Raw genomic sequence first — 487,587 nt, 5'->3', positions numbered from 1 at the left:
CATGAAATTTAACACTTTGGTCTGATTTATATCTATTTAAATCACATGGTAGAAAAAAGTTGACATATTTATAAAATAGTCCATAACAATCATAATATCATCATAAAATAATATATTGTACAAATTCGTATTGGTTTTCCATGCCGTTGCATAAGAGTACTTTTACCAGTCATTCTTCTCTTGGTTCACTTTAACATCTGCCTTTTTACTGCGCAAAAATGTTTCACTTTACGTGTTTGTCAAGGATTTTAAAAAGAAAATCAATGATACATAAATTTATCACTTCCAAATCAAGATGCTGGAGATGGTCCCCGTTTTCTTTCCTGAGAATGCCAGGGCGCAGAGCCCTGATCTTGTGCTTAGGCGTGTCCATTATGTGACGCCACCTTATAGTTACTTGTACGCGGCTTGCAGAAAAGGCTGGTGGTGATGCTGTCAGGAAAATGGTAGGCTAGCCAACAAAGTGGCCGCTATTCCGCTTTAAGTCACTGCTCACTGTAAAAAATTAAATGAATGTTTTTAACGTCCGTATTGTGGATAAATAAGATCATAATGTTACAAAGCTATATTTATCCGGCAGAAAAATATGTCTGTCAACAATGATATCATCCGGGGCACCGGCAGAAAAACCTTCATTGGGTTCATTCAATGCCCTTCCTGGGGCGTTATATTGGAGAATAAGCTGAGTAGAAAGTTTAAGTAGAAACACGATAGCAGTTTTGTAAAAAGGAATCTTTTAGCTGTTCTTATTTGTAAGTATTTCCATTTTAAATACACTTTTGCAATAACTATTTTAAAAAATAGACAAGTTCGATTTACCAAATGTTTTCATGACCCAGGGAGTTGCAAGGGCACCTTCTTCCTAGGAATGGCACAAGAAACTAAACGAAAGTAAAACCATTAAAATTTCAATAGTTTCGTCCCTGGGAGCGAAATGTAGAAACGAAATGAAATGGATTTAAACCTGGGGAACTAAACTCAGGGTCAAAACGAAACGGAGTCAAAACTACTTCGGGTCGAAACTAAATTAAACTCTGGTATGGAATGAAACGCAGATAATGTTTCGCACCAGATGGACCACGTGCTTCACCTTCGAAAAGTTTAGTTTCGACGCATACACCGAGTACGAAACATGGTTGAATGAAGTAGAGGTTCGGCCTATCGTCATTAGATGCCTGGGGACTTATTTAAACCACTAACACGAGATCGGTGAACGCGAACAAGTCATTCGATTCTTAAGCTCAATATTTTAACCTCTACACATATGTTAAACGTAACGGGTTTAAACTAATCCCTCTTATCCGTCTGCACTCAACTTCTGCGATCGAAACTTAGCCATGAGCAGAGGAATTATGATTAATTTAGTTTCGTTCCTGGGAGTAAAGTTCTGTCCCGGGTCGAAACTAAACTCCTTAATGATTATAATTTCGTGCGGGAACGAAACTAAACCTCTTCTCTTCTTCTAAGTAATCAACCCTTGGGTTGGTTTGCAGCAGTCATCCATCTCTGTCTGTCCTCCGCCAGCCTCTTTAGCTCCAGGTAGCTGTTGCAGCCCCTGTCCTTCATTACTTGGGTGATGTAGCTCAACCTCGGCCTCCCTCTGCCGATCTTCCCCTCCACAGTGCCCTCTAATACTTAGGATGACTCTACTCAAAACTTTTGTATGGAGCATAATGCTTTATGGTAGTGAAACCTGGACGATAGGAGCAGCAGAGAAAAAAAGAATTGATGCTTTTGAACTATGGTGCTACCGTAGAATGTTAAAAGTTTCATGGGTAGACCGGGTTACGAATGAAGAAATACTGGACAGACTGGGAGTGAAAACAGACCTGTGAAATATGCTAACTGCAAGGAGAAATAAATGGGTTGGTCATTTACTGAGACATGATGGATTGGTAAAAACTAAACCTAGGCCTCGTATTTTCGTTTCCCTACGGGTCGAAACGAAACATTTTCGTTTCATTTCACTTGCCATCGTATTATATGCCGTCAGAAATAAGAGCCATTCTCCTGCAAAGCGATGGTGGCGGCACAAAGTCTGTTGGGATAATTTTTCCCCCACAGTACGTAGGACGTGGTGGCATAATTTGGGACTAGAGGAAGTCGTAAACTACAGGAGATATTTACAGAAATAATTCCCTGGTTTCTTCGGAACATCTCCGGAGGTCAAAGAGCAAATTTGTTCTTCGAAAGATCAGGAGGCATGGAGCCAATTACCCGGAGGAAAACTCGAAAATCTTTTCTGCCCTTAATATACCGGGGAAACAAAAATCTTAAATTACAAGGAGGAGGCTTCACAGTGCATTTTTTATGAAAGGAGGAGAAGAGAGACAGATGTTTACCTGCATTCAAGTGCCTGCTGTAAGTGAAATTGTGGAAACTACACTTGTTCTACTTCTCATAAGATTGGAGTAAAATGATTAGTGCAATGGGTGGGAGTTTGGGGAAGGTGAATGGGGCGAGAACGTACGGTTTGAGGGTGGGAAGAGTTTCTCGAACAGGGGTCTAGGAATATGATGCGTTCTCATCAACGGGAGTGCTGCCTCTCACGTGGCCTGGGATACCGCACCCAACGCCTGCACCCACTCCTCCCCCAATCGCATCCCAACTCTACCTCTCTTCACTAACTTCCTTACTTAGGTGCATCTCAACCTCTTCAAATCCAAGCACACCAACACAACATTCTATTTCAATTGGATGCGCTGTAAACGCGCATATTTCAAACTGATACGCTAAATGAATAATCAGATGATGTAATAAAGTATTTAGACTCCATAAATGCGTATTATATAATAGTGAGTGATATGTTTTTTTCAATCTTAATGACAATGAAAGATACCCGTTTTTTCATTTAATTTCATCTAAAATGTGAAGTGTTATTTGTATTTTATAGGAGAAAAATCTCTCATTTGTCTCATTTACTCAGTATAAAAATGAAATTCATTGTGAACGCTGTTATTATTTAGGATTATTAACTACCTATACACAGCAAGAATGAAAGTCCCCATTTAAAAAATCATTTGGCTTTGCCAAGATCTCTCACTCGTTCAATTCAGTGATTTGAAGAACTATATGTCTCTGTGCAAGGACACAGCCACTTAAGCTCTTAACTCATTATAACCAAATTTTGCTTCTAAGGAACATCATAAATGTATATATTTTCAGCTCTATTCAGGAAAGATTGTAACTTTAGATTAGCAAGATTTAGTTATTTCGTGCTTCAAAGTTTAATGGAGAAATATGCAGCTGTCATAATAATAATGATATATTAGAAAATTTTCACCTTTAAAAAATGAAAAATCTTGAAACGTAATTTCTCCCAGGACCAGGTCTGGGTTAGGGTTAATGACCTCATAATAGTGAGCGATACATTCAATGCGATGATGGAAGTGTTATATTCATATATTACATAGGTTCTATATGTATGTTCCCTACATACTTTACAGCCCATACCAGCCCTCAGTGTTGTCCCGTCAGCAAACCACCTCGTCATCATTGGCCTCCCGATAGGCTACCGCAGAAGGCAACCACCACTCCAGCGACGACAATGTGAGGCATTGGCCACCTCACCACAGTGCTTAAGACTGTAGGTGTTGTTTGAGGATGAAAAAGAAAAGAATTATATGTATTTAAACTTTCATTTTGTGGTTTTTTTATTGAGATTTAAATAATACATACAGCGACGAGATTCAAACTGAAATTCAAAAAACTAAATAAAAAAACTCGTCCAGTATATTTTAAACTAAGACGCTAAATGATTGATCAGATGATGTAATAAAATATTAAGACTCCATAAATGCTTATGATGTAATAGTGAGAGATCAAGTTTATCATATCTAAATGACAGTGAACGATACCCGTTTTTTCCATTGAATTCTCTCTCAAATATAAAGTGTAATTTGTATTTGATAAGACAAAATCTTATTTGTCTCATTTACTCCGTAAAAAAATGAAATTCATTGTAAACGATGCTATTATTTAGGATTACCGCAACCAAAAATAGCATTAAGGGTAAATAACTCCCGAATAAAAATATATTTCAGAAGAAATTAACTTTAAGGTAAATATGTGCATTGGATTTCATAACCCCCTTTCATCATTTTTCACTGCAGCACATGCATAAAATTAAAATCATTCAGTGCAGTCAGCATGCCATGATCTAAAGGAAAAAAGCGTCAGAAAAGCAAAGCAAGGAAAATGATTTTAATGCTAAATTTGGCAATGTAAATTTCAATGCCAGAGCGTAAGAGAGAGAGAGAAATATTATACTGTTTCCTGGGCTTTCATTGCCAATAAAAAGAAAAGAAGAAATTGTAAATTAATGGCTCCATCAGCAATTTTTTACTAATGCTGAATGTGACGGAATTTGAAAAATAAAGAAGACTATACTTTTCTGTTTACCAATCCAACTTCTACTTATCGAGTTACCCACCACGAAAAATTGACGGCATCAACCCATTCTCAGATAAGTTGATGACGTCACGTCACGTATTCACGCCTGGCCTATCACCAAGACTGCTACTTCGCATGTATCATATGTTGATTTTGTTGTTAGTAGTAGTTTGACTCTATAAATGCTTAGTAGTGGTAGGTAGTAGTAGTTGAATTTTTTCATGGAATAGACCTCTTGCGAAGTATTTCTTCCCCCAGAGAAAATATTCTCCTAATCGAGTTAATGAACCTGAAAACTAATGACGTCACCAACTCATGAAAAGTGGGTGAGATCTTCATTGTGTCAAAAAAATTATTTAATTTAATGGATTGGATCGCATGGCTTTTTTTCTGTCTTTTTTGCCCACCAGAGAGCCGAGAGGAGTTCTGCACACCGCATGAGTGCAATTACGGATTTACCTCTACGTTGGTTAGGCAGCAAGATAAGTTGCAAGGTGAAGTGGTCGTTTTTTACTCTGTGTGGGGTGACCTCAACTTACTTTTAGAGTGACACTATAATTTGCTGAAAATACCGTAATCTCATTTTTGCTACGGCAGCTCATTACTTATCAATGGTGCCGCCAACAACGAGGTCATTTTCCCGAATTGCGTGTTCAGGTCAGAGTGTGGTTGCTTGGGATGGAGGGGAAGATGTATTCAACGGTGTTTGGCGAGATTTTGTGGAACATATTGCAGTTATAAATTAAAGTGAAAAAACTTTGTGAATGTCCACAGTATTTATTCAAGTACGACGCGTTTCAGCGATTCATCGCTATCATCAGGTACAAATGCATGGTTTACGTCAAGAAGTCTTATATATGTACATGCGGAAAGGAGGGGGTATGGTTATGAGTTGATGGAAGTGGGAGAGGGGGGTTGGGGGGTAAAGGAACGTCGACTTTAAAATTTTTTTCCCGGAAGAATAAACCTAAGAAGATTTTATCAACCTTGAGCATTTACCCAAACAATTAGTGCCTTCAGCTGTATTAGTTATTATATTATACAATTTTGGAACCATATACAAGGAACTCTACACTATAAATATAAGGGAGAGAACAAGTTATATGTTCGGGAATGAAGACTAAAATGAAATGTAGGGAGGAATGAACAGGAGAGATGGGGAGGAGGGGTCAAGTTGAGGGGTAGCGAGAGGAGTTTTGGGATAAGGGAAGTTAGTGGACAGCGTGACCATGGTGCTGACCACTGATAAACCCGGCTATTCCTCGCTGAAACATTCTCGCTGTGAATAAATTTCTCGGTCTCAACGGTGTTTTCATATGCGAGGACTCATTTAATTTGTATTGCAAATGCAAGGGACCGTGGGACTCTCGTGGGCAGGCTTACCGTGCCGCGGGACGGATGGTCTGTGTTCCCAGAGTTTGTGTCATAAGGGAGGGGGTTGTGTAAGGCCAGGTGGTGGTCAGCGAGTATGAAGACTTAAGTGGATGACAACAAAAGGACGGTCAAAAATATCCCCCCTGGCGACCCCGTAATATTACGAGAACAATGGCAACGACTCGAGCGGCCAATAGGGCAGTTTTGAGGACTGTATTTTACATCGAAACGACTTCGGGTAATAACCTCACGCACTCTGGAGACCAAAAATACACACAAGAACTAACTGACGCCCATTTACTGAGCTCACATACACTCACTAGCCGAGGTGACTGAAATTTGACTCCGTGGCGATGAGGATCACGATTTAATTTAGAGGAGCCGCCAAATTTGTATGATATGGCCCAGAAGTAATCCCAGATGGTAGCAGTGGATATGAATGGTTGTTGAGGAAGCAGTAAATTCACATAAATGCGCAATTATACAAAGGGCAAACCCATCCAAAGGGCAAATTTTATGCCCTACTGAGGGAGCGAGTATTGTGGTAACTATGTTCAAATTACCCCTCACAAGGAAAATTATCAACGAAGTGAATACATAAACCACAAGAGGATAACAGAATAAAAATTCGATGGACAATTTATATCCATTCTTATTTCAAGACACGAAAATTCAATTAAACGTAAATTTTGGGAATAATCGAAATTTTGGATTACATTGTTCAAGATATGTTGCAACATTTTGACAGACTTTATTAGGAAACCAAAAGTGAAAAAAATAAAAAGCGGCCTACCTAACGCACTCCGGAAACTTGAAAAACACTCACGAACGAACTAAATTCCCCTAGGAGACCTCACTTACTCATTTGCACCGGAAAGTTAAATTCCATTTTGTGGCGACGGGAATCGCGATTTAATTTAGACAATTCGCCGCTTATCTGTCTCTAATTGAATGACATGGCCCAGTAGGAACACAGGCGCGAGCAGACAACGATGAATAGAAGCCTCCCCACGATTTAGATCGTTGTATAGATAACAAAGCTAGTCAAGCGAGCGACTATCTAAACAGCCAAGTTCCAGATAAAATAGTTCCGCAAATACGACGTGTTTATAGATAAACGTACGTAATACTTACACTCGCATAGAAAACAAGAGATAATGTACATAATTCAGGGGCGTGAGAAATAGTGCACATTTTATACCCTATGTTTTTGCGTTGCATTTGCATTCAGGTGAAAATAATCTTTTATATTATAATAAGAAGTCTATCAAGTTATCTAAAATTAATCCAAGTATCTTGGTAGCATTCGAAGTAGCAAAAAATTAATTCAATTACAAAGAATTATAGATGGGTTAATGTTGATATAAACGTTGTATTTATGTTTGTATACAATCGTTCATGATGTAAAGGTAAGTAGAGTACTATTCTCCTAAAATGAAAGCGTTTGTGATATTTAGGATATTGATACGATCATAATGGTCCTTCTCCTCTTTTGGAGAAAAAAATTTGATACCCAAAGCTCAACGAGAAAGAAACCGGCTACCATACGGTTATAAATACCCAATAATAAGAGCATTAATTTGCGAAAAAATGTTCTCCAACAATGGCAGTTATTGTGAATGTAATTAAAACTGGAGACCAAAATTCTGAGTAACGTCCTTCATCCAAGTTCGGGGGCTAAAAGTAATCGCCGACGAGTTTCCCAGCGAAAATCGCTCCACAGGGATTTGAGTGGTGTCAAAGTCTAATCCTAAGGGAGCAAGAGGGTTATTACAAAGCAGATATCCACGACGACCCTTTATTCAACTGAAATGTCAAACAGCAAATAGTGTTCGCACCGGAGATAATTATTTCCCGTAACCGTCTATACCGTTGCAATAGTCGTCGCAGATGACATCGACACGTGAACAATGAGAGTGTCACCATAGCGCAGTTGCGGTGCTTAATTCTACCGCTGCTCAATAGGGAATGTGCAGAATCAGAATGAAATTTTCTACGGAACGGGTGAAATAAGAAAATATTCGGTACCTCTCTTACCAAGTCGGATATTAATTTCAAACCTTCGAATAACTCAAAGTAGAATGTTCGAAATACTATGTGACCCAGGGAAAATAATTGGCACACTACCATTAATAGGTGATATTTACTCTTCCCTGGCTGAGCTTGTGGAGAGTTAGATCCTCTCTATATCAAACCAACCTTCAGGTAGAATCACTCACAGAGAAAAGATTTTCTGATGGCACAAAATTAAAAATAAAGGATGCATATCTCAAGTTTTAAAACTTGTCACCGTCTAGAAAAAATTGAAAATTGGTTGGTTTTTCACATAAATTCTGAGAAAAACTTATTGAAGATTGCGCAATTGAAACGCCAAACGGTGATACAAATAGATAATCAAAATAATTTTCGGTGGAAAAAAAATAGTTCGTTTTAATCTGAAAATGATGAATTGTAAATGCTAAACTAGTAGATGACAAGTAAAAATATTTTTGTTTCAATTTAGAACAAATTATACTTGACGCCTCTAACTTGAATTAATAAATATAAATTAGGCTATGTAATTTCTACGAGAAATAAATAATAATCAAGACAATTATTTATTTATTCCCACATTAGAGATAAATTGTTTCTAGTGTCTTCTTGTATACATAACTAGCTGACCCGGCGAACTTCGTATCGCCTAGCAATTAATGAACTTACAGTTTACTTACACCATTTATAAATCAAGAGCGGCTGTATCGTTTTTAATCATGTTTAATTTATTATAATGAAATAAGGATACAAATTCAATAAAACTACGTAAATGAGTACCAAAATTGCTTGTCAGAAAGACATTTTCTTTATTGAATCTACATAGGGTGGATCGGAGCACGTTTACGCGGATTTTTTTCAACAAATTTTCTTACGTTTTAGCTTAAGAAATTTTGGGCATTGTGGTTTAATAAAGCAGTTCATGAAATAAAAATTATACGAATTCAGTGGTTGGCTATTTGCGTTATTAGCTATAAAAAAAATGTTTTTAGGTCCAAGTCCGTTGCATACACTTGGCCCATTCAGGGGGGAGGTTGACACAACCCCAGACCGACGCTTGACTGATGCTCAAAATCGTGCAAGAAAAGCCCATATGAGGCAGCATTTGCATTAAATGACTTAAGGCGCGCCAGTTTTAGTATCTCTGTTTGGTAAAAATGCACTGCGTAAACGTACTGCATGCGTAAACGCACCACGGTGAGCCCTAAACATTCGGGTTTAATGTCTTGTGTCAAGCACCTTCTGATAAACAACAGTTTTTGTTTTGTTATCAGGCGCAAGATGAAGCAGATGAAGCTAAATAAATATAGCGAAGCAAAGCAGTGACGCAGCGAGGGGAGGTTTTGGGGAATAACCCCCACCCCCCCCCCCCCCCCCCCAAGAGCTTAGAGAATTTTTTTATGAAAGATTTTGTTATTAATATTAGGGGGACGGATGACTAACAAACAAAACATATTTAACTATTCACACAGCCGCAAAACCCACTATTTTGAACTGTTTATCTATTTTGTAAAATGTCTGAGGGAAGTGCCCCCACACTTCCCGCTTACCTTAGCGAGTTTTCTATACCCTACAGACCCGTGGTATTAGCTGCGCCCAAAACCCCCTATCCTAGCTACGCAATTGAAGGGAAGGAAGAAATACAGAGGATGGTTTATCGACTCGTGAACATAGCACGTTAAATTGACCATGAGAAAATCATGGGTTTTCATTAGCACATGAGCACAAACAACACAAAAACTGAAAGACTGACCATGCGATTTTTTTAATCGTTATCACGAATGCAACACGAATTGGAAATTGAATAAGTTTAAGCTCAAAAGGGCATATGAGTTGAGATAATGGAATCTACGGAATAAGGACTTCCTCACCTTTGAATTTTCCTTTGAGTGAAGTTGCGTGAATCTCATTCATTACCAATTATTTTAATCACCAAACACGTTCCGTTGGATAGTTATGGTTGGTTTAGGCTTCGAAAGATCATGAACACAGAAACAACATTTTTCTGTAAATCGTGCCTTGGTAAGCCAGGCATGTCCAAGGACTTAAAATATTCAGATAGATAGTTGGTGATTTCTTCTTCGTTTGTTACACATTTAAAAGATTCGAATTAATGCAGAGTAGGAACTATTTGAATTTACCTCGTTTTAGTCATCCGCATCTTAGTTCTTGCTCGCTAAATCAACCATCTTTGATTCTTTTGGAGATCAATCATATTCTGGAACTCTTTGTTGATGAGCTCACTGAAACTAATTTGAAACCATTCCAAGGAAATGAGTTAAAACTACTCGATTCCTCGACAGGAACACGGACATTACCGTTTGTCAACAATTGCTTGGAGATTTGTTTACAAACACGGTAGTGAAGTGTCAACTCGAGCTGGGCCACGGCTGGGTTTACAATTAGCTCGAATTAAATTTTTTAAATGTAATTTCAATTTAATTAATATTTTGAATATATTTAGTAATCAAAATGTTATATTGTTACTAAATTCAGTTATTAAAGTGGTAGAAACAAAACAAATTATTTAATTTGTAGTTTTGACCGACTTATCAATTGTTGTGTAACTATAACTCCTAAAAGCATGGCCATATGAAAGAGATGAATTTTTTTGTGAAATTATCCTTTTTTTAATAGCCTATATGTTAACCCCGCCTGAGACGAATCCAATGAACCAAATCTCATTGAAATCGGTGCAGCCGTTCTCGAGTTATAAGTGTTCTAACTAACACGATTTTCGACTTTCTTTTATATATATAGATATTAATTAAATTGACATTTGGTACTCATTTACGTAGTTTTATTGAATTTGTATCCTTATTTCATTATAATAAATTAAACATGATTAAAAACGATACAGCCGCTCTTGATTTATAAATAGTGTAAGTAAACTGTAAGTTCATTAATTGCTAGGCGATACGAAGTTCGCCGGGTCAGCTAGTTTTGAATATATTTAGTAATCAAAATGTTATATTGTTACTAAATTCAGTTATTAAAGTGGTAGAAACAAAACAAATTATTTAATTTGTAGTTTTGACCGACTTATCAATTGTTGTGTAACTATAACTCCTAAAAGCATGGCCATAGGAAAGAGATGAATTTTTTTGTGAAATTATCCTTTTTTAATAGCCAATATATTAACCCCGCCTGAGACGAATCCAATGAACCAAATCTCATTGAAATCGGTGCAGCCGTTCTCGAGTTATAAGTGTTCTAACTAACACGATTTTCGACTTTCTTTTATATATATAGATGATCACAAGTATTATTCAGCTGCGACGGGCTTCCTATCGCCCTGCGCACTCCATATAAATTCTTTACATTCACCATTGCTTTGAAGTTCATAGAGTCCAAATCAATGCACACGTCTCTTCGTATTTCACAAAGTATTAAGGGGTGCTTAATTGGGGTGAAATATTTATTGCACCTTGAAAGTTGAATTTTTTACTGTGTCAGTAATCAATATATAATGGAGAAGAGAAAAACTATTAATAGAACGTTGAAAATTGTAGTTCGGATGCAAGGAGGAGATAAAATGTGATGAATGGAGTTCAAACAAATATAAAATGTGTATACAATACGTTGATAATAATAACAATAAATACGTTGGTGTGAAAATATAAGACGACAGGCGAATTGGGTAGCTTTCTTCATCAAAGAAAACGAAAGGCATTAATGCGATTCGTTACCCAACATTAGTGTATTCATATTATACAAATTATTTGGTTTTAGAAATCCCAGTTTAGACGAATGTTAATAGTCAATTAAACCTCATTTGAAAAAGGCCAGATTGGCATCCATACGATGCCACTCCACGCGACGTAACAAGGGTCCAGATGCTACACGAGTAGTCAGGAGTTTTACATCGTCTGAAATTACCAATGCATGCATGAGGCACAGAGCTCAGGGAAAGAGGCAGGCAGAGAGGCTCAGGGAAACATCTCATCATAATCACCTATGTATTAACATTGCCTATGGCCGGAAAGTTTCCTTAGTTTGTTAGAATATTAATAATCCTTACTTAAGTCAAGCGCAAGCTTCTAGCAGGATACTCTGCTACCTGCTAGCAGCCTGCATCGTAGCGGCGCTCATAGCCTCGCACTCTGGTGGCCTCACACAGCAGTAGCCAGACGTCATACGGGCTTTTCCCAGCATACATACTTAGCCTTATTTCCCAGCCCATACTTAGCGCTTGAAAATTTTAACTTTTCATTTAATCGCGAAAAATAGATATCGTCATTGAAAAATCTATAAGCGTGAAATACGTATTCCAGGAGTAATAATCTTTCGGTTTAGGCAGTAAAAAACAAGGACACCACCTAAATGAGAGAAGAGCTGCGTCAAACCAATCTTAAGATTGATGATGAAGAATTCCATAACTCCAAGGTTAAATTCATTTTCTTTCTTAGCAGCATTGGTCTGTTCTCTCTTTCAGCCTCTGCCCATTTGCATATTTTTTCACCAGTCCTCATCAGCTTCCCCTTCCTTTATGCTTCTTCGTTTCCATCTTTTCCCCCGAGTGCTTCTCCTTTGTCCTCATTCTTTCCTCTTCCATTCTTTTTATATTGTCTCTCTCCCTGCATATTTTCTGCTCTGTTGTTGTATGTTATTTCTTAGTTTTCAAACTTTCTTTGAGAATAAGAGCACCCTTCTTGGTGATTATCTTTTTACCGATTTCAACTGGAGTGAATAGGGGTAACGCCTTTACTCCAACGGGGGGCGAAAATAATGACGGCGCCCGATTTTTTTAAATGTATCCACAGCGCTGAGGCGCTATGTGCTCACCGCCGGACACAATAGATTTCCATTATGAGTTTCCAACGACGGGTCGTGGGGACTTAGGACACTCCAACTTCTGAAGCCGCCGCCAGGGCACACCACGATTCAAACACTTTCCCAAGCCGGAAGCGATGTTCGCAGAACAGAGAGAAAGGATAGTATAACCCTTCATCCCGCATTTGGTCACTTCCGGCGCCAGCTTTACACCAATGGAAGATCGGCATCATAGAATATGTAGAGGAAACGTTCAAATACAGGTCCGTTTGCATATTGCTCATCTTTTGTTCCGCTGGCTGTTAAACCTCTACTCGCTTTAAATATCCTCTTTACTTATTTATATATTATGAGTAAATTTATTTTTTACAACAAGAAGAATTATAGATGCGCCGGAATGCCGTGTGCTTGGTATAAATTTCGGTTTTATCAAAATATCTTGTGCGTGTAAAAACATCAATCGATGAATTTATTTAACAAATTTTGAGATGTTTACGATTCACGCTAATAGAGCATTGAATTTTGAATAATTAAACTCGCCGGCTAATTAATATTCCAGTTCTACGGTAATCTACGGTACTGCCGTTGACATGACGAAAACTTAAAAAAGTATAATATTATATATTGGTGGAGCTATAGGCTGTCCCAAAAAAACACTTTTTTGGAAATTCCAAAATCGTCACTCGGATTTCGATGACCCTCGGGTATACAAGGATAGGCAAAAAAAGATTTTCGAAAAGGTTTAAATAATTAGGTAGCGAGGGGCGCCTAAATACCAACACCCTTAATTTATCATACGATTTCCCAAAAAATGTCAAATTAAGGGTAATCAGGGTAAGTTGTGGCCCTTTGGGCTAACTTTTCGTCGGTTTTTGCGTATCTTTCACCGTTTAGGCTGTGCGGCCCGCGCAGCCTGGCGCCAAGAGTGGCGCTAAGCGATGCGGCTCGCGCGACGCGGCGCAACTGACGGCTGAGGCGGTCCCCCTCCCCTCCCACACCCCTCCTCCTCACCTGCCGTCGCCCGCCATGTTCGCATGCTTCAGTGACTCTGTCTCTCTCTCAAATTCAGATTTTGAACTCCTTTCGTAGACCAAATCATGTCGGCACGTATGGTAATAATCAATCTTATCCTTATTTTGGAAAATCGTTATAAATTTGTTAGCCTACTGAGAAAATTATTCAACAAAACCAGGTTTCAGTTGAACAAGCTCTTTCCTCGTACCCCCATTTAGCATTTACCGAAGTTGGGAAGCAATCTGCAGTAAATATTGCTTTTGTTCTTCGTCGTTGGAGATACTGCTATTTAATTCTATGATTGGGGCCACCCCCTCTCGGCCTCATCATTCACCACCTTGAACTGTTTGATGTGATGTCGAACTGTTTGGTAGCTTTCTGTTGTTTCCCAATTCTTAGGATATTTGTTGAGAAATTCATGCGATAGCTCACGAATAAAACATTCTTTGAACTTGATGAAACAAAAAATGATAAATCTTACCTGTGCACGTTTCTAGTCACGGGCAATTTTTTCAGAGATTGAACGAAATCATTTTCACGTTCATGCATTCGTTTCATCGTTTTTATTTTGATGTGAAACGGCTTGATTGTCAAACGATTAATGAGAATAGTTCCTGGCTTAGCTTTTTTCGTTTGTTCCAAAGTTCGATCTGCTTCTTACGACCTTGGATCACATTCCACCTTTCTATGGCTGGTATCCGAGCTCTACCGTAAATCACGAGAGCAGTATGTACCCGTTAAATAGCACTGACGCTTATGGTGTGCTTCAACTTTCTCATTTGGAATAATAAAACTGATAGTAGATCACGCAATTTTGGTATGTGCTTGGTGTACGAAATTCAGATTTCTCTTTTATCCCGAGGGCGAAGATATCGCGGGCTCTTCTGATCACCTTCTTGGCTCCATGTCTACAGCTCAAACACAAACCACTATGTTCCTAGTATGCATACGCTTTTACACACTTAGACGCAAATTGGAAATGCAAGCGTTTAGAACGTATTGCAGAGCAAGAGTAAAGCCCACTGAATAACAGCACGATTCAGTAGACACGAAGCTGCCCCACAATGAACTGACTTCGCAATTCACAATGAAGGTCCGAAAGAGAACGGGTCGTAAGAATGTAATACCATGCCAATTACAGCAGTGGTATTAGCTTCTGTCCTTTCGCAGAAAAATGATTTTATGGCTTGGACATCAGAACTTTCAAAACCCTGTCTGGCGGGGCAGGAAGGTTATAAACTATCGAGGGTCAATGAGAGAACCCTTAATAGATGCTGCTAACCCTAGCGCCTCAGTAAATTCCATGATTCATATCTACCAGAGGTCCGTGTTGTTACATTGAATTCGCAAAAGGTGAGGAAATGCGCCGTGAGGACCAAAAGCATAATCTGTTGCAGTTTGTATCTCAGTCTCAAAAAAGGCAGGACAAATAACGGAGAAAGAGCTTCTGGACATGAGTAGGATTGGATAAGTGAGGAGGATAGGGTGCGGAGGTAGACGGTCTCAGCCGTGGTGGTCCTAATAACAGAATTTAATAGCAGTATCTCTAACGACGAAGAACAAAAGCAATATTTACTGCAGATTGCTTCCCAACTTCGGTAAATGCTAAATGGGGGTACGAGGAAAGAGCTTGTTCAACTGAAACCTGGTTTTGTTGAATAATTTTCTCAGTAGGCTAACAAATTTATAACGATTTTCCAAAATAAGGATAAGATTGATTATTACCATACGTGCCGACATGATTTGGTCTACGAAAGGAGTTCAAAATCTGAATTTGAGAGAGAGACAGAGTCACTGAAGCATGCGAACATGGCGGGCGACGGCAGGTGAGGAGGAGGGGTGTGGGAGGGGAGGGGGACCGCCTCAGCCGTCAGTTGCGCCGCGTCGCGCGAGCCGCATCGCTTAGCGCCACTCTTGGCGCCAGGCTGCGCGGGCCGCACAGCCTAAACGGTGAAAGATACGCAAAAACCGACGAAAATTTAGCCCAAAGGGCCACAACTTACCCTGATTACCCTTAATTTGACATTTTTTGGGAAATCGTATGATAAATTAAGGGTGTTGGTATTTAGGCGCCCCTCGCTACCTAATTATTTAAACTTTTTCGAAAATCTTTTTTTGCCTATCCTTGTATACCCGAGGGTCATCGAAATCCGAGTGACGATTTTGGAATTTCCAAAAAAGTGTTTTTTTGGGACAGCCTAGTGGAGCTAGCTTGTGCTAGACCCCAATCCTAGATCGGTACGTGAGGAAGGACGCCATAAGTCTCTGCGTCGAGTCTACTTATCCCTTACCTCTTCATTAAGGCGACTCTCTCGAAGGGAACTCTATCTTGGCCTCCTGCATCGCTGCTACCGCTGTATTAGGGAAGCTCCTCACCTACCAACAGTCCCCTCGGCTCCCCTGTTCGCCATTCGTCTCAATAATCACCCACACAAACGCACCACAGCATCGGGAACGCCTCGAAATTAACTCACAAATCTTCACTACTCTCCGCTTCCTTTACCTCCTCTTCCCCGTCCTCGACCCTCTTCCTTTTCCCTCTATACTCCTTTTCTCTGTCTCTGTTTATTTTTCTTTTCTCTTAACCTCCCGATATTTTAGCGGCAAACTTATTCCTTCATTGTAAGTAATTAGGTAAAGTTAAACCATTAGGCATCGTGGTGCATCGGATATGGAATGTGTATACATTTGAGCTTATCCGTCTATTCACCTACTTCCATCTTCGCTAATGTGATGGAGATAAAAATAAAGCAATTGAAAGAAATAATAACAATTTTCAAGCATCGATTGTTTATTCAAATATAAGAAGAAATTCATCAGCTTTGTCCAAAATTTAATAACTTTAGACATATCTGTTGAGACTCGAGGTCCACATGAGGGCCTCACCACGTCTGCTGCCATCGTAAATTTGACATAACTGATTAATAGGTTATTTCAAATTTCGTAGTTTAACATATAACAGCGTAAATAAAAATGTATAATGCTGAGACTCCAATATTTTTACTGCTTTTTTAGCATTTTTTACAAAACATTACTATGTAGTTTACACTATATTACAGGTAGACTGGTGCTGGCTCGAAAAACCTAGTTTTATCAAAACAGCGGTAACCTTGATGGCCATTTCTTCCTAAAGTATCAAAAGAAAAAGAGTTAAATTGCATATAATCCTCATCAAAACTTGATTTTATTTCTTGCAATGGCAAAAAAATTCAAATCAACGTGAAAAAAGAAATCTCTCCGACCTAGGAGGGTAATACGCTTTCTTTCATTCCAAACGAGAGCTAATTAATTCGCTTTGAGAGTAGAATAAGTCTACAGCCATCTTAACGCATATTCTGATTCAAGTAAGACCACACGAGAAAATACATAGCATAATCGTTCCAAATATACACGGCTTATTAAAATTTTTTTGGGATGCAAAAAAAAGCCCTTAAGTTTCTTCTTCGCCATTAAATGTGAGCTCATTATCTTTTGGCGTCAAAAAGAATTATGTATTTTACCAAATTTGGCATATTTTCGTAAACAGGTTGGAGCTTATGAGAGGATCGTTATGCGATATCTTTAAGAAAAGGCTAGTAAAGATTTCGATCTGGACTGAGGCGCTGTACGGTGCGAAAACATGAACATTTAGGATGGAGGACGAAAAAAGGCTGGAGGCGTTCGAGATGTAGGTATGGAGAAGAATGTAGAAGTTTAAGTGGAGGGAGAGGAACGGCAAAGTGCTGGACATGGTGGGTGAGGAGAGGCAGCTTCTTGATCAGATATGGAGGACGGGAGGCATGGATGAAAGGAGAACTAAGTGGTGAGGGGTTATTGAAAACATTGTTAGAGGGTATAATGTTAGGTTATTGGGGAAAAGAAAGGAAAATAATAGGACTCTTCCATAGATAAAAAGCGAGTAGGCCTTTTTCAACTAAAGAGGGAAGTCCACGACGGATGGGGAGGCTGCCATAAATACCCCATGCAACCCAGCCTTAACCATTAAACGTTCGAGGGACAAAAACGTCCCAAATTTTTGAAATTGTCTCAAATTTAAACGAGATGGTATACGATTGTTATACCATTCATATGATATATACTTGGTTCTACTGAAAAATAGGCTATTGGCTTCTTGTTTTAATTTTTCTCTGTGACATCCTTTAGATATTGTTGTTTCCACATTGCTAAGAACTTTCCCTTGAAATACTCAATATTATTAAGTGGAAATTTGATAGTTTATAACGAGTCAATGAGCTGGTTAATTATAACAAGACTCTCTCTTTATCCTTTATGTGTACCTAGCCTGTGAAGTTAGTGCGAACAACTCCGCATTTGAGCTTTAATTTTTACAAAATAAGTGTTTTTTATATGGGATACATATGTCCCTATGGACCATAAGATGGCGAGAATTAATATTATTTCACGTCCTATACTGTATCTCAGAAGCAGTTAGAGATATCGCTTTCATATAAATGTTTTTGGAATCTACGCATCAATATTAGATTTATTTTTGAAACGTATTTTACTATTCCAACTAATGGCTGCAATCTTTATGGACCTTAAAGGGTAAATTGGTAGAATAATTTAATACTGATAATAATAAAGAAGCTATCATTAGTTGCGTTTCCGGTGACGATTGTAAATCACGGTCTTAATCACGATTTCGCGACCTGATATTTCATGAATGCTATGAATCTAAATTATACGATCCAAGTAGAATTTTGCTGCGAATGAACAGCTTCGCTTACTTCTCAGCCCCAATCTGAGGGGCCATCCACTTTATTGTTTACCCTCTCGTTTTCTCTTGCATCCCTCCCCCTCCGACAAGATGCTCATTTTGCCTTCTTTATGGCCCACGCCGACGCATTGCCTTCTCCCTTACACCTCCCCCATACCCCTACCACAAGCATAAAGGACTTTCTCGCCGGAATCAACCTTTTTCTGCCTCTGCCGCAAAGCCAATCCCACAATCCCCTCCGTTCATCCTTTTCCCCAATGTACAGAGGCGGAAAAAATTAACGCAAAGCTCATTGGCGTCTGAAAGTGGCCAGTTCAGGAACTACTTGTCTTCCAAAATTTTGCCCTCTTAATGCTCTCATACAGCTGGGAGTTTTAAAAGCTACATGTCCCTTACACCGGGGAAATATTCATATCCGTCGCATTATGATGACACACAAAAGATCCAGCTACGAACTCTTCCTCATATTCTCCGAAGTGTGCTTCGCCCACGACTCACCTAGAATGGAGTTTACTTTCTTCGGGACAACTGTAGATACAGCCGACATATTGGGCATTGAGAATGCCACAAAACACAATCGTTCCGGTGGTGTAAGGAAAAACAATGGGAAAAAATATATTCATAGAAAGAGATGTTAAAAACTTCCCCCTTATTGTTTATCACATCAATTTTATTATATTTCATTTTTATTTTTATTTTTTTGATTGTTTACAATATTATTTATTAAAATTAACTCATTTCAATTCACTGCCAAAAAGGGGAATAACTGGAAAATAGTAAGAAAAAATATGTATCTGAGAACTACTTTATTTTTTTAATGGTAATAAAATGATTTGAATCTAGTGGGTAAAGTATCATGCAACAAATCACAGGTTCCACGGATCAAGTCACAGTGACGGATGATTAGATGCTGCACACACACTGCGGACATTTTTCTGATCTTAAAGCTTCGAAAAACCATGCACGAGGTCCAGATGATGTTGCATAGCTATTTAACCCTTACGCGCTTATTTATATGTCGAAAGTCAGCTCCTATATTGCATAACCATTTGGGCGGTTGACTGTGGAGTGAATTTTGACTACCTTTTCCAAGTCATCTAGGCCCCTACATAAGCCACTCACTCACCCAGGGCAGCCACTACGGCTCCTCCTCCAAATCTTCATCTTCTCTATCCTTTCCTTTTCATCTCAAGCTACTCACCACTATCATTTTAATCCCGGTACATCTACGAAAGCAGCCGCAGCGGTCAATACAAAAAAATTGTGGATTCGAATCGGAGTCTAAATACCCGTTCCTAGCAACTTAATGTGGCAAAAATTCACTTACCATCAACGGAATTATTGGTGAAATATTCTTCCAATTACAGATCGGAACAGAATACAGAAACTACAGGAGTTGACCCTATCAAACGAAGGAAACTTTCCGAACTTAGGTATTTTTAATGTGTGATTATTATGAGATGTTTCTCTGAGGTCTGTGCCTCATGCATGCATTGGTAATCTCAGACCATGTAAAACTCCTATCTACTCGTCTATAAACTAGGTCCTTATGACGTCACGTGGAGTGGAATCACATTGCCGCCAATCTGGCCTTTATCAAATGAGGTTAAAATTGACCATTAGCATTCGTCTGAACTGGGATTTCTTAAACCAAATAATTTGTATATTATGAATACACTAATTGTGGGTAACGAATCGCAATCGATGTATTTCGTTTTCTTTGATGAAGGAAACTACCCTATTGCCGCCACTACAGAGTGACTGTAACGTTAACGTAAATTGCTTTGAGAACGGCATGAGAGTGAGTTCACCGGAACTGAGGATTAGACTATGTATTTCCGAGCTACCTCGTACACCGAAACCTGGAAGACGCATGAGGATAAAGCGAATTTGAGTCACATTAACGATTGCATTGCATTGTCCCTCATAATCGTCTCCTGGGTCAGTAATCGAATCCGATGTTTGATTATCAACAACTGATCATTCTCTTTCGGAAGCGGAGTTGCGAATGCAAATGACGATGCTTTATCCCCATTCGCGCCATCATGACCAACATTATAAGATAGACACAATCCGAGAACTCATTAAAATACAAAGCAAAGCTGCATCATTCTTCGGCAACTGCTGAAGGGCGGACAGACATAAGACACTTCCTCCTACTCCTCGGCAGTTAACCCTGGAAAAACCGTAGGGCGAGCAGGGAGGAAAAACGAAAATAGCTATTGACGGTTCCGGTGGCTGTGCTTTTGGAGGGGGAAAGCAGGCAAGTGGTGAGGGAGGTGAAGGGTGTCAGGTGAGGGGAAGGAGGCGAGTCTGGCGGTTTCCACGTACGACAATATTGAGTCTGAGGGGCATTCAGTCTAGGGGCAGTAATAAAAACGGGAAGCCGAGTTAATATCTCCCTCTCTGACTTTTTTTCTGCGTCTTCTCCTTCGCCTGTTCCCCTTTCTTGGTTTAGTATGGTATTTGAAGGAGACTACAGACAATTCATTTGCTCCTTTAGAGAAGGGTAGGAAAGAAGGTAGAATAGAAACTCGACTTCCTACTCTTAACTTAGGGCGCCGGAGGGATCACGACTTAACAGCCCATCTGACGGAATGAGGTGGCGTTTGAGGTGTCCATAAGACTGCACCAATCTGGCATCGGGTGACCCCTGAAAATTTTCTACCTTTTCCGGGATTAAACCTGAGCCCTCGGGGTGTGAATCCAACACCCTAGCTATCGCAGCAACCCGTTACTTCTTTCCCTCCTTTTTTTCTTTTCCTTCTCAAAAACCTGGATCGGACTCCTATGCGTGGTCCCTTTGGTGCGTTTCGATGAGAGTAGGCTAATGCTTTTAAGGTTGAGGAACAAAGCAAGGAATGGCAAGGAGGTTGTAAATACCTGGTTGGTGTACCTCTGGTTTCGAGCGTGGAGCGAAGTGTGGCCGGAATGGGGTTGCTAGGGTAGGACAAGCCACGCCCACTTTGGCCAAAACATTGACTATCCCATATGAGGGTCAATGCTTTCTATGTGGTGAAATATTTTGTTAACTGTAATACAGTAAAATGACCTATGGAACGCACAATGTAAACCTTTTTTTCTTACTTCATTGGTAGGCTTCTGGATGTTATAACTCATCTTATCCAGGGAAAAATTATGAACAATCACCACGGTTACGGCCTACAACCAACTTCGCTGAAAATAAAATTATAAGAGAGTAAACTAGCCATTTACCTGCACTTGTACTGGTATTTAATTTTATTATAGTCAACGTAAATCTAACTATTACAGTAATAAAGCATATTCAAGGAATAGCATTGGTGAGTTATGAATTAGATAGATCAAATTTCAGTTATTACGCCCAATTATACCTTATTACCCCGTGAAACTCGGATCAATTTGTCCGCCAGCGACGCGAGTGACGACTTCTGTAAACCCATTTAAATGCGCAGTGGGTGAAAACACATTTAGAGGCCGACTTGAGGATCCTCTTTCGTAATATTCGCGGAGGAGTTGATGGGTCATAAGTAGATCGGAAGAGGGGTTAAATGCCAAGTGAGGCTCCGTGTGGAAACACAATCTTGCCAGCTTGCTGAAGGAGGAGGGGAAGTGAGAAGAAATCATTGGACGGTCTCAGGCGATGTTCATGGAAGATGGATAGGGTCATGAAGATGACCCCCGTCCTCCTCAGTGAGCAATGGATATATATAAAACGGAGGATACACAATATAAGCCAAAATGAAGTGATAAAATCTAGGGTTGGGGTTACAAGATGTTGAAGATGTTTATAGAATTTAGATTCCCAAGCCATTACCGAAAGTAACAGAAGATGTAAATTAAAGAGAGTCGCTCACTTTGAAATAGAGCGTCATTAATAGATGACGGCCGGCTACGCTACTAACAAATTTTCGGATCTGGGCAAAGTTAAAATTTTTACCTTCGGGCTGAAAGTTTTAATGAAGAGGGAAGGTATAAGTAGACTCAAAGCAGAGACTTATGGCGTCCTTCCTCACATAGAAATCTAGGATTGGGGTTTTAAACAAGCTATTTCCACCATATAACAGTATAAATTCAATGAAGTTGTAGTCAGAGGATTCAAGAGTTATGAACTAAAACAAATTAATAATATTCCAGGAAAAATTGCACACTGCCATTCAATTGCAATTCTAAAAGTCATTATTATCGTAATTTTCAGAGGTAAATATTAAATTGATTTTTTTATATTTTAGTTCTAAAAAGTTTTGAAAAGTTAGTCAAATTTAAGTTGGACAATTATGAAGGAAATAACAAAACCTTAAGAGGAAAAATAAGTATTTGAGGTACTGAAAGTACCTATCTTGACCGTAATTCCAACCGTCCATCCCTTTTCTATCTTGTCGCCATTCCCTTCACTCCTGATGAATTCTTCCTCCAAAATTCGTCGTAGGAGTTGTGAAAACCTTAACCAGTCGCCTCTATTCCGATTTGAAGTGCGGAGTCTAATGGAATAAAGCTGTTCGATGTCGGTCTATTGGTGAAGTCTGCGGGTTATCGAATGAGAGTGCTAGCTCTCACCCTTCACTTCTCCAACCTTCAACCCGCTCAAACATTGATCAACCCTTTGCCATTACTCTTACCCCCTCCTTTCTCTCACGATGCACTCTCTTGAACTGTCTTTTTTCTCGCCACTCAGCAAATTGTTGCACAAAATGTTTCGTTAACTTTTTGTATGGTGATAATTTGAAAATAAAGGACCAAAAACTTTTGCTATGGGTAATTAATGTATATTTTTTCCAGAGATTATTCAAAATGTTATGTTTATTCCTAAACTTACATTTAAGTAACTCATTTTCCTATATACTTAAATTCAATGTAATCCCCTTTAAATAAACTTTATTTCCAGCATATTTATTGCGAATATAAATTTTCCCATTCGACATCCTGGATCCACCATGAGTCTTCGGCTCTCACAAGTCTAGGGCTGTTATTCTTTGTACATTTTAAGGATACGTATTTCTCCATGGCTAACTACGTCTTCTTCACTGATTTAATGGGAACATGAAAATAAATTAAAGCTTTTAGAACGTCCAAAAAAATTTTATTTTGGTATTGACGTTCTTTTTATATTATTATATGGCTCTGAAGCGGGGGCTTTTGCAAAATTATCACAAAAGAAGCTCATGACTTTTAAAAACAAAGTTTAAAGAAGAATATTCTGCCCAATAAGGGAAGGAGAGAGGAGGAGAATAAGGAAAAACAAAGAGTTGAGAGACCTAAACAAAGGACCAGATATCGTTGGAATAATTAAAAGCAAGAGAATAAGATGGCTGGTCCACCTCCACAGAAGTGAGAATACAATGCTGAAACAAGTTCTGGAAGGCAAACTCGAAGGCAAAAGACCGGTAGGAAGACCAAGAATGCGTTGGGGCGATGAAGTTAATTAGGATGTGAAGAAGATGGGAGCCCAACTGGATATAGCAGGCGACCGGAGAATGTGAAGGAGTCTAGTTGGTGAGGCCAAAGGCCTTCTAGGTTTCGAATGGCCACAGGAGTAAGAGTAAGGTGAGACACCACCAAAGAATACGAAGCTCGTACACATTTGAAAATAAAGCATCAAAAGAAACAATAATGATGGTAAAAACTCACTATTTATGAGATTAAAATATTTCATAGTACATTAACTCGCACCCGCAGATAGATTACGCTATTAGATTCAATAATAGAGCATGACGTTAATACATCAATTGTTATGAGAAATTAATTTACCCTGCATATTTGCTAACAGTATTCATCAGTCATCTGCGAGTATCATTCCTGGTAACCATAAGAATAAAACATAACACGACTACCCTAGTGCAAAACATATTTTTCATTAAATAATATTGCAAGATAAAATTTTGAATGGCAATCGATTATAATATTTAATCTTTCCACAGGCATTAGAACATTGAAAATCATTTTCAAACCTGCTGCGGTAAAACTTGCGGCGTGACTTGAATATATTAACTTATTAACGTTCACCACTAAGAAGTCAGGCCATGACTTCGACTGAAGCCATTTAAAAGTTAAGTGAAAATTATGCATTTCTTTTGTAGTCATAACATGATGCACTCATTAGCTCTGTCTTAAAATCTACAGAAATTTGATTTTTGAGGAAAGAGGTTAGCAAAATTAGTTTAAGTATAATGATAATTTTTGTTATAAAACAATTTTCGAATTTGTGCATCATTTACACCATCATATCGATGCACTTTATTGGCTTTTAGATGAGCTGATTTTTTTTGAAAGGAAATGATTAAGTCATGTAACCCAGCCAGCTAACAGAGTTTATTTATGATGGGTTTATAAAGACGTAACAATGTTCCACACAAAGATCTAGATTTTCTAGCATTGTGTGGAAAATTACTCACTCGTTGTTATAGCCATCATCATTAACTCTTTAAAACCCAGAGCTGCATCTGGGAGAAGTTAAATTTTCTGTCTTCTCATTTTGAGAACTTGAAAATGTTGCACTCAATCATAACTACCATGGCAGCTAAATATTTCATCATTAAAATTTACACTTCTAATTAATAGCTAGTTAAGATATTTCGCAAATTGAGCTGAAAATTAATAAATTTTTGATGTTGCTTAAAAGTAGTATTGGTTTATAATGAGTTAAGAAATACAAAAATGCTGAGCCAGAAAGGATTGAACCGTTGAGTCTAAAATTATTAAAATTAACTTTAATTTAATTAAATTTCAACTTTATCTCCCTGAACCGTATAAGTAAGTACATCACTTAATCAGTTCCTTACAAAGAAAATCAGCTCATCTAAAAGCCATTAAAGTGCATGGATATGATGGTGTAAATGATGGACAAATTCAAAAATTGTTTTATAGGAAAAATTATCATTATTTTTTAGCTAATGCTGCTAAACTCTGTCGTAAAAAAATCAAATTTCTGTAGATTTGCGTAGGTTGTGAGGCTCTTACTCAGGTGTTCACTAGTCGGATCATCACATATCTCCCAACCTTCGGTTTTTGTTCGGGGTCGTCTGGGTCGCTGGGGTCGTGGAGTCAGTCACCCATGATCCACGCCCCACTCCCTATATATTCTGCGAACCACCCTCCTTTCTCCTCTCTCCCTCGATACGTTTACTCTAATCCGCACGTCATCCATCTTCTTCTCCTCCAGCACGTACAGATCCCACCGTTCACTCCCGCCTCTCCAACTCTCCGAGGCGAAGTGGGTTTCTTTTTACGTTCCTCCGATAGGGGCGCCCATCTCCCTTGGGTCTGGACAGTCGGACTCCGACAATCGACTGCAACTCTAAAGCCAGGTTGACACGTCGAAGTAGACCTCTTAGAGGAGAGGATCTATAACGACATCTGACTACAATTATCTAGACAGAAGTGCTCCAAGAAGGCCAGTGTGCTCTCCGATGGCTTCGCCAAAATAGAGAAACAAAAAGGCCGTTTTACACGGTACACGGAATTGCGCAGGTTAGAGCTGCATTAATTTCTAAAATGGCGTGGAATTGCGCAAATGCATGAACAAAATTAGAACGGGCTATTTTGCCGTCTCGCATCCACGCATTCTCGCATGTGTTCTAGCAATTCACCGCTTTACACGACGCAATTTTGATTGCGCCTTCACACGTACGTGAGACTGCGCAATTCCGTGTACCGTGTAAAACGGCCTAAAGAAGTGGCAGTTGCGATTGAGAAATTATTTTATTTCTTTTTTTGCGAGAAAATTAGATCAATTCTTGACTTACCCTTGATCTCGAAAAAGTATTGTATCACCAAATAGAGAATTGGAATTGAACTTTCATAGTGTACTCAACATTTGCCGCTCGCGATACGCATATTCAAAGCCATCGACTTTCACCGCGTTTAAAGTTTAAATGCTTCAATTTTGCTGATAGGTCAAATCAAAAAATCAGATCGATTGTCGACAAGCTCACTTTTCATAAATTCTTTGTGATACGTTACAAACAGCTTTAGTTATTTTCCACACTATTAAATAGTTAAAAAATTATTTTTATGTGCTTCAATTCTTAAATAAAATATCCTCCCAGTCTGGACAACATAACAACAATCACAACAATTAGTGTTTCATTTAAAAAAAATTAACACTACTGTCTTGTAATATGGAACATTATTGACTTATTATTTGTATCTTATTAACTCAATCATAAAAATAATCACCGATGCTTTTATATCGTATGCTTCAACATGTCTTTAATTGTAAGATCTCATTCGATTCTTACTCTCCCCATATTGCTTCGCAGCCTGCTAGAGAATTCAACTTGAACTTTTAAACCCAGAATAACTTCAACAGACTTCTTCTTAAACTCCTTCATCTTCTGCTCTGCAATTCTTACGTCCTAAAAAAACACCGTCACTTTCGGAGTTTTCTCACCCTCGGCCCACCTTTCCTTGCGACTCCGTTCCCTTTCCTCTGTTTGCTGACACTTCTGCTTCTCTTCTTAGGGGGAAGATCAATGTGTATCTCGTCTCTCATCGGTTCTCCGCCATTCTTTCTCTCCCAGTGGCAGAGGGAGTATTTCACCTTTCCATTCAACAAGCGAATGGACTGAAGGGGAAAAGATGAGATTCTCGCAATACCGACAGATCATTTTGATCCCATAGCCACTTCGTACCTGGGGCGCAGCTAAGAGTTAAAGCTAGGGGGGGGTTTTAGGCGCAATTAATACTTCGGGGTGTTGGGGTATTGCATACCCTCCAGGGTAAGTGGGAGTTGGGGGACCCTGCACCAGAAATTTTTAAAATTAATGATTCAAAATGGCGAGTTTTACGGCTATCTGAGGGATATTTGAATAATCCTAACACTATCCTAAAAGTAATACCAATCCATTCAGTAAAATGGATTAAGCTTAAAAATTTCTCTGAGCTCTTGGGGGTTTTATCCCCCAAACCTCCCTCCCCTCGCTGCGCCACTGCTGCGTACTAGTTGGTGCGCAGGTGCATCTCATGCCCTCATACCTCGTGGTGCTCCTTTTGTTGTTCTCGATGCGTATTTCGCATTGTTTCCTCATTATCTTTTGTTACGTCACGTCATACAACTTCTGTGGTTGGACATCCTACTGGGTAGGTACACATCTTCACTCGCTCAAAGAGAAGACTTAACTCAAATAATACTGCACATCTGGGGAAAGAAATGCTCCAATGGCCGTAACAAGGGACCTCGTCTCAGGTATAAACAAAACACTGTGTGCTATGCTGGAACGGGAAGATTCGCAGCAGTGACCAACCCCAGCCTCTCAACCGGAAACCCTTCACTAACACACGTTAAACAGTGAAGAAACCTTCGCGGGGGTTTTTAGGGAACCTTGCTAAGGCTGCTTCCGTTGATTCCAATCACTCGCTTAACTACAAGGAACCTTCGCGAGGGCTCAGCCACCTTTTCATCTAACAATACTGCACATGCCTAGCAAACCTCTCGTTGCAAACCTTTTTGCTGGGGTATGGTTTTCTTGACATTTTTGGTCAGCACACGTTCGGAAATATAGCGATCAATGTTGTGGGGCGGGATATAAGCTGGGCGGTGATTCTCGTTCTACTTTCGCACGGGCCTTCGCTTCGCCACGGCAACTCGAAGCGAAGCGAAAATCTTATCCGCGATTATTCTCGTTCTTTTCGCCTCGTCTATCGCTTCAATTCGGGTAACATCGTTCTCTTCGCGAAATACTGTGACGTATGCAATGACGAATTACCCATAAGTCAATGAGCACAAGATAATTTCAGCGAACAATACAATACCTCTGCAGTCCGAAGCAGTTGATGAGCGCGAAGCACGGTGGTAAGTTCGAATCATATTTCTAAAATATTTTATGCCATGTTTTTTATTGCGTCACTCTGGTGAAACTTTTGGGTTAATATTTATAATTTTAACCTAACCCAGATGACACAAAATACGAGATTTACCTGTTTCTTATGGTTTCATTACGGAAGAAAATGATAAGCTGCTAACCGTACCCTAAGGAACTTATTTAAGGCAAGGATAAGATTTTACAAAAGAATAGGTAAGGAATGCAGTAAAATATTCTTATATTAACATAATATGATGGTGTTAGATGAACACCAAAGGTGGCATAACAGCGTACTGCACATTGTTTGCTGCCTAGAGCTCTGCCGAACATAAATGTAATGGTCAATAGTGAATTTCAGTGAGTCTTTATTAAGCTGCATAACTGATAAGAGATTTTCCTGTGCATAGAAAATATTTTGACAACTTCAAGTGACTTGCCTCTGAAGATGAAAAGCATAGTACCTAGTATGCGAAACTTTTTCTTGTGGTGGAGAGAAAAAAAAGTGACAATGGCAGGAATCGACCTTATAGTCTTAAAATTGCTATGTAGCCATACTATCCACTGCATCACTACGTAAAGTTCATTAATTCATGCTCTTATATGGCAAAACACCCGTCAGTCTCTTTCTTATCGTTTTCGATTAAACGTTTGCGAGCATAGTAACCGACACAATAAGTTTTTCTCGAGTAATACAACACAATAATATGCTCAGAATAACAGCATTCCCACGAGAATGCAATACGCTTATCAAATAAAAGCTTCGCGGTTCATTCAAATGGAAACCCACTTTTAATCCCATTTATTCAATTACATAGAATGACAATACGAGTAAAACAACACACAGGTTGAATGCCAAACATCTTAATAACAATTTGACTCATTGGGATCAAAATACAACATGATAATAACTCTAAAAAGTGTGGCAAATTTTTTCACTAAAATAGTTAAGTAAACAGTAAAACATTTTTGTAATGTGCCAGCCGATTCTAGTTTGCCTTCAATACTATGAATCTAATATTCCAAATTTAGTTCTTAAATCCGATTTAAAACTAATACATACCGTTCTGAACTCTGCCATAGACTGTCGCGATCTCGTCTCCAATCTAACTTTTAAAGTTCCATGCAGACCCACTCGAACTCATTCGCTCCTCCATATGCCCATTCCCAGATTGTCCCTCACCAAACGCTCCCTCATCTTCCGCCTCTCTTCCCACATAAACTCTTTACCAGACCACATTGACCCGTTCTCTTTTCCTAACCACACTTTTACAAACCGTGCTCTTTCCTTTCTGTATTGAATATGATTCCATTTAATACATTGTTATCTATTTAAATTTATTTAGTTTAAAGGTGCACTTATGTACGTTTTTATGTCTTTTATATAGTACCAATGTAAACCTACAAATACGATGTGTGTGGATAACTTAATTAATAAATATAAATCGTTTTTTCGTTTTTTGCTGTTCAGCATGACTTAAAAATTCCACTATGTGACTATGAATTCCACGTTTCAAGTTTCCTACTTCACAATGCACTATTTTTCCCGAGGAATACCGGGTGGTCTGCTAGATATTAATAAATGTGGAATACGAAATAGATAATTCTCAGCTAAGTGAAAAATACTTTTCAGTGCCAGAAGGAAATGATCGTCACAATCTTTGCACTGGAGAAGAGAAGGAAACTACGTGAGGAAAACTTCGAGGTGCTGGGATGAGGGAGAAGAAGATCAATGGACGATGAGATGGACCAGAAAAGGGATTTCCAAGTTCTCGCGGAGATCCTCTGGGCGTGGTAAGGTGATTGCAACCATATATCTCTATCAAGGGACGATTTTCACGCAATATTTTAGTGTCGCATGCGGAGGGTCTTTGTCTAAAATAGGGTTGTGTTGCTCATAGAAAAGATCCAACATCTGCAAGAGACCAGAAGGAATACAGGTCTGTTTCATTAGAGGAGACGGATGTGACAACATTTATTTACGTGACGAGAAAACAAAGTAACACATGGGCAGAGCACGATGAAGTAAACAAACTACTGGGGATGATCTGATGCAGAGAGTTCTAAAAAACTAATAACATGTTTTTTCGAGTACACCGGAACTAGCCACGGTGATAATTTTACGAGTCACCCGCAATGCACAACTTGGGCGAAAAATCCACAAAGAAAAAAATCATTCGCTTCGACCGGAATTCGAACCCAGATCCCCGGATTATCGGTGGAATGTAGCCAGTTAAGCTACCGAGGCGTCATTCTTCCCTGTGGATATTTTCGACACTACCGGACAAGGTGTTGCTGGATCGCTGGGCATATGATGCCACAAGCAGTCCAAATCGTGCGTACAGTGCCTCAGCCTGAGAGCAGGCCCGGCCTTAGAACACAAAGAGGTGTTTTCTCTTGACTAGTTATAAGTTAATGTTAATTTATTCATACTAGGAATAGTATTTTATAGTATTATATAGTTATACTAGAGATGATCTGATGCAGATGGTCCCAAAAAAGCTAATAAAATGATGCCGATACTGAGCAATTCGGCTCCACGTTTGCAAAGAAATAATAGGGTCTAAAACGGCAAACATTGAAAAAAAGGAGTTATAAAATCATCTTTCGATTAATGAAAAAAAAACGCCACAAAGAGTATCGCCCGCTATTAAAAATTCAATTTTATAATTAGTTACTGACAAATCATGCGATGATATTACTCTCCTGAATACAATAATGATTATATATTAGAGAAATGTTTGAACAGTCTTAGTTTGTCAAAGGTGATCCAATCCTTCAACGAACCTTTTAAGCTCATAAACACCAATAAATTCGAATTATTGCACGAATTGTAAATATTAGAAATTCCGGCCCCACAAAAACGGGAATGAGATCATAAGTACCGCAGCAGTGTATATTTCAAAACAACGGGGAAGCAATGAAATTATGGGTATGTTTCACACGATAAATTTTACTTAATACCTCAGAACATAAACTAAAATACAATCATTTATTTAAGTTCTTCTTGAAGTATTCTGTATTTTACTTGGAAAACCGAAAAGGGTGCTGTTGACAATATTCAATGATAAAAATAGAAACCGTCGACATAGGATAAATAAATTATCCGATTAGATTTGATTCAATACAAACAATTATTACCCCCGACCGGAAAAAGTACACCTTGACAGTATATTTTATGTTGAGCTGAGTTTGGGAATTTTTACAAAAAATGTACAATGGCCAGACACCCGTTCTCCTTCGGGGTCGGCCGCCCATGATGCAACGGAGGCTGAATTCTCGAGTTTTCTCCCGTTAGAAAGCGGATGAGAGCCGCGATCATCGAGTACATCTTAGAATACATTTCATACAGCACATTTTACCTGCTATACTTCCTTCTTTTATCATAAAAGGTTGCAGTGCGCCTCCCCCTCCCTCTAGATAAAGTGAGAAAGGTAATAACCTGCCGTAATGGGTAAGCAGTAAAGGTAATGGATGAGCAGTATAATATCTCAGTACCTCCAAGGATGTGCCAAGGATTCGATATTATTGTGCTAGACTAGCAGAATTGATCATATACTATCTCATGGAAGCACGCAAACGAAATAGACGGCTTTTCTTCAAATAACCTGACGAAATTCAAAAATAAATTTTTCATTCGAATTATTTTCAGTTCCCTTTTCAACTACTTCACATGAGAAAGTATTAATTAAACTTGGTATCACCTTAAGAAAACAAGAAATAAATTGGCAGTAAATTTTTCTTGGGATTTCATCCGTGTATCCTCAATCTCCATCGCTGACGAAGTTTCGATGAAATCCTTTTCCATCGTCATTGGCCCTCATGACTATGAAAAAGGACTTCATTGAAACATCGGCAGCAGTGAAGATTGATTATATAACCCTGATTAATACCCGAGAAGAATTTACTGCCATTATTCGCCGGGAAAAATTTAAGGCCTAAATATCTAAATTAAACGAGATATATCCAATTTCTCAATATGTGCAAAACGTCCATATCACCTGGCATCAACATATTTAACGTGTAATCGGTTATGTAACAGGATAAACACTGTGATATTGGCCACAGTAATCGGTTTTCTATTTCGTTTTTTGTTTGATAAAAATTGTAATCAATAACTAAATGTAAGCACTACTTACCGCAATATTCATCAAAGGCAGTGGCAGTATTCAGACTCAGGACGAGTGAGACTTGAGAGGTCGCCGGGAGTCTTTGACCGATGGATGTGGTTGGGAACAAAATATTCCTTTTTCCTCGCCTCAGTACAAGTGCATCCTCAAGCCCTCACCTACCCTGATACGCGGTCCAATTCCATGGGATGGATGCAATGCAAATAAAACGGCCACGTCCTAGCCGTGAGTGAACCCTTGCTTCAAGTTGAGGACGAGAGGCATCCGTCTGGCGGGAGAAGGCGAGTTGAGGCGACCGCGGAGGTATAAGCATCGCTTGGAGAGAGGTCGAGGGGAAGACACCAGAAGTGTTCGCGGTATTTCATCCCGTGGCAGAGGAAATTAATTTTTGCCTGCCTCAAAACTCATTACAGCGCCATGTTGTCAGTGAGTGAGTCTTCCCTCCGACACTTATTTTCCAGTTCCATTATTCACGGGTCAAGAACATATTAGTGGAGCGGTAGCCATTTTTTATCTCAATTTACTTGGCTGTTCTGAATCAAAGATTTTTCTCCTCTTAAACAATTGAAAGGCTTAAAAAATATTGGGGAGTTTTGTTGCATAATTGAGGGATTGAGATTAGTAGATAGAATTGGTGGAGTAACATATAATTTAATACCAATTCATACATCTTCCAAAAGGTACTTAAACCACGAAATGTAATAAAAATTAAAAATCTTCTGCAAGAAAACATCAAATTTGTAGATTACTTAACTCAGTGCACTAATGATTTATGTCTTTAGCGATTACGTGTGCTACCATCCGAGCATCATTTTCTCAGGTTACTTTTAGAACTAAAAGGGTTAGGTATACAATTATAGCCGATAAAATGCCTTCAGAAAATGACCTATGAAGGCACAAGCCACAGTGGAAGATAAATCCCCATCCCAATTCGAGCAAAACATGAATGATGCTATCTCATTCCGCAGCGGAGAGGAAGGTATTTATTTTTGCCTGCCTCCAAACTCACTACGGTGTAATTTTCCCATTGAGTGGGACTGCTTCCTCTGCAACAATTATTTTTCAGTTAAACTATTCACGGGTCAAGGGCATATTAGTAGGGCAGTAGCAACTTTTTATCTCAATGTTCGCGACTGAGCTAAATCAAGTTAAAATAAAGACTATTCCTCACTCAATAAGTAGAAAGGCTTCAAAGACACCGGCGAGTCTGCTTTTATAATGAGGAGTTAAGATTAGTAGATAAAATTAATGAAGTTACATATAATTCTAAAGCAATTCATGTGTATATTTAGGAGGTACTTAAACCACGAAATGTGATAAACCTGAAGAAACTATGCCAAGAAAAATCAATTATTTTGACAACTTAACTTAGCGCATAAATGACCCAAGTATTTACGGATTATTATGAGCTACCATAAAAAAGGCTAGCCTCGCTACTTTTCGAACTAAAAGAGTAAGGAATGCAATTATAATTGGTATAATACCTTTAGAACAAGTTCTGTCGAGGCACAAGCCACAGAAGCAGATAAAAGTTGTATCCTAAAGCAAAGAGAGCTAAAACATTGATGATGGTATTTCATTCGGTGCTGGAGAGGAAAAAATTAATTTTTGCCTGCCTTCAAACCCATTACGGCATCATGTTTTCAGTGAGTGAGCCTTCCCTCCAACATTTAATTTTTTTCTTGCATTTTTTACGGGTCAATTACATATTAGTAGAGCGGTAGCCGCTTTTTAATCTCAATGTTCGAGGCAGCGGTAAGTAAAATTAAAATCAATGACTTTTCCTCCCTCAAATAATTGACATACTTCATACTTGTGGGGAAGTTTTATTCCGATATCATATATTAAAGATAAGCAGATTAAAAGTGGAGTAACAGTTAAAGCTAGAAAAATCACCCCGGCAGCAAAAGGAAAGTAATTTATTTCATCGGTTTTGATTGAATTTTATCCTTATTAGATAGCAGAAATAGGGACTGAAGTATATTTATGAATACATGTCTCACCCAAGTATATTAATGAATACACATCTCTTGAACATCAAATATTAAGGATCACCTTTACCCTCAAACGATGCGTGCTGAGAACTTGCCTGAAAACCTGAGACTGCTTAATGAGCCCAAGTATATTGGAAACACGGAGAGGCCAGCAGTACTCTTTAGGGCAAGTAAATATAAAATTAAGGGTCTAGGTGATATAGGCACGGTATAAAAGGTTTTTTTATTGCATATGGTATAAAGGCATTTTATTCAGAGAGAAGAAAATTGATTTTTTTTCTAGCTTCAAAGTCGTCACAGCATCTCAACCTCTATGTAAGAGGCTTTTCTTGGTTCTAGTATCTTTTTCCGACCTTCCATAACATTTTCCCACATATTAAAACAACTAAGTGGACAGTAATCACTTTTTCGCGAATTGCCACAAATATGCCAATTAACAATGTAAAAAGCAAAATATTTCCATAATTTCCTATCCGTTTGTGCGTTGAAATAGCTATGAAAGTACGTAGAAAATGAAGAAAGTTTGCTAGCAGTTACTGGCTCAAACCAGCAATATCGATGGCTAAGTTCTAACAACACGTACTATCTCAAAAATAGCAAATTTTCAGGGGAGCAAATAAACGAGAAGTTTACGACCATAGCTAAAGATTAGCATTAGAAAAGGACCTCGTTGCCATAAATGAACGGTGCAGTACTTGGGAGTTAGAATTAAATCTGAAAAGTGTATGGTGATGAATTTTTTGGGAAAAGGACATATCTTCAAGAAGGAGCTACACCGCTAACGGGATCCACTATCAAATGCCGAATTCGTTAAATACTTGGGGGTCACCATTACCCGGAATCTATCGTGAGGTAAACGTATACGTGAAGCATGCGGGAAAGCTAGCCGTAAACTGGGATTTGTAAAAATAATTCTCGGTAAATTTCCAAAAAAGGTGAAAGCAAATAAGCTACCTAACTCTAGTGAGGCCTCACTTAGAATATAGGTACTGCTAGTGTATGGGATCCTTACGAAGTAGGACTAATTGCTGAAATCAATCGAGTACAGCGAAGGGGGGCCAGATATGTGATGAGTTGTTACGGCAAAAAGTGCAGCGTTTCCAGTATGTTACATGAGTTAGGATGGGAATCTTTACGGGAGCGTAGATCGAAGTATAGGCTTAACTTACTTAGGAAATTCGAAGAAGATATTTTCTCAGTCGACGTGAATCATATCCTTCGATTACCATCGTACTATGGTAGTCGTGAGTATGAGAATAAAATAAAAGAAATAGACTGCAAAACAGAGAGATATAAAATTTCATTCTTCCCTCGTACTATTAAGGATAGCAACGTTGTTTCAATTGATTGGATTAATGGCGCCGCTCGCTAGGATCACTCATTGCATGTTTTTTTTTCATAGTTCTAACCTTGCATGTATTTGCTCCAGGAATTACTAACCATTAGCAAGTTTTATTTATGAATAAGCAAGTATATTTTGCTAGTATGCGTAATATTTCTATGACCGTGGGGTGTGCTTTTGGCGGTCCTCTCACATGCTGCATGTTGGTGACTTGTCACCTTCTGCCAAGCCCCCAAGAGGTGGCTCCTAGGGTATTATGTAGATGTAGATGTATTCTCTATGGGGCCTAACGAGGGAGAAGTAGCTAATTTCTCTCACTTTGTCGTCACACTTTCCTTTCTTTTAACAAAACCCATTTTACGATGAGATTGACCTATTATTTCCCGAATATGTTTAATCCAAGATATATCATCATTGAGTATAAATCCTAGATATTTCAAAATTTCCCAGAATAGGAGACAAGGAACACCGGCCTTGGAAATGAGGGAATGAATAGTGTTTTTAGTATCCTAACTCGGCATATTCGAGGTAGAGAGTCAGGATGAGATTCTAGGAATAGTATCGTACTGCAAGATCGGAGTGCCATAAGGTCGTCCGTTATTCAACACTCCCCTTACGGGTCCAGCTCACGAGGGAATTACAAAGTGATGAAATACTAAGGGACAGATAGCGCAACATTCCGTAAGCTGACTGCACCTTTTCGCCGTTATCGAGGCACTTTATCCGTCCTTTAGAACGTAGTCTAAATTTTATAAAGCTGAGAGAAAGGTTTTCAAAGTATTTAACTGCCTCTCATTACATTTTCGGCTTCCTTCTTGCCTACAGGATGCCCACGTGAACTCTCTGAGTCATGGAAAATTAGTCCGAGGGTAAAGTAAGCAACGCTAGCGGGGACTTTTGCAGGGATGCTTTAATCCAATGCCAGGTTTTATCAACTTGTCACAAAGTAGAGATAAAATGTGAGAGGGATTGTATGCTATATATACCTCTTGATATCAATTCTTCTAATCACAGGTTATTGTTTGCATTTTTCCTTGCTTTGTCAAGGTAATTAATGTTCCATTTGCCTTGTAAATGATAAAAAAGAGACTAAAATACTTTAATGGAATATTTAACCATAGTTTTCTATTGTGCCCTCAAAACATTAATATTACATATTCATATTAAAAAATGCCAAAAAGAAAATAAGGAAATTTCCGTAACAGTAACGAATTATTCTCATCAATTAGTTTTAAGGTTCCTTTTTCACACAAGCAACACATAACACAGCCAATGGTACACGTGCATCAATTATCAATCTTTATTTTTGTGAACTGGCTGGTTGTGGTGAGTTTTGACTCACCGGGACAGCTCTGTATACGCGCCTTAGGCACTGATATTTAGCGATGATCTGAGTTTAAAATGACACAGACTGCACCCTCAAAAAATCCGACATCATTGAAAATGATAACCATTGACACAATCGCACAATAAGAATGACCATTGCATATAACGTGAATAGATATTTACATAATAACCCACATGCACAAGGATGTCTTATGATGCAATTAAAATTTAAAGAAACGGTGATTGGGGAAATTTTTCATTGTAACACTTAAGATTGAATTAATTTGGATGCTATACACGTAGCCATGGAATCTTATCTTCAATAATGAAAATATCAAAAGAAATTGTTCAAGAGAAGAATGCTGACATATAAGGACTGGAATTAAGAACTAGAAAAACTATTGTGACGCATAGATAGTATCCAATTATCACTTTATTACATCAATAATTTCTGACTTATTTCCACTAATAATAACTCAATGGAAATATTTTACTCAAAAAATGAAAGATTCGAGCATTAGAACGCTAAAGTTATTATTTATGTACTTAATCTACTCCAAAAAGCTAAAAAAAAATGATTCGAAGGCTTAATATATGATTCTCAAATAATGAAAATGCGGTGACTTGGACTTTTTCGTAGATTGATAATCAAATATATTTACCATAGGTACTTGTGATAATTGGCAAATTGCGATAAAATATTCTAAGCCACTCCAAGAAAACATGAATTGGTTTAATTAGTTAAAAACCAAGAAAAGGAACTCCAAAGTCCAACACAGTGGCCATCATGAGAGAACAAACTACGGTGTTCGGTGAAGGTCAACCTTCGGCAGCCTGTGACATCAAACTTTTCATGTTTCAATTACTGAAGAAATCGTGTTTATGACATAAGTCTTTACGAACAATGTGAGTAACCATCCAAACATCAGCATCTCACGCTACTTTTAGAATTAAAAGTCTTAGACATGCAGCTATAGCTGGTATAACACGTTCAAAACAAGGCCTGCCGAGAAACTATCCATGCAAGAAAGAAAAAGCCCTATCCCAAATTAAGCAAAAGCAAGGTTAATGGGTGCGAGTCAAGACAAGGAAGTGGATAGAGAAGAACATGGAATAAGCGACGAGTGCTCATTAATAACTGCATCTTAGTATGATATATTGATTATTAAAAGAGATTGCAGCGTGCAAATGTTGTACCTGATGAGTGGCCGGGGGTGGGAGTCGCCGCCCCCGAGGAGGCCGCCGCCCCCGCGTCCCCAACACCATTCTTGCGGCCCCTACCCTTCTCCGGCGATTTTCTTTTGTTGTCCCTCTTGGTAACTGCTTTTTCTGAGTCCGAAGAGGAGGAGGGGAGAGTGGGCGACGGAAGATTCTCTGCAACAATACACAACGAAGACAACGGTCACGACCTCGGCATCCAGAAATATCCGTAGGAAATTGCATTATGACCGCTATTTACCACGCTTTGGATTATAGAACCTATTCTCGCTCACAATGCAGCCTCCGTTATCTCCCCGACATCACTCTGAGAATGAGTTTTGCTGATAAACTGTTCACGTTCAGCCGATGACACTTTATTTGATGGATGAGTACCTCATTTTTTATTGCAGTTGTATGATGAGTTTTCTAAACAAATACGTCAATTGACTCCAACTACCCTACTTTACAATTCCATGCGAGGAGAGTCAAGGAAGCTCTCTCCTAGACAACAAAAATTTCGTAGTTTATGAGCTACTTTCTCCTAAAATAATAATATTAATTAATTATATATTATGACTAAATGTATTTAAATATTTTTATTTGATTTACATACGTTAAATAAGACTAAATACCTACAAAATAAAAAGGCAGTTTGTTGCATGGCTTATAAAATAACTTAACGGTGAATAATTTAAAACTCTATAACATCGATTATTAAGATAGAAAAGTATATTTGGTCATATTGGTCAATTGTGGCCCGTCGTATGGCCTATCTTTCTTCTCACACTAAAATCTTAACATTAATTTCCACAGATTGAAGTAATGATTTTAACCTGCGTAATATGGAGTTTTGTGCAAAATAGACGACGATATTCAAATCAATTATCCCGTGAAAGTTTCCCCCGCACCGGGAATCAAAACAAGGACCTTTGTCTTTCGTGACTTCACCTTGACTACTTGACAATCCAGGTTAGTTTATTTTCATTGCAATTTGTCCAAAGTTCTGTAGTTCAATTCCCGGTGCATGAAGACTGGCACTGCTCTTTGTTAATTAAAACGGTTGCGTATTGAAGAAAAAAGCAGGGATGTCAAGTGAAACGAAACTAAAATGTTTCGTTTCGACTCGGAGCGAAACGAAAAAACGAGGCCTGGGTTTAGTTTTGTTCCCGCACGAAATTAACCCCCTTTTACTGTCAGCCCATTTCAGGTGGGATGTACGAAGACTGCCAAGGCTATTTCCCGGAATTTGCAACATTTCAGACTTTAAAAATTTTCAGCTACTTTATTTTATTAAATACGTCTATTTTTCCCAATTCTTATGATATAATTATATCTTATAACCTTAGATAGATTATGGGGGTTTACTTAAATTACCGCCGTTGAAAAGACCACAAACACAAAAAAAGTGAAATCAGTCGGGCCTATAAATCGGCCCCTAGCAGTTTTCGCTCAACCAGCGAGGGCCAATATATATATGCGCGGTGGAAGTAGAAGGGTTAAAATCATCTAGGAGTACAATATCGACCCGGGACGAAACATTACTTCCAGGAACAAAACTAAATTAATCAAAACTCCTTTGCTCACAGTTATGTTTCGATCCCAAAAGTTGAGTGGAGGGGGATACGAGGGAATGGTTTCGACCCATTACGTTTGGCATGCGTTAAGAGAGGTTAAAACGTTGAGCCTAAAAATCGAATGGCTAGTTTGCGTTCACCGTTCTCCTGTTAGTGGTAAAAATATGAGTGTCCCTAGCATGAAATGGCGGCAGGCCGAACCTCTACTTCATTCAACCATACTTCGTACTTGGTGTGTGGGTCGAAACTAAACTTTTCGAAGGTGTAGCACGTGGTCCCTCCGGTGCGAAACATTATCTGCGATTCGTTTCGTCCAAAAGTTTTCGTTAAGTTTCGACCCGAAGTAGTTTTGACTCCGATTTCGTTTCGACCCTGATTTTAGCTCCTCGAGTTTAAATCCATTTCGTTTCGTTTCTCCGTTTCGCTCCCGGGAACGAAACAAATGAAATTTTACTGGTTTTTACTTTCGTGTCGTATCACTTGCCATCCCTGGAAAAAATTAGTCTTAGAGCTTTTTTTTCGACAAATGAGAGTAGTCCGGTGCTCATGAGAGGTGAGCCAGGGGCGTAGATGAGAGACGAGGACAGGGGTGGTGGAGACATGGCGTCGAAAGCCGCAATAACACTGAACGTAAAAGGTTGGAGAAAAAAGTACTTCCTCGATAAACTTTGGCGACATGGAGCTATGTCGACCGTCGTCATAATCACCCCAGCATATACTATATGCGGATAAATGCGGTGAGGTCGGGAAGAAAAAATATATTTAAGAGAAAAATTAAAACAGCTTGCACGACGGCCTGGATGCTATGTGAAGAACATATTTCAAAAACCACGGTATAACTTTCATATGCTACGGAAAGCAGGATAACCGGGTGTAAAAATAAAAAAGGTAAGAGATGCCATGGTATAAAGTCGTTTTCTATACCACATAAAGTTCAAAAAGGACACAAAAAGAGGTGATAAACGTAGCGGGATAAAAAACATGAGCATTTACTTGGAATGATTCCATGAATATTAAAAATTCTACTTGGCAATAGAATGGAATTCAGCAGTAGGTAGGTAAAGTATGAAACGAAAAATATCACAAATTTTTTTGTAAATGGGGAGAATTTTTGCAAACTCACAGAAATTCTGATAGTTTAGGATTGCCGCTGGAAACTAGGTCGACATAAAGCCTGTTTGATATGTCCGTAATAGCTAAGCCACATTTACGGTGTCTACGTGAAAACTCACCTGTATCTCTCTTTATTTATTTAATGTTGCTAAACACCCCAAAAAAAACCTGCGTAAAGCACGACCATGAATTAGTTACATGAGACAGGTCATTGCGAATATGAAAGAGAAGATAAACGTTAATATAAAAAGGTTAGCTGACAAGTGAGAAGAGCAGAGAGAATGATTTTAATGGCTCAAAATGCCTCTCTCTTGGAATTTTCACTATTAAAATACTAAGTGACGTTACATATTGAATTGCAGTGAAAATAATAATTCATATGGGGAAGGATAGTCTTGTTTACTCCATCAAAAAGGTTACATCTGTATTTTACTTTTTACCGGGAAGTTTAGCTAAAAAGTTAAGGGAACGCATGAAGTGATTCACGTGCATATTTAACGGGGAGGAATAACTTTTTGTTCGGCTATATTTCAAAGTTATTTTTTCCTATTTTATCAATGTCATTCTAGTTAACTCATACCACAGTCTCAATGACTAGCATCGTGTATTTGTTTTATATTTTCGCGAAGAGCAGAAGAGTTAATGAACATCGATGCCTTTGATCTTCGTAGCCTTCAATTTCACGGCGGGTAATTAACCGCAATGTATTTTCAATCACTGCGTAGGGCAAGCTCAAGCTTTGGTATCATCATACTCAAGCGCAGGTCACAAAGCTTTCCCGAAAAGTTCAATCCAGGCCAATAAATCAAAATTTCAAACGAAATATGGCTAGATTGATTATATTGATCAGTTTTGAATTGAGCAAAAAAAAACACATTTTAGAGTTTTACGACCGCAAGCCATCCTTAGATAAAATATAACGCACGATTTTTCATTTGCAAGATTCCCATTAAATCTAGTGATCTGTCCATAATAATGGCCGAATCGTGAGACTTTGATACTAGTCTGAAAATAGAAGTAATTTTATGCAATGATATTAATTGAAATCGGTCCATATCGAGCGTATACACTTGTTCAAGTTGAAAAATATGGAAATAAAATGGAAACGGAAATAATAAACAATTAGGAAAAACAAGGTCGTACGAACGATGCAAAAATTTAAGCAAATAATGCACGTAAAAATGAGAAATAAAAGAATTTTTTATTTAAAACTTTCTGGAAACTATGTGAATAGCTAGTAAGTCCCCAAAAAGAGACCTCCTTTTCAAACTTATTATTATAATGTAAAAATAATACAGAAACCATAAATTCGCTTTGCTAAGCGTAATTGTTTTCTTTATTAGAAAATGACACTAAATAAATAATGGTTAGATGAAGACAGTGCAAACATGAGGAATCCGGCGATGGTGTAGTCAAAGTAACAAAAATCGGCTTTTGTGGAAAACTAATATTGTACCAATGCAAAACGAGAATTACATTTTCCTAGGCAATAATGCCGGCCAAGAATTTTAAAAGATATATGAAACCCTTATCAATGTTTCTAATGCCAAATACATGCCCTAAATGTATGATATCACGAACATGTGGCTTATTCAGGGGTGAACCTCATCCTTCAAAACCATGGGTATCATTCGCACCAACCGTGAGAGAAATCCGTTGGAGAGAGGTATCACGTCATGTACGCAAGAGGATGCACACCGCCATATTTCCCCATCACCATAACATTGGGCTCCTTCAACGCCTCTCCGACTTCCACTTATGCACCTTTATTGCGGCATGGCTATGAAAGGGCCGACCTTATTGGTTGCCGCCGAACTGACTACGGATAGCCGCCCGCAAAAGAAGTTGCCCTGCAATCTCCTCCGTCCCCGAACGCAATCCCTATCAAGTGTAGAGATGCACACCAACCCTGTGGCATCCAAAGGGTGCAGAAGTACCCGCACCGGAGCGCAGGAAAAAACGACAAGGGAAACGCAAGGTCCAATGAAAAAACATCAACTGACCACTGTTCAAATTATTATTTCAAACTCAGAGAGTATTGATAGAAAAAAAATCCGTTTCGGAAAAGTCTAAACCAGCGGTCCCAACCTTTTTTTCCTCCCATACCCCTCTATATGTTTATAACTAATATTGTACCCAAATAAATGTAATGTTCCCAATTCATTTCATAATTTCACTACGGGTAGGTGTCATTTTCATTTATAAATAATTGTATACACAGAAACTTTCTTTTAAATATCCCATACAATATGCATACATATTTTCTGATTTACACTTAAGGCGTACCACTTTTGTCAGGGCAGTATTAGAGAACGTAGCGTCCGCCATTACCAATAATTTTCGGCGTAACCCCGACTGGTTCGCCGCGTATCTCCAAGGTGTACGCGTACCACCGGTTGGCAAACGCTTGCATAAATGCATTAATAGATTTAGAAGCACATATATATATGGAATTATTTGTCACTCACCATGTAATCGTTCGAATAATAGTGGCCTTTTCAAGGTAATTCTAACCAACTACTAGAGAATACTGGAAATGCTACCAGCTATTTTCTACTTATATATCTACTGATTTTTGGGAAAGTACATGAAAGTTATAGCTTATGACCTATCCTTCAATTAACGAAAAAATATTGTCGTCTAGAAAGCTAAACATACATTTTTCGACTTTCGTTAACTTTTGCAGACCTACACTAATGCCCAAGTTAGCGTTTGCAGCTAACTTAATGGCTGAAGGCCCTGTTGTTTCAATTTCGTAATTAACTAGTATAAACACCATTATTGACAAAATAAGAGAAAATGAATTGTTATTATGACTGCATGAATAAAATAAGATATTCCCTTGATAAAACATTGTAAGAATTAGATCATTTGTATCGCATATTTGTAAGGATATAAAAATGCCTGGGGATGAAAAATATAGAAAAAAAGGAAAACTAGGAAGCTATGACGTATTGCGCCCTTTTCGAATAGAATTTAATTACCATAGCACAGAGTAGATATATACAGAGGGGACATTAGATGGCTGCACCATAGGTTTCTCTGTAATGAAAAATGCGCACGGCGGCCATATTGAAAATAAGTAAAATTATGCGGTACATTCAAACCAAATTGTGCTAAAGACTTATCATCCACCGAAAAAAGAGGATTTCAAATTCAAAGTAGCCTAATTATTTCTTTATTAATAAAGGTAGAGCAAGGAACGCCAAATCGCACGGCAATTAAAATGTGAAGGAAACACAAAGTGATGATGATATACTTTCATAAGTTGACAAATGCAGTGCACTTATTTTTCGTGACTTTAAAAAGATGTAACTAGAGTTATCTGGTGACTATATTTTTCCCCCTTAATATATTCCAGCTAAAAATTAGGTCCATACCATCTGCTTACCTACCCACCATCAGCTTTACCCTTCGAAAGATTGACTGATAGCATATAATGTGATATCGTGGATTTCTACACTGGATTTTGCAGTTTTTTCCTGGAGCAAAATTTTAGAATTTTATTTACTGAATTTATGGGGTTCTTAAAGATGTGTTTACTTAAGAAATGCTATCAGAAAAACAAAAAAAGTAAGCTTAAAAGTAAAAATAATTGATTTACCCCAGAGTTAGAAAGCATTAGAAATAAAATTATTTCCTTACACTGATCTTATAAGATGAAAATGACAGAAAGCTACTGTTACAATTACATGGAAAGAAACAGGGAAAATTAAGGGCTCTCTGAAGCAGTCTATATCACTGGATACTTTCAACAAATTCTTTATAATCTGTGGAGGATATCATTACCAACTATACTGACCAAAGTAACGCTCTTTAGCTGCTAAGAAAAAAACTGAAAGTAATCACCAGTTTCATTAGAAGTGGATAACACCCTGTGAAGTCATAACAATAATAAATTCACTTAATATCTCAAACTCCAAGGAAATATATGGTCTTTATAACAACTTACACAAGAGTATAAAAGAAAATGTTGCCGAACCACTCTGCATTATTTTCAATACATGTCTTCAATCAGGGGTCTTTACTATGTTTCCTGGATATAGATAGTTACTTATACCACTTATTTTATAAGAGCGCGACCCGGGTTTCAATGAGTAATCATCATCATCAGGCGCTAATTATAATTTGTTTATCTTAAACAAATTATAATTAGCGCCTGATGATGATGATTACTCATTGAAACCCGGGTCGCGCTCTTATAAAATAAGTGGTATAAGTAACTGTCTATATCCAGGAAATAATGGAATACCACATAGTTAACCAAGAGTTAGTGAATTTTGGTCTTTACTATGTCTCTCAAATATTCAAGAGTGATCCACATCCACAAGAAAGGGGCTAAGGATAACCCTCAGAATTATCATCCAATCTCCATGATACCAGTCTTGGGCAAAGTTTTTGAAGCTCTGATCAAATCCCAACTATATCTTTTCCTAGAAAACAATAGTCTGCTCTTTAATTAACTGCTACACCTGAAGATGACCAGAATAAGGAAATGCTAAATGAACTAAAAGAATCAAAAGCATACAGCATTATATACAGAAGAGGTGTTATGATATATTAAAAACTTCTCACTTCTAAGTTCACATTCCATTCCGTACGTACCCAATGGGTGTATAGGAGAGATTATATCACATACTCTGTCAGCAAATGCTCCATTCTTCCTGAAGCGCATACAGTAAAATAAAACTATACCATACTTTATAAACCTCGTCTTTTTGCGAATAATGAAAGGATGAGGGTAGAAGTAAACAAAACAAACCACAAAAATAATCACAACCCATGTTATTTAAAACATATGAACATTTATTTTAATCACAATGACAAGTTTCAGTATTTTCAATTTACATATAGAATTTTACATCACACCAACAACATTCACCTTTGTCAGCTTTCTCACTTTTCTAACATTTCCTTTTACATCACTGTTCATTGCCTTGAAACCATGATACAGCTTCATTCTAATGAATAGTTTTTTTAGAAAGTCAATAGGAAAGCTTGGACAGGGCAACTCCAAAGGTATGCCTTCCATAGCATTCAATATCTTGCTCCCTAACTCAGGGTTCCAAAAAAGTTTGGGGAATTTTTTTTCAAATGTGTCATTCATTTGAGATATGAATTCCACGAAGCATTCATTAGGCATCAATAATCCTCCAAAGGAATCTTCTACATAAGATTTATTCATGCAAAACATCTGAGAAGCATCAAACATTACGTTTCTCTCATTTGAGTAACGCATGCATAACTCACAAGAATGCTTCTGAAGGCATTTCCTAATTAAGTAGCCCGAAACATAGACTTCAGCATTTTGTTGAAGCAACTTGTGCCTATAATCATGTGTCTCGACACGTAAAATTGGGAGCTTACTTGGTGTACCAGTGCTCCTGGAGATGTACCTTGAAATACTTTCCACACTTGTTAGAAATGAACTCATGTCAGTCAAACAATTCCCATTATCTAATTGATCCCTTAATGAGGTCAGCAGAAGCTTTTTATATGCGGAAAGGAAGGCTGCGGCAGATGGATGATCACAATTTCCACCCTGCTTCCTTATATCTCCAAAAAAGTTCTCGAGTGGGTCTTGATTGAGCCTACGAGTCATTAAAAATGGATTCCCACCCGAATCAAGGATTCTTTGCCACAAGCCCATGACAGCTGATATTGATATCTGCCACCCATATAAACATTTCACTCTCTTTGTGACCCATCCCCCATCCTTACATCTCACTTTAATGTTTTTAATTAAGTCCAGTGCCTCTCTCAGGAAGAGAATATGAGGAGAGTCTGCACACATAGCAGAGCGATATGGTTTTTTTGAATACAAGTTGGAACTGTTTAGACAATCAAAAAGCTTATCAAATAGACCCAATAACTTAGCAGTTCCCAAAGCAGAGGAAGGCACTGTGCCCAAGCGAACATGAGTCTCAATTGCAGCAGCCACTGTGTTACTCATTGCCTTTGCTGCGAATTTTACTTTCATCTTCATAAAGTTATTTGGGCTAATAATTGATTCATTCAGTTTGACAGCTAGCCTCAAACTTTGCTGCTTGTCTATATCATACATCTTAATGACATCCTTCCACGATGCCACCTGGTCATTGAAGTGAAAATCATGGATCATCAAATTATTCCTCACAGATTTTAGGAGATGAGGGACATCATATATGTAAAATATCTGTTCCTCATCAATGAAAAAGTATGGCTTGGAGGATGTTACACCTAGCATACCAGTCAACTGCTGGAAATTAGTGCCCATGTCTGACACTACAGCATGCACTCTTAATCCCAGAGAAAATAGTCCCCTAATGGCATTAAGCAAAATTAATTTTACATCAACAGCTGGACAAGCACCCTTAATAAGGAAATACCCTATAGCTTGCTTCCAGTTAACATGAATACCTCTAACCATTAAAACTAACACTGAATTGGCAATGGTGGCACCTCTATTACCTTCCCCCATGTCAACAACACCTATGACTTCATCTTTACTGATGTTATAATACAAATGAGGCTTTAATGACATCTCATCAATGCACAATACACAATGTTTGGATAAATCACCCATCATATTAATCTTCATGTGCACATTTTTCATAACCCAGTCAGAAATACCCGTGGTTACCGGGAGATTGCTTAGAATTCGGCGAAGAGTCCTCGGTGAAGGTAGTGGAACGAAGTGACTTACATAAGATTATGTCTGTGGGCTCAAAAAATAAAGTCCCAAAGACATGGACTTTACCTTATTCTTTTTGCCAGATGAAGGTTTCTTTCCTTTCTCAAACATCATCACAAAATCCTTCAATTTCTTAGGCAAATACCTGTCACAGATAGACTCCAATGTATTCTCTTCCCTTAAAACCTTCACCTTGTCCATCAAATCTTCATTCTTCTTCTTTAACCGATGTATTTCAACCCTCTGCCTATTGATGACTTTCTTTAACTTGCTGATGGTATCACTGTCGTCATCACCGGGGCTGGATCCTGGTAGATCATCCACATTGACTAGCATGATATCGTCAATACCCTTTGGTGGTTGTTCAGCATCTATAAACACACAGATAAAGAATTAATTAAGGGCTCATGAGCATGCATTAGTTCTTAATGAATCATACACATTCCACAAAATATCTTTATTTTATATTTATTTATATTTCTTTTAAAAATAAATAAATATAAATAAAAGTTGAATACTTAGTTATCTCAAGGCAAAAGAAACCATAACAAATAAAAGCAAATGCATTTAATCCACATGGGAACTATCTTACTCACGAGTTAAATATTTTATTTTTATATCGTATCCAGCAAAAATACATATCCAAGTGAAAGAAAAACAAACTTATAGTAATTTTTATGAATTGCCGCTTCAAATATGTGGAAAATCCTTCAATAAACGCGCTTTCCAACTGTATCCACAGTGTCAGAATAACCTAACTGATGCACAGTTTACTTTAACGGTACTTGAATTGGTAGAAACTTGCAGAAAATTAAAAGCCGATTAAAAAATGTAATATTGACGAATTATAATGCACACATCGATTACTCCCCCATGAAAAAATTGTATAAACCTGTTTCAAAATTTTATACAATTTATACAATTACCATGGTGATTGTATAAATTGTATAAAATTTTGAAACAGGTTTATACAATTTTTTCATTGGGGCTGTTACTTATGCAGTTTTAGGATATAATCCAATACAAAATAATATGATCATTTCACATCGGTAGAGTAAACAGAAGTATTGTTAAACCAGCCCGAACGTTGTTCGTCCGAATAAATAACATTTTGAAATATAAATAAATGGAAAAATCCATTGCAACTGACCTTTTATAACCTCCGCTCCAGTAACAACACATTCTCTAGGCTTTGGTGGCTTCCTTTGGCTCGCCACGGTCGGTGGAGGATTTGGCACATCAAAGATACTGGGTACCGCATGGCTATGCAGTCGGTTTTTCAAAAAATTCCGGAACATTACCCCTTCGAAGTGGACACTACAAATCCGGCAGTTATTATGTAAATAACTGACAGTCCTGTTTTCCAAATCCGACCGACGACATCGAATCACCCATTCCTTGGACCTGCGCCAACACCACAAATTCTTATTAACTTTTTCGACAATTTCATTTCACATGCAAAAAAATACTCGAATATAAGTTTAGTTTCTTCGATCAGCATTGTAACTCAGAAAAAAATGAAATTACTTACCTCACAGGGTCTTTGGGGAAACTGAAGAAACTCAACTTTGCTCCCGTCATGCCCGCATTATTTTTGCAGTTAATGGCTGAACACCAAGCAAAACCTTTTCTTCTCGTCTTATTTTCCACTTCGTTCATTTTCAACGTTTCTTTAAAACACTAGCACACTACGTGAAAGCATTCAAGAGTGGAGGAATAAAACAAAAATTGGACGACAATGCTCCACGCCAAGCGCGAATGATAGCAACTCAAGCCACGTATCCTTATTTAGAACATGGTGAAATGCGCAATGAGCTTATTACCGCCTTCAGCCGTTTTGTCCTCTCTGTATATCCCTACTCTGTGACCATAGAGTCGACCAGGAAAGGATATTGAGAAATAAATTGTTAAAAATATTGCGAGAAAAGCGATTTGGCAAAGGGGTAGCCGGTGAAAATTGAATCGCAATAAAAACAAAATCTGTGGAGAGAGAAGAGAGAGCTTTTGGTCGGAGGATGCAGACACAGAAGTAGCCCTTGCCCCTTCAAGTTCCACTTCAGTGGCCCTTTGGTACTGGCTGCGTGGGTGAGCAATACAGCCTTCTCTTCCACCTCCACACCATCACAACATTCCACACATGGGGAATGAGAGATGGGCACGGACGGTTTTATTCCATCTTTCGAAAAAACTCGCAGGCAGCGTGTTCGGCCGAATATTAAAGTTTGGAGTGCAAAGTTTTTGAGCACAGCGAAAGAGAGGGAATGTTGGATGGTCCATTGGCAAGGATGAAATTCGAGACTTCAGCCCACACTACTTCCATGATTTCCATTTCTGCAGCCCTTCCACAACTCTTCTCAATCTTTGGAAGGCACGGACCGAGATCATATAGTAGCTTCGAAGACATAGCGACCGAATTTTTTAAATTTAAAATCATCCTAAATTTTTTTTGCAAATGAGAGCTCCCTTTTTAGCGAAAAATACACAGAGAAAAAAAATCATTCTCCTTGACCGGGATTCGAACCGGGATCCTCCGATTTCCGGTCGAGCGGTTTAACCAACTATCGAGGCGTCATTCTCCTCTGAGGAAATTTCTCAGAGAATTCTCTGAGAATTCTTCTGAGAATGACGCCTCGGTAGTTCTTTTTCGGTAATTCATTTTACCTTAAAATTGGCAGAAGAAGGCAAATTTAAGATTTAACAACTTGACGGGAAGAATAACGATTACTGGAAATTCTTAATGCAATTAAAAGAACGTAAGGTATATAATATAGAAGCCGTACTCAGAAATAATATCGCTTTGCGCACCTGTCCCATACGGTAATATCACAGCCGCGAAGAAATCAAGAGAAGTGAAATTGGAAGAAAATGAGAGAGATAATAAGTGAACAAATTCTACGACATCAATGAATCTCGCTGCGAAAGCCTACGTTCCAAGAGAAAGACGAGATATATCACTGAAAGAATCAAATTGGAGCTGTTGGAAATAGTTAAAGGTTTCTTCACTGCTCACAAAATGTGGATTGCTCTCAAAAATAGATACGAGTAAAGTCATTCTAATGCCTTGGCCTGGGAGTTTCAGTTTGCTATAAACACTATTGTTGTCAACGTGGGCGCCGAACATCTTTTCTTCAGTCGCGGCGGCCGATCGTTATCCTACCCGGCGGCTATTCGAAGTAATCGGAGTGGATTGCTGCATTGCTCACTCTTTCTTGTGCTATACCTTTGAACCCAACCCAACTCTCTTCTTTCAAACGCCGAGATAATACGTCGTTTACGAGTACAAATTGTTAAGATTTCCGAAAGAAAGAAAATTATGAAACTTTAATGTTTTAGCGGACAATGCCAGTTTTTCTCGGTGTTTGACGTCACAATCTTTTAGCCTTTTACATAACTGCGTACGTCCGATGCTAATTTCCTTTTATTCCTTTGTTGCGCTAAGTATTTTTCTTAAAATTAAAAAACAGGATTAACTAAGGTTGATTAATAGACGTGAGAAATATATGTATTTTTTTGGTCTTCAAAGCTAAAGATAAGTTCTATTGTTCGTTCACCTCGTCCACTTAAATTCCATGATGATTCAAGTTCCATAAAAATCTTTGCTATAATTTTTGATTAGAATTCCCCAGGTTCCCGAGTCTTGTAATTGTGGATAGAAAGTATGTACTTTTGCTACCACGCAAGTGTGTTGCGAAAGGCAATTTTCTGCAGGCAGTAACATGGAGACGTGAAAACCTGCTGCCTGACGACGTAGACAAATTGATTTTTCCACGCGAGATTTTGAAAGGATCAAATATTACATGATTCATTTCTAGAGGTTAATTCATTTCAATTGTGCCTATGGAAGACACTCTTTAAGACACATTAACGTCCATTTATCTCATAGTTCTGACACATTTACCGTCAAAATTCATCATTATCCTTTCCCTTTTACATCAAGCTAAGCATTCAGAATAAAAAATTCCTATTCGGATCGGAAAAATGAGAATACATTAAAGCATGCATTGTTGTATTGCCTGGTCCAGAAATGCGCATACTCGACTCGACTCGGCTCGATACTCGCGAGTAGTTTTCAACTCGACTCGAAACTCGATTCGAAACTCGACTTGAAACTCGACTCGAGATCAAAAAGTGCTACTCGCACATCCCTAGCATCCATCACTTTAAATTGTGTTGAAAAAGTTTCCAGACTTCCATGACTCAAAAATGTTACCACTACAAGTCCACAACTAGTTAAAACCATTCAACCACTCATTTCCTCCACAGCAATTATCTTCTATTTCTCTTCCTCTACTTCCCTAGAAAAATTATAACTTGAGAGAGGCTCGAAAAATATAAAAAAAGGAAACGAGAAGCCTCTTGATCTGAAGTGGGAAAAAAGAACACATATCAGAACCCGTTACCGCCAAAAAAAAAAGAAAATAAATTTATTCTCCAACTTAGGGCGCACTTATTTTGTTACTTTTCTTCGATAGCCCCTCTTTTTTTTATGATAATAAAATCAGAAATCGTAGGAAATATGTAAATCCAAGTCGGTATAATTAAAAGTCAATCCTTGTGAAAATAGTGATAATACGAGGGTGGTTTGAAAAGTTCTCCAAATGAAATAGAAAAAATGTTTTTACATCACTGAAACTTATTTTATTTTTCAATTTAGTCTCCTTATAGATTACTAAATTTGGTCCAACGATGTTCTATGCCTTAATCCCATCTAGAAAATGAGCTTTCCCTAGGCCTGCAAAATAGTTGTCAACTCCGGCTATCAGCTCTTCATTTGAAGTTAATCATTTTATCCACCATGTCCACCATCAAAAAATTTCAGTTTTGGAAACAGATGGAAGTCTAACGGAGGCACATCAGGTGAATAAAGCGGAATTGGCAACAATTAATACCATAGTTCGTGTTATTTTGCCATGGTGACAGCACATATGTGCAGGCGCGCATTGTATTGATGAAAGATGACTTTCTTCCTCGCTAAATCTGGCCTTTTTTCGCATATATTTTGTTGCAATTAGTCCAAGAGTTTAGCATAGTATCCTCTAGTGATTGTTTGCCTAGTAAGGAGACAATCTATGAACCGAATCCTCTTCACATCCAAGAACTATGATGTCACGACCTTTCCAGTCGAAAGAATTGTCTTTACTTTCTTTAGTGGTGGATAATCACCATGCTTCCGCAGCTTTGGCTGTGTTTTTGTCTCTGGGGAATAGTAATGGACCCAAGTTTCATCTTTGGTCACAAACTGGTGCAAAAAAACTTGTACGTTTTCCCTAAAACGGGTCAAACATTGTTCCGATATGTCCATACTCATGCGTTTTTGATCCAGCGTCAAGAGTCGCGGCTCTCATCTTGCAGATAATATTTTCATTTCAAATTTTCCGTTAAAATATAATACATAGATTTGTATGACATCTGGCAAGCAAGAGCAACTTCACCCACTTTCAATTGGTGATCCTTCATTACCATTTTGTGCACTTTTGCAATGATTTCTAGAGTAGTGACACTTCTTGGCCGACCTTTGCGCGGACCATCATCTAAGCTCCCCCGACCGAATTTAAATTCTTTTGTCCTCTTGGCAACAGTTGACTATGAAGGAGCAGAGTCCCCTAGTGTATTCCGGTTATCAGCATGAATGTCTTTTGCTTTCATACCTATTTTTACGAAGTACTTAATCACTGAACGAATCTCGATTTTTTCCATCTTCGCAAATCACTATGCAGGGACAATAAAAAAGTCATGTCACCGACACAGTTTTTTTCCACGAGCATTGACGTGGCATGTTTTTACAGCGAACAGTCCCATGGATATCACGTGAAAAGTTCGTTGCACCAGCGCTGACAAATCGTGGTGATTACGAAGAACTTTTCAAACCACCCTCGTAAGAAAACTGTCGCACCTAAACCGTCAGGAGTGATACTGAGCTATTTGGACGTGCAATATTTTCTATGTGTACAAATAAGAAAAGAAACTGAATTTTGACTAAAATAATATGCTACACATATTGAATTCATGCCATGGATAAACATAACTGCCAATACCTTTATAGCCATTAAAAAAAGAAAGAAAACTCGTACCCTCGTAAGAAAACTGTCGCACCTAAACCGTCAGGAGTGATGTTGAGCTATTTGGACGTGCAATATTTTCTATGTGTACAAATAAGAAAAGAAACTGAATTTTGACTAAAATAATATGCTACACATATTGAATACATGCCATGAATAAACATAACTGCCAATACCTTTATAGCCATTAAAAAAATAAATAATACCATAAATTGGCAGTGCATCCAACATTTTAATTTTGAGAAAAAAGTTCCCAGGTTTTCATGAATCCAAGATTTTACCAGTACAAGTCCATAACTAGTTCAAAATATTCAACCACTCATTTCCTCTTCAGCAACTATCTCCTCCTCCACTCCGCTAGAAAAATTAGAACTTGAGAGAGGCTCTTAAAATATAAGAAAAAGAAAATGAGAAACCTCTTGATCTGGAGAGGGAAAAAAGAACACACATCAAAACCCGTTACCGCCGAAAAAAAATTAAAGGAAAATAAATTTGCTCTCCAACTTGGGGCGCTCACAAGTTTTGTAATTTTTCTTCGATCTTCCAACCCCTCTTTTACTCCTTACCACTCTTCCAACCTCACCCTACTTGACAGAGCGCAGCCTTTCCTGCTGATGCAACGTCCCCCCACCCTCGTCTGGCTACCGAAGGGCGCGCAACACTCCATATCTCGGATATGAAAACGGGTGGAGGGACGCAGGGATTCATGCTACCCTCTTATAAGGGTTTCTCCCCCTCCCCCAAAGAAAACTTATTCCGCAAACACTCGTCCCTCACACATGTACGTACTTCAACCCCTTTTTTAGGGTCTAGCATATTCCTCCGTTTCTATTTCAGTTTTGTCAAATAAATTACATTACCGCCTTTTCAAAATTTTACACTATAAATAAAATAAATGCAATGGTATCAGGAAAATATGTGGCTAGATTATAGAAAACGTAAAATATATACCTCGGTCTGCATGAAAGCTTCGTCGATTAAATATATTTCCAGTTCCCACCCCTTTTTCAAAATTTCATACAATGCTGAAAACAAATAGTGGAATCAGGAAAATATGAAGATAGATAAAGAATCACCTCGATCTCTAGATACATTTTCACCCCTTCTTCAAAATTTTATACTATAAAGAAAATAAATACAATGGGATCAGGGAAATACGAAGCTAGATTAAAGAAGACGTAAAAAATCTACCTCGGTCCATATGTAAGCTTCGTTAAGTAAATGCCTTTTCTACCCCTTTAAAAAAAATACACAATACTGAAATGTATTACCATGAAATCAGGAAATTATGAAGCTAGATTAAAAAATGCAATTATCTCTAAATAACTGAGAGATATTTGATATTGATAAATACAATGGAATCTGGGTAAAATAATGCTAGATTACGCTAAACGAATGTCGCTCACTAACCGAGATAATTTTTGCAAATATAATGTTTTTCGAATAAAATATTGAGAAATGAGATCGATTGTCGACGAGTCCACTTTGTGGACACTGTAATAAAATACAAATATCCTCAGTAATTTTCCGTTAACACGTCATTATCAAATTATAATGACGCGTAAAATTTGAAGCCGGTTGAGCGAATAAATTAGAGTGGAAAATTACAACGGTTGTCTGTATCTTATTGAAAAAATGGCATCTCATACCAGGTAAAAGACCGCGAAAGTAATACTAAGCGGAGACACTTTTAAATTTCCGTCAGGCGCAATATTGGAAATTCTGCGTTCAGGCGCAATGTGCCTGACAGGCGCAGATGTGAAAAAAACTATTATTAACTCTTAGGATGGCTCCGTTTAACCTTTTAAGTTTTAAGAAACATTATTAGTGTAAACGTACATGTAAATGGTGTCTTATTTGCTATGTACGTACCCCTTAATATTATATGTATTTAATATTTGCAGTGTATATATGAAATTATGCTCATGGGAATTCAATCTCGTCAGGTGTTTTTTCAATAACATGAAACCGTTGTGATATACTGCTCGGTACTTGTAGTTAGTAGGAAGGAGAACCAGGGATACGCCATGAATTGTCACCTGTTCACTATCCCTGGACCAACAATGCTCACCTTCGCTAATCAAATGGGAACTGATGTGTCAACGTAGCTCCTTGCCCTTCATCAATCCATAATCTCAGCATTAATAATAAAAATATTACAGTGTTTAATTAAAACTAGGTATTTTTAAAGATCGATTGAAACATTCAATGTATTTACTTCGTTTTCTTTATTTTCTCAGTTTAAATAAAAAGAAGTTAACTGTAAGCTTTTAATTATTTCACTGTTTTTTGCGAATTCGTCTCTCCATAAGCCTCTTCAACGTGAAGTATTTTTCCATACCGGGGTGGGTGACTCCCGTATGCGCCAACTATGCTTTGATACTGTTTCCCCTTTTCTCTAAAAACCTTACCTCTCCACCCATCCCCTTCCTACACCCTCAATAGTAGAATCCCGCAGGATACTCAAAACGGAAGGGGGCAAAGAGAGCGGCAGGTCTCTCCCCTTGGACTTCTCGGCGAATGCAATTAGAACTTTCACGAGAGTTGTACTCGCTACTCATCCTTCCTCTCCCCCTTACATTCCCATCTCTTATTTCCTTCTTTTCTCTCTCTCTCTCTCTCCCTACACTTGGCAACAGTACCGTGGATGAGGCCCGTGAGAGGATTCGGAGCCGTTCGTTCAACCCTATACCCACCCATACCACACACTTGGCCCTCTGACTCTAGAGGAAATACAAATATTTCTGCAAGTTTTATGGCAGCAGATACTTAATGTGCGTTAAATGAAAAATGATTCATGCACATGTATCCTAAAAGAAGATAATAAATACAATGGAATCAGATATATACGAACCTAGATAAGGTGCAAAAATTATCGATCACAAACTCCTAGAAGTTTTACAAATATTGAGATATGAGATCGACTGTCGTCGAGTTCAGTTTGTGGAAATTTATTGTAATAAGACACAAACCGCCAGAGTAAATTTTCTTTTACAAGTCATTATCAAACGGTATTGACATATAAATGTTAACAATGGTTGAGTGATAAACTTAGTTAGTGTGGAAAAAATACTATGGCTCCTAGTACCTTATTGAAAAGTTAGTATCGGATGCCAGTTAAATGACTGAAGAAATAATATCATGCAGAACTACTTTTGAATATCAAAGCAATTACTGAATATTTTACACTGAAGAAGCTCATCCTCGACTCAATGTTTGGAGAGCCGTATAATTTTTTTATTAATTCCTGCGGTATATGATGAATAAATGATTTTTGTCCTTCCATTCTCAGAAAACGCTTCATCTAAAAGTATTAACGTATTTTTTTCCAAAAATTATCTCATCTTGAAATGAGTAAAATTATTAATATGACCATTTTTATGGAAATCGGAAATTATTTATTTTCTGTTAGTGCAATGGGAGTCCATAATTTATAAATTAATGTATTCTAAAACAATTTCTGGCACACTTCATAGTATTTTCCAAATATGGCAATAGTAAATATTTTAAGGAAATGTCCGTACAACGAATGTGCAATCATCATTTTTTTGTACTTATACATAAATTTTATTAATCAATAAACTGTAGTAAAGAATATAGCATATTTATATACTTTAAAAAATAATAGGTGAAGGGTTTTTTTAACGTATTTAGAAAATTTGATTGATATGATTCTCCTATAAATAATACAGTGAAACCCCTTCATTTACGGACACTTACGATCATCGTTAATGAGCCTTTAAGTGAGTAGTGTCCGTAAATAAACCTCATTTTTACGCGTAATATTGCACCGCAAATATTATAGTGCAGGAATTTAAGCAAGCTGAATGAAATCCTTTAGTTTAAAAAACTGTCTTTTGTTTAATTTTTTGGGCAGCCCATAGCGATGGCGTCCGTAAAAGGGTAAAATTTTGCCTAAAAAGTGACCTTGTCCGTAAGTTCGATAGTACTTATACCAGAGTTTCGATCCTCATGCAAGTGCATATAATTCTGCTGGGAAATAGAATACTGTTTTTAAGTTAGTGCTTTCCGTAAATAGAAATTTTAGTCTATATAATGTCTTCCACTGTTCCGATGAGTAATACAAAGAGCGAAATAGTATAAAAATCACATAATTGGTAACAATAATAATACAATATATTGTCGTGATCCGACTGTTGCTCTGTTGCTATGGCCCTCCTCCCTATGGGCAATATTCGGCAACCTTCGCCTTTTCCATTCTATACGCTTTTTCGCGACCTCCGACCCCTAGCAGCGAGTAGCTTTTCTCACACTTTCTATATTTGGCCCTCCAATTGACAGTTCCCACGGATAAAGGACTCCTGAGGCTGAGTGCTATTTCTAAAAGATTCGCCTTGCGTATTCTCTTGTAACGGCGCTCATTAATTTTTCGCCTACCCTCTGAAATCGCCGACGCCTATCATAAACCGCGAGACCACAATATCCGGCTAGCGTCCGTGAAACACTCAACACTCGCCTCTGACGTCAATCTAACCCTCGCCATTTTAGGTACCTAATGAATTTATATAGAATACGGTTGACTTTCAAAAGGTCGTGGGAAACTACGCATTTATTCTTTTACACGTGTCGCCCGACCCGTGGAATATTCCAGAGAGGGTTCCCCTATATATAGATAAAATCAGAGACGCATAACTCTCACTCTCACTGTTACTTTGCTACACGCCGAGACGCTATCATCTGGACGACCAACCGATCGTCAGCCACGTTCAGAGCGACTTACATCGCGAGACTCCGTCTTCATCACGAGCCAGCCGCTCAGCCTTCTAGCCGTTTAGTTCTTCGCCGTCTGCCGCTATGTACTTTGACGAGTGAGCCAAACCTATGTTTAATATGTACTTATATTAATTGTCATTAGATGGACTTTACTTAAGAAATGGGTTTGTATTCTTTAATGATGACTGCCTCTGAGAATTAAGATTCCTGTCCATCTCGAGCTACGTACCGAACCCCCTAGTATCGTGTCTTTTCGAGTTCATGACAATATCAAAAGAAGGAACGAGGCCCATTGATGCTCCACGATTAATTCCTCCTGCAGATTCCTTTGCTCTGCCAAATATATTTTTCCTCTTCTTCTCCACTTGATTTCTTCCATTCTGAAAAATGATCGCGCCTCCACCCTTCACTCAAATCACATTGGAAATCCATCCTCGCGCATCTCATTTCATTTTTATTATTCTGAAAAACATCCATTAGTCCTACGGGCCACGGGGGAATATTCGTTAAGGGCCCGCTTTTTCAACCCTCTTCGTTTATCGCCTCCAAGGGAGAAATAAATACTCCGTTTCCACCCATGCCTTCCGGCAAATAGTTTTACCGAAGCTCTTTCCACACACTGCTCCAGGCGTTGCGCTATCCCCTTCGATATTCGAGCGGAATGGTCCCACTAGAGATTAAAAAAAATGATGTAGCCGTAGATGCACTAATTTCATGACTAAATTTACGATCTGATATTCGATTCCGTGTTATCTTCTTTTACATGAGCCTATTCTGGGTTACGTGAAACGTTTACGTAGAAAGTAACTTCAGAGTCAAGCATTAAAATGAATGTTTCCTATTTTGTTATTGCCTCAATTGAAAGATTAGTCTCCCGGAGTATGTTTTTTACGCTTTTATATTTTTAAATGACAATATCTATTTTTTGCGATTAAATGAAAAGTAAAAATTTCAAGCGCGCGAAAACGCGACGGATAAGTATGAATACTGGGTAAAGGCTGTGTGACGTCTGGCTGCCACTGTGTGAGGCCACCTGTGTGCGAGGCTATGATGCAGGTTGCTTGCTGCCGAGCATGGCATAGCGTAGTGTATCCTGCTACCATGTAGCGCTTGGCTTAGATAGGAATTATTGATACCCCATTAAACGAAGGACACTTTTTCACCATAGGCAATTTTAATAAGGGATTATAAGGTGATGTTTCCCAGAGCTCTGTGCCTGATGCACGCATTGGTAATTTCAGAAGATGCAAAACTCCTATCTACTCGTATAGCATTTAGGTCCCTGTGACGTCACGTGGAGTGGCATCACATGGGCGCCAATCTGGCCTTTTTCAAATGAGGTTAAAATGTACCATTGACATTCGTCTGAACTGTGATTTCTAAAACCAAATTATTTGTAAATTATGAATACACTAATGGCGTGTAACGAATCACAATCAATGCCTTTCGTTTTCTTTGATGTAGGAAACTACCCTATTCAAAGTCAGATTTTAGAAGATGCACGTAAAAGAGAAAGGAAGAAATTCCATAGCATTAATTGCCAATTCTATCATTCCTTAACCTATTAATTGGTACCCATTTTTGATTGGCTTCTTAACCTCAGACCTTTCGCAAATACTAATTTATTTTCTAAGCGCTATCCTTTATTGTTCTTGTGAAAACAAACAGTCTTCCCCCAATATTACTACAAGTGCCAATAAAGAAAGATTGAAGAAAGGAAGAATGATGCCTCGGTAGGTTAACTGGCAAAGCGCTTGACCGGAAATCGGGGGATCCAGGTTCAAATCCTGGTTAAGGCGAATGATTTTTTCTCGGTGGATTTTTCGCACAATTTGTGCATTGCGGGCGACTCCTTGAAGATATCACCGTGGCCACTCCCGGTATTCTTAAATGATCGAGTTAAGAAAGAATAACTCAAAAAAGAATATTAATTTGTGAAACCGGCAACGAATTTCTTAGATGGATAATCCTACCCTTCCATCTCGGAGTCTTTTTTTCTGCAAATAGTGCTCAAAACTCTCGGTGGGGTTTGGGTTCCATCGCTCCCAGAAAGATCATTTTGAAGGCTCGGAATTCCATGCCCGCCCACTGGCGAAAACGGTCCTGGCGAGCTGGCCTGAATGTGAATCCTCGAATTACAATCACAATGGCGCCCTTGACTTAAAACACGCGCGTGAGGTGGTGGAGGAATAGCAAACCGAAGAAGCGTGGATTTTATTGAGGGAAGGGCGTGGCGCTGGGTTTCCGATCGGAAAAAATGTTTCAGGTATCGTTCGTGGAAAGAATAGGCAGAGCTAGGGGTGGAGCTCGGAGTGAAATGAACCAACAAATGCTCGGCACGGCGAAGTGATTTTAACACATTGACCCTCGAGCGGGTGCGCCTGATATTTTTACACGACCGGGAGCGTGACGCATATTTTCCGCGATACATCCATGTCTATAATATCACTCGATTTTTCTTAACATTTCGTCAAGAGCAATTTGGCTTTGCTGAGTTCAGTCGCAATGTGCCTGACAAGCACAGGTGTGAAAAAAACATAATTAAATCTTGGCATGTCTCAGAGGAACACTTTTAAAGTTTAAAGCACCATTTTTAGTGCAAAGAAACACTTAAACGATGCCTTATTTGCTATGCATATACCCCTGTATGTCGGCGGAGCATTTAAACTGCGCTCGGCACAAAATGTACGAATCTTGCCGTCGAAAAGGCAAATTTGCGTAAAAATATCATAAAAGTCCAGTCATCGCATCTATGATTTTCACTCATCTCTAATTATAATATGTACTGTATTTTAACATGTGAATTCTAAAAGATTTTTTTTTTAATTTTGCTATCTTAGTTATCTAACAATGCTTTTATTTTGTTTTATTGTGCCATTACTTTGCTTAATTATGCTGAATAATCCGCCACTGGTCTGTCTGTGTTGATACGAAAAGTGAAATATTTCATAGAGCAATAAGTTGTTGAAGTTTATCCGGTGGCAATCCCTACTAAACTTCAACAACATCATACGCCGGGAAAACCTCAGATAGAGCAATAAGATTTGCAAAGGTAAATTGAATCAAGTATAACGACTAGTAAAATTCAAAACCAGAAACAAATGAAATTCATCTTGATTGCCGACACTTCCGCTTTAATTTATCACTAGAAAAATTATTAATGGGCGCCTTGGTGTCCGTGGATTAGGTTGAGTAAATAACTCCATCAACATATTCATTAAACACCAGTGGATATGAGTCAAGAGTCTTTCCACTCCAGCAAGCAATACCAATTTCCAACCTACATCGATTTCCCTTTTCTGAGGCATTCGTTATCAGCTGACTACGAAACCAGACACCAAAAACAAATCACCAGGGGATATGCAAAGTTTTTTCTCTCAAAAGGAGCGCCAAATTGTATGGAAACGGAAATCCCAAATATAATCTTTAAGGAACGGAAGATTCATTTTTCGCATCGTGTTTCTACAAATAATATCCGGCGTGGATGGCGTGAGTTTATTGATTTGAGGGCTCATCTATCTGCCGAAGGAACGTAACGAGGCGCATCTTCAGCCAACCAAGTGCATACCGAGGAACTCACGCAGTGGGGCAGCCAAGAATTTCGTTCGGGACGGTGGGTCCAAAACCAGGGTGAAATTTTTTTATAATAGGGGAATAAGTAAAGTTTAAAATAATTTTAACACTATTCATGGTGAAACAAAAACCAAGTACTCTTCCACAAATCTTTGTTTGCTGTCGATTAGTTTAATCGGATATAGCGTCATTATCAAGGCAAACAGGTTATCAAAATAAACAGATGTGTGTCTTGATAATGACTCCATAGCCGTTGAAACTAGTCTACAGCAAATAAAAGTTTGTGGAACAGTACTTTGTTTTTGCTTCACCATGAATATCTCATCGTTCCACCAAGTAACGCCTAAATCAGTTGATTTAATTTTTAACACTTTTAATAATCGAAAACATTTCATTTGTCATAGAAATCTTTTGTAAATTCGTAATTATTCAATATTTGGTTTTCCTTTATGAAGTAAATAAATAGTGTTTTCATATTTCGGGGGGGTCTGGATCCCCTGGCACTCCCTTCGCTACGCCGCGCCCCTGCAATTGGGGGATGCGATCAACCTCCCTTAAACACCCCATTAAATCGTTCAACTATTTAAAGCCGGAGGTTTTTGTAGCGAATCCATTGAGATGGATGTGGAGGCGAGGAACAAAATACAAGTCTCCGTAAAGATGTTTAATTGCATTTTTCATGCATAACGCCGTGTCCCCTTAATTCTATTACTTCCGACACACAACTACACCCCCATCCCCTCGCAAAGCGTGAAAAGAAGACCTCATTCTTAAGACGCTTCCGGAGGGGTAGGAGAGCCTAAAACGTTCTAACTTTGAGTTTATTATTGGATTCGGATCCTCGCGGGAAATGCAAGCTTCGCCTCAGCTCAAAGGAGATGAAACATGAAACCAATGTTGAAAAAATTAAATATATGATTCGTTTACTAAGAATCCTGAAAAACAGCCCTTTCTAGCCCTTAATATGTATCAATATTGAAAATAAATTCCCTGCAAGCAACGGGAAATAATTTCTAAAATATAATTCAATAATAAGGGATATATCCGTAAATTTATCTGTTTCAAAAAGAGAGTAAAAAATAAATTACTTCATGTTCTCCGACTATAATAGAGAATATTTAATATTTACATTATTCATAATCGTATTTTACCCCAGTGTGCGAGAAAGAGAATGGAGAAGGTAACGATAAAGGATATATTTTATTTGATATTTTTAACATTTGGAAATGGATTTGAATATTCCCCAAGTTATATTATTCTGTAGCATAGTTAACCCCACTGCTTCTGCTCCGACGTGGCCGTAGGTTTTAAAATTTTCAAAACGGTGTAAATCGTTCTAGAGAGACTAATCGTTCTAGCTGGCAAAGGTATTCTTCTTCTGGGTATTCTTCAAAGTGGTCGCTGTGATAGAGGATGGGGAAGGATAAAAAGTATGAAGTATTCCTGTGGCGGCCGCGAGAGCCTGTGCGATGAATATGAAAGAGTCGATGAAGAACCGAGTCTTCCGCAATGCGGCCCTCCATCAGGTGGCGTCAACTGGAGGACAAAGGGAAGCCAGTTTAGAGGAAGTGGAGGTGGTGTCGGAAGAATAGAGGAGAGATAGACTGGAAAATAAAGACTCAAATGATCCGAGGGAGATAGAAGCATGTATTCAAAAGTTGATGAAGCGGTGATAAGACTGAAAAAATACATCAGTACTCACTGCAGTGAGTGTCATCCAGCTCATTTTCTCTAGTATAGATCAGTTTTTTTCTAACCTCAGGAAAATTCTTTCCCTCACAAAAGACCCCATCCCAAGAGAAGACATGAGAGGGGAGTATAGTTTAAATGTGAACGTAACGCGATTAATGCTGGGCAAACGGGGCAACAATTACAAGAACGGGTGAAAAAACTTCAAGCCTGCATGAGAACAAAAAGACTGCATCACAATTTGCGAAACATTTGTTTGAAAGCAGTCATCAAAGTGATTTTGTATTTGAGGCGCTTCATGCTGAACCTAAAGGACCTGGATTAGACGCTTTGGAACAAATGGAAATTTGCAGCATATACGTTCCAATGACATCATTTTTGACGACTTTTTGTATGACTCCCACTCCCCTCTTTTAAACCTCCCACTCCTAAATTTCTGGGCTTACGACATGACGAACCCCTTGGGCTCTCTCTCACCCCAACCCCCTCCAAAAAATTCTTCATGTCTAATCAAACAAAGCATCAGCCTAAGGTCGTGGATTCGAGACCTCGACATATTCATATGTTTTTAGAAATGGCGTTCCGAACCTAGAACAACCAATCAAATCATGTTACATTGCATCGTGTTCTGTAAATTGACGTGAAAGGGAGGACAGATATACGAGACAAACAATATACAATAGCACCTTTTTTTCTCATACATGATAAAATGCGCTCAATATGTCAATGTATCGCATTAGTTCCACTTGATTGTTTGTAAATATAGTTTATTTTCAGTGACACACTACATGATTACTGCTTAAGCTAAGGTATTTTAAATTTCAGAAAATATAGGTGAAACGTTTTGAATAAAAATATTAAATTGGAAATCAAGACGTTTTCAATCACAAATTATTCATTTAAAATTTTTATAGTTGAAATACAGGAGAATATGGGAAATATTTTTATCCTTGTACACTCAATACTCATTGTCTTTTTAGTGACGTACTACTTTCTTGTAACGTAGCGGCGATATCGAGTATTTCAGAATATATGGATAAACCGATATTTTTTTGGGGTTAATATCGCGTTGACACACTTTGGTGAAGGACAGTTTTGACAGCTGAAATGCTCCCAAATTTGTCCTCCACAAAATATGTCAAAGCGGAATTAACCCTACAAACATTTATTAACTTAATCACTGCGGAAGGCTTCATATCAATTGATAAAAGATTAATAAATATTTATTCGAAACTCAAATGCAAGAAGTCATCAATTAAGAAAATATTAACATATAATTCTTTTATTTTAAATACAGGAGGATGCCGGAAAGAATAAATTTTCTCCTTGTATCCTCAAAATGATACCGTAAGCTTACAACTAATATTGAGTAAAAAAATTTCCGATCAGGCTGCCTCCTCATAAAACTACAGAAAGTAAAGTATGTTGTTTTCTTTGACAATATAACTCTAAATAAAAAATACTCGACCCAGCGGAAAATTAGGGCCTATGAATCAGGATGAGGACGTAACGATCCGTAATTGGCTCCCTAGAGGCGTTTGTAATAGCCGCCTCATTATTTTATATTTTTCAGTATCACATTTATTATAGACCAAATGAACGAGAATTTTGCGGAGAAAATGGAACCGGACTTGATGTTTTCCAGACAGCACGTAGCCATTTTCTGCTGCGGGTGCATTCAGCTTAATTATATGAAGCCTCTTGCTTCTATTCCAAAGGTAAAGTTTATTTGAGGCGTACTCCTTTAACTCCGTTTAACTTCTTTCCTCAAAGAAGCGCTTAGTTTCGACTCCATAGAATCAAGAAATTACAGCTGCCCTGGCACACTAATTTCTCTTGCAGTCACTTCTCATGGCTGGTGTTCTGATTTTGTTCTGCTAGTAAAGTTTGAAGCATCATCCGATTGATGAGAAATTAGAAAAGCTACTGAAGATCAAATCGATAACTTTAAGATTGATTCAAACTGATGCCCCGTAAATAACTCATTACACAAAAAATCTTTTCAAATTTACTGGAAAACTTCTTTAGAAGCACACAGCAATACGTTTTACAAAAAATAAAAAATAGGGAAGTGATTATGTGATCCTAACTTTTAATGGCTCCGAGTTTGTCTTTTAATGTAATTTAACCATAAAACTTTGCATATTATTTCTCTAAACTGTTTTCTCTGACGTTTTTATTTGATAAAAACGAGAGATGCCATCTACCTTTTCTAGTTATTCAGGGATATGTCAGGTTGTAGAAATACTTAACCTGGGCAAAAAAGCTGTGGCCACCAAATTTTAGCGTAAATTCATTATCGCTTTGAAATACATGTAGGTACTTAGTAAACAGTAAGTCAAGAGGTTAAAGCAACACCGTAGCGTACAAATTGGAAGAATAACAGAAACTAGAATGAATTATTTCATTCCCCAGTGGCACTGACATTTAGAAATACGCAGTTTTGCCACACTTTATCCACCTCTGATCAGTAGACATCAGACAATTCTTGGATTTAACTCTCAACGTCGAGCTGCAAGTGCAATCTTTCCAGGTTCTCCACCGGGTTGCTTTGAAATTGGGCTGCCCCTGCTTAAAAATTCAGGCAGTTATTAAAACTCACCCGAAAACCCGAGAATATTGAACTAACATTTTAGCCGAGTATAGCCTACCAATTAAGTATGAGCCAATTTTCCTTCTAATCATTCAACAGGTAATAAGTAAATCCATACGTTGTACTTCCCTTAGTCTACGCGAACGTTTACATCAAGAACTTCAATTTTTACTCCATGTGTTTTCACTAGTTTAGACATAACTAGTATGTATATGTTTGATACCATGATTTAAATTGCCGTGATATAACCCTGCAGTGTTCACCGTTAAATTCGCTAATCATTACGTTTTTTTCCGAAATTTGCGCAACACCAAAAGCGTTCTGAGTTTTCCCGTCGCAGTTTTATGTAAAAACCTGAGCTAGCTTTTACTAATACAATGTTTACTACAGCTTCATAGAAAAAAGAATTTAGTACCCTATACAAATTCCGATAGTCTAGGCAAGAGGTTATTTGATATATTTTAAATCCCCAATTTAAAATCAGTTGAGTATAAATATATACTCCAAATTAATAATTTATTTTTATTTTCTTATAAAATTGTAAGGACGTATATGATGGTTATTTCGTCAATAATCAAGTAAAAGTATTATTTTCAATTTATTTTACTAGAATGATGCCCTGATAACCCATTTTACATTAATTGTAAGTAGCGAGATTTTCCAATTTCTGGCAATATATATTCTACAGTAAACGGGCGACAAAATACATATTTTGATGCTACTAAAAACAGTTCTATTTTCAGTTCCCCGCTGCATTAATCATGAAGCTCACATAAATGCCATAAGTACTCTTCCTTTTCATATTGAAACTGATTGTTTTCAAGGGGGTATATTCCTAAAGCTTCTGCAAGAGAATTCAAAGTAAAATATTTTATTTTAATGTATCTTGTGATGGAAATATAGATATTCCGCCCATTTTTTGCAAGCAAGCATGTTTCGAGCTAGAAAAATACAAAGGTACCGTGAATCAATGGGTACATAGGAGGGAAGTGTTGTGAGAAGAATTCACCGCAACGATTAAACAGACCCATGATCAAAGCGAGGACAGTCGGTTGCCCGCGAGGCGAAGTGTGGGCTTCTCACTTCACGCCGTGCCGCACTGTATCAGAGGAAGGGAGAAAGTTGATTCTTGCGAAGAGAGTGTATTATGAAGTGTGGGAGCGAAGAGATGTTTTTGCTTTGAACCATCCCTTTACTACGTGCCCGGAATCGGTTGCATTTGAGTACAGCTGGACTGCGCGGCGTTAAAAATCACAAGAGCGGTTTGTGGGGAGAGGAACGAGTCCACGAATGTAAAAGGAACCCTTCACATTCAACTTCAATCCTACTTCATTTCAGTCCCACCCGTTTGGCACACAACCTCCATTAACACTTTAACGATTCTGGCTTAATTTTGTGGTACCGCAATACAGAAAAATAGAATTCTTTTTTTTACGCTCCGTTTTACGCTTAGTGTTACCGCAATGGTTCCAGCACTTGTTATGATATTACCCCATTATCAAGGTAAAAATTCTTCAAAAGGAACTCTCTACATCAGGAGCCGCAGAGAGGAGTGGGGAAAGGCGGTGCAATAGGAAGGAGAGGCCACGGAAAGCGAGTAGTTTTTGTTTTAACGGGCAGGAAGGGAGGGATCAAATACGTAGGCGTTTTTCATTCCCACCAGTTTTACACACCACCTCCACCAATAGTTTAAAGTACCGGATAAAAGGGGATAAACTCTTCTCGGGATTCCCACAGGGTTAATTCTTTCATAACGGCCAACATTCCAAGCTCCATCACGGCGCTCATCATCAGGGCATCATCAAGGAATTTGGTAGACCCGTTCCACTTCCACAAAACACCTCAGCGACCAGAAGAAAGCCTTCCTGCCATACATTAAGGGGACGACTGACGTAATAGGAAATATCCTACGAAAATTCCAGATAAGGACAATCTTCTTGCCTCACATACAGATAAAACATCTCCTAAACACCGTCAAGGATAGAACTCCATTACAAATGGGAGGGATCTACCAAATTCCTTGCCAGACCTGCGGGAAGATCTATATCGGCGAAATGGCAGGTCAGTCAAAACACGCCTTGAAGAGCACGCAAGAGCGATTCGACTGGGACAATCAACCAAGTCCGCAGTAGCCGAACACGCAGAGCTTGGCCACACAATAGACCTCAAGGAAGCCAAAATCCTTGCAAAAGTTAAAGGATTTAAACAAAGACTCGTCCGAGAAGCTATTGAAATATCCAAAGAAGAAAAGAACAATTTTAACAGGGAATACCGGCATTAAAATTAGCCACACTTGGCAACTCGTAGTGAGAAAAAATAAGCAGCAACCAACTCCTCCAACCTCCCGCTCCCATCCCCCCATCAACTGACACACATACCTATATAATAGATTTTAAATTCTCATCTCTTCATAATCCCTTGAAAAAGCGACCAGAATCGGTCGGTAAACGTTGGGGCCACTCAAAGAATTGGCGCGGAAACATAGCCCAAAAGTTTTTAATCACAATGACGAGCACCCGCGAAAGTTTTAACGAAGAAGGTATACATTATTTAAAGTGAATACCCTTTATTAGGAGGGTCAGATAGGAGTGGGGGAAGGAGGTTCGAGGGGAAGGGAAAGCCACAGATATTAGTGCCTATTTTTGTGCGTGGATAGGAAGGCATTATAAAGGAAGGCCAACTTACAATCAAGGACATCCGTGACGTGGTACAAAGAGTCAGATAAATTTTTTACTGCTACAAATTTAGAAGAGATGAATGAATACTCCTTCACTATCTGCGCAAATAATACCCCAATCATTCCTACTTTTCACTCCACACATGTTGTGTAAAGGTAATTGCTTGGCAAAACTCATGAACGGTGCTCCAGAATGTAATAATTTGATTAAATTTGAACTATAAAGTTAATAACTGTCCTTAACTCAAATTCATTCACATAGTCATTTTCTAAGACTGCTAAATCTAGGTTTCGGCGTGAAGTTCTTAAATTTAGATATTTTTGCATGAGCTCGTAGTAGACAAAAATGCTTATGAATTCTAAATATAAGTGAAATTCTATAGTAATGACTTTGATTTTCCGCGAATACGGGCAATATATGTCTTACAACATTTATTTACCTACAACTATTTACTGCCTGATTTCAAATTTTAAAGGCTCAATTTTTTTGTTCTCAATGCAACTAGGCATAAATAACCCATAGTTGAATTGAATAAGGGACCGAGCTTTGTTTTGAAAAAAAAGGCCTAATTAGTTAAAAGGTTGATATTTTTTAAATAGTGGTCACTTCAGAAAGTCACCAAAACTGAAAAATGGCATATAACCGAAATATTGTTAATTCGAATTCATAATCACCGTAGTCGGTATTTTTTCAATATTTCTTTCTATTTTTTCTTTTACAGATTTCTTTTTACAATTATTTTCATTATTTTCACTGAAATTTTTGCTTTTCCTGTGCAAGGATTTTATGTGCTCGTGTGGCATGTGATGTTTTCCCAATTTTTCTCTTCGAATTATTTTATTTCCTTACCGCAACATAGCGCATTTTTAAGATACACATGTATTTTGATTCCTGTTACATTGCAATATGGATTTGTGGACACAACTCATGTCTACTTTTCGAAACTTTGGGAAAAAAACTTTGAAAAGCATATAGAGTGAGACAGGGAGGGAATTGGTTCTTCCTGCGGAGTTGGGGACGGTCAACCATCTATTCACTCAGAGAGCTGTCACTCATCTAACAAGAGGCTCCAGAAAAGCGTCTTTTTGTAAATTTTGCTTTTCCACCAAGAGATTTATCAACTTTAACCATCAAAGAATATGGATTTTCCGGCACGTTTTTTTCCTATTCCGCATGGTGTTAAAAGTACAACCAATAACGAAACACTATTCGAAAACTAGGAATGAATGATAAGAATGAATCCACAATATAAAATTGCAACATAAAAAGAAATCAAATACATGTATATCTTAATAATGTGTCATGTTGCGTCACGGAAAAAAATAATTCAAAGGAAGCTTCCGTGTGAAAAATTGGGAAAACATCAGATGTTGCAAGTGTACAAAATCATTTCCTCGCACAGAATGAAAAATTTCCCTGAAATTCATGAATAGAATTATGAATAGCAGGTTACTGCAAAAGAAAAAGTAGAAGGAAATTATGAAACAAGAACTACCACTGATGGTAATCGAACATGAAACTTCAGAATGGTATTCCAACACCGCTACCACTGGAATCATTTTGAAGGGAATACATTTCAGTAGTAAATTTTTAACTGCGTTTTTTAAACTATAAGAATTGGAATAGTATTAATCAATTGAGCTTTAATTTGAGCAATAAACGATACAATTTAACGCGCAGGGTATCTTTTGCGGACTAATACATATGTTGACTTGTATCCCAGCGACTGGAGCGCCGCTATTTATTGCGACCGGTGCTAATCAGAGGAACCATGGGAGTGACGGATCCTGTGTAGAGTATTTATGCTCACTCATATCCCTTGGCAGCCAAGTTATTGTATATTTCTTCTAAAAATCAACTGTACCTAACTCTGTTTAGAAAAAAAAACACTTGTACCCATTTGCTTCTCAACCCCTCAATTCAGTACGATAGTTTTATCGCTAAATTTAATAAGAGGCTGACCGCAATTTAAAAAAAAAACGGCCTAAGTAGTAAAAAGGTTGATGTATTACAACTAAATATTCAACTCAGAAAGCTATCAAAAGAGAAAAAAAAGCTTCTGATAGGAAAATTAAATTGAATTAATAAATTTTCTGTGAGCAATGTTTGGTGGAAAAAATATTAATTAGCTCATAGAGAGATATTGGTGCATACACTTACGAATATGCTTTCATTGATTATTTAAAAAAAAAATGTAAATACATTGGTCGTAAGTTATATTAGGACTGATGCACTTCAATAAGTGGCAACCTTTCGAGAGCGTTCCACGAGAAGACCAAGGAGGTAAATAAGCTTGTTCCACACGGCTTATAGTTTCTCCTCAACCCACCTCACACGCTTCCTACGCAATGCCACACTCAATCCCGTATCTGGTATTATAATTTCAAAGCTCATTCCTGAGTTTTAAACCCGCTCACTTCGCACTCAACCCCTTCATCTACGCTCGCTTCCAAAATTAATCTCTTTAGAATCAGAGCATTCCTTCTCTCAGTTATCTACGGGCCAGACTTGTTTATCAAATTGGAAAAAATATAAGCAAGAAATTCTCGTTCCAACATTGTGTTTGAAGTAGCAAGTATATTTCATAATTTTCGGTATATGATCATGAACAAAAGTTTGTCAGAAAAGCCTAAGGAAATCCTGAGTCACCTGACCAATTTCCTCGAAACAAATTCTCAAGATGCTGGACATAATTTTACAAACATTTTATGCAAGGAATAGATTATACTTAAAAAGAAAACGCAAATAACTGCGATAAAGGATCTGATATTATATACTTTAATAAATTTATTATACTTTGATGCACAAATTACACAAGTTCTCCATATTTTTTAAATGATTATGCAAGGACGTAGATTATACTTTTAAAAAAATCTGCGATGAAGGAACTGACATTATGCATTTTATTAAATTTATCACATTTTGATACACGAAATACATTGTGAAAAATGGGACGTAGTCACAAAAAAAAACAAATAACCCCATGACCAGAAGGTCAATTTCCTCCAAATGACATTCAGTGGCTTTGGGTTGTGCCCCGAGACGGAGCTCGAAACTTCGCGACATGTCTGCAGATTTGTTGTTTCTAGCCCGATGGGAATCCCGAGAAAAAATATGTCATATTTAGGTATGTTTTCATTTTGCAAATGGATGACCTCGAGAGCCTCGCCGATCACGCTGCCAAGAAGGAAACACACCCTTAAGGACCGAGTCCCACGAAAAAATCCATGACTCATTTGATTTCTGGGAAGAGATAGTTACTACTATCGGGGAAAAAAAGGTAGAAGACTGAACTTTAAGCATAACATTTAAATTCTGCCGAAGCTCCATAAGGTCGTGTAATACATCAATTTACTCATTTTTTATCCAACTATAACAATTAATAATTAAGATGTGTTTAAACGTAAACGTTCAGCTTCTTAGGTCGAAAGAGCGAAAAAGAACACGCGTAAAACTACGAGAACGACGAAAAAGTCGTCGACTTCATCTCATCATGGGAAAAATATTTGATTGGTGCATTTCATTATTTTTATAGATAGAACGACATCTTCGCATGACAAATAGCTTTTTAAAATTAAAGTTTAGCCGTTTCTTGAGTTTTTAAAGGTCAAAAAGTGGATTTGAATTCACGAGGTCTAGACAACTACACGAATATCGAAGTTGCGTACGCTATATGGAAAAGAAATTTCAAAACTTTTTAACATTTCTTGGTCCGATGCCCTTCTTGCTCCGGCCATTTTTTTAAATTTAACGCAGAAACTACAAGTATACAATTCAACTCACACAACTCGAGAACTAATGCATGTTTTTTGCATGAACATATACACGTTTTTATGATGAACATATTTTCAATTTCTATGTTTTTATTTATTTTTGGCAAGAACAATAACTTTGTCAAACAGTCCAAAATAATTTCGTAGAGGGGAGTGACAAATCATAATTCAAAAACACGTAAAAATGCGTGACCGGACCACCACCGATGAATGAGGAAAAACGTACTTTTACGCGAACGGACCACAATGTGTTAAGCAAGGAAATGTTGATAATTTTCCTCTCACTAAAACTAAACCACAAATACGAAAATCGTCCTGCGGCAATGCACATACCAAAATGGTTGAAATACCCCAACAAGTTTGCAGGCCGAAGGATGGCAAACTATGAATGAAAAAATCTTCTCAACTTGCAGGAGTGGTAATTCCTTTTTTGAGCGCAGCATCATTCACAAAGAAAACTTGAAAGCTCATTTGAATCTTAATAAGACGTTTGCACGCAAATCTTATCTCGAGCAACAAATCTCACCCGATTGAAGAAACAAAGGTGAAGGAACTTTGAGTTGATGGTTCCACATTTCACAACCCCGCCTCCCTCCACCTCCCGTAATTAAGAGTAACAAATGACATGGTTATTACAGAAAGAGTGAGATTGAAAATTGGAAAAACGCTCCCTCGGCACGCAATGAGGAAAATATCTAAAATGACGCATTCCTCTCGTTTCACCGGTCTGTTTTGGAAACGGATTCCTCGCTAACAACTTTACCATAATCATAAAACTTTCAGAGCATATAAAGTACTATTTTTTTTCAATAACATGTTCACACCCACGAGCCCTGCTTTACTGATGAGATCGGATCGGAAAAAACAAGGAGGGTTGTCGCATGAGGCACCTGAGGCCTTTGCCTTTACGCCGTCGAGAGCAAAAGAGGACGGACGCGGATCCATCCGGGCTAGCGAAGCGGGAGTCAACCTAGAGGGGCAAAATTCCTAGCGAATGGATTTTTATAAGCTGTGGTCATGCGCATCTATTGCCTCCACTGTTGTGGCGCCCCTCGGGTTTTAGACAAAAAAGGTGTTTTGAACGTAATTAACGCATTTGGGTAAATAGCCGACGATTCGTGGGTTTGACACAATATTACTTAATGTAAACAGTCTGAAAATAGCTGGTAGCGTGATTGTTGTTGTTGCATTTGAAAATTGTTTATTGAATGAGTATTATCCCAAAACTAAATATCATGCGCCAAAAAACAACTAATATATCCCATAACAAATCCTATGAATCTTGACATAAAATGTCATACTTCATAAAATAATAGGTAAATGAAAACCTTCGGAAAAATATAAAAGGGATATTGGTAAGAAACTTCCATAAAAAATTAGGAGGCAAATAGGTTAAGCATATTAAGTGTGATCCTAGAAAGTAGTGGGCTTAATTTCCATTCATTTTATTCCGAGAAGCCGCTACTTTCTGATTTTGCATTTTAGTTGTACCGAAGCTCATGGTACTAAATGAAACATTCGCGGTCCATCCAAGAAGGCAACGCGAGGGAGAAAGAAAGAACTTCCAAGAAACCACAACCCGACGAGAGCCTCAAACCTGTGCTAAAGCCACGCATGGCGATAATGAACAATATTAAAATCCTGCCTCGTGAACGGTGGAGTATTACACGTAAATATCCTAGAGAAACGACATCGTCTACGAAGCTGGGTAATTTTAGGACTCGGCTAGGTTGTTTCTAAGTATGAGTCTGTGCCAGCATTTATTTCTATAATTCAGTAGAGATAAGTGGAAAGAGAGAAAAATAACTTTAGTGAGAAAGAATTTGCGAGGAAGATAGCAAACAATTTGCTTCCTCTCCGTAACTTAGAGATATATAATGTGATGAGGACACCACAAGATGGCCAACGCTGGCCGCATTTCCTTGCAAACTTTCGGACGACAAGAAGAAAATGACGACAACTTCGCAAGAGGTAGCCAATTTAAAAAAGAAATAAAACAAAGAAAATACGCGAAAAAAGATAAATACCGCACTTTGGTCAGAAAGTTTTCGGCGGAGAGTACAAACTAAGTAGTGACATAAAATGAGCAGAAGGGAATTGAGTTTTCAAGAAGTGAATACATTGTTATCCCCGTGGCATTCGGGTAGTTTTAGTGTCTAGAGGAACATGGTCACCCTTGCCCTTGATCTATGTAGCCCTCTAATGGGAGATAGACCCTCGTAATTTCACATGGCCGGGTAATCCTCTTTCTCCTCTAGCCAGCCCTCACCTATGGATAAGCGACCCTGATCACCTGGGTCGTCGGGAATTCTATATTTAAATTTAAATTTCCGCACACAAACAGCACCTTGGAACAAGGAAAACATCAAATAAAATTCAACATTATCAGGAAAAGCATGTAACATGCCATCTGGATCAGCCGATTGTGAGTGGCTTATCCACTGGGGCCTGACTCAATTGCCTTGACCAGCCGTTGACCCATTCCACCGCCCCAGGACTACTGAGGCCACAGTAGTCCTACTTTGACAACGATTCCTCCCCCTCCCTTTCTCTTATGTAAGAGAGCGAACTGAGTACGTGCAGGAAGGAGGTCCGCTGGCCAGCCGTAAGTGCTGGGCAGGAGCTCCACCTAGGCCAGAGGCGAGTATACAGGGAACAGCTGTTCCCTGCGTGTAGGTAGGCGTGGAGGATTTCGGCACCGGCAATGAACGAGGCAGGTTGGGTACTGTGAGGTCTAACCACGCTTCCGCCGGTAATCGCACTGCAGGAAGTTCACCCGTATAGGCAGCATGTCGATCTCAATTACGGGTTTTTTGTTCTGGGGTTTTAGTTTAAATTCCCTGATTTCCCGGATCTTGCATAAGTGGCACACGAATCCTCTCCTGTGCCTGTTGGACGAGCATGCTTATGCTCACCAAAGTCACGCTCCGCTGGAGTGTTCTATTGGGACCAGACTGCGTTCTGCAGACGAACGCTAAAGAAAGCGGTACTGCCATTCAGTGGTTTAAATGTGCGAGGCATGCGTATGTGTTACTCTAAGTTTTCAAGATTTACTTATGAGTTCTTCTAATGTGTGGTGACTTTCAGATTGAACATTCATATGTTCATTAAGGTTATGCTCAATCGGAGCATACTGTGGAGATTTGCAAGCGTTCATTTGCTTGAACGTTACCAAGGCCATGTTGGCACAGTTGTCTATTGTTTTACATGTGTGTGTAGATCACATAAGTGACCTTATTTGTTAAGTATAATTAGAGAGTACGAATTATTAGTACGCCAAGTTTTGCTACGCTGTTAATGATATATATGTTACGTAACTATTCTTTTGCTGAATATTTGTTAATGATTACTTTCACTGATTCATTTATTTTGATCTTCATTTGTTCAAGAATTGTAATAAACTTGTCGTATATTGTATGGAGCTTATTTTTCTTCTCACGCAACCCGGCTACTTCGGTGCGAGTTCATGGGACGACAATCGCGAGGTTTTCTGGCGCCCTATAAAAATTCCCCGTGAATGAGCACCCACCCCCTGAGTCTGCCGTGCAGCCGTGGCAATGGTAGGTAATCCCGAAGGGATTACGTCTTGGCAAGCAACGAACTAGCCAGCTGTGAGTCTTAACGTTGTCACTCACGAATGCACGTGAGAAGTAAAAATTCTCATACATACAGGAATAGCCTATCTATATCTTGAACAAAGATATGCTCACTTAAGGACTTTCGTCCCTACATCGGATATTCAAATCACAAACACTTGGAACTACATATGACATGTAAAATCTCTTCTACTGGAATTCCGGAGGCTTATATCATATTGCTATACAAAACCTACAAAATCCTCGCAAGTTGGCTCAGAAGAAGGTGACACATCGGTACCTTAAGAGAGCACTTTCACAGCTTTTAAAAGTTGATATAAAATGCATTAACTTTTCTAATAACCAAATCTGCACCACATTTACAGCCGACTCGTCTATTCTATGTTAATTCTATAGGTAAATTCGGATGCTTCATTATTTACATGCTAATACATTATTCTGCTGCTAAAACGTAAATTCATCTAACCCATACATTAACGCATTAAAATCTTCCACTTATATTAGATGTGTGGATTATAGATATTTATCGAAAACGAAAAGGGGTTTACTCGAAAACTTTGGCACTTTTTAGACGCAAGGGAGCCGAGGAAATGGTAAGGGGGGACGTTTGGAGTGCTGAGCGAGTGAAGTTTGTACGGAGATAGAGGGGGCTGCAGGGACGGAAGTGAGAAGATACGTGGGGAGGTGTTGACGGAGAGCAAAAGGAAGGAAGAAGACTGCGAAAGAAGAAGATCTGACGCTTAAGTCGCTCATATCTACATAAGGCTCCAAAAGTGACCCCTCTCGGCGTCATAGGCCTACTATCATAATGATGGATTAAACCAAAGTTTAGCATCGGAAAATGTCGTATGCACATCAAAGGCCCGACCTTGAAACATACGGCCGGCGCAAAGAATGTTACGACGCCATCAGCAAAAAATGTATTGTTGAAGAAGTTGCTTACACGGCTTTTAATAGCTATAAACATTAATAAGCATAAAGAAATAGTAAGAAGTATAGAGAGAGCGGGATGTACTCTGAAAGAAGAGACCTTTCACTCAATAAAATGTTTTCATCATTTACCAGACTATCGGAAACACACATATTCGCCTTTTAAATCGGGCTATCAGAACAATTTAATAATTTAACGTACATAAACATTCATGCCCTGGACAGCAGCGACCTAAATAGGCAAACTCGAACCTACGACCTCTTATTTTAGGCTGGGATGAAAAAATTACCTTTTTTTGAGATCATATTTGCCTTTTCCATGGAAATATTGATATTATATCCAAGTTTCAGACGTTTCATTAGATAGGATAATGTTATTCATTGCATCTCTAGCCCTAAATATTGACATATTGTGAACATACAGACGAAAATTTGAAAAACAAACACAAACACTTCAAACACTAATTTTAGTTTGCTTATTGACTCGGTAAATTAAATCATGAGAGCCATTACTGACTTTTTAACGACTGCTTTCTCATTGCAACATTGCCAGTTTGTGCCTGACATTTTAACTGAAGCTAATGGAGCAACTTCAATTTCGATCACTAAACATCCATGGTAATTTATTGAACGCTTCTGATGAAATACTTATTGGGCATAATCACTCCGCCTTCACTCGGATAGACCTTTCCTTGCACTTCGGAAGAGCTACTGAGTCAACAAGAACAGTGACTTCAGCAACTTGAATGCCGATCACTAAACATTCATGGTAATTTATCGAACGCTCCTGATCAAATACTTATTGGGCATAATCACTCCGCCTTCACTCGGATAGACCTTTCCTTGCACTTTGGAAGAGCTACTGAGTCAACAAGAACAGTGACGCTTACGAGGAATTACCGTGGTCCAAGATGTGAAGGGGATCACAAGAGGAAAAAGACAAAAATTTAAGATCACAAGAGGAAAAAGAAAAAATGGACCGTCTTTTCCTTCGCATTCGAGAGACAGGGAAGAGGATTCGTGGAAACAAAAAGGAGAAAGGCTAGTGTAAAAGAGGTGATGCACAGAGTGATAGGGGTGGGGAATGAATAAATGAATTCTCCTGAGAGAGGACTTAGCCTCTGAGAAGCATTCCCCAATCGTCCTCGTCTTTCACACACAAATATTTTCTCTCTCCAGAAAACGGCCCTTTACGCCATCTCAAACATCACAAGCGCAAAGATGAAAGACTGAAGAAGCTCGAGATGTGGATGTGAGGAAGGATGGAAAAGTTAAAAAGGACGGAGAGGGAGAAGAGAGACGTTGTGCTGGATACGGTGCGATAGGAGAAGAAGTTTCAAGAGAGGAAGTTACCCCATCAGAGAAAATACAAAATGCAACAATTTTAGCAAAAACAACAAAAATAAAAATAAATGTATAGCATATAAATATAATGGACACCATGAATAAATTCACCTGGTACATTACTATTTGCAGCTACAAGCAGTACAACGAAAGCGAAAAATAACCTCAGGTTATTATAACAATGAGAACAAACACAATTGAACATGAGGAAGAGAAAAATCAGAAAAAAATACAGATATTCGATGATTGCATACCGTAAAAATAAATATAATTTACTGACGTAAGTTCACTCTGAGGTAATAAATAACAAGACCTTTGAAAATTGATAGAGAAGAGGATTATTTTTGTAAATGACGGCGAGGAATTTCAGAGATTACACCTAGATATGAGAAAAGAGCTGAGATAAGTGTTTGCCCGAGGTATAGGAAGAGATAGAGATATTGGTGGAGCGAATACAAAGCTGTAAAAGGCTAAAAAATACAGAGGGCGTTAGGGCGGAATGAATTTAAGGTTACTTATGAAGGAATAGGAAACGATAGAGCAAAAAATAGAATGAAAGGGAGTAGGCCTTACTATGAAATGAAGAAAGAAGTATAAGTTGGGATGGATACAAACTAGAATAATCTACAAAATACTCCATTTTGAGCAATCTTAACCAGTAGAATACACAAATAATATCCCATTCACATCCTCATTTTATACCTGCCTGGCCTAGTAGTGTTATTGGATTATGCGTGAGTTAAAAGTCTGTTATAATGAATGTTCAATTTACTATGCAAAGCAAAAAATGTATCTCTTGTCAATAATACACGCATTGAACATAAAATCTCAGCACTAAAACTAACTAATTAGATGCAAAATACAGCATCCCATGGACAAAAAAATAAGCGTGCGCAAAAATACTGTGAAAATCACGAAATCATAACTGTGAACTGAATAATAACGTTTTTACGTGACATACCGAATGCTTAATTAACTACAGCGATGAAGATGTAGGCATTGTCATAGATAATAAATTCTACCAATAATTTATAATAAGGTGGGCATTTTTTACCAGAGATGTAAAAATATTATTTTACACAATATAAAATAACCATTTTTACATCAATGAAAATCAATTATATTCCAAATTATATCTATATTTAATTATATATGTGTACCTATTCTTTTCTTTCCTATCCTAAGAATTTACTTACATTCTGTTCATATCCCTTTCTTTCCTACCCTATGAACTTATTTGTGTGTTGTTGTATTATGTATAATAAGTAATTATATCGGAAAATTGTATCAATTTCATGCATTAAACGTTACTGTCATTTGATTTTCATTAACATATTGCAAGTACTCATTACGAGTAATTAATTCATGAATGAATTTGGACAGTGCACCTTGGGGTTATGCAATCAAACTTGCAAATATGTACGATGCATATGTTTAAGGATATATTCATGTCAACAGTTAGCGGTATTTTTATATCATTTATTGTAATAAGTTATCGTATAAATTCAAGCATTTTAATTGAGAATTAATGCTAATCTTCACATTACCACTCCATTTCCGTAAAAAAGGCTAAAAACTGAATATAAAATTATACCCATTCAACCTAACATACACGTGATGTGAAGCATGGTTAGCTATGATCCAATTGTAAAATATGCCTATAAAAGTTTTTTAATCACTTCTCCTTCAAATTATGACTTAACTACGGATAGCCATTGTAATGAGGAACTATTCATTAGCCATCATTTACATCTAGAGAAGCAGAATTAAAGTTATGATTAAAATAAAATTAATAAAATTCATGAGATGAAAAGGAAAATCCATTTTGTTACACAAAGCGAAAAATTGTCATTGCGAAGCCCATTTGGGATCAATTTATTTATTACATCGTCGTTACCCCCAATATTTATTGACTAGTGAGTATGAAGCGCTATCGAGATATTTAATTCAAAGTTTATTTGAAAAAAGCCAAATAAGGACAAAATGCTTTGCGGTACATTTAATTGAATCAATTTAGAAGCAATTCCTTGTTGGCGAATGAACATAATTTGTTTCCTTCCTCACTTTGTTTCATACGGTCCCAAAACTTTTGAAAACACAAAGAAATGATAAAAGGAGAATGGGAGGCAATTGCCGAGTGTGTATATTAGAAGAGGACATGGCTACACATAAAATTACGCGGTGCATCACATTAGAAATCATGAGTTATGAGCACTGCTTCCTACAATATTTAAATAAATGGATGTTGAAACCATAACAATGCTGCTCCTGGGCATTATTCTTCTCCTCGCAGACGCTAAAACGATTTACGGTATAGATCTCTCGCGAAGAAGGCCATTATTAGGAAAGTCAATCCGAAGAGACGCTTGTACAATAGGGTGGTCCTTTTTTTAAAGTTTTCGAATTTCTTTTGGGGCGCCCCACAGTTTTGCTCCATTTAACGAGAAATTAAATCGTGAAAATTATTTTTGCAATCGGATACCGGGAATACGTGCCGCATCGCAACTTAAAGTTTTTAAAGTCTGGTAATTTTGGGTGTTAATCGGACATTACACAAGATGATGTTCCCCTCGGATTATTCTATCACGTTTCTGTAATTTTGCAACGACTTGCTATACATTTGTTGTGTATCACCGCAAATTTCTTTCATTGCGGTACATTTAATGGAATCAATTTAGAAGCAATTCCTTGTTGGCGAATGAACATAATTTTTTTCCGTCCTCAGTTTGTTTCATACGGTCCCAAAACTTTTGAAAACACAAAGAAATGATAAAAGGAGAATGGGAGGCAATTGCCGAGAACCCTTTGGTTCCCGAGATATCGCACCGAGAGTGAGCGCGCGCCACCCCAAGGAAACATTTTAGGTGGAAGGCGGGTTGCATGCTCAACTCAAGGTTGCATACTTGCACAATGTTCAAGCATTGGAGGTATTGCTGCTTGTTAGTGGCTTTGATGTGAACCGATGTTTTGAATTTGTTATTGTCTAAAAGATACATTGACGACATTTTCATTCTCTGGCCTCATGACATCGACTCTCTTAATACCTTCGTTTCTTCACTTAACGCTTCTGCCTGTTTCTTTTACCTCTTCCATCTCCAAAACCAATATCAACTTCTTAGATGTGGACATGCACCTTTTAGACAATAACAAATTCAAAACATCGGTTCATATCAAAGTCACTAACAAGCAGCAATACCTCCACTACAGCAGTTGCCATCCACCACACACCAAACGTTCCATCCCTTATTCCCTCTCTACCCGTGGACACAGAATTTGTAATAATCCCGAAGACCTTCAAAAGTTCCTCTCCAAACTTCACACTTGACCAAAGATCAAAAATCTAAAACATCTTCGTATTTCTAGCTAATTACTTGAGTCAATAGCAGTTTGCACAAGAAATATTAATGTTACGATACGTCGACTTTGAATTGAATTGATCAATGGAATAATTAAACTTCGATGAGCCTATCGGTATAAGTGTTCATAAATCGATGTTTTGTTGCCTATTTCGCACAATGTACGCAATGGCTCAGAAATAGGAAAACAATTGCTCCGTCGATTTTTTAATACGGCGCAAAATACCACACTCGATGATCAAAATAGTTGTCAAAAAATCTCATTAGAGTGAGCTATTCAGTGCATGCCGACAGCGCAGATACTTACCAACGACCTGTAGGTATCCCACTTGGCTGATAATGGGATCGCTGTTGACTTGGCACATATAGTACCCCCTGTCCTCCTGCTGCACAGAAGCCACGTGGAGCAGCCACGTCTTCTGGTTGTCGTAGGAGACGAGTATCCTAGGCATCCGGGTGATCACGAGGGTATTGATTGCCAGGATCTCCCGACGGTCTAAGCGGATCCACGTCACCTGATGACAGAGTGAAATTTAAATGCGGTGATCAAACATGAGAATTAGTTCACAAGTAGAGATGAAATCACTCCAATTGCTACTTTTATTGCATACCGATGTAATATGCTATTTCGGGAATAATTTACCTAAGGGATGTAGTGGTACTATTAAATGTCATCATATTGCACGGAAAAAATGGCAACATTACTCTGGCAAGTTCTAAGGTAATAAAGGCAAGGCATACACTGGTCCCTTACACGCTTGAAATGTCACGTCCCCAATGTTGAGAATATTGTAATTCTCCAATGCTTACTTAGGCCCATGGACAAACTCAGCAATGACGAAGTTGTGGACACGGGTGGAACGCGATGGTAGCCACTTCCTCGTGGTGAGTTCTGGGTAGTTTCTTCACGAAACTAGCAGAGAAGTACTTAGTGAAATGCTTGTTGTTAAGGTTCTGCTCTTTCACAGTCTTGGCTGAATCTATTGTTGAAAATAGCTCCACAGGTACGTTATTCGTCATTATGATTGATGTTAATTTAAAATAAGTTACCTTATTATTACTTTTTGTGGGATTATTTACTACCATATGATGACTAAGTTGTTAAAAACTTAAATTCAACAGAAATAAATATTATTTTACCTGCGATTTAGCCCCCAAAATGAAATTTTAGAAACGAAGGCAAAAATGAGTTGTGTTGTGCGGGTGGTTTGTACACAAATTTTGTTGTTAATTCATAGACATTGCTTGATCTATAAATTTTGTGAAATAAACTTCAAATTTCATTTTTATAAACTATAAACATGTATCCCCTTTTTAATGTTATCCATTATCCCATATGTTCATAAAATTCGTCTTCAGAGACGTTTGATTATTAAATCAGCCTGCTTTTTCGCAAAATTTTAAGTGGTTAATATCATCCGATTTGAAAAAATTTTGTGTGCGAGATCTTTGTATCATTTCGCAACTTTCCCGCACAGGGCAAATTTGATCTGGAAAAAAACCTTTTTTCGGTCCACCCTAATGTATAAATCGATGGAACACAAGACCAAGTTCGTTCTGAGTTTCGCCTTGAAAGAAAATTTTTTGTTAGTGCAGCTAGTAACATACCTGACCGGTACTCGGAAGATCTGGGTTAATATCCCGGATAAGCCAAACGATTTTTTTAAATGAGTTACACGACAATTTCATCCTTAGTGAACATACCTATTGCAGAGCTACAGAATGAAGTCAGTTCTGACATCCGTCAGCTTTGAAGGAAACGGCTCAAGACATATCCAGTCGAACTCTATCTCAAGCATCTCCCTCTTTCTCTCTTTCCTCATCCCATCTCTTTTATTTTCAATTTCCTTACGCAGCACACTCCCCCCTTAACCGAAACCGCTTTCCCCTTCTTGGGCCCTCAGGGGAAATGGGGTACGAGTTATGACAAAAGGATGTGCCCTTTTCTTTCCTCCCCACCTCCTGTGTACCACCTCATTCCCTTGCGACCGCTCCAACCCCTTTTCCTACCCACCGCCACCGCACGCAGATATTCGCCTTCCCCTTGAGCACCGACCCTGCCCCTCCACGAACGAGCAAAAAAAAAAGAAAGTCGAAAGAGAGGAGTAAATAAATAAATAGCTCCACATATCCCATCCCTTTTTACATCTTCTTCTCTTTTATCCCAACTCACCCTCCCCTTCCACGCTTGTTTATCCTCTTTCTCCCTCGCTCACCTTCGCCTTACAAGCAACCCAAAGCTCTCCTCAATACGATTTTTTTCCACGACCCGCCCTCTTCTTATTTTCTCGTGGACCAAGAGAGTCATCCCACATGGTTATCCCATCCTCCCCCCAGTGGCGGATCCAGGATGGGGAAAGTGGGGGGGGGGGCTATGTCGGGATTAAAATTCGAGCAGTAATGGGGGTCGGAAAAAATTATCATTCTATCTAGTGTCAATTGGATACCCAAGGGGGTGACTATAGCCCCATTAGGCTCCCCTATAGATCCGCCACTGTTCTCTCCAAATCTCCGCTGAACTTTACAGATGTCCAAACCAAACTACCCGACCCGACCAACTTACCAAATATTCCTCAATACATAACGTGATCGCGTGAAATGTGAAGTTGGTTTCGGCTTGTGTTGGCAATGGCCCCGCATTTTTCGAAAAATCAAAAAATGTGTTTGGATTTAGCCAATTAGGTTCTCATTGATGACATAATAAAAGTATGGTGGAAAATGTGGCTGCTTGAAGTTTCACCCACATGAATTTACTTCGAGAAATAGATGGAAATGAATTCCGACATTATTTGAGGATGGGTGAAGAGTGTTTCATGGAGTTTCTTGGCAGTGGCGCAGCAAGGGGGGGGGGGGTTTGGGGGTTAAAACCCCCCCCACCAAGAGGTCAGAAAAATTTTTCAGTTTAAACCAATACATCATTGGATTCATATTACTAATATCTTAGTGTAATAATTAATAAAAATATCCCTCACAAAGCCGTAAAACTCACCATTTTCATTCATTTATCTTAAAATTCCGCAATTTATTAATCTCGCACCTATCGCTTATCCTGGTCGGTATACTTTACCACCACACACCCCGGTATTAGCTTCACTTAAACCCCCTCCTCCCCCAGCCTTAATTCCTAGCTGCGCCCCTGTTGCTTGGCAAGATCATACTTCAAATTGATTGAAAAAATAGCCGATAACGGTATAGACGTTGTAAAGCCTCAGAAATCGGGGTAGGGCGGTCGGCGGTTGGATGGTGTTACAGGTGCCCGACCGTCGGGTCCGACTGTTTTCGTCGGGCCTACAAACCCTACAACCGTCGCGTCTGTGCCAACTTAGTTGGTCCCGACAGATGAGTGGTTTGCTCGGAACGTGTGTAGCGTCTTGAGGACCAGTTGCCGGCCCCACAAAACTGCTATCGGGGATACGGTAAAATAATTTTAAGTATACCGGGACTAGCCACGGTGATAACTTTATGGGAGTCACCCGTAATGCACGAATTCTGCATTGTGATTTGGACTGCTTGTAGCATGATATGCTCAGTAGTCCATAACACTAGCTTCGGTTTAGTCTTCAAATTTCCACAGGGTAGAGTGATGCATCAACAACTTAACCGGCCAAAGCGCTCGACCGGAAACCGGGAGAACCAGAATCGAATCCCGATCAAGGTGAATGATCTGCTTCTCTGGAAATCCTTCACACGACACGGTGAAAGGTCATTTTCTCGTTAATTACAAGAAATAAAGCTGACGTATTTGGGTTAAAATATTAACGAAAGTCACAAGTTATGCCCCATTGAAAAAAATGAGTGCTCGCTCAAATCAAAAAGAAAATATTTACATTTTTAATATTTTTTCGTTAAAAATTTCAATGCAAATTGTCGGACAGAGGATAGAAACCGATTTGGAAAAAAACGCATTTCTGATGTCCATCCAGGTACGCAACTTTTACCGGGTATTACTATTCGTTCCTAAAAAAATGACAAAACGAGGCACCCGAGGGACCACTCCGTTTCCAGTTTGCTCATTTTTATCGCTTCCCCATATCATCTACATCTATATAATTCCCTGCAAGCCACCTTTTGGGTGTTTGGCAGGGGTTGATCAATCACTATCATACAACATGCACCGTCGTTGGATTTACCTCCAATCTTTCTTGCCTACCCTCACGGAGTCGCACATGCCCTTAACTATCGCTTTCTCCTCCGAATACCATGCTATGGCAGTTTCTCGAGTATTATTTGTTGTTTCTCGCGCGGCTTCATGGAATCGACCGGTCATAATGAAATGTAAAAAACATTGTAATTCAGCAAAAATGTAATACTGTACCACTTAGGTTTTGATGTGGAATGTAATCATCTAGTACATTCGCCTTCCATGCATATGTACTACATGATGATGTGCCACGGTTAATCCTAGATCGTAGAGTATTAAATTTATGTGTAAATTCAAAGTTCTTTATATTTCATTATCTTTCGTATACGATTCGCTCCTAAATAAATGTGGAAAAACAAGGCAGCCAAAGGACCACTCCTTTTCCAGTTTGCTCATCTTCATCACTTCCCCATATCATCTACATCTACATAATACCCTGCAAACCACCTCTAGGGTGTTCGGCAGGGGTTGATCAATTACCAGCATGCAGTATGCAATAGAATTCCCACATGCACACCACACGGTCCATAAAGCGTTACGCATAATAAAAAATTATACCACTACATTCATGCAAATTCAAAGCCTACCAATTACTCATGAAGGTAATCTGTCAATAAACCAAGAACACAAAAAACATGCTACCATCAACTGGTCTGAATTCGGACACATTCATTGGTAATTTATATGTTACGAGTTTGGTTTTTAAATCACGCTAATATTTTGCTTACGTAAGAATAAAAAAACAGTCAAATTATGTATTCATGCCGTTTTAATTAACCTATTCATGGTTTAAAAAAAAAGAATAACTATTGTCCAACTCCAGCCGTTAATCCGGTGTTGCGTCGGACAGCCTTGTGATTTTCACAGTAATCTGTCTTTATAGGCACTCCTGTCCGGATTTGGACGCACAACTGATGAAAAAAGGTTATTTAATTAAGAAAAAATTATGGGATTAGTTTTAGCATGGGGGTTTTGGAGCTGCATCATGATAAAAAAATTTGTGAGATAAGAAAATTCAGATTCATGCAGTAAGGTTACAAATTAGCAGGCTACACTACAAGTCATCTAATCTATTTGTGAGTTCTAACGGTAATAGTCTCTTATTGATCGTGGAAAAAACGACAGAGACTATGAGGGTTCTAGGTGAACCCTCTTAAGGATACAACGCATCGGGGCCGGGACCAAGGCCGTGGCTTATACGCCCGATCGCCCGGGGAGGGGCTGGAGAGGTAGGAAAAAAGGAAGAAGGCGCCGCCGCGATAGGAGCCCGACGACGCTTCTGGGAGAGGAAAGGTGCGGAAGGGAGGGGACGGGGAAAAACACTTCAACACTATAGAAGCGGAGAAGGCCCACTAAATAGCGAAACCAAGCGTACGCAATTAATATTCTACCAATCCTAGTGGATTTTCCTATGAGGAAGAAAAATCCATCGATTGAATCGGTAGATGGAAAAAACGACAATCTGAATCTATCTGTTCAACAGTTCCTATCCCTCTTATTATATTTATATCCTAGCCTTCCAGCACACCCGTCCTCACCCAACTCCCGTGCCAATACTTTTCTCCGCCTACCACTCCCATAAATAAACTAAGTTTTATTTTTCTCTCTCTTTTTCCGCTTGTGGCCGCAACCCTCAAGACATGCTCCTCCACGGGGTTCTTTAACATCAGTCTCTTCCACCCTTTTATCTCCTCACAGCCGCCCTTTTCCCTCCAGAACTCACTTTTTTTTCTTCCATCCCTCGCGCACATCTCCGGGCCTTAACCTTTGTAAACCAACAGAGGATAATCGCCCGCTAAAGCGTCCACTTTGACGTCTGATCGCCCCAACTCAATGGATTCCTTCCTCCCCGTATAATTCCTTTCATTCATCCTTAACTCATACTGACATTTTTATAAAATGCTTTCTACCAACCTCTCGCGGGTGCAGAGGTGGCGTGGTGCCCAGAGTGTTAGTTTCCCACACTGTGGGCACGGGTTAAAAATCCCGGCGGCGGCAGAGATGCGCGATCTGTACTTGAATTCTTTGTGGGGGGACTTTGAGTGCAACACTCCGTTCGTCGAATGGGATGTTAATCAGTAGACCCATGCGTGGCTTCCGTCATGCGCAGGCTAATAACGTCGTTGGATTTACCTCCAATCTTTCTTGCCTTCCCTCACTAAGTCGCAAATGTCCTTAGTTATCAGTCTCTCCTCCAAATACCATGCTAAAGCAGCATCTCGTATATTATTCGTTGTCTCGGTATGGTATTTAGAAGAGGCGACCGACAGCTGAGGTCATTTGCGCCATGAGGGAAGGGTAGGTAAGGAAGGGTGGAGAGAAACCTGGCGTCGGAATTAGCCTGCTCTTAACGAAAGGCGACAAGGGGACCACGGCTTAACGTCCCATCCGACGGACGGAGTGTTGCGCTTGAAATGTCCTCCACACAACATTCAAGCAGGGATCGGGCAGTCTCTGAAAATTCTCTGCCGCTGCCGGGATTTGAACCCGGGCCCACGGTGTGGGAAGCCAAAACACTAGCCACACCACCAACCCGATCCCTCTCGTTGTTTCGGCCGTGACTTCATGGAATCAACTTAACATGATGAAATGTAAATAGCTTTGTAATTCAGCATAAATTTAATACTGTACCACTTAGATTTCGATGTGGAATGACATAATCTACTACATTCGTCTTCGATGCAAATGTACCAAATTACGATGTGCCACGTCTAATCCGAGGTAATACAGTATAAAACTGATATAAAAAGGGGTATTTTTTACATTTTACTAGGGTAGAATGCCCTATTGTTGGCACCCCCCCAGTTGTTGGCACTCCGTAATTAACTGTGTGATATTAAGAGACAGAGATGCATTGCATTTTTGATGCTTCTGTATTTAGAAGCAAAGAAGTTTACTTAATATGTGTCAGCGGTTCCGTCCACTTTACACCATTTGGAAAGTGACTGTGGACCATATAACCAAGTGCTGCATTTTCTTTGGAGAAATTGGAGGTTTTCTTAGCGGAAAATTAAGAATGTTACTTCTTCTGGATGCGTTTTTTATCAATATCAACACATTAAATAGTATGAAACTTAGATATTTGTAATGATAGTAATATCTCAATGAGGTTGTTTTTTACTTAGAGCCTGTTATCATAATTAAAATTGATTTTTATGGGGTGCCAATCACTGGTATGTAAATATTGTTAATTTCCAGTGATTGGCACTGGGTGCCAAGTATTGGAAATTTCAGTAACTACAGTTATATATTTGTTTTGTTCGCCAATTGCATTATACTGCTAGTATAAATGCGTATTTTATATTTTGGCTCATATAAATGAGTGCAACCAGTACTTGGCATGGGTGCCAATAACTAGAAAAATTGGTGCTAATAATTGGATATAGTCAAATTAATAATTCCAAAGTATCTCTCGCATATTCTACCTGGCCAGTCACACTCCCCGAAAACCCTCACTCCCAATGCTCACCCCCAAGTCTATTATTCGCCAAAAATTCACTTCTCAGCGAAACCACTCATATGCATATGTAACTCACGGAGCCACGGGTGCGGAAGAAGAGTAGATATCACACAAGAAAGGTGTTCTCCTATTCGTACACTTGAGAAGATGGTGCACCCTTTTAGTTATGTTAGAGGCTGCGAATGAGGCCGATCAAATCCATAAACCCCTCGGCATTGCACACAGAAGAAATACCTAATAATCCATAGAGCTAATTTTTCCATAATCACTATCGGGTACATGTGAGGAATGGCTTGTAATCACACTTTAGGGTATCACGTAATTTTCAGTAGAGTCATTTTGACGTGCTTAGTGCAGAATTAAGTGCGTTTCAATGCATAATAACTTATTATGCCATTTCTTATGAAAGATAATTAAACGTCATGAATTTATTGGCACGTATTACTTTCACTTTCAATTTTCTCATCATTAAACCATACGAAACTATCTATTCTCTCATTCTCTTTTACTTTCATTCTCTTTAGTTGATATATATCGTGGGGCCTGCGATGAGTAGAAAATAATGGCCCGACCGGAACGGTGTTCTTCCTTTAAAAGGATATAAGCGGCCATTCTGTGTGTGTGCGATCGCAAGGGAGAAAGTCTGCGATCGCGAAGAGGGAGTGGGGGGTTGAGTATTGGGAAGAAGGTGATTCACCCGAAAAGTATTCCACTAGGAAAGATTTAATGGGGATGATAGGGGTGAGAGACATAAATTATTGCTACAGGCAACGAGACCACCACTTTGATATTTTTTTATCGTGAGCTCAACGTCATCCGACACCCTCCTTAGACTGCCTCCCACGCTCTTCAGCATTTTATCTGCCGAATATCTCAAACTTCTGAGTGCATCCTACGATTTGGTGGCAGCGAAAGTTATTAGAGATAGTTGAAAAACAAAAACCCACAAATATTGGACCAAATATATCACTTCATCACGATAATGGTGAATGGTTCCTTTTCTTTACTCTTATGAAGGAAGGCAATTCATTCGGTAATTTTTATAATAATCTTATCAATAGGCAATGGCATACTTATAATGTTATTTATCAAATAAATACACCTGAGTCAACGTACGAGAATGTACATTATCTAATCTGCTATCTCAGTCAGATGTCGAAGGCTGTCTTTCTTTGCTCTTATGTACGAAGAATATTCATTCTTTTTTTTTTTAAATTTTCATGGTACCGCCAGGCGATAGATTACTAGTAATAATATTTATTTAATAAATTAACTTTAATCATCGTACATTATTCCATACGTAATTTTAATCATTTTTGAGGGCTGCTTCGTTGTACTCAGAAGAATTAAAGCTAAATTCCTGTCTTCTTGTGAATAAATTATACTCTCACTCGGAGGGTAACTACAATAAATCACAAATACAGTAACCTAAAAATGGCCTACTCGTTAATGTTGGTTGACTTCCTAATCTCTCCACTTCTCCAGCTAATAATATCTCCTCCTCCGATTTATCTTCCTCCATCACACTCACGGCAAAAAATTCCTCATCCGCTAAGCGGCCATAATTCATCCCTACCAATCGTCTCTAACATGTCCACTCCCCACGATCATTCTCCGGACCCCGATAAAGGAAAATCCACCCTCCATAAAGGTCATCGTCTGTCGCCCAACGGTCATCTCTCAACGCCCCCCCCTTCCCCGCCACCGCGAAGACGTCCTCAGCGGTTTTTAAAAGCCTCCACTTTCCTCCAAAACCCATCGCCCTTACCCACTCCACGTCTGTTGCAATAACTCTTCCCTCAAATCCTCAGGAAAAATAAAAGTGCCTCGATTCGGAAGAAACTATTCCTCCTGCTTCCCTCCACCTCCATTTATGGCCACTCGTACGCGTTCCATGTCTCCGTTTCCGGAATAGGTTTGATAGCGTTTTTATGCTTTGGCTTTCTTCCACTCTTTTTCCCTTGAATTGCTCTTTTCTTTTCTCCCTTTCGTCTTCTAAGAACGATTCGAAATCGGCTGTGCACCCTTTTTCAAGGATTAGAGTGAGAGGGAAGGCCGTATTTTAAGGGAAACGCGGGTGCAGAGGAATTGGTTAGCCTCTCGTTCGCAATTGACAATTTAAGGAGCATAAAATCGTTCGCAAGGAAGAATGGACTCCTCTCGTAAATAATTACAGCCTTCTAATCATGTGTGAACACCGAACGTGTAGTTCATGCTGTATGTAAGGACCGATAAATTAAAAATTATGCTTTCTGTCTGAGGAGAAAAATTATTACTCCAAAAAAAACCTTCCATTATTATTTTAACCCTATCTAACCAAGAGCTGCTTCCGGGAGAAAATAAATTTCAAGCACTAAAGAACACGTAGTTTAAATATTTCCTGAATACAGTCGAAAATACAAAAATGTATATGCATTTAAAATGCACTCGTTACTTAGAAGCAACACTTTTAATAAGAAGTCATAGCTACTGTTGGAGGAGTAAAATAGTTTTCCAAAAATCACATATAATTTTTATTTTAAAAACCTGAAAATGGAAGTAATTTAATGTAGTATAATTTAAAGTAGTATAATGGGTTAAAAACATTTACGTTTAAATAATTACTTAATCAAAATATTCATAGCATATTCATAGTATAACATCGCTGTCTTCAGTAAAAACTTTATGAATCCAAATACTGCTCCGTTTTGGGATATATACTGTTACTAAAAGAAATCTCCATAACCAAGGATGGACAGTTATATAATGTTCCTCATCCGGGTTGAATGTATCATCACCAAAATCGTTGCCATTACATTCCCAAAGCCTAATGGCTCATATGTTTAATTTCTCTATCATCTGTAACGCGAATTAGTCATGTCAACACCAGTCTGTGCGTTTCACTAAATGACATCACCACCCTTAAATTGGTTAAAAAATAAACTAACATGAAATTTAGAGATTTAATAAAATAAATTTAACCAGAATATATGCTTAAAGTAATGATATTTTAACTACAAAAACAAATGTCAACCACGACTAATTGAAAGTATTCAGTACTTTCTTATAATTACATTGAATGAGTTTATTTGAGACGATTCCCACTGCAACTTCAATTTCAATGAGCCCCCGAAAAAAGTTCTGTTGCTGGTCAGGATTTTGAAATGAGGATTATCGGAGATTTTGAGGCCCTTCCGAGATGTATAAAAAAACACCCCAGGGCAATGTAGGGTCCTTTCCCGGAAAAGTTTTGAATTTTTGCTACCTATCGAAAACGTGAGTATTGGGAATCAAAAACAGTAATTTTTACGAGTATTTGTTAAAAGTTATTTGTTGAGGCTATCCTACTCGTTTTTGGCGCTTTAAAGGCTCAAGGTTGTAACCCGAAAACAGTAATTTTGTACCAGTAAACATGTATCTTTTACTAATAGTAGTTATCCTAAAACAGAGCTGTATTTGTATTCATTCAGGTAACTTGCACCACTGCTTTTTTTACATAACGCGACCCTGGTTTTGATGAATTATCACCATCTTCAGGAGTAAATTATGATCTATTTATCTTATTATTGTCACCTAGTCACCTAACGGATGAAGAGATAAATTTTAAAACGGACGCCAGAATAGAAGAAAAGGGTGGGTAAAGGTATTCGTTTATCAGAGTGCTGTCCTGACTCTCAATATTTTTAAAAATTTCCAACTGCTCTCTAGAGTCCAATTCACGACGTAAATTAAGTAAGTAACAGTGAAACTTCCAAGAAAACTTATGATGGATTACCACAAAGTTAATAATGAGTAAGTGAATTTTTGTAATAACCATTTTTCTCCTCCAAAAGAAAGTATGGCTTCTTATTTAAAAAGTCCTTCTATATATTATGAACTTCACGTTCGGTGTTCTCACGTGGTTATAATCTCCCCGTGGCCACGCCACTGTTATCCGCCTTACTAGACCTGACGCTTGACCTGTACTTCGCTAAATAAAACTCTCGTCTAATACGACGTACATTCAAATTCTAAGGCCTGCGATATTTTTTCTAACTGGCCACTCACCCAAAAGCTTAGAAACTAGTATGACTTCTCAACGCAATTCTTCAATATCCGAAGTTTTAGCCGGATGAATTTTCGATGCAAAGTTCGTTCCATTAATAATATGCATGGATTCGAGCATCTACGAAACGTATCAGATGACCAGTCATCTTCCTATTGATATTCTTCGGGCCAAGAACTCCTCGCTAATTAGTTTATTATCCTGCCGAGTGAAAAATCTATTGAGTTTATTCCTGCCCCAACTCGTATTTTTGACCTTAAGTAAGATAGCAAAAAAAGATCTCGTAATTTCAAAGGCTCGGCTGTTGAATTTGTCAGTGATTTCGTTGAGTCAACGTGTAAGGTACGTTTTTCAGGAAGATCCTTATGCTAGCTATATATTTTATGATTTTTTTTTAATTTACGCTCATTGCTTACTACTGTAATTGATTTTAGCGTCGAAACAAAGGACGAGGTGCATTCAAGTTGTAAGACTTCCGATTTTTTTCTACCTGGCAACTCACCCAAAAAATATAAAACTTGTGTTACTTCTCGACATAATCTCCCTGCAGACGTGTGCACATTTTTCAAAATGTTGACGCCATGATTCCATGGCCACGGCAAAGGCTTCTTTAAAAGTTTGCTTTGACCACTGGAAAATCGCCTATATCGTTTTGGTTTGTTGACACTCGATGCTCGGTCTTCATTAAATTGTCGCACCCATGCATGCTATTTCAATAACATCCACAAAACTATCACCACATGTCCCTGTCAACTGTCGATGAATTTCTACACTTATCACACTATGAAAATTCAGAAAAGGAATGTTTGCACGCTGCTCATGTAAGGAAAACTTCGTCATTTCAACTATCTAAAACAGTTTTCATTCTAGCCGAAAGAGTTCTATCTGTCCCTCAGTTCAGCCATTTCTGTCACGTACTGACGGAAATTGCATGCTTATTTAAAACAATAGAGATATTTCTATTTGTTTCCAGTCTGGAGAAAAAAATGGAGGCCTAAGACTTTAAATGCACCCCCGTATATAACTTTAAAAGGCAGTTTTGCAGCACCGTAGGGGAACGCATCATCTCTTTAAAGGGGAGATTCAGTCTACTATCCGATTTCTACACATTCCGTAATCCGTTTTGTACCCCTTCACGCATTTTCCTCCTCACTCCTACTCCACAAGGTATGTACAGTCCTCTGCTAAATTAACTTACAAGCCCGTTGCGACTCGTACAAACACAAAAAAACTGAAAACTTTCCGCAAGCGAGTCTATCTCGGCCGTTTTTCTTCCGACCTCCATAAAAAATGGCATTAGGTTTTGCTTGGAGAGTTTTTTTTGGAGATGAGGAATGAGTGGCTGTAACGTGAGTCCGTTGTAAATTCGGCAGTGTTCCTTGCAATGTAGGCAGGAGGAGTGGGGTTTAGACAAATGGATACGGTAGCACATACTTTGTAAAAAGTTGAGAAGCAAATCATTTGAGTTAAGAATGGAGGGACGCGGAAACAGGATGGTCCAAAGAGGCCATGGATGAATAATGTCCTAAGTGACATTTTTGATTAGCAGTCCAAACCTTCTCACTGTTTCCGTTGAAGCTCACCGGTATTAATTTCTTTACTGGTACGTACCCAAGTTAAGAGAGCATTCCACGAAAGGAGAGACCTGCTTCCAGACTGGGAAACTTAAACATGGACGTAAAGAAACCATTTATAAGAACAAGGATAGAGAATATATCCTGATTAGATCCCTTATATATTCAAACGTATCTGAAAAGTAAAATCAACTATACCATTGTTTTAATTATCAAATATATGGACCTGCGTATGAATATTTATCTAAGTTAAGGTGAAAGAGAGTTAGCACTCTATAGGACAGTGATGTGGACTATGCAAGCTAAAACGTGGAACTCAGTAACATTTACCGTTAGGAGCCACTTTAATAGAGATAAATCACAAAAATATTTTTACTTAATAATGACGGATACTCGTGAAAGCTTTAAAGAAGAATTAATCCAAGATAGCGGATGTGAATATTTGATATAAAAATTGAATTTAACCGCTCAAACATTATCTAAATGTGCATTATCACGTACAAAAACGTTGCTCACTGAGCATTCACGTCGTTTAACTGACATTTTAGAATATGAGAACACCGAAAAAAATTTTGATTGATACGAAAATATGTATCTTTTTTTGATCCATCATTCTCCGCAAAGTAGCAAAAAAGACTCCACGTTTTTCGTTAAAACAAGGAATTCACATTTGAGGCGAAATATTTTTATCAGTAGCCTTTTACATTTTGAAAAATTAATCTTCCTCATGCATAATTTTGGGGGATGATGTATGAATTTGGCCGCGAAGGAAAAGAATTATTTTTTTATATGCACGTGGACCGAGACAGATGACGTCTCTAAAATCCAACCCTCACCTTCCGCAGCTTGACTGCCATTTTGCGATTTTTTTCAACTCGCGCCTTCATCGTACATCATTCCAGACACACTTTTTTCTCGTTGCACGGGGTACCTCTCAATACTCACTCTGTGAAGATTATTCTACCCGGGTGAAGGTTATTATAGGTGTGTACCCGGGAACCCATATCGCATAAAAATGATAATATTCTTGAAATTAACTGCCTTTTAACATATATTTTGCTTAGCTCCAGAACCCCTACGATTTAGCATTATTCAACATTAAAACACAAAAAGCGCATGGTGAACATGAAAAAAGATGAAATTTAAAAAATTTTAAATTAGAAATTTTTAAAATAGGACGATTACCTGAAAAACTCGGCTAGCCATTCGTACTTGATTCATTCACTGACTTTAAGTCACTATAATTTTGTATTATTCATGATTATAACCATTTCTAAAATTTAAAACTAATGCATAAAAAATAACTTAAGTATGATTAGATGAATTTTGGTAAAAAAATGATGAAAAAATACTTATACCCATACCCTCTCATTATTGAACGTGCGTTTATTGTTTTGTTACAATTCCATCGGTAATCACGCAGCGAGTGAAATTCGTATATATTAGGTGATTTCTAATTGACAGAGTTTAAAAAGATTTATTCATTGTATTTTTTACAACACACACCGGACAGCCTTACAGAGACAACTTAAACATGAAATTCAACCCATTTCTGCATCAAAAAGTTTTATCATTTTCGGGATCTGAAAATGTTTGATTTCCTATATCAGTCAATGATAATATGTAATTCCCTGTCTACCTTCCGGTAAAGGCCATGGCCCAAATTATTCTCCTGTAATGGAGAATTCATTACAGGAGGCCATTCTATTTATATTCTGTGTTCCTAAGCTCACTCTTTGATGCTAACGCATTTCTGCAAATACTTGTTCTCCAACTGCTGGCCTAAGCATTACTCATTTCCACCGATGAAATAAATCATACTTCTTAAGAAACATTAAGGGTTCCCAAACCGTTTTACGAAGCCCATCTCTATTTAAATCATAATTAATACAGGAATTTTAAAAATAGATATAAGGAAGCAATTCATTAGATATCACAACTAGAGAAAGATACTTTATGGCAGTATGGTTGCATGGTAGATGACAGCAGAAAAGAAAGCAAGGGTGGAGACACTAAGATGTTGAGCAGCAGGAAAATGTATAAGCTGAATTGGATCGACCGTGTGAGTAATGAAAAAGTCCTGAGAAGGCAAACATAAAAGTTTAATGAATCTTTAACATGAAAACGGAGCAACTTAATTGGCTACATGATGAGGCTTGATAAAGACAATCTTCGAGGGCATGTAAATGGCAAGAACAGAGAAGGAAGTATTCGGATAAATATATGAAACTGGTAGAGAATGATGATCTTGAACACAGGATGGTCAAAAGAGGTCACAGAATGATTAATGTACTTGGTAATCTTTCCGATTAGCTGTCCAAAACAGTATAAATACTTCTCTGTGAAAAGATAAGTATATAATAGAATTTTTGGAGAGCCACCATGACCATTTTAAGGCACATGAAGAGGCATAATGGCCTCATGAAGACCAACATTGAGGGCGAGTATATTGCAATGACAGAAAAGGAAGGTATTCGGATAAAAGATATGGGACGAGTAATGAAGGATGTAAAATAGAAGTAATAATTTGGTGTGAAAATATCGGGTGATTCGATAATTTTGTCGGGAGTCACCTCAAAGTGGATTGCAAGAATCTAGAAGGAAGTACTCGGATAAAAGGTATGGAACAGATAATATAGGATGTGAAGGAGCAGAAATACTTATGCGTGAAATGATTACTTTATAAGAGAATTTTGTGAAGAGCTACCTCATCCAATCTTAAGATAGTTGACGTGCGAGGATGATTCGCGCTGATCCTTCCAATATAAAATCCTTATCTCAAAGGTAAATTAGCTCTTTACGTCAACACCTTCCTTGATACCCTTCTTTCATACCTCTTCAACGCTCCTTACGGGACCTTACTTTGCCCAAAATCTTACCTCCTTAACTCCCCTCTTTATCCGTCAAACCTTTCCCATAAATCCTTCCTCTCACAGAATCTTCACCTCATTCCAACGCCCTCTTTTGGAATGATAATGCACCAGGACAAAGGGAAGAGGAAGGGTTTATCTTTCGAGCGTCGGATGATTGAGAAAAGGGCGGTGTGGTGGAGCCGCATTCTCTTCAAGTAGAACAAGGATAGCGAACAAGAAAAAAGAGTAGGATACAGTGTGGAGAGAAGCTTCAAAAATATCTTTGGGGACGAAAAAGAATAAAGTTTTCTCAAGTTATGGGAGGATAAAGAATTGCCCATATCTATAATTTTATATTTAATTCTTTGATAAGTTTCGTAGACATTATTCAGGAAGAAGGAACTTCTGGGGAGCGTATATTACATAGAATGCTTGGGAGCACGAGCTGAATGGTTCATTATCAGTCGCAGAGAACAAATTTTGCTATCTTTCAGTAAAAATAAAATGGTAAACCGTATTTCGATATAGCATTTTTTTAAGGGGACTTATATGAGTCTATGCAAAAATTTAAATTTTAAAATATAATTTATTAAAACGTATTTAATATTACTCTCCAGCTTTTACAGAATCTCAAGCTATAAACAATAATATTAAATTTTGTGATAGAATTTCTATCATTTCCCACCCAATAGAGCCTGCCATGCCTAGGAGTTAAAATGATGCTCAGAACCTCAATAATTACGTTATAGCTGTGCTTATTTATTCCATCAGGACACAAAATAGGGCCCAAAATATTATTAAAACGTAAGGAATCCTTGAAAATCGGTTAGATACGTTAACAGATTCATTTGAAAGATGATATACAGAGCCGTTAAAGGTATGTGAGTATTTTACAGTGACACAAGATTCTCGTGTACGAATAATTTAATCAACAGAATTTTATTATTATAGGGCAGTAATTACAATTCATGTTTTAAATGGGATAAATAACAAAGAACTTCATATATATTCCAACTACTAATCGCTTTTAAAACTCACATCTTATCTCCATGAATTAAAATCCGCTCTAAAGTATTGATAGAATGGTCAATCGCTTCAGCATAAAAAGTACCATTCAATTATAGCTTATAGTTGATGAATTAGATTAACAATAAATCTGACTTTCAGTCCAATGTTTGAGTCTGTCCATATAAACTATCCTGAATCCTGTTCAGTCAACAGTCGCATAGTGAATCACATTCTGTGAAGAATCCAAAGTAGGTACTTAAATTTTCACATTAAAATGGCCATATTCTAGCACAACTCTGACATTAAAATAGGTACGATCCGGGTAAAAAAAAAGTAAAAGGAATCTTGTGGTGAATAATTTCCCTCTTAGGAAGGTAAAATAGAGACAACGTATAGGATAGGCAAAGGTAAAGAGACGAGAAACTTGCAGCAGCAGCAATCTACAGGAAAATCGTCGTTAATCATATAATGGATTGTATTACCCATTCAGTCTCGCACCTTCCCCTCAAAGACAAATGCAGACCTAATCCTCTGAACATCAATAGAGTGCCGGCTTTAGGTTCTTTTTTCATTTTAAGCGCAAAAAATGTAGATAAGACCTTAGTACCTCAATCAAAGGGAAGGTCTTACAGTAGGTCATAGGTGGAGAATCAAGAACCCTTGGGAAAAAATGTGAAATGAATTCCAGGAGTATGAACCCGTAAGGGATTTTGGGGTATAGTGGTAAAGTGAACAGGAATAATCGCACTCCTGCGAAAAAAATCATTCAGACATTTCTCACTGAAGAGTGGTCGCCCACTGCAGTACTACGTGGTGTGGGAATTGGAAAAGGGAGTGTGGGTGCGAATTGTCCTTTGCGATGGAGAGAAAGGGTCGTTAGATCCATTTTATTTGTAGGTACCGAGCCATTTGCGATATTAAATTTCGAGAGAGAAGAGATGTCGGTAAAGAGAGACGAGGGAAAATCCATGGTGAAACGAGTAAATTGAGAAATGGTCTAAGCGAATTTAAGAATGAAGCAATTTTTCCTTCATCAATGTTGAGTGATTGAGAGAACCGATAAAACAAAATTTTTATTTATTTTTATAGGATTTATTTTTATAGCGTAAATGTATAAGAATTTTATATTTTTATCTATAAATCGTATTCTTTTCGGATAAAAGACAGTTTCCAGCGTAATTCGGTGTTCATTTTTTATATTTAACATAGTGAAAGTACTTGTCATTTTCCACACTTAATTATGGAGACTCGGAGGCTGTGCGCTAGGCTTAGATAACTTGTACAATGGAGAATAGACATCTTTAAGAGCGATACGGAGAACATAATATTAGAGCCCGATTATAATTCTAGGTCCGATAAAAGCGATAAATTAACAGAGATATTTAGCCGAACAGGTAGGTATATATGGGAATTCGTTATTCCCCCGAACCACAGGACTTCAATAAATGTTAATCGTAATTTCGCATTTCTCTTCAATGTGTAAGCGGCAGGTGTCCTAACACCTCCTGACACAAGCTTTTTAGGTGGCTTGCGGAGTAGTATGCAGATGTAGAGGAACTGTCCCAGATTTCGGCACATAATGCCATTTTCAAGGTCCTAACGGTCTAACTCTTAAAATGGCAGTAAGTGTCGAAACCTGGGTCGGTTTATACAAATAAGTGTGGAAATCGACGAGTGCTTTTATTGTGTTACCTAATCTCTCCCTTTCCCTCCCTCGTTTACCTAAAGCCTGTATCACATGATCATTTTATCCGTCATTTCCGAGTGATCACTATCGCGATCACTAGAGTGATCACTCGCAAATGATCGTCGCCGGCAATTGTTTTTCGCGATCGCGATGAGGATTCCCATCACTTTTTTCGCCATTCGTCTGGTCGATTTTTCCGTCGCTGAAACCGTCAATAAACCCCATATCAGCCAATCAGAACGCATTCCCGGTTGGAGCGATTGCAGCGCAACGTTTGAAAATCGTGGGAACGGCAAATATTAACAATCACGCCGTACATTTTCGTGATGCGGGTCCTATGACAACGAGCTGTGATGCGATAGGCGACGGCGGGAGGGACTGTGTGATCGCTCTAATGATCACTTTTCGTGACGAAAAAAATGATCGCATGATTCAGGTTTAGCATTATTCTCTCAAACTTATTTTTTGACATATCCACCCCGCCCATAACTCGCTCCACTCAAATCTTCTATCTCCTGCGTATCTCATCTATAATATTCTTATCTTCACCTACTCTACACAGGGCTTTGCCATTTCACCTCCTCTCTGTCCAGTTAACCTTCTGCATTTTTCCCTACACCGACATCTGCAACGTCTCCAGCTTTCTCCCATTCTACTTTCTAAGTTCACATGTTTTCACCTGTAAAACACTATGCATCATCCCTACTATTCACTAGCCTTTTACCTTATTTGGCAAAGCTAATATCTGGTGTTTACTCTTCATAACAGCCTGACGCAATCCCCTTCTCGATGTTGTTATTTCTGCTTCCTTTTATATGGATGCACTGTCAAAATAGTTGACCTGCTCCATCCAGCTAAAGCTTATGATCACATAGATGTATCATCAACCTCATTTTATTCACTAGTGTTGCTTTAGAAAACTGCATAGCTAACTTTGGTCTTCTTGCGATTATACTCATGCCATATTCCTCCCAATGCTTGTCTAACGCATGAACTTGAGCTCCAGCCGTTTGGCTAATCATCCTGATGTTAATGCCTGATCATCCGCAAACCTCTTATTTAAACATCATTCTCCCAACTTTAACTCCAGCAGCCAACTCATACAACGTCTCCCTAACCATCTCTTTGGGATACCCTTTAAAAATAAATTACGGTAAAAGATAGGTAACAAAGGTATAATCAACAATACGAGGCTAAGTTCATGTATCTCAAATTCGGCCGGTTCGAGACAGGTTTCTTAAACAAAGTGTAATTAAATTTTAAAAAAATAAAACACAAGCAAAAAACAACTTTTTTTGTTGCAAATTAATGCTTTTTTCCGTTTTATGAACTTTTGATTATTAATTTCAGTGTAAAAGTAAAAAAATATTTATCGTTTTTTTGCTCTCTTCCTGTTGTTAGAACTTAGCCATCGAACAGTACCTTTGCAGGCCTTGGTGGTGGTAGGGTTTTCTCTTCGCTTTGCTGGTCTTATGGCCACGACTACCTGCCCTTCAGCCTTAGGTGTTTTATTCAACATCCATGAAACGGGACTATCCAAAAACCATTATTGGTATTTTCTGCTATGTTTGATAGCAAAGAAAGCTCGCGACACTTTTATGTTCGGAAAGTGATACGTATTCCAAAGGGGTGCACAGCAGACGTAAGTGGAGTACACTTCTAGCAATTCTGCCAAAATGCATTTTAACCTTTTCAGTCACATGTTTTTTCTCTATGTTCATGATAACTATTTTTTTGCTGCTTAAAATTAATTATGGTTTTATGAAAACTTTTCCCAAAAGATTTTCTAATTTTTTTCGAAGTAAGCTTTTCGTCTATGTTCATAATTATGGACAAGAATGGACATTTGAAGTTTAAGAATTCTATTAAAGTCAAGTCCATTTCAGTGGATATTATTGCTGAAAGAGTTAACCATTTGACGTAAAATTAGATGGGATATAATGAGGTTAATAGGGATAAAAAAAGAATTCAAAAATCAGTTATGCGTGAGAGATTCATCTGGGAGGGATAAGTTAGCGTTTAAGAAACAGCTTGAGATAAGAGGAGAAGATGAAGGATGGAAAATTAACAGATACAGGGGGAGGGAAAACGGGTGTGCTGAGTGATTTCTTCCATCTTCATTCACCATCATTTCCTCCACGCGGATGAGAAGCAGGAATTGAACCAGTGAAGAGTGAAAAATATTCAAGGAAATTTTGAATTTATAATACATTTTTAGAGCAGCGAGACTGGATACGTAACAGAAACCCAGCTTGGCCAAATAATTTTCTTTTTGCATTTTCAAATCTTCCTGGAGATCATGTAATGGGATTAGCCATAAAGAGCCTGTTGCTTCATGTGCTATTGATAAAAGATGAAAGGCATTGAGGAAGAGGGGAAAGGGCTCTGGAAGGGGAGGTTAGAGAAGGAAGGAAAGGAATATTTTAGGAAAACGGTGGGACGAGGAGTTTTCTGAGAAGGGATTGAATTCAGATATTAGAATCACCATTTCAATTTTCAAATAATTAATGTTTCCTAAATCAATAGGAAAAATTCGATTCCCATTAGAACTTTAACTTGTTCATCATGAAAATATGCAACTATGGAGTTGAAACTTTGGGAAACGTTTATGAAATTGGGAAAGTTAACGTCAATATGTCATTTCCTCGAAACGGTCTCCTAAAGTTTTATCCCCAAAGAACATCGGAATAATTATAGAGGTTTCAAAATCATGTTTATAGTACTAATAATTGATATGTTTTCTTGCAATTTTGCTGCTGATGTGCAATGAAATATATACAATGTCCTATTTATACACAGAAAAAATTTCAGCACCATAGAGATATTTATCGGGATAAAAGAGAAAATATGATAAATCGAACAAGGTTGTCACCTCATAAAGAATTCACATCATCAGCGGCAGCACGGTTATCTAGTTTTTTATTGGTTTCCCTACGAGCGCGAATTTTCCCCAGGATATTTCTTAGGAAGTAAATCAACTTTTAAGCTCGGTTTCATTACGGAAAGCCGGGGAGGATAAACGGGTCTGCTGAGTGATTTTTTCCTTCTTTATTCACCAACATATCCTCCACGAGGATGAGAAGCAAGAATTGAACTGGTGAAGAGTGAAAAATATTCAAGAAACTTAGAGTTTATATTATGTTTTTAGAGCACTGAGACTGGATAGGTAACAGCAAAACCATCTGGACCAAATAAAGATTTTTTTTTGCATTTTCAAAACTTTTTGGAAATCAAGTGATGTCAAGTGTATAATATTCCACAAATTACTTAATTTTACAAATTACTACACAAATTTCATAATTACGCCAATAATTCGGGTAATAAAATGCTTCAAAATCAAAAAATAACATTTAGATTAAAATTAATCACACAATTTCCTTATTTCATCATAAAAAGGATTTGGTGTTGAAAGCGATAAATTGAACATTCACGATAAATAATCTAGAAATCTTTTGGCGTCCAGCGATTAGACTAGAAATGAAGTCCCCGAGAATGGGCCCCAAAAAACTCGTCCTCAAGACACTTCAGAGTATTCGGACAAAGCGGATTGAAATCAAATTCTTCCGCGGGAAATGGATCCTCAGGTGAGAATAAAGAACCGCGTGGAACTCGGACATAAGCAAGCAATATTGAATATGATTAAGAGGCGAAAGTAAAAGTGGAAATAGCTTCAGACCTTTTTTCTAGAAGATTTTCTGTCGTAGAAGTTCCTGCCATACAGGATGAGTGAATGCAAACGTACAAAATGGGGGAAAGTGAAAACAAATTAAAGCCATGTACGTATATACAGATTTGGTGAGGCAAGTATTTCCAGTGTCTATAAATGTACGCAAGTAATGCAAATGTATTATTTCAGTAACGGCAAGGCCAGTAATCATTCATTTTAGGTACTTTGAGATTTCAGATTAAATAAAACATGACGAAAATATTCATACACTTAGCAGTGAATAATGTCATCTATTCGGAAATATGAAGCTTTTTCTATTACATCCATAAGAGATAAAAATAAGAAAAGCTCGAATAAAAATTGCACATAACTGTAATTTGTACGTCATTTTAGAAGAATCAGCTGTCATCATTAATCATTATTAAAGAAGAATGACATGTTTTTTAATTTTAGTGCAGAGACAAATTATCTACCATTTTAAAACTGGTGCGAAGGTCCTACAATAGCCAGGGAATAGGTATATTGGAGGAGTAGGAGAGAAAAGAAAACTGCAAAATGCGCCCCAGTTCCAAATTCTACATAAAATGAGTGGCGGCAGTTTGGCCAGGGCAACTTTGTGACACGAAAGACTCAGCTCCGGAATCGAAAGGAGGACTTCCCGAAAATTTCAACTGACGACCTCACTTATCCAAGTTCACGCGGTTACGGAATTGTAACAAGGCCATTTGGTGAGTTGAAATTTAAATGGACTTGGTTGAGAGCGGAAAATTAGGTGCATTTTAAGGACCTAAATTGCCCCCGACAAGAATATTACAATAATAGACCCTTTGGCCCAGGTCAAAGAAGTGAGAAGAGGATGAAATGTTGCAAAATATACTGTATCAAGGATAACAATGAACAGCCATTGTTCTACTGCCTTAATTTTGAATGAATATCGTATGTGCGGCTGCATCAAACGTTTTCTACTTAGATTTATCTGCATAATGTTTTAGCAAAAAAAAATACAGGAACTTTTAGCTATTCAAAGCAATGACGTACAACATCAAATACAGATGACTTCTCTCACTGAATTTTGATTGGTAAATTCCTTGAATTATCCCAAGATCTGATTGATAATTACTCAGTTTATATCTCAAACGAGGCTAGTATGCAATTTCACTCACCAAAGCAGAACTGAAAATAAGCTTATGAGGAAATTGAATCATGCTAACAAAAAATTAATCAACCTGCATTCTCCGATATTATGGCTGTCCTAATGGTATAATCAAAAATATACATTTCACCGCGCTTCGAGCAGCAAAACTCAATGGACACACAGCTCTCTTCTAATTTATTTCAGAAATATTTGTGCATAATTACCTAGCTTTCTCGGAAAATACATTCTAAAGCGAACATCAGTTGTTCAATTCTAATCGCTGTATATAACATACCGAAGCACTCTCCGCACAGTTCTTTAGAATGCGCAACAAGGGATCAATGGAGAAAACAAGGGAACAAACACATTACCCAGTTAACATGGCACTGGTTGGCACAAAGCTTCATTCCCCCGCACAAACAAGAAAACAATGCCTCTTAAGAGATAGCCGACGAACGATGAGGTACAAAAAAACAAGTAACTGCATCGACCGCAACTCGACAGCAAAAATAGCCGCGCAAGCAAGGTGAGATGCATATATAGGTACACGGATGTAGTGGGAAGCCTTTGGTGATATCGAAACGAAGGGAAGAAGGATTTAAGGAAAAGAAAGGAGAAACGGAGAGCTTCAAATACGATCAGGGGGGGGGGGGAAGATGAGGACTGATTAGACGGAGCGAAAGGGTGAAAGGCTGGAGGGAAGTTTTTGCAATTGTAGTGCCCTCCTAGAGGAACTAATGCAGGGATCTCACAGCCTCTAAAAAAACTCTGCTATCACCTGGGTTTGAGCCTGGACCTTCAGGGTTGTAAGCCACCTAGTCGCCATATCAACCCGAATTCCCTAATAAATGTTTCGTCACCCACTGCGCATTTAAATGTGTTTACAAAAGCCGCCACTACATACGCCATGGTAGAGTATTCCAAATAATACAGTATAATTACGGCTACTAACCGAAGATGTTCGGTAAAACCCATCCCAAAATTCGCTCTGAGAAAATGCCAGCCAGACCAGCAATCGGGGAATCCGGGTTCGAATCCCGGATAAGTCATATATTATTTCATGGAGAACTGCATCCTTTGTTGTGTTTTCTGTTAACCGACATTTATATTCAAGATAACATAATTTCTGAAATTCATAACTTTTAAGTGACATTCCTCGTTAGTTTAAATACTTAACTGCAAGCCTTGAGGATGTATATATAGTTTTGCACTCATGCTCTGCACGTTCCGGATGTTTAAAAAACCAAACTTAAAGTCGGCAGTATAAATCAAGCTTCTACGGTACGGACTTTTCCAAGTACCTACTCCCGTAGGTATAAGATTTCTAGTTGTTGAATTTGAAGGGAGGGCAATCCTTGGGAGATTCAACTGCGAATGGGGCTGAATGGAATCTAGAAGCTTCGTGGGGATCTCTCGTGAGGTGAACAGAAGAGTATCGCAGTGCGAATGTCGAAATCTCCATTCTGTTGAAGAGGAAGAGGGAAGCGCGCAGATAGATATTTTCTAAGGAACAAGTCGCGGCGCGATGCCTTAAGATCGGTCCTCTCTGAAATCCAATTACTTACGTCGTCGCGCGAACAAGGATAAATGGAGGAATTCACCTCGCAAACACAAGAGGTCCTGAGTCCTTTGTCCCTCTACGATCGGATTTTTTATAACTCCTTGTTTTTGGCCACCGTCATATCAAATTCCTTAAGTACTATCCAATGATTCGCTCACTCGAAGCGTTCGGTTGGCCTTTCTAGCAAAAGATTTTAACGTCTAACGAGTAATGGAAGGGAAGAAGAGTTGACTGAATCCAAGTCTTTTATTTTTAGCGGCTGGAGTAAATTGATATTTGATCCCGAATTGCATGATATTTGATTTTGCGCAAGTTCGAAGTTGCTAGTGAATCGATATGTCCCGAAAAAAATTGACTACGGCCATGTCTCAATTTTCACAAGGTTTGATTGGGTTTGTAGATATGTTACCACAGGAATCTTTTTTTCCCTCGGAACAATTGTAAGATAATATCATGACAAATTTGTACTGAAATAATAAAGTGAACTCGAAAGTGATGTAATTTAGAAGTCATCACCAATGCAATAAGAAAACAAATTTCAATGCACATAGCTAAAGAATACTTTAAAATGAAAAAAAGCTCTGTGAGACTACTTTTCATAGGTGAAAGAGAAGAATTGATTAATTCAATAAAAAATAGGGGCTAGGGGCTAATGGTTAAATATGTGTTTAAAAGGGGATATGTGGGCCTTGACTTGCAACATTTACTCGTATTAAAAATTGACTACGATTAAATGCAAATAAGCGAATCTCAACATTTTCTTTAAGTTATATTTTTAGGGGTTTAGTTTTATGGGGTTAGTTCATAGTTGAAATCGTATTTAATTCACAATAGGTCTACATTTTTCAAACAAGCATTTCGTCATTTGTAAGATAAAGCGACATAGCAAGAACTTGTTCACACATTTTGCTCGCACGATTCCACGAACGATCGCAATGGTACCAGGTACTATCTCCTCTCTTATGCTCTTCATACTTCACCTACATCTACATACTTCCCCGCAAGCCGAATCAATAGGCAAAATTACGCTTGTTAGATAAAAAAAATCTATTAGGCTATTCGAAAAAATTACGCCGCTCGGGGAAATAGTATTTCCCATACCTTCTGTTTTGTCATCCAATCGGCAAAATATCTCTCTAAATTCATCACTTCGGTCAGACCTATTTATTACCATACCACCGAAAAAATCACATATCGGCCTCAGGCAGACGTTCTAAGGCACCGAAGGCGCATGAAAAGATTGTCCCGGTAGCTAGTTGCCACCACTACCAATGTTGTCAAAAAGTAATTAAAATAAAAATGACGGATGTTTGCGTGACTTGTGTAGTGTAATGTTTGTGAGAAGAGGAAGCTCACATATCGGCCTGGATTTCCAACACGTTTTATATTACATTTGCACGAATAACCATGCGCTCAATGGGAAAAATTTACTCGGGCAGGACTCGAACCCACGACTGATTGTTTCACGGGGGAGGACTTTACCCTGCCGCCACCGAGATCAGCTATTAAACTTGGGTTCTAATATGGTGCTCTCCGTTTCGATCTTAAAGATATCTAATCTCCATTGCCCATACAATATAAGGCTAGTGCGCAGCCTCCGAGTCTCTAGCGGCTCAAAGTCCAATTTGTTTAACAAATCAAATAAATGGTGAAGAATAAGGCTTGAATGGGGAGGAATAAACAGGGTTGGAATAAATAGGGAGGAAAAAATAGAGTTGAGGTGTGGCGCAAGGTTTCTCTCAGAAAGGAAAGGGGAGTACGGAATGGATAAAAGTGGAAAACCAAAACAGGGTAAGCGAGAGAGACAGAGACCAGTTTAAGTCTTGAGAAATTTGAGCAAGCAACGTGGTGCAAGGCGTCTTCATCCAACTTGAGATTGAAGAGAGGCGAGGGAGGGCCCAGGGGTGAGAAAAGGGGGACAAGGACTCCTTGGATCTCTCAGCCAAATACAAATTAGATTACACTTGGTGTGTGAAAATTTAATTTGCCTAGAGTTTTCGCGGTGCCAGTAGAGAGTTTGTAAATGGCTTGCTCGTGAAAGGAAGAGAACTTCTGCCTCTTCCTCCACTCCCTTGTATCTATGTTGTATACAGCACGCAGGCACAAACTCGCTCACACCTTGAGCTTCCTGACGAGCCTTGTGGGAAAAGTTTTTTTCCTATTCTCCGTCTTGCCATGGCGTTTCTTATGGTTTATGGTCGAAGTTGACAAGAGTTTTAGAGTTTTAGATGCTCAGGAGGGCAATATATTGTCCAGGAACTGAGAGAAGTAAGAGAATTTCTTAAAAAGCTCTCCACTTGTTTCTTGCCTTGGACACGTTCTCTCCGGAATAACCCTCAATGAGACTCAAATTTACCTTTGCCCTAGCAAGTTTGCCTTAAGGGTACTATAAGTGGATAGGAATCTCTTTCTGAAGTAGATGTATGTACAGGGGCCCGAAGGGACGCACGTTCTTATCTACTTTAAGTTCAACTGGGGAAGTTTTTACGTACACAACAGTTTAAGTACACTAAATGTCTTTAAGAGAAAATTCAATGCCTTGCGCTATGATAGAACAAGAAAAACGTAATGGATTGAGAAAGCTATCCGTTAGTGAATTCCAAAATATGAAGAGACTCCAATATAGAAATAAACTTTTATCATCCTATATTTTGTAGAATTTTCAAAAACAAATTTTATTCACAGCCTAAATACATCCAACATCTACACAAAGAAGAATCAATATACGAAAGCAGTGTAATAAAAATGTATCCTCACATTTATAGACTAAGAACGTCTAATGTAACATTTGAATTGTTCTTCTGAGGACAGTACTCAATACGATGATAAATTTAAATTTGTTTTCACAAACGTTTCTACAGTAAGACAAAAATAATAAAACAGCAAAAGATTAGAGCGTAAATATAATCAGCTAAATACAATGTCTTTTCCTGAACTCTCGGAGTAATTTCAAGTAAAATACTTCTCCTTCTCCTTGATATGCAAGGCCCAAAAGGAAGCCACCGAAAGCTCTTAGCACGAGAATGATCCTGGATTTTGTATCCAATCCAAGTAGTAATCCGTTCCCAAGGCGAATGGTCCGAGTTCATTGGAAAACTCATCGCCCTTTCTCACCATTCAAAGCAAACAAACACGTACGTTGCGGAAACGTGGTGAAACCAATCATCCCATGTTGAGCGCTTGCATTTGGTAAAGAGAATACAAGCAAAGAGAAGACATGCGTCCCTTAGCATCAAGGTATTGAAAATCAATCATGAGTGGAGTAAAAAAGAAATGGAAATTCACAAGCGATTCCAAAAAATGAGGCTTCTGCGAACTTATAAATAACCTAACCGATAAAAATACATATGTCCTGAGAATATAACGAAAACAAAAAAATAACCATTCGCCCGACTTATTGTACTTGCTTGCACTATCTGACCGCCACAAATCGCTCTGCCAGTTTTAAAATTAAAGGCTTACAATTTTGGTTGTACCCTACGACGAAATACCGTATTTACCTCCATTGTAAAGACAATAATATAATTCACGAAATAGTGACTTTGCATGATTCGGCCCAAATTAAAAGTTCACCGATCTGTCTAAAAATTGGTTTCTCCAAGTATTATCATGCGGTCTAGATTCGAAAAATTACATTTTTGAACAATCAATTTTTTATACCCCTAGAGAGTAGAGGGATATATGCAATTGGAAACACTGTAATAGGTGAAAAGATAGTTTCAACAATTTTTCCTAGGGTTTCTGACGATTTTAAAGGGAATCAATTCCTCAATTTATTAGTCGTATCTCGTCTCGTTCACCCCAACCATTTGTATGGGTTAGTCAGTTAATAAGTGATCGAAAGTAAGTTTTACAGCATATAGATTCACAGTAGAAGACCTCAGAAAACATAGCTCTATGTGAAATGAGACTTGAAAACAAGGTTGTTAGACCGTTGTGAACAGCCGTCGCCCGAGAGAATAAAACGACACCCTCATGAAGGTAACTAGCATTTTCCGAGGCCGATTACCTTTTAAGGTGCGGTGTAAAAAGTATTTGAATTAAGGGTGAAATTCTTCCGTCTACGTGCCATGAGTGAGCAATTGTAGAAAATATGAAACTATGGATTGAGAACAGTTTTAGGTATGCGTAAATATATTATAAAAACAAAGGCCTTCCGTAATTTTACAAACTACATTCCACTGTACCCAAGTTAACAATAAAATATTTTCTTATTAATGGTCTTTTACGTAAATAACGCACGAAACAATTTTAGTACTTTTACTTTCAATACTGACTGTAGATAAAATAATTATGTACCTACAAGGCAGTATATATTAAAAATATGAATTGCATATAATACCAAACTCCCTTACCGTAAGTTTTGACATTCAAAAGAGAGCCGGGGATAATTTCCTAAATTATTAGCGGCCGGCGCTAATTTAGGAAATCATCACCGACAAAAAATCACCCTAAAATCTGATGCCACTTACAAGTAGAGGATCAATCCTCACGCCTTATTATGGCGAGAAATTTACCCCGCAATCTTTATTAATCCCAAATATGAAAATTCAACATGCGGAAATCATTTTGTATACAAAAAAATATAACGACTGAAAGCGTCTAACTCGCGCATTTCTCCAAATCCAATTCAATTTATTTCCCTTTCTCTCTCTTTACATGTTTTGTAAGTATTTCCACCTCCCCTTCGTAAACTTTCCCTTCCATCATCTCATGTTACAAGGAAAATTACTCCTTACCCTTGCAAACCATTTCCCTAAAAATGTCTCTTGCTCCCGCATTATAATTTTCTTAAAAATTTCTGAACATCTTCTTCGTGCTTTTATCGTCTTTAACCTCCGATTTTACCGCATCTGCTGTGCTGCATTTTTTTCATTAACTTATTCTCTGCTTTCTTACGCCTAAAATCCAATCAACTTTTTTCCTGATCATTCGTAAGCCTCCGCAATCCATTTTATCTGTCCGTAATATTTTCTCGGTTCTTCTCACTGAAGAAAATTACGTAAATGTGAAAATTCCGGATTAAATTCGATTGCATAGAATCAGCAGCCCAGGCTGTGCACTCTATTCGACCAGAGTACTTTCACCATACTCTCAGCCTAGCTTCGACATCAAAATACTACCGAATCATTGAACTTTTAACACTATCTATAATAAATCTTATAAAAGACATTAGGTAAGTCTGTGTCATCATCAACGATAAAGAATCTCCCATAATGCGACTTTAAACGTGGTTTAAACTTAAGCAGTTAGGAGGGGACAAATGAACAGTTTCACCCATAGATCATTTCCTAGCGTATTCATAAGATACAAAATAAAATTCTTTCAAAGAACACTGTCCAAATTTCTCTCGTTTAATTAACCTGACAGGCTTATGAATGGCAATTTACAGGTGGTATACTAAACAGATAACAATTTTATTGAATATAAACGGGTCAGTAAATAAAATATAAAGTAATTTCCCTTTATATAACTTGGAAGATATGCCTGAGAGGGTCGATATTTACGGTTCAAATTGCCATATTCTAAACTTAAAAAGTATTAAATAACATCATATGGTAATTCACTCTCCATTATATGCTCATCATTAGTAGTTGGTAAGTAGGAGAGCAGTATATTTGCCCTTCCTTCAAAGGATCCTTTTCTTCTCGAAGGAAAAACGAATTTTCAAACCTACTCGTTGGAAAAATTATCTCTATAAATAAATCGTTTCTGTCTGACCAGGAAACATGGTAGGGTTCTAAAATGATGTTCTACGTATAGCTTTGAAAGATATCTATTCTCAAAAATGTATTTCGAAACCTATCCGTCCGGAAAAATATCCTTCATAATATTTCGTTTCTTTCAAACATGGAAACAAATTGGGGTTCTAGAATGATGTTCTTCGTTTTCCTTTGAAAGATATCTATTCTCATTTGCTTAAGCTGTTTTATAACAATGCGCCGTCAAAACGTTTTCCTCTTTTCACCAGATAACCCGTGCACTCTGCACCCGATAGTCAGCGCTGTAGGTGGTAAAAAAAATTTAGGCGGTACTCACCCAAATTTGCCAGCAGCTAAACATGTATTGTACATCCGGCCGCGATTGAAATGTCAAATTCCAACTCATATTAGTTCCAAGTTGTGCCACGAGATAACTCTGAACACGTGCATAATCATTTCCGATTTTTCTTTTTGAAATCCATTAGACAATTTACAGTTGGGCTATTTTTTTACAGATTTAAAAAGGTAGTTCAACCGGTACGCTTATAGCGAGTTTGGATTTTAGGGGGTAGGTCGTACAGGCCCAACTACAACACTGCCGATTGTGCAGTATATTTGTCCTTTTCTTCGCAGATCCCTTTTTTCATGAAGGGTCTGCTTTTAGTCTTAGTCGTCGCATCACAACTTCAGCATTCATCTCCTCTCCCCCTTCTCAGTTTCCTCCCGCCCCTGAGGGGTTAGACGCGGCCGTATAGCCACGGCATGACCCTCGCAAAAAGAACGCTTCACTTTCAAGGAAGAGACTCCTGGGTCCCGCCGTATTTTGTTATTCACACCGTATCCTTTCCCTTCTCCTGCTCAGGCCCAGCTCCATCCCCTAGCGCGCACTCCTTGCACATAAAAAATTAACGTGCCTCCGTCAGGGAGGGGTGGTTGTAAGAGGATTGCCCCCTCTTCCAAACTTAACGGCTGAGAACACTGCTGCATTTTGCACAGTCGACTCAATAATGTGGAATTATGATCGCTGTACGCTAAAGCCAGGCAAGGATCACCCAATCTGCCCGAATGTATCTGAAATCGAATGGTGAGCAAAATTCGAACCAATAGATGGTACTATTTGAATTACTTGAAGAACTATTTGAGGTCGCAGTATTTGATGATCCAAATTATAATTCAAACCGACTTAAATGGGCTGATAAAAATTATAATGGTGCATGATTTATGCCACGAAGATTACAAAATATGATCGTTAAGCCGGCCTCTGAATGTGTTGCCACCCACCGTGCATTTAAATGAATTTACAAAAGCCGCCTCTTGCGTCGCTTACAGAGTAATTGATCCGAGTGTCACGGGATAAATAAGGTATAATTTGAGGTATTAGCCGAAATTTATACACATAGATGATTTAATCTATCCAACTCATTACTTTTCAATGCTAATCCTCGCAATTATAAACATAGTATTGCAGCATATGGGAAAAAGTAGATCGCATTGCACTCAGTACCACGCAGAGGACATTTTTGAAAACCGATTAAAGCGCGACCTAAGTGGCGACAGAAATCAGCCTTCTATGGGATGGAATCGGGCCTTCCCAATACAGTACCCTCGGCCATGTATCTGAAATCGAATGGTACGCAAAATTTGTTCCTTAGGATGGTACCTATTTGAATTGTTTTAAATATTATCTTGGGTCGATATGCTATGAACGAATTTATAGTTCAACCATAATTAAATGAGCTGATAAATATATTAATGTTCTATGACTTATCATGCGAATTTTGATGTCTCCACACGAGACTATCATTGAGTATATTGGTTTTGCACTCATTCGGAGGCTACGATAGCACAAGCATCAAGAAAGAATGCTAATCAAGTGGGGTCACGCAGCTGATCTATATCAAAGGTAAATACGGAGCAGGGAAGGAGAAATGTAATGATTACGTATTGGATTTTTAAATGTCGTATTTGGTTTTCGTGTCGAACACTTAGTTTGATTCACGGAACTTTTGAAAGTAACAAACATAAAATGTACATATTGGTCTTCGGTTTAGAAAAAAATGAACTTCATTGTCGAACAAGTAACTTTGTCCATAAAATGTGGAATTATATCAAAGAAAAATGAATCTTATGATACATATGCCGACTGATATTTTATTTGTTGCCAAACCGGCTTCATCACCTGTGTCTCCAGCAGAAACTAGCTAGGTACTTAATTTCAAAACAATAACAGGCATCTTTTATAGGTATTGGTCGAAGCCGATGAGAGGTTGAATTAAAACTTCGTGAGTTTTTTTTGAGAGCTCAGTTAGAGAATCAACAGTAATGCACCATTAAATCAACCATTGATTACGAGCAATTACCGCCGACGCGCTGACCAATTCCGAGCTGAACTACGTCCGACATTATTATTTTTTCGCCACAGAAGTACGCCATTGTTCAACACTCTTCGGAAATTATTTCTCCCAGTTTTTTTTCTTCACGGACAATATAAAAGCCGTTGGGAAACTTTCTTTTTTTATTCCATGCAATTACGAGCCAGAGAGCTTACAAAAATACTAAAACCTTCATTCAAGATTTTTTCAACCTTGTTACCGCTTCAAAGCACTTTCGTGAAAAAAAACTGTTTGAATGTAAATTTTCGAAAGCCAATATAAAGCTCATTGTAAAAAAATAATATTAAAATAATGGTATCTTTAAAGGCCTTGCTAAAACCTTTAAAGGATATTGCGAAGGTTGTTTTGGAATGACGTTTATCTAGAACAAAATAACTATTGTAAATACGATTATTGAAATTAACTATTCAACTAATTTCACCTAATGTAAGGAAAAAATCCCATTTACAAAATGCGGCTATTCCATTCGCAGAAATCAATAGTTTTTGGAAAATTTAATTTAATTTCAGTCTCAAAGGAAAAATCAAAATAAGTCTTTCGAGTTACAAGGTCAACCATAAAAAGACGCAGGAAAACCAAGTTCTAATTTCCTTGCCTACCATGTTAAACTTACATGCAAAGGGATAAAAATACATCAATTATATTATTTGTCTATTAATAATTTGTCTAAAATGAACAAAAAATATGCTAAACATTGAAGACAACACGGGGAATAAAATTGGAATTAGAAATCGAGAAAATTAGATGCTCTTTGCAAGAAACTGCGGATGAACTAAGGAATAATCACGGCACCATTTATTTCAAAACGAATAAATGTTGAAATAACTTTGAACCTCCGAAAAAATATTTCTGATAAATTCTCACTAAATTAATGGCACTTACGTTAAAATCAGCCATATCTAAAAGATTGAAATGTATACCTTCCCAGCGAGACAACGCGACTAATTTCGGTACACCGTAGTGTTAAGTTATTAAGTGGTAAATACAAATTATAGGCTAAGTTCCCAAGTTTATATATCACCCTGAAAGGGTCAAGGAGAAAACGCAGAAAGGGAGGAAAGCGTTGAGCTGCAGGTTTTAAGAAAGTATACTGACGTGACGCTGGAGAGGTAGGGGTGCATAGTAGGTTTATTTCGAAGTCGAAGGTATATTTTGCTCATCGTTGTTTACAAGGGTGTTATTCAGGACTATATAAAGTCAGTGCACATAGTGAAGATAATTTTTTCAAGGGATCAACTGCAAGGTATCTGAAAAAGAGGAATTGGAGAAGGAGGAAAAACCTTCCGTACCCAATCGCAGGTCAGTATCTTTAAACAATATCATATAAAACAGAGTTACACCCAGTATCGGCCACATCCACCAATTACTTACATTCATTCTGTTCACCCTAAAATGAGTTGTCAGGCGAAAAAAATCACCAGAAAAATAATAATAATAAAATCATTCCTGCTGTCCACTAAAACAATCCATTTTCCTACCACTACCGCGCTACTGCGTTCCTCACGAGCACATCCGGTGTCAAAGGGTTTACTTGTGAATGATCTTAGAATTGGGTGTAGGTGCAGCGTAGTCAATATAAGATGAGACTGTAGTATGGATAAGAAGGCGCCAAGTAAAGGAAGGTATGGATGTACAAACGAGTTGGTGTATGGGGAGAAGGATGGATCCGTTTGCTTGAGTGCGCTGCGTGATCGGAAGAGCGTTGAAAAGATTTCAAGGGATTTAAACGAATTCGGATAAAGTCGCGCGCACTCCATCAATACCAATATTGCTTAAAATCGAAACTGGAGGCTGATCTGATCGGAGGAGAACTGTAAGGGTAACGAGAGGCAAATGGCTAATTAGGGGAGGAAAGAGAGTAAGAAAGGGAGAGGTGAAGTAATATGGAGACAAACATCTACATGTTTCCCTGCAAGGCACTTAAAGAGGTGTTTGGAAGGGGGTGAACCACCACCAACATGAACCAGAGAAGTTAAATTTACTTCCACTAACATGCCCTTCACAGCATGTACGCTACATTCATCTAATCTCTACCCTACTCAGTTGTTCGTTAATTTTTATTTCGTTAAATTGGATAATCTATGTCCTACTCAGGGCAACCTACTCATGAAGATAGAATGTGCAAAATATTCTATCATAACTATAAGGGACATTTAGATGCATGCATTAAAGTATTAATAAATTAGTAAGTTACCCAACAAGTCAACTAACCTATTTCTAAGTCCTTAGCTGCTTTTATAGTCTCATGGATTGCGGATAAAAACGACATTCTAGCTCTGTCTGTTCCACAGTCTATCTCTCTAATTTTGCTTTAATGATCTGATCTAACACGGCATATAGGCATTCTTAAGATCTTCTATCTTCAACGGAAAATAAACTGGTCTTAAATTTACATAGTAAGTTTTTCCTAGTTTTCCATTTGCCATCAACCAAGTCTCAAGAGGTCAGTAACACAATGACAGGCGCTACAATAGAAAGAAATGGATTCACATTCAACTCTACTACTGTGGGGAACGTATATGTACCAGTATAATGAGGGAATAACATACTGCATTCTATGAATTGCATTGGATTGCTTTACTGCCAAGGGGATGCCAAAGTGGTAAGCACCCATTATCTGAGGCGATTTTGAAATGAGACCTTGGAAGAGGGGATGTTATGGACCTTGGGAAGGGGAATGGGCTAAGGCTTCCTGTATGAAAGGATAAATAAATGAGTTGCACTTTGACCTTGAAACTTGCGCGTTGTTTTTTTTTTTAGGAGAACCCTTCTCCTTAGTGAATGGTCGCTACAGTGCTAACGCGTTTATCTATCTTTCATCCTCTCAACCCTTTCATATATTTTCCTATATTTAATTTTGTTTTATTGCTCAAACTCAATATTTCCTCAGAGCGGCATTAAAAACTCTTCCTTCTTATCTAAGTGAGTTCCTCGTATACTATTTATGGGCTGAATTTCATTGCCTCTAACTGCCTAAATTCCTTCACATAATTTATTAACTCCTCTTCAAGCTAATCAGTTGAAAACTTGCAAAATATATAAAATACACATCTCATACTGCTACTCGTAATTAACGAAAAAATAAACAAACAATTATTTAACTTCTCTTCAGGCTTGCATGATACAGGCCACACACACCTACATACTTTTTGTTTTCAGCCACTTCGAATGACACAAAATGCCGCTACACCAGTAACTCCTCCCTAACTGGTGCTAAATCACACCAGATGTAACAACTAGACCTAAATTGATTCCCCATTTTCAAGCACGCCTCACTAATCTTCTGCACGCCACCAAGTATTTCACACAACTCCACGATTATTACTCTCTCCCATTTTTTCATTAGTTACTCACACTTGTAACTATTGGTTTCATTGTCAGCTAGCAAAAAGATGTTTTCCTTCATTCTGAAATATTTCAGGGTTTGTTTTTGGTGGCACAATTTGTATGCTACGACGTATAAAAGATAAACAAGCAGCACTAACCACGGAAATTCTTTAAGATTGGGAAAACAAAAAACAATTCAGATTGTAATTGGTATTATTCATTACATCAGAGCGTCTAATAAAATAGTGTTTGCTTTCCATTTCACGATTAAAGGCTTCAGCTCATTCACCACCCTTCCCCGAACAGATGAACGGACATGGCAGCCCGACGCCGTAGATGTCGCCGGCGGCGCGGTGGCGCAGGCAACGTAGGGTATTTCCGAGGTGCGATTATGTGGCAAGACCGTCTAGTTACCGCTCTACCTCTTAGGGTCTCCAGCCACCCAAGCCTCGGCCTGTAACGGCCTCCCAGAGACGAGCATAATCCTCCCTTGTTCTCCTGCTTGTATCTACTGTTCAACCCAAGTTAACGAGGCTTGTGTGAGAAATTAACCTCACTTACCACCGCCGCCGACACTTCCATGAATTTCGAAGTAAACTCTATACGAACGGTACTCCATCGATTTAATTATTGGATTCTCAAAAATGTGCCTTATTGGCAAAAAAGAAATCTATTAGGCAAGTTTTCAGGCAAATTAGGCGAGCAAAGTGAACTTTTGACTCTTCATCCAAGTTGTCCTATCGATTTCAATATCGAAGCGTCATCTTTAAGGGGAGAGCCAAGTTGAGGTTCTTTCTTGTGGGAAGGCGATCGAGATCCTTAATAAAGTATAAAGTAGTTTCATTTACCATGTTAAACTTCCGAAATTTCCACGAATTATTACTCTGATCCATTAATTTAGTATAATGTTTTAAATGAATCGGCTTTTTAGCTACTAAAAATGAATTCAAGTCACGTCATTTATGAGAAGAAAGCACCGTGTTTGGCAAGAAGACGTCGATAGAAGCCACCTATTAAGGCTCAGGGTGTGCATTGGCAAGGTGAAGGCTACATCATTCTTTGAAGTCCTCTGTTTTTGAAGGCAAATGATTTTTAATACAAACCCGTTCGGTAAAATATATCTTTTATTTTATCGTTTTTGTCGCTCCTAAAAATATAGAGCGGTTTTAATCTGATTCATTAGTTATTATCGGAAATCATAATAACGTTTAACATAATATATGAGCAATAAATCAATAGAATGTACACACCTTACTGCATTATTTTAGAGTTGATAGCGAATTTATGCAGAAATATTGGCATATCCGAGCTATAAGTAATCAACGTACTGTGGCAAAAGATAATTTATGCTAGCAGAATGGAATTGACCAAAGAATTGATTAGTTGAAAGGTTGTTGATCTTTACTTATTGCTCGATAAATCTAAGCCTAATGTGTAGATTCGAAGTCTCTGTTTGATTTCAATAAAATGCCAGTGAAATCTGTTTAGCGTTCTCGGTTTGGACGTCGTAGCTTCTGATGAATCACGAAGCTTTCCTCAGTATTTTATCTAGCCCGTGGATTTATTTCTGCACCAGATCCCATGCGCTTTCTGCATATTTGAAATGCAGCCAGATAAGTGAAAAAGTTGGAGTGGTTGTAATAAATAGTATCTGCACGCTAAGCTTAGGCAGCTTGAGTAATAGGGTAGTTTCCTTCATCAAAGAAAACGAAAGGCATTGATTACGATTCGTTACCCACCATTAGTGTATTCATAATATAAAAATTATTTGGCTTTAGTAATCCCAGTTTAGACGAATGTTAATGGTCAATTTTAACCTCTTTTGAAAAAGGCCAGATTGGCGGCCATGCGATACTCCTCCACGTGACGTCACAGGGGCCTAAATACTATGCGAGTAGTTAGGAGTTTTACATCGTCTGAGATTACCAATGCATGCATGAGGCACAGAGCTCAGGGAAACCTCTTAATAATCACCTATTAAAATTGCCCATGGTCGAAAAATTTCCTTCGTTTGATAGGGTATTAATAATCTTTACTTTAGCCAAGCGTTACCTGTTGACAGGGTACTGCGGGAACCAGAATGACGTCGCAAGGGCTTTTCCCAGCATTCATGCTTACTCTTAGCAGTCGCGTTTTCGCGCGCTTGAAAATCTTCACTTTTCATTTAATCGCGAAAAAAAGATCGTCATTTAAAAATATAAATGCGTGAAATACGTTCTCCAGGAGTAATAATTTTTCGATTTAGGCAATAAAAAATATAGAAAACCACCCTTTTGAATGTAGATATTTTAATTTCATTGTATTGGAACCCCACTATGCTTCCAAATGCGATAGCAGCGATAAATTAAGAGAAATATTTCGCTAAATGGATAGGCATGGCCATTCGTTTTTCCCACTAAAAGTAAAGAAGTTTAATAAATGGTACATTTAATTTAGTTTGAGTTTTTCATTGTATTTTTCACTGCCTATTAAGGCAGCTTGCAGGGTAGTGCGTATTTGTAAAATACGCAGCGTTGGGAAATAGGAGGTGTGAGATTTGGTACGAGGGCAACAGTTGTCGGGAGCCGTGCAATACAGGAGAGTATACTCGAGTTTTTCGCGCAAAAGGGCGGAGGTAATGACACGCTCGGGGAATCCCATCATTCCCTCTGCGTGGCGCCACCATCGACACAGAGATACAAACGCTAGAGTGGTTTTGTGAGTGAGTGCCAGAGGGAATGATGAATGCAACATGGCGACAAGCGTGTCACGGACGGGTTCAATCCATTCGCCAGCGCGGACTTTATAGAGCAGATCGAATTCGGCAGTGCACGCACCGGTACACTGACGTGGACCACTCCCAATTGAAGCGAATGTGATTCATCCCCCGATGTATAGAAACCTTCAAAATCCTAAGCGCATCGAGCTCTGCCGACTGAGCGAACCGATTGGAAGCCATGTGATGACGTAACTGCTGAGGGAGACAATATCGCGCATGCATTGCCAGACCCGAGCGATGGTTTCAATGATCTTGTCCAGGCAAAAAAGTAATGAATAATCGACATAATAATTTCAAAATCTTTTCTTATTTAGAAAATTAGCTTTTCATTCGATACGATTTTAATATAACATTCAAATAGCTGCATTTTTCGGCATGGCTTTGCTTTGACTCTTATCTATGAATATTATTCGTGCAATTCATCCTAATGTTGGACTAGAAACTAGAATTTCTAAAACCAGAAATCGTAATAAAGTTCATTATAAAATATTAGCAGTAAATCAATGAAATTTACGCAACTTCCTGCATTTTTTCGAGTTGATATCTAATGTATGCAGAAATATTTGCATTTCAGAGCTACAAGCACGTACTGCGACAGAAGATAATTTATGCTAGCTGAATGAAAATTACCTTAGAGTCGACTAAGCTTGAATTGTAAACGACATTTTAGGCTCATATACATACTATAAGTCCTATCTTTATATACTATGTTTGGATATTTTTACGATGAAATTTAAAAAATAGCGGTATAATTGGATGCATGGAGAGAATCCGCTCTCATATGCTTATATGAATATGAAACCCCTTAATATCGATTGTATTCATTGAGTTTTGCTGAGGCCTGAGAGTAATGCCTACATTTGCAATGAATAGCGATAATATATCTGAATGCAACGACTCTCAACGCTCAACATAGAACCGATTGCTAGTTGGGTAAAATCTTTTTTCAGACTAATCATTGCATTTAAGCCATTTTAAATGTGATTACCATCTCACTGCACCACCATATTGAGGACATTAATTTATCGGCGTGTGGTAGTTTTCTCGCTTTTACACACTATAAATCAATATAATGTCACAATGAAAATTTACCAAATTTTTCTCATATTCCATACTTTCTATTCAAGGTGAGTTAAAGGCAAATAAAATCATTGCGTAAACAATTCAAATTCAGAAACTAAAAATCAAATTCCTTGAACTAGAAGAAAACCAAAACCATCAAAATAAGCTGCTGCTTATACAGCTTAAGCTATTCACTGGGAAAGCGTCATCAGTAGACGATGATGCCGTCGCAGAGTACGAGATGAGTCATCCTATTTGTCTATTTACTCTGATCATATTTTATTTATTTTTATATGTACTATCATCTTATATGTTGAGGGCAAACATGCAGCATTTCAAATATCTCACGTATGAAAATCTTTGATCAAAGAAAACCCGGAGTAAATATTTTCGTTTTTGAGTGGCAGGAAAATGAAATTATATTTCGGACCTTCTAAAAATTTAAATTGCTGATTCTTCATAGTCTCTCCTTTTTTTAAATTTTTCCCTTTAGTTCTTTTTCTCTATATTCTATAATATTCTTTACGCTTCTGGAAAATGCGCTTCTCGAAAGAGAAGGCAAACTTGGGAGAAAGGACTGAAACAATACAATGAGAGGTAAGAAAGATGAGGAGAATGGGGTGGAAAATGTGAAGGAAGGGATGTTGGTGGTAGTGAGGGATAGGCTGAAAAAGGAAGGCAGCAACATTTTATAAAGATATCCGGCGGTGCGGAAACTCGGGGACAGGCGTAACACAGGAGGCTGAGGGGAAAACATCTTCACAGCGATAAATGCCAGCGAGGGGGAGGACAGATGGAGACAGTCATAAGACTCGCGCGAGAGCGGATGAAGAAGAGAAGGGAAACAAGGAAGGATCGATGTCCCGAATTCCGCGGTATCATCAGCCTCTGAAGGGCAAGATAAGAGCACATTAGGCATTATTTGATAGGCCAAGAGGCATATTAGGCCACAATATGAATCTAGCGGAACCACTTAGATAGCAAGAAATATGTAGCAAGGATACATTGTTGGAGGTGATTAAAACATTTTTACATATTTTCATTCATAAATTTAAAAAAAAGTTTTATACAGCATTTCAAGCATCTCAAATTTGAAAATATATACTCAAAGGAAATCCTGAGTGAAAATTTTCAATTTTGAATAAGGATAAATGAATGTAAGTTTTATACCCTCCAATGAATAGATTCGCCAATTCTTCATAGTTTTTTTCAGAAACTATAAAAACGATTTTGAAACTGTAGAATAACTATTTAATAAAATTTAATTAATCAGTAATATAAACCACAGATAGACTGAAAAATATTCTGCGTACTCAAAATATTGGTTCCTAGTTAATTTATGGCTGCTATTCAATTGTTCCTTGCAAGCTCTTTTCTAAAAAATTGTTCATCGTGAGACAAAAAAGATAATTGGAGTAGGAACGTTTAAAGTTATAAAACAAAGCTCTTAACTAAATGTAAGATTAGGAACGAATTACTTGACAGAAAAAATGGGCTTTTTCCATTGAAGTCATGGATTATAGTCATGGATAATATGCCAGAGTCATGGATTTAAACGCAAGGAAACAATAATCAGACCCAAGGATTCACTTGGATGCAAACTTGGTCAAAAGCCAATAATAAGAAATTCTTAAGCCACCAGAAATGATCGCCTAGCTTTTTTGAGAAATAAGGTGTGTTCTCGTTGTGATTTGTGTGGATTCCTTAAAATGATGAGCAATTTAAAGGGGGACTACGGGTGAGAAAAGGCTCCTAACGCCATATCGCCCCACGGCAATTCACTTTACCAAAATGGTAACTTTCGTCTTCGTGGTTTATTTTAAGTAAGAGGAGCAATATGAGCATTTCCTCACATGAAAAGTTTGGAAATATATTTCCCATATAGCATACGTAACTTCGATATTCATGTACTTCTCTACAGCTCGGAAATGAAAATCTACCTTTCGGCCATTTAAAACAATCAAAGAATTTGTAAAATTTAATTTTAAAAAGCTATTTGTCACGCAAAGATAATTTTCTCTTTATAAAAAACAATGAAGTGTACTTTTCAAATAATTTGCCCATGACGAGATGAAGAAAACAAACATTTACCAATTCTCATAATTTTGGGGGGTTCTTCTTCACTCTTTCAACCGTAGAATCGAAACACTTACGTTGATACACTGCTTAATGATTTATTGTTGTAATCCAATAAAAGGCGAGTAGAACGATATATTACACGGCCCTTTGGAGCTCCGGAAGAATTTCAAACAAACGCTAAAAGTTCAGCGTTCTATCTTATTAGCGCCGATAGTAGATGCCTTGGAAGAAAGAGAAAATTTCCAAATGGTTCAAAGAAGAGGAGGGCAATTTGGCAGAATTGAGGCGGTATGCTAATCACTTATTCGCATCCACCTCCATTTCAGCCAACTGCAGCATTGGCGCATTTAGAGTTTAGGGCAGCGATGAGTGAGGAGAATGAGAGGGGTAATATAAGAAGAGAATGGATGAGGTGAAGGAAAGGGGAAGAGAAAAGAGGCTGGATAACCGCCGTAAACAGTAAAGCTTGAGAAAAGAGCTTTGGTGACTTTAATTTCGAAACAAACGTGGGGAATAATCTTTTTCTTAATTAAGAAACGGGAAAATTACGGCCGTGGTAAGAGGCGAGAAGGGCCGTTAAAGGGTGGAGAGATGCCAGAGAAAGGCGAGGAGATGAAAAGGAGAGCGCCCAGTTTGCAGCGATGTATCGTGTCTAGAGGTGTGGATAGCGGCGGCCCGAGAATAAATAGAATAGAGAATTAGGGACTTTATGGAACGTGGTCGGGAGAAGATGGAGAGTGATAAGGGAAAGTGGTAGGAATTGCACCTTAATTTGCAGCAAATTAGCATAAAATTTCAAAGGAGAAATATGAATACTAGAGGAATTATCCTCATTCTCCAGCGGCACCATCACTTGTAATGGAAGAAGAAAAATTAACAACAAGCCTAGTAGAGCCCAGGTTAGGATGACGAATTTGACAAAATGGTTGCTCCAAGACCATAATGCTGAAAATATTCGGATTGGAAGACAGAAGTTACCCAGAAGATCATAAACATTGACCATTTGAAAATCTGATCAGAAAAGGATAGATACCTTTGAGACTTGGTGCTGGCGGTAAATGACGAATTACACTGAATTACACCGCGGGGACTTGATAGAAAATAAAGGGTATAATATCGAATATAGAATTTCCTTACGATAGAAATATAACAGGACATACCAGAGATATTTAACCAAATTATTAACAATAGAACTACCACACTATTTTAAATAAAAGCTACTGAAACATAAAAATTATCCGTGAATTATTCCGAAAGTGATAGAATGAAGACAAAACTCTAGTAATAAATTTCAAATCATGCGAAAGTTGACTCCATAATCTTCCCTTCGTCGAAAGATCACCAATTGCCGTAAGATTAATGAAGTTTGGCTACGTAGACTCGGACTAGGGTTGGATGGTTTCATATCGTGGTATACCTGAGCAGTCAGCAAATGGCAGGTGAGGCATGCAAGGGGTTGGCATAAAGTACAGGAGGTCAAAATTCCATACTTAGGAACTTAAAATTTATCATATTAATGATTGCTGTAGGGGGTTGTTTTCTGGAGAAGGCCATGCAAACTGCCACCAACATCTTTCAAAGCTACAGGGAGAGCTGTAGCTTCCTCGCTCTCTTCCCTTTCGTTGCATATTTGAGCAAGATTTGCTGTCGAAATTTCATGGAACTAACAAATTGAGACCGCACGAAGGGTCGAGGATTGGCATGCAATGTAAGTGTTACCTACTAGCTAAGAAGAATCATCCACGCAATTACAGTCACGTAAACCCAGTTTTCACTCGTGTTTTCCTCCTCTTTCTTCTTCCGTTCCGTGGACAATTTTTTGTGGAGCATCTTAAAAATTAATATTTTTTGCATCCTTAATTTTGCTTAATATCGGCACTGTACTTTATGTATATCGAGCCACCTCTTTCATCTGCATTGTAAGACAAGAATTGAAATCAATAGGAACTGCCTTCGGCATTTTATAATTTTTCTCAATTTTGTAATGTGTGTTTTTCCCAGCGGACAATGGAAGTGAATGTTACTCGGGTTTCACACTTCTCCATATCTCCTTCCGACACAATGATGTGCAAGTGGCACATTGAAACGTTGAAAGGAGAAATGGAGGAACTAACCAGGTGTAAAACCAAAGAAATATTCAATTTCTCAATTTTAATTTGTCATTATGATATGTAAAACTTAACATGAGAGATTAAAAGCGTGGCTTATCTTTAATCTGTTCCAGGAGAACCAAAGCAATATTGAATACATCATACTTTTATATTTGTACAATACACAGATTATTACATGCTTTGTGCAAGCGTTAAATACGAGACATTCGAGGCGCGTGAGTCACCCTCCTCTTCTCCGCTTCTGCACAGGGACGACACTTGTCTCGTTATCCAGGGGAAGCCCTTCATTCCTTCGCGGCCTTTAATGTCTTCCCTCATTTCGCACACCCCACTCCTTCTTCACACATCTCCCGACCTCACACCAGTCTTCTCCTGCTCAGTTTACCGAGGCCTCTGCGTCGCACCCCGTCTCAGCGTTATAAAAACGGGAGAGGCCCACCTCCTCACCGTCGCCGGCTCTCTTATCTCCATCCGACCGCAGCCCTTGCTTCGAACCTTCCCAATCCTTCTCTTCCCACACAATTCATTCCTACAAAATTCCATCTCCTCTCATCGCCAAACTCTTGGTAATTAATGCTAAGCTTTGCTTATTCCAATTGGATGGTTTATGTAAATAACCAAAATTAAATTAGAAGCTTCATAGTATCTTGTCATAATTGTCTCCATACTTTGGAGAGGACATCTCTTTGCATAGTATGGAGACAATACCTATTTACATGGGAGAATAGGGATAGGATAATGGCTCTAAGGTGCTAAATTCATCTTCAAGTCTTGCAGTTATTTCAAATCTACCGTAGAAGTCGTCGTATAGCCGTGTGACAGAAAGTAAGAATGAGAAGACACGAAAAAATGTTATAATATGATTTTTAAACCAGTATTTTACTCTTTACCAAGAGTAAACCGTAGAGAAGGTAGTTAATGCCAATTATCGGCATATTTTAAAGAATTATTTTCCCAATAGTATGAAAGTATCTCCATAGTATAGCGACAATATGTCTTTACAATACTAATTTTAATTAGTTTTAACGGCCTTATGGGTGGCTTACCCGTGAAAGAGAATTAAAGGCTGTTTTTTTAGTATACTATAAAATAGTTTTGTGTCTTTCAATATTCATTTATGCCATATGGTAGGAAGAGGTTTTCTATGTCATACATGATAAAATAGCTAGTATGGAAAATGACTGCAGCAAGGTCCTCTCATTACCCTGTCCCGATCCTTCCCACCATTCACTCTTGCTAAATTCTCTCACATTTCTACCTCTCTCCCTCCTGAAATAGGACCAAACTTTTCATTTGTCTCACACAACAATTTCCTCGGAGAGACTTCATCACATTTTTGTCTACTCCTTTTTCTCTGTCCTTCAAGTTTTCCCACTCCAGAGTCCTTCATGTACGACCTAAAACCTTCCTTCTTTAGTCTACTTCTCTATTCCTCCCTACCTTACTCAATGCTAAAGAAGATTTGTGGTTCCTTTACACCATCCAGATCTCGTTAGCATTTCAAGCCCCAAATTCTTCCATGGCGTTAATTGGATTCCGGAGATAATCAAATGCACTCAGAAGGATTAACAGTAAACTTAAACAATTTAATGGTTCACTCGATGATGATAGAAAATTTATCTTTTAAATTAATAAGCTATGTTACTCTTTGGCCGGCAGTAAAATCAAACTCATTACAAATGTGAAAGCACAACCGAGGTGTAAACTACCGTGAATTAATCGCTCATAATGCAAGTAGTATATTCTTGTAAATGTCCTTTCCTACTCTTTATTCCTCCATTCTACAATGATCTTCTCTATCATTTGTCCGCGAAATCCATTTCCTCATAGGACCTTCTCATTTCCTCAATGACTTATCCGTCTTTCTGATTTTATAGCTCAGCCTCGTCCCGTGGCTCTTTCTTAAGATACCTTATAGGCCCCGAAGTCAATCTCAATTTCCCTCGCTTCCCTTCTTGCCTACTGTACTGTATCTCCCAATGGCATTCTTAACCCGCAAATTGTTTCACGTTTTCTCCCTTAAGTGCCTGTTGGAATTTCTAGGGCAATTTTTTTTATAATGGTAAATTTAATTCCTCAAAAAAACGCGCGTATTCAGAAGGAAAACTAAAAATAATGTTGGCCATATGTTTCAAAAATTTTGGGTTGAATATATTAAAAATGCAACAATATTTTGTTTTCGGCGCAAACTAGACTTTAATTTCTTTCCTTGAAAAGAGCGAATTTTTCCACTAAACGCTGATCACATTACTTGGAAAAACGTTGTAGTGAAATAAGTTTGATAATAACGGTTTTTATTTAGGCTCAAGAGAATGCAATTATTTCTTCCATCATATTTTTTTCATATTTTATGGAAGTAAAATTCTCTAACCGTCACGAAAAAAAAAAATAATCTGACCAGAAAACGATTATTCAGTACGGGATAAGTACTTGATATTGTAGAATAATTAACAACTACTACCAAAAACCGTAGACCATTCACGTTTTTCAAATATAAGATAATAATAATAGTTTCAACATCTGGCAATGAAGCTGTACAGTGTGCAAAATATTATTTCTTGTCCTGACATGTCCTTCCGATTCTCTTTTGCAACGTACCACGATCCGTAGCTTACGCGCCCTAAAATTCACTCTTGTTGGGGTTCAGCCACATTGAATGAAATAAAATTCTTCAGACCGTTAGTAGCAACAAAAAAAGTCTAGGCTGGAAGCGTTTGTAATGTGCTGCTATAAGGAATCAAAAGTGGTGCTATTATAAATGAAATTCGTAAAAATAAAATAAAAGATTTAAGAAAAACGAGCTTTAACCAAAAACTGTATAAAATAAGTACACTAACAAGTGAAAATATGCTTTTGATACTCTTATGAAAACGCGCGGGTGCTTGTTTTCTTTATTAGGCATGAGCGTAGAAGAGCCTGATAGGTGATTACGAAAACGACGGTCCACAAATTTCAACCCGGTATTTAACCCGGGCAAAGTTTAGCTGCCGGTGAATATATATATAACACCTCCTCAGCTGGAATGAATGTGCGTGGGAACAGTGGCTTAACTAAGAATATGCTTTGGGGCTTTGAGGGGGGGGGGGAATGGCTTGGAGTGGCGATAGCCCCCTCAAGGCAAAATCTGGGAAAATTTTTGAAAAATGATAGGCCTGGGTATACATTTTACATCATTGTGGCACTAAAACTTTAGATTTTAGCGGAACAGTTATTAAAATTTATAAACTAGGCAATAGTTTTAGATAACTTTTTTATTTCTCTGAGGCTTTGGGAGGGATCTATCCCCTCATACATACCATTTTTTATGCCACTGCGTGGGAAGAATGGCAAAACAAGCGTAAAGTACCAGTAAGAAAATCATCAACGCACCTATGAGCTCAAGGCCCAGCTTGTAATTAATTACCAAATGTTTGAGTGAAAAATATTTGTATTTTTAAGTTACGAAATAGTGAGGGATGAGAATGTCCTAAAAAGGCTACGAGAGAAGAAGAGGATAGTGAAAACTCCAGGGATTTGCAGATGATTTGAGAAGAGACTGACCATTTCAGAGGGCGAGCAACAAGGAGTTGAAGATAAATGTGATTTGGGAAATGAATGAGAAAGATTAAGAAAGTAAGAAAACAGATGAGGGATATCACGACCACGCCCAAGTTATTAATCACTAACTCAATTAATGCAAGTTTTAATCCTCAGACTTGCGTTTATCCTATAAGTGCCGCATTTATCTCTTGCGGGATTTTTTAAGCCATTACTTCATGGCTCTAGACTTACAGTTTTCCCACTCCTTCACATTCTATACAGCCCTATCTATTTATCTATCCATGTATTCTCTCCTACCCAACGGTTGAGACTTAGCACTAACGACAATACATGCAAGTTCCTCTGTACTAAAATGAAAGCCTCATCATGAAACTCTTCATTCTTCAATTCAATATGAATTTTTACACTAAACACTGGTGACCAGCATTTTTCCAGGTAACTACACATCTACCATGAGAGGCTTTTTCTGAAATGTGACACATTTCTATTTTTCCTCTAAAATATGTGTCTAAAACCCGAGGCGAGACGTCTTGTGACGCGGACACAAAAGATATGTTATTAAGCCAAGGTAAAGAATAAAAAAGGAAAAACCAAATGCATTGCTGATGAACTGAGAAGAGGATAACTAATAGAAAGGATGAGGACCAAGGAGTCACAGATAAATGCGTTTCGGGAAATAAAGGCACAGAGCTCGGAAGAAATAAGAGTAAGGTGTAACAGGAAAGACAGCGGCATAACGAGAGGCCAGAGAGAAAAGATTTTGTTGAAAAACCTATTAAAACATTCTCCTCTGAAGTGAAATTTATGGTAAAATCATCATAAAATGCTGGATGTATTTCTTGACCTTGGATGTTATGCAAGGGAAACTTTTGAAGTTAAAACCAATGAGGGGTGAGGGAACTTTGAAGCCGTGTTCAAAGTTCACCGAGGTTATTAACAGATTAAAACGAGTATTTCGGAGTGTGAATGACGTGACTCATGGGAGAGAAAGGTAAGGAAAATCATCAACGCACCTTTGAAGCCAAGGGCCAGCTTGTAATTAATTAGCAAATATTGGGGTAAAAAATTTATATTTTTAAGTTGTGAAATAGAGGGGGATCAGGAGGTAATAATTCCTGGAGAGGTGCTGAATGGCTTCGAGCAGCTGTCCCAAAACTTTTATATGCGTGAACTAGTAACTTTCAGTACTAATAATTCGAGAATCTATTCTAAGTAGATATTTTTCACTACTAAAATCTATATTTCGAAAGTTTTTCGACTGAATAATGAAAATAGTTTTGCATAAATGGTGTTTTTTTAGAACTTTCGATTTTTTCAATCAATCAATCTTTTGGTTCACGTTTTGATTTTTGTAGAAGGGTCGAGATTTTAAGTTCGAGTAAAAATCAGTGAGACCAACAGTTTTACATCACTACTCCAAGATTGGAGAAAAATCACCGATTTCTCCATGAAACGCCACTTAATGTAAGGGAATGGTGCCTGCTCATATTGATTAATAATGTTGATAAAATTCGGATGTTCCAATAAATAGCTGAAATTGTCTATTTCATTAAATTAATTGAGCTGCAATATGTTTACCTTTAATAGACAACAATATGCATCAACGTCAAATATTTTCTCATTTTTCACGAGTGGTGTAAATACTTCATGTTTTGTATATTTTGAATGCATTTCTCCTGCATTAAATATGCTTAGATAGTGCAGATGAGCTGTCACCAGCCGAAATTAATCCGTCGTATTCAGTTTATTTCCTAAAACTTTTTCACGAAACCTATTTTCTCCTCCAAAACCTAATTCCACCTCAATCCTGCAGTGTTTTCGACTAAACCTTCCCCTCTCCCTCACTCTGACTATGAGAGAGGGTGAGAGTTTCCAAAAACTCACTCCCTACCCTCAGAAGAGCAATGAAACTAATCCTTACTCACCGGATCATTAGCCAAGATGGGGTCCGGATGGTAGAAGCGTGCGAGGAGAGGAGAAAAGGGCGGGGTAGAGTGAGCCAATGCTATTTAGGGTGGAATGGGGGAGAAAGAAGCGAGGAATTGGGCCCTAGTGAGAGAGTTGGATCTTGAAGAGGAGGTTCAGCGAGTTCCGTTTTCCTCAGCAGATCCCATACACACGCCTCTGCGCAGTGGAGTAGCCAGGAATTTTGTTCGCGGGGGGTGCAAAAATAGGGGGAAAAATTTTTGAAAACCTGGGTACGTTTGAAATGGGGAAGAAGTGGAGGTGACAAAGCGGGTTCCATGTGTAAAAAAAAGAGAATATTCTGCGAAGGGGAAAAGAGGAGTCAATGATAATGGCTGTAACCGTGTGAGAAATCGTAATAATAACAATAATAAAAAACATCTTTATTGGGCGAGATTGGGACTAAGTCCAATATTCCATCTAACCCCTATCGTATATGTGATACAGGATAGTGTATCAGTGCATAAGGAGCAGTGGGGTAGCCCGGAATTTTTTGCAGGGCCCAAAACCAGGAGGGAAAATTTTTTAAAACCTGGGTACTAAGTAGGGGGTTTTGAACTAATTTTAACACATTTCATAATCGAAAAATGTCATAATTTGTTAAAAATAATATTTCGTAAATTCATGATTTTACAATATTTTTCTCTTTTATGAAGGAAAAAAATTGCTGTTGTATATTTCGGGGGGAGGTCCGGACCCCCCCCCCCCGGACGTCACTGCCTCTGCGACTCCATTTCCCTTACCTTTAATTAACTTCCCTCCCACGATCAAACGCTAACTAGAATGTTTTTTTAAACCATACATTTTTCGTAAATTCATTTGAACTTCCATATACTTTTAATATTCATCTTTTACTCTTTTAAATTGTTTTTCTAATGGAAATTTTATACATTTTAACTCAAAGTTTAATTTTTAACCCCAATCTATTTATTTTTATATCCATTTATTAATGTGGAATGCAATCGTTTGGCATGCAGGCCAATTACTATGATTTGTATTGCAGTTCGAGTCAAGTCCGAAGGTCTGACCAATGGACAATATTCGTCCTTCGCTGAATAAAGTTGATACATTAGGCAGCCTCCTCGTAGATTATTGTGACAAAAAAGTCGAAAACAAATATATATCAATGCCTTAAACTCTGTAAAATAGCCCTGGCAAAGGAGTACGGATTTTGGCCATTCCCGAGCAAGGTTAAATGAACCCTCTAATAGGCGCAATTTAATCTGTGGGATGATGTAACTGACAACAGAAGTTTGAGAATATTATAACTGGCTGAGAAATATTTTATCCTTGTGAATAGCATTACCTTGCTGAGTGTCAAAGAAGCAGCCTGATAATGTTTTCAAGAAGTTAAATATTTTGATCTGAGGTTTACACGGCGTTTCTTCATATGGGTCTTGGCTTCCGGGCGTTCCTCCGCGTTTAGATGTCCATAAGTGACGACAGTTTCTCCAGCCATCCTGCTGGCGTCTTATGGTCAGAAGTAGCGATGCATAAAATTTGGCCGTCTTATATAGGTACCTTGGGGATCAGAGGTCGATTCGGGTTGGTCGATTCTGAATCAGAGCCCACCTGAATTCTAACCAATCAGAATCGACCTCTGATCCCCAAGGTACATATATACTTACTCTTACTCCCAGGGCCATACATATCTAAGTAGATATTTGGCCGCACCAACAATCCTCTTCCATCTATCTCTATTTCCTGCGTCCTCCTCGGTCGCTCCTAATCGCTCCAGGTCTACCTTCACTTGGTCCCACCACCTTCGCCTTGGTCTTCCTCTTGGCCTTCTTCCTTCAGGATTCCTCATTATAACTTGTTTTAAATGATTAGTGTCCTCTCTTCTCAAAATGTGCCCAGCCCATCTAATTCTTCTACATTTAAACCCGCACACTACATCTGGATCCTTGTATAGCTCTCTTAATTCTCTATTGTGTTTTCTCCTCCACTCTCCTCCTTCAGAGATTGGTCCATATATTTTCCTAAGGATCTTATTTTCAAAAACAATTAATTTTCTCTCTTCCTTTTTATCCAGTTTCCAAGTTTCACTTCCATATAACAGTACGGGTCTTATGATTGTTTTATATATTCTGATTTTAGTAGTGTGTGATAGTAATTTTGAGGACATGAGTTTGTTGCAGGCGTAGAAGCATCTGTTAGCCAGATTTAGCCTGTTTTGTATTTCTATTGCTTCTTTGCTTTCTCTTGAAATAAAAACGCCTAAATACTTAAAAGAGTCCACTTTTTCAAAATTGTGGTTGTCTATGTAGAGAGGATTTTGATTTCTGTTCATTTCATTTCTTGTAAAGTGTATATATTTAGTTTTTCCATCATTTACTTTTAGTCCTAGATTAGCTGTTTCTTCCATGAAAAGTTTTGTAAGCCGGCGTATGTCGTCTAAATTTTCTGCTAAAATTACCACATCGTCTGCAAAAGCAAGTATATTTATTCTGGAGCCAATTGTTACGCCTTCGTCCATTTTTGCTACTTTTTGAAGAGCTTCTTCTATTGCTGAGTTGAATAGGATTGGGGATAGTCCATCACCCTGTCTTACGCCTGCCTTTATCCTGAAAGGTTCCGACACCCGTGCATTTATTCGTACTGAGCATGTGGAGTCTGTCATACTTGTTTTAGCGAGGTTTATTAGCTTTTTTGGAATTCCGAACTTGTCCAACTTTTCCCACAGTCACTCTCTATTAATACTGTCATATGCTTTTTGGAAATCGATAAATATTGCAAAAAAATCTTTATTAAACTCCCAGTACTTCGATATAATTTCTTTGAGAATAAATATTTGATTTGTTGTGGACCTGCCTTTTACAAACCCTGCCTGGTGATCTAGAATTATTTCACATGTATATTCTTCAATACGATTTAATATTATCTTAGATAGGACTTTATAAGGAATGCTAAGGAGTAAATTTTATGCATCACTACTTCTGACCTAAAGACGCCAGCAGGATGGCTGGAGAAACTGTCGTCACTTATGGACATCTAAACGCGGAGGAACGCCCGGAAGCCAAGGCTCAAGTTAAATATTTATAAAAAAATGTTATATATTCCAGTTTTGTAATGCAAAAGTGCAATGATAAATGGAAATGTATTCTAAAAACAAAAATATACACAAGTTTAGTGAAAAGTTTAGTTTTATATGTTATCCCCTGAGATTGCACAAAAATTGTATTATTTAACCCTTAACTACTGGCGCCGGGTGATGATAGATCCCCAGGCTGGTAAATTCGTTGTTTACTTCCAGGGTGATTTGGCGACATCGCTTAGCTACTTCGCAGCTTCAAGTCTACTCCCTCCCTCCCACCAAATTAGTTTTTGTCAGTCTATCTCACCCTTGTGAAGTGTAAACATTGTGCAAAGTGATCTGGGGACTCCGTATGTCCCCGCGCCACTAGTTGCGTTAACCTCGTTTTTTTTTACATTGAAGTAATTGCCATTTTGAAGTGAAGTGGTGTATATTACTCCATTTTGAATTTTGTTATAATAATTGAATTATGATATCTCAGGATCTGGATGAAGAGAAAATTAAATATGATTTTACGTTTGCACAAAAAAATGCAAGATTTTTCCTAAAAATATGAAAAAATATTATACATTGAAAATATCAAAATTTAATAATCTACAACTGTGAAAAACAGTTTAAACTTTCAAAAATGCGTGGCGGGTTTTGAAAAATATCATTAGTCATTAAGAAATCAAATAAATAATTTGGGGATATGGTATATCCCCACGCCAGTGCTAACGTCTCAAAAAACCGTGCCAGTAGTTAAAGGTTAATCTGACAAATGAATTGAGGCTGAACATGGTAGGATTTGCGTTGCGTCTATCAGATGGTTAAAAATAAAGTCAAGTCACATACCTGCATCAACCCTTACCCCACAGATTCATCCCTCTTCTCCTTCATCCACAAGTTTCCTTCCCCTCCTATCATTTTGAATCTCCTTTCCCATCGCTAATCTTCCCTCCCGCTCCACTGCTTTCCACCAGATTGAGCCCGTATCTGGCTTTGAAAACTTGTTGCTCCCTACCGATACGTTCGCATTTCATGTCCTCGCGAGGAAATGGATTTGATTAATATTTTATCCCACCTGAACTCGGGTGTGTCTGAAGTCAGATATCTTAATTTCGATGGAACCTACGTTTATATGATGATCAAAGAAAAATACTTTTCCCTGCCTACATAGATTAATAATTTTGATTAAATTCGGAGGCTACTTGTCACTTATAGCTACTGAAATCGTACAATTATATACAATAATTGAGAATCGAGGAAGGTTTTAGCAGGTTTAGATACATCCGCATTTCATCAAAATCTTTGCTTGATGTGAGTACGGAAAATTATTTTTTAAATTGATTATTATAAAAATTCAAAATTGATTTAATGCTTTTCAATACGGATGCTAAAAACATGGGCGCTAATGGTTCTTTTAAATTTTCTCTCTGGAAATTACTAAGTAATATTTTTAAATAATACGGAGTTTGAGTCGAGTGGCATAAAAGCTGCGCAGAGAAAAATTTGCATTTGATTTTTAATCTCAGTGGAATTAATTTGCAAATATGCTTTAACTTGGCTGTATGTGTAGGCTATCAGGGATGTTAGTTCCCATCGAGAAGAGAAACTAGCTCGCAGTCGACTATCCTGATAATCACCCCTTCTTAACCTCCTTCCGACACCCCGCGGAGTTGAAGGGTTCCATTTTGGCGTCGTCTCAACAAGGTGTTCGGCCAAACAATGTTTCCACTCGAAGGCCCTGGAGGTCGGTGCGGAGGCGGGAGGCACTACTTGTTGGAACGAAGAACCCTCCTTTGGATTAATCGGGGTTCTGGGAAGCGGTGGATTATAACTGAGGCATCAGCACTTCTCTCGTCACCTCAGGCAATTATCTCGCGCGATTTGACGGGAAGCTTTCCATTTTCACGCCCCGTGTCACCAGCAGACACCTATTCACCTTCCCCTATTTTTCACCCTATTTCTTTGCTCGTCCAGAATCGAGGACCATCCTCAAAAGCCTATCATGCACGGAGCCGATTGGTGTGAAAATAGAGATCATATGCAGGCAAATATGATAGGAAGACGGAGATTCAATTGAGAGGATTTTCAATTTAACACGTGCGCATTGCGAAATTTTGAATTCTATAAAAAATTATTTGATTTTTCTCGGGTTGATTTGTTTTTGACCCTTCATAACTCAGAGCTGCTTGAGAGAAATTAAATTTAAAAACTTTTCATTTTAAAAAAGTGAAATTTTTATCATCAATCATAATTATGGTGTCAGCCACCTATTTCAGCATTAAAATTTACAGCAAAGCACAGACTCAACATTGGGTTTTAATGTGTTGATCAATAGAAACTACAAATAGTTCGAAGAATGATCATACCATACTAATATATCCAATGTAAAACGCAGTTGATTACATTCTTTCATACATACCTACTAACTAAACGAGTCCGGTTAAACTTGTACATCCCACTGCCTCCAAACAGCCGAAATATTCTTACCTCATAAAATTGCACCGTACTCCATGCTTAATATTACAGCCAGTTGAATCTTTCACGCGGCAGTTAAAAAGTTAAAACACTAAAAAATGGTGGTTTTTACTACCCACCCCTCCTCGTTGACATTGTGTTCAAATTTGGTCATTATGTAATTCTAGAATTTTTGTAATTTTCCCTAATTCAGAAAGTAATTTATAACAATGTTCATATCAGCTGCCAGCTTAAGCACGATTTAATAATGTCAATCGCAATAATTAAAACCATGAATTTATTAAAGATAAATACAGAAAAGTACGATGAGTAGGATAAGTTGGCTGCATTTACCGCCCTACTTAAACACCTTATGTTATGACTACATTATAAATATGATTCTAGCATACATTGGAATAAGCACAGTAATTTCCGCAAACTAATCTCCTATAGTATCTATTAATTTTTAGGAAGGATAATCATCATCTAGACCCTATAAAATACAAATTTCTGATGTGTTTCCGATTTAATTAATAGCTTAATTTTTATAAAAAGAATAGGAGTCGAATAAGTTATGTTGTGATGTTTTGATCCAAAGAGTGTCTTGATTTCTCGGTAAAACTTTATTAAAATTAGAACCTGGTGGTGCCAAGAATACAGTCTTTGCGTATTAGGTTCTATCACATATCAAAACCTGAAACTTTAAATCGATCTCTCTGTGAGCTAGATTAATTTTCTAGGGTGGAGGACTTGGGTCTCATTACTCCAGGAGTTACTCTGGGATATTACCACCGCGCTATCTGGATAATGCCAAGCTGAAAAATGACCGAAATATGACCCATCAATATTCAAGTACACATCTCGGACTAAAATGTTACGATGAAAATGTCTACGATCTGAGCTGACTACCAACCTAACTCTTAACAGAATCATTGCTGCCGAGATAATAATATTTTCGACCGTCACAAACTTGACACATTCAGTAATGCATATATGCGATTCAATAAATTATTTCCTAAAATACGAATTTTAGTGTCTTATCTCTGTATTTCTGGCTCTGGATATAGATTTCTAAAAGCGTGCGATTCCACAGTTACTTACGTTTCATTTACCTCACTTTACCGGGAAAAATTACCTAAATCTGTAATACTTTTTCATTATTATCTTATCATGGAAACTATTTGGTAAATATATAATGAATAATTAGTAAATGTACATTTTCTGAATGGCTAAAAATGTCGAGTTCTTTTAATTAGAAAAGGAAAAAAACTGCAACTTATAAGGAATTTTTGAGTTTTTGGCAATAAAATTAAATATGATTTTAAATTATCTTAGATTGGCAATCATTTGTTTTTATATTTGGTAATATAAAGTTATTAAGAACAGTAGATCTAAAGAGTCGAGGATTTCAGTTGGTGCGCCAGTTTGGAGGATTTTTCGCCATTAGAACTTTACTACGCCATTCCAAGTTGGATATACTGCTATGGACTCCTAGTTTAATATTCAGCTTGATGACAATGGTGCGAGGGGCCGAGGTAGACCCAATAGCGCCGCTAAAATAATCACTGACCCACTTCGCCATACCTCAATGAATTAAACGATGTGATAAATTTAAGGATGGTAGCCTTCATAGACCAAAATAAACTATTCATGGCAAAATGCGGGAATCTGTTAATGAGTTCGTTCTCTTACTTAATTTCAAAGAGGCAAAAATCTTTATATTATAACTTCAACCTCCTACGGGAGCATTATTTCTTTCCTACTTTGAAATTAGCTGATTTTTAAGATCATGATGGTGAATGCACTCCCACATAAAATTATAGATATGTTTCGATGAATTTCAAGCATGACTATATGGGGCACTCTTGACAGAATAATTACTCACTATATCTCTTCAAGAGTCCTCAACTGGAGTTTCGAGTTTTTCGCCATAATTCAGAGCTCAAAGATCCGAGGAGAGAGGGGGATATATCCCAGCGTAAAAATCAAATTATTTGCTCATTTATGGGCACTGATACGTAGAATTCGATTGATATTATTATTCCATATTATTTTATATTTATCAGCATTATTCCATATTTCCCCAGCGAAATTTCTCACAAAAGCCTAAATTTCTGAACGACTGAATATTTCAAACATGCTTAATAGGCTATGCAATTATAAAAGCGGGAAGTCATCAATATTAATTATTATTTTATATATTAAATCGCATGGCCAATTAGGCTAAGAAGGAGGAGAATAGCAGTTCGCTAACGTTAAAGATGATGGCCATTTAAAATTTTTAGTACAGCTTATTTCGTTCCAATTGGAAAAAAATACGAGAAACTAAGAAATGCAACACATTTGCTTTGTTGAGCGGCAATAATGTGCATTTTAAGTGTGTAACACTTTTTTTTTGCTCATTAGCTATATTTTATGTCGTAAAACCATAACCATGGAGCCCTTCCAAAAATGAAAAATAATTACGATCTTCACGCTTCCTATGCCCCTGTACAAAATAACATGACTCCCCATATCTAGCAATTCCTTCGACAAGGAAAAAGTAAATGATTCATGACTTGCTTTAGCATATGCTTCAAGAGTATTATCTTGGTGCCAAATAATCTTCAATATTTCCCGGAATAAACTAATTAGTTTAAAATGTGGGTAGCATTAATAGTTGCGTTCTTTTTAAACAACCTTCACTGAAGTCACCATATATTTCTTAATTGACTGCAAGATCCTGAGGAAAGTGATATGCTAGGTATCCAATCTCTAATTATTTTCCAAGTAGTTAGTATTGAATGGCTGGAAATCTTTGTGGACTGACTTGAAACTGTAAAATAATTCCACTACCCCTTTAATACAGTTAAATATACGTACATATTTCATATAAGTTCAGCGAATATTGCCATTTATTCACAAAAAATGAAGGAGGAAGCTGCTGAACTTAGCAACCCACTAATACACCTTTTATTATGACTCCGTTGTAACAAATTTTAGCACAGTAACTTCCGCAAATTAATCCTTCCAGGGTATCCACCTATTTTTTCACGCAAGCATAATAATTGTCATTGGACCCCATTAAATAAAAAAATATGCGGTGGATTCAGAGTCTAATGTTCTCAAAAAAATCAAAAACTGAAGTGGTGCAAATTATAAAGGTTTCTAAGTGTTCCTAGAGCCAAAAGGATTTTATGGTTTCACCATATCCTGTCCAACGTTGAGACATATCTTATCTGGAATCTCTAGCGGTGATATGTCTAAAGAGCGATTTCCTAGGGTTCATTTTTAGGGTTGTCAATTTGTGCTGCACGGAGATGGCTATTATTTTTCATTTACAGCTTACCATGTACGTGCCGAGGTGTTCGACGACGCAGGGCAGCGAGGCATCCTGACCGAGGGCCACCGTCACGTTCGGAATGGGCTCCGCGAAGCGGGGTTCCTCTGACAGGGCTGGAAGGAAGAAGAATACATTGATTATTTTCAAGATTCAAGCGGAATGGCATTAACTGTTGTCCGATAAACAATGGAAGAATACAGAAAATCTTTTAATGCCACATTAAATGATTATTTTTCAGATTTTGAGATACTATTTTGTACCTTGAAGACGATGTAGTTACTTCGAAACCTAGGTTGGAATAAATTTCTAAATCGAGGAAAATTGCAAATTTTTATTTCAATCTGGAAAAATTCCAATGCATCACGCTTAAATCTTGGGATTTTATGCATTATTATTATTATGATTTAAAGAGTTTCATTCCATTATGATCAATTTAGGTGTTATGGCCAATTCTAGATAAATCTTAGCGAATTAGCATAAACGCTCGGCACTGATGCTAATAAGAAATAACAAAGATTAGGTACGTAAGTCAATATATAAAATTCCTAACAATAATCTTTATCAAATAAAATCCACAAATTTGTAAATCCTTCAAATTGAAAATTAGTGACACACTAAAGTCACTATTATAATTTTTGTGGGAAAATACATCCTTTCCTTAAAAATGTATTAAATTTGTACAGCCTTGCTCTATCGGAAAAGTAGTGCCATTGTGCACCTTTTACTAAAAGTACCAAAAGTTGGTCAAATTAATGGAGTTTACGAAATGTGATCGGTCACCTCAGTGAGTTTTCCGGAAGTCACTGAACACCGCACTTCGACACACAGTTCAAATTTAGTGATATACATTTAGCTTTTTAAATTAAATTGCAATGAGAGTAACATTTTTATAATAAATAACCAATATTTCCCACATGTGAGACATAAAAGCGATTTTCTGCATTTTATTGGCCGCAGTAGTAACGGAGCGATGTGAACACTAGTAATGGAGCAAGAACAAAATGAAACATTGGAGACAACATTTAGCACCTTCAGTGAGCCTAATGTGTCACCCAATTCATTTTCTGGAATGTACGATGTACGTGAGACATTACAAAAGAAGAGACCTTATTGTTTCGCTGGAGAGAAAGATAAAGGGAAGGAGTCACAAGGAAAACAGAAACGGACGCGAGAGAACATTCGAGAGAAATCGTGAAAAAAATATCAATTAAAGAGGAAATGATGTTCAACGCGTTACAAAAAAAGTAAGTGGACCGCTGCAGTGGAAGAATATGAACGTGCGAGCGAAGAGAAGCTGCGTTGGCAATTGCAAATAAGTATCACCAGAGCCGATTTATAGGACTGGAAGACGTATTAGACATGGAAAAGTAATCTCTGAGGAGAGGATAGGAACAGTGGCGCCGACTCCATGGGGCTTGAGGGGGCCCGAGCCCCCTCAATAATTCGTTATGGGTGTGAGGAAAAAAGTGTCAGGCTTGTCGATTTTCCCCGGAGTGTCCAGATATCGAGATTAGAGTTCTCAGTGCTCTAATGTTGATCATATGACTCTTCTAAAATACTTAAAAAACTAAAAACTCAATACTTATAAATTTCCCAGGGAAAGATCCCCGGTTTGGGCCCCCCCCCCCAATATTTTTTCTAAGTCGGCGTCCCTGGATAGGAATATTGTATTCAGAGAGGAAAGAAATAAATGGTAATGATTAGTGATGGGTCGGTTCGATTCCTCGATTCTCGACCAAGAACCGGAATCGAAAACGAGTACTTGCCAAAGTGAAAAATCGATTCCGATTCCAGTAGTACTTCAAACCACCAATTTATATACGACCGCGTTTCCAACAGTCATTCGAATTTTCGCGCCACGTAATCGTAATAACAAAACACTTATCTCGGAATGCGCGAGTACTCGAAAAATCGAGTCGAGTCGAGTTGTTGGTACTCGACTCGAGCGTTTCGAGTAGCATTACGAGTCGAGTCGAGTAGTTAAGGTTACAGAGCTTTCGAGGCTAGTAGGTCCAGCAATCTGCCGACAGGAAGCGCTATCATGAAACTCATGTAATAATGCCTTTTTCAAAGCCGATAAGTCATTCTAATGCCTTGGCCTGGTAGTTTCAGCTTGCCGAATACACGCTGTCGACGTGTGTGCCGAATACCTTTACGCCAGCCGCGGCGGCCGATCGTCTTCCTACCCGGCGCACACTGGTCCGAAATCGGAAAAAACTGGAATAAAGTCCAAAATGACCTTTTTGGGGATAGAGACTTGAAACTTAGCGTTAATACTCATAACTCATTACCATATATAGATATATATGCCATTTTACATAAATACGACCCTTTAGTGAGATACAGTGGCCCAAACATGACCAATTTTTCAATGCCACGCGAGATATCGTTTTTCCTCAAAAAATCTTTGTATTTATCCAGGTCGTTTTGAGTTGGTTTGAGTTTTAAGGAATAAAAAACGCTACATTCCTTTGACCTGGTACTTTGCCTATACTTTCAATGACTTTTGAAGATTTTGGCTCTCATCTGTCTGCCTGTACTACGCAAAATGGCCGACCCGTTTTTCACGTGAAATTTGACATTAAGTAGACATTATCTTTCGTTTACGAAAAATATAACTCGGAAAATTTGAATCGCAATGTAAAGTAAAGATTGCTAAAGAGTACTTATTAGAAATCTTGGGAAAAAAAGTTTGGCCACGAAGGAAATAAGAGCGATTTTTCAATCGCGCGTCAAGGCTGAGCTGCACGCCACGGAACGCTGAGGCTCGGTAACTGAGGCCGCTTTTTCAAGTTTTTAAAAACATTAGTCTTGAAAATCGTCATTAAAAGCATGGATAATCGTCTTCATTGACTTAAAACACTAAACTGAGGATGTTATAAGGATTATGTATAGATCGACTAGACCATTTAGCGCATTACTCGAGTGAAAATACTAAGGATTGGATATTTTTCGGAACCATCCCACGCACAAGAAATATGGCTCGGGTATAGAAGTAAAGTGAAGATATTAAGTCAGCATGCGTAAGAGAGAGAAAAATGAACTGTTTTCGTGAAAGGCAACAACCGATACCCTTATTCCCTTTCCACCTTTGCCGAGGTGAGTCGCGCGGGCCGAGGGGAGTCGGGGCAGTTTTCACACCACAAGGCTCTTTTAGCCTTTTTTATTACTGCGAGGTGATATTATTTTGTACCGCTTAGTTTCTTTCTTGAACTTAAAAAAAGCAAGAGATTTTAAGGTTGATTAAATGACGTGTGAAGTACAAAATTTTTTTTGACTCTACAAAACTAAAGTTTAGATCTATAGTTTGCTCGCTTCGTCCACTTGAATTCCATGAAGATCCAAAAAAATCGTTGATATAATTTTTAATAAAAATGCCAAAGTCTCCGAAATCTTGCAATTTTGGTAGCAAAGTGCTTGCCCAGTCACACACGTGTGTAGCAAAAGGCAATTTTCTGCTGGCAGCAATACTGAAACATGGAGACGTCAAAACCTGCTGGCTGAGCATGTAGAATAATTGGTGTTTTTGCTTGAGAACTTGAAAGGAACGGGTGAAGAGAACTTGAAAGGAAGGAGAAATATTACATGATTCATTTACGTAGTATGTAATCTTTATTATAGCTGTAAAAATTACTATACTCAGGGCTCTTCCTTTGTAGTTTGGATACATATAAATGGTTGACATATTACTTGGGGTTAATTAATTTCAATTGTCACTATGGAACTGTTGAAGATACATTAATTTTCATTCATCTCCTACTTCTGACAATAACCATCAACGATCCTCATTATATTTTCCTTCTTACATTAGGCTAGACATTCATCATAGAAAATTGGAGTATAATATATTGTAGTATGCATTGCTTCATTGCCTGGCTCAGAAATTATCATACTCGACTCGACTTGATTCTCGCGAGTCATTTTCAACTCGACTCGAGATCAAAATTTTGTGATCAAATCAAAAGATCAAATTTAAAGTGCTACTTGGAAATCTGTATTATATTCCAAAGGAGCAAATGCAGACTAGGGAGCCTGTGACAGGTATATTGTCAAGATACAGGGATGCATTTGGAAAAGTACCCAAAGTCACTATAGGAAACACTGTTGAAGCTGAAGTGGAAGCTTATTTATCAGAGAATAATGCACCACCAAATTCCTTCCCTGGGAAATACTGGAAGACTTGTATCACCTACCCAAGGCTGAAAGTATTAGCAAAGAGGTTTCTTGCCATACCGCCATCCACTGTGTTCAGTGAGAGACATTTAGTTCTGCAAGAAAAATATGTGAAGTAAAATGCAACAGGCTTTATCCTGACAGAGTGAAGATGCTTTGCTTTCTGAGCAAAAATTTAGTCTGTAAAAGGAGACTAAATTTGTGAGACATTATTGATAATGATAAGATATTATCAATAAAAGATAGATATTAAAGGAGATACTTTTATTTTAACTTCAAACATGATTGCTAATATTCTAAAGTAATACCTATCGTGTAATAACACTTTTCAGGTATGTTCTGCTTTGAAACTTAGCTATTATATTTTAATTACATAGTGATGATATGAAGGATGCTTTTGCCAACTGACTTTTTCACAGAGTAATATTTTTTAAAGTGGTTTTCTTGTTGCCTGGAATTAAGTGACATTTTTCTTGGAGCCTATAGCATCAGAATCGATGGAATCGGTATCGGTAGAATCGGAATCGAAATGTTAGAATCGGAATCGATAAAATTTTGGAATCGACCCATCACTAGTAATAATATAAATGGAAGAATAGAGATGAGGGGATTAGTTTTCCAACACGATATGGGTGAAAATGGATCGTCATACTCATGTGCTAAACAAGATATCACGTAAAAAATTACACTGATAAAGTGACCTTAATGAAACATACATGGGATAAGTTTTAACTTCTTTATTACTCATCAGCTTAAGGTTGGAAGGCGATATTTGGTTGAACTTGTTGACAGGAAACATAATGAAGATACACTTTTGTATGTTCCACAAGAGTTTTTAATACCGACCCAGGTTTCGGCAGTACACATTGTCATTAACAAGGTGAATATAGAAAAATTTTGCGAGCTTATATATACAAGGTATTGCGAGGAATATATAAGCTCGCAAAATTTTTGTATATTCACCTTGATAATGACAGTGTGTACTGCCGAAACCTGGGTCGGTATTAAAAACTCTTGTGGAACATACAAAAGTGTATCTTCATTATCTTTCTTTATTACTCATTAAAACTTTATTTTTTTAACTGATCCAGCGTCTATAACCACTTTTTCTCTTGAAGTTATGTCCATCAAATCGAAAATTAGGTCAAAATAGTGTCATTATCGATTTTTTGATCCAATTTTAACTAGGTGATAATTCACTAGTGAAAATCACACACCTGAATCTTCCTCAAAATTCAACCGCATTACACTAAGACACTAGGTTCAGGTGAGATCACATACGTGTACACTTTCTGGCAAGGGCGTACCCAGGATCAAAACTAGTGGGGGGGCAAGCAACGATTGTTCAAGGTATAATATTTAAGCATGGAAAAGGAGAATGAAGCCAGCAGTTTAAGAAAACTATAACAGCGCTTATTACTTTTTTAAATTATTTGCTTGAAAAAAAATATTTTAGTTACATGTCTGATATCATTTTTCGTGGGTTTAAAGAAAATTTGTGGAAAACTTTCGTTTCAATCAGGTCCTGATTTTCCTTGACGAAATTTGGGAATTTTTGCTTCAAGGATGGGGCAGCTGCCCCCTCCTGCCCCCCGCTGGGTAATAATAATCATTATAACAATAATGAGATGTCTTTATTCGGGCGAGGTTGAGACTAAGTACAAGACAAGTACTAAGAGACAATACACAAGATATAAAATATACACTATTTGTGAAATGTCAAAAATATTGCCCAGTATTTGTGAAAATTTTGTGTAAAAAAATTTGTTTGTGAGAAAAAACATGAGGATATGGTGTAGTATCCTTCAGCGAAAAAAACCCACTGCAGAAAAACGCCCACACAAGAATGGGGGCGTGAAAAACCTGCGAAAACCTTCTGAGCGAAAGCTAATGTCATGATATATGCAAAATACAATACTGCGTCTGCGGCACGCCAATGCTTTCTGGTAATATACATGCAGCTAACCATATTATCTACTGGGATAGTATTGGAATGCAAACAGTGGTTACACTAGTTAATTCAACGCATGAACCCTTACAGAGAGGGCACATTCCTCCCCAATACCTCAAGTTCTTCCTCACATTCCCTGGACTCATTCCTTAAAGTTCAAGTATTCGGGGCAGTGCACGGAGTGGTCTTCACTACCGAATGCACGGCCAACAACCGCTCTCTCAGGAGCCCACGCGCCCATACATCAGACCGTCCCAGGTCATTTGTCAGGGTGGGCGTCAGGGGGAGGGCCCAAAATCCCCAGCCACCCCTGCCCTAAAGCTGTGGCGATCTGCGTCTGCATACAGCACAGGACACATGAGGGCCGCCACCACTCCCGCTATCCCTACGGGATCTTCTCAAACAGTTTATGCTTTCTTCTTCCAGAGAGTATATGTGCTCTGGGAACATTTTTCTTCGCTCTTCCAAATCTCCTTCCTTCTTATCACATTCATCTCACAGCCGAGAATATCCCAAGCACACTCTCTTTCTCAGAGAGAATTCATTTCTCAAAGAAATTTCCAGATCCAAGGACTGCTCCAACTAGCTACTTTATAGCTTAATCTTTCTTAAAAATATGCCCTGAAAAATTATGTCCAGTACACAGTCGCGTATGGCCTAATTTTAGAAGTATAATATCGGTTTATATTCCTGACATATAATACTTAAGAAGTAATAGCATTTGATAATGGTGAAGTTAGCCGAAACCGGTAATAAAATAGAAATTTTTTATTAACTTGTGGAAGAAACAGAGTGTCATTCATTGTTAATATGGAGCCCTTCCAACACGTACGTGCTTTAAGTTTCGAAATAAGTATAATATCCTTAAACCACCTCAATATTTCAATCGTGTCTTCTTACGCGTAACGTTGTTCTTTGAGGCAAAGCTTTGGGCGAGTCGGCGATCTCTAACTCTTACCTTGTATATTTTTCGCATTAATTTCTTCTCAGCATTTATTTCTCCAAATCCCTTAACTTTCCCGCTAAAAAGTATGATCTTGGGGGTAGTTTATATTCAACAAGTTCACGGATGTTAAGCATATTTATGTTATGGCGTGTTCCATGGGATTGCAGGACAACAGGCTTTAGGGGATGCGTTATACAGGCCATACAAGGAATATGGTAACCAAAATAAATCACAAGAAGACCAAAGTTAAGCCACTTTATGAAGCATTAGAGAAAAAATAATGAAGCAGACAGAAAATCAGGACGAGAATTGTGTACGCAAAGGGAGCGTTCATTAATAGGAATTGGCTGATTTGACACGATGAACGACGTGGACATATAGACGAAAAAAAAGCAGGCGTTCGCTGAAACGGTTTGAAGACTAATGGACATGGAAGAGAGGTGACGAAGTATTGGACATGGAGCATGAAGAGAGGAAGTTTGAGAAACGTGGTTTACAGAATATTTGGATGGAGAGAATATCACAGTAAAACATTAGCGGGTAGGGGATGTTAAATTAGTGTTAGAGAGATAAAGTTTTATGAGTGAAGGAAAGGAAGAAGAATAATAGGATTTCTGACGCATATAATCGTTTCTGGATTGATTTGGTGGAAGGTCAATATATCCATGATGAAAAAACACAAATGGTAATTTCAACACTTTTTAATTCTAAAACTCAACAACCAACCATGGTTTCGACACATTGTATCATTTTCACGGTACTTTCCTGGTCGGTGGTTGATTTTTAGAATTAAAAAGAATGGAAATTATCATTTGTACTCTTTCATCATGGATAGCATTTCTAGATGGAAAGTTTGAGTAGGACTTTTGGTTATATGGAAAGTTAAGTCCAAGTTGGAAGGGGAGAGGCTGAATTAATATGCAAAACGCTTCATATAAACAAGCAAAACCGGTAGAGTACTTTAATTTTGATGAGTAGGAATTCAGTATCCCAGAACTCATTGTACAGGAACGTATGCATTCTCGTCGTCGCCAGCAAACACACTGGAGTGCGTGGGTGTTGGAGTCGAAGAAATTACCATCCGTAGATTCTAGTGGAGGCATGGCAGGTACAGCAAGAAATGGCGCCTGGATGTGATGTACAGTACGGACACGGTTGAATAATGGTTCGAACAGAAATGCGCCGTTCTTTGCGCGACGATTGCGTTCAGACGGTGAAAGCCCAAGTTTTGAATTCCAAAGAGAATTCGCAGGCCAACACCTGAGCTCATAGTATGCACAAAGGATTTACACTGTCGCTAAAGCCCCTGAGCCCACTTTTACTGCTATACATAAGTCATATTATAGATATAATTCAACATTGTATCTTTAAATAGCTAACGTAATTAAAATTTTCGATAACATCTTTAAAACGAAATGAAACATCAAATCCAAATATTTTGATATTGAGCATAAGGCTCACATTTGTTGGATTTTTACAGTAAATCTTCGGATAGTTATAAATTAAGAATGATAGTAAAGAAACGCTTATTACAATCATCAGAATAGAACGTTCTCTGCGCAATAGTAAACCACTAATTTTTTTATTCTCAAAAATCGTATCACGGCATCGGCATCCTATAAGACTTTAAGCAAGCAAGTTAAGTATTAGCAAGTTAAGTATTAGTTATATTCATGAAATTTTTTGGGGTGACTGAATTCAAAATAAATATACAATGCAAAACATTTTTACAGCATATGACAGTCTTAGAAGGAAAAAATAATTTTTCGCATAGTAAAAAAATTAAAACTATGTATCCATATTTCATGACGATGTAAAACATAAACGTATTTTCATCTTTTCCGGGATATAAAATCGTATTATTAGGATGAGAATATGGCCCTCCGTTACGACAAGAGGAGTTGCACGAGCAGAGTTAAAGAATATCAAAGAAGCAAGTGCGTACTACACCACCTATCCAAATGACGGCTTGCCCCTCGCATGGATCAAGGCACGGATCTCAAAAATCAAATTGTACCTGTATAAATTCTCCAGAAAATTCTTTTTCTCGTAATATCGAATCAACTAGAGGCCAATTTATGTTCCCTAAATTTTTCTAAATTTAGTGACTAGTCCTAAAATCTTCAGTAACTAATCCAAATTTCAGTCAAATATTGACATAATGCTTAATAACATTTGTAATATAGTAAATTAAAGTGGTAAAACTACCTCCTCTATTTTATGCCAATTGAAGAGAATATACTTCCATGAAAGGGCATAGCCGGATAGGAAGGTGAAAAGTCCCCCCTCCGGGATTTTTCCCGTACTTGGGGTATGCAATTTGGGATCGAATAGGACAAACCTCCCCACATTTCCAGCCCGCTAGATGCCCACCAGGGCCGGCTAGATCGAAAATACGATTTTCACGCTTTTTTAAACATCTCGGTCAAGAATGCATATTTTTTATGCGAATTGCGGCATTTGAAACCTAATTTAATGGAGCAGATTTCCAATTGTTTTCAAGAACTTTGAGCGGAACAAGAAGATATGGCGTCGATTTGAAAATTTCTAATGCATGTTTTCATAAAATATGCTTGAGAGGGCCAAAAAGAAAAAACGTTTTCTGGAGGTGTTTTTTAATACCTTTCGGCTGGCGTATTGAAAATATAACTTTTAGGTGGTGGAACATCGCGAAAGATGCGATTAAAAATATGCGATTTTGGCCATTTGGCTCTATTCTCTGGCCCTCCATAACACCCCTTTTTATTTATTATAGTATTCTACCGATTAAGGTGCCCACCACAGGGACAGAATTGTATGGATACTGGTGCCGTAAATGGCTTCAGGGCCTCCGAAAACTGCCGGAATGTAAGAATATAGATTAAGAAAATGAGCTGGATTTGAGTTGTCCCCGTATTGTATCTACGCACAAGTGTTGTTTCATTTGCGGATATACCGCTACAAATTATCTCCATCCTGTTCCCGTAGAAGCTAGATTGCAGGTGAGAGGAGGTTGATCATTCCTTTCAAAAATGTGGTCTTTAAAGGTTATCTACATTCTTTTATTTCCATTACCATCAGCTGAATCGTTCAACATCTCCAGTTTTCTTTTAAAAAAACTATATGCATTGTAAAAATATTAGGAAAAATTTGTATGCAATATTTATTCTTAGGAATATATAATATTAATCGAATAATGAAAAACAAAATCTTAAGTGTGCATGTACTCGGCCTGAACTTCAATGCATTGTAAATAAGCTGGTGTGCAAATGGAATGACATATATTAAAATCTCGTAAATAACAGCAATCACCAAACTTCAGTATGTTCTTGGGAAGCATGGATATACACTGAGAAATAAGTTTTTCCGTCCAAACATTTAATAAGTTAAAGCAGTCTTAATTAGGTAAGTTTAAAGGCAAATACATGATCGAGAGAAATAGTGGCAGAGCAAGGAGTGCTCAGGTTCACCAAAGATCGCAGGGATTTTAGTATAAGGTAAGAGCAGAAAAAACATAAGTTTGTAAATTTCAAAACCAATTAATTCATTTATACATAACCGAGGCACAAAAATACAACGGTAAATGGTATAAATCGAAATAAATACCAACAAAAGGTTCAAGAAAACTCCTTTCCATGGAATAAAAATTAAAAAGAGCAGACTCCATCCCAGCAGCTAGACTCTGTGCTGGCAGGGTTTTAATGATCATTAGCGTTGAAACTACAAAAATAATATCTAGGTCATAATGTGATATGACTGGAATAGATTATTTTTTATAATAAATGAATTAATCCTGATATTCTAAGAGCCGCTCCGCTAACAACGGAGTTTTAAATACTTCCTCCGGTGCATACATTTTTGAAATGATATTTTATACTTTCCATCTAAAAATATTAGTAATTCATCACTTTTTTGGATGATAAAATTTAATTTCACAGTAATAGAAGGATCAAGAACTTATGATAGGTGGACCTTGATAATGTTACGCGGTGACGAAGCCATGGCCGGTCTCAATAAATTATCATGTGGAAATCGCATAGTTGTTGATCCTTCCATTCCTGCGATAATGAATTTCCACCATGTTACGCCCACTTCTATTAATCAATTAAATTTAATCTCTATATACTTCTTTCATTTGCCCCTTAGGATTATAAATAATGCTGATATTTTCTGACTCTTGGTGGCGGTCTTTCTTTATCTTGAATAATTTTGAGAGTGTCCGCATTCACTGCCTGTATTGCAGCCAGTGGAAGTGGCAAACGCGGTGCCGTGTAGAGGTCTCCAGGGACGGCCGTGGAACGGAGCACCCGTGTTGAGCCATGAACCGTTGTGGTCAGCCACTCCTCGTCTGCAATTACGCCGACGGACTTGAAGAGGCGCGTGCGGTCAAGAGTAAATAGCCTATCTCACCGCGGCTTGTGTTACAATGCCCCACCCACCGCTAGCCGTAGGTCCCGAACAAATGTGAATACAAAGGGGAGAATATGGTGGTTCAATCGATCCCGTAATCGAGAATCGTTAAATGACACCGGTCGGTGGTTGGAGAAAGAAACATTTCGACGGTCATTTTCTTTAAATTTCGAATGATCGCAGGCTTTCCCGGCGTACAGAATCGTGGAAAGTTACTCGGGAATTCCACTGGGTCAGGTTCTCCAACTCCATCTAGGCCGACGCCGCAGTGGTCCGAAATCAGAAAAAGTCGGACTAAAGTACAAAATTTCCAAAAAAAGCAATTTTGGACTTTTGTCGGACTTTTTCCAATTTCGGATCATTGTGCGAAGTTTCAATGTACGAGTTGTCCATTGTCATCATGTCCTGGCCAACCTTCCACGATTCCGTGAATTTCATTTGCTAAAAGAAACGGATCAAAGAATGATTGCAAAGTAGAATCAAATACAGATAAAGACTAACAAATTGTTTGTAATTTTTAAAATGATGCATGGTGAGTCTGCTGTTCGTAAAACAAGAATATACCGGTTGCATAAGCGTTTCGACCATGGCCGTGATGTAGTAAACGCCGCAGACGCCTCAGACAGCAGCAATCGGTGAAAGCGTAGAAAAAGTGAAATAAATGGTTACGAACATCCAATTTAGGTTTTACCCAACTGCAATTTACATTCATGATGATTTGATTTATCAAATTCATAACTCTTTAATGCTATTCCTCGCTATTACAAAGAACATACTTCAAAATATTGGAAAAAAGTGAAACCAATTTTGAAGTATGCTCTTTGCAATAGCGAGGAATAGCATTAAAGAGTTATGAATTTGATAAATCAAATCATCATTAATGTAAATTGCAGTTGGGTAAAACCTAAATTGGATGTTCGTAACCATTTATTTCATTCATTTATTATTATCGCATTGCACTCATCACCTCGCCGCGGTCATTTTTGAAAACCGATTAAAACGAGATCGAAATGGCAACAAAATCAGCCTTTCATGGGATGGAATTGGGCCTCTTCCGTGCAGTCCCCTTGGATTAACATTAATTTATCTTTAGTGTTAAACCCACCCACATGCGTCAATGACCTAGTTGAATAAAATAGCCCTTGAGAGGAAGGTCTATTTCCCTTCCGGTCGCATCATCTGTTTACCCAAACGCAGTTCCTTTCCCCTTAACTTATTCTCGCTTCCACCTGTCTCTCTCCTCTCGCCTTTAATCGGGTCACGCTCCGCGGGGCGGCATAGCATGTGGACGCAGGGAGGTTTCATAGCCCGCAATACCCTTCCGCGTTTCCAGCCAAAGACTTCCCTTTATGCCCACCTACTCAACCTCTCACGTCGCATGCCTACTCAATCTCCAGGATACTGGGATTCCCTAGCATATTCGCACAGGCGTCCAAACACGCGCATGTTGTCCTTCACCGCCCCCTAGCGGTAGCTGCCAATACCGAGGACGTCGGTTTATCGCGTCCGCCCACCTCCAGTACAGCAGGCGAAGAGACAGAGAAGGGATTGGTCTCGCAGCTTCCATTATTTTGATTGCCTTAGCAAAGCGGCGGTTGACACTGAAAGGAGCGCTTTAAGGGTGACTGCAGCTAGATGACGCACGTGCACACTCGACGCGAGCGTTATCATTAAGGCGTCCCATATAACCTATGCCTCTTCAAAATTAATTACAATAGTGGGTAATTCTGTTACCTAATATGTTTTATTATTTTCAAGATCGTTTATATAACCATGTTTTCAAAAAATACAATTTCTTTCGCAATCAGTAGAACCCTTTAAGAACGATACCTTTTGGTCAAAGGTTCGATATTTTGAGTTATTTCCTAAAAATATGGATCCTTTGACTAAAATATTTGAATTTTTCATTATTTACGTGATAGTGTGGCCACGATTTTAGATTTTAAACTTTTTTACACTTGATTTTTGAGTTTAGAACATTGACTTTGATGACAACTGGCATTGATGTGTCATAGCAAGCCAAAAAGGTTAAAATTTTTAAGCTACATAAATTTCTATGATGAGTCCAAGACTTCTAGAAGTAGAATTCTCGTTCTTCTATGGCAAATGCTTCATGTATGTAAAATATCAAGAGGTATTGCAATCTTACTTTGTTATACAATAATAATGCAGGAATTGGAATTGTTTACGAATGAAAGAAAAATAAAGCTGAAAATTGAATGATATACTGTGCAAACCTTATGGCCCTGCAATATCAGTGCCACCTTTAATAAAACACCCTTCAGTTGGTCATACATCTATTTAAGCACATCGTTTCTAACAAATCTGGTAATACAGATTGGTAAACAAATGATAACCCATGTGACACAGAGAAAGATGTCAGCCACCAATTTTTCAAGCATTGTACGCCTAGAGCGAGGTTTAGCTGAGAAAATGCGTAAAATGGAGGAAAATGTGGCACGAACAGTTTTATAAAGGTCTGGTCTCATAAGTTCACAAAATGAATAAGGGTCGCAGTGTAGAAAGATGTGTCGTGGGAGGGATCTTAGCAGGGATGGCAAGTGAAACGAAACGAAAATATTTCGTTTCCACACAGAGGGAAACGAAAATACGAGGCCTAGGTTTAGTTTCGTTAACTACGAAATTAAAACAACCAAGGAGTTTAGTTTCAACCCGCGACGAAACATTTCTTCCGGGAACGAAACTAAATCAATCGGAAGTCCGCTGCTCATAGTTAAGTTTCGATCCCAGAAGGTGTGTGGAGGGGGAAAATAGGGAATAGTTTCGACCTATCTTATGACAGAATGTAGAGAGGTTAAAACATCGAGCTTAAATTCGGATGGCCAGTTTGCCTTCAACGCTCTCCTGTTAGTGGTAAAAATATGAGTGCTCCATGCATCTAATGGCGGTAGGCCGAACCTGTACTTCATTCAACCATTCTTCGTACTCGGTGTGTGTCGACACTAAACAGTTCGAAGGTGAATCACGTGGTCCCTCCAGGGTGATACATTATCTGTGTTTCGTTTCGTCCAAGAGTTTTAGTTTAGTTTCAACCCGAAGTGGTTTTGGGTTTAAATCCTTTTCGTTTCATTTCTAAATTTCGCTCCCGGGAACGAAACAACAGAAATTTTACTGGTTTTGACTTTCGTTTAGTTTCTATCGCCATCCCTGGGTTTTAGAGGTCCATTGATGTACCAGATGGGGCAGAGAGAATGGGGACTAAGTATGTTTGCCCTCTTTCGCAGTGACGGATTCGTCGGACAAGGTGGAGGTTTAGCTGTAGTCATGGATTTGGTAGGACAGCAGTGAGCTCTAATGTCCATTTGAAATGAAGGTGGGATTTTTGTGAGGATTAATCGGAGATTGGTGTGTAGCAGGATATGAGACGGAAACGTGAAATGCCTTTTTATTTCTTCCTCATGGGCTAAGTCGCGGAGAAAACCTTGACGAATGTTCAAGCCAGATAGAAAAGCGTTGAAACAATATCTATGCATAATGTCATACAAGCGTTGATTATTTTCCGGTAAAAGATCCTAAAGCAACAACATTCCAAGTGCTTGTAGTTTATCAGGATGTCACCCCCTTTAAACGTAATTTGCATTGATCTCACACAAAATGGGTTCGGGTAAAATTCATACTAAGTACAATTGTATGATGTATGGAAGAATCAAAAGGGTATCTAAGATTGTATGTGATTCAGATAAATTTAGCTTATATACCTACGTATTTAAGAGAGCATTATTACAAATAAATATCGCTTAAATGAAATCTACATTAAGAGAGAGTTATTTTTCTAAATACAGTATAAATCGTATACCTACTCCTAAAATTAAAAAAAGCAGGACCTATAGATATTTACCCCTTACCTCACTGTGGTGGATTTTAGTGGGTTGTTATTAAGATTTTTTCTGTTTTTTTTTGTTGTTTCTCTCGTGGGACTACACAATTTTTACCCCTAAAAGGTCTTCGTCCACTGGACTACACGATCATATTTCTCCCGAAAGAAAATATAGACAGCTGACTGAACTGAAACTCAAACTTAAATTCATGTAAAAGAACAAAAATAACTATTTCCCTTACTTTTGGCTTACAAGCCGATGAAACATTTTCCCCTTCCACTAGTAAATAGCAAAATTTGGCAAATAAATGGCAAAATTTCTGTTTCAATAATGAGTGTACTCCGTAGATAAATTTACTCCATACCCTATTACTAAAAGGAAAACCTATTTCTCACACGGGTGGGTTGAATATCAAATGTTCCCGGCACTGAATGAGCGACCAATGGTGATGCGACGTAAGATGGATACACATTTTCCAGCTCCATAAGGACTTCTTCCTTCAGAACTCTTCATGCAAACACGAGCCATGATTAAACCTCTCTCTGTATTCCCTCTACCGCGTTCGCCGTCTCCTGTAATCGTTCCCGCTGCCAAAAGCCACGAAAAAATCTACGAGCGAGATCGTTGCTTGCTTCACGTCTTCCATTCCTCGGCTGACGTAATCTGTTGACTCCCACGTCGTTATGCGCTGAGACGTGCGATAAAAGACAAGGTGACTGAATTAATTACCTAATCTCCGTATTCATTAGTAAACATCACGGCACTTGAGTGTGCAATGAGCATCGCTTACCCACTTAACGCCGTCGAATGATACCAGAAGATTACGCTCTTTGGATTCCAAGGCTCATCAAGGTTGCGCGATCGATTAGTGTACCTCAAACAAATACTCTTGAACATATGCACATGGAAGACAACGTCACACATCTCGGATAATCTGCTAAATGATATCAGCTCGCGGGACGGAATTGTTACTTTTACCTTACTTAACAATTAAGTGGAAAATGGGGATTTCTTGTATTTAAAATGGATATAAATGTGTGAAGTTGAAAATAATTGCTTAAAATTTATGGAACTTTTCTCAATCCATAAAGGTGGCACTTGAAACTTCGCTAGAAAAAATGCAAAATGTAGTATTCTGTTAACCATCTAATTTGTACAATATTCCTTATCTGTGAGAAAAACAAATTTATAGAATTAAAATCACCACTGTCGGCTAAAACAGAGTTGATTTGAATATAACCCTCTGGATAACTTGTATACATAATATGATACCTAGTATCACTCTTTGCATCGAAGTATTCTCAGCGCTAAAGCAGTAAATAAATATTCTATATCTATTATGTTTGAAAAGGTTATAACTCAGAAAATGATTTATTTAATTCGCTTATTGGAATGGCAAGCGTTCTTAAATGAGAAGATTACTTTTCTCGAGGTAAAAAAATGTGAATTAGATAGCTACTAGATCTTTCAAGCTCATCATTAAAAAATTACTTGCGTCAAACACTGTTTTAATATCCCCTTCCGCAAAAAAGTGGCTCCATCTAATTCTTGTGTTTCCTCCGTGGCTCATCTAGAAACTTCCTCTTCTAACTATGCCAGCTTTGAGAAAAATGTAGGGGCCTAAGGAAGGAAGCAAAGGACACCATGCCGAGGCTAATCACTTTCAGCATTGGTGTGACTTGAGGACTTTGTGTTGACGCACAGACTGATCACGTTTCACCCAGGGGCTGAATAAAAGAGGAAGCACTAGTGCCTCTATCGTTCATTTACACACACACCACACCATTTTCAAGGGCTGTGAATTGCAGGCACCAGGGGCCGCTTCTGCCAAATGGTTATCGGGGTCAAGGCTAGGCGTAACAGGCAGGGAGATTGGGAACTTGCTGATCCATCAAAAGCGTAGAGACAACAAAGGGGTGGGACATCCGAACAGATCAAAGGGTAAGGATCGATGTTCTGAATCCGGATTCTGACTTCCTTCGCTGATTGCAACACAATTGCCAACCCACGGTGATGAAGGAGAAATTTCTTAGTCAATTCCAATGCTACCTTTAGATGACGCGACGTATTTCTTTCAAACAAAATTCATCAATACATGACGGACAGCATTTATAGGTATACCTAAAGCCCAAAACATGTATACCAGCTACTACATTTATGAAAAAACCAATAACCTTCACCCACATCAAGAAATTTTTTGAATGTATGCAATTCTTAAAGAGGACCATAGAGCATGACAGAATGAAAGTCGAGTAAATCTTTTCTGATTTGATTCCCTATTGAGGTACGAGATTTTTGTATGCTTAGCATGGTTATTTATTTGGTTTTCTATCATAAAGACACCATTTTAAGAGGCTAAGGAAATGACAATAGTTCTTAATAATGGGAGGGTTAAAATAAACATTCTTGTAACTCTGCCAGCATTTAATAAACAAATAGAGTGCAAAAACAATTTACAATCATTTTTTCGTGATAAATGAAAGCCTTCTATGTAAACTTGTTTATAAAGCCAGCATATTGCTATAAAACTCGTTATTTAGCGAAGGATTTAGGAAAAGAATGAGGCACTTAACTAGTGGAACAAAAAGAATATTATAGTAAAACAAGGGTCAAATATTTTAGTCTCGGCTGAATCTTTACTGTCATGTATTTCAAAAAAGTATCAATTTAAATCCTACCTCGTGCACGCACATAAATGAGCAAATCCAAAGATATAATCCTATATTGCATGAATGGTTATTTATCTGTTTTTTTTATCATAAGTACGCAATTTTTAGAACGTTAGGGAGATGATTATAGTTCTTAATAATGGGGGGAGTTTAAATAAATATTCTCGTATGATAATGGGGTATTCATCATACGAGACACTATTAACCTCGCAATGCATATAAAGATTTGATGAAAAGTACGCAACCAGGCTCTGTTTTAAATGCAAATCTAGGCTCATGTCAATTCTTTGAGGTCAAATCATTTTAAAAAAATACTTAAATGACAGTATAAGTGCGACATTTAATTTAAAACCCTTTAACTTCAAATTTATTCGTACAAAATAGTTTTTCGCTGCATCTACTGCTAGCATTTGTGACGGAGCTGTCAGGATTTTATTTTAATCTGTCCGCTTCATCCATAAATATCTCACTGTTGCAGTACGAGTAAGAATTTTGTAACACAGAATTGACAATAGTGTGGAGGCAGAGTGTTAAGCCCAGGTGGTTGTGGAGTACAAGCGAGAAGAGAGATTCAATGAAGGCGCGGGACGATAGAGACTGGGAGGAGTAGTGGTTTATTTGCCCCCGAGGAGAATTGAGTGCAGAGGCAGCTTGTTTGGGGGCGTGTGCGCTTTCCTGCTCCGTCAAAGACGAGGCGCGGCGATGCATAGTGGTCGAGTGCCGGATTACGCGCTCTGGGCGTCAACTGCTCCCAATATTGGCACGGAGGGATAGATGAAGGATCGTAAGGTTAAAAGAAGTGAAAATTGATTGAACTGAAATGACTGTCATTAGACATCAATTTTCTGATTATTCTGCAAAAAAAGAAAAAAAATCATATGGCAGCCATATTGCCGCCATCTTTTTTTTTTAGCTTACTGAGCAAAATGACAGCTTATTACCATCGATTTTCACAGTTGCGTAAAGGGGAAAAGAATGAGAAAAATCAATTGCTTCTATCATGAAGGAGCCCATGGAATTACTTAATGTTAATTTCCAAAGTGTACGTAACCAATTTCTATCTCAAAGAAAAAAGTTTTTTTCAGTTTATACTCAGAAACGCTTTCATTTAATAAATTTAACTAATTTATACATATATTATTATTATGAATTATTAAATTATTAAAACATATATTATTATTGTAAATAATCAACCTCTGTTTTAAAATGTGACTTCACTTTCCCTAAGTAAGCTTAAGAGGAATACTTGATGCTCACAATTGCATTACGTAATTACTCAATATCAATATACAGTGCAGATCCGAAAGAAAATATTATTTGCAGGCTTTTTACATCGATGAAGATTGGCTTTAACGTGCAGGGTGATATCCTCAGCATGGATTGGGTCTAGTATGACGACTTTTATCACATGATTATTCAACGTGAACGTAAATGATCATACCTCAGGAATACCTCTAATTAAAGTTTTAATGTGTCGTAATACGCTAACATCTCCTTACAGCTCTAGCATCCATGATAAAATGCTATTAAATCATCTGGTTAGTAGGAGGTGACAACTTTTGATAAACAAGGTATTACGATATTACTAAAGTGATGATTCAAAGAAGGAGATTAAATCGCGTCTATCCCATTCAGTGAGCGAAATATGTGAGAGGCAGATTGTGGCGTAGGGAAGGAGCGGGGTGAACGGAGTGAAGTTGGCCCTTTTGTACCGGTCTCGCCACGCGTGGAGCTCTGTTCTCTCTTGACGGAAAGCGAGCGTGGGCAAGGGGAAGGGCAGCATCATTCATGATGTGAAAGGAAAGGGTGGGAAAGAGAACCAAAGAAACAAATTCTCTCTGGTTCGGTGTGGAGTCAAACAGTGTTATCACTCAAGTCAAGGGGGAGGAAACGGGAAGGAGGACTGGAGATAACGCTGTTTCGCGTGTCTGTGGGTAGAACAATTGAATTCGGGAAATTTACTCTCCTCTCTCCGAGAAAACGCAATGTTTTTTACGACCTCGAATCTTTTATCCCATCTCTCACCCATTCATACTCGTTTCACGATGTTTCTTCACGTTTTTTTAATCATTTCTGTATACAGATCACAATTTGCTGACGTTTACTTGAAAAAGTCCCTCAGTTTATCTCACGAAACGCTTGTCATCCCTTTGTTTTGGGCCGGTAAACACCGCATACAACTTTGTTTATAAACGTCATGATAGCATACACGTCCAGATTTTTTCTTTTCCATTATTTATTTAACAGGCCTTAGTGAGTCTTATCGATTAACTTCAAGCTTTTTTAATTCCCTTGAGTATTCATTAAATAATCTAGGACATAAAGAATACCGTGTATCATCGAAATTAATTTAATTCTTAAACGAAAGAGATATCCCTTTGCGACAGCTAATACAACGATATTCACAAAGGAGATAAGCATTCAATTAAAATTTATGGCATGGGACGAATATTTAATTTGGTTGTATTTTATTAATATTATTTCGAATTTTATCCTGCGATTGGCTTTGGTTCAACAGAAATATTTCATTATCTTCGAGTAAATATCTCCTTCTAAAAAATCATTCTATTGATAGTTAAGAGGAAAGCAAAAGCTTATTCCGATATTTTCCATTTATTAAATATTTAGATAGCAGTTAAAAGCGTGATAAAATGGACGCTAACGAGCAAACAAACAGGAGGGCGGAAAATGATTCATTGGATATGAAGAAATTGCATTAGCATTTCGATATATCTTTACATTTCTGAATTCATTTTTCTCTATGTCCTTAACCTGGTCTTGATAAATCACTATTCAAGATATTTTGACCTAGTTGAAATATTGTTAAATGATGCCACTGGAGTACATGGTCGTTAAATAGAATTTCAATCGATAAATTACACAGGCCATTTGGCTCCTGAGGGCGTTACACTCTTTAATAAAATTTACGGGGTATTTCAAAATGAATATAAGTATTACAAAGTACCAGTTCTAGGAATATGCTTTGGGGGAGATGAGATGGCCTGGGGTGGCGACTCCCCCCTCCCCCTTGGGTAGTTCGGGAAATTCTTTTTAATGACATGCCAGGAAATACATTTTATATCATTTTGGCACTAAAACAATCAACTTTAAGCAGATGCAGTTATTATAAGTCAAAACTAGACAATGGGTTTGAATATTTTTTTTTATTTCTCTGAGGCTTTGGGGGGAATCTATCCCCCTCATCCCCCCCTCCCATAGTTACGCCACTGCAAAGTACTGTTTCGTCCGAACTAACGATCGTTGCGCCTCGGCTGTATCCGAGGCTGCACGAAGACTACTTCAGTTTTCAACAAGACAGGACAACTAACACAAGGATATACACAAAAGAGATAAATATTCAATGAAAAGTTATGGAATGGGACGAATATCTAATATGGTAGTATTTTATTAATATCATTTCGAATTTTATCTCGCCATTGGTTTTGGATTAAGTCCCTCAGAAAAATATCTCATGAAACGCTTGTTACTCCTTTATTTTGGGCCGGTAAACACCGCGTACAACTCTGTATGTAAACGTTATGATAGCATTCACGTACAGAATTTTTCTTTCACCTGATTTATTTAATAGGCCGTAGATATTCACCTCCTCTCTGGAATCGTCAAGTGCGTGAATATCTGATTGAAATTTTACCCAACCGATGGATTGGTCGTAGAGGAGCTGGAGCCTTAGCATGTCTCAGATGGACTCAATGGTCACAGGATATGACACCCTGTGATTTCTTCCTCTGCGATTTTGTTAAATACAACGTTTATGAACCACCAATCCCAAAAAACATGTAAGAGATAAAGAACCGGGTCCGTGTTGCCATAACATCAGTGACGATGCACATACTTGGCCGGGTATGGGAGGATTTTGAGTATCCATGTGATATTGTTCGTGTTGATGAAGGAGGACATATTGAACATTTAAAAAAAACCTAAGAGGTTATTAAATATGGGGGTTAAGTTTCATATTCGTGCGCCTTATAGTTTAATTAAAATATGCATTCGAAACAAGTATATTTGTTTTGAAACGACCTGCATGTTCGTAGTCGTAAGTCGTGAAAGTGTACACGAAGTTCAGCGTCTAAGCTCTACTTGTTCACCTCAAAGGTCAAAGCTTAAAGGGGAAGGTGAATAGTCACAAAATCAGAAATTGACACGAAACACAGTACTGAGGAGGTGAGTAAGCAGTTTCCATCAACTTATTTAAGCCAATGGCAAGTACCTACGAAGTGTTTAAGCTCCACACAAGGAGCCGAACATACGTACCCACGGCAACGGAAAATTGGATAAGCCCCAGTAGGAAGCTGGACTGTGGGGGGCGAGGGTAGGAGAAGGGCGTGGGAAGGCATTAGGGCGATAAATAAGATGAAGAGGGAGGCTGGCGAAAAGGAGATGTGAGGAGTTAAGTATCCCGGAGTTGGAGAGGAGGGATGGAGAAGGTGGGGCGGGGATCACTTGATTAATGGTTCTGCAGGCGATAGTGGAAGGGCGAGGTGGGGATGGGAAAGCCAGGGAGGAGAGTGGGGCTAATGAGGAAAACGGAGCCACGTGCAGAAGTTGTGGGAGTGTGAAGGCGATTTTGAGGGGCACTTCACACTACTTCCTCTCTTTTCCGCACTCGTACTTCTTAGTACATTTAATACATGTTAAATTTAAAAAAAGTACCTTAAAAAGTACGCAAAGCTTATTGCATGAACTTAAACTGAAATATTATCTGTAGTTCCATTAACCCTTGTGACCATAAAAACGAACATAATAAACAGAGTATCTAGGTAAAATGTTTGATCGTTTAGTTCTACCGATACAGGCGTGATATAGAGGAATTGAGACATATTGAAAGGTGGTTTATTACGTTCCACTATTTTTTCTACACCTTACTCCACGATTATTTTTACGGAACTTCACTGATAAATCCAGGTAGAATTTAGTCAGGTATGCTATGCTAGCGTCTCAAATAAGTTCAACCGATTCAGGCGCGGTTTAGTGGAAGTTCGACGCATTGAAATTTATGTTAGTTTTAGAAAAGTGAATCTACCTTTTACTTCAATATTTTCATCACTGTTACCATCCAATTTCCTAAATACAATCAGTACCCTCACTGCGCAAACGTTCAACAATCGCCCACCGATACAAATCAGCTCATCTAGATAAGTAGATGTATATAATACTAGATACCTTATAATACTAGATGAGCGGATTTGATGCTGTGGGCGATTGTTGAGCGTTTATGCAGTGTAGGTATGGTAATTATCAGATTAATTCTTGAACGCATACTTCTCCGCTAGTTGAAGATAAACCCAACTGACCAAGGGAAGAAGTGTGGAGAGTGGTTAGAAAGGGAAAGAAGGTGGTCAACCAGGCACAGCTATATTTCTTTCCCCTTCTGCGATGGTGGAAAGAGAACAAATTTTATGTTAGAAGTGGTAAATGGAGAGTTGAGAGCTAATGAGGGAAAGGAATCCTAAAAGAAGAAGTTGTAAATAAGGGCAGAAGCACTAGTGGGCCTCTTTTCGTTCTCTTAGTGCATGGCAGGACTTGAATTGTCTCCATTCAGGGCTACGTATCGGTTCTAAAAAGAATTTGTAGTGCAAAGAATATATCCTCACGGCTAATCATTACAGATCGTTTTAAAGAGGAGCGAGAACTCGTTTCTGGCATATTGTGCTTAGCTTACATATTTCAAAAATAATAATTAACATAGACATTGCCAATTCTCGAATTTCGGCGGCAAAGTATTCCGATAGATACCAATTTACATCAATGCTTGGTAAAAAGAGTGGAATGTAATAAACTACATTTTTAATTAAATCAATCGATTTGGCTTTAAGTTAGTGAAAATCCATGATTAAATGAAAAATAAACAACCTTGGTAACTTTTCACTGGAAATTTAATTTGGTACGACGCGTTTCAACGCTGAGGCGTCATTACAAATTGCGTCGTTAAAAGGCGTAAGATGAGGCTTCATTTTCATGACGCCGCAGCGTTGAACCGCGTTGTACCAATAAAAATTTCAAGTGAAGAGCTACAAAGGTTTTTTATTTTTTATTTCAACTACCTTTTATTTCAATATGTCGCAATTCATCTACATCACGCATATATCGGCTGAACTAAAAGATCAAACGTTTTACCTGAATATTTTGTTTATTATCCTTTTAACTTATTTATTACAGTGGAAATGCGGGCATTGAGGCAGGAGAACAAGAAAATACAGGAGGCGTTTAAGATTTGCGTGAACAATAGAATGGAGGCTGTGAATTGGGCATTGAAAAGAAGTGATATCGAAGTGCTAGACATGGTGGGCGAAGATATGACGTTTCTATGTTATATGCGGAGGAAACAGAAGGTTTGGATGGAGCGAGTACCGATCGAAGAGGGAACAATAAAAACTTAATATTTCAACGCAAAATATGGTATCACAGCCATTAGATGAAAAGCAAACTACCCTGCGATATTCTACTGAAAAATAATTTTTTGCTTTAACTAGGATTATGGTAAACTCCCGCTAACAAGTTAGATGTCAAGCTCTGCTAGCATTCCGGTCGGATGGTGGCAAATAATTTTCCCACATTGTAATTGACGAACTTTGTGGGCATATACGGGCGCGTCTTAAAATGTATGACGCTGGGTAATCCGTATAAATATCCTATAAAAACAAATAAACATGGGGTAATTCCATAAATAGGATGAAATTGCCTTATAATATCTCCGGTAACCTCTTTTCCAAAAAAAAATAGGCTGAAAATGATGGAATAAATATTTACGATGGATGTTTTGGCTGTTTTGAACCGTATTAAGGGAGGGAGCCATAAAATGTTAACTAAATTATTTGGTGAGGAACCATCCTAGGTGCTTCATTTTTATTGTTAGATGTGAGAACAGAAATTACCGTTGGTGCTTTGACAAACCGTAGGCACATCCGGGTGAGTGCAAAAAAGGTAAAACGCTGGCTTGTTCGTAACAATATCCTTCAAATGCTGATGAAAACGGAGTACATTGATAATTTCTACAGTCCATTTAAATTTAAAAACAATATTCAGGCGAGAAAATGTTATTATTTAGTATAGATGATACTGAATGACATATATTACGATAATTATTAAAGGGATTATTCAATAGATAGGAAGCAGGTGCTTGAAAATATTTTCATGAACTGGTTTGGCAAAGAAAAAGATTGAAAATGATAAAATGCATGTACAACGTTGCTACTTTGATTGTTTCGAAGATGTTTTAACAATTCGCTGTCTCGAGCGTGACTTAATGGAATCGATTTAACATTATGCAATGAAAAAAAATTTATAATTTCTTATACATTTAACTATGTACGACCTAGTTTCCACGTGGCTCGTCATCGTCTGATTCACGTGCAACGTCAAGACCTGGGTCGCACAGTATTAAATTTATGTAGAAAAAAATTCTATACATTTCATTATGGTATAACAAGTTTGAATATAAATATATTCAAAATTTTTAGAATGCAATTAGTAAAAAAGAATAACCTGGTATTAACACTAAAATGACCAGGGTAAGCCGCATACCTATTATGACCGTCAGCGGTAAATTGACCGTTCACTCTTTTCTTTCATTTGTTTTCTCCTCATATTTTTACGTAACGAGTATAGAAAAGTACTGATTGTGTTTAACGGTTAGATGTAGGTTTAGGAAACAACTGAACTTTTCAAAAAAATATTAATTAAATATTTAAAAAAATATTATAAAATAAAAATGTGTCACAAAGCACAAGTTGAAAAGTAATAAGTAATTAAATATTATATTATAATAAATTCAAATAAATTAAATAGTTAATTCATTTAAAAACAGTGTTTAAAACACAAGTATCATTCCAAAACACGTAATTTTCTGTATTTTTCTTGCTTAAAACATATATCAGATTATATTAAAATCAAAAAAGACAGTATTAAAATGAAGCACTACAAATTCGGTCTCAAGGTATGTACTGCATTACTTTCTCTGCACGTTTGCAAATTTTCTGATTACGTTCACGGCGGTCACACATGTATTTGGGAGACACAAATCACTGTTAAAATGAAATAATTTTCCTGTAGCATTGAAAAACATTAATTTTTGAACATGTAAATAAAAGAACGCGGAATTTTTCTGGGTCAGAAACCATGGTACAAAGGAGATGAAAAATTCCTATATCGGCTCTTCTGAAGACGTCTAGTAAATCCAGGTGAAAATGTCACACTATGACAAAAACAGAGGGACCTACAAAAGCAAACTTAATTATCAAGTAAGAAACCATTCTATGTCCTTATTATCTTAATATTTATTGGTAGATGTGAGCAAATTTCGCCATAAGCCGATAGCAAATAAACGCAGAGGGAGAAATGCACCCCCACTATTCTCTTTCTCCCTCCCCAACCATAACTCGCCCTTTTTAAATTCTCATTTCCTCCCATACCCCAAATTCCATCCAGATCCCACTTCCACCCTTAAATTTCCCTCTAATTTACCTCCACATTTTCTTTCGCTTTTCTTATCCTCCGACCTCTCCCACGCGTATTTCACCTATCTTTTCCCCTTTTACGCAATCCGAATCACCATTTTTTGTCTCTCTCTCTCTCCTTTTTTGCTAGTGTCTACAGAGAAAAACGGGAAGAGAAAGACCAAGCCTCCAGAACACATCTCCGCGTGGATGCATTCATCCCCTTTTCACACTTCGCACACCAACACCTTCTCTTTCTCTGCCTAAAAAAACTTTTTCTCCGCTGGTTTTTCTCAAATTTGGAACTCGGCATTACTTCCAGCATCCCTACTCGCTCCATTTAGCATTTCTTCCTCTTTCAACACGTCCGATCTTGCCTCTCACACTGCTACTCTTTTTTCCCATTGTTCTTTTCCATTCGCCTTATTCCTTTACTCGGCTCGTTGTTTTTCTCCGATGCCAGTTGATACCGAGAGTTGGTGCTGCAGTGAACGGAGAAAGTTGGAGCATTCCGTAAACGTGTATTTCAAGACGTTTCATTCCTTTGTTTTTATGAAAGAAACATCTCTTAAAGAGACTGAGGGAATGCTACGTATGCCTGGTAGAGTTTTATATTTTGGAGAAAGTAGACTTGAATCTACGATTCATAAAGAATTCCTTGGATACTTATTACTTTGCAGTCACAAGTTGTAAAACATTTTCCTAATGGAAATACTAGGAATGAAATTAGTTACCCGAATAAGAATGCATCACAACGCATGCTCCAAGAATTAAATTACTTTCAATAACGTATTACATCCGTCCAATGTTAATTCGAAACCTAAAGCTTTCATATTACTATCTGACAACAAAAAGCTTCAACACATTAAGGTCTAAGGTTTGAAAGGGATAATGGAATTGGAGGAAACTATTAAGGCTTTTCTAAAAAATTCTATGATTTATTTCAATGTAAGTAACGATAAAATTACGCAAGTAGTTAATTATACCATTTTTTAAATGTGACTTCTAAAAATTGACATTGACATTTTGGTAACTGAAATTATTATTCGCTTCCATAATATTACTTCTGATACACAATTACCGCGTAAAAGTTTGACGATATCTATTTTTCGCGATTAATTGAAAAGTGAACATTTTGAAGTGCGCGAAAACGCGACGGCTAAGTGTGAATGCTGGGAAAAGCTCTTGTGACGTCATTCTGGATCCCGCTTTCGCCGTGTGAGGTGACCATGAGGCGAGGATATTGTGTGCCGCTACGATGCTGGCTGCTTGCAGGTAGCAGAGTACCCTGCTAGCAGTTAGCGCTTGGCTTATATAAGGATTATTAATACCCTATCAAACGAAGGAAACTTTCCGACCTTAGGCAGTTTTAATAGGTGATTATTAAGAAGTTTCCCTGAGCTCTGTGCCTCATGCATATATTGGTAATCTCAGACGATGTAAAACTCCTATCTACTCGTATAGAAATCTAGGTCCCGTGACCATTAACATTCGTCTAAACCCGTATTTCTAAAACCAAATAATTTGTATATTATGAATACTCTAATGGTGGGTAACGAATCGCAATCAATGCCCTTCGTTTTCTTTGATGAAGGGAACTACCCTATTCGCAAACACCAAAGCGAGTTTATAAAAACATTATTAAATTGGTGAAATCAGAAGAAGAAAACTGTAGGAAGTCTTACCACCTTAAATGTGTACAAATATAAGATAAACGTTGATGCAAGGATTTCAAAGTGATTCTCAGCAACAGGATAAGATAAGAGAAAGAGTAAATGGAAGAAAGAGAGGCTAAAGGTGAGGGCGAGGATTTACGTGGGGAGAAGGTCGAAGGGATATAAAAAGAAGGGAAAGGGAGAAGGAAGGAGGAAAAACGTTGTTGAAGGGAAAGAAAAGTCGAAAGTGATAGAACGACGTTCGGGTATTCAGGTAGGTAGTAAGATAAGAGGAAAGATAAGAGGCTAAAACGAGCACGATCAAGCCCTCATTCTAAAATTAGGAAGCTGAAAATAAGGTGTGTGCCAACATCAAGTCTAAATTATTACAATCGCACACTTATATGACACCTTGCTTGTAGAAAATAAACGATTGAAATACGTACGTGAACCTCAGTTCTGTCAACAATGCGATATTTTAGCAGTTTCATCAGATTTAATTTCACAAAAGAAACCTTAAAATCCAATAGAGCTGCAAAAAGTTATTCTTGTTTACTGCATTTACTAGCATCAAGAATACTGGTATTTAAAGATGAGTTAAACTAAATACATGTTTATATATTCGGTTTAACTTATGCTTCTGTTTAGTTTAAAACAGTACTCATTGGTTACAGGGAGCTGAAAATCCCTAACCGCATGAAAAACGTTGTTGAAGGGAAACAAAGGAGAAAGTGGAGGCGACGGAGATATAAACATGTCATCGGGTATTCAGGTAGGTGTAAAGAATAAGAATCAAAAACGAGCACTATCGAGTCTTCATTCTAAAATTAGGGTACTGAGAATAAGGAATGTACCAACATCAAGTCTAAATTATAACAATCAGGCACTAATATCAATAACTGTTAGCAGGAAATAAATTATTCCAAGACGTATGTGAGCCTAAGGTCGGTCAGCAAAGAATATTCTAGCAGTTTCAGCAGATGTAATTTCACAATAATACCTTAAAATCTAATAGAATTATTAAAAATTATTCTCTTTTTCAGGATTTACTAATATCAAGAATACTGGCTTATTACAGATGAGTTAAATCGAAAATATATTTACCTGGGAGCAACCGCATATAGATTACAAAGAGCAGAAAATACTCAACCGCAAGAAAAATTTCAGGCCAATAAGTTTAGCTGATCAATGCACACTCATCTAAGATGTAGGCCCGATAACCGGTAACAGGTTTTTTTTCAACTCACAATCAGTGGCAGCTAAAAAATTCTTGCCAAAATCACTTAGGAATGAAGGACCACAATGCTTCCCATCTGCTCAACTGTAGCCATTCAGTCATTTCTGTAACGAATGATTAATTTAGAGCTTAAACTGTTATATTAAAAATTAATTTTTGTTTTTTTACAATAAATCCTTATATGTAGTAATTAATACAGTCTTGTAGTTTAGGTCAGGGAAATGAAATGCAAAATGTTTTCCCACGTTTTGATATTCATGTCTTCATCAGGGCTATATACAATAAATAAATAATACAATAAATTATACTAGCCGAGCTACAATTGAGAAACAAAGTGCAGGCAAGATATGTTATAATGAATTTCTTTTCTATTTCATTTATTTTAATAGCATTCTCTTTATGTTTTTATTTGATTGTTGTAAAAACTTTCATTGTAAAAATTGTTCATCTCTTCATGTATTAATTTATTGTAACCATTTTTCATAGCCATCACAAAGGTAAAAAATATATCGAAACGTCAAAAAATATTTTGCATTCCATTTCCCTGACCTATACTCCAAGACTATAAAAATTGAGGCAATAATGATGAAATGTATTTAGTTAAATCCTGATGCACAATTTTTATGGCCGCAAAATGAAATTTTAAATCCGAAAAAAATACTGAGGAAAATTTTAACACTGGAGGTTAAAGACAGTGTAAGAATCTACCATGTTCCTTTACTCAGGTGATTTTAGTAAAATAGCGCAATAATAAACAAGAAGTACGTCACGGAAAGAGACTACCAGATCGAAAGTAATGCGGCGTTTGAAAATATGGTCTATCAAACGTTAGTGATAAAATCACTTAATCGTAACGCTGAGAATGATACTTTATTTTTTAGGAAAATACCCCACTGATAAATTCCCTAAAACTTTGACCACTTATGTTGTTAAATACTGTCAAAAAATCAGTTACCTTATCGTTTCTTGAATAGACGCATTATTTCCGAGCTGGTTTGCACATAAAGATCATCTCTCCATCGAATCTATGTCGTGATCACTGGAGTCCCTAACATATATATAGTTTAGGCAACATTGATTGATGAGAAACTGAAAAAAAATAATCCAATCAGTAATTGTCTTGCCGCTGCGGCCGAAAAGTCAGCGAAAAAAAGATAATCGGATATTTAGGTGCTCATTAGTTCATTGGAGAAAAAATCAGAGACAAAAAGAAACGGAGAACGAAGGATAAAAAAGGAGTACACATTCTCATGAGATGAAGGGGAAATCATTAGGCTTCAAGGTACTTAGGAAATGGAAGAATGGTTCTCGGTCTTCGTCAGTCCATTAGTGACATGTCATCTCCATGCTTGATTCGTAGCTCACACATCCACGCCCACTGCATCACCAGCCTACAACAGCCAGCCTTCCAATAATCCGTTACTGGTCCTTCACGGGTAATAGCTTCTTTTTACCCTGTTTTTAGCTGCTCCTTTGAATTAAAATAAATGTAAATGGCCCCCTATTTTCTTCGTTCCCATCTTGGAATGTTTTAACAATCCAATAACTCTTTTCGCGTTCAGAAAACGAAGGCAAATTGGAGACAGTACTGGCTCACGCTCAAACCCTTGCAATTATATTTCAAGCATCCACACAAACACTCGACACATGACTATCTTGTCCACCACCAACCTGACATAGACGCTAAGAAGCAAGATTCCTGTCACAAGTCAAGAATTTTATTCATCATGTTCAAGGGAGGGTGCTGAGCACTTTATGGCATTGAAGAGCGTCAAAAGTCATTCCGAACCAAAAAACTTATTTTAGTCCCTCGTTGAATGATATTAGCAACATTACATTACATTAGTTTGCATGGCATTTTTAAAATTGCAAAAATTATTAAGAACGCTAAGCTATCGCCTTTCAGTGTGAATATCATCATAACAAAATGAATATCAGGGAATTAAGCTTTGAGGTAGGAAAGCGATTCTAAGCGACATACCTTGAATAATAAAGATTATCAAATGAGCAGATCGTGTGGGTAATCCTGAAGCAGTGGGGGGCAACTGCCTACTGCCACTGCCTAGAAGCAAAAATCACAATAGTCTTCAAGCAAAATCAGTACTGAATTGAAGCGAAAGTATTTAACAAATTTTCTTTAAACCCACGAAAAATGATATGTATTAGTATAAGGTATGTAACTAAAATAAAACTATTTTTTAAGGAAATAATCTCATGAACTGATACAGCGCTGTTATAATTCTCTTGAAATGCTGCTTTCATTTACCTTTTCCATGCTAAAATTCCAAAACTTGCCCCCCTAGACCATGGCTTGTCCCCCCCTAGACCATGGCTTGCCGTCCCCCCTAAACAATGGCATGCCCCTCCTCCTCCCAGTTATGATCCTAGGTACGCCCTTTGTCCTGAAGTTCTAAGATTGATAGAAGAGTAAGATCTCAGAATCCTCGGTTGGAAGATGGAAAAACTTAATAGGCTACATCATGAAAATGAAAATTGTTTTTGATGGGCACATAGAAGGGGAGAAGGTCTCTGACGAGATGAATATAGCATGACGAAGGATGCAAACAGAAGACATATGCAAGGGATAAAAGATAAGCCAAAGAAGGAATTGAGTGGAGAGCTTTGTTAAACAAATATTCAGATTGCTTTCTCACGGTGATAATGATTGCAAAATGAAATGCTGTTAATTGGTACCATAGTGAGTTACAAATTCCAGCGTTAAAATGCTTATTAATAGTATTTTAACCTCTATTATCCGAGCAAGTACATTTTATGTAGGACTTAAAATGTTATCCATGTGAAAACGAGAAAACTCAAATTAAAAAAAAAATAAAAAGAGCAAAAAAAGGTTAAAAAGAAAATATGGATGAAGGAGCGGGAAAAAAATTAATTTATTTGCCGACCAGTCATTCTTATCCTCCATAAAATTGAATTTCTTTTCATATATTCTTTCCTTAGTCCCCAGTATATTTTTCAATTATATGTGACATACTATTTTTTCTAGTGCAACTAACTCAGTAATTTTCTAAAAACAGTGACTAAATATACCTGATACATATTTCAGCCAAAAAATGGTGCATTCCAAGAATTTTCTCTTCAGCTATCAAACGAAAGAGTAGGAAATATCTCAGACTCACAAACCCTGGCAGTTTATTCAACTCAGGGATAGCGCAGACGAAATTCTCCTCCCTGGCCAGGGACATTCATCGCAGCCAGATGCTCCGACCCTTCCCGTATAGGCGACCCTTGATCACTTTTCAGATAAACCGCTTATGCGGGAGGTCGGAAAATGAAACCCTCTCTTGGGTGTTACGGACGGGCAATACGCGGATTTTCGCGGGGATTATGGGAAACAAAGCGTGCGAGTAGAAGGGCAGAAGAGGAGTTTTGAAGGATGGAATATGAACAATTTTTTCGCTAATCTGAAAATCGCTTTTCCACCGCGTGTAGTTACGCAAAAGCTATCATTCATCTAACAGGTGGAATCTTTATACGAATGAAATATGTCACTGAGGGAGGACTGTCCTCAGCCCATAAAAATTTGAAAATCATATTACGTTCTTTGATGCTTTTAACAGAAAAAGTAGTGGAATTTTACACCATCAAAGAGAACAAGGAATAAAAATGAAACAGGCTCAAAAAGCATATAAACAATTGTGTTTGCATCTATATTAGGGTTTTCAATTCCTGCTTTTATAATACCCATATTTACTAACACGAATTGTTTTACAATTTTTTAAGCCAAAATGTTGACAATAATTTTCCAGGCACCAATTTTTAATACGCTCTATGTGGTAATTTATATCATTCGAGTAGATTCCATGAAAGGAAGGCAGAAAATATATTCCTCCGTAAAACGAAGAAATTTACGAATTGTTTCACTATGTTTTTGAAGCAAAAATGGCGTCAATGATTTTCCAGGCACCAATTTTTATACGCATTATGCGCTAATTTAGATCATTCGAGAAGATTCCGTAAAAGGAAGGCAGAAAAAATATTCTTCCTGTGATGATAAATTTCTTTTACAAAGGAAACCCACCATCTCAAGGCAAAGTTTATATTATTTTTTTGAATTGAGGCAACCCAAAAAAAATTAAAATCATATTTATTCTCAAAATTAACCTCATAGAAAATTACTGTGGGTCGGAGCAACTTTAAGGCACCTCGCAGTCCAAAACAGATGTGGGAATTAGCGACGCTTCAAAGAACCCTATTGCAAATGGCGGAAGGTGAAAATCTCTTTCTTCTCACGATCCCAGTCTTTCATTCATTCCCTCCTGTGCTTCATGTAATGCAGCCACAACTTTTCTCGACTCGAATTCATGTTCCCTCACTGGGAATTTGTTGCCACTTCACACGCATCGGAAAACCATATATTTCCTTAAATTTAGTCCTGAATTTTATTTCCACGATGCTGAAATTAATGCTCATCTTTATTTTACCAAAAGGACATTATACCCTCTTTCTACCAACAAGAAGTTAATGGAGATCGGGGTGGTGTGGTGACTAGAGTGATGGCTTCCCACCCTGTGGGCTCGGGTTCAAATCCCGGCGGCGGCAGAGATTTTTCAGACACTGCCCGATCCTTGCTTGAATGTAATGTGGAGATAACTTCAGGCGCAACTAAAGCCAAACACCCCATCCAACGGACGTCCCCTCAGCTCCTTTCGCTAAGAGCAGGCTAATGACGACACTGGGTTTCTCTCCAGCCTTACCTTACCTAGCCTTCCCTCATGGCGCAAATGGCCTAAGCTGTCGGTCGCCTCCTCCAAATACTATACAATTCCAGTAGGTCCATAGAAGTCAACTAACATTGCACCTGTGTCTCTTCTTCGTCACAATGATAATGACTCTGTTACCCTCAGTGATTTTGATTCCTCAGTTTTATTCTCTAAATCTTCCCGAGTATTTGATACTAAATTATGCTCTATTGCAAAGGAGATTGAGTCATGTATTTGAGTCTTTTACGCGATTCAATGGCAAATATTATGAAATGTAACTATTTCGCAGAATGCAGCGTCAGAGGATAAGTGCGACCAGTGCTAGTGGTTCCCTCAGTGATTAACTCGTGAGCAGTTGCCACTTCGAAAAAACTGTCATGGTGGGTTGCAGCCTCCAATGCCCCTACCCTGACGACGTGCCTTCTGTCCTCATTAATTCCCTGATCTTCCATTCAACCGTTTTGTCAAGCATAACCCCGGCCGTACTCGATATTCCGGTTAAGAGTTTTAAAATATATTTATGACTTGATAGAAATTATACCCACCCTTTTTCAAAAATAATTTTTGGCACACCAACTATCCCAGCTCTGTGTCCTCATTGGTAAATGATTATTTTGTCACTTTGAATTTTCTCGGTAAAAAGAAAAAAATACCCTCAGGTGTTTCAATTTTAATAATTCTTCATAATTCTTCAATTTCAACGATAATATAAAATCAATTGAGATAATATCGGTTTTTAGAGTAATGGAACTCTAATCAGATTCAATTTCACACGATTTAAAAATGAATTACGAATGAACAACTGTGGGAAACACGGACTCTTCAAAAGATCCCATATGCAAATGGTGAATGATAAAAACCTCTTCACCCACCATGTCACTTATTTGAAATGAAAATGACGTCACCGCTCTTCGTTCTCTCCATTCGCACCCCGCAACAGTGCCTTCCCACCCCACTCTTCCCCGCCAACGTTTTGTCTCAAACACTCGCGGCCATGTTCAGGGTATGGCTACAAGCCGCTCTGCCTGCCCCTGCATTTGCACAACTGCAACGCCATTCGTATTCAGTGTTGCGTCTTCAAAGGCTCTCGTTATTTTCCCCGCTCAATTCACACACACTACCCCTTCTTAACCCCAAAAGCCCTATTAGGTCATGAGTTGGTAGAGGCGAAATAGTAAACATTTCACGTCTCACAATTTTACTCATATAATGTTACTAATTCCGTATATCTTTGGCTTTTTGTTCAATGACTGTTGGAAAATAAGTACCAATACACAGAATATTTCCTCTTCTTTAAGCTTCTTAATACTACGCTACGCAATGCATTTCTGAGGTGTACCAAACTCTTCCTTCCCCCGTTGTTTCTTACATATTTGGAAGGCAAAATATAATTTGTAATTTTAGATATCTACGACTTCTAACTTAAAGACTATTTGATTGTCAAAAAAGAGGGAATAAAATGCATAGAGGAAGAGCTGGGAAGTCACGAAGAGCTGAATGATTTAAATCTGCTTTCAGTTAATAATCTTACACTAAGTCCCGAAGTTTTGAAACGAATACTTAACGCATACGTGCACATAATTAAAGAAAAAATAATATAATACTTGGATACGGAGTTCAACCCTTAATTAATAATAATTTCCTGATTTTTTCAAAGCCAATTACGCCTATCTAGTTATGTACATACATGGCATTGCAATCCTGAGATTGGTATGATGCTGCCCTTCATTTCTTCCTATCATAAGCTAGTTTTTTTCACCTTCCTGAGACTTTTCTGGACAGCATCCCCCTTCATTTCTCGTAGATAATAGTCCATCAGCGTTACTCTAGGTACCTATCCATCAAATTTCCCTTCCATTATGACTCCTATATGACAAGTTACGGTCTACAAAAGTCCAAAAAGAAGGGAAATAAAAACGGTAGCGTCACTCGCCTTTCTAGAAATTGCTTACAAATCCAAAATCATCTCCCTCGAGAAAGAAGAACATTTATGGCCGCATTAAAGCCGCTGTCACTACGCTTAACCACTCTCTGCTGCGCCGCCAAGATCAGTAAACATTGCACTAAATTTGCGGATTTACTGAATCAGTTCTTCCGCTGGAATATCGCCCACTCTTTCCATACCGATTAACCCAAGACCACCACCTTTCTTCCCAACATGTTCTGCCGACGGAAGGCGAGGCGGAAGATGGGCAAGTACTTGAAGAAGCTATCTATTTGACGCCGGAAGTTCTCGACGGCAGCTCACCCGCTGCACTCCCTCCATTCATACAGTTACGCCTTAAAATAAACCTCCAATTCCTTCCTCTCTCTCTCCATCTGTAGCAGTCCCTTCTTTCCGTACGAGCCACTTAATTTTAACTCCTCTTCTTTTCAAACCTACCCAACTTTCCTCTTAAGCAGGTGTCAATATAGAAATTAAATAGCCATTAATTACAGTGTTACTGCTAAAATTTATGGAATTGATCAGGTAAAGTTCTAGATGTAATTACATAATTGACATAACTATGATAAAAATTATATTAATGCAAGAAAATCAGATCCTTAGGTATAATTAACTTATTTTCACTAACTTGTATACTTTCATTTGATTAATCATTCATTCGTTTCTCCCTCTCAAACGAGGTCGTTCGTTCAGGCTCAAAGTAGTGGTTTATTAAAGTAATTCGTTACGAGGAAGGGGAGATAGGTGACGACGAAAAACAATTATTCCTCACTCATTCACTCATAATATTAAAATTTTAAAAAACTCATCATTTTACTCACACTTTCAATGAGATGTTATGTTAAGGTAGTCCCTATTTATTGACTCGTTCAAAGATAACCGCTCGTTGAACCTCTCACAACAGTGTAAACAACAAGGGTCCGCGTAAGAATTATTCGCAAAGTCGAAGAGTATCTAAGAGGCAGTGAGTTACTAGGAAGAAGATCGTGAAGACATTCCCTTATCAGTTAAAGGCTTAAGGCCGAAGACTTTTCGACGCGATAAGCTGAAAAAAATAGGCAACGGCCCAAAGGAAAAAATAAAGGCATCTTCATTTTCAATAGTCCGTCACAAACGAAAGAAAAGTGAAATCGCTGAATGAGTCCAATCTCTTCATCTAGTCTGTCATCCTCCAGTTTCATATGAAATTCTGCAGTGTCAAGAATTAAGATGAAATTAGCCATTTCAAATTATTTCCAAATAATATATTTCCACAAGACGGATTTTTTCGTCATTTCAGCATTATCAAGTGCCCGATTTTTCACAAGTGCTCCATGTAGCAGAGACCATAAAACACATCCAGTGGAAAACAGATTCAGTCGATATATTGAGCATTGCTTAGTTTTATCAGCATGAAGAATTTCCTCCATAGGTATGTTGCCACAAATAATTCATTATAGTCAAGAAGGAATCTAACCGAACGATCTGATTTTCTTCCATGCTTGTCATAGTTATCGTAGCTCTACCAATTATAAAATAAATGTATCTCATCTTCTTAAAAAAATCATTTTGAGAAAACAAAAGTTTTCAACATGTCTCAAAGCCTTGGAGAAAGGTTTCCATACAAGACAAAAGCTGTGAAAGGTGATATTTTTTGAGCGAAGAAGACAACAAGGTAAAAAAGTGTCTTTCAGCATTCCAATGCAAACACCGCCTGTTGGCAGGGACCCTGTTTATTGGCTATATAGCGGTATGTAACAGGGGTTGAGAGAATAAATAGAGGAAAATTTTCATTACCAACTCTTAGGCCCTTTGTCCTCCTCCCACCAAAGTCTAAGGGCGAATTCTCAAAATCCTTACTTGCCGCTTTGTTTGCGAAGACAAAAAGGGTTTCGTGAAGAAATAATGGAGAGAGTGTCAGACGGAAAATAAAGAGAAGAGAGGAGAAAATAAGAAGACACACCCAGAGTCTTAAATGATCAAACAATATGCCAACATTAAATGGTCAAACAATATGCCAACATCCAGTTTAAAATAGAAATAGAATCGAACAAAAGCCTACCATTCCTTCCTGTTGTGACCAACCCATACAGATCTTTGCTCGAATGGAAATTGCAACCACCTCCCATTCCGATGATGAGCCGATTCTTATCTACTTCACCGTGCCCGATTGATAGCGGACGAAGAAAACTGGGCGGAGGGAACTTAAAATCCTTGGGCAAAACTTCCGTCAAAACGGATAAAACTAAATATACATAGGTGTGACCTTAGTAAGTACCTACCTTGGGAAAGATTATTCATCATGAATTCACAGGAGAAAACCTTTTGTTCCCCTAAAATATGGTCAGGAAGAAGAACAACCGCTTAACAGATCTGTTTTCCCATACTATATTGCTACTGTATCCGGAAAACTGTCCAGAATACTCAGGAAATGCAGAATATCCATTCACAAACCGCCACTAAAGCTAAGGAGTCATATTGTTTGCGTGAAAGACAAGCTTGGACTCAAAAATCCGGGAGTGTATCAAATACCGTGTGAATGCAGAGAATATTACATTGGAGAGAGCCCAAAATATCGAAACTAGAGAGGAAGGACAAAACGGTGCATTGGGAGAGCTATCCCGAAAAATCAGCCACCGCCGAGCAAAACAGAACACAAGACAGCCGTAGCTTTTTCTGGCGTCACGGAATTGGGCGGTAGAGCAGATGGATATAATTAATTGAAAAAAGGCAACACAAATACTAAACAATTTAATATCAGTGAAAAATCCTAAAATATGTCATATTCATCTTTTTGGTAAATAAACTAACTTTATCTCCTAGGTAATTCCGCAGAAGATGGAAGATTTGCTTTGTTTTTTTTTAAACTGAATATCATATTTACGATAAATTATAAATAAATAGAAAAACGCCTTAACACTGATTTATAAAAAATTTAGCTTGTGGAAAATGAAAACCAAAAATTACACGCAGTCATTTGTGAGCTAAGAAAATGTATGATAAATGTAAAATTTTACGGGAAAAGAAACTAAAATTAAAAATCTTTCGTAAGGCTGATATGATCTCTAAAGTAAATGCCTTTTCTTCCATCGATTCTCCTTCGATAATTCAAAAAATATCAAGGGAAACACTCGTCCTACCCACTAATTAAGAGTCCACAGACTAGAGATTTTTCACCCGCGAAATTAAACCACGTTCTTTATCTCATTCGTGATACGTGACACGTAATACCGCCAACAAATGAACCACTAATTGGTACAGAGCGAGGAACACAAGAATACGAAATTATTCTCGTCGGTTCAACTCACTCATTATCGGACTATCATTGTGCATTGGAAAATAATTCTTAGTTTAAAAAATTAAAGCACTGCCACAATCATACAGGCATATCCGTCTCCCAACTCGCAGTCATGACATTTAAAAAAATAGGCATTAATGGGATAAAATGTACATCGGAATACATTGTGCGGTGTTTTTTCCGATTGGGTCTCTGCGATCGACATTATGTATTGCTTATTCTCTGTCAAATCTCTACGTATTGGAATTTATCTGATCAAAAAATTGCACTTTTTTCACTCTCTATTGTTGCAGATTTTTAAGGTTGGAACAGCTTATTTGTGTTCACTAACACATTTATTTTCGATAACCTGCCGTCTAGAATATCAATGTGTTTAATCAACTTCAAATGACTTACAGCTATGGAGTTTCAAAATCTGTAGCGTAACACCGTGCTTACTTCAAATTTCCACGAATTCCGTTTATGGTATAAAAATCCTAACTTATAGATGAAATATTGAAAGCTCACTCAGTGATGATTTCCTTTTCACCATCTCTTGAAGTAAATATCGATACTTGATTGTTTGATTTTTCGCAAGAGTGACTGGCATCTCTTTTCCTACAAGCCATTGACAAACATTGACATTTGACAACATCTCATTGTCAAACTGTACTACCAAAACTAAAAACGACTCGCACTCAATTTTATTTATACGGAAAGGGGGAAAGATGATGACAGTAAATGGTGTAGAATCCTCTATCTTGGCCGTACATCTAGCATAACCGAAAAATTATTTCCGAAAGACCACGTGAAAGCTGCCTTCTACGATAAAAATACACAAGGCAAACTGTTAGGGAGTAACAAAGACAAAATTTGTGCCGGAGAACACAGTGGAGTATATAAACTCCAATGTAATGACTGCAATTCCTGTTACATAGGAAAAACTGGACGGAATTTCAACATCCGTATCAACGAACATCGTCCATGTTTTATTAATAACAACCAAACCTCTCATTTTGCCTAACATTTCTTGCATTTCGACCACACAAGCGATTTCGAACCGATAATCCTACATAAAGGAAACAACGGCCCAAGGCTTGACGAACTCGAGCAGTTGGAAATTTTTGTGGGCCAAACCACACCCAACATCACTTAAGTTAATGAGCAATTGTATTCTCACCATTCACCACTGTTCAATGTATTTTCCACGAAACTGTTACGGATGCCACCGCCACTCCTTAGCACCCCTGCCCCTATTTTCGTCATCCCACACCAACCCTCGGCTACCCCGTGCAGAGACCCATCAGCGACGTACTTCCCAACCAACCTCCCCTTCTTCCCACCCTCTGCCCACCACCGCCTCCAAAAAAACACCCTTGCCCCACTCCCCCCCTTAAGCCACTTCCACTCCACCGCCCCTCTAACTTCTTCAAGGGTTAAAATTCTATGTATTCTATGTAAATAATATGTAAAATTGCCAGATGATGATATGCCGTATCGAAACCGGTCGCAAATATATATTTCATTTTATGGAACCGTAAAGTCTTTTTCCTTACCCTTTGTACATCGGCCAAGAGAATGCTGATCTCCTTTCCCTCTGAATCTGCATGAAGCCATTAGGTGCACTTGGGAGACACCTACAGCGAGCGTCTGCGTTCCACACCTGACGGACATCAGACGGAATTCCCCTCAAGCTTCGAAAAAAGTGGCACTCGGCCTCCTCCCCAACACAACTGCATTTCCTATCGTAACATAAACCTCGACACACCTCAAAGTTCGCATCCCGGTACTAAAAATTCAATATCCGAATATGATAATTTTTTAAGGTCGATAATAGGTGATTGCGATGGCTAAAATCGGGACGACAACAATCATATCGGAACAGAATATAACCCGAAAAATGTGTGGTAATTCAGGTTGCGGTGATAAATTCACAATCCAGCTGTGAAGAAGCAAGAATTATGAAAGGAGTAACACTAGGCTGTGCTTTGTCAGTCGTTATTATAAACGTTTGCATGGAGATAGTTATTGATGAAATCAACTGAAAGGCTTTAGGAGTGACTCATTGAAGAAAAATGAGCATGCATTAATTTGCCGATAACAGAGCTGCCATAGCATATACGAAGAACGATTTGAAAAAGATCAATTTGGGTAGGGTGATGGGTATCTTGATATCAGCTAAAATTTAGCCCAAAGAATCTAATATATTATGTCTCCACCGTCTCCAAAAAAACACCCTTCCCCCACTCCCCCCCTTTCGTCACCTCCACTCCACCGCCCCTCTAACTTCTTCAAGGGTTAAAATTCTATATTATATAAAATAAGATATTTGTATGGATCAGAAAAGAAGTCAAGACCTACATTAAAATAGGAAAATATATTATGTAGAAGAGATAAATGAATTCTGGGAAGTGGAATAACTAGCTGAGGAAAATTTCCACCAAAATTCATTCAAATTTTTGAGTAAAAATTAACTTCTAAACGGAATAACGAGGATACTGGTGGCGTTGAGTGTTTATATTTGAGGCTGTGGTTCATAATACTATGGTCTGGATCAAATATTCATCCACTGGCTTGTATATAAGGTATGTATTTCTAATGAAGCAGCTGAAACGAGCTGAAAGCTAGGAAGAAAAGAATAAATGGCTAACTATTTTATAAAAATCCATTTTTCAGTTGCCAATTCAATTTTTGGGACAATAAAGTAGATTGGTCTAAATTATGAAATAAAATGTTGGTCCAACGCTGAGATGGATTATTTGAGAAAAGTTAATGAACGATCCTTTGGACATTAAAGTATAACAATAATAAGAAAGGCATTTAATTATTTCGTTACACTTTCATTCCCTTACGCAAATTCTAAGCTTTAAAAAAAGTCACAAGTAATGGCTCTGTAGCAATTTGGTGGTGAAATAGAAGGAATTGTATGATTCCAGGCACTTTTTTTGGCAAAAATGCAAAAATATTAAAATACGCATGAAACACACAATCTTTTCCGCACAACGATCACGGGGTAGTTGGTTTGAGGTAGATATTGACTCATGCTGAAATTTTCATCGAGACCTGTAACCCTAAGGGAAAAAAGTTTGTTGAGTTGAGGTGGAGTGACCCCATAGCGAATTATTACCGCCTCTCTTCCCATTATAGATATCCCGCCTTATCCTCATTAAGGTCTACTCTCTTTCATTCCATCAATATATACTATTATTTTCCTCCCCATACCTACCTTTCAATTATTCTTTCCACAAGCAGTGTATAACATCCAAATAATCGATTTCATAACGATTAAGATAGCATCAACCGATTCAGAAGTGATACAGTGGAAAGAAATGCATACGAAGCGTTTCGGCTTTGTGAGCCGAATCGAGTCCCATGCATTAACCCACTATAACCCAATGTTGATTCTAATTAGCATCAAAAATGTATACATTTTCAGCTTTATTTAGGCAAATTTAAACTACGTGTTCATTAGCGCTGCAAAGTTTATTGGCGAAAGATGTAGCTGCCACTCTAGGGTAGTTTCCTTCATCAATGAAAACGAAAGGCATTGATTGCGATTCGTTACCCACCATTAGTGAATTAATGATATACACATTATTTTGTTTTAGAAATCCCAGTGTAAACGAATTTTTATGGTCAATTTTAACCTCTTTTGAAAAAGGCGAGATTGGCGCCCATGGGATGACACTCACGTGACGTCACAGGGACTTAGTTTCTATACGAGTAGATAGGAGTTTTACATCGTCTGAGATTACCAATGCATGCATAAGGCACAGAGTTCAGGGAAACATCTCTTAATAATCACCTATTAAAACTGCCTATGACCGGAAAGTTTTCTTTGTTTGATATGGTATTAATGATCCTTATTTAAGCCATGCGCTACCTGTTAGCAGCAAGTATTGTAGCAGCGCTCATAGCTTCGCACCAAGGTGGCCTCACACAGGGGCAGCAGGAACCAGAATGACTTCACACGGGCTTTTCCCAGCATTTATACTTAGCCGTCACTTTTTCGCGGGCTTGAAATTTTTCAGTTTTCATTGAACCGCGAAAAATAGATATCGTCATTTAAAAACCTAAAAGCTTGAAAGACGTACTTCAGGAGTAATAATCTTTCGATTTAGGCAAATAAAAAAATAGGAAACTACCCTACAACCATGTTTGAGCAGAAAATTTTCACATTTTTCAATGAGAAGTCTTGAAATTTAATTTATCTCAGAAGCAGCCCCGGCAATCGGTCCCAGTCCCTTTTCACATTGTATGAGATTGTTCTACAGCCCGATCTAATTCATCCTTCATCCCCTGTTACCTTCCAGGTAACACCAATCCATCTCACCATACCCTTCAAAACACCCCCACATTACATTTTCGCACCCGTTGATTGACGGGAACAGGTGACATGAAGTAAATAAACACACGAACCACGACAAGTCGGAGATTAACGATCGGCGTCCAAAAATATTGGCAGCTTTTTTATTTTTTATGCATGTCGCTCTATTGAGTGACAGGAAGTGACGCTGCTGGGATGGGTTTTGAGTATCCTGAGATGAGGAAAAAACATTATGTACAGAAAGGAGTGGTGGCTTCCTCTATCATGCAAGATATTCTCGGTTATCACACGCCGTCCAGCATGTGGTGAAATAAAAGCCAGGTGCGCCATGGTGAGCTAACATACCGCAAGCTTGATAGTATCCTGCTGCCAAATATGCGGGAGGGCTATTGCGATACATAATGCAACTGCGTGGTAGATACGATTCACAGAATAAAATATATATTGACGTTAGAGCAAGGGATGATATTTAATAACGACCCTGTACGCTACATGATACATTATTTCAACAACATAGTCGGTTACATGAAAAACATAGGTTGAGATGGCTAAAAGAGAAATTTTAGAAATACCTATTTTGCAAATTTCAGTCATAAATAACGAAATGGTCGAAAGTTAAAACAAAACATACGGTATAACGGCAAAAAAATAACTTTCGGCAATTTCGTTATTTATGATCGGAACACTTCGTGTTTTATACCATTCTTCTTAGCTTTTTTAGTACTTTACAAATATGTTATTCAGATTGAGATATTGTGAGAAAGTAAAAAAGTGAATAATTCTATTAGAGGTGCTAGTTCCCTTCGTCAGGGGGAGGAAAGGGACGGGTGAACGGACCCGCCAGCTACCTGTGTCGGTCCCATACAGTTTTTTTGTTGGTCAACTCCTCCCCTCCTTTGCTCGCGGCTCAGGTACTTCGCGGGCCCGTGCGCCAACTTACGGTATACACACTATATATAAGTGAGTAGCGTAGATCACAATCTGCAATTAACTTAATTTTAATTTCCCAAATCTCCACAAACAACCTCTTTTTTGTTTCAACAACGCCTCAGCAAACCAACATATTCATAACCGGTAGTCTGACATTAAAACAGCATTTTTGTTTAGTATTTCAGCCCCGGCATAGACCAATTTTCTATCCACTTCCTCGCTCTGTCATCAGTGGATACCGTTCCGTGACGTCACGCGCGGGCGCCCCGATGACGCCGTGTTTTCAAGCAGCCCATGAATAGTAATTTTTACAGACTCACAACTAATCAAAAACACATTACTCGTCCGCGAAATTTTCGTCGAGTACAATTGAGGTAGGGATCTCCTTATTCTAGTACTTTGAAAAATATTTTCATCCCACCCATTGAGGTCTTCATGCATTACAGGAAAACAAAATGATTATACTACTGCACTCTCCACACTTTGCGTATATTATACAACGGTTGTATGTAGGATGAGTTTTTAAAAGTTATCATCGTTAATATAGACTGTGACCATTTGGCGGCCCGTAAGCGTTGACCATGAAAATAAGAACAAATTGTTATTGATTGATGGTTACACTAAAGCGTTCAAACACATTACTTCCACAAAAATGCTTAACAAATACGGAAACATTTCGTGTACAAAAGTTTAATTTTCTACTATTGAGCAAGTTGTTACAGGAGGACAAGTGTAAATCCCTTAATCCCCGTATGTGTAACTGATTTTTCGTGCACTTAAGCATATCCAGGTACCCCTCCCTCTACTCACGGAGATAAAAATCGGAATGCAAGACACATTTACATATATGGGTGACTTTTTGTTTTGTTGCTTAAGTAAGTTACTTTTACAAAAATTTTCATTGCTTTGGAAATTTAAAAAAGTGTTATTATGTTTACGAGTCTATCATTGGATATTCAATCTAGACGATTTTTATGCTAATTTACGAAAATATACATACTCGAATATTTAATACTCTTTGTAATTAATTACTAATGGTAAATAATAAATAATTTAATGCCCATAAAGTTGTAAATTTAGGATGTTTCACCTGTCATGATGAAAAATCTCCTGAATAATTATGTACATTACGGCACACGAAGAATGAAAAATGCAGGCTGCTTAATGCAATAGTTGTTCAATACTATAGTCTTCTTGAAGCCCTATATATATTATGAATTGTCAACCTCATCAGTATTTTCATGAATTTGACTAAAAATGAAATATAAATCATGAAGCGACATATGAAATTTGTCAAAAATAAAATAAAAAGACCTACATGAAGTTTCTGAAACCTAATAGAAAATGACTATGCACTAAATGAAAAGCGGACTTGTAGTTGAATCAAATTCTTCCTAGACTACTTTTATCTTACTATTTATGGTTAGAAAAAATCTTGGCTAAGATTAGGTACCTTATTTTCCGACTGTTTGTAGATGCTTACGGTACTCAATTTTTCTGAATCATCAAATATTCTCATCAAATAGTGCTGATATTTAACCAATGGTAAAGTAGATGTATATCGGTGAAGCAAAGTCATTTAAGACATAAACATAAGACCTACCATATCGATCGGTATCAATATTTCCCAAGTCCGGAAATAAACCACATTTCCGAGCACCTGCTACCAGCAAATGCGTACTATGCTCCCAACTTGGGTGCATTGGATAGCGAGTAAAGGCATTCGATGTCACAAATAGCGCTCACCTTATGATGAGGCTAGAGCAGCATTTTGCGACCATTGAGCAGCATATATGAAAGCATTTTTAACAATAAAGTTAAAGGACATTTAAAATTCAAATTATCAACTATCGTGAAACGTCGTTTGTTTGCAAGAATTTTCAAGCCATTCATCATCGGCCTTTGATATCTCAACGCACCCCATTCGATTGAAGATAACAATATCATTGCTCCTCTGTTGATCTACATGTACTAAAAAAATCAGTAACGAAGGAAAAATGAATAACATTATATTCAAAAAAATTTAAAACCAATCACTGAAGCATCATCATTATACGTCGTTATACATTATCATTATATATCGTTGGCATTCATTTGGAACAACCCCAACAGGATAAATGGAATTCTGACTTTTACCGTAATTGAGTGACAATTATTTTTAAGTAATCTATTCATGAAAGAGGCAATTTAGGAAGTTATCTAACAATCTGACCTATTGATTGACAAAGATTGATGCCTCCTCGATATCTGCAGCCGTCATCGTATCTAGGCGATGAAGGATGAACAACCCCCAAATGTGGTGTGCAATGCAGCTAATGGCCTGGAGAAGAATACTTTGATTAAAGGAGGTCGAGCATCGACAAATGATTTTGGACTTGATTGCACCTGAACTAAGGGAAATTCCAATATTGCGCCTAACAGAAGGTTAATAGTATAAACGTTTTTTTCACGCATTAAGTTATAGGTAGCGAAAAAATTCATACAGTAGGAAAGGAGAGAAATCGATTGCGGAATTTTTTGCCTTCTGTTCAGCTGGTTGTCTTCGATAGTCAAGAAATTTACGCCTCCACATCCATAACCAACCTCCATTCATTCTTATAGTCATGTCGCATATGCCATCACATACGCATATTGAAACAATCATTTTCATTCCGCAAGCGGATGGTGTATTTTCGGCTACGAAGCTGACGACGAGGCAACCAGGTGGCAGAGGTCGCGGGATAAAGGCAGCATCTTTCTCCCATCTTTAGATCGGAAGTGACGTCTCCAATTCAATTGAATCCTCTATACTCACCCATCACACATCTCCCCAATCTTCTCCCACATTCCCCACCAACTTTCTACTCAATCCCATCATCCTCATCCTTATGCCATCTTTCGAAATGCTGTGCTACAGAAGAATGATGAGAATCAAATGGATTGACCGAGTTAATAATGAGGAAGTCCTTGGAAGAGTAGTAGAGAAGAGAAGCCTCATGAAAACCTTAACAAGAAGACGGAACAACCGTATAGGCCACATCTTGAGACATGATGGCCTGATGAAGACAATCGTCGAGGGACAAGTGGAAGGCAAGAACGGAAAAAGATGACTTTGAACAAAATTTATGAAACAAGTAAAGAAGGATGTGAAAGAGAAGAAATACGTAGGTCTAAAAAGATTAGCTGATAGGAGAACTGAGTTGAAAGCTGCGTCCAACCAATCCTAGGATTGCTGACCAGTGGTGATGAACTCCAAAAAAGTGATAAATCATAACATATAAAGTATATGTTAATTTACTTATTTAAAAATGATATTAAAAATTAAACTATTGGTTCATAATAATAAATTGAATATTTAATTTTTAATTACTTATAGCAATCATTACCAACTCTAGAATAGGAGCTACAAACAATATGTGCATATATTTATGTCAAAATTTCACGTAAATATTCTAATTTATAAGGAAAAAGAGATGTCAGAGATTAAAAAAAAAATAAAAGGAAACATTCTGATACATATTTGCTTTGTGCCGAAATGAATTTTATCAGCTTTACACAATGCATTTACGTCTCAAACAAACTGCAAATATTCTCGGATATATACGAGTGGTGCTAAAACTAATCACTGTAGGTTACTTCGCTTCTGGGTTACGCAAAATCACACTGGAGTAAATCATTGACAAATGCGTTTTCGATGAAAATTGGTACAATTTTTTTAATTACAAATAATAATTGTATCATTAAAAATAATATTTGTTTCATTACGTGAAAATCGAGAAACAACTGTTGAACTGGTCTTTTCAAAATGGCGGTTTTCTCGAGTACGAAGTTTTCAACGTCACATATTGCTTATTTATTTATTGCCACAATATGAAAACAGCCCTATTTGGCCTTTTTATAGGATTTTGAATAAAATTAAGTAATTACGGCATAAAAGTGTAATTATGTAAGCATTACGATTAGGAATATATGCGTTTATATAAGAAAGATAGTTATCCTTGTGTAAATATTTGAAATATCATATTATAATAATGAATGCAATCGGTAAGATAAGAAATAACTGAATGCAAAGAAATAAATTTACTTCTCATGTGTGTTAGCACCAGACCTGTACAAAAAGTGTAAGATGGTAGCCCCATAACTATTTAATAAGGGGTACCTATATATTCCATAATTATTCAAGTGTTATCTAATGTAATATATTTGAATGTAAATGGAATAAAGTTATTTTATTATTACTATTATATTATTAATTAACGGATTCTGACTTGTCATATGCCACCACAGGGAAGCATTATAGTCACCACCCCAGTTCGGACATTTTTCCGTTACTGGGTAGGCAGCTGTAACGGTGTATAAATATTTATGAAATTAATGTTAATTGAGAAAATAATGGCAATGTGGTCAAACAATACAGCAAGGACATCCATTAAAATTTATATTAAATCACTATGAAATGGAATGGATAATCTAAGCTATGCATACCCGTCAATTTGTTTTGCTAATTCGTGCCGGAAATTATTTGCTCACATCCTCAGTCCACTTCCAAAATGCACACACAAAAGAGCTCGCAAGCCGAGACATGCTTTATCCATTAGCTGGGCATTGCGTTGAACCGTGAAAAACATAATGAGAGAGAAACTCTTTGGCGATTGGATGGGACAACTAAAAACGGATAGAAAGATCAATAACGCATGAATGATATACGATGGCAGACAGCGATGAAAGTTGCATACATAATGCTTAGCAATACGATGGCACCGGTTATTAGTTTAAGTTCAATGTAAATACCAGATGAAAATTTTAGAGGCTCAAACCCGCAACAAGTATATTGAAGCTATAAAATAATTATAACTTGAATATATCATAAAGATAGAAGTACAAATTCGCGAAACCATTTTTGATATTTTCCCTCTGTAGAATATGTGAAAATACCACCTGAGTATGAATAAAAAATGCAAGTTACAAACCCAAAGAAATGCAATAAGTATTTATACAATTTAAAAAGCTATTCCAAAAATATTGATAATTGCTAAAACGAATATTACAAAATAAGGCCACTATAACTAAAATGTGAACTACGCAAAAATTAAATGAACCGATAAACTATGAAATAAACGTATTAGATTTCTTTCGTATCTCTGAAATGAAAAAAGAGTTACTTCGTCAACTTTCGATAAAGTATGTCCATTGGATGCTTAAAATATCGATTTATTGCTCACCAAAAACAACTTTTAACACTCTGTCCTAGCATGAAACAATATTAAACCCGACGCAAATGCGTTCACTATGGCAAATAATGTAGAAAGACAGAAATATTAGCTGTCCTTTGGAAATAATATGATTTAATGAAAAAAAGTAGCCACCAATATCCTCATGTTGCGCTTTCCTAGTCCCAGAATTGCCGCCATTTGCTGATGAGATACTGTAACTAGAGATGAGAAGAGGATGGAGAAGAACAGCAATGAGATGTCGGAGATGATTAGTACTCTCAAAAAAGAAGGTCAGGAGATTAGTTTCATACATAATTAAAGGAAAGATAAATTGATAGCGTCGTGAAGCAATAATATTTTCTCATCCCTTTGGCCTATTTCCTTCTCTTACCTACTTTGTCTATTGCAACAGTAGTGACCATTACCCCATCCGATAATCTCCACTACCCATGACACCTAACTGCTGCCTTCCAAAAGTCAATACAAGTTGCTAGAGCTAAACTGAGGAGATTCTTACCGATAATCACGATGAATGTGCAGTATGTGGATTTATTTAAGTAGTATGCTTACGAAATATTGATAAGAAAAAGGGGTTTCATTTTTTTATTGCCTATCAGTATCATAGCATTCTAGTGCCGTCATATTGTGGTCGTTCTAATTATATTGCTTACTCTTTCCATTTATTTTATTGCGTTTTGTTAATTATATATTTATACGAAGTTTTCTCGTGCTTCTATAATTAAGACTTTTTTATTATTTCATGTAAAATAAAAGAATGCATTTTGTTAGGTTCATCAAAGCCATTACCTTAGATCCTAACTTCAAATATTTGTGAACCAAACAATGTTTATTCGTTCATTTCCATTTCCAGAAATCTTCCGCAAAATTGAGCCTAAAATTATCACTTATTTATTATTTAATTTTGAATATATTTTGCTCTCTCGAATCCTTTGGTAAATTATTTTTTAAATATAATGAACTGTTTGCACTTAAGGGAATATGTCCCAGAATAATAAATATTCTAACCACCGCACTTTCCCCTGTTTAATCTTTTATCTTCTTCTAGACTACTCCTCCTCCGCACCTGAACGAGAGCGCATCCTCCCTCAGAAGAGCCTTGCCATCTCATATAACGGCGGAAAGAGAGACAACACGTGAAGCGCCGGAGCCGCCTTCATCGGCCGCCAGATGACCTCGCGGCATGTCGCCATTAATTTCGCACCCGACTCTCATGCCTCGCTTCTCCGGCAAAAAAAATCCACCTTCTCGCCCCATAAAAAGTCCCCTTATCCTGGGAATATTCCAGTCTGCGGCGCTTCCTTCAACGGACCCTTTCCACAAAATTTTACCTATTTCCAGAAACAACGGCGGTCTGCATATATTCAAACTCCAAAAGGGTATTGATCCTGCACCGTAATTGCTGGCAAGTAAGTTTTTTGTTCCATACGCCCAGGTTCGAAATGTAGACCCAGTGAATATATGGAATGGCAAAAACGTAACCTCCAACAAGTCTTAAAAACTTCGTGATACCTAAACACTGGAGTTATATTTTCAAACTTTAATTCCAGCTAAAATATAACGAGCCATCACCCAGCATCTGGAATACAGGGTTAGCCGCCATTATCATCCACTCACTGCGTTAAAAGCGACAGAGAACAAAATGTATAGGCACAGTTAGTAGCCTTGAAAGATGATTAACTTTTGAATTTTGATTACTTTCCGTGGATTAGTAGTAAGATTAAAATTCGTAAATTATGAAAGTATACCGGGACTAGCCACGGTGATAACTTTTTACGGAGTCACCCGCAATGCACAAATAGTGCGAAAAATCCACAGAGGAAAAATCATTCGCCTTGACCGGGATTCGAACCCGAATCCCTCGATTTCGAGGATCCCTCGATTTAATCGAGGGATCCTCGAAATTTAATTGAGGGATGCGGGTTCGAATCCCGGTCAAGGCGAATGATTTTTCCTCTGTGGATTTTTCGCACAATTCGTAAATTCTTAAGAATCTGGAAACTACTTTGTATTTATATTCCTATCTAAGACGCACAAGGGAAAAATATGATTTCACTATCAGATACAATTTCTATAATTCAGTGGAATGAACGATTAGGAAATCAATTCATTACTTCTCGCCTTCGATCGATTTTTTAGCCATAATAAACGTACTAACATGAAGCTGATCCTATAAAAAAGGCATCTTCACAAGTTACACCATTTGAATTTCACTATAGATTTTGGGATTTAACGGCATTCTTTACATTTCACAATGCATAAAAGTTACACTGACTCAAAAACTATACTTCTCTTGATGACTTGTCATAAAAAATTCATTAATAGAAATTTAATAAGTTCAAATATTTTGCCATAAACATGTTTGCTGGCATACAAGAGCAGAAAGCTAATTTTAAATACGGACAAGCATTCTTCATCATCGATATTTAGTCAAACGATGGATTAGCTAAACGCTAGATGTAAACACTTTCCTTCGCCCCATTAAAAGTACCCTTACCCTGGGAACATTCCACTTCGCGCTTCTTTCAACAGGCCCTTTCCAAAAATTTCACCTGTTTCCAGAAATAACGGTGGTCTGCATAAATTCAAACTCCAAAAGTATTTCATCTCGAGCATTAAATACGAAGTAGTACTAGAACTAAGGAATGATACCGTAGCTTTATTTTACCTCTTAAACATTAATTTTCACTAAATCATTTATATTAATGATAAAAAATGTACCTTGAAAATGACACAAAGTGTTGAAACCATGGTCGGTCGTTGAGTGTTGAATTAAATAGTGTGGAAATCACCATTTGTAGGAATATTTCTCGGGTTTCCCACCGGGTGTCGTATCGGGTTGTAGTTCCCAACGTTTCCATGACTAAGTCCGTCATCGTCATCATCATCCCCTTAACCCCTGATGACGATGACGGACTTAGCCATGGAAACGTTGGGAACTACAACCCGATACGACACCCGGTGGGAAACCCGAGAAATATTCCTGCAGAGCATACGCCGGGAAAAACTCAGATTCTACATCACCATTTGTGTTTTTTATCATGGATATAGCAAACTTCCACAAAATCAAGCCTGAAACTATTTTATGCAATCATTTATATTAAATTTTATATCTATGAAGGGAAAAAATAAATTTGTCGTGTACGGTAAGAAATGATAAGAGAATCGGCTTCCCCCATAAATCTCGTCACCATGTTCACCATTCATCTCCCCCTTCCCCCTAACCACTAACCAAATAAGGCCCTGACCCTGGGTTAACTCCTCCGGGTACACGACTTGGAGATCGCATTCGCTGGTGATTTGAAATCAAGAGATCCACAATTGAAACGCTAACTGCAGAAAGGCATCATATCCAAGTTGGGCATTTTTGGGCGGTTGGACAAAAATCTCTATCCAACTCTCTTAAAATATTTTAAATACTTTATCATTATATATATATATACAAGTTCGGAATACCCATTCACATAAGACAAAAATATTTTTTTAAATTCATACATGTGGTGCATATGGGTTTACTAGGTTTCCTTTTTTCTTTCCTGTAAAGTCAGCCGAATTGGACATGATGCCTTTCTGCAGTTAATGGTTCAATTATGACTTCGAATAACAACACATGACTCCTAGAAACATGACATAGTAATCAAATTTATTATGTATAAGTCATAGCTTTTTTCAGATTTAAAATGAATTTATTTTTCTTAGTCCATAGTTTTGCCTTTTTGATAACATAAGAGTTTAGGAATATGAGGGAAAACAACTGATTCTATGAAATATGATTTGATGCTTTCCCGGCGAATAATGTGGGCTAACTCTTCTCGGGCTTCCCACCGGATTAATTTATCCATAACGGCCAAAGTTTCAAGCTCCGACTCGGGGCTCATTCAGCTCTGAGGATTAGCCCCGGAAACTTGAAACTTTGGCTATTCTGAGCTCGGAGCTTGAAACGTTGACTATTATGGATAAATTAACCCGGTGGGAAGCCCGAGAAGATTTTACCTACAACTGATTCTATGTTTAGGGCGCAGTTTTTTTTTCCTTCTATGACCAATCGATACAGGAGGAACCAAAACGACTTACTTTTAAATTGTCATTGTTTTACTTATATCAATATAATTAAAGAATAAATAAGCTAAACGTGCAAGAAAAGGTTAGAATAACTCGCTTTTCTTCCAGATTGGTGCATAACGTGGGATTTTTTTCCGAAGTCATCAAACAGTACGAATGAAATTAGTCGAATGAACTTTCTCATCCAATTCACGACCTGAGGTTGGTCTATTGATTAAACCCATGCATAAGGGAAGGGTATGGCGGTGGAATTTGAGTAATAGCCGCAAGAGGGTTAATATGGAATTAAGGAGGACTACGGCAGGAGGATGATGCATGGGTGGGATGAATTAACCGCCAGCTTGTCTTGATGAATGATGGCATGGGTAAGAGGTGAATATAATCAAGTGAACCAGCCGAGTACCTAGCAGAAGAGGGAGATTTGAGATTGGCGAAGGATAGAGTTGAAGGGGAGGAGACAAATGAAAGGAGGACAGAGACAAGTAGGGTTGTAGCTAAGGCTGATGGAAACTGCAGGAAAAATGGTAAGAATTGGATAGCAGTATTTCAAATGGCTTCATTTACACTATACTTCTAACCAAAGCGATACCTTACACGAAGGGAGACCTTTTAGGAGACCACCCTACCAACTTAAATGATACCTTTCAGTTCCTCAAAGAAATAAATATTTTTAATAAAATCTAATTATGCTCACTCTTTGTACGAAGACATCATATGCAGTGGCTCTCTTTCTGCTTAAGTTTTAGAATTAAATGACACAGTAGTGGTGCGAAATGACCTAGCCGTCGATGCACCCTAAATTTAAATACTACTACTGCTACACGAAGGGCATTGGGAGCACTTTTCTATAATGATAAACGAAGATATCGTATGGCCCACAATTTATTTACTCAGTCCTATAGACATTTGGCTTTCTGGGCCACTGCGCAGACTGATATGGATTTTAATGTGTCGCAGTAGTCGGAGCGCCCAAGTGAAAAGTTTACATTGCCAAGCGGAAAGGACCCAGAGAGAGAGAAGTGATAGGATCTAAGTGGGTCTCTGTTTCTCGCCCCTGGGCGATTGAATTCCGAATCGCCAACGGTCTCAGCGCGGATATTAATCGCACTCGCTTGTTCTAATTAGGGAGACTGAGAGGACAAATTAGCCTCGCCGACTGACCTCCGAAGCAAAAGACCTCCTCCGACTCCAACTCTACCCCTTTTCTACCTTACTGGTGGACCTCGCCCAACCAGCAGAAGAAAATTATCAAAAAAGTATACCGCCACTCCCAGTCTTCCTACAAATATTCTACTTTTTAAAAGATGAACTTTTATACAACTAGGATTATATTATAAAATGTGACTGAAAAAATATTTTAGCGTCGAAAAATGATGAAACTAGTTCAGGCTAAAATTTTACTACATAAGATTATTCTATACCCTCTATTTCTGCCTATGACTTCAAGATAATAGAATTAACACGATGGCGATTTCAGCAAGGAAAAATGCAAAAAAGAAAAACGATAAGATAATTGTAAACAGAAAGCGTCAAATTTTTCACTGAATTCCTTTTCATATTGTGATATACATATATTACTGAGATAATTTTACGTACGCAATTTTTTTAAGGTACGAGCATTGCTAGGGGAAAAAACTTTATGCAAGTAAAGGAGAGGTAGGAATAGACTAGGATTTCCCTGTAGACTGAAAAGGAGTAGGCCATGCAAAATCCTCGATGTAACCTTATTTTAACCAGTAGTATACTTTAATAACAACCCCTCGTACGTGAAATTAGCATATCTGAAAGGTGCCTAGCACATTTCATTATAAATTAAAGGAAATGAATGGAATGGTGGGCCAATGTCATGAGGCCAAAGTACCGCAAGGAATTAATAGTGGCATTTACGAAAAAGCGGTCTCATTTTTTTATGCGACGGAAAAATCCCCTAGCCGATGTTCCTTCAAAATAAATTATACACACAATGTTAATGGAAAACCTTGAAACCCCTGTATTCACAGTAAAAATAATATTATGTCTTTATTCGGGCGAGGTTGAGACTAAGAAGTCCCTCCTTCCATCTAACCCCCTATAGCGTTAATGCAAACATATTAAAAAATGGTTGATAAACGTTTACAATACAAAAGATATACAATATATACTTTTTGTGAAATGTCAAAAAAGATAAACAAGTATTGTATGTGAAAATTTTGTGTAAAAAAAATTTCTGTTTGTGGGAAAAAACATGAGGATAAGGGTGTATATCGCGAAAAAGCTTCACTTCAGCGAAAAAACCCATTGCAGGAAAACGCCAACACAAGAAGGGGGGCGTGAAAAACCTGCGAAAACCCACTGAGTGAAAGCTAATATCATAAAAAAATGGGACCCTATTGCACAGAAGAGCACTTTCATGAAATGCCTACATGCGCGGTAACTAAGCCAAAAGTAATTCCAGCAGTGTCAGTGGACCCTAGCATGTCTACATAATTTCCCTCGTCCCATTTAGCAAGTTGTATCAGAGGTTTCTCTTCCCATTTTACGTCTCCTCGTACCGTGAGGACCTTTGTGGTCATCTTCAGCAACCCGCATGACATACTTCCTTTTGTTTAGATTTTCTTTTGCATTTCATGTGTACTGGGATTTCATGACTAGGATTTTACATTTATGCTTTGATTAAACTCTTCAACAAGGACTTTCAAGCCATTCTCTGACCTCCTTTTACTAAGCTAATTTCATTTTTTTTATAGTAGTGAATTCGCCTAAATATATGCACATTTTTTCACATTTAAATTTTCCTGTCTCGAGTGACCTTTTGTATAAATCAACGAAAAATTAAATATAAACGTCTATCAAAAACAAAAAAACCTTAAAATCGGACGAGAAGGAAAAAAATTCGAAATTTAAAATTTTGCCATAGTTTGGGGAATTGCTATTGTTTGCTATGAAATATACAAGTTCTCTCTCAACAACTCACAAATTCTGATTTTATCGATAACCATGTCACAAAATTTATCCCAATGATTAAAATATAACATACGTTTGATAAAATTTAGGGAAATTTAACACTAAAATAGATGCCCGCAAATAAAATGTTTACTCAAGCCGAAGTGATTCATTTTAAACTAATTTTAATACATTCTCTGTCCCGTTTTCAGCATATTTTAATATTTTTAGGGATTTTGCTTTACATATTCATGATTGACGACTAGATAGTTCGAATTAAACATTTACTGCTGCTGAGGCCAGCGATAATAATGGATTGCTTAATGTCCCTCCAACCGACAACAATGTCGGTAACTAAAAGAATACTTTGACTCAATAAATGAATTGCGAAAAGGGATATAATGGCAAAAAAAACGGTCAATTATAATCTAAGCGAAAAGTAAAGCAAGCATTTGCTACCGTCATTAATACCATTCTTCTATATTTGATTACCAATTTTCACCCAGATTTTTTTGCATATTACTTTTAATCATATTTTTGCCAAACTCTTTATCTTATCATTCCTAGTACGTAAAATGTACCCATGATGTTATTTTAGAATCTCTCTCAGGATAAAGAAGGCGAAGAACCCGTCTGACGGGGGATTTTATCTTAGTTAAAATAAGAGGATCGTCTGTAAAATTGTGTTGATGGCGGGAAAAACTGAAGCGGGATTAAGAGCAGAATTGACTACGGGGAGAAGAGGGGTAAATATGCGGTGGAGGGGAGACAAAAGGGGAAGGATGGAGGGGGCGGGGGAGGGGATAGCGGGAGGTTTTTATTCACATGGGCCGCGAGTGGCCGCTTCGAAGTGAGGAATGGGATGGGATCCCAAGGGAAACAAAAACTTTAATTGGCGTTTCAGAGCGCGCGATTAATCACTTAAAAATTCAGCCTGCCAGAGATCAGGGACCCCTTTTCGGACGGCCTGCATCGAGTTAAAACCCATTTCCGTGCAGGACGCTGAGTCTCGCAACAAAGAGGCCTTCCATTAGGGGCTCCGAAACACAAAGCAGACGAGTGCAGGATAAAATAATCATGGACTCGACAACGCCATTAAAGTAATTCGCCATTTCCTACAGTGAAAATAATAGATTTACTTAAATATGACCGTCCCTACTATAGTAACACCTGTGGTAAGGAGTGAATTTTTCGGACCCTGCTCCAAAATTATGCGGAGTATGATATACATAGATATGGGAATGGTGAATTTCAAGAAGTGAATCACATTTCAACTACACATTTCAGTACTTTTTGGACAAATATATTTGCTAGCTATTACAATGAGAAAAATACTATTTACTTTGGATTAATTTGGTGTCATAATGAAGGAATTTTCTGAATCACGCCACTGATGTTTCTATAGATGCTTATCCTTTTTACTGAGAATTTGCGTGCAGGGAAGGCTGAAAATATTTCAAATGATGTGCACAATATAGTATAGCTCATTTAATATAACTGGTTGAAGTATGGTTTGTTTATAGCCGTAGTTTCTCTTCAGAAGTATACCAGAGTCTCTTCTGTCCCTTTTTAAACCTCCACATTCCTCAGTCCCTCGTGTAAACACCTAAGACCCCTCAAACCTCACCCCTATTATTATTTACATTAGTGCCCACAAAAAACCATCTAATGCAGTAAAAATGTGAATATCACATTTATATGATATGCTACATAAAAGTACATAATATCAAATATATCCTGTTGAATTCACTACTCGATTAATCATTTTTAATAAAGAAAGGCTTCCTTTACAATACAAGAGATATTCTCATTATGATAATCATTCGTTTTGAGCTTCAAATATCGCCTGAAAGTAAAAATAAATCTTGAAAAGCTCTCCATCATGCCAAAAACTATTTAATGATAATGCAAATAAAAATATGCCTGACTAAATAACAGGAGTTCTCATGATAGTGGCCATTCGCCATTACTAGAGATGCGTGAATGCGATATAGATGCGATGACTGGACTTTTATGATATTTTTACGCAAATTTGCCTTTTCGACGGCAAAATTCGTACATTTTGTGCCGAGCGCAGTTTAAATACTCCGCCGACACTCACCGCTTAAAGCATGTGAGCGACTGGCCAGCTGCTAGTTGGCTGGGACTCTACGTGGCCGCGGGAAAGCTACACCTCAGCCACTATATGTCTTATTCCTTAATTTATTGTTGTTCTACAACATAATTTAAAATATTCCGTATTTTGTCATATAACTGTGTTTCACTACATTTTATCGTCATCTACCTCATTATGAAAATAAAAAATAGACGCTACAAAATGCGATAAACTGTTATTGAAAGTGCGTTTTCACGTATCTCTAGCCATTACAGATACGTACCCCGTTCCTCACTCTCAACCCTCTCCTCCATCTCACAACCCACTCTCCCCAACCCCGTCCTTCCCCATTCCTCGCACTGAAGTCTCCTCCCTCTATCGATAAGCTCGTCCGAATTCACAGCCATCAAAGCGGCTTTTCCGAGAGCGCGAGGAAAAACTTGGTCAATGAATCACGCTTAGGGCCACCGCCATCGCTATACACCACCCTTCCCACAATTTCAGACGACAACTCACACTTTGCCCCAAAAGACTTTGAAATGGAACGCGAAAAGGGGATTTGGTCAGAGCTCCCAAATTTCTCGCTAGTTATACCCATTCCAACGGCTTCCCGAATAAAATCGCTCTTTTAACTGGCATCGATTTATCATCCGATTTGTAGATACGGAAAATATGAATGCGAATACGTAATCTATGGGTCGCAAACTCAACGAAAATTCTTAAACGAAATAGTTCTCTCCGGAGTAGAAATTAAATTATTTATGTAACACTCAGTAATTTAATCAGAAGGTTGTATGATCTTAGGTTTTCCCGGCGTATCAGTTGCAGAAAAGTTTCTCGGGTTTTCCACCGGTTGATGTCGTCCATGTCTCCCGACGTTTCGATCCGCGACTTGCTGATCATCCTCAGGGGATCTTCCGAATGCCGTGAAGCGGAAACGGTATTCGGAAGATCCCCTGAGGATGATCAGCAAGTCGCGGATCGAAACGTCGGGAGACATGGACGACATCAACCGGTGGAAAACCCAAGAAACTTTTCTGTAATCAGAAGGTTGTTTACTTAGGTGAGAGTAGAGCTCACTCCAGGCTTATCCAAAAGGCGTGTGAATATCACACATTCAGGGTAGGAGGATCAGTTACTTTTTCTATGCCACCTAGGATTTTACTAGGTGTGTCGGGAAGCTTCACCCAGGTTTTGAATCATGAATCCTTCGATCAGCAGTCAGGCGCTCTGCCATACTTCCTCGCTCTTCTATATGTGAAATTTATATACCTGTGGTCTAGCCGGGGTGATCTCTATTCTCACCAAACCAAACCAACTTTCAGGTTAAATTTATGATTGAGTAGTATCCAAGGATACTGATAAAATGATCGCATCGTTCACCATTTGTTGCTATTGTCGATTATGTTAGAGTTTACAGGTGGCCCGTATTTTTAAATTTTTGTGATCCTTTGCCTACTTCTGGAGCTATTAGCAACGAATAACCAACAGTCTCAAGCGTGTCACAGCATGATGAAGACGTCACGTATCACCCACCAATCGGGTCACTATCATCAATCATTATCAGCAACTCTACGGCCTAGTGAAATGTTCTTGCGCGGCTATCCGTAGTTTATATTCTTTCAAGGTATTAGTAAAAGGCTCATCCTAATCGAGGTAAATTAACCAAACCTAACGATTAATTCCATTATAATTAGACCGCAACTTTTACGATTTATTCAGTATTTTTTATGATATAGTTTTAGGCGTTGCTAGGAAATAGCTTCATATTAAATCAAATATCAAAGTAAATTTCACACATTAACTTCCAAACTATCCGTTTTGTTGCCGAGAGACATCATATGGTGTGGGTACAGGATAAACCAACCCCTAAATACACTAAAGAGGTCAGTGGAGGTGGGAGGACAATGATTGGTTATGGGAGAAGGTTGTGTGAATGGAATAGGCTTTCATAGTGCAATCAAAATTCATACATCCTTCCAACCACACTCCCCAAGTGTATTTTATAGTTAGTAATTCCTTTATCTACTATAGATGAGATCGCATCGCGATAAAACCGGTCGTGTGAAATTAAATAAGGGAAATCCAAGGAGTTATTTATTTAGTATAATGCAATGGCTAAGTGAAACAGAGTGTTTCGTTAAACATGTCACTCCTTGATGATGTCGATGTCGATGGAGCATTGATCTGAAGACGCCGGTTGGAATACCGGAGAAACTGTCGTCACAGAGAAAATCCACGCGGTGAAACCCAGAAACATGGAGACTTCATCTAGACAACGCCGCGGAAAACTACGCATCAACATTTCACTCCTTTTCATCTAACGCTTTTTTCTAGTGAATTACAATTTCTAGTCTGAGAAAAGGACCCCACAGAATTGAACATTAAGCAACAAAATGCTGTATACTTCATATTAACATAGAGGATTGGTCTAAGGTACTGCTGAACATAAGCTTAATGCAAGACACCCACAGCGTAGCTGTAAGATACCGAAAATTATGGATGAATTTCTTTAAACTACAACAATAAATTTTTCCGGCCTCCGACCGAGTTAAGGTTTACACATCTTTCAACCTTAGAATAGAACACTTTTCCGCCGAAACAGCGGAAACTATGAAAGGCCTGACAAATCCCATAGTCCGAGTAAAATTATTTGCGGCTGGGAAAAGTATTTAAACATTAAACATATTTTAATATACCTACATTTATGGAGGTTCAAATCGGCGGTGGATGCAGGATACGGAAGAAAATAAAATAAAGGGTGTGGAAGAATGCTTTGTGGATTCGCTGTTCGCGCGACCCACATTCGAATGTTTCCCACGCTAATTACGCTCAAGCCGGACGGAATGATGGAGTTGTGAGCGGTGAAAACACTCGTATTTCCGTTCGAACAACAAAATTCCATTTCGCTCAGACCATGTTCCAGCACATGTGTACACAAAAGGATGGTTCTATAAAAAGTGAACCCTAATGGAAATGTTGAGCTACGTTTTATTCATAGATAACCAGAGACCAGGGGTGCCAACTTACAAAAAATATTGGGGGGGGCCCTAACCGGGGATCTTGCCCCAGGAAATTTTAAAGGTAGTGAGTTTTTAGTTTTTTAAGCATTTTAGAAGAGTCATATGATCAGCATTAGAACCCTGATAACTCGAATCCTGATATCTGGACACTCCGGGGAAAATCAAGAAGCCTGACACTTTTTTTCGCCACACCCATAACCAATTTTTGAGGGGGCTCGGGCCCCGTCAGGCCCCATGGAGTCGGCGCCACTGCCAGACAAACGCTCGAAACAAAATATTCCCCGCCGGATAGAATGTAATTTCAGGTTTGAGGGTTTTTCAGCCACTCAAGATAAAGTCAAAAATACATCATTTAAATTCTCAATGTAGTGTGCAATAAAATGTTTTCCGTATAAATTTAAACGGATAAGTCAAAAATATGTAAAAAAATAATGAGTATTATTTTTGGTGCTCTGAATTTAAAATCGTACGTGGCACATACTAAAGAGTTAAAGTAGGTATATAAAAAAGTTTCCCCCTGAGAAAGTATTTTCTCTTGGGAGTGACTAGTTTGTGCTGTAACTGCTCGGGGTATACCAGATAAAATCGGCTGTGAGGATACATTAAAAATTTTAATATATTTTAGCAATAATTTCAAAGTTGCATGATTTAATGAATTCTATGAATACATTGAAAACATATTTTTAATGAAAAAGTTCAAAACCTGAGATAAATCCTAAGAAAAATTTAAGCGTCTACAATGGTATACAAAATGATGATTTCAATCTTTCAGTCAAAGAAATGCCTCCGAACAAATTACATTATTCCCAATTTGCGCAACAGCCATCCAAGAGCCTATTAATACTGTAATATTGATTGTACAATCATTTGGCTGTATAAAAATCTCTATCTAAAATAATCCCGTAATAAGTAGGTATGTGCTTCTCACATTAGATGGACTTGGCAAAAACATTTCGAACCTGTGTAATTTCTAAGAAGATTCAAATGTATAAACCCTCAAGAGGCATCTTCAGTGAACCTTCTGCTCCTGAGTATGAAAATTTGTTTTCTATTTTTCCTCAATTTGTGGCTCCTGATTGATGCATACTTATCCATTATTTTATTTTGTTTGTAACCAATTCTTTGTGCTGTTTTCGTTGATGTTGCAAATTATTCGTTTTAAAAATTCAATTTAAAGGCCAAATTCGTCTCATTTAAATATATAAACAAATCAAATCAAACATAAGTAGGAAACGGAAACAGCAGAGTCGCCATGAGTCAATCGTAAGATTATTACTTTGTACTTGCCTAAAAACTTGCATAAATGAAAGGAAATGGATATGACGGAGTTAGTTTAATCAACGACAGAATGGTTGCAGGGTCACCACAAGTATGTCCTCCTAAATTGGAGAGGAACCGTTACCCGAATATTACGCCTAAGACTACCCGTTGCATGCGAGCTTGAAGCAATCAAGAAAGATCACATTTGAAGGGACATTGTGGGATCCTCGTAATCGAATGTTCCTAGCGTGAGCGGGCAAGCAAAAACGGCGTGCACTGACGGATCTCAGGAAAAAAGACAATCATCACCGCAACTGATCAGCGCAAGCACAGAAGCACAGTCTTCCGTCCGAAACCCTGTGATATCGGCAAAATAGCGCTAACCTATCACTAATTGCACAATAAACAACGGCCAGAATACTGGAGCCAAGTGCCATAGCTCGCAAAGCTTGAACAGTTTAATGCCCACATACCGTCACTGCTCAACGTTTGCATTTGAAGGGAACTTGAACTGAAATCTCAGAAGCAGATTCAACATTTAAATAGGTACCTTGCTCATCACTGCTCCACAACTAAGATAATTAAATCGAAACCAGAGATTATAAATGAATGCATTCATTAAATTTGGATAAGCCTAATCAAAATTTTTCTGTGAACATATCGAGTAATAATAAATGGATATATAAATATATCCAAATGTTCATTAACCCAGGCAATATATATTCCCCGGGTTAATAAACATTCGGCTGTTTCCCTTCACCCACAGGAACCGTATATGCATGTGTGATTGGTTGACTAGAAAACATTTATTTGTCTAAACTAACACTAGTTTGGTTAAATCAGCATTTTATAAATAAATAATAAAACTATTCATTGTACAAAAAAATTAATTCACAATATTTATGGCCAATGATGTTTTCTTTAATCTGCGTATATCCACATCAATATTATCGCGTGTCGTTTTCCGAGGCTTACGATAACTTTCAATATTCCACCAGTCACTGGTAATAATCGACAACCTTGAACATATCTTCGATAATAGCTGAAAATTTCGGAGTACCTCCACATGAAAATGAAAGAAAGGATTCATCTGTTAGTCCTACAACTACCCACACAATAAGAAAGAAGTTAGCTGCCTGATACTAGTAAGGACTTAGTTGGAATATGTCGCAAGTAGATGGGACCCTTAAGAAGTAGAGCTAATAACAGAAATCAGTAGTGTAAGTACAGCGTAGGGCGGCCAGATTAGTGATGAGCTGCTATGACAAAATGTGTAGTGTTTCCATAACATAAGGCGAGTTAGGATGGAAATCTTTACAGGAGCGTAGATGGAATTGTAGGCTAAACTTATTCAGAAAATTTGAAGAAGGTATTATCTCAGACGACGTGAGGCACGTTTATAGTCGTACTATGGTAGAGGTGATAATGAGAAGAAAATAAATGAAATAGAATGCAAAATAGAGAGATTTAAAATGTAATTCTTTCCTTATAAGGATAGCATCGGTGTCTCAGGTAGTACAATTAAAGGCGTTACTCGCTAGGACGACTTATTGTGTATATTTTCGTTTTAATCTTATAGGTTTCAGATTTGTTGCACTTGTTAGGTTGCACTTAGGGTTAACCATGACGTAAAATAAATTCTCGTAATGCTAGATACAAAAGATTTTTTTGTATAAACACACATTGCCAAACGTAACACCATATATATCAATTTTTTTGCAATTTTCTGTTCTAAGATAAGACGCTAATCAGGAGTTCCTCAAAAGGGAGAATGTTGAGATGGATGGGATTTCAAAGGGCTTAAGCCTTAATTTTGCCGTGACGTCACTGATTGTATCTTGATATTATCTCCTTTTTCAAATGTGAGGAAAATGTACGTGTTCACTTCATTAGCTTTGCTTTACAAATAAATAGCTTGTTGCCGACACTGCCTTTCTAACTATTTACCGATAAATTTTCTAATATTAGTTGTTTTTAAATTTCCTATCATTGCAAAAAGCCATATTTGCATTTTTCTAATAATAAATTTCTATCGACATTAAAAAAACTGTTCGGTAAAATTTTTATTTTTATCCATTTAACAAATTATAATCCACTTTCTAATGAACAAATAATTTAACGCATAGTTAAAGAATCTATGCTGTTAATATCAGTGAGCCTAAAATAGGGGTCAATGATAAACCATGATTGAATAAAGTCATGTTTTGATGCATTGAATTGTTACAAATAAAACAATATGCTAATGTGAGATGATTAAACACAGAGAAAAGTGATTCAGATGCGATTTTTCACTTGCACAAACGATATCAAATGCGCATATATTCGCAAGAATGTAATAACATTCAGATCCATGGCTGTTTGATATCAAAATTGAAAATTTATTAATTTTTTTTAATTGAATGGAATATGACCTAACAGCTCTTCTTAAAGCTCGATCACCAATTTATGTCCCCTCTCTCCTTCCAGACAACATAATTGGCGCGGTTCGTCAAAAACTGCTATTGGCATGCAGACAGCGTTATCCAGATGTTAAGCAAATTAGGCTGGGAGCCGCTAGACTCGGAGGCTGCGCGCTAGGCTTAGATATCTTGAACAATTGAGAATAGATATCTTTAAGGGCGACATGGAGAACATAATAATAGAGCCCCACCATCTTTCCCAGTGCAATAGAAGCGATAAATTGAGAGAGCTATTTTACCGAACGGATAGATATGGAAACCGGTTTTTCCCCCGAACCATTAAGGACTTTAATAAACGCTAGTCTTAATTTCGTCAGGGCATTTCCTTTTTATGTACAAATGGCTCGTGTCCTAATACTGCCTCACGCCTTTAGGCGGCGGGTAGTATGTAGATGTAGAAGTAGAATACATATCAATACAATCACATTCCTAGCAATTGAAAATGTGGCTGCTTCGTATGGATAAACGACAGCTACCATGCCACTCCCATTATAACATGAATCACTGAACAAATTCTAGAACTCGCTTTTCCGTGAAAATGGCGGTATGCAGGGTGCACTACCCTAGATCAATAAAGCAACCATTTCCCGTGGCCCTGTCCCCTCAAGCGCTGTGCACCCCTTCAAACCATTCTCCCCGTTTTCCCATTCTCCTCTCCCTTTAAATTTCTCTGCAACCCTCTTTAATCCCGCTATCCCAACCACCCCCTACACCCTCTTAATCTCCCCCCCCCCCCCAACCCTTCACTTCTCTTTCACGGTATCACCGTCCTGCTAGTATCCACCGCCGTTTAATAGGATAGAACAAGCCATTGGGTCATTAAAGACGTCCGACCCTGTCCGTGCTATAAAACCTTGAAAAGGGGTCGGAGGGTATGTTTTTCAAGAATCTGGAGTTTAAGACCAGAGTCCTGGAAAGACGAAAGTGCACATTTCGGAATGAAAGATAAATGAATGCTTGTAGTTTCGGAGGACAAACGTGCAGATGAATTAAGCAAGCAAAACGTTTCCAATATAAAGACAAAAAAGTAAATCTGGTAAAGCGGATTTAAGTGAAAAAAAACTGAAATAAGCAAGACCTGCAAACAGAGAAGCATCTGTCATAGTATAAAGTCATTTTATTTTTAGCAGTTTTGAAACTCTACTGTTTATTATCTTACAGTAAGGAAACTGCGAAATGTTTCACGCGAATTTTAGATAAAACCATGATCTAAGCCCTTTCTTGGGGATATTACCATATTTCTGAGAAATGAATTACTTGTCGGAGAGTAAGTAACAAAGACGTAGTAACATACTTAGTGAAATATGTTTTGTTTTTTGTAAATAAGGATAGTGCACTCCAAGCATTGGCAGTGATTCCATCTTATTTATTTATTTATTTCAACACAAAAAATGCACAAAGGCTATTACATTGGCTGTTTACGTAAATTAATAATAGCTAAAAGATAACACATTAAATTTAAAAAACAAAAAAGGTAAATTTTTAACATAAGAAGGGTCCTTAAGGGTCATGAAGGATAAAGGTATGACTCGACCAAGGTTAGGCCACAGGCGAGCATATTTCTCCTGTTCTAGGATGGGGAGTCTGTTACTTCCGTAGCGAGGAAATGAGAGGTATTTCAACCCTTAAAAATCTGATGAAGGGAATGGATGTTGCCCGAACCAATGTTAGTTGTGCTATCATCATTGAGAAAGGTAGTTCAGGATTAGTAAACCCACTTGAAGGAAGCATTTTTTGTGGGCAAAGAACATTCTTACGCTCTCAGTAGCCGTTTGAGTTCTATGCGTTGCACAATGGTTCCATCTTAATTCGGCACCCACAAAGAGTCTCTATTTTAGCCTTAATTTCATGACTCCGTTTCGATATCGGTAAAAACTGTTTGGAGGCTTTGTGCAGTAAGAACTACCAATGCGGTGGGGCGTGCAGAATATAGTTCTGACTAAAGATTACTTTCCTTCTCGTAGCTCACCGATACGTGACTGAAAGATACCACTCACTGCTTAATGTTACCAGTAACGACTTTAAGGAAAAATATTCCGAATTACAACAGTGCATACAACAGAGGTAAAGAGTCTAGCAGGTTATGATGGTGAAAAGTGCCCTATCAACAATATTAGAAACTGATCAACAATCGTTGCTCTCAACAATCAAATGGAATACACAGACTCAAATGGTGCAAAGCAGTTATTCGTGTGTTTACCGTGTTCCACCAATTTTTAAAGTATGAAAAAATAAGGATTATAATTTAAGGTAAGGGTAACAACATACATTTTTTCCTCGTGTCTGCCTGTTGTTTCCTAAAAATTTTTAATTTAATTTTGAAATTTTCAAACTTATGTTAAAGTTAAGTTTTCAGTCAAAATTTTTTAAAAAAATCAGGATGGTTGAACGTAATAGTATTTACAATTTAAAATCAAGAAAACGACTTTACAAAAGTAAAAACTCGAGATATGATAAAAAAAACTGAAAATTGTGTTTCAATTTTTTTGAGTAATTTTCCATTGTAAAGGCCTGAAACTTCGGGGAAACGCATAATTTTTATTGCACTTTAAGTGTATATATCTTTTATTTTTCAAAATATCTGGGGGCACTTTTCGCCATATTAACCTTCTACACTCTTTCATTAGCTTCATAAAATTAAAATTGTGGAACTGCGGGGAAGAAGCAGGAGTATAATATCCTAAAGCTGGCGTGACTTATAACCACACGGCGTGAGTTTGAACCACACTAGTATTGAATCAAACCACCATCATCCTGTTCTAGTGCACACATTTAGTGGCACATGGCAGTTGTTGGCACATGGCATTGGCATGAACACTATGGAAAGGTTGTCACAAGCCAAAGCTTGAGCCCAACAACGATTACTTGTAAAAGTAACAAGCATAAGTACTTATATAAAAATTATATACCTGAAAATCGAGACGATGGGACCATTTATTAGTTACAGTACTTATCTATGATCATCTTTTCTGGTAAGTCCTAATTGAAAAAAATTGGAAATAATAATCGGTTATGAGCGCCTATAACTTTCAACAACGTTGTACCCTCTCTAACCTTGATCCACTTGTACCCTATAACGAGAGAAATTTCTTCTTCCAACACGTAACCCCACACAACCTACGTAAAACGCTATCTCTCTCTAAATCGAACTCAACTGGGGTCGATGGAATCTCAGTTAAATTTATAAAGGCCGCGTCAACTGTACTTCTACCTGTTATACTTGATATCTATAATTTTTCCTTATCGTCATCTGAATTTCCGAATGTATGGAAATATTCACTAATCACACCAATACAAAAAGTTAAAAAACCAACTTCTCCCAGTGATTATCGGCCAATCTCTATTCTGTGCTCTTTATCTTAATGCTTAGAAATAATTGTTTTTCAGCAGGTAACGAATTATCTGGACCAATGCAACTTGCATGATCCATATCAATCTGGATTTCGGAAAAACTTCTCTACGCAAACAGCGCTACTCAAATTAACGGATGATATACGTCAAGGAATTGATAAACGGATGGTTACAATTCTGGTTCTATTTGATTTCACCAATGCTTTTGGTCTTGTTAATAATGCCAAACTTCTCCACAAGTTGAAAAACCTTAATTTTTCCTATTCCTCACTTAACTGGTTTTACTCCTATCTAAAAGATCGTCAACAGGCAGTCAAGGACGCGAATGGGAATACATCGCAATGGACTACTGTCCATTGCGGGGTCCCCCAAGGGTCAGTTCTTGGTCCTCTCCTAATTTCCCTGTATGTCCTTGATCTGCCCAGGTGTATTCTAAACTGTAAATATCTCTTATATGCCGACGACCTACAGATTTATTTTCACTATCATTTGTATGAGCTGAATGATGCAATTTCCAAAGTAAATCAGGATGTTCAGGCCATCACTTCATGGGCTGCAGACAATAACTTTGTGCTTAACCCTAGGAAAACAAAATCTATGTTATTTGGTACCTCAAAACTACTCAAACATGTCGACTTTGATGTTCTGCCGAAGATTTTTGTTGGTGATGCCGAAATATCATATGCAAACTCCGTTAAAAATCACGGATTCTTATTGATGCCTAATTTGTCTTGGCAAAACCATGTTAAAGTCATCAGCAATAAGATCAACATGATCTTGTTTCAGCTAAAAATTCATAAAAACCTTATGCCCTCTCATACACGCAAGCAACTTGTACCCTCGTTAATATTCCCCCATATTGATTACTGCTGCCTTGTATATAATGACCTAACCGAAAAGATTAACACCCTGATTCAACGGCAATTAAACATGTGTGTTAGGTTCATTTATGATCTTAAAAAAGATGAACATATATCCCCTTATTTCTCTAAATTAGAATGGCTTAAAGCAAAAACAAGGAGGCAATACCTGCTTGCCTCTTTTTTATACAAACTTTTTAATTGCAAACAGCCAGAATACATTATGCAATTTTTTCAGAGTAAAGAGAAATATCGCAATGTTGTAACTAGATTATCAGCTGATTTTTTAATTGTTCCTCAACATCGTACCACTGCATTTGATAATTCATTTTCAGTTGTTGGGACATGGCTATGGAATGGTACTCCAGAACCAATCAAAACCGCGAAATCGCTGATGTCTTTTAAAAATCGAATGTTCACTAAAATGCTATTACAAGAAAAAATGTAATTGTACCAATATGCCACTATATTCTGTTACAATTTTTTTTTGCATGTGTCTTATTCTTCTGTGCACTGAGCTCTAATATGAATGTAAGCCCTTGTATGTTCTTAGTGGACCACAAAGGTCCAAGGACAATAAATATTTCTTTATCTTTATCTTTATCTTTACCCATTTAAGAATTTTCAAGTGAATTTTTGAGACTACGAGTTTACTTATTAGTCATAGTACTCATCTATGATCTTATTTTCAGGTAAAATTCTTAAATGAAAATAATCGGACGGAATAATCAGCTATGAGCGCCAATTCCTTTCCACAACGATGTGCCCCATTTAAAAATTTTCAAGCGCGACCATTCTTGGTGGTACTTTTTAAAAAGGGTCCTCCAATTATACAGTCGTCCCCTCCCCCTTACACTCGCATTGTTTCCTTACTCGCCGCAAGATGTCCTCCGGCAATGCAACCCTTCCCTTCCCACATCACAATTAAATACCCCTACCTCCCCATCCCGTTCCACTTCATCTTTCCACCTCTCGTGCAACAAAAAGACTTCTCCTCCCAACTCGCTTTCTTCCGTTTCAAATTCCTTTCACTTTCTCTTACGCGTCTTTCTTTACTTACCTTTGCGCTTCCCTCTTCCACTTTCCCCTGTTTACCACCAAATTTCCAACTTTCTCCCGGCAAATGTTTTCAAACTAACTTTTTAATTACCGCATCTAGAATTTCGGTCCCTTTCAAAGAGGTTTTTCGGGATTTTATGCAACATCACAATGGGTACGTTTCATTTAAAGACGACCTATTTAAGCACCGTGTGTCGTTGATAAGAAAAACGGCAATTTTACATTTGAAAAATACAAGAGGTGGGCCAGCATTAAAACATATTAGAAATCCTTAGTAAACTAAGAATTTAGAGTATCGTAAAATGAGGTGACTTTGGACCACACTAGTATTGAATCAAACCGCCATCATTCAATTCAAGTGCACAAATTTAGCGGTATATGGCAGAAGTTTCAGCTTTCTGTAATTAAGTTGATGCGTAGTTTTCCGCGGCGTTGTCTAGATGATGTCTCCATGTTCCTGGGTTTCACCGCGTGGATTTTCTTTTTGACGACAGTTTCGCCGGTATTCCAACCGGCGTCTTCATCGACCTGAAGACGCCGGTTGGAATACCGGCGAAACTGTCGTCACAAAGAAAATCCACGCGGTGAAAGCCAGGAACATGGAGACATTTCTGTAATTAAGTTTGAACATCATGGAAAGGTTGTCACGTTTGCTAGTATAGTTTACTCTTTGGAATGTGATGTAATATATATTGTTTATGTACGTCCATGTATGAAATCGTGTCAAAATATCTACTGGTGCTACATGTTAGGGCTTCTGATGACATATTGCGTACATTAAATGGAAAGCTGCATGAATAAGAGTAAATATCCTGAGTTGTATTTATATTGTATAATATTAACTGATTTTGTGGGAATTATTTTTTGAAAGTACGGGTACAGTTTTACGGGTTGCCTTTGGACCACCTCACTTTAACGCACAGACGACTGAAATTTCAGACGAAAGCGAGATACGTGAAACTGGAGAGAACTGACAGTGACTTACGGTAATTCATCTAATAGCAGCTGTCGGTCGCTCCCACTTACTTCGGTAATGAGGACTTGGAGGTATAAACTGCACTTCTGGACCTCTGCCACATACGACAACGGAGAACTAAAATCTAGGGTGAGATAGTATGTGGCTGTCATTTTTTTATTACCAAGGTACATCAAGGAAAAATCACTTGTTTTGATGGGAAAAGAATACCTAGTGAGTTCCAAGGAAAGGACTGGAAAATACTGGAGGTAGGACTGTGAGAAAACACTGGGAAAGTGTGACTACCTTTCATTTCATTATGTAAAACTACCACCACATCACGCCGGCATCGGTTGATCATACAAAATCAGGAATCTGAAATAGCATACACAACACAATTCTGTGAAAGATGAAATTTGGTATCAAAAACATTTTTTACTGAGGAAAATCTGGAACTCCAAACTCAAAACTTACTTGTGCTTTGTCGATTTGAAACCATAATACGGCAAATTCTGCCGATTTCCATTGTACAACTAGAATTTAAAATCTAAAAGTGATGAGTTATTTTTTAGTCAATAAATGTCACTAATTTTGTATAAAGATGCCCAAACTATCCTAATCATATTGTGTGTACATAAAAATGGGGTGACATTTTACCAAAAGGCATAGCCCGTTCAGATGTAATGCAAAAATATGTTGGTCTAAAGTCACCGTGAGTAGGCGGGTAGCAGTAGACCATAGTTAGAGCTTCGCTGTTTGTTTAAATTTCAATCAATTTCAGCGTTACTAATTAAAAACGAGAGAGAAAAGTTGAAACTTTTCATTGGTAAATGTGTTCTAAAAAAACACAAGCTTTTCAAGCGAAAATCTTAAAAAAAAAAAGATCCGAAGTCACCACTTTACGGTAGTAATTATAACACAAATATGGAATAAATTTTAAAGGAGAAGTCCATCTATTTAAAAATTATCAGAAATTATCCAAGTCTGACACGTATAAAATAAAAATGGGAAGACTGGGAAAGTGTGACTACCTTTCATTTCATTATGTAAAACTACCACTACATCACGCCGGCATCGGTTGATCATACAAAATCAGGAATCTGAAATAGCATACACAACACCTAGGGAATATTCAAGGTTATCCACTCGGACGAAAACTGAGAAACTGAGACTTCTTAAAAGTCTTCATGGGAATATTGCAAGATAATCTGGTTTTAGTGCCGATACCTTTAAAATGCCACAGCCTCAAGGGGACCTTACACTCAAAGAGTATCTCACCAATATCTGACAAGCACTACAGGTATGAAATGCACTTAATAATATCCTACAGTCCAAAGCCTAATCCGTTCGAATAAAAATATCGGTTGGCTAGGTTAATGCAAACCACATAGACTTTAAAACAAAAACAATGGTCTTTGTCTAAAAATATAGTGCGGCTAAATAAATACGATAACTTACAGCACATAAAATTATGAATTTTACTGCATTTCTTAATGGTTTTTCAGGAATAGCAATAAGTAACGAGTAAGCACACCACATCTAGATATTCAAAAAAAAACTATTAAGCCAATTTCCTGCAATTTAGAAATATTTTGCTCGCTACGTGGTATGTTTCACACGTGAAATTGTTTTCGTTCGGCAAGATCCAATGTAACGGCACATAATGGGCCGATATTATGAAAGCATGAGTGATTTTCTTTACCTGAATAATCAATTGGTTATTCGCTCAGATTTGGGTGGCCCCAATTTTCCCAACTTTTCCCCAACTTTCCCGACCACCATCGGTCGGGAAACGTTGGGATCACCCAAAAATTGACGCGGCGACATAGCCAAAAAGGTTTTATTCAACATGACGAGTACCCGTCAAAGTTTTAACGAAGGGTAGTATTGTGTTACATAATCCGCTGCCCCAATCCCAATCCACATATTCTCCCTGGGATATTTACCCTAAATAAAAATGTGGAAAATATAAACTAGAGCGCTTAAGCTGCGCAATAGCCAAAAGATGACAAGAAGGAATAAAATTTCCGGGTGGAGATCCTATAAGGCCAACTCAAAACAAATTTAGAAAGAATTCTCCTCCGATTCTTCACTAATATGATCGAACGTGTACAGTGTCTTCAATACTTGGAAAATAACCATCTATAAAACTGCTAGGTAATTTATGATACAAGGCTTCATCCAATATACGCTGAAACTTAGCTATTTAAAGAAATACAGCATCCATCTTGGGTCTGCAAACGTCCCCGACTCACTGTTTGTCTGTGCTAAAAGTGCTAAGATTGTAACATATTATAAGGGGGGATTTAGAACAAACCCAGATAGGATTTCCTGCCTGGGAATCACACGGTAACACATTTTAAATGGGACAAAGGATGCAACACATAATTAGCTTGTCAAATGTTGTATCAAAGTCAGAGAAAACTGATAGGATTTTCCGAGAGGGAATGTATTCTTATTCCACTTTACAAAACACCAACTTACACCAGTTAGTATGATGTACATGCCTTGTAAACTCATAACTCACTGCAGTGGCCAGGAATTTCATGCGGGAGGGGGGGGGGGGGTACAAAGCCACGGGGGGGAGGGGAAATCTTTGGAAAACAGGGTGTACTAAGTAGAGGGTTTTTAACTAATTTTAACACTTTCCATAATGGGAAAAATTCATTTGTTATATTTTTTATAGAAATATTTTGTAAATTCATGATTTTTCAATACTTTGTTTTCTTTTTTGAAGGAAAATAATTGTATTTTTATATTTCGGGGGGGGGGGGGGGGTCCGGACCCCCCACTTTACTGCGCCACTGACTCACTGCATTGACTTGATGACAGTAATGGTCGATTGGTATAAAATATATGCATAACTGACAGCAGTTAGTATGATGGTGCAGTAAAAACTCCCTTGAAGAAGCCAGGGTTAGGTCAAGAAGGAAGTTAGTCCTCACCTTGAAGCCTTGTTCGTAAGGGCCTCACCTTCTCGTGGGGCACGAGGGGCGGTCAATCTCAGGTGCAAGGCAGGAAGATGAATGATGGCTTGGGGCGCAAGCGGGAGAGGAAATGAAAGGGTTGTAGGAAGGAGTCAATAAACAAGAGACTAGCGTCGGCCGACACGGACTGATATTCGAGTGGCTTTCCCCCGACGCGCTCGCGTTCTCTTTTATTTCAGAGCACGAGCACCTTGTTCGACTTCCGAGTGGGCAGAGGGATCAAGATGTTGTCGGGTGCAGTGGTGGCAATTAAAAAGAGTCGGGAGGGAAGGTGGGGTTGGAGAGGATGAGGAAGAAAGGATATTCTGGAGTGGAATGGAGGAGGGAAACCCTTTTCCTTTCTCCTTGCTGAGTTAGCGGAAGGTGTCGAGTGCAAGAGCAGATGCGGAATCTTTTCTGGAGAGCCAGGGTGAAAGATGTCATAATTAATCGTAGCGGGCGTACCTTGGTGGAAATCCATAATCGCAGGAATAGAAGGATCAACAACTTCGCTATTTCCACATAGTAATTTATTGACACCGACCATGGCTTCGTTACAGAGTAACATTATCAAGGTGAAAAATGCAGGTAAATTGACAGTATATATAGCAGAAGGTTGGGCAGGGAAAATAACCGGGAGCCGTTGGTTAGGGGGAGGTAAGGGTTGGGGTTGGAGTCGGGAGGGAGGGTGGGGTGGGTGGAGGGGTGGATCCCACCCACAGTGACGCCAAACCCAAAGTTTGAAGAGCACAATGGTCAGATTCAAAACCAATTTTCATGATTCGCTTGCTGTGACGCGTTGAATGTGCTCAGAACCGAGTTTTTGGCCTCTCCTTGCCCTTCTTTGGATTTTGCAACAGGCAGGGCATGTTATCTTTCGAGAAGCCCTGAAATAAGCAATGAAGGAAGGGGAGTTGAGCATCAGGGTGAAAATCTCAGCCTAATCCGGAGTCTAAGCGCTTGAAAACTAACCCCAACACGCTCGCCTCGTAAGCAGCCACTTGTTAAGACCTTAAGACAGCGCTCCCTATTGTATCCACATCTCCACTTGACACCACTTACAAGCCATGCTTTCCTCGAAGTCCATTCAATGGGCTCCAACCATACCCTTAACATTTGCTATTCCTTTGTCCCCTCAATCATAGTCATAATACGATGCTCGGGTAATAGTGTCCAAAAGGTCTTATGAACACCCATTTCCGATGTTCGTGGCCCTCACATTGTTGCAACAAAGTCGTTTTTATTAATTTAAAGCTTTAAATTTTTTTCTGCCGGGATTGAAAATATACCGAGTGTAGTTAATAAATTTAAGTGTAAGTTAAGGAGTGAGTGAATCATTGTAAAAAGCAGACCAAAATTAACTTTATACAAGCGTTGCTTTCTCTACATGGGGCCGAAGACATTTAATTTACTACCCGCTGAAATTAAACAAATTAAGTCGTCAATTAAAACTTTAAAAACTGAATTTTTCTCAAGAAATGATTGGACATTTATTTTGATGTTATTTCATTAACAACACATGTGTAATGTTTACAATATTATTTCTTTGGGATACATTTTTTTATATAATAGTGGATCTTTTATAATTATACCTAATAAATTCAACTCTTTTCGGGACTCATATGATTAATTAAATTATTTGATTTGCTAATTCAGTGTAATACATTAGTAAATTAGGAGTAGTTTCATCTCAAGAATTTTATTAGCTTTAAAATCCGATTAATTACACATCATAACCTGCGTAGATAGATTACTACGGTTACTTTAATCATAATTAACTATATTACAAGCTCTCTTAATGCAAGTGTTTTATTTGTATTTTGCTGTATTTAGTTGTAACTTTGTATCACTTGTGAAGAACATAACTAGAGCATTACAATTTAACTTTGATCAATCTGGTATAAAAAACGTCTTTATCCGATATAAAAGGTTTAACATTTGTATATTATTCTGCTTCAGCTAAATCAAAATATATTCAATTATTCCGTCCGTCAATGGGGAATTCATAGATTGGACAAAAATATTGGTGTGCCAAAATTTAGAAGGGAAATGTAATGCTAAGAAGCAATATTTATTCACAATTACGAATGTAAAGTCACCAAATCTCTTTATCGGATAGTGATTTCATTGAAAGGCCCAACAGCAAATAATCGGACACATTAATTTGCCAATGCCGGGGCATATATTTACACTTCTGCAGAGAAAATTTGCATAATTTTAGGGCATTCCACATTTGTTTTACCCGCATAGCCGGTTTTAAGCTTAAACCGGAGATACGTGTACTTCATAATAATTCCCTCAATATTTAATCTAATTCAATATAGAGGCTTCCAATCTGAGACGAAAGCTATACGAGTGAAATTAAGGATATAATAATTATATTTCATACCTCATTTCGATATGTATGATATAACAACTATGCATCGACTCTTATGATGTCCTAAGAATATTTGTGGATGTAGTTATAAGAGTGGTGCATTATGCGTCGTTGAAAATTACGACATTCCAACATTTCTAATTCTGTGTTCAGCCATACTATTGCCTCAAATGTTAGTTTAATTAAGCTCTATTACAGTCGTGACTAATTATGCGGTAGGTGCGGCTAGTATTGACTATACTGAAGGGCTTTCCGAAATGTTTAAAACAAATCTGCCAAATATTTTTTTTCCAACGATATATTATAAGATGAACAAGGGCCGTGTTTTTCAACGTCCGATGGGCCATGGTCAGAAGACGGAGTGATTGATAAAAAGGTATTTCATTGCTAAATGTTGAGCATATTTGTGGTGTCCTTTCGCCATAAATCCTCGGTGATTGAGGACAAGCTTTAATATACCTTCTTAATGGAATGTTGCCGCCAATGACTTCCAATCAATTACGCATCCTGAAGCTCATCGCCCGTTTGAAAACGCTTGCCATCTAGCCACATCTTCAATTCAGCGTAAAAATGGGAGTCCCCCGGCACTAGGTCGGCATTGCACGGCGGGTGATCGAAAATGTCCCATTGAAGGTGTTCAAGGAGCAGTTGGGCTGCATCATCGCTGAGATGACGGGCGTTTTCATGGATCAGAACACTTCCAGAAGTGACCAAATCTCTTCTTTTGTTTTAAATGGGAATGGACGTAATTTTTCATACTATTTCACTCTCCAGCCACATTGGGTTTAAAAAAACTTATCTTTAATTGGCGGAAAGGTCAAGACATGCCAATTCTGTAGCCATCCGGCGAGTTTTCTGGCTGTCTCTCCGCAGTGCACATTTGGTGGGAGAATCAATTGAGGTAGTATAGTTAACGGGATTGGTACTAACCTTCAACTAACAACTTACGGTCAGGAATGACTTGAGCGTGTGGTGCGGAGGACGCGCAATTGCTCTACCTGCGCAGTACCCGCCTGTCACTTGTATGTTGTTTTTGGTATCGGGAGTTGAAAAAAAAAACTCCCTCGCACATATCGTTGGAATTCCGGTCAAATTGAATCACCTGATTTCTGGCCTAAGCCTCTGGCCACGAAACGTCAGCCATAAGTGTTTAAGGCTTTAAGTCGAACTCATCACGGTTTAAATTTAAAATTATGGCTTTAGTTACCATGATATAGATTTCAAAAAGGTTGCTAAAACGGTGGCGGCGGGGTAAAGTCTTCGCCTGCCAATCCGAAGGTCGCGGGTTCGAGTCCCGCCTGGGTAAGTTACCCTTATCCAGGGCATGGATGTTTGTGATTGTTAAATGTTATCAACCCCGATATAAAGGCCGAACAGTGCTGTTTTCGGTGGTGTGTGAAATAAATAAATAAATTAATTAATCATCATCATCATCAACACTGGTCAAAAATCTTAAGATTGGTTTCATACTGATCTCCATTCAGTTCTCCTTGCGGCTAATCTTTTCACAACAACATAATTCTTCACTTTCACATCCTTCTTTATCTGTTTCGTATATTTCATTCGAAGTCTTCTTTTTCCGTTGTTGCCATCTCCTTGTCCCTCGACGATTGTCTTCATCAGGCCATCATATCTTACGATATGGCCTATAAGGTTGTTCTGTCTTCTTATCAAGGTTTTCATGAGGCTTCTCTTCTCTCCTACTCTTCTTAGGAATTCCTCATTACTAACTCGGTCGATCCATTTGATCTTCATAATTCTTTTGTAGCACCACATTTCGAAGACCTCTATCCTTGCTTTCTCCTCTACCGCCATTTTCCATGCCTCACTTCCGTATAGGAGTATACTCTAAATGTGGGTTCTTGTTATCTGTGTCTTTATTTCCATGTTTATGTTACCCGCTGTAAAAAGGTCTCTCTTTTGTTGAAATGCTCTCACCCCTTGGGCTATTTCGCTGATAATTTCTTTCTTGCTACTCCCGTCGCTAGTTATCCTGCTTCCCAAATATCAGAATTTAACAATCTCAACAAGTTCTTGCTTCCCTATTTTAATATAAGTCTTTACTCCTTCTCTTCTGCTGTATATTAATAAATTTTATACTGCTTAAAAGGGCACACAATTACTCTACGGGATGAATACATGAAAACATTTGTTATTTTGGCGTCCACATCATGTTCAGAGCTACGGGTAGAAAGCAGATGTCTTTCGGGGACTTCACAACGAAGGACGGCGCGGTGGGGCAGAGTAAACCGCAGACGTAATCCGTTAGTCCCTACTCCAGATGTCACAGTCGTACAATTTCGATGAATCCCTAGCGGCCACCCACTTCTTGCAACCAAATCTTCCAGTTCACCTGAGAAAGTGTGGATTGGGCCATAAATTCAGTATCGGGAGAAAGACACATGTAAATGGAGATAGTTTAGTGGACACTGGATCTGGACAGGGCGATAAACCGATGTGCAAACTAAACGATGGGAGAATAGAATAAGGGCCTCAGAATTGTCCAGGGAAAGTATTTGAAAGAGAGAAGCACTTATTTTCTTTAACCTCATTCATTGAAGAAAAGAGAATTTTTTGTGTTTCTGCGTTTTTTAAGTTGAGTTAATACAGTAGGGTACATATTCACCTAAAGTACAGAGACTTATTTGATAAAATAAAAATATAAATTATAAACAAGTTCTTGCTTCCCTATTTTAATATTAGTCTTTACTCCTTCTCTTCTGCTGTATATTAATAAATTTTATATTGCTTAAAAGGACACACAATTACTCTACGGGAAGAATGCATGAAAACATTTGTTATTTTTGCGTCCACATCATGTTCAGAGCTACGGGTAAAAAGCAGATGTCTTTCGGGGACATCACAATGAAGGGCGCGGTGGGGCAGAGTAAGCCGCAGACGTAATCCGTTAGTCCCTACTCCAGATGTCACAGTCGTACCATTTCGATGAATTAAAATAGTTAATTCTATCAATCTTAATTATAGAATTTAACATTGATACTTCATTCTCTATATTCATACTATATTATATATACTATCTATACTTATATATTCATACATACTATAAATAAATTATGTTTTAATACCGATGTAAAATATGTTAAACTCCATTAAAGTCGCATTGCCTCTTAATTAAAACATTGCCGCTATTAGATTCATATGACACTGGTCTTAAGTTTCAATTTTATGCCACAAATAAAAATGGAAATGAGTCAAAAACGGACTAATAAATACGACGCTATAAATGAAACCTCTCTAGTTCTTAAAGTGCAAGGAAAATCATAAAGGGAGCCACAACATCGTCTCTTCCCGACCTTCCATCTAGTAGATCGGCTTCTAAGTATAGAAATAGAAGCGGGCAATGCTGATCAGTGGATGTTTCTTGCGAGTGGATAAAAGCAACGATGCCCCTTTGTCACCGAGAAAATTGTCTGATTCCACAAAAATGATATTTCCATTAAAAATTGGATTTTTTGTCTATTAATTGACGGATACGCTTACGTTTCCCTAAATTTCCCAAGTTTTGGTGTCCTGATACATTTAACAAAGTAGCAACAGTGATAAGGTCATTCTTACATCTTAGATCTACCACACAAGTCACCTTAATTGTTTCAGCAGCAAGCCCAGCTTATTCTTCCAAGGGAGACTCCCACACGGCTGAAGATATAATAAAAGTATAGAAGATAAAGATAAAAAGGTATTGAAGGCTGCCTTTGTTCCAATTTTATGATTAAGGATACGCCCCAAGAGACTTTAAAGAGAAGGATGTAGTATCTCCCAAGAATATTGATTTATGCTTCCCCTTAGTAACCATTTTAAATGGTTTTATTAAATGTCCGGTACGGATATAAAGTGATCCATGCATTCCTAATAATGGAAATAGATCATATTCAATTGCCAGAAGTAACATTTAAAAGTTATATATGATTATAGTCGATATATGATTATACTCAAGAATATAAATTACGTTAAAATTGTCTAATAACAGTTAATTCCCCCGCGAAATTCGGACCGCTTTGTTACTCGCGCCGCGAATACAAGTTTTGCAAACCTTTTTCGCATTAACAGACATGAGAAATATGTAGGCCGAATGGGAGGGTTCTATTGCCAATTTTTATATTACCAATTGTTATATGTAGGACAGCAAACACGTTTTGAGGCCGAATGGAGAATAATCTTCAGCGCTCTTCGTTGCAACGCGAGTAACTTAGGAACTCTGTCCTAGACGGTGACAAGTAGGTACTACCTTTTACATACGTGGACAAAAAGAGCTACAGCGCACATCGTTATGTACGAACTTTACCGGAGAGTTCGCTCAGCGTACACAGTTCTGTATACCATCACAACAGCTTCCTGCTCCCAATAATGGGTCAAAGTTTACATACTTCCCTTCCCTATGCCCTGCAAAGCAAGCATGCATCGGGCATTCCGTGTTGTGGCCGGCCCTTCCCATATACATCAGGATGGACTCCGATGTAGCGGTCGTACACCCTTCTGGTCTGCTTCACTATAACAAGCAATGTGGGTGATTGAAGATCATATTTCTCGGCTTCTCAGGCTGGCATTAATACTGACTAGGAGAAAAGTCAAACGTGGGTTGCTAGGGTGTTTCGTACGCAAATGAGTTTAAAGTCATTCAGTAGGGCATATGAAAATACTAATAAGTCTATCACCAATAGACCAAAGGATTGTTTTTCACAGCTTTTATAATTTCAATTTCAAAAATAAATCTTTTTCGTGATTATTAGTTGAACAATTATGTTGTTCCTTTAATTAATTTGACTGCATGTAGAGCGTGTCTTTTCTTTCCATCGAGGAAAACTAAAATTTTAAATATCATATGAGAGGGTGAGAAGCCAAGAGGTACAGGTGACTTTTTTCTCAACAGAGTTAGGCAAAGTTAATTGTTGGAAGAAATACACAAACACTTGGACATCGAGTGGAAAATCAAAAGCACTACTAAATATCTAATTGACCTGATTTTTTTCTATACCTAATTTCTGCACTTAACTCTGCACAGAAAAAATAAATCACTTGTACTCCGTGGCTTATCACCCTCTCATATCATAATTACATGTCCTCCGATGAATCCCCCGGCAAAGTGGCTCAATGCCAAGAAGTAGATGAATTAAGGGTTAGGAAAAAACTTACAATTATGAAATATTTTACTTTGTCAAATACGGTCAGCTATTTACGTATATACCAAAATGCATGATTCATGTAAGGTGAAAAACTGTCAACAAAATGCCCCGCAAGTCACCTCAATAGGAGTTACATGAACAAAAAGGGGGTGTTTGACTTCTAAGTCCTATCATTAACTAAATTACATTTCTTAATGGGAGAAAAATAATTCCTACATGGACGACAAAATACTTTGCTTATTTATCGTTTCCTTACGTACCTAGTAACAAAGGTTATATAAAGATGTTCTCCGTGTCGCCCCTGGCCCAAGAAATTTAATCTCAGCGGGTAGCCTAGCGAGTCTCTAGCGGTTCTCAACCTTAAATCGTGCGAAATCTATGTAACTCTCTTTGTTAAATTGTATCAGCAATGACGCATCACGCAGCTTTCCATTGTATTTTATTAATTTTACAGATAAATTACTTAACCGTCGAACCCTGAACTCTCGTATGGTATCAAAGGAGCAATTCTCCTTCACTTCCTTCCCACAACACGTTTGAAGAATCCGAGCTTCTTCACGGCTATGGCACAAATAATTCTTTTATATGTTCCCCACGATACACTGGAAGATATCCTACCCCCCAAAGATTCGCTGACGCTTTACACCATCCATAATATTTACATTTTAGTAGTTGGACACTCAACGCAAGTATGTACCGACGTGTATAAGCTGACATTTAGTTGCAGTCCCAACTCTTAAGGCCTGGTTACACGATACATTAACACGTACGGGTTAATGTCTAAATGTATGAACGCGTGAATGAACACGAAAATGTATCGTGTAACCACCCAACTTGTGCGAATGCATGAACGGAAAATAGAACGTGTTCTAATTTGGTTCATGCATTCGTACATGTTCCGTTCCGGTCCACCAAAATCATTCACGCAAACGTACATTAACTTGTACGTGTTAATGTACCGTGTAACCAGGCCTTTGACTCCTGGATATTTGACCTCTAAATGAATAATCAAAACTGAAAAGAAAATGGTATTTTTAACACAGTGTTATAATAAATAGAAGCTTGTACAATTTAAAAACCGTCAATGATTTAAATACTCCCAACAAAACATTTTGATAGCACTGAGTTTTCTCAGGGCCTATGGTTGGGCTTACCGCAAACTGCGCTGAGAGGAGAGAGAGGTCCTTCAGAGACCTCTTGAAGAATGTCCTCAAGCAACGTAGGAGGAACGGATGAGAGAGAAAAACCACTTGAACAGCCCACCACCCAGCCCATCTTTCCAAGGGGCGAAACCTTCATTCACTCTGCAGAATGGCCTTCTCAGCTGGTCTTCGCCATTGAACGCGTTCGGATAAACTTGTATACAAATGGGTCTAGCCTCTCTCGACCGGTGATAAAAGATATCAAGAAGCACCCGGAAAATTCCTCTTCAAACCCTGCTGCCCTAGCTTTGTCGTCGGCCGGCCCCTCGACAAACCTCTTTAGGAGTTCGATATCTCCCATCCCACTCACATTCTACCTTCACCCATCCCACAGAAAAGAATTTTACACAGCATATTTTTATACATTTACTGGGGAATTTTAGAAGAACATTTATGGGCGAATTCTAAGAATATATAAATATTCTTAGAACATGAAGCCACGAAACATGATCTTGAAAATGTAATTTTTTAAACTGACTTTAACGCTTTTGTTTAAGTAAAAAAGACTAACGAAATAATTAGTGATACGTGAAAATCGCGTATGCGATAAATGCGACATTCATGCAATACTCGTGATTGAATGCGACGTAGACGCGATGACAGGACTTTTATGATATTTAAACCGAAAATTTGTCTTTTTGATGGCAAAATTCGTAAATTAAGTGCCCAGCCCGCTCCTCGCTACGCCGCTGGACATCGGGCCTTACTGTTTCACAGATAGTTACATGTATTTCCTTCGGCAGCTACTAGAGAGGTTGAGGGAGAACCCTAGTAGCTGCTGCGATGTTAAGCTAATATTTTGTGCCATCTGCCAAGAAAAAAAAGTGAGTTTGGAAATGCAACACACCACACAATCTGGACACCATTTAGCATCGTGGATGGGGAGAGGTTTTTCGGCCAATATAATCTAGTTGTGACTGACAGACGCAACCAGTTGATGGAAGAAAGTGTTGAAACTTGTTCGATTTTGATGTTCAAATAGTGTAAATGATATTCAGACTGCTATTATCATTTTTTTATTTACTTTATATTTTAATCCTTAAATTATTGTTGTTATACCCCATAATTATTTACCCATTTCCGTATTTATTTAAATAACTGTGTTTCATCACACTTTGTCGTCAACTGCTAGTGAATCATTACGAAAATAAAGGAAAAATCTATGCCACAAATGCTATAAACTGTAATTGAAAGTGCTATAAAAATAAACTGAAAGTGCTATTTCACGAATCTCTAGAACTAATACAATGCATAATTATATTCAATCAAGCCCTCATATTAATCTAGCTCTCGTCGGTTGGTTTAGAGGTGCCACTCCGATACATATACTACGACAATTAAGTGAAGTATATGCATCAACTACGTTACCTTTTTCCATCGTATGGTCAGCAATGTTTCTTCTCATTCTAGTCTCTACGAATTGAGCATTCTCTTTGTATGTTTTGATTTTTCCTTATTCATGAGTTTTACTGTTGATTTTAGAAAATATTACATTTTCCAGCGTCAGTAATTCATAATGATCGTTTCGTTAAAACACTAAGAAACGAAATTTTCATCAATTTCACGTAAAAGAATTGCATTAAGGTTGAGGTGCATAAGAAACATGTTCATTAGAAATAATTTTATTCTAAAACCAATGATAAAACGGCTTAAATTACATCATATGGTGACGGTAAATATTTGAAGTAATAGACTTGCGGCGATATTTACCAGAAATATCTCTTGTAACAGGAGGAACCCCCTACAAATTTCAATGTAATCGTAAAATCGTTTAAATATGTACAAAGTTAATCCCTGATGATAGTTTAAAATAAACAGAAACGTTGGCTAAAACATTTTTGCATAACATACGTTGACCTACACTCCAAGAAATATTTTAACATGAATTAAACGAGGTCAAGATAAGGAAAAGAAATTATTATTTACGTTAATATATAACCTGAGCGTATATAACGTTGAGAATTTCGTCTGGCAAAAATCTACCATTTCGAAAATAGTCGTAATTCAATTGCAGTATTGATTTTCGAAAAACGCTTTGAATGATTTTTTTATTTAAGGAGCCAAATGTGTAGGTGTTCCATTTTCCATAAAAATCTGATCAGTCTAGGGTCAATTTCAGCCCTTGCCGGCTGACGACCCAACGAGTTCTCAGGTAATCGGTAGAGCGGGAAATAATAAAAATAGCAAGCGGCCGAGTATTACGTCTAGTTCACTTATATTTGATCACTTATTGAGCAAACTATATTCATTGTCGTGGAAGCCATTCTCAGACGGCGAATGCCGATACGTCAAACGCAAAGACACCTGGAAATGCTTTCTATTTAATCACCCTTCGCCCGCCTATGCCTTACTCGAAAACGGGACACCCTTATCACCATATCGGACCACCCACACTCAAGGCTTCTTCAAAAACCCTTATCCATTGGAAAATCCCTCCAACTCTATCCCCCTCCCAAAACATGCTCATCCATACTTTGTCTGTCGGTAGGGATCACGAGAGGATAAAAATATATAATACAATACAAAGAGATTTTTGATGACATCATTACCTCTGACAACTAGGGATAGTAACACCTGTGCAATAGGCCGGCCCTTATTTTTCGGAATTGCGAAAAGTTATGTTTTCCTGGTCTCAAAATGATCCAAATGAGGTTTATATTCACGTGTTAAAATTTGGTTACTTTAAAATAACGGCAACCCGTGCCCCAAGGGCCCTAAGTACTAAGGACCCTAAATTGAGTTTTTTGAAGTCAAAAAGTGCTATTTCTATGTAAAACGTAAAAGTAAAGCCCTTTAGGGCCAATTTTCTGTTTGTTTTGACCTATCTCTAAGCGTTTAGGAGATATCGTCCGTCGTAATGCAATTCCCCCCCAGGGCGCCACCCCGCACCGCAGCACCGCTGAGGTACGGCCCGCACCACTTACTACAGACTTCCCCTCAACCCCCTCCCCTCCCACGGCAAAGACTTTGCTCACACTGGCAAGATCTAGCCTATGAAGAAATGTGATTACCTTAGAAAGAATTTAATTGCCATAACAATACTTCCAATCCAAGAGATCAATTTATTTTCAGTCTGTCCATGAATTTCGGTGCAATAACCAAAATAAAATACATTTTCATTGTATTTCTAATTTTTCATTGACATCCCATATTTTACAATTAAAGTGCCTTTCCGCACGTAAGGGTTGTATTGCGATGAAAAGCCACACTTAGTAATAAATTTTGAAAGCCCTCTTCCTTCAACGTGACTGCTTAAAAATCTTGAATTAGTTTCACCCCTCTCGCTGCACTATCATTTCCCACTTGATGACCCCGAATAATTTGCAAATCGTTCTTGTATGTTCATCCCATTCTCGCATGTGCACATCAAAGAATGCAATGCATATTTACAATGCATTAAATAGTTTTCTCGAATTAGTGGTGACAAAATTTGGTATGGATACCTTAGTCATGTCTCTATGTTTATAGAATGCCTTCTTCGGTGGATCATATTTTCCTTCACACGACCACATACGGCGTATCACGTTTTTATTTTCACACCTAGAAATGGATCCGTCAAAGAATGACAGGCCTACCAACTCCTCACTCATGAACCACAAGTGGTTTGAAAACCTCTTTTGTGCTGCTTTCGCTATGTCCAGGCTAACACTTTCGTAATTAACAAGTCTTTGTAGGGACTTTGGGTCACTGTTGGAAGCTAATGCAGCACAAGGAGCGGAGAACCACATCTTTTCCTTTCTTCTTGAATATATTGAAATCTATTCCACCAACAACTACATTTCGTTCTCCTCTTTATTTGCGTAAGAAGATTATTTCTTCAGCCCAAGCACATTTATCCGAGAGATTAACTGCACTTTCCTCCTCGTGCGTCAAAAATTCAATGGTACCGCTCCTTGCAATTTCAAACAAATCATCAAGTTTTGTAACGAAAGATTCTCTTCTCTTCATCTCCACTGTAGTTCGCGCTCTCTTTATGTCGTTGCACGTTCATCCATTCTTTGCATCATTTTTCTAACTTTTCAATCGCCTTATTTTCCGTAATAACAGGAACTCTAGTTTTGTACCATGGATGAGATGCATTTCTCACGGTTTTGTCGCACTAAGTCATACAAATTTCGAACCCATTAGGTGATAGAGAAAACACACAGTACTTCTCTCACTGTAGGTAAATTTGAGCTGAGTATTTCTTCACTTTCTTTTCCAACCAGTTCAATGCCTGGATTTAGTCTTGATTACATGCCTTTCCTTGTTGGTCTATTCTTAAAATGAACGTCACGTTCATGATAAAGTATTTATTTCACCACTATTCTCCTTAAATCCTAAAAAAATAGCACCTTCTATCCTTTGCACACTATAAACAAGAACTATCTCTCCACAGTGATCTACATCCGTGAACTGACTACCTCGTTTCTTTTTCCTTGAATATTTCTATCTACCGTTGGAGCCCTGGAAGCCCTGCTCTTTCCCTTCATTCCTTTTTAATTCATAAACACAATTGTATCACATGCTTATAATATTTTGTACATAAAGAGCACTTTGGAACAAAGCCTGCTGAAATGGTTTGCGGCCGTATGGCGGCAAAAAATCAAGGTTTAAGGGGTCGGTACCCAGTACATAGGACGGCGTTGAAGGGGTAAAATTGACATTATAGGCTTTATCAACATTAATCGTGACACAAGAGGAATAAACTATTCAATACTGTACCATTAGCATGTAAATGTTGTCACCAGGAGCAAAGTCTTTGCCGTGGGAGGGGAGGGGGTTGAGGGGAAGTCTGTAGTAAGTGGTGCGGGCCGTACCTCAGCGGTGCTGCGGTGCGGGGTGGCGCCCTGGGGGGGAATTGCATTACGACGGACGATATCTCCTAAACGCTTAGAGATAGGTCAAAACAAACAGAAAATTGGCCCTAAAGGGCTTTACTTTTACGTTTTACATAGAAATAGTACTTTTTGACTTCAAAAAAACTCAATTTAGGGTCCTTAGTACTTAGGGCCCTCGGGGCACGGGTTGCCGTTATTTTAAAGTAACCAAATTTTAACACGTGAATATAAACCTCATTTGGATCATTTTGAGACCAGGAAAACATAACTTTTCGCAATTCCAAAAAATAAGGGCCGGCCTACTGTGCAAACAATGAATTCAATCACTGCAATCGCAATGACGGCTCGCTCAATGCTCTTTTCCATCATGAAAATGAAAATGTAAGAGCAATTTCCACAATTTTACATTTATTAATACTACCGGTCTCGCTTTTCAGCATCATCAGGTATGTAAAATTGTGGAAATTGTTCCTGCTTTTTCATTTTCATTATGTCACGTTTCCACTCCATCTCGCCTGAAACCTCAGACTATATTCTTTTCCATCTGTCGCGGGATGAGAGAGGAAAGATGTTCATACGACTATAGCCCGAAGGACAAGAAAAATACAACGCACTTTTAAACATTCAAAAAATATATACTCATAACTTTAACAGTATCATGACAATAGTGAATAATAATGGGGGGAATTTCAATTATCAGTCAGACTTCAGTCAGTAAGCCTCTTTGTCTGCAGTTCCGCCGACACTTGAGCCCACTTGGGGGGCGGGGGAGTGATTGTGGATGGTCCGATATGGTGATAAGGGTGTCCCGTTTTCGAGTAAGGACAAAGGCGGACAAAGGGTGAATAAATGAAATGAAAAGCATTCTCAGAAGTTTTTTCGTTTGACGTGTCGGTATTCGCCGTTTGGGAATAGCTCTTACGACAATGAATACAGTTTGCTCAATAAGTGACCAACTATAATTGAACTAGACGTAATACTTGGCCGCTTGCTATTTTTATTATTTCCCGCACTACCGATTACCTGAGAACTCGTTGGGTCGTCAGCCAGCAAGGGCCGAAATTGACCCTTGACTGATCAGGTTATTATGGAAAATGGAACACCTGGCTGGGGCAGTTGAGGCAACGCAAATTCTCACTATGAGTTCCACTCACTGACTCACTGCGAGATCGACGACGACTGGTCGCACGCACACACACACAAAAAATTGATATCGGAATAAAACTACGGCCTCCGGTGGCAATTACGACAACTAAAACATACTTCTGTATACGGAACACCATCATTTTCATTTCTCTCATTCAAAATTATTTCTACTGAATCCCTATGTTAACCACGAGTGTTCATTATTACCATAATTATTATTAAATAATTATTTTTTTCCTTATCTTGACCTCGTTTAGTTTATGTTAAAATATTTCTTGGAGTGTAGGTCAACGTATGTTATGCAAAAAAGTTATAGCCAACGTTTCTGTTCATTTTAAACCATCATCAGGGCTTAACTTTGTACATATTTATTGATACGTATATGTATATATAATCAATATCACTAAATATGTACAAAGTTAAGCCCTGATGATGGTTTAAAATTAACAGAAACGTTGGCTATAACTTTTTTGCTTAACATACGTTGACCTACACTCCAAGAAATATTTTAACATAATTATTATTATAATTATTATCTGTTCACAAATTTACTTTCGAATCCACAATGAACAATCCTCGAAGTGCGATGCGGATCAAAGAAAGAGAGTGGAGTCCCTTAACCTAAGTAGGTATATATGGGAAGACTTACTGCTTCTTTGGTCTTTGAACAATACGGACTTATTTTTATGCAAAATAAGTAAATTTACACATTTCCCTTCATATTTTCAATCTGTGTATAGTATAAAGAAACTTTTGTTTCTATTGCTATAAATACGAAATCCATTATTTCGAACTGGGAGAAAGTATTTCATTTCAAATGGAAGATTTGAACATAGAGTTCATAGGACGATTATTAATATCCCTCTTCTCTCACTACTTGCTCAACAACCTTAATGATCGTAACCTTTCGCATTCCAAGCTATAAAAAATAGTTGAAGCAAGAGAACATAATTTTACTGTATCTAGCAGAATCCCACGTTAATAAAACTTTTGAGTTGAAATTGTTGGCAAAATGTAGCGCTCAAAAAAGAGAAAGCACCATTTAAATACAGGCATCGGTAATCATGTGTATTTTATTGTATTCTCAAGACCAATCACGCGACTACCAAGTAATCAATTGGAGGAAAACTCTTGCACTACCGGAGGAAAATGAATGAAGTACGTAGTTCTTGAAGAATGGCTATCAATCAACTATTCCCTCCATCCATTTGGTTTACTGTACGCAGATCCGAGTGCAGAAACGTGTTAGTCCATGAAAACCAAGACTTTCCGAGGAGTTCCGACTGAACCAACATTTCTTCTACACCTACTTGTGCCATGGAGCGCGATCAATTGCCAGGTGACAGCTGCGTAGAAACGTCACCTGACCTCATCCCAGCGCCAGCCAAGAATAAATGGCATCGCCAAGGAAATGAACAGAGGATGCAAGAGGGAAAGGAAGGCGGATCATACAAAACAACTTCCCTCTTACACGTTGAAAGGGTCTTGCTTCCGTCTTAACATCACTTCTACGCGACAAACACATACCTCTCCGGCGAACCTCGAATCCTGTCCTCAGCTGTCCCCATCAAAACGGTTTCTTTTTCTTCCTCAAATCACACTACAGTTCTCAATGAAACGCACTTCCAATCGATCGTCGTCAAGGGACCGACGCGGCACCTCTTGTTTGGCGAAAGCAGTGGACTAGTTAATCAATTTTTTTTACTGTTGTACGTGACAGAGTTTTAAAAATAAAGACTCTTGTATTTACGTTTTTAGGTAAAAGGCATACGGTTTCAACCCTTTCGCACAGAGATAAATATGTAGGCAATAGCCATACTTTTTATTTTTACGATGCTGAAATTTTATATTATAGGAATTATTATTGATGAAATTTATATGAAAATAATTTTTAAAAAAGATTATTTAACGAAATGTCTAATATATCTAAAATTAAAATAAATGCAACAATAGATTAGACACTAAAAACCTCTATAAAATGTATTTTTATTAAAATATTCCGAATTGATAGTAACCATTATATTTTTATTAGCCGAGCTACAATCGATACCGCTAAAATAAGGCGTCAAAATTCATGTATTCTGTTTTTCATTCATATACTATAGCATTCTTTTCATTTGTTTTATTTTATTTTTGTAAAATATCATTGTTAAATTGTTCACTTCTTCATGTTTTCATTTATCGTAACCATTATTCATAGCCTTGATGAAGATATAAAAAGTATCGAAACGTCTGCATATATTTTTCATTTCTTTTCCCTGGCCTATACTCAAAGACAAAATTATTGCTACAGAGATTAATGACATCACGCGCTTGGTGATGGAATAATCGATTTCATAATAAAAAGATAGATTATAAAATAAAGAAAAGAAAAAGATCGATTTTTAACTGTCAAATATCGAGCCTTTATCTTCGAGTTCTGAATCAAACTCGATTATGCAACTTCGATAGTGACCATTTCTTTCATCTCGGCAGCGTCACTCCCAGCCTATTTTAATATCATCCGTCGCAAGTGATAGAATTTTCTCTGAGACCGGCAAAAATGGAAAGGAAACCCTCGATCATGAAGTAAGCATCTCAATCACCTCGATCATAAACAAAGTATCTCGATAGGTTGATCTTTCTTAACTAAATTTAGTGAAGCCGAACGGTTCCCAGTGATGATCTCAAAACTTTGATGCGGGTGCATTGGTAAATTTTTGCTATTAATAATGCCAGGATGTATTCTAAGTACATATTTTTCTACATCTAAATTGTGTATTTTGAGTGCTTTTAAAATGTAGTGTGAGTTTTCTCTCTATGGGAGCGAGGCTTGGACGTTGACAGCAGCAGAGAAGTCAAGAGTGGAAGCATTCGAAGTGTGGTGCTGCCGAATAATGAGAAAGATAAATTGTATTGACCGTGTAAGTAACGAGGAAGTGCTAAGAAGAGTGGGAAAAAAGAGATATCTCGTAAAAACCTTAAACAGAAGACGGAAACACTTAGTTAGCCTCATATTGAGAAATGATGGCCTGATGAAAACAATCGTAGAAGGACAGGTGAGGGGAAGAAGAGCAAGGGACGGACCCTAATGAGTTACATAGGACTGGTTATAAAGGATGTATTAGAGAAGAAATACGTAGCTGTGAAAGGCTGGGGGATAGGAAGGAGAAATGGAGAGCTACGGCAAACCAATCTCAGGATTATTGACTGATGATGATGATGATGAAAAAAAAATATAAAACACATTTTTGGTGGCAGTGTTTTCTTTAACAACCGTTTCAGAATAGAATCTTTCGGTTCGAATTTCGATTTTTGCCGAAAATTCAAGATTTTCATTTCGATTAAAAATTATTGTTCGAAAAGTAGATTTTAACTGACATTTTTCTATTACTACCCGCGCTCATGCCGAAAGTCACCGTTTACGAGTAGCAGTTATATTCACATTATCATCCGTGATCTATACGAGAGGCGTGATAGAGGTCTATTAATAGAAATATTTAACAAAATGGAACATAAGGAAATATTAAGACATATGTTTATTGATATTAACAGTGTGACTAGCCATGATCACAGGGAGATAACTAAACGAGGATAACGTAGAATTTAAGTGGAGAGCTAAAATGAAAAAATAATCTAAAAAGCTACAGATATTACCAATTAGGTGACTAGCGTTCCTAATAATTGAAGACAGTTCTAAGATCTCATGATGAAGAGTGAGGTGAGACTGAAATTAAAAGCGGAACTCGGTAGATGCACTATTATCTTCAACTTCCCCTTCCTGAAAGAAATGCATGTTTCCTCAGAAAGAAGGATAAAATTAAGAAAGAACGGGGCTCTTTTCATCCCATCTAAGACCCTCGTCTAATATTTATATCATCGCCCGTTACTTTTCTGCCATTCAAGCGCCTTTTAGCGCGATTTACTTCTTACATCTGCTCCGCAGAACCCTTTCTAGTAAGTTTCCATAAACTCGCTTTAATATGTTTGTCATCATGCCCGGGTCAAATCTTGCAACTCAGCTTTTACCAACTTTCCAATTAGCTATTAACCTGAAATTTTAGGATGACTCCGAAACAGATGACAATGCAATCACGTTTTCAACAGCAAATATCACAAAGTTTTCCGGGGGAGGACCTCCATTTGCTACGGGGTGTTTCCCATACAACCCCCGGTAGCACCCCCCCCCCCCACATGTTGTCACATGTGTGACTATGATAGCTATATTTAATTGAATGATCTCTTTTGACTTAACCCTTTGCGGTCCAACGTCGAGGCTGGCTTGACAGGCCTGGTGCAAGCATCACGCCCAACGTTAAGTTGAGCTCAACATCACAAGGTTGTAAATGGGGATTATACAAGGAAAATATTTCACGAGATGTCACACATAGATAATGTTTAAATAATAAACTATTTAATTGAACCCATAGCATAATAATACAGAAGGCGAAAGTTTACTTTAAACAACAAAAGAAAACTACTATGTAGGCTTCCGCGGTGATTAATTTGATGATTCAAAAGCTTTAACAAGACCTTTGATATCCTCCGGGGTGAAAAAGATCGTCACCCACCTGATATCTCTGAATTATTGTATGAATTAATGTGTTCCTGTAGACAATCATACATCGGGTAAACATCTAGATCCCTCAAATGCAGAATAGATGAACATCGTAAGACAACCGAAAAGAAAAATTGTCGCCTTTCTGCGGTTGCGGAGCACGATGATCGGAACCTGGGCACGTCATTCTATTCCAAGAATCAAAAATCATCGCCGGAGAGAATTAATATTTCCCTCGGCTGATAAGAGAGGCCAAAAAATTGCGAATCATGAAAATAACTTCAATATGGAGGACGGCTATCCTTTAGCTTGACCATTAAAACGGCTCTTCCAACAATTGAATTCCAACCGAGAAATCAGTGTACGCCTGATTAGCCTTAAGGCCTGTTTATACGGAACATTAGCACGTACGGTTTAATGTCTAAATGTATAAACGCGAGAATAAACGCCAAAATGCACCGAGTAACCGCCCAAATTGTGCGAATGCTTGGACAGAAAATAGAACCTGTTCTAATTTGGCTCATGCATTCGTACATGTTCCGCTCCGGTCCACAAAAATCATTCACGCAAACAGACATGAACTCGTACGTGTTAATGTATCGTGGAAACAGGCCTTTTTGTATAAATAATTGTAGCTCTGCAGATCATTTGGACCCGAAGACGGGAGCTGGAACGCGCCCAAAACTGTCGTCCGCCAAAAATGAGTCGACGCGGAATTAACCAGGAAACCAATCATTAAAAAATAAAACATTTAAAAGATACCAATGAATCCTGTCCTTTTCCTTTTTTTACCTAATTTGGACCTGACTATTTTAATTGAAAAAAAATTGACCGCAAAGGATTAAAGTGGATGTTAAGGTGCTAAGTGAGCTTAAATGCCATTGGTGCCGGGGGATTTAAATGGAGTGGAGAGTCGTTACCATTGGGAGGGATCTATCCCACCCTCCATATTGCAACAGTTATACCCTTAGGGATCGGCTATGATTGTTGGAACATCGGTTGATAGCCTGTGTCGTAGCAGTGCGAGGCACTGCAGCGGCATTGAATAACAATGTTCGTCTCTCCCAGCAAACGCTGTCGCTTCACGGCAATCTCGAAAGCTTCCCCGGGATAATATAAATGACGGATGATCATCATGAATGGGGAGCGTTATCAATCTACCAAATGGGTATTGAGTTCCGTCTGAGGAAATAAAAAAATTGCGCCAGCTGTAGAGGCGCTGCTGATTGCGCCGATCGCTCAAATGGCATAGTCGTGATTGTGTGAGAGGAAAGGGGAGTTCCCATGGGAACTGGGTTACGGGCTTTATCGCGGCTGTCTGGATATTCGCCCCAGACACCCCAGTTATGCGAGGTACATTTTCGAAACGGAACGTTTGTTTGTTCCTATCCGTATCGATTTTCGTACATGGCAAGGGAGCGCAAGTAATCTAAGCACAAGTATTAAAAAATGAAAGCTGTAATTGATAGTGTACATATGAGTACCCTAGAATGCCAATAATAATAATAAAAGGTCTTTATTGGGCGAGATTGGGACTAGAAAGTCCCATCTTCCATCTAACCCATCGTCAAACATGATAAATATATGCATTTAAATACATAATGAAGTTGATAATGAAATTACATGCTGAGAAGAAATTTACAGAAAATTACATGAAGAAATTACATAAAGGGACATAGAAGTTCCATTTTCAATCAATAAATAAAATTATAAATTAATAAAGTTAACATTTACCAATTGTAAAAAGATGTCAGCAGACGTAGGAAAAACCTAAGGATATTCAGTCGTCCTTGTTGGAAAAAAAACCCGTTGCAGGAAAACGCCCACACAAGAAGGGGGGCGTGAAAAACCTGCGAAAACCTAATGAGAGAGCTAATATAAACCTATCTACAAATACAATAAATTACAAGGAAACGTCACCAAGGGGTACAAGAACAATTGGAAACGTTTGGAAATAAGTACATGATAATCTAACTTATTTAACACGTTAGATTTTCTCTCATTGAGCATAGTTTTTATCCCGCTGAAACATCAGGCAAATATTTATGTGAGAGTGGCTTTCTCTGTGTTTTTATGTTTTAAAATCAAGCATTCATTTATTTAAGTGTCATCGCTCGAAGCGTTTCCTTCTTGATTCTATAATTGTGTACCTCAATAACTTCAACAGATTCAAGCTTCAATTGGTGGTAGTTAGACGTATTTAAATAAATAAAATATTGTAGCACTTTTTCACAATTTTTGTATTGCGTACAACGCGTTTCGGCTCTCAGAGCCATCACCTGTGCATCAGTTTGGCAAAGTCTTGTGCCAGATGATGGCTCTGTGGGCCGAAACGCGTTGTATGCAGTAAACAATTTTGTGGAAAAGTGCTACAATATTTTATTTATTAAAATTCCCCAATAAACATTATCTAAATTTATAACCAAAATTACAAAAATTTTCACTTACACCTTATGAATTCTATGATCCTCATTTAACAAATGTAAGCCAGATTTTAAGTTTTAATGCTTTGTTTTTCTGTTTTTGCTTTGTATGCAGTGAGCATCTAGGGAATCAGTGGACTGTTTATTGGCCACCCCCTGTCATGCACTATGGAGGAGGCTTGCAGGGCATTATTAAGATCCTTTCTTTGATTATTTCCTTACCTCCTATCTTAGTTACATTGTAAGAACGTCTAGATTTGGCTAAGAGTGAGATAATAAGTACACCATATATAACATGTTTGGCGAGTTAGGCAGGGAACATTTGCAGGATCGTGGGAAATTAATGCCTAAAACTTAACAAATTTGGTGGCAAGTTGTTCTCACGCGATGTGAGCAATAGCCATCTATTAACTTCGTAATATGGTAGGCAGGATCATGGCAAGATTATAAAGATAATAGACTGCAAATCAGATTTAGCGTCATCTTTCCCTTGAACTATCAAGGAAACAAAAGTTTCTAAATTCGTAAAATCGGTGGCACCACTAGCTGAAACGATTCAAATTGCGTTTTTCGTTTTCATTTGTTTTTTTATTCTAACTTTATAATCCCTTTGTTTTCGTCATCATCTCATCATTAAGTATTATTTCACCAATATTGATCCACGGTACTCTTGGCATGATTCTAAACCTACATGTGCTAATTTTAATAATAACCCGTTTGGGAATTTTAGCTTTTTATGCAAATGAGTTATTGTTATACTCTCGGGTAGCATAGAATGATGCTAGCATGGTGGGGGTTCACAAAATTTGCATGAATAAACACGTTAATTTTTTTATAATATATTCCAATGGCCATGTGGTGTGCATCTACAATCAGTGAACTGTTTATTGGTCACTCCCTGCCACGCATCATGGAAAAGGATTGCAGGCCATTATCAAGATCCTTTGATTTTTTCCTTATCTCCAATCTTAGTTACATTCTAAAAACGTCTATATTTGGCTAAGTATGATAAAGAGTAAGAATTTAACTTTATTATGGTTGGAGATTACTGGAATTCATTATTTTAATATCAATTCTGTAAGGCACTTTTGGGAGTTTCTTTGCCAAATATCAATAATTAACAAACACAGTAGATTAAAAATTAGCTAACACTTTTTGCATCAAACGACAGGTTATTTTATATCAAATTCAAAATGAAAAAGAGTGACTGTAACTCATTTCCATTAGACACATGCTACAACATGTGTGTAAGCATTGCTCAATAGAGGCAGTACCATCTGACGATTTGCTGTAGAAATAAGTATTTTTGGACAAATGCCGAACGAATGCCACCGATTTTACACTTTTATCAAAAGAAAGACTGCTTTATGAAAGATGTTAAGAGTATGTTACGCGACTGTGATAGTATTTATTTAATATTTTTCAGCATTTGTTATCTTGATTGTTACTATTTTTGTGGCTGTGACCAATTTATTTTCAATTTTTTCTGTAGTTACATTCTTGGATTGTTCACCCTATAATTATGTATATGTTGGGCGAACATAAAACATGATAAATAAATTTCCTATGTTTACCACTGAAATATATTTTTTAATAATACAGTGATACTATATAAACCCGTGCAATTTGAGCTATTCTTGAGTTTTAGTTGGTAGGGAACCGCTCAGAGAGCCATCCCTTTCCGCTCAAGAATTTTAGCGACTGCGATTAATGCAGACTAAGTAAGCCACAGGGTATATCACGATCATTATATCTCTTACATGCACAGTTTTATGGTAGGTTGGTTCGGTGCCGGATTTACCGTCAGGCAAAATAAGCACGTGCCAAGGGGCGTCGCACAGTGGTCCGGATTCGGAAAAAGGTGGACAAAAATCATTTTTTCGACTTTCTTCAAACTCGCTTAGACTATACAAGTTATGTAGTAATATGTCTGGTGTATCACCTTTCATGCTTAGTTTTATATAAAAAAAAATTGCTAGCTTAGATATATTGCGTCAAAGTAGCACTATTTCTAAGGAAACTTGATTTTTCCGTTTTTTCGAAAATTACGCATTTTAGATTTATTTTTGGCTTTACGCCGCCAATTATATTCGTAAACTAACTTTGCACTATAGTAATATAGACATTTTACTGTCATAAAATATATATTTCAACCTTTTAAAGATGTTGATGATTGCTGTAGAATTATTTGAAGGGGAGTAATTTTTTTCGGAAAAAATCGCATAAATGTTGAGTTATAAAAAAAGTGACGTCGATTTGCGCGGATTCGGCTATTTGTGACAGTAAAATACAGTATCATAAAGATATTAGTAAAGAAATTAGCTGCAAATCTGTGCGAGTTTGCGAATGACAACGATTTATATGCCTAGCCGTAGTAGATGTGAACGACGACACGCTAGCATCAGCGCAGTGTAGGCACATGGTAAATTGTGTCTCCCAATGTTTCATGGGCCAGAATCACAAAAATAAGAATTTTAGAATTTTAAAACATATTTTATACTTTGTAATCATCCAAATTTTATCTGTATGTGGACCAATAGAATAATTTCGGAACAATTTGAATTAGGTTAAGCGCAGTTGGGACGCTGGGAGAGGAGATAAAATATTTTTTCCGATCGCTTCTCAGAACGACTTCAAGCGCGATTTGGTAATAGATTTAAGTAAATACGACAGGCTACATGCACTGCTACCGGGAAAACCCACAACCGTCTCCCTTTCTTTCAATCCGAAGGGGCAAGAGACCCGTTACCCGAACACGTGTCGGACCCCAGGGAAGTGGGAAGGGGTCTTTAGTCGGGACATTTTGCCATCTTTTATCATCTTGCTATTTTGCCACTTGGCGCACCACCCGACTTGAGTTTATTGCTTTTCTAGGGGCGGTCTGACCTGTAAGTGAAGCTGCACGTGTTAATAGATGAGGTCTTTACCCTCCACCCGCTTCCTTTTGGACAGGTTTTATTGCAGGTCCGCCGCTAGTATGCATTTTCGCACAAAATCCAAACATTTCACATTTTCTTTACGGGGTCCAACCTTACCCCAACCAGTTATCCTGGGGAATACCCACATTTCCATGGGTAAAGATTACTCCTCTTTTTAACCCCATCCAAATTTCGGTCGAAACATTTTGGTACCCTTCAGTTTCAACTTTTCTGTCGATGTGAACACACCCATCATTAATTGCGAAGTCCTATTTTGGCTACAGTTTTTGTGATTTACAGTGATCTCGCAAAGAAGTTATAGTGCTGTGATAACTAAAAAAATTGTGATTAAGTTATTTATTAGTTCCTGACAACCACATAAATAAGGATTATTGAGCAGGTATACTATGTTTAATTTATTTTCGTTTCTTGTTTTCGTTTTTTTTAATTGGTCTGAGACGAGGCAGCGCTCTAACTTTCCATATTTTCCCTTCTATTTGATATTTAACCTTTTTAGAAAGAAGACTGTTGTGTAGCTTTTTGTAAACCTGTGTTTTATATTGTTGACTGTCAACAATGTCATGGGCATTTACGCGGCGAAAACTGCACGAAAAAATGCTGGAGAAAAAAGAAAAAACCATGGATGCTCGAAAAAGGAATTTGAATGCATATCTGGAGAGTTGTTTCAGATTACACGGAGATGAGGAGGCAAAACTCGAGCTTAATAATTTTTTAAACATGAAATTTTTTTATTCCTACGAGAGAAGATGGCGAGCTAGTTCGCAATCAAAATCTTAAAGATCTTCCGGGGCCGGAGCCTTAAAGATCTTCCGCAGGAGGTTCGTGATCTCTTGGTCCTGCAAGAATCTCAAAATTCTTCGAGCGAATGCGAAGAGGAGGAGGGGTGGGATTCAGAAGAATCTGATGCTGAATAATACATAATTGTAAATTTCTGAGGAATTATCCATGCTTTTATGAGAATAAAAGAGTTACTTAAATGCTATTTTGATACTTATTTAATAATTACTTTTAGTCCATACAGAAGAATCTCACGAAATCTGGAAATCGCACCTTTTTAACGTAAGTCAATGCACCCAACAACCCTACTTTTAGCCATTTTTTTTGTTTATTGAGTACTTTGAAAGATCATTAACTCATTCTATACAACTAATTATCATTTATTTTCATATTTTATAATGATTACCGTTTATCTATGCAGTCAGCGTTACAATTAGCCCGTTAATAAGTTAAAGTTCCACGGTATCGCATGAAATAATAGTTTTTTCGTAAAAATAACTGCAGAAATGAAAATAGCTCGCCAAAAAACATATAGAGAGCAATTTTTAAAGACATCCAACCAAAATCTGATTTTTGTCCAACTTTTTCGCGATCCGGACCACTGTGCGTCGCAGTCCAAGGGGCGCCTTCTGTTAGGCAACCGGCAATGATGAACACATACGTGAAGTATGCAGGAAAGGTAACCGTAAACTTGGATTTGTACGTGGCAAAGGTGGAAATTGCATTTTTTTACTAAAAAAAAAAACAAATAAAACGAAAAACTTGCAAATAATCGTACCATCTAGTGGTGTCACCGATTTTACGAATTAAGAAACTGTTGTTTCCTTCACGGAGCACAGCTACCCGAGTTTCATACATTAAATGGCGTGGAGGGGGGAGGCCTCCACCCAGTATGAGAGGTGTGATGATAAAATATGATGGGGAGGAATATTCCTTACGATAGCCAAGACTTTAGTAAAAACATGATTTATTCCCGATTTTTTTCTATTTATAGTAAGTCCAAATAAATTTTAGTAAATCCCAGGAAAATTTTTATTGCATCACAATAATCTTTTTATAAGCAAATTTAAGACCCCAAAATCCAACTTTAAAAAAAAGTGCGTTTTACTGAGGTTAGTTTCCGAATAGTCCTCTCAATCACCATGCCGCTGTTATGTATCCCATCCGCTCTGTAGCCAAATAGACCTCACTTTGAGGGCCTCGTATGCCGGGCTACCTCTGGTCATGAAGGTATCTGACAGGGAAGTAACTGCACAGAGGAGGAACCAGTCCGTCATGTTGAAGCTTGGTATTTTTAGCCATTTTGACACTGGCACTTCGGACTCAAAAACAGTACCAAGAGGATTAGAAGGACAATGAGCATAACGTTGTCAAATACTATCTATGGAGCATATGCCTTGATGGAAGCGAGTCATGGACGTTGACAGAAGCAGGGAAATCAAGAGTAGAAGCATTCGAAATTGCCATTGCTATTCTAACGATTTTGGAGGATTATCCTATGAGGAAGAATAATCCAACGATAAAATCGTTAGATTCGTAACATTATCAATCATTATAACTTTTTAGAGTTTTTTTGTGTACATAAATTTGCTATTTCCCGCATTGTATGCATATGAGTAAAACCCTCTGACAAGCCATTACCTTAAATGGACGATGTTAGTTCACCTGTAACAAGTAGGATCCAGGTTAAATTTTAATGCACAGTGTAGTAAAATATGAAGAAACAAATATTCATAGTTAACTTTACTACACCATTTAGTAGAAAGTAATCTAAAGTGATAATGGCACAAGTTGCCGAAACCATGGTCGTTTAAATAGAAGTGTGTGGAAACAGACAAGTGGATTTACTAAGCTGAATATCAAAGATTTCCACCGTATCACCCCGGACACTGTACCTTTAGATATTTAATGGTTTAAATACAGGTAATAAAAATGGGATGATTGAGACAACGGCTATCAATCGCCATCCACATCTTGAGAGCGTCATTAAGGTATCGGAGATATTTCCTGCTCGATCGATACATTCGCCTGAATTGCAGGCAAGTTAGAAAAGATTGCTTTCATTAGGAAATAAATCCTCGAGAAACGTTGAAACGCGCCTCATTAACGGGAACCGTTTACAGATGGAGATCGTTCAAGGAGAATGATTACTGTAGCATTTCCGCCTGAAGATAATAGGAAACTTATGTTTATTCTAGGAATTATAAAAGGATTACATCTTTTTAAAAACTGAGTTTTCTTCCCAATAATAGTGTTTCTATATTTTTTTCTATAAATCTGAGAGTACTAACAGCCACTGTAGTCAATATTTACAGGAGATGAGCGTTATTTCTTTGGACGCTGCATTTCACATATTCGTTAGCTTTGCACTCATTATCACATCCAAGGTATCTATGGGTGAGCATCCACATCGCATTTGTTACACAAATCCCTCTAATGCTCTTTGAAATGATATTTCCTACCTGAACGACCAATTAGCAATATTGCAATATTTCAATAATGACTTCACCTAATTTTTACCATGCATGGATATAGACTCAACGATTAAATATGACACGAAATGGTCAAGCTAGAGTTTCAAAGAATACACCGAGATGAGAACGCAATAAAAGTGTAAAGAGCAGTCCACAGGAGTTGAAATCTAAAATTTTCAATTTTCATTTACTTTCAAACGAAGTTATTTTTAAATTTTGTTGCGTGAGGCCGTGGTATTCCATATTTTGGCATCAAAAACCTTATTTTGAGGATTTTTTTTCGTTCGAACTCAACTTTCTTCATAAAACACGTTAATTTTCCGATCACAATTACCTTATCAATGCCTCGACGTGTTCCGACATTAACGACTCCCGGAAATAAAATCTTAGTAGTTAAAAGTAAAGTTTGAAAAGTACATAAACACACAAATTCACTTATTTTTGAATACAGATATTAAAAATGATAATATCACTTTCAACTATCCAAAATAACGTTTCACATTGTCTAACGGTTTCCATATCACAGTATCAAGCGCTGATTGAAGCTGCACTAACGGTTTTAATCGTGTTAAATAATATTTATTACCCCACAGAATGATTCCTAAATACTTCACCATCTAAGCATAAATTAATATTCCAGAAAAATGAGCTATTCAAGTAAGAAAACGCACATGTTATGTGAAGTTGCTTTCCGATGGGAACGTGACCTCGTGATCCCTCAAATAATATTCCCACTCGTTAATAAACGTATTTTCTCTTAAACTTTTATATTAAAAATCCCTTTCTTTTTATGAACAACACTTAGCAACGTTCTTTACAACAAAGCAATCAATATATAGTCTAAAATATCAACCTAGCAACACATACATATCCACAAAAATTCATACAATCGAAACCCATATAACGAACAAATTTTAATACATAAAATTAAATAAATTTAAAGAAATGGAGTTGGACGAGGCACAACGTTAAATAAAATTGTCTACACAAACATATTTAAATTTAAGGAAACTTGAGAGTTATTTTAGTTTTTATTCTCATTTTGCAGGACTATTTTTTGCCGAAACGAATGCTCAACTGCAGCTTCCTGGTTCCCTCTTCCACTCCATGACATGGCCTTCGATTGGTATTCCCCTTTAAAGCACTCCACGTCGATCCGATTTTATCGAGGGAGGTTGCCTCTCACCATCCGAGAATTCCGCGGACCCAATGTGACATCGCAAAGGGAATGCGGACGACGAAGGAGCAAAGGAAACAAAGCGCCCTTTGGCCTCCAGGACGACGGAGAGGAAAAAAAGACGAGCGAAAAGGCGAAAAGGACGGTTGCAATGTCGATCCGCCTAGGTCTCTTGTGAAGCAAAGAGAGGAGTCCAAAGCAAGCATGCGGGCAGAAGGGAGAATGAGTCAAGCTGACTGCCGACGGGTGACCTGATAAAACGTTCAAAAACTATTATGTTCATCTTTCAAATTGAATTTATAAGAATACTTTTATCCTATATATACCAGACATAAGTTCTAAAGAGTAATAGACATAATTTTTCAGTATGCATCAAGGATGAAAAAATATCGTTATGAAAAAATATTTGGCTTAGCCGGGATTGGAACCTGGATCTCCCGATTACTGGGCAGATGTACCAATTACGGGCTAGCAAATTACACCACCAAACCATTTTTTCCCCGCGAACTTCAATGCGCCTGACTAGCCATCAACAAATTCTTGGAATGTAATGAAAAACCTGTGCGCGTGACTGCGTTCAAGTCATTCGTTTCATGCAATGTTTTAACATTCTTCAATTTAATTTACCGTATCATGCTATTGGCTAAAAATTTAACTGAATCAATGCGACCATTAAATACTCTATCAGTGCCCTGTATTCATTTTTATAACTTACCGATTGCATCGCAAGTGATTATATTTCCGTACCCCAACGCAGAAAAAAGTCTTTCGTCGGCAATTTACTCATAAGCAAATTTGAAGGTGATTAAGTGGGATAGTTATTTTTATAATGAATTAAAAATAAATTGAGGCTAGGAAAATATATCATACATTTATTGTCATTACTGACAGATCCTAGACTCTTCGCTGCCGACGTTCTCCCATACTACACGGTCCGGCCGCCGAGAGTTGTCCGATGACATTTAGAGGGGTCTAAATGGGGGTAGGGGGCAAGATTGCCAGGTACGAAAGGTAGACGCCCTCCTCACAAGTAAACAAAAGGGTTCCGTGAAGAAAGCAGCCAGAAGGGACGACGAGCGTGAAGGACCCAAAGGAAGAATTCTTTATTTTGGTGATTCGAAGAAAGGGCTTGCTTTGGTGGCTCAGGCTTGTATAAGTACTTCAAATGCATAAAATGCACTACTCACAGACATATGGGATTATGATCCAACAATCCCCACCACATACAAACTGCCTCAACAAATAACTCGACTATGAGTGTATCCTATGTCTTTCTTTCTTGTAGATATAGTCACTATCGTTAAAAGGTATTATAAATGTCTCAATGTAAGAAGGTATTACAATTGTTTATTCCCTAATACAAAGTGTTCAAATAAAAATGGATGTAAAAAAATGTGTTTAAAAAAACAAATAAAAAAATGAAAAAACGACCAAAAAAATAAATGATAAAAAAATGAAAAGAAAGCATGACAAATGATTGAAAAAATAATAAAGTAATTAAAAAGAATGAAAAAAATAATAAAAACAATTAGAACAAAAATGATATCGTCCAAAAAATATATACATATAACAATACAATAAAAAAACATGTAATCAATCAAAAAAATAAATAAATAAATATTATTCAAAGAAATGAATAATGGAAAATATATAAAAAAGACAATAAATAAATATAATGTATCATTAATACTATAGCCAAATTGTAAATATATTAATACTCCAATGTAACCTTAATTCAAAATGTAATCAAACATATTGTCAATTAAACGAATTTAAAAAAAATATATGTTATCCTAAAATTACTATGAATAGTTATAAATTTCTGCTCACACAAACAAAACACTACACCCACAACATAAACAAATGCGCAAAAAAATCGTACAAATGTTATCTGGCTGGTTAGGGTGAACTGGTTTCACCGGGACAGCGGGAACGCGCCTGCGGCGCATCACTTAATGCGTGACAACGTTGTACGACTTGGCGAGGGTGTGGGGTGCGTTTAGGGGAAAGCGATTGGCTGCGAACCGTGCTGGCGCAGGGTTCTCCGCCCCTCCCTCATAACTGTCATCGGACAACTATCGCCGCCTGGACTGTAGATGTGGATCCAGCACTCTGAGGCCACGTCATTCTTTTTAAATGCCATGGAGACCGCAAGGCGGCCTAATAGTTTTGGGGCACAATCTTCTTCGATGAAGTCATAAAAATGTCGCAATTGACCTCGCTAATTTCATCCTTGAAAACTCACTATCAGTAAAAGAGGTATGGTATGGTATTTGGAGGAGGCGACCGACAGCTTAGGTCATGTGCGCCATGAGGGAAGGGTATGGAAGGAAGGGTGGAGAGAAACCTGGCGTCGGAATTAGCCTGCTCTTAACGAAAGGCGCCAAGGGGACCACGGCTTAACGTACCATCCGACGGACGGAGTGTTCCGCTTGAAATGTCCTCCACACAACACTCAAGCAGGGATAGGACAGTCTCTGAAAATTCTCTGCCACTGCCGGGATTTGAACCCGAGCCCGCCGGGTGGGAAAATCAGTAAAAGAGATATCTTAATTGGCGATTCCGTCCATTCTCCAAAGATCACCGCATCGCGATTTGAAATAATTACTACCTGAATTAAGCCACATAGCTAGTTTCAAGCAAGATTATAAAGGCTAGATGGTCAGGGAATGAAACTTCTCCCTTCCTCTAAAGGTTTATGGGAGACAGTCTTCAGGGTACCCTTGGGCCATGGATACCAGTACACACGGTGAAGGCTTCCCATAGATATACATTATTAACTCCCCACAGGGCATTGTGTTGCCAGCTGTTGACGGTAATGAGCGATCGACATACGCAAATGAGATCTTCATTGTGATCGATTGATGAACGGCACAATGTTTTTGGTCAATTGCGACCGATTTCGTCCATCGATCATTCGCGAACGATGTTTGTCGTCGATCACACGTGACCGATTTCGGCAAGTCGGTCGTCAATCAATCGTGACCGAAGTCGGTCGCCGGTTACCCGCGACCGATTTCGGTCGTGATTTATGTACGTAGTGACCGGTATCGGTGGTGATAGACTCATTTCAATCATCATGAAGTGACCGAAGATTCGCGATTCACTCAAAAAAGTGAACGGTGAATGATGATCTACAACACTGAAACGACAGACTTGGCCCAACACTATTACCACGGGGTATAAGCGTCTTGGAAGATCACGGGGGCACGTGCCTCCCTCCCCCCCCCCCCAGACGCTTAAAAATGGCGAGTTTTTTAATACAAATATTAATAAATTTTATATTTTAAATACATCAACGGATGAAGTTCGCCATGAAAAAATATTTGACTTAGCCGGGATTCGAACCCGGAACCCGGAAACCCAGTTTCACCACCAAGCCAAACACACCTGACCGGCAATCGGAGACCCGGGTTCGAATCCCGGCTAAGTCAAATATTTTTTCATGGCGAACTTCATCCGTTGTTGTTTTTAACTTTGCACCCGTGCGCTTGCCTGCGTACAAAGTCACTTGTTCCTGCAGTGCTTTTATATTTTAACTCGCTTTGCTCGCTGGGGGGGCTCTGCCCCCCCTAGGCCCCCCCGAAAAAGGCCTGCGGCCTGTTATGCTCACTGTGGGAGGTCTTACACTTTTTGTTTGCTACTTGTTACCTTAGGATCGTTTACTTTTAAGCTGGCTAGATTAGGTATAAGCAATAATTCCACTTTCACGTAAAACGAGCGCATGGTCCTTAAGGTACAATATGAATGTAAATATTTATAAAGAGAAACGTTTTTCTGAGGGGCTAAAAAGGTAAAATAAATTTCTACGAGTTTCTCTAACTTATTCAATTCAAATACAAAAAAGATGAGACCACGTTCCACTGTAACACCCAATGCATACGTAATATCATAACATAACGACTTTACGTATTACAATGAAAAACACGTTTATTAATTATTTTCCACAAAACTCAACCAAATTCTTGATATACGAATAAGATGTAACAGCTGTTCCCCTTCGTAAGCGAATTACGTAGGGACAGAATATCAATATCTAGAAAAAATGCGTCTTAGCACGAATTGGGGCTAGTATGATGAATTTAATCGAAATATTATTTATCGTCATCGCGAATGATTTCACTTCAGAAATACCTCTATCAAAAGTTTCAATGAATCGGGATACACAAATATCTCAGCTTTAATATCCAACGCAATGCGCAATAAATCTGATGAGTGTGCCTTTGGTGTACAAGACATTGTGAATGTCAAGATTTCGATAATTTTCTTAGTTGAATAACTTATTCACTCAAGGAAACATGATTTTCGCAAGATAAATAACTGAATAAGAAATACCTTTATTTGCACTTATCTTCCATATTGTATTATTCAATGCCTATTCACTCCTGCAGCTCACGGATAACAATGTACATTTAAAAGGACATTAACGGAAAAAATAACGTAAACAAAAATAAAAAGTTATCACCATCACAAAAAATGAAAATAAAATCATTTTTACCTACCTATATTATGTAAGACTTGTTTAAAAGTCTTTCTACCACAATCGTGTATCGCCAACAAGATACGAACTGTAGTCAACAGCACGAATCATATTTCTAAAATGGCATTTAGTGCTTTTGTTAACTTTGAAATTAATAACCACCACACTTTCGATGTAATATACCAAAAACAACAACTAACTTCCTACCTTATATTTCTCCGCTTTTGATTTGAATGCGCTTTGATTTAATCAGGTGTTTGTTCTTGCGGAAAGAAGACGCAAAGAAATAGACACTTCAAATATTACTTTCTTAATTTCCTTCCTTATATTTATCAGTTTTTCGTTTTAATTCCTTTATCTTCTTTCCCAATTTAGGTCCTCTTGTTTGCATAAACAAATATGTTGCTATGATTGTTCGTTTGTATGACTGCCGCGCCGCCATTGGAATTTGGTGGCCATTGTTTGAACTAATCCCCATACTCACTATTAATTGAATAGACGGATAAATAATTGTAAATTTAGTGTTTTCATAAGTTTTCCTGGGGTTTCAGACAATTTTAGAGGGGGTCTTCATTAGACTTTTTGCCGTATCTCGTCTCGTTCACCCCAAACATTTGTATAGGTGAGTGAATGAATGAATGAATGAATGAGTGGTCGTTAGGGGATTTTATGATGCATAGATTTAATATAAAAGTTATAAATATTCGCTTATTATTAAATTTCATATTAAAATTAAGAGTATACTTCTTACAGCAATGGGGAACATGTATGAAATTTGTTCATCATGCTAGTAAGTCTTATTGAATAGACAATTTTCTCATGAGCCCAAATATATAAGCCAAAACTCTCCTAGCAATACACAAACGTTATTGAATGCTAATTAAAAGTGATAGAATATCGCTTGATGTCACATGACCTGAAACGCTCTCTGACGTCATCGCACGGTACACCATTCACTTCGCGAAGAGTAGAGGGGCAGACTCTTGATTGAAATATATCAAAGTAAATATTATCAACGATCTTTGTAGTAGTTCCTCAAAGGACAAGTTGACTTAATAGGGATTTAAGAAAGCACAATACGACAGTTTACTTTTGGTCGACTTCCATATGGCGGCTGATTTATTGAAAAATAGTGATTGCTTCCAAATCTCACCAAACAATCCCCTTCACTTGTTTCAATAACCCCTTGGCAACCCAACATATTCACAATCTGCCGTTACGTTAAAACAGCAATTATTTTCGCCATATTTGCGTTTGAGCCCCTGCATAGACCGATTTTCTATCCACTTCCTCAGTCTATCATCAGTGGATTCCGTGCCGTGACGTCACTCTCCGATGACGTCGTGTTTTCAAGCAGCCGATGAAGATTAATTTTCAAAGACTCATAACTCAGCTGAAAAACATTATTCATCCGCGAAACTTTCGGTGAGTACATTTGAGATAGGGAGCTTCTTATTCTAGTCCTTTGAGAAAATTGTGAATGTTCCCCATTGTTGTATGCTGTTTTTAATCCCAAATATGAGAAGATCGGTTTGCCTGTCAGACCCTGGTGCCCCCCCTACCCCCAGAAAAAAAATCTCCACACTACCTTCCCTTCTCTCTGACGTCACTTAGGGGAAGTAAAAGAGTTGAGTTGCAATGCAGCAACTGGAGAGACGTGGTAAATTGCAGCTATGTAAATTATTTCATTTGCAGGCTGTTTTTGGTAACACTTTTCGCGTCAAAGATGCTAAGCAAGCTGCATAGTTTCCAAAAAGTGAATTAATAACTGTTACAAATGCATGTAGCGTTAGGGCTTAGAAAAGGGTGAGTAGACTGAACGTTTCCTTACTATTTTATGTATTACTTAATGCATGTTTCTAAATGTTCCAAGGATTTCTAAGAACACTTTTTGCATTTTCTAGTTTTATAGGCAGATTGCCTTCATAATCAGGATATGTCGTAGATTGATTCCATAGATTAAGCGTAACATGTAGCGAACATGTTGTGTACTGCATTTTCGTGGAAGTAAATTTTAATGTTTACTGAAATAAATAGTTGCAATTTTCCATGATTATAACATTTATTGCGATTTAGGTTTCAATGATACTGCGTCGTTTTCAAATTATGTTGGAAAATTGGAACCTAGCTGAAGTAAGATCAGATGCTTTCCCGGCAAATATAGTCAAAGAAGGCTATTTGGGCTTCCAGGCGGGTGGTCTCTCTGCATCCTGCCGACGTTTCGGATCTCAAGTCGTGTTCCGAAACGTCGCGTCGGCAAAATCGAGAGATCACCCGGCTGGAAGCCCAAATAGTCTTTTTTGAAACCTGGGTATTAATAAATTTTATAATCGTTGAAAATTGCACGAGTATTTATTTTGATATGGCAAAACTCCACTCCAATACGCTTGAAGTTTTTAATTTTATTCGTAAATTTTAATCATACTGTGAATTTCGGCAATAATAGCAGGTTAATTTGTAGATGTAGATGTGTATGGTCTGAGAGAGAACCCTTTTAAAAATGGCGTTCGGTGAACCCGACAAGCACACGTAGACCAAATGAGACCCCTGCCAAACACCCCATAAGTGGCTTGCAGGGTATTATGTAGATGTAGAAGACGTGCAGCGCAATGCATGTTCATTGAAGTAAATTTCAATCCTCTGGTGTATTTGGGTAATGGTTTACCCCCTGACAAACACTTCTGTAGGTGGCTTGTAGGATAATTTTTAGATGTAGATGTGTATAGCCTGAGAGAGCACCATCTTAAAAATGACAATGGAGGAACCCGACAAACACGCGAAGACCAATTGAGACCCCGACCAACATCCCATAGGTTGTTTTCAGGGTATTATGTAGATGTAGATAGAAGACGTGTAGTGTAATTCATGTTCGTGGGTGTAAATTTTAATCGTCTTGTGCATATTTGTAATGGTTTGATAAATAAACTCCTTGCCAAACACCTTTGTAGGTGGCTTTCAGGGTTATTTGTACATGTGTATAGTCTGAAAGAGCACCTTCTTAAAATTGACAATCGAGGAACCTGACAAACACACGAAGACCAATTGAGACCCCATCCAAATACCCCATAGGTTGTTTGCAGGGTATTATGTAGATGTATATGGAAAACATGTAGCGTAATGCATGTCCGTAGGTGTAAATTTTAATCCTCTTGTGTATTTTGGTAATGATTTGATAAATAAACCCCCTGCCAAACACCTCTGTAGGTGGCTTTCAGGGTAATTTGTACATATGTCTAGTCTGAGAGAGGGCACCTTTTTAAAAATGACAATCGAGGAACCCGACAAACACACGAAGACAAAAGAAGACAAAGACGCGTACGTCTCAACGGACCGCATGTGCTTCCCCCACCCTTCTGCACTCCACTCCCCCGCCCCCCACTCTCCTGTCGATCGCACTTACAACGGAAGTCTAATGAGCGGAGATCTGGTGTTCCGGGAGGATGCGACCGCGTTCACCAGTGTGCGCTCCCGCGAGCGTAAAACAAAAGAACTATGCGCTCCGCTTCCGTAATTCCCTTTTTTTCCTCCCCAAGCTATCACTCGCATCTTTTTGAATCGTCTCTTTGTGATCGCATATGAGCCTTTTCCACACACTTCGATCCCTCGATGAGCATCATTAATGCAATCGGATTGGGATTCCCAAATAGATGGGGAGCGAGGGAAAGGTATTCGAAGAACCCTTTTTAAATATTGGCGATATATATTTATTGAATCTCAAACAGATGTACAGATTCCTCGATCATCCCATTACGATGCATATGAAATGTACGGTGGATTTTCAAAGTGCCAATCACAAATGATTATGCTTTCTTAAATCATATAAATGAAAACAATTAAAATTCTTCGTTATATGTCAGCCAATCAAGTACATAATATTAGACACCTTCAAATGTTACGGAAAACCACAATGAATAAATAAACTAGTAAACAAACGCCTTCATTTAAATACTTCCCCTCAAGTCGCCTTAATATTCATGAGAGGTATTAGAACTAAAAACGTAATTCATTAAAAAAATTTCAATTGATCGAATAAAAAAAATTCTATTTGAAACTAATTCACTTAAGTTAAAAAAAATTTATAAATGTACACAATGGATATTTGACAACGAAGCCCATGTAGCATTTTTCAGTCTTTTATTGATCCGGGGTAAAACCAGTCCCATATCTCTCTAGTCGGCTAAATAACTCTTCTATGTTATCGTTTCTGTCGAACCTGGAAATATACGGCAGCACCAAGATCATGTTCTCCGAATCGCGAATAAAGATTTATGTTCTTATCCCTGTTGCTACTAGTTTCGCCCTATCGGCCTAGAGGGACGGAAGAGAGCAGGATATTGAGGAAGGAGAATGGATCAGGAGGCCGGAAATTGACGATGTAGGCCAAAATACAGGTTTAAGAGCCAAGAGCAGCAGGAAAAGGTCAATTGGCAAGCCCTTCGGCTCCGGGATGATTTTTAATAGCGTTCTAATGAACCCTAATACTAATTACTGTCAGATAACTAATCACACGAAGAGAACGCGAAAAGATTTCTCGAGTTTTAAAAAATTAATTCCGATTATTGACGAGTAAAAGATTATATAACAAAAAACCATGACGCTTAGAACACAATATCGTTTAAAATTTACTTTCAGAATACCACACAACGAGCAAAAATTGTGTATCGAAATAATAGTGAATTTAATAACTCACCAAATATTTCAGCGATAAATCCAGCTAAGAAAAGGCTCACCAACTTACCTAGAAATTAAAAAACATGTCTTTAAATATTAGCTAACATTTATACCCTAGTAAAAAAAATAAGCACCGACGTGAAGACAGGGAAAGCAAGACTTTTAAATTAATTGTAAGTGGATGATTCACGTCTATAACATATACAATTATGTGATTGATATGAGATGAGGCATCATATTTCACGCTGAGCACAAATTCAATCATCGTCTGTAAATTATGAACGAATTATTCCATGTTCGTTAGCGGTATTCCGGAGAGCCTCGAGCCCTAGAGGATAAAATGATTGGCTATTGTCGGCAGCAGTGAATAGGCTTTGGGAGGGATGGGATGGCCTGGGGTTGCGAACCTCTCCCCCACAGGCAACCGGGAAAAAAATGACATGCCTGGAAGTTTATTAAAATCATTTTGGCACTAAAAATTTAACTTTAAGCAGATACAGTTATTACATGTCAAAACTTACATTGGTTTTAAATGTATTTTTTATTTCTCCGAGACTTTGGGGGGGATTTATGCCATCATCACCCCCATAGTTACGCATGTGTAATATTCCAGAACATAGTTACGAATGTGTAATATTCCAAAACACCCGCGTGACCGGAAAAGAAATCAACACGTAATGAAATTAGGCCCTGGTGGTCCACCAAGTATGGCAAAACATTGGAATATGGACTTCCCAATAGTCACTGCCATCGGTGGACTGCCAAAATAAATTTATGAAAACTCCGCAGGAATCAAATAGAGAAAACTTAAACTTTCGTCCGCTATTCGTGATAAAATTTTTCTCTAGCGATGAATGAGAAATCTTTGAAACGGTCATTACGATTATGATCAATTCATGGACATACCTACCTCCCCAATAGGAGAGAACACCTTCATGGGAATAAAATGCTTATCTCTAGATACAAACAGGGTTCGTCGCAAAAATCATGAGAGTCACTTTTTTCTTTCTACCACTTAAAATATAACCTTCCGCAAAATTCTAGCAAAATGCATACTGTGAATTTCGAGATGTGTAATTTTTTGTCACCTTCACTCAACGGAACAACTTAAACGACCACATGTGGGAAATATTCATTGTGCAATAGAAATTAATGAGTGAAAAAGAAAATTTTTCAACCGGCATCTATAATTTGAATAGGCAAATTATGTAATCAATATCATTAAATATGCAAAAAAAATATTTAATAAAAAAATGCAAGCACAGCAAAAAGGTGACGTCATTCGAGATACACTGGATAAAAATTAATATTCTCATAATATATGCAAAATTTACTCTCGTGAATACAACGCCAATTGGCTAGACATGTCGCCGGCTAGTTCTATGATTAATGCAAACGTTGAATAGAGTGCATTTTTATTATTTACGTGGGAACTTACAGCAGTGATAAGTGAATTGTCATAAATCAGCGGCGAGTCCACGTGTGTGCAATAAGCGACCATATTTTTCCATACATAAATCGTGGGGACGAACTTAACTGCATGCTTTCTGAAACGTGAATGCTCGTTAACACCAAAAAAAATTTGCACCGCATTTTTGAAAACGCCGATGTCGACCTGATTACAGGCAGAAAACACCGAGCGATGAACCGATGCGCATTAACTAAATATTCGTCGCTCCATGATAGTTGGAAGGAATTCATGAGTTGAACGCTCACCGCTTCATTTGCACTTTGAAATTAAAACGCCATTCATGTGGTGGCTGACTGCATCTTCATTAGAGCCAGCTTCAGACACCGCAGTCGATCCAAAGATAGACCTCCACGCGATCCTATGGGAATAGCGGCCAGTCCATCTTGAAGAAGTACCGCAGCCCATATACCGCCTAAGCCACACTTCAACCCGAAGCGTATACTCCTTGCGAGAGAATAAAACTCGTTTTCATTCGGCGCAAGTTCTTAACCTCTTAAAATTCTGTTCACAGTTCCCCACAGCAGCGCCTGGTTTGCCTCATGAAAGATCTCTACCTTCTTGAGCCGAAATACATTTTTTTTTCCTTGAAGGCATCGTTTCACCCATGTTTAACGTTTCTTCGCCCCGGATTTTTTTCTCGGGACGGCTGAGATGTGGAGAGGAAAATAAGTGAAAGATGGCGAAAAAAAAACAAAATGGCGAGGAAAGCGATGAGTGAGTGTTTTAGGGTGTGTGATGGGAAAGGATTTCTTTGGGTGGTCGGAGGAAGGAGGATAGCAGTTGCTGAGGGCAGAAGAATGTGAAGAGGAGTTGTTTTTTGGCTTAATGTGACAAATAAATGCGTAAATAATGTATTGCTACTCCCACTAAGTACTTAGGACTTGTCTGCTGGTATCTACTTCTCCTTAACTTGTTCACAAAAGGTGGAGTAAGAAGACCATTTACCCCTTCTCTTTTCCATTCGCCCTTTCTCTCCGTTCTCAATTTTTCACACACTTCACTGCTCTTAATATTCTTTTCTAACCGATTCTCGAGGGGAAGCGAAAGCAAAATTATGAAAAAGGAGAAAGAACAAGATATGAGACGATGAAGCGGGAAGAAAAATCCTTCCACGATTCTTCTTTCCCTTACATCGCATACTTTCACACGCTTCGCGTCGTCGTAATCTTCTTTTTTCAATGATTCTCAGGGGGAAGCGAAAGCATAGTCATGAAGAAGAACATAGAACAAGGAATGGGAATATGAAGCCGGAGGAATAATTTCTTTAACTTCTTTTTTCCATTCAAGCTTCTTTTTCTTTGATCGAACTCGCTACTAAGATCGTACTCTTTCAAATACCTACTATGTCTGGTTGTAACCTTCTTTTCTCAAGGGGTAAGCGAAAGGATATAAATATGAAGAAGAAGGGAAATAAGGAAAAAGAACGTAAAGCAGGAGGGATAATCCTTTCTCCCTTCTCTTTCCCATCCGTCCTTCTTTCTCTTCCTTCTCACTTTTTCACATGCTTCTTTTCGTCGTCATCTTCGTTGCCCACCGATTTAACAGTGTGGCGCGAAAGCAAAAATTACAAGAATAAGAAATAACAAGGGAGGTTGATGCAGGAAAAATAAGCATTCCTCCCTTCTCTTTTCTATCCGTCTTTCTTTCTCCTTGACCGTACTTTTCCTCACGATTCATCAGGTCATAATCTTCATTTCTCACCGATTCTCAAAGGGAAGGCGAAAGGAAAAAGATGAATAAGAAGGAGAAAGAAAAATGGATGGGAAGATGAAGCTGGAAGAAATATCCTCCCTACCTTTTCTTTTCTGGCCATCCTTTTTTTCTTTTAAATCGTACTCTTTCACACGATTCTCCTGGTCTTAATATTCTTTTCCTACCGATTCTCAAGAGCGAAGAGAAAGGAAAAATATGAAGAAGGAGAAAGTATAAGGAATACGAAGTTGAAGCAGGAACATATTTTTTTCTTTTCTTTTCCATTCGTCCTTCCTCTTCGATCGTACTATTCGTAATCTATTATTCCTACGATTCTCAATTGGGAAGTGAGAGAAAAATTATAAAATTATCAAGAAGAAGAAAGCACAAGGGATGAGAAGATAAAACATGAACAATAATCATTCCTTTTCTTTTCCATTCGTTCTTCCTCTTTGATCGTACAGTTAGTAATCTATTTTTCAAACGATTCTCAATTGGGAAGGGGGAAAAATTATAAAATTATGAATAAGAAGAAAGCACATTGGATGAGAAGATTAAAAAGCAAGAATAATCCTTCCTCTCTTCCCATTTCCATCTGTTGTTATTTCTCTTCGATCGTAGTCTTTCACATACTTCGCCCAGTCATAATATCCTCAAGGCGAAAATGGAAGCAAAAATAAGAAGAAAGAATAAGGGATGAGGAGGTGAAGCAGGAAGAATATCCTCTGTATCATTTTCTTTCCATTCGTCCTTCTTTTGCCACCATTGTACTCATTCACACGCTTTGCCTCGTCGTAATCTTCTTTTCCCCCCGATTCTAAAGGAAAAAGCAAAAGGAAAATTTGATAAAGGAAGAGCAATGAATGAGAACGCGGATCAGGAAGGATAATCCTTCCATAGTTAGTTGTTTCAGGCGTGACTTCGTGGAATCTATTTAACAAAATGATGTTTGTCCTATATAGCATCACAATATTTAAAAAAACAGGATTTTACAACAATTCAAAGTCATCTATAAAACATGGTAAAACACTGTGTGCCCTTGCTAACCATAGCATGAAAAATGGCCATGTTTTCGATTTTGATAACGCCGAAATTTTAGATTTTGAGGTTAATTCGAGAAAACGACTCGTAATTCCACATAATATTCGTGTATCTCTCCATTTCCCGGATTTACACCGCGTTTTGTTGTCAGAGGTGACGACAATTTCGCCAGGATTCTACCAGGCGTCCTCAGGTCGTGGTGATGATTTCCGTGTTTTCGCCGCGTATATATTTCTCCTTCCTCGCGGCCGCGCCGTGATTGGCCGGATTTCTGAACACTCTCTTCCAGGCGTTGATTATGTTGAATCCGTCTTCTCTTTTGAAGTTCTTGGGCGTTTTATTGATCTGTATTGCCCCTCTTATCAGCCTGGGGTAATAATGGGGGGGGGCGAGGAAGGACAACTATTTATAAGCGGCGAAAACATGGAAAACATCAGCAAAATCCTGCATATTCCGTAGAGAACCAAAATACTCCATGTCCTCCGTGCTCACAAAGACCAAATAAATATATGAAGATGAATATATGAAAGCAAATATATGAAGAAAGACAAAGAACAAGGATGAGAAAGTGAAGCAGGAAGAATTAAATTATCCCTCCTCCCTTCTTTTTCCCATCCGTCCTCCTTTCTCTTTGATCGCACTCCTTCACACGCTTGGTCTGGCCGAAATCTTCCTTCCCCACCCCAACGGCTCCTTCACACTTTTCTGGCCGCGCCTTTTCACTCGCTAGTGACCATTGACCACCTAGAGGACCGTCTAAACCGGACTGAGCACACCTCCACCCTACACCCCCACTGCGATTGAGGTGAAAAGCTCGAGAGAGCCTCGGAGATCATGAAAAAAATAAGGAATCGTCAAAAATTCGAACGGTCTCTCTCTCTCATTTTTCCGAGGAGTTGAAAAAAACGACTTGAGACCACTGTAGAATGGTCCGAGAGAAAAAATACCCGTGGAGAGGTCTGAGAGAAGTGTTGGAGGTTATTTTTTCATTCCGCACTCAAATATTCTCTTCATTCGTTCCTTTTTTCGCCTACTTCACCCTATCCAACACGACGGTATATTGAACAAAAAAAATCAGTCATTAACTGTAAAAGGAAGCCCTAAAAAAATGGAAAAATTGAAAAACCTTGTATATATCTGTACCGTGTCCTAAAAGACCAAAGCCAGCTCTTGACGTGAACGGTGATAATGGAAGTCGTACACTTCAAAACAGCAAGAGTCCATTCAGTAGAACTTTGACTTTTGGAAAAGACAAACAACTATTTCTGAACATCTTCAAAGCTACCAAAGACGTTTGACTTTTAAAAAAGCCAAACAAGTCTCTTCGAACTCAAGGGTTCCAAAACCGTAACTTAAACTTTTTCCATAAATAAATAATATTCTGCACGTTAAATCTACTGATGGAAAAGAAATGGGTGCAGTAGCTCTAGTATCCTAAAGAAATAGATACAAAAAGCTTCTAAGTTCAAATCTTCGCCTGAAGGAATTGAAGTTTTCGAATTTATGGCTTCAATTCTTCTTCGACTAGCACGGAATTTATTTCTAGATCCTTCATTTCAGCGAAGCTTTTTCATAGAAAAACTAGGTAACTGTATGTCCTTCTTTGGAGAAGATTACGAAGAGGGATCTGAAATTACATGATCAGCTAGACACTCGGATGGACCCTTAGATCTTATTTTGTTAATACAGACGTTATTTTCTTCAAATTCTCTTTTCTTTAATATTTTCATGCCATAAGAACTTTATAACATGAAATATAAACATTTTTAAGCTTTATTATTCGTATCATTGATAAAAAATTAATTTAAAGTGCTTTAATATGCTTTTCTGATCTTATTCAATAAATTAAAGTTTATTTTAGGACATATTAGCAAATAAATAAATCATTAAGAAAAGGTTCAACGATTTAGAGTATTTATAAAATGATGTCCTTAATTACCGAGAGTTTGATCCTATTCCTTTAGAAAAAATTAAATGAATCTTTGTGACCAGTGATGCATCTATGTTTAGCTCCATTTAATTCAAACGACTTGAAAACATCCAGCTGGTATTGACAGTATTATATTTATTACAGCGTTTCTCATCCGCTATTTCGTGCCTTCTTAATTTTCAATAACCACCAAAAGGTCATTTCTTTGAAAAAGTAATCCATCATAATTATGGAGGGAAAAATTCTAGGATTTCACCAATTTTTCTCACCTCACAAATAGCATTGTTTAGAAAAGAAATTGCCATTATCAGATCAAAAAAAATTTTCTTCATATATAAGCATGCCAAAACTTTCATGTATAGGGGTTTTTTGTTAAAAAGAAAAAAGTTCAGGATACCACATGCGTGGTCGAAGGAAAATAAATTTGCAGAATGTAATTGAAGGAGGATAGGATTACGTGGGAGTGGTTGAAGGGCAAGGAGGAGTTGGAGGGGATGAAATTGCACACACCCTTGCATGAGGCGCTAGTATGAGCTGAAATGGGAAAGGGCGCCTAGAGTATGGCATTGATTGATAGTTTCGCTGATGCTTAAATCGAGGCCAACCTTCTACTCCCTCACAGCCCTCATTAAAATCCATCCCTACCCACACCACACCTTAACCTTACACCAGTATCCGACCCTCGACCCACCTATTCCCTCCCTATCTACCCATACCTACCCTATTTTTACAGCTCGCATTCATAAAATGTAGTCACTACCAGCGTGATTGCTGTTCCCCAGTTTTACCGCACCAAAGGACCATAATGATATACCCAACGAAAAAAATCACTTTCGGCCACCTTCGGCCTTCTCTTTGGCCGAGTGTCATAATCAGCGCAAATCCATCATCACGAGAAAAAAAATTGGCAAGATGGACAGCGATAAGAGATAGGAGTGCGAAAACTAGTGGTTTAAATTAAAATGATCGCCTGCTCAATTTGACAAGCTGAAAATTTAGTCCGCACAAGAATTTCTTTTGCTTCAGAATGTATCCATTAAAACTTTGAAAACATTCCCTACGGTCTTTAAATGGAAGATCATCATCATCACTGGTCAACAATCCTAAGATTGGTTTGAATCAGCTCTCCACGTAATTCTCCTATCAGCTAATGTTTTCAGATCAAAATGAATGATTTTATTTCATAAATATTTACCTGTTTATTCAGCCGCGCAACCAGTTACGGATAAATGCTCAAATTTATAGTACTCAGGTGCTGCTATGCTCATCATCACTGGTCAACAATCAAGAGATCTGTTTGACGCAGCTCTCCACTCAATTCTCCCCTCAGCTAATCTTTTCAATCCTTGGTATTTCTTCTCTTTCGCATCCTTCTTACCTGTTCCATATATTTCGTTCGAGGTCTTCCGTTTCCGTTCTTGCCTTCCAATTGTCCCAAGACGATTGTCATCATGTCTCAAGATGTGGCCTGTCAGATAGTCCCGTTCTTCTTATCAAGGTCGTTATTATCAGGCTTCTCTTCTCTTCTACTCTTCTAAGGATTTCCACATTGCAATTATAGTCGATCCATTTCATCGTCATCATTCTTCTATCTCACCACATTTAGAATGCCTCTATCCTTGCTTTCTCAACGGTTGTAATTCGCTACCTTGGTTTGACAAGGTTCTAACCGACATTTTTGCAAAATTTGATGTTTTCACTCAAGATAACTAAGTTTATGTTTCTCTATGTGTTCACCGGTTTTTATTCCTCTATGTAAAATAATGACAGATTTAGAACAGTGACAAAGTTCCAATTGCAAGGTGAAAAAACTAATATTTGGTGTGACAAGGTTCTAACTGCATTTTACTTATTTTATTACAAATATCAACATGTAAAAAAATAAAATAAATCACATATTTTCTTAAAGTAATAATTACTAGTGTATCTAGTGGATCACTAGTGTATGTGCCAAAAATCAAAAATAAATTCCTATTAATAATAGAAATAGAGCAGTTTAAAACTTTGACAAGGTTTTTCTCAAAACCAGCTGAAGGTCAGTTAGAACCTTGTCAAACCAAGGTAGCGAATTGTCGAAGCCTCACTATCGCGGAGAAGCATACTCCTAATGTAAGTTTTAAATGGACGATGTATATTTTTATCAAAAAAAGAATGCGGCCTGTGCGGATTGGACCGCTTTATCTTCTCTCTCCAATTCACAATAAGGTCTACTCCCTTTCGTTCGATCTATAAATCCCATAACGACATACCTATCGTTCAATTACAACAGTTCAGCACATTTCCATCTATAGGTATGCGTACGAATAAAATATCATTTTGGATATAAATTGAAATTTTTATGGTTGAATGCCCAGTAATTCCTATTGCAAATACAGCACAAATCCATTGCTTACATCGTCATTGGCATCAAGCCGATACCTTTCGGTTTTAATAACAGCACCAATCAGACTATCACATCATAATACTCAGATTTTTTTATTTCCAACTGCAAAATTTTTGTTTACACTGCAATATTTATGATACAAGGAACTTTTAATATATTTTTTGCTCAAAACTTTGAACACCTGCTTTTTTTGGAACTTCACCATTACTGTAAAGACATATGCTTGAGGAAAAATCATAGAAATATGCATGATAATGCAATTTCCAAATCCCTCGGCCCGAGAAACCAATTAGTTTAGATCGATAAAAAGTCATAATAATAATCACCATCATCACTAGTCAAAAATACTAAAAGTACTCTCTTCACTTAATTTAACTATTAGATAACCTTTTCACACTGTGTACATCTTCTCTTCCAGATTATATACCACCAGCTCAATCCATTCTATCGGCGAACTTCATTTTCCGTACTTGTAATCAACTTTTACCTCAACGATTTTCATCATCAGGCCATCACACCTCAAGATACGTCCTATAAAGTTGTTCCGCCATACACGGGAATATTTTCTTCGTCTCTGAGTCAAACCCCAAAGCTCCCGCGCGGTATTAACCGCTTTGTCTCTCCAGGCGCCAAGCAGGTGATGGTAATTTATCTTCTCGCCCAGAGAATCTACATCAAGTCAGGAATAATTTGTATTTAACATGTCTTGGGATACCCATCCTGCTCGTGCTGTGTGTTTAGCTCTGTTTAATCACAGACGGTGATGAACGATCAGTCGCGCATGTTGACGCAAGCATACATCTCAGGGAATGGCAAGGAGCTTTCCATTCCAGGAGTTCAAGCAAGCGCAAACAGGATTGTACAGTACTATAGATAGTTTAAAGGAACAGAAGCAGGCGAAATATAGTGGAATTACATCATCTACATCTACATCTACATCTACATAATACCCTGCGAGCCACCTCTAGGGTGTTTGGCAGGGGGTGATCAATCACCAGCATGCAGCATGCATTTGGACTCCCACATGCACACCACACCGTCCAAAAAACGTCCCGTATAATAACAAACTATACTACTATATGCTGTTAGAAATAATAATTGAATTAAGAAACATGCATTAATTTTTACATATGTTAGTAGGCTACACTACAACTCATGCAATCTACTTACGAGTTCTATTGCTGCCGTTATAATCTCTTATTGATCGTGGAAAAAATGACATTCGGAATCTGTCTGTTCTACAATCTATTTCTCTTATTTTATTCATATGATCTGATCTTCCGTAGTATGTTGGCGTCCGTAAGATATGGTTAACTTCGTCAGAAAAGACACTGCTCTTGAGTTTATCTGAAAGGTTTAGTCTATTTTTCAATCTACGGTCCGACAGAGATTCCCATCCGAGTTTATCTAAGAGGTCAGTTACACTAACAAGACTATCGTAACGACCTTTCACATAACTGGCAGCTCTTCTTTGCACGCGTTCTACTCCTGTAAGTACTAAAAGAACGGAGAGATGGCACTTTTCCACAGGTACAATGAGGATTAGTTGGTCACGGAGCTGCATTTATACAGAACGGATGGGACTTTCTTGGAGTACTGTGCAGCGCATTTTTGCTGAATATTTGCAAATGAGACGAATCGCTGCGAAATTCATCCCCCGCTTCCCACTCCTGATCAAACCGTTTCAGAATTGTTAATTCGTGGGTGGGTATTTCGGGTGGCTGACAGAAAAAATAACCAGTGTCTCCCCAAAGAATATAGACCAGCGTTTTACAGCTTCACAAACTTAAGAAATCTCCTTAACAAAACAAAAGATAAAGTGAAGAAGTTGGAAGGCAACGGAATATACAAACTCAAGTGCAATGATTGTGACGCTGTGTATGTGGGCAGACTGGTAGGGCGTTCCTGGCCAGAACAGAAGAGCACAAAGGGTGTTTTCGCACGGGGAATTTACAGCAATCCCACTTTGCAAAGTACCTGTGGGAAGAGGGACATCAAAGTGACTTCGAACCAGACATTTTAAACAAAGTCAAGAAGGGGAGGAAGATGGACGTCCTGGAAGAGTTGGAGATTAAAAGAAATTTGAGTTCGGGACATGTTCTTAATGACATCGTCTTCCTGAGAAACTCACCTCTCATTACCACTGTACTTAATCTTCACAATTAACCCCGCTCCAAACCGGCCCTTTACCCTGGCCGAGGAACCTTACCTGCCTCTCCTAGCGTGTGCTTAGTCACGCATCCCAACCATTCCCTCACCAACCCTCCTACTCCACCCCGAATTCACCCCCTGCATAACCCTTCTCTTTCCCCCCTGCTAGAATTAGGGTATTTATTGGATTGTCTGAATAATACACTATGTACTTAGGAATGACGCCTCAGCGTCGAAACGCATCGTACCAATATATCCAGTGAAAAGTTACCAGGGTTGTATATTTTCATTTCATCGTTATTCGTGTTTTATTGGAATTTAATCGCATCGTAATTCAGGCTGGATGGAAGCCACTAACCAGACATTGACAGAAAGTCAAATCCTATAATGCTTAATGGAGAGCTTCTCGGAAAAGATACAATGTTAAGGATATCAGGGTGTCATTCAAAAAACCAAAATACACGAACATAAGAATGATAACACGAATATGAGTCCGAGATCAAGAAAAACCCTATCACATTATTATGGAAAATATTTTTTTGAGAAAAGCAGCTTCCATTTTCTCCACCAGTAAACATTACAATGAAGCTCCTCTTCTCAGCTGAGCCGAGGAAGTAGCCGAGATCGATATCGGTGTAGTGTGTGCGAAACGCAGAAAGGAAATCTCTCACGGCCTGTCACAGTCACGATAATCAACCAAATATTTGCATAATCACACGCAAATGCGCCTCGTGCATAGGAAATCAATTGGGAGTAGATCGTTTGTAGATTATACGCTTCGGTAAATGTTTTCCTTCACGGCGCGATGCAAACAGACTAAAACACACTTCTCCACTTTCTCTTGGTTCGACCCCCAATCTCTTCCTAACTGCCTACGGAATGATATGTTGGCAATAAGCCATGAAAATCATGGCACAAATGCTATTTTCAGAATGAAATGTCATGGATATTATATGGAAACAGTAATATTCAATGAACAATACAAGATACGGCCGGTTGAGGAGTATAAGTCTACAAAAATAAAGGGCGGAATTAATTTTGATTGATAGACTACAGCCAGTCACAGTTTTTACAGGAACCAGTAGAAATCGCGATCAAGTGTGGCATGTGGGATATGCAGTACACAAAAGTCAATGGCGACTCCATTAAAGGAGGCCCAAGAACATAGCGGTTAATCGTTTTATCTGTTGCCGTTTCACGCGCATTTTATTCGGCGGCGCCACTAGGCAGCTGTACCCAGAGTCCTCTATATTGCTATACTCGCTTTGCTCGCTGGGGGGGCTCTGCCCCCCCTAGGCCCCCCCGGAAAAGGCCTGCGGCCTGTTATGCTCACTGTGGGAGGTCTTACACTTTTTGTTTGCTACTTGTTACTTAAGGATCGTTTACTTTTAAGCTGGCTAGCTTAGGTATAGGCAATATTTCCACTTTAACGTAAAACGAGCGCATGGTACGTAGGCTACATTATGAATGTAAATATTTATAAAGAGAAACGTTTTTCTGAGGGGCTAAAAAAGTAAATAAATTTCTACGAGTTTCTCTAACTTATTCAATTCAAATACAAAAAACGTTGAGACCACGTTCCACTGCATACGTAATATCATAACATAACACCACCTAATGCATACGTAATATCATAACATAACGACTTTACGTATCACAATGAAAAACACGTTTATTAATTATTTTCCACAAAACTCAACCAAATTCTTGATACACGAATAAGATGTAACAGCTGTTCCCCTTCGTAAGCGAATTACGTAGGGACAGAATATCAATATCTAGAACAAATGCGCCTAAGCATGAATTGGGGCTAGTATGATGAATTTTATCGAAATATTATTTATCGTGATCGCGAATGATTTCACTTCAGAAATACCTCTATTTAAAGTTTTAATGAATCGGGATACACAAATATCTCAGCTTTAATATCCAACGCATTGCGCAATAAATCTGGTGAGTAACGGATCACAGCCTTTGGTGTACAAGACATTGTGAATGTCAAGATTTCGATAATTTTCACAGTTGGGTAACTTAGTCACTCAAGGAAACGTGATTTTCGCAAGACAAATAATTGAATAAGAAATACCTTTATTTGCACTTATCTTCCATATTGTATTATTCACTGCCTATTCACTCCTGCAGCTCACGGATAACATTGTACATTAAAAAGGAAATTAACGGAAAAAAGAACGTAAAAAAAAATAAAAAGTTATCACCATCACAAAACACGATAATAAAATCATTTTTACCAACCTATATTATGTAAGACTTGTTTAAAAGTCTTTCTACTACAATCGTGTATCGCCAACAAGATACGAACTATAGTCAACAGCACGAATCATATTTCAAATATGGCATTTAGAGCACTTGTTAACTTTGAAATTAATAACCACCACACTCTCGATGTAATACACCAAAAACAACAACTAATTTCTTACCTTACATTTCTCCGCTTTTCATTTGAATGCGCTTTGATTTAAACAGGTGTTTGTTCTTGCGGAAAGAAGACGCAAAGAAATAGACACTTCAATTGTTAATTTCTTAATTTCCTACCTTATATTTATCAGTTTTTCGTTCATTTCCTTTATCTTTTTTCCCAGTTTAGCTCCTCTTGTTTGCATAAACAAATAGTTGCTATGATTGTTTGCTTGTATGACTGCCGCGCCGCCATTGGAATTTGGTGGCCATTTTTTGAACTAATCCCCATACACTCAATTTTATATGAATAGACTGATAAATAATTGTAAATTTAGTGTTTTCATAATTTTTCCTGGGGTTTCAGACAATTTTAGAGGGGGTCTTCATTAGACTTTTTGCCGTATCTCGTCTCGTTCACCCCAAACATTTGTATACGTGAATGAATGAATGAATGAATGAATGAATGAATGAGTGGTCGTTAAGGGGCTTCATGTTATATAGATAATAACATGATGAGAGAGTAGTGTTGAGAGAGCAATCTAGAGGACTCTGGCTGTACCTTTTCCAGAGTGACTTTCGGCAATAACCGCAGTGGAAGTGGTCTCTTTTAGTTCACATCCGTCTCACAAGCATTAAATGACTGGTTTATGTGAATTAGTGGCTCCCTTAGATATTACTGCCGTGACTTTCCTCGTGAGGATATAGATGACTGCTAGCGACGCGAGTTACGATTTTGAAACATGATTTTAATGCGCGCGGAGCGACAACAATTCTAGCGGTGAACTTGAGAATCCTCTGATCCTCGTGCAAAAATCTCTCACGGCCTGTCGCAGTCACGGCAATAAGCCAAATATTAACATAAACAGTCGCCAATGCTTTTCGATCATTGAAAATCATTGTGAACTGGATCGCTTGCAGAGTACAAAGATTGTCAAATGTTTTCCTGGGATATGCAAATCACTGAAGCACTCTTCTTCACCTTCTCACACAATTACGTTCGAACCCCCTATTCCTTAATAACCACCTCTTGAGTAACATGATGGAAATAAACCGCGTAAATCATGGTATAAAAGTTACTATTTCGAGTGAGAGACATAATGAATGTTATTTGATAAAAGCAATAGTAAGGAAACAAAACAAAAGGAGGTTGAGGTGTTTAGTTGGACTCTAAAATAACAACTGGAATTAATTTCATTAATACTATAACAATATTAATCATAATAAAATTATTCTATGTATATGTATTAATTAATTTTAATAATAACTTGAATCAAGTAAAATCGCGAAGAAATGTGGTGTGTAGGATATGCAGGATGCATATATCCCAGAGGAAGCCCAAGAACATAGTGGCTAATCCTTAAATCTCTTGCGTTTCGTGCGTCGACAGCTGCATCTCGTTCATTGATACTGTCGCTATTTACCGCAGTGGATGTGGTCTTTTTTAGTTTAAAATCGTCTCTAAGCTTTAAACGAGTAGTTTATATGAATTATTGGCTCAGTTACATATTTCTACCGTGTATTTTCTCATTAAAAATGGATATCGATGACAGCTAGTGCCGCGAATGGCGATTTTGACATCTGATATTTATGCGCACAGAGCGACAACAATTCCAGCGGACTTAAGAATCCTCTAATGTAATATCCGTGCAAAAGTCTCTCACGCCCTGTCGTAGACATGGCAATAAGCCAAATATTTGGATAATCAGTCGCAAAGCCTCTTCGCGCATTTAAAACCAATGAGAACTGGATCGCGTGGAGATTAAAAGGATTAGAAGAAGGCAAATGTTTTCCGTCTCGGCGAGATGAAAACACATTAAAACACACTTATCAATCTTCCCTTTGTTTGCACCCCCTTCCCAGTCTAACCACCTCCGGAATGACATGACGCAAATAAATTTAAATTATAAACTCATAATGTAAATATCAATCATAGCAAAAAAGTGACTATTTGCAGGATAAGATGTTATGGATGTTATTTGATAAAAACCAATAGTCAAGAAACGACACCGAATTCTGCCGGTTGAGGAATTAAGGTCCTCTAAAAGAAAAGGTGGAAATAATAATGGTTAATTGACCACAGCGCCTCTTCAAGGGAACCAGTCAAAATCCAGATTAGAATAAGTGAGTAAAATCTAAAATCGCGGCTAAGTGTGGTGCACGGGATATCCAGGAAGCAAAAATCTCTCCCAACCTGTCACAGTCACGGCAATGAGCCAAATATTTGCATAATCAGTAGCAAATTCTCCTCGCGCATCGAAAATCAATGTGAACTGGATCGCGTGCAGATTAGAAGGATCGGCAAATGTTTTCCTTCACGGCGCAATGCAAACCCACGGAAACACGCTCTCTACGGCCTCACCACATTCCCTTGGTTAGCACTCCCGTTCCCACTACTTCCCCTTATCTTTTCCTTCTCTCTTCCTTTGCTGTTGAAAGGGACCATCGAGGCGGGAGCTGAGGGCACACAAAGGGTCGAAATATCGATTCGCACACACCCCAGACAAAACAGAATAGATAAGCGAGCGCGGAGGAACTGCGTACACATGACGCTTGGTAATGCGCTAAGCCGGGAGGGATTCAAGGAAGAGTTAAATGGCCTTGACTAAAGCCCGTATGAGTTACACATAGTGGCCGACTGAGGAGTATCAACGGCCTGATCGAAGGTCGCTGAACCAAACAATGTTATTCAACCATCAATGCGTGTTTCATGCTTGCAATTAATAATAATAATCATATAATAAACAATACAAGTTAATGTACACCAAGACCGCATACTTTGAATACCACCCCGAAACAGTGCTTGAAAACAGCGCATTTAAAATTTACTACGATTTGCCGATCCAAAGAGATAAAACTATAGTCAATTATAAATCAGATATAATGTGGATTGACAAGAATTATAGAGCTCTTTACATAGCTGATATTGCTATACCACTTTCGCATAACATTGAGAAGACAATAGCCGGAAAAATAAATATGTACCAAGAATTGGAAATAGAAATGTTAGAATGAGAAAAGAATATGGAATATGGAACAGGTTTTTTATAGCTCCAATTGTCTTCTTTGCTACCGGTATCATCACAAAACATATACAAAATAGTTTCAAAATACTCAACCTTCATCCAAATAAATTCGTCAATTTGCAAAAGGCTGTAATAATTTAAACTTGCCATATCACGAGAAAATTTCTCAACGCAATCAAACAGTAAAGAGTTACCTAACTTCGTGAAAACTCGTGCTCTTTTCAATAAAACAACTCAGTGAAAACTGAAGAAATTTTAGGGAAAAAGTTAATAATAATAATAATAAATTCATTTATTGTTATTAGAGCCTGAACTCCTTTGGAAAACAGTATCAAATTACAAAGTGTGCGTTGAAACTAAACATAGTGCTATCAAAAGATCGTACAACAACAAAAATAAAATTCTACTCCTAACATAAAATTAACATAAAACCTATCAATAACCAAATAAATCAATCAACTCCAGTAAAAATTAACGCAGTCTATCCATGGGACACTGGAAAGCAATTAAGTGATTGCTTTTCTCATAAATATTTCAAGTGAAGCATTGTCTTTTGCCTGTTTAGGTAAATTGTTCCACAGATTCAACGCAACAACTGTTGAAGATTTTTCGATTGTGGCTGCCCGACACATTTACATATACGGGATTGCATACAAAAAATAAGGGTCTTGACGTGTTACAACATTCGTATCTTTACAACTTCGGAGGTAAGTACAAGTAGTGCTTACAGCTAAAGTTTCCTCAAAGAATTTAGTTGTGTGACGGTCATGAAGCAAAAAGAACAATTCAAAAAATATATAAGACGCAAAAATATTTTTTTTAATATTTAAAGTAATCAAGGAAAAAATTTCTTATTAAATTGTTCAAATTGATTGTTTAGATAAATTGAGTTTTTTTCCTTTCTCCTGGTCTCAATTTTTTTTCTCAAATTGTTGGTCTTGGGGTGTAAATCTTTGAGAATTAAATGCAAAATCTTTTAGGAATGTTTCGTTATATTTTAATACCTTCTTCAGGGCTATGAATAAACATGGTAACATTAATTTTATTGCAATTCAAATTGTTTGTTTATTGAATCACCTATCCATTCGGACACTATCGAAAGCCATTTTATAAAGCAGGTTTCGTTTTCCTAAGGTTTAGTTAGCATTTCAGACGCTCAGAAGAAATCTATCCATTATTTCCTTCTTCACTACCATGGGAAAGGTTACAAAGGCCCGTAACACTTCACTCACCACGTTCCCTTTAGAGCAAATTGCGCGCTCATTTTCGTTGAAGAGCTGGGCTCTTCACACTATGGCTGCGACCTATTTTCCGGTATGAAAGCCCTGGGGTGATTTATCATGGAACGAACAGATCGGAGAGGGGCAGTATCAGTCTGGGCATGATCACCACACACGTTCTAAAGCTGGAGGAATAGGAGAAGAAATGCGGTAAGCGGCAAACGAACGGGTCTAGCAGCGAAGCTGCAGAAGGTGCGAGAAAGGAAGAAATAAATAAAGATAAAGATAAGGGTAAACGTTAAGGGGCCTGCGTAAAATAAAAATTAAATATTTATAACTTTTTAAATAATTTAATAATTATAAAATAAGCTGTTATTTAAGGGGACATCACCATATTTTTAAGGGATGTAATTAGTAAGTCAGCAGCACAAAATGTTTTGGGAGTAATAAAAAAAATTAACGTGCGGTCTTTTAACGATGAAAGCTCCATTTATGTGGCGAGGGTCTTATTAATATTACGGCCGATGAGTCCTTTTAGACAAAATAAAAATTTTAATCTCGATAGGCATAGTAGGGGTTACCCGCGTCTTTATGGTGAAGCAGACAACGTTTCTCATCCATTTTTTAAGAATGGTAAATCCCTCACATGGTTTGAATGAACTAGCACTTTGATGATACAAAAATTCAAATTTATAGACGCAAAAATACACACATCATAAGAACTCAAGCAATTTTGCCCTGCGTGAATGAAGTTAGATCCAAAAAAACGAACTACGAATAGAATTTCATTTTCGTAGTTTTTAAACGCATCCTTCCAGTTTCGATCATCCGGCAGTATGAAAATATTCCGCCATTTAGTCATCAATGGGCCTTGTATGTAAAAACTGAAAAAGTCATTTCAACTTTATAGATCTATTTGTTTACCGCTAAAAAAAATCAGTAAGTCGACTCAATATATAGAGATATTTTTTTGTAGATTAATTCCATCTAGTACGTCATAATTAATGATTCAAAATCAAAATAAAATTTTTCTCACCTTACTATACGTCTTTCAAGGGTATTGCCAAATCCCGAGTAGTTTAAAAATATTACGTCAAAAGTAAATTCACCCCGAACAACTGATAAATTTAAATCGAAATGTATATCCCTTAAATATTCTTTAGCTCAACTTTCCTTTTTAACATTAAAAGATTTCACAGTATCACACTACAAGTTGCAAATCCAAGATTATTTTCACGATTGATTGCATTCTCATAACATGAATAACAAAGCAAAGCAAAGAGATTGCGCATTCACAAGGTAGGTACTTAAATGATATCAATAGGAGGTAGAGCAACGACGCATAATAGATTTCAATGAGTATGTTCTACTTAAGCTTCACTGTAGTCGACGCAGGATGACCCGGTCGTCAGATGTGGAGTTATATGATAAGGAGAAGCAGTTGGTGTTTGACCAACAGGAAAACCTACTTGGGCTGCTAGTCGTCTACTGACTGATGAACCTACTCGCGCCTTGCTTCATCGGTTGACTGATGACCTGGTGTCATTTCATCCCTTTCTTCTTTTCTTTCATCTTTCGTCACTTTCGCACGACTGTGTATTGCGGGTGACTCCCGTAAAAGTTATCACCGCGGCTAGTCCCGGTATACTTTAAACTAGTCTAGAGCGAACACCTCTTTGTGTTCTATGTCCGGGCCTGCTCTCCGGCTGTGGCGCTGTGCGCACGATTTGGACTGGTTGTGGCATCATATGCTCAGCAGTCCAGCAACATCTTGTCCGGTAGAGTCCGAAAATATCCACAGGGAAGAATGACGCCTCGGTAGCTTAACTGGCTAAAGCACTCGACCGGAAATCCGGGTTCAAATCCCGGTCAAGGCGAATGAAATTTTCTATGTGGATCTTTCGCACGATTGTGCATTGCGGGTGACTCCCGTAAAAGTTATCACCGCGGCTAGTCCCGGTATACTTTAAACTAGTCTAGAGCGAACACCTCTTTGTGTTCTATGTCCGGGCCTGCTCTCCGGCTGTGGCGCTGTGCGCACGATTTGGACTGCTTGTGGCATCATATCCTCAGCAGTCCAGCAACATCTTGTCCGGTAGTGTCCGAAAATATCCACAGGGAAGAATGACGCCCCGCTAGCTTAACTGGCACTCGACCGGAAATCGGGGGATCCGGGTTCGAATCCCGGTCAAGGCGAATGATTTTTTCTCTGTGGATCTTTCGCACGATATATAGTCTATGATTTGGGATGTGTAACCACGCAATATTTATTAGAAACCAATTTCATCACAAACTTACGCAAAATCGAAAGTTAACTTTTAAGGATTTTCACACACGATCATCACAAATTTCACAACCAAATTTTACTTTGATTGTATTTTTACACCTTGTCTAATTTCAAACGTTGCACATTACCTTATTCACCCTGCTGAATGCCTCAAAAAGAACTTTGTACATTTGCATAATATTTATCTCGATTTACTTAGTTCCTCGAGAATGGCAAAAAAATGCTGAAAACAAATGGTCAAAAATTTACCATTGAGGAAAGTGACGAAGTTTTTTTTCATTTCCTTGGACTTCGTTAAAGTTAAGGCCGAAGTTTTATAAAAACATTTTGTACACTCTCACCTCTGGTGGCCTTGAGTTGCTGCTCCAAATCGGTGCTAAGCCGGCTTAACACTAAGTACCTTTTTAGGCATGTCATAAATATGTTCTTTAAAAGTCAATTTCTCGTCCAGGGTCACCCCAAGGTGTGTGGCCTTGTCTTTGTATTTTATTCCCTGCTGTCGTACACGGAGGATTGGGCATCGCGGAGTTACTGTACGTGGTCTTCGAAATATTACTGCTTGTGTCTTCTCTGCATTCACTGCTATTCTCCATTTACTGTATCATGCGTGTACTTCGTCAAGTTGGTCTTGTGCCATTTCAACGGCTAGGTCATTACTCCTGGTGAGTATAGCCGCGTCGTCCACATAGGGCTATTTTCGTGCGCCAGTCTTTAAGCTCATTACTTCCTTCTCATTACTTCTCTAACTCACCTCGTATGCTTAATCACCTTAACAGCGTTTAAAAATTCAATGAAACATTTCATTACACAAATTTACCGACGAACGAAGACAACTCTTACGATGGAAAAAGATGAAAATACAACTGGTAACGAGATTGTTTTAGAGATGAAAGTACGGCCTTTAAACAAGTCCTGGGGAAAGAAATATTTTAAATGTCTCATTTTCACTGAACCATTTTTAAATATAAATTCGATAATTAATTTAATATTTTGCTCTTACACAAGTGAGATAACCGCAGTGTAATTACCACAAATACCGCATTAAATTTTGTAAGATAGAGTAATAAAAACCCGGATGTTGCTGGAAAAGTATTTCATTGTTGGAAATCACTGGATTCGACCATTGTGATAGGAATATTCAGGGCTGAATCGCTCGCGGGTTTTTATCCCACTGCTTCTCTCGCATTGCTTATTCGCTAACAGAAGGCTCCTAACTGACAATGCGAACGACTGACTAATCACAAACCAATTCATTACTACTGGCTTGATTTATCCCTTGTTTGATCATGGAATGGGCTGGAGGACCAATGAAAAAATTGGCTCGCGTGCCCCTGTATACCTGCTTTTTACTCATACCCTTCGCTATTCAAATGAAATTTCGACATAACCGCTACGGCGAACTCAACGCCGAAATCAAATGATCCCTTTACACGCCATATTATGACATCCACCTAAATAGCTTAAAACTAATGAGATGCTATTAGCGGCCACACTAAGACATCACTTTAGAGTTTCATCCGTTCTAAAATGCATTAATGGGAGGATGATAGTGATTTTCAATTCGAAAATAGACAATTTGACCAAACATATGTGATTGCCTATACGTGTCAAGCCACACCAAAATTAAAAAAAAAATGAAGACTAAAGGAATAACGTACACCAACATAGTCAACGAGAGAACCAAAGTGCTTAATACAATATAACAAATATGATAAATAATCAAATATTTTTATTGAATAAACATATTTTCGTAAAATATGTTATCATTAAGTAGTATTGATGTAAAGGATATCAATATTTTTCAATGACAATGAGAACCTATCAAATACATATAGGTACAAAGAATAATTTAAGACTAAGTTGAGCACTTGTGTTTATTTTTGGTGGAATAAAATGTATTATTATTATGTAATTAAAATTATTAGTATAGCTCTGAGTCAGATTTATAATATGGTGTATTTGATCACCAAAAGTATCAAATAAAAATTGTTTATTTTACCAATTATTTGGTAGTTAGCTAAAGTATTCATCAAAATGGGAAATATTAGCGGTTGGTGCTTAGAAAGCGATCAAACGATATTTCTTTTATTACCCACATTTTTTTCATTTTGGAAAATACTAGCACGGGTTGGCTCAAGGAAAATAAACTCATGAAAGCACACGTTTTTTTCACATTCAATGGTGTTGCCTAACCTTACACTGTGGAATGTACTATCCTGATCATCTAGAATTTTCTTCATTACTGTAAGCTTTTGATCCATTCGAACCACGTAAAATATCTTCTTTGTCTTATCCTATGGGCCCATATATCTTTCTATACTCTCCTATATGCTACGCTAAGATACAACGCTCGTTGACTGGATGCTATGAATTTTGCGTAGAAACTAAGTGTGGTCGCTAAGGAGAAACAAGGGAAGTGTGTAAAGAGAATGAGGAGAGATATCAGCAACTTGATTAATTTTTATCAAAGACACTTAGAAAGAAGAATGGATATTGTGAGGTTCGGTGAGGAGGAGAATGGAGAAATTAAATTGCCAGGAGAATGAATGGAGAAACGACCTTGTGCTGGATATGGTTGGAGACGATCCTTCTACATGAGATACAGAGAAGATTTAGATGGAGCAAATAATGAGCGGTAGAGGATTTTAAAATCTGAGGGAAGAATTGAATATTAAAAGTATAAGGGAAGAATTTTGGGTGAAGGAGATTGAGAAAAAGGAAGAGAATAAGATTTTTAGATAGAATAATAGGGAGTAGGTCCAACTATGCATTGAAGAGGGAGGTCCAATCTAACAGTTTTACTGATTTATCTAACCCACTCTTTGTGAACCTACCTTAACTGAAGAAATGCTAAAATAATAATTATTATTAATCCCTTGGATTCGCTCCATTAAGCTACCCGCTTCATTTGTACCACATAAAATATGTTTCCATAAATTTAAAATAGCCTTATCCTTTAGTCCAATATGTATACCAGGTATAGGCATGTATACCAGGCTGTATGTATATAGGCATGTATATAGGCATGTATACCAGGCTGAGCTTCAACGTTTGTAGTCATAGCATTATTTTTTAGGTATGTCAACAGCAACGGCCATACCACTTTCTAAATTTAGGTTTAGTTTAGTCTTAAATTTAGAAGGTTAGGTCACCTTTCTATACGTGATTGAAGACAAAAAAATCAACACGTAATGAAATATAAAAAATAATCGTAACTATCAACGTAATTTACGACTTATTTAAAATGATTTTTTTCCTTCATATATGGCAAAGCTCGGGAGAGATAATCCAGACGTTTTTTAATGCTCCGTAGAACTCATATTTACACGAAAACAAACGATATTCCTCGCAATCCGTCAAAATATAATGTACTCTCGCTGGGAAGTTGCAGTCGTCTTAACGAGGTGATATGCTGAGATAAGAATGAGTAAGAGCTGAGTACCCTATTCTAAGTCGTGTGACATATTCAACGTTCGTTGGGAAAGTACTATTAAGTGCTCATGCAAATGACGTTTGGTTTCTGATGAGAAATAATGGCTTCGTGGGAAGAGAGAGTCTGGAGCTTGATTTATTTTTCTTAATCTGGGGTTCACCAGGGCTTGCTATATTCCGAACACGTACTGCGCAGGAAGGGAACCTCTAAATCCCAGTAACCCGTAATGTGGGCAACCTTTTTCTTCTCTTAGGCTAGTAGACCGCAAAACAATCACCATTAGACTTTCGCATGCCGTCTCAAAGAAAAGATTAGAGGGTCACCGTTTCTTCTACTGCCAGATAGTAGATTGAGCGATTTGAATCCATACAATTTGATTCATTTATTTTGCTCTTTTGTATACAGTTATAGCTTTATTTTTAAACTACTCACATATTTTGGAATCTCTTGATCCCTACTATCAAATACAAGACTTCATTTTGTAAAAATAACTGTAAGTTGCGCAATAACTAGAATAACGAAAAAAATTCATTTCACTTTCTTCAAATTTTTTGTGTTTATACAATAGATCACCGAAGTTTTTGCGACCGCTCAGACTAATCGGCAGTACCTTCTATAAATAATGCGTGCTTTAAAGACCAAGGTGTCATTACTTAGGCTGTGAGCATTCTTAATAATTTTTCCATTCTTGACATTACGCCTAGAGGTTAGAGACTTAAGTTTTTAAACTGAAGTTTTCTTTCAACTGCCATAGTCCTCTACCTTTTCTTTGAGACTAAAATGTTTATTTTTTTCGCTGAATATAATGCGTAAAAAAACTACGGCGATGACGACAGTAGAGGCTGCATGAGTTCCTTTTCACCGTTGTATTGAGATTACCTCAGATTGACTTGGTATTCTGAATTTTATATATCTTATTTGCTTTATCTTCACCCTTACTGTTTTACTTCAATTTGGTGGAGTGAACCATCAGGACTCTGAAAACGTGCTATCAAATATACGGTTAAACTCTTCCTCCGTAAAATTTCCACCGTAGTTACACGGCTGACTAAATTACTATTCTACCACTTAATTCATCTCTGCCTCCTTACCCTTAAAGTCATTTTGAACCGAGTAAGAAACCTAAGTCGGTCGAGTTATTTTTTTAGACAAGTCATGACTGGTTTTTAATATTTACTGGGATGTTTTAGAGATTTGGGCAGGGACCTGGAAGACTAAACCCACGTTGGATGACAGTTACGGGACGTGTTCTTCTACACGAAATTTATGTGAACGTGGGAGTAATTAGCTATTTACGTCATCCACATCCACGTTAACCGCTCTGTAACCCGTAGGATCACATCCTCCTCGCTTTTCATTCATGAAGGCTTTAATTTAACTCAGTCGCGCACACAACTCGGTCCTTTGGTCTTGATGCCGCTGCCAGCGACTGCATGAGCCCACTCACCCACCACCGACACATTCCCACACCCTGAAAATTCATTTCCAAGCAATTTATCCCTTTCCCTCGGAGAGAGGAACCGTCTGGGTCGCACATAGAGGTCTTCTGGAGGGTAAAAGTAAAAAGAACGAACGAAAGAGAATTTTTTTAAGTAAAAAAGAATTAAAAAAAGAAAAGGAATTAAAATGAAGAGATGGTTAGAAAGGGAAAAGTGGATGGAGACGCTACGGTTGAAATTCTCAGCTGCGCGAGCAGTTACCTCCCGCCTCTACCAAATTCCTATCTCAACATTCCTACCGTATCTCCCAGAGCCAACCAAGTAACCAGCAGTGGGTCAGTAACTGGGGCAGTGGTTTTTACCACGGTGACCCTGTTACTACGGTGGCAAGTTAGCAAACCTTTCAATGTTTCAGGAAAGTTTTAGAAGGGTTTCATAACTTCATTTTAGCCAAGGTAGAAGGTCCATAACATTACCTAGGGTCGGATTTAGTGTGTGGGTGACCGGGGGCTTATTTTGGTGGGAGGCCTATTGTTTCAAGGTGTTGCAATTTTAACGTAACAACAGAAAAGGCAAGCAGTACAATTTTCAGCTTATTTATTAGCCATATACCGAACTGAGCTCTTTGCCTTTCTAAATACACAAAGAGCAGCTCCCTAGAGGCGCAAATCACATTTGACCAAGCAATCTTTACCTGTTTGCTTTCAGCATATTCACCTGATAAGCAATTGCGCAAACGGAAGCAATTTTTATGGATTTTTAGCCTATGATTCGTTATATAGTGTATTTACTCTCTAATTTTGGTGTTAAAATATGCTATGTGACAGGAAAACCTGACGTATTACTTTCCTTCTTGTTTGTCTTCTCCATAGTTTTTTGATGTCAAAAAAATGCAATGCTTGGACCAGTTGGCGTACATAACAATTGACCTGGTGACAATTTGCTAAGCACAGACATTGATTTTAATGAGAAAAATGGACTCAAATACTCGATGCAAATTTAAATATTTTTGAAGCAAATGAGATGATAAAAATAATGAGGAGTAGTCCAAATTAGAGAAATTTCCGAATCAGGAAGAATTATAATAGTAACTTGATCCAAATAAACCACTTTTCTCTTTCGTACCCGCTTCCTTTCTACCTCTGTGGGCATAGATCTGGCCCAAACCCCACCATGGTTGCCACCTTACCTGCCGTATTCCATTCTCTCCTTCCACCAAACTCCGGATTGATTTTTTTATACCAAGAATCTTTCCCGGCGACAACCAAGGTGAGTCTCATTCCTTCTCTTAAGCGTTTTTTACAACCTAATTTTGTTGTCTGAGATACGAATTATATCATGTACCCAGCATATATCTTTTGATATTTTAATTTTTTTAAGCAATGGGGTTAAATAAAAATGAGGTGGAATAGATCATATCAAAGTAATATCCTAACCAGGAAGAAATATAGGTAACTTGATCTAAATAAACCACTTTTCTCTTTGCAGCCACCTTCTTTTCTACCTTTGGGTGCATGGCTCAGGACGAAACCCCGCCAACCTTACCAGCCATATTCCATTCTCTCTTTTCGCCTAACCCCGGATTGATTTTGTTTATTCAAAAAAATATTTTCCGGGGACGACCGATATGAGTCTTATTCGTTCTCCAAATCTATTTGTAGTCTAAGATACGAAGCCTATCGCCAATTTCAAATGCCATGCACCCAGCATATATCCTTTGATATTTTAATTTTCTTAAGCGTCCAGATATATGGAACTATTTGGTACATCTCTCTTATTACATTATTCCCAGAGCTTGCATCACATTCGCTGATTTTCAGTACCTTTATTCCCTATTACCTCTGAGGCCTCTTTGCTCTTTCTTACCCCCCAAGTCCACCTCACCCAACCATCCTTCTCACTAAATTGACCATCGAGCTCAAATTCGCTGAATATCCGATCGGAGTGAGTGGACTGAAGCGATTTGCATAAGCCTGATCGAGTGTCGGGAATCAAGTCCGCAAACAAAAGGGTAATTTTTTCGTTGCCATCGTCTTTTTTTTCGCAATTCATTCACACTTTTCCGATTGTCGCCGGATCAATGCGCTAATCCTACCCCCGCTCGTGCTAACTCGATATCTGATTCTTTCTCCTGTTTTCTTTTTACGATATTCTCGCGAACTCTATTGCTTTCCCACCCACCCGCTTCGCATCATTTCATTCTTACCCCTTTTTTCCATCGGAATTTGCAGGATCCAGTGTTTTCACCGCGTGAATCTCGTGTATTCGGATGGAGACTAAGTAAGCTTTTTAATTATGTATAACTAACAGGCAATCCGGCGTTCCTCGCGATGGATAGTACCCAGAGAAGTGCGAAACTTGGATTTCATCATCATATGGGCATTTTATTTTTCCTCTTTTTTCTACTCAAATCCTAGCTCCTCTTTTCAGTCGCATCTGATTCCACCGGCGCTAATTTCGCTTACCGGTCCTCTTTTTTTTCCTTCCTTCTCGCCGTCTGCAGCTCAGCACCCATTCGACATCGTGCCTCTCTTTCTTCTGAACCTCTTCTGGATTTCAATGAGCTCCATGTGCTTTCATGTGCTTATCAGAGCCGTGATTAAAGTGCCCCCTACTCGTGGCCAGTGATTGTGCCTTTTAGGCGAAAAGTGTGTGCAGCCATTGTCCTAAGTGCCATTTTACCTTAATCAAGGCATTAGACTCACTCGACCATGTCGGGTCATTTGAATAAACAGCCCTTCCCCGAGACTTAGCGCTCGTTTCCGTTCCATGCACAAAGGCGCTGAGTGGGGCAATGAGTGCTTTTTCCACTGGATGAATTTACACTCCGTCTTGAATTGAAGATTTTTTTTCAGTTCTTCCATTATTTTCATTCCTTCCAGGATTTTTCCTCGCACTAAACCTTTATACCACTTCGAACTGGACGTAAAACAAAATTTAACTGCTGGCATTTCCTTTCAAGCCTTTATTCTCCTAGTTGAGTTTTCATATATTTAGGGTACGTCGATATTAGCTTCATGGAGTAAATACATATTTTCATATTCAAGAAAATATATATTTTTCTGAAACACTCTAATTTTAAAAGTCAATTGAAATTTATCATGTATATTTTTTTTCTTTGCAGCGTAATTCGCTGAATTTTAAGGAAACTAATGCAGTTAAATTTTTTATTAACTTAATCTTAATCCAGCGCACAGACGTAAATACACGCCACCACTTTGCTCAACAATTTCTCTGGTCTTCGCCAGATTTTTCGAAAGAGTGTAAATGGGCATTTAAGACCCCTTCAAAAAGGTACACGAAGGAAAACTGACGTGAGGAGAAACCACGACAATATAGTGCATCTCTGCTCGAGAACATAATTCGAGTTTAAATTCTTTCAAACTGAACTTATGCACCAAAGCACGGTTTGGATACGCACGCTCGCTTAATTACCTCAACGCAAAACCGGATATTGTATTCCATTATCTCCGGAGGGTGGTATGACGGCTTACAATAACGGCATGCTAAATTTCGCGGATAGCGGGATCGGAAAGATGTGCTAACCCTTTCACGGGCCGCTATACTTCCTTTTAACCCTCTTCTCATGTATTCTCTCACCCCCTTATGCCTCAGAAACAACCGCAACCCCCACCTCCCAGCCCCGATTGCAAAGCGTCACTTAGCCAGAGCACTAGCGCCATCTTCCGTCCTTGAGGCTTATGGATTAGGAAGAAATTTAATTAAACCGAATTCCTTATTCCCAAGGCAAGGGATGGGGGTGTCTGAATTCGTAATGGAATCTTCTCCAAACCCATCCCTCCTATCATCAACCCCTCTCACCCCACATGCTGATCCCAAAATACGGAGACATCATCCCCCTCACCTATCGCTGATATCTTGAGTTCTATGCAGGGTGGTGAAAACTTGAACCACAAAATTCTAACACCCTGGATAACTGATGTCAGTAGGTACAAAATTACCAATTATGTGTAGATAAAAAACGTATCATTTCTAAACGGCATAAGCTTTGAGTAAAGTGCTCCGATTGTTCGCGAGTTTGCTCCATTACCAGATGGCTTAGATATGTCATGATCTCCGGCAGGAAAAGCATGCGAAGTCTAGAGTTGTCCATCTGGCAACAGGGCAAACGCGCGGCCAATCGAAGCGCTTGGCTCTAAGTTTATGAAGGTAAAAAATGGCGCATTATCAACCAAACATCATTAGAATTTGGGTTACTAGTTTGCACCAGATATTCAGGATTAAAACTTCGTGAAAAAATTTCCTCCACCCTCATTACGCCATTTAAAACTTATCGCGAGGAGAAAACACCTGAGAAAAATTTGTGGTAGAACCCTTAAGAAGCTAGGATTTGTCAAGTGTGCTGCGGGGAGATTTTTGAATGAAAAAGTAAAAGATAGAGAAATGCTATCTCCTTTCCCATGGATTTTCATTCCTGAAGAATCTTGTTCAGTTTCATTATTGATGATAACAAGTATTCATTTCAAACCGATCACTAACTAAGCATCAATAATTGAGTTCAAACTTCAATGAGAAATAAGAAACTTTTCTCCTGAGCGTGACTTTGATTAATGGACCTATCCATGGACAAGTCCACTTGTGTGTACTTTAACAGAAAAAAACTGAAACGCATGGAATATTTAACTTCTTAGAAGGAAATTGGCGAACTATTCCACTCTATTGTGTCAGGTATCGAATAGTACTTTAAAGATGGATTCACTTTCAATATTTTCACATTTCCATTCAAAGTCCTGCAGCAACATTCCGCAGACCAAAAAGAATTGATTTATAACAGTGCAAGTTCTGCCCAAAATTCAATCAATTCGAAAGAAAAACTAAAATATGAGATCACACAGGACTATTTAAAAAATATCATTCTTTAAATTAATAATGCTTAGTTCTATATCAATATCTTTTGAGCAGTATAAAAAACATAAACTTACAAAGAAATTACAGATTTCATCATTTCCGAGGTTAAACTGAATATTACAACTATTCTAGCCTTCCAATTATTACAAATTTGCCTTATTTTGCGTTTATGTAAAATAAAAGACTAATATAACTGATTCAAAATGTTTTGCGCTCTGACTAAGAGGTGTCTCGAAGAACGGCAGAATATTCCCCAACGTTAGAGTAATATGTCTCAACCAATAGTCACCTTGTGACCTTGTAAATCCTTCTCTGCCGCTGACCCCATTTGTTACTGTTGGAAAAATATAAAACGGCCGATTTTCTAAAAACGTCGGGGGGTCACAGAAAAGTTTTACAACCATAAGTCAAAAAAGGCGAGGCTTTTCAAATAATTTTACTAGTAAGAGATAAAAAATAATCGGCCAGGAGACGATTCGGCTGAAAATTGATTCGATAAATATGAGGATGTCATGTAAATACGTTTAATAGTGAATATTCTAAATCTGTAAATAACAACAAAATAAAAAAAATAGATGGCTACATTCGATCAAATTTATAACTCCGGATTTATCCCGGGATAATTAAAAGGAATTGCTTTCATGGTATGAGATTTTTTAATAACAGGTAAATATCAAATTTAATTTTATAATTATGACGGTTTCTGAAGTACATCTGATTCATTTATTAATGCAATTGAAAAACTATCGTAGTGAAATTCCTTTAGATAAGTTCTTACCGTGATTTCGATCCCACCACAAGGCATCAATAGGAACGAAACCCTTGGGTCGGGTTCGCGGGATACACCCTTGGAGCAGGGACTATAAGCGATTAGCTTTTCTCCTCTGCCACCAGAAGGGGAAGGACGGGAAGGAACAAGGAAAGGAGGCGCCGCCGCGATGAGAGCCCGACGACGCCTCCAGGGGAAGGACGGGGAAGAAAGGGAGGGGACGAGGAATCCTGCACCGTCACAAAGGCGGGCAGGTCCTACCATCAGCGAAACCAAGCTTACGCAATTAATATGCTACCAATTTTAGTAGATTTTCCTATGAGGAAGAAAAATCTATCGATCAAATCGGTAGATACCACAAGGCATCAGTATCACAAGATAATAATCATCAAAGAAGTTCATCAAATGTTTCAAAGTACTATCTTTTTCTTATCCTTAAATGCAGAACCAATGGCCAACAAAATTTAATATTACTTTTTCCACTCTCTGTAAATTAATTATACCTGTAAATAGCTTTGGTACGGCTGAATAAGCACTATGGCGGAATAAGCTATGCTTGCACATACCCATGCATCTATTCTTATATTATAGCAAAGCACGTGACTTTAATTTGAGATAGTTAACGGATGGCTATTTCGTATGCATCAGATTTTTTCAAATATTATTTTCATGATTTTCAAAGAATAAATGAAACATAAATTATCAAGAGAACTTCCTTGGTCATTTGGTTATTTTAATTTATATTTAATCGATTAGTATATTTCCTAACACCTTCTAAGTTTGAATTAATTATTGCAATATAATGAACTACATTATTCAACAAAATGAGCTGAACAAATCAGAAGCTTAGGATATTTTAGATCAATTTTCCATCAAAGATACACATCAAATGGTTTTGAAATCTTCGTTAAGAGGCCAAAAATATTGTTTTAACACTTTGCGTGCCATGGACGTAATATTACGTCCTGCTAATCCTTCTGAGGATTGCCATGGACGTAATATTACGTCTTTCCATTTAATTGGCTTTGTATGCGTGAAGCCGTAATTTTTCGCCCGTGGTACTTTTCCAGTTTACTGCTCAGGGGTTCTGTTTTTTTATGCATATAATGGCGGTACATCAAATGTTGCAACATTTTTGTTTTTCAAAAACAGTAGGTTTTCATTGTTAAATTATATATTTAAAGCAATAAATGTTATTCAACTCATTCATAAAGAAGAGCAAAGTCCATTTTTATTGAAATGCACATCCATATAAATATATTTTTGATGCTAATGTTTTAAAAAATGTACGAATGTAGTAAAAATGGCTGGATTTTTCAGGAGGGCTATAAATTTAGCAGCCGGCGCTCAAAGTGTTAAACGTTCTTAATTTCGATACTAATTATACGCACAAAGTCTTAGTGAAAATATGTTAGTTATTGAATAGAATTCAAAAGCCTGTGTCTGTTCCTTAACGATGACGAGTAATCACGAACACGATGGGAGAAACTTGGACGCAGACCTAACCGGAGAGATATTTTCACAATGTTTAGCACCGAATTCCCTCCGGCCACCCCTGATGGCGTAAAAAATGTGACGGAGTTCCCGACAGAATGACACGGACAACTTTCCACAACTCACTCACCAGCTTGGATACATTTTCTCATCATGCAGAACGAGGTTATTTTCCACAAATCCGACCTTGTTGTCTGTATCAGCATGGAGAACAGTATTTTCCTCTCCGCATGTCACGATCGCAGTGAAATATGAGTTTGCCTGGTTCGCTCGGTGCTCGATGGCGTAAATTCGAAATTCGCGGAGCGAGGGATGAAATAAAAGGTGGGGGAGGGAAGGTCAGAGGTGTGGGGAGGGTTAGCCGATAAAAATAGACATAAGAGAGCTCGGAGATACATTCGTTTTTTAAATATGCATAACATTTACTAGGGGTGACAGGAGTGCGCGCGTAGGTGCCGTACAATGACCTGTTTTCGTGTGATCAGTAGTAACGTGTTGATTAAAAATTGCCACAGCTGGGGCGGAGACGTAGAGCGCGGGGAATATTTTATGGCCATTTTGGAAAACAAAAAAAATTTCCTACCTTGAAATCTGATGCTCCATCGGGCACATCGGAGTGAAATAGATATTTTTTTCAGCTACCGACTCAGTCATATTGTTATTACCAAGCCGTTGAAATTGATTTTAAAAAATTTCGTTAAAAAATAAGGATTACTTTACAAATCGTTTCCTTGTGTTGTGGGACACATGAAATTCCTATTTTAGCAGAGGAATACACGCCTCGCAACATAAAAATGAGATGCTCCTTGCTTGCCAAAATGATAAATAAACTATCCTAAAAAAGCAAGGCAATTGACATTATTGTATCCTTTGACAAGAAATTTAAGACTGAGGAAAAGCGACCTAAATGGAAGGTTAGACATGCTTATACGAATTACCACGTTTTGAATAGATTGCAATACATTTTATCAAGGCACAGGATGATATTTCCATTTGTTTGTATGTACTCAGTAAAGGGTCTATTTTGAAAAATGAAAAATATACGCTTAAAATTAATAAAAAATCATGAGTTTTCCCAAAGTTTCAGGCTTTTACAATTGAAATTAACGCCAAAAAAAATTGAAACGCGATTTTTCGTTTTTTAACCATATCTCCAGCTTTGATTTTTGTAAAAACGTTTTCTTGATTTTAAAATGTATGTACCTTCTACCATCCTGATTTGTTTTCAAAATTATATGACCGACAACTAAAATTAACGCAAGTTTGAAATTTTCAAAATAAAATTAAAAATTTTAGGAAACAATAGACACGCCGAAAAAAGTTGTTACCCCTACTTCAAAGTATAATACTAATTTTTTCATATTTTTAAAATTAGTGAAACACGGTCAAAAATACGAATAACTGCTTTGCGCTATTAGAATATATGTATCACAGGAGTATATTTACTTTGATTGCTGAGCTGAGCAACGATTGTTGATCAAGTTGTAATATTCTTGATTAATAATAAATATTAACATAAACAATGCTAAGCTAATGAAAATTCAACTATCACGCTAAGAATAATCGTAATTAATGTTTATAACTATACTGTTAAGCATTAAGTTAGTCTTCAAGCTTTGAGAAACACAACGTCTGCCGAAAATGATTTTTTTCTTATCTCCTGACCAATTAACTATGAGACCATCGGCAGCACTTTTCACCATCTTAACCTGTTATACCCTCTCCAAGTTTGTGTGAAATTCTACCGGGGAAAAATCATTCGCCTAGGTGGGGAACCAGGTGCGAATCCCGGTCAAGGCGAATAACTTTCCCTCGGTAGAATTTTGCAGATTTGTGCATAGCGAGTGTCTCCGTTATCGCCGTGACTAGTCCCGGTGTACTGGAATTCCCACGCACATTAATTTACTTCGCGTTGTCATACAAATATTATCGATGGCCATTTATTCCTTCAACTGAAATCTCTCAATGCTTTCTCTCGATAAGATTCACCTATACCACTTTATCGAGCCTGATGCAATAATTAAAGACGAATGTGTTCGAATGTAATGGTACATAAGCGTAGACACGTCGTTCTCTATAGAAATTCGTACAACATTCATTCCAACAGTTCCGAGAGGCCTTCAGCGATATGATTTCTATAGAGAACGACGTGTCTACGGCTTCTATGACTGAATGAATTCCCCTCGGACACATCCGTCCTATTTCTCGCCCTATTAGCTTATGCTTCTCAACTCGATCGCTCAAGGCGTCATCTATCTCCCCTGTCTCCTCACTCAACGTTCCACAACCCCACTTATCCGTCCTATAGTCTGGCCAAGGCCGATTACCTGAGTGAATCCCTTTACAAGGAAAACAATGCCTGGAATCCAGCTCAACCAAGTCCCAGCTTGTGACCCATTCATCTGGACGGCAGCAGATCGGACTACGGAGAGGCTATGCTTGAAGAGCTAGGACAATACCCAAGATGGAGCTTTGGAATAAGAAACAAGGCCAGGAGGGGGCGCAGGTGCACCGTTTTTACTGGGTACTTTCCATTCAGGCGACTCTCGTGTTACCTTTAGTCAACTCCTAGCCAGCCACGAATGGAAAGCACCGTATGCGCAGTAGTTGATGCGCGTAGAACTTGGTAGAACACGAGTTTAGAACACCGGGAAATTTATCCAAAGAGAACGATGCAAGTGATTCAGAATGAAGATCTGGAATGTTTTTCTTTATATTATTGACCAATGTTGGATTCTGATCATTGGCCATTTGAATTGTTCTCTTGACCGTTTAAAGTAAAACTTGTGCTGAAAATTGTCTTTTATTTTAGATGAACGAAGAGCAGTTTATAGCCTATGTAATTCGACTTAGTTTAATAGGCATGGCAGGTATATTTAAAAATAATATCACTCAAAATCACAAAATTTTAAAATAACAATAAGAATCATCTCACAATTGTATAATAACTACTGCAAATTTAAAAAAATGCATTATTATCTCTGCGTATAACCTATTCATTTAAAACGTCATACCTTGAACATATCGCACACTTGCCAATAACTTATTTAAAAAATGTTTTAACTCCAGTACAAAAATTGATCTCTTATAAAAATAGTGTTATCTCCAATGCAGGTGAAAGGCGCCAAAACAACTATGCATGCGCAATTCCTCTGTCCGCTGTCTCAAACTCAGCTTTTGAATCAGGCGTAGGAATTTTCTGCTAGCAATGATAAGTCACTGTAATGGTTTGGACGATGTTTATTGATCCGTTCCATATTTCAGACTGACTTGCCGGCCGAAAGGCCGCAGTATTTATTCTATTGGTGCACTTCCAGAATGTTCTATGTTACTGTTCTTGAACATGAAAGAAATTTCTAGAAAGGAATTCTAGAAGGCAAAAGAAATAAATTAATCACACTTTCCGGCACGGAGAATAGAACTCGGGCCGCCCGCTTTGGAGACGACCGCTCTACCGCTGGGCTAGATGGCCTGTTGAGGAGTGACGATGATTAAGCGACATTTATTTTGCCTCTGGGCAAGCGGTGTGGCGGCGAGGCAGGACGTGCGGCCGCCACAAGTTCAGTCAATTTTATAATTTATTTAACTTGGTGGCTATAAAGTGGTAGTATTATTACCTTTCCGCTATGTTACTGTACATTTTAAAATGGTTTGTGCGAGCTCGTCTCCCTTAATATGCATTACAACGTAAATTCTTTAATCGAGGTGAATAGCAGACGATATTTGGCCGCCATGTTTTTGTAGGGTGTAGGGTTGGTTCGGGTACCCTACATCAAGTAGGGCCCGTTTAGTTCCAAAAACGGCCATATGTAGGGCTTTATGTGGCGTATGTAGGGTGAGATCGGTTTATGTAGGGGCTGATGACGTATCCAGGGTCGGTTGGCCCTACAGGGTCGACTAAGAATACGGCCCTAAGGCCCTGAACGAGTGGGGCTGAGCGACGATGACGACGATCCTCGGCAGATCATTATTGGTCGTGCCGAAGGCGCGTCTAAAAGGGCTGTACCGGTGAGTCAATCTCACCACAACCAGCCTTATGACATTAGCATTTTAAAAAATGGCGCATTTGTACAAAAGTGACAGTGTAAAATGTTGTTTGCGTGAAAATAGGAAATTGAAAAGTTATTTCTTTTTCTCATTCTTTAGGTTAATGAGATTTTAGTTTTTTTTCTTGCACAATAGGACAAATTTGTCTAATGATTTTTTGATTTTTTTTTGTGCATACTTCTTTTTAATTTTTTCATGTGCAGTAAACTAGATGATTTCGGTTTATCTTTCAAAGGTACAAACATGAATGACATAAAAAAGAGCAGAACAATGATTTGATTTGAAGAATGAAAGACATACGAGAGACTCATAGACGAGAAATTTGATAGGCAGTGTAACTTGTTGAGTTTAAAAGTGTTTTAAATGCCAACAGCCTGGACTCCTACCTAACAATTATTTAAGGGGATTGGAGTAATAACAGTTGATGGATGAGGAACGCTTTTTTTTCATTGATTGAATTTAGTGAATTTAACTTGGAATAGATATTTGAAAACCAGGAAAAGAGTTCTTGGTTTTCGTTTGGCGGAAAAAATTGACGGGCTTATATACCCTCAGTTCGTCCAGCCTCCGGTGAGAATATGTACCACCTCTTCGGCGGCGATGATTTTACGCGAAGTGCGTAATCAGGGGAAAATGACGATACAAGTGTAAAGGGACCAGTGTAACCTTTCCAAGGTTAGTGAAGGAGAATTAGAAAGACAGGCTTCTAGTGAGCACGTGTAAAAGCACTCTAAAGCTAGGAAGACTAAAAATTAAACGGCGTCGGAAGCCGGGAACGGCCCTGATTGGCCCCAAACATGACACTTCAATTTTCACAATAGGGAAGTGCACTAATTTTTTTTTATTGCTGAATTTGAAAGTTTAGCCTAAAAAATAAACATTAGTATAGTCACTTTTATTTTCTGCATCTGGGGTATGCACTTTAAAACGTTTTGAAAGTCGGAAAATTTCATGTTGCGCTGAAACACAGTGCCTCCATCTTGATTGAGATGTGACGTCACAAGGCAGTAGTCACCAGTGGAGTATCGCTGTATTCCGTCGCCTTCTTTAGCGCGGCGAGAGTTTCCGGGAATCGGTGGAGTTTGCTTCCTAAAAATGTCGTCTAGTACCGAAAACATGAATTCAAAATAGAATTATAAATGATTTTTTGTTCCAAATTTCATCTCGACGTCGAAACAAAAGCCTGGAGAAGATATTCATTCCCGTGCCTTAAGCACAAGCTAGACGGAATAAATGGTTCAAGGCTGCTCCTGACTCTTACCTATCGATGATATTCTGTTTTGAAGATCATTTGAAGGTATTGTAAGATCAAATTGATATTTATATTATAATAATTTACTTAATAGGTACCTCAGTCACATCAGAAAGAGTGTTGAGTCAAAATATAGCATCTTCCGCGTAGACCTACGTAAATTATAAACTGAAAGTAGTTTGGTTAAAGAATTATGGCGCGACTGTTATTTTACACGACCGGGCAAAATGCGTACTTTGCCCATGATATGTGCATATATGATAACAAACGATTTTTGTTAAAGTTAATCTTTATTTGTTGAAATTAGTACATTTATAGGTGATACAGATATAAAGGTACACGGCAGGTCGCGCGGCGTAATTTGTACTCCACTGGTGACGGGTTCATCTTGCTGATCTAAAAAATTAGCTACAATACCTCGAACTTTGAAAACTCGCAATATAGGCAGTCAAAGTACATTGTAAGAATACACGAGACCATTATAGCCCAGAATGTACGTACAATGTCGAAATCCTTGGTTTTCAAAGATTGACGTATTTTATACGCCAGCGCGCCCGGTCCAGGGTTATCAACTTTTATTTCATCCTATTTGTTAGTTGAAATTATATTTCAGAATGGTTCTTTTAGCACTGCTACTGAGGTAAACTGGTAGGTACTGAGTACAAGGTACTGAGGTGTGTACTGAGTAAGTAAACTCCCTTTGGAGTAATGTGAATTACAAGTGTTCGAGATATATGGCATTTTATATTCGCTTTGTGTTCTTATTAATTATGCCTGTACGCATATTGTTGCTTGCCGCGAGCCTTTAATGGTATGTGCTCTTGCAAGAGTGGTTTTCATTTTTAATGTGGAAGTTGGTCAGTATAAGCAAAGAAAAAATTAACATTTTTGCGCACACCAACCCTTGTAGTCATCGTATCTCTGCGTTTGTAAAGACACTGCTAAAATACCTAAACGCCATAATGATGATTAAAAAATTGTCTCATGTCAATGATTGCTGCAATTATAATTAATGAAAAACTTGATGCCGTATGATCACAATGAAGACAACAAAAAATAAAGCCATGACGTAGTCTTGAACCACGGTCCTTCGAGTTGGATCTTTCCTTTGCATCGTGCACGCTACCATTACCCCAACCGACCCATTCGGATATTATGGATTTATATATATATATAACTTGTAAAAAGTAACGCATGAAAATTAATTAATTACAGACTAAATAACGCCCTAATTGAAAAAGATGCAGCAAGGTACGCGGTCTCCCCTTGTTACCCTTTACGTCTCGCATTTCTATGGAGCGTTGAACCTGTCCTCCTTATTCAAAAATTCAGTAACCATAAATAAATCAAAGTTTGGTATACCATTTATAAATCGTTGGAATTTTCCTTCTCCCAACCAAGATTACCTTTTCTTGAACCCATCCTGGACAGCGAACCATTGCAACAACCAGCCAGCTCGGAAATAAGGCTAACATCCCATGATTCTAGTTGCGAAGGGCGAACGTTCCGGCCGGCGTGAATACATACGCAACGAATAGGTAAGTCTTGCAGCAAACGTCTGAAATAGGTTTATTGGTTTGACTCGGTTCTTACAAAAAAAGTTTTGGCATGATAAACGGCATTGTGCCAAAATATACCCAGCGAAAAATAAATGCCATGATGCATTTATTAAAGATTCAATGTGCTATTCGCACTACTCTTTCCAAACTTGAAGTTGACACGTAAATGAATATTAATATATTACGCAATGATGAAGTCGTTTACTCAAAAGAGAAGCAGCCACATATATATTCTGAAGATATTTTATTGCAGCAAAAAACGGATACCCTCAAATTCTGTAATTTTTCTATGCAATAATAGTGGTAGAACTAAACGGTGTAGAAGCTGCCTTCTGCTACTGCCTTGTGACGTCACGGCCAATATTCAACATGGACACCCGTTTTCGCGGCCTTTGAATTTTTCCATATTTCAGACGGTCATCTCGAATCAAGTATTCACTATTAGGATTTAAACTGTGGTTTTACGACATTATGTTATTCTGAACTCTAATTTAAAAAATGTGTTTGATGCATTTGAAACACTAGTGCACTTCCCTATTATTTTTGAATTATCACAGTTATATCATTTTTTTAATGCGTAACAATGCATTTTGTTCATTTTTATATTTTTTGTACATATTTTATCAAGTTTTATCATTTATTTCTTGATTTTGAACAATTTTTATATATTTTTTTGTTTTAAGTATTTTCATTTTTTCTTTTTTCTAACCACAAAATAAGATTGACAATGACGATAATAACAATTATTTGAAAGAAAAGACAGGAAAGAATTCGGTATTAGCGAATTAATATTTCTTTTGGGACTCTGTAGCTTTTGAAGCGTTTAAAATATACAGGGTAATCCAATAGTGTTTTAGTAAGCGTGTAACGTGAAAGGGAGTTCTGAAGTCTCACAGCTTATGACTTGATGAACTCGTGTATTTTGGGTACATTGTGAGCGCGTCTTATTTCTGCAATTGGAATGAGTCTGCGTTGGTTTGTGATGTAGCGCAGAGTACGATTCTGGAATGTTTCTAAGCGTTTGATATTCGTAAGGGAAGTGCTGCCGAACACTTCGCACCCGTAAAGCAGCCGAGGTCGGATATAGGACTTAGACAGCGTCACCTTGTCCTTCCTTGCGATCGCAGATCGCGAGTTTAGCACACAGCTTAGAGCTATCCTGGATGCGACAGCTGATTTCATGGCTTGCTTTACGTGCGCGGACCAGAGTAATTTGGAATCGAAGTGTAACCCTAGGAATTTGTGTTTTGAAACCATTGGTACTTTGCAGGAATTAAAGGTAAGGGAGTTGGTGATAGGTTTTTTTCGTCGATGAAAGACGACAAGACTGCTTTTGGCAGCGTTGATTGTCGTCTTCGACGAAACAGTCCACTTTTCAAGAAGAGAAAGATGGGTTTGGAGTTTACGCAAAGCGTAAGTGCCGCTCCAGGATTGAGCCGCTATTGCGGTATCATCGGCAAATATGAAAGGGGCTGAGCGAGGGACTCACGGGGTTTATTTACCCCTCCAAACGGTGGGTCGGCCGTCGCCTATGCAACATAGTATGTCCCTCGTAACAGTATATGCTTTCCGCAACATTTTATCCTACGCTGCTCTCAGAAGGCGCAGCGGGTCGGGTGAGGCCGACGCGGCAACAATGTCCTCGAGACAGCTGCCACTCTAAACTAATTGAAATACCGAGGAAGAGGAATAGGAGCTTCTAATTTAAGGATCAAGACGAAAGAAGAGAAGAGCACAAAATCAGCGAAAGCTGTTTCTTTCATCATTCTCTTAGATCATCATCGCAGTAATTTAGCCGTTGTTCTTACGAGACAATTAGTAGACACAGGGTATGACTTATTTTTTAATCATTCGTTTCCATTAACGTTTCAGTTCTGGCATACACAAATGTGTTCTCACTTTATTGGCTAATAAATCAATTGCTTATGGAATGTGTTCCTAGTTAATTCCACCTCCTTAATCTTCGATTTGGTGTGTTGATATGATAACACTGGCAACCAACAACACTTAAAAATATTCATATTTTTCGTATGACAGTTCAATTCATAAAATTATTACTGCTATAGTTGATTAATTGAGATATATTGATTTTTATGCCCTGGCATTTGTCTTAACGCATTTTAATGGGAAATTTCTACGGTATCCTAATCCTATTTAGCAAAGATCATATGTTAGACCCTTTCCTCATGTCGCAAATGACCTCATCTGTTGGTCGCCTCCACTAAATACCATGCCATAACTTAATAAATAGTGATTTCGCCACTGAGCGACCTCATTACCTTCACCTTAGAGAACACTTCCTCCGAATACAACACGCAGGAAGACGCTCCCAAGGCCGTGGGCTCTGACAACGCCACCTATAGTAAAAGGCCCGACTTCGCTGAGACGTGATCACGCGGCGACCGACATCGCCTCCAGAGGCATTGCTCAATCTAACCTGTTTAGACAAGACAATAAATTCAACCGTCTGCCTAACACCAGAAATTCTTTATCCCCCCCTTTCACTAAATTATGATTATATTTATCTGGGAATAAAAAAATTACGTAATTATTTACGCCCATTATTTTTTTCTTTATTTCCAGATACCTATACTATTAAAATTGGGGTAAGACATCTTAATTTTGATTAAAATTTAAGATTATAAATAGAATACCAAATTTTAACTAAATAAGAATTTAACACAAAAGAAAAAGGTAAAACAAATTGATGAGATGGAATTTTTTAAATATTTTTTTCGGGTTTAGGGCATCAAAATCTAAAAGAAAATGTTTTTAAAAAACTATGCAGTTTTTTACTTGCAGACCGGTGTAATTATGCTAGCTTCAAAGTTTCAATGCTGACCTACGCGATTGTTTTCCACGGAACCACATTAAGTGCTCTTATTTACTTTTTTATGTTTACTCCGTTGGGTGAACAAGGGTTGCTGGCAAACAATTGCTGGTTCGAATCCCATGTGACCGCGAGTGAACACACAAACAGCTGAGTGATAATGCACGGACTCCAGGAAATATATAAGAATGGGGCAGGGGAAGTACTTGATATTTCACTCCACCTGTGCTCTTCCGTAAAGAGATAACTCCGCCCTCTCGAAGTGCTCTCGAAGCGGAAGGATCCCACGGATTGAGATAGGACACGAGCTCCCCAACCTTCCGCCTACCCTCCCCACGGCACTTGAAATCTTCCACCTGGACTGCAATGGGAAATGTTTGCACGTCTAAATACACGTGCCGAGCGCGAGTGAAAAGGCCAGGACATTATACCAGCGCTACTACGATATTATTGTCTATTCACTTTATAGCTTTCGTGAGAGTCCGTACACTCTCGGAAGGCTTCGCTGATAGGGGAGGGAAAGTACCTAGAGAGAGAGGGAGGAGGGAACATAACGTTGCCAAATGTACGTAGCCGCCCTACATTGTCACTGAAAACGTGTGAGTCATCGGTGGCCACCGGTATTTTGGCCCCGGCGCCGATAGAGTATACCTATTCATTTTGAAGGCATTGGGGATAATCCTTTCACAGAAGCCAATGGCATTGTCAGCTACGGCGCTGAATGAGGCACCGTTGGTGGGAGGCATACTTAGTCCCATGCAAGGAGAACGCGTGAGTTTTGGCAACACGGCTACACGAGCTGATTCACGGTGTTCACTCGGCGGAGGTCTGAGAGCAAATGACAGAGGCCACGCCCACTGTTTGCTAATTGGCAAAGGCAAAGTCACATGTCGAGATACTTTCCCTCCCCTCATCTTTACTTGCTTTGGCCACACCAGCTCACCCGCAGAGATAAAATGAACAGAGTATAATCCATGGGAGATTTTCCCCTGTGTATTCCAAGGTAAAGCCATCGGCTGAAATCTTAACTCTTTTCGTAAAATTTTGACTTATTATTCTAAAACCTCGATTTAAAGACGCCGATTATCCATTCGGTCATAAGTGTCATCTGAACGAATTTATTCATATCTATTGCGGCATGACTTCATATTTATTTAGATTTGTCTATAGTATAAGTGGGAATTTTATTCGGATTGGATATTAGCCGCAAGTACACAAAAATACAACCACTGCCACTTCCTTTGCCTGTTCTCCTCGTTTTCAATGAGCAAATCTGATAATAAATAATAGTATTAACGCAAATAGAGTAAAATGAAGAAAAATTTAGCCGTTAAAAAAATGTATTATTCACTTTTTCTTGAGCCAACTGTATCGACAGTGCTCTTGTCAAGAATGCGTTTTTTTACAAAATGACAAAAAGTATGACTTCTTCATATACGAACCCTCCCAGATCTTCACCGCAACTACCGCGCATGGAGTAAACCTACTCGGACACGGAGCCTCGCCCTCGTGAGACGTAAACAATCAGTTCAAAACTGAATATAAAGAGAGGAAAAAACTCGCCAAGAAGTCCGAAAGAAAACACACCGACGACCCGACGTATGTGTGGACGTGAATTTATTGTATTACATTCGCTAGGGCTTTTTCTTCTGAAGTTTGATTCCAGTTTCACCAGCCCGGTCGTTTGTCCTTGTCGGCTGTTGGTGGCGTAAAAGCAAATGATGCCGCTTGCCTTGTTTTCCAACTCCCCAAGATTTTACCGACCGACCCCATCAGTAAATGAAACTCGTGGGTAGCTACTGATAACGATAGTACATGCAAAACTCACCCCTCGGGCTCAACTCTAGGAGAATACTCTCGGGCTTTAACCCATTTGAAACCATTCAGCGGATAGTATGAAAGCAAAAAGAGACTGAATTGGGTAAATTTGCCTTAGTTTCGACCCTTTCGATCATAGCAGAGTAAACATCCCCTGGAGTGCAACTGCAAGCAATCGACCGCCACCAAGCTAGATGGGTAGGTAGTAATCTCAGCCTGAGCGCGGAAAAGCTCGAGGGACCTTACCCCTCCTTCCACACCACTCGGAAAATAGGTAAGGAGCGAGTGAAATACTTCGCGTCGTCACTCAGTAAAATGGGCGCCCTATCTGACGGACCCGAAATCACATGCGCCTATTTAGGTGCGTCCATTAATTACGTGGGGTGATTTTGGCGATTTCTTGAACCCTTTGAATTGCACCCCTTCGCGAGATATCCTGAGATTTGGCTCGTCCATCTAATTTCACGTGCGATAATTCAGAATGCGTATATTCAGCGTAAATACGTTAATCTATGCTTCATTGCGTTGTATTTATAAAGAATAGTTTAAATTATTTAAATTTAATATTAGTTAAGACTAATATTTAAGAGCACATAGATTGCAGTTTGGAATCACATTTTACTCTCTTTCCTGCAGAAAAAAATTACGTGATACTTGTTTGGACCCCCCTCTTCCCCACGTGAGATTAGGCGAGAATCGGCTTGGTCCCCTCCGTCCCTAAACACCTTACGTAATTAATGGATGTCCCCTTAGGCCGCACGAATCCAACCGTCTATGAGAAACAATATTGTTAAAAGCAAGATATCCTGCATTCACTATTCTTGAAAAAAAACAGCGTGAGAGTGAAGTACCTACTGCTAATTGCTATTGCCCCTCCCACATTACGATGAGCAATAAATGAGGATCCTCAAGTCTGCCTCTAAATGCGTTGTCACCCACAGCGCTTTTAAACTGGTAGACAAAAGTCGCCACTCGCGTCGCTAACGGACAGATTGATACGAGTTTAACGAGAAAATTCAGTACGTTTCGGGGTTTAAGCCGAAACATATATAAATGATAAAGTCAACTTTCTTAGGAGAGATGTCGTGGAACATTACTATTGATAATGATAAAGGAAGATATCGTATTGTTTACAATTTATTAACCGAGTTCTACACGTGTTTCGATTGTTATACAATGATCCTTAGGTACTAAAGAAACTAATAAAAATTCAAAGTCCAACAGATATAATATGTATCCTCAAAAATATTGGGGGGAAGGGGAAGTATATAATCACAATGAAGTATTTGGTGGGGGAGGAAAGAGGAAAGTGACGGTTGAAATAGGGGGGGATGAAGTGAGGGGGATGTTTAAGAGGAGGTACAGAAACAAAGATGAGATATTCCATCATACTAACAGCCAAAAAACCAAAAACTCCGTCATGTTTACTCAATTTTACTCAATACTCAACTTGTATCATGTTTAATCTATAACTATTCAATGATATTCCTTGCAATAACGAACATTATGGTGCAAAATATTGGAAAAAAATGTATCGCATTGCACTCATCACCGTGCCGCGGACATTTTTGAAAACCGATTAAAATGCGACCGGAGTAGCAACTTAAATCAGCCTTCCATGGGATGGAATTGGGCCTCCTCTATGCAGTCCCCTTGTGATTATGTTTGGGACGACTCCGAAAAGATCTTTCACGCTACGGGATGCGTGCGAAAGATTACGGTTGAGCTTTTTTACGTCAAATATATCGTGTAAGATCCCCTCCAAATTCGCACGAGAAACTCTGTGAAGTAGCTGTGACGATAAATGTCTCCGATAAAGCGTATTGCTTGAGTTTTCAAGAGCGGTCCCCCATCACAAGTTCTCAAGAGCGATATCCAGCCTGCAAGAACAGCAGTTTCACCGGGACTGCACGAAGTTATCCTCAGAGGAGCACACACGGAGAAGGAAGGCATGCATGATAATCTTCTAAGAAGTTCCCAACGATAAAATAACGATTTGAGAGAGAGAATAATTTGATCAAATAGAATAGAAACTTTGCGTTCAGGTAAAATTATTTCATCCTTTTAAACTATTTTAATGTAGAACGTTACTTCACTTGCTAAAAAATATCAAAATTAGTAATATATTTCAAAACAAAATGGCCAATGATGAAAATATACTGCCAGCAATAAAAAATTTACTAAAACTCTCATTTCATTGCAGAGACCGCTGCCAGCTAGACTCCCTAGCATTACTCCAACGAGTCCTATATTTTCATGAGCCACGTGGCATACGACTTTATGGTGGAACAAAGAAAAAAATTACTGTTCCACATAAAATATTAATTTTGTCCACTAGTTTCAACGGTTTAGCGTCATTATTAAGACAAACAGTTGTCGTCATTATAACAAGTGTTTACCTTGATAGTGACACTAAGCCGTTGAAGCTAGAGGACGACATCAAGTTATTTGTGGCACAGTGCTTTTTTTCTTTGTTCCACCGTGAATATTACTATTTTTGACCAAGTGTCCCCGAAATCAGTTGATTTGACTCATGAAATATCACTTGTTTAAAGAAAGCGATCATGATTAAATGAAACGATCATATTATGTAGAGTAGATTATGCATCTCAAATCTGAAGCCTAGTTAGAAATTAATCCCGTAAACTTTTTCTCTAATGTATATGTACTATATTTGAGATAGATTTAAATGTTAAGAATGGTCTTTTTATACGTAGTAACATTTTCAAGGCGATAGCGACAGGTTTTTACAAGAAATACGACACAAATAAAGGCAAAATACGTCCTGACCTCCTGATATTCCTCTTAATCAATCTAAGGTAGATGACTTATTATCTGAATGAAATTTTCTCGGTGATTTTTAGGAAAAATTTGGGTCGAGATGTCTATTCCTAAGACCATCTCCAAGATTGATAACCAGAATATATTTCATGCAACTAAAATCAGTGAATTATGACAATTTCAAAATTTCAATTTGAAAGAAAGAAAATTCAAGGTACTTCACTCGTTAATAATGGAGCTCTAACAAACTAACTCAAATCAAATCTTTTTACATTGCAAGACAAACATTACGCATTGACGACTTCATAAGAGCACTGATTGAGTAAATTTACCTTAAGATGAATGACCAAATACGCCTAAAAATTAATCGAGAGCGTTCCCTGATTGGTCGAAAGAAATCCACCGAATTGGTGCCAAAAAATTGCCTATATAAGAGAGGACTAAAAGCTTCACTTCATCCTTCACCTGAGGACGCTGGCAGGAGAGCTGGCGAAACTGTTGTGGTTCTTCGACAACGGACGCGGATGCAGCCCGAAAGAATGCTGAACTATCTCTCAGAAAGCCGTAAAACTCACAATTTTTAACCATTTCTCCTAAACATTTTCTGGGGGAGGGCACCCGTACCTCCCGTATTCCATACCCCCCAGTATAAGTTGGTCCGAAACCCCCCCCCCCCCCCCCAGCCTTGATTCCTAACTGTGCGCCTGGGAAGCATGTTGAATCCGGCGCAGGAAGACTTAATCCATGAACTTAATAAAACTCGAAAGAAACCTGCGCAAATCGTCAAAAACTGCAACGGGCGTGCAGATGCGTTCAACAGATGTCAAACAAATTAGGCTGAGAGGCAAAGAATGCTTGAGCAATTCAAAACAAATATATTTCCGAGATACCACATTAGAACCACATACCACATTAGAACCCCATCCTATTACTACTATCCGCGCAGAAAAGGTAAAACGGTGAAATTTAAGCATTTCTATGATACTCTGCCATTTTTTTAGTGGGCACTACCGCGGAGCGATTTACGTCTTTGTTGTTTATTTTAAGTGGGGGGAACAATATAAGCATTTCCTTAAATGAAAAATTTAGAAATATTTTTTTTCGTATAGCTTCAACATTTACGTACTTTTCTACACCTCGGAAATGGATATGTACCTTACGGTCATACAAAAAATCAAAGAATGGGTAAAGTTTAATTTTAGAAAATAATTTGTACCTAACATGAAGATGTCATTCTCTCTCTAAAAAAATGCCACGAAGTGTATCCATCAAATATTTTTTCCGTTACGAGATGAAGAAGACGACCGTTTCGCCGTCTACATAATTTTTGACGTGTTTTTCTTCACTCTTTCGACCGTAGAAGCTAAACATTTGATTTAAATTATTTTTAATGAGTTATTGCTGAGGCCGAATAAATAATGAGTTAAAAGATATATGATACGACCCTAATGAGCTTCGGCAGCATTTCACACAAATGCTTAAAGTTCAGCGAATCAGGAATTCGTTTTTACTACGAATAGAAGAGTACAATAAATTCTCGATATGTATCACCTATTTTTTCCTCTTTCTTCTCTTACTTAACGTCTGATGTCTTATCTGCCCCCGCTTCCCGCCCATTTGGGCGATATGATCTGAGGAGGGTAATGAGGATGTGTAACATGGTTTTTGAAGGGGAAAGGAAATGGCCATCAGAATCACTATTTGCCGCAGGTGCAACTGCAGGGTATATTACGTACATATGATGTCATATACTAGCTCTCTATATAAATTCACAGATAAGGAAAGAAAGGAACAGGAACATATAATAGAAAAAGGACGATTTCTTCCGTTGGTGAGTGGTGAGCTGCCCCAGTGCCATCTATTGGTTACTCTTGTGGGCCAAAGCAAAGGAATTGTTCTTAGAATAAACGCCCGCCGAATACATGTTAAATGTTAGCGTCCTCGTAGCGCAGCTGGTAGAGCACCCGGCCGGCACCCGGAGGGTTCTGGGTTCGAGTCCCAGTCAGGCCGCAATTTTACCCTCTGATTTGTGGCTTTTTCCATCTACCTCAGCACTGTTGTCCTCGTCCTTTTTATATTATATGTTCCTATCCCTTTCTTTCCTAGCCTCTAAATTCATCATTAATTATATTATATATATTATATCATATAATAATAATATCCGTACATCAACAGTCGATGGAACAGTGGAAGGAGAAAAGAGCACTGGATGACGAAGCCTGAAGATGACCGACGCGGTGAGGTTCGGAAGAAGCAACAGGGAAACTAAAGGGAAGGCCTTGGACAGAGTGAAGAGCACGACTTAGGTGTTTGGGACCTGCCAGGGAAGGGCAGAAAACCAGCCGATGAAGATGATCCGTATACAGAGTGTCCCATTTATCTTGACCACCCGAAGTAACTTTATGTCCAGATGCAAATTAAGAAATATGTGTCAAGAAAATGTTCATTAGCCGTCACGGGGACATTTAATCAGCATGACTGCCTTCCTTTTAGCTTTGTTACTTACAGAAATATGAACAGCGGTATATCTTTTTTAAATGGAGGAAATGAATTGCCGAATAAAAAATAAATGGTGCCATTTAAAAAAGAAATACCGCTGTTCATATCTTTGTAAATAATAAGGCTACAAGGAAGGAAATCATGCTAATTAATGGCGGCTAATGGACATTTGCTTGACACATTTTTGAATTTACATCTGGACAAAAAGTTATTTCGGGTGGTCAAGATAAATGGGACACCCTGCATATTACCTTTCGACCCTGATATATATACATTCTGAAATGCGGTATGTTTACCCTGGTATATATGCCGCATTTCAGAATGGGTTTTCACGAGAAAGGGTCAACAGCAATCAGCATGGAAGCTCAATGAGCACCGAAGCAATGCATAAAACAAGTGACTGTGTGCGCAGCCACGCATTTTAATTTGCATCAAAGGATAATGGCGAGCTTCAGGTTTCAATCCCGACAAAACAAAACAATTTATTGATAGAAAATTCAAATCTTTGTGTAAATAAGGTGCATGAGGTTTAATACGGATGCATTTTGAAATGGATTCACATAAAAGAGCATATATTTTCACTAATCTTGATGGGCAGCCTTGATCCCTCGGTTCAATAATTAAAACGTTAAGCAATCATCGAATGATACTGTGAGGCGAAATAAAAATAACTGGCTTACCATAAAACGCGGGTATCAACAATATACAAGCTTCGAATCAACCTTAAACTTAACCATTGCTATGAAATATTTCTCAAGCATTTTTTAGCGATTGGAACACCTCGATACGATTGAGTCATTGTCATTCCCAGAGGAAAATACTTTTTTTTAACTTTTGAAGTAACAGCGCAGTCTGACAATAATAATAATAATTTCCATTAAACCAATTTGTAAATTGAAAATAAAAAAGGCGGATCATGAATTGCCATTTTCCAAACTTTCATCATCTATAGATTTGAAAATTATCTCTTAAATCCAGATAATGGATAAAGACATGAAAAGCCATCGCCGGAAAAAGATTTTCCATTAATATAGATTGAAATTCTGATGACATGGGATTAATGGATCATGAACGCTGTCGAGGCGTTGAATCAGAGGAAATTCATGTTCATCATAACAAATTTTTAAAAAATTTAAAAATTAAAAGTGGATCTTTTTAAAGGTATTCAAGAACACAATTTAGGGCTAATAACTTAGGATTTGATAATTAATACAACAGGCATCACTGCATTATTGTAAGTATCTAAAAAATTCATCATCAACTCAAATACTTATTGTATCATAATTCTCTTTCCAAACTAAAATCTTCTACCGCATGCTGGTCCCTATTTTTGGCGTAAATCTTTCCTCATTTTTATAGTTTAGTTTACCGGGAAATTATAATTTTTGACAACCCCAATATAAACCCCTTACACAATGTTTAGGGAAGCACAATGTCACATAAAAATTAAAATGAATAAAATGCCTAGAACTCTAATATATGAAAGTGAATATTGAAGAAATATGTATGGAAATTTTTGTAATAATTAAAATGGTAAGTGTTCTTAATATTAAGATAAATCACACGATTATTCGTGAATATAATTAGCTGGAAAAAATTTGTTCAAGCTATTTGTCTCCTATTAATCCTATAAGGAAAGGAGGATAAGTAGAGACGTTCAAAGTGAAGTTCAAATTCAAAGTGAGTGTAAATTAGGGATTGGAGTATGTGTGACAAATACTCATATATTAATAATATGAAACTAAAAATAGTATGTTATTTATTATTTTTGGCTTAAATACATTCTCCTCACTGCTCAAAGCTGTCTTATATTGTGAGTTTTTTACGGAAAAATTCACTGCTGTTTCAATAGTATTTATGACTCCAATTCTTAAGCTATGTGGTCATAAGAAGAAAATGTAACAGGTACTCCAATTCGCCTAAGATTCCGTGATTAATTAATAGCATCGTCATTACGGAAAACTTAAAAATATAAAGTAGTCTAAAATCCTTGAAATCATGGAAAATCAGTTCAAAATGTAGATATTATTGAACATTTTGTCAAAATAACTTTGAATCTTACCCTTTTACATGTGATACACGTTTCAGACACAGAGACCGCAGGCAAATATTTGCGTCACAATAGTAAACAGTGATATAATCCAAATTTTCATTAAAATTAATGGGAGATTGAAAAAGCCGAGGATTCATTCCTTAAATATTCATATAAAAACTCTTATGAATATAAATTGAGGTAAGCAGATCAATTGGTTCAGATCCATTGCAAAATGACTTAATCCTGCTCTAAAATTTCCGATCGATGAAAGGTCAAAAGGTGACCACGACAGAGAACGAAAACACTCGTAAACCGTCAGTCAACTCGTCAACTGATATAAAATTATATAAAGACGCCGATTTAGTGCACAAAAATAATAAGCCAGATGCGTGAATTTATTTTCATAAATTTTTAGCAGTTGTTCGAATGTCATTAATAATGGAAAATTATGAATGTGATGAATAATCAGAGGCTTTCATTTGTTCACTCTGCGGATAATAAAACGATATCTCTCTCTTTTTTCGTGGCACCACCGCACATGGTGGGCCCTAATGTCCTCCAGTATTCCTTGATCTTTGCTTTTCTCCTCCATTTTGAGCGATATTTCAAGCAATAAACAGTTTTTTTTAATACTGCAAAAGTCCTAGGGTTTTAGTGTCCAACTAGCTTTGATACCAAAACTTAATCAAAACAGGCGCCAAATTCTTTTCTTAAATCGAAGCTCTCCCTTTTTGTACTGAAAACCAGCGTATATTTTAGTTTCTCAGGCAAACTACTGTATTTTTCATTGAAAAAATAATTTCTCAAAAAATTTAAGGCAAAATTAGACGATATCTATAAAAAAACGTTATCCAGACAATTATCGAGGAAGATGAAAGGGTAAAAATCTTCAAAATGTTTTGGAGGACAAACTAGACACCGAGGAAGAGCATGGCAAGTCTCCAAAAAACACCCTACCTGTTACTCATTTTTAATGCAGACTGATTCTAGAGAAGAAAATGCCGCCATCAAATAGAATATCCATCAGTGAGCAGCAACGGTGTTTATCAATAGCCAAGGGACAAGGTGCACTAGAAGATGAAAGAATGTATAGCGCGGAAAGACGTATCATTGGTGAACGGACAGCACATAATATCGTATCAAAAATGGTCGCAGATTTTATCTCTCCAGACACACTCAACGGGATATACTGTATTTGTGGTGTAAAAATCTAGTTGTGATTTGATAACAATTTTAGCGCATGTACACATAAAATTCGACGATAATAAGTGTTCGTCATTTTATCTTTTCATTCCGATAAATATGATATATCAGTTATGGAAGCCAATTATAAGAAAATGACATAATTACTGGTGTATGACAACTCTCGCTCAATCTATTTTGAAATATATCTTTGCAAATCATATTCACTTTCAAGCATCGGTCAAGTAAGGTATTCTCTATGGCAAGCAACCAGCTCCAGAATGGGCCGCATATTTGATTTTATTTTCGAAGACGCAAAAAGTTGCATTAGATCTCTTCGGATTCACACACGATAGAATTGTTACCTAGTTAACTTAAGTTGTTGAGATATCTCGATGGCATGGGGTGAAATACTTTTTGTAGCCTTACACAAACGTGAAAATTAGAGAAAAGCTTCAGTTCGCCATATGGTTTCGTATCTTTGGAATATATTACAATATAGACCATTAAAATTAAAAATTATTGGTAAAATTTAATAAAAATGTGCATTTTTTGCTGAGGTGTGGATCTGGTGCAGCACTAGCTTGAATATGTTGAATTTTGGGAAAAAACAATACGGACTTTTTCTGTGAAATTTGTTTAACGTTTACGGCCACATACTCTGCTCCAAAAAATAATGTATGATGAATAAAATGCATCATCTCATGTAATAATGCATTGACAACAGCTGTGTAAGTTTCAACTTCAGTACTAAAAAAACATATTTTAGAGGTTTCAGCGAGCATTTTTTTATTTCAGCCCACTGCACGGGGGGCGGAGCGCGCCAATACATGTGGGAGGTCCAGGGCACGGCTGCGTGTTGGCAAAAAAAATGCACACGTAAACAAATTCGGAGGGCTTTATAGGTGGGTGGATGGGCGGTTGTAGTTTTGGGGATAGCGCTCGCTTGCCAGGGGTCGACTTAATAAAGAATATCCTTCGCCCCAACGGACGGGATTCACCTCCAACACCACGCCGCCCAAACCCGCCATCCTGCTCCAAAGGGGAAAGAAGGAAAAAGGGGTACCCGTTCCGGTTACCACTTTGCTAGGTGCGGCAATATCACTATCGCTGAATTCACGTGTAGAAAAGACGAAATCTTACTCTCGCAAAATCGTGAAAAGAAATCTAAAATTTATTCTAATCGATTACATTTATTTTTATATTCATTTCCACTCCCATAACACTGAAAACAGCACATATTGGCATTTTACATCAGAATAATTTAATACGGTAACAATTGCATTTGCACAACAAACGACCGTACACAAGATTGAGGTCACCTGCAAAGGCGGGACTTGAACCCCCGACCTCTCATTTGGCAAGCGAAGACTTTGCCCGAACGCCACCGATGCCGGCATTTCGTAATTTTATTTTGAACTTGTATTTAAGGAGGGTGTTTTCACTTCAAAAAAACCAATCCTGTGCAGTGACGACCAGTTATCATCTATACTACAGCATAAAAATTGAGTCTGTTACTCGATTACAGAAAAATTACTGAACAGATCGAAAGGAAATTTAGCAGGAGGGTTCTTGGTATACCCGGTACATATATAGTCTACACAACAATGGATTTGGGGCCTTAGAAGGATATCAAATTTTTGGATTATCTTTACATATGGACATTTAATAATTAATTCGGCTACTTAGTGATCTCTATACTTTAATTTCAGTTTTTATTATTTGACTTCCGTTAGAGAGACCAAATACTTTCAGCTAATGATTACAGTAAATTAAAATCGCATGAGACCTCCAATCCCTCAAATGATAAAGGATTTGTTCATTTAAACTAGCTCCTTTTTTCTTTCATTCCCCTTCGAACCTCAACAGGAACTCACGATATTATTTCATAACAATTCATATAGGTAAGTCTCAGTAAACCATAATATCCATACTTTTCGGTTTACATCGATGTGTCTAGCATACTGTATTTAGAGATTCTCGACTGGTGACTTCACTGAATGAGTAAAAATAATGGAAAACCTGAGTATACTTAAGAATGATTTATTTGTTGAAGATGACATTATTATAGAATAGAGTTACGAAATTCTCAACGCGTTTTATTTTTTCCCCAAGTCATCAATGAGTTTTCAGTTTTGAAGGAACACCAACCCTTCTTTATATATTGATGACTCTAAGAAAGTTATTATCGTCATAAAATCATGTTTCGGTGATGGAAAGGGCCTTATATAATTAATGTCTGCACTTAGCGAAAAATCCTAACGCCCAATCCTCGTCCACTCTCACTCCAAACGCGTAGCGTGTTTCAATTTTTGACGTGCACGGTTAATAAAACCATTTTGCCTTCTGTTGTGAAGCGGTGAAAAAATTCTTTGAGCTTTTTTTATTATTCTTTTTGGTTTAACGGCTCACTGAATACCATCCTGTAAAAGATCCTGTCTTTCCACATGGAGTTCTCCGCATTCATGGATGGAGGGGGAAAACCCTCATGTGCCAAAATATAGCTTAAACGGATTACTTTAAAATTGGTTTTAAATCCACAGTTTTTTCAATGTAGAAACACATTTTGCCTGTCATTTTAACATGGTCTCACGCATCCACTGATTGTTATCACTGTCATATTATTGCCCAGCCAGCAAGGGAAAGCATAAATAATAACTATGAATTTATTTTACAAAAATTAAAGTAGCAGAGGTAGGCGAGGTGTAATGGAAGAGACTCATTAATAAAGATATAGCCCATTTTTATACATTTTACATTGAAAACAGGGTATTACATCATACTGAATTTCTCAAGAACAGTGTAGTGGAGATTGACATGACGGTCAAAACGCGTATACGACACTGAATAAATGTGTAGAAAACTGCCATCTATTTATCAATAAGTCAGCTTAACTAAAACCTTATCTATTCCTCAATCAAAATAATAGCAGAACTCAATTGACTGAGGTTTTCGATACCTCCACTGCACAAACGCTCTACAATCGCCAATCGAATGAAATCCGCTCATCTAGTACTACTAGGACTACTATATGAGCGGATTTGATTCGATGGGCGATTGTTGAGAGTTTTTGCAGTGGAGGTATTGTTTACCTTTGAGGAAATTTTCTGTCTTGACGATGGAAGAAAAACCTTATTTAGAAATTAATTACATTCACATACTATGATCATTATTCCACACCATTCCATCAATTTCATTATAGAAAAATAATCACTTATTGGTTGGAATTAAAATAAGCTTAGCCGTTTTAACTGAACTGTTTTTTTTTATTCATAAGTATACATACTGCGGTGCGTGCTAATTTTATTAGCTTCAGTTCACCTACAGAGACAACATTTGCATTGATATCGCTTCAAATAAGAAATTAATCTGAACGAAAGAATTTCCGCCTCGTCGACATTATACCGAACATTAATATACAAGGATTCAGCAAATATATTTCCATCCCCTTAGGCGTGCGCCAGGATGAATAGTCTCCGGTTTCAAAAGTTAATAGACGCTAACAAGTGAGACCATAGTAGGGTGGTAAGTGATAATAATCAAAAAGAGCGTAAGAGGCTTAGTTGGATCTTTGAGCGAAACCTTAAAAAAAAAAAAAAAACGTAGATGCACTTAAAAGGAAAATACTGAGGATCCAATAAGGAATTGAAAGGCACAGAGTTAGGCACATTTATTTTGATAAATTTAAGCAAATAGGTTTAAAGGTGAAAGGCCGGGAATGCTTCGTCCCTAATGGGCTTGTTTTCTCACCGTAGGAGGTAGTAATTTCTCCTGAGAAATATAATAAAAATACACCTACGAACGAGACGTTCAGTTATCGAAGTATAGCCCGGTTCATATGGAATATAAGCGAAAAAATAAATTAACCGCTAAACGGAAAATTGGCTTTGAGACGTTAAATGGAAATTTACATTTAATTATGCCATCTACATTCTTCAGAAGAACAAACCGCAAACAACCGCACGCAATGAGTTTATCGGGTGTAAATAAAATATGTTTCTCCTAAAAACGTGCATAGAACAAGAATTAATTCTCTTTATTTCACTCCCAGTTTTGAACTGTTTAAATGAAGTCAACTTTTTTCGGAGTGATAACATAGAAAAACATAAAGAATGATATACAAGGATATCGTAATGCCCACCAATTTTATTTGACAGCTCAAACCTTTTCTCAATTGAAGTTCTATATTTAAGATTGCCTTACAATAATCATCAGTACCTGGTTAGAGAACAACAAAGTCAACGGTAGTTTTCGGGTTTTAAAGATTTATATTTTCATTAGAACAGAGACTTCCAAAATAAAACTTATAAAACTCATGGTAAGGCCCGTATTCTTGGTCTAATTATATCCGACCCTACATAACAAGAGGCCCCTACAATGCCCCTAGGGCCTACATGCGTTTCTCAGTCGACCCTACATAAGTAGTTGGGGATGATTCCGTCTTCAAGTTCTCGGAGATGACGTAGATGATGGCGCAGTTCCAATTTTCCACTCTGGTTGCGTGATGGGATTTAACTGTGAAACTAAGAAAAGACTTCCGATAATTTTCGGGCATATTGTTGGGGCAACGGCTCAGTGTAAATAAACAATCTGTGTCCGCCAGGTCGTGTTGGTGCATTAATTATCGCCACACATACTCTCATATCAAGCCAAAAGTAGAACTTATTGTCTTTGAGTTACTCCGAAAGAGGTCTGTAAAAGATAGTGATAAGTACGGGGTGGATATGATCATTGCCGTGAGAACTTACATTGCATCATCAAGGTTTGTCATTCGATTTTACCTTCCGTAGTTAAGTTTATTACGTGGAAAATAGCGGCATGAAATTATACGTTTGCTATCGTTATACGTAAACGAAGTATTAATTTCTCAAAAGCATACAAAGTGCCAAACCTGAAAAATATTAATATATATTCGAAGAAACGAGGTAATGTATACCACTTTATTGTACTTATTATTCTTCAGCCAATTTTATTATATATTTCACTTGATGAGTATAATGTGGTAGTATTAGTACCTTTCTGCTGTATTTCTGTACATTACAAAATGGTTCGTGCAAACGAAAATTGGCCGACATGTTTTTGTAGGAAGGGCTGGTTCAGGTACATTAATTAATCCGGGGCGTTTAGTTCCAAAAACGGCCATATGCAGGCCTTATTATGGCATATGTAGGGTGAGATCAGTTTATGTAGGGGATTTTGACGTATCAAGGGTCGGTTGGCCTTACAAGGTCGACTGAGAATACGGCCCTAAGTCCACCAAGAACTTCGCGGCAAAGTCCATTTATCACTAATCAGTACCCGATGATGTTGGTGCAGATGATCAGTACCAGGTGATGGTTGGTGGTTGGTGATGTTGATCAGAACCTGTTGATTTTAAGGCAATCGAAACTCGTGTCGTGAACTGTTTAATAAAATTGGTGGACAGTACGATATCTTTGTTCATCATTAGAAATTTTCTAACCTTGGCAATCAATTCTAAATTACTAGAAACTAATGCGCGCTGAAGACACCATCGGTTTGCACGCGCGCCGTAGGCCGCTAAAAATATGTCTGGAAGCCATCTGCTGTCGCCATCGAATTTTACCGTCGGCGCCTTCTGAAGACTACTTACTTTACTACTTTTTCTCTAAGATTTACCGTTTGTGAGAAAAAGCCATTCGAATGTAGGCTGGAGCTGTATTCTCCGTAATATGCATGACTATATTGTTGCGCTCTCCGAACATTATTGGACGCGTAACTCAGCCTACATTCGAATGGCTTAATCTCATAAACGGTAAATCTTAGAGAGACAAGTGAAATGACAATTTTGTAGATAAATTTCTGATCTACAATTTTGGTCTGAGCAATTTTATCATAAAACTAACCGTTTGGCCAAAACATGCAAAAAACTCATTTTTGTGACCTTTGACCTTGAATAACATTTTTTGCACACACGGGATCGATGGGGACTTTTCAGGATTTCATTAGAGTGGTATCCTTGAGGTTCATGCAAATTTTCAGCTTGTTGGCAATTTATGCAAGGGTCAATGTCTATTTTGACCGGGCTATTAGTTTTGGAAACGGTGTATCGTTATTTTGATCGCATTAAGCGCAGCTATTTAATTCTTGCTTTTTTATGAGTGTGCTACGGAGTATTTTCTTGCTAGTGGAGAGGGATGAATAGGTTTTATAATATGAATAGAGGAATTTGAAGCAGATGACTCAGGCGATTATACGACGGGCATGTGAAGTGATTCCCATTAGTTCAAATCGTGATAAAGGACAAAAGAAAGAAATAGTGACTTCTTCAAGAAAGCCTAATTTGATAACGTGGGCACGTTAAATGGTGCTTTAACTTTCGCATGTTCAGTGAGTAACGCCATTGACAATTTTGTTGTAATGAAAATCATTCACTTTTTCAAATTAGTGGACACTAACATAGTGAAGGAATACAATAGAAAGAACCACAAAAAATCCATAATTAATGTAAGGCCTCCAACGAATAAATGCTTATACAACAACTGCAGTCTAATTCATCATCTTTTTTATATTGTGGTAGTTGTATATTTCCTATATATACTATTTGTTTCATTGTATGCAATGCCATTTACTGAGATTTTTCTCATATTGTGAACACTAAATACTATTTATGCATATGAATTGCAATGTAGTACTTATATGATTAAAATATCACTTATGGCATTTTACAGTCATGGTATTCTAGTTAACTGCTTAGTCTCAACAGTGGACAGGGCCGGGCGACGTAGCTGGGGGGAAACGAAACCACCGCATAATTGGGGGTATTCCATACCAAACCCCCGCATAGTTGGGGGATATCTCATGCCAAAATCCTCCGGTAGGTGGGCGACGCAACAGTAGTTTTTCCCGGGCAAATATTTTGTCTTGAGCCGGTCCTGACAGTGGATGTCGAGAAAAAGAGTGTTGTAGGTCAACGAAGTCAGTCTCTCAGTTTAATCATAGAGGTATACATACCTGCCATCCTTTCCCCGCCGGTGATCAGCATGACCGTATATATCACTTGCTACAATGTTGCGGCATTATAGCAAGAGGAAAATCTAAGCAAATAAAGACATAAGGTGCAAAAAAGTTTCTCGGGTTTTCCACCTGTTGATGTACTCCATGTCTCCAGACGTTTCGAGCAGCGACTTGCTGTTCATCCTTAGGGGATCTGGATCTGATTGGCTTCCTTGACAACAACATCAACTGGTGGCAACCCGAGAACTTTTTCTGCACCTGATATGCCGGGAAAAACAAAGATCATAAGCACAAGCCATAAGCATTTCGCTGGTGGATTTTCGAATTAGCGCTTTAATCTGTGGCGAGCCGCCAGAGGCGCTGCTCGCGGCGACTGCCCTGACATCTTTAGGTAAGCGACAAGAGAAAGACGAAACGTTCGTGAAGCTCTCTTTGCTCTATTTTTTCATGGATTTATCCTAGGAAGAAATAATATGGGCGGATGGAAAATTATTCGGTAAATACATGTGGAGATGACATACTTTGTTTATGGACGGGAACGAAGAGGCAACTAAGAAATTTTTTACACCTTATCAATGGTTTAAATTCAAATATCAAGTTCACTATGGAGTTACAAGAGGGCAGCACTCTAAATTATTTAGATCTAAATATTTCCATTAAAGACGGCCACAGTAATATCTTGACCCTGCATACCTCAACAGCTTTGCTAACCGCCAATTTCTCGTTCACTTTAGATGTCAACACTAGAGGACAGCACAGGTTTTAAACATCGTCGTGAGAATGCGCGTTAGTTCCAACGATGCGGGAACAATCGTAATCTGAACGAGGCATAAGTGAGACCTGATCGTGACAAAAGTGCGGCACAGCACAGAAAAGTGGCCTAAGCAGTCAAGAGTTAGTTCGAATATGAATGAGTGAGGCACTCACCTTGGCAGATGAGTGAGAGAATGTGGACTGTGGCGAGAAGAATCCGGCCGTCTCTAGGCCCGCCCCGCTGAAGACACCTGCAGCCGACAACCGCCATGGCCATCCGACGCTTTTCGCCGCACTGCGAGAGAGAAAACTTCCTCTTCCATAACTGAAGACACTCTTCCCTCTATCATTTTCTCAGTCAGCGGAAAGCGCTAACGAAATAAGTATCTAAGGTTCGATCAAGGGAAGGTCAGTAAACAATCATTTTAAGTAATATCGCTAGAAAAAGTTCTAGGGATCGTACCACACGTCGTGTCGAAACCTAAAAACACGTTCACACATAATCTGCGCCTTATATTATTATTCCCTCGATGACACTCGTGTGATAGCGTGACTCCGTGCATTTTGCAGTGAATAGCGAAGCGCTGAAAGCGCATAACCACTTTTCACGTGGAAATACACGGCAGTAATAAGTAGCAGAGCCAATAAATCATATAAACCACAAATATAATGCATCCGAGACGACTGTCAACCATAAAAGACCACTTCCACTGCGGTTAGTGGCGAAAGCCACTGAACGAGACGCAGCTGCCTGGTGGCGCCGCCAAATAAAATGCGCGCGAAACTGGTACAGATGTAATGCATGACCGCCATGTTATTGGGTCTCCTTTAATGGAGTCACCCAAGGTGACTTAATATACGCACCTTGCGATTCACCTTGACCCCTAGGTTCTCTGGCAAAGGTGAGGAGCCTTTTACGCGTGTCAACTGTTCCCTCTTCTCCGCACTGACGTCTGACTAGCGCCTCAGAGCCGTTTGCCCGTCGTACTAAAGAGGGAGATTCCCTTGCGAACTTCCCCTCCATTCCCTATCCCCTCCACTTCCACTCCCCCACCCTCCACCTAGCGACGAAACATTCACACATTCCCGTCATCACACCCCCACTACCCCACTCCCCTAAAATACAAATAGCGCGTCCTGTGGGGGGGGGGGGGGGTTAAATGGGCCTGCTGACCTACTCAGAAACAGCTGTTTCATCGTCCGCCATAGGAATGGACAAAAAATATCGGCATTCGGTAGTACCGAGTACTATTTTTTTCTGCTCCGGTAGTACCGGCCAGTATTTGAAAGCGGTAGTAACGTGCCGGTACCAGAAATACCGGTACTAGTATGGCCGGTACTTCGACAGTGCTGCAATTTTTTTGTTTTATTAGTCCACTAACTAAAACAATTGAGTGTTGATAAAATTTTGTGCGAAGCTAATGTTATTGAACGGAAATATTACCAAAAACAGAATAATTAACGGTATACTGCATATATTCGTGAGGATTTGATTTCACGACTAGGATTTTTTCTCTATGGACGTAATATTCCATCCCACTTTGAAGCATCGATTAGAAATAATAAAAAATCGAATTAAATATTACTTGCATATATTTTCGATAGTTGAAGCTAAATAGCTTATTGTAAAAAGTTCAAAATTTAGAATTGATATGTGTTTTGACTTGATCCCAAGGTATAACGAATACATTACTCAAGCCAATGAAGAATAAAATATGAATGACTGTTTTCGTCAAGTCCTAATTGAATGCGATGGTGGTTGGCGTAACATGGTGAAACTCCTTCATGATGCACAAAGGTTAAGAAAACACTTAGCTGTTTCACAAAATAAAATATATTGCGACCGGTTTCGATACAGCGTATCATCATCTGGCAATTAAAAGTATCAGTACACAGAATTTATACCCTTGAAGGCGTTAGAGGGGTGGTAGAGTGGAGGTGGGGAAAGGGGGGAACTTCTTGAATCGGCGAATTTTGATAAAGGCTTGTTGGTATTGCCAGTGCATTATTATTTCACATCATGTTCCATAACTGGTATTTTCCTCGCGAGTGGGACTCACAATGTTTGTAAAACCATTAAAATGATAACTCTGCCCCAAAATAACATAATTATATATAATGTATTTGTTTATTTATTTCTAATCCATGGCAGTAACAAAACCCTGCTTATGTTCCCCACTTGTGTCGTTCAGTATTATAATATTTATAATTACCATAATTTCTTTTAGTAAGTCTTTACACCACAGTTATTAAAAATTCTTGACGATACGAGCAAATTAATTAAGACATGACTTAACTTCTCCGTGGGCATGTACTTTAATAACTGTCTTGGAAGGGCAAAAATGGAATTATCATTGACATTAATGGGGAATCTGAAATGCCTATTGCAGACCCCTGGTTATGTTTCGCCTCCATCCGGAATATTTCAAAGGTCCTATTTTCCGGCATATCTAACGAAATGTCAATATGGCAATTGCAATTTGAATATTTTGAGATTAAATCCATCATTATAAGAGTCCTAAAGCATGAAAGGTGACGGAAGAAAAGGAACCATGTTGCTCGCCCCTTCGTTGCCAATCGTTAAATTTCGCCTTTCGCAGTCGCCTCCCCCGTAATAGATAAATTTTGCATGTACCGAATTTTCTTCAAAAAATTCTGCTTATTGTTTTTAATAGGCATCGACAGACGATTAAATATTAACCTGACTATAAGTATGCAAGAAAAATACGTCTACATAAAACTATGATAACCATACTTCGCGTTTAATATTCACTGTTAGGTTACATCGGGACGCGTTCAAGAAATACAATAATGAACGCAAAAAGTTACAAATGACAATGAGCAATAGGGTGATCTTCTGAAGTACCTCCCTTTCTTATTTTCTCATCATCTTACGGTACTTTTAGAGAACCATGAGTTTGAGGCAAGCGTTATAATTATTGATATAAAAGAAAATTATGTAACAGGAGGCAAAAAATCAGTGTTATGGAGCCGCAAAAATTTAATTATTTCTCCAAGTCGCAGTATTTTAGGCATGGCTAACACCGATTCTAGTAATTTTAAATCGTAAAATAGTTAGTTAGACGAGTGTAAACATATTTTTACTCGCGAATATAGAGCAAAAATTCAATTAATTAGAGCTGCACCTACTGAGTGCTTTTTATGCAGCCAAATTTTGTGTCAGACTGAAACCGTCAGGTCTTTGAATAAGAAGATTTATTCATTAAGACAAGTTTAAAAGTTTGACAAAAATCGCTGGCTGTAGGGAAAGCACTCACCTGATGGAGTTCCCGAGAAAACACACATAATACGCCAGGAAAACAGCAAAACTTAAAACTAATGCACCGAAATTGTTTTTATGACGTTGACTTCGACAACTACGTCGCTATCACCGGACCTCCAATGTATTTTGCTTTGTGTTTCGCAAAACAATGCCTTGCGATGACTTTTTCTTTGTTTACTCTCCGCCTGGTTTTGTAATTTTCCGAAATACCGGATAATTGGGGTAATGCAAACGCTTATTTTCAACTTATTTACGTGTTTTATCAATTTTTATTTATCTACGTATTTTTCGCCGGTACTACCGGGTCAGTACTGTTATTTCTTTTTAATAATCACCAGAAAAATATCGCTACTTTTTTAAGTACCACCCATCCCTAGTCCGCCAGCGAGGGAAGCTGCGGATCATAAAAAATCTACTCGCAAATGATATTTCCGTCCCAGTGTGGCGAAAGCTGAGTTTTTATCCGTATAGGATTAAATAGATATGCATGTAATTATGCTTTCGCCCGCGATTTTTTTTTATTTTTTGTATCTTTCTCGAGCACTCAACGGTAATTTTTATTTTCGTGGTTTTTTTCGTGATTTAATTTTTATAACCGTGTAAAATTGCAAGTATGTACATATTTATTTCGATATGCCTACTCTAATATAACGACGGTACTCCTCAAAACTGAACTCCTCTTTGCCGAAAAGCGACGGTCGCGCACGGGAAACCCAAGTTTTAAACGTATAGTACATTTTTCCAACCCTCGTGCCAGGATGGCTCCGATACCGTCCCCACTCCAGCGAGAATCGGAGACAGTGGAGACGCTCAGCGCCACCCGACCCAAATCTCGACTCACCCCCACCCCCGAATGCCGAAACACATCCAGCTGCACCCAATTTGCTCCGCCACCCCATGTGCAGGGAGCGTCCGCATGTCAGTGCCAGGGGTAGAAATCGAAGCGAAAGTAAAAAGCAATAAATTTTCAACTGTTCGTTCTCGAGAATAATATGAAGAAATGAAACGAAATAGAACGACACCCCAAGGAGCTAAACACGGAGTCGAAACTAAATTGAAGTCAAAAGAAGAGATAGGGAACGGAAATGGCAGAGGGTGCTTCTGATGTAGGGTGAGGCTGCAGGGCCACTGCCACGACTTTCCCATATAAAAGGCTTGCTTGGCTTATATTGCTTGAATATATATCTTTCAGAGAGACACAGAGAGCATCCTTACTTCATTTTCAGGTCTGACGGTAACGATAAATTAAGAGAGATATTTTTCAGAACGGATGGTTTTACGAATTTTTTCTTCCCCAGCATAAACGTACTTTAATAAATGCTAATCAGAACTTTGCACGTGCATTTCCTTGTTTTGTTAACGGCTGGTGACCTCTGCCATACACCTATAGAGCGGTGCTATGCAGATATGGATGTAGATGTATAAAAGAGAACTTTAACCTCCCGTCGGGCGCAACGTATCTGACAGGCACAGCACGAGTTTGTTTTATTTCTTCGCGCCGCTAGGCGGCATAGACCCTTAATACTCATAGTAGCTGTTTGTTTTGACACGCTCTATGCAGTCTTTTGCTTTTTGCATTAATGCCGACAGATCAGTGGTGGATTATTCAGCATAATTAAGCTAAATATATAGGCGTACCCAGCGTGGGGCAGGAGGGGGCAGCTACCCCTCCCCTACCCCCCCCCCCTAGAAGCAAAAATAGCAAATTTCTCTAAGGAAAATAATATTTTTTCAAGCAAATAATTTAAAAAACTAATAAAGAGCTGTTACAGTTTCCTTAAAATATTGGTTTCATTCTCCTTTTCCATGCTTAAATCTCACCTATAACCTAAACAACCATGGCTTGCACCCCTAGTTTTGATCCTTGGTTAGCCCTTGGCTAAATAATGGCACAATAAAGCAAAATAAAATCATTATTCGATAAATAATATTTCAAAACAATAAACGCTGATCTTATCGAATTCACATGCTAAAATACTTTACATATTGTAATACTTAATAGCCTATGGAGCACGTTAAATCGCACCTTACTCGATCGGTTTGGAGCTGTATGACGGCCTGTAAAGTGGTCTATGCAATATGCATAACACGAAACACACCATGTAAGTGTTCGAGTGCAATAATAATGCTTTAAACTTTAAAGGTGCCACTGGGGAAGGCTAAGAGTTAGTACTGTTTTTTCACACCTGTGCCTGTCAGGCACATTGCGCCTGAACTCAGCAGTTCAAATATTGCGCCTGACGAAAGGTTAAAGAAGGATCATCCATCCCTCAATATAGTCTGGTCGTATGGCATGAAATTTGGAGGAGGCTACCGACAGCTAAGATCATATGCTCCATCAGGAATGGTAGGGATAGTAGGATGTAGAGGAACCCGGCGTCTGCAAAAGCCCGTTCTGAACGGAAGACGCCAAGGCGACCAAGGTTTAACGTCCCATCTGACGGACGAAGTACTGAATTTGAAGTGCCCTCCATAAGGCACTAAAGCAGGAATCGAGTAGCCTCTGAAATATCTCTGCCATCACCGGGATTTGAACCCGAATCCTATGGCTAGGAAGCCAGCGCTCAAGGAAACACACCAACTCGACCCCCCTGGTCATCTGATCTCTATTTTTGGGGAGATGTTAGTCCTTTTAAACATAAGTCATCATATTGAAATTTCAGAGCCATATAAACCTAGATTTGACTTTTGTTAAAATTTCCATCGGAAAATATAATGAAGTAAAATTTTGTAATTTTAGGCGCAGAAAAATGTTGATAACAGTCTACTTAAAATACTTGGAACATTTTTAAAAGATCACAAAGTTTTAAGCGAGTAATCCATCACCAAATTAGCAATTAAGAGTTCGAATAGGACTAAGAATTCGAGAGGGAGGTATGCCTCCTCTTAAGCCATAAACACAACGCGTGAAATCGCCGCCTCGGCCCCTTTCTATCCTCCTCCGCCTTCCCAGACAAACATCAATTTCAAATGGACCTCATCCTTTGACACGCGCGAAAGTTAATCTTTTTCCATCTTCAGCCCCTATTCACTTGCCCCCAAAGAATCACTAATGAAAAGGATCGTTGGTGCTAATGAAGGTGAAAAGAAGGTGTAAGACGAGTGGCAGGATGGACGGTGTTTCAAACTTAGTCGCAATCACTTCACCTGCCAGACTACATAAAGCGAGAGATTGAGTAAGATACACAAGTAATTAAGATAGAAAAGAAGCAGCTGAGCACAAAACTACACAGGCTTATTAACCTATAAATCTGCTCACTTCGAGGGAAAAATTACTGAAATACGAGGGACACTCAAAAATATGCGGATGAAATAATAAAAACCCTTATTTTATTTTTTTTGGGTTGCAAAATTTATTAATCTTCAAAAACTCTCCATCAACACTGAAACAATGGTTTAAATGTTTTATCCTCCGCGCGAAACCAGGGATAGCAATAGAATCGAAACTCAAAATCAGTAAAATTTCAATAGTTTCGTTCCTGGGAGCGATAGTAGAAACAAAAAGCACTTAACAGAACTCCACGGAAGACCAGATTGTTCAGCGAGTTCATCCGTAGTAAGCCTCCCATCCTCGTAAACAACCTTGTGTCCGTTTGTGAACGTTTTCATCAGTTCTGGACGTGGAAAGCCGGACCAGGCGTTGAATATCTTCGATAGACATGTTGCCAAGTTTAAAAAGCGAGCACCGCTCCATCACTTGAGTTCTTTTCAAAGCGTGCTCTTCATCAGCTGCAGACAACATATCAACCGCGTCCGACGCACTCTTACAAAAAGTACACTACATACTTACAAGTAAAATGCAAAAAAACAATGCCTCACGCTGCTCTAAAATATCAGTCATTTCGAAAATCGAAGGGGTTAAAAACTTTTCAGACGAAAACTATCACTGGGGCTCACTACAACCTTCTAAAGCCAAGCCGTTTCGCATACTGACTCAGAAAGGATGATTAAACACACGTGTACTAGGAGAGTACAAAACTATAAGGGTTGCCCGCTCAGTGATTGTCGTCAGGTTATTTTTGCCCCCCCCCCCCCCCCTCGTAGAATATTTACATGACAGCCAGTAGAAAGTCTTCGAAATCATTTATTTTTCTTTTTAGTTCATGTTGTTCCAGTAAATATACGCATCGCCAGAGTTGTCACACTTTCTACTGTTACCATTGAAACAGACGAGGTAAGTTAAGAAAAAAGTGTAAAAAAATTGTGACGATCTCTGATAAATTTATGCATTTTTTCATGACTTCACTTCCTCTTCAATCTCCCAAATTTTTTTCATGAATTGGGATTTCAGGTCTGATTGAACTACATAATTCTCGATAAAAATTATATCACCTATTTCTGCAAACTAAGGCATAAAAAATAAAGGATTAAAAAAGCACGTTTAAAAAAACCTATAAAATGAGCTAAAAACGTAAAAAAATAAGTCCGTTGAGTTTTACTATTTTGGCGGTTTAATATTTCACCGTTCTCTCGAATCACATTGCTCTGAGTTGGAATTACTAGATATCGTGTCTGCAGCTATTGCTTTTGGAATCTGATTATCCGCATATACATCCACTTCACTTTACTTAAAATTAAGCTGAAAAGCTGATTTGTAGAAAAAAACAAAACACAGCAAACGCAAAGGAATGAAACACAAGCTAGGATTATAATGCGGCAACCAAATGAACACCGAATTAATTTTTATCTCTCCTAAGTAGATGAGCCCAAGGGGAAAGGATGAGAGTTTATTTTTTAGTCAGTGCGAGGAGAAAATATCTCAGTTAATCAGTTGCGCAACAATTACTCTACATTATAAGGCGTGCGAGAGGAGAGGCGGAAGTAATCAGTGCTGAAGTATTTAAGGGGCCGTTGAGGTGGAGAGGGAGATAGAGGTGTGGAAAGTGGAATGAAATTGAAAACGGAGGAGAAGACGCAAAAAGTTATCCATGAAATAGTTTTATGAAAACGTAACGATAAAGGACATTCCCGGCGAGAGGGTCTGGTAAACTAAGATAAATAATAATAATAATAAGCCATACATAGACAAACAAACATTCTTCAAATATGCGGTTAAAACGAGGAAACATATCTAGTGAAACAGGTGGTTTCATGTGGGCAATTCAAGATCGTACAATATTGACGAAGAACTATATATAGTTCACATAAAATGAAAAAAAGCCCAATGGCCAATGCAGAAGATATTAAATGCAAGCTGGGACAATAGAGTATATTATGGGAAGCTGCATAACCCTAATGAAGTTGATGGTGGGCGAATCAAAATTGTGGAAGTTATGCATGCTAAAATAAAATAAAGGCACTTTCTGCTTCCCACACTTATTTTAATATTCTACAGCAGTGTCGCTTGAAAATGACCAAGAACACGTCGAAACCGAACTTGCAGAGTTTAAAGCAATGCGGAAAATGAAATCGGTGGATATATGCCCAGTTACCAAAACAACAACTGGAATCAAACCATGTGAAGTGCTCAATCATTTTTTTTAAACTAAACCTGGAAGTCATATTGGGAAAAATAAGTGTGGAAAGTTAAAAGTCGCTTCATTTTATTTTAGCTGCTTAACCCTAGCTACAAAGGAATACACGAGTAGATACGACAATGTTGCCACAATCACACATCATGAACTGGCTAGAAAAAATGAAATTCTGGACACCAATGCATCATATAACAAATACAATCCACCTGGTGTTAAGGAAAATGAAAAAGTGCAAGATATATGCTGAAATCAGAACTGACCAACTTATTCAAAGAAATAGACCGGACATGGTTATAATAGACAAAATATAACGACACACTACCCTCATTGACGCAGCAATCACATTAAACCGCAATGAGTAAAGAGAACACTCCTCCAAAATTTATAAACATGCCCAACTTGAAAAATCAAAAATATGAAAAATGCAATCGGTGAATATATTCCCAATTGTAGAAACAACTGGAATCACACCGTGTGAAGCTCTTCATCAATTAAAAAAAAAACTAAATCTGGAAGGCATATTGGGATTTTACAAAACTCAGTCATCTTGGACACCTGTCATATTGTGCGCCGGTTCCTATCTGTAGAATAACTGGACAAAACAAAGTTGAATTCGACTTGGTCCGTTCATTGCGGAGAAGCCTTGCATGACAGCAGGAGAAAAAATGAAGATAATAATAATGATTTTGTCTTATTACAAGCGAACTTGGCACTAGGTAGTCCTTTCTTACAATTTACTTATTTGACAATCTCATAAACCATGAATGGTGGTAAATCCACCCAGGCGGAATTCGAACCCGTGACCTTTAGGTTGGGATACGGGGATATTACCCCGGCGCCACCGAGGGTAACGAAATTTGAGGAGAGTCAGGGAAAGATAGATTAGTGTAAGTTAAACCCAATCTCTCTAGAGAACATTCTAGTAATCAATAGTTTTAATACTTTCGCAGATAAGTTAATGACGTCACGCACTCATAACAAGAGGGGCACAGCTTCTCAACTACTTCTCGGCCCTGTGAATGGGCCTCGTATAGTTCGTTGCCAGAGACAATATTGCTAGCGATTACCTCCCTCACCAAAGTGCTCTATCAAATGGCTTAAATTAATAATAACTATGATCACGTCATCAACTCATGAAAAGTTGACGTAAATTTCTGATTCGTCGAGCATATTGTGGGAAGATTTTCAGACGAGTAAGTAAAAAAGAGGCGCTATTCACACTCATCCGACCACACCTTGAATATCCTGCGAGTATATGGGAATCGACGCAGAAAGACTTAATCCGTGAGCTTAATAAAATACAAAGGAAAGCAGCGCGAATCGTCATAAAATGCTATGGACGTACAGAAAGCTTCCCACTGATGTTAAAGTAATTAAGTTGGGAGCCAATTGAGACTAGTAGATTACGCATTCGGCTTAGATTGCTTGAGCAATACCATATTTCCAGGTCTGACAGAAACGATAGATTTTGCCGAACGGGTAGGTATGGGAATTCCTTTTCCCCCGCAGGATAAAAGACTGTAATAAATAATTTCGTTCGAGCATTTCCTTTTATAAGCAAATGGCTGGTGACCTAACATCCCCCGCCACACGCCAATTGAGGTGGCTTGAGGGGTAGTAGATGTAGATGAAATTTAGGAATTTTTTTTACATCCAACTTATACTACTAATGTCTTTATTCGGGTGGGGCTGAGACTAACAAGTCCCCTCTTCCACCACACCCCTCGATAGCGTCAATAAAAACATATTTAAAAACGGTAAATAAAGACTTGAAACACAAAAAATATACAATATACACAATTAGTGAAATGTAAAACATGATAAACATGTATATGTGAAAATTTTGTGCAAGAAAAAACATTTCTGTCCGTGGGGAAAAAACATGAGGATAAGGGAGTATGGCTCTTCAGCGAAAACACCCACACAAGAAGGGGGGCGTAAAAAACCTGCGAAAACCTACTGAGTGAAAACTAATGCCATGTTCTCTGAATTTCTTCAGGGTTTTCTTCCACGTCAGCTTTTACAGCTTATACACAACAGTTTCGCTGGCTATCCTGCCAGCGTCTTCAGATAGAGGGATCAGAGATCAGACCATCGCCGCGGAAACCTACGTTCTAATGTCATGTTTCATGCAAAATGCAACATGAGGTACATAGTTACCACAAATATTACACATCCAAGTAAGACATCAAATATGTATGAATATAAACATTTAGTGATATATATCACTTGGTCGTAGGCGCTGCTCAGTGTCGTGTATATCAACCAGCTAGTTGTGAAGTAAAAAGTACTATATATAGCCTCCTCTTAAAATACGCCAAAGATGATGAGTTCCTAGTTGAAATGTTAAGATTATTCCATTCCCTACATGCAGTAACGGTAAATGAATTGTTGTAAATGACAGTTCGGCGATGAGGTTATTGGGGAAACTTATAGGGGAATGGCTGAATGAGGAAGCCTTCTTTTTCGTTATGATTAAACCCTACCATTCTACCTACCATTCCCTACCATTCCCTACCATTTTTCTAATTCTTACGCTGAATTGCGATTCATGGTCCCCTTGAAGGACCCCAATACCTGTAACAAACCGTCGGTTACTATTTTCCTCCCTAGAGAAATCCCCAATTCTGAAAGCAGAGTTTTCACGCTGTAAAACAAATGGAGCCAAATACATCACGCTCCACGGAATCCACGAAATAAATTTTCAGCAATCTCTTCCAATGGAACCGAATTAGATATCGAATCAAAATCGGGATGAACGCGTAGACGCTTTAGGGCCGGCATGGGATGTGGAAAAACCCCTCTTCAGCGCAGGCGGACGATATTAATTGAACGAACATAATGACTGGAAAGCAATCTCGCGTTTTTAGTGCCGCATGGGGACATCCTTTTGCAACGGGATCAACTACTTCTATTCACAGGGCAGGAGCGGACGGAAAAATGAGGTGGAGTTACACACGGCAGAGAGAAGAACGATATTTATCTCAAATGTAGTAGGGGTTCAACTTCACATCGATCGAAATAATGAATCCATGTACTAACGCCCTGTTTTAGGCATTTATCGTAATTCAGGTATAATTGCTCTAAGGATGACATTACCACTGCCTTTTAATTTCAATTGTTCCTATCTCAATACTCCGGTTTCATCTTCTTATCTTTTTACTAGATCTGAACCCAACTACCCTTATGTATCCCATTATCGGTCCATAACTTCTCAAATATCATTTACCTTTGCCGCCTTGCTAGCATGGAACATCCTTCCTAAACCAATCAAGGATTCTTCATCCCTGCAAAAAATTAGAAAAGGATTATACTTTTTCCAAACTAACCCTAACTAATTAACCTTTTCAACTTCTTTTATTCTGTATTGTGCTGTATATTTTTCAGTGTTGTATACTTTCATTTGTGGACGATTTTCAATTCATTTTTATACTTGGAAATTTTAGTGTAATTAAAATAGTAATTTAGTTCGAAAGATGAGATTGGATCTAAAAACCAAAGGCTATGAATTTTTTTCTAAATAGGATATATTTGGTAATTCTTTGTTGTATGTTTTCATTTGTAAACGATTTCAATTTATTGCTACATGAGACATTGCACTGATTGCTGAGCTGTAAACTGTTTATGAGCAACGCTCAAATCCGATGTAACAATTTGTGAACAATAAATTATTTTATTATCTTTACTGATTAATTTATTAATATTATTTTCTTTTTTCCTAATAACCTACGATGCTGTATCACTTAACTAATGGTAACGTGTTTTAGAAGCTTAACTACTCCATGAAAACCCAATTCAAAACGCCACTTTAATTCAGCAATCCTTCTCATGACGGCATGAGAAACCTCACAAAGAAAAGGCAAAACCTCAAGATACAGTATAGGTATAATGATCAGAAAAATATTTCCGGGAAAGAACTTCCTTTCGTATATTTCCTCATTCAAAACCGACTATTGCTTTGTTAACGGTGCCGCTATTCATTTCCCAAAGCTTGAGTTATATCTCCTTCTAACACATGCCTTGAAATAATTTTTCCCATCATAAGGGGACGACTATTTAGACTGAAAACTCGTTTTCCCTAAAAACCGAAAGAAGGATTTCCTTCCTTTAACTTCCGTCATTACAGAGTTGATTCTTCTCGGTCCAGAACCAAAACCATCTTTCCGTTTTTGTAGCCGCGATATTTATGTATACTTTTGTAAACATTATGAAATTATTTATATGAAATTTCAGAGGCATGTCCTGCTAATCCTTGTGATTGCCATGGACGTAATATTACGTCTATGTATTTTATTGACCTTGTTTGCGTGAAGCTGTAATAATTCGCCCGTGGTAATTTTCCAGTTTACTGCTTAGTGGCTCTGTTATTTCAAAAATCAACTGCTCGATGGAAAAAGAGTTATTTTAATGTCTTGAGGATGATAAGTCCTCTGTAGCTACCGGCACCATTATCCCAGCCTACTTTGTGTGAAAATTCTTTGGAGGAAAGAATCGTTCCTTGAGGGTGCAGTGACTCTTTTTGTCATCCAGGATTATGAATGAATTGCTTGGAACAATGCTTTTGTATGATTTCCATGGTTTAAATAGCTCAAATTGAGCGTGATAAAAATATTATGCATTTCATGGCGGTACATCATTTGTTGCAACTTTTTTTATTTTTCAAAAACAGTTGGTATTCATTATTAAAAAATATATTTAAAATTTAGCAATAAATGTTATTCAACTCGTTCATAAAGAAGATCAAAGTCCATTTTTATTGAAATACACATCGGTATAAATATATTTTTGATTCTAACGTTTTAAAAAAAAATCGCGAATTTAGTAAAAATGGCTGGATTTTTCAGTAGGGCTTACAATTAGCGGCCGACACTCAAAGTGTTAAGTAAAATGTACTACAATTTGGAGTGGATATAATTTTGAACGGATACATAATAATTTTTTCAAACCAGTATTTCTCAAATTTTCATTCTTTAATTTTTTATTAATTAATAAATTACACAGCTCTATTTCCACACGAAGTTTGAGATGTCGTGGTGGCAGCTTCCTCGACCGAGCGAGTATAAGCCGGTTACTTTGCTTCATTAAAGAAAATAATAGAAGCAAAAGGCCATTATATTTCGTTGCACGGTGGGAATTAATTATAAATAAATTGGTGCGAAGTTTTTTTTCAAAACTTTATAGAGTGTAATTTTTGCACCATACGTTGTCCGAAAATATATTTGTATGGCAAATTAAACTATTAACGGTTCAAGATGCCAAAATATTTGGTTGCAATCAAAAACTCTAAGCAACAGAATCAGCTACAGAAAACGGTGAATTTGCTCGGTCTTATTCCATCATAAGACCAAAGAAGTTCCTACACGATGACAATAGCAACTTTAAAATTCTTAAATCAACTCCATAGTCAGTCTTGGAAGTCAACTTTTTTCCGAACATCAAAAATGGTACAGTTATCAATATGATACATACAAAAATGATATCGTAGTATCCACATTATTTTAATATCACAAACTCTAATACTACTACACGTGTTTCTTTTGGCTTGCAATCACCATCAGGTACTAACTGTTTGTACCTGATGACAGAATTTGAAACTAAACACCTGTAGAAGACATTGAAAAATTAAAATTAATTTTAGTAGATTTTGTGAGTTAATATCTGATGATGATTACAATTCAAACGAAATACGTGTAAAAGATTTTGTGAAATTAAAATCAAGCGAACAGCATCATATCTTTGTGTATCAACTAATCATGAAAAACAAAATTTCGGTAAATTATCTTCTTTGTTGGGTTTCACTATTTTTATTTGAGCCGTACATCAGGAGAGATTGAAAGAATTGGGACGTTGAAGGGAATCTGCGCTTTCGAGGAATGGGCTTGAAAACGTAAGGTTGAAAGATAAGAAGAAGGTTTATTAGCAATGGACGTTTGGCGGAGGGGAGTTTTTAGACAGTGACGTTATGGAGAGCTAAAGGATAAAGGTTGTAGGGGGGGATTAATAGGGGAATAGCGTCCGCGAGGGATTCCTTGAAAATTCATTCGATCTTCTCCGCTTCTCGTGCGTCACTTCAGAGGGATGACCTCCTCCCACTACTTTGCCCTGTCGTCTTCTTTTGTCATCAGACCCCCCTCCCACGTGACCTGCCATTTTCCCACCCTCTGAGCAATCTGGAAAATTCCATTACGAGGATACTTGAAATATAGATGACTCTTCCTCCTCCACTGCAGCGGCCAAAAGTCCACCCTTAACTCGCTCAGGCATCTTTCTCTATTCATCCCCTCCCTCCACCTTCTCATTCTCACCCTGCCATACACTTCAACCTCTTTCGCGATTCTCTATGGGAATCCGTTAATGCTAACCACTGTTATTAAATGTCACCCCTGACTTTTCTCCCGTTTCTTGCCATCTAAAAGAGAGGTTTTACGTCGCCTTTTTTTACCTATACCTCTACTAACTTAGGATATTTGTTTCGATGCAACGGAAATTATATTTCAGAAATCAAAATTTAACTCTTGCACTCATGATTACCGTGGAGGGGCGGTTAAATAAAATGGGTTGATGTTAGAAAGTAATTATTTTTAAATGGCTTTTCTTTCCTCTATCTATTAATTTGCTAATGGAAAGAGACTTAAATCTCGTAGTTCATCATCACTGGTCAGCAATCTTAAGACTGTTAAATACACCGAATTATTGAGTTCGCCATGAAATAATATTTAAATAGTCAGGATTCGAACCCGGATCTCCCAATTGCCGGGCAGGTATGTTAGCCAGTTATACCACCAAGCCATTTACTCAGAGCGAACTTCGGGATAGTTTTTACCGAACAAGATATTCACGTCATTTTATAATATTTCTTGGAGTTTAGGTCAATGTAAGACAAGTTATAGCCAACGATTGGATATCAACATAAAATACAAAGATGACAACGATATACAATATTTACAATTTATATTAGTGATATATATTACTGTATAAAAAACGCGATCGTAACATTTTTATGTAAAAATATTATATATCGTTGTCATCTTTGTATTTTATATTGCTCATGTTTTTTCTTTCATAGCCCTGAGGATGATTTAAAATAAATCGAAACGTTGGCTATAACTTGTTTTACATTGACCTAAACTCCAAGAAATATTATAAAATATATGAAACTAGGTCAAGAATAGAAGAGGAAAAAAATAATGATATTGACGTCACAAGTCCACACTGTGGCATGTGGCGAGGGTCGTGCTTACTATGCGACTGTCGGAGTGAAAAATCCCTATTTTGTCGCTAGTCGGCGACGACGATTTTCAAAGAACTGCTTAACTGTTTGACGCCGCTCTCCAATCAATTCACCTAGCAGTTAATATTTTCACACCTAAGGATTTCTTCTCTTTCATATCCTTCTTTACCTGTTCCATATATTTTGTTCGAGGTCTTACTTTTCCGTTCTTGCCATCCACTTTTACCTCGACGATTGTCTTCATCAGGCCAATATGCCTCAAGATATGGCCTATAAGGTTGTTCTGTCTTCCAATAAAGGTTTTCATGAGGCTTCTTCCCTTTCCTATTTTATGAAATTTTTTCCCTACTTATCAAGTAATTGCGTGTAAAAAAAAACGTTTATAATTAGATGCCCTCAGGTGCCAAACATAATCTGTAGGAAATAAAGGTAAAAATAAAGTTGAAATTAAAAGAGATGAGGTCGAAAGCGGATTTTTCAAGGATTTGTAAGGTTGTAGAATGGAAGTTAAGGGGAGGGCATACCGAAATCAATAATACCAGATAAATCTTGTCGTTTTTTTATGCAATGCTTTGGCTCTGAAGGAATTGGGAAGTTTTGCAGATGAATAAAGAGAAGAATGACGTTGCAGTTTTGATGTACTTGTCTTAGGAATTTCGGCTCTGCACTCTCAAGAGCACAGCTTGGCATTATAATCTCTAGCATTTTTCGTGCTGGTATAGCGTTGATGTCCACTGCTTCCGTGGCCCGTTGTGGTGGCATATACCGTGAACGTCATGGTAGTAGGATAATAGCTAGTAGTGGTAGATAATGCTAGTAGGATTGTCGGAGCGGTACGGAGAACATCATATTAGAACCGTATTATACGAGGCATATTTGGTACATAAACGGCCCAGAAATGGCCGCTTGGTCACATGAAAAATATACTCATAAGAAATACATTCAATTGGCACTTTTAGTTGGCTATAAACCTATTTCCCTTCTCTAAATTATCTCCAAGCACTTTTCGTACTACTCCATTCAGTAGCGGATACATACGGGGAGCGCAGGGGGCATCCCCCCACCCCTTGCGGGGCCATCCGCATTGCCTAGATGTCAACTAAGATATCAACATGTCTTAATAATCACCTATTATAACTGGCTAAGGTCGGAAAGTTTTCTTCGTTTGATAAGGTATTAATAAACCTTTTTTAAGCCAAGCGCTACCATTCAGCAAGGTACTCAGCTATCCGCTAGCATCCTGCGACGTATCAGCGCTAAGCCTCGCCTCAAGGTCACCTCACCGGGCGGGAGGGGGAACCAGAAATACGACGTACGGAGATATTTCCCGGCATTCATACTTAAGCGTCGCATTTTCGCGCGCTTGAAAATTTTCACTTTTCATTTAATCGCGAAAAATAGATGTTGTCATTTAAAAATCTAAAAGCGCGAAATGCGTACTCCATGAGTAATAATCTTTCGATTAAGGCAATAAAAAAATAATAGGAAACCACCCTATTGTAACTTTTTAAATCATAAGATGGGATTTTCATGTATATGCGTATTATAATTTAAAGTAAAAAGATCTTAAACTTTACATGTGACTTAATTATTTGTCATTATGACAAAAGTAAAGGTCGCTCAAGATATATTTTGCGCCCCCCCCCCTCTTGAGTTTTTTCTGTATCCGCTACTGCGCTACACAAGATTCTTTAACCCCTAAGCATAGAAGCTTGCCGCCTGAGAGTTGAGCCAATAGGGTGGTTTCCTATTATTTTATATTGCCTAAACCGAACGGTTATAACTCCTGGAGTACGCATTTCACGCATGTAAAACTCCTATCTACTCGTATAGAAACTAGGTCCCTGTGACGTCACGTGGAGTGGCATCGCATGGGCGCCATTCTGGCCTTTTTCAAATGAGGATAAAATTGACCATTGCTATTCGTCTAAACTGGGATTTCTAAAACCAAATAATTTGTATATTATGAATACACTAATGGTGGGTAACGAATCGCAATCAATGCCTTTCGTTTTCTTTGATGAAGGAAACTACCCTATTGACAACGCCGAAGAGTTCCTCTTCCGTTTCGAAATGTTGTTTGTCACTGTTTCAAGTCCAATAAGAGGAAATAGTCGCTAGGGGCAAGGTCAGGCCTGAACAGTGGGTGGTCAAAGAGTTCCCAAATAAAATCTTGAGTTTTCTTATTGGTTTTAACAGCAGAGTGAGTCTGTGGCCTAGTTCAATTTATTCAACTCTCAGGAGGCCAGCTTCTATGCATACGGGTTAAAGAAGCTGATGCAGCGGTACGAATAATGCTTAGGAGTGAACGGCGATTATGTAGAGAATTTAAGTAGATTTGTAGCCACCTAAAAGCGCCAGTAATATGTGTTTCATATGAGTATTTTTTTCCTGTGACCAAACGGCCCTCACTTTATGATTATGTCCCGTATTTCCAGGTTCGACAGAAACAAATATTTTGCCGAGAGTATAGGTATGGGAATCCGTTTTTCTCCCGAACAATAAAGAACTTAAATAAATGCTAGGTGGAACTTCGGTATCTGCCATAAAATTAAATAAAATTTTCTTTTTACATTAAAAAGGCGCCCTTAAATGGATATTCAAATCCCTTTACCACGCAGACCTCCATAAGAAAAGATGAACGTATTTATCTTTGGAAAAGGGCAATTTTCTTCAGCACGCTTCCCCGCATAACGATAAATTGAAGAATTTACATCACGCTCTCGCCAAAGCAGAGTTTTCCCAATCAGTGGCGTAGCGAGGGGGGTGTTTTTGGGGATAATCCCCCCTCAGAGCTCAGAAATTTTTTAAGTTAACTCCGTTTTACTTAATTGGATTAGTACTACTTATAGAATAGTATTAGGATTAATGAATTATCCCTCCGAAAGCCGTAAAACTCACCATTTTGAACCATTAATTTTAAAAATTTTCCTCGCACCTCCCGCATACAATAACCCACATTCACAGTAACCCACATACACAACCCAGTATTAGTTGCGCCTAAAATCCCCCCTAGCCTTAATTCTTAGCTGCACCCCTGTTCCCAATCTCTCTCTCTCTCTTCATCACCTCTGCTGCGTCCATTCTCGCTTGATCAAGCCACCCTCTCCGCGCCGTAAATCGACCCCGTCCGCAAATATTTACTCCATCTTTCAACCACTTAGAGTTCCGCCCGGCCTCTACCGAGTCTCGCCTCTCCCACGTGCCTCTCCGCATGGATTCCTAGCATCATTCGAGACTCGGTAGGAATGCGAGCCCACTTGCCCCTCTGTGGCCAAGGTTCGAATGCTCGCGGTATCTCAATTCCATAGGGCGGTTCAATGCCACAATGGAATCTATATGTCAGGCAGAAATTTCAGCTGAGCCTTCTCGAGTGCAAGCCATTTTCTTTTTATTATAAATAGGGACGACATTAATTTTTGAGGCCTTATCCCTTAATTGTTCGCACCCCAGAACTTGCGTAACTGGTCGCGTCAGGTCATTCTGACCTGAATTGAGTTTATTGAGGTTTACAAAATTTTTTATTAACATATTGTCGTCATTTTACTGCTTCTCACTAAGTAAGTTGTTCGAATAAGTTAAATTTGCAGTTAGATACACACTAAACATTGCATAAACTATGGCCGATGCGTAGAAAACGGTATCAATATTTATGCAGAGAACATATTTGGAAACATGAATTTAATAAAAAGACGGAACTTTATTGAGATTTACAACATTTGAATAAATCAGCCTGCTATATAAAACAGACTAATATTACACCAGAATAAACAGAATAAAGCGTCTGGTAAAAGGCGGAAAAAATCTAATACTCTCACGGTCGCGTCGGATAAAAACATCGCATCGGTTGCAGCGAAAAAAAGCAATGCTTTGATAATCCACTTTACTCAGCGGTAGAGTTACAAGAAATAATATACTAGAAAAAAATTCAATTTCGAATGGTATTATTTTATTCAAAAAATCAACAGAGAAAATCCAGTTGGATCTATATGACCCGACACGACCAATTAAGGGTTAACCGTGTAGACTTCCATTTTAAGTTAGGAAAAATAACAAACTCAGCTTTCTACAACTTAACCTTTAATAGGCGACTAGTTTCAATGAACTATCATTTTCAATACTAGCGGCACAAAAAAAGTTGGTACAAAACCGAGGTACATTGGTAACCAATTGCCAATGTGTTTTGTACCACTAGTTTTGAAAATTATGCAGTGTATCGAAACTAGCCGACGATTAAAGATGAATTTGAAGAAACCAGAGTTTGTTATTTTTCCTAACTTAAATAGGGAAACTAAAACAGAGATTTAAATATCTTTATATCGCACATTTCCGTAAAGGGAAGAAATAATAGTTCTCTTAGTTCAATAAAATGTGGCTTCAATAAAAAAAATGTTTAGAGAAAAAGGCGAAAAATTTACCGATGAGCAAGTCATATCACTTAGCCTACATTTGCCTCGTTCAAATGAAAAATAGAAATTATTTCAATAGAAATACATTTTACCCCAAAAACGTAACGTTGATTAAAAACAATTCATTTTTATGACTGAAATAAGTATGATTATTTAAGGCGTTCTGATCTCTTTAAAGTTCGTACTCGTAAGAAGAGTGGAAACAAAATGTTAAAATGAAGGTAGACTTTGATTGAACATTAAGGAAACTTACTAAAGAAACATATCATTTACTTGTACACCTATAGGGAATGTTACTTAAAAGTCGAAAATTACGTCATATCTCTTTCAATAAACGACTTTATTTCTTTATAACCCAGTGATACAGCAAAGATGCTACTGATTCAAGTATCATTTTAACCCTGAAACATAATAATAAGGTCAATACTGAATATAACTCAATCATAATTGAGTCATATACATATCTATTATAAAAAAGTTCTAGGAGTCAATGGAATTTATTCAGTCCATCCTAATTCACTGTTCCCCGCATTATTTCAGGCATCGCATTGGTGAATTATATCTCTAATGAGCATCATAATAAACGCTTTATCAGTCTAAGGAATTTATCCAGTCCCTCCTAATTCCCTGCTTTCCGCATTCCGTCATCGGCGTCAAACTTCCCTCCATTGGCGATGCACCCTCTTTTTCTCCCAATCTCTTGCTTTCCGACCTAATTTTTTTTGTTTTCTTTCCCTCAGGTTTTTTCCGTATTCATACATTTTTTTCCACTCCGCTGAGCATATAATATTCCCACTCTCCGAAGCTAAGGGTTGCAAATCGGCCCCGCGTACAACTATAGCCCGACTGCAACCATCTTGGCGTATTCTTTAGTTGGAATACATTATGCATAGCGGTAGAGCACTTTCCATTCCGTGCACACTCACAAACACGTCCTTACAACCACTAAACTCCTTGAATCTCCCTCTCAGCTCCGCCATTACTACATCTCATCATAGCGGCCTCTCTTTCTCTGAAAACCCCAACCGCCACCTTACCTGACCTCGATTTCCTACCTCTATTTTCTGGATTAAAATGTCTTAGGATCTCTCTCTTTCTCTAAACGATTTTATTTTTTCGAGGAAAATGCACGGGCGCCTTGGGTGGGATGTATATTCTCGGTATTGCCCCCCTCAAAGAGTTGGTGAGTGTGTTGGAGACGGAGGGATTATTTGTAAGAGGGGGTTGAGAAATGGGGGAGACGTCTTAGTGATTAAAGATGGGGTAGGATGAGAGATCTCAATGGTAGGGGAATGTATGATGGATAAAAAGAGGAAAAAAATAACTCGGTACGAGAGTAGGTTAAGTTTAGGGAAGTCGCAAGAGATGCAATACTTGCAGATTGGTGAGGGGTGCCGCGATTTTTTTCTCCCGACACATTACTTCTCTCTCTTTATTAATATCATACCTACGAACCTATTAAATTTTTTTGCACTCTCGCCATTATCTCAACTCGGCTTTCACGTTCCTATAATCCCTTCCACCCTTCCTATTTCGTCTCGGTCTGTTCGGCGAGGGCGTCTTCATTACATTCACATAAAGAAGGAGAGATGTGTTTCTGGAAAAATACTCTCTACCGCTGAGAGTGCAGTGAAGTCACCTCTAGGGAATTATAGCATCACATCAGAGTCGAGGTTGGGGATTCGGGTCTCTGGAGCAGCGATGCAGAATAAGATGGAGGAATACTTCACAAAATTCAAAAGCATAAAAATTTAAAAACCGCAATGAAGTCAAATGAAGCACCAAGAGTGATCGAATAAAACGTTCTAATTTATATTCATTCACATTTAATAAGAATATATATTTCCTCAATGATTATATGATTTGGGTCTCTCGAGCAGCGATGTAGATGGAGGAATTTTTCAAAAAATCTAAAAAAGTATAAAAAAATTAAACCCGCAATGAAGTTAAATGAAGCACGAAGAATGACCGAGGAATACGTTCTAATTCATTGACATTAAATGTAAATATATATTTCATCAATGATTATATCCGCAAACTGTTTATGTATACACTGTTACTGTGTGTATACACAAATCATATACACAAACTGTGTAAATTTTATATAATTTATAAGTAAAAATATATGAAAATAATTTTTTTTAAATTTTTTCCAGAATGATTATTTGTAAACTTTGTAAATTTTCACAGATTAAATTATTTGGTACGACGCGTTTCCATACTAAGGCGTCATTTTGTAGTACATAGTCTTGAAACACGTGTTACCGAACAAATAAATCTGAGAAAACTTAAAAACTTTTTATATCTTTATTCAGCATGAATTTTGTGCAAGTGAAAACTGAATCGATCAACTGATACAAGGTGATCGAAAAACAGCAAAAATTCAAATGAAGCTCCGAGAGTGATCGCAGAATTATTTGCATCCATATTCAATTGAAATAATCAAATATTTTTCCTCAATGGTTATATGGAAGAATCGTTTTTCTCAGATTTAATTATTTTATACGAAGCGTTTCAACGCTAACGCTTCATTTAAGAGTACATAGTTAGCGTCGAAATGCCTTGTACCATATAAATAATTCAGTGAAATTAAAAAAATTGTAAATATTCCCGTAATCTTCATAAATGTCTCTTGTATTATATGCGGCTCGATGTGGAGAAAGTACTAAATATTAGTTACATGAGACAATACAATATTTCTACAGAATTTATTATGACACGAAACGTTTCATTGCTACAACTAAATTATCCTTAACCCAATTTTGCTCTCATGTAACATCAAAAATGTATAACTTTTAGCACTATTCAGGAAAGATATAAACTACGAGTTCTTTTGTACTGTAAAGTTTAATGGTGAAATATCTATCGCCACAATGATTATGATTGAGTAGAAAATTTTCACCTTTTTAAAATTAGAAGTCTTGATTTTTTTCTCCCAGAAGCAGCTCTGGGTTAGTATGGGTTAAATATATCCTAGTGTTTAATTAGAGGGGGTAGAGGGAGGCACTCACGCTGGAAAATGCCAACCTAAAAAAACGACCCTTTCTCCCACAACCTTCAATAACCCACAAGGAAGAATTCCCTGGGGTTTGTGTAAAGATTACAGCATAGTCAATCAAAAGGATATTTCATTTGAACTACCCATCTTCACAAGGTTCGTGGTTTCAACATTTTTTCCACCTCAATAGATAAGAAAAATATTGTTTTACTTATGAAGACAAACTAAAGTAGAACTATTACTTAAATTGATAATCTAAATCTCGTCCATGGAGAGAATTGAGATACATAGGGTTGAAGAGGGACCCTTATAATTACTTCCTGCAAGTCAAGTCAATGTTAGCATATGCACAAGCGTCAAGGCTAGCACATGATATACTTGTTAATGCTGTAGTTATAACAAAACGCGTCGTATAATTAATCGTAGAGAGCGTAACTTGGTGGAATTCCATAATATCACGAATACAAGAATCAAGAACTTTGCTATTTCCACATAATATTTTATATGGAATATTTTATTTTTTATGGGTGCTAATAAAATATTATGTGGAAATAGCAAAATTCTTGATTCTTGTATTCGTGATAAAACGCGTCGTTTTAGAATAACTCCTGTGAAATATTGCAATGTCTCTTAAAACTAATATTCGTTTTGCATGAATTTTCTCCAAGTGAAATTCAAATCGATCGCATTAATATTATATATATTCCCTCCCCTAAGATGCTTGGAATACTCGCAAAGCGATGCCATTTCTTCTCTAATATCCCAGTTCCCCTACCCTATCTGACCCTCCGACAGCGTCACCTCGAGGTCTTTGAGGGCACCTTCACACCAATTTCCCAACCGTGACACCACCGTCGGATTCCTCTCTCGAAAATTGAGGGAATATAGGGCGCAGTTCTCTTACCCTGAGTTATCCCGGGGAATAGGTGCGCTCAATGAGGGTTGCTGTGGAAGGTGGGGGTATCTTCCCTTCCTTCTCCACATCTCAAAGCGATAATACGAGGAGTTCTCCTCGCCGTCAAGAAGAAATCCGAACACAGGATGAGGCGAAAGGAATGGTTTGAGTCTAGAATAAGGGCTCGCTGGCGAGAAAAAAATGAGAACGGAGTCTTTACTTAATCTTTAGAAAAGTATATCGATCAAGGAGGTTTCAACCCCAAAGAATTACGCCGTTCTGAAATCGCTGGTAATACACAAAATACGCATTCTGGCCGTTCACTTTTTTCATATTATAATTTTAAAGAGATTGAGCGTCTTAGAAAGGGAGCATCCTTGCTGGAAGAAGGAGTTGTATTCGGTTGTCGAATATCAACTCAATAACATTCATACCTATCACCCACGTTTTTGCCATGTAGGCTAATCATGACAGAAAGAAAATTTAAGTGTAATCTTGAAAGAAACCCCAGAAAAGACTTAGCGTAGTCGATTAAATAATATTTTGTTTAAAATTCAAATTGCGCATCCAAGTAAAGTTTTTGATTTCATTTATTTTGCGTTTGTCACTTAAATATATAAAATAAATATAAATTCATTTAAATAAATTGTGAGTAATTTGGAATAAAATTTTATTATCTATGAAGGCAGCCTAAAGTAGAGCTATTTGCGTCGATAAGTTACACCTCGTCAATGGAGTGACTTGATGTACATGCGGTTGAAGTGGGATCCGTTTACCTTCATACAGCAAATTCTTTCGTTAGGGGAAGCCTCAGTATTTCCTAAGCACGAGCCAAAAATTTCACGACTACCCTATGGTTTAATCTGATATCACTCCTATCAAGTGCCATTCTCGTTAAGTAATCAAGCAGAATTATATTTCCTCTCTTTTGAAAACTAAAGAAAATGCTGGTGGAAACTATTTTAATGAAAAATTTTGTATTCCAGAAAAATTTAATGCTCGAAGCATAGACGAAGATAACAGGAAACGGTAAGATAATTAATTTCGCAAATCCGCAATATCGATTACTTGTTAGGTACACAAGCTCGGCAAACAGAACTCACTTTCTCCTTAAATTGGTAAGTGGAATATTATTAAATTAAAAGGAATCAGGAAGGATATAATCTTTCATTGATATATCAAATTTAACAGCACAGCATGTTGTACCTATATTAGTAAAGATATCGACAAAGCATGAGAAGGTTGGCATACGATATTTCCAACGCAACGGGTCTGCAAGGAGTTTGTAATCGAGTTTAACTCGTACATAACAAGCTGAAAGCCTTGCATTTTTTTTTAACTCGTACATAACATGCTAAAAAGACGTTTGTATCCAGCGACAGATATCATTAATGTAAAATCGCTATACTCATTTATTAAGAAAAAAAATAAATACAGATTTTTTAGTTTATCCTTCAGGTTTTTTTGGTACCTATGAAGCAATTGTTATGGTGTCGTTTATGAATATAAATATGTATTTTTTCTTGGTACCACATTTTAGAATAACTTCTTCATTGAACCCATCCAAACATCTAGTAATTATTATAACACGGGAGTGAAAAGTTAATTTAAACTTGAATAAATCTATCCTGGATGATAGTAAAATAATTAGAATCTTTGAGTGTTCACAATGATTAAATCATTTCAATGATTTACCGAATTTTCATCGTTGATCACTTGTGTTTAGTTAAATATATCATTAAATTCGCATAAAACGGTCGTGAAATTACAATAACTTGATTCCACTGTCCCTTAAACCGTCCCTGGGATATTTACACCCAGAACATCTTCTTTCCGTCTTTACCGGGTCCGAATTTTCAAATCCAATCACGGCATTTTTCTTTTTTGAAACAACAGACACCGTTTTTCCCCTCCCTGCTCTTGTGATTTTTTTTGCGAATCTTTTTTTTTATCTTTCCACGAACATTAACGCGTTCGGCGAAATCCTTTTTTCATACCATCGCCTTCATCTCTCCTCGCCATTTCACTCAAAAGCGACGGTGGCGCCTGTTCTTTGACGGAGAACGCCGGAATTAAAATGACGTTACAATCACAGCGCGCGCGCCCGCGTAATATCTTTCTCAAACAGAGCGTAAAATTGTTCGTGTGATTCCGGGAAGAGAAAGAGTGTTTGTTGACGGGCTTTAAGTCTGGGGGGATGTTTCTTGTCCGTTAGAGAGAGGGGTGTCATACCTACACTCAAACCAAGGCTGCAGGATCTACATCTACATATTACACTGCAAGCCACCGACCACCGATGGGGTGAACCATCCCAACATACACCAGAGGATTAAAATTTACTTCCACAAACATGCAACTATGTATGACACATTTTTTTTAATTCCACAAGGATAGGAAAGAAGAGGAGATAGCCACGTAGCCATGGAGAGGAGTTTTAAGGGGGACTTCAGTTCACCTTCCCTAAAATATTTGAGGCCCCTAGTGGCGACTGCCCGCGATACAGTTCCAGAGGAGACCGTTGGTCCAGGGGCACCTTTAATCTGACACTCTAATTTTTCCCTAATTACGGCATATAAAACTTTTAATCTGGATGTTCGGCTAATAAGTTCATCATTTTTTTATTAACCCTTTCGTGACTGTGCCTAGAAAACTTACGTGAACGACTGTGTGGGTTATCACAGATACCCCATAGGTAATTCATAAATTATATGTTGTATTTTAGTCTTTCCTGCAATTCGAAACCATGGCTCTTTTTTTAATGGTATAATATCTTGTGCTGTATAATTTATAAATACATTGTATGCTTTATTTAGGTTTATACATTGTTTTTTGCGAAATGGCAGGAATCTTTCATATTCTGATATTGTACCGGTTGCATCACCTAATATTTTGAGAACTGAAATAAGAACTTTTCACAACTATCACCATTAGCCTGAGATTGCCTTTCATATATTTTGGTAGACGAAACAAAAACTTAAGCCCAAAACAACACATTACCACAATATCATGCACTGTAATCAGTTTTATAAAAGTTGAGAAATAATGAATATACTGAAAAATAAATAACTTTAAAATTGCTTCTTCTCTAACGTTCAGAGGGGAAAATATTTTGAGAAAGTATTCAAATAACATTAGGTATTGTTGATGCTAAGAGTCTGACAAGGTAGGAAATTACAACATAGAAATAGGAAGGTAAGGGAAGCCGAATTACCAACGATGGACGAAGCAAGGAAGAAATAGTCCGTAGAATAGCTTAGGGGAAGAAGGCTTTCTATAAAAATAGGATCTCCTTACAGCCGAGAGTAGAAGTATTGAAGTAAGGAAATAATTCATTAGATGCTACATATCCTACATATGGAGCATATTTCTCCATGGAAGCGAGGCTTGGACGTTGACAGCAATAGACAAGTCAAGAGTGGAAGCATTCTAAATGTGGTGCCACTGAAGAATGATAACGATAAAATGGATCGACGGAGTAGGTAACGAGGAAGTGCTAAGAAGAGTGGGAGAAAAGAGAAGCCTTCTAAAAAATTTAAGCAGAAGATGGGACAACTAAGTTGGCCACATAATGAGAAATGATGGCCTGATGAAAACAATCGTGCAAGGACAGGTGGAAGGGAAAAAAGACAAAGGATGGCCCCGACGGAGTTACATACGACGGGTTATAGAGGACGCAAACGAGAAGAAATACGTCTCTATGAAAAGGTTAGTAGATAGGAGAGAGGAATAGAGAGCCGCGTCAAACCAATTTTAGCATTGTTGACTAATGATGATAAAGAAATTTACCGACTTCAAAATATTATAATGCTGTAAATTATTGAGGAATAATTAGGGCGCAAAAAATAAAATTCAAGTAATTGTTCAAACTCACGCTCGCACGAACAAATTTCACACCCTGATTGAAATGTCAAGTACATTATTTTTTATCGATTCAATATCATTGCTTGGGATACGAGGTACGAGTATGAGCATGGAACCCAGTTGTTTGGAATAATCAATTTCAGGGTACAATGATTAAATTGGACCATTCGAGTGAAACTAAATTCTCAATGAGCTAGAAATTTACAATTGGTAATTTCTATTGAAATTATTCCCAATTCCGCGGGTTAAAAATTGAAGCACAGACGATTTAATGCCAGTTTTGATGAAATTATGTATGCAACGAATTTTTCAAAAGCCAAAGGAACGTTTCTGGAATGTATGCGAGATAATTATAACACACAGCCCGTTTCGGGCTTTCGATTTAATGCACACATAAACATTCATTATTTCAATCGGAAATTGGATTGCTTTGGTTTTGATAGGACCAATGAACCAGTGGTAACGATTACGTTAGCACAAGTTTTTTTAGACAATCACCATTAGCACAGTGTCATCCCAATGCATTCTTGAGTTAGCTTCCATTCTTAACTGGAAGGATATTATAACTTATACCATTATCATCATCATCATTATTGGTCACAAATCCTTAGATTGGTTTGACGCAGCTATCCGCTGATTTTCCAATCAGCTAATTTTTTCACACCTATGTATGTCTTCTCTTTCACATCCTTTTTTACCTGTATCATATATTTTGTTCCGGGTCTTCCTTTTCCGTTCTTGCCATCCACTTTTCCGTCGACGATTTTCTTCATCATGCCATGCTGTCTCTTAATATGACCTATCAGGTTCTTTCGTCTTCTTATTAAGGTATTCATAGGCTTCTCTTCTCTCCTACTCTTCTTAAGACTTCCTCATTACTTTCTTGGTCGATCCGTTTGTTCCTCATCGCTCTTCTATAGCACCACATTTCAAAAGCCTCTAGCCTTGCTTCTCCGCTGCAGTCATCGTCCATGCCCCACTTTAGTGGAGAGGCATACGCCATATGTAATTTCTGATAAATTGTTTCCTTACTTCTACATTACATAAATAATACCGTTCCCGCAATGAAAAAGTTTAATTTCTCATTGGGATTGCTCGAAAGCCCTGCACCACTATTTTCAAAAAGTTAAAATGATGCCTAGCGCTCATCATCTACACATTCAGGTAAATATCTTTACTACCAAAAACCACAACCAGACTACTCGAGCATGGCGTTCGGATTTTCCACTAAAGGTCGTGATAATGTATGCACCAAAAACATTTTGGGAAGGAACCCTATTTTTTCTACGTGCTTTCTGCCAATACAATCACTAAACGTCGTTTTTCGTATGAATAATAGATATGTTTTGTAAAAAAATTTTCCTTAAAATAACAGTCGAATTTTCCGATTAATCAGTCATTTTGGTACAAATTTCGATTTTTGAAAAAAAGCCGATATTTTCATTTCAATAAAAAATCGGGGTCGAAAAATCGATTGCTCGAAAAATCGATTGATCGAAGAATTGGTTTCGACCAGCATTTTTCCAATTCCACCTCTGCTAGTGGCGTCTTCAAGAGATGTATCGCCAGTAGCCGCCACGAGGGAAAATATTTTGGGAGGGAACTGAGGCCCCCCTGGCTACGAACTTGCTGCAAGTATAATCACTAAACGTCGCATAATGCTTCTCAACACTTCTCAAGCTCCTTTGCCCGGATGATCTAAAAAGAACCTCCCCCCACCACCTGTGCTCCAAATTTTCTGATTTTTCTCAAGACTTACCCTTACATAAAACTCCCTAATACTCCTCCCTTTCGGCAACCTACCCGTCACCTACTCTGCTTTCACGCGCAGGCCTCCCTTGATTATTTTTCCACGCACGCCAAACTATCGGAAAATAAAATACGCCCACCTTCCGGGCAAGCAGTAGTCTGCTAAGCCTTCCATACAAAGTTTTAATTAAGGCGTTGAACCAGATTTTTTTGTGAAATTGCCATTTTTTCACTCACCGTCTAACACATAATAAAAACTGGAAATAATCACTTCGATGCCAGAATCTCCAGTAGCAGGAGACTGGGCACGGAATTTTAATGGCTTATAATAATTGGGCAACTTCAAATCTAATGAATTTTTGAACAAGATAAGTAACATTTATAAAAAAAGACATACTCCAGACGACGAAAAAACGGGGAATATCATGCTATTTGTCGATTTCGTTCATATTCTTTTGAAGAGAGCGATATAATGCCGAATGTTTTCAGATTTAAGTAAATGAAAAAATAAAATTTTAAATGCGGAAAATCTTTAGCTATATCTCCAAAGCTATAATTCAAAAGCTTCAGCTCAGACTAAGCATGAAATATGTACTTATTGCGTTTTACATCTAATGATGATTTCCTTCGCACAGCTCAAGCTAACAGCGAAAGTTTAAAGATTTATTCTATCGAGGCAAAGTGGTGCACTAAAAAGTATTCCTGCAATAAATAGTTTTTGAATTAGGTATTTGAGAGGTTTTTACTCGTTGATGTCAAATCTTTATTGTGATGAAAATGATTAAATTACTTGCCGATATTCCTTCAAATTCTATATTTATTTTCACTCAAAATTATGGGAAAAAATTGCATTAATATATGGCTTTAAGTATAATTCATCATTTACTTATACATACTCAAATTCCTCAAGCATATCATTTCTGTAACAACGATATGTTTTTCCTCCAAATACATGAGTTATTTTTAATCAAAAAATGATATTCCATTGGGTCCCGCTTTAGAATACCCATTTAAAAATTTAAATTTACGATTTATAGTTTTATCAATCGTGTCTTTAACCTTTTAAGACTTTTATAATAAAACGTTTTTGGTTTTTCGATCCAACTATATTAAAAATGTTGGAGTCGGAAAAAAAAGAGTAAAAATTATTCAAATATCTCCATAAATTCTGTTTCCAAGGTTTCCATGATATGAGTGGTACTATTTAAGCTGAACTTGATAACTATATTTTTTGCAAGTTTATTGAACGATATTAAGAATAAATTGAATAAGTATTATAACAGCGGATGGAGTGCTTAAAGGATAAGAAAACTTTGGTACTAATTGGAAATATGTCATCAACCGTTTTTGAGATACGATGGCCTTCGAAAATACAGTAGATACAATAAGAAGTATACAGGGCACCAGCAAGGAAATGCACCCAAGATACTGGATAGAGGAGACCCAATTCCATCCCATGAAGGCTACTTTATGTAGCCACTTCGGTCACATTGTAATCGGCTTTCAAAAATGTCCGCGGCGCGGTGATGAGCGCAATGCGATCCGATTTTTTCCAATATTTTGCAGTATGGTCTTGGCAAATGCGAGGAATAGCATTAAAAAGTAATGAGTTTGATAGATCACATCATCATGTGTATAAATTTTGGCAAATACCCCTAATTTTAGCTTATTACCTCGTGAAACTCGGATCAATTTGTCCATCAGCGACGCGAGTGGCGACTTTTGTAAACCCATTTCAATTGGCGGTGGATGGGTAACACATTAAGAGGCCACGTTGAGGATACACTTTTTTAATATTCTTGGAAATGCGTTACAACCGAAACTGCTTCATTTTCAAGCATAGATTACTGATTATATTTTTTTACAATTTGCGATGACTGAATAATTAAAGATTTTATTTACAACGACAACTCACGATTACCGATATTATTCGATCATTAAAATCATCAAAATAATGAAATCAACGGAATTTACTGACGAAAGACGCATATTAAATTCCTACCGCAAGAGTTGCTTTTACTCCTACCTACCTATATCCTACCACAAAAATTACTTTTTTTATTTTCGGTATCCTTAAGACATCCTTTCAAGTATCTTATCAATAGCACTCCAAATCACTTTAAGAGAACCTAATGATGCGGAATCGCATAATGCATTTGGTGCACCGATTTCGACCAAATTTGGCAATGCATGTCAAGAACGTAGAAATGTTCTGTGAGGACAGCGCTAAAAATACCATCACAGCAAGAAGGCATGACTACATCGCATGCATGCAAATTGGATTTTACTTTGAAGCCAGAAAAGATCTTAAGTTCAGTGAAGTTTTTGAGGTCGAAATTTTTTCAAACATTTTTCTTCTTACAGCTTCGACATCTACATACTAACCCCAAAGCCGCCTAAAAAGGCATGTGGCAGGGTGTGTTAGGACACCAGCCGTTATACATAAAAAGGGAATGTTCTAACAAAATTATGATTGTCATTTATTAAAAAGTCCTTAACGTTTCGGGGGAAAAACGAATTCCCACATCTATCGGTTCGGCAAAATAGTATCTCTCTTAATTTATCGCTTCTGCCTAACCTGGAAATATGGTGGGGCTCTAAGATGATATTCTCCGTGTCGCTCCTAAGTGTATCTATTCTCAATTGTTCAAACAATCTAGGCCTTGCGCGAATTTCCGAGTCTCTAGCGGCTCCCATCCTAATTCGCTTAACTTCTGGGTAACGCTGCCTGTAGGCCCGTGGCAGTTTTTGACGAATTGTGCACACTTTCTTTGAATTTAATATTTCTGCTGGAATATTTAACCCGAACGGAAGCCCTTGAAAAATTCATCATAAATATATGCCGGGAAAAAGTCTCTTCTTATGTCAGTATTTGCTAAAATCGCAACCCTCCACTTCTCCCCGTACCTTCATTTTGGCTATAATTTCTATCTGCATGGAAAATAACTTAATTGCATGCATAATTGAATTCGCAATAAACCATCATATCGCACGATTAAAACAAGCATAAAGTATAACTTAAATCCCATTCCTTGAAGCTTCTCATGCTTTGATAACAAGACGCCGGATCAAGAGGAAAAGAATGCAGATGCTGAGGAAGTTTTGAGGGCAGGAGGCTTTGAATATAAATGAGAGGAGAGATCATAACAAGTTAAGCTTAACTGGTAAGTGTATGCAAGTACGTAGGTTCTCATTTTCATTTATTCATGCGTGTGAAATTTTGAAAGGCGCCATAACCCTCTCCCCTCGTCCTAAGGGACCACCCCAATTCGAGCCTCGCCTTCCTACCGCACCGCAGCGCTCTGGCCTGCTCTATTTTTCATGGCCCCCGTGAGGCGGCAGCAGAGGCGTCCCGATCCTTTTCACTTCCCGCCCAATGGGATTCACCCCTGCTTCCGCACTTCTTCCAATTTTTTTATTTCGTCTTCCTTCTTAATCTTCACCACCAACTAACGCTTTCAAACCCACGCCGCCTACATTCTTCCCCTCGTCATCGGGCTGTACCACCTTCCAGTAGCCAAACAAAACATATTTAGGCATGATATATTTACATTCAGAATTTTCTGTTTTTTTAGCAGTAATCGACTCCTGCACATGCCCAATTCCGCTATGCATAGCCATGAGACACGTGGTAGAGAAAATGTACATCTGTTTAATCAGCCACTAAATATAAGCAAGAAAGGTCCTCACCATTCAGACTCAATGATCTACAATAAGATACAAATTTCAATTAAATGTTTAGTCAGCTGAAAATTCTTTAAAAATAAGTTTGCTCAAAATATAAATAAAAACTGCTGTTTCACAAAGTTTACTATAGCATTGCTGAGTTTTTTAATGATAAATTTTATAATATGTTTGAATTTAAAACTTTGTGACTGCTTGTCCCTTCTTTGAATGTAAATTCTGTGTGTTTTTTTTCTCTCTGACAAGATCCTATGTTATACTTGTGTAACCAATAGGACATGCAAGGTTATTATTATTTTTGTAAATATCACTATTCAAGTGAAAGAAAGAGCATATTTTCAGCCTAAAGTAGTTCAAAGAGGTAAATTTAATGAAGCAAGGTAGTTTAACATGCATTGCCCTCGAGAGATTGCCTAAGACTACCGAAGATGCAATATAGTGTGAAAGACCTCCACCAGCAAGTTCTGGGTATCAAATAAAAATTCAATCATATGCTCCAAAGTAAGTTCACATTATATGATGGAATTCTGCTAACTTTTCTCGAAAGGCACCAGTTTTACAATTAAAATAGCAAGTAACATTGTCAGTTATAAATTTAATATCGTACCCAGATGGATTGGTGCACATGCGCGCGCATCACTCATGTATGATGGGGGAAGGGGAAAAAGCAGCCTCCCCAGTCTCTCACTTAAATATTGTTCTCTAGGATTAAGTCGTATTACCACGTCGTTATTAATTCGTTATAAACAATAAAACCTGACTGGTTGTTAATTAAACCATATATGGTATATCATGTCAATTTCCTTATTTAATTTATATATGAATAAAACTGGTGGACAGGACTGTGACAAAGATAAGTCGAAAGCTGTGAAAAATTTATAATTATTAAATTTTATTGACATAATTATAAATGAATAAAATGGTGAGCAGGACTGTGACAAAGGTCAAGTGAATGCAGTGGGAACTTTATAATAATCAAATTAAATCGAATTAAACAACCTATGCTTGCGCCGGCGAAAAAAATGATGTCTTATCATAGTTTCTTGCACAATCATTCTCTTTATTCCCGGCACGAGAAACGTCTGCGAAATTTTTAATTAAATTCCGTGTCCCCAGTCAACTGCATCCCTCCTGATTCACGACCCATTGTAATTCTCGTCACCTAAGCCTGAATAGTAAGAGAAAACAAGAGAAGGAACAGCGAAAGAAAAAATATTGGGAGGAGAGTTCTTTTCTCTTTCTTTACATCCTCTTTCAAGACGGTCCACGTAGGTTTTATTTATTTTTATTCACCTCAAAAAACTTCCCCAATTCCTTCACCTCCTATCTTACCCAAGGCGACCATTTTTTCGGGAGTAAGTTTTGAGCCATCTCCTAAGGTACCCTACACTTCCATTCCAACTCCCCCGCCCCTAGGGAATAACTCCTCCTACCACCCATACCCCGCACAAAGACATCAAACAACGGAATAAAAACAGATGCGACGCAATCTCTCTCTCCTGCCTGATAACCACCTCGAGGCGACGATGGCTTTTTGAGAGAGCAAAATGTAAGTGTATGAACAAATGCCGCGCGAAAAAGCTTCTAAAAACACATTAATTTACACAGACGCCACGCAAATGAAAGAACGGAGAGATGTGGTCGCGGAATATTCCCAAGCGATGCATCGAATACTCAATTTTAAACCCTAGGTACTAGGACATCCTTTCATCTACGACGCGCTGTGCTTTTGCGGATAATAATGCGCCACAACGTTCGAGTCATTACGCGAATGTGGAATAGCAAGGCCGTAGCTCTTATCTGTGATGGGTCTACGGGAATGAGTGGCAGAATAAAAAAATTGATAAGTCAAAACAATTTTTTGTACACTCTCAACAGCTGGCTACACCATTCGGATGGCGATCCATAAAAGGCATTTTGGACCGCGTTTTCGAGACTGGATCAGAAGTATTAAACAGAAAAAAATTGGCTGCAATAGTTCCCTATCAACAGACTAAAGTGCTTCGTCCAGTGCTTTAATCTATTTCTCTTTGAGACAAAATCCGGAATCAAGAAAATAATCTAAAAAATGCTTATTGTTAGTAAGATCCTAAATTGAAAGAATCGATTTTCTGCCAAAAAAGGAGAGATACTACACGCAGGCATAAGTCAATGCATCATTTTCTCATTCCAATCAGTGCAGCAATTTCGTAATTATTATGCAATTCCTGCACTTTTCGTTTTAATGCGACTTAGAAAAAAGAACCAGCATTAACTTTCAGAAATCAGTTATTTTTTAAATAAACTAACGAACCCGTATCTGACCCGTGTCTCTCATGAAATCTAAGAAAGTTTAGGCTGTTTTCGTTTTTCGTCTTGCCAAGGACCGGACCAGCAAAATCTTACAGGTGTACCTACAATTTCCTGAGCGGAGAAAACCACACTGGCTCAGGTGAGGACTTCACCCCCTATCTCCGGGGCGGACAGCATACCAGTTTTACCATCGATGTTACGGCTAATAACTAAGATATTTTGAAATGTTTCAAAACCACATTTTTTTTAAATAAAGGAATTCCATTAAAATGAGTTGGATTTTTACGGTGGTTCCATAATTCTCCGATCTAATTCTAAAGGAAATCTGAGTGAGAAAGAATCGAAATTAACCCTTAATAACCCAGAGCTGCTTAAGGGCTGATCAAATTTCAAGATTTTTCATTCTGAAAAGATGAAAATTTTGCACTCAATCATAATTATCGAGGCAGATCAATATTTCGTCATTAAAATTCACGCCATAAACTAATACGTAGTTTAGATATTTACTGAAAAGAGCTAAAAATGTATACGTTTTTTATGTTGCTTTGAAGCAACATTGGGTTTTAATGGGTTAAGCGGAGAGATATGCCCATAGGTGAAATGAAAGGGCCTATTCAACTATTGTGAAGACGGCAGCTGTTTCTCTCGCTAATTAAAAAATCGGAAGAACTCGGCAGCTAACAATAGGTCATCTGAAGAAAAGGTCATTAAAACGCCTTCTAGGAGGAAAATGGACGGAAAGCATGGAATTCTGGGCCGGTGTAATAGCGTAGTAAACACATGAATGCATGGGACTGAAACGCGAAAGGATATGCAAATTTTACGAGTCATTCTCGGTAGAGTTCAAATCAGCACAGTAGTCATACCATACCAGTTAATGACGTTAGTAAAAAGGTAATAACAAACAGTAGAATCAGTAACGATGTGAAGACTGGTGCTACATCGTGGTGATGAAAGTACACAGAACAACTGATAACTGTAATACAAAACTTCGAAAGCACAGAAGGTGTGAGACAATGCGTGGCTACTTGATTTTCAATTTTTTTTCTCCCAACAGCAACGCCGTAAAACTCCACTTATGCGGCAATCAGATGATCTACAGCGTCATAACGCGGAAAAGTGTTGAGGCGCGCAAATTTAAAAGGCTCGGCGTTGACTCCAGTTTATAACCAAAAACTAAAGTCTAACATTCATAAGTGCGGCATATAAAAGAGCTACTTCAAATGTGACATCGCTCGATGAAGAAAAAGTTATGAGATATAGAATACAAATTTACAAATTCAATTATTATCTTCTTCACTTAGCACTTTTACCAATTCTTTGAGTTAGCTATCGCGCATTTCACAAAACGCCAAATTATTTTACTTTCAATGAGCTAATAATTGAAAAATGACGGGGTGAAATTACAGCGCAAATTTTGAAACTTTCATGACAGTGGAATAAAATAGATTCCCGATGACTCTACTGTACAGAGGTAAGCTAAAGAGATTCGTAACTAGAATAACGAGAAAAAAACTAAACATCTGAACAACATCAGTGCGAATTGCTATCTTTTACAGATAAGTATGTTCTTCTTTATCTAGTGGATATGCCATATCAGAGAAAAGAGGGAAACGCTACATAGATGAGTCAGTTGCAATGGTCATTAACTTCATTCTCGGTGAGTGAATGTCAAAATGACCTAAATATCCCTCACCCACATGGATTTGGATCAAAATTTAAGGATGCGCCAAATTTTCCCATCTTATTTCCCAAATTAGTTGCTCAAAATAGGAATCCGCTGCCTAGTCATAGGTGAGTGAAAATTTTGACATTTCATAAATATGCATTTACCTACTTATGATCCGATATCTCGAAAATTATGGCCCCCAATTAGTTCGAAGTAACATTGATGGTTGGAGGATGTATTGGTTCTGGCTACGCCTCTTTATACCACTGTGTCTACTAATTAATTAACGAAATAAAATCAAGGGTTCCAATTTCGACGGTATGGTATGGTATTTGGAGGAGGAGACCGGCAATTGAGGTCATTTGCGACATGAGGGAAGGGTGGGGAAGGAATAGTGGAGAGAAACTCGGCGGAGGCATGAGCGTGCTCTAAAGGCCGTTTTACACGGGCCACGGTGAACTATGGGTGAAGGTGGTGGCAGTAAGCAGGCAGTAATAAATTTTTTTTTAATGCAATTTATTGTCACAAAATGAACTCAAGACAAACCAAAAACCCTGCCAAAAAGACGACCACGGCACACGGAACAAAGGAGAAGGGGTGAACGAAATAATTTGGAAAGTGGAAAAGAAAGGGCTCCCAAGCTTACGTAGTTTGGCGAATCTGGCGGCGAGGCAGCCCCGGAGCGGCGTTGAGGTAAGAGGGCACAACATGCCACAACGGACGAATCCCAAAAAAAGGCCCCGGATCTTCTTGCTCTCTCAAATATACAGGGAGCCCGCAATTTGATTCCTTCCGCAGCGACGGACTGGGACAGTCGACCGGCTAGGGCTAGTCCGAAAACTCGGGCTACGCCCCGCAGAGAGGTCGTACTTCCACTGCTTAAAATGGGATGTTCTCGATGTAATAGAAGCTTTTCACGGATCGGAGCCCCAGTAGACGGCTCAACGGAATTGCGCAGGTTAGAGCTACATTAATTTCTTAAATGGCGTGGAATTGCGCGAATGCATGAACGAAATTAGAACGGGCTATTTTGCCGTCTCGCATCCACGCATTCTCGCATGTGTTCTAGCAATTCACCGCTTTACACGACGCAATTTTGATTGCGCCTTCGCACATACGTCAGATTGCGCAATTCCGTGTACTTTGTAAAACGGCCTTAACGAAAGGCGCCAGGGGGACCACGGCATAACGTCCCATCCTACGGACGGAGTGTTGCGTTTGAAATGTTCTCAATGCATCATTCAAGCAGGGATCGGCCAGTCTCTGAAAATTGTCGACCACCGCCGGGATTTGAACCTGAGCCTACACTCCAGCCATCACTACAACCCGATTCCCTTCAATAACGACATGAGCATGGGTGTACCTGTGGGGGCAGTCACTACCCCAAGAATTAAAATTAAATTTAGTTCAAAACGAAAGGCATAGCCAGGAATTCCTTTCGGGGGGGGGGGGGGGGGGGGGTCCAATACCAGGGGGGAAAATTTTTGAAAAATAGGAAACTAAGTAATGGGTTTTAAACTAATTTTAACACTTTTCACAATCGAAAAAACTTCATTTGTTAAAAAAACACTGTAAATTCATGATTTTTCAATTTTTTTTTGTTTTCTTTTATGAAGGAAAATAATAGTGCTTTTATATTTCGGGGGGGGGGGGGTCCCGGACTCCCCCCTGGCTACGCCACCGGTGGTTGGCATCGTATTCTTGGCAGTGGCATAGCTACGGGGTAGTGTGGTGTTTCCTAGTAACAAACCCCACTTGAGCATTAAAAAGAGGCACCAAAAACTAGTAAGATGACCTCAATAAATAAATAAAATGAGAATATTGATTGTACAGAGGCTCTTGATAATTTTAATTTATTTATTTTTTATTTTCATTGTTAACACTTATCATTTCCACAAGTTTTTCTAAAAAATTCTATATTATTCTTTAATTTCATGGTTTATTTTGTATTTGTATTGTTCTTTTTATTATTATTGAATTTTATCTTTTCTATTCCAATCTTGTACAGCACACATTTATTTGATAATCAAAATTGTTTGTATCCTATAAAATATGTTTGTCTAATGTTTCTAAATCAGCAACAGCTGCTGCTTTAAGAAATGATGGCAACCCCTATTACGGTATACCCAAGGAGTACCTATATTCTACTTTACTTCTTTATTTATTTTATGCATGTATTTTGCAATTTATAAATAAGTAGAATAAAATTATTATTATAATTATTATATGTATACTGTCATCCAGTCCTAATAATCAAGTTTTCAACATCAAAAATACCAAAATTTTCCGGTAAAGGACCCCCCCCCCTCATAACCCTCTTTGCCCTGGAGTCTTTTCCCAGACTTTCAAAAAATATTGGGGGGCCCAAACTGGGGATCGTGCCCCGGGAAATTTTATAAGTAGTGAGTTTTAAGTTTTTTTAAAGCATTTTAGAATGATATGATCAACATTAGAACCCTGATATCTCGAATCTCAATATCTGGACACTCAACCAGCCTCACACATTTTTTCCTCACATGCATAAGGAATTCTTGAGGGGGCTCAGGCCCCATGAAGTCGGGGTCACTGCAAAAAGTATGCAGTACACACACAATTCAGTCTGAGGAGTTTTAATGAGATGCACGATGGACCACAAAAAAAGTGAACGAAAAAAGTTCTTTTGAAGAGCACTCATGAACAAGAGATGATGGCAAAGGGGAGGGGAAAAAGTGGAAAGGGAAGCCACCTCACCCCTTCCCATCCTGTCCCCCCCACCACCGAGCAAAAAGGCTTAAGACTAACTGCTTGCAGCTAAACAAAATGATTCATCATGACTTTATTCGCATGTGCAGGTAAAAGGCACTTCAACTAACATTGGACGAGTGAGATCCTCAGGCAGAAGGGGAGAGAAGGAATATACGATCACAAGCGGTAACCTGAAACATTTTGAAAATTAATTTTAAAATGGGGGACTAATATCATGCTCTTGTATGCTTGGAGGGACACTATAATCTACACTTCGATTCCTTAATTCTTAGAGATTCATGCTTGTAACCACTCCTTGTAAGATATTTCATTCCAAATTTAAGAATGCATGCCGATAAATTCCCCCTATTTCCACGTCTGAACAATAAATTTTGGAGTTTTTTAACACGTTTTTTCCATTAACAGTATAAAATATGTACACTAAATAAAATACATAGTGCGCTAAAGAGTAAAATATAATCTTTTCATCATTTGGAGAATATCCAGCCAACCTAAAGGTTAAGGGTTAGTTATACCCGAGTGTCATTTTCACCATTGAAAACATTTGTGTGTGTGCTTATAAAAATACCCATCCATTGTAAGTGAGGAGTGAAAAAAAACTTGGGAAATGAAGATAAGAACATCAATATTACTATTATTATCATTACATATCCATGTTAAAAACTATAAATGGATATTTCCACAATTTAGTACTAAACTATCAACCATGGTTTCAACATTTAATGTCATTTCCAAGGGTCATGTTCTGTCACTTTGCAAATTTTACGTTATTTTCTTTTCCTTGAAAATTTCATAAACTTTGAAAATGTCGGAGCCATGCTTGGTAGCAAGTGGCACCAAGTGAGACTCCATATGGCATAACGAATTTCTGACATTTTTTTTGTGACACCCATAACGAATTTCAGAGAGGGCCTGAGCCCCCTCAGAAATTCGTTATGGGTATCAGGAAAAAAATGTGTCAGGCTTGTCGATTTTCCCCGGAGTGTCCAGATATTGAGATTTGAGTTATCAGGGTTCCTATGTTGATCATATGACTCTTCTAAAATGCTTATAAAAAAAACTTAAAACTCACCTCTCATAAAATTTCATGGGGCAAGATCCCCAGTTTGGGCCCCCCCAATATTTTTTGTAAGTCGGCATCCCTGGTTGGTAGTTGAGTATTATAGTGTGGAAATTGCCATTTGTATTTTTTACTATGGATATATCATACTTCAATTGTAACGTCCAGTGCTCGAAGAGTTGTCGGCGATATAATGGGTGCTATTGTGGTTAAATTAAGGGCTTCCACCCACACTCCGAAGGGGTGGGGTTAGGAATAATTTCTCGTCAGAGATTCTCTCAGAGTAGGTAGCGACGGACAACTACTCGCTGACTCGTACACCTGTTCATCACTGAGAATCAGGAGTGGTTGGGAAACAGGACAGGGTGATGAAAGAAAAACAAAAGATTAAGGAAAGGGAACGATTGAAACAATACTCGGGCTATCGCTGACTACGTAAACAGTATAACTCAACCACTGTGAATCCGCAAAATCAAGGTTTGGAATCTGGAAAAGGAAAGAATAAACTTGTTGAACTTGGGAAAATTAGGCAAAATATTTCTTTTTGACAGAATAGTTTTGATTTTGAGTTTATTCTGAGTTATTACGATTCCTAATTAAGTAAATTTGATATGGTAAAGGAATTGATAAGTGGCAATCATTAAAATCCCGTCGGCATTTTTTAAACATTTTATATTCAAACCATCATGATTCAAACCATTAGCTGTATATTTTGTAAAGAATGTCTTATTCATCATTAATTATTAAATATTATTAACAATTTCATTAAAATCACCATTTCATTAACATCACCATCACATAACAACATCATTAGCAATTAAATATAAATGAGACATCCTTTATCGTACTGTCGGTAGTAGTCGGTAGATTCCAAACCTTGATTTTTGTTCCTTTATTGGAATTGGACAAAGTAGCAGGAATCGCAGTGCGACAAATCATGGCTGACTTTTATGAGTGAGACTCCTTGGTGATCGTAACTGCAGTTAAGAATCACCATTACTGATGAGTAGCAGTCTCACGTAACGAAGTGATTGGAAAATCAGAGTTCCGCTCATCACTAATTGCAACTAACTGCACCTCGACTCTCCCAGACTATCTCCTGTGAGGGGTTGGACGGGGTTGCGACCTCCCCACTTCTCCTCTGACAGCGGCCTCTGCGGCTGCCTACGGAAGTAACCAAAAAAAGCAAAACAGTGGGCACTCCCAAGGGCCAGCATTTAAAAAAATCGTCACACCACCACGTGAAGCCTGACATTCATGGACTTGTGAACTGTGATCAATCGAGTAATACTTTGATCACTTGAAAGATAGGCAAGGGAAGCCACCTTAAGAGTACATATGAGAGAATCAAGAGATTGTACCACTACCAATTAATGTAACACTACTCACCCCCTATTTATTTGGTTTCGTGTTATCTTAGGGTATAGAAACACAATTATGAAATAGCATGCACAAAATATCACTTTTACACTTTTATATTCAAAATATCATAAAGTAAGACTCATTGGGCCCAATTTACAATCGACCATTATAACAAACAGATTGCATAACTTCCATTTATATTCCAATGGGCTTTAAACTCTTCCTCTTGTGTATTTATAATAACCATTCAAGTCTACTTATCAGGTTCACTGCTTGCGTCTCCACTCAAACACTGCCGGATGGTACAGTACTCCACAACTCCACTCTCTGCCGGATATCTTCCTCCACGATCCCTCTCTCAATCTTTCTCCACCTTTCTTTTTTATTCACGCGTCCTTCCTTCTATCGGTTCTCTCTCTTGTGGGCGCCTCCTTTTTCTTTGCGTCCTCTCTTTTTTTCTTATTCTGCCGATCTTATGAAACATATCTTTTTCGTAGCTCTCTCAGCCCACAACTCCCCTTGGGTATTTCTTTTCCGCATCCCTCACTACCATTCTTGCCTCCTCACTACCATTGTTAATTTTAAATTATTTAAACAAACAACATGGTGACTTGAAGATGTTTTCATAGTTTTGAGAAAAAATGATTTGAAGTAGTTTGGAGTTGCTGGGAAAATGTTTTTATGAAAAAAATCAATATGTCCCTAGATGTCAGCGCAGAGCAGACTCTCACCTGTATCCCTTGGCCACCAAGTTTTTGTATATTTCATTTATCAATTTCTGCACAGAAATCTCTTAGGAAAAAAAATCACTTGAACCTCTTGGCTTCTCACCCCCTTATACACAGGCGGATTTGGGGGGGTAGGGGGTACAAGCCCCCTCAGATGCTTAAAAAAAGACACTTTTAATATAGTTATCATTATGTTCATTTTTTAGATGTGTAGCAGAGCCTGATGGCCATTTAAGCCTTGAATCCAAGTCAAAAAGACAGATTTGCCAGTCATTGATCATTTGCTAGTCAGCCCTCAAAGGAAAGCATAGTCTAGGTTGGAAAGAGGAACTGTCCTTATCATATGTGTAACTTATTAATATTTTCACATTAAATATAGGAAATAATCATATAAAATTAAGAGAATTTTTTGCATAAAGTCTCAAATATGAGAAGACCGTTTGCCTGTCAGGCCCTTATGCCCCCCCAGAAAAAATCCTGGATCCACACTTGCCCTCACATATATTCCAAAATAATTGGGTGAGATGGATATCACCTCATGTAGGAAGGATCACGGATATCAACAGGACGAAATCATATCGGAAGCAAAAACCAATAAAGGCTACACCTGAGATGGTGGGACCAAGTCCCTCAAGGCATGGAAAAGATAGAAACTGAGGCAGAAGAACAAGCCTGATGGAGGAGTTGTTGACTATGATATGGATGCCTCTGGCAATTATTTGCTTCAGTGGTGTATAGGCTGCCTATGCTGATATTTTTTAATGACTTATACGTGGGGGAAAAGCATACATTTCCTTAAATCAATTCGAGGGCTGAGAAACATTGGTTTAACTCAATTTTTGTTGATTTTAAGATATTCAAAGCAACCGACTACAAAATAGTCTATCGACCAGGAAATACATACAATGTACACTATTTATAGTTACACTGGGGACTGCAAGGGAGCAGGACATACTGGGCAGTGGCACAGAAAGGGAGGGTTTTGGGGGATAAAACCCCTCCCAGAGCTCAGAGAAATTTTTAAGTTTAATCCATTTTACTTGATTGTATTGATATTACTAATAGAATAGTGTAAGGATTAATAAAATAACCCTCAGAAAGCCATTAAACTCACCATTTATCTAAAAATTCCGCAATTTATTAATCTTGCACCGCTTATCCTGGTGGGTATTCCATACCCCCACACACCCCGGTATTAGTTGCACCTAACCCCCCCCCCCCCCCCCCCAGCCTTAATTTCTAGCTGCACCCCTGATACTGGAAGCCCTCAGCACAGTTCCAATTTTATTGGAAATTATAATTTAATTATTGAAAAGCTTTGGTTTTTGACTTACACCTACGTTTCTAAGCCCTCCAATTGTTTATTTCATTTGCGTAATGCTGAAAATTAAATTCATCATTTGCTACCATTAGACATCACAAGGCGTAAATATATCAAACAAGGTGGGTCAGATGATACGTGCTTCTGGGCTAGTGGTCTCCTCAGCAGATGTATCATGAGTAGTCGCCACAAGGGAAAAAAATTAGGGGGGAGCTGAAGCTCCCAAAGTACACTAGCTCCTGGCTAAGTACGTGAACCCTGGTAGTTAGACTTAGGGTATTTATAAATTGTTTGGTGAACCTTTGGTTGGATTATCTACCGATCACTTCCACGGCATATCCTCCATAAAATCTTCTAGTCCCCTTTTCTTACCCTCAACTCTACTTCACCTTTTATGCCTCTCATTACTTCAGAACTAAGACAGTAAAATCTTAACCTATTGAATCTTGAGGCAAACAGCCTGCTCAATTCTATACTGAGTTTACCAACAACTTTTTTCTGTCAGCTTTCAACTCTAGTGACCCCTGATGATTTTCAAATTACAGTAAAACCTCTATGTATCGCAATGGAGGGGACCAAAATTTGGACAATTTGATGCTACTGCCTTTCATTTCTGAAGGATATGAAAAAATGGTGCCTATCATTAAAATCTCTCTATAGTGAACCTCCATACATCAAATTGCCCAAATTTTGGTCCTCTCAATTGCGATGTAAAGAGGTTGCACCGTACCAGGCTTGCTGCTCCTTAAGCTAGACAGCTCTTGATAATGATGCGTAAGCATTGAAACCGTTCGAGAAAGAATAAATGAGTGTGGAAAAATACTACCGCTGTTTCAATTATTACTATTCCAGTATTACATCCATCGTAGAATGAGCTACAGTGGAACCTCGTTAAAGCGAGTACGGGCTATAGCGACACTCCCGCTAATACGAGAGAAGGCCGATGCACCGTCAATTGACCCTATAATAAGCGTGTTAAAAAATTCGTTTTTACGAGACCCTTTCGGTGTTGGCTCTCGCCATAGCGAGGGTTTCACCGCCACAAGACTTTCATCAAGACTCCTTAACCTCTGTAATTGCTAGCGATCTGTTAGAAATGAAGTTAATGGAGTGCTCAGTCTCAAATTTATGTGGTAAACTGTCGTTCGATAAATATAATGATTGACGAAACAATGCTTTGCATGATTTTTATTCAGTGCGGCGCTTATAAATTGTTTGAATAGTTAGTCGTTATTTGAGTAAGGAAATTTAGTGATGCAAAAAAACATCGCCTTTCGTCTGGATATATGCTTACCTTTATCGTATATACATATGTTTATCTGTCGCCGCACCACTCCTGTTCCTGTATATCTGTTCGCAAGAGGTATATTGGCTATTACTTGCTCCACCTCCGGTAAAGCGACAATTCGCTATAGCGAGTGTTTATTAGTGCACCGTGGGGTGTCGTTATATCGAGGTTGCACTGTATACTACCTCTAGGTCACCAGGTGAGGACTCAACACATGTATTCTCCTCCAAAATAATTCACCACAATCCCATTTACATTTACGTTGATATTAAAAATGCAAACATTCAGGAATTGTTAATTTATTATTTTTTATTCAAATTTTTTATAATAAAGACCTAGTGACTAAAAGAGGACAGAGAACAATTTCTACAGCAATACTGTTTGGCAAAAGTCTTATATAATTACAAATACATGTATTAGAATGAGATCAATTGGGTTAGTCTTCATTTTAGGCATAAATATATTTATACCCTGAAAAAATTGAAATAACATTGATTTTTTCCAATAATTTGATATAGAAACAAAAGTATTAGAGTCACATTAGAATTTTTTAACACATGTATAAAGAAAACATTCTTATACTAGTACTAATATTACTAATACATACACAAATCTGAATTAAAACATTTAAGGGGGATACCAGATTAATTTTACCAAAAATGGGTACTAACCAGTATATACCCTCACAGTTAAAAATAAGTGCCATCCTCGACATTTCTTTCTTTTAATAGAACGCAAATTAGAAAATTAGACAACAAACTAATAAATATACTTCGACAAAAACAAAAACCCTGTTAAGATAATCTCACAGCACCCTTCCATGATTACCTACTAAAAAGGAATATTAATTTCCCTTATAAGTTTCAAGGGCCAAGGAAACAAGCCCACTCTTCAACATGAAGAAATCTAGTGTAATACTAATATTATTTAAGTGAAAATTACCTTAAGACATTGATCTTGATGAGAAGCATTTCATTGGCCTACTCACAATTCATAAAACAAGGCATTCAAAAATAAATAATGACATCATACTGTATTCTACCAGCAAGGTCTGGCATTACTAAAATTTCTACTTCTCATTTAAGCCCGACAGGTGTAGTCAAACTTTTCTGAAGAAACTAAACAGACCAAATGGGTGCAATTTAACTTTGAGTATTTCATACTGGAACAAAATAATTATAAGAGAATTTTTTAAAAAGTTGAAGGAGTCACTCTTGCAGAAAAATTTTTACGACCAGCAGATGGTTTTTTTATGACAAACTCTTCTTTTACACCATAAAAAAGTTAGATTGAAAAATCAGGATAAGTATGTGGTATACACTGCCATAAACTCAAAATTGCAGCTTTTACGATAAAAGAAATGTGTGACCGATAAATTCTCAATACCAGCTGCATAATATCCTGAAAAGCTTGCTGTATACATTCCTCCATTCCATTCCCAACATCACTGAATCACTTAGAAGAGAGCATTGCTGAAATGGCTGGATGAACGGGCTTCAAATTAGAGCAAAACACATAGTCATTAGGGAAAGCCCCATATTTAATGCAAAGGCTGAGAACGTTCCGACAATGCTCCGAACTGGGAATCTCTTAGCTGCTATAAATGAAACACATGCCTACATATGATTGAATATTCCAGGGTCCTTCCTGATCAGGATAGAATTAGCAAGGAAACTAATTAGTAAATAAACAGTGAAAAAGGATTAATTAAATAATTCTTACTACTATATGTAAACTTCTAAATAGGTGAGATTAGTAATGATGAACAGTTTCAGTACGGGAAGTTTTTCTGATCAGAATTATTACAAATACAAAAAATCTACAGCGCTTGTTTGGTATCTCATTTGCCAAGATACAAAACAAGTTGCATGTAAACGCACTGCAAAAGACTTTTTTTTTGTCTTATCCATTTCTGCAAAGTGAGTGTACCTCACATGACCAACAATGGTAACAATATTGTTGAAACAGATGAGTATGTGAGGTCACAATAATTGAGGACATATTCAGAAATGCTGAGTCAAGCATCAAAATGAGGAAGTGTATTCACTAAATTAATTTTATGACTAGTTATCACTCCTTTGGAAAAAAGGTAAAATTACCTTTATCACCTGACATATTTAAACCTGGTTACATGAGACAAAAGAATCACATAATTACCATGACATTAAGGAACTTCTTCCTTATTACAATCCATATCTGGTGATATTTAACATTTTTCGTTGCTAATTTCCAGAAATGATGGTTTTTGTACAAGTTTATTTATCTGAAATCTAAACATTAGGCATAATTTCAGTAATGCCTAAATGGTATTGCTGATACAATATGCCCCAGTTATTTTCAGTCATTCAAGTGACTACTAAAAGTAAAAGGTTCCCTAGAATAGATCTACACACACATTCATGAAAGCATAAATACATCAACTCCTTATCACATATCTGGTTTTTATGATACGTAGTGCAACATATTATGCAGCTTAAAAGCTGCCAAATAAAAGAAATTGTCTTTTATTTGAGATAAACGCCATTCAAGAATAAATCAGACATCCTGATATAATTATTACTGAGAAATATTTTGATCCTCTAGCGTTAGTATTTGTACTAAGTCAATTTTATCACTAATTCAATCACCACAAGGAGATAGCTTTTTCAATACTATCTCCATGTGGTAACTTCTTATATTGTTTCCCATAAAAATATCATCAGATATTATTATATACATATTTCATCAACCTGTAATCGGTACCATGTAATCAGAACAGAAACATATGAACAAAGCTCATATCAGTATCAATAAGGCACATTTCAAAGGTAGCAATATGTAATTTTTAAATTAGTTTTGTTCATCAAATATATCAATGTTAGTAGCCAAAAATCCAATAATATATTATCAATGATACTACGATGTTGTTGGAACAGGTATGTGAAAATGTGAGAAAATACTTTGAAACAATTATTACTGAGCATCAATAACAATTACCCTCTATATCGGAAAAATCTGTCCATCTCCTCCCAAAACTCCCAACTATTTTAATCTGCAGCCCACAACCTGTCATTGGCAGTCTGGAAAAAGAAGCTGTAATAAGGATTATCAACTCTCAGAATATCTGAGATTTTGTTAAATGTATCCAATAATACTTGCACAGCCCTGCTTTTTTTCTCACAGACATAAATGTGCTTTGCAGTCACCTTCAGCCTACTCAGGATGAACCAAGAGTCTTTTTTCACAAGTGCCAAAAACTTCTCATGAATGTGAACGATATTGTCCATGCATATTCTAAACACTTCTGAGTCACTTGGGAAGGAACAGCCGATGACTGAGACTAATAGTAAACTATCCTGGTTTTTTAAACAGGCATTAATTGAGTGTGCTACCTGATACATTTTATGATACTCAGCCATTAGTCCCTTCGACGCTAAATGGCAAGCCACACTGGAAACAAGGTCATATATTTGTGAGGGGCAATTCTGCTGGATCATGGAGCACATGAAAGTACCGATCAAACGGCCGGTGACGTCAATTGAGAAAGATACTTGGTCCAGGGCTATCTGCTCCATGATGACCTTAATGGTGGACACTAACACTTCATAATTACCCTGGAAAACATGAAAGAAAATGACAGTAATTTGCAAGTACATGATTACTTTCTTTTATTCTTTAAGGATCATCTCAATTAAAACCATTATTACAGATAGCAGTGGCACAGCAAGGGGAGGTTTTTGGGGTATAAAACCACCCCAGAGCTCATATAAATTTTTAAGTTTAATCCATTTCACTGAACCCATTATAACCCAATGTTGCTTCTAAGCAACATCAAAAAAGTATAAGTTTATTGATCTATTCAGGAAATATCTAAACTACGCATTATTTTGTGATGTAAATTGTATTGACGAAACATTTAGCTGCCACAACAATTATGATTGGATCCAAAAATTTTCAATTTTTCAAAATGAAAAATCTTGAAATTTGATTTCTTCCAGAAACAGCTCTGGGTTAGAAAGGGTTAATTGGATTAATATTAATTATATAATAGTGTAAGAATTAATAAAATATCTCTTATAAAGCCGTAAAACTCACAATTTTCAACCATTTATCTTAAAAAATTTCTGGGGAAGGGCTCCTGCACTTCCCACTTACCCTGGTGGGTATTCCACATCCCCAAACCCCTCAGTATTGGTTGTGCCTAAAAAACCCCCCTACCCGTAATCCCTAGCTGTGCCCCTGAGACATAGTATGTACTGATAAACAGAGGGGACATTATGAGAATACACCATTATAATATTGTAATCGAATTTTCTTTAAAATTAGTTAAATGAGCACCAAATTAGGAATACTTCAATCGCCATTACATGGAGTAAGTAAAAATACTCATTCCAATTAAATAAATATTATCATTGTGCTAGTTAATCATATGCTACACGTCATTGCCATACCAGAAACAAGGTTCCTTGGAAGTTTGGCAGGGTAAATTTATAACACAGGAATGAACACATTTAATTGGAGATTATGCTCACTTAACTAACCACACTTAGTCCACTTATCATCCTATTCATAATTAAAGTTACCAATTCTCAAGTAACACCTTCAGTTAATGGCAATGAATCCATTTACTTTGATGTACCCATGCCTGGCACATAGACAACAACGAATCACCCATTCGTTGCACCTGAATTAAAGTTTATTTTCAAAATTTGCTATCAGTTACAAGTAGGTATTAATAGTTACCAAAATAAAAACATATTTACAAAAAATATCCACAAAATAAAATAAGTAAATCAATAAACAGACAAATTGTAGACATAGCCATTATTTATTGAAGTGTATGTCGATTAAGTTTCATATTCGTAACTCTTAAAGTTTAATAAATATATGCATTCGAAATATATATTTTTTTTTTAAACACCCAGGATTTTAACAAGTGTTGAATTAGCAAAAATTCTTTTCTTTCAGCCAAATGAAGCCATCAAAATTCCACATAGTGCAAAGTTAATTCTTTTTTGATGCACTCAGCTATTGCTAAGTATGAGACTAAGGTATTCTAGACCATTAGTCACATAAAAACAATACACATGTTATGCACGGAGCATGAGTAAAATTATAAATAAGCTAAATCACAAAAGAGCACATGAAGATTGACAGAAGTTTGTGCATGGAACACATAATGTTTTATTTGTGCGTAAGGAGATTTTGGTCAAAAATTGATTTGACATGATTTCTCATTCACATAAAATGCGTGATTTAGCTTAGATTCAACTGATAGACCAAGTGGCATAACTATGGGGGTGGGAGGAATAGATACCCCCCCAAAGCCTCGAAATATTAAAAAGATTACCGTAAACTATTGTCTAGTTTTGACAATTAATAATTGTATCTGCTTAAAGTTGAATATTTTGTGCCAAAATGATGTAATATTAATTTCCAGGGATGTCATTTTTCAAAAATTTCCCCGGACCCCCTGTTATCTGGGAGTGGGGTCACCCCCCAGATTCCTCATCCCCCCAAAGCATATTCCTAGTTACAACACTGGATAGACCTCAATTAAATTTACATTCTTGAAGAGACAGGAGTTAAGTTAGCCTCAACTATGGATTCAATTGTTAAAGGAGTTTGTTTACCTTTTTATGGAAGTCCATCTGACCAAGCTGCTTGTGTGATAGATATGGAATAGCTTCCATTTTTGACCCCGTGGCCACAAGGGCACGTCCGTAGGCATACTTGAAGTAGAGTGAGATTTCTGTATCCACTGCTGACCCGTAGGATTCAAATTCCACTTCATCTTTTAACTCCTTCACTACATCAGCGTAACGGTTGGCATCTAGCAGAATCTTCACCATTTTCCTCTTCACCTCTCTTGGTTTCACAAAAGTTCGGTCAAACTTGAGAATATAATATGCGTGTGCCAATTTAAAGCAGTGAAGTGCTTCCTCGGGCCGACCCTCATTCCAACAGGCGTTCCCGAGAAGATCCATGGCCATCACGAGCAAGCACTCCGACCTCTGCAGTAAGAATTTCAAAAATTAGACGACTTGAAAATTTTTTCACAGCACCTTAGGTCTAAAATTTAATAGATACACATATTATTCAATATTCATCAGAATAGAAAATCCAGAATTTGATCTGTACACCCTCTACCATGAGCACAAAAAATTCAACACATATTATATATTATTTGCCGGCGCCGGTGGCGGCGGGGTAAAGTCCCCGCCTGCCAAACAAGAGGTCGCGGGTTCGAGTCCCGCCTGGGTAGGTTTCCCCTGCCCAGGGCATGGTTGTTCGTGAACGTTTAATTGTTAAATTTGTTGAATACCCCGATGTAAAATGGCCAATATGAGCTGTATTCGGTGGTTCGAAAATAAAATAAAAATAAAAATATATTCAAGATTCATCAAGGATAAAAATCCAAAACGTAAGCCATACAACTGTTACGTTATCCTTTCTTTTAATTACTTCTCTTTGGGTTAAAATAATCCAATAAACACAAAAAAATTAAAACAAAACAATAATGCAATAAACACAACAAAATTAAAGCAAAACAACAATCCAATAAACACAACGAAATTAAAACACAACCAATGTTCATTCATGCAGGCATTTCTTAAGAGCTCTGAAGCCATTAAGAGCAGGCAATCTGACCTCTGTTGTAAGAATTTCAAAAATTTCATGACTTGAAAGTTTTTCTCTGTACCTTTATTCTAAAATTTAACAGATACACATATTATTCAATATTCATCAAGGATAGAAAATCCAGAATGGGATCTATACACCCTCTACCATGAGCACGAAAAATTCACCTTAAATACCGTTAGATAACATTAAAATATGTAAAAAGAGATATTATTCTTCTTTGAAACAATTTATACTGACAATTACTTGAAAAAACAACCTTAGAGTATATATTTAATGGAGTAGCCATGGAGAAAGACAAGAGGCACCAGAGCTACTTTGTATGTAATGGTAGAGGTGGGCATAACTTTAGCCATATTCAATGACTTTTTCAAGGAATTTTAAATTCAGTCGTTAATAGTATTCATATGACAGGCAGAGTAGTAAGGGTAAATGAAGGGGGACAGTTCAGGACAAAGGAAGAGACACAGCAAAAAAAAAGCCCTGGTTCTTCAAATTCCTCCAGGCTGGATACCTATGCATTAATGGTCAGGGAAACCCATCATTGGCACCCAACTACTCTTTTCAGAAGGGGTTAAGATAGCATGGATGATATAGGTTTTATATTAGAGCCAATCAAGTTGGAAACACAAATGACCGGGCGTCAGCAATAGCTGATGCAGGGGAAGGGAAGTGATCGCTAAGGTAGGAATTGTCACATGAATTCGGGCCTGACCTGAGGCCCAGCTTAGTGAGACCTCAGAGAGGGCGTAATGCCTTTGGTTTAAACATGGTTAAAAAGCTATGTTTAGAATATAACTTTATCCAATCAAACGTTATGATGCATCAATTCATTATGAATAACTAACAACAACTGAAAACGTACTAATGAATATGTATTGTACGCTTTAAAATTTTTTAGGTTGACGCGCCTAAATGGCAAGAATCTTCGTCATCCATCCGGAACGTTCGGGAAAAAAATGACGAGAATTCTCGCCATCCGTACGCAATGTGTTAAAATAAGAAAGAAAGATAAAGGGAGGTTTCCGCACCATAACTTCCGTTCAAATACTGCTTTTTACAAACAACACACAAGGTTCTAAAGAGGAAGCTTGCTGAAGGCCATACACATGATCAGAAGACACGGAAGTGGATATTAGTCACATACGGAGGTATAGCAAGGGCTACAGGCCCAACTGGTATAGCACGTCAATTGACCGTTAATCCATATCTCGGCTTGGATGGGACCACGTCAATTGACGTGCTCCATACTGAGTGTGTTAATAGCCTTACCCTCCCACTCATTTATGATCATCTTCTCACCAGGATACTTGGATTTTTTTTATTACTTGAAATAAATTCTTAGTTTTGCTCTATGCATAAGCAATTTTCAAACGAAGTTTTAGCGTTACACGTTATGGACTTCTGGATATATGGTCTTAGTACCTTTAGCCATGGACGTACCCAGCAGAGGAGAGTTGAAGGGAAAATAAATTTAGTTCAAAACAAAAGTTATGAAAAAAATTTTCCTTTTGAAGAAAAATAATATTAGTACAATACGTGGAACTAAAATTTAAAAAATCATTATTTTTTCAAGCAAATAAGTATAAAAACTAATGAATTTCAGTCATAATTTCCTTAAAATTTTGGTTTCATTAACATTTTCTGTGCAAAAAATTTACAACTTGAACGACCATGGCTAGTGTTTTACCCTGCTAGTTTTGATTCTGGGTATGCCCATGCCTTTTGCTATGCTTGTGCTCACTAACTTTGAAGTTAACAATGCTAGAAGTCCATTTAAAATTCCATGATGCTTGAAAAAATGCCAGTTATCCCTATAGAAGAGAAGAGTAAATTATTGGAAATCAAAGCAATATTTGGTTTAAAAATACTGTTATCAGAAAAAGTTGACTGTAGACTCATGCTAATTTAGGGTAAGAAGGTCAGTTCAGTGGCTTGCGTAAGATCTGAGCACCCCGTTGAGTTGGGGCCGAAATCGGAAGGACGAAAATATGTAACAGGGTAAGTCCACCCCAAAACAAAGCTCCATATATAGAGGTTTAAAGTATTCTTATGCTGTTCATAGCACAGAAAACGTTTTCTTTTTGTAGGCACCAGCAGGAAAGGATTCAGCAGAAGTGAATAATTAAATTATATAAGAATACCGGGACTAGCCACGGTGATAACTTTTACGGAGTCACCCGCAATGCACAAATAGTGCGAAAAATCCACAGAGGAAAAATCATACGCCTTGACCGGGATGCGAACCCAGATCCCTCGATTTCCAGCCGAGTGCATTAGCCAGTTAAGCTACCAAGGCGCCATTCTCCCCTGTGGAAATTTGTGGACTATACCGGACAAGGTTTTTCCTCTGTGGATTTTTCGCAGTATTTGTGCATTGCGGGTGACTCTAAAAGTTATCACCATGGCTAGTCCCGGCACATTTAAATAAGTCTAGAGCGAACATCTCTCGTGTTCAAAGTTCGGGCTTTGCTCTCCGGCTGTGGCGCCATGCTCACGACCTGGACTACTAGTCGCATAATAGTCGCTCAGTTGTCCATACCATCTTGTCCGCTATAGTCCACAAATTTCCACAGGAGAGAATGACGCCTCTGTAGCCTAACTGGCTAAAGCACTCGGCCGGAAATCGAGGGATCTGGATTCGAATCCCTGTCAAAGTGAATGATTTTTCCTCAGTGGATTTTTCGAACTAAATTATAGGTGGAGAACAAATAGATTACATTCATACCACTCAATCATCAATTATGCATTGTTTTGCATGTATATAATTATGTATTACTGTATTTACGTCTAGAAGCCACACACTTTTATTCCAGAAATGCCGATGAAAAAAGGGATGCGCACAGCTTACACGAATCCTCCAAATTTTAATGTAAGCCATGTACCATTTTCCCTCTAATTCTTATCATTATTTCTCCAGAGTTTAGTATTGAAACAAGGAAAACTTTGCAGGAATTACATTTCTCACATTGAAGGGTCTAAGGTTTTCCCGGCGAATAGATTGGAGGAAGATTTCTCAGGTATTGCGGCCGGGTCCAAGGGTTTTTCTGCACCGACGTTTCGAAGGCTAAGTCTGCCATCGTCTTCAGGGTGAATGGACTAGCCTAGATGTGTCCGTCAAAAATGGACACCGGATAAAATTTCAAGACACAGAAATAATATGCCATACCAACAATTACTGGGAGCGTGTCGTAAAGGAAGCAGTGAAAATCAGACTTGAGAAGAGAAAAATGAACAGAGACCCCGGCTTCCTTCTGAGCAATGCGTGGAAACCAGCCCTGAAAAAACTGAAGGGGGAAAGGACAGGCATTGGCCCGACCGTTGACCAATCAGAGCCCACTTGAACCCAATGCGAAGGTATATAAGACAGACACATCTTGGCTAATCCATTCACCCTGAAGACGATGGCAGATTTAGCCTTCGAAAAGTCGGTGCAGAAAAACCCTTGGACCCAGCTGGAAACCCGAGAACTCTTCCTCCATTTCTCACGTTATTTAACCTTATTAATCATGGTAACATAAATTTATCGAATTAGCAACAAATCACTATAATGCTCCGAGTTGCTATATTAACGAACTATTACTATTACTAACGAACCAGTTCCTATATTAGACCACACCCAAAAAGTGCAAGGAAGTGCAAGGAAGGATACTCGAGGGCACACAAATAAATATGGTATGTAAGGTTTTCTCAAAATATGTCTATATTTAAGTCTGTCAATGGAGGGCACAAACGAGATGGCAAAGTCTCACAATTTATACACTTATTATTGAATATAAAATAGCTTTGTTTCAAACGTACTTTTGTCAGAAACCAATCTCACCAACCACAGAGGGGGAATACCAGCATAGGCAGATATAGGGGGGGGGGGGGGGGATGGGGACACGTGCCCCCTCCCTGACCCCTAAAAATATGAAAGAATTTTAATACCGTTCCATTATCATTGCGTTCGTTTTTTATTTCAAGATATCCTTGTGCCCTCCCAGAACAAAATCCTGGATATGGCCTTTTTTGTGTCCCTCCCCTTGTGTCCCTTGCAATAAAAATCCTATCGTTGACATTGCAGACAATTTGCAATTCCCATTACATAATTCACTGCTGGTTCTTTTGCACTTGTAAACAAATAACACATATTGAAGGAAACGAGAAAGCCTTTCTGTGGTTTAAATTTAGGGGATAGGATATTCCCCAATTCAGCCAAGTTTTCACACATAACTTGAGGGAAAACTCGGTGTACTGGCAGATAATAATATTCAACCATTGAGCCAAAAGTTGGTTAAGGCCGATACATATTAAAGCACAGGCTGTATGAGGACAACTAATTTGTGGGTTTTGGGGAGACCATAGTAACAAGGCCCAGGGGTATCAAATATGTATGTGAGACAGTATTTATCCTTGAGTTGAAGTAACAATGAACAGGAATTAATGCCATTGTTGCATTACTTATTTTTAAAAAACGGTTTGTTAAATATGTAAAATTTACAAGGTTAAGGTTAAAGAAAAAATTTTTGAACGATAATTATTATGATATATGCAAAGAAACAATATAAATACTGAGTCGTGTTTCTCAAAAGTTGAGTGGCTAAAATATTTTTCAATTTTCTACGAAGTTCAAAACTAGGATTTTTAATTTAAATAATATTATTATGTAGTCATTTCTACAAGTATCACACCATATCTTTAGTATAGAATGTATGCATACTAAAGATTATTGGCTATACTTATATTCCATATACTAAAGATCATTGGCTATATTTATACTTTATATACAGTAGATTCCATTTCATGGGTCCACCGGTTACTTGGGGCAGCCGCTTCATTGGGGCAGATCTTGAAGAACATAACCCAATAAAGGAATATCCCAGAGTATTCTCCGCTTAATTGGGACAGTATGCCACTTTATTGGGCCATGATTCGGCGACATAGACTGTATACTCGCGACAAAATTAAAATTTTTTGTATTCAGAGTACTATTTTTTTATATTTTCCTCCTTTGATTTAATCTTATTTTTCATAAATGTTCCCATTCGTTCCCTATTTTGAAAGCTCTTCTTGTTATAATATCCACAAGAGGATAGGACTTTTCTTTAATAATACATACTTAGTAAAAGACATTCATTCAGCGTCACCCGAGGCTATGAAAAATATTTTCGACTAAAGTTTCATAAATTAACTAAACTCGCTGATTTATTAATCAAATTAATAGTTTAATAAACATATATTGTATTATAAACATTCTTCAGTCTTGTTTCTATCATTGCAACATTTGTTTATGCCCATATACAGGATAGTTCGCCTAATTGGGGCAGCCGCTTAATTGGGGCAAAGAGCACAAGTCCCGATATGTCCCAATTAACCGGAATCTACTGTACTAAAGATCATTGGCTATATTTATGACGAACTGATTTTTACTTAAAATTAAAATTCCAGTAGTTGCTCACCGAAATTTGGGGCAGGTCCTTTGCGCTCAGTACATCATCTCCATTTTTGCCTCGCGCCATTTCTTCATAGACCGACTTGAGGGCTTGGGCAACTCTATCATCATGAGCATTATCCAGTCTACCATGGACAACTACGTGGTTGAGCACTCTGGTATATGCCACCTGAAACCTCTCCAAACGTTCACTGGATGTCATCTTGAGAGATGGAATTCGAGGGAGTGGATGAGTCTATTGAGCCACAGCTGGATTCCCCTGCAAATTAAAAGTCATCATCATTTTGTCAATGCCATCTTCCCATACATAGTAGTGAACCTTGGAATGATTTTCTCTTAATATAAACATGCATATCAAATATGTGCTGCCACTATCAATAGATTCTTTTTTAAGTAAAAGACAATGACAGTACATGATAAGAGTCTAACATGATAGTACCTTTCAAATACCTACTATGTATTACCACTATTATATGTGCTTGCTTATCAAATTTCAGCTAAAGGGGAATGGTAATTGTACTACAGATTTTGTTTTCCTCAAGTACCATTAAGTAGTTCCAGCCCCACTAGAGTTCCCAGAGCAAATAGTAGCCAGTGAAGATTATAACCTGGAATCAGTGGAGGATCTATGGGAGGGGAAAGATGGCCATAGCCCCTTCCCCCATTGGATAGATACACACACTAGTAAAAAATCGTAATTTCCAGAATTTGCCATTTAGTACAAAAGTAAAAGTTATATTTTCCAGTATATATACCTGCTTATATAAATTAGCATTGACTTAGGGCCTATTTGACACACTTCTTCCATGTTATAATCCAGAGACAGATCTAGAGAGGGTCTAGGGGGCAGTGGCACAGCGAGGAGGCGGTTTTGGGGGATAAAACTCCCCCCAGAGCTCACAGAAATTTTTAAGTTTAATCAATTTTTCTAAACTGGATAAGTATTAATTATAGAATAGTGTTAGAATTTATCAAATACCCCTCAAAAAGCCGTAAAACTTGCCATTTTGAACCATTATTCTTAAAATTTTTCTGGGAGAGGGAATTTTTCAACTCCTGCTTACCCTGGCGGGTATGCAATACCCGCATACCCCTACGTACATATTAGTTGCTAAGTTTTATTGCATACACTGTACACCTACATTGTAGGCATAAACATTGCTCACTGCTTTACTTATTCTTATTACAATTGTATATGAAGTGCATGCAATGCATGCATCTTGAAAGGAAATTGCACACAAAATTTAGCGGGTTTAGTTAATAAGATAATTCCTTCTCATTTGAAGTAAATTTTAGCCACCAGGGGGCAAAATTATAATAAAAAATAACAAATACGCCACTTTTTGGAATGAACGATATATTTCGGTAAAGAGACATCAGTTGAGACATACTTATCTCAAGACATCTTTTAAAATACATTTAGGATTAAAAATTAAGTTATAAGTTAGTTGAGTCAACCATTTAGAAACACATGCAATTACTGGAAGTAATTCCTTCCCAGGTGTGCAACGTATTAACTGCAAGTAGAAACATGAAATGTTTCATTTGTGAGATAACAAAAATCCTAAATGAATAATCTCTGCATGACGAAGCAAAGATCAGTGAGTGGGGAACACCAGTCTTATGGAATTTCAATCCTACTTAGTTAAATAAGAAGGATTTGGTGCTTTTCCCGGCGAATGTTGTTGATGAAGTCTTCACGGGAAATCAGCCGGGTAAGGATAGACATTGCTGCCAACGTTTCAATGGCCCTCTCTGCCATCGTCTCCAGGGCGAATGATGGACCGGGTTAGTGTCGGGCTTATATAATCCTTTGGGGCGGTCAAGTCGTCTGCGATTGGTCAGTTTTAGGTTTCTTTCCTCCTCTCAGCTAACTCATTCTTTTGATCAAGGGATTCCACGACTTGCTGGGGTTGAAACCTTTGTCCCTATTCATTTTATTATTTGCGATTCTTATTTCGATTATATAAGCTTCGTTAAATAAGGTTTTGCTAGTGACTCGATGATATGATGTAGCTTATTGTCTTCATTTCAATTTATGTCAGGTTGAAAAAACCCGCCAATTGGGAAAATATTTTTATATCAATATTTGAATAGAATACTATAATTTCACCTATCAGTTGCCTCCAGATATGGGGAGCTTTGAAGTAGGTAGGCTGAAAAAGGTCACTTGGTGAGACAGGGGAGGGGTGAGTCACATTTCCCTTGTTCTTGTGTAACTTGATATTTTCCTTACAAGGCAATAATTCATGGTCTACATGGTCTCCGACAGGAAAACAAAACATCAGAGGTATGGGCCGAGGGCTGATGGAAGGCCGAGGGAGGGGGTTACTGGTTTTGTGAAATGTATGACGTGGTTACTTTTGGTAAGGTTATTATTCTGCAACGCCAACGCTCCACTGGATGTTTGTTCAATCTCTAGGGAAGATTCACACTATGTACCTATTGTATTTTGCCTGCAAATTTTCCATGGCTGAAATTCTGATGCGTTACCCAAACTTCAAACAAAATGGTTCATGAGTAGGACAGTGGGGTAGCCTGGAATTTCGTTCGTGGGGGTCGAAAACTAGGGAGGAAATTTTTTAAAAAACAAGTTACTAAGTAGTGGGTTTTTAACTTATTTTAATACCACCAATGAGAAAACTTCATTCGTCAAAGAGAATTATTTTGCAAATTTATGATTGTTCCGTGTTTTGTTTTCTTTTATGACGGAAAGTAATTGCGTTTTTATATTTTGGGGAGGGGGCGGGACCCCGAATCCTCCCCCCCCTCCTCTCGCTACGCCACTGGAGTAGGACAAGAACTTTCTACTCCCTCTTAATGCCGTTTTACACGGGGCACGTAATTACGCAGGTTAGAAGTGCATTTATTTCTATTTATGTCGCGCAATTGAGCGAAAGCACGAATGAAATCAGGACAGGGCCTATTTTGCCATCTTACGTCCATGCATTCTCACTCGCATTCTAGCAATTCACCGCTTTACAAGTCGCAATTTCGACTGCGCCTTCGCACACACGTCTATAGACGCTGCATGCAACAAAGTATTAATTTTAAATTTCGGACGTAGATTCGATTTCTTCAGCGACTTTGGATCCGATTCATCCGAGGAAGGGCAATATCCGCGGCAGTGGCGTAGCCCGGGGGGTCCGAAATATAAAAACACAATTATTTTCCTTCATAAAAGAAAAAAATATTGAAAAATCATGCATTTACAAAAGATTTCTTTGACAAATGAAGTTCTTTCGATTATGAAAAGTGTTAAAATTAGTAAAAACCATCTACTTAGTAGTCTGTATTTCAAAAATTTTCATCCCCGATTTTGGATCCCCCCCTCCCCCATCCCCCTCTCTCCCCCAACGAAATTCCTGGTTATGCCACTGATCCGCGGATATTTGGACCCGTGGTACCTGATCCGACCAACCCTAGTTATTTTATATTGCTGAACTCATATGTGGTATTTTCCGTGCTTAAATACAGGATGGAGAAAATTTGTGCCACCAAATTCAAACCCTGGATAGCTGATGCCAGTAAGAACCAAAATTACCAATGATGTTTGAGTTGATAACGCGCCATTTTTAATCTACAGAAACTTGGAGCTAAGCGCTCCGATTGACCGCGAGTTTGCCCTGTTTCCGCATGTTTTGGACAACTCATGACTTCGAATGCTTTGCCGCAGATCGCGATGTATCCAAGGTAACCGACACCAGGGCAAACTCGCGGCCAATGGCATCACTTGGCTAAAATATTCTGTAGTTTAAGAATGGTGCGTTTACGACCAAAACATCATCAGTAATTTTGGCTCCCGATGGCATCACCTATCTCTTTATCTAACGATCTGATCGCTGGATTATTCTTCCTCATAGAATAATCCTCCAATATCATTAGAGCATTGATGGCTTTGCCTGGTTTCGCTGTTAGTAGGGCCCTCTTCGCTCCTATAGCGTTGAGGTGTTTTCCCCGTCCCGTTCCTTCCGCTCCTATCCCTTCCCAGAGGCGTCGCGTCGGCGGGCTCCTATCGCGGCGGCGCCTCTATTCCTTTTTCCTTCCTCTCCAGCCCCTCCCCGGGTGATCGGGCTTCTAAGCCACTGGCTTGGTTCCCGGCTCCGGTGTGTTGTATCCTCGAAGGGCTCCCCTGAGCCCTCATTGGTTGGCATCACCTATACAGGGCTGCAATTTCTGTGCACAATTTTTCTCCATCCTGCATATTTCATCCCCAGTCGAAACGGGAGTGTTGGGCGGAGTGTGCTGGAAGTGCTGCGAGAGTATGCTTGAACAGTTTGTGGACGTTCCACGGCAACTCCCCGAACACTCCGCAGCAGTCGACACTTCGCTTACCTGACGCTCCCTCGCCCCTCCAGGGTTGAAACGGTTGAAACTCTCCCGGAACGCTGCCCCGCGCACTCCACGGCTGTCGACACTTTGTTAAGGAATAGGCGCAACATGTGGCGATGAGATCAGTGTTTGAAGACTTGAAGGCGTCAAAGGGATACTTAAGTCGGTTTAAAATAAGGTACAATGTTTAGAAAAAAACACTTTGTGATGGGTCAAATAGTGATGATCCCCAAGCAGTTGTACAGTGGAAGAAAAATTCTTTAAGTCAGCGGCTTGACGGTCACTCCCTCATTCAAGTATACCGGGACTAGCCACGGTGATAACTTTTACGGAGTCACCCGCAATGCATAAATTGTGCGAAAATTCCACCGAGGAAAAATCATTCGCCTTGACCGGTATTCGAACCCGGATCCCTGGATTTCCGGCCGAGTGCTTTAGCCAATTAAGCTACCGAGGCGTTATGTGACTAGCAGTCCAGGTCGTGCGCATGGCGCCACAGCCGGAGAGCAAAGCCCGAACTTTGAAGACGAGAGATGTTTGCTCTAAACTTATTCAAGTATACCGGGACTAGCCACGGTGATAACTTTTACGGAGTCACCCGCAGTCCATACCACCTTGTCCGGTATAGTCCACAAATAGCCACGAAGACATTGACGCCTCGGTAGCTTAACTGGCTAAAGCACTCGGCCGGAAATCGAGGAATCCGGGTTCGAATCCCGGTCAAGGCGAATGATTTTTCCTCGGTGGAATTATCGGTCACTCCCTCAACACTCCCAGGTTGAAACACTAGTTGAATGCTCGCGGGACGCTCCTCAAACGCTCTTTGTAGTGAACCGAATAGAAGTAAAAATATCTGAACTGAAACTGAACTTGTAAAACTTGAAGCACAAATGAATTACTCTGTAATATACGGCAGGGATTCCTGAAGAACTTTTTAAATCACTTTATCTACTTTTTAAAGAAATTTTACCAATTTTCGTCTTCAGGTCGAAGGTGAGAGTTCTTGATGTTTCGCCGCCTTCTGGCCACTCTCGACGAAAAATATAGGCGGAAAAAAATCAAGGCTTCACACCTTACACCAGAACAGTAGCGGATACAGGAAAAACTCAAGGGGGGGGGGGGGGCGCAAAAGATATCCTGAGCTGCCTTTACTGTTGTTGTAATGACAAATAATTAGGTGACTTGCAAAGTTTAAGAAAGCTTTCTTTACACTGATGATACGCATATACCAGACAATGCCATCCTATGATATAAAAAAGTTACAATTGTGGTTCTGCAATGTTCGCCAATGCGGGCGGCCCCGCAAGGAGGGGGCGCGCCCCCTGCGCCCCTCTTATTGTATCGCCAATGGACCAGAAGATGAAAGCAGGAGGGCTTTTGAAACTGGTATCACTCACAAACGACGAACGCAACTGGAGAACCCGGATTTTGGGAGTCATCATGAACATCGCCGCGGAAGAGAGAGAATATTTTGACGGTATCATTATGATTTTAAGCTATCGTTTCCACTAAAAACCTCAAGGAAAAGAGTTTGATCAGGATCGAGCCGCCAAAACAGAACCACGGGATCCGTATGAGGGTTTTTTTTGAGTTTTAAGCTGATGTTAGAGTATAGTGTAACTGATTAATTGATATTTAGATGCATAATGATTATTCTCGCTTATAACTACTCAGTTCTTTGAATGTGTAGAGGATTTTCAAGGTGAGAAGCTTGAGCAGGAAGAGTAATTCAACTATTTGTTCTGCTCACAATTGGAAAACGGTTACAACCAAAGCGACATAATGAAGAAAATCGCGTTCACTGTAGAGACGTTCATGAAAAGAAAAAGAGCTGATGACAGGATCATTTAATAAGATTTTAAGGGAAAGGCTAGTAAAGAGTCTAATCAGGAACGTAGAGCTTCACGCTGATGAAACGTGGATCCTTACAAGGAGGAAGAGAAAAGATTGGAGACCCTTGAGATGTGTGTACAGAGGGGAATAGTGGGCGATGAGGTAAAACTCTTAGGTGAGACACAAAGGGGTTGGATGTACTGAAAGATGGAGCGAGTACTGAGCAGAGGAGACGTTAAAAACAGTTTTATTGGGAGGGCTTTCAGGAAAGCGTGGGTGGAGTAAGAAGGGAATAGGATTTATAAATAAAACTAGCAGGCCACCAGGCGTTGTTCGGGAAGGATAGCACTCGGAGAAGTGGGATACTCGGAACTTGGATGAAATCGTATCCGGCTCGATTTTGTGGAAGTTATTTATATCCATGATAAAAAGAACACAATGGTAATTTCCACACTTTTAATATTACAACTCAGCACCGACCATGGTTTCAACACATAAGTTATAGTTAGTTCTAAACCCTAGTTATAAACCCTTGATAATGACACTTATGTGTTGAAACCATGGTCGGTGCTGAGTTGTAATATTAAGTGTGGAAATTACCATTGTGTTCTTCTTTTTATCGGAACTTGGAATTCATGTTCACATGGCAGGATTTTTTGGCAAAGGAAAAAAGAACGTATGATGATGGTATACAGTAGCGTAGCGAGCGGGGGAACCCCTCCCCCCCCGAAATATAAAAACTAAATTACTTTGTTCATAACAGAACGCAAAATATTGAAAAATAATTAATTTACTAAGTATTTCTTTGAAAAATGAAGTTTTTCCGATTGTGAAAAGTGTTACAATTAGTTTAAAACCCTCTATTTAATTGCCTACCCTAATTTAATTTAATTTACCCCTTGCGCTGTAATGACGAGTGCAGCTCGTCATGAACTTTTGTTATAAGGCAAAGTAAGTTCGTTTTTCCAAAATATTCCCCCTGATTTTGGACCTCCCCCCCAACAAAATTCCTGGCTACCCCACTGATGGTATACATATGTAACAGCAAAATATGATAAAAAAGATTTCCGCACACCGCGCACAGGATCAGCTTAAACCCCGCTCCACAACATTGATCTTTATACGTGTCCATACTTGCGTAAACCAAAATCGTCGAGTGAACGCATACACCAGCAAAAAGGTTTGCACCAAGAGGATTAATTTTTAAGTGTAGAATCCTGTGAGTTACGTTTTCCCTATGAGAGTATCAAGAGGTGTGCCAAACCGGCAGGACGTCAAATCGCAGACGTTGTATGATGTGTCGCAGTGGCGCAGCGAGGGGGGTTTTGGGGGATGTAACCCCCCCCCCCCCCAGAGCTCAGAAGCGTTTTTAAATTTAATCCATTTTACTTAATTGGATTAATATTACTAACAGAATAGTGTTAATATTAATAAAATATCCCTCCGAAACCCGTAAAACTCACCATTTTGAACTATTTATCTTTAAATTTTTATGAAGGACTGCCCCGCACCTGCCGCTCACCCTGGCGGGTATTCCACACCCCCAGACACCCCGGTATTAGTTGTGCCTAAAACCCCCCCGTAGCCTTACCTTAATTCCTAGCTGCGCCCCTGACGTGACGTAACAAACGGTAATGAGTAAAATACGCATAGGGTGTGTCGCACACAACCATAAGTAAGTAGCATTACGGAGTTTCGGAGCATGAGACTATCCATCCACTAACTTTGGTTGCAATCCGAAAACTCCGAAACTCCGAAAAGGTAGATCATGCGAAACACAGCTCGCGCTCTTTCTTCACGACGTTATAAAATCTGGTGAATCGAAAAGACAAGTTGACGCACTATTTCTAGATTTTAAGAAAGCTTTCGACACTGTACCTCACAACAAACTTTTATACAAATTACAGTCATGCGGATTAAACGAAACAGTTGTAAACTGGATACGCGACTTTCTCAGAGATCGCAAACAAAAAGTCGTTCTTGATGGAATTAGCTCTGATGTTGTAAAAGTTACATCAGGTGTTCCACAAGGAAGCGTAATCGGCACCCTGTTGTTCATTATATACATTAATGATCTCTGCTCTCGCATCAGTAGTAAAATACGTTTATTTGCTGACGACGCTGTCATCTACCGCGAAATTAGTGATCACACTGACTATGAAATTATATCATCTGACTTAAACAACGTTCATTTGTGGGGCCAAGAGTGGGGACTCGAACTTAATCCGAGCAAATGCATGGCGGTACATTTCTTGCGGAATTCGTCCAACTCTAACCATGTTTATGCAGTGGATGGTATTAACATAAAGGCAGCAGACGAAGTGAAGTACCTGGGAGTTACGATAACCTCGAACCTCACGTGGGGAACACATATTAAGAATGTAGGTTCGAAGATTTTCGCGGCGTTGGTTAGATGATGTTTCCATTCTATTCGGGTTTCTTCACCGCGTTTGTTGTATTTTAAAGACAACAGTTTCGCCGGCGTTACAGTCGGCGTTTCAGGTCAAAGGTCCTTTGACCTGAAGACGCCGACTGTAACGCCGGCGAAACTGTTGTCTTTAAAATACAACAAACGCGGTGAAGAAACCCGAATAGAATGGAAAGATCACATATAAAGAATATTTGCGGCATAGCCCTGAAGAAATTAGGATTCGTCAAGCCTATTGTGGGAAGATTTTCGGATGAGAAAGTAAAAGAAAGGTGCTATTTCGCTCTCGTCCGACCGCACCTTGAATATGCAGCGAGCGTGTGGGATCCGGTGCAGAAGGACTTAATCCGCGAACTGAATAAAATACAAAGGAAGGCTGCGCGTTTCGTCAAAAACGGCTACGGGCGTACAGACAGTCTTACCCAAATGTTAAGCGAATTAGGCTGGGAGCCGTTGGAGACTCGGAGGCTGCGCGCTAGGCTTAGATTGCTTGAACAATTGAGAATGGATATCTTTCAGAGAGACACAGAGAACATAATATTAGAGCCACTCTATATCTCCAGGTCCGATAGAAGCGATAAATTAAGAGAGATGTTTTGCCGAACGGATAGATATGGGAATTCGTTTTTCCCCCGAACCATTAAGGACTTTAATAAACGCTAGTTCCAACCTCGTAGGAGCACTTCATTTTTTTCTAGTTGTAAACGGCTGGTGTCCTAACACCCCCTGCCACACGCCTTTTAGGCGGCTCGCGGGGTATTATGTAGATGTAGATGAATCCGTGCAGCCGTATGGAAATGCATAGCCGGCATACAAACATACATCCTCTTTTATACTTATAGAAGGTGATCGAGAATCGGCCTTAACCATTCAAGGTCCGAGGGACATATACGTCCCAAATTTTTGAAATTATCTCAAAATTAAATTAGAAGGTGTATGATTGAAAGAATTGGTTCTATTGAAGAATAGGCTACTGGTTTCTAGTTTTAAATTCTTTTGGTGCTATCCTATAGGTAATGTAGTTTCCACATTGCTACAAACTTTCACTTGAAATTCTGTCTACGAATTGGAAATTTGATAGTTTATAACAAATCAATGAAAGGTCAATTATAACAGGACTTTCGGTTTATCCTTATGTGTACCTAGCGCGTGGAGTTAGTACGAAAAACTCCGCATCTGTGCTTTAATTTTCACAAAATTAGTGTTTTTATGTGATCATAAGGGAGCGAGAATTGGTATCATTTCACGTTCCAGACTTTATATCATAAACTATTATAGATATCGCTTTCATGTAAATGTTTTTTTTAATCTACGCATTAATACTAGCCTAAACACGTATTTCATAATGCATTCTAATGGCTGCAATATTTATGGACCTTAAAGAGATAGTGTGAATAGAAGATGGGAGCTCTAGTTGGGAGGGGATACAGCCAAGGTTAATCTGCAAAATTCTCCGAATAAACCTACCTTAACCGGTAAAACTATAAGAGTTTTGGCCTGAATTCCAGCGAAGTTTTCCTCTGTCCACGAGCGACGCTTGATTCAGACTTCCTTGACCGAAAAGTGGAAGATGCACTATTCTGAAGCACCTTCGTTTCATTCTATTCACGATTCTAACGTTACTACGCAATGTCCGATATTTGTTTTCACCAAGCGACATCCAGATTCAAGGTGTTATCTTATTTTTTTTTCAAAGATTAGGTAGAGCAGCATAATAAAAAAAATTGCGGACTTTGATTTCATGGAAAAACAGCGGAGGAAGCCCAAAATATTTTTGAATGGACAGCAAAGAGGCCATTTTGAATTTTTCACGAGTGCGGTATTTGCTTTGATACTTCCCTAAATCACAGTCGAAGTAGCGTGAACGTGCTATCTATTCTTGGAAACCCAAGACAAAATATCAATTGTCACAGAAATAAAAAAGACCGTCTCAATCCTCGTCAAGATGAACTGCAAACGCCGAACTCAGGAAAAAGAATAGAAGACGACAGCTCGTGTCCTTAAATTTTACGACCGAAACAAACAAAAGACAGACCAGGAGCGTGCACTTATCTCCGCGGATATAATTAGAAGGTAAGCCGAACACAGCCACTGGTGATCTGCGCCTGAGGCAGATGGCTAACATCAGTTCAGACTTCACTGCTGGAGAAGAAAATACCTATACGCCCACATTCGTACACTGTTCAGCAGGCTTACATCATTGAAAATTCGACGGACTTCTTCTCTAGAGCGGTTCGCCATTAGGTCGTTCGATAACACCCGAAAACGCTATTAAATTTAAAGAAATGGATCGATGGATGGAAAAAGACAAATTTCTACGAATAATAATAATAAAATATACCCAAGCAGTCATTCTCTAGTAAGTTTCAAATGAAGAAACGCAATTCCGCTCTTTTTTTAAGAGTTGGTGACGTCATGAGAGTTTTGGTTGATAAACTCATACAAAAATTACAACTCATTGAGGGATTGGATCGCTGGTAAGAGTGTAATCAACAACGAACCACACGAAGCCCATGAACAAGTCCGCAGAGTAACTGAGACGCCGTGATACGTACCGCATGAGCTCGTAACGTCATAAACTCACCAGCGAAAGGGTTATTAAGGCCCTTTATTCAAAGTGACCATATCTTGGAAGGGACAGAGCGGGACACATAGCGTACCTAAGCATTTTCGCGCGCAAAATTTTTGGGGTAGGGTATTTAAATTTTAAACATTGCCCCTTAAAATGGTTACGTGATTAAACTATGGGAGACTTTCAAACATTCAATTTATTGTGTTGCTTACGGTTAACTGCAAGTAGAAATTACAAAAAAAGACACTACTGCCGTGTCTTTTTTGTAATTTCTACTTGCAGTTAACCGTATATATTAATATAAAGTAAATGTCGGATACCAGTTTTTCCCCCTCCATATTCTTTCGATTCAGTATCAGGATAAAGACAGTAAGATAGCTCACTAGCACCATTAGTGGCATAATTATTTATTGTTTATTGTTGTTTTTTGTCAGGGCAACAAATTTCTGAAAGGAAGAAGTTTCAGTATTTCACACAGATGCAAGTCAAAAACCAGGACATTTGCCTTTCCCGGGGAACATCGCGGGGACACCGAGACAAGCGTTCTGAAAACGGGACTGTCCCGGGTAAACTGGGACGTATGGTCACTTTACTTTATTTCTCCAACTCTATCGCAATCGACATCAAAAGAAAATTGGTGAATGAGCCTGCTCTCGAAAGGGCCGTCTTCATACTGAATTCGGCCATAGCTGTGAAGATCAGATTTCACCAGCGGTTGCCCAAGGGTGGCGCCTTTAAACGACGGCCACGAAATGGGGTTATATTGATAAACTCGCTTTGCTCGCCGGGGGGTCACTGCCCCCCCAGACCCTCCCGAAAAAGCCCTGCGGCCTGTTATGGTCACTATGGGAGGTCTTACACTTTTCGTTTGCCACTTGTTACTTAAGGATCGTTTACTTTTAAGTTGGCTAGCTTAGGTATAAGCAATATTTCCACTTTCACGTAAAACGAGCGCATGGTACGAAGGCTACAATATGAAAATAATTATTTATAGAAGAGAAACGTTTTTCTGAGGTGCTAAAAAAAATAAATTTCTACGAGTCGGACAGTCTCTCTAAATCATTCAATTCAAATAAAAAAAACATTGAGACCATGTTCCACTGTAACACCCAATTCATACTTAATATCATAACATAACGACTTTACGTATTACAATGAAAAACACGTTTATTAATTATTTTTCACGTAACTCAACCAAATTCTTGATATATGAATAAGATGTGACAGACGTTTCCCTTCGTAAGCTTTAGAGAGATGGTACACACAATAAAATTACGTGGGAACTGAATATCAACATTTAGTACAAATGCGCCATATAATATAACGGATAACATTACACATCAAAAAGGGCTTTAACGGAAATAAGAACGTAAGAAAAAATAAAAAGTTATCGCCATCACAAAAAATGAAAACAAAATCATTTTTACCTACCTATATTTTATGGAAGTCTTGTTTAAAAGTCTTTCTACTACAATCGTGTATCGCCAACAAGACCCGAACTACAGTCAACAGCACGAATCATCTTTTTAAAATGGCATGTGCACTTGTTAACTATGACATTAATAACAACCACACTTTCGATGTAATATTCCAAAAACAACAATTAATTTCCTACCTTAAATTTCTCCGCTATTCATTTGAATACTCTTTGATGTAAACAAATGTTTGTTCATGTGGAAAGAAGACGTAAAGAAATAGACATTTAAAAAATTACTTTCTGTTTCAGACAATTTTAGAGGGGGTCTTCATAAGACTTTTTGTCGCATCTCGTCTCGTTCACCCCAAACATTTGTATTATGAATTAAAGAGTGAGTCGTTAAGGGGCTTTTTAGTATATAGATGTGGATTGAAATAAATAACTTTAATACTTGCCAGTGCATATTCAACGTTAGGAGCAGTTCTCAAGTATTTTAGGGTCGCAATCACGAAATTTATCATAAAGTTGATTGGTTTTAGTGAAGGAAAAATGTTGGCCGAAATCGATTTTTCGAAAAATCGATTTTTAATCGAAATGAGAAGCTCGGCTTTTCAATTAAAATCGAAATTCGACTCAAAAGATGACTTAATCAAAAAATTCGACCGTTCCTCGAAAACAGTTTGTACAAAACCATATACAATTCATTCGAAAAACACTCAGAATACACATTAGAGTAGTACAAAAATTTGCTTAGAATACAGGATTGCGTTATTATTAGTAGTAGCCAAAATATACGCGCATTATAGTTTTGTACTCCCTGCTTGGAACCAATCGGCTTCGCTAAAATTTACAAGAATGATCAACTTACAGAGATGCTGTCCTAATGATCGAGCAGGCGCGCAGCTGGGAAATGAGGCTGGGGGGAGGGGGGGGAGTTTAGGAGCAACTAATACTAGGGATATGGAATACAGGAGGTGAGGTACCTGATCAGTGATGAAAAAATCGATTTCGATTAAAATCCGAAATCGAGTTTTAATAGTCAATGATACAGAAAATAGAGATCGAGCCATCATATTCGAGTTTCGATCCGAGCTCAATTTTTCCGATTTCATCATTTAGGGGCCATAGTCTAGGGCGGGGGGCTAGCCAAGTTGTGACATTTGAAAAAATAGTTTTAATTTATTTACATATCTTATACTAATACATATCATTTTTTGTGGGTCCAAAGAAAAGTTGTTGAATACTTTCGTTTCAATTCAGTACTGATTTTGCTTAAAGACTTTTGAGATTTTTGCTTCTGGGGGGGGGGGATGCTTGATGCCCCCCTGCCCCTCGCTGGGTACGCCCATGTCTTCTTGTATCAATTTCATCGTGTGAGAGATGTTTTTCCACCTTAAAATTAAATAAAATCTTACCTTCGTTCAATGACCCAATCACGACTATCAAATCTCGGGATTTTATCGATTGAAAAAGGCGTTGCAAGTAAGATTATTTTTGATGAAGTAATTCATATATTTGGCGAAATGAAAGTGCGTAAACAAAATTAACAAATTAATAAAAAATTAATAAAACATCTATATTTTTGTATCGAAAATTCATTTAAGAAGAGCTGTAATAATAAAACTGATAGCATTAAAAATAAAAATCGAAACTCAAAGACGAATTTAGAAAAAAGTCGGTCGCCATTATAAATACAACACCACTCCCAGGCGAAGAAATGTACGTGGGATATTAATTCCTTGGCTCGTTATATTTTTTTATTGCGGGGGAATCAACAGTCACGTACGCCCTAGGCATCAAAATTCCACACGACGCCACCGAAGTGGAGATTACGCTGTAACGATGATAAGGCTTTCAGATCGGCTATCGGTTGAAAATCATAAAGGAAATTAAGATTAACGACGCTATTAGTGGACGAAATCATTCCTTCACCTGTCGGTAGCGATGTTTGGTGCTATACATTTCATTAGTGCCAGTGTGATGATTATTGATTCATTTTAGTGACCCACAGTTAAGGGTGAACTCGCATATTGAGAAATACATGAAGAAGGACACAGTTACGAACCACACCTCTCAAGTAAAAGTCCTGCTTCTACACGACTAAAAATTTGCGGAAGCAGACAAACAAGGCATGCTTCAAAGGAGAGTATGTTTGCGCCTATACGCTTCCGTGTTTCTTTTGTTACGTATATAAACCAGGAGAGGGCGCGCGGCGGTGATACGTAACATTAAAAGGCACGTGGCGTGTCATCGAAACCCCAACGAAAATATTTTTTTCTCTTTCCTTGGAATGATATAGTTCTGCTGTGTTCTTTTATTATTAGGTCCACCGAATTAAATTGATACTAATAATTATTCTTAGTAAATAATGAAGAACCATGGGGTGATACACACCCCATTCCCGGGTTAAATAACTCTTCCCAAACCTTATCCCACCTTTGATTCATCGTGCTGCAAGAGGGGAATCGGAAGGGGACGAATCGCGAGATTGGGCAACACACTAGTGGAAAACGAATGAAGTAGTCAGGGCTTCAGGAACGACGAAGTGCTGGACGTGGTGGGTGAGAAGAAAACTTTTTTAGATGAGATGCGGAGGAGGCAGAAGGTTTTAAATGGAGCGAGTGCCACTGAGCTTAGGCACATTTAGAAGGAAGAATGCAAACGGGGGAGGAAGAGAATACTAATTATAAATAAATGGAAATGAAGTAGGCCTTATATTGAATTGAAGATGGAAGAAGGCGTATGGTACAATGAATTTAAGGTTGAAGTCCAATTTGGGGAGGAGAGGCAGGACTCATAGGTTTTATATTTCAACGCCCTTTGGATAGATTTAAGAACTTTAAAAAGAAATATACTCACAATCTACTAGTATCCATTTGAAGCACGTTTCCTCCAGCACAAGCTTAATGCCCAGTCACATATAAACTGAATCAGCAGCTTGAATCTTGAATGCTATATTTGCAGTTCGGTTAAGATAACGCTGTAACGATAATAGGGCTTTCAGGCCTACTATTGGTTAAAAATCACATTGGAATTTGAGACGACGAAGATATCAGACGACGAAGTCATTCCGTCACCGTCGCGTCGCGAGTGATGTTTGGTGTTTTACCATCTATAAGTATCAGTGTGAAGATTTTTAGTTCTTTCCAGTGATCCAGAGTTAGCGTTTAACTCGCATATTGAGAAATGCCGAAGGAACGTGAAAAGTATAAAAAAAGACGAAGTTACGAACCAGACCTCATCGAATGAAGGTCCAGCTTCTGCAAGTGTGAAAAGTTTGCTGAAGCAGACAGGCAAGGCATATTTCCAAGGTTAGTTTGCGTCCATGCGCTTCCGTTTTTCTTTTGTTGCGTATAAAAAAAATCTCTTCCCGGCCTTACCCCACCTTTGATTCACCGAGCTGCCAGAGGGGAAATTGAAGAGGAGGGATCGCGAGATATGTGTGACTCGCTTTCGGCAGGACTGGGGTGAAGTATCGCAGAGTGTTTTCGGAAGCCCTGAGAGGATTACTTCTGCAGCTTAATTCAGACGTTCGCCAGAGTTATAGGAAGACAATATACTCCGCGGCCGGTGAGTTTTACTACCATTTCTCTTTTTCCCTCCCACATTCTTTCATTCATGGTGAGTCACCTCTCGGCTTTTCAACCACGCGTACCTACAATGTACCTACCTGTTAAAAAATAGGTAAGGTGGGTTCAACGGACTCAATCGAGAAAAAGGAAATCGTTACTATGTACTTGGTGTGATGCAGATCGGTAGATGAGCTTGGGAAGTTTCCATGTTACGATCCGCCTCGGATTACCTCTACATTAAACTACGACCTAAACATACCTCTAATTAAACGCAAGTGTACGGTTATCTGCATCTATCGACTAACCATAAGCCGTAGTTCAGCAGTTCCGCCTTTTCTTTAAACAGCGATTTCAGGATTAAGCGTAGACTTGAAGACAAGAGCCTCATCTTTCCAGAATTACGGATTATCAGAAAAAATTGAGTCATCGCGTGAGTCTATTTTTGCTCGCTGGTTCAAGTGCTGCGTGGTAAACTGTAGGATCCAAATCACCTAGGTTCGCTTCCCACTTGTAATTCAATCAATAATGAACTTAGTACCTCACTCAAAAGACTATATGCCCCTGTATATGCTAAAAACAGGAGGATGCCGCGGCGGTATCAGGGGAAAGGCGACATATTACGGCCCGACGCAGAGTTCTTTCCCGTGCGATGACCTAACTCTAATCAGGGCGTTGTCTTACCGTCGCCGCCGCGCTCCGCAGCGTACAGTATGTTTCAGGAGGAATCTGAAATTCTAAAGGACGTGGTAGGCAGAGATGGACAAAATAAATATCAAACGCATGTAAGGTACATAATACAAATTACTCTTAAAATCTTAACCCATTAAATCCCAAGCATGTTAATAACTTAATAATTCCAAATATTTTGATGAATTTGCAATAAAACAGACTCAAATAAGGCAAATTATCGATTTCTATTTTTTTATTGTTTTTAGTTTGCCGTTGGTGAAACGTTGCGTATGGGAAACATTGGGTCTAGCCGCAGCGTCGCCGCGTGAAAATACTATGGATTGCGGCTCCTGTGACCTTGATGTAAGGCATGAGTCGAGGAATGTATTAACTTAGTACCAATTATTGATATCTTGTCTGCCATATCCTCAAGAATCAGCGATATGAATTGACACATAACTCAGTAATGGTAAATAATACCCACCCATACCTTCAGTCGAGTCACAGCGCACAGTGGACTAGAATCGAAAAAAGCTGGCCAAAACCTCAAAATCGATTTTTTTGAGCTAGGAAGTTGAAACTTCGTACTAAAATAAATTGTGCATAACTTTCCAGATTATTTATTTCCTGTGTTTTCACTTTAACAATATATGTGAGGACAAGGTTGAAAACATTTAGCGAAAAACGACCACCCTCGATTTTTTTCTGAAAATTGCTAACTTTATCCTCGTGCAGTGGTTTCATGAATACTTTTATCGACTAAACTGTTGTACCATCTTAATTGACACTTCTTTTCTTTCATTTTAAGGGTTTTTAAAGATTTTTTTTCATCAATAACCATAGATTTATAACAAAATGGCGGAGCCTGTTTTCAGCCCTTTTTTTACATAAACGTAGAGAAAAAATAGATATTACCCCGGAATTCCGCCAAGTGACTGATACTACGTGGTTCTATGAAGCTTCTACATTGTGGATCTAAAGTCAAACCTTGCATTAACTCCTAACCCCGAATTTTAAATCGTTTTTTCGAGCGTGCGGTCGACTTCGGTTCTGGCCGGCGGCGGCGGAGAGTACGGCGACGCCGCAAGCGTGTGGAAGCAATATAGTCTCTTTCACTTTAATATGTGGATAACAGATATAATAGCGATAGAAAATAATCACCAGAAGGTAAAATTAATAAATATTGCTACGAATGACTCTTATTATGCAATCGCTGGGCACTGCAAGAGGTGCACTGAAAGGTTTCTTTCTTTGAGTGCATTCCATATACTACTACGGAGAATGGACTTAAATCGTGTGGTGAAGAATTCAGGGAGGTATGTTGGATTATTAATAATATCGGTAAAACATTTGGCTATGGCTCCATCTAGATACGTAAACTGTTTATACCAGAAGTTTTGAATTCCGTCAGGACCTCGTGATTTCCAATAATATGCATTTCTTAAAACTATTTTAAGGTCCTTGGTTGAGATTTTAGTGAACTGCATTTCAAATAAATTGAGGTGTAAGTTTTCTTCGTTTCCAATCCAACTTGCACTCGAATTGCTTTCTGTTGGGTTCGACCATATTGAGGACCAGAAGTTGTATACCCCATCCTGATGTGGCAATTTACCTTCGATGTCAGTAGTTGCAGATGATTTCAGCTTCTTGTAAAATGATTTTTCGTAAGTTTTAAATTACCTACCGGTTTTGATCCTTTCTATGGAAAGATTTATTGTATCTTTTAAGGCGCCCAACTGTAACTGCTAATTTTTGTTATGAAGTCGATTTACTCTTTGACATGCCTGCTGTGGTTTTCATTGGTTATATCTGTGTTAAAATAAAAAAAACCCATTTAAGTGATGATACCAACTTTCTCATTCTAATTCCATTTTGATATTAGGTCAATTTACCAATTTGCTGTCTTAGATTTTTATATGGCTTTATTACTATTATAATAAAATGATTGTACCGATTAAAGGTAGGGTTCGTGGAGTACTTAAGAAGTATTCTGGGAGCCCCTCCTTCCCCCAAGCACTTTCCACTTCAATTATTAATAAGGCCTGACTCCCTTTCAATCTATTACACCTTTTATAAAATCTACAAAACCTTTTAATGCATGGAGCCTAAAACAATGATTATGAAAGATCCTACACAATATCGACCAATAACATGTCTGCCTGCTATGTATAAAATATTCGTCTTGTATCACAAATAAATTGTATAGCCACATTGACCACCATTATATACTTGCAGAAGAGCAAAATGGATGCCGGAAGTTTCCTTAGGATGCAAGGAGCAAATGACAATCGATTCTGTAATATTACAGCAATCACGCTAAAATAACAGAAATCTTCATGTTGCTTATATTAAATACCGTAAGGCGTTTGACAGTGTCCCACATAATTGGTTGTTAAAAGTTCTGACTACTTACAAAATCCACGGCACCATCACTAAATTTTTAGAAGCAACTATTCGAGACTCATACCACCGATGGCGGCGCTGAAAGCAGTGACGTAATTTGCCAACATGGCTGACGCATCGATGATATTGTTGTAATGATAACATAGGTGCAATAGGATGAGTTGTCGAGCCACTGCGATAATCAAAGTAGAAAACATCTAAGAAGATTTTCTTGGCTTTGAGGAGGTATTTCGATTCCTATGGACAGCGACAAATAGCAGTTAAGATTAAGGAATTAATAAATTTTATCTGAAATATCCTCTACAATCTCATGGACATTACTCAAAGGGTTCCTAATGACCATAAATGAGTGCCTGCGAAAAAAATAACATTATTCTCAGCCGGCTAGAAAAGAAAAATTGCCATACATCGGTTACCCCAAGTGCATTAAACAAACAAACCACCGTCCCAGTTAATGATGAATTGTAGCAAAAAATGGCAACTGAAAAGGCATTTTACATTAATATGAATGCTTAAAATATATTACTTGCGACGTTATGACGGCTTAATATCAAAAATATAATTAGAAAAATCAGTTAATTCCCAGAAATACCAATGATTTGTCAACGTGGTTTCTTTAGGTATCCTCGGAGCTCTACTTCCGAATTCGGCCAATAGTTGGCGTATTGCTTGTATGGATTCTCGAATGGCAAAGTGGAAAACATTTGGTCATTATATCGGGTAAAGGCTTTACAACACCAACCATTGGCATAAAACGGGGTCTATTCCAAGGAGACTCATTGAGTTCACTCTGTTTTTGCCAGGCATTGAACCCATAACCAAATTCCCTCAATAGCACTAAATATGGGTACAAAATAAAAAAATAGTGCAAACACCAGTTTTACTATGTCTCACCTTCTATACATGGACGATATTAAAATCTATGCCTCAAATGAAATACAGCTCAAGTAACTTCTGGTTGTAAGGAGTAGGTTCTCCGCTGATATAAACATGCGATTCAGATTGGATAAATGCAGATTACTCCACATAGAAAAAGAAAATCAAGCACAGTGACTTCAAAATTACGGACGTTGAGTCAATAATATCTATGGAAGCAAATGAGAACTACAAAAACCCTTTATGCAAGCAAAATCAACGCAACTAAACAGATCAAGAAGGAATTAACGACTGAATTCAATAAAAGACTAAGATCCATTCTTAAAACAGAATTAAATGCACGAGTTACAATCAAAGCCATCAATACTTTTGCGGTACCTGTGTTGACGTATACATTTGGAGTGATTTACTGGACCAAAACCGAAATAGCAGGCATAGAAAGATCAATACGTGCATCATTCACAAAATTTAATTTACATCACCCAAAGGCTGCAGTAGAAAGACTAACGCTACCCCTCTATATGGGAGGTAGAGGGTTAATTGATATAAAGCAGCTCCTCAAAAATCAAATACATACATGGACTAAAACAATTCTTTTACGATAAATCAAGCAGTTCGATGGCGCACATATCAATAGTACATGCCGACAATAAATTAACAACATTAAATTTTAAACATGGCACGACCTATGGAAAAACCAACACAAGAACCGTTCTATTAAATAGAAAGGTAGAACTATGGGCCCAGAAGGAATTACATGGACGACACATCAATGACCTCAATCAACCATATGTTGATAAAATCTCATCAAACAAATGGTTGTCATTGGGAGAACTTTATGGAGAAACCGAAGGGTTCATGCTTGCAATACAAGACAAGGTTGTTCGCACTAAAAATTATGTAAAGTACGCATCCTAGGTGATAAAATCATAGCAGATGTCAAATATAGAAGATGTTTTCAAGTGCCAGAAACAATCCAACACATTATATATGGCAGTAAGATGTTAGCTAATACTGAATATTAAAGTAGACATAATCAAGTTATAAAAATTATCCCCCAAAAATGGCCGACCAACACAAGTTAATAGATACCAAGACCCCACACTATGAATACCACCCCGAAACAGTGCTTGAAAACAGCGCATTTAAAATTTTCTACGATTTGCCTATCCAAACAGATAAAACCATAGTTAATAATAGACCAGATATAATGTTGATTGACAAGAAATATAGAACTTGTTACATAGCTGATATTGCTGTGCCCCTGTCGCATAACATCGAAAAGACAATAGCCGGAAAAATAAATAAGTACCAAGAATTGGCAATAGAAATAAAATGAATATGGGATATGGAACAGGTTTATATAGCTCCAATTGTCATCTCAGCTACCGGTATCATCCCAAAACATATACTAAACAGTTTCAAAATACTCAACCTTCATCCAAATACATACATTAAATTACAAAAGGCTGTAATAATTTCAACCTTTCATACCACGAGAAAATTTCTCAACGCAATTCAACAGTAAAGCATTGCCATGGTGAGAACCCGTGGCCTTTATACTAAAAAAAAACTTAGTGAAAACTGAAGAAAATTTAAAGGAAAAAAAATAACAAAACTAATAATAACTTTCGTAAGCTAATTTTCCATCATTGAATTTAGCGACAGTGATGAGAGCAAAAATGAATTTTTAATACTAATAATGAACGATGTATTGCATTTTCAGGTCAAGCATGACGGTTACAGAAACTGTATTGCCTCCGCCACTTCACTTCACTCATTCAACTTGGGATATTTGGGAGTTCAATATCCTTAACGCAGCAGAAAAAGCCTCTGGAATTCTCCTGTGGTTGATGATATTTACGAAGGCGAATGAAATAGCATATGGGACATTATATGTTATTCTATCATTATTTGTACTGTGCCGGTACATCATTCAGGCGGTAAGTGGAGCACATAGAAAGTAAGATCAGTTTTGTTCGGTAAAAAATCAATAAACGTCAACAATCAACTAAAATAATCAATTCGAAATTTTTGGAGGTTATCTCTCTGCACAAATATATTTAGTTATAATTTTCCGGTAAATTTACCTGCTGTTGCGAATTGAATTATAAATGAGTTTTAAACTAAGGGCAAAATTGTGTCTTCTTTTTTCAAGTAATTAGCCTTAAACATTTGAAAAATCTTCTCGGGATACCGCGCGGGTAAGATAATAATAGAGCGCCGACGTTTCGGGTACCGACCGTTGAAGCCCATCGTTAGGAGGGGCCGGATTGGCCGAAATCCGATTGTTGTCGCGGAAGACCGTGGACCAGCGTAGACTTAGCTCTGGCAAGCATAACTCTTTTAAGGGTTCTATTCCAAGAGCTGCTGATCGAAAAACCGGTGTCTCAGTTTACTTTCTTATTTTCAAGTTTTATTTCAATCGCCTCTTTGGTTAAACGATCCCAGAAATGATTCGATCGCCATAGAACTCTGGAGTCATCCCACCGTATTTTATGGTCCTCATCCAAGCTATGCTCGACTATGGCTGATTTTTCCGGTTGACCAACGCTGGGCTTCAACGGTCACTTCGAATTTTCTATCAGTAGCCGTGAGAATGGGTAGCGAGTCGGTACCCGAAACGTCGGCGCTCTTAAATAATCTAACCCGCGCGCAATCCCGAGAAGATTTTTCAAAATTTGTTCGCCGGGAAAGTGTTAAATCATATATAGCCTTAAACAGCTATTTTTGAGCCTTGGCCCAAAAGGAATGTAAAATTGTGTGTTACCCCTAAAAATAATGTTACTTCAAAAAAATCGGGAAAATTCAATGTTATTGCATTTATGCTCTTTAAGCGATCTCTACATGTTAAACAATCGAGCTGAATTTTTTAGGATATCCATTCTGCACCCAGAGACTATTTTAAGAGGTAGAAATAAAAAAAACGAAAAGAAATAAAAAAAATAAGCAACACCTTCTCTTCATGTCCTATCCGTTGTGGCGCTGGCGACGAGCTATGATACTGTCAGCGGTATATCACCTTTATTTTTCCTCTACGCTACTACTTTACCAATTTTTTGGGGTGAAGAACCCCCTCACTTTTCAATTTTTTTGCTGTTTTTGCGGTGGTAACAGGTGTGATAGTGAGCAATGGAATGTAATCACATTATCTGTCGCGCCGTAGGCGCGTTCAAAGCTGTACCGGTAAACCATGTTAACCACAACCAGCCAGTTTACAATTCAATGGGTTTTTTGCACATATGTTTATGTTGTTTGGGGTAGTGTGGGTTTGCGTTAACAGAAGCTTACATACTAAACAGTTGATTATACACAAAAGAAATTTAACAGAAGTCGAACTTGTAAAGAATACATTTTATTTTATTTTTTGGAGATTGTTTTGGTAATTTATAATTACTTATTTTTTCATTTTTAATCGTTTTGCAATTATTATGTCTTTTTTTGGATCTTTTCAATTGCTTTAATTTTCTCTCTTTTTTTAATCATTTTCTCTTTTTGTTTTCTTCAATTATTATATTTTGTTACTCCAAAAACACATTGATTGTTACAAATTTATTTGAAAGTAATAATAAACATAGCTAAATCTAGAAGAAGGAAAGACATAGGATAGACTCATAGAAGAGTAATTTGCAAAGGCAGTGTATATTTGGTGGGAACGTTTGGATTGTAGTACCAAATGTCTGTAAGCAGTATATTATGAGCCTCCCCGAGCCTGGATTTAAAATTTTTAACTAAATGGTTTATAAATTCGTTGATTGATTGTATTCGTAGAGCACAGCGAACGTCTTTCATATTGATTAATTTTGAAAGGTTCAGTAGTAGGCGAAGCGATTTATGGAATGAATGCATGCGTGTTAAAATTGAATTTCCAAAGTCGCGTATCTACATCTACGAGGTACCGTGCAAGCCACCAGCAGGGTGTGTGGCAGGGTGTGATTCCACACCAGGCATGCGTCACCAGTAGTGGTTCTATGTGGGGGCTTCTCCAATTGTCGACACAGGCACAAGAAAAAATCGAAATTTTTTGTTGTTACCTCTCTGCACAAATATATTTAGTTATAATTTTCCGGTAAATTTACCTGCTGTTACGAATTGAATTATAAATTAGTTTCATACTATGGACATCTATCTATCTTCTATAATCAAGTAGTTAACCTAAAACAGCTGTTTTTGAGCCTTGAAAAGTCCAAATTTACCAAATTCCCGAACTTTCCTTTGGCTGGGAGGAATTCCCCAGACTCCCATTTTGCCCCATTTTTGGTCTAAACCTAGATCCGCCACTGTGCAGCACTCATCCTAGCCTTAAGGGCAGGCGCACACTAGCGCGACCACGACCACGGCAGATCTCTGTCGCACACCTTCCGACCAGAGCACGACCACGACCACACCCACGATAGCAAAACACATTCACCGTCCACTTGCTCAGTCGGTATGGTCGGGTCGGAGTGAAGTCGGAGTCAGTGCACGCACGCACGCAACGAGTTTCTTTTTGGTTTAGACGCCCGGTTCCCAGCTGGCGTGCTGTCTACAGGGAGTTTCTTCTTAAGGTTTTTTCTGCTATGAAGTAGTTAAAATGTCATGGCACTGACAGTATCAGATCAGGGGGAAGGGATGTGGGAGGAATTAAGGGCGGTTTTGGGTTGTTTGTGACGAAAGGTTGTGTAATCATAGTCCCAGATTTTATCAAGCATTTCATTATTTAAATTGCCAAGCGTTTTCGAAAATTTTATAATTTGTGATTTTAGGTCAATTATTGGGCAGATTTTCAGGTCTTTCCTGATGCTGGCGTTGCTCAGGAACCACGGTGCTCCGATGATCCTTCTAATTATCTTATTTTCGGCAGTTTGTATCCTTTTTAAATGGCTGGGCGCTGCGTGAAGCCATGCCGGAGATGCGTAGCTCAGTAGCGGTTTGATGGTGCTGTTGTACAGAAGTAGCTTTGTCTTCAATGATAGCGGAGCCGATGGCCGAAGTAATGGATTTAAGACAGCTGCAACGCCTTTTGCTTTGTTGATGGCAGAAGTGATGTGGTGTGACCAAGTTAGCCGCTTGTCGAATTCCACGCCGAGGTATTTTGCGACTTCTTGCTTCGGAATGGTTTTGTTTTTAAAGTAAAGTCGCGGTCCTTCTCCGGCTCTTGGGCGTCTGGAAAATACCACATGTACGCATTTGTTCGGATTTATTGAGAATTTCCAGTCCTGGGACCAGTCTTCATATTCATCTATATGTTCTTGAAGGCGATCAACTGTGGATTCCGGATCTGAACCCTGAGCCAGAATCGTGGTGTCGTCTGCGTAAAGGAAAAGGTGGGTTTCGGGATTGGTTGGAGTGTCGTTAACATAAATATTGAATAGGGTAGGGGAGAGGATGGCTCGTTGGGGAACACCTGAGGTTATTGGGCGGAAAAAGGATTGAGCGGAATTGACTTGGACGAAGAAGGTACGGTCGGATGCAAGGATTGGATTATTTTGAGTAAGTATGATGGAGTTCCGATAGCAGACAGTTTGTAGATTAGGCCCAGGGTCCAGACTCGGTCAAACGCCGCTTCCAGGTCTAAGAAAACGCAGTGGCTGATCCATTTGCTATTGAATCCGGAAGTGATGGCTTCAGTTAGGCGTACAATTTGGTGCGTTGTGGATATTTTCTGCCGGAATCCTGCTTGCTCTGGTCGCAGAACGTCGTTTCCTGACGAATTCTTTCAGCCGGCGGTGAATGAGAATCTCGAAAAGTTTGCCAAGAGTGTCTAGAAGACTGATTGGTCGATAGGAGGAGGAATTGGTTGGAGGTTTGTGGGGTTTCGGGATCATAATGATTTTGGCTTTCTTCCAGGAAGTGGGAAAGTAGGAAATTTGTAGAAGGAAGTTGAATAGTTTGGTTAAAAGGTTTATTGTGGGTGAAGGTAAATTTTTAAGAAGACGGTTAGGAATGTAATCAGGGCCGGGAGCAGATTTAGGTTTTAGGATTCGGATAATTGAGGTTATTTCGGAGGAGGAAATAGGCGAAGGTTCAGAGATTGGGAAGTAGTTTAGGGCTAGCCAGGATGTGGTACAGTCTTCCTCTAACTCGGACGGCAAGTCGTTTGAAAAACGCTTTTCAAGCATTTCGCTGAAAATTTCGGCTTTTTGATGATCCGTGGTCGCCCGGCCGTTGACAGTTTTCAATGATGGAATATCTCGGCGTGGTTTGCGTAGAGCTTTCGACACTGGCCAGATGCTGCCGTGAGGTATTTCAATATTCTTCAATTTATCGTGCCAGGATTTCTTACGATGGTTTGTGAGAAGTCTTTGTACGCGATTTCTCAGCGCGTTGAATTTCATGCGATCTTCTCGCAGTCTTGATTGCTGCCACGCTTTTCTGGCTGCATTCCTGTGCCGGATTGTAGTGAGAATTTCTATGGGAATTGCGTCTGGATGCGATGTCGGAGGAGGAATGAATTTCGCCTGTGCAGCGGAATCGTTGATCAAGTCCGTGAGTTTTCCTATGAAAACGTCAGCATCAGACCGGGTTTGCAGCGGAAGATCTTCAAGCTTGAATGAGTTATCTCCTATGACTCTTGTGAATTTGTTGTAGTTAATTCTGGGCTTTGAGGGATTGATTCGGTCGGTGGGTGAGCAAGGAATGGTGTACAGGATGGGAAGATGATCAGAGGCGGATGAGTCTAGGATAACGGGTTGATTTGGCAAAGGAATTTTGTAGGTTAAAACGATATGCAGTATGTCGCTGGAACCGCGGGAAGAAAAGTGAGTAGGAGATAAGGGAGCCAGAATCTCGAAGTTCATCTCTTGCTGCAAGCGGTGGAGTAAGTTACCGGGACGATTCGTTGCGTTGCATCCCCAGGTTGTATTTTTAGCGTTGAAGTCGCCTCCTAAAACGGCCATTCCGTGCAGAAGTGATGCAATTGTTGAGAATTCTTCTTTTTTCGGGCAGTTGTTTGGTGGCCGATAGATGGACCAGATGGCAACGTTTCCAATCCTTGTTCTAATCGATGCGCCAACAGCTTCAACAGAAGAAGATGGATTATAAGGGAGTCTTGACGCGGCAATTGAATTTTTGACAAGTAGTAAGACTCCTCCGCCGGATTCCTCGCGATCTTGCCGGAAGCGTTGATAGCCCGGGAGGAAGATATTCTTTTCTGGCTTTAATTTGGTTTCTTGAATTAATGCAATGTCAACGAGTTGTTCATTGAGGAGATGACGTAGTTCTTCTTGTTTATGTTGTAGTCCACAGATATTCCACTGCAGAATCCGTAACTGTGTAATGTTCTGATTAGCCATCGGACAGCAGACTAAGAGCTCCTTGGATTATGGCATTAAATAGGATTTCAGATTTGGGAGTAGTAGAGGGAGTAATTAGTTGCCTGACTAAGTTAGAAATCCAGGAAGTGATTTTTTGCCGAAGGGATGGAGTAAATAAGGTTGATAGGAAGGATTGTGGATCGGAAGCAGGAGATGGTTGTTGACTGGCGGAATCTGCAGTGGAGTTGGTACGTACATTTGATAGTGGAGGATACTGCTCGTTGTTGTTTTCAGGGACGGTTCTTGTAGCAGTTTGTCCAGCTCGCATTTTTTCGGCAAAGTCTTGTAATGAGGGCACTGCTTGTAGTTAGCTGGGTGCGGTCCTTCACAGTTAGCGCGGAATACTGTGCAATCGGTGTGAGAGTGTTGGCCTCCGCATCGAACACATCTTACTTGCAACCATAAAATTTGTGAGTGTTACCAAATCGCTGACACTTGACGCATTGAGGTGGCCCTGGTGAGGGACGAAATGGTTCTATTTTGACGCCGAGTCCGCAGAGATTGGTGACATTTTCAAACTTGTCTTTGTCCGCAGCGGATGACAGCTTTAGTTGAAAAAGCGGTAGCAAGCGCGTAGGCAAAGGTTCTAGTGTTGCGCCTGTATCTTCAGCAAGAAGGCGCTCTCGGCGTTCGCGTTCAGATTTCAGGGGACGCGTTGTCCGAAGCTGCACAATGTCGTCCACGTTCAGTCCAATGGCTTCTAGTCCCTCTTGAATTTCCTCAATGGTAGTGTCTGCCTGCAAGCCGCGGAGGAGAAGAAATATCTTCTTATCTTCTAGGAGCTGGTACGTGAAATATTCCCTATTTCTTTCTTTAAACAGGCGAACAATAGAGCGAAAATCGTCGGAATTGTGGCATTGGATGCGGATGTTAGATCCAGTGGAGTGGCAGACTGGTGGGTTGTTAGTTGCAGCAGCGATTGCTCTGTTTTTAGTCGACCATTGGCTGCCGTCTTTCAGAAAAATTGGTGGTATTTTGACTCTTGGTGGATTTACGCGAGCGTTCGAAGGTCCTTCTGCCGTGGATGATGACGCGGCGTCCAATGGGCGGACTGGCTGCGGTCTAGGAGGCGTAGCGGCGCTAGTACTTTGATGAGGGTCCTGAAGAGGGCCGTTGCTTGAAGCAGAGCTAGAGTGCTTGTGGTTAAGGCCCGGAAGAGGACCATTGCTGGTGTGCTTGCGGATAAGGTCCTGAAGAGGGCCAAAATGGTCCTCATTAGGGCCGTTTTCAGAGTCTACACTGGCAAAAACTTCAAAACGATTGCTGGTAACGATTGGAGGTGGTGACATCGGAGGCGAAGATGACATACGCTGTCGTTTGCGATATAACGTGAAGGCACTATCGCTGGATTGAGTGACGTTAGGCGTCAACGGCGGAAGGCCGAGTAAATCGCGAACACTTGGATCGTTAAGCTTGGCTTTAGGCAAAGAAATGCTAATGAATGCTTCATCGGAGACACTGGGATCACTATGATTAACACTAGGGGGAGGGTCAGTGCCATGACTAACAGAGTCTCGAACGGGGATGGCCGACGGAGACTGGTTGGCTGCTGTCTCGGATGATTCCTCAGGAACGGGGCTGACTGATGGCCGCCGGAGTGGCTGGCATGTTGCTTTCTCAAATTCCCATGCAATCTCCGGATTCGGAGACTCCGAGGACTCGAGATCCATGGCGCCCAAAGGCGCGCAGATGCTGGAGAACTCCTTGTTGTCAGTTGTCGTGATAAACGAAGCACAATAAGAATAATACTGACGCGAAGCGCACAGAAGATCAGCCGCACTTGAATAAACTGCCTGCAGGGAACAGCTACTCCGTGTCCGACGGGGGCGAGAATCGCGAGAATCTGCGTCTCGATGCGCGCACTGCTGCTCGCGTGTAGTGCTGCGGGACTCGGTGATTGCGTGACTCACGGTGTGCTAGTTGACCTCGGAAATGAAACCAAATGCAATGCTGAAAAATAACTGTTTTAGGCTAATTCTTTAATAAAAAAGGACACAAATATGCCCTAAGTTTAAAACATAATTGTAATTCAATTCATCGTGGTAGGTAAATTTACCGGAAAATATTACTAATTGTAAATATTTTTGTACGAAGAGGTGATCTCCAAAAATTTCGATTTTATCAAGCGCATTTTTCGATCAAATGCCTACAAGGTATATCATAAGTTTTGCCAGAAAAAAGAGTCCTCAAATTTGCGAAATAATACCACACCAATATAAATAAAAATATTCTGAAACTAATGATAATATTGATAAAGTACCGTATCACCGGAATATAAATTCTTTACTTCATTAAGATCCTTCCAATACTCTTGCAGCAGCTTGCGTGTTTTTCGAAATCTGAACATATTTAGTCCTCTGTATCTCAGAATTGATGTTTGGTCTCTCTCTCTGTCTTTGCTATGACATGCTGAGTCACGTAAATTTCAATTCAAAATTAAATACAATGATACAAAATAAAGAAAAAAATCTAACATACGCAGACTTCTCTTGCGGTCGAATGTAAAGCTTACTGGTTAGTCACTCAAAAGATAAATCATTTTTTGTCATTAAAAGATTTTGGGCTATCGTGATTTCATTCTTTTGAGTTTTGCGATGCTCACGTCTGTCTGATTCTCATTGTCAAATGTACTTCATGATGGTAATGAGGGCAAACATTAACTTTCAATGCTTTAAATAAGAATTTTATTGCATGCATTTCAGGAGGAGGTTTTGACGAAAAAGATCCTGAACATAGCACGAATGGTCTCAGGATTTCTGCTGTGGTCACTGATATATGCGAAGTTCATTGAAATAGAGTTTGGGACAGTATACTTTACTCTTTCATTATTTGGAATACTGTATTGGTGTATCAGTATATCCTAGTTTCAACAATGTAGTGTTTATGATCTTGGAGTATATAATGACCTATACTCCAAGATCATAAACACTACATTGTTGTAATAATAAGGAAGGTCAGGAGAAGAAACTTTATCCTAGTTTCAACCAAAATCAGCCACATTAATTATGCCTGCAGGAACCTACTTGTCAATCTTGAACATGGTGGGTAAATAAGCAGTATCAGTGTTAGTGAAAGATTTACCTGAAGAGATTAAGTCCGACATGTGTACGTTGATTTATAAGATCTCAATATTCAAAATCACAATTAGTATTTTGCCAAATTATATGAAAAAAGTACTCACAAATTGCATTTACTGTACATTGATTTTGTGCAGTAAATTTGCATTTACTGTACATAGTGTAATTAAATGTCTGTATGTAACCAAGTAAGGATGTAATTAAATATTTTTCGACAAAAACTATAATTGAGTATTATCGTTACCATCACTACCACTCTCTCGGGGCAAGGAGAAAATTTAGGGCCACTGGGCCTTCCATTGCAAAAATGCCGGAATTTTGGTTAGCCTGAAAAAAATGATTGGTGGCTGAAAACCAAATTCGCAAAATCATTGCCAAAAGTTTCGAATCCGTAATTCCATTACATTAATCATGAATCAAAAAATGTTACACACGAAATTTAATTAGTAGGTACTTAGACCAAAGGTATCAATACGCTATGGAAAACATTTTTTGCTATTAAATATACAAGAGGTATATTTGAAAAGGGAGTAAAAAAGGTCAAATGAGTTTTCCTTTAGAATGAGAAGGATGGTGATGTCAGCGAAAACCAATATAGCTGACGTTGAAATTGCTTCGTTAAAGGTAAGGAAAAACAAAGAAGAGGAGTAATAAGACGTGGGATAGCTCCACGTCACCGGTAAAAATCACATTATATGCATGCGTTAAATCTCATTTGTAATTACCAGTGTGTATTTATGAGTAATTACCCGTAAGTAAGTGTATAGTTATGTATTTTTGAGAAAAAGACATCTCTTCAAGAAGTTTCACCGCTAACGGGATGCAATTATCAAATGCCGCGTTCGTAAATATATAGGAGACACCATTACTCGGAATCTTGCGTGAGGTAAATACATACGCGAAGTGTGTAGGAAATCCAACCGTAAACTTGGATTGGTAAAAAGACTTCTCGGTAAATGCCATAGAAATGTAAAAGATAGGAGCAACCTGGCTCTAATAAGGCCTCACTTGGAGTATACTGCTAGCGTACCCTTATGAAGCAGGACTGATACTTATCCGAAATACACAGAGAACAGTAGTCAGAGTGATCACTAATTTAGCGATAGATGACATCATCGTCAGCAAATGAACTGCAAATTCAAGACGAAAGGTCATTTATGTATATCATGAAGAAAAGGGGGCAGATTTCGCTTTCTTGTGAGACACCTGATGTCGCATTCACTATTTCAGAGCTAATTCTGTCAAGAATTACTCTTTGCTTAGGATCACTCTGAAAGTCGCAACTCTAGTTTTCTAATATTTCGTTCAGCTTGCATTACTTCGATTTTTATAAAAGTATGTTTTTTTTACCGTGTCAAAAGCTTTCTATTATCTAGAAGTAATGTATCAACTTGTGTTTTCGATTCACCATATTCGAGAAAGCCGTGATAAAAGATAGCGAGCTGTGTATAGCATAATCTACCTCTCCGGAAGCCATGGAGGAAGTTACGACTGCCCAGGAACGTCATGACATTGCAAACGTCAATATTTTAGAGTAACTTGGCTATAATTAATTTTAATAAAATTGGTCGATATTCGACTGGGTTATATCTTCCATTTTTGAATATCGCGGTAACGTTTGCACTTTTCCAGTCCAGTGGTATATTTCCTTCAGAGAATGCCGTCTTGAATCACGGTGCAATCTGTGGCCTTAACTCCTTCAGAACACGCGCGGAAATGAGGAACTTGCATGGGTCGTCGATTGCTCTAAAAACTATTGGGAATAAGTAAAATGGATATATTAGCTCGCAAAAATACCTTAAGTTTCTCCATTCAACATCAAAATAAATTATAAAAATGCATTTAAAATCGAGAAAAATTTCTCTGAGCCGACCACTGCGCGAAGAAACCCGAGCGTTGCCGAGGCCAGGCGTTACGTCATAGGTGCCTTAACAACCGTAGGGAGTTGGGAAATACGCTGAGCTGAAAATTTGTTTTGAGGGAGTATTAAGCCGCTCATCGTCACTTTATTTTGTTCTGTTACTCTTGGGCAAGTTTTCCTATTACTATTGTGCCTCCAGTATTACTTGGTATATTAATAATGCGACATCGGGATGATGAAGGACAAGCGTTTCAATTCGTATGTTTTAGTCATCATAAAAATGGATGATAACGTTGCCGCTCGTTCAAATAACACACCAGAAACTCATTTACATCTGCATAATACCCCGCAAGCCACCTAAAAAAAAGGCAGGGGGTGTTAGATCACCAGCCTTTTTTTTAGGACACCAAAAATTGATGGCACGACCCTCATGGAATTTGTTAAGACAAATTATTGGTATACGCCGGCGGTAAATCGAGTTGTAAAAGAAACTTGAGGATACTGGAGGATAACGATCGTAAGCTGTGCTGTTGACATTAGAGTAAGCTGTGCTGTTGAATTTGGCAACGCCGTATTAGCGGAGAAGGTAGTCCTATCCGTCCTACGGTACGAATTCACAGCAAAACAGTCTGCACACAATCCACATGTGAGATCGCGAATCGGTTCCGCTGCCAAAACACACACAAGCTACAACTTATTTCAATAATATAGGTAAATCCATAAACATATACCTACCAGCATATACCATAAAAATATAGAGGGAAATAGGCAAGTACAATTATCAAAAACTGGAAGTTAATACCATTCTTGTATTACTACTATCACGTACAACTTGCAATAACAGAGCTCATTATGATGAAAACAACTATTTATTCACTGATTTTAAGCCTTAAATTAGCCCACACAAGTGACACAGGTGACTTTCCTCACTACTATTCGTCGAAATAACGGAATAACAAACTTCACGCACAGTTTTTATTTCAATAGCTTGATCGTGAAATGTCATATTTTCGATGAACAACAGAAGTTAACACGCCACTGACAATTTTTACTGTTAGACATTTATCGATAGCGTAATAGCACTTTTTACAATTCAATCACGATGGAACACTGATAACTCTTGGCCGATATTTTTCAACCTTGTCAAACTTTGTGCATTACAACCACTGGCACTGTGATTATTAGCAGTAGCTTAACGGGAGATGTCACGTTAAAAATTACACTATTTTGGCACAAAAATGGGGTGAACCGGAGTTGGAGCCCCTTAATTGCCAATTGGCGGATTGGCGGCGGTTTCTAGAACTATTTTCCCCGCGCGTTATGGTTACTAAATTTTTATCAACAAATCGGATTTACTATCGAAGTTACCATTTCATAAAACATTCGAACATGACTCTGATGGAAGTGGATTACAAAAAGAATTTGGATGTTTTTCAAGAGAGGTTAAATATTCTAGTGGATATTTCGCTTTATTGCCTGTTAACGGACAAAAAAGCGTGTAAAATTGGTGTATGAATGAAGGTTTGATTGCGTGAAGTTATGAATGTCCTAAGCGTGAAAGGCAAATGAAATTAACTATGAGACCAAAGAAGACTGATGGGTATTATGCGTGGCGAAAATACCACGGTCACTCGGTGAGCCCTGACGCTTTTGAAGCCTTCAAAAACGGCATTATATAAGTTTATATACCCCTTGGGTCAGAGATCTTGAAGTGGATGACGACAATCGTCCAAAATCAAATTAAGTAATTTTTTCAGTAAAATTTCTTATTAATTTTTGCTGTAATAACAAAGAAAATTTGATGAAATTTTTGATTTGTTGATAAAAATTTAGTAACCATAACGCGCGGGGAAAATAGATCTAGAAACCGCCGCCAATCCGCCAATTGCCGAATAAGGGGCTCCAACTCCGGTCGCGCCCAAAAATGTTCCTAGATGTCTCCAATCAGCGAGCAAAAGTTGCATTGACTGGAATTCACCTCATAATACAAGCACAGGCAGTCCTAAACGACGAATTCTCCGATACCTGCGAATAAACGGATGAAGTTATTGCATATAAAAGCTAAGCGGACATTAGTAAACATCAAAATCGTTCTAATTACATACTTAGATGAATAATATGCCACCGATAACATCAACTTACAATTAACGTATCCCCCTTCCAACGGCCGTGGCTCAGACTCCTACAACAATGTTATTTAGGTATTATAAAATTTTTGGTTTAACTGCTCCAGTTTTATATTTTATGCCCTTACTCAGATATTAATATTAAAAATAAAACAAAATATGAGGGCTTCCGAGCCTCTATCGTCGGATATTTATCTTTAAATAGAAAATAATCAACACGTCTAACAAACGAAGCTCTCAGAACTGTTGGCAACTATTACAAACAATCACAACAATTTAATTTAAAGCCTCCGTAATAATTTAATCACAACAATACCTTCGTGTGATGTTTAGGCACCTTTGACGTCATCGAGGCTTCGTCGGCAGTGGCTTGGGGGGTGAGGGGGTTTTTCCCGCGCTTTAAAATTCGTTATATTTATCATTGAATATCTCGCGAAGGAAAATTCAGATATACATACGGTTTTATTTGTTGTATTCAGATAATAATTTTCTGTCCGTCTGTGAAATAAAAAAAAATCATGCAAGTTCCTCATTCTCTCTGGACCCGGATAGTTAGTACTTTTTTAACTATTGTAGCCGTTAATTTATCCCATCGCGTTGAATAGCAATTTCTTTCATCGGTTCCTTAGCGAATGGGATGTCTAAATTACATGCCGTAGGTCTGTTATTCAAATATTTTCTAAGGGGGAATTAAACAATATAACATGTCCTACACTTCTGCATTCCTTTCCTCCCATAGTACCTTCTCAATCCTTCAAACCTGCCTTCTCTATTGCCCAAACCTGTACTACATTAAGCCTTCTTCCATCTTTTTTCCTCAACATCCACCTTTCTCGTCTTTTCAGTGCGATACTCCTCATCTGACTCATATACTTTCAGCAACTCCTAACTAATCCTTCTTATATTATTATAATAGTAACAATGGGGAATAATTTTTAACGCATTTTCTGTTGAATTCAATTTTTAGCTGCTTAACAGTAAAATAGGCATGCTGATTTCAAAACGGTAGTTATTTTTTCCACCACGCCAACTTTTTCGCTATTCATATATTCATATTATACATATCAACAATGCACAACAGCGGTAGTACTATTACATATTGTTTGACTATTAGTGAATTTGTGCCATAGGCAACCTATGCCACACATCTTTATTCGATCAACTTATCTATTATGGATACTACGCGCACGTAGATAGACGTAAATGGGCAGATATTATGGCTAATGAATTATTTACGACATCGAAAGTTAGATCACACACTTAGGTCATGGTAAAAATAGCACTTACGTTTTCAAATTTTTCGTAAACAAACATGCCAAATAAATATTGGTTACATAAAATTCTTTTGATGCAACACCTACTTCTAACTTTATTAATGCGCCTAATGTGATTGTGACCACACTCAGCGTCGATCACGAGAGGCATCATTGCTCTCCAACTGGCTGACTTTAAACCTTATGCGACTGCTGCCGGGCGACAGGTGCATAGTTGTTTAGTAATGCAGGAGATACTATAGTTCACTCAGGCATGTATTCCAAAATTTTCTTCGTGGGGAGCTACAGTGTTGAGCGGGTGGCATACACTTATATTTTGTCGTGAATTCGCACTCATCGGTAAACCATGCACTCATCGGTACCGAACCATTCATCGATAATCTTTCTATACGGGCAGTATATAAGGTAAGGTTTCCATTTAAATTCATTGACGTGCAAATTTTATATGATTTCTGATACAGAAATCGGGTATCCTTTAACTTAAAAATGTCACGTGATAGAAAAAAACTGAGGTTATTATCTTATCAAGACGCCATAACGGCGTCAAACCCAAGTCTCAGATCTAAGACAACAAACTGGTTGTTCCCCAGTGTTCTGGATCCTTCATTTTCAGGCCACTTTTTCTTCATATTGTCAATACTATTGTCAAGCGTGGCGCCTTGGGGCGTTGTACATATATAAATGTCAGCTTGGATTATTATGGGAGATCGGGTTGGTGGCTAGAGCGTTGGCTTCCCACCCCGAGGGCTCGGATTCAAATGGCCCGGCGATGGCAGGGAATTTTCACACTGTCCCTGCTTAAATGTTGTGTGAAGGATATTTCAAGGACAACATTCCGTCCGTCGAATGGGACGTTAAGCCGTGGTCCCCTTGATGCCTTTCGTTAAAGAGCAGGCTAATGCCGGCGCCGGGTATAGGTGGAGGCGGGGTAAAGTCCTCGCCTTCCAAACATGAGGTCGAAGGTTCGAGTCCCGCCTGGGTAAAATTCACTCATCCAGGGTATGGTTGTTTGTGTACGTTTCATTGTTGATTATGTTGAATACCACAATTTAAAATGGCCTATGAGGGCTTTATTCGGAGGTTTGGGAATAAAATAAATAAAATAAATACCTCCACCCTTCATTACCTACCCTTCTCTCACCTCACGGCGCAAATGACCTCAGCTGTCGGTCGCCTCCTTCAAAATACCAAATATTGAATAAATATGGGTGTTCAGGGTAAAGATAAAGGGACATGCCAACCATTCGAAATGAACATAAATTGTAGATCCCACCAGTGGGAGAAGCTGAGCAGAGGAAATGAGAAATTGGGAATCAATGTAGGTAAGTATTGAAGGGACATTAAGTATGGAAAAATTGAAGAACAAAACTCTTCTTCATTCGAACTCTTCTTCATTGGGTTCTTTAAATACCTAGCTCATGTTAGTTGAACCTGTCCACAAGTAATGTTCCCTATTCTGTATCCGAAAGTACTTTGAAGACTGATTTGCTGGTGAAGTTAGGCTTGAATGATCCGTAAAGCAGAGTGGTTCTCATAAATCCGTCTCAAGATTCAGCAGTACCATCCATCCGATGATCAATTGGGTATCAATGCAAGTAAGTAATGAAGGGATATCAAGTATTGCAGAATTAAACTCTACTTCATCCGAAATAAGTTTTATTTACCAGATTTATTTTGCTTATGTATATTCTAGGATAAATTATGGTATATTAAGTTGGGTAGAGCTTTTAAAAATCACTCAAACGTATAGATACAGCTCTAAAAGCAATCGCTCGTACTATAGCCATAACGTATCGCTGTTCACCCTCTTTTCCTTTATTTGCCAAACTGCAGATTCTACTCGTGAGTCACTTATACATCTAAATGTACAAGATGCTAAGGTTATTGTACTTTCTTAATGTTTGTAGCCCAAAAGTTATGGCTAAGCCCTATTAATACTATCTACGAATAAATACTCCATATGTACCACCTAAACCAAATGCTAATTTTTTAATACAAAATTTTCATTTTTTAAAGAAATAAATTTACAACTTTAGTACGCAAACAACAATCAAAGGCAGTAAAAACATATATAACTTCTTGAAGAACCTATGTGAAACTCTGACTGTACATAACAATTAAAATAGTATAGGGGATATCTCGTTGAAGTATTTTTAATCGTATTCCTTTTTTAATTTAGTTAATTTGAGTTCTATCCCATTGTTTTTTCTATAGTGTATATTTACTGTGTCTATATTTACATATGTATCAAAAGTTCACCTGCAAGACATTTTTTTTGTGATTCAACAATATGCAAAGTATTATAGTTGGGTAAACTCATCTCGGGATTCTTATTGGGTAAAATTCTCCATTTTAACCAACTTTTTAAGGGTTAGGAGGGAGTGCATCATGCCACTTAACTTACGATACGGAAAGGGTAGTTCTTTTTCTCATGTCCCAGGTAATTACGCAAAAGCAGGGTCGTGAAAATGTAGACATTGCAGAACTTTCCACTTAAATTACTAACGCACGAAATGTTTTTGGCAAACTAAAACATTATCATAAAATTCGTATCACAGTATTTTAGCAATTAATTGATATAACAGTTTTATTTAAAGTGCTTGAGATGTTACAACTTAAGGCCCCTTGCGCTAGTGAATTGAGTGTTGAACTATGGAAGGTCAAAATTAACAAAATGGGGAACATGCACGATCTTTTAAAACTACTACAATAAGAAGGGCCCAACCTTAAATGCACTCGTCGAAATTTTTATGAAACCCGTCTTTAAAAATAGCTCCCAACGGCTCCTTGAAAATATGACGTCATCTGAGGGTGACGTCATGTTTTCAAGACGACCTTGAAAAGATGACGTCACGGCCCTGTATCCGCTGCTGACAGAGCGAGGAATTGGATAGAAAATAGGTCGATGCAGGGGCTGAAACATAAATTAGGCGGAAATAACTGCTGATTTAATGGCAGAATGCAGATTGTGTATATGTTGAGTTGCCATGGGGTTGTTAAAAGTAAGAAAGAAGATTGCTTGGGGAGATTTGGAAATACATATGAAAATAAGATGATTGCATTGACTATCAGACATAAATTGGTTTCAATGAAGGATTCTAGTGATCTACGTCACACGCTTAAATATTATTTGTTAAATACGATAAGTGCATTTACTAGTGTTCATCAAAGCAGCAAGGATCTTCAAGAGAAGAACGAGTCAAAACCATATCATTAGTGCATTCAGCCCCGTTGCTGAAGTTCATGGTCGACGGTCTGGCCCGTAGAGCTGTGTCGTTCATGAAAGAATCGTTCATTTTGAACGGTTCATTGGCATGAACCGAATGAATCGAAATACGCTCCTCGTTCAAAGGGTTCATAAAGAATCAAGTCGATCGTGTGGTTAATGCCGTTCGTGTGGTTCATGAATAATCGAAGAATCATTTAAGAACCGAAGAATCATGTAAGAATCGAAGTAAGGTCTTGAATTACTTCACGGGCCGCGGATGACAGTAGCTCTTTCTAGTCAATTAAGAACAGTGACGGATCCAGAGAGCTTCTACCTATTACCATATTACATTTATTACCATCATATCTAGAGTTTTTAAATACACCATTATATTTAGAATTAGAGGAAATGGTAATTTTGCTCAGTTGTCGGGGAAGGTTTACTCCCAATCCCCCCCACCTAGTCCCCTACTTGTCACAATCTTGAATCCGCCTGCACTGGTTAAGAGTGAATATTCCATGAATTTCTCGCTTATTATATGGAACTTAACATTCTTCTTCCTCCGACAGTTGGTGAATATGGAATCATTTAGGAATTACTTAGATTCTATGAGAAAAGAATAGCAATATTCCTTATTAAATGTTTTGTGGGAACTGAGGCAGCAACTGCTGGTGTAACTATGGCTAATCGTTTTTCCAAACACTTTTCAAATTCATTATTCTTCCTTGTTGTTTTTTTTTAAACCACTACCCATTTCCTTTTACTAATTCCTCATTTTCATTTATCTTAAATCTTAATTTGCCTCCTCTTGAACTACTTCTGGAAACATTTATTTTATTTTCTATGTCACTATGGTTTCATTTACTAATTTTTTGTAGCATAATTGATTACATTGCGGTAGCATCAAGATTATTCTCTTTTGATGCTAAAAGGTTAAAAGCCCACTGAGAGACTGACGTATTATAAGGTCACGTGGCTCGGGCTTTAATTCTTTCTTTGAGCACCTTAAGGTTAGTCGCTGAATAGGGTAGTTTCCTTCATCAAAGAAAACGAAAGGCATTGATTGCGATTCGTTGCCCACCATTAGTGTATTCATAATATAAAAATTTTTTGGTTTTATAATTCCCAGTTTAGACGAATGGCAATGGTCAATAGAGTTCATATGTGCACCTGGGAGGAATACGATTGAAATGCAGTTTATTCGACAGTGTGCATCGTAAATATCATTACTTTCGATTAACAGCATTAATTGTAGCTTATTTTGTGTAATATTTAATATGCATTGTTTTCGCAACGACATTGAGCAGACGAAAACGCTCATCTATTGGCTCCTCGATATGTGACGTCATTCTGTTCTATCTCATCAGCGTGCGAGGTGTTTGTCGTGTTATGATCGTGTTTATTATACAATGAAGTACGTGTGCATTGGAAAACGTTGGTGGATCTGATCAGTGTAAAAGGAAATACGTCTAAGTGCATATAATGGAATCAGGTTTCGTGAAGGTTTCTTCAAATAATATTCCGAAGGTGGATGCTTCAATGAATGACCGTGCTGATTGTGTTGGACTACACCTACATGCCTCGGCACGAAGTTTTAATGTTGAACTGGAGCTTTTTCGTTGTGTTGCCTCATTCATAATAAAGAGTAATCGACGGGAAACCTCATCGGAAATTAGTTCTAAGTGAATTAAGTAAGAGTGTTTACAGTAGGTAATTCGCCAAAAGTTTGTAAGCACGATTCGAGGGTTTACGGAAGTAGAAGTGCCGGTACGTAGATAACTATCTATATTTGTATCATTCTTTCAAATATCGATCATAATTTAATTTATCAATTTAACTATTTTCTCTTCTATTATTTTTTAACCTACTGACTCGCGAAAAATAATTTTTCATACTCAGCTATGGCCCGTGGTGAGTGGATTACATCGTAAATATCATTATGGCCGACAGTTAATCATTATTTAATTGCCGCTACTGAGCTGGGTTCTTCTTCTTCTGGGGGGTGTTTCAGAGTCTCATAGGATTGGCGGCGTCGGAAACGGATTCATTCCGAGTCGATCGGGAACCTATCCTACGCTCGTCTTCCGTGCGTTTCACACATACTATCGGAAAGCGTTCCGCTTTTGGTATGACGTCAACAGTCATCCTCCTCCGGGAAACGAGAAAACGTCACAATTTCAAGTGACAAGTGAGCAGCGAAAATAACCTCCCGCAAGATTTGATACTTTACAAGGGAGGCGAAAGGTATATACGGGCATAAATAAGTGCTAACATTGTCACATAATTGACGCTGTTGCCGGGTAAAATAATTTTAGAATTGTTCGTATGTAGTTTTTTTTTAACGTAATACCCTGTCGTTTTGAGCAAATTACGGGAATGAAGGAAAATTTGGAACGAGTTTGTTCTGTCATTCTCGTGAGAGCATAGTTGATTGTTTTTAAGAACTAAACTACAGGCAGTCACGAAATCCATAATTTTTTCCAACAACATATGGTTTACTTACTCAATTGTTTAACCAAAGTGTCATATTTTCATTCAGTATCTCAATTAAATATGAAGATTGATCATCATAAATGATGTTATGGCCTTCATGATTTGCCGTAAACGTCTTACAAATTTTCCGTGAAAGTGGAGCTACGCTGGAACAAAATACAGTGATTACATTAGGTTGGATAGTGTCCATTAATAGTAATGGCTCGAGTTATGTACGCTAAAATGACGCAAAATAATTTTGTTAGTTTGTTATCTGTTTTGCACGTTCTCGGTCTCATTTTAGAATTGTTCGTATGTAGTTTTTTTAACGTAATACCCTGTCGTTTTGAGCAAATTACGGGAATGAAGGAAAATTTGGAACGAGTTTGTTCTGTCATTCTCGTGAGAGCATAGTTGATTGTTTTTAAGAACTAAACTACAGGCAGTCACGAAATCCATAATTTTTTCCAACAACATATGGTTTACTTACTCAATTGTTTAACCAAAGTGTCATATTTTCATTCAGTATCTCAATTAAATATGAATATTGATCATCATAAATGATGTTATGGCCTTCATGATATGCCGTAAACGTCTTACAAATTTTCCGTGAAAGTGGAGCTACGCTGGAACAAAATACAGTGATTACATTAGGTTGGATAGTGTCCATTAATAGTAATGGCTCGAGTTATGTACGCTAAAATGACGCAAAATAATTTTGTTAGTTTGTTATCTGTTTTGCACGTTCTCGGTTATTTCTATAACACCATTTTACTTGGTACGAAAATGACAAATTGTTACTATCGATGCACCTTGAAATACATCTTCTAAATTATATTTCAGTGAGCGATAATTCCACAGAGAAAAAAATATTCGCTGCAAAAGGGAATCGAACCCATATTCTTCACCTCGCTGCATACTGCCTTAAACCGCTGCGCCACCGTCAATTGTTGATAAAATGTTGAAATTTGTAAGCTATAAATAAAAGGATGGCATGAGGGAGCTTCGGTATAGTTGTTATCGTGGCTATTCCCGTTATGCTTGAACTAATATTTCCTATTAAAATGAATATTTAGAATGTACATGGAATGTATTGAAACCATGTACCATGGAATCAACTGAATTAGGTACATAACCACGTCTAATTTCGATGTGACTACGATGCCAAGTCATACACACAATCATTTCAAACTATACAAATTGTTATACTTCCTAACCCACGGACACGTATTCAATGCATTATGCTACCTGCATATTTGTAAGTCATTACGCCATGCATTCCAACTTGTTTCACGTTCTTTTTGCCAAATTACTCGTCCAAATAACAACGCAAACGAACTTGTACCGTCAGTGATACAGTCTGCCTATTTATCGCCTAATTTACACGAGAATTAAAGTCACTTGCACTTATATTACTCTATCAAAATATCCACATATATCAGCACTCATGAAATAAAGTGGTATGATTTTATTATAGCCAAATACTCAATAAAAAAACAGCAATATAACATATCTCCACTCGCCACCGGAATGAGTTTCCGGCACCTCTAGCCCACTCGACTTCTATCCGATAGGAAAGCCGGCCTTGAGTCGGTAGGAAGCCAGTCTGAAACGCACGGATTGCCTGGGCGATAGTAAGTGACGTAGAATCCGCGGCAAGTCTCCCGATCCGCTCGGAAAGGGAGACTCTGAAACACCCCCCTGGGCTATTTAAGGTTTGAAACGTAAACACAAATAACTGGAGTTACATTTTGGTCCAGTCCAAGCAGTAATTTGATCTTCATTTCTTTAACAAAACGCACATTTTATCGACGTATTTGTTCTTTTGTAGAATTAATGTATTCAAAAGCAGAGTTCTGATTATGTCAATGCCTCTACAAGTTATTTTCATTTCGCTAACAGAGATATGTCAGTCAGACATACATTTGCTTGGTTGAGGTTTATGAATAGCATTTGTGAGGTATCTTAAAATAATGTTATTGAAAACTCGGTCCGGATGTATGATGAAGATCTCTCGGGCTGGAAATCAAATGTTTGATTGTTAGATCAGACGATTACTTTTCATTCATTCGGTTTCAATATGCTTCCGAAGCATTTGTCAGCACAATTTTAAAATTGGTTCATTTTACATTTCTCACAGTATAAGTTTATAGGTTTTCAAGGTAAACTGTCTTGTTATGAGTATACATTAAGGAAGGAATCCCTGCGCGCGGTTCATTTCCAAAAAGTAGTCCCGACTTGTGATACGTAATAATGAGCTTATTTCACATCCGATTTGGAAAATATTAGCATCACTGTGATTGGAATTAAGTTACAAACATTTTTAATACCCAAACTATCACTTTTTATCGAAAATTAATTTTCCCGTTTTTAGTAAGTAGTACGGGTACTGTCACTAAGTTCGATAGTTACTAATTAGTGACTTAGTTTTCACGAATTAAGTCGCACCATTTTCAAGGGTCATCACTGTTTAAGTGCCTCTATTAATTTTAATGTCACTATAAATCTGCAAACGAACGCAAAAGCGAGAACCGAGGAGTAAGAAATACGATTAGGTAGTTCAAGGTAGAAAAGTTGATAGAGTCTTGTCGTCAGCGTAACCGGGTAATAAATGAATTAAAAGATGTAGATGATGGCATGTACACACTTTTAATCTAGTTCATAAGCCATTCCATGGCTTCTTTCCAAATTCAGTAAACGCTGTAGAGGGGCTCACCCTAAAGAACAAGGTATGCCTGAGAACACATCAAACAAAATGACGTCACTACCCTGAGAATATGGCCGACTGGTGTTTCAGCGCATCATTAATTTTGCAAATTTTAATTATTAATATCTCACTTAAAAAGTACCTCTCTATTCTCAGACTCGGAATTTAGCTTAATTGAGGTTTAAATTTTTTTTAAGATCACTCCCCAAAAACGTGCACATACTCTATTTTAACTGCATTTGAAAATGGCCAGATTGGCGCCCATGCGATGCCACTCCACGTGACGTCACAGGGACCTAGTTTCAATACGAGTAGATAGGAGTTTTACATCGTCTGAGATCACCAATGCAAGCATGAGGCACAGACTTCTGGGAAACATCTCATAATAATCACCTATTAAAACTGCCTAAGGTCGGAAAGTTTCATTCGTTTGATATTAATAATTCTTATTTAAGCCAAACGCTACCTGCTAGCAGGGTACTCTGCCACCTGCTAGCAGCCAGCATCACAGCGGCGCACAATATCCTCGCCCCAAGGTCGCCTCACAAGGCGGAAGCGTGAACCAGAACGACGTCACACGGAGTTTTCCCAGAATTCATACATAGGCGTCGCGTTTTCGCGCACTTGAAAATTTTCAGTTTTCATTTAATAGCGAAAAATAGATATCGCCATTTAAAAATCTTAAAGCGTGAAATACGCACTCCAAGAGTAATAATCTTTCGATTTAGGCATTAAAAAAATAATAGGGAACCACCCTATTGTCTTAAAATCACACTTTCCCTAGTGTTGATATGACAAATGTTATACCGTTTTACCCGTATGTTGCAGGGGTCGCGTGCGCCATACCTTACAATATTGCTAACACCGCTGAGTCAGAGGTGTTGCGTGGGTTACCCGGAATAATTTCATGACCACTTTGTTCCCGATAAATCTGATTTAGGGAGGGTTCCTTTAGTGTATAACGGCAATTTATAGGATCTAATTTAATAATGAATCACCGAAAAGGAAGGAAACATGTTTAGTCGTATTTATTAATTATTACCTTAAATTTTTATATGAGGATATGCTTACTAATAATTACATATATAATTATGTAAGGTCATGCGTACAGCCTTCAATGTTTTCGGTGAACTCTGGATTATTTCGCTTCATTGCAATCATTTGATTCACATTGTTCATTTAGTTCGCAGATTTCATTTAGTTCACGTTGTTCATTTGGTTCTCAGCGTTCATTTGATTCTCAGTTTTCATTTGGTTCATGTGATTCTTTATGAACGACACGAAAGAACGTTTCATTCACATGAATAGAACCGAATGAATCGAATCACAGAAATGAACCGAAAATCTAACCTCTATAGTGGCCCGGTCGGCTGGTCGGCGATCGCCCGCTGCCTCGGGGGCCCCCGCATCGCTCGCGTGTCTCGTGAAGCGGCTGGCATGTGCTTGGGCGCTGGTCACGCCTCTTATCTCGCTCCCCTGACCCACGCTTAATACGACGACTGGTTGGTGTGAATCTCCCTCGTGAGATGAGACCACGTTCGCAACGGCTAGTGCGACCGTCTATATATCAGCAGGGCTGGCCTAAATACAGCCCGAGGAGTATTTGAAATACAAAATACCGCTCCAAATCCATTTGAAATGCAACATGTATAATGCCTTTGACTTCGCTATTTGAAAAACAAACAACAATATAGTATTTATGAATTCTTCTCGGGCTCTCAGCCTGGTTAATTCTTTCGTAAAAGCAGATGCACAGTGGTCCGGATCCGGAAAAAGAGGAAAACATCATTTTTTCGAATTTATTGAAACTCGCTTAGACTATATAAGTTATGCAGTAATATGCCTGGGGTATCACCTCTCATGCTCACTTTCTTATTGCGTCTCTCTTGCTTACTTTTTTACTTACTTATTGTTTGCTTAGATATATATAGCGTCAAAGTAGCACTATTTCTAATGGGAACTCGATTTTTCCGTGTTTTCGAAAATTACGTATTTTAGATTTATTTTTGGCTTTACGCCGCCAATTAAATTCGTAAACTAACTTTGCAATATAGTAATATAGACATTGCACTGTCATAAAATATAGATTTTAACCTTTTAGAGATATTGATGATTGCTGTAGAATTATTTGAAGAGGAGTAATTTTTTTCGGAAAAATTCGCATAAATGTTGAGTTATAAAAAAAGTGACATCGATTTGCGCAAATTCGGCTATTGGTGACAATAAATTACAGTATTATAAAGATATTAGTAAAGAAATCAGCTGTAAGTTTTTGCAAGTGAGCAAATAACGATTTATGTTCCCAGCCGTGGTAGACATGAGCGTCGACACGCTAGCATCAGCGCAGTGTAGGAGCATGGTAAATTGTGTCTCCCAATGTTTCATGGGCCAGAATAACACAAATAAGAAGTTTAGCATTTTAAATACTATTTAATACTTTGTTATCATCCAAGCTTATCTATGTGTGGACCAAGAGAATAATTTCGGTCTTCGAGGTTAAGCGCAGTTGTGACGCTGGGAGAGGAGAAAAATATTTTCTTCGATCGCTTCTCAGAACGACTTCAATCGCGTTTTGGTAATCTATACAAGTAAATACGATAGGCTACAAGCACTGCTACTGGGAAAACTCACTACCGGCTTCCCTTTCTTTCAATCCGAAGTGGCAAGAGACCCGTTACCCGAACACGCGCCGGACCTTACGGACGTGGGACGTGGTCCTTAGTCGGGACATTTTACTATCTTATAACTTGGCGCACCACCCAACTTGAGTTTATTGCTTTCCTAGGGGCGGTCTGACCTGCAAGTGAAGCTGCACGTTAATAGATGAGGTCTTTACCCTCCACCCGCCTCCTTTTGGACGGGTTGTATCGCAGGTCCGCCGCTAGTATGCATTTTTGCACAAAATCTAAACATTTCACATTTCTCTTTATGGGGTCCAACCCTACCCCTACAAGTTATCCAAGGGAATACCCACATTTCCATGGGCAAAGATATCTCCTCTTTTTAACCTCGTCCAAATATCGGTCGAAACATTTTGGTACACTTCAATTTCTCCTTTTCTGTCGATGTGAACACATACCCATCACTAATTGAGAAGTCCTATTTTGGCTACAGTTTTTGTGATTAACAATGATCTCACAAAGAATGTATAGTGTTGTGATAACTAAAAAAATTGTGATTCAGTGATTTATTAGTTCCTGACAACCACAGAAAGGATTATTGAGCAGGTATACTATGTCTTATTTATTTCCATTTCTAGTTTCTGTTTTTTAAAATTGGTCTGCGACAAGGCACCGCACTAATTTTTCATATTTTCCCTTATATTTGATATTTAAACTTTTTAGAAAGAAGACTTGGGTAGCGTTTTACAAACCTGTGTTTTTATTGTTGACTGACAAAAATGTCATGGACATTTACGCGGCGAGAACTGCACGAAAAAATGCTGGAGAAAAAAGAGAAAATCATAGTTACTCGAAAAAGGAATTTGAATGCATATCTAGAGGATTGTTTCAGATTACACGGAGATGAGGAGGCAAAACTTGAACTTATTAATTTATTGGGCATGACATTTTTTATTCCGACAAGAGAAGATGGCGAGCTAGTTCGCGATCAATCTCTTTTTTTTGGAGAGGAATGGCACTTGGTTGGACAAAATTGTTGATTTCCCTGATGTATTTCGCAACCTTCCAAACACTTCAGGTTCGTATTTTCCTAATATTCTAATGGTAATATGGGGTCCCCTGGGATAGTGTTCTAGTAGTCTTATTTTTTTAACAGGTACTTCCGATATAAAAAGGGGTAGACCAAGTAAACAATTCACTGACTTTACTACGCGCTCCAAAATTAGGAAAACGAGGTTGGTTGAAGTCAATCAATTTGCAGGAGTAGAAGAAGAAATAATCTTTCAATTCTCATCAATTTTGAGATCTGTCTTGCGGATTTTTGATTGATCCAGTAAAATTTTAAAAGTTCTGCTTGGATACAGCGCAAAATTTTGTGAGACATAATGGGTGGTTTTACATGCCACATATACTACACATAGTATTAATACATGGTGTAGATGGCATCGAGTCGGCTCTTCTTCCTATTGGAGAACTATCGGAGGAGGCCCAGGAATCTCGCAATAAAGATATTAGAAAATATTGCAGGCAACCCGCGAGAAAAATATCTCGAATTCATACGAATGAGGATATTTTCCGGAGACTGATCCTAACATCGGACCCTTTTAGTAGGAACATTAGGAACTGACTGAACAAATGCTGGGGCCTAAAAGATCTTCCGCAGGAGGTTCGTGATCTCTTGGTCTTGCAAGAGTCTCAAAATTCTGCGAGCGAATGCGAAGAGGAGGAGGATGGGTGAGATTCAGAAGAATCTGATGATGAATAATTATAATACATAATTGAAAAGTTATAAGGCACCAACCATGCTTATAAGAGAACAAAAGAGTCACTTAAATACTATTTTGACACTTATTTAATAATTACTTTTAGTCCATACAGAAGAACATCACGAAATCTGGAAATCGCACCTCTTTAACGTAAGTCAATGAACCCAACAACCCTACTTTTAGCCGTTTTTTGTTTATTGACTAATTTTAAAGATCATTATCTCATACTATATCACTAATTATGATTTATTTTCATGTTTTATCATGATTTGAGTTTGTCTATGCAGTCAGCTTTACTATTAGCCAGTTAATAAGTTAAAGTTCCACAATATCGCCTAAATTAATGTTTTTTTCGTAAAAATAGCTACAGAAATGAAAATAGCACGCCAAAAAACATACAGGGAGCAATTTTCAAGGACATCCAACGAAAATCTGCTTTTTGTCCAACTTTTTCGCTATTCGGACCACTGTGCGACGTTTCGAGAGCCGACTTGTCTCCCATCTTCAAGGCCGTGTTACTCTTTGAAAGTCCAATTTCATACTTATTGTTGTCTGTATCGCTCTCAAAGCAGTGACGTCATGGCAAAATTTCAGAGTAACACGGCCTTGAAGATGGGAGACAAGTCTCTCTCGAAACGTGGGCTTATACGAAAGAATTAACCTGGCTGAGAACCCGAGATGAATTCATCAATAGTATTCACCAGGGGATATTAAAATCGTTTTTAACAAAATAGTATTTAAACGCCTTTTAGAATAAAAATACATTTGTATGGAAAATAAGAAGTCTTAAAAACAATATAACCTGTCTTGGAACACTATGGATAGTTGCAAACGCGAAGAAAATGATTCTAACGAATATGAAGTAATCTCTGAAGTATAACTTAACAGAAGTGGTATCAGAGGTATTTCAAAAGTATTTTTCATTTTAGTACAGGAAAATACCAAAAACTGTTTTTAAATACCAAACACAAGATACATTCAGCTCGTGTATTTGAAATACCGAACACAAATTACAAATGCACATCAATTACGTATTTTAAAATACTTGGTTTGAAAATACTGCCCAACCCTGTACATCAGTTCATATATTATAGTCTCCAGTTCTCTAGCGAAACCCGATATCCCTGCAGGTGTTTCTGGGTACTTGATATCCCAATTCCTTCATCAAGAAAAATATCAGATTACAAATTATGGGTATAGCTACACATCTCATTAGTCTAACAATGAGTAATTGACATGGGGGTATCATGTATCATTGAACTCTGTGCCACGGTCGGGAAGTAGGGAAGGAAGCGGTAATCGGAGGGGGGGCGGGGAAGCTGCGCGCGCACCGCAAAACTATTCTGTTTTTCCTCACACAGAACGCGAAATCCGATGCAGTTCAGGGAATGGTGGTTTGTTTAGTAAGAGAGTTTTATTCCATTTACTGTGTTAAAATGAAAGGTGTACATAAAAGCGGAGCGCAAAAAAGAAATTAGAAGAAGAGAAAACTCTTTTCTGTTGATAATATCTCAAATAACTTGAGTTCTGGGATAAACAAGAACAGTGGGTCCAATACCGATTCGCAATCGACATCACTACACAATGAGAACTTAGATACAGATTCAGGCACGTTGGAATATCCGTTTTTTCCATTTTAATAGTTTAAAAATACCGTCTTGTGACGCGCGTACCGAGTCCACTTGCCAAGAAGTTATTTTCTCTATCCACAACCACGTTTATTTTGTAGTTTGTTTAATACGTAATACCTATTTTTTTAACGTTTAGTTTATATTTTCGATGTGTTGCGCCACGGCGAGTTTACTTGATGGTGAGGGGGGGAGAAATTCGCGGCGAAGCGGGGTCGCGCCGCTACCCCGGCCACCGTGGCGTGGCAATCGCGTGACGTCAGGATAACAGCCAATCGGCAGCGACTAGCAGACAACAGCAAACCGTTTGTAATCGTTTGAATCTAAACATGCCTTCGTCTCAACCGGTCTCAACGTTGTCATGCTTTTGGATACGACGCGCGGAAAACTCCTGATAGCCCTATCAAATTGCATTCATTTCCTCGGAATGAACATCTGTAAGTACAAAGTGAAAGAATCTTGTAGTATAAGTTGGCCATTAATGCACTGAAAGCCAGTAGGTGAGAACGGCGGTTCCGCTGTATATCCCTGTTCTTCCAATTCACTTTCAAAATTAATGAAACAATCTGTTTTTATGTGACATATCGTACTTAGCGTATAATATTCTTATGTTCTTGGAGTATCTGTGGATTTTTTTCATTAGTGTCATACTATATATGTGCTGTAAATGGTGTTATGACGGGGTGAATGCAAGTGCAAAGGGTGGGGACTTAAGTACTATTAGGGCATTAATTTCTTCCATGCGAGAGACAGTCATTCACTATAAGATAATTTTCCACGGGAGTACCCTTATATTAGGGAAGCTGGCGTGATGAGTAATCCCTTTGAAGATAGTCCTTTCTACTCCTCCAACACTTTGGCAAAGATATCCTATCTTTATTTCAGATTTGCGGGTGAAAAAATGTTCACCATCGATGACCCTCCACATCTCCTGAAGTGCCCACGAAACATGTTCATATAATATGACAATAAAGAAGAGGTATAAACATTAGCAAATACTTCAAAATTGTCAGTATTATGTAAATAACCATAATTAATTATAAATTTTGTTGTAGATGACAGTTGGTGGTGTAGCTATTACAAGGGTTGGAAAATAGACCCACAATGAGGAGACTAAAGAATCTGAGTAGAAGACACTGGGAATATCGTTCACTTCCCCAAGATATCCACCTCTACTCCTAATCCTAGGTGAAGAGAGAAAATGAAAGGGAGCCTTGCCGCCCATGCATTCTGTCGATTACTGTCTTCTCCATTTGGACATTTTTGTTCGGTTAGGTGAGTATGATTTCATACAGATTTGAGAAACTGTAAATAGATAAATTTAGTAAGGGAGACATCCATGTTTTTTTTACTGTCTATTGCAGGGTGGATTGATTAAGGTGTGAGTGTGACTGCAGAAATCGTTCAATTCATAAAGCAGTTTTGCAGCTTTAATGGAAGTGCCCAACAGAAGAACTCGAATGGAAATCTTGTGGCCTCTTGCATGATAAATGTCAACATCTGGAATTTTAGGAAGAAGGTATTGAAAAAGTTTATATATTTGTGATTCGCCAATTCTGTGCAGTCTCTATTGTGGGTATTTCTATATTATGTTATATATTTTATTTATCAAATTGCATTTCTCTGACAATTTGCATTTCTCTGACCAAGCATTAGCCTGTACCTCTCCTGATGTTTTCACAAAGTTGTATGGTATGGTTTTTTGGAAAGTATCTTTCCCTGTTACTCATTTAGTCTGTTTAATTACTCATGCACCAAGATTCAATAGAACACATCAGTCAGATTACACAACATAGCCAACATTCTTAGCACACCTTACAAAATTATTCTGTACATATAATGGCCTCATTTATTTCAACAATCAACGATGGGAATACCATTCAAGATATGTATAAACATACTGTTTTCTGTGTAAGATGAAGGAGATATTATTTCTTTGTATCTTATGAGACATTCTTTTCTCTGTCTTTTAAGGAAGTGTAATGAAACTTTGTCTTAAGGCCTCACCCTTAGTGAGCAAGATATGAGAAATATTAGTGAAAACAGTAGTTACAGTTTTTGCTACCAACTTTAATAAAATAACCATTACTTAAAGACAACGAGTACCAAAACCTCTAATTTTTGCATGGCAGTGGTAATGCAGCCAACTTTTTGAACAGAGGACAGTAAAGGGCATCATGTTTTTTAAAAATTCATAGCCTAAATGCCTCTTTTTTTGATCTATAAAAATGGCCATTGTCTGAGACGAGGAACTCCAATGCATTCAATGAGATAGGTAGAGAAAGTATGACTCACTTTTTGCATTTTTATTTCAATTCTCCAAAATTATTGTTGCTGTGAGAACAATATTGGTGTCAACAGCATAGGGAATGGATTGGAACCATTTATTTGTAGAAAACTATTTATATGATCATTTATGTCTGAAAGTGATAGGATAGGCACAGGGAAGGAGCTTAATGGAACTCCTTGCTTCAGGCCTGTACCCAGGCAAATGAAAGTTACACCATTTCCTGAGGTAATGACAAATTGAATATGGTCCGACAAGTAGGTTTCAATCAAAATTAGCTATGACACAAAAACCATCAAGTCAAGTTTATTGAGTATCAATTGGTGGTCCACAGTGTTAAAAACTTTTGAGAAATCAAAAAATATTGTAGCAACTTCCATTGTATTATCTAGTGCATTGGTAATCTGGGTTTCTAAGTGATGGATTTCAGAAGATGAGATTACTGTTTCCTGCCCTTGGTATTTATGGTTAGGAAGTAAATACCTATGTCCTTATTGATGTTGGGGGAATATGAATTATTTAATCAGTATAACTGCATTTATCAAGGGAGATATTATCGTGGGAAGAAATGGATTGCTAGACAAGTGAATCTCATCTATTTGTCAGCATAAATGTGAAAATTATAACTTCATATCTCAAATGAAACTTGCCTAAAGGAGGTAGTAAAGAAATGCTGCCTTCGATTTTTGGTAACCAAAACGGTTGTTCCATAAGAAATGCACAAGGATAAATGTTTTACCACCCTAAACACTTAAGGTCACTCAAAAACATTTTTCAAACAAAGGAGTGGATACTGCTTTGGCAAATCTGGACAGCTTTTAATGGAAATTTTGAAGCATGTAGTAGGGCATTTGCAATTTTCCGACCTTGAGTTTTACATGATTTCAATGTGGATTGTACGCCCCTAAAATTGATTAATTTGGAAATTCCTAGTAAGTTTACATGGAGACTACTGTTCATTATTCCAAACTTAGGATTCTTTTGAATGCAAAAGTGTATTTTTTCCATCCTTTGAAATAAATAAATATTTAAGGCTGGGTAAATTAATCAAATTTCAAAGTAAGACAGAGAGTTGGGTTTTTCTGTAATCAGAAAAATCTTTCCCATTCCCACCTCATTGTTTTGTTTGCTTTTATTTAATAGTTCAGTCAGACTGTTGAAAAGTTACTGCAGTCAAAATTTTTAAATACACGAGTGTTCCTACTGCTAATTTGCTTTGAGTTGTATTCTCACGTGTAAAGATTTTTTAGATTAATTCATTTTGTCATTCATTTTACATAACAAATGAGGACCATAGAAGCCTAGGGGGACTAGTGCAATTTTTTTACATAATAGCTGATAATTCTTGGTAATTAATTGCACTTATCTTTCTTGGTTTCTAAGATCCTCAATTATTCAGTAAAACCTCTTTACATCGCAATGGAGGGGACCAAAATTTGGGCAATTTGATGTTTTGAGGTAGTTAGGCTGTCTCGGGAGTATCTCCTTGGTATGATAAGTATTTTATGAGATAAAGAGGTTCACTACAAAGAGGTTTGCCTATAAATTTACATGTAAAACTGACCGCAGGGGTGGTATGAAGTGTGGAGGTTTATGATGTAAAGAGGTTCACTGCATAGAGGTTTTACTGCATATAGTACATAATCCTAACAGCAAAACACATTTGAATTTGTAAGGGAGTCTTAAATCATATGACATTATTGACAATGGTAAGATATTTTCATAATAAAATGTTTTGTACCTTGGCTTTACTTCAACTCCAAAAGTCACCTCAATTCAAGTGATATGTAATAACATCCCTTTCACTACAGTAATTTCTCCTGTGTTTCGAAATTTTGATTTGATTACTAATTTTGTGCAATATGGATTAAAAACTGGAATGAGATACCATGGATTAGTAGTGGTTTTCTGTTCATCGTACTCTACACTGTACAGTGCAGTATAATCTCCTAAGTTTGATGTATGATAAGTACATTTGAGAGATTCAGCCATAATAGTGTGTGTGGAAACCAAATTGGAAATAGGAAAGATTCACTTTGTTACTTTTCATTGATACGAATGCACTTTGAGATATGAATGGATAACTGCAGCTGAAAATTTTTCCAACCGGTTACAGTAGGCTATATGCTTTTTGAAACATCCTACTATGTTTGGTAGGTAGGCAACTAAAAATCGTCAGTAACAATCCCGATTTGGTTGACAACCGAACATCATCTGTAGCCGACCGGGTTCAGTAGGCTACCGAGAATCATCTGCCTGAGTGAATTCTTCCCATTTCCAATTTGATTTCCACCCTTACCAATATGTCTGAAGCCTTCTCATTTAAACTCAACTGATTTGGGCGTTACTTAGTAGAATGATGAAATATTCATGGTGAAACAAAAACCAAGTACTGTTCCAAAAACTTTTTATTTGGTATCAACTATCTTGTATGATGTTGGGCACGATATGGTGGAAGTTTTAACATTAGTAAAATAAGACATTGCAATATTTCCACTGACTTTTATTATGACTCTAACATTTCGTCATTACAAACAACATTATCAGGTGTTGCTTGGCCATACTTGATAACGTTGTTTGTAACGACGGAACACGTAGTGTCATAATAAAACTCAGTGGAAATACTGCAATGTCTTATTTTACTAATGCTATCAACTAGTTTCAACATCATTACCAAGACAATTTGTCTTGATAGCAAATAAAAAGTTTGTGAAACAGTATTTGGTTTTCGTTTCAACTTCTAATTTAATTATATTGCATCAAACGTAGGACATTATACTGTAGTACACATTACGGTATATAGCCTGATATTTACAATACAATTTTGTACATTAATTGTTATGATCGAAGCTTATTTGTTAATATAATGACTACATTTTCAATGTATAAATATTATTTTAATGTGTGTTGGTTGTAACCCATGTTACTGAATTGAGCTTTCCTAACTTTTTACAATGTTAGTTTAGACTGGTAGAACGTACGAGTGGTACGTGGGAGTTTCGTTCGATTTAATTCTTACAAACTAATCCTTATCCGCTTTAAGTGTGAATTTTGTGAACTCCTGTCCTGCTTGTTAAAGAATAATTTCTGTTGTAATACCGATTTTTCATGTACAGACACCCGCTCAAAATAAAGGCTTTTGAAGCGTAATCGGATTTTTTACTTATAGGAAGCAGTAATACCCCTATCCTTATAAGATCCCTACAAAATCCTGTCCCTAAATTCGCGCTGGTTAAAGGAAATAAGAAAAAATAATAAGTAATACGTAAATACAGCAATATATGCAGACGACATTGGCAGTCAATTCCGATTGGCTGTTATCCTGACGTCACGCGATTGCCACGCCACGGTGGCCGGGGTAGCGGCTCGACCCCGCTTCGCCGCGAATTTCTCCCCCCCTCACCTACAAGTCTACTCGCCGTGGTTGCGCCAAACGCAAACAAATTAAAGAAACGATCTACCATTGCCAAACCTACAGTAATACGCCTGCAGTGGCGCCGACACCATGGGGCCTGAGGGGGCCCGATCCCCCTCAAAAATTCGTTATGGGTATGTGGAAAAAATGTGTCAGGCTGATCGATTTTCCCCGGAGTGTCAAGATATCGAGATTCGAGTTATCAAGGTTCGAATGCTGATCATTTGACTCTCCTAAAATGCTTAAAAAAAACTTAAAACTCACTACTTATATAATTTCCCGTGACAAGATCCCCGGTTTGGGCCGCCCCCCAATAGTTTTTGTAAGTCGGCATCACTGTACGCCTGATACCAGAGGCGAGTCCAGGTTTCGACCAACGACGGGAGGGGGCAAACCGGGGGTCTGGAGAACTCCCTCCTACCGAAGGATGGCTCGGGGATATCAGAAATTTGGGATTTTCGAGACTAATATTCGGCGATTTTTGGCTAATCCTTTTAAAAAGAAAGACACAACTGTGCAAATGTATAAGGTTGTTTTGTTAGTAAAAGTTTTATGGTGGTCATCCACACCTAAATGCCACCCCGCATTAAAGGAAATGCCCTAACGAAATTACGCCCAGCATTTATTCAAGTCTGTCGTGCCAGGGGAAAACCTTATTCCGGCACCTAACCGTTCGGCAAAATATCTCTCTTAATTTATCGTTTCCGTCGGATCTGGAAATATAGTGGGGTTCTAATATGATGTTGTCTGTGTCGCTCTTAAAGATACACAATCTGAATTGCACGAGCAGTCTAAGCCTAGCGCGCAGCCTCCGGGTCTCCAGCGGCTTCCAACCAAATACGTTTAGCATCTGTGTAACGGTTTCTGTACGCCGATTTTTTGGCCTCCTACAGTCTATCTTACCAAATTCTGCCTCTTCTATAATTGATCCAAAAAAAAGGCAGAAAGATTGATCTCCTGAAATACTCTTCAGGATTTTCAGCGGGCATGTTTCTTCTGTTTCTTTGACGTATCCATGTTCTCTGTGTTGATATTTCAAACCCTGACTTAACTGCCACTCGAAGGGAATTTTCGTAGAGAGTGTTAAACTCAAGCTCGGCTTCGCACCGAATATTTTTGAGGCTCTCCAAAATATCAGTTACGTTAACTGAAGCAGACGAGATATCCTTCTTGGAAACATAGGCGGATCTAAGGGGGAGGCACGGGGAAACGTGCCCCCCCAGACCCTTAAAAAAATATGCACGATTTTTAATAAGGTCCCATTATCATTGCGTTCGTTTTGTATTACGAGGTATCCTTGTGCCCCCCCAGAACAAAATCCTGGATGCGGACTTGCTTGTGCCCCCCCAGAAAGCAATCCTGGATCCGCCCCTGCTTGGAAATTTGCAATTGTTTACTTAGTATTAAATCTAAACCAAGGGAGTAGGCTACAACTTCAAGGCCAGCAACAAATTCGCTTTTTTGATGCCGCAGGATAACTTGTACGTTTTGTTGTCACTCAAACCTTCCAGTACTGTGAAAACAGGAACAATGAACTCTTTAAAGGTGATGAGGCTATTATGTCTCTCCATCTACGTTGTCGGGCAAAGTACCTTCAGCCTCCGTTTCTATGATTTGGGAGAAATCCATCTTTCCGAAAACATCAATAACAGTAGTTTATTCAAGTTATTCGCAAGGAAAACCCTACCCAAGCAGCAGATGCTATCCATCGGACATCAAAATAAGGAAGATACATCCAAAACAGTTTGTTATAATACAATGAATATTTTGACAACGTTACAGCGATATCCTATGTGTAACATTCAGTAAGAGTTGTGAAAATGACGTAAAACATGGATGTCCAAGTTTTCATATCAGTGATATTAAAACAAAAGGGTAGTTTCATCAATAAAAAAATATTTTATAATCTAAAAAATATTCTATTAAAACAATAGGGTATAATATACAAGAATTGCCAAGAGAATTTTACCGAGGCTCATGGTACTAGGTGTTAGGCCCTCGCGGTCCATCAAGGATGACAACGCGAGGGAGAAAGGACTTCCAAGAAGCCACAACCGGTTGAGAGCTTCGTTTTGTGTGTACGTCTGGGGTTTACCAAAAACTATAATAAGCACTTCCATTACCTACTCATTAGACGTTGTGAAGATATCTAAGAGAAGTTGTAATATGGACCTCCATGTCCCCAGCTGGACATCGCTGCAACGTTGCTTGAAGTGTCCTGTAGATATTAGACAGATATCCATGCAACGTCAAATGGATAAACATGAATATTGCACGGATGCCCTAAATTAACGTCGACAATTTCGTCTGGATTTTTCTGGATATTGATTACAGCTCGTGTAGTTTCTTCATCAATAAGAGCATTTACTCGATGAGGGTAGGCCGATAGGAAGACAGAATCCGTTCCCATAGCATTTCTTAATTCTGGGGAATTGCTACATCTTGTGATGAACAAGTGTAAGGAATGACACGAGCAATAAGCGTAAATTGCAAGTGGTTGTTACCAGGCGCGCAGCGAGGAATTAATGCTAGGGGGGGGGGAGTTTTAGGAGCAACTAATACTGGGGGTATGGAATATGGGAGGTGCTGGTGCCCTCCCCCAGAAAATTTTTAAGGTAAATAGTTCAAATGGTGAGTTTCACGGCTTTCTGTGGGATATTTTATTATTCCTGACACTATTCTAAAAGTAATATTGCCCAATTAAGTAAAATGGATTACATTTTAAAATTTCTCTGAGTTCTGGGGGAGTTTGCCCCTCCAAAACCCCCCATCGCTGCGACCCTGGTTGTTACTGTGATAATCGGTCTTTCACGCCGTGTAAATGTTCCGTCATGTTTAATCATCCTTCGTACCACATACGTATAAATCATATGACAAGCCAAGTTTTGAAATCTCTTCCTCTTTCGTTGATTTTATTGCTTAGCACATCGATTTGAGCACAATGAATCCCTACTTTACCAAGGATTTGCTCATATAAATGTAATTTTTCTCCTTCCCAGTAATAGCGTTAATGGGGTGCTATTAATTAGTGAACTATTTTGTAATATAAATTTGGTCAATCATGGTTAATTTTGTTTTGGCAGTGATGTTTTCCTTCTAAATTTAGTTAACTTGTAATGTTATCCTTTATTCTTTTTTGCTAAACCGCTTTGCCTGTATGGAGTGTTTTCATAATGTCCACATGGAAAGGAAAGAAATTGCAAGAGCTATCGCTGCGCTAATGCGCGATCTCGTGATTATATGCCCGGTTGCGGAAGTATTACTTCCGATTGTAACACATCAAAAGCGTGAGCAATAGGCCCTAAGTTTAAAACCAAAATGTATTTTATCTTTTATCGCGTTTTATTTTACTCGCTTCCTTTTTTGTACTTCCGGGAAAAATCTTGCAACTCAAAGTTCGACCATTTACTAAATAGCTATATAGAGGGCTGATCTTTCCAGTTTAGCTCCGAACTGGATAACAACGCAATTTACCTAGCACTTTCACCATAATCGGAATAGTATCTCGAGTAATATTCAGCGATAAAAATGAAATATAGAGTTCCAGAAATGACTACTAAAATTCAATGGAAACGCTGCAATCAGTATAGATGCAATTAAGTATATGTTTTTAAATCGTGAAATATCTTTAAATTTTTTGCTCTTATTTAACTTGAACAGAAATCTACCCTATGCCTTTTCCTATTATAATTTGCCCTGAAAATTGTATTTTACTTGGCGGAATTTTCGTCTATACGCGTAATTTCTGCCATCTCTTTCAGTGGCGCTGCAAGGGGGGTTTGGGGATAAACTCCCCCCCCCACTCAAGTCAGGGAAACTTTTAAGATTAATCTATTTTACTTAATTGGATTAATATTACCTATAGAATAGTGTAATAATCAATGTAATATCCCTCAGAATGCCTTAAAATTATCAATTTTGAACCATTTATCTTATTTCTTTCTGGCCGCGGGTCCCCGCACGTCCAGCTTACCATGGCTGGTATTCCATACCGTTAGGCCCGCCCCAGTATTAGTTGCGCCTAAACCCCCCCTAGTCGTAATTCCTATCTGCATCCATGGTCTCTATGTTCCATTCCATTCAACAATTGAATCAAAAAAAGTTTCGATAAAAAAATTTCAAAGAGGAATAAATTACACAAGTTGAATTTGGAAATGAAAATATTTTAACGAAAAAATAAAGTGAGGAACTACATAATATCACAACACATGAGGACAAGTAAGGTTTCAAGATGAAGAGTTTTATTAGAATATGTATCAGATTAGATTAGTTAAATTAATTAGGAGATCTATGGAAACAAATGTTCTTTCGTTTGATTCAAAAAATGAAGTGAATAGAAATATATAGAACAATTCTGACAATAATAATTATCCTACTTGATTTAAAGAACTTGTATTATTTAAAGATCATTCTGTCTTACCAAGGAAGCAGGCTATGGCATATTTGTTTCAAATATATTAAAATAATATTATTATTGCTTTAAATCTTAATAATTAGCATTTGAGAAGGCCTGTTAGCCAGGCTAATTAGCATTAGCCTGTTTTAGGTTGTAAATGAATTTGTAATTAAAAATGAAGTCGATTTCGAAATTCCTATCAAACAAAACTAAAAAGTCTAAATTAATTTTAAATTATAAAAAAAAATTTTTATAAAAATAACATGTTCATTAAAAAGACGAAAATTGTCGGTATATGGCCCCTTATATTATTGCAATTTTCAAATATAATACATTCATTATTAAATTTAAAGTAAGTTTTAAAAGAATATTTCATACATCAAAAACGAAAAAGATGGTGCGCATGTAAGTTTATAAAATAAATACTCGCTGGTCAATGCATGTCAGACGTAATGGTTTTTAAATTTACCGGAAAATATAGCGAAATACTTTTGTACAAAATGGTAACTCGAAATTTCGTATTCATATAGTGTATTTCTCGACCCATAGCAGTGCTATAGTCCCCTTAGCCCTGGGATACCGACTTACAAAAATATTTGGGGGGCTCAAACCGGGGATATTGCCCCGGGAAATTTTATAAGTAGTGAGTTTTAAGTTTTTTAACCATTTTAGAAGATCCATATGATCAACATTAAAACCCTGATAACTCGAATCTCGATATCAGGACTCTCCGGGGAAAATCGACAAGTCTGACACATTTATTCCTCACACCCATAACGAATTTTTGAGGGGGCTCTGGCCCCCCATGGAGTAGGCGTCACTGCCTTAGACTCTTCAATAGATCCGCCACTCAAGGGCGCAGCTAGGAATTGAGTCAAGGGGGCAGGGGCGGATCTAGGATTTCTTTCTGGGGGGGGGGGCACAATCAAGGCCGTATCCAGGATTTTGTTCTGGGGGGGGGGGGGAGCACAAGGATATCTCGTAATACAAAACGAACACAATGAAAATGGTGATGATAACGACCGAATTAAAAATCTTGCACATTTTTAAGAGCCTGGGGGGCACGTGCCCCCGTCCTCCCCCCTGGATCCGCCTATGCTAGGGGGAGTTTTAGGTGCAACTAATATAAGGGGCCTGGGGGTATGGAATACCCGCCAGAGTAAGCGGGAGGTGCGAGATTAATAAAATGCGGAGTTCTAAGATAAATGGTAGTTTTTATGGCTTACCGAAGGATATTTCCTTACACTATTCTAAATCAATCCAACTAAGTACAATGGATTGAAATTTAAAAAATTTCTCAGCTCTGGGGAGAATTTTATCCCCCAACCCTCCTGTACAACCTGAAACATGTCATAAAATCTATAATACATTCAGGGCAATTTCTAGAAACAAATTCAATAAACAGGTAATTGAGCCATACTACATAATTAAATTTCATTATCTGTGAAATTACCACTTTTCTTGGTATTTTTTCCAACAAAATTTTATTTTTTTAAATTTTATTCAGTAAACAAATGTTATAACAGCGTCAAAATCCATTTCTGGGCATGCAATTTCCTAAAAATGTCCGGGGGAGGCCGAATTCCCCAGTGAGGGGAAGACCCCCAGGCGAGGGCCCCGAATCACCCCAGACCGCCCTCGCTGAAGTGCCTCTATCATCACGCCGGGAAAGGTTTTTGCTTCGTGTCCTTAAGGACAAAAATAAGATAAGAAAGTGGATGATTATCTACTGAATGGAGTTTAATTCTAAATCTGCATTTCCAATGGGCTGTTTACGCTAGGATCATTTTCACTACACTTACATATCAGGGTAATAGTAGGATTTTATCGAATCGTCAGTTTTGGTCGGATGGCAACCAAATTCATGATGTATCACTTTCTAAACAATCCTAGAAAGCTATTACCTTACCCACTGTAGGATTAAGTATAAAATAATTAGGCAGTAGATGGCTATTCACGAGAACACATACGGATAACCATTATACCACGGATAAAAAATATATTGAATGAGAAAACAATACATGTACGATAAATATGAGGCACTGGGCAAAGTAAACTCAATACACTGACTAACTAAACGTCGGCTTATATAAAAGCATTAACCTGGCTGAGAACCCGAGACATATTCGTCAGTACACTGTCATTGTGATGCGTATAACGCTCGCGGCATGTCAGCGCAAAACTAAAATTTTGGACATGTTTTTGCCGAGGGTCCCAGTTCAAAAAGAATAACTCTTGAAATGGTTCTTAAGGTAGGTAACAATTCTTGGGATGTCTCGAAAGGCTCTAAGGGAAGATGATTTTATTCCCTTCGTTGACAACGTTGACGTCTGTTCAGATTTGAACTGAGTGTTCACATTTTTAAAATGAGAGATGTCTTGAAATTTAATTTCTTCCAGAATCTTCTCCGAGTTAGAAAGGGTTAATTGTTTGATAAGTAGTTTCAAATAAATGCAGCTTTGAAAATAAACACATTCATGAATTAATGGTAGCATAAGTAGATGAGATTAAGGTGATTATCCCAGCATGATGTGAAAATGGCAATTACCTATCCGATTTATTTCCATGGTTACCCAAGTTGAGATGGATATGAACTCACCATATATTCAGAGGGAAAATAATCGCCAACGCATTAATACGTGTAGATGAATATGCATTAATATTTATTCATAAATGGAAGATGAACATAAAATGAAATTTCAAATCATAAAACGAAAACTGCATTGAAACATGATGACATTTGCCCCGATCACAATAGGTGTCGATGACTTGAAATTTAAACATGTCCGCCACGGCGAAAACATTGACTAACACATAAGAAATGGTCAATCCCCTACGTGCAGAGAATGCTAAAAAGTCATCACTGTCATTTAACGAAAGCCTCTTATACACCAAAGAAGTGTCGACCACCAAAGAACAATGCCGACTTGAAAAGCCGGCTCAAATGTGGGATTATTGGTGACGATAAAATTGACAGTACCTTACTTTGAGCGGAAGAAGTTCCCGCTTCCCAACAGTAGGATATCATGGGCTGATAACACTTGCTGTGATGTCTTGAAAGGCCCTGGAGGAAAAAGATTTTGTCTCCCTGAATACAGGATAACAACAACCGTGGTGAGTCCTCCACAGCAGACACCGAATGAGCATTCCTCATTAGCTAGCGGTGGCCCCCCACAAGCGCTCCGTTCCCTCTAGCAGTTCCATCAATGGCACATAGAGGACTCTATCTAAAGGAATTATCTTCGTTCACCCCTCTTCCGTTAGCTAGCGCCAACACTTGGCACTAATTGTAAGTGGTTGTATTTTTCTCGTTCCCAAAATTTAAAATCGTCTTACATCGAGTGAGGCATAAGTGGTACCAACTTCAGCAGGAGGAGAACGTCTTCTACTCGGGCATCAAACTTGTAGAATAAGAATTAAGTAGTCAGGGCTTCAGGAACGACGAAGTGCTGGTGGGTGAGAAGAAGTTTCTAGATGAGATGCGGACAGGGGTGCCGACTTAGAAAAAATATTGGGGGGACCCAAACCAGGGATCTTGCCCCGGGGAATTTTATAAGTATTGAGTTTTAAGTTTTTTAAGCATTTTTTTAACATTTTAAGCATTTTTTTAACATTTTAAGCATTTAAGAGTCATATGATCAACATTAGAACCCTGATAACTTTAATCTCGATATCTGGACACTCCGGGGAAAATCGACAAGCCTGACACATTTTTTTCTCACCCCCATAACGAATTTTTGAGGGGGCTCGGGCCCCTCAGGCCCCATGGAGTCGGCACCACTGGATGCGGAGGAGGCAGAGGGTTTGAGTGAAGCAAGTGCCACTGAGCTTCGGCACAGTTGGAAGGAAGAATGCAAACGGGGAAGGAAGTGAATAATATTTATAAATCAGTGGACATTAAGAAGGCCTTACAGCCGTTTTACTGGGTGAATAATCATTCGAACGATCATTCGAATTAAATTCATTCGCCGTGACCGCTTTACACGGTGAATGGTATTTGGTGAAAGATTTCGGCGAATTTTCTGCGCAGAAACGAAGCGCACTGGCGCGACTATCGATAACGCATTTCGATTCTATAGATATTTGCGACCGTTTCTGCCCACGTGATTGGTTTTGGAAGTCGCACACAACGGAATTCTGCGTTTACAATTTTACTTGAATATCATTTTTATTACTATGACTTTCGGTGGGTCATGGCGTAATGAGAGGGATTCAAACGCTACGTAATGGAAAGCGGGAAACCACTAAAAGAAGTCGTTGCTGTCCAGGGATGCCGACTTACAAAAAATATTGGGGGTCCAAACCGGGGATCTTGCCCCGGGAAATTTTACAAGTAATGAGTTTTAAGTTTTTTAAGCATTTTAGAAGAGTCATATAATCAACATTAGAACCCTGATAACTTTAATCTCGATATCTGGACACTCCGGGGAAAATCGAAAAGTCTTACTCAGTTTTTCCTCACACCCATAACGAATTTCTGAGGGGGGTCGGGCTCCCTCAGACCCAATGGAGTCGGCGCCACTGCAGCTGTCGAGCGCTTTGTGATCCCGTAACGAAAGTAATAAGTTATTTTCGCTGCAATTGAACCCATATTATGCTTCAAGATAGTGCGCTCTAAAAAATGATCCTAGGGAAGCTTACCCTTCGAATGGTTACCCTGAGTCTTCTTCCTTCCGATTCAGTAAATTAGAAAGTAAGTGAAAAATTAATTTAGCAAAGAACCGTACGTTGTTTCTCGCTCAGAAAAATCCAACCTTATGGAGACACCGCAGCACCTTATTGACGTCGCAGCGTTAAGCTCCAATAAAAAAACAATAATTGTAGTGCAAAAGCTCTGCAAGGTTGAAGGCCGGTCGGCAAGGAGTTTTTATGTTTGGGGTGGCGTCGGTCAGCCGTGCACTACACAGCCTTCACAATGTAGTTGAACAAAGGTCATTCCTGCGCAAGAGAAGAAAGGTACCGGGAAGAGAAAAAAGGGAGGGGTCTGCTTCAGCATCTTCATACTTTCTACCATTAAGATGACTCAATGTTAACTCAATACTTGCCACTTCCCAATTACCGCAAGGCTACGAATGCTCTCGAATGAGATTTCTTATGGGATATTGCGCGTAATTACAGTTAATTGTTCTATAAGTACCTAAATTAGTCACCACAGAGAATCTTTAAATAACGATGCAGGGGAAGAAAGTGGAAAGTGACGTTCATAGGGTCCATAGGGTTTGCCCCTTGACTTATAGGCAATATTGTAACTTCATATATGGGCCAATATGATAAAACGGCTCGTTTTCGTTGGCACGTATTCACCGGATAAACATACATTTTGACATTAATTTGGATTCTCCCCTCAAGCTTTAGCGTTCAAGACATAAAATATTGTTTAATAAATGCAAATTAAACAAAATATCGACGAAATCTAGAAGAAAAACGACGTTTTTGTGTTATCCCAAAAAATCCCGAATGTTTTTTTTTCCGAATTACTCACTTTAGAGAATTGATGTTTGTGAATTTTTCATTCTTTCGAAGTATATATTAACTATTTGAGCTATCGCATGGGTTCCTAGGCTTCCAAAGATTTTATATGTGGTCTTAAAATTCCGTGGTGGTGCCAATGGCCAGATGGACACCGTGAGCTTATATTATTCACACAATCATTCAGGTATATAAATTAGAACATGCTAGAAACTTCATTCGAATGACGGGTATTTGCGTTTCACACGGTGAATGGTGGTCATTCGAAAGATCATTCGAATCACATAATCAATAAAACTTCATCGCGTAAAATGGCCGTATATTGAATTGAGGATGGAGGAAGGCCTCCGGTACAATGAATAGAAGGTTGAAGTCTTTAAGTTGTGTAGGGGAAGCAGGCCTCATAGATCATACATTTTAACGCCCTTTGCGACGATTTAAGAACTTCAAAAAGAAATATACTCACATTCAATTAATATCCGTTTGAAATAAGTATCTTTCAGCGTTAGTTGTAAGGCACAGTCACTTATAAACTGAAACTGCAGCTATCTTGAATGCTATATTTGCATTTCAGTGGAGATAACGCTGAAACGATGATATGGCTTCCAGCCGCTCTATTGACTTAAAATCATAAAGGAATTTAAGATTAAGCACGCTATCAGTGGACGAAGCCATTCCGTTACTTTCTGTCGTGTGTGATACTTAGTGTTTTACACTTCATAAATATCAGTGTGAAGATTTTCGATTCTTTCTAGAGAGATGTAGAGGGTCGGATACTAAGTGTGTGTGTGTGTGTGCGTGTGATACTTGGAGTTTTACAATTCACAAATATCAGTGTGAAATTTTTTTATTCTTTCTAGAGAGATTCGGATACAAAGTCCAAAAATTATCAAACCAAGATGGCGGAAATTTGACCACGCTACAAACTCGGAAACAGCGCCTCCAGATATTTACAATATCCACGAAAGAGTGTTAAGGGTGAAATTATAATTAATAAATGCCGAAGGAACGAGAAAAGTGCATAAAAAGGGCCAAGTTACGAACTAGACATTGCCCAGAAAAGGTCCTGCTTTTGGACGAGTGAAAACCATGCGGAAGCAGAAAAGCAAGGCATGTTACAATGGATACGTACGTTTTCGTCTATGTGATTTCGTTTTTCCATTGTTACGTACTTTAATTACCCCTAGGGTGTTGTAATACATCTGGAGGCGTTGTTTCCGAGTTTTTAGCGTGGTCAAATTTCCGCCATCTTGGTTTGACAATTTTTGGATTTAGTCTCCGACTGATATTTTGAGGTGGCTAAGTTCCAGGGGCGCAGCTAGGAATTAAGGCTGGGGGGGGGGTTTAAGTGCAACTAATACTGGGGTGTGTGGGGGTATGGAGTACCCTCCAGGATAAGCGGTAGGTGCGATATTAATAAATTGCAGAATTTTAAGATGAATGGTTCAAAATTGTGAGTTTAACGGCTTTCTTAAGGATATTTTATTGAGCCTTACACTATTCTATTAGTAATATCAATCCAATTAAGTAAAATGGAATAAAACTTTTAAAAATTCTGAGCTCTCGGGGGGGGGGTTATCCCCCAAAACCCCCCCTCGCTGCGCCACTGCTAAGTTTTGTTCTTAAAATAAACTACATTAAGTGAAAAATCCTACCAAAATCATTAGTATTTCGCCAGTGAGTGTCATCGGATTTTTCCCATCATTCGCGGTACTTCTATTAATGCATAAAGTCTGTGTCTGTAGCCACTTTACTGGTGGGGATATCATTGAAAATATACTTTTGTATTGTAATTGTTGGATTTCCATTGCCTGTACTAAATTAAATACCTATATAACTGCAGGTAAATGACTAGTTTACTCTCGTAATATTTTATTTTCAGCTGAGCTGGCTGTAGAACGTAACCGTGGTGATTGATAGTAATATTTCCCTGGAAAAAGATGTTTGAGTCATTACTTCGCGAAGCCGACCAATGAATTAGGAAAAAAAGGTTTATATTGTGCGTTTCATAGGTTATTTGAATGTATTAACGAGGTATGACAAAAAATTTCAATAGTAAGCATTGACCCTTATGGGATTGTCAATGTTTTGGTCAAAGTGGGCGTGGCTTTTCCTACCCAAGCACCCCTATTCCGGCCACGCTCGAAACCAGTGGTGCCCCCTCCAGATATTCACAACATCCTTGATTATTCCCGCTGCAAGAAGGGAAAGAGAGGGGAGGAATCGAGAGATATGGGCGTGAATCGCTACTGTCAGAGCAGTGTTGCAGTGTGATTTCGGTTGACGCGTGAAGACCACTGCCGCAGATTCTGCAGCTTGTGACGTTCCCCAGAGTTATAGAGATACGATATACTCTTCGTCCGGTAAGTTTCATTTACATTATTTTTTCTCTGCTCTATTCTTAAAACTTTCCCTCCTCTATTATTCAATTTTTGGCGAGAGTCGTGTCTCGGCATTCTAGTCATGCGTGCCTACAATGTACTTGGTGAAACAGGTAAGAAGAGCTCAACACACTCAATCGAGAAACAGATAATCGTCTCCAATGGCCGTAGCTATGTACTTGGTGTGATGCAGACGAGTAGATGGGACCGGGAAATGTTCATGTCTCTTTCCGCCTCGTATGTGTCATTTAGTGGTAAAATATCCCTCTAATTAACGAAGGTGTACAGTTATCTGCATCTATCGACTACCCCATATGCCGCCATCCAGAAATTCCGCCTTTACTAAATCAAGCGATTTCAGGGCAAAACGTAGCCTTGAAGACAAGAGCCTCATCTAGAAATACGGATTTCCAGTAAAATTGAGTCTTCGCGTAAGTCGGTTTGTGATGGTTGGTTCAAGTGCTAGGTGGCGACCTGTACGATCCAAATCGCCTAGTGTCGCTTCTCACGTAAATAATCACTGAACCTAGAACCTACACTCAAAAGACTATAGTCCCGGGATCAGCTCTTAACAGAAGGCGGACGCGGCGGTATTCAGAGAAAGGCGGTATGATACCGCACTCCGCTGAACACAGTCCCGCGCATTTATCTGGCTCAAATCGGGGCGTTGTTAAACCGCCGAAGCCACAAAATTCACTAACTCATTTTTACCTTTGTGGTATTCCAATTTTTTACCAGGAAAGAAATATAAATTTCACTGAGGTACGGGGATGTATTCTGTACTGTAAGAAATAAGTGTTTTTGGTTTGTAAATGTTTACTTGTTTACTTATACCACTACTTTTATACACGAAGCTAGCTTCACGAACAAAATTCACTAACTCATTCTTAACTGTGTGATATTCCGTTATAAGGTTTCTTGGTTAATAAGGTTTTATTTATATTACAACGGGGGATCCAGGATTTTTGGGGGGAGACACAAGGGAAATTGCAAACATTCCTTTTTTGAATGCTGTGTTCTTTCATTATCTTAATCAATAAATTTCAAATTACATCTCTTTAACAAATTATGACAGTTAAGAAAATAAAAATTATCAGTCTCTGAGTGCAATGGAGTGTACGATATTTTTAGTGAGTCCATATTTAGCCAACACTGAAACACGACATTGAAATTCATTACACCTCCCAAACCCATCAGAAGAAAACCGATAGGTATTCACAAATTAGTGGAAGCTAGTTTCCCATGACATCATATAAATTGTTGAACAACTACAATTTTAATATTTTTCGTCGAATTAAATTTTCTACTACCCTCCCAAATGCTTTATAAACGATATTAATAAATTAACTAGGAGAAATGAAGTATTATGAGTTAACCCTAACACGGGCAAGGTGAGTCTCTTGGACTCATCGCATCACATTTTTGAGAATTTTATTATGTTATTGAAATTTCAGCATGTTGTTAATTTTTTTACTTCTTCTAATGGTATATTTCCTATAAATTAGAGTAATTCAAACTTCTTTCGGAATCAAAGTAACTTAGGAATAATTTTTTTCCCTGAATTCCCACAAATCCGGGCAAGGTGAGTCTGTTTGCACGAAATGTAAAAAGTAATGTGCATTTTACAAATATTTAGTTTGAATTGTCAAAATAATGTAAAATTATCACTATGTACATGCAAAGATAAATATTTGGTGTTTTATGCAGTGAAAACAGAAACAATTAGACAAAAGAGTCCACTGTACTCGCTGTTTGACTATGTATGAAATCAATAAGTAATGTAAAACTTTCGTTAAACAAATAATAATCAATATTATGTTAAATGATTCTAAGGTGCACAATATGAAAAAATGTATATGAAAAGTAATATTTTTCACCGTTTAATAGTTTAAATTAAAAGCAAAAGTTAAAAGAGTCCATTGGACTCACCTTGCCCGATTACGTCAAAAAAATATGTTGCCCGTATTATGAGTTAAAAATGCAAACATGGTCAAATTGACATATTGGGTCAAATGGACCCACTCGGGGCGTAATAGGGTGTAAGGATTGGTCGGGCATGCTAGTGTTAAACGGTTGGTGCATTTCTCCGCAAGGCCTATGAGGCCCTGGAATGGGCTCTGAATCATTTCCATAAGAAATAAATGTAAAGTTCGTTATTAGTGCCTGCATACCTTTTTTATTTTACACATTTAAATTAGTTATAATGGTCACACATACTTGAAGGATATACCATTGAAAGTAAAATGAACACACATTATTATTCTTGCAATGGAATCTCGTTTTCCGCGTGATTTACGGAGGATTTTTTAAAACATTCATAAAAATGATGAAAATTTTGCGTTTTTGTCTTACTTTCCCCTCTACGATCGTCAGTATTGTTTGCGTAGTTTGATATCTCATTCTAAGTCTATTCCCAAAATAAATCCTTTGTTATAGCTATGAAAAAATTCATCTGTCATCTTTTTCTCAAATTTTATGCAGGAAAACTTTCTTCGCTTATTGTTGGCCAACTTCGTCACTAACCGTTAATTATCTATTTTAAAACAAACATTAGTTTTTGCAGTTAGACATAGCGGCACTATTTACCGCTTTCTTTTCTTTGATTATTAATAATGCTAAGGGGATGACAACCAAACTTGAATTTTCGTTGAGTTCAATAAAATGTTAAACGTGCTACCTTACGGGTCATCCGCACTAATTATCAGAGAGAGACAGATAATAATATAATAATAATAAGACGCAGTGCTCCTGTGATTCTGGAACAAGTAGCATTCAGCTACGATCGGGTTGTAGATTATTGTGCCGACAATCAGTAGCAGTTGAGGAAATGAAAAACATTTGTCAATATTGTAAGACATTAAGATACAGCAGTGGATCTACTGGTTTTTATTGTGCTGGTGGATTATTTAAATTTCCGCAACTGGTGTCACCACCCCATATCCATTATATTCATCAGTTTCTGGTATGAGAAATGATTCTAAATTATGGCAGTCGTTTTCAAATGACTTCGTCATCTTGGTATATTTTTGCACCAAAAAAATAATAATAGTTTATCATAAATCATTTAATTGATGAACTATATCCTAACTGTTACATTTAATTTAGATGAAGATATTATATCATACTTATTCTATGATTATTTTCATTTAAAATGGTAAGGAAGTTACATTTCACTACCGCATTTAATAGTGATAGGCCACAAACGATATTGACCGAAAATAATTGTAGGTAGGTACTGATTTTTTGACATAATTATGTGTAACACAATGATTAGATAAACGTGGTTGAAAGACGGGACAAGCATACAATTTTTGGACTTCCATAGATATTTTAAAACCAAAATTAGCTAAATCGGTTTATCCGTTTTCGAATTTCAGCGAGAAGAACTAACTTCAATTGATGCATGTATGCATAGAGGGATACGAAGTTCACCGGGTCATCTAGTATTTTTATACCACTAACCCTTTCGCTACTGATGACGAAAATATGCGGCAAGACGTTTCTTGACCCGGTAGACGAAAGCAGCAAATTTTTGTAGGAGATTTTTCGACGCAGGAGAATAAATGCCGAAAATATACGTTTCCTTACTATCTCCCTTGTATAAGGTGCGAGGCTATGAGCGCCGCGGTTGGAAACATTACTAATGAGGATATACTTTCAAATGCTTACTTTTGAGCATTGGAAGTCAAACGATGATGCTAAAAACGTCTAATGAACTTTTCAGAAGGCTGGTGTATATGAAATACTTTCGGGTTTTCCACCAGGACTCGGGAGTGGTTTTGGGTAATTAGTCCCGACGTTTAATCTACTCCCCGTAGAGGCGTGAGATGTAGAATTTGACTTTTTCCCGGTATAGAGTCTTGAGGAATAATTCTCCTGTTTCCCATAAGGTGCGGTTTCGATTATGCGCGAAAAGAGCACAGCGAATAAAGCCTGGATAAGATATGTGCGAAGATAGCGCACAAAAGCCTATGCGAGAGTTTAGGGTAGGTGTTACGTTACCAGGAAATTTATTCTTGGAGATGCTCGGAGATGCCATTGGTAAAGCTATACTTTTACTGATTTTTTAACCATTTACATCCCAGTGCTGATTCTGGGGGGAATCAAATTTCAAGATTTTTCGGAATCAAAGGATTGAACCTTTGTAAGGTTCACTATTTTATTACAATGGGCACGACCCGGGTTTCGTAACGTAGTTACATCTGTATAATTAATATAATAGTGAACCTAAGAAAGTTTTATTCCTTTATTTCCAATATGGAGAGGTTTCACGAAGTCAAGCCTGAAGTTATCAGTTATATCAAGGTTTTTCATTTTGAAAACTTGAAAATTTTGCTCTCAGTCATAATTATCGTGGTAGCTAGATATTTCGTCATTAAAATTTACCTACACCAAAAAATGCATAGTTTAGATGTTTCCTAAATGGCGCTGAAAATGTATACACTTTTGATGTTGCTAAGAAGCATCATTGGGTCATAATGGGTTAATAAGCCTAATTATTCTGATGGGACCTAAAATGTATTTAAAATTTTAACACGACGGCCCCCGCCTAGTACAATTGCCATGGGAAAACAGGAATCTGGATAGCCCAGTGGTCTTCGCAGTGGCCTGAAAAATACAAGAGTCCATGGTTCGATACTCAGTCCAGGGTATTTTTTTATCCCATGGCAGAACATGTATTCTTCACTGCCGTTAACGCGGCAGACTTCGTAATATTACTTCTGTAACGGATATTATTCACGTACCATTAGATTTACAGTTAAATTTGAATTGTAAGACCTACATAAAAAATAATTACGAATGCATGTTTTTCGCAAGCGTTCAAATGCTGCTAGCGCTTAGCAGGGAGATCCTTCCGAAGATGAATTAGTTTTTGACATCACCATAACCTTCACTTAAAACTTTGGTGAGCTATCGTAATTTCGTCGTTTTTAGTTTAGTAGCTTTCAATTGTGAAATATATCCATTATTATAGTCTGTATACCGTAGGGTTGCGCAGGGGCCCACCAGCTACCTCAATTGGTCCTCCTCCCGGCGCTTGCGGATCAGGTAGCTGGCGGGCCCGTGCGCCACCCTACGGTATACAGACTATAAATTTAGTGATGGTGATAAGAGCAAAAATTCATTTGTAGTATAATGAGCGATGCATTGCATGAATTTCAGGTCAAGCATGACGGACACGGAAACTGTATTGCCTCCGCCACTTCACTTCACCCATTCAACTTGGGATATTTGGGAGTCAAATCTACTTGACTTAGCAGAAACAACCTTGAAACTTCTCCTGTGGTTGATGCTATTTGCGAAGGCCGATGAAATAGATTTTGCGGCAGAATATTATACTTTATCATTGTTTGGATTTAATCGGTACATCATTCAAGCGGTAAGTGGAGCACAGATACACATAGACTGCTGGGAATTATAATAAACAAAAGTGACTGTTTTTGGGTGTGTCCAGTGGCGGATCTAGGCCTAGGGTATCGGTGCTATCGTTTTAAAAAGTATGTAGACACCTAGGAGTCCCACATAACTGATGGGGCCGGGTCAGTGAAAGCATGTTAGGTTGGCACATGAAGCGACCTGTATCCCTCACTTGTATGCAACCAAGAGCCGACGAGGACGGACGAATGCGACTGAGCTACCGAAGTTGGAGTCAAACTCCAGGATCAAAAACCCAATCGGATTTAGGATTAGCAGATGGAGTTCACTGAGGTAACTCACCTCCATGCTCACGTTGGGTCGTCGGAGTGTTTTCTTTCGGGCTCCGGGACGAGGTTTTTCCTATCTTTATATTCATATTTGGAGTGACCGTTTATGTCTTAATAATAAGTGGCCCCGTAGCCGAGTAGATTAATTTTATGCGCTAGTATTTGTGGTGGCTCAGTCGCGTCCGCCTCTGTCCTCGTCGGCTCTTGGTGGCATACGAGTGAGGGATGCAGGTTCCTTTATGTGCCAACCTCACAAGTTCACATTGATAAGGCCCCATCAGTTACGTGGAACTCCTGGCTGTCTACATATTATTGAAAACGATAGTACGTGAATTATTAAACAACCTACAAAATACTCTTCGGCGGGGGGTATTTACCCAGCCGAAGGGGGAATCGGGGATTTTGAAAATTTGGGATTTTCAAGACTCAAAAACGGCTGTTTTAGGCTAAGTTTTTGATAAAAAATAAACTGCTATGCCTACGTAGTAGACCGTTTAAGTTGTACCAAAGAGTGTTAAAAAAAGCAAAAAGGGTAAAATAATTATTATTATAATTCGTTATTGCAGATAAATTCACTGGAAAACATGACTATATAATGTTGTAAAAAGTAGTAACCTCCATAAATTTCGATTTTATCTAGTATATGTTTTGGCCTATTGAATCATGGCCCTAATGAATCCATTTTATTCGTCACTGTTAATAGAGACGACGAATGTTCCATTTACTTGGGCTAATCTACTGACTATTTCTTTCTTGCTTCATCTATCACTACTAATCCGGCTACCCATCTATCATAGCCATTTAACCTCATAAAATTTATGGTTTCCTAGTCTTACGTTAGTCTTTGCATCATATCCTGCATCTTTGATTTCTTAGCGCTGTTTTCAGCTTCTATCTAGTATTTTCCATAGTTTTTGGATTTTCTTTCGGTCCTTATATAGCCTCCTTCCCCCCACTAAGTGTGTCAATGTTATATTTGTTTTGGCACAGACGGCGAGATATAATAATTTCAGCGGCTCATTCCGTCTCACCATTATATGATACTTGAAAAAAGACAACAATAGTTTGCTTAATTATTGGAAGACTGTAGATAAGAAAGGATAACTTTACGGGATAAGAGCTGGTAACAGGGTGCTAAGAAGACGGAAAATAAGGTGAAGAACTAAACCCCTCAAAATAGATAAAAATAAGAATCTATTTACAACGGACTGCCTATCATTACGTTGCAGCCCTGACTTCAATGTTCACAATGACTACGACGACGACGATCCTCAATTTTAGCGGGCTTATATACCCCTGATTCGTCCAACCTCCGGTGCGTATATATACCACCTCTCCGGCTGTGGTGAATTTACGCAAGTGCGTAAAAAAGGGAATTTTGACACAACAAGTGTATAGGGACCAGTGTAACCTTTCCAGTGTAAGTGAAGGAGAATTAGAAAGACAGGCTTCTAGCGAGCGCGTGCAAAAGCACTCTAAAAATTAGAAGACTACAAACTAACGGCATCGGAAGCCGGGAACGGCCCGTAGAGGCCCCAAAATGACATAACAATTTTTACAATAACTATTTTTGAGCTTTTATTATTTTTATCATTTTTTTTTGTCGCATACAATGCGTTTTGCTCATTTTATATATTTTTTTTGGTTCATTTTATCAGTTTTTATATTTTTTTTGTCTGATTTTTAACATTTTTATATTTTTTTGTTAAAGTTTTTCCATTTTTTTCTTTTCAAACCACAATATAATTATTACATGACAATGATTAAGTCCAGATTTAAATTTAAAAAAAAAAGAAAATACATAGGAAAGAATTCTTTATCAGCGAAATAATATTTCTTTTGGAAGTCTGTAGCTTTTGAAGCGTTTTGAATGTACTGGGTAATCCCATAGTGTTTTTGTAAGCGTGTTACGTGGAAGGGAGTTCTGTAGTCTCACAGCTTGTGACTTGATGAACTCGTGTATTTTGGGTACTTTGTGAGCGCGTCTTATTTCAGTCATTGGCATGAGTCCGCGTTGGTTTGTGATGTAACGCAGAGTACGATTCTGGAATGTTTCTAAGTGTTTGATATTCGTGAGGGAAGTGTTGCCGAACACTTCGCACCCGTAAAGCAGCCGTGGACGAATATAAGATTTATACAGCGTCACCTTGTCCTTTCTAGAGATCTTAGATCTATTGTTAAGCATGCAGCCAAGAGAGATCTTAGCTGCAATGGCAGATTTCAAGGCTTGCTTTACGTGCGCGGACCAGAGCAATTTGTTATCGAAATGTAACCCTAAGAATTTGTGTGATGAAACCATTGGTACTTTACAGGAATTGAAGGTAAGGGATTGGGAGATAGGTTTTTTTCGCCGTTGAAAGACGACAAGGCTGCTTTTGGCAGCGTTGATTGTCATCTTCGACGAAACAGTCCACTTTTCAAGAAGAGAAAGATGGGTTTGGATTTTACGCAAAGCGTAAATGCCGCTCCAGGATTGAGCCGCTATTGCGGTATCATCGGCAAACATGAAAGTTTGAGTTTGTGGAGAAGAAGGAAGGTCATTGACATATAGGTTGAAAATGGTAGGTGACAAAATGGCGCCCTGGGGAACGCCACAGTTCGTTTCTCTCGCTTGCGACAATTCACCGCCTTCGGCTACCTGGATTTTCCTCTTGTATAGGAAGCTCTGAATGAGTTTCGTAAGAGTGGGCGGAATGTTTGCCCTGCAAAGCTTGAGGATTAGGCCCTTGTGCCACAGTTGGTCGAATGCCTTGGCGACGTCTAAGAAAACTGCTGCCGTATACCTACGGCGTTGAAAACCTTGGGCAACAAATTCAGCTAGTCTTAGGACTTGGTGCAAAGTTGAGATTCCTTGGCGGAATCCGATTTGCTCCGGGCGGAGTACGTCATTTGTCCGTAAGTAAATGTCGAGACGTTTTTTGATGACTTTTTCGAACATTTTTGAGATGTTCGAAAGCAAGGAAATAGGACGGCGGTTGAGGGGAATGGTAGGATCTTTACCAGGTTTAGGAATTAGGACTATTCGCGCTGTTTTCCATGCAGATGGAAAATAACTGGCGGCCATGCAGTTATTAAACAGCGCTAGGAGGTGGAGGATGACAGGTCTAGGTGCATTCATCAATTGTCTGTTCGACACCTCGTCGAGTCCAGACGCTTTCCTTGGATTGAGATACTTGACGAGTAATCTCAATTCCGTCTCAGTCACAGGAATAAATGGAGGAGTTGGAGTATTCGCAAGTGCGGTATACTCTATTTCTGCTTCTTGGTCGTCGTCAGTCACCAACCAATCAGCTTTCAGCGTCATTGTGGCCTGAAAGGCGTCAGCTAAGATCTCTGCTTTGTCTTTAGCGTCGTGGATGAACATGTCGTTTTGTCGTAAAGGAACCTGAGAAGGTCCTTTCTTTGTCAGGGAGCGCGCCAACTTCCAAATGGAGTTGTCGCTAACGGAAAGAGAATTAATTTTGTTCATCCATAATTCCCTACGATATCGTCCAATTTCTTGCTTCACACGAGCGGCAAGAAAATTGTAAAGTCTTCTGTCAGTGACTTCATGTCTCCGAATCCAACGTCTACGCACTTGGTTTCGTTCCTTCATGAGTTCTAGGATATGATCGGGAAGGATATTTGGATCGGCCGGTGGCCGGAAATATGGAAGGGAAGAAAGGGCATGGGCGTCAAGGAGTTTTGATGTTATTAACTCGACATGCGCGTCAATTGCATCAGGAGTGGCTGAGTTTGGGATAGGGATTTGGGAAAAAGAATCGTTGGAATGATTGACAAAAAATTGCCAATTCGTTTTCGCTGAAGGCGAAGGAAGGAACTCTTCCGGTGAACACCAAATATGCATTTGGATTGGAAAGTGGTCGCTTGAAAGATCGTCAATTACTTTGGGAGTGGAAAGTCGGTGGATATTTTTAGTCACACAGAGATCGAGAATATCCATGTTACCGAAGGTATCAACATGCGTCGCCGAGAGCGGCACTTCGACATTACACTCGCCATCAGAGACAAAACTGTTAAGAATTATCCCACGCGGGTTAGTGCGTTGACAGCCCCAATCTACATGCTTTGCATTCCAGTCGCCGGCAGCGATGATTCTATGGTCGGCGGATAATAAGAAACGAACTTCGTCACGTAGGAGAGGTTTGGCCGCGGATTGGTACACAGAATACATATATAAATCGCCCGTTGGAGTAGGAATACAAATACCAATGGTTTCTAGTGTGCTAAAGGCATTCGTAGGCAGTGCTTTATGTTTGATGGAAGATTTTACTGCGATCAGCACTCCACCACCATGGATGGAGCGATCACGCCGATAGAGTTTGAAATTAGGAATGTGGATATGCTGTGAGGGAATTAGATGCGTCTCCTGAAGGGCGATCACATCAAAAGTGCCAGAGTTAATAAAATTTAAGAATTCCTGTTGTCGGCGTCGGATACCGTTGCAATTCCAACAGAAAAAGTTAATACCGCTGAGACGATTAATTGTCATTCTCGAGCAGAGCGCACATCTGCCCGAGAAGAAACAATTTCTTCTCATTGGTCGTCTTTAGAAGACTCAATTGATCACTGATGGTCAAGAAGAAGGTGAAAAGGTTGTCGGAGGAGTTGTTTTCGGGTTGTTGGGTCGGGCAAGATTGAGTGCCGGCGGATGTCGGCTGAGGTACAGTGGGAGTAGGTCTTGGGCGAGGCTGGGCTAGAAGGGGAAAGCCACTTAGGTCCTTTTCGGGACCTCGTGACCAAGGATTGAAGGCAGGGGCAGGAGCAGGTTGAAAAGTTTTCCCTTGGGCTGATCCTTGGGATTTATTTTCGCGAGCCAATTTCTGTTTTTGCGCAAACTTAAAAGCCTCGCAACCACGGTAATTGGCAGTATGATCTCCTCCGCAATTAACACACTTCGGTGGTGTGGAGCGGTCAACTCGCAGACATTCAGCCGTTTCATGCGACCCGGCGCACTTAACGCAACGTGGCCGAATATTGCAGTAATTTTTTGAATGCCCGAAACCCTGGCACTTATGGCACTGTAAAATACCTTTAGGCTTTTGGTAGTGAGATACTTTAACACGCATGCCAAGCAAGTAAAACGGTTGATCAAGATTTATTTTGTTTGATTCTTTGGTGAATATTACATGGTACACGGGCGTGAGGCGCTTCGCGACCGAATTTACTCCTCGTTCTCTGTCTCTCTGAGTGGGCCTTGTAGTTGTCAATTGGACAACCGATTTAGGGACAAGATAGTGATAAGTACGGGGCAAATATGATCATTGACGTGAGAATTTACGTTGGTTCATAAAGGTTCTTCATTCTCTTTTACCTTCCGTATTTAAGTTTATTATGTGGCAAATGGTGGCGTGGAAATATATTTTCTATGGCTGTACGGAAACGATATTGGCTTCTCAAAAGCTTGCAAAGTGCCAAAGATGAAAAATATTCATATATATCCACAGAAACAAGGTGATGCATACCAGTATATTGCACTTATTATAACTCAGCCAATTTTATTGTATATATTTCACTTGATGGGTATAATGTGGTAGTATTTTTACCTTTCAGCTATGTTACTGTACATTTTAAAATGGTTCTGTGTGCTCGTCTCCCTTAAAATCCATTGCAACGTAGATTCTTTAATCGAAGTGATAAGCAGATGAAATTAGGCCGCCATGTTTTTGTAGGGTGTACTCTACATTAAGTAGGGCCTGTTTAGTTCCCAAAAACGGCCATATGTAGGGCTTGATGTGGCGTATGTAGGGGCTGATGACGTATGCAGGGTCGCTTGACCCTAAAGGTTCGACTAAGAATACGGGTCCTAACCTCGAATTCTTTGTCTGAATTTGCCTTTGCCGTTGTTCAGAGCATCCGGCGACGGGGCAAACTCGCGGCCAATCGGAGGGCTTGGCTTGATTAACATATTACCAAGTTACGATTTAGAAAGAAATACTAAATTTCAAATTTTAACTTCGTCCGTGTCGCATACACTTTTTTCTCTGTTTTTAACTTTCACCCAACTGCTGGAGTGAAAAAAATATGCAAAACAGACACGTAAAATACTTATAGAAAATTTCATCATCATCATTAGTCAACAATCGTAAGATTGGTTTGACCCAGCTCTCCATTCCTCTCTCCTATCCGCTAACCTTTTCATAGCGACGTATTTCTTCTCTTTTACATCCTTTATAACTTGTACTGTGTAACTAATTCGGGGCCGTCCCTTGTCCTTTTTCCCTTCCACTTGTCCTTCAACGATAATCTTCATCAGGCCATCGTTCCTCTAAATGAGGCCGACGAAGTTGTCCCGTCTTCTGCTTAAGGTTTTTAGGAGGCTTCCCTTTTCTCCCATCTTCTTAGCACTTCCTCGTTACCTACACGTGTAGTGTCTAAAAAATGGAAAATAAGGGTACAAAGATAGAAAAATATTACGGCACTTCACAACAATCCTCGTGTGTTTTCGGCAGCTCCTATTCTAAAAAAGTGAGCAAAAACTCAACTTCTACAGTTTCAAGGAACCAATATCTTACTGATGTCTTGAACTTCACTTTATTACTTACTTGCTGACCCGGCGGACGTTGTACTGCCTAATTATTAAATTTACAAAACCATACAAAATTAAGCATTACAGTGGCGTGTTAGAAACGTATTTTCTTTATTCAATCTACATAGGGTAGGCCGGGGCATGTATACGCGGGTTTATTTCAAAGAATTTTATAATATGTATGCCTTAACTTTGTAAATTTTAGACATTGTGGTTTTATAAAGCATTTAATAATTTCATCTAATTTATTTTATGCATTCAGTTGTTGGCCTATTTTCATTTTTAGCCGTAAAAAAGGTTTTTAGGTCCAAGTATAGCCCCGTTCAAAACAAATCTTCTAGTTCTGACCATATAGATAGCTTCCGCAGTGTTACCAACTTCTAAAAGCATTACCCTAAGATAAAGATCAATTTATTTCTTAAGTTTTTACTGTCTTTTAACGTTTATTCTGAGCTGGGGCTGAGACAAAGCCAAAAAACCGCATATCATTCAAATCGGTACAGCCGTTCTCGAGTTATAAATGGTGTAACTAACACGATTTTCGACTTTGTTTTAAATAGATAGATTTCGGTCAGATCCGTAGGTGGAGAGAAATACATATTTGGTCTCGAATAATCAAAGGATTGTCTATAACAATTATAATTTTTATCAGACCACCGAGTCTCATGATATGGTAGATTTAGTTGCCCCTTGGTCTACCTACCTTTGAAGTAGTTGGAGTTCAAAAAGGACACTTATTATCTTATGTTATCTTTTTCTCTTCTCATTATTATCTTATCTTTTATCTCACTCTTCTCAGAACTACCGAATTACTCACACGATGTATCCAAACAATCTTCTTCATTCTAATGCTGTACCACATTTCGTAATCTTCTCACTATGATTTCGTTTCTCCGATATAGTCACCATTCAGATTTCAGTATTAAATATTATTATTTTTTTCTTAAATTTTCTTCAGTTTTCACCAAGTTGTATTAGTGTAAAGGCCACGGGTTCTCACCAAGGTAACTCTTTACTGTTGAATTGCGTTGAGACATTTTCTCGTGATATGACAGGATGAAATTATTACAGCATTTTGCAATTTGATGTATGTATTTGGATTAAGGTTGAGTATTTTGAAACTTTTTAAAATATGTTTTGGGATAATACCGGTAGCAGATATGGCAATTGGAGCTATATAAACCTGTTTCATATTCCATATTATTTTTATTTCTATTGCCATTCTTGGTACTTATTTATTTTTCCGGCTATTGTCTTTTTTGATGTTGTGCGACAGTGGCACAGTAATATTAGCTATGTAACAAGTTCTATATCTCTCGTCAATCTCTTGCTTATGATATGGCATAATAATAATAACAATAATAATAATAATAATAGACTACCAAAAGGCGTACGATTCGGTTCCACATTATTGGCTAAAAGAAATCTTAAAAATTTACAAAATAGATATTTCAATTGTGGAGTTTCTAAACACAGTAATGAATAAGTGGCAAACTCAGTTGGTATTGAATACCTCTCAAGGTCAAATTCAAAGTAGTATTATCCGAATTAAAAAAGGAATATTTCAAGGGGATTCACTGAGCCCATTATGGTTCTGCCTAGCTGTCAACCCATTATCAAATATATTAAATTCAACAAAATATGGATTCAAATTAAAAATTGATAGAAATCAGACACACATGATTAATCATCTTTTTTACATGGATGATCTAAAGCTATATGCCCACAATCAGAAGGAGTTAAATTATATGTTGAAATTAACGGAGAGCTTTAGTAATGACATATGTATGAAGTTTGGAATAGATAAATGCAGAAAATTAGAAATTAATAAAGGGAGATACGTTAAAGGGCAAGATATTATTTTAGATAGCGGAAAAATCGAAAACATGGAAGAACATGAAATATATAAATATCTTGGCATACTGCAGAACTCTCAAATCCCACAGAAAGAAATTAAGGAAAAAGTCACAAGAGAATATAAAAATAGGCTTCAACTTATACTTAAAACGCAGTTAAATAGCAGGAATACAACGAAAGCCATAAATACATTTGCTGTTCCAACTTTAACGTATACATTTGGTGTAATTCATTGGACTAATACGGATTTAGAAGACCTAGATAGATTGACAAGGAAAGCATTAACAGATTACAAATCACATCATCCAAATGCTGCTGTCGAAAGGTTATACATTAAAAGAAAAAATTGTGGTAGAGGTTTAATACGCATTAAGGACCTACATTACAGAATTATATATAAATTTCGAAATTACTTTTTCCAAAAAGGCGAGACGACTAACCTCTATAAGTCAGTCGTAAAAAATGATGATAAAGCAACACCACTCCAGCTTAATGTCAGAGACAAATCAATAGATGAAGAAAAAATAGAGGAGCTAGAAGACACATGGAGAAGCAAGCAAGTACATGGCATACATCACAAATTTGTTCATCAGGAATGCGTAAAAACCTCACTATCAAATGCCTGGTTACAAAGAGGTGAGCTATATAAGGAAACGGAGGGGACAATGGTAGCCATTCAGGACAGAGTAATTGGTACGAAGAATTATAGGAAATATATAATCAAAGACGGAAGCGTATTAAATGACTTATGTCGCAAATGTAATGCAAAGAGTGAGACGATAGAACACATAATTAGCGAATGTACGAATCTAGTAGGAAATGAATACATCAAAAGACACAATAATGTATGCAAAATTATTTATTTAGAAATAGCGTATGTTACCGGATTAAAAGTGGATCATGAACCATATTACCTTTTCACCCCTGCTACAGTGCTGGAAAATGAAAATTACAAATTATACTGGGACAACACAATTTACACAGACAAACCTGTCCAGCATAACAGACCGGACATAATCTGGATTAAAAAAAAGAAAAGCAGACCTTTATAATTGAAATAGCAGTTCCGGCTGACCACAACCTTAAGAAGAAATACGAGGAAAAGAAACAAAAATATCAAGACCTCGCAAGGCAAATAAAAACTATCTGGAAACAGGACGTGGTCACCATCATCCCTATAGTAATCTCATCAACAGGAATAATACATTCATCACTCAATTTTGGAATTGAACAATTAAAAATTAAAAGAAACACAATATATAAAATTTAAAAATCTGTAATGCTGGATACATGTAGAACAGTTAGATTGTTTTTAAATGAATTGTAACTTGAGGCAGCGTCTTGGCAAGGCCCGACGCTGGCAGACCTCCAAGTAAATCTTGTGGAATAAAGAATAATAATAATAATAAATGTGTACCACCCTGTAAATGTGTACCACCCTGAAACAGTGCTTGAAAACGGCGCATTTAAAATCTATTACGATCTGCCTATACAAACAGATAAAACTATAGTTAATAATAGACCAGATATAGTGTTGATTGACAAGAAATATAGAACTTGCTACATAGTTGATATTGCCGTGCCACTGTCGCATAACATCGAAAAGACAATTACAGGAAAAATTAACAAGTACCAAGAATTGGCAATAGAAATAAAAAGAATATGGAATATGGAACAGGTTTATATAGCTCCAATTGTCATCTCAGCTACCGGTATCATTCCAAAACATATACAAAATAGTTTCAAAATACTCAACCTCCATCCAAATACATACATCAAACTGCAAAAGGCTGTAATAATTTCAACCTGTCATATCACGAGAAAATTTCTCAACGCAATTCAATAGTGAAGAGTTACCTTGGTGAAAACCCGTGCTCTTAACACTAAAGCTACTCAGTGAAAACTGAAGAAAATTAAAGAACAAAATAATAATAATAATTATTATTATTATTATCATTAATTGTTATTGTCATTAATATTATAATTATTAATAAAAATAATTATTATTATCATCATCATCATTAAATTGTTACAAGTAGGCCATTGACCTGGGTGGTAACATGAGCATACGATGCAAAACAATGGGAAACATCAGAAGAAACCATTGGTCCCTACTTCTTCAACCGCTTTTGAAAATATGCAAATTTTTCGGGAAGAGCTCAAATAGTTTTGCTGGTAGGTCGTTCCAGTCCCTTAAGGTCCTATTCAAGAAGGCAGTGGCGCAGCGAGGTGGGGTTTAGGGTTTAGGGGGATAACCCCCCCCCCCAGAGCTCAGAGAACATTTTAAGTTTAACTCATTTTACTTAATTGGATTGATATCACTAATAGAATAGTATAAGGACAAATTAAATATCCCTCAGAAAGCAGTAAAACTCACCATTTTAAACCATTTTCTAAAAATTCCGCAATTTATTAATGTCGCACCTACCGCTTATCCTGGTGGGTATCCCATACCCCCACACACCCCGGTATTAGTTGCACCCCCCCCCCCCCTAGCCTTAATTCCTAGCTGCGCCCCTGCAAGAAGGAGATATATAATGAAGGAGACATATGATAAAGAATGTTCCCAATTATGGTCCATATGAATCGCTTTTATTCGCCCCTCTTAACAGAGACCTCTCATTGGGGAATATTTTCTTTGCTTGGGCTAATCTACTGACTATTTCCTTCTTGCTTCTATCTATTCAGTACAACTAATCTATCCAGCTACTAGTAATCCGCCTACCCAACTAGCATAACTCTCTCACCCCCTCAAATCTATGGTTTCCTTGTTTTAGGTTGGTCTTTGTACCTTACCTTCTTGAACAGAACAATATCTTTGTTTTCTTTGCATTGATTTTCAGGTTATATCTAGTATTTTCCATGTTTATTGTATTTACTTCAGGTTGCTCTCTGTCTTTACTAAGGTTGCTTTATATAATTCGATTTAAAGTAAAATAAAAATCATAGAAAGTAGCGAAAAAAGGTAAAGCTATCATGCTGGAATTTTTCGCCCACCGCAAGTCATTCCAAAGTGATTTTTTTTCCGAAAAGTTTGGGCTATCGTGATTTCATTCTTTTGAGGTTAGTAACGTTCGCGTATGCCTGATTTCCATTTTTTAATTTACCTAGTGATGGTAATGAAGGAAAAAATATAATTTTCAATGATTGTGATGAGAATTTTATTGCATGCATTTCAGGTTGAGGATAAGACGGAGACCTGGACTGCAAGACTTACGCCAGGAATTTTGAAGATCCTTCTCATAGCAGACAGATACTTACCATTTCTCTTGTGGATACTGCTATATGTGAAGGCCATTGCAATAGAATGGGGGACAGTATATTTTATTGGATCATTATTTAATTACAACTTGTTAGTCTTTATATTGGTAAGTGGAGCATAGATGTTGTAAATGGTAAACCCTGAATCACACGATCAGTTGTTTCATCCTTATTGGTGCTCAGTGAAAACTACTACACTAAACTTGTACACTAAATTGACCCTTTTTGATGCCCTCGAGGAGACAATGTATGGCATCATTAGGGAACCTCTTATAATTGTGACTATCCTTGAAATTTTCACACATGATTTCCACGTTTTTATTGAAAACATTTCTATTTCGCGTCCATTTACGCAGGCATAACGTAAAATGAGGCTGAATGTCGCGGGTTGCCTACCCCACAAAATTATTTTCGGGGACACGATAAAAGGTCATTTTCTCGATGATAAAAAGCAATATAGCTGACGTATTTGGTCAAATTATCAACTAAACTCCAAAGTTAGACTTCATTTAAAAAAAAAAGAGTTTTCGCTCAATCCAAATTCAAATTATAATCATTTCCATCGTTTTTCGCAAAAAAATTCGAAATTTTAAGGCTAATTGGCGAACAGAAGATATTGACCGATTTGGAGAAAATATCATGTTTGTACTACCCATTCGGATGCCCAAATGTTGTCAGTTATCACGATTCGCTCCTAAAAAAGAGTAGCAAAACGAGGTATCTTAGTTCTCACTCGAGAGATAGCTATTGTCATCACCTTTTTTTAATCACGCGGTCATTGTTTCGGTCACTATCCATCAGTGGCGCAGCGAGGGAGGGTTTTGGGGGATAAAACCTCCCCACAGAGCTTAGATAAATTTGTTAGTTTGATATAAGACACGGTCTCAGGCGTTATTTTGTGGAATTGCTTCATTATAGAATAAAATAAAATAACTTTGTTTTATTCCACACTTTATTTCAAATAGCACGACCCGGGTTTCAAAATTTCAACGAAATTTAAATCACCAAGGAGTTTAGTTTCGATCCTGATGATGATAACACTAGATGCAATGAATGGATAATTTTGTGGAATTACTTCATTATAGAATAAAATAAAATAACTTTGTTTTATTCCACACTTTATTTTAAATAGCACGGCCCGGGTTTCAAAATCTATTGCATCTAGTGTTATCATCATCAGGAGTTTAGTTTCGACCCGGGACGAAACTTTACTCCCGGAAACAAAACTAAATTAATCGAAACTCCGCTGCCCATAGTTAAGTTTCATTCCTAGAAGTTGAGTGGAGGGGGAAAATAAGGAATAGTTTCGACCCATTTCATGACAGAATGTAGAGAAGTCAAAATATCGAGCTTAAAAATCGAATGGCTAGTTTGTGTTCACCGTTCTCTCATTAGTGGTAAAAATATAAGTGCCCCATGCATCTAATGGCGGTAGGCCGAGCCTCTACTTCATTCAACTATACTTCGTACACGGTGTGTCGGTCGAAACTAAACCGTTCGAAGCACCTGGTCCCTCCGGTACGAAACATTATTTTCGTTTCTTTTCGTCCCAGAGTTTTAGTTTAGTTTCGACACGAAGTAGATTTGACTCCGATTTCGTTTCGACCCTGAGTTTAGCTCCCCGGATTTAAATCCATTTCGTTTCGTTTCCACATTTCGCTCCCGGGAACGAAACAACAGAGATTTTTCTGGTTTTGACTTTCGTTTGGCTACTATTACCATCCCTGCTTGTAGAGTAGTGTAAGAATAAATAACACATCCCTCAGAAAAGCCGTAAAACTCACTATTATGAACCATTTATCGTAAAACTTTTCTTGAGGAGCGCCCCCGCACCTCCCGTTTACCCTGGCGGGTATTCCATATCCCCCTAGCCTCCCAGTATTAGTTGCGCCTTAAACCCCCCCCCTCCCCAAGCCTTAATCCTTGGCGGCGCCCCTGCTTTCCATCACTCGTGTGTCATGAAGAATCTGAGCTTTTTCCGGTGAATAGCATGGATGAAAGCTTCTCGGGTTTCCAACCGGGTCAGGGTCTGCATGGTGTAGGTCGACGTTTCGTTGGGAGACTTTCCCAACATCCTCAGGACTGATGATGCCGATGTCGCGGTGTTTCGATATTTATACCCTCCTCCTTCACCTAGGTGGTCTCTGATTGGTCCGGGATTTTTCCTCCTTCCTCGTCCTATTTAATGCCAGGTTCCAAGCGCTACTTAGCTGCAGTCCTCGATCTCTGTTGATGTTTTTGGGGTGAAGACGGATCTCTACGGCTTCTTTCGTTATACGGTCCCAATAGCCTCTTGTTCTTCCAAGTTGGGCAGTTTCTTCCCAGTGGATATTATGATTTTCCTGGACACAGTGTTCAGCAATGGCCGATTTTTCAAGTTGTCCGAGTCGGAGGTGGCGTCGATGCTCCTTCACCCTCGTCTCAATGGTCCTCTCCGTCTCTCCAATATACACTTTACCACATTCGCATGGAATGCGGTAAATGCCGGCTGTCTTGAGACCAATAGGGTCCTTGGCTCGGACTAACTGATCCCGGAGTTTGCCAGGAGGAAGGTGAATGCTTCGAATATTGTGTTTAGCAAGAATCCTTGCTATCTTTCCCGGGACCGTGGAGACGTATGGCAGGATGGCTTTTGATGCTGGAGGCCGTTCTTCGTTTGGTTTGTCTCCTTTGTCTTGTCTAAAGGCCCTTTTAAGGGCCTTATGGACTTTGAAGTGGCTGTATCCATTGTTTATGAAGGTCTTCTTCAGATGTTTCAATTCTCCTTGTAAATTATCCTCGTCAGAGATCTTTTTGGCTCTATGAATTAATGAGGATAGGACCGCGTTCTTCTGTGATGGATGATGGTGACTTTGCCCATTTAGGTATAGATTGGTATGGGTGGGCTTCCGATATACCTTGTGCCCCAGGGTACCATCTCCCCTTCGGCGGATGAGGATGTCCAGGAAGGGTAACTCTCCGTTCGTTTCGGTCTCCATGGTGAAACGTATGTTGGGGTGACGGCTATTCATGTGGTCGACGAATGAGTGCAGGGTATCCATTCCGTGAGGCCAAATGATGAATGTATCGTCGACATACCTGAAGAAGCACTTAGGTCGCAGTGGAGCCGAGTTGAGGGCGTGTTCTTCGAAGTCTTCCATAAAGAAATTAGCGATGACAGGCGATAGAGGCGAACCCATAGCCACTCCATCTGTTCGCTCGTAGAAGTCTCCGTTGTATAGGAAGTAGCTGGAAGTTAGAACGTGGCGGAAGAGTTCCACTGGTTTGCGGTCCAATATTCTTCCCAGCAAAGCCAGGGTGTCAATAATTGGCACTCTTGTGAATAATGACACAACGTCTAGGCTCACCATGATATCCGTCGACTGTACGTGGATGTCTTGTAGGGTTTTGACGAATTCCATGGAGTTCTTCACATGGTGTTCACACCGTCCTACAAATGGTGCAAGTACTCCACTTAAGTATTTTGCCAGGTTGTAGGTTGGGGCTCCAATAGCAGAAACAATGGGCCTTAGCGGCATACCAATCTTGTGGATCTTTGGCAACCCATATATCCTTGGGGGGGCTGGTGCCTTCGGTCGTAGATTCCTTAGTTCTTCCTCAGGAATGCCAGATTTTTTGATCAGTTCAATGGTCTTCCTGGAGACGGCGTCTGTAGGATCACGAGGCATGACTCTGTATGTGTCATCTGTCAGAAGGTCCAGAATCTTTTGGTGGTAATCTTCTTTCTTCATGAGGACCGTAGCGTTGCCTTTATCTGCCGGGAGTATCATGATATCCTTGCTGTCCCTTAATGTTTGGAGGGCCAACCGCTCCTTCCTTGATAGATTTTATTTTGGAGGTATGGCCCTGAAAAGGACCAGTGACACTTCATTCCGTATTTCTTCTGCTTCCTCCTCAGGGAGCTTCCTCACCGCCTGCTCTACTGCTCCAATGTATTCCTTATGCGGAATATTCCTCGGTGCTGGTGCGAAATTCAGTCCTTTGGAGAGCACTGTCATGGTGGTGTCGTCAATGGCGTGGTCAGTCAAATTCACCACAAGGCGATTTTGATTCTACGAAACACCACGGGTGCGGTTCCCTTGTAGTCGTTGGAATTTCTTCTTCTGCCTCTCGGTGTCTCGCTTGAGGAGCAATTCTGCTGTGGCCGATGTTATGCGGTCTACGAATTCCCAATCCAAGGGAGAGAGAATCGTAGAGAGTCTTAGATGAAGGAATTTCAGTTTCTTGGCGTTGGTATCAAGAACCTTTCTCTTATCGTGGATTCTTTCCCGGAGAAGGGCACGGGATGTCCGATGGAGGATACGGTCAACGGCATGTGACCGAATGGATGACTTCACTGCGACAAAGGTTGGGATCGAGAGGACCATTGAGACGAGGGTGAAGGAGCATCGACGCCACCTCCGACTCGGACAACTTGAAAAATCGGCCATTGCTGAACACTGTGTCCAGGAAAATCATAATATCCACTGGGAAGAAACTGCCCAACTTGGAAGAACAAGAGGCTATTGGGACCGTATAACGAAAGAAGCCGTAGAGATCCGTCTTCACCCCAAAAACATCAACAGAGATCTAGGACTGCAGCTAAGTAGCGCTTGGAACCTGGCATTAAATAGGACGAGGAAGGAGAAAAATCCCGGACCAATCAGAGACCACCTAGGTGAAGGAGGAGGGTATAAATCGTTTTTTTCCAGAGACATGAAATTTTTACGTAAATAGGCCAGATATTGTATTGAAAATTTGATGAAAACAAATTGTTCATACCACTAAAAGTGATCAATTTGTTGTAAAAAACCCGAAAATCTCTGCTAACTTTGAAACTCATGGGTCGTATGAAAATTAATTGGTACTGTTGTGTGCCGTAGATTATAATAAATGCAGGTACGTAGACCAAACACGTTAAATGTCAGCAGTTCATTCAATATCGTTTGATGATTATTATTTTTTTGAGCTCCGGTTGCCGCTTATTCTCTGCCTAGCGAGGCAGAACAAAGAAAAGCAGTCGTTCATGTTTGCCCATGTCGTTCCCACCATTGCCAAACGTTGCGCTGCAATTGTTCTATATGCGTTCTAATTGTCTGATATGCGGTTTCAGTGACGGTTTCAGCGACGGAAAAAGCGACCAGAGTAGTGATGTAAAAAGTGATGGGAATCCTCATCAATGTAGCCATCGGGAGAAATAATCGCGCAGGACCATCTTTTCCGAGTGATCACTAGAATGTTCGCTGAAGTGAGCACTCCAAAGTGACGAAAAAAATGATCGTTTGATTCAGGCCTAATACAAAAAAGAGATTGTTGTATAGCCCGGTCAAATTAGCCCAAAAAAATAAGGGGTAGGTACCCTTGCATAAATTCCCAACAAGCTGAAAATTTACAGGAATGTTAGGATTACCACTCTTATGAAATCCTGAAAAGTCTCCATCGATCCCTTTAGTGGAAAAAATTTTATTCAAGGTCAAACGCCAAAAAAATAGGTGTTTTTCCGTTTTTTGGCCAAACGGTTAGTTTAACGACAAAAAATGTTCTGACCAAAATTGTAGATCTGAAAATTATCTACAAAATTGTCAATAAACTTTTTTCTCTATGATTTACCATTTCTGAGAAAAAGCCATTCGAAAGTTAGCTGGAGCTGTATTATCCGTAATATGCATGACTATATTGTTGCCCTCTCCGAACAGAATTGGACAGCTATAGCTAACTTTCGAATGTTTTTTTTTTTCAGAAATGTTAAATCTTAGAGAAAGGAGTATGACGACATTTTTTTATATAATTTCCTGATCTACAATGTTGGTAGTAGCAATTTTTATTGTTAAATTAAACGTTTGCCCAAAAGGCAATACCCAGTTTGGCCAAAAGGCATAGGTACCTTTGATCTTGAAAAAAATATTTTGCACTCACGGGATCGGTGGGAACTTTTCAGGTTTTCAGGAAAATAGTATTCCTAGCGTTCCTGTAAATTTTCAGGTTGTTGGGAGTTAATGCAAGGGTCAATGTCTATTTTGACCGGGCTAAAAGGATGTGTCCATGTTATATTCGTTGTAGCGTTGGCGACAAGCTATGATATATGTTCATTCCGTCAGATCTTCATTTTTCCTCTGAATTACTCTTTTCTCCGTATGGGGATAGAGGAAACCCTTAATTTTCCTTTTTTGGTGTTCCCTGTGGTGGGATGTGGTATGAGAGTGAGCCATGGAATGAATGCATGCGTTTTTCGGTTACTGTGCCAAGGTCGCGCATCTACATCCACGAAATACCGTGCAAGCCACCAGCAAGGCGTGTGGCTCGGGGTGATACGAACATGCTACCATACAAATAAAATTATTACTTATTGATAGAAAACGAAAAGTTATCGTAACAACGGTTTCATGAATGAGTTTAAGCATGCCAAGAAATGCTTGCAGATTGCTAGTATTGACAGTTGCAGTCCGTTATTAATCATGCATGCAGAGCCTATTTTACCCATGCCGAGTCAAGCTATACTGGAGCTTGTCGCTCGTTCTAGCCTTAATCAGACACGCATTTCCTTGAAGGATTCAGGACAAACACAGAGAACAGCAAAATTTGGTCAGAGTAGAAACAAGAAGAGTGCTAAGGACACGAACATACTGCGAAAGAGAGAAAGACATTAAGGGAAGGAAAAAGATATGAGGAACAATGGTGGAAAAAATGAATTCAAAGCCCATTGATGTCTGAATGCGAACGTCTCAGGAACTACTTCTACGTCTACGAGGTGCCTTGCAAGTCATCACTTGGGTGTTTGGCACGGAGAGATTCCACTCCAGGCATGCAGCCCTCATCCTTGCCTTATTCAGAGACGCGTTCGCCTGCAGGACACAGGCCAAAGATACAGGACAACGACACACGGTTGGTCCAGACACTAAAAGAGTGCTAAAGATACGAACCTGCTACCATACAAATAAAACTATTACTTATTGACAGAAAACAAAGAGTCAGCTCACTAACTGATTCGTGCATGTTCGATGGGTTGGATATGAGGATCTGCTACGTTTCTCCGCGTTAGTAACGGCTTTCGGGCATTCCTCCCCGTAGCGTCGTCTAAAGGCGACGACAGATTCTCCTGCCATCCTGCTGGCGTCCTCAGGTCAGAAGTATCGATGCATCAAAATTGTTCATCTTAGGAGCTTTCATGTCGTAGGTCGGCCCTGATCGGTCAGTTTAATCACAGATTGGTCCTCGATTCTGAAGATCCCTTTCCAAGCGTTAGCTAACGTGTACGAGAAAACGGGTAAACGTTAGCGTAGACCTCAGCGGTTAAACAACTGTTCTTCTCTCTGTTTGCCACAGAAAATCGGAAAACCCGTTTCGGAAACATTATCCTTTTTATATCATTAGGCATTTTATATTCCTTCTCAAGGCGCATTTCGCAAGTGTCACCAATACGTTTTTACTCCCAAAGAAGTGAGGAGCTTGCTTAGGTGTTATCATCGTAAATTCTGTAGGTTGTCTTCTTCTCTACTTTCACACTTACACAAAAAAAATTTAATTGGGGTTTTAGGATGCTGGAGCCAAATAAGATGCATTGAGAAGAACCGGATTCCCTTGTTGGCGTTTGCCTCCCCCGCAGAATAATCAGCATAAGTTTTATAATCTGCGATTCTCGATTTCTTTTCGAATGAAAAAATAGATAAACCAAAGTTTTCTTTGTTATTTCACTATTACTTATACCACTACTTTTTTACATAACGCGACCCGGGTTTCGATGAGTTATCATCACCTTTAGGTGTAAATTATGATTTTTTTAAAATCTAATTGATTTCACCTAACGGAGTTACTTCACGGAGGATGAGATGAATTATTTTTTCTTATAAGGGAATACTACAAAGTTAATATTGAGTTAGAGAATTTTTTGATAATCCAAAGTCAAAAGGAATTGTACCGAGTTACAATGTTGATTGATGGTACCAAGTGAATACCGCCCAGATAGGGGGATTTAACCCTCTGCTGCAAGTACAACGTCAAATTTCCTTATATTGGCTTATTTGCCAATTGCTATAAGTTGACCTAACATTGCGGCATGAAAATTGGAAGGGTGAAGTATGGGCCCAAATTTCAGGACTTATTTGCTCATTGCTTCCAGACTACCACATCCATGATACTGTAGGGTTTGAACTTATACCATCAACATTGCTTCCGAAATTGACTTAAATACGCTGAGCATAGATTAGCAGTATCTTTTTGAAAATATCAGTGTTGTAGTTATAGATGTTTCTTCGAAAATTTGGCGAAAAATCTAAAAACTTTTTAGTCCTTATATTTCATCAAGTATACAAGTATACAGCTTTTTTGCGCCAGGTGGATTTGAAAAAAATCAATTTTTCCCATCCACCCTACCACTGAGTCATGTATCATTTGATTTAAAGTTAAAAAAAAAGAATATGATGCAAAGAAAAAAAATTGAATATAATATTATAAAATATTTATTCCTTTTGCATTCGAATGTAACGCCTGCTGGTAAGCAAATCCAGAGAGAAATTATTTTTTTGCCGATAACTTCAGGCTCTGTGAAACCTCTCCATATTGGAAAAAAAAGAAAAAAACGAATTTAATTTTCCCTGGTGAATACTTCTGAGGAATATTTCTCAGGTTTGCAGCCAGGTTAATGATTTTATACAAGCCGACGTTTCGGGAGACGACTTGTCTCCCATCCTCAAGGCTGTGTTACTTTATGGAAGTCCAATTTCACTCGTTAGGTCGGCTCGTATAAAAGCATTAACCTGGCTGCAAACCCGAGAAATATTCGTCAAAAGAAAAAAACTTTGAAAGGTTCACTTGTATGCTTAAGTGGGCACAACCCGGGTTAAGTAAGGTAGGTACATCTTCAGGTGACTGATATTACATGCATCTTATAGTTATACATACTTGAATGCGACAGTATGGGCATCTATAGAAAGGGAGTGGATTGGGTGAGTGAGGAGTGGGGTTTAAGCAGGGAATGAGGAGAAGCCTTGGTTTGGGAGCAGGATTTTTCCCATTTGGCAATAGAAATTAAACGAAATTCAAAACCAGTAAAGGTTCAATAGTTTCGTTCCCGGGAGCGAAATGTAGAAACGAAACGAAATGGATTTAAACCGGGGGAACTAAACTCGGGGTCGAACGGAATCGGAGACAAAATTACTTCGGGTCGAAACTAAAGCAAAACTGTGACTACGTAGGTTTCCGCGGTGTTCAGGTTCCAATTTCTCCATGTTTCCGGTGCAACCGCGTGGGTTTTTTGGTGATGACAACAGTTTCGCTGGCACTGCTGCCAGCGTCTTCAGGTCGAAGATGATGCCGGTCCACGATTTTTGACCTCCTTATATAGGGGGTCAGTCCCGCCAGTTGTGGCTGCTGCTCTCTTATTGGTCCGCCTAATGAGCCTCCTCCAATGGGCATCCAGATGGTAGCCGTCGTCTCTGTTAAAATTGTCCGTCCGGGCTATCTCAATGGATTCGCGGATGAGTCTGGGAAAATATCTGCCTTCTTTCACTATTATCTTGGCGTCGTCAAACTTAATGTCATGTCCCGGGGTCCAGGCGTGCTCCGATGTGGCAGACAGCTGGAATTACCTGTTTTTCGTTGCCCTTCGGTGCTCTTGCATCCGTATCTTGAGTGAAACTCTCGGACGGAACGAAACGCAGATAATTTCTCGCACCGAAGGGACCACGTGATTCACCTTCGAACGGTTTAGTTTCGACCCACGCACCGAGTACCAAGTATGGTTGAATGAAGTAGATGTTAGATGCATGGGGAACTCATATTTTTGCCACTAATGAGAGAACGGTGAACACAAACTGGCGATTCGATTTTTAAGCTCGATGTTTTAACCTCTCAACACGCATGTCAAACGTAATGTATCGAAACTATTCCCTCTTATCCCCCTCCACGCAACTTTTGGAATCGAAACTTGATAATGAGCAGTGGATTTCGACTGATTTAGTTTCGTTCCTGGGATTAAAGTTTCATGCCGGGTCGAAACTAAACTCCTTAGTGATTATAGTATTGTGCGGGAACGAAACTAAATCTAGGGCTCGTATTTTCGTTTCCATCCGGGTCGAAACGAAACATTTTCGTTTCGTTTCCTTTGCCATCCCTAATTTTCCGTGTGTATATAGGTACAGTGGAGCCCCGCTAATCCGAAATCCGGTAATCCGAAAATCCGCTTAATCCGAAATCAAAATCAGGAAAAAACAAAACTTTATAAAATCTAGAAAAAAACATGGTTAAATTTATTTTTGAAATTTTCAGTATGTTTTTAGGTTGGAAAATGTAATAAACAAAATAAAACAGTGTCACAGAACAAAACTACATTGGTTTAAAAAAGTCCGTAACATTTTCTTCTACAACGCTTCTACAACGTAGGTTGTGCTGCTACCTATCGGATTTCTTTGCAACTACGAACTCAAGCGGTAGCCGTGCAGAGCGTTGCCGTACGGCGTACATAAATGAAGTTGGTCGTTTCTCATACCGTATGGACGTGAAACGGCGTTTCGGCGATTAATTTATGTAGTTTCACGTTGTATTTAATAATTTATCGTTAAATTAATAACAGTCCGCTTTATCCGAAATATTCGCTAATCCGAAATGGGTCCGGTCCCAATTGTTTCGGATTAGCGGGGCTCCACTGTATCTTACCAGCGAAGGGAGGGAGGGGATAATGTTGGTGAGGAAACGAGGGGCTAAGGAAGATGTTGGAAAAGAGAGGATTAGCGGGGACACATTGAGTTATCCAAGTCACAATAGTCTATGGTAGTTCATGAGTCCGGCTTTGTGGATGGTGCGAGCATGAGATAATGGTTTCCGAGAAGGACATTTATGTATAAATATAAAATGCATGTGCTATCAGTCACCTGCAGATGTAACTGCGTTACAAAACCCGGGTCGTACTTATTTAATATCAAATAGGTATTTTAATTTAATACAAATGAACCTTTGTACGGTTCAGTTGTATTAAATTTTAATACAAGTGAACCTTACAAAGTTTTATTATTTTATTTCCAATAATTTTTGTTATCATATGAGTTTGGACTATTTTTATTTCATTCTTTTGAGTTAGGTGACGCTCACGTCTGTCCAATTTCCAATGTTTAATGTACAATCTAGTGATTTTATTGAAGGTAAACATTAATTTTCAATGCTTCTAATGAGAATTTTATTGTATACATTTCAGGGAAGGTATCCGACGACTAGGACTTTGTTTCCGCTGTCAAATGGGATATTATTTTCTCTTAACATTTTAACGTGGGCATTCCTGTGTAAGATAGCAATTGAAGCAGGACTTTCGCTTGCATTCTTTACTATTTCATTTATTGGATTACTAATTTTTCTTATCTTTAGATAATAGTCTAAATTTAACCAAATTTTCCTAAATTAGCCTAATTTATTATGGCTGCAGGAAGAGAGACTTGTTAATTATTACTTCACTAAGAGTGAAAGATTAACCTAAGAAAAATGAAGTTTGGTATCACAACGTTGATGCATCAGGTCACCAATACTACAAGTCACTGTTTGTCAATATGTAGGAAATTAAGTCTCGAACGTTTCATTTACCCCTACGTTTATTCGACCCTGATGCAAATCCTTTTAAAAAACTCAAGTCCTGAGATTAATATGATTAATTTTGAGTAACACTGAGACCAATGATATGTAGCAATTTTTATCCGAAGAATGTAATTAAATTAAATAAATTTCAACAAAATCTATAACTGAGTATTATTGCTACAATCAAATTCAAGTATTTTGGCAGCACGTAAGAGGAAAACGGAAAAAGGAGAAAGGACATCAAGTAGAGAATCGCGCTGGCAAAGAAGGCGTTCATGAATAGGAAGGAGCTTATGAGAGGAACGTTGTGTAAAAATTAAAAAAAAGTTTTGTGAAGAGTCTGATCTGGAGTGTAGCGCTTTACGGTGCGGAAACGTGGACACTTGAGGAGGAGGACGAGAGAAGATTAGAGACATACGGGATACGGGTGTGGCGAATAATGGAGAAGGTAAAGTGGACGGAGAGGAGGAGGAACGACGAAGTGCTGGACATGGTGGGTGAGGAGGTGCATCTTCTAGATGAGATACGGAGGAGACAGAAGGTATTGATGGAGAGAGTACGCTTTTTACGCGCCCTTTGACCTCCTTAATGAAGTCAAAAATTCCATTCTCTTCCTTACTCCACCGTCCTTACGCAATATCCTCCGCCCTTTCGCCCTCATCAACATACCCTCCTCGCTAATATATGCTGGTGATGAGCGGAACTGTGATTTCCTATCACTTCGATACCTGTGGCTGCTACTCATCAGTAACGGCGATTCTTAACTGTGATTGCGACCACCGAGGAGAATCACTCAAGTAAGCGATGATTTGTGGCGGTGCTATTCCTGCTGCTTTGTCCAATTCCAATGAACGAGCTCTCCTCAAAAGGAACGAATAAACTTTGGACAAAGGCAATTGGGCAGAATATCTTTTTGAGGGAATAGTTCTGATTCTGAGTTTATATTACGATAGTTAAGTAACTTTGATACGGTAAAGGAATTGATAAGGGGCAATCATTAAAATCCCGTCGGCATTTTTTAAAACATATTTTATATTCAAACCGTCATGATTCAAATCGCTAGCTGTATATTTCGTAAAGAATGTATTACATCATAAAAGATGAATAAGACATTATTTATTATACCATCGGTAGCAGTGGTAGCAGCCGAAGCTATCTTCGCCGTATTCACAGTCGCAATGATTTCGAGTATTCAGTGATCGGCTACTTCTCTTCAATCGCAGGTAGCGATGTCTGGATATATAATTTAATTATATAATATATAATTTCACCAAATGTGAAATTTAAAAATTCGCCCCAAGAAAAAAAAACATAAAAAATTGACCGTATTCTGAATAGGAGAGAGAGAGAGAACGCCCCGATGTCCACCTACCTTTCGCTGCATGTCTTCTCTCCTCTCCCCCGATGAGTTCTGCTTGCGGTCCTGGCCACACCACGTAATGCCCCGTACTGCCTCGCCCACACGACTATACAACTCGACAGTCAGTTGAACTCTTGTATACCCTGGGAGCTCTTATGTCATAGGTCCACACCTAGCGGCCTCTCTCTCAATTATTACCGAACAAGCGATATATCGCTAATCACTTGGTAGCAGCCTGTGCTTTCATCGCCGAATCCAGCGATCCAATCACAGTGATTTCGAGTATTAAGTCACCGACTGTGAGAGCTACTTTTCAGTAACGGCGATTCAATAACCATTAGCGATACATCGCCCATCACCGCTATGTGCGCCCTCCGTTCACTTGCACTTCCTCATCCACCCCAGAATTCCCTTTTTACCTCTCCGAAATGGATGAAAACAGGTTCCCCTCCCTATGGACTTGTTCCATGTCTTAGGAAGAAAAAAATTATATATATGTTCCAATATCAAGGGATTCTGTTCAGAAACGCCAACCTAAACTATCCTCTATATTATTTCTGCTGTATAGATCCCTTTTTCTCAACTTATACGCAACCAAACTCTACAAATGAGGTACCAAAATGCACAGAATTTATCAGAGAACATGCGACGGCATATCTTACTTCCTAAATATTGCTTTTGTTTCCTAAAATTGGTTTTTAAATGATTAAAAAAAAAAGAAAAACCGGTAAATATTCCTGACCTTAGCGGCGCACAAACGGATACATTTGTTCATTTGCAACAATATCTCGCATTCTTTAAAGAACTTTTATCAAAACGCGGCTGATTCCACATTCAAGTCTCCTGTTGATACGTAAGTATGAGTCATCATGTGCGTTTAACAGAGGATAGTGTTATTACTTCCAATGTTGTGTTTCAAGAGATCCTCTGAACTCAATTTGTACATGAACATTCCAATTAAATTTGTACATAAGACCCTGCCTTTTTATCTACATTTTAAAATTAGAAACGCGCAAATCCCTCGGTGGACCTGCACTGAAAAGAGCGGGGGAAGCACGCTGAGAGCGGGCGCAGCACGCTCGTTAAAAGACAATTTCAATTCGAGTGAAGGCACTCCAGCAATAAAGTTAGCTATTTCATGAACAGAAATGAGCTTATAAGAGGGTCGATAGGTAAGAGTTGAAAGAAAATCTAAGAGAAGATTCTGCTCTGGAGTTAGGCGCTCTGTGGTGCGGAAACATGGACACTTAAGGAATGAGGAAGAGAGAAGACTGGAGACGTTCGGTAAGTGGGTGTGGATAAGCATGGAGAAGTGGATGGAGAGGAGGAACGACGAAGTGCTGGACATGGTGGGTGAGGGGAGGCGGCTTTTAGATGAGATACGGAGGAGACAGAAGGTTTTGATGGAGTGAGTACTCATAGATGAATAGACATAATGAAAGGGGGTAGGACTGATTGTGGATTGAAGAGGAAAGTGCTTGAAGGAAGTCTCCCAGAATACTTCTTGAGTGCTCCATGGAAACCTACCTTAAACGGTAGAATAATTTAATAATTATTGCTGCAATCATTACCATTTTCTCGGACTAGGAGAAAGTGTAGCCGTTCCAATGCAAAAGCACCGGAATTTTGGTGAGGGATGAATAATCCTTATTAAAAATATTCACGCCCCGAAAGTAATGTAATTATTTTTTACTATATATAAAATTTGGCATTTATGTCAAAGACGCAGATCCAGCTTCACTACCACTTTCTTATAATAATAATAATTATAAATGTCTTTATTTGGGCGAGGTTGAGACTAGGAATTCCCCTCTTCCACCTAACCCCTCCATAGCGTCAATGCAAACATATCAAAAAATAATAGACAAACGTTTACAATACAAATGGTATACAATAACCAATATTTGTGAAATGTGAAAAATATGAACTACTGTGTGTGAAAATTTGTGGAAAAAATATTTCTGTTTGTGGGAAAAACATAAGGATAAGGGTGTAGTATCCTTCAGCGAGAAAACCCACTGCAGGAAAACGCCCACACCAGAAGGAGGGCGTGAAACACCTGCGAAAACCTACTGAGTGAAAGCTAAAGACGTGTTATTTGTAAAACACAACATAATCAATGAGGTACAAAGAATACACAAATATTAAACATGCAATTAAGATATAAAATATAATATATATATAAAAGCATTCAGTGATACGGAGCATAGAGAAGGTTGGAGAACGTGATCTTTCTCGGAGCATGGAGAAGGTTTATCACTTCCATTGCAAAAAGTAACTATAGTTTTATATATATTCATAGTTAAGTGTAGACTCCTTTGAGTTATGACTAACCTTTTGAGTTATGACTACCCTATCTCGTGTGGTAAACACGTGCACGAAGTGTGCGGGAAAGCCAACCGAAAACTTGGGTGTGCCTCCCCGGCAGTATATCAAACCACAGAAGTTGTATGACGTGACGTGATAAACTTTAATGCATAAACGACGCAAAGGATGCGTCGAACGCAACCAGAAGTAGCATTACGGAGTTTCGGAGCATGATATGCACCCATTGGCTGCAATCCGTGCAACTTTATGGAAATGCGAAGCGGACAGACAAACAGATACACCTCCTCTTTTATTCACGTAGTTTCATCAAAAAGGGGATCGGGTTGAATCATATCCTTCGTTTACCATCGTACTATGGTAGACGTAATCATGAGAAGAAAATAAAATGAATATTCTGCAAAAAAAGAGATGCATAAAATGTCATTCTTCCCGCGTACTATTAAGGATAGTAACGTTGTCTCAATTGAAGGGATAAATGGCTTCACTCGCTAGGATGACTCATTGCATGTTTTTTCCATAGTTCTAACCTTGCATGTATTTTCTCTAGGAATTACTACCTATTAGCAAGTTTTTTTTGTGAATAAAGATGTATATTTTGCCAGTATGCGTAATATTTCTATGACCGTGCGGTGTGCATGTTGCGGTCCTCTTGCATGCTGCTTGTTGGTGATTGGTCAACCCTGCCAAACCCCCTAGAGGTGACACTCAGGGTATTATGTAAATGTAGATGTTGGTGTGGTGGCTAGAGTGTTGACTTCTCACCCGTTGGACTGCTCGATCCCTTCTTGAATGTTGTGTGGAGGGCATTTCAAGCGCAACACTCCATCCGTCGGATAGGACGTTAAGTCGTGGTCCCCTCGGCACCTTTCTTTGAGAGCATGCTAATGCCGGGTTTCTCTCCACCCTTCCTTCCATACCCTTTATCATGGCGCAAATGACCTTAGCTGTCGGTAGCCTCCTCTAAATACCATACCGTACCATACATCACAAAGTTATGCTCACGAACTTCAATAAGTATGCAATTAGACACATACGTATGGTAGGGGAATCATTTTTATTAACCAGCAAGTGGTTCAATCTTTTCTGTATTTGGAGAGGAAGTAAAAATGGCACTGTGAGTTTTCCCTAAGAATGAGAAGGATGCTAATGTAAAAAAAACAATATATACTGGAGTTGTAATGCCACTATTAAAGGTAGGGCAGGGCAATATTAAAGGTAGGGTAGAGAAGATGAACAACTGTCCTAATTCGTCGATGGGTAGTTGCGCGTCGTAATTAATTTTATATTACATCGTTTACATTAAATCTCTTCTGTAATAACCAGTAACTCCGTAAAAGTCTCCAGCCGAGTTCGTAAAATACTTAGGAGCCACCATAACTTGGGATATCTCGTGAGGTAAACACATGCACGAAGTGTGCGGGAAAGACAACCGAAAACTTGGATTTGTAAAAAGCTTTCTTGGCAAATACAGTGGAACTTGGTTATAACGGCATCGGCTGTAACGTGAACTTGGGTTTAGCGTCACATTTTATACAGACCAGCCAAAATTGAACATTTTATGTTGTACGAAAACCCGTTTGTATCGTCAACAAATATTGCGACACTCGGGTATAGCGTCAAAAATTTTGTGATTTTTAGGTTGCATAAGTGGTAGTGTGATTGTATTATGTCCCAAAGTTCATAGAAACCATGTCAAAAAACAAAAAAAAGTCACTAGCTGGTGACAGGATGCAACTCTTTCGTTTCATTGGTGTCCGGAGGGAGTGGGGGGCTGCCCCGCATACGTGGGTCTTATCCCTTCCCACCCCTACATTCTACATGGTCACTGACACAGGCACACTGTATTGTATTGTTTGTTTCATTAGTTACGGTAGATGATCAGTCACATCACTACCTACCTCCGTGTGAGCATCGCGTATGTTGACAGTTGTTTTATACGTCGTTAGTTGTGTTTTGTTTGTGCAATGGCAATGTTTTTTATTAACGTTTTTTTATTATACATATTCCAATGTATGAGTGGATTTGAATAAACAGTGTATATAGCAGAACATTATCCTTTTTACTTTGTCCTTTCACTCATATTTAAGGCTGCTTTATTTATAACGTCACTCGGATATAACGTTAAAAATCTTCTGGTCCCTTTGATGACGTTATAACCAAGTTCCACTGTACTATAGAAAGGTGAAAGAGATAAGCCAGTGGACTCTAGTAAGGCCTCCCTTAGAGTGTGGGACCATTGTGAAATAAGAAAAATATTATATCAAATCAATATAATTCACAGCAAGGCGGCCAGATTTGTTATTAGTTGTTGCGATAAAAAGTGCAGTGTTTCCAAAATGATACACGGGTTTGGATGGGAATGCCTGGGGGATAGATAAAAGTAAAGGTTAACTTTATAAAGCAAGCGAGGAAGGGAGAGGGCAGTGCCTCATTACTCAAGCAATCAAAGCCTAGCGCGCAACGTCTGAGTCTCCAGCGGCTTCAAGCCTAATTCTCTTGTGAAGGCTGCATTTTTCCGGGTTTCACCACGTCATCGTTGTGATGGAGATAACAGTTTCTCCTGGATTCCAGCAGGCGTCTTCAGGTCAAAATGCTTGATGCCGTGGATTGGCCGCCGTTATATAGGCGTGTCAAATCGTTTCAGGCTTAATTTTGTGGAATAATGCTATATCCATGATTAAAGCACAAATGGTAATATCCACACTATTTATAATAATTTTAATGGCAATATCCACAATATACTATCGAAACCATGGTCGGTTAAGTGATAAATAAAATAGTGTGGATATTACCATTTGTGCTTTAATCATGGTTATATAGGCGTTTCCGGTGGTGTGTGTTGTTTCTTCAAAAAAATTACGAAATGGTAAATCTGGTTTCACCATAGGAGCGATTACTCTTAATATAATCGATATATTTACTTGCTTATCACATCTTCTCCTCCCTCGCTTATCTTGATAAAAAACATTAAACGTTCGCGCGTGTGGGGCGATGGCAAAAGTAACTCCTTGTCTCGTTTTCGCGTTCGACATGACTTATTTTGTCAACTAAGAATAAAAATGTGTTCCTAGCTACTTTTCATCCTGGAATGCATCTGGTACACACTCGAATATCGGTGAAGAATTATGAAACGAAAGGGTAATGTGGGTTTCTCCAAAGACACAAAAACAGTTGTTTTTTCAAAAAGTATATAATCGAAATGCTCTAAGGTATGCCAAAGTTTTGAGCATTTTTCCCACCTTTCACTCTTCTTTTGCCTCTCGTATCTCATCAAATGTCAATTCAAGTGACTTTTACCCGTACTTACAAATATATACACGAGTGTTTTTTTTTCTTCTTTAGCCAGTGGGATTCGGCAGTCAGGCGTTTGACTCTAAGGGAGGGAGGGGGTTGAAGGGGGTGGGGATGTAAGCGAAAGTGGATACTTTCTTTTACCTCTCCTTCCCCCACCTTCTCTTCGTCTCGAAATCGTGAGTTCACTTTTTTTAGAAAAAAAAATTAAGAATTTTTTCTCTTTTTCATGTTCTCCCGCACACCTCATTAAAATCACTGTAGCAGAAGCGAGTGTCTATACCCCTTGCCGTTCCCACTTTCGTCTCGAATATACCGCGCCAAACATGAAGGTTCCATTTCTTACGGCTTAATTTTCGTACAGATTCCCGGTAGGGATATTTATACTGATTTTTTTTAATTTCCACGCCTAGTTCCTGTGAAACCCAAGGGATTTAAGTTTCCCTATACAACGTGGCCGCCTATTTCTTGAGATGAAATACCTATGTTCTTCTTTTGGAGACGTGTGTTAAGGTCTTTAAATCGACACCGAAAAATTGAAAACCAGCGCGTAATTGCACAAAATAATTGGTTTACTCTCAAAACGATTGTTCTCGATACCAATTCTATTAGTATTTTATAATAGCATTATATGCTATATATTATATTCAATATAAATAGTACTTTCGTTTCAATGTTGTATGTTAAATACCTTAAAATGGGAACGCTATAAATGCTTGGTGATATCGGAGTCGAATTCATTTGCAATAGCAATACTGGAACGTCGACAAAAATGATTTCTATTTATTATCGTGAAGGTGAGATTTATTTTTATCGTGAAGGTGAGATTTATTTTTATCGTGAAGCTGAGAGCTATTTTTGATACCGAAAATGGTAAAAATCTTGGTTAAGTTATTCTCACCCGGTTTAATGACGGAAAAATCGATTTCGATTAAAGTCTAGATTCGCGTTTTAACGGTCAAAAACAGAGAAAATCGTAGTCGAGCCCTGATATTTTTATTATATCTCATAGGACAAAACTTCCCGGCTCAGAGAATATTCCTCCAATGCGGGAATCAACTCTCGCGCTAAAAAGTAATTTTGACAATAACAAGAACATCCTTACTTAGTATTTTAAACAAGAAATCCCTAGTTGGATGGCTTATCATATAGCTTACGTGTATTTCAGTACTTGAAACATTCACGAATGAATCCCATAGAATATTTCCCGGATTTCTGTGAATGACTCTCAGGCGAAGGCTTTTCGTCTTGCGATTTTAGGCAAACTAATAAATAGATTATTAGACATCTTGTTTACGGTATTTCTACCGGCAGGTGTTATACAATACTTATACATGTAAGTCATATAGTACGTTTACGTACTTTCCACGAATTGAGTTTTCCCTGTGATTATTTTGTTGGGAAAACTAAAAAAATCCAAATATAAAGTCATAGAATCACCCTTCTCCTGAACTCCTCTAGAAATTTCATCGCTCGACATTCCTGGAACTTTCTTGTTTGTTTTCTTATCCGTTCACCACTCCTTTTTTCTTCCCCACATCCGAATCTCGAACGCCTCCGGTCTTTTCTCGCCTTCTACATCCGCACCTCTACACTTCAGCGCGCAAAGTAAATTTCACGTAAAAAATAGATTCTCTCGTAAATCGTGTAAAGCTTCTTATTAGGCAATTCATATCTATCGGATATATAAGTAAGGTTGATACATCTGAAACATGTTGTAATTACACGATGGATATTTTTTCAATATTATATAGATATCCTATTTGTATCGTCCACAACTAGTTGTAAAAATAATATTAAACAGATATACAAGTTGTAATATCCGTAGTATTAAAAAATTGTTACTCCAAACAGTATCCATAGATAACATATCAATGGCTAAGGTCTAACAACACGTACCTCAAAAATAGAAACTTTTTAAGAGAACAAAAAAATGATTAATTTTTTTCTAATTGCACGCTAAAATTAAGAACCAAAAATTCATAAAACTGGAAAAGAAGCTTACATTTGGCAACAAAGAGTTGTTTTTGCTAGTATTTTATTTTTTAGTGTTATTAAAATTTATAAAATTTTAGGCTTTCCCGGGGTATAGATTGATGAAAAATTTCTCAGGGTTTCCCACCGGGTGTGGCTAAGTCTGCCATTGTCTTCAGGGCAACCAAGGATATGAATAAATAAATAAGTACCGTAATAAATACGATAAAGAGTAAACCCCCGAAGATGATGGCAGACTTAGCCGTTGAAACGTTGGGAGAATTAACATAATACCACACCCGTTGGGAAACACGAGAAATTTTTATTATTACACTTTGTTTATGATACCTGTGTCTAGCACTTAGCCGTAGATATGTTCTGTACAGAATTGAAGAGTACAAATGTTTTGCCTGTAAGTCTGGGGATTACCAAAAACCATAATTAGAACACCCATTATCTAATCATTAGATTTTGTGAAGATTTCTAAGGGATGTTGCAATATGGACCTCCATGTCCACTTTGGACATCCATACAACGTTGTTCGGTCCTTTGGATATTTGACAGATATCCATAAAGCGTTAATTGGATTTACATGGACATTACATGTATGTCATACGTTAACGCCGACAATGTTATCTGGATATTGTTGGGATATTGATTGCTGCATGGGTTGTTATTACATGATGGATATTTCGGCAGTGTTATATAGATATCCTGATTCGATCATCCGCGACTAGTAGTAAAAATGATTTTACATAAGTTTTCAAGTTGTAATATTCACGATATTCTAAACTGCTAATAAATATTTTTAAATGTTAATAAACTAAAGATTTAGTGTAGATGCCATATAACTTCGCTCTTTTTTTTAGCGATCGCCCGCTGTTATTCCATTGATTCATTGGTGACAAGGGCGTACCCAGAATCAAAAGGGGGGGAGGGGGGGCAAGTCATGGATGTTCAAGCTGTAGGTAAGACTTAAGCATAGAAGAGGTGAATGAAATCAACATTTTAAGGAAACTGTAACAGCTCTTTATTAGTTTTTAAAATTATTTGCTTTAAAAAATATTATTTTCCTTAAAGACATTTGCGATTTTTGCGTCTAGGGGGGGCAGCTGCCCCCTCCTGCCCCTCGCTGGGTATGTCCATGGTTGGTGATAAGACTCTTCGAAACGGCGTTGTCACCGGAAAATTCGCTCACCTTCGATGACTCCGGCATAAAGGTGCATCTGGCGAAAGCTGAGCGTCGGAAATGGATGGGAAATGATTACTGCATTCGGGTTTCAAAATAGAGCATTTATTGCAAGGGGACTGCATAGAGGAGGCCCAATTCCATCCCAAAGAAGGTTAATTTCTGTTACCACTTCGGTCGCATTTTAATCGACTTTCAAAAATTCCTTCGGACATTGATGAGAGCAATGTGAACCATTTTTTTCAACCTTTTGCAATTCAAAGTTCGTAATTAATATTGAAGAGTTATGAATGTGACATGCATACATTTGTATGTGATACATTTCGGTAAATACCCTTAATTATACCTCACTTCCCCGTGACGCTTGGATCAATTTGTCCGTCAGCGACGCGAGTGGCGACTTCTGTAAACCCATGTTCGGTGGGAGACAATACATTTAGAGGCCGACTCGAGGATTCTCTTTAGTAATATACGTGATTTGATGCTTCGCCAGGGAATATTGCGCGGTCTCTTCGAGAGCATTTGTCAGTTCCTTTTATTATTCTCGAGAGATATTTAAATATATGCACGTTTTTCACTCTCTTCACGTGGCATTTGCATCTTGCATTCAACATTCTCGAAAAGCCATCCTCTCCTTGAGGTAGTAATCAGTGGAGAGGGAGAATGCACCGTGTCTTTTTTTTGTAATTGTTTGGTGTTGTCTGTGGCTGGGGTGTTTTGTGTTGGATATAGAACGCTACTGGGATGGGTGGAGATTTCCACCTTTTAACGTTTGGTGGGGAGGATTAAATGAGATTTTTGGGTGGTAGCCCTGGGTAGGTCTCCAAACTGTCTCACGAATATAATGGCTGCCGTGGGAAAGAAGGCGAAGGAACGAGAGAAGTTTTATTTGAGGGAAATAAAAACAAATTAAACCTACGTACACCGTCTTGAAAGAGGATGTGAAGTAAGCGAAAAGAACTTCTATTTCAGTTTTTTTTTTCTTTTATCATTCCTCCATTTAGTTTTTCTCTTCTTGCTGGGGCATAGGTTGCGAGGATTACAATGGGTAGTGGGCCGTGAATCACGAGGGAAACTCGCGACACTGCATTTAATTAAAATTTACGGAGATGTTTCTCGTGCTGGGAATAAAGAAAATAACTGTTTACGAAGTTAGGGAATGGCACAACGTTTCATTTTCTCCAGCACATGCATCGTTGATTTATTGCCGTCAATTCGTTAACTCTCTGGATGGTCACCAGCCTTTAAAAAATCCTTTTGCTAAGATTATGCTCCTTTTAAGCCATATGTGCTAACAAAATAAACATTATGCACCTTACAAGGCCTTGAAATTGTAGAACACACGTGTGTTTCAAGGGATAACATCTGATGGACGTAAAATATATAGGAATCTAAAATCTCTTAATAGTATGAAAATAATTTCTGGGTGTGAAAAAGCAAAGATAACAAAAATTATTTATGGCAAACATTTGTGCGCAACAAAATTAATTATTGACTACCATATTTGTGGTTATTTGAGACTAAAAGTCGAGGTTTTACCTCATTTGCGTCCAAAATTTGAGTATTTTGTTTTTCACAAAGATACCGTGAATAATTTTGTAAATGGACGAAATATCGTGTCAAAAATAAGATATTAAATGACACTAAATGAGAAATTAAATTACCCTTTTCATTGGCGGATTTAAAAAATAGACATGATTTTCTATACGATTATCATTACGCTCGTTTTAATTTAATTATTATGGAGCCTCAATTATTTACTTTAATATTAATGACATTCGTATCAAAATAAATAATATTTTCTACAGTAACTGTTTTATTATTCTCAAATATGAGAGGACCTGTCAGATCCTTTGCCCCGCCTCCCACAGAAAAAAATCCTGGATCCGCCCCAGGCCCATTTTACTCGTGGTGTGACTTTCAATGCAATGCAAGATATTGTATCGAATGCAGAACTATAAATTTCACACAGAAGAATTTGAGATTTTAAAACAAGCTAGGAATTAATATTAGGTCTATGTTATAGTTTACTGTCTAAAAGGCAATTTTTAAAATTTACTTACTTTACCTTTTTTTTAAAGGGGAATAATTGAAATACAAATACTCACTAAATTTCTTGCTGTGAACTAAAATATTCTGTAGAGGTCCCCTTTTTTTGCGAGTGGTGAATTTGCGGTTGGACTTGATTATGTTGGGGAGCAAGGCAAGGGGATATTAACGCCTTGAAAGTTATCGTCAGTGCAGACCATTTGACATCAGCTTGAGAGCGGTGGTATCCGGTTTGCCAAGAAGTTTAAATCTTGGCGGTGTTAAGCATTAAAGTAGGTGAAATATGCCGGAAGAAGTGTAGCTCCGTTTCGAGTCAATTATGGCGTGCATTTTGGGGGATATCGTTGCTGCTGCTGTGGCTGTTCCAAGGCTTGACTAATTAAGGAAGCCATTTGCAGCTTTCAACGCTTCGCAGACATCGCGGCGGCGCCTCTGGTAACCTCGGGCAAAAAAATATGGGTTGCGTTCTATGGTGTATAAAAATAAATTACCATGGTGATTATTCGCTGAAAGAATAACAAAACAGGGGAAGCCAGGAGTTGGCGGACGAAATTTAACGCCTTGAAAAGGCAAAATGCCAAAAAAAAACCTCTGTGAATACGAAGTTAAGGCGGAAGAAACTTTAAAGTGGGACGGGATGATTGGCCTTCACTTGATAGTGGTATTAACCTGCAGTGCGGCCGTATCACAGTAGTGTAAACCAATTAGCAACATTAATCGTTATTCTGTGTTGATAGAGATATTTTAAACCTTTATCACCCATGTAACTGTATGTACTCTTTTTATTGCAATGCGGTCATTATTGATTTGATATGTGCAATTTATGTATGCAATACCACACATATGCATATTTTTATGCGTGTAAATTTATGTATTACGTGACCAATGATAAAATATGGTAAATTTTAAAATTGATAAAAGCAAATAGCTTTTGCTCATATTTCTCTATTTTTCAGAAAATTGTGAGAATATGTATTTGTATTAGGTATCATAAATTAAGAATACGAGTTTTGAAACTTTCTGATTTAAATCAGTATTTTAACCGTTCCCACTTAAATTTATTTTCTGAATATCGTCCTCCTATCCTAAATTTATTATTTGTGATTATTTTTAAAAGGTATGATAGGTATTGAAATGATATTTTATGGTTTTTAATCAACGAAGAACACTGAAATAAAAAGTGATTATAATGTCATATGGTGAAGTGTCGACGTACATCGAGAACACAGCTATCGGTATTCGCATAATATCACTTGATTACATCCAATGCATCATATTTCATGAAATATAAGTTATTCTTGTTCGTCATTAACATTGTTAAACTTTCAAAATATGGATATTTTTGCCCTAAAATTGTGTTAACATTATGAAAATCCGATGACGAGCTACACCCGTCATTGCATGATTTGGCATCATAGATTTGACAGAGTTACCGCAGATTGCTATAATCCCAAGTTCAGTAAGAAGAAGTTCATGATGAGCTAGACTCGTCAATTCCGCGCAAGGGGTTTAGTGATTCTTAAAGATCACATTGTCAAAACGTGCTTATATGAGTAATATTGACCACATTTAAATAAATAAAAGATCGTACACTTTTCCACAAACTGTTTTTACTGCGTACAACGCGTTTCGGCTCACTGAACCATCATCTGGTACAAGACGCTGCAAAACATTTGAAATTCACCTTCATGCCCTACAGAAAGGGAGGTTGGGCAGGAATTGACTTCTTTGAAGAAGGGGGTGAGAACAGGCGTACAGAGTAGAGGCTCAGTGAGCCGAAACGCGTTGCACGCAGTAAACAAGAATGAGGACAAGTGCTACGATCTTTTATTTATATAAATATGTCTAACTTCTACCAATTGAGGCCTGAATCTGTTGAAGTTAATATTGATCACTTTCACGTCTTTAGGCACCACTGTCCGGTGGGTGAGCTGAATTAACGAGGAAGAGTGATTTCTTCGTTGAAGAATTCGCGAGTCATTACAGCAACGTCCACGAAACGTCAGAAAACAAACACAGTAAGTAGGTGGGTCACACCCGAACATCAAAAAGCACCAACAAAACTTTTTTCTCGCTAGGCAGCGGGGTGAGCGGCGCGAGTGAGTCAGGCTTCTAGCGAAAGCAGATTGTGAACCCGTCCGTTCTTGTTTTGCGTTCATGCTGGCCGGTGATAGAGGTGACAGAGTTACCGCAGATTGTTATAATCCCAAACTTCCGAGATGATAGGACTTTTTTTGCATGCGTGCATTTATGAAGATAAAAGTATGGCCAATCATTTAGATAAGGTGATGAGTTGCGGAACATTTTATTCCGTAGAACATATATTCTCTATATTTTCTGCTTCTACCATCGCTAGTTATCTTGCTACCCACATAGTTAAAGATGTCAAAGGCCACGTGCATCTAGCTTTAGAACAGTCCCGCACTAAATTTCTCGAATTCCTCTATAAGAGGTCGTCTCCTTTGTTTTCCCATGATATTCATACTTAGAATGTAGAGAGGGGAAATGCCCGAAAGCATTTTCCTCCGTTGTAATTATTCCCCGTAAACTTCCATGAAATGTTTACAATCTCGCTGATCAAGACGGTTCTCGGATTTTTCTTTGGCTTAGGTTTCAGAAGTTAGATTAGTTCTAACTGACGTTTCTTGGTTAGCTAACGTTTACTTACACCACTACTTTTTTACATAAAGCGACCCGGTATTCGATTATTATTCATCATCAGGGTAAATTATTATGTATTAATCCTTTTATTGTAACCTAGTTACCTAACGGAGGAAGAGATTTATTTAGAAACGGACGCCAGAATAGGGTAAAAGGATGGGTAAAGATTTTCGTTTATGCAAATTTTGTCCTGATTTTCATTAATTTTAAAAAATTCAAAATCACACCTATGGCAGTTACATTTTAAGTGCTATTTCAATTCATTGCAATCGCTTCATTTCAACTAAACACTCCACATCTGTCAAATGGATCTATCGGACCATGAGTGTACCCAGCGAGGGGCAGGAGGGGGCAGCTGCCCCCCCGCTAGAAGCAAAAATCGCAAATGTCTTTAAAGGAAAATATTTTTTCAATCAAATAATTTTAAAAGCTATTAAAGAGCTGTTAGAGTTTCCTTAAAATATTGATTTCATTCACTTTTTCCATGCTTAAATCCTACCTACAACTTGAGCAACCATAGCTTGCCCCCCCTAGTTTTGATCTTGTGTACGCCCTTGTCTCGGTTCCTTTAATTTTACATGCCGTCTTCTCAGAGTGAAAATACTGTCTACGTGGGACAGTAAGGAAGAAGCTTCGAAGTCAGGATGAAAGAACATTTAAGTTCTTACAGAAATAACAAAGACGATAAAAATAATTTTGCTATACAGGAATATTCTAATGGGGTATTTTGGCGTCTGTTTCAAAATTCATCTGTTCCTCGTTTAGGTGATTAGGTTACAATAATAAGATAAATACATTGTAATTTACGCCGAATGACGATGATTAGTCATCGAAAACCGGGTCGCTTTATGTAAAAAAAGTGGAGATAAAAGGAAAAGTTAACTAACCAAGAAACCTTATAATACCACACGGTTAAGAATGAGTCAGTTAATTAAGTTCTAACTTCCGGCAAAATTCGCTAATATCTGTTTTAGAAATCAGGGGATATTGTGTTTGGATGCTGGGAGGCTTATGACGGTTGGAATGGAGGTGGCGTGTGTTTCTCAAGTGTAAGTTGGTGGTGAAGAAAAAGAAGAAAGAGGAAATAAAGAATTTGGAAAAGGAATGGTAGCAAGGGTGAATCCCATTGAGCAAGAGAGCCGAAAAGTGGAAGGGCGTCGGCACGCCTCTGCTGCTGCCTCGCGGGGGCCATGAAAAATAAAGCAGACGCTAGCGCCGCGGTGTGGAAATAAGTAGAGGCGCGAATTGAGGTGTCCCTTGAGGAAGGGAGTACGAAAGGAGAGAGGCAGTTCTTCTGGCGCCTCGGAATTTCATACGCATGAATAAATGAATCGAGAGCTACGTGCCTGGATAAGCCCAACTTACAATGATCTCTTCCCTAATTTATATTTAATGTTTCCTGCTCTAAACTTCCCTTCTCTCTCTCTCCCTCGCTAGAAAATCTTGATCTTCTTCCCTTTGGATCGAGGTACCTTCTTTAAGGATGTGTAGCCGCAAAGGACTTTTCTGCGTCATGGTGCATATTTTCGCTTTACGCGAGGAAATGACGTGAAAACTACTAGTGTTTCAATTATTCTTTCAGGAATCGCAATAATTTTGAATTCTTGCTTCGGACTTCCTACATTTGTGCTAATTTATGCCTTCAAGTCAAAAAACTCTCCACCCTCTCACTCAAAAAACTCTCTCGATCATCCGCGAACGTAAAATGACTTTTCGCGAGTGATACTTACATTCGCTAATTTGGAAATTAATTTAAAAGGAATCAGATAGATGTATGCATTTTGATAAAGATAGGTGGTGCTCTTGATGTGATAATCTAGTTTCACATTTCGGGTGGAAGATTGGTGATATTTAAATTCTTGTGATGTTTTAATTATGTTGACACCATGCGTGAGGTTCGATAGGATTGGCATTACTTATATCGGCTGTTATATGATTATTTACTATACCTAGAGCCAGTACTTAGTTACTAAAATTTTAGGCACCAGAACGCTTACTATACCATTTAATCCACTCCATTTTCAAATTATAGTCTACCCCTAAAATTTCCGATTTAATAACTTTTAATAAAAGTTACAATTAAGAATCATTTAATATATATTTTTTTAAACTGTGAACTTTTTTGATACGTCCCACAGTTCCAGCCGAAACCACTGCCGAGAGCTGATCAAGCGCGCTAGCATTCCTGTAGTTCTCCGCATACAAATTACAGATGGTCTCAGAATCCACTGGAATGTGTGGAATGGCTTATTGTCTGACTGCCAGCATTGAGTATTCTCGAGCTTGGCCTCAGGAGTGTGTGTCCACGAGACCACCCAGGATTTCTTTCCAATTTGCAGAATTTTGAAATTGATTTGATTTGAACTCCAACTCAAAGAGCTATATTAGGTTCTTCATTTGCACTCATATATGTTGTTTGACCGGAAATTTTTGTATGCTATTGTAGTTGCTCTTATAGGGAAACCAAGAGTATCAGTGGCGTAGCGTGGGAGGAGATGGGGGGAGTCCGTAGCCCTCCCCCCCGAAATATAAAAACACTATCTCTCTCCCTCATCAAAGAAAACAAAAATTGAAAAATCATGCATTTAAAAAAGATTTCTTTGACAATTTTATTCACAAAAAAGTTTTTCCTCCCCCCTCCCCCGAACGAAATTCCTGGCTAGCCCACAGCAGAACGTTAATGAACTTTCATTTATTCATTACGCAATTTACTGCGTCTATGATGACCTTCCATTAAGGCCGTTTTACACGGGGCACGGAATTGCGCAGGTTTGAGCTGCATTAATTTCTAAAATGGCGCGGAATCGCGCGAATGCATGGGCGAAATTAGAACAGGGGCTATTTTGACGTCTCGCATCCACGCATTCTCTCATGTGTTCTAGCAATTCACCGCTTTACACGACGCAATTTTGATTGCGCCTTCGCACGTACGTCAGATTGCGCAATTCCGTGTACCGTGTAAAATGACCTTTAGAATTAGCTTCAGCGAATCTTAAATTCCTGGGCTAGATTTGTCCTTGACCCTCGTAAAGATGATCACATCCCCACAATCTGTCATGGCTTAGAACCTTTTCTCGTAGGAAATATTTACACGGGCCATTTCTTTTAATCCTATTTAAGACTGAATATCCAGCATATAATATTCTCATACTTAAACCAAAATCAGCCTTTGATTCTACCACTAGAACGAACCCTTCCTACCTTGCTATACTTCGGCCTAATATTTATTTGAAATATTTTCTCATCTCATAATCTCTGAAATTTCTTGCCGTTATTTATGAAAGATACCTCTTCTCTATCTATTATCAAAGAAAAGCTTTTTAATTACTGCCCCAGCGAACGATTACGTCCGTAAATTACATTTATTTTGATGGCGTTCTATCACAAGTTTATCTGTAAGTTTTTTGTCTGATTTATCTCTTCCTCTTGTTTGTTTCTGCATGTCCCCATTCTTTAATTGCGGTAATTTATATTTCGGTGTATTTTTTTGTTTCTTTTTTTCACCAAGACAACTATACCACATTCATTTTTATTTTTGTTGGCTTAGCAGAAACTGTTGTATGTGTTTTGCTGTTACGGGGAAACCCAGGGCATGAATAAACTTTCATTGATTGAATCATTAAATTACCAGAATTGCTTCTAGAAACAACTATATTATTCCTACTGCATAGATACCTTTTTCTCAACTTATACGCAACCAAACTCTACAAATGAGGTACCAAAATGCACAGAATTTATCATAGAACATGCGACGGCATATCTTACTTCCTAAATATTGCTATTGTTTCCTAAAAAAAGTTTAAAAAAATGAAAAAAAATAATCGATTAAAAAAATCGATTCCGGCAAGACTGTCCTTATCCCAAGAATACGGTTAACGCCGACGGATCTCCATGCCTTTTAATTTGACTCGCAGACAATTTCCCATTAAGGTTTCCTATGAACAAGGCTCAGGGTCAGACTTTGCAAAGAGCTGGCTTATTCCTACCTGGCCCTGTATTCTCTCATGGCCTATTTTATGTAGCATTCTCTAGAGTAAGATCTTTTCAAAATATTTTTGTAAATATTAAGGAAAACGCTAAACAAGTATTAACAGAGGATAGTGTAATTACTTCCAATGTTGTGTTTAAAGAGGCCCTCTGACCTCAATTTGTACATGAACATTCGAATTAAATTTGTACATAAAACCCTGCTTTTTTTCTACATTTTAAAATTAGAAACGCGCCTATCCCTCTGTGGACCTGCATTGAAAAGAGCGGGGGAAGACCGCTGGGAGCGGGAGCATTACGATCGTCTATAAATATATCTCAGGAGTATTGTCTTCATAGGGTGATCTTCCATTTTCCAGAGTGCTGTGAATCTGGTTTCGCTAGTGGCAGCCCGCGTCGGCAAATGATGGCACGGGAATCTTCAAGCAATTCCCAAACCAGTCGACTGGAAACTATCCGTATCGTTGGATAAGTGAATAGGAAACACAAACACCCTTAGCCACAAATTTCTTTACGGGGTCCATTATCTATCTGAACACATAAAAGAAAGTCGAAAATCGTGTTAAGCCTGAATCACACGATCATTTTTTTTTCGTTGCGAAAGTAATCACTATCGCGATCACTTTTCCCTCGCGAAAAGTGATTGCTCTAGTGATCATTTTTCTGAATCACACGGTCACTCCCGCCGTCGCTTTTCGCATCATTTCCGATATCACAGCTCGTTGTCATAAGACCCGCATCACGAAAATATATTGCGTGTTTGTTAATCTATGTAGTTCCCACAATTGCCAAACGTTGCGTTGCAATCGCTCCGTACGGGCATGCGTTCCGATTGGCGATATG

At 38.2% G+C, this 487,587-nt stretch overlaps 2 protein-coding genes and 3 long non-coding RNA genes across 7 annotated transcripts; 3 read left to right on the top strand and 2 right to left on the bottom strand.

Annotated features, from left to right (window-relative positions):
• Window positions 1-256: 256 nt before the first annotated feature.
• Window positions 257-313,804, bottom strand: LOC124165657 (zwei Ig domain protein zig-8-like). Of its 2 annotated transcripts, none has more exons than XR_006866278.1 (7): window positions 313,694-313,804; window positions 313,004-313,124; window positions 140,608-140,714; window positions 82,062-82,269; window positions 38,067-38,243; window positions 3,440-3,584; window positions 257-495 (listed from the first exon to the last, which is right to left on the bottom strand). XR_006866278.1 is itself a non-coding variant. In XM_046543133.1 (7 exons), the coding sequence occupies exons 2-6, from the start codon at window positions 313,104-313,106 to the stop codon at window positions 3,493-3,495; spliced, it is 687 nt and encodes a 228-aa protein (XP_046399089.1). In that variant the 5' UTR covers window positions 313,107-313,124; window positions 313,694-313,804; the 3' UTR covers window positions 257-495; window positions 3,454-3,492. The 2 variants fall into 2 exon arrangements, 1 of the variants encoding a protein (XP_046399089.1); XM_046543133.1 differs by having other exon boundaries at window positions 3,454-3,584.
• Window positions 313,805-359,207: 45,403 nt separating this feature from the next.
• Window positions 359,208-434,611, bottom strand: LOC124165718. 2 transcript variants are annotated; one of them, XM_046543205.1, is made up of 4 exons: window positions 434,149-434,611; window positions 370,941-371,192; window positions 364,491-364,871; window positions 359,208-362,471 (listed from the first exon to the last, which is right to left on the bottom strand). In XM_046543205.1, the coding sequence occupies exons 2-4, from the start codon at window positions 371,133-371,135 to the stop codon at window positions 361,905-361,907; spliced, it is 1,143 nt and encodes a 380-aa protein (XP_046399161.1). In that variant the 5' UTR covers window positions 371,136-371,192; window positions 434,149-434,611; the 3' UTR covers window positions 359,208-361,904. The 2 variants fall into 2 exon arrangements, with proteins under 2 accessions (XP_046399161.1, XP_046399160.1); XM_046543204.1 differs by lacking the exon at window positions 434,149-434,611 and adding an exon at window positions 386,375-386,441.
• LOC124165719 lies at window positions 386,599-401,613 on the top strand. The gene is made up of 3 exons (XR_006866296.1): window positions 386,599-387,085; window positions 392,762-392,978; window positions 401,033-401,613. It is a non-coding gene; the product is annotated as an uncharacterized LOC124165719 (long non-coding RNA).
• LOC124165720 lies at window positions 422,016-422,475 on the top strand. The gene is made up of 3 exons (XR_006866297.1): window positions 422,016-422,049; window positions 422,126-422,345; window positions 422,435-422,475. It is a non-coding gene; the product is annotated as an uncharacterized LOC124165720 (long non-coding RNA).
• Window positions 434,612-438,754: 4,143 nt separating the features above from the next.
• On the top strand, window positions 438,755-468,149 carry LOC124166024. Its single transcript, XR_006866381.1, has 4 exons — window positions 438,755-439,000; window positions 444,182-444,398; window positions 456,289-456,477; window positions 467,535-468,149. It is a non-coding gene; the product is annotated as an uncharacterized LOC124166024 (long non-coding RNA).
• The last annotated feature ends 19,438 nt before the right edge of the window (window positions 468,150-487,587 follow it).

This window comes from Ischnura elegans, chromosome 9 (assembly GCF_921293095.1).
Source record: "Ischnura elegans chromosome 9, ioIscEleg1.1, whole genome shotgun sequence".
NCBI classification, from domain to species: domain Eukaryota; kingdom Metazoa; phylum Arthropoda; class Insecta; order Odonata; family Coenagrionidae; genus Ischnura; species Ischnura elegans.
Note: the sequence above shows the minus strand (reverse complement) of the source record. Positions and strands in the feature narration are given on the sequence as shown.

Excerpts from the sequence above, each read along its gene's own strand:
- LOC124165718 (XM_046543205.1), bottom strand. The coding sequence starts at position 371,135 with ATGACATCCAGTGAACGTTTGGAGAGGTTTCAGGTGGCATATACCAGA. Across the intron at positions 364,872-370,940 it reads AGGACCTGCCCCAAATTTCG|AGGTCGGAGTGCTTGCTCGT; the intron begins GTGAGCAACTAC and ends TTCTTACTGCAG. Across the intron at positions 362,472-364,490 it reads AGATGGACTTCCATAAAAAG|GGTAATTATGAAGTGTTAGT; the intron begins GTAAACAAACTC and ends CATGTTTTCCAG.
- LOC124165657 (XM_046543133.1), bottom strand. The coding sequence starts at position 313,106 with ATGGCCATGGCGGTTGTCGGCTGCAGGTGTCTTCAGCGGGGCGGGCCT. Across the intron at positions 140,715-313,003 it reads TCTCTCACTCATCTGCCAAG|CCCTGTCAGAGGAACCCCGC; the intron begins GTGAGTGCCTCA and ends TCTTCCTTCCAG. Across the intron at positions 82,270-140,607 it reads AACACCTCGGCACGTACATG|GTGACGTGGATCCGCTTAGA; the intron begins GTAAGCTGTAAA and ends CTCTGTCATCAG.